At 43.8% G+C, this 511555-nt stretch overlaps 2 protein-coding genes, 5 long non-coding RNA genes, 1 other non-coding gene and 2 pseudogenes across 42 annotated transcripts, besides 29 other annotated features; 2 read left to right on the forward strand and 8 right to left on the reverse strand.

Annotated features, from left to right (window-relative positions):
• Positions 1 to 2971: 2971 nt before the first annotated feature.
• SFMBT2 (Scm like with four mbt domains 2) lies at positions 2972 to 255838 on the reverse strand. Of its 12 annotated transcripts, none has more exons than NM_001029880.3 (21): positions 255693 to 255838; positions 226147 to 226297; positions 214629 to 214723; positions 211997 to 212237; positions 130214 to 130302; positions 128252 to 128498; positions 121240 to 121337; positions 92896 to 92997; positions 87906 to 88053; positions 72203 to 72285; positions 64759 to 64885; positions 50163 to 50276; positions 46828 to 46870; positions 44762 to 44832; positions 41896 to 42035; positions 32972 to 33081; positions 20338 to 20513; positions 16843 to 17009; positions 16243 to 16506; positions 15276 to 15404; positions 2972 to 8258 (listed from the first exon to the last, which is right to left on the reverse strand). In NM_001029880.3, exons 2-21 carry the CDS (start codon positions 226244 to 226246, stop codon positions 8118 to 8120), a joined length of 2685 nt encoding a protein of 894 aa, NP_001025051.1. In that variant the 5' UTR covers positions 226247 to 226297; positions 255693 to 255838; the 3' UTR covers positions 2972 to 8117. The 12 variants fall into 12 exon arrangements, with proteins under 12 accessions (NP_001025051.1, NP_001374819.1, NP_001374818.1 ...); NM_001387890.1 differs by lacking the exon at positions 255693 to 255838 and adding an exon at positions 255209 to 255382 and having other exon boundaries at positions 128252 to 128307; NM_001387889.1 differs by lacking the exon at positions 255693 to 255838 and adding an exon at positions 255209 to 255382.
• Positions 14771 to 15271: an enhancer, noted in NCBI's record as "H3K27ac hESC enhancer chr10:7212385-7212885 (GRCh37/hg19 assembly coordinates)". NCBI's record gives its function as "activates a minimal SCP1, AML or CMV promoter by ChIP-STARR-seq in primed H9 embryonic stem cells {active_cell/tissue: H9 hESC(primed)}" and the evidence as "EXISTENCE:reporter gene assay evidence [ECO:0000049][PMID:30033119]".
• Positions 31028 to 31132, reverse strand: SNORD129 (small nucleolar RNA, C/D box 129). Its single transcript, NR_132972.1, has one exon. It is a non-coding gene; the product is annotated as a small nucleolar RNA, C/D box 129 (small nucleolar RNA).
• Positions 101155 to 102354: an enhancer, noted in NCBI's record as "BRD4-independent group 4 enhancer chr10:7298769-7299968 (GRCh37/hg19 assembly coordinates)". NCBI's record gives its function as "activates an origin of replication core promoter dependent on BRD2, P300/CBP, MED14 and CDK7 cofactors, and independent of BRD4, by STARR-seq in HCT116 cells {active_cell/tissue: HCT116}" and the evidence as "EXISTENCE:reporter gene assay evidence [ECO:0000049][PMID:35650434]".
• Positions 139325 to 139621, reverse strand: COX6CP17 (cytochrome c oxidase subunit 6C pseudogene 17; annotated as a pseudogene).
• Positions 163704 to 163773: an enhancer, noted in NCBI's record as "active region_2972". NCBI's record gives its function as "activates an Ori minimal core promoter by ATAC-STARR-seq in GM12878 lymphoblastoid cells {active_cell/tissue: GM12878}" and the evidence as "EXISTENCE:reporter gene assay evidence [ECO:0000049][PMID:35858748]".
• Positions 173505 to 174006: an enhancer, noted in NCBI's record as "H3K4me1 hESC enhancer chr10:7371119-7371620 (GRCh37/hg19 assembly coordinates)". NCBI's record gives its function as "activates a minimal SCP1, AML or CMV promoter by ChIP-STARR-seq in primed H9 embryonic stem cells {active_cell/tissue: H9 hESC(primed)}" and the evidence as "EXISTENCE:reporter gene assay evidence [ECO:0000049][PMID:30033119]".
• Positions 182072 to 182121: an enhancer, noted in NCBI's record as "active region_2973". NCBI's record gives its function as "activates an Ori minimal core promoter by ATAC-STARR-seq in GM12878 lymphoblastoid cells {active_cell/tissue: GM12878}" and the evidence as "EXISTENCE:reporter gene assay evidence [ECO:0000049][PMID:35858748]".
• Positions 182272 to 182371: an enhancer, noted in NCBI's record as "active region_2974". NCBI's record gives its function as "activates an Ori minimal core promoter by ATAC-STARR-seq in GM12878 lymphoblastoid cells {active_cell/tissue: GM12878}" and the evidence as "EXISTENCE:reporter gene assay evidence [ECO:0000049][PMID:35858748]".
• Positions 192489 to 209565, reverse strand: LOC124902372 (uncharacterized). Its single transcript, XR_007062049.1, has 2 exons — positions 202585 to 209565; positions 192489 to 202508 (listed from the first exon to the last, which is right to left on the reverse strand). It is a non-coding gene; the product is annotated as an uncharacterized LOC124902372 (long non-coding RNA).
• Positions 206257 to 207456: an enhancer, noted in NCBI's record as "P300/CBP strongly-dependent group 1 enhancer chr10:7403871-7405070 (GRCh37/hg19 assembly coordinates)". NCBI's record gives its function as "activates an origin of replication core promoter dependent on BRD2, BRD4, P300/CBP, MED14 and CDK7 cofactors, with strong dependence on P300/CBP, by STARR-seq in HCT116 cells {active_cell/tissue: HCT116}" and the evidence as "EXISTENCE:reporter gene assay evidence [ECO:0000049][PMID:35650434]".
• Positions 209547 to 210046: an enhancer, noted in NCBI's record as "H3K27ac hESC enhancer chr10:7407161-7407660 (GRCh37/hg19 assembly coordinates)". NCBI's record gives its function as "activates a minimal SCP1, AML or CMV promoter by ChIP-STARR-seq in naive H9 embryonic stem cells {active_cell/tissue: H9 hESC(naive)}" and the evidence as "EXISTENCE:reporter gene assay evidence [ECO:0000049][PMID:30033119]".
• Positions 252257 to 253152: an enhancer, noted in NCBI's record as "H3K4me1 hESC enhancer chr10:7449871-7450766 (GRCh37/hg19 assembly coordinates)". NCBI's record gives its function as "activates a minimal SCP1, AML or CMV promoter by ChIP-STARR-seq in naive H9 embryonic stem cells {active_cell/tissue: H9 hESC(naive)}" and the evidence as "EXISTENCE:reporter gene assay evidence [ECO:0000049][PMID:30033119]".
• Positions 252700 to 253039: a silencer, noted in NCBI's record as "silent region_2111". NCBI's record gives its function as "represses an Ori minimal core promoter by ATAC-STARR-seq in GM12878 lymphoblastoid cells {active_cell/tissue: GM12878}" and the evidence as "EXISTENCE:reporter gene assay evidence [ECO:0000049][PMID:35858748]".
• Positions 253200 to 253279: an enhancer, noted in NCBI's record as "active region_2975". NCBI's record gives its function as "activates an Ori minimal core promoter by ATAC-STARR-seq in GM12878 lymphoblastoid cells {active_cell/tissue: GM12878}" and the evidence as "EXISTENCE:reporter gene assay evidence [ECO:0000049][PMID:35858748]".
• Positions 255256 to 255395: a silencer, noted in NCBI's record as "silent region_2112". NCBI's record gives its function as "represses an Ori minimal core promoter by ATAC-STARR-seq in GM12878 lymphoblastoid cells {active_cell/tissue: GM12878}" and the evidence as "EXISTENCE:reporter gene assay evidence [ECO:0000049][PMID:35858748]".
• Positions 255631 to 256551: an enhancer, noted in NCBI's record as "H3K4me1 hESC enhancer chr10:7453245-7454165 (GRCh37/hg19 assembly coordinates)". NCBI's record gives its function as "activates a minimal SCP1, AML or CMV promoter by ChIP-STARR-seq in naive H9 embryonic stem cells {active_cell/tissue: H9 hESC(naive)}" and the evidence as "EXISTENCE:reporter gene assay evidence [ECO:0000049][PMID:30033119]".
• Positions 256552 to 257471: an enhancer, noted in NCBI's record as "H3K4me1 hESC enhancer chr10:7454166-7455085 (GRCh37/hg19 assembly coordinates)". NCBI's record gives its function as "activates a minimal SCP1, AML or CMV promoter by ChIP-STARR-seq in naive H9 embryonic stem cells {active_cell/tissue: H9 hESC(naive)}" and the evidence as "EXISTENCE:reporter gene assay evidence [ECO:0000049][PMID:30033119]".
• On the reverse strand, positions 284842 to 287780 carry LOC124902373 (uncharacterized). The gene is made up of 2 exons (XR_007062050.1): positions 285937 to 287780; positions 284842 to 285727 (listed from the first exon to the last, which is right to left on the reverse strand). It is a non-coding gene; the product is annotated as an uncharacterized LOC124902373 (long non-coding RNA).
• Positions 287781 to 288639: 859 nt separating this feature from the next.
• LINC02642 (long intergenic non-protein coding RNA 2642) lies at positions 288640 to 317197 on the reverse strand. Of its 20 annotated transcripts, none has more exons than NR_184122.1 (5): positions 316259 to 316388; positions 314034 to 314089; positions 313782 to 313941; positions 311745 to 311874; positions 288640 to 290140 (listed from the first exon to the last, which is right to left on the reverse strand). It is a non-coding gene; the product is annotated as a long intergenic non-protein coding RNA 2642 (long non-coding RNA). The 20 variants fall into 20 exon arrangements; NR_184124.1 differs by lacking the exon at positions 314034 to 314089 and adding an exon at positions 312192 to 312296 and having other exon boundaries at positions 288640 to 290945; positions 313745 to 313941; positions 316099 to 316388; NR_184115.1 differs by lacking the exon at positions 288640 to 290140 and adding an exon at positions 307657 to 310668.
• Positions 289950 to 290156: a silencer, noted in NCBI's record as "fragment chr10:7487564-7487770 (GRCh37/hg19 assembly coordinates)". NCBI's record gives its function as "represses an EF-1alpha promoter that drives an FKBP-Casp9 reporter gene in an ReSE screen in K562 erythroleukemia cells {active_cell/tissue: K562}" and the evidence as "EXISTENCE:reporter gene assay evidence [ECO:0000049][PMID:32094911]".
• Positions 290029 to 290128: an enhancer, noted in NCBI's record as "active region_2976". NCBI's record gives its function as "activates an Ori minimal core promoter by ATAC-STARR-seq in GM12878 lymphoblastoid cells {active_cell/tissue: GM12878}" and the evidence as "EXISTENCE:reporter gene assay evidence [ECO:0000049][PMID:35858748]".
• Positions 291213 to 291712: an enhancer, noted in NCBI's record as "H3K4me1 hESC enhancer chr10:7488827-7489326 (GRCh37/hg19 assembly coordinates)". NCBI's record gives its function as "activates a minimal SCP1, AML or CMV promoter by ChIP-STARR-seq in naive H9 embryonic stem cells {active_cell/tissue: H9 hESC(naive)}" and the evidence as "EXISTENCE:reporter gene assay evidence [ECO:0000049][PMID:30033119]".
• Positions 301906 to 301955: an enhancer, noted in NCBI's record as "active region_2977". NCBI's record gives its function as "activates an Ori minimal core promoter by ATAC-STARR-seq in GM12878 lymphoblastoid cells {active_cell/tissue: GM12878}" and the evidence as "EXISTENCE:reporter gene assay evidence [ECO:0000049][PMID:35858748]".
• Positions 302635 to 303199: an enhancer, noted in NCBI's record as "NANOG hESC enhancer chr10:7500249-7500813 (GRCh37/hg19 assembly coordinates)". NCBI's record gives its function as "activates a minimal SCP1, AML or CMV promoter by ChIP-STARR-seq in naive H9 embryonic stem cells {active_cell/tissue: H9 hESC(naive)}" and the evidence as "EXISTENCE:reporter gene assay evidence [ECO:0000049][PMID:30033119]".
• Positions 316336 to 316535: an enhancer, noted in NCBI's record as "active region_2978". NCBI's record gives its function as "activates an Ori minimal core promoter by ATAC-STARR-seq in GM12878 lymphoblastoid cells {active_cell/tissue: GM12878}" and the evidence as "EXISTENCE:reporter gene assay evidence [ECO:0000049][PMID:35858748]".
• Positions 316546 to 316645: an enhancer, noted in NCBI's record as "active region_2979". NCBI's record gives its function as "activates an Ori minimal core promoter by ATAC-STARR-seq in GM12878 lymphoblastoid cells {active_cell/tissue: GM12878}" and the evidence as "EXISTENCE:reporter gene assay evidence [ECO:0000049][PMID:35858748]".
• Positions 325205 to 325444: an enhancer, noted in NCBI's record as "active region_2980". NCBI's record gives its function as "activates an Ori minimal core promoter by ATAC-STARR-seq in GM12878 lymphoblastoid cells {active_cell/tissue: GM12878}" and the evidence as "EXISTENCE:reporter gene assay evidence [ECO:0000049][PMID:35858748]".
• Positions 331051 to 331157, reverse strand: RNU6-535P (RNA, U6 small nuclear 535, pseudogene; annotated as a pseudogene).
• Positions 332915 to 333209: a silencer, noted in NCBI's record as "tiled region #3847; K562 Repressive non-DNase unmatched - State 21:Repr". NCBI's record gives its function as "represses a minimal TATA promoter and a strong SV40 promoter by Sharpr-MPRA in K562 cells {active_cell/tissue: K562}" and the evidence as "EXISTENCE:reporter gene assay evidence [ECO:0000049][PMID:27701403]".
• Positions 357079 to 357188: a silencer, noted in NCBI's record as "silent region_2113". NCBI's record gives its function as "represses an Ori minimal core promoter by ATAC-STARR-seq in GM12878 lymphoblastoid cells {active_cell/tissue: GM12878}" and the evidence as "EXISTENCE:reporter gene assay evidence [ECO:0000049][PMID:35858748]".
• LOC105376390 (uncharacterized) lies at positions 377729 to 381957 on the forward strand. The gene is made up of 3 exons (NR_188188.1): positions 377729 to 377841; positions 378437 to 378635; positions 380686 to 381957. It is a non-coding gene; the product is annotated as an uncharacterized LOC105376390 (long non-coding RNA).
• Positions 382700 to 383899: an enhancer, noted in NCBI's record as "CDK7 strongly-dependent group 2 enhancer chr10:7580314-7581513 (GRCh37/hg19 assembly coordinates)". NCBI's record gives its function as "activates an origin of replication core promoter dependent on BRD2, BRD4, P300/CBP, MED14 and CDK7 cofactors, with strong dependence on CDK7, by STARR-seq in HCT116 cells {active_cell/tissue: HCT116}" and the evidence as "EXISTENCE:reporter gene assay evidence [ECO:0000049][PMID:35650434]".
• LOC105376391 (uncharacterized) lies at positions 385747 to 392569 on the forward strand. Its single transcript, XR_930632.2, has 2 exons — positions 385747 to 385984; positions 391425 to 392569. It is a non-coding gene; the product is annotated as an uncharacterized LOC105376391 (long non-coding RNA).
• Positions 385837 to 386696: an enhancer, noted in NCBI's record as "H3K27ac-H3K4me1 hESC enhancer chr10:7583451-7584310 (GRCh37/hg19 assembly coordinates)". NCBI's record gives its function as "activates a minimal SCP1, AML or CMV promoter by ChIP-STARR-seq in primed H9 embryonic stem cells {active_cell/tissue: H9 hESC(primed)}" and the evidence as "EXISTENCE:reporter gene assay evidence [ECO:0000049][PMID:30033119]".
• Positions 395581 to 396482: an enhancer, noted in NCBI's record as "NANOG-H3K27ac-H3K4me1 hESC enhancer chr10:7593195-7594096 (GRCh37/hg19 assembly coordinates)". NCBI's record gives its function as "activates a minimal SCP1, AML or CMV promoter by ChIP-STARR-seq in naive H9 embryonic stem cells {active_cell/tissue: H9 hESC(naive)}" and the evidence as "EXISTENCE:reporter gene assay evidence [ECO:0000049][PMID:30033119]".
• Positions 396483 to 397384: an enhancer, noted in NCBI's record as "NANOG-H3K27ac-H3K4me1 hESC enhancer chr10:7594097-7594998 (GRCh37/hg19 assembly coordinates)". NCBI's record gives its function as "activates a minimal SCP1, AML or CMV promoter by ChIP-STARR-seq in naive H9 embryonic stem cells {active_cell/tissue: H9 hESC(naive)}" and the evidence as "EXISTENCE:reporter gene assay evidence [ECO:0000049][PMID:30033119]".
• ITIH5 (inter-alpha-trypsin inhibitor heavy chain 5) lies at positions 403618 to 511314 on the reverse strand. Of its 5 annotated transcripts, XM_011519713.4 has the most exons (15): positions 511151 to 511314; positions 499979 to 500023; positions 486275 to 486438; positions 485102 to 485203; positions 481576 to 481826; positions 461461 to 461630; positions 460330 to 460446; positions 453768 to 453842; positions 430249 to 430417; positions 424103 to 424412; positions 420801 to 421360; positions 417490 to 417543; positions 414016 to 414132; positions 410378 to 410755; positions 403618 to 407732 (listed from the first exon to the last, which is right to left on the reverse strand). In XM_011519713.4, the coding sequence occupies exons 1-15, from the start codon at positions 511238 to 511240 to the stop codon at positions 407431 to 407433; spliced, it is 2904 nt and encodes a 967-aa protein (XP_011518015.1). In that variant the 5' UTR covers positions 511241 to 511314; the 3' UTR covers positions 403618 to 407430. The 5 variants fall into 5 exon arrangements, with proteins under 5 accessions (XP_011518015.1, NP_085046.5, NP_116206.4 ...); NM_030569.7 differs by lacking the exon at positions 453768 to 453842; XM_011519714.4 differs by lacking the exons at positions 403618 to 407732; positions 410378 to 410755; positions 414016 to 414132 and adding an exon at positions 415753 to 416746.
• Positions 479915 to 480754: an enhancer, noted in NCBI's record as "OCT4-NANOG-H3K27ac hESC enhancer chr10:7677530-7678369 (GRCh37/hg19 assembly coordinates)". NCBI's record gives its function as "activates a minimal SCP1, AML or CMV promoter by ChIP-STARR-seq in naive H9 embryonic stem cells {active_cell/tissue: H9 hESC(naive)}" and the evidence as "EXISTENCE:reporter gene assay evidence [ECO:0000049][PMID:30033119]".

Consider the following 511555-nt stretch of genomic DNA (forward strand, 5'->3'; position numbering starts at 1 on the left):
GAAAATTCTAGAGAGTTTGGGGAAAACAAAACATAAACTTTTAAAAGAAAATAAAGGAGAATATGTCTATGTCCTAGGAATAGATACGTTTTCTTAAACAAGAGAATAAAAGCAAAAACCATAGAGATGTCTTCATTAATATCATTGCCCCTACTATAAGCAGTGGCCAGTTAATCTCCCACACCCATGCCTTCCACCTGCTGTGCACTCAACCAGAAGCAAAAGCTTTAGTGACTATGATGCCAGAGTGTCAGGATTATTATCCCCTACTTACCAAGAGCAAAAGGGTCCCTACTGCTTTCAGAGAGGTGGCAATCTGACTGCAAACTCCTAGCTGAGAAGCTGTTTTATAAGCTTCTTGCACAAATTGTCTTATCTGGGCTTCAAAGATAACAAAGTCTGAGGCAAAGCATATGTGCTAATATTTTATTGTGGAATGAAACATCGAGGCAGCAGGAATAAGGGAAAATAGACATTGAGGCAGGTAGGGCTGGAAAGCAAATACCAGGTGGTACGTTATAGAGTTGACCTCAGCTTAAGGTTTCTCTCTCAAGGTTTCTAGTCAGGCTAAACAAAACTACCATTTTTCAGAATACATCATCCAGGGAAAGGGAAAGGACACTGCTGCTAGCTCCCTCCCATCTCTCACTGATCCAAGCTGGTACCCTGGGACACAAATTCTGCTTTACCTGAGAGTGGTGTCACGCAGCCCTTCTGGTTGACTGTTGGGGAAGCCAAATCCTGCACACCATGGTGTGTACTTCATTTGAATCTAAGTTTGGTGGGTAGGGCCCAAACTCTCAATGACTTAATTGGATTGGGACTGGTGGCTGAAGTTTCTGCCAAGGTGGATGTGAAGGAGACAATGGTAGTGGCAGCCAGGATGTTCCAATGAGCAAGTGCTCAAAGGCCCAGGAGTTGATGGTGCCCAGTGATGCTGGGAATCTGGTTCACTACCTCATGCTAACTCTGCCTAGAATCACACAATGTTTATCTAACATCCAATCCTCCTACCAACCATGTAGGAGTAGCACTATCCACCTCTTACAGAAAAGAAAACTGAGGCTTTGTACAACATACCTTGCACGTAGTAGAATGAGTATTTGAACCTAGTAAAAAGTGCAACGTTTGTACTCTTTCTCCTAGCCAATGTACATCTCCTATTCCAAAAATTCTAAGCAAAAGATGGCAATACCTATGATAAAAGAAATTTTGGGGTTGGTGGGAAGACATGGTGGTAGTGGTCACTGTGTGTTGATCGGACTTCAGAATAACAAAGGAAGAGTTTCCTTTTTACTTATTACTATGATGCACCATTTAGACATATTAGTTATAGAGAACACAAAACAACATACTTTGACACAACAAATGAACTGCATTAAATGGAATGTGTTATAACCCAGGCTTGGGCTGACAACATAAAAACCTCTTGATGAAACTATCCCCAAGTAAACCTTTGCATCCCATCTATTATTTTGATGTTGTATTTTCACCAAACTGATAATATGTCCAGTCTTCACATGGAATCACCCAAGGTCACATTGACATAAACGGCATTTCTTTAAACACAGTCCTTGAAACTCCAGTAAGCATCATGCTCTTTCACAGACTTGAAATAGTCACAGCACAAACCCCAAGACAAAGGGGAAGTAACTTCCAGTGAACTGAGCAAACAGCCTCACTAAAGAGCAGAAGAATTAAAAATAGGTTTTCGGTGGTAACATGAAAAGAAATACAGATTTTCTTTCTTGCCTTGATTCATTCAATTTAGAGGTGCAAAACAGAGTTCAGCTTCCACTCTCTTATATCTTTGGTCTTTCTCTTCTCAAAGATCTTCAGGTGCAAAATTGAAGTACAACCATCCTATTTACTCAGCCATTTCACCCTTTATCTATTTGCTTCCGGTGTATTTTGAGGAAATGAACAATATGTTTCCCATTTTGCCCTCTTAGGCCTCATTTTTCCTATTAAAAAAAGTTTCCCAGCCAGATGTGGTGGCATGCCTGTGGTCCCAGCTACTCAGGAGGCTAAGGTGGGAGGATCACCTAAGCCCAGGCGTTTGAGGCTCCAGAGAGCCGTGATCATGCCACTGTACTCTAGCCTGGGTGACAGTGAGACCCTGTCTCAAAAAAAAAGTTTCCATAATTAAAACAAAAGAAAAATTTCTATATGTAGAATGTGATTGCCATCAGAGCAAAAATAATATTTAAAGAGAAGTAAATGACTGCACCACTGCACTCTGGGGTGACAGAGCGAGAGCCTGTCTCTAAAAAGAAAGCAATAAAGTAAAAAACAAGGTGAAGCAAGATACTTGAAATCATCTGGGATGTATGAAAAAAAGAAATCGTTCAACACTCCTCCACCTCCGTTACCTCAGTGCTTTTTCTCCTCTTCTCCCTCAACTCTGTCCCTAGGAGATGCTTTCCTTCTCCCTTAACCCTGTCCCTAGGAGACGCTACCTGAACCTGTGGTGACAGAGGAAGGGGACAGGTTCTGCCTGCGAGAGATCCGAGAGATGGGGTAGGATGGCAAAGGTCTCTCTTCCTATCCCAACTTCATTGCCTAAAACCTATGTGTGACACTTAAAGAAAAATGATAAATGTAAATGTGGTTATTTAATTATTGCTCTCATAGTAATAAAGCAGTCTTTCTACTAAGGCATCAGGAAATCCCAGAATAACGGAAATGATTGAAAGTGGGAGGGCTAGAGGTAGTTGTGTGAGGATACACGAGAATGTTTTAACAACTAAAAAGAATAAACACAAGTTCCTCGACCAGAAAGTTCCATTCTGGAGCTAGGAGGTGACTCTGAGAGGTCACACAGGACTTTGAGAGCCGTGGTCGTTAACAACCTAGAAATAAGGCTTTAGTGTGTGGCAAAAACAAAACAAAAAATTCAGAACAAAATAACTAATGCAGACGCTAAAGATAATATTGAATGACCTTCAACACAAAGACCCAAACACCACCATAGAATTTATTTTTACTTTATTAACAATGTGGCTTACAATTTTTTTGAAGTAAAAAGGGTTTTTTTCATTTAGAATAAAAATTAAAATATAACTCTGATATAGATTTTCATTTATTTACATGAAAACATATATACAGAATACAATCTTACAGCAAACCAAAAGCATGCCCTTCGTCCTGCAAATTTCAAAAGTAATGACACCAATTTTTCCCTTTTACGCACCAAAAACATACACAAGATAGGAATCCAATTTCAATACAAACTATTCAAACTAGAATGCAAAACAGTGAAAGAGCTTTCAACAATCACGACGAGGGATAGTTGATGCTTCCAGAGATCATGCTGGCTCCTGTTTCAAGCAAGTGAGATGATTATCTTTTTCTGTCATTTAAAAAAATTTGCCTCAAATTTTTCATCCTAAGGTGATTTTTAGCCAACGATTGTCCTAGAATTTTCCTTTTTTCGTCAGCACATCGCTTCAGCCACACAAAAAGCACTGCTCTGCGTTGGTTAGGCGACACGACCGTCATACTTACTGGGCCAAATCCCATTACTTAGTGCCAACAATTCAGAAGGATTATGGCCTCTTCCTCAAACAATATGGAATTATTTGAGTTGTTACTTGTCATTGAAACTAGAGAGGTTTTAAACCAAAATTCAAGGCAGTACTCTGTCAGCAATTACAACTTTTAGGTAAATTACATGGGTCAAAAGTAGCACAATTTGATTTTATCATAGTATGTTTGGGGTATCTGCAAACCATTCTAGTGATAGAGCTATGAGAACTGGTCAACTTAAGAGTTCAACCATGTGAAAGGGAGTAATTTCCAGAAAATTCTTGAACAGAAAAGGGCAGTAAACAAAAGAATTATTGAATTATAATAGTTGCCAATACAGATTTCCTTTGCTATTTAATTATTGCACCAACGAGATATGGGCAGTATGGATATCTTGCCAACAATTTCTTCCTTAACAACTACAGGTTTCTTAATTGACTATGTTGCCTTTCAAATAATTGCACGCACGATCACAGCTTTCTAAAGACAGAAGAGAGAGGAAGTGAAGCCTTGATTCGCCATCTCAATCCAAAAGCAGCAAAGATGCTCAAACCACAACAAAGATTTTTAACACTACTGTTTTTTTTAGTTCTATATACAGAAATAAATATAAATGGGTGTTCTATAAAATAAGTATGAAAACCCCTAGTACTTCTAAAACTAAGCGGGGACAGCTCTTAGAAAGGGGTGTTTGGCATAAGACAGAAGGCAAATCTCAGAACTTGCCAAATACAACACTCAAAATTCTGTGAGATAAGTTAGGGAAACGACACCCATCTTCAAAAGGCTGATCAAAATCAACCTTCTAGAGAGGGCAGTGTTCAAGGTGTGGATCATTTTAATGTACTGAGGAACAAATCAAAGCAAACACAGGAAATAATCTTTCGAATATGATCAAATAAGGTGGGAGAACCCAGAAGCCGTGCAGCTCAAATACTGTGTCTGACTCCAACTTGGATCAAATGACTCTAATTTTGAAAGTGATGGATGAGTTCCCCACGCTGTGCAGCTCCGTGGTGAAGTTCACTGTGTTTTGCTTTTGTTTTGAAAGGCAAAGAAGTTCTGTAATGCCAGTAGTACCCTGTTGTTTTTCTAGGTTGTTAGGCTTATGTCTTTGTGGACAGGATATTTTTTCAACATAGTACAAATACAGTCAAGAAGTGAGGAGCTGAAACAAGCTCCATGAGTTTAGGGTGAGACTGAGCGATGGGCTGTCATGATTCAAGTTGAGGTGGCATCTCTTTCTCAGGGTTTTCAAACGGCGCAGACTGCAGAGTCTCCCGGGCCAGTTCCAATAAGTTCCAAGTGGCATGATGCCCACAGGAAGTAGGCGCACTAAGGAGAGGACTTTGGTCCCAAAGAATCATCAAAGAGAGACGGAGAAGAAACGGTACCATCCAGGGAAGGAATGCGGGGCATCACTTTTTGGTGTTTAGACCATGACATTGTTGGCCTAGGGGCTATGGTGGCATCGGGGCACGCATGTCAAATCCACTTTTTCTGGCAAAAGCAACAAGGACACACACAGAAAAATGCTCCATGAAATTGGCCCTACCTTTAAGACAGACGCTGGTGAGAGGTGAATCCTACAGAGAAATGAAAACACATTACAATTCTGTACCAGAACTGCTGCTGATGTGAAGTCCATCCACCACGACGGAAATCCCCGGAGAATCCAGGCTCAGAAGGACACTGGCAACAGCTGGAGGAAAAGCACCTCCTGGGTCCTAAAATCTTTCTGGGCTCTCCTCAAGGACCGGAGAGATGGCACAGAGACAACTTTCATGGCGACGCCAGGCTGCGCCCTCCTGTGCAGTGGTCCCAGCCATCTCCTCCCTGGCACGTGCACAGACAGTGCTCACCCATGGTGACCGCAACTGCACAGAGAAACGCTGAAGTTAAACTGTCAGGGTGAAGGATACGGAGAGTCTTGGGCGCTTGGCTCCACGGGAAGCAAACACTTTCCCCTGCGACAGTGGCTGTATCCTTCCTGAGCTCCTGGCGGGCCACACACTCTAGCTTCCTAGATGGGCTCCAGAGAGCTCCTGGAGGATCCCCTCCCTCCAACGCAGCACCTCCTCCTCCGTGCTACCACTGAAAAGGGAGACAGAAGTGACATTTGTGCTGCAAGTCCCTGTTCTTTTGTGGCCACCACATTCCCTCACCCTCGTCTCAAATACAACAGGAACAGCTGAGCTTGAAAAGGCCACAGTGAAGGATCATCAAAGAGTCAGCGCGGGGAAAATGCCAAAGATCTGGAAATGGATGCCCTTTCCAATCGTTTGACAGAGTTGAACTCCACAAGACTGAGCGTTTAAGGCCAAAAGCATGTGGCTGAGAAGGCAGGGGTGGAAAACCGCAGAGAGTTCAAAACTTGAGCTTAAAGGAGAGATGCCCGGGGCAAGCCAGCCACAGATCCCAGAGACATTTCTGTCGGGGTACAACTGACACACTCCTCCCATCTGAGGTCCCCAGGCAGATGCATCAGCCGAACTCTAAAACTTGATTCTAGAAATCGACTGCAGGGGAGACCAAAACGCCTCATCCATAAAATATGTGTTTTCCATTCTCATCTGTAACCATTACAGAATGTTAAGAAGGGTGAGCTTGAGCAATCAAAGTTTCCAAAATCCCACTGAGAATCATATCTGGAAATGTCACAGAAATGCAAGCAGCTCATCAGCCCACCGCAGAATTTTACTGGAACTGTGGAGACTCTAGTCCAAGGGACGAGCTCAAGGTGATTGTGGTGAAAAAGCAGGAAGGGTGAGAAGCCTCTGCTTCCAGTGTCTGCTTGGGAACTGTGGGAGGGTTTGGTTTCCTTGCATAAGTTTAAGAAGGCATCTTGGCAGCCACCACAGCGGAACACTGTAGTCCACAGGGTCTGAGTGGAGATATGGAATCGCTCATGAGGATATGGAGATGGCTTCTGGTCCAAGAGGCCAGCCAACTCTCGCAGCCACAGCTTTGTCTGCACGTGACCTGGCGGATTTAACACAACTGCCCAGGAAATTCCACAAGCAAACTCAAAGCCAGAAAGAGCTGTAAGAATGGCCGAGTCAGAACTGGGACCAGACCCTTCTTATTCTTTCTTTTTCTAATTTTTGTACGATCTGGATCTTCCTTTCCAGCATGAGTGGGGTGAATGCCAGCAGGAGACAGTGTGCTCACCACCGCACCCTCAGGGTCCACACCTGTCACTTCACAGGAATGGAGGTCCAGAGTGATGAGAAGTCACCCAAGATCTCAGAGTTTGTTCTCAGCGAAACCAGGGTGCCAAGTGGCTGACTCCAGATTCACTGCTCCTGCTGCATCATGCCTGGTTCATATGCTGCCAGCTAGGGCAGAACGAGACAGAAGGGACGCTCAGAGGGACTCCTGCTCGGTGACCTGCTGCAGTGATCCTTCTAAGGGGGACGTAGCTGGTTGATGAAATGCTTCCCTCACATCTCTTTCCCTTCCTCCTCTCTGAAACTAAGCTTTTCCTTTGATATATAATCCAACATTTGCCTAAAAGACTCACTCCCTGATCCGGCTACGATTAAACAACAACACTGGAGATAGTTGAGGGTCTAGAAAAGACTGGGTAGAGTTTGTCTCTACAGATGTTCTAGGCTTCAATCAAAAACCATCCAGTTGGGCCGGGGCGTAGTGGCTCACACCTGTAATCCCAGCACGTTGGGAGGCCGAGGCGGGCAGATCACTTGAGGTTGGGAGTTCAAGACTAGCCTGACCAACATGGTGAAACCCTGTCTCTACCAAAAATACAAAAATTAGCCAGGCATGGTGGTGGGTGCCTGTAATCCCAGCTACTTGGGAGGCTGAGGCAGGAGAATCACTTGAACCCGGGAGAGAGAGGTTGCAGTGAGCTGAGATTGCGCCACTGCATTACAACCTGGGCGACAGAGCAAGACCCTGTCTCAAAAAACACAACAAAATGAACAACAAACAAACAAACAAACAAACAAACCATCTAGTTGCATGGAGATGCCTGCCGGCCTTCCTTCACTCCCCGTATTCCTAAAAGGCACCTCTAACAGAGGACAGAGCTTTAGCACATGTTTTTATAAGGATGTCGCTGCCAGCTGCATTGCAAAGGAGTTGCCACCAAGATGAAACCGCAAGTGCCACTCAACCAGGGTCACACGCCTATCCATGGGAAACTGCATATATAAATGTGCTCGTGTGATTACAGGAAACACTACAGCATGGCGTGAGGTTTCTTCCTTGGCGACATTCTTTGTTTTCAAAGAATGCAGTCCTCATCTGAGGAAACCCTGCTCCAAGGGAGCTGCCTGATTTGGGGCAGGAGAAAGGCAAAACGTGGGTGAGCCAAGAAGCAGGCCCACGTCTGGCAGGGTCTGATGCATGACTTTAACTGGCACTCCCCAGAAGCGACTGCTGCTGTGCTTTGAAAACATGGAAACAGCTCACAGGCTGGCGGAGGCAGAAGATCCTGGGCTTCTGGTTTTCTGGTGATACTTAGTGGCTGTACCATTTAACATATCCCGGAAAATCAAAGTTTCAGTCCTGGAAACCTTTACCAACACCGCATCCCAGCAATAATGGGCCACCTCCCGAGGGCAGACTCAGTTGGCGTACTGGGCGTAGAAAGCCACTTTGACTCTCTCGATCTGGTGGCATAACTTGATGGCAGGCCCCAGCTTCAGCTCCATGCACTCCTGCACCGTCGGAAGGGTCAGAAGCAGGAGTGCTTGGCCGTCAATATCCTGCAGGAAAAGAAAGGCAGGTTAGAGAAGGGGCAGTGTGCACTGGGGTACACAGATGCGTCACAGCAGGCTCCAGTCCGGGGCCAAACATGACAACAGGATGCTCTTGTTTCATTCAATTCAGGGGATTGTTGGTAGAGATACCAGCCCGGCTTGATGACTGTCTAATCTTTGTGTTACTAAAATCTTTTTGTAGCCGGGCACAGTGGCTCACGCCTATAATTCCAGCACTTTGGAAGGCTGAGGCTGGAGGATCGCTTGAGACCAGGAGTTTGAGACAAGTCTGGGTAACACGGTGAGATACGGTCTCTACAAAAAATTTAAAAATTAGCTGGGCATGGTGGTGCAAACCTGTGATGCCAGCTACTCAGAGGCTGAGGTGGGAGGATCACCTGAACCCAGGAGTTTGAGGTTGCAGTGAGCTGTGATCATACCACTGCCCTCCAGCCTGGGCAACACAGCAGGAGACTCTCTAAACAACAACAAAAAACAACAATACAAATACAAGAGCTTTTGGCTAAGGGCACTCTGGCTACTCTGAAACTCACATACCTACCCTGGTGGGTAGAAAGAGCTGGAACAGGTGGGTTGCTGCGGGAATTGCTTCCCAAGCTTATCGCCCCTTGCTGGGAGGGCAAGTCACTCTCCACCCCAGGCAGGGCCAGGTCCTCCCTAAGTGATGCTGAGACTTCATCTGAGCACTAAGCAAAGGAATCTCTACTAAAAGACAAGGCTCCCTCAGCTCCCTGCCAAGGTCTGGCATTTCACCATTAGGATGGGTGAGAAGATGCTCAAGACAGATATGCCAACGACAGCACAGGTTTCCATAAAGGGAAACACACACACACACACACACACACACACACACACACACACACACACCATTTACAGACACACACTCCCCAGAGCGAGGTGTCGCTCGTACACAGATCTGTTGCCCCACTGTGTCCTGCCTCAGCCTTTCTCTACCTACACACAGGGCATGAAGACATTCATTCAATGAATGTTCAGTTGAATTTGCTGCAGGAGGAAGCATACAAAGACCCACTCCAAAGCTCTAAGACCCTTCCACTGGACATCTCTGTCTCTTCAGCAGCTTGCTTCCTATAGTAATCTGGTTCATTCACATAGATGTCATTTGACCGGACTGCTGACTTTAACCGCAATCCTCCCTCCTATTTACCAAGATGATCTCAATCGTCCAGAGGGAGTCACTGAGGGGTCTGAGAGATTGCAGGCCCCAGGCAATGATGATCAGTGGTACCGTGAGAGCATTAAGTGAGCTCTACATACTGGAATTTCTGCCACTTGCAGAAGAATTATACCCAGGGCTGCCATAAGCCACAAGGACATTAATAGCCAAGCAAAAGCACAAGATCATACGTCTCCGACAACACCTGTCAGTGACTTTCGCACAGGCAGCTTATTTTCTTAAACTAACGGTTTATTTAGCTGTCTTGAAAATATCTAAAGCAAAAAGGCAAAGTGTGTATAAATGGTAGCCTTGAGCAGACTAATCTTCTAAGCAAGCATAGATTCATCATCTGATCAGATTCAAAAGACTAATGTTAAGAGCAGGAATAATTTATCTTCAGATCAGATTCAAAAGCAACAATATTCCCTAATAAGTACTGTAGCAATAAAAATGCAACATTAACTTTAAAAGTATCAATGTGAGTGTCATTTTTTATTTTTAAATTACAGATGAGCACTAGCTATGATGTAAGCAACTCGAAGCCACGTTCAACCAAGACCAAAGGTGACCTTATCAAATCACAAAGTAAACAGATCTGTCTTGTATACACACTGAAAGCAGGAGACAAACTGTAGAAAACTGTCACTATATTTTCATGCTATGTTTATATCATTTTTCCCTTGCTCTATAGTGCTCATACATGTTATTTTACTTTCTTTTCAGATGCTACAGAAAAGGCTGATTGCAGCTGGGGGGATTTGGGAGTACTGTGAAATAAGTGTTTGGCTCTAGGTCGCGAAGAAACCAAGGGGACCTCTGGCCTGGGGCCTGTAGGCCAATTCCACTTTCAGAGCCAAATCCACATGTAATACATCAAATTACACCAAGAGGGCATGGGTGTAGGGACTCAAAGTCTTCCAGGTACCATGGGCCTCATAAAAACACATTTTAAGTAGGCAGAGGGCTGATGTTCTATTCTGTTCTGTTCTGTGGATGTCATTAAACCATGGACAGTTGGCTTAACCATTATGTTCAATGACATCCATAGAACAGGAAAGAATAGAAATAGAACTTATTTTACTTTCCCAGGAAGTTTACTTTCCTGGTGAAAATTAATGCCCAGAAAAGCTAGCCAATCTAACTATGATCACATAGCTAGTTAGAGAAAGTGTTGGCATGAGAACTGTAGTTTTCTGACATTAAACTTTGAAGGGAAAACTGTAGCTCAGTCTTTAACATCTGTACTTGGGCATGATGGTGATTCAATCACCACTGACTATCAGCACGAAAATATTCGTGTAACTCTTTCTTTACAGAAAATTTCAGTGAAGGTGGCCAATGCATGTACCACATTTCAGTGCAGATGCACACACTCATGTATTTACTTGCCAATATTTATTGAGCATCTACTAAGTGGCAGGCACTTGGCTGGCCTCTGGGGAATGTCACAGTGAACAAAGGAAAGGTTCCCTCTCTGGACATCCCATGAATCTGGAGGGTGGCAGACAAGTAAACAGACTATTAGGATACAGGGATATTAACATATGGATGCAGAGCTAAGGGCTCAAACAGGACAGGCAACCAAGCCAGTCTTATAGGGGTGCTGAAAGGGCTTCGAACTGAGACTTCAGGGACCAGTAAGAATTATTAAGGCCAAGAGGGACTGAAAGAACACAGCTAGTTCCCTGGAACATAGAATTCCAGGAAACTGGGGAGACACCAAAGGTAAAATCATGACGAGCCCAGAAAGCCACTTTATCTGGAAGACTATTTTTTCTTTCAAGGATTATTTAGGTAACAGCATACCTCACAGGTGGTTTGATTTTTATAAACATGTTCCTATAGAACTGAGAGCTGCCGGCAGATCACTTTTAATGTTAAACACAGAACTACCATCAATGGACTAATTGTAAAGAAATGAAATATGATAAGATATACGACATGCTTAGCACAGGGCAAAATTAAATCGATTTTGATAGAGCACTCGGGTGAGGATCTGGTAGTTCCTAATGGAGGTATTGAGATCTAGAGAAGTAGAGAAAGGACAGCTTAATCTGGACTAAACCTATAAACTATCCTGAAATTTTTTCATTAAGGTCAGTTGAGCATTTGAGCAGTCTGCTTATTGCGCTGTCTCTGACTGATGAAAGCTGAATACATAGGTAAAATTTTATTTAGAGTGTTGTATGTGCTTAGTTATAGATGAGTGGATTTTTACTGTGTAATGTACAGGTTTGCAGCATGAGATTATGGAGTATAGATTTTTTAAGCGGTTGCCATAACATTTCAGAAATAAAAGGCACAGACGCTGGTCATGGGGAGTTCAGAATTTTTGCAAATTATAATAATCTCTGCATTTATAACGTTCAGGGCCTGCGTGCACATAGCGATGACCATGCTGTGCACTGTGATCTCATTCGCATGCCAGTGAAGAAAGTCTCTGGGTTCCTTCTAGCTCACCTGTAATCTCAGACAATGCCTGCGGTGACCTACCGGAGGCCTCACCAACTCAGAGCTGGAGTATTTGGGCTAAATGACGATGAACCAATTAGTAAAAATTAGTAATTAAAGGTCTGATGGGACAGAAAAGGACTCAAGTGCCCATGTACTTCAGACAGCCCAGTGGGCAATGGCTTTTTATTCCAACAGGTGAACTTGCCTAATGTGAAATGTGAAATTACACAGGAATGAGATGATGATCAATGAAAGTCTATCTATTTTTCTCTCTCGTAAGAGAAACAAGTAGGGATGAAAGGCAAGGCTTTTACTAATATTAGAAGAGCAATAGGGCAGAACTCTGTCTAGTACAAAAATTAGCCAGGCATGGTGGCGGGTGCCTGTAATTCCAGCTACTCAGGAGGCTGAGGCAGGAGAATCGCTTGAACCCGGGAGGCGGAGGTTGCAGTGAGCCGAGATCGCGCCATTGCACTCTAGCCTGGGTTACAAGAGTAAAACTCCATCTCAAAAAAAAAAAAGAGCAACTTGATTCTACAAGGGGGACAGTGTCGGCAGTGTTCCATTTCCTAGAAGGCTTAGCTTAGGGAAGGCATGAAACTTTTCTCTGGTGTTATCAACTGGGCTTAGGAATATAAGAAAGGAAGACTCAATACTTTAGGCTTTTCCCCATACCAGCTTTGTTTCACTTTCTTGCTTATTACTGAGAACTTGTACACAGTGTAGACAGACACAGGAGCTATTGACGTTTCAAGGTATAAGCCCTCATACCTAACCTGGGATCTAGAAATGAGAAATCTGCTCTTCATTCAGGCCTAACTAAATTTTTTTTTATTGTGAAAACTAAGCATTTGAGCCTAAAAATAAAACCAAAACATTAGAGTAATACAGAATGCCACACCTTGTATCTTTAGCTATCAGAAGGCACCTCGCAGGGACTGAATCGGTGTATGTTGAATGCACACAGGGACTGACAGATACGCATCAGTGCAACCAAACCTGCGTGATCAGCGCAACCAAACATGCATGACCAGCGCTTGTCACGTATTTGAATACAACGCTTATCTCGCCGCAGCACCACTGTCAATAAATGCCAGACAGGCAACGTGCTGTGCTGGGCAGCGCTTTACACAGCATTTCAACCTATTGCTTTAATTTTGTTTTCAAAATGGAGATGTGGCTTATCAATAAGCCCCCGATCACCTAAGCCCTTGTATTTCTTACAATTGTCTTTCTTTCCTGTTTGTGTGTTATTTAAAGGGACAAGCTCATCACCCAGGTTCTTTAGGTCTAAGGAAGTCTCTCCCTGGTTGCTTTTCAGAGTTGTCCAGACAGGAAGGGTGGCCAGTGTGAGAAGGTGAGGAGGTGACTCCCTCTGCCTCCAATCATTCTTTTTTCTTTCTTTCTTTTTGCTTGTTTTTGAGATGGAGTCTTACTCTGTTGCCCAGGCTGGAGTGCAGTGACACGATCTCGGCTCACTGCTACCTCTCCCTCCCAGGTTCAAGCAATTCTCTTGCCTCAGCCTCCCAAGTAGCTGGGATTACAGGCACCCACCACCACGCCCAGCTAATTTTTTTTTTTTCTTCAGTAGAGACAGGGTTTTGCCACGTTGGCCAGGCTGGTCTCGAACTCCTGACCTCAAGTGATCTGCCTGTCTCGGCCTCCCAAAGTGTTAGGATTACAGGCATAAGCCGCCATGGCCGGCCTAATCATTCTTTCAGCATGAACTTAGTGGGTGTCTGCAGAAGGTTCTAGTGGTTGTCAATAGGATGAACTACTTCATCTCTTGGACTTCTCGGGACACAGGGGAAAGAACTACTCTCTTTGGGTGGCACTGGAGACCATTTTAATTTGCTTTTTCCAGTTCATTGCTGCATGAACTTGGGAGAAAAGCTGGGAAATTTTCTGGGTACACAGGAAGTCACAGACCTTTTATGTTTCCTGATTTAATGCTGGAAATATCCTCTTTCTAGACTACTGATTTATATGATCTAAAAAGAGACTGAATAAACCTATCTTTAACATTATATGAAAAACAGTACTTTTTTTTTAACATGAGGTCTTTGAACACAGATATTTACACCAGGACAACGCAAGAAACTTCAACAAATTAAGCACAGAGTACAGCAAGAGCCTGGCATTTTCTGCAAGGCCAGTGAGGCAGGATGCAAGGTGGTGTGTGTGCAGAGTGGCAACTTGTTTCCGTATTAATTTAAGGGATAATGTAAATAAAAACCCTCTCTTCTTCCTTAGGACACAGCATCATATGATCTTGTGTTTTAGCTAACTATACTCATTTCATCTGCTGGACTATAGGCTCCTTTAAGGTAGAAATTATATCGACTGTTATTGCATTTGTCCATCACCATACCATGGTCTTAAAAATATTTTATGCAGAAAGAAGTGAGGAAGGTAAGAAAACAATGACGAAAGCAGCATTCAGTACGACACACCAGCCAGCGGGCTTCTGCTCTGGGCAGGCCAGGTGGATACACTGTTCCCTCCTTCTCCCACTAGGCCTAAGTAAGATCCATGGGCATTATATACAAATTCACAAACAGAAGACTCTGGAAGGTGGAGAAAGGAGGGCAGACCGGCTAGGGGCCTGGGCCCCCAGCTGACAGCACAGTGCTGAGCTCTCTGGTTGTTGTGGTTGCTGTTTGTGTGTGAGCTTCATGCCCCTGAGACTTGGAGCTGAAGAAGCTGCAACCCAGATTTGCCAAAAGGCACTGACAGGAGGCTCAACCAAAACCAGTTCTCTCCAGACAAAGGCCTGGCCAAGGGGTGGCCCAGCAAGACAAAAAACCGTGAGACAGCAGCATCTCTTCTGCAGCTGAACATCACAGGGAGGGCTGGACGGACCCCACTGAGAGCAGCCAAGGCAGAGTGTGCTATCCTGACTTCCGGCCTGGCCAGGTGGCAACTGGGCACCCCATCCCACCACTGACCTGGCATCTGAAAGGGCCAGCCAGGGAACTGGGACTCTCACCCCTGCCTGGTGGTAAAGAGCCCCCACTGTAGAGTCGGTGGAGATGGCAGGGGGAGCGTGGACTCGCACCCCTCACCTGGCAGCAACAGGCACCTCCCACCCCTGCTGGGTGGTGTCACTAGAGCCTGGAAGAGTCACCCCTCCGCCCCCCACCATGGCACTGGTGGGGCCTGAGAGGAGCAGGAATGAGGCTCTGTCTCTCGTCCCTGCCAGGCAGCTCTCAGCAGGGGCCTTGGAGGGAGAAGGGTCTCGCACACCTGCCGAGCAGCGCCGAAGAACCCCCTCGCAGGTGTCACGAGGAAGCCGGCTAGGACACGAGGTTCATTTCAGATGCAGAGTCTCAGCACATCAAACAATCGACACGCGGCAACCACCGTACCTGCTCCTGAAATATCTTGGCCAAGGGGGCACAGTCTGTCAGCTTAATGAACCTCACCACGTCGGTGACCGTCCACTCCAACGGGTTGCTCTCCAGAACCAGTCTCTCCTCCTCCTCCTGTTTCGTGTCCTGCAGAGAAAGGGCAGGAGGAGCTCAGCTGCGGCACAGTCAGCTGGCTGGGTCCTCTCCAGCACTCTCCAGGCCTCGGCCGTTCCTGGCCGGAAGCCACTGCCTCCCTTTGCTCCCTCACTGGGCACCTGAAAAAGCTGCACACACTCTCAGTCCCTGAGAAAGTTCTTGGCTCAGTGATGATGCCCCCTGCAATGACTCATGTGCCTTCAGATGGAAGAAGGCAGGCACAGTGACAGTCGCTCTTGCATCCCTAGTTCAGGAAACCTTGGGCCTGCTTATGAACGAAGCATCTCTGATTAGAGAAAAGAGGAGAAATACAAGGGGCACGTCCAAGCAGACACGAGACAGTGTCCCCCAGTGTTTCTGTAATGGTGGTGCCAGTGGCCCTTTCTGCTGATCTCACACCACCCATGGGGCTAGGGGAGACCTGAAACACTGATTAAATATTTTAAAACATCACAGAGGTGTCCTATAGAGGGGACGTGGGAGCAAGACACAGCGCAGTCAGGGGAGATGCGGGGAAGGAATTTCTGGAAACCCAGACTTCAAAGGAAACTGAGGACTGTGCCCTCCTCCTGACAAGAACCCAGGTGGCACTAAAGCCGTCCAGGAAAGAGGCGCTGTCTCCACCCTGGGCACTCCATTCTGATGCCGAAAGGCCCCTCCACCCAGAGGTGAAGTGCCAGCCTTTGTTCCTGACTTGGGAACTAGCTAGAGCAGCTGCTGCTGTTGGAGGTATTTTAAACAGGTTTCCCCACATCGTGGCCCTGAAGTGTAACAGGTGTGCTTCTTCAGACCCAGCGGGAAGCCCTCTGTCCCCACGCCCGGGCATCACCTCTGTCCCCTCGGGCTTGGTCGGCGGGCACTTCTCCCCTTCCTCTGCTGAGGAGGCAGCCGGCGCCCCGCGGCCCCTTCGTGTCCTCTCTGGGGGTGGCCGGCGCACGGGCTCTGAGCCGCTCCGCAGGGTGACGGCCCTCCGGGGCCGGGCCGAGGGCACCTCCGCCGACGAGGTGTCCGTCTGGTCATCCCGGAGCTCGGAGCCGGTCTCCTCACTGGCGGTGTCATCGTCCATGGCGTCAGCGTCCTCCTCTTCACTTTCCTGGGAAGGAGGAAAAGGCATTTAAGGGGCTGGTGGCCCGGGGGCCTGTAGCGGTGGCCCCGCGGTCAGACCCTGGGCCCAGTGCAGACCACCTAGCAAACCCTCGGAAATGGAGCCAGTGGTCCCACCCGTGGGCCCTACGAGGCCCTTCCCAGCCAAAGCAGCTGGACACACTACATTTGTTTTCAGCAAGTAAGGAGGAGGGGGCTCTTCTTCAGTGTTTCTGACCATCTTGCCACAATCTCCAGGGCCACCTCTGCTGTGAAGCAGCCACACTTGCCGGCCAGGGCCAGATGACAGAGCTACAGGCTGGCAGGTGCCCCGGGCAGAACATACCTCCCCCGAGCCCGCGGTGAAGTCCACGGCAGAAGACCTCCGTTTCTTCTGCACGAAAATGGATTTCCGTCGCTTCCTCCGCCTGGCGGGTTTGGGGTGTCCGCTGTCGGGGTTGCTTTCCCCGATGGGGGGCTTGGAGATCTTCTTTCTCTTTCCATAGTAATAGGCTGTAGGAAGGAAGATGAGAAACTTTTGAAGGCTATACACACACACAGACATGAACAGAGAGAGGAGAGAGAAAGAAGGGAAACGATTCTTTCATCTGATAGTTCATTTGTGCCTTACGAAGTCATTCTGAGAAAACAGACCCACAGGAGAAGCACTGCTCCAAAGCTTCAGGTCTGGAAGGTGTTCGGGCTGAACTTGGCCCGTCCCCAGTGTTGAAGCCCAAACCCCCAAAGTGAGTGTATCTGGATGTCCCGAACCCCCAAAGTGAGTGTACAAGGGTGGGGCCCTAATCCAATAGGACATTAATGAGGTCCTAAGAGTGTCCAGGAGAGACACCAAGGACCCAAGACCCAAAGGAGAGGCCCCATGAGGACACAGGGTGCAGGTGGCTGCCTGAGGCCCAGGAAGGATCTCATCAGAAACCAAAGCTGCTGACACCCTGATCTTGGACTTCCAGCTTCCAGGACTGTGGGAGGTAAGTGTGCGCAGTGAAAGCTCAGGGTCTGTGGTATGTTGTTGTAAGCCAGAGCTGACTTCTGCAGAAGGTGAAAGAGACAAAGGTGTCCACAGTTCCCACGGGAGTTTATCCCTGTCTGGACCCCAGACACTGCATACAGTGGTGGCAATGACATCCACCGGAGTGCTCTGACACCTGCTCCCAAGTCTGAATCTTGAGCGACTGGTCAGTCAGCAAGCACTGGGTGAACATCTGCTGGCGTGGTCCTGGCATGAGGGACTCCCCCAGCTCTTGGTCCGACCAAGATAAGCTATGATCCTGAACACGTGGGCCAAATTCACCAAGCACTTTTCCTCTTCTCAGAGTTCCTTCTCTATTACATCATTGTATACTTTATTTCCTTCTCATTTGCTGGGACTCACATTGCTTCTGAATTCTACAGCAGAGACACAGGTGTACATCTTAATTCAAAAATTATTTATTGAACTTTAGTAGTGATTAATGTTTTTTATAAACAAAATGTATCATCAGCTAATGAAAACCACCACTAAGGATCCAGCATTCAATTACGACCCAGACGCCTACTCATTAATAAAAGGTTCAACCGTCCCACTATGTGATGCCCATGAGCCACAAAATAACTGAATGCAGCCAAGGAACCTTTATCTACGAATGGGGTGGGCCAAAGCAAAATGGCAAATGCACCACCCCTGGTTTGCAGCAGCCCCGTTGCAGGGAGCATGATTTTAGTGCATTCTCACAGTACTGAGTCGTGGGCTTTGTCCTACAGGTAAGTCACCTATCCTTTCTGCACCCCAATTTCCTTACTTACAAAATGAGACCATCAGGACTAACAAGCATAGGTTTCCTTCAGGCCTAAGACCCTCTATGTCCCACCTCCTCCCCTGCGTTTGATCACAGCATGGCATTTGGAAAAACTGTCGGGAAGCCGCACAGCAGCAGCCCTGTAACTCCCAGGAGGCACACCTGCTCCGGGAGCCCCGGCCTGTTCTCATCAATCTCTCAAAAGGAGCAGCTGGCAGGAGAGCTTGGAACAATGTCCCGTGTCCAGTTCTATAAGGACCGTGTTACTCAGTGAGCAGGAATAAACTGCCGTGGGCGAGCATTGCTCTGTGGCCATCTCCAGGTACGGGGCAAATGAGCAAGCCTCTGTCCCCTCCCAAACCCCAAGCGTGCATGACAGGGCCAGGGCAGGCTGGCTTCTTAGAAGCCAGTGGCTGGGGATGAGAACTGGTTTTAGGGAATGCAGCCAAAGGCCAGTATGTGTTTGGAGCCTTAGAACGAGACTGGGTGACCCCTGCTTTTCCAGTGTTTGACTCCCCCAAAATATCATTCTGTCCTCCTCCCACTGGAGCCTCTGTTCAGCCTTTAGTAACATTCATTATAAATTAACCCAAAGGATCTTGGGACTTAAGAGTTTTATTATATGAGATCCGGAGACATCTCTGAGTTCATTTCGGCAATGCTGAATGGGAGGTGTGGGACCCTGCTCCTTCCCTGCCATTCCCAGTGTCCTGGAAGAACACAGAAGCCCACCTGGCAGGTAAGCATTCACCGTACACGGCAAAGGCGAGCCCTCGGTTAGGCCTTTCTTACTCAGGAGCTGCTGTTTCCCAGTGAAGCCCTCCCCTGGAAAAAGGTGCAGTGATGGAGAAACAAGCTCTTCCGGAACCAGGTGACCTGCTGGGCCAACACACCTGCGGGCCCTACCTGAGAGGCCCTGTGCACAGAATGAGGGGAGGTCTGTGTGATCAGTGAGGGCACAGCTGGCCTCCATCAGAAGGCAGAGTGGCAAGGGGACTCTGTGTGTGTGTGTGTGTTGTGTGTGTGTAGAAACACACTGAGAGATAATAAAATACAAAGAAAGTCACACTCTGCACAGCGTTTCCAGTACATTCAGATTCCTGGTTCCAGCACCCATGTTGACAAACGTCACAAGTGACTGTGGCTCACAGAGCACTGGCCACATGGCCAAGCCCTTGTCACATCCCAGCTGGCTGGAACGTGGCTGGCAGAGCTAACTTCCAGGTCACTCCCCCTTGCATTAGAGAGAACTGAGGGGAGACGCAGGAAACTCAGAACTGTGGGTCAGAGGGAGAGAACAGGACTCAGGCACAGGAGGTGGAGGTGTCTGGGAGTGGCTACTATGGATGGAGAAGGTCATCAGAAAGAAAGAAGGGCAGGGCTCAGGGGAAGCGGTTGCCCAAGGCCAGACATCCTCGAATGGGACTGGGGATGGAAGAGGCAAGAGCTGAAGGTAGGAGAGTGGGGACAGCTCTGAGTCCTGCACCCTGTGTCCTGGGAGAGAGGCAAAGCCAACTGGCAGAAAAGAAAGTGATGGTGGCTTCTGAGTCCTCCATGGCTCTCTTCAGTGAGGGTGCTGAGGAAGGCGTCTAAACATGAGAAGCCGATTATGACAAGGATGTGGCCCCCGTATCAAGAAGGGCAATGAAAGCATCATTACACTATCCCAGAGTAAGGACTGAAAGAGTCATCTGGGTTACTGTTACTGTGATCAATTTTACTGTGCTCTCCTGCCATCCATTGAGCTGTAGAATCAATCAATCCACTGAAACTCATGACAGTACACACAGTTCCTCTTCTTCTTTTCCAAGGCCTACCAATGAAAATTCATCCTGTTTTAAATCATCCCATCCCCTCCGTATGTCAGGCTAAAAACACATGTATCTGCTACAGCAAATCCTTAAAAATCCTTCCATAGCAATTCCTATGGAAGACTAGTCAAAAGGTTCAAAAAGAAAAAAGCAAATGAAACAAAAACCAAATACCTTAGAGTGCAGTTTAGGTCTCTGGGCTCATGCATTTCTTTTTTCATTATTTGTACTTACTGTATTTGGTTTTGGTATGAATGGAGCAGTTCTCTGGGCAGTTTTCAGATATCAGCACAGGACTAAACAAATTTGGACAGCACTCTAGCTTGGCACAGACTCGGCGGCAGAAATTTGCGACTTGGTCAGATGTCCGTACGATTTTGACCACAGCCCTGTATGTTTTGCCTCTGTATCTAGAAAATAGGTGGGGAAGAAAAGCGAGGGCAAGACCAGATTATGATTCAGGCCTATTCTGTACCACACATTCCGAAGGCAGCAACTTCATTTTCCAATGACAAAGCATATCGCGTGCAGTTTCCCATGTTGCTTCTGTTATTTCTCACAGAGATATTTATAAGAAGTGCTCACTAGTGTGCAACAAATGTGTCGTAACAGTGCTAAACCAGAATCCACTTCCATAAACACCCCCACATGTAGCACACCTTCATTTTGCTATATACAACTTCATACCAAAGATGAGCGGTGCGGGATACATACCTGATGGGCATGGCTCTCGAAATGAGGTTAGTGAAATCGAATGGGTATTTTCCTGTTGCTATCATATTTCATTTTTGAAAAATGTGAGTGCATATGGGATCAGGATTCTGCCTTGAAAACCATGCAAATTCAGAACACTGAAAGGATATCTTTGTCAAGACTGTGTATCATATTGTTGAAATGGGGACGATTTCCATTATTCATAAATGGCATCTGTGCAGAATGGTGATAGGTAAGCAAGGTCACATTTAAATGGACAGAAACACAATGGATTTTATAAGGGGAAAAAAAGAAAGAAAAAAGCTACCATTAAAAATGCAGAGTGACTGTATGATTGGGACCTGGAAACCGAGTGAAGACCCCCAGCCTTGCAGACACTGGCAGCAAGTGGCTTCAGTGTAAACAGAATCGTAAGGGGTCTCCGGTGGATGAGTGGCAGTTAAAGGAAAAGGCTGCTGTATCTCTCAAGTGTAAAGGGAGCAACGTGAAATGGTAATGCCGCTTGCCATACTCTGCCCATGAGGGTAACTGGCCACTCCTCTCCTCTAGGTTGGGATGGTGAAAGATTGCTCCAGGAACTAAAACTTGCTTCCACCTGCTCTCCAGTCCCCCCAGCAACCCCCTCCATGGCTTCGGTTGCTTTCTCCGAAGCAGTAAATCGAATCCTTTCTGAACATGCACACCTTCACCGCAATTCCCCACAGACTCAAATCTTGATTGAGTGATAGATAGTGGATGAAATCATACTGCAAGGAGAATGCACGCTGGAATCAACAGTACTTCATATGCATCTCTATTTCTTATTAGACTGAGGTCTTTGGAAAGCTACAGTCTATTTGTGTATTAGGAAAAAATAAAAGGCATTTCTCCAGTTAAATCTCCCCCCGCCCCCCGCAAAAAGCGGTAAATCTAACTGAGGGGCCTCACATAGGAGACCTTCATTCTTATTATATGGATTGAACCATGTCCCTCCTAAATTCATAGGTTGAAGCCATAACCCCCGATAGGACTGTAATTGAAGATGGGGCTTTCAATGAGGTAATTAAATTAAACGAGGTTATAAGGGTGGGGACCTAATCCCATAGGAGTGGCGGCCTTGTAAGAAGATGAAAAGTTTGAGTGTGGAGGTTCATCCTTGTCATCTCAGCTCTTTGGGAGGCCGAGGCAGGAGGACTGCTAGAGCCCAGAGGTTTAAGACCAGACTGAGCAGCATAGCGAGACCCCCATCTCTACAAAAAATTTAAAAACTATGGGCACGGTGGGGCACTACTGGGGAGGCTGAGAAGGCTGAGGCAGGAGGATTCCTTGAGCACAGGCGGTCAAGGCTGCAATAAGCTATGATTGTACCACTGTACTCCAGCCTGGGCGACACAGTGGGGCTCTGTCTCTTAAAAAAAAAAAGAAGAAGAAGAAGAAGAAGTTGAAAAGCCACCAGGGGTGTACATGCACAGAGACTAGACCATGTGAGGGCAGAGGGAGAAGGTGGCCATCCACAAGCCAAAAAGAGAAGCTTAAGGAGAAACCAACCCTGGCACCTTCATCTTGGACTTTAGGCCTCCAGAGCACTGAGAGAATAAACATCGTTGCAAAAGCCATGTGGCCTGTGGCTCTTTGCTGCACAGCCTGGGCTGACTGAGACAAGGCTCATTCCTCCGGTGGTGGGGGGTGACAAGAATGGGGACCCCCGGACTGCCTGCCTGCACCTCCCCACCACCCACACAGCAGCTTCTCCTGACCATGGCTGCTGCCTGCTTGTACCTTTCCTTCTCGGTTCACATCTTCTAAGGTTTCTCTGAGGTCCTCCTTAAGCACTTGTCTCTGATCTTAGAGGAAACACCAATCTAGATGAAGGGTATGGAAGTTTTCCCCAAAACCTTTTCAACGCACTAGGAAAACGAGAGTTCTGGAAATCCAAACGCCTTTTATAGTTATCCACAAGGAACTGATTTTATATATGGGAATCCAAAAACGTCAACAAACATTGCTTGAAGAGATGGCACTGTCTTGCCATCATATATAAATATCAAGTGCAATACTGCTTTCCTTAAACGTAACTATTTAGTGAAGAATAAAAATTAAGCTCCTCGCATCCCTCCCCACACCCACCCACACAACAAAGAATTTAGAGTGAGACATGCTTCTGGAACCTAGATATTGTCACTTGTTGCTCATCACTTTTAAGAAAAAAACTTTCTCCTGCCCCAAGAAAAACCGCAGGTAATGAATTCACCAGTGTAAAACTGGCAACCAGAGCTACAAAAAGCAGATTCGATGGGTTCTTGTTTTAAAATTAGGCACTACAGCCCTTATCCAAATATTTATGGGAATATGATATACATAATGCCTGGCTGAAAACACAAGCACTTGTAGGTTTCAATCACCTTTTGACAGATTTTTAACCCTATCATGGGGACAAAGTAATGGTCAGCTTCTCAACTGGCAACAGATCATAGGTTTTTATTTCGTTCACATATCACCAAACTACTGAAATATGAAATTCCAGCTTTTTAGGAATGTCTTTCTAAAGACTGGAAAAATACTTTTCCACTAATAAATCTTTTTTTTTTAAAGTATCAACGGCAAAAAAAATTAAGGATTAAATTCCAACTTGTACTTTTTATCTGCATACTCTACTAAATTTACTTCATATTTATTCAGGGTCTTTCATATCCCAGCCCCTGGGTGTTTGTTTTTCTTCAGTTTCTCTGATGGGTCGAGCTTGACTTTCCATGTAGTGAGAACTAGAAAGTAATCTTCTGTAGATAAGATCATGCTTTAAATCCTACAGCCTTGAATGGCTGTTGGTTTTTCTAGGCCCTCCATTGACCCTATGTGTAGAGACTTCCCTCTCCGTGCCTTTGAAGAGGGACTCCAGGACCCACGTTGGGGCGGTTCTTGCTTATTGCTTTTGTTGCATTTTCGAAAAAAAAAAAAAAAAAAAAAAAAACAAAAGAAACAGCACAACTGGGAACACCGTATGTTCCTCGTGTTGTGGGAAATGGAGAGTAAAAATGGGAAATGTAGAATAAAAGTGCTTCACGGCTACATTTTCCCTTGCAGTTTTATCCACTACGAGTTTGGTGGCCCCACAACTTTGTTGGAAAGAGCTCACTATCGAGATTCTTAGAGTCCCTAGAAAAATAAAATAATGAGACATAAGAACGCAGGAGAAATGTGCAAGCCAGGTCAGAGGACAAACTGCAGAACAAGGCTCAAAGATGAGACTGCTCATCAAACCTCCAGGTGACGAAGCACACACACGCGCTGCCACATCGGAGCGACGGATGAAGGGAGCGGTTATCTGGGGGAAACAGAACCAGGCTGGCTTAATTTTCTCTTCCTAGTTTGGGATGATTTCACGGAAACAAGTGTTTCAGTAAAAACTTTCACAATAGGGAAAAGCCCATCTAAAGGTATGAAGATTTAAGTTATAGCATCATTTAAAAACAGCGGGCTCCTTTTCTCTTCCCTGCCCTTCCTGAACAATTCTGTTTAGAAGCCATGGCAGTGAGGGGTAGAGGGGACTGAGTAAGGATAGGGCACGGGCTGGGGAAGCTGGCGGATGGCGTGCTGCCTGGACCCCTTCACTGGGGGGCTTGTTGCCCCACCTGCTGGGAGAAAGCCTTCAGTTGTGGCCCTTTTATTTAGGTTTGCTTTTTTTTGCTTTTTTTGAGACAGGGTCTCACTTAGTCATCCAGGCCAGAGTGCAATGGTGCAAGAGCTCAGCTCACTGCAACCTCTGCATCCTGGGTTCTAGCGATTCTCATGCCTCAGCCTCCTGAGTCACTGGGAATACAGGTGCCCACCACCACGCCTATAGTGGTAATTTTTTTTTTTTTTTGTATTTTTAGTAGAGATGGGGTTTTGCTATGTTGGCCAGGCTGGTCTTGAACTCCTGACCTCAAGTGATCTGCCCGCCTTGGCCTCCCAAAGTGCTGGGATTACAGGCGTGAGTCACTGTGCCCAGCCCCCTTTAGGGTTTTGCAAAAAGCTGCCTTGGCCCTGCCCTTCCCAGAAGGGCCCCATCCAGGGACTGACTGTGGAGGAGGTAAAAAGGTCACTGGGGCCCAACTCCGGACAGCCATGAAGAGCCTTTAACCCCAGAGCTGCTGCGGGTGCCTGCCTGGCCTCACTGTGGGATGATCTCTGTCTTCTCAATCCCACTGCCTTCCCCTCCCTTCCAAAGGCATTGGTCCCAAGGGCCCTCCTTGATGAAACCCATCTGGGAGGAACCCACCAGGGAAAAGGATGGAAGTGCGGGAGGGACGCAGGGGGGAGGCCGTCGCATGTGGGGACAGCTGTTGGGAGGGTGAGGATACTGGAGAGACGCTGGGGCCTGACGAAATAAATACATACTCCAAAGGTGGAGAGCACAGGCCAGGCTTCCACTGTCACAGCCGGAGTTGCAAGTATAGGGAAGGAAAAGGCTAGGATGAACCCTGGCATGCTGGACTGGAATTGGAGCCTACGTTCCACCACAAGCGCACAGAAAAGGGTGAACACAGCAGGCCTGAGCCACTCCCGTTAGAAAAGCCTGCTTACAGGCAGATCACGAGGTCAAGAGATTGGGACCATCCTGGCCAACATGGTGAAACCCCATCTCTCCTAAAAATACAAAAAACAGCTGGGCATGGTGGTGCACGCCTGTAGTCTCAGCTACTCAGGAGGCTGAGGCAGGAGAATCGCTGGAACCCAGGAGGCGGGGGTTGCAGTTAGCCGAGATTGTGCCACTGCATTCCAGCCTGGGTGACAAAGTGAGACTCCATTTCAAAAAAAAAAAAAAAAAAGTACAGGTACATCCCTAATCAGAAAATCTGAAATTCAAAATACTCCAAATTCTGAAATTTTTGAGTGTCAACATAATATAAGTATACTGCAAGTATTCCAAAAGCTGAAAAAAGATGAAATCCAAAACACTTCTGGTCCCAAGCAATTGGAATAAAGGATATTCAACATGTATTTGGGGGTGACGGGGCATCAGGCCTTCAACTTATCCCAAATCAATCAGGAGAATGAATAGTATCTTTATTCTGTACCTCCAATATTTCTGTAAGTATGAGATTGTTTCAAAAGCACTTAGAAATAATATAAAGGCATGTAGTCATATAATGACTCAAACTATACCAAGCTGACTCTACAGCAGACTTTCCATCACATGAGCATTTCTGAGCACTATTGGTTGAGTACACATGGACACATCCAGATGCTATCAATACATTAAGGATAAATTGATTGTGAAATCCAACTCCAACCTGAACCAATAAACAGGCTTGTTTTGGAGTTGGCCTACAAATTAGGGTAACTGTTGGAACAACTCTTTCAAAGGCATGCTGAACATACGAAGATACAGCCCTATTAAAAAAAAAGGAGAGGCAAAAGACAGCTCTAAGAGTTTACCAACTGGCTGGGAATTAACAGTAAATCTGCATTTATGTAATGAAGCTACTGACATATTCTCAAGGATCTTACAGCATTTGATCACTTGATCCTTACATGATCTTCCCAGGCACAGTGGACAGGGGTTTGAGCTCCACGTGACAGACCTGGGGATGGCTGGGTAGGGGGATGACCTGTTCTTTCTTTCCTTTTTTTTTGAGACAGGCTCTCACCCAGGCTGGAGTGCACTGGCACCATCTTGGCTCACTGCAACCTCCATCTCCCAGGTTCAAGCGATTCTCCTGCCTCAGCCTCCAGAGTAGCTGGGACTACAGGCACCCACTACCATGCCCGGCTAATTTTTGTATTTTTAGTAGAGATGGTGTTTCACCATGTTGGCCAGGCTGGTCTCAAACTTCTGACCTCAGGTGATCCTCCCGCCTCAGCCTCCCAGAGTGTTGGTATTACAGGCACAGGCCAACGCACTCAGCCTCATTCTACTCTTTATTTTACCAAAAGTGAAAAGAAGAGTGTGTTTTGTATTTTTACCTTCCAAGAAAGACTTACAAACAGCATACCAATGACATAACTTTGTAGGGAGGATGTGTGAAAAGAACAACCCAAATGTCCAACAATGATAGACTGGATTAAGAAAATGTGGCACATATACACCATGGACTACTATGCAGCCATAAAAAATGATGAGTTCATGTCCTTGGTAGGGACATGGATGAAGCTGGAAACCATCATTCTCAGCAAACTATGGCAAGGACAAAAAACCAAACACCTCATGTTCTCACTCATAGGTGGGAATTGAACAATGAGAACACATGGACACAGGTAGGGGAACATCACACACTGGGGCCTGTTGTGGGGTGGGGGAGGGGGGAGGGATAGCATTAGGAGATATACCTAATGTTAAATGATGAGTTAATGGGTGCAGCACACCAACATGGCACATGTATACATATGTAACTAACCTGCACATTGTGCACATGTACCCTAGAACTTAAAGTATAATAAAAAAAAAAGTTAAAAAAAAAGAACCACCAAAAAGCATGAGATAATGCTTTTCACTTTCTACTGACACTGTGAGACCAAAGGGTGAGACGCCGATGTTATTTAATACACGGCCCGGCAAGGCTCTCATAAACACTAAGTTTTTGAAGCAATATTTCAAGTCCCAAGAAGACAAAGTAAGAGGAAAATATTAAGAGACAGCTGAGCTCGCACACAATAGAAAACTCTCTGGCAATATAAATAATCTCAGAAAGAAGGAAAATAGAAGCAACAAGCAAAAGATTACTGAGTTGGAACTAAGGAATAGCAAAGACAAAAAAGGTGACGGAGGAGAAAGTTGTAAGGGAGAGGTCCAGGAAGGAGAGCTTTCATCTCAGTCCTCAGATAGACCTTGCCATCCCAGCACCTCTGCATCACTCAGGTTGCAGAGAAATCTGGAGGGAAGAACGCAATCTCATCCTACAAGCTGAGCACATCAGGAGGGGCTGGGGCTGGCAGTGCTCTCGGAAGCACACTTTGAGACAGTAAAGGAAGTCACAGATCAACAGTGGAAAACACAGGAGATGCTCTTGCTGGTTGTCAGCGCAGGACACTGAGAACCCCAGAGTCCACAGAAGATTATTTTAAGCTCAAGATAGTTGAGATTCGACAGATACAGCAAGAAGTCTTGTTGGAGCTCCCATTATCTGCTGTAAAATAGAAACTTTAGAGAAATGGAGACTGCCATAAATTCCCTCTTTGGGGGCAGCTTCTCCTCCCAGGAGAGAGACGTAAGAGTAAAGCTGCCATAAATCTCCTCTCTGGGGACGTTTCCCAGCCTGGCCATGAAGAAGAGAGAAAGACCACTCAGACCTGCATAAACAAACATTAGCACAAACTTTCTTACTTCTCACTTGCTTTCCTCAAATCCAATTTGTCTTTCCCAAAGCAATCTATTTGTTCTTCTGACGAAAGCCTTTGCTCCCAGCTCCCTTTCCCGTACTGAGTTGGATACAGAATCCCCAAACGACTGACCCACCCTCTGAGTTATTCATCACTGAGCACTCCCTCGGTATGAGGGTTACACATGTAAGTGGGCTGTTTCTTCTCTCACTCACCTGTCTTTGGTCAGTTTAACCTTCAGGCTCCCAGTCTCTGAACCTAAAGGAGTGGAGGCAAAGTTTTTCCTCACTGATATCAATATATGTGTGGCCTTCCACTTCCTTCCCATTAGCCAAAGTAGGGATTTCTTTCCACGTCCAAGTGCATAGAGCAGGGTGGAGACAGAGAGAGGAATATGGGATGATAAAATGCCAAAAAAATCATCTCCTCTCCTTCAATAGCTGGTATGTTTTGGCTGTGTCCCCACCCAAATCTCATCTTGAATTGTAGCTCCCATAATTCTCAAGTGTTGTGGGAGGGACCCAGTGGGAGGTAACTGAATCATGGGGCAGTTTCCCCCATACTTTTCCTGTGGTAGTGAATAAGTCTCACAAGATCTGATGGTTTCATAAGGGGAAACCCCTTTTGCTTGATTCTCATTCTCTTCTCTTGTCTGCCACCATGTGAGATGTGCCTTTCACCTTCCGCTGTGATTATGAGGCCTCCCCAGCCACGTGGAACTGTGAGTCCATTTAACCTTTTTTTCCTTATAAATTACCCAGTTGCAGGTATGTCTTTATCAGCGGCATGAAAATGGACTAATACGGTAGTTAAAAGTTGAGAAGAATCTAAATGGATTTTGAGTCAAAAACAAAAACAGAGTGAAAAAGCCAACACTGGTGTAACAATCCGTTTATAACCACCGGCACGGCCCAAGCAGAATGTCACTATGGTCTAAGTTCCATCATTCACCCTCAGAATCACCCTTATGAGACCTTTTAACAAATCTCGTCAGGCAGGGATAGGGGTGTGGGAGCGGAGGACGAGGTTCTGGTTCTTCAAGCTGAACTCACACCCTCAAATGCTGGAGGAAGAATTAAAAGAGGAAGGAAATGGTGACTCTGAGAACCCTGCAGAAATAGGGAAGCTTTACAAGCTGTGGGAAAGCCTCTGTTCTCATCAGCAATAGTGAGGTACGGTTCTCGCTTCCTTCAGAACAAAGCTTTCACTTCATTGGTCTCATTCTTGGTCACTGGACTTCAGGGTCGGGAGAATGGGTCACTGGTTTTCAGCCTTAGGACACCCAAACTCCTCAGAAATTTCTTTCTTCCTTCTTGCCTTTAAGTAATGGGAACTCTGCAACACATGGGCATGTATGTTTATCCCAAGGAGACTACTGCTCCTCCAGAATGTCTTAAGCTGGCCTGTTTGAATCAGACACGCCACACCGTGATCCAGTGAATTTAGGTACACACATACACAGAAATGCAGTCTTCCCTTCAAATAGACTGGTTCATGGCTTTGCTTAACGCGAAGTTCACCTCGTGCGTTTTCAGGACAGCAAACTACATACACTTGCGCAAGGTAAACAAAATTAACAAATGAACAAACAAAACCTTTTCCGGTGAAGTCTCTCAGTTAGGGAATCCTTTTTTTACATAAATCACTTTATAGCCAAATGTTACCTGCGACAGTTCATAAGACAAATGCTTGCGTAAAAGGACAAAAATTAAAGTCAAATAAGTAAAAGCACACACAAAATTAACCACTGCTTATGAAAAAAAAGAAACCACAACATTTCCACAGAGCTGAGCATGACGCACCTAACAGTGAAGATCTGACTTTATCTCCTTCCCTCTGATAAGTGACAGTGAGCTCTAACTCACGTGAAATCCTACCAGGATATTTCCTCTTTAAATATTCTGAATAACTATAACACAGGACTAGAAGAATTATTAAGCTTCTGCCTGGCTTTTATAAAGATGATCACAAAAGCCATTCAAAGAAGAGTTAAGACAGTCTTTTTATTTTCCCTCAAGAAGATTCTGTAACATGCTGAAAAACATATTTAAATGTCTCTAGATGCAGAGAGGTGGAGGGCTTTTTTTTTCCTTACCCCTCTAAGATATAGCCTAATTCCTCCTCCTGTAATTCAAAACAATGCAGGTAAATTGAGCATATTTAAATTCATTGGCAAGAAAGAAATTTTCTCTTCCAGAACAGAAATGAACTACATGAGAAGCCATTTTTTTTCCCTGGCATAAAAGCTAGCAAATTTTTGCTTTTCAATACATGTTGAAGGTAATAATGATAGACTCCTCACAAGTTCAAATATTGCAATAATTTCTTTCTATAAAAGGTACGGTTGTTGGATAAATAGGGGAAAAATCACCCAGAGACAATTGTAGGTAACAGTGTAAGTTTTCGTTATATTTACAAGTCAAAACCTCTACAAAGACACCTTCATCCTCTCAAGTAAATGGGTCTTTACTCTTAGGAGGTGGAAAAAACAACCAGAAATCCTAGATGCCAAATGAGAGCAATCACACTGCCCTAGGGATAATCTCACATCCTCTCTTCCTGAAAACAGTCTTTATAATTGTGTACAACAGCTCCCATAATCAACCAAGAGGACTGAATGTCATATGTATATATGACATATATATACATACATATACACATACATACATACTATATATACACACACACACACACACACACACACACACACACATATATATATATATAAAAATATTTTATTTGTTGTAGAGACAGGGTCTTACTATGTTGTCCAGGCTGGTCTTGAATTCCTGGACTCAAGCGATTTGCTGCTTCAGCTTCCCAAAGTGCAGGGATTACAGTCATGAGCCACCACGCCTGGCCTGGACCAAATGTCTTGAATGTGAGTCTCTCCTCTTGTACGTTAATTTATTCATGACAGAAAACATGCCTTCCTTTCAGCTAAATGGGAAGATGCCAGCTCTCTCTCCTCCCATTTGCACCAAAGAAAATAGCAAAGTTGTCAAGATCTAAAAAGTTGTCATTTCACATCAGAAGGGAAGAGGTGACTCAACACACAGTATCAGAGCAGGAGAGCTCCCGCTGACTGTAAAGCTGTCATCATTAGCAGCTGCTTTGAGACGCTGCTATGATCTCGCACAGTTGAAACCCAGTTCAGACAGACATTTTCTCATTAGAAGTTGCTGTGTAAGAGTTTGCCATGGAACTTTTTGTCATATTTGATATAATAGGTAATATGCTGCCTTTACAATTCAGTAGAGCTGGGTTTCACCATGTCTGTTTTGATTGTATCAGGCTGGATTTAATAAAAAGCTCTGATCGACTTGGTAACATGAAAACTAGTGCAAACACTTGCAAAATGAACTTCCTCTCACTGTGGAGCGGGAGCGAGTTTCTGGCTTATTTAGAGGCAGGGAAGGTTTTAATGGGAGCTAAGATTTTTGTACTTTTATTATATCTGTGTCCATTAGGTGTACGTGGACTGTATTGAATTTTGCAGAAAAGTTTTAAAATAAGAAGGATTTCTCCATTATAAACACTTGCTTATGTTTTCTGCCCCCACTACTACTACAAACTTATAAGAAAATGTGCCACTACTGCTAATGATCTCTTTAAAGCAGAAAAATATGAAATATTAGAAAAACATGTTTTTCTCTGAGCTATAGGTGAAGCTCACTTAAATATTTCTTGAGAAAGAAGGAAATGATGAAATGTAGCAGCATCGTTAATTGGCCTGCCATTTTCTGCAAATAAACCCTCTTCTTATTTACATATATTCTCTTCCACTTTGGTGATTTGGCAGATTATGATTAGACCATAAATAAGTTTTACTGAATCTAAAACCCCAGAGCTGTTCAAAAATGACACCAGGAATGCTAAGTGGATTGCTGGCAATGAATGTTGAGTGTGGCACAATCTCTAAACATCTTCAGTCACAGTACTAGTATAAGTTAACTATAGAGGAAAATATTACCGATCATACAAATTATTTCATATTTCTCAATTTTCACTATGAATAGGGCAGGTGCCTTCTCTAAAGGAGGCTTAGATATCCTCTAGCCACTGAAAACTGTTTTACTCTTTTAAAAAAACATCATTTCTCAAATGTTACATCTCAATGACCATTAAGAAGTCAACTAGTAAAACCTATTCTATTTGAAACCCATAGATGAATATTAAAAGTCCTCTCAAGCACTCTAAACAATTATTCAACATAAAATTATCTTAGAAACGGATCTTTTTCTATGTGCCTAAACAACCAAGTTCAAGTACATTGATACGGCTCCTGCTCTCAATTTCAGAGGTCAAGAAACCTAAAGAAAGCAAAAATGTCACCTTTCCAATTAGCCTATTTCCAAATAAAAGAAAGTTACTTGACTCCACGCCAACCCAGATTTTGCTGCCATTTACTTAACCCAGACCAAACATGCACGGGTTCCTTTTATCTTTGAGAACTGTCAACTGCCAGAAAAGAGAGCATTTGCATTTAGCATAGTCTATATAATATCAAAAATGAAGAGCTGTTTATGAACATAGTATAATAATGATGAGGGATATCCTCTTTACAATTTTCCCCCTTTTGCTCAAATAACCTATTGGTCCTGAAACATACCAAGTTTTTATGATGCTGAATGTTTAGCATAATAAAATATTAGTTAAGGAAATCTCTACTTCACCTTAGGAATCCTAAGGCTTAAGGCAACGCTGTATGGCAAAAATGCCAAGAAATTTACGTGTCGCCCATAGAACTGCAGAACGAACGTCCTTCAGTTTGTTCCATTTCTCAGGGCTGTGTCACAAAGAGAAGTGGCAAGGTTCAAAGTAGCATGGGGAAGTATTACAAAAACCCTTGCTTTCCAGAATTGAAAACACTTACTTGGCCTTCAGCGTCTCTTCCTGGAAATTCCAGTGGGGATCTTCTACCAGCTGTAATTCTCTTAATACCCTTCCAGGCTTGTAGGCTGCGTTGATTATCATGCTAAGAACCTTTTGGGGAAAAAAATAAGCAGACTGAGCTGCAATTGCATTCATTCCTACTAACACAAGGATGCTTTGAAAACCACACCACTGACATTTAGGAACAGCTCGCCACTACACCCACATGAAGTGAAGAAACGTGATTAAGTCTGATAGAACACTTGCCAGGCTAACACTGAGTTGTTTCACCATCCATGGACAAAAAGCGTGGTAAAATACAATCTCTCTGGCTAGAAAAGTGTGAACCACTCTCTAGAGGGGGTGGCAGACTCCCATTAACTCTTCTAGTTGCAGAAAAGCTGAACCATTTTCACCAAAGAGCAATTTATTGTACTTCAACAGGATTACTCTTCAGTTGGATAGGCTACTGAGAATTTCATTCTATTTTTACAGATTTCATAAGGAACTAATGAAACGGAGACAATCTACTCATGCCAACACTTCTGGAGAGGCTTCACATGCTTGCAAGGAGGGTAACAAATTGTGTGAAACTCTCCTCTTGCAGGCTCAATTCATGGACATTTAATACTAGGGCAACCCTCTGAAATGTGAATATTTTAAAAGAGAGTCTGGAATATCCAGCGCCATCCAGTATCATATTTCCCCCATCCACCCCTCACTCCCAAGTCCAAGAAAACAAGCATGTGTCTACCATGGGGCTCAGAAAGAGCAGGCATTTCTAAGAGTTCCAGCTGCTGACCCTGGGGAGATACGATGTTCCTGTTAACCTCAATGAGTTTCTCTAATGAAAGGGACAAGGACCTCAGACCCCTAAGGTGCTCACCTTTCAAAAAGCAAATCATCATTAATGATTAACATTGATGAGTTCTGGCACATTCCTGGGCTGCTGCTGTTTGGATAAAGACCTTACAGAACGTGAGAGTGCAAAGCAGAGGCCTATGGTGTGGAGTTTCATGAAATGATCCTCTGTGAAGCTCCACTGAGTGACAGTAGCAGGAACAAGACGGGGGAGCACGCAGTGCCCATGCCTCCTGCAGGCCGTCCGGGTGCGGAAGTTGGAAGGAGCACGCCAGGCATGGAGCTCACATTTTGGATTTCAGAGCAAAATACCGTTGGGAGAGCAAGAGATACACCTGAGTGAGATGGGAGTCTGGCACTAGTGCCTAAACACGCACTATCTTTTAATGGAGACTATTACAAAATAAATGGAAGGAGATGGGAGAATGTGGATGGAATTTGCTTGTCACAATTTTCACGGGTCTGTTGTGTTCTGGAACGTAACCAGCTTGGTTTGCACCCTGATTTATTTGAAAACAACAAAGCTTTCTCAAGTTGTAACTAAGGATTCACTCTTAAAATACTTTACACTACGCGGTCAGCCCGGCGACGGCCTTTTCTCTGCCTGGGTAACATCTTGCTATGTTCCAAGGGCCTCAAAGCCACCCACCAAGAGAATGTGGCTTGCCAAGGTGCTAAAAAGCCATGACAAGGCGGTACCGGCAGTTTTGTTGCGTTTGTGTTTTCTGTATTAGAATAATCATCTGATTTTATTGTTTACTGTCAGTACAATTTACAGAAACTCAGTTTAAAAATAAATCTAATTAGTACTGACTGCAATAACGCACACAGTGTTTATCAACAGACAATAAAATTTCAACAGATTCTTTTCATTGGGTTTCGCTGAGAAAACCCCAGAGCTGCATGTTATTTGCTGCATATCGAGATGCATTTTGTGACTGCGAAAAGAAAATGCCTTCTGGAGTTCAATTCAGCCTGGGAGCAGGCAGCAATTAAATTATGAAAAGCATCGGATATTGAATGTTTTTCCCTTGGCTTTTCTTGATGCCACATCATCCGTCTCCAAATTCAACAAGCTCTCTATAAAACTTTGGAATTGTGAGCTGAATAATTTCTGTGCACATGACAATGTCATGTATTATAGTTACCTAATGAAAATAACTAAGTGGACAGCTGCTATGACTAGCCACAGTTAGACTGAATTATTGTGCTTTGCAAAACACTGGAGTTCAGTTCATTATGTGCTTGATCAGAGAGGGTAGCAGGGAGCCTGCCCCTGCCCCCAAACTAATAGGACCTTAGGTGTCTCATCTTCCTCCACTGATATGGTTTGGCTGTGACCCCACCCAAATCTCACCTTGAATTGTAGCTCCCATAATTCCCATGTGTTGTGGGAGGAACCTTGTGGGAGGTAATTGAATTGTAGGGGTGGTTTCCCCCATAATGTTCTCGTGGTAGTGAATAAGTCTCATGAGATCTGATGGTTTTATAAGGAGTTCCCCTTTTTGCTTGGCTCCCATTCTCTCGTCTGCTGCCATGTAAGACGTGCCTTTTGCCGTCTGCCATGATTGTGAGGCCTCCCCAGCCATGTGGATCTGTGAGTCCCTTAAACCTCTTTTCCTTTATAAATTGCCCAGTCTCAGGTATGTCTTGATCACCAATGTGAAAACGAACTAACACATTCCCCCACCTCATTTCTCAGCTCTTTTACAGTAAAATCCTTAAGAAGAGTCTACACTCAACAGCGCCTTTTCCTCTTCTTCAGTCCTCTCTGGAACCCAATCCAATGGGGCTTTTCTGTGTCCACAATGTCCCTGAAACTGTCTTATCCAGATGCCTGGTGAGAGCACATGGCCGAAACGCTGGGCAGCTCTGGGTCTATTCTCACCCTGCCGGCAGGGGCTTCCCTGTCTTCCACCTCACGCTCTGAGAGCCTCACCTCCCAACAACCGCCAGGGCGATCCTTTCAACAGGTCAGATCAGGCCTTTCCTCTGCTCTGTTCTTCTCTTAGGATTGTTCTTCCTGGGGAAACCCTTCCAGACCATCCCTCCCCATCCGGGTCTTTACTCCAAAGTCCGTATCAGAAAGGTCTCTGCGAGTATCCTCTGTACACAGCACATTCCTCCCTTCATTCTCTGGCCTCTCATGGATAACTTGTCTTATTATTAGTATAGGATTATTCCGTAATTGGCTTATTTGTTCACCATCCACCCCCACTAAGACATAAGCAGCAGGAAATCAGGGACTTCATTCTGTTTGCTGCTGTATCCATGGCAGATACAACCATAACTGGCAAGAGTAGGTGCTCTATAGATATTTTTTGAATTAGTTCAATAATTTCAATATGGGCTCTGAAATTAAATTATTCTGTTCATCTAAAAATTAACAATAAATTCACTCCAAGTATTTGATGCCATATAATCTACATGAATGGAGGCTCAGGAGTTATCATTTGCTATTGCTTTTCATTGCTACAAAATCTTATCCTATGCTATGATAAGAAAGTTCATCAAATTTATCTTGTCTTCTCTATGAGAAAATAATAAAGAAAAGCCTGACATGCAAAAAAAAAAATGTGCACTTTTCCTTTGCCAACCTTCCCTCAGCACCCCAGACCATGTGAGTGTGTTCAAGTTCACACCCACCCGTAAGCCTGGCACATTATTCTTAGTGGGTTAACTAATGTTCAGCATAAATTGAAAACAGCAGCAACAAAAACACAGCACAGTATCTTCAAGAGGCCTGTCTGCATCTGTCTTTGATTCCGAGGACTGACTTCGCTGAGGTCAGCTGGGTAAGACATTCCCTCTGTCCAATATCACATGGAAAAGTCCTCAATACGAGATCGTCATTCCTACTCCCTCAACACCTCCTCCCCTGGGTGTTACCGATAAACTTACGACTGCTTCGAAGAATGAAAGCTCTTCTCCTACCACCAAGTCTATGAACACTGAAGGCTGCTTGGGGCAGCCGACTTTCAGGATTCCGACCAGAAAGCTTTCTAGTTTTTAGGTACATGTTGTTGTGAGTGATAGCCCAGGACAAATGCTCAGAGCTCCACAATGAAGGGGAAATTCAAACAGCACATGACAGACTCCCCAGATGTGAGAACCAGACACCCCAAACAAAAACACGGAGGGAAATCGCTTAATGCATCAGCCACAGGGGCAGAAATCGAAACCGTAAATAACAGCTGAGGCCAAATCCCAAACCGCCAGGTCCCACTGGAAAGATCCCAAACTGCAGGTGACCAGGAGCCAGAGTCACCTGAGCCCTTTGGGGGTCGGAGGTCACATCACTATTTGCAGTGGGGCGTCTCTGACTCAGGGCCGGGGGTCCGGGGCACACCGCATTCTGGTTCAGGGGTGCCGCACTACTTCTTTGATTCTGCTGGTCTACGCCTTCACACCCAGTCTTTGGACCTCAGCTGAGTGCCCTGGTCTCACCAGCATCTCAGCAAACGGGGTGGAGAGTTACACTGGAGCAAAAAAACAAGCCCTGAGAAGCGCCTCATTGCAAAGCATCCTGGGTGCCAGGCTTCCTGGGGCTTTCTCTGAACTCTTAAGCACCAAAAGAAGAAAAAAGAGAGCAGAAAATCAGGCGTTCTATTTCTACCTTTCTATAGAAGGTTACAGCTCATCGATTTCCTTTCTATAAACGTTCCTCTCTTAAGCTCCTGAACCTGGACTGCCAAAAAGCAGCACACAGGACAGGCCAGGTCTGCTGCCGAGCAAACACAAGTGGAGAGCCCCTGCCTGCTCAGCACCCCTGAAGCTCATGCGGAAAACCCACAAAGGGGTGCCCACAGATGGCCCACATGAAAGGCATGTTTCTCTTTTTTTCTGAAAAACAGAAGTTAGATACTGTCACTGACATTTACATACTGATATTTTAAGCCAAATAAATTCTAAGAAAAACCACAAGGCTCCCCAAGTCTCTGAGAGCCACCCTGGGATTTTCTCCAAGGACAATGTCCCCCCACCATGATGTGTGGAGTCCCTGTGAAGGCAGAGGCTCCATCGCCCTACCCAGGTGCGTGTTTTCAGAGTCGTTTCTGCCAGGAGCGCTTGGCTGGTCTGCTCTCACCTTCATCATGGGTCTGTGTCTGCAGCTGAAACAGTCACTCCAGGACCCACGGACAGGAGTAAATAGATTAGATGTTCCGCTCCCCGTTGGCCTCTTGTGCCCAGGCTGGCTCACTGGTTTGCTTTCTCTTTCACACACAGACACTAGCCTGATACACTGTCTATAAAGTGAGGACTACAGGCCTGGTGATTCATGAGATGGTATGTAAGTTACAAGGCAAAAATTTCCTGAACACCTCGTGCAATGCAAAGGAACGCAACAGCCGACAAGACCCTTTTGGTCATAGGAGGCGAGCAATCTCCTGATATGACATAGATCATGGTTTATCTCTCTTTTGGGGACCCTGGTACTCCGGGAGAGGTTGGGGTAGAAGGATTTGGGATAGAAAAAGATGCTCCCAATGGACAATGACCCTACTGAGCATGGACACGTGACTTAGGATAAACAGCATCACCACTGCCTGTGCCTAACAACTCCACCCTCCATGCAACTGGGCATGGGCATCCTGTAAAAGGCCCAGCATGTGAGGGGCGGTCACCAGCTGGGCCTGTGCCTCCACGCCAAGGCCTGCTTCGTTCTGAGTTTGCTTATGGGGTACGTCTGGACCTCAGTGGACCATTGAGTGACTCTGGTTCCAGCTTCTCCCAGGTCCCCTACCTCCCCTCGCTGCACCCCCTCGAATTGAGGCCAGACACGCTCGTGGTCCTGCCAAACCCCACTCAACTCTAACACCCATCAAGTGAGTAGAGCCATGCATTAAAGACCACTTTTGCCAGAAACTTCGTCCTCTCTTATAAAGCGGCCCACTCAGACAGAACCCAGAACTGGACTCTGCAGCCTGCACTGAGCCTTGCCAAAGACCATGTCTGCATCCACACCCCGAGACGTCTATTTCTGGCAGAACAGATCAGGGTGAACCGCTCTCACTGCACATCTCCTACACATAAAGTGTTCAAGTTCCTAATAACACCGATGGCCAGGAAAAGCAATGCACTCTGTCTTTACTTCCATTACCTCGTTCTCTTTAACTAAAATGAAATTTGAAGCTACAGAGGCTCTGGTACTGAAAGAGGAGCATTAGCGTAAATATTAGCTTGGTGGCACTTACATTTTTCTTGCACTCACAGAACTGAAGCACTCACCTACTTTTTTGTTTTGTTTTGTTTTTCTTTCTTCCTGCCACATGCATTTTTCAAACATCAGCAAAAAACTAGTTTTGTCATTAGAAAACTGCTCTGGACTCGGCTTTAAATTTGGCCGCTGGCACTTATCGGAGAATTGATCAGGGATAACCACTTCTGACTTAAACAAATCATTTAGTAAAGTAAAACAGCCAGCCCCTCAAGACAGGCTGAAGCCAAGGTCATCTTGTGTGTTAACAGAGCTGGCAGATAAGGGAAGGTGTCATTTCAACAACGGAACACGTCACGTGAAACAGGCTTGCAGGCAGCTTCGAAGAAGCCCATCAGCTCTCCGTATTTTTGTCAGTTGTTGTGTCCTCATCCTATCACTCACAACAAAAACAGGCAGAAATACAGGCAGACAACATTGCCCTAGTGGAAATCCATTCACAGACTGACAGCTGTGGCAGACGGAAGAAAGTCAATTCTCACTCTAGGGTCCTATTTCCGATGGTGGCAGAAATTCTTATGTGTAATCCTGGCTTGATTTCTGTTTGGATTGAGTTTAGTATCTGCAGGGATCTCCAATCTGTGCCAATTTATTCACTTAGCATTAACTAGCGGTCCTGCTGCTTAACCACACTGCGGAGCCCTTCCCAGGGTGTGGCCCTCCCAACTCAATCACCCTTTCTCTTTAGCTGTGAATTTCTCATATATGGAATCTACTTGCCACTTAGGCTTAGTGAGATGCGTACTGTTCGATTTCAAGACCAAATGCAGAAATGAGCTATTTACAAGGAAGGCAGCTCCATTCTGCTGCTAAATGAAGATGTGTATGAAGGCCCTGGTACAATGGCCAGGCCTGCAACAGACTCTAAACACGAACAAGGGCCCTTTCTGGGTCCATCCCTTGCAGTCTGCACATTTCAGGTGCTGTGAGGATCCTCTCCTCTTCCCTCCTTCATCACCCGCACCCCAGATGCCCCAGCCTTGTTCCTGCTCCTCTCCCTACCAGGGGCAGGCCACCTGTTCCGCAGTCCCCACAGATTGCAGATGCCTCCGGTGTGATCTCACAGTGTGCATGCCAGGTCCTGTCCTGGAACCTGGGACCACGTGGCTACCTTCTATTTACATACTCATCTTTCCCATCGACTGGACGCTCATGTGGGCCAGGGACCACCTGCTTAACATTCTACATGCTCCCAAATAAATGACCACAACAATAGCCTTATCGATTTCTGACAGGTTTCTTCTAAACTGTAACCTCTACTTCCTCTCTCAAGCAGATGTTTTTTTAAATAAAAAGGTCTTTAACTACGAATACCACTGATGACCAGGAAGAGAAAATGCCCTCTGACTTCCCTTCAATGGCCTCTTTCTCCTCAAGTGAAATGATATTTGAAATCACACCGAGGCTCTCGTGTGGAGGGAAAGCTTGAGTCTCGCATCCCTCTGAGGGTGCCCTATCCATAGATTCAAGTCCAAATCACTTAAAATATCAGAGAAGGCCTTTCACAAGCAGGCCCCATCCAATTTGCTCCATCCAACCTCACACTGAAGCATCAAGGCAGGCCAGCTTCCTGTTTTTCTTCTCAAAATCTAATGCACCCTTTTATGCCACGGTTTATCTCCAGCCTAAGTTCCTAAGCTCCAGCCATACCTGACTTTCCTTTCTGAAACACACCTTGAATGCCCACCTGTGTGGCCATGCCCACGCTGTGCAATCAGGATCCTACACACTCTGCCTAAGCCAGATGAAATGTCACTTGCCATATATTTGTCCTGCACTCTACTCCCAGGACACTGTGTTCCTGCCTCTCTCTCGGACGCCCAACTGTACATCAAGCTGAGGATTACATCATCTCCCTAACAAGAGCAGGAAACCCCAACAGGCAGAAGGCAGAGCCTATTTCTTTTTTAATCCAATGCTTCCGATGGTGCCTGGCTCCTCAAAGTTACCTGACAAACATTTGTTCAATGGATCAATGGATTGCTGTGCCTGCAGAATTTTAAGAAACATTCATCATGGTACGGTGGCAATAGAGAATATCCATTTGGTATCCTCTTTCTTCAGAGAAAGTACGGATACGTGTAAGAAAAGAGCAGAGATAGAGTTCCGGGAAGAGTTTGGAAACTATTCCAAATTTCCAATCTGTCTCCAAGCACTGTCTGAGGCTATGCTAGAAAAATGCAATGGAGAAGAAGCCTTCATCAACATCCTCAGGATTCACCTGTCTCTGCAGGTCGTCGCCCGAAGGCAGCAGAAGAAATGGGGAGCCACAGCCTCCAAGTGATGGGCCTGGATGTGACCCATGACACAAACCTCGTCAAAGTACCTGGAGACCATTGAAATACTTACCATTACCTCCCGTGTGCAGGTACCAGGTGCTCGGAAGAGATGGATGAAACAAAAAGATGGCACAGCACCATGACCCGGCCAAGGAGCGCCATTCTCGGTGATTAACACCCTCTGCTGCCTCATGAAGTCCTCTGTGCCATTCCAGGCTGGTTTACCTCTTTGGAAACCTCAACTCCAGTCCTAGGCCCTCACTCCACACACAATCTTCCCTCTGTCTTCCCAAAGCACTTCATTCAAATCTAGTGCAACTTTTCCCCCTAATTCGAGGGAAGGCAGATGTGTGTCCCTCCCTCTAGATGGGGAGCCTTTCATGGGTCAGAGCATCATTTTTCCATTTGTGTATCTCTGGCTTCAGCCCACAGGATGGAGAGAACGGAGGTCTCGGTAAATGCCAGCTGAACTGCTTCCAATGCCTATTCCCTCCTTCAGAAACTGAGCCCACAGCTTTTTAAAAAATCCTGTTAAAATAAGCCAAGGTGATTGTGCACGGGCTTTACCTCTTTAAGAACCAGCACGCATTTGCCCGGTCCCACCGACTGAGGTAGCTCTGCAATCCTTCCTTTGTTCAGGTAAGGGCCTGAGAAACACCTGTGGTTGATGAAGAGCTGAGGACAGCAGTATTTCCCGTTGACGGTTCCTGCAGGGGACAGCAACATAGTCCATGCTTAGGACCACAGCCCCAGACCCTAGGGGACCCCTAGACCCTTGCTTCATCCACATGGTCAGGGAAAAGGACCACACAGAGCTGTCCGAGGTCTTGGCTGATGGGGAGTCAGGCGTAATAAAAGCAATGGAACCCAAAATGAACACAATAACCGTGACAGCCAGTGTCGTTAGAACTGTAATTAGGAGGCCACACTCTAGTTCCAAATCGTGACAAAGCAGCAGAGAAAAACAGATGATTTTCTTCTTTTGAGAAAGAGGCGCTGTGTCCTAATAGCAGGACATTTTATATCCTTAATGATACCTTGGAAATTCTGATGCATTTTTCCAGATTGTATGAATCTGGTGTTCATCATGCCACACAAGTGTGTCAACTTCACCACACACAGAAGCATGCATGTGCCTACAAACAATATATGATATATTAAACATATTCCATAAATTATTTCCTGCAAGATATTGTTTGTTTGCTTAACAAGAAGTTTCTGAGATATATCCAAGTTGGTAAATGCGGATCTAGAAAGTTCATTCATTTTTTTACTTCTTTGACTCTATTGAATTAATGTAGCATCATTTAGCTGTCTAGTCTCTTACTGCTGGATATTTAGTTGTTTCTACTTTTTCAGGACTGTCAACAGTGCTTTCATGAATATGATTGTGAAAATCTTCTACACGTGGGCAACAGAGTCTTGCAGGTGAGTAAGAAGAGTGGGCCAGGTAGGCCACAGGTCTGCGCATCTGTATCTTCAGTTTTACTAGACATGGCCACGCCATTCTCCACAGTGACTACCCCAATTGACACTCTTGTTAGCACCATGGAAGGGCTCCTGTAGTCCTACATCTACCCCAACAATGGTTCCTGTTGCACTTCTCCACTCTGCCAGTCTGAAGACGGTGAAGTAGACCTCACTGCAGCTTAAGTGTGCATTACCTGTATTCTTCTTTCAACTCAGAAAGGGAATAGTGAGAGCTGCTGATCTTGCTGTCTCCAATGCCATGGGCAAGCAGAATAATTAAATGATAAGACCTCAATCTAAAGTTTCTTTCTTACAGGTGGTGGCTCATGCCTATAATCCTAGCACTTTGGGAGGCCGAGGTGGGTGGATCACCTGAGGTCAGGAGTTCCAGATCAGCCTGGCCAACATGGTGAGACCTCATCTCTACTAAAAATACAAAAATTAGCCGGGCATGGTAGCATGCGCCTGTAATCAATCCATCCTGGGTGAAAAGAGCAAAACTCTGTCTCAAAAAAAGAAGAAAGTTTTTTGTTTTGTTTTGTTTTTGAGACAGGGTCTCACTTTGTTGCCCAGGCTGGAATGCAGTGGTGCAATCTCAGCTCACTGCAACCTCCACCACCTGGGTTCAAGCAATTCTCCTGCCTGAGCCTCCTAAGTAGGTGGGATCACAGGCATGCACCACCATGCCCGGCTAATTTTTGTATTTTTAGTAGAGACAAGGTCTCACCATGTTGGCCAGGCTGGCCTCGAACTCCTGAGCTCAAGCAATCTGCCTGCTTCAGCCTTCCAAAGTGCTGGAATTACAGGCATGAGCCACCATGCTGGGCCAAAAGTTTCTTAATGTCTATAAATGTAGAATGAGGTTTCACTTTTGGCTAAGGGAGTCACCGCCCCCACCCTGACTCTACCCAAGCTCCAAGCTAAGCAACACTCACAGTGGAATTTCTGCAAAACCACTGCTATTAATCTGGGATGGTAATTTAACAGTCTAGGAAGGCTTGCTCTCATAAAGACTTCAACTAGGAACCAGCAGAGGTAGGAAGCAGAAATGTTATTCTTCTGGATATAAAAGAAAAGGAGTAAAATTACAATTATAGACTATGAAAGGGTAGCTGTCATGGTTCTTTTAAAACCATTCTAAAGTTTGAATTATATAAAACAGGAAAAATAATGAAGTCCACAGCTGCATTTACATGGAAATTTTTTGGTAGGATTACTCTGCCTTTCGATTACCAGGCCTGCAGAAAAACAAAATTTTAGTTAAAGCTACTTATAAAACTGCTCTTTACTACCAAGATAATCTCCTAGTAGGATTCTTCCATGACATGTTGGTTTTAATCCTGGAATTCAGAGCAGGTTTCATTTTGGCTTAGAGAATAGACTTTTTAATCAAGTATGATAATGTACAAACATGTCTATTACCAGACTTGATGGTCAGAGGGTAGCTCACAAATGTATTTCCAAAGATTATTGTAAGATGTAAGACTTTACACATTAAAAAACATATATTATTCACAACCAGCTCTTTAGAGGGTTTTAAGGAACAATTCAAAAGCTCGGGGCGACTTAAATACTAACAGCAAGTGGAAAAATGCAAGTGGAACGGAAATAAAATATCAAAAAAGAAATTGCCTAATGAGATGATATTTTCAACTCTTTCCTTTTCCCCATGATATGCAGCCCTAATTTGGCTCCTAATTTGCAAGTCACACATAAACCCTTTTTCTATAGACTAGAACTATCTAGAGCTACTGGCCAAGAAGCAGAAAAGAAGAGGCACAGAGAATTTAGCTTAGAAATTTTTCTTTTTAAAAAGTAGGTATCCGTTCCTGAGTGGCAATGGAGAAAAACAGAATAGGCTCAACGTTGAGATGTATTCATATCGACCTAGAAACCTATACATGTCTCTGCTCCCGGCTGCACGGTGGGAAGGCACAGAGACCCCCTAAATGGGACTGATTACCTGTGGTGTCCAGGTGAGGGAATAAACAAAGGTCATGAGGTATTTTCTTAACAGGCACTGTGGGCGGCAATCTGTCAACAGAGAAAATAAAACTATCAGGGACCACAAGCTTTAGAAGGAACTACTACATTCCAAAGTCTTACCATAATTTAAAAGGGCTCTTCCAGAAATCTCAGATAAGAGGACCATAGAATAGAATGTGTGTATGGGAGCAATGCCAGTAAGACCAGATGAAAACAGCATTTCAGAAAAGTTGTTGTCCAATTCTTTGGATGGCCCAAGAAAGCCTGAGACACCTGCCCCTGAGCAGCTGGTCCTGATCAGTGAGTTTCTCCCAGGTCGCTTCTGGCCTTATCTCTTGCTATGGAATTGTAATACTGCCTTCAATTATATTTTAAACATGAAGAAACATTATCTTACATTTGATTAAAGTCAGACTTTTCCACTTCGATGTCTAATTGAAAACCACTTTCCACTAACCTTTGATTTCTGACCTCCGGGCCCGCGGGAGTCATGGCCACACTAAAAATAAGGCCTTAAAAGAAAATCTATAAACTGGCATATCTTAAAATGTAACATAGGCTTATTCCAGGACAGAGCTCTGTTATAGTTCAGTAAAAATGTTGCTGAATAAATATGTGTTTTACAATGTAGCCTTAGGGGAAAAGAGGTGAACTAGGTTTCACAGGGGTGTCTAGGTTGGTGGCATAGAAACCACATGGTTGAAAAGCTCCTTAAGCTCAAAGTCAACCCTTACAAGAGATCTTAGCAAGGCCATCTATGGAGTGGTTCTCCAAGAGGGGTCCCCAGGCCCACAGCATTGACGCTACCTGTGAACTTGTTAGAAATGCAGATTCTTGGGCCCCATCTCGGACATTCTGAATCAGAAATTTTGAGGATGGGGCCCAGCAATCTGTGTGCTCCAAGCTCTCTAAGTGACTGATGCATGAGAAAGGTGAGAACCGTTAATCCACGGGCTGTGCATTTAAGGAGTGATGGATTCAAGTTTGGATTCGGTCACAGGCGTGTTATGAAATCTCTCTACTTCCCCATCAGGCGGATAACGTGGAGTCTGGTTATGAGCCAGATAAACTGCATTTAGAACCAAACCCACAAAAAAATACCTACAGAGCTGCTCTTCTCATTCAAATCGTGCAGTTCCAGTTCAATTTCATCTTATTTAAATTTAAACTCGACTACCGCAAGTGAAAAATGCTGTTTTCACCTGTCTTTCCATCAGTGTATTTTTATTTACTTAAGAAAGCAGAATCCCTTGGCCTGGAATGTACATTTTGGCGTATTTTAAATTATTTTTCAATATCTACAAATGTTACTAGCAGTCACAACTATTCAAAAACACACTGCCTGCCTGGACACGCTTTGCTAACACCCTCTTTCCACATAAAGTCACAATTGAAATGGGGGACACCCTGTTTCCACAGAAAATCACGACTGAAATGGGGGACAGGGCATAATCTGTATTTGTTCAGCCTACAACTTAAGGCCTACACTTCTTTTCAAATGGAATCTAATTTAATCTTTGTAAGTACCCCCAAATTGTATTTTACAAGCCAGGGCACTGAGGGGCAGAGAATTAATGCCACTTGCTCAGGTTCACTCAGCAGAGCTGGGGTTGGACTGAAGTTTTCTGCCTCCCAAGCCTGGGCTACTCTAGGAGAGGTGAGTAAGCAGCAGCATTCTGAGTGTGGTGAGGGGCTGCGACTCGAAACTGCACCTGCCACGTGGGGCCCCTGCAGACGCTGAGAACTATAGACACAGACAGCGATTTCTCTCAGTGTGTAGGTCTGGGACACTCCCCAGGTATGTCGAAATGGAATAAAAAGTGAGCCATGGGAATCTGGATTGCGAGTGCCTTGGGGAGCAGGCACTGTGTCTTGCACATAACAGGTACATAACAAATAACAGTCACTATGTTTTACTGCTACCTCTACTAGGGTGCTATTTGTTAGATAACTCCAATAAAAACAGCCATGCTTCCCATCCTCCATAAAGACACTACAGTTTATCGGTATACAGTGTAGTCTGGAGGGGAAAAAAGCACGTACTGTTTCTCTGGTTGCACGACTGCAATCTTTCTCTTCTTTTGTGCTGTAGAAAAGGCAAAACGGAAAAAGAAAATCAGCTTTGTTAGTGGGGCAAGTCCATTTTTAAAAATAGGTTATAAAGCAAAGAGGTACCCATTTTAAAGTAGCAATTTAAATGCTGAAAAGTTACGTCATTCATGCCACAATTTCCTATCAGTTTCTTCTAGCATAGGATAGACGTTAACTCACCAGATGTCAGATCTTAGTACAACTTCGTTCATTTAATCTTATCATTACACTAGCTACTTTATTTTTAAATGTGCATTTAAGAAAGCAAAAGAGTACACCTGTTGTACCTCACATTAGCACACATGTTCAGATCAATTGTTGCAAGCAGTTATCCGGAATGATTTTTTTCCAATAAAAATTGTGATGAAGCAAATCATGTTACTATCACAGCACACTCCCAAGGTGCTGTCAGAGGCATGCATTTCAACTAAAACATGTTATTCACAAAAGGAGAACCAGTAGCTCGCAAATACGCCTGGTCAAATATTGACATAAATGAGCAAATAGTGATTTCTTTGGATAAGAACATTTCCAGTTTATATTTGTAACTGATTCAGATCACCTTAACAAAAATAGACCAAAGCTTTTGGCATCTACTAACTTTGGCTCAGATAATCCTACATCTTCCAACATAAGCATAAATTAATTCCAACAAAACTTCTAAAGCTGCTAGAGTCTGGCAGGTTTGGAGTTGGAGTTTGCCTCTTTAAAGCAAAATGTATGTGCAAGAAATGCAAGCAAAAATAAATAAGAAAAATACTCAATAAGATCCCGCTACTCTTGACTATCTGATATTCAATTCCAGTTACTACTACAAAAAGGTCCAGACTTAGGATCTCTCAGGTGAAAAATGAGTTTGGAATACTTGTCTCCCCTGGTCTTTGTTAGCGGGGTGGGGATGCCTGACCCCCTGGGAAAGAGCCAAGCACAACAGACAGATCCAAAATCCTAAAGGAGGAGGAAACTTCACAGTGTTCACCTTAACCTGTATATGATTGTGCTCCAGAAAAACCCAAAGCACTTGCACCCTCCCAAATCCATGTGAAGAGGGGAGGAAGAGGATCTAGGACACCAGGTTCTGTTTGAGGGACAACAAGGACAGAGGGGATTGGAACCCCAACCCCAGGACAACACTCAGGTTGGGGAGAATCTATTGGCCATGCTGGCTGAGCAAGGTCAGAATCTGCAGCTTTTTTTTTGTGAGACAGAGCGGAGTATCGCTCTGTCACCCAGGCTGGAGTGCAGTGGCATGATCTCAGTTCACTGCAACCTCTGCCTCCCGGATTCAAGCGATTTTCGTGCCTCAGCCCTCCGAGTAGCTGGAATGACAGGCATGCACCACCATGCCTGGTTAATTTTTTGTATTTTTAGTAGAGATGGGGTTGTGCCATGCTGGCCGGGCTGGTCTCGAGCTCATGACCTCAGGTGATCCACCCGCCTCGGCCTCCCAAAGTGCTGAGATTATAGACGTGAGCCACCACGCCTGGCCAGAATCTGCATCATTTTAAGAGACAGGGGAAAAGAATGTCCCTGGGATTAAAATAATTATTGTACACTCAATGTTTTAGAAATATTTTTAAGTAAGGGGAAACGATTACTCCAACTGAATCAGATCCATTGGGCAGGATGGTTTAGGAAAAGGAGAATCCCATAGAATCCAGCTGTCTCTAATCTGAACTACCTGCTTGTTTCACACACATAATGTCCTCTGGTGCTCTTAATAATGCTAACTAGAGGAGCCCTGAAACTCTGTCGCCATCAGGGAATGTGAAGTCAGCTATGCAATGGAACTGTGTTTCCAGCAACGTTGTGAGAGTCTACAGAAGTGGCCACAGAACAGGCTGTTAGGAAGAAGTAAAGTTGGTGCCTAAATTCCATCAAGAAAATGTCAGAGACGGAATCTCTTTAACAGTTAAAACCTGTTATCTCTAAGGACTCATCATTTTAAATAACACTTCTGATATGCATTAGGGTAGAATAATAAACGCAATGATTTATTAGGTTAGAAGATTTTTAAATGGTACCATTTTGTGACAATAACCTACAAAAATATGTTAAAACACACTATTAGCCAGGCGTGGCCAAAGTGTAATTCCAGCACTTTGGGAGGCCAAGGCAGGCGGATCACTTGAGGTCAGAAGTTCGAGACAAGCCTGACCAACATGGTGAAACCCCATCTCTACCAAAAATATAAAATTAGCTGGGCATGGTGGCGCACGCCTGTTATCTCAGCTACTCAGGAGGCTGAGGCAGGAGAATCTCTTGAACCCGGGAGGTGGAGGTTGCAGAGAGCCGAGATAGCGCCATTGCACTCCAGCCTGGGCAACAAGAGCGAAACTCCATCTTTAAAAAAAAAAAAATTTTTTTTTTGCATGTATTTAAATGTGCATGTGCGTGTGTGCACACATGTATGAATGGGCGTTTACTGCTGGGTTAACTGTTAATATTGGTTATTTGGTATTTCTGTAACCAAAGGGACGTGTGGTAATATACTTTATAAAGTACAGTTGAAATATCAGTGATTAGTTAGTGCTAAGAGTAGGCTGTTTATTTTATTTATTTTTTGAGACAGAGTCTCACCCTGTCACCCACGCTGGAGTCTACTGGTGCTTGGTTGCCATCTTGGCTCATTGCAGCGTTGACCTCCCGGGCTCAGGCAATCCTCCCACCTCAGCCTCCAGAGTAGCTGGAGACACGTGTCACTCTGCTTGACTAATTTACTTATATATGTACTTCTTTTTTTACGTATATACAGTATCTCACTATGTTGCCCAGGCTGGTCTCAAAATCCTGGGCTCAAGCATTCTCCTGCCTTGGCCTCCCAAAGTACTGAGATTATAGGAATGAGGCACTGTGCCTAGCCTGGTTAAGTGTTTATAAGAATGTCAGTATATTATTGGAACCAATTAAGATTCTGTTAGGAGAAGCTACATGAGAAAAATCAGTTCTTTTAAAGAAATGGTAACACAATAATATAGTATCTAACATATTTTTTCACATCAAAACAATGAATTGTATAAAAAACTGAGAGTGATGATTTCAGATATTTTTCCTCTGCCTCTCTGTGACTTTCAACTGTCCCTCACTGTTAAAGTTTGTCAACCTGTGACATCATCTCATGCAAACACTTAAAGATTAAGCGAGATCATGAAAACATGGGTTCTTGGTGGAAAATCAAAAATCTTATTTGTTCTTTAGAACTTGGTTATAATTTCTTTATGAAGCTGCCAATTTATTCACAAAGATCACTGGTGTCATCCACCCCCCCTCAACTGGGAACCACTTACAGACTGTTTTGTGTGGTGCAGTCAAAGGATAAGAATTGGCTTCACACCAGCCCACTGGGAAGATGTCCATGGATTCCACATCAACAATGACCTCTGGAACAGGAGTCTGCAGCCCTGCATGGGAAGAAGTTGAAACAAGAGGTACAAACAGATCTTACCAACAAAGAAATAGAAGGACAACAATAATAGAGCATCCCTAACATGGGGAAAAACATTCCTTTATACATTAAAAAACAAAAACAAAAACAAAATAGCCATATGGAAGAGATGACTTTAGAGGAGTCTTTAATCTTATCAGAGACAAAACTCCTTGAAATATAAAAAGGCAGGAATAAAAGGGGTTCAGAGAAAACGAAGGTTTGGAAAAAGAGAGATACTCTGCCCTAAAAGTAAAAGAGGAAGAAGGACCGTAGGAAAAGATTGGCATCGGAGCAGGATTGGCTGAAAGAGAGAACAAGCATCCCCCTTTCCTAAGAACAGCTCTGGGGTTAAGGGAATGTATCGGAGCTTGGGGTGGGACCTCAGGGCCCACATCTAAGCCTTCATGATATGCTCCACCTAACACCAAGTAAAGGCAACCTTCAATGAAAGAAAGTCAAGCATCACAGCTAAACGGAACCAGTCAAACTCAAAAACAAGGTTTATGAGCAGTGTACGTGGACAAGGCCCTTCTCTAGGAAACCTGACAACTTATCAGTTTGGAGTTACTTTGTTTTGAACTCAGTTTGTGGCCTGTAGACTTTGGCTATGTCATAGAAAAGTCACTTATGTAGCAATGTCTAAAAGATCCCACTAAAATGTGGGACCTGATGACTGTCACATCCTATTTCGTAATTACAGTCATGCCTTATGAGGACCTGGCTTCACAGCCATGAAACTCTGAAAAAGACAAGAAGACTGGATTTAACAGCAGCAAAAGTTTCAAGGAGCTCTGGCTATGGAGAGAATAAATTTGGAACTAGTTAAAAGAAGAAAATTCGACACCAAATCAATAGTTAAGAAAAAAACACTTTGAACCAGGAATCAAGAGATCAGAGCTCCATTAATAGACGGTGACCCATGGACTCTGACCCCTTAGTCCAGCCCTGCTTGGTTTCCTCATTGAGAACCAAGATGAAGATAACACAGTGGCCGGGTGTGGTGGCTCATGACTGTAATCCCAGCACTTTGGGAGGCCAAGGCCAGCAAATTGCTTGAGCCTAGGAGTTCAAGATCAGCCTCAGTAACATGGCAAGACCTCATCTCTACAAAAAATACAAAATTAGCCTGGCATGGTAGCATGCACCAGTAGTCCCAGCTACTCAGGAGGCCGAGGCAGGAGGATTGCTTGAGTCTAGGAGTTTGAGATCAGCCTGGCCAACATGAAGACACCTTGTCTCTACAAAAAATACAAAATTAGCCTGGCGTGGTAGCAGGCACCTGTAAGTCCTAGCAACTTGGGAGGCTGAGGTGGGAGGACTGCTCACGTCTGGGAGGTCGAGGTTGCAGTGAGCAGTGATTGCACTATTGTACTCTGGCCTAAGTGACAGAGCAAGACACTGTCAAGAAAGGAAGAAAGGAAGGAAGGAAGAAAGAAAGAAAGAGAGAAAGGAAAGAAAGAAAGAAGGAAAGAAAGAAAGAAAGAAGGAAAGAAGGAAAGAAAGAAAAAGAAAGAAAGAGAAAGGAAGGAAGGAAGGAAGGAAAGGGAGGAAGGAAAGGGGAAAGAGGGAGGGAGGGAGGAAGGAAGGAAGGAAAGAAGGGAAGGAGAGAGAAAAGAAAATAACCTGGTGAGCCCCATTACCATCCAAGTCATCTCATAACATCTGAAGAATTCTGAATCACATCCTCCCTCCCCACCAAAACCATAACTTCACGAAGCTAAATGCCAACAACCAAACACAAAATGGTCCTAAATCTGGTGCGAGCTCCACCGGCTCTGACTTTTCATCGTCAAGTAGACATGGTGAAGATGGAGTATTTTACTTGCTAAACGTGGGGTCCCAATTTAGAGTTAAGCCAATATATTGGTGTATCTCAGGTGCTCTGAACATGGACAGCAGGTGCTTATACACACATACTATCATTGTCATTCATCATTTTGAACTTTTGATTGGTTCTCAAATCAATTATCACCACTGTCAGTCTTAACTTTTTAAATGTTTAATTCCCCTGTAATTTAAAGAATATAGAATTTAAAGGAATGCTAGAAGGTTCACAGGGCTTATTTTTGAACAAGGTTAAATAAATAGACATTGTTTCTGTCTAATATTGTAAGACTTGACCAACATTTAGCCTAATTGCTAAAGGAATCAAACAAGAAAGAATATGTTCAAAACAGACAAAACGTAAAGAGACTCTCCCCAGAGGCATCCAATGTGGAAGTGCCTCTGCCCGTCCTGAAGGGTGTGGGATTGATTCCCCAGAGTCCAATAAAGCAGGTCCCCGGGCAGGTTCCTGGTACACAAGGTCATTTTCTCCTCCGCAGACCCAAAGAGCATTTGTTTCTTAGCTACTCAAACATTTTGCTAACAGGTTAGATTCCTCTACTAAATATATTTATCTTTCCAGATTTACATTTAGCTACAAATAACATTTTCAAGGTCATTAAAAGTAGTACTTCAAAAGGAAGCATAACAGTAACTTTATATTGGGAGGCTGAGGCGGGCGGATCACCTGAGGTCAGGAGTTCAAGACCAGCCTGCCCAATATGGCAAAACCTCATCTCTACTAAAAATACAAAAAATTAGCTGGGCATGGTGGAGGGTGCCTGTAATCCCAGCTACTTGGGAGGCTGAGGCAGGAGACTCACTTGAACTTGGGAGGTGGAGGTTGCAGTGAGCCAAGATCACGCCACTGCGCTCCAGCCTGGGCAACAAGAGCAAAATTCCATCTCAAAAAAAAAAAAAAGAAAAAAAAAAAGTAACTTTATGGCTTATTCCTTCCTCAATTACAACTTTCATCTTCCAATGTTCTGCTAATTCAAACATCACATCGTATTATGGCTTTAATACATACGCTTCAGTACAATGTATACATTAGTATATTGCTAGGGCCGTCTTTACCATACTTTAGAATCCTTTGATCATCTTTCCCATTCAATTAAACAAGTATTTATGAGGTCAGATGCGTCGGCTACCTTTCCCTCAAAAAGGTTACAATTATGCCTTCTCCCACCCCAAATATATCCCATTAAGGCATCTATTAAATAAGAACTGATGGAAAAGTCAGTTATTTATCACCTGGGAAAGTGTTTCTGACCCTAAACAAATCCCATTCTAAATAATGGGTACCAAGTTCTTCATTTCCCTTTACCAAGCTTATGAGTCTACATTTATCTGGCTGGACTCAGACTAATTATTTTCCAAGACAGGAGACCCAATAGCATGCAAAATAATCTATTAAAAGAATGTCCACAATGCTTCTCCTTGATTATTTGAGGATTGCAAAAAGTTCATAGGCAAAGCTGAATGTTCCACTGAAGACCTTTATCATTTTATAGAAAAATCCTGACACATTGCTTCTCGGCCTTTTGGCTAAGATCAAGCGAAAAATCCCCGACAAACAACACAAGACCATGTTCAATCTCTTGACTTTGGCTAAGCTGCATCTGGTCAGTATGGATTCTACTTGTTTATTTTTATCCAGAACCTTCGTCTCAAAAACCATGAGGAAGCTTAATTCCCCATCTATGGGAAAGCACTTAAGTAAATCTGGGTATATCCATATGAAGGAATATTCTGCAGCTATAAAAAAGAATCAGACACCTCTTAATATACTCAGATGTACAGATCTCCAAGATGCACTGCCGAGTATAAAAGGCAGGGTGCAGAACACTGTGCATATATAGTATGCTACCATCTGTTTAAAAGGGGGAAATAACATATATTCATATGTGCATAAAATAAATCTGGAAGGAAATGCAAAATACTAACACAGTGGGTGTCCACAGGGAAAGGAACCAGTTGGCTGGAGGCCGGGGCACAGGAGTGGAGGGAGAATCTGACCCAAGATAAACCTTTATGACTTTTTGGCCTTTGTGAATGAGTTACCTATTTTGCAACCAAGGCCTCCACAATCACCACCATTGTAACAATACAACCATAGACACCCAGAGAAGAAAGTAAGACTCTTATACATAAATACGGTATTGCCACAGAGGTCAGGTTAATGAGGGGCCAATTACCATGAAGGAAAATAAAACTAAACAGCAATCAACATTTCCGTTTCTAAGAGAACAAAGACTTTCCGTACTCACAATCTAAATTCATAACAGATTTCTGAGAATCCCTTTGGAACCTTAAAGAGTTCTGCAGCTTGCTACCCCCTTGTCCCCGGTTCAGCAGGACACAGAGGTCTACCTGGTGCTCTCACTGCAAACACACCACGGCTCCACCCAGCCGATGACACAGGTGACTGTAATCGAGACAGTGACCTATGCTACCCAGAGCCCCAGGATGAAAAAGGGAGATGCTTATGGCTTGGGAGGACACCTGAGTGTCTTCCTAGGAACACAGTTCTATCAAACTCCTAAAATTATGTAATTACTTCACTCAGAGCGAATCACAGGAGAGAGCGCGAGCATGCATGAGCTTGGGGTGAGAGATGCCACTGGGCAGCAGAGGCAGGAGGGACCCAGGGCGAGGGAGGCTACAAGCCCACCATGAGGAGGCAAATGGGTTCCACCTCCTTCAGGAAGAAAATCGGAACAACTGCTTCAGCTCAGTTAAAGGCTGGAATCAGAAGAAGGAAAAGAAGTATTTAAGGGAATGTGTTAACCTTGCCTAATAAATGTCCCCACTGAAAGTTAAAGGGCATGGCAAATGCTGACAGGCTTGAGTGTGAGATGAACAGGCAAAACACCAGCAGAATGCAAAGCCGGTGTGAGTGCCCGCAAGCAAGACCTGGACGCTGGAAGCCCCACCTGCCCTCTGGGCGTGTTCCCTTTGCAGATGCCTATCAAGAAGCCCAGCGCGCAAAGCCTCCCTGGGTCAGCTCTGGAGCCGAAGGCCTGGGAAAACAAAACCAAAAACAAAACCAAAAACGGTGGGCGAAACTGGTGGCCAGGATCAAGGTATCATAGGAAACAGGCTGAAGGAAATGACAGAAATGGGATTAGACGAGTATGGGGGGGGTGTGGGGAGGGGAGAGAGGAGAGAGACCCACACAGTAGCAAACACAGTGCTTACTCCATTCCAAGCGTTCAATCCTCACAACAACCCTAAGAGATACGGGGTGTTTTCATCCCCATTTCAGAGATCAGTAAACTGAGGCACCGGAAGAAATCCAGCGGCCGGCAAGTGGCAGCTGAAGGATTTAAACCTGGGCAGTCCAGCTCCAGAGCCTTAGAAAGCACCTGGGGTGGGCGGCTATCTTTTTCCTTCCTCGTTTTTATTTCTGGGTGGGGGGTATGTGTCTAGCAACTGTCTCCCTCCTGTTAGGGCCCCATACAGTTCTTGCAGAATTCCCACCATGTAGTAGCTGTTGCCTGCTGCTACAGGAAAAGCCAGGTCAACCCCAGACCTGCAGGCAGATGAAGGCAGGCTTGGGACCCCTTCAGTGAGAATGTGCTCACCGGGAAGTCACATGCACCACAATGGCAGCTGGAAAACCTGAACTTTGCTATGGTTCCTGCTGCAGAGCCTTCTGGAGAGGCGATTCCCCGGCCTCTGGTCAACAGTCTTCCCAAATCATTCCCAATGGACTTACGACAGCCAGAGCCAGTCCTGCTGCTGGCCCCCAAAACCTAACAGAGCAGCAGCCTTCCAAACAAACACCTGTGGCGGGATTAAACGCCTCTTCCCCGAGACAGCTCCTGTGGGTCACCTGCTTTAACTGTCTGGAAAATACTGTTGCTGTATTCTCATCTGCTGAAGCAGCTTCTCCCCCTAAGGTTTCATAGAGGCCATACTTCTTCTTTGTAAAGGTTTTAAAACCACCCACCCTGGCTTGAAATGTAATTGTTTTCACGTTTACATGTTCCCTTGTTTCAATTTTGCAAGTATCTCCAAAATGCATAGTAACTACCTGACTTTTTTTGCCAGTTACGGAAAAACTTAAGGGGCTGTGTTCTGCACCTGGTCCCCTAAACATATGAGGTGGGCTCAGACGGGCTTCTCTGAACCACACCATTGTTCCACAGCTGGTCCCCTAAACATACAAGGTGGGCTCAGACGGGTTTCTCTGAACCACACCATGCATTCCCCATTTGACCTACTGGAGTGCTTTACAAACTCTAGGCTGCATGAGAAACATCAGGGGAGGGAGACTTTGCAAATGCAGATTCCCAGAGACACTGCTAAGGGACTTGGAGGCACTAGGTCTGGGAGAAATGTGCATTCTAATAGGACCCCGTTGACTGGGATGTGGAGGGCAGTTTGCTGGAACTCAAGTCAGTCAGTCATAGAGACAAACCAGTCAAGGAGTTTCTGAATTTTAGCTTCCAGTATAAAAGATCTCACTGTCCCCAAATTCGGTTGGCCAAACAGCAGTTCTTAATGGACTGCTGTATCTTAAATCGCTATTTCATTTAGGAATACACATTTTATTTCTTCCTCAGATCTACTCAGCAAACGCTGAGCAAGCAAAGTTCACAGGACCGCCTGTAAAAACATGGTGCTTTGTCAGGTGCACGGAGAGGAACAGAGCCCTGTGGGACAGTGTCCAGCACCAAGAACCAAATCAGGAGGCTTGCAGACACAAGTGCTCCTTTCAGCTGGAGCACAGGCTCCCGCAGGTGGCAAATCTTAAAAGAAAAGTGCTGCCTAATAATACTATCAGCAACCTCCATTTACTAAGCAATGACTACTACGTGCTAACATGACTCTTACACTCTATCGATGTTCATCCACTTGCCACCATCCTATAAGAGACTCTATCACTAGCTGTTTTATACAGCTGTACAAATAAAAAAGATTTTACACTCAGAAAGTGCCAAGTTCACACATCCAGGAAGCATATGTGCCTACAGAGGATGGGTTGCTGAGTGTCATGTTATGGAATTTAGTCTCTACTCGATAGCAAAGACTTGCAACCAAGCTAAATGCCCATCAATGATAGACGGGATAAAGAAACTGTGGCACACATACACCATGGAATACTATGCAGCCACAAAAAAGAATGAGTTCATGTCCTTTGCAGGGACATGGATGAAGCTGGAAACCATCATCCTCAGCAAACTAACACAGGAACAGAAAACCAAACACTGTACGTTCTCACTCATAAGTGGAAGCTGAACAATGAGAACATATGGACACAGGGAGGGGAGCATCACACACTGGGGCCTGTCAAGGGGTGGGGGTAAGGGGAGGGAGAGCATTAGGACAAATACCTAATACATGCGGGGCTTCAAACCTAGATGACGGGTTGATGGGTGCAGCAAACCACCATGGCACATGTATACCTATGTAACAAACCTGCACGTTCTGCACACGTATCCCAGAACTTAAAGTAAAATAAAAAAAATTAAGAAAAAAAAGAAACACAGACCTACTGTGTATTAGGAGGAAGGCAATGCCTGTATTTTACAGAAATAACCTCAAAGCCCCATGAAGAGGGCAGAGACAGCAGGTAGGAGGCGGCTGAAATCACAGAGCCAGGGAGGAGGGCCTGAGTGCAATGTGGGGGCCAGAAGAGGACAGGCGGAGGTCCGGACTGAAGTGACTCATGGGTTGTGGGGGTGGTGGTGGGAGGGCAGGAATTATTGTAGAGTTTCTAACTTTGAGGATGCCGTGGCTTCCGACTTGGGTGAATAACGGCATCATTCGTCAGCCAGGACGTTCACGGAGAAGAGCAGAGACGGGTTCTGACGGTTCTGCTGGTGAGTTCTGTTCTGGAAATGCTGCTGCCACGTGGAGATGTTTTGCAGGGGATGGAAAGGGAGTTGTGAGTGTGAGGCCATGGGTGTGGGCACTCAGATCCGTGTGCGAGGCCATGGGCGCGGGCACTCAGATCCGTGTGCGAGGCCATGGGCGCGGGCACTCAGATCCGTGTGCGAGGCCATGGTGCGGGCACTCAGATCCGTGTGTGATGCCATGGGCATGGGCACTCAGATCCGTGTGCACAGCGTGACCGTCCAAAGCCACAGAGAAAGACGAGGCCACGCTGGGCACAGATGGCTGAAGAGCAGGACTGGGGGATTCTAACCTCTACATCTGAGAAAAGCAGGGCAAAGAAGAGGCCAAGAAAAGTCATCTGGGGAGGAGCCAACGGTGGGAAGTGAGCCAGCCCTGCCACCCCAGGACTGTGCAGAAGATGGAGGAGACAGAGGAGCAACCAGGAAAGGAGTGGGAACATCCAGAGACAGAAGTCACCAAGGGTGGTAGAGAAACGTACTAAAAAGAAAACATCACGAGTAAAAAGCAAGAAACAACCAACCAAAGCAGGAGATGGAGAATATATGCGATCCTTCTTAACAAGAGGTTAAGAAAACGTCCAGCATCTTCCGGCCACCACTCTTAAGAACACAGGCCACTGCAGCAGGTGAAGAGAGGACAGTGGCCCTGCCAGGTTGGGGAACTTCCCCTGTGGGTTGCTGTGTTGCGTTCCTGTCTTGGATGCTGGGTACAAATGAAGCAAGTGGAGAAGGAAAGGCCAGCATAACAGCATGAGTTCAGAGAACTAACCCACCTCCACCAACCAGTCAGATAAATGGGAAGATGCCACCGGACAATTGCAGAGTGACGCATTTCTTAAGATGGGCAAAGGACAGATTAGATTTATTCCTGAGCTATCACTGCTTCTTGTGTTTAAATACCTATGAGGAAATTCTACGGACTTATGGGATCCCCATACTGCTCCTCAAACACACTTGCAGAAATCAGAAACTACACACGTAGCGGACCTGCCTTGCACGTAAGTGCTGTGCTTGTCAGTGTGGAATGTGAAGTTCGTGGTACAAGGAGGCAATTCCTGAACTCCAAAAACTTACTGTCCAAAGCTGTGCACAGCACAGATTCCTAGCTTGATACCTGTAGGGTGTGTTTTGTCATTATTTATTTTTCCCACCCATTCAAAGCACAAAAACACTAACTGCAGATTCCATGCCTGTTTTAATTTATAACAGGGCTCCCCAGTTCAAAACTGGGTTTTGTTATTCGCACTCTAAAGCTCTCTTCAACAATTTCTGCAGTGGTAACAACTGAAAGAGCTAAATAACTCAGAAGTAAGGAAGTCTGCTTGTCTTCCTAACTCTTGTGACATGAAAGGCATTTCTGCCTCAACTAAAAGGCTAAAATACTCAGCACTGGGGAAGAGAGAGCTGATCACATTCCTTCTAAATAGGAGGAAAAGTGTATGAATCATGATGAGGACAAAAACAGAGAAAACAGGCTGGGCGTGGTGGTTCACACCTGTAATCCCGGCATTTTGGGAGGCCAAGGTGGGCAGATCACTTGAGCCCAGGAGTTTGAGACCACCCTGGGCAACATAGTGGGACCCGCATCTCTACTAAAAATACAAAAGAAATTAGCCAGGTGTGGTGGCACGTGCCTGAAGTTCCAGCTACTCAGGAGGCTGAGGTGGAAGGATTATTTGAGGAGTCTGAGGCTGCAGTGAGCCGTGATCACACCACCACACTCCAGTCTGGGTGACAAGAGCAAGACCCTGTCTCAAAACAAAACAAAAATATACAGAACATCTTCCAAATGTTTCCTATGGTCTTGAACCTGTTTTAGGGGATCTCCATAGATTAATTAATGTTGCAATCATCTCCTGAGGCAGGGGTTGTTTTATCCAACACTGTACATGGGGGCTCCAGGGCACTGCTCTGCTCAACCAAGCACTGGAATCCCTCCCTAGGCAATCAGAACCTGGGTTCACCTGCATGGCTCACATCCATGGAGGCAGGGCCCCGCAGAGGCAGCACAGAACCCTGCAGGGAGGAGAGTCCGCTGCAGGTGCCAGAGGGCGGCTGGCCGATGAATTTAAGCCCACTGACTCAACTTCATAGACATCAGGGCCTGACCTGCTTCCCTCCTCCTTCCCTGCTGTGTTTGGCTTGAGGGTCTACTAGGGATGGCTCCCCGTGCATCGAACACAGTAGACAAACTCGCTAGGCGGTATAGACCCCCATGGGATTGTCTGTTCATCCCAGCCACCAGGAGCAGCTCAGTGCCTAAGACTTGAGCACATTCTCAAGGAACCAGGTTCATCACAGAGTCCCTCTCTGGCTCCTGAGAATTTCCTCTTCATTCTCTCTCGGAAAATTCTTCCTGGAAACTCTGCTAACTGCTTTAATGCAAACCAAGCCCCTGCTATAAGTAACACCATGATTGCCATTTTAGAAATGGGGAAACCAGGGCTTAAGCAACGTGCTCAAGGCCACAGGGCCACCAGGAGCCTGCGTTCACACCTGGCACTGCCTGGCTCCAAACTGCTGTGACTGCAGCCGACCCCGCTCCCATCGCAGACCGCAGATCATGGTGACTGATATGGTTTGGCTGTGTCCCCACCCAAATCTCATCTTGAATTGTAGCTCCCCAAATTCCCATGTGTTGTGGGAGGGGCCTGGTGGGAGATAACTGAATCATGGGGGGCAGCTCCCCCATACTGATCTCATGGTAGTGAACAAGTCTCACAAGATCTGATGGTTTTAGAAGGGGTTTCCCTTTTTGCTTGGCCTCATTCTCTCCTGCCGCCGCCATGTAAGACGTGATTTTCAGCTTCCGCCATGATTGTGAGGCCTATCCAGCCATGTGGAACTGTGAGTCCATTAAACCTATTTTTCTCATCAGTCTTGAGTATGTCTTCATCAGCAGCATGAAAGTGGACTAATACAGTGGCTCAAGTGACTACCGAGCTATCTTGCTGTCCCCTCCTTGCCAGTGCCCCATCTGGCTAGTGCCCCGTTTGCTTCTAAAAGTCTCCTCGTTTAAGCAAAGTTTGTGGTCACCGTCCCCACATATCCTGTAGCCTCTGATGAGGGCCTCAGTGTCAAAATTCCCGCCACTCCCTATGCCTCCTCACCTGGAATCCCCATCCGTATCTTAAAATGCAACTGTTGCTATTCAAATCTGTCTCCTTCCAAACCTGTTCTTCCTCCTCTGTGTCCCTAGTCCTTTTAATGTGTCCCTGGGGACACTTCCAAGGAAGCCGAGGAATCAGGACCAGCCCCTCTATCAACTAACTCTTCAGTCCTCCATTAACAACAAGCCACCTACAATTTAATATTCTTGCCAATAGGTGGCCAGGTCTATGAGGACCAAAAAGACAATATGGTAAATTATGATGAAAGTAGATAAACATAAAGCATTATTTATGATTGATAATAAATCTTGTAAAAGGCCATTTTCAGACAAATCCAGCATGATTTGACTCATGTGAGGTACTTGAAGTCATCAACTTCATAGAGACGGGAAGGAGAATGGTGCCAGTCAGGGGCTGAGGAGGGAAGGGAGACTTTAACGGGGAGAGAGTTTCAGTTTTGCAAGACGAAAAATGTTCTGGAGATGGATGGTGGTGATGGGTATATAACTGTGTAAATAAACTTTAGGCCACTGAACTGTATAATTTAAAATGACTAAAGTGGTAAATTTGATGTTACATATATTTTAAAACCATTCTTAAAAATGAAAAATTTTTTCAATAAAATATCTCAATGAAACCACCCAAAAGTTCTTGTCAATCTCTTGCATTAACTGCTAAACGTGAGCTAGAAATCTACCAGGTCTCATTTGAAGTGCATGTAAGTGGCGCGCATGTATATATTTAGCCAGGTGTCCAGGAAAAATGATTCTGAGAAACAAGACTCCAAAAAAAGATGCTAAGGAAGACAATGCAAGCAGGCGAACCTTCTTCTGGGCTAAAGAGCTAGGAGAGCATACCGAACTGCTGGACCAATGTATTTGTCCCATAAAAAAAGGACTGGAAATGAATAGAAAGTCACTTGGTTTGTGGAAAGGCAGAGCTGTGAGTGTGGGAGCCAGTGTGTGCGGCCATAATGCTAGAGACCTAAGACTGAAAGTAACTTGTATTATATGAACAATATTCACAGTTACAGACATGATGACCTGCAGCAGAACACTGACCTAGGAGAAGGCACTGCCTCCTTTCCGGAACACTGGCCCCATCATCATCAGTCACCCTTGCTAACTACCAGTGGTTTCTGAGAGCTTAAAATTCTTTTCAAATATGCACTTAAAATGATATTACATTAATCTCATGTAGTTTATTCATTGCTCCCTCTTCAACAACAGCCCCTTTAGAGACACGTAAAGAATGAATCAACTTCAAGAGAAGTCAGATATTAACTAGAAAGAATTATTTTAATTACCTAAAAGTGGTCAGTCTAGTGTTGAAAACACTTCAAATCAATTTAATGCACGAAAATAACTAATAAAATTGTTACAAAGTACTTTATAAATTTAAAGTGTCAAATAAATGGCCTATAATCGGAATAATCATCATTAGATAAAAAAATTTAGCAGCCACAAAGTGACCATGATGAAACTCTATCATTTTATTCCCAACATGGAGGAAAGGAAACACTAGATAGATAAAACTGAAATAATGAGAGCTAAGTGCCATTAAGCTGTCACTCTGAAAGGTCAGTGCTCAGTAAGGGCCAAAATCAAAACCAAAACCAAAATTCAAGCAAGACCCAGGAAACTGACTGGAATTTTACTTTATTTGTATGCAGTATCTTTTGTAAGTAATGAAAAAGATGCATGATTTTGAGCAATAATTACAGGTAATATACTATTCAACAGATAAGACTCAACAGACTGTTTACAAACACTTTTTAGAACAACGAATCAGGTCTGGAAAAATGGTCAATGTATATTTTCTGATCTGTTTCCTAACACTAACTAATTTTCATCACTACCCAATGAAAACACTCTGGGGAATAAGAAAAAGATCGGACATGAGCTGACTTCTATTTCTTTGCTAGAAAATCAAAAATCTGTATTCAAAGAGAACAGGACAAAGAAGAAAATACTGCCCAAAATGTTAAATATACACTAAATGTTGTTCATCACTCTTTTTTAAGACGTGGGAAGCCGTAGGGTCTGGGGAATTAAGCAACAGAGAAAATGTCAAGAGCAATGGAATTGAACCCCAGGCAGATCTTAATAGCTTAGCTAGTTTCTCCACCTATAAAAATCAGGACACTCTTACTGCTGTTTCTGTTAGGTAATTAACAGTCATAAAGCATGCTGAAAGTAGAAACTGCTAAATAAATAATGACTGCAAAAGAATTTTAACCATAACGCACTAAGTAATAAGGATAAAACATGGGCTTTTAACTTGACCATTTTTGTTTTCAAATTAATAATGCAAACAAGAGTCCAATCTTGTTAAGATGGCTCAGCATAGTGTTAGATAGCAAGTTAAATTTAGTCATTACAAAATACAGAAGGAATCTTGCTTCTCCAAGAGCAGTTCACCCAACTCTAGGTGGAGCTGTGAAAATAAAGCCATGTTCTATTCCTGTAAGCTACAGAAATGTTGCCACGTTGCCTGTGTCTACACTTTCGTGAATTCCAGAAAGAGGCCATTCTACTTGAAAACCTACTAAGCAATCAACTTTTTGGGAATTTCCATTTATTTCACATTGATTTTGGAACCCTAAACTTCAGTAACGTTTTAAACAATTTTCTGGGAATTGGCAACACAATGATGTCAGCCACAATGACTGTTTTCCACATTTCCCAATCCCCTGGACTACATATGTATGAGATTGTAGGCTTATTTAAGACCTTTGCAGACATTTTATAGATGCATAGTGAGGAAATAAAAATGGAGATCTGAGCACCAATTCTATGATTTTCCTTCTAAACTCTTTATTCCAATCATGGTATTGAGTAAGTCATAAGATTTAAACTATGAACTAGGAGAGCTAACTTTATTTTACTATTCATATCTATTCATTTTTGCATATATACTTGAAATAACTACTGAGTATTATGAAATCCTAGGAAAAAAAACCAAAGAATTATAAATCACAGAAAGATGGGAAAGTCTTGGAGATCAAATCCATTGTAATTATTTATCACTGAAAACCCACCACCTAGAAAATATGGTTTTCTACTTAAATATAAAGTATGATCAGGATTCTGTTCACAAAATACAGCATTCTGTGAATTTTCTTGCACCTGTAAATACGCTATAGCTATAAAGGATAGTTTCAACATCACTGAACAAACAAGCCTAAATTCTGTTTATTAGACATTTGGGGAGAAAGTCATCCTCCAGGTACTATTTTGAGGAAGAATTAAACAACTACGAAAGAAATCAAAGTAAAGGATATAACCACATTAAAATACAAATGTACAATTTTGTCCTGATAATAACCGAGACCTGGAATCTCAGTTTTAGTGACTCACATTAATTTAATTGTGACATTTGCTTTTCTAATCATAGATGTAAAAAGACCACTGTGTTCCAAACATAATTATCTTGCCAGCATCTCATTGCATGAAATTATTAGTTAAGATGAGAGCCTCTGACTACATTTATGTTTGATTAGTTTCACTGATTTAAGAACACGGAATAATTTAAGATCTGTTTAAATGAAAGAGAAGTAAGGCCCCTTCTGAGAAGGGCTGCTTTCCTCCACACGTTGCCATTTCGACAAACTCTACATTCCCCCCAGCGACTGCTACCCCCAGCGAGTACGTACCTTCCAGGTGAAGCCACATTAGCCGCCCCTTCACACTCACAACGGAGGCCACACACAGTTCTCCTGGATTCCTGGGGTTCACAGCTTCAAGTTTCATGTTCTTTGTGAAACCTCGACTGAATGATGTCTGCAAGAGAAACGAGACCAACACTGAGCCAGTGCTGACGCAGCAGGACAAAGCTGGGCAGATGAAGAAAGAGAAAGAAATGCACGCACACGCATCTTACATCGACAAGACAGGCTCACGTATGTGTTTGTCCTTCCCACTGTTCATGAAGAAAGAACCAGGTGGTCTTCATTTTTGTTTCCCAGAAATTAGAACTATGCCTAGCACATAGTAGGTGCCTAATACTATTTGTTAAACGAGTGAGAGTATGAATTCATTCTCTTTCCAGTTCCATATGCACCCTTCCTTCTTTTTTTTTTTTGTTTTTGAGACAGAGTCTGGCTCTGATGCCCAGACTGGAGTGCAGTGGCGTGATCTCGGCTCACTGCCAGTTCCGCCTCCCGGGTTCACGCCATTCTCCTAACTCAGCCTCCTGAGTAGCTGGGACTACAGGCACCTGCCATCATGCCTGGCTAATTTTTTGTATTTTTAGTAGAGACAGGGTTTCACCATGTTAGCCAGGATGGTCTCGATCTCCTGGCCTTGTGATCCACCTGCCTCAGCCTCCCAAAGTGCTGGGATTACAGGTGTGAGCCACCGTGCCCGGCTGCACCCTTCCTTCTATGGGATCACTGAAGTACACACCATTTCCTCCACCTTCCTATACCCATTGATAACAGTTCAAGTGGGAACACGGAATTTCCATCCGGCATCATTTTCCTTTACAGGAAATGGGAAAAATATCCTTTAGAATTTTTCGTAGTAAAAGGTCGGGTGTGGTGGCTCATGCCTGTAATCCCAGCACTTTAGGAGGCTGAGGCAGGTGGATCACTTGAGGTCAGGAGTTCAAGACCAGCCTGGCTAACATGATGAAACTCCAACTCTACTAAAATACAAAAATTAGCTGAGCATGGTGGCACATGCCCGTAATCCCGGCTACTCGGGAGGCTGAGGCAAGAGACTCACTGGAACCTGGGAGGCAGAGGTTGCAGTGAGCTGAGATCTCGCCACTGCACTCCAGCCTGGGCGACAGAGTGAGACTCTGTCTCAAATGAGGAAAAAAAAAAAAAAGATTTTTTCATAATAGTGTAGTTCTTTTTGATGATGAATTCTTGTGGTTTTATTTGAAACTATCTTTATTTTCCCTTGTTCTTTTTGTTTATTGCTATTATTTTCCTTTGTTCTTTTTGTTTATTGCTAATTTTGTTTATTGCTATTGTTTATTGCTATCTTTTTAAGATCACTTTAAACATTTTTACATAGAGTAAAATTCAGTCTTTTGGGTATACTGTTCTCCGAGGGTAGGGCTGTGAGACCAGTGAATTTCATTATGCAGCTACAACCACAATCAACACACAGAACCATCCCTTCACCCCCAAAATACCCTTGCATTGGGGACCTTTGGTAATTAGTCCCTCCAAAGCACTCAGTTCCTGGCAACCACCAATCTGTTTTCTGTTCTTATAATTTCCTTTATCTTTCTTTATATTCTCATTATGAGAAAATTTTCCTGTATAACTATAGTTCTTAAACTTTAGGATCAGAATCCCCATTTTATTCTGTAAGTCATGTAAATGGACTCAATATCTGTAGCCTTTCGAGTCTGGCTTCTTTCACTTAGTATAATACACTGAGATTCATCCATGCTATTACATGAAATGGAAGTTTGTGCTGCTTTCTTGCTGAGTAGTTTGTACAGATGCACCAGAGCTTATCTATCCACTTACCAGTTAAAGGACATTTGAGTCATTTTCAGTGATTGTGATTAAAGCTGCCATAAACATTAAACATTCTGGTACAACTTTTCATGTAAACGTAAGTATATTAATCTGCTCAGGCTGCTGTGGCAAAATACGACAGACTGTGAAGTTTAAGCAACAAAAATTTATTTTGTCATGGTCCTGGAGGCTGGAAGTCAGAGATCAGGGTGTCAGCAGGGGTGGCTTCTTTGGAGGTCTCTCTCCTTGACTTGTGGATGTTGTCTTCTCCCTGTGTCCTCATGTGGTCAGGCCTCTGTGTGTATTTAGCAGTTTCTACTTTCAGCATGCTTTACGGCTGTTAATTACCTAACACAAACAGCAGTAAGAGTGTCCTGATTTTTACAGGTGGGGAAACTAGCTAAGCCATTAAGATCTGCTGGGGTTCAATCCCCATCTTCTTTTTTTTTTTTTGAGACAGGGTCTCATTCTGTCACCCAGGCTTGAGTATAGTGGCATGATCTCAGCTCACTGCAACCTCTGCCTCCTGGGTTCAAGCGATTCTCCTGCCTCAGCATCCTGAGTAGCTGGGACTATAGGAATGCCCCACCATGCCCAGCTAATTTTTTTATATTTTTAGTAGAGTTGGGGTTTCACCATGTTGGCCAGGCTGATCTCGAACTCCTGACATCTTGGCCTCCCTAAGTGCTGGGATTACAGGTGTGAGCCACTGAGCCTGGCCCCCTCTTTTCTTATAAGGACGCCAGTCACACTGGATGAGGGTCCATCCATAGGACCTCATTTTATCTTAATTACTTCTTTAAAGACCGTATCTCCAAAGACACTCACATGCTGAGGTATTGGGGGTTAGGATTTGAACATATGAATTTGAGGGAGGCACAATTCAACCCATACCATTAAGTTTGCCTGTTTTTAGAGATGGGACCGCTAGACCATATGGTAAATGAATATTTAACCTTCTAAGAAGCTGCCAAAATGTTTGCCAAAGTTGCTACAGCATTTTGCATTCCCATGAGCAGTGTGTGAGAGTTTTAGTTGCTACACATCTTCATCAGCACCTGGTATTGCCAGTTTTTCAAAATCCAGCCATTGTAATAGGTATCTAGTGGTGTCTCACGGTGGTGTTAGCTTGCATTTGCCCTGCTGACTACTGATGCTGAGCATGTTTTTTTGTGATCCATACATCTTCTTTGATGAAATGTCTTTTTTAATTCTTATTCAGCCACCTCTTTTGGGTCTTCAATTCTACATAATAATTGTCCCTCAGATCCTGAGATTCCATTTGTCCTTCATTTCCCTGCCCATCTTCTGTTTTTCAGACAAAATAATTTCTATTTTCAAGGTCATGGACTCTTTCCTCTCTCGTTCCGATTAAGCTAATCCAATAAATTTGTTGATTTCAAATATTGTATTTTTGAGTTCTAGAATTTCTCTTTTTTATAGTTTCTACTTCTTCTCTGGGACTTCCTATCTTTTCATTCATTATGAGAATATTTTCCTTTATATCTACAGTTCTTAAACTTTAGGATCAGAATCCCCTTGAAAATCTTTTAAAAATATAAACTTCTGGGCTTCTCCCCAACGTTTTGATTCAGTTGATTGTAGGTGGAGCCAGAGAATGTGTATTTCTGAAAAGTGCCCAGGTGATACCGAGGCTGCTGGTCTCACGACCACCCTTTAAAGGACCACTGCTTTACATCACACTTAGTTACAATAGGGGCTTGAAAATACTTGTCTGCTCATTCCAACACCTGGGTCATGATGGGTTTAGTCTATGCTTGGTTTAGTCTATGTTGATTATCTTTTCTATTGATAATGAGGCGATTTTCCCATTTCTTCTTTTCTATTGGGAATGAGGCTGATTTTCCCATTTGTCTTGAGCAATGTGGGAATTAAAGAATGGATATTTTAAATGTTATGTTGTGGCGACTCTGGATTACGTTATATTCCTACCAAAAGTGTCAACTTTTCTATTTTATCAAGCTATCACCTTGGTTGGACTGAAACTACAGACTCTGCCTCTTGAGAAGCAGCTCAAATCTCAATTGAGTTCACCTCTCCTAGGCTGCTTGGAGTCTTCCTGGCACCTACATGATTCAGGAATCACCATAAAAACATAGACAGAATTTACACATGGAATCTGGGGTTCCCGATCCTGGCTCTCCACTGTCTGAGTCTCCCCTCACTTTCCAGGATCTGTGGTTGCCCAAATTTTGTAATATGGTTCATCAGGCCAGAGAGACCATGAATTTTATATCACTCTCCCACATGTCGTCAACTGTGGCTGCCCTCAAGCTAAAAGTCTGAAAAAAATGGGACAATTCTCCCATGCTATTCCCTTCGTCCAGTCTCCTGTTCTCCTGCCTCCTTTTGCTCACGTTCCACTACCTTCAAATAGTCGTTTTTGGTCCTGTGTCCAGACTTTAGAGCTGCTCTACAGGCAGAAGGGTCAATTCAGTATGAGCTTACTCAGCCAATACTGAAAACATTATTTTAAAATAAATATAAAATTTTCCCAAATTGCCAACTACTATAAATTATCATCAGACATGTTATAATACTATAGATTTATATACTTATGGATACCAAGATAAACAGGTTCCTGTAAGTAACAGAGACTACTTCTTTTTCTGACTTGTGGAAAGAAATCAAGGTAATTCACATTTACATGTCTTTTTCTAAAACTTAATTTGAAAAATATAACTATATCTTTATGTAACCTGAAAAAAGTGATCCAATGCATGTTAAGAAATCAACTGGCTCCATGCCTTTACATTTCTTTGGAAATAGGAAGCAAAGATCTTCTAGGTGGGCTATTTGTTTCTGCAAGTTACCCAGCCTCACGCACAGCTATTATGTATTGAGCTTCCTTCTGAAAATACAATCCCATCGGCCGCTTGAAAAACCTCTAAGTAAGTTAAAATGCATTTATCCTTCTTAACAAGGGAAAGCTACAACCACATAACCTATTTTCATTTCAATCCACCGCTTGAGGGTAATTTATAAAGGATCAATAGCAAAACTGTTACCTGTGAGTTTATTTACCAAGCATTTTACTGTGTCGATTCCTTTCATAACAGCCTCTGTTAAACATCCCTGGGGAAATGTCTTCCATGCATCCAATTCCACACTAGCTCTCCTCTAATACACAGGAGATGTGTGATTAAAAAATGAACTCGTAATACGCATTCCGTTAAAGAGCACTTATAGCAAGCTAACAAATTCAGCAAAGCATCACCAATGCGATGCATACGTCAACAATCCTATCTATTACATAAACGGAGTGCCAGAAACAAAGACATTCCTCCTGAACATGCCCGCAGATTCATCCAAACAGAGAGCATCTTGGTGGACAAATCCTGAAAGCTCAGAAGCCACCTGGGAATGTGGTGATTTACTCTACCATTCAAAGCCATGTGGACAATTCCTGGCTGCGAATGGGAACAGAGGACTGATAAAAAGAAGCTTTAGTGGGGCAAGGACTATACTGCCATAGAAGAAATCACTCTTTAAATATAGAATGAAAGAGAGAGAGAAGGATTTTCTTCCAAAAGTTAATGATTCGGGGAAGGAATATTTCTCTTTGTACCTTGTCAGGTACAAAACACAATCTCAAAAGGGTTTTAGGGTGCTATAAGATGTTTCCACGGCCCTCAATGAAAGCAGACAAGCCAGCAGATTCTGTGACTGTGACATCAATACGGTGAGAAGTCAAGACAGCACAGGACATCAAAGCTTTCAGAGTTAACCAGCTGCAGTCCTCATGGGGGCATGGCTATGCAGCTGGCCCTGTCACCTAAACACACACCACTCGGTTCTTCAAGATACAGAGAAACCGCTCTTGTGCAAAGGCGACATCATTCGGTGGCAATCCTGCGGAGAGCCCGGACTGGGAACCACAAATTCTATGTGTAAATTCTGCCTAGATTTTTGACTGCTCCCCGGATCATGCAGGTGCCAGGCAGGCTCCAAGCAGCCTAGATAAGGAGAGAACTCGACTGAGATTTGAGCTACTTCTCAAGGTCGTTCAATCATAGAAGGATCCTTGATTTCCAACCTTGCTGCTGATGTGCTTCTGTATTTACAAGTACCAGCTGACCCAGTCATCAACCTACTGAATCCTCCAAACTCTGATTTTGACTTGCACTCACTTTTGAACTTCTGCCTATGCAGCCACCCCTTTCTCGCTTCGTTTTTCATATTGTTATGTCTAGAGTGCAATGACAGTGTGGCAGCAACGAAACCGCAAGCTCCAGGAAGACATGCTCAGCAAACAAGTCTCTGACCAGCGAGTGCTTTGCACTGTTGTTACAGATCTCAAGTAAGAGGAGGCTATAATCTTTTTGTCTTAACATAAATTAACTTTCCTAACTAAAAGCATGTTGAACACAGTAGACTATACATTTAAGCCTAATTCTTAAAACAGAGATAATTGATATCTCTACTCACAGTTCCTAGGATTGAAGAATTATTGATAATTTTGTAAACTACAGTCATGTACTGCATAGTGACGTTTCAGTCAATGATGAAATGCGTATACAATGGTGGTCCCATATGATTATATGGTTATACCACATAACCTAGGCTATGTGGTATAAGCTATACCATCCAGGCCATGGATGAATCTCAGAGCTGTATGTAGTATAGGCTATACCATCTAGGCCTGTGTAGGTACAAGGTACGCTCTATGACATTCACACAACAATGAAGCGGCCTGATGATGCATTTCTCAGAACATAACCCCATCATTAAGCAATGCATGACTGTAGTTTATAAAACGACCTCCAATAACTCTGTAAGTACACGCATGTGCACACACACACACACTCATTGCCACTTTATGTGTCACAAAAATCCTATTATTATGTTCCAATTAGCTCTATATGAAGCAGGTAGTAGCTTAAAGTAAGCAAAGCACAGAAGTCACTAGCATCTAACTGGACATCAAAGAAAGTATTAAAGCCATCAAAATAGGTAAGACAGCATTTTAAGACTAGGCCTCAAGAGCAAAGACTCTCCTATCAGTGGGTTCGTGGATAAGATGCTACACAGCAAGTGTTCCTCTAACAGGGGAACAGATGGCCAGCCGTCCACCAAAACGTGTCCTCTTCACTCCAGAGTTCAGAATCACAGCTGGGCAGCAAGTCCAGGCAGGACCCACTTACTGGCCTCACCTGTGACATGGTGCAGCCAGGCAAAGAGCTCCCACCAGTAGAAAGTAAACAGCAATAACATACACTGCTATCAGGCTGCAGTATTTAGAACTAGTGATACCTTCTCCTCTATTTCTTTCCCTTCTGCTGGCTAGGTTACTCACCATAATGAGAACCACCTACTAATCAGGAAGACCCTGGGCTCTTCCATAAGTGAGACCTGGCCATCACCTTTTAGCATGTTCCAGCCACTGTGCATTTATTAGTCAATTTGTTAGCACAGACCAGCATCACCCTAGCAAATATACAACCTGAAAGCAGAGCTTTCCAAAAACTACAGACATTTTGTAGTTCTCCAGTGCACTGTAATACTCCAACCGTGCTTCATCAATAAAAAGCAAGTTATAAAACTTACGGTAGACAAAATCTATGATTTTTAAAAATTAGGTAAGAGAGAAGCTTCTTACATTTCGGAAGCAGAAGGGAGGGGCTTCCTGCGCCCCATGCTGCTTGTGATAATCTGCCCAGTCGAAGTCCTGGCCAGAGTAACCTGGGAATGACAAAACACAGATAAAACAGCGCACATTAAGCAAAATCCCAGACAGATGAGCAAAATCAGAAGGGGTGAAAGTTTAGGCTCCCAAAAGATAATGTCCTCTGATGCCTAACAGCACTTCAGATTTCATAAGCTCAGATGAAATATTTTGGAAAAATTAAAGTACTAAACACAGGTAAACCATCGTTACTATAACACACTATCTGAAGCCAGGTGAGGAAGGGTGGAACTTACCCATGGCGGCACCAGCCGGTGGGGGGATTTGCCATAAGGGGGAAGAGCTGAGCCAGGATATGGCATAAAATACACTCTCACCACGCACTGTGCAGAGATAGACAATGACATCTCCCTTCATAGGAAGCCTGAGTTCGTGGGAGCTTACTTTTCGGTGTCTTTATGGAAAACATGAGATTTTACTGGGAAATAAAAAATTAAAAAAAAAAAAAACAAAACAGTACCAGGGACGACTTTTTAAAAAGTAACAGAAGGTAGAGAAGAGGGCAACAAAGAGTAGAGGGTTTGGAGAGAAAAGCTCCCAGAGAAATGAGGGAAGGAAGGCAAACGTTGCCCTGGAACTGACCTGCTGAGGCTGAAGGAACATGAGAATTGCAGGAGGCAGGTCTCTGCTGCAAAGCTCTGGGGGCAGTTTGGATATACTGAGAGAGGCATTTGAACAACAACTCTTCATATACACTGAATGTAACCAACTACAGATCCTACTAAAGTGGCTTCTTTCTTTCTTTCTTTCTTTCTTTCTTTCTTTCTTTCTTTCTTTCTTTCTTTCTTTCTTTCCTTTCTCTCTCTCTCTCTCTCTCTCTCTCTCTCTCTCTCTCTCTCTCCCCCTCCCTCTCTCTCTCTCTTTCTTTGTATTCACTTCATTTTTGGGGGGAAGATGCAACTATATAAATGTCCATCATGGCCATGGCAAGACAGGAGACGAGGTGAGAGAAAAGAGGACTGAATTATACCTAAGAAAGGCATAACCCAGGGAGGAAAATGCCTCTTAATGGGAGTCTCATCGGCACAAAATCAAACCAATGGACAGGCAAGGAAAAAGGAGTGAGGTGTCAAAACCTTCCTGTAAACAAGCAAAGGAAAAACACAGTCCAACTGTGATTCACTGAAGTGTGTAAATGCCCCTAGTATCTTCATTGACAGTGCTCTCTGTTGGTGGAAATCTACATGAAGTAAATCTCTAAGAGATTTCTTATGTTTTTTTATCCAAATCCCCCAGTTTCTTTTCCCCATATTGTCACAGATTCTATGAGTGCAAACTCACTTATCATAAGGACTTTTAGTTACTAAATCAGATGCAGAGGGACTATGGAAATTCTTTATTAAAGAAACTCAACATAGGCCGGGCGCGGTGGCTCACGCCTGTAATCCCAGCACTTTGGGAGGCCGAGGCGGGTGGATCACAAGATCAGCAGTTCAAGACCAGCCTGGCCAAGATGGTGAAACCCCTTCTCTACTAAAAACACAAAAATTAGCCAGGTGTGGTGGTGGGTGCTTGTAATCCCAGCTACTCGGGAGGCTGTGGCAGATAATTGCTCAAACCCGTGAGGCAGAGGTTGCAGTGAGGTGGAGGTTGCAGTGAGCCGAGATCTCCCCACTGCACTCCAGCCTGGGTGACAGAGCAAGACTCCATCTCAAAAAAAAAAAAAAAGAAAGAAAGAAACTCAAGACACTGAAGATACTGGTTGCCTCCACTTGTATTCCCAAGCAAAGAATACGAATTATTTTCAATAAGCAATCTCAATATATCCTATTTTTTGTTGTTGTTGTTTTTTTTTTTGTGATGGAGTCTCACTCTGTTACCCAGGCTGAAGTGCAGTGGCATGATCTCGGCTCACTGCAACCTGTGCCTCCTGGGTTCAAGCAATTCTCCTGCCTCAGCCTCCTGAGTAGCTGGGACTACAGGCGCCCGCCACCATGCCTGGCTAATTTTTATTTTTCATAGAGACGAGGTTGCACCATATTGGCCGGGCTGGTCTCGAACTCCTGACCTTATGATCCACCCACCTCAGCATCCCAAAGTGCTGGGATTACAGACATGAGCCACCCCGCCCAGCCCTATATATATATATATATATTTAAGATGGGAGGGTGACAGTTAAGCAAAAAAGCAGCTGTGCTTCTTGGGTCCCAGAGACTGACCCGTGACCTTCCCATATCCTGCTGACCATCAGTGGCAGGTCCCCTTCTTTCTTAAGACAGCTGTTTCATTCTATAAAGACTGAAAATTCTTTCCAGCCACTTTCAAAGAGGTTCTTCGAGTTCTTCCACCTGCCCTTTCTCCTGCCCTTCTCTCTAAAGCTCCCCTCCAGCTAAATGGCTCCTGCATCAAAGATTTCTAGACAGGACCAGAGCCGACTTTCTTCTGAACCTTTCTGAATACAACAGAACACATCTCACAAACAAGGTAATGTAATGTGAGTTTCTCTACAATTAAGAAAACCCTCCACTTTGAGCGTAGTTTCTCTGGAGCTGTCTGGATCAAAGCCTCATATTACTGTAGAAGAATTAGCCTCAAGACACGTCAAACGGAGAAGTTTCTTAACAGGACAAAGGGCCTGGAACTGGAGAAGAGGGTATCTGGGTTTAAGACCCAGCTCTCCCAGTAATGGGAGGGAGCCAGGAAAAAGTAGATTAAATCTTCTGTGCCCCACTTTCCTCATCTACAAATTCACAAAATAAAAAGAAAAGCGTCTGGGTGCGGTGGCTCACACCCATAATCCCAGCACTTTGGGAGGCTGAGGCAGAGGCAGATCATGAGGTCAGGAGTTTGAGAACAGCCTGACCAACATCGTAAAACCTTGTCTCTACTACAAATACAAAAATTAGGCGGGAGTGGTGGTGCATGCCTGTAATCCCAGCTACTCAGGAGGCTGAGGCAGGAGAATTGCTTGAACCCGGAGGCGGAGATTGCTGTGAGCCAACATCACACCACTGCACTCCAGCCTGGGCAACAGAGCAAGACTCTGTCTCTCAAAACACGAAATAAAAATAAATAAAATAAAGTAAATAAAGAGAAAAGCTTTTAGATCCCTCTGCTGTCACATTCTATGATTCAGAACCACCATCACTAATTATTTTACTGTTGCTACTAAGGATTTTTTTCCCCCAACTCTCTGTGGTTAATTCCCTTCTCTGCTCCTAAAAGAAAAGTGTAACGTGGCTGGATGACGAGCAGTTACCTAACAAGGCATTCCTCTAAGAAGACTCACGACTCCATCTGTGAAGACACATCTCTGTAACACAATGATCCCATCTGTCTGGGGTTTTGGAAGACGGACTTTGTTAAAGTCAAGATCTCCTTCTGTTCCACTATCTCTTCCTGGACCTCTGCTATTTCCTGAGTTAATTTCAAGAGTGAAGAAAACTAGATGAGATCCCTGGGGTGGGGAGGAGGGAAATGAGAGAAAACTATATAGAAAAATAGCAAAGCATTTTCTGACACAGCCTGGCATGTGGGTAATCTTTATGGTCCATACATGTTCAGATAAAACTTTCCCACCTGGAAGTCACCGCTATTCCCTACACAAAGACATTAAGCTGGGCTTTCTATAACTAACTTCTAATGAGCTTCAACCCACTCTCTAAAATGTCATGCCTCGTGTTTTCTTGGACGTACATTCAGGCCTTCTATCTATTCACCCAGTCCTCCACACTCTGTCTATGGAGAGCCATTTCTAATCTGATAATTTCTAGATAAAATCAAGTCTTGCTGGCTATGTTGTAAGCAACAGTTAATTATTCCGTCCCTAGAACAATGTTGCTCATTTCCCTGACATTCCAACAGCTTAGACTCCTCTGTCCCCTCCTCCTCCTCCTCTTCGGGACCTTTACTCACTTCATCATTTCAAATTCTTTTCCTTTGGGCTGATAATGAGCTGTCTTTGTAAGGCAGTTTTGTGACAGCTCAGAAAATAACTGCGACATAAAAACAAATTGCTGTGGATGGTATAATAGAGATGACAGGGTCAATTATACTCATTAATCAACAAAGACAGAACAAGACGTACTAAGGCTTAACTGTGGCCAGGAAAACACATTTTAAACCTGGAGGGAGGGAGGAAAACAGCAGAGGGGAGAAGAAAATGAAAGGAAATAAAACCCCTTAGGCAATTAAACTTTGCAGCAAGCTTCCCTGAGAGACTGTTGAACCACAACCATTAGACTTATTTAAGCTTTTATTAGTGTTTATTCTGAATGAAGTTTCAACCCTTACAGGTCCAAAAGGGAAGAGGTTGATGACCCATTTCCCTCGGATACAAACTAATTGACATAAAACAGCTCTATTTGCACACATCATTATTGGCAGTGTAAATGGACAATTCTTTGGAAAAACTATTTGGCATTAAAAAAAAACTCCTACCCTTTGACGCAACCATTTCACTTCTGGGAACTTATCCCATAAAAATGACCCTAAAAACTGAAAAAGGTGTTATACATGAAGACACTTACGGCATTATGACTGGTAACACTGGAGGAAAAAAAATGAAATAACCTTCTGTGCAGTAATAGAAAATGAGATGAGACTTCTCCAAGTCTGTAGAATGCCACACAGGCATGAAACGGCACGTAGTTTTAAAAAATTCATAAAAAATAACTGCTATGGCTTTAGATGAAAAGACTGCTATAAACATATACAGAATTATTAGATTCATATAAAATATGCAAAGATGAAGACCAGAGAAAATGTACAAAAACCTTAATAATAAATATTACAATAATTGTTGGGTGGTGGGACTCTTGGCTACTTTCTTCTTTGACCTCTTTGTATTTTTCCAAGTTTTTAATAATGATCACAAAATTATTTCATTAATAAAAAATTATTTGAAAACACAGAATCTTTGCCCTATTTTAAATGGTAATTAAGGCATTGGTCGATCAATCCAGAGTCCACTCAGCACATGAAATACACCATGACTGCCTCCCCTCAGCCTTCCTCCAGCTTTGCCAGTAGAATCCTGACTTTATCCAGTTCCTGGAGGAAGTGAATCAGGACCATCTTGAGATGCTCATGGTAGCCATATGCCCTTTTCAGGAGGCTTAAGATGGGTAGGAGAAGGGTTTACAGAAAAAAATTCTCTCTCTAACAAAAGAGACATGCAGGAATAAAAACTCCTCTTCTATCCTGGGTGGCTACGAAAAATACATATACAATCTTAATAAAAAATAAAAATAGCAAAGGAATACCATGTTTGCTATCTACCTGGCTGGCAGAATGAAAAACAACACTAAGAATCCACCATTCTAAAGGCTGTTAGGAAGCAGGCGTTTTTATGTGTTTGTGGTGGGAGTGGAACTTTAAAAAACCACTGTAGATGTCAATTTGGTAACGTGTCAAAATCCTCAGGCTCCAGCGACTACTGGGAGTAACAGACACACAGCCTGACACCGATAACACAGTGAGGTAAAAGCAAGGATGGAGGGACACTCAGAGAGTGAGGGAAGAAGGCTCTGAAGATCTCACTACTGCAGAGCAAACAGCTCCATAGAGAGATCTTCCTCACCCCAGAGAATGTTTACTCTATTAAATGTTAGAAGAGCATGTGTAAATAGCAAGCTTATTTAGTTTTCAGTTCCACCTCCCTTGGAAAGGAAAAGTGATACAATCATCTTCAAAGTCAGCAAATACCAGGACCCAGATATGTGCATAAATGTTGATGCAACAGAACCTAAGTTCTAAGAACAGGTTCTCAGTCCTTTCTGAGAAAGTTTCACAACTCACAGAGCAGCACTTCGGGGCATTTTTGCAATGCCTTACTCTTCCAATTGACAGCTGATCTTTCTCCTTTCAAGCCCAAGTTTTTGTTGTTTTTGAGGCAACCAACATTCCTTGAACACCCACTAAAGCCAGGGGCTCTGTGGCAACCCTTCAGGGGATGAATGTCCCATGGCCCTGGCAGGGAGGCAAGATTGCACAGACCTCAGCTGGCAGAACCTGTCCCAGGAGCCAGTCTGTCTATTCCAGAAAACAACTTTCTCAACATTGCCTCCACCTGTTTCACAAAGGAGTTTGTGTACATTGCAGGCTTACAGGCAGGACAGCAAACATCAGCGACTGACTAAAGCATTTGTTCTTGTCGATGCTGTTTGCTAAAAAACTACAACCTCCCTCTTGAAATCTTCTAGCTACCTCCACAGTCTTGGGTGATGTTCAGTTTCAAGCCTTCCTTGATACTGGTCTTTAAAAGTGACACTTTCATTCATTCCCAATTGAATTACTCTGTGTTTTTACGTTCATGGAACAGTGCAGGAAAAAAACAAACAAACAAACAGAAAATAAGGAAGAGAAACAAAGAAGACAATAATATAAGCACTAGCCCTACCGCCTTCCTTATCTTTTAAAACATTATGTTGAGAAGTATTTCATCTTGGTCATGGTATGACACTTAATATACTTCTCTGCTGAGGGAATGTTCTACATGTTATTCTGAATTATAAACACAATGTTACGGGACACAGGTATGTGCCCAGGATGGGGTCTAACATCATATAAATATCAGCTGTCAATGGCAAAAATATCTTACAGATCCTGAAGAATGAAGTGAATTTAAGGATAACATAAAAGGTTCTTCTTAGTTTTCAACAATCAGAAGTATTTTCAGATATTAAAAATGACCTAGAGAGTTTTACTATACCAACTCTTTTCAATCAAAAGTGACCGTTTTGCTCAAGAATGAATCAGAAAGCTAGAAATGAGACTTGCTTCCAAGTCCAGTAGCCGGGCGGGACGATCTGACAGTCTCCCTACAGATATCAGATGAAATATAATTTTGAAAAATTACATAGCCCAAGTCAAAAGAGAAGAAAATCTCCAGACACCAAAAAAAAAGTAAAAAATAAAAAACCAAAACCTGAAAGAGCCCTGAAAGCCAGAGCTGAGCAGTGAGCAGCTCACAGAGGGCAGACAACAGCCTGGTTCAAGGGAGATGAGCAGGAGGACCCGAGGCTACTATCTACAGCTGGCCCCAGGCAGCAGCCCAGTCTATGAAAATAGAACCAGACAAACTAAGCTGACTGGATCAGAGAGGCAGCAGAGATGGGCTACCTACCTGGGGTTCTGAAGAAGAAAAAAGGAGATCATGCACTTCCCCAGGCCAGTGGCACACACGGATGTGGGGTCCAGCTTTCCAATTCCGTGGGACACAGACTGAGAAATTAATATCAAATTCAGCCACTCATTCCTTGAATAATCAGGGACACCCTCATGGACCAGACATTGTTTTTGGTGCTGGGGATGCAGCAGTGAACAAAAGAGATTAAAAAAATACCCTTGACCCTATGAAGTTTATTTCCTAGTGGATGGATAGAGACAGTAACAAATAAATAGAGATGACTTCAATCCAGGGCACATGGAACTGCCACATAAATAACAACCACCACTGAAATTAGTTCATAATCAACAATCACAAACCACATAAGGAAACTAACCAACTTGAGGGAGGGCAGAGAAATGAACTTTAATGCAAAATGCCTTATCAGGAAAAAAGAGTGCTTCCGCCAGTCTAATGATCCTGAATCTGAACACCTTAACACAACTTCAAACACACACACTCACACCACACACTACATACCACACACACACACACGCAACCACACAGCACACACATACAGACACATACCACACAGACGTACCACACATACACATCACATATTAGATACACACACACACCCCACATACACACCCTGCACAAACATATCCATCACAAAAACAAAGAGAAGCTAACAAATCCTCAATCTCAAAATGATATTTTAAAGTACCATTTGGAAATTTACAGAACAACAGATAAAAATACAGTGAGGATATAGAATATCTGAATACTTCAATAAATAAACTTGACCTGACCAACTGATGTGGCAATAAATCTGAAAATACAGCTGAAACAGACAATACTGTAAAATACATGTACATTACCAAAACTATCTCACAAATGGTTACCCTGACTAAACTTATATCCACGAAAGGAAATAAATTCACACTCAATAAAACACCAACAACATCAACAGCTCCAGATAGGTTTATAAGACAGTTTTCCCAAACTGTCAAGTATCACAAAAGTCATATCTTACACAAACTGTTTTTGAGACAGTTTAGAAAGGTAGCTAGATATGACATAAATATACAAAATTAGTGGTACTCTCTTATACCAGCTGACAGCCAATAAGAAATGAAAAGAAATCCCATTCACCACAGCAAGCAGAAGGATAAGGTACCTAGGAAATATTCCAAGAAAAGATTGCAAGCTATAAAAAGATAATATAAGAAAATATCAATTTTTCTAAGTCTATAAATTCAACACAATGCCGAAATCCAATGGGACTCTTTATAGAACCTTACAAACCAATGCTAAAATTAATGTACAAGAATGGCCTGCCAAAAATAACCAAAAATTTTGAACAAAAATAAAGAAAAAGTGACTCAACAATAGATATCAAGACTATATTATTATAAAGTAATAACAATTTGTTCAGGGCTATACAAACAGACTGAAGAGGCAGAATAAAAAAGAACAGGGTTAAGAGTCACACCCACAAAGGGATGGATCCATGACAGTGGTGGCATTATAAATCAAAGAGGAAACAGCAGACCATTCAACAAACGATGCAGAGACAAGTGGGGAAATGAAAAACTTCAATTCAATTCAAGCAAGAAAAATAAGATAGTTTTCCTTCCTCATGCCAATACAAAAATCAATGTCAAGTAGGTTACAGAGCTAAACATGGAAAAGTAAAACTGCAAGTTTTAAAGAAAACACATCAGTAGGAAGGAATTCTAAAGGTATATAAACAATGCATACAGGGAAAGATGGCTGTTTGACTACATTACAATTTACTACTTCAATATGCCATTAAAAAAAACCATTAAAAAGCAAAGAAACAAGCCAGACTAGGTTATCATATGTGTGAAGCACATTGCTGAGAAAGAATTCATGTTAGAATATATAAACTACTTCTACGATCAAAAGAAAATGGGCCGAAGAAGAAAACCACAGATGGCCAGTAAGGGTAGGATGCAGTGCTCAACCATCCTAGTGATCAGGACCACCTCACTGAAACGAGGAGATCCACTTCACTCCCCTCAGAGGGGCCATGCTTAATCCTGGGAATACCGCAAAACAGGGAGGGTGACACAAAATGGGAATGCTCAAACACCATGTTAGAAATGTAAACTGACACAACGTGGAGAGTATTTGGTACTATCTACAGAATTCCAGCAATTCCACATTTAGGAATATCCCCTGAAAGCACCTCTTACACTTGGGGACATTGGATGTACATTTGGGGATCACTTGCAATAGGGAAACCTGGAAATCCCTTCAATGTTCACCAATAGAAAATGGAATTTTCAAATATTACAGTATATTCGTAAAGCAAGCAAAATGAATAAACAATCTACATGCCCCAACATGGAAAAAAATCTGAAAAATGTTAATAAATAAAAAGTTACATAAAGATATGCATAGCGCATTATATATGTATATAGTCAAATAAGGTCTATTTTAATTTGACGGTAATAAAAACAATGATACTGGTAAGGCATAAACAAAGAAGCCTATGCAGTCATGTCATAAAAGCATGTAATCTTTAGGAGGGTGCTCACCTTGCGGAGGATGAGGGGTGAAGGGCTAGGGGTGGGAGAGAATGGGGACAGAGCTTCAATTCATTCAACCTCAACAAATACCTACCAAGTGCCACCCACTATTCCAGCTACTGAGGATGACTAGTGGGTGATTGACAAACACCCCTGCTGCTGTGGATCTTTCATTTTAGTGGGGGAGATGAATGAAAAACAAGACAAACAAGGGACGTATATATGACTTATTTGTGTATTATATGATAAGGTCTGTGATATACTGCAGGGAAGGAGATGCAAATGTTGGGAGTGGTGGTTTGCTACTGAGATTGAACAGGGAAGCCCAGAAAGACGACTTCAAGCAGTTAGCACTTGAGTCAAGACTGAGTCAGGTGACAGGTGTCTGCACAGAGGGAACAGCAGGTGCCACGTCAGGGAGATGAGAGTGACTGGGACAGACTGAGTGGGGAGTCGGGAGATGACGCTGGACAGGGCAGTGGAAGTCAGCACGGCTGGGTGCTGTAGGCTGTTGCCACAGTCTTGACTTGGACACAGGGTGGGGTGGAAGGCACTGGACAGTCTGAGCAGAGAGACCCATGGTTTATGTTCTAACACGATCGATCTGACTGCAGTGTTGAGAGACCCCTGAGTTAAACAAGGGGCTGCTGCAGGAACCAGGTGAGACTCACTAGCGGCCTGAAACAGGTGGCTGTGAGGAGAAGTGGTGAGACTCTGAAAATGTGGACAGGACTCCCTGATGGATGAGGTATGGGGCATGAGAAACAGAGGACTTAAGGATGACTTGGTCTTCATTATATCTATAATGCTTTCGTGTTTCATATTTCATTGTTGAAAAACACGAATCAAACAAGGCAGAATGTTAGCATCTGTTGAAGTAAGGTGGTAGGGCCATGAGCGTCTATGTTATTTTCTGCCCCCTTTGGTATGTCTGAAACGTGAGTGACAAAATGGATTAAGCTCATCAGTCAGTGTCTGAGGTTTTTCTTTAGGAAAAGAGAATACGACTTACGGTTCCCTGCTTTGTGTCTCAATAATAATTAAAATACACCTTTACTTCCTAAATTGTGTTAACAGTTTATGTGTCTATTAAATGGTCAGCCAAACAGAGACAAATCAAAGTGCTAACGTAAGCCAATTACTTCAGCCTTTGCTCACACCTTTTACAGCAGAAATTTAAAGGCTGAACATTTTCTACAAAAGTTCCTGGGTGGAACTTTTCCTCCACTAATTATACAACTAATCTTTGATGTGACACAAGAAAGGTTAATGAAATAATTTTAAAATAGAAAGTCATGGTTGATAACCTATACACATTTTTGCTTAGGTGATCTACTTATTTGTTGATCACTTTTCATAGTGCCTGTGAAACTGACTTGCTGTTTATTGGGTTTAAACTAATTGAGTAAAATCTCCAACATTCTAACTTTTGCTTACCAGGAAAATCCTTACTACACAGAAAGCCACACTGAAAAACTCGTATCCACTCTAGCTCACTTGTCTCTAAGGTGTGAGGACAAATTTTTTTTTTAAGTAGGAACAGAGTCAAAACAACGCAATAAAATATCTGTGTTATTTGCATATATTTCTCCTACACCACCGGAAGTCTTTCATTTCAACAGCTGCTTCCCAACCTCTTTTTGAAGTCAAGCAACACATTGTAATTGTAGGCAGCATCCATGTTCTTAACAGAAATTTAGACAACCCAATACATTCATGGGAAACATACACATGTGGAAACATCTGAAATCACTTGGCAATATGTACAATAAATCCCACATATTCTACGTGTCAACCTAAGAATTTAATTTAGACACAATAACCTTTTACTTTTAAAAAAGCTTCTACTTGCATACCTTCATAAAGTGAAGAATGGTCTTTGAAACATCTCTACAATATGACTCTTAATCCTGGTGTTGAGATGCAAGATGTGAAACCAACCACCTCAAAAGGAAACCGTAAAACACCACTACCACAATCACCACCACCACCTCCTCCTCTAAATGCTCATTCAGTTTAATTACAAAAATAAATATACTGCACTCTCACAAGAGAGTAAGGGAGTCAATGAATGAAGCCATGACTGTCTTTTAACCACAGACCCTTGTAAAATTATTCCCTAAAATTGTAATTCTCTGACTGCTTTGATATATTGACCATCTGAATTGTGTAAAGCCATGGTCCACTGACATGAATTAGGTTGCTTTAGGCCCCCCAAACTCTCTAGAATTACTAAGAAGGAGGAACATTACAAAACATCAGCAAGACAGAACAGCAGTGAAGTGTGGATACGGTTGTGTAGAAAAAGCGTTAGATTTGGTATCTTAAGTCTGGGGTTTTTAACCCGACACCCCTGCACCCCTGCACCCCTGCACCAGGATTTGCAAAGTCATTTAACACAACTGAGCCTCAATTTCTCTAGATATAAAATAAGTAAGGTTGATGAAATCATCTTTAGGATCCCTTTCAGTTATAAAAACCCTCCATTTTTAATAATATGTGTTACCTTTTAATAGGTAACACATTTATTTAGATAGAAAAGAAAAAAAGATAAAAATGGTATTGTTACACGTCATGTCTACCTTCATCCCTTATGCCACATTCCCCACCTCTGTCCCTCATACCCCAAAAACACTAATAATTATTCTCATTATTTTCTTATGTAACTACAAAAATATAAGCAAACACTCATAGGTACTGTTTTGCCTCTTCTCTAACATAGGAAGTGTCATACGATACCTACTGTACCACTCACAGTGTATCTTGGACAGCCTTCCACATCAGTTCATAGAGACGTCCCTCATTCTTTTCAACAATGGCACAGATCTCATTAGAAGGATCTCCAAAGTCTATTTAACCAATATCCTACTGATAAGTACTTGAATTTTTCCACTCTTTTGCTATTGTAAATAATGCTGCAAAAAAAACAAACTTTTATGCAGATGATCTCTACATTATAACTTAAGGGGAAATTTCCAGAAGTGGAATTACTGAGTCAGTGGGAAAATAAAAGTTTAGCAAAATCCACCAAACTGCCTTCCACACAGCTTGCACCTTCCTGCACTCTCAACGGCAATGTCTAAGAATCTTTATTCCTCCACCGTCTCACCAAGCTGAGGTTCTCCTGTTCCTTCTCCTTGGGATTTCTGTCTCATCTGATAAGCAGACACCACTTCAATAGGATTTCTCTTCATCTGTGTTTCTCTTATTATGATAAGTTTGCCCAAGAGTCACTGAGCTTCTTGTATTGTGTGCTCTTCTGAGGTTATTCTTTGTCCACACTCCTGTAAGTTGCTGGTCTTTTTCTTACTGGTTTACGAGTAAAAATTCTACTATTTCAAGAAAACATTCCTGAACTAATGATATTTACCACATTCTTGAATGATATGGTTTGGCTGTGTCCTCACCCAAATCTCATCTTGAATTGTAACTCCCACAATTCCCACATGTCACGGGAGGAACCTGGTGGGAGGTGATTGAATCACGGGGGCAGGTCTTTCCTGGCTGTTCTCCTAACAGTGAATAAGTCTCACGAGATCTGATGGTTTTAAAAACAGGAGTTTCCCTGCACAAGCCCTCTCTTTGCATGCTGCCATCCATGTAAGACGTGACCTGCTCCTCATTGCCTTCCACCATGATTAGGAGGTTAACCCAGCCGTGTGGAACTGTAAGTCCATTAAACCCCTTCTCCTATATAAATTACCCAGTCTCAGGTATGTCTTTATGAGCAGCATGAGAACAGACTAGTACACTGAACTAATGATATTTACCACTTCTTGAATGCTTTAATGGTTTAAAAAGAGTTATAGTTTCTTATTGGAAGGTACTAGCCACCATTACTCAATATTCTACTTGATGTGTAGTATGTATTTGCATATAATATCCATGAAGAAATATTCTTTTGAGTTTCTGAAAAAGAAAATTTCACTTTCAACAAGAGAAAGGAATGGTTTGGAAGAATGCATGAAGAGAATTTTACCTTACCAAATATCACAAATATTTGGATAAAAGAGAAGAAATGATCATAACTAAATATTATGTATAAAAAGCTTAAAATATAAAAATATTTAATTTTATATCTTTGTACAGTCCTTTCATTGAATGTTTAACAGTTCAGTTGCATTAATGTAAAACAATTTTCTTAATATCATAAAACTCAAGTATCCAAATAGGCACATCCATTTTCCTGGTGAACTTCTAAGCTATGTCAATGATCTTTTTATGTAATTCATAGAAAATGTATCTTAAAATTCTGAAAACATTGACAACTATGAAACCTCTGCCATAATGGAGTGATCAAGCAGCCAAAATGCTGATATAAATACTTTTCCTTTTTTTCACTCAATGAGGAAACAGCCAACCATTTTTTCAAAATTCTTAAATATAATAGATTCTAATACTATTGAGGAATAAGCAAAGTCTAACCAAGTAGCATTTACATATCTAGAAAAAGTTTTCCTTCAATGACACAGGACCCATTCCCCACACATACTTCCATGAGAAAAGTCCAAAGGAAGCAAAGGAAGATGGCCCACAGGGTGTTCAAACTCTACAGGACCTATGGCTAATTCCACAGCAGCGAAGGACTTCCCACCTACTACCAATAGGTCGTTGATAATATGACTCCCCCAAGGCCATATTAAAGGGATGAGAATCCTTCGACTCATTTTAACTCTGCTGGCACCTGGGGACTCCCACAGGTGTCTCCACTGGACAGTCTTGAAAACTGAAGCAGTGATGTGGCTCAGGGTGCAAAGCCAGTGTGTACCAACAGAGAAACAAACACCAAGGCCTCCTGGAGTCCTCACCGCTACCAGGGGACACAGTCCCAGGACCCAAGCTCTGCCTGGAGACCTACGATCCAAATGACCCTGCGCAAGTTATATAAACTCTCTGTGACTTAGATTCTTCATAGTTCACTTTGAGGAGTGAATGAATTAGGCATTAAAAACAGTGACTGGTAAACTGTGTTCTGTGTAAGTTTACCATATACCATTAGGCGGAACTCCATGACTGCACAACTTTAACCCAAAGAGTTGAAAGCTGAAATGGAAATATTCAAAAGCATCTCCTCCGTAAGGACAAATATGGGGAAAAATGAAGATAAAAGCCCAGCAGAGTACAGTCATAGTAAAGGTAAGCAGGCAGGCACCATTAAATGATGTAAACAGACTGGCGAGGCCACCAGGCAAGATGGGACTCAACCTGTGGGAACTGCATGATTCTCCCAATAGGGTTAATGTCCCAAGCAATCCAATCCCTAGAGATCTGGAAAGGTTAGTACAAAACCCCTTATTATTTAAGTTTGTCTGTTAAAATCCTCCCCAATAAGTTTACTTTTCTCATCTTTTTCCAATTTTCTTCTTCTTACTATACCTTTATTATTCTTCTCTTAGTCTCACCTCTCATCTTACTGCTTTCTTCCTGAATAAACCTGACCTATAGAGGACAACAAACCACACTGGTAAACTCTAAGACTGGCATTCACTAACAATGTGGTTCTTGAATCCCAATTTAAAATTATTTTAATGCATCCTGGCTCCCAGTGTAATTATTTTAAAGTATTATAGCATCTAATTGTCGGATATCTGAAAGCAAATTGACTCTGGAGAAAGCTTAGCTCGCTGGAAATAAACACTCTAAAGAAATGCTTCACCAACATTGTGTTACATTTGTAAAGCCACTTCTCAGACACTTTCAAGTCTTTGAGCTCAATCACTTAGCAATGCTGCACCCTCTAAGTCTACACAATAGCAGCACATCTGCCAATAATGCGGTAACGGATGGGGAAACTCCTGTGGACAGAAGTGAGAAGCCCAAGGCCACTCGCCTCGCCAGGGGATGGAGCTGTAACTGACACCTATGTCAAGCTGATGAAGAACGCCCTATTTCTACTACATCTAAACCCTTTACACAACCAGCCTCCCCAGATTAATGCAGGTGTTACTTCAATGACAGTAAGACACCCTCCTGAATCTCCAGACCCTGCATACCTTCACAGAATACAAACCTTTGGGAGGAGTGAGGCTGACTCCATTTTTAAGGCACCACTGTACTGGCAAAATCCCCAAAGAATCTGCATGGCACAGCATTGACAGTTTACTTGGTTCAGGTCTTAGGTCATCAATAGTCACTTGAAAAAAGTGATTGTTAAAAACCTAAAAGAAAAAAAATGGGGGAGCCAAAGGTTAATTCTTTAGAGTTACATATAATGCTAGTATAAAATAGTGGCAGAGCTTCCAAAGGCAATTAATATAGTTCATCAAAATGATTTGAATACAAACTGGCATTTTCAATGTCCATTACTAAATTAATTCAGCTGATAAAAAGTTAGAATTGACTGCTGTGGTCCTATTAATGAAAAGATAAATAACTAGGTTATCTGGAAGAGTGAGAATGAACAAAATCAAAGACTTAGAGAAGTCAACCAATGGCTATAGCTTGAAGAAAAATGAATGGAGGAAGTCAGACAGACAAACCCCAGCTTAGATGACAGCCAAGACAGGAACTGAAAAGTGAAACCGTTTCTCAGTGTCCACAGCCAGCACCAAACTCTTTACACCAGATCACTCAAGAATCTCCAAGATCTGGCTTGGAGCTTTCTAGCCTCCTCCTGCACCTTTTCCCTCAGAACACCCCACCCTCCAGCCCGAGAGGAAATCGTTCACACTAAGCCTCATGGACTACAACAACCCCCAATGCCATGTTTAAGCTATCAAAACACAGTGCGTTTTCAAGGTACATCTCATATTTCAATGCTTCTGATCTGGCTGGAATAAACCGCCCTCACTCTGCGCTCCTAAAATTTCAGACTTCAACTTCTGTATTGAAAACTCTCATTCCTTCCTAGACCGATTACACATCAGTCTTCCAATGCCATAGAGCATAAGTTATTAGAGGAGAGTGATGTCTTTTTGTTAACACAAGTATTTCCAAATGCATAGAAAGTGCTTTGTACATAGGAACGGGATAAATGTCCACTGAATATAAGAAGAAACATCAATGAAGAAATAAGAACAAGACATGCCGATAAACAAAGCAGAGGGTAAAAATCAGATGGACCATCACTGAAAAGCAAGATGGATTTAAGTAACTTAGTATCTAAAACAGGCCAGAAAAAAAGATCCCTTTCCCAATTCAACAGACATAACCCAGTCTTTCTTAGGAAACCTTGAGAGTTTTACAAAGCTATGATTCCTGGCCCCTTCATTTTTTTTCTGGAAGCAATTTAGTTCAAAGTGAAGCAGGAAAGGAAATTCACTTCTGTTCTTGCCTGTGCTAATTTTGGTAAATAGTTTACTGAAGGTTTGCCTGTGAAAGTCAACTTCAAGCAACAAAGGATCAGATGGGGCCTTCCCAGTGAGGTCATGTCCGAGAGCCCTGTTGAGAATCTCATCCTCCCACCACCTGAAAGGATTATGAAAATCCTTTGACTTCTATCATTTTCACTCTGCTGGGCACCTGGACTCCACTGGACAGTCCTGAAAACTGATGCACGGCGATCTGGCTCAGGGTGCAAAGCCAAGTGCCTACCAACAGGGAAACTAACACCAAGGCCTCCTGGGGTCCTCACTGCTACCGGGGGGCACAGTCCCAGGACCCCAACATCCCTGCCTTGGTGTATTTTTCTCCTTAGCATTTAATATGTAACATACTAGATTTATTTACTTATTGATTCTGTTTATAGTCTGTCTCCCTCCATTAAAATAAAAGCTCCACAATGGGAACATTGTCCAGAATTGAGCCTATGAATGCTCAATAAATATCTGTTAAATTACTGTTATTTAGTCTATCTTGCATATATACACATACACACACATACGTATATAAAGAGCATGTGATTTTGGTGGAGCTGCGGTACCCTGTAAAGAAGGAATTTCCACAACCGTTAAAATGCATGTTCACGTGGGAACACTCCAAAGGAAAAGCTTAGTAAGTTTCATCAAATCCATCAGGGCTCATGTTCCTAAATGGTCTGAAGCACTGTTTTGTGCTCTATCCAGTCCATAACCCACAGGACTCAGAACTAATGCCCAGAGCAGTTAACTGACTTGCCCAAGACTGCACAGCTAAGAGATGGCAGAAACAGAAACAGAACCCAAGGCTTCTAATGCCAGTATCCTTTCCTCTAATCAATACAACACACTTCGCTTACAAAGATGACATCATCACCATCTGCCAGTATCTCAACACCAAAAACACACCCTGGCTGGACTGCTGGAGGTTCATCATTTAATACTGGATCCACTACACGTCTGTCTGCATCCTTGTCTGTTTGTTGTAACATCGTTTACATATTTCTTCAACAGTTATGCCACGAAGAAAAGGCCCAAGGTGGAAAAAAAATGAAATTTTCATTGTGATGAGTAATGACAGCACAGTGTGTTATATTTTCAAACATAATATTCCAAAGTACTTTCCTCATATTTAAAGAAATACATTTAATTATTATAAATATCTTCTACGCTAAGAGTATTCTGATACCTCATTACATGAAGATGAGTCTTGAACCTGGAGAGGTGCCTACCTAGGTTCTAAAAGACAGATGCACATACCCCAATCCATGTGTTATACAAAACATGGTCAATAAGAGGAGGGGTGTATACGAAACGGCATGACTTATTTTATCTTTGCTACAAAGGGTAAGAAAAAGCAAAATAAAAAGGAAAACACAGTTTAGAAATCAGTAAAAATACTTTCTCCCTCCCCTCAATAAGATCTATTTAGAGAAAATTATTTACTGTGAAAAACCAACTATCACTGGAAGTCTATTCAGCTAGAAAAAGAGATTTGGGCTGAAATTAATTTTGATTAGTAGACACATTCTAACATGACATATTACAACTATTTAAAGGCATAAGAATTATTTAAAGGCATAAGAATGTGAGAGAGGCCGGGTGCAGTGGCTCACGCCTATAATCCCAGCACTTTGGGAGGCTGAGGCGGGCAGATCACAAGGTCAGGAGTTCGAGACCAGCCTGGTCAAGACGGTGAAACCCCATCTCCACTAAAAACACAAAATTTAGCCAGGCGTGGTGGCAGGCGCCTATAATCCCAGCTACTCGGGAGGCTGAGGCAGGAGAATAGCTTGAACTCGGGAGGCAGAGGTTGTAGTGAGCCGAGATCATGTCACTGCACTCTAGCCTGGGTGACGGAGCAAGACTCCATCTCAAAAAAAAAAAAAAAAAAAAAAGAATGGTGAGAGACGCTACCGCTGACAGGCTATGCACATCAAGTCTGTTGAGTTTAATTGATAAATACCAGGTGAAGCGACTCTGTAGCGTGATACATCTGCAGACAGATGGGCAGCCGGCATGACTGCAGCACCCACTAACAGAACAAAGGGGAATTCTGGCTGGGATTCAACAGGGCACCACTGGTCCATTTTGGAAAAATATCCGACAACTGACAGGATACACAGTAAAGAACTCCAAAGGCCATTTCAAATAAAAGGTTTTTAACGGATGCTAATCAGGAATACATGACTTTCAACCTCCAGATTATAAAGCAAAAGCCAATATATTTTTCTTTAAATAACCTTAAATATTTAAAGTTTCTTTTTGTTTTTGTTGTTGTTTGTTTGTTTTGAGATGGAGTCTCACTTTGTTGCCCAGGCTGGAGTGCAGTGGCAAGATCTCAGCTCACTACAACCTCTGCTTCCCAGGTTCAAGCGATTCTCCTGCCTCAGCCTCCCAAGAAGCTGGGATTACAAGCATGCACCACCATACCTGGCTAATTTTTGTATTTTTAGTAGAGACGGGGTTTCACCCTGTTGGCCAGGCTGGTCTCAAACTCCTGACCTCAGGTGATCATCCCACCTCAGCCTCCCAAAGTGCCAGGATTACAGGCATGAGTCACTGTGCCCAGCTCCGAAAGTTATCCTTGAAATAAGCTACTTTAATGGTTATAAAAATAATTTATGTTCACTAAAGAAAAAACATTTAGAAAGCATTTCATTTTTATAACCAATTTCCATATTCTGTAATACATTATCACACTACTAAATTCCTCAAGTGTTACCAAATCATAAATTTTTAAAAACTCATGACTCAAGTAACAAACACTAATCACTGCATGAAAAGTGATTTTCCTTAAAGAAAATCCCGTATCTTTAAGAAAAAGAAATTAAAACAGATTTAAATCTTTAATTAAATTCTCCTAGTGAAGTACACAAAAGACCATTCACCAAAACACACATCGGCCAAGAATGTTAAGTTTCCCGCACCATTTGTAAGAGAATACTTAAGGTAGAAACAAGCAATTTTGATTTTACCAGAGGTTATGTCATTAAAACTTCTTTAATGGGGAATGGATATTATACTGGTTTTTAAAATTTTTTTATTGTTTGTAGAGACAGGGTCTCCCTATGTTACCCAGGCTGGTTTTGAACTCCTGGGCTCAAGGGATCCTTCCACCTTGGCCTCCCAAAGTGCTGGGATTATAGATATGAGCCACCATGACCTGCTGGGATATTACAATCTTCAAGGACTAACAGATCATTATAAAAATGTCTTTATGTTAAAAGGTAATTTTATTGTGAATCTGTAGATCTTAGAAGCATGAGTTTTTCTTTAGTCAACAAGGGCAGATGAGAAAAAACACAGAAATGCTGAGAAAAGGGAGATGAGAATTTGCTTTGCACCATTTTCATGTATTTTCCAAGTATAAACAGATCATATTTACTACTACCCATGCAGGAAGAACAAATTACTCTTGTAATGATTACAACCTGCAACTCGTCAGTGGACAACTATCAGAAGACAAGGAAAATTCACCCTATCCATGATAAGAGGGGGCATCTGATTAGAGTCACTCTGTGCCACCAGTAATAAAAACAGCTTAAAGCAGCGCTGGACTGGAAGGGCGGCAATCTTCCTTAGCTTCGCCTGGCATTGCTGATAGCCTTGCACGAACATATGTCATCTGGTCGTCTTTGAGTTGAAAGGCTTAATTTGATCCACTCTAGGGGCTGGGTCGAAGAGCGAGGGAGGAAAACCCACCTTAGTCACCGACGCAGGAGAGATGTAAAAGGGCTCGCACATATTCACTGTCTCAAGCTTCATCCCAACTGTGAAGAAATGGCTTCGCAAATCTGCGTGATCCTGCAGGGAGAAAGATGAAAATATTGAAAGCCACGGTATTGTAAATGACCTCAGCCACTGTCCGGATGCGCTCCTGGAGCATTTTATTGGGCAACCAAAATCTTATGGAGACAATTAACCTTCCCTGTTTCGAATTTCTAATTATTGCCAGATACCACGGATTTAATTATTTTCTGCAGGCTAAATTGCTTTTCCAAGGGAGAGGCAACAAGGCTTCCTGGCCATGCTTAAATTTACACTAAGCAAAAGTTCACATGACACTGCTTTGCTCGTCCTTGGTGCTATTAACTGAAGCACAGCAGAGTAAGGGAGGCAATCTGTCATCCTAACACAGCAGGGTGTCTTCAGAAAACACCAGGTCTCTTGCTACTGGAGTCACATCTCAGGGCTTCAGTCAGCACCTTGTACCCAAGGTCTGCCACCACCTCCCGTGTCTAAGAGCACACAGCTTACCAGTTACTAGAAGTAAGCTGGCACACAGCTCACCGGCACGAGTAAGGGTAGGGGTACTCAAGATCCCATGATCTTAGAGATGCCTGCAGGTAAGAATCCAAACCTGCCCCACAGACGATTAGAACCTGTCTCCTACTCAATAAAGGTGAGCAACACCCCATTCCTAATAGGGGTCTGGCAGTTTTATAACCTGCTTACAGCAACCTTATGTGAGAGAGATGGGGCTTTCCCGCCTCCTAAGATAACAAATTTCAATATCCACTTCAGCTACACAGCAATAGAGGAGGTTGGCTGGACTCTGGATACCAGAATTTATCTTGCGGAGATGGAGGTCACCTCATAACTCACAGTCTGGATAAACAGCAGTGGATAAATGAATGTATTTGCAGTCTGTCCCTGAGGAAATAATACCTGCAAATAAATCCTGCGATTTCCAAATACATCAATTGGGTGTGAAGTACAAAAATATCTGGGGACCTGTTACTTTCTTTTACCTGCAAATCTAAAGTGGGTTTTTAATTACTCCAACGACGCCACTCTATATCCAACTCTGAGGACTGCACAGAGCCCAGTCGGGCAGTGCCTGTTTCCCCAAAGCCCCCAAAAGCTGGTCAGTACCGTCAGCGTCCAAGAGGAGATCAGACTAGAAGAACTGCTTATAAAACTCTCCACCAGTGCACCGAGTTGCCAAGGTTAACAGAATGTAAACGCCTATAGAACTGCATGGACCCTTTCATTTTTCATGTCCCCAGGGCAGTCGGCAAAGGTCTCTGTTTTGGGGGATGCATGATGAATGCTGGGGCCATGTCCAAAGAGGACATTAATCAGAACAAGACAGGATGCGGTCAAATACGACAAAACCCAATCAAAGGAACTGGCCACTCTAAATATTTACAAATTCCTTAAGAACTTACAATCCACACTTTATAAAAATTATATGCAGAAGGAAAAGTACAAGGAAATTAGGTGCAGGTGATGATGTGCATTGTTTATGTTGCAAACAAAGCCTTTAATTTATTTATTTTTAGGTTTTATTTTAGATACAGGGGTACATACACAGGTTTGTTACATGGGCATACTATACTCAGGTAGTGAACATAGTACCCAATAGGTAACTTTTCGACCCATGACTCATTTCCCCCCTCCCCTCTAGTAGTCTCCAGTGTCTACTGGTCCCATGTTTACATCCGTGTGTGCTCAAGGTCTAGCTCGCACTTCTAAGCGAGAACATGAGGTATTTGGCTTTCTGATCCTGCATTAGTTTGCTAACAATAGCGGCCTTCAGCTCCATCCATGTTGCTGCAAAGAACATACTTGCATTCTTTTTATGGCTATGCAATATTCCATGGTATATATGTACCACATTTTCTTTATCCAGTCGATCACTGATGGGCACTTAGGTTGATTCCATGCCTTTGCTATTGTGAATAATGCTGCAATGAATGTGTGAGTGCTTGTGTCTTTTTGATAGAATGATGTGTTTCCCTTTGGGTATACAGCCACCAGTGAGATTGCTGGGTTGAATGGTAGCTGTTTTAAGTCAAGAAATCTCAAAACTGCTTTCACAGTGAGTGAACTAATTTACATTCCCACCAGCAGTGTGTAAGTGTTCCCTGTTCTCCACAGCCTCACCAGCATCTGTTATTTGTTTGACTTTTTAATAACAGCCATTCTTACTGGTGTGAGACGGTATCTCCTTGTGGTTTTGATTTCAAAACATTTATTTTTAAAGGTGGCTGGGGGAAAGCAAATCAGGAAACAGAAGGAATCAAAGGCTACTGTACAGAGAGCGAATGTGGATTAACACACACCAGCCATCATGTCCAGGCAGGGCCAGAAGCCACAGGTGAGGCGCCATCACAACTAAACCAACATTGACTTGCTAGCATCCGAATTCAAAGATTCAAAGTTAATTTGAATGTTTCTAGCACAAAGAAAAGACAAATATTTAAGGTGATATGTATCTCAATTATACTGATTTGATCTTTACAAATTATATGAATGTATTAATCACATGTACCCCAAAGTATGTACATCTATTATGTACCAATAAAAAAAATTAAACATTAAAAAAAAAAAAGATTAAAAGTGGGCTGGACGCAGTGGCTCCTGCCTGTAATCCCAGCACTTTGGGAGGCTGAGGCAGGCAGATCACGAGGTCAGGAGTTCGAGACCAGCCTGGCCAATAAGGTGAAACCCTGTCTCTACTAAAAATACAGAAAATAGCTGAATGTGGTGGCAGAAGCCTGTAATCCCAGCTACCCGGGAGGCAGAGGCAGGACAATCATTTGAGCCTGGGAGGCAGAGGTTGCAATGAGCCGAGATCACACCATTGCACTCCAGCCTGGGTGACAGGGTGAGACTCCATCTCAAAAAGTGAACGTTCCTGTCAGACAACCATGTCCCCAGTACCCATCAGCGGGAAATGAGTCCCGATCACAGCTTTTGCAGGTAAATATCCTTCCCCATTTAAGTATAAACCCTTTCATCTTTGGAAAAGGGGAATTATTATAGAATTATGAAATAATAAAGCGTAGCCTGAATGTACTCAGCAAGTCTAAGCAGTCATTATTATGCTGTTTGACAACTCAGAGGTGCCCTCAGTCACTCCCGGCACATTCATAACTATAAGTGATGGCTAACAGATGAATGTCAGTGTTTCTCAGGAGCCTCCTTCTCTGTGCAGGACCCCTTTCCTCCTGCAGCCTGCCCCTCACCAGCCACAGGCACAGGGTGAGGCATTCCTGAGGTCTGGTGCACGGGGACAAGCATGGGTCTTCTCCCTGGCTGCCTCTATCACCCCGGCTTTCCTGAGAGTCTCTGCTCTAGAGGCATCCTGACAGCCACGGGGCTTCTGGTCTACCCGCCCTCTTCATTCCCTCCATTCCAGATTCTGTGCTTCTCTCTGTTCCACAAAACGCTTGCTCCAACCTTTGCTCTCTGAGTAGAGTCAGCTTTCTAAGCAGGGTTTACCCATAACCCTAAGCCCTTTCTACATCGCAGGCCCTCAACCTGACCTTGACCGCTGACTTGGAGTCTTTAGCCAAATCCACACCCATCTTTTATCTCATACTCCAAGTCCTCTGGGAAGCTCTGTCAATCATAGCTCCCCGTGCTGTGTGGAAACTCTGTGTCCCCAGAAGCCCTGCCCTCTCTGAGGACTTCCTGTGTTCACAGTCATCTAGCAGACACCAGGCAGTGGCTGCCGCTGCTTGGAAATACAGCAGACAGCAATGTGTCCCTGAGATAACCCTATCCACTCAGGGCTGCGGACTGTATTGGAAATGCTTATGGGTAATGACTTCAGCGTCCTCTGCATCTAATTACATCTCTAGGTTAAGAGGGGATCACTTCCACTTCCTGCAGACAACACACAATCTCTTCCTTTTCTCCCAGAGTGTCCTGTGCTCGAACGTCCATCATTAAACTTCCCATCTTTGCTCATCTATAACAATGAACATAAAACATCAAAACCAAGCATGGTGGATGCGGGATGAAAATAAAAATAGCATGACATTAAAATATTCTTAAACAGTTTAAGAATAATGCTCAGTGAGCATTATTCCAAAAATTTTAGAAACTAGTTTCCCCTCTGTCAGTCTTGGCTCAGATCTCCTACAACTTAAATTATTTCTCCCAGGTTTCAGCTGTGTGGTAAATGTATATTGGTCTTTGTCCCTGGTATAGGACTCCTAAATCCTGTGGGATTTCCCAGGTGATAGGAGCTCTTTTGTTCTAATGGGTCCATTCTTGATGGGACCCTAAACAGCTTCAGGGTGGGGGCTCGTGTCCAGAAAGCCCAAGGCATAATTAGAGAGGGTTGTAAGTTCTTTTCCACCCCACACCCACTAGGGAGGGGAGAAGAGCTGGATATGGAGCTCATTACCAATGGCCAAAGATTTAATCAATCGTGCCTACATAATGAAACTCCCATGAACACCCTAAATGACAGAGTTGGGGTTTTTCAAGTTGATGAACACTTCCATGTGCCAGGAGGTGGGGGCACCCCAACTCCACAGGGCCAGAAGCCCCTGTGCCTGGGACCCCCTTCCAGCCCTCACCCCGGGCACCTCTTCCATTTGGCTGTTCATTTGCATCCTGTATGGTACCCTTTACAATAAACAGGTAATAGTAAGGAAACTGCTCTGTGAGGCCTTCTGGAAAACTATCAAATCCAAGGAGGGGGTTTCAGGAACCCTAATTTATAGCCATCAAGTACAGGAAGCCCAGGACTTGTAACTGGCATCAAAGTGGAGGCATCTTATGGTACCGAGCCCTTCACTTGTGGGGTCTGCACTGCTTTCAGACAGTGTCAGAAATGAATTAAACTGCAGGATATTCACTTGCTGTCCAGAGAGTTGAAGAACTGGTTGGTGTGGAAAAAACCCACACATGTGATGTTAGAAGTGTTGTGGGTAAAAACAGTTCGTAAGTTATAGTCAAGACACTTCTTACTCACAGAAATGCATCTGTTTTTCCTTCCAAACTACACAAAACCCCTTAAACACTCTTGTTTCATATACTGAAAAGAGAAGCCAGACATTCTGAGAGGTTGCAGCATCCAAACACAGGTATTTGTAGTCTGGCCTCAAATAGCCACATATCTTATCCTACTGAACTTCAACTCCGTATTTCAGAAATAAATTTGGAAACTATAAAATGCATTGCTGTATCTTCCAGCCCTAACTTTCACTTTCTGAAAATCACTTTCTAATCAACAACCAAAAAAAAAAAAAAAAAATCCCTCTATGACCATATAGAAATCCCACCAGTTTGAAAGCTAAGTCAACGTAACGGAAATTGAGAAGACTCAAGAATAAAGACAAAACAATTAAGAGTTTGGCTAAACCTGCTACTCTAATGTTTATATTATTGATGAATGACGATTTCAGAAACGTTTTACTGCAAGAGCGTGACAATATTTTCTGACGGGGTTTGCCACTGAAACTTCTGGCCATTGGAGAACTTTAAAAAACATGAAAGATATCCATGCTGTATGTGCAGAACTTTCCAGTAAATGCCAAACTCCCTCATTTATGCTACGTGGCTCACCCAAGAAAGGCTTCCATAAATATTTATCGAATTAAACTGAAGGGATGACAAAAACCCAATGATGTCTTGACATCCATTCCGATCCTATATTCTATCATTCATCCAATAAGCACTGATCAGAAACCACTGAGGCACCGCACAGGAGACTAACAGCTATTGCATGGAATACACAGAACACCCTCCATTTGTCAAAGGGAGAAGGAAAAGAGAGGCAAGAACAGCTATGGAAGATCCAGACTGAGAAGGAACTTCAAAACAAATTTTTTTACTTCTAGCATATAAAAACCAAGTATCACTACGATCACAGTAGTCAAAGGATTTATAGGAGTGAAGCTTAATTTGGAAGACGAAAATCATGTGACTCATGATGATAAAAGATTCTGGGGGCCAGGCGCGGTGGCTCACATCTGTAATCCCAGCACTTTGGGAGGCTGAGACAGGCGGATCATGAGGTCAAGAGATCGAGACCATCCTGGCCAACATGGTGAAACCCCATCTCTACTAAAGAAAAAAAAATACAAAAATTAGCTGGGCATGGTGGTGCACACCTGTAGTCCTAGCTACTCAGGAGGCTGAGGCAGAAGAATCGCTTGAACCCGGGAGGTGGAGGTTGCAGTGAGCAGAGATCGAGCCACTGCACTCAAGCCTGGCAACAGAGCAAGACTCCGTCTAAAAAAAAAGATTCTGGGAAGGTGGCACAGTGGATTTATGCATGGAGACTGGGCTCTGGATACTGGATGGAAGCACTGAAATATGATCTAAAAGGCAAAACTAGTCACTTGACACTCCTAAGGAATAACAAGTTTTTATGATAATTGAAGAATTCAACACCAGCGAATTTCCAAATAAGCCAACAGACAGAACTGCTGAGTTCTGTGGTGTAAATGTCCATCCATATTAGTATATGAGAAAAGATGCAGCTATTCTCATTGAAAAACAAATCTAATCACCCCAGACCACTTACTTTGGGCTGTTAATGCAGTCGGAGGGCATGCATTCATTTACACAAACACCCAACTCATCATCCTCAATGTCAAGGACAGAGAGAGTTCCTGGGTCCTGAAGACAATTCGCCAAACCGATTATGTACTAAGAGATAATGGAAAATTCACTGTCATTTGAAAGAGACATTCTTGGCCTTTGCAAAGCTCTAGAGAATCATTCACACTTTGCAATTATTGGATCAAGAATGATGTTATTCCCGTTATCAGGATATATTACTAAGTCCTTAGTAGATTTACAAATATGCCTGTCACATTAAAGAAATACTGTTTACTTCAGAGTACTGGAGTCTGGTCAAATTGCGTACAGAAAAACTGCTCTCCTTTAATAAATGCCAGCAATGTCATTCCCATCTACATTCATCACTACCCATTTTTATTTTTGCCCTAAAGTAGTTTTATATTGATCAAAAGTAAAATGCCATTCATTTTATTGGAAGACTGTCTTCACAGGCTACTGTGGCAATGTCTCTTCAGGGAACCTTATTTTCAGCAGACTGACGTGGTAAAAGTGGTTCTATCTACATCAACTTCCTTTCTGCACCCTGGTTTCATCAGCTTTATTCCCTCCAGAGCCTGAGCAGTTCTCACTCTCCTACTAAGATGTAGTAACTCTGTGCTGAGACTAACTAGGTTCTGTGTATACAAACTGGAATCCCAACTCTGAAAATCCCAAGCCCCAAACCTGAAACTTTTTGAGGGCCAACAAGATGCTCACATGAGATGCTCATTGGAGCCTTTTCGATTTCAGGTTTTCAGATGCTCAACAGACAAATGTACTGCAAATATTCCAAAATCTGAACCCAGAGACACGTCTGGTCCCAGGCATTTTGGATAAGAGATGCTCAGGCTGTAATATCAAGTGGACAGAAACAGCTAACATGTTGTAAATACTGGCAGGCATGCTCCCTGCATTGTCATTTTCTGCTGACACAGACTGTGGGGTGGAATCCCTCTTGTGGGAGGAAATTAAGATTTAGAGAGATGAAGTTATCTAAGCAAGGGCACACAGCTACCAAGAGAAGCCAGGCTTCAAACCCAAGCAGCCTGATTCAGTCTGAGCCCACCCTCTAGCCACCAGGTTATATAACAGACCACGGAACAAAGACCAAAAAGGATTTTTAAAAAATCAATAATTAGTACAAGCAAACAATACCACTACAACCTACAACCTACTTAAAGCCCCCTAGAATTTTCTTTCAAAGAGAGCTATTGCTAAGTTAAAAAGTGATAGCTACTAACACTGATCATTTACTTAAAACCTCCAAGTTTTGCTGTTAATTCCTCGCACTTTTCAGTGGCTTAAGAAAAAAGCATGTGAGTGCATTCCAGTCCTAAAAATTACTTCCAAAATGTTTACCTACAGCCAGTCACAACCTTCATCAACAATTAACAAATACCATGACTACTTTTGTGTGTTTATACAGTAAGCAATGAAGATTTAGGAAATATGTGCAGCAAAATGTCCACAGTGCTTCATCAATTATCCTCCATCGATACCGACTTCCATGCGATGTTATCGATGTTAACCAAGACAGGTTACTCTGACCAACGTGGTTAATCTAGTACACGTGGCTGGCTGCAAAGTCCACACCAACCCCAGCCTGGGACTGGTATTTTAAACACTATGTGACAGGCACCATCCTATGATGGACGCACAGGAAAGTAGTTGATGTGATTGCTGACCCTGAGAAGCTGGAAATTTACTTAGAAAATCACTGAGGTCAGGAGTTTGAGAGCAGCCTGGCCTACATTATGAAACCCCATCTCTACTAAAAATATAAAAATTAGCTGGGCGTGGCGGTGGGCGCCTGTAATCCCAGCTACTGCGGAGGCTGAGGCAGGGGAATGGCTTGAACTCCGGAGGCAGAAGTTACAGTGAGCAGAGATCACGCCACTGCACTCCAGCCTGGGTGACAGAGCGAGACTCCGTTGGAAAGGGAAGGGGAGGGGAGGGGAGGGGAGGGGAAAGAAAAGAAAAGAAAAAACTGTACAGTGAGAAACAGGAAGTAGAGTATCACGCTGGAAAAAGGAGTATGGACAAACTGCAATATCTTGGTGTCCTGACTTTATAGTTTTGGCTTATGTCTCACTTTTTTCACTTAAAACAGGGGTCAGGAGGATCCCACAACGTCAGAGCCTGCCCTGGGTGCACTCACTACCCACGGTCACCCACCACTTTCAACATCTGCCTCTGATGAAGTCCCTGCCTTGCCAGTGGTTGCTGTGCCTGGAAAGGGACAGCACCTGATTCAGGAGGAGTGAACCATCGCTGCGGGAGAAACACACCTGCCTGGATATAGTCATCATGAGTCAGCAGCAACTCATGTCTCTGGCAGGTGCCAAAGCTTCAGGGTGAACAGCAAAGTTCTTTATAAAATACAGTATACACGTGGCTGTGAGTATTAATCTACAGACAGCAATGGAGAGTATTACTAACAGAGAGACAGGAGAAAGAGAAGACAGAAAAGAAAGAACATTCATGTCTGCTGGGCCTGCCTGAACTTGACTCATCTCCACATTTACTTGAGGGGCTTGAAGAACCGAAGCTTATGCTTTTAAAATGTCACTATGTGGCTATCACAGACTCCGAAAATAGCTAATGCCTCTTCCCATCGCCACTTTATTAGATAAATACATCTCACATGATATAAAATTGTGAAAGATGAGGCACAGGGGAGAACAAGTTCTCATTAATTAATACAACAAAATTAAAATGTACTTGGTGAGGATTTTCATGTAAAAACAAAAAAGGCAGTGAAATCATCCTTATGCAGAAACCAAATTCTTTTTTCATTGAGGTAGGGTCTCTGCCACCCGGGCTGAAGTGCAATGATGCAATCAAGGCTTGCTGCAACCTCCGCCTCCCAGGCTCCAGCAATACTTCCACCTCAGCCTCCCGGGTAGCTGGGACGACAGGTGTGCACCACCATACCTGGCTAATTTTTTGTATTTTTTGTAGAGATGGGGTTTTGCCATGTTGCTCAGGCTGGTCTCAAACTCCTGGGTTCAAGCAATCCAACCGCCTCAGCATCCCAAAGTGCTGGGATTACAGGCGTGAGCCACCGTGCCTGGCTCCAGGAACCACATTCTTAACCTGAGTTCCACAATCAAAAGCTGCAGGAAATTCTCCCTCTGCAGCAGCAATCTCAGTGTCAACCTTCGGTCCTTTGCTTCTTCCTTTCGGCTTATTTGGATATAAAATAAAATAGACAAAAAACAGATATAGGATTCACCCTGCCCAGTTTTTTTAAGCAACAAAATCTTTTAGTGTATTGTACTTACACAAAAATACTGCACAGTATATAATTTTTTCAGTTCCAACATGCCAGTTTTTTGGTCCAAAGGGAACTCAAATATTGCATGTGCTTCTTTTCAAGGCCTCCATTAATCTGCATAATTTCTAAGACTAGGCTTCAGTGAAGTCAATGGAAGGTTTTAGTTAGTATTACATTCAAATTAATATATAATGAGCTACGCTTTAATTCCTCTATTCGTATCAGCATGCCAGGTCCCGCTGAAAAAACCATCCAGAACCATTTATGATATCATTCTTCTTTTGTTTTACCAATGACCTAGTGCTCAGATGTTCATTAGAAAATTACTCCCGTAATACTAGTTTCATTGAAAAACAGATATTAGGAGGCCAGCATTTATTAAATCAATAGTATTATGACATTTCAATTTGATCACACTGATTTCAATTTAGCCAGTGAAGTATTTGTAACAAAAATGTAATTTTAAAATCTATTGCTGAACACTAATAAGCATTTCTATTTTTTACTTACAGAGGTAAAGAGCGATTTTGTCTAGTAGCTGTGCATTCAATCAAGTTAAAAAATAGTAATGAGAAATTTAGGACCGTAGTATCATAGATCACAACCTGAACCACACAATTTACAACAGGCAGGATGTGGTGGACGCTGAGGGGGCCCCTAAATGCATTAACTCAACTGCTGTCATGGAAACATGACGCCAGCATGCTTCACAGAAAGAAGCAAGAGCTGGGAAGGCGCAAAACTTCTCCACCCAGCAGTCTGAGCTTCTGTTTTGCCCTTCCCAGACACCAACGTGGAGGCCAGTAAACACAGAGAGCTTGCAAACCCCTCTACGTGCTCTGCCACAAGTGGGAAGCCTCCCCACTGGAAAGTGCCCACTGCCAAGCAGCCTGGACTGGATCTAATAACAGCTTCAGTCTCCAGAGCCTTCCTCACACCCCAGCTGCCCTCGGCTCCCTCCATCAACCACTTCCAGGTGAGAAACAGGGATGGTCAGCCTCAACACTATTGGCCTTTGGGGGCCAGAATCTTTGTTGGGGGGCTGTTCTGCCACTGTAGGATGTTGCAACTGCATCTCTGGGGTCTATCCACTAGATGCTGACTGCATCCCCCACCTGGGACAACTGAAATGTCTCCTGGCTTTGCCACATGTCCACTGAAGGGCACATGCCCCTGGCCCCTGAGTTGAGGACCACTGATTCAGATTCGGTTAAGAGAGAAGTCAGGTATCGCTGATGAGACACCTGACCTTGTGGTCTCCTCCCCCTACACTTCTGATGAGCTTCCTCAGCATCAGTGGATTCTCTCTGCCTCTGTCTCCAGCATTAACTCACTCTAGTACCCACCCTTCAGCCCCTTGGTGTGATCAGCAGTGCCAACCAACCCTGTTAATTTTGACTCACTCTGATGCTGTCTCAGCAAGAACTGGAAATTCACACTTACATTTGTGCCAGTCTACACTGCAGACCCGGTGCTGCCAGTCTACACTGCAGACCTGGTGCTGCTGTTACCCTCCCACTGCCTCCACTTTGAATGTCTAGTGTATAAGATTCAAAGATGCTGTTATGAATGACAGCAATAACCATAAACAATGGTGACCACAATATGGTGGTACAAGAGGTGCTTTGCATGCACAGGACAATAACAATAACTCAAGTACTCCTTAACCCACTGCCTACTACCACTATGGCAGCAATGGGTTCTCTGTTTGCAAGGAGTAAGCAATCATTTCCAACCTACAGACAAGCAGACCAGTCACCTGAAATGGTACTGGTCCCCAAGGAAGCCTTTATCTATTAAAGGGCCTTCTCACACAAAGACCAGACAGAAAACCCTACTCGACCTGGTATAAACCATAAGGAAATCCATTATCTCACACAGCAAAGGGGTCCAGAGAAAAGGCAAGTGAATAGAAAAGCCTGGTGAACAGAGCCATGAGCAATGTCAGAAATGGCCTCGGTTCTTTTCATCCTCCTCCTTCCACACCCTAAATATGACAGCTTTCCCCAGTCCAGCTCCTCCCTTGTGGGCTCAAGATGGCTGCAGAAACTCCAGGCCTCTCAGGCAGAGCAAGGCCCCCTCTTCCCTATGCTGCTTCTTCAAAGCAAGGAAACCTATTCCAGAAACTACCAGCAGATGTCCTCATTTATTACTGACCCAAATTGGTCACAAATCTCTCCCTAAGCCAATCACTGACAAGAAAAATGGGGCCACTCTTCCGGCTTACACCACTGGTTCTAATTCTACACAGGCGGCATCTACCACATTCCCCAGTGCAGACAGTTATTTGGCAAGGGGCAGGGGCAGTTGTCACTTAGTACAATAAAAAAATCATCCTGGCCAAAATCCCAGGAGAGCCCTCGTCAAAAGCAACTGAGTAATAAGGAGTTGAGCAACATACTCCAGTTCAAATACCATACTGAATAGGCAACACTGAATACTCTCAGAATTCATTTTCTGGTTCTTTGTTATAATAATACTGAGTTTGCGCAGTCTTTAAATACCCCAGTTTAACAAAGAAACATTAAAAAAAAAAAAGTGTGGCCTTGGGTTTGAGGTACGTCTGTGCATCCTGGCTCACCCATGGTCTCTCTGTATGAGGTATGACTAGAAATTAACTTCTCTGAGCCTGGCAATTCCTGAACTTAACCAGTAAGACTCCTGTGCCTCTCGAGTCAGGTTACTGTGGGGATGTGAGATAGTATATGCACAGTACCCAGCACAAGGTCTGCAGCCCGTGGGTGCGAATCACTAGAAACGCTCACCAATTCACTGCAACACTTTCCAATGAAGAATGGTTTTTGAGTTCCTATGATTCATCTATGGCTTCAATTATGTTTTTCCTTCGTACCTTTTTATGCTATCCCGAAAGGTCTGAAAGGTTAATGCATATTCCAAAAACGTCCTCAAGGTGAGTGGCTTATCACACAGAAAGCCAGGGTTTGTAACACTCTGGCCATGCCTTGGCTCCCTGTCCCATTGTTTATAGACCTGCAGTCTCTCAGAATCTTCGGATGCTCAGCAATGACTGAGGATCAGGGAGTGCATGAATCAGTACAGACTCACAGGCGAAATGACCAAATGTTCTGATCCCTTTGCCGGGTGGGGGTTACGTATGCAGGCATGTCTGGATGGATTTACTTTTAGGAGAATCCAGATGCCGGCAGGGAAAAGAATAAATCCTGTTGTGATCTAGAGACTTTGCAGGTCACCACAAGTGCAAGATCTTGTTAAATATTAAGGAGCTTTAAAGCAGGTTTCCACTCTCCTAAACTGAGCCTTTCCTTTCATCAAGTTGTTAAGTGCAGGACATCATATATTCATGTAAAGGTTTATCTGACATGTTCGTGCTGGCCTTTCTGGTTATAAATGGCACTGGCGACAAAACTGGAGGCAGATTTTATCTTATCCTTGACTTTATGTCATTGAGACAGGCAGATTCAAAGTAGGGTGGCTGGCGGAAGGACGGAAGAGAGAAAGCTCAGGAATGAACAGTCCCCACACCTTTTATTGACACCCAGCAAAGTAGGCCAGCCTCCTCAGTGTGCCCTCCCTGGGGGCAGGGGTGACAGCGCTGAAGGGCAAGGCCCGGTGGCATGGCCACACCACTGGGCTCCCCTTATTACATGGGGTCCTCATTTTCCATTAGCTCTCAAACCTCTGAAGTCCTAAAGTTAAAAGAGAGAAGCTCAAACTTCTCTTTACATCAGGTTTCTCCCTGGAGCAAGTGTCTGTTCATGAAAGGCACTACGGGGCTTAAACGGGTGGCCTAACTTGCAAAAGGATTGGTGGTTTTTTAATGTTTTTTGGAGGGGGGATGGGGGAGCCACCTCCAAACAATTTTACCGTGGCTTAAATCCACAATAAGATCTTCTGTAGATAAAAGAATTATAATCTTTTCTTAATTATTTTTATTAATAGAGAATGGAATAGAAAATGGCCCAAAAAATAAAAAATCAGGCACAATGATCACTTTGAAATGTGTCTAGTTTTATAAACAAGAGATGTATCCCCTTTGCACACCTCCAAATCCCATACACCAATTACGCTAAGTTCATGCTAATATGATCTCACCCTCCCTGCAAGTTCCCCGGGAACTGGCAAGAGCCAGAATTATCCGCGGTAAGCAGAAGCCATTTGGGAGTGAGAACTCCCGGAGCAGATAACTGAAAGTTGACTAAATTCTTAAATTCTTAACGTTTAGGATTAAAAGCAAGTTGCTATCTAACGGACTGCAGACAGCGGAGCTCAGGCCCCAGTGATCAAGCAGCTGCGATGGCGAACTCTGTATAGATCTGGATTTTGCGATTTTTATAGTTACATTTATTGTTTGACCAATGTTGCCCTCTTTAGTGTGTCTCTTATAAGATTTTCTCCAATACTCATAAAAACTAGATGGCCCCGCTGGTCCTTTTTTGCCATGGAATTCATGTGCTTCAGTTCAAGTACCCAGAACAGGCAAAGGATCCCACAGATGAACCCCACCTCGCAGTTCTGTATGTTGCCAGGGACGGGTATTCAACGAACTGGACTTCTCTGGGGTTTTCCACCCAAAGAGATTCTGTTTAACAAACCTCTTCAAGTCTGTAAAGAAACGGGAATGGCAACAGGAGGTAGGGGAGCACGTACTCTGCAGAACCATGCTTTCAGGCCCAGACACTGGGGATGCCTGAGAGAACAGACCCGGCTCCAGCCATGGGGTAGAAACCTCCCAAGTTCAATCAATGGCACCGAGATCACAGAGGGACATGCACCAGTCTGCTAACAAAATCACCTACCATCAAAACAGCCTCTATTTCTTTTCTTTTCTTTTCTTTTCTTTTTTGAGACAGAGTTTCTCCCTCGTCGCCCAGGCTGGAGTACAATGGCGCGATCTCAGCTTACTTCAAACTCCACCTCCCGGGTTCAAGTGATTCTCCTGCCTCAACCTCCCGAGTAGGTGGACTACAGGCACGTGCCACTAATGCCCAGGAAATTTTTGTATTTTTAGTAGAGACAGGGTTTCACCATGTTAGCCAGGCTGGTCTCGAACTCCTGACCTCAGGTGATCCACCCGCCTTGGTTTCCCAAAGTGCTGGGATTACAGGTGTGAGCCACCGTGCCCGGCCAACAGCCTCTATTTCAAAGCCATTTGGGGATAACATGATGAGAAGGAGATATCCATCATGTATCCCACAAACATTAACTGCTAAATGACTTGGGGAAAAAATTAAGCTCTGTCTCTATATATGGGCTTAAGGCAAATGCCTGGAGAATGTAAGTGTCCCACCTGAAGGCCAAACTCAGCTACAAGTGTTTGAATGTTGCTGCATTTAGCTGCTGAATAAGGGAAAAAGAAACCAGTCACCATAGAAACTGCAGCCTCACAATCTATCGTAAGAGAAGCCCGCGTCTTCCTTACCCCTTTGGCTGTACCAGACGGAATGAGAAAGAAAAGCTTCTCTCTCTTGGCCACATTTAATCTTCTCTCCTCAGCCTTTAATCTAGGTCTCCGATGCTAAAATGTAGGAGAGATTCCCTCCTAAGGGTTAAATCTATAATCACACTGACAGGTACATCATTGAAAGCTAAGAAAACACTGAAAAAAAGCACTGGATGTGGAATCTTCAGTGCTATGAGCAGCATGAACACTCTTAGTAGAGAGGGTGTCCATGCAGGGAAGGTCTTTATTTCTTTCTTGGTTTGTGTGGGGAAAAATGGCCTCACACAGCATTTCTTATTTTAGCCTTCTCTACATGTCCGTGTCCCTTCCTTTATTAAACATCGAGAAATAGAGAAAGCAAGATACTTAAAGAAACCATTTCAGGTACAGTTTCAGACCCAACCAAACCAGACTCAATGCAGTGCACTGCCGTGACTGCTAGTCCTTTATTTACGGATTTCCAGGGTGCCTTTTATCCCTTATCAGTGATGTGTGTATAATCTCGATACTTATGTCAAAGACGACAGAGACTGTGCTGCAGAAGGACACCAAGACACTGGGTATTTTACGGAAGTACTTAGACCAGGCACACATTTGCTCTGTTCTGAGTCCAGATGCAGTACAAGCCTCAGTTATCATGACCTTGGATCCCTGTAACCTCCATGAGGTACAGATTCTGATTAGGAACTGGTCAGGGAGGTGATAAGAGAATGGATTGGAATTAGTGTCCTGGGCATATGACTCACATCAAAAACAAACTCCTCCTTGGCTTCAAATAAAACGGAAATAAGCAGGAAGCACTAGGGAGTCACTGCCCAGCCGCACCTCACCCGTCAGCTACATACACTCCTGAGAAGCATGACATGAAACAGCGATCAATTCAGCAGAAAAGAATTAGCTGCCTATAAAAAAGCAGAAACCCTGGATGCCAACCGTATCCCCAGACCACAGTGCTCTCTTGGGCTTATTCCTCAAGTTCCTTATATCTTTATTCTCTATTTGTTTAGTTAGAAAACAGTATACAGTAGCAGGTTAGTGCCTGGATCAAACAATCTGAAAAGACGGACATTTTAAAAAAGAGGAAAAAAAAAAAAAAAAAAACTTACATAAAACATGTGTAGACATTAAGCCTAGTCCGTGATCACTTTCAACAAGCAGCAAACCTTGACATTTCAGGTTTGTGAGCAACAGGATTTCGTGGAACATGATTTGTTTTTGTTTTGTTTTTTTAATGCTGAGATTTTAATTTTATGTTTTGATTTCTTTTTTAATGCTGAGATCTCCCTCCCTCCCTCCTTCCCTCCCTCCCTCCTTCCCTCCCTCCCCTGCCTCCCTCTCTTCCTCCCTCCCTTCCTTCCTTCTCTGAGATGAAGTCTCGCTCTGTCTCCCAGACTGGAGTGCAGTGGCACAATCTCAGCTCACTGCAACCTCCGCCTCCCGGGTTCAAGTGATTCTCCTGCTTCAGCCTCCCATGTAGCTGGGATAACATGCGCATGCCACCACGCCCGACTAATTTTTGTATATTGTGTAGAGATGGGGTTTCACCATGTTGCCCAGGCTGGTCTAGAAATCCTGAGTTCATGCAATCCTCCCGCCTGGCCTCTCAAAGTGCTGAGGTTACAGGCATGAGCCACCGCGCCTGGCCCCTGAGATGTCTTCTTAATTTCAATGAGGAATTGAAATTAATTGGGAGGCCAAATACTCTTCTCAGTGCTCTCAACTCTTTCCTCTTCTTAGCAAAGAACTGAGCTGGGGTATTTTTAGTTGATTACAAAAGTGCCATCCTTAGTTGTAAACTCACCATCCCATAAATGGAGCCATTCCCCTCTTAGGCTAGTCATCTCTATTATTCAGAACTACTCACAGGAGGCTTGCTTAATTTAAGTTATAGTGATGACCTCTCCTATGTTTTGATCCTTCTAAGTTAATTTTTGGACTTATATCCCCATGAATCCCCATTCAAGAACATTTACTGAGAACTGATGATGTCCTGGGTACTGCGGAAGGCACTGAGGATAAAGCAGTCATGGAAATACAAACTTGGCTCTCGCAGAGCCTGCATTCTAGCTAGGGGAAGGAGGCCAAATGCAAAAAACTATTTAAATTAAATTTAAAAAATAAAAGGCAAAGTGCTATATAATAGTCGGGGGAATCAGTGCTGAGATCAGTGCTGAACCAGGATAGCAGGGAGAGTGCGCAGAAGGGGAGATAGTGGAACAGAGTGCGGTTTTCTTTCCTTTTTTTTTTTCTTTGAGACAGAGTCTTGCTCTGTCACCCAGGCTGGAGTGCAATAGCATGATCTCAGCTCACTGCAACCTCCGCCTCCCGGGTTCAAGCGATTCTCCTGCCTCAGCCACCCTAGTAGCTGGGATTATAGGCAAGCACCACCATGCCCAGATAATTTTTGTATTTTTAGTAGAGATGGGGTTTCACCATGTTGGCCAGGCTGGTCTCGAACTCCTGACCTCAGGTGATCCACCCACCTCGGCCTCCCAAACTGCTGGGATTACAGGCATGAGCCACCACGCCCAGTCCAGGGTTTTCTAATTTTAAGCAGACACCCGTAGGAAGTGAGGGAAGGGGCCATGCAGGAATCTGGGGGTGACCTTCCAGGCAGACCAGGCATTATACAAAGGCCTTAGGCAGGAGTAAGCAGGTGTCAGTGGGATAGTGGGGAGCTGGAGGGGGCACGGCAGGTACGTGAAGCCTCCAGCATCAGGCGACTGGACCCAGGCATCCCGCCCTGATGAGATGACATGCCACAGGGAGGCAGGAGCAAAAGTGGGGCTCCATCTGACTTCAGTTTCAACAGAAGCCCTCTGGCTGCAGTCGGGGGACGCAATGACTAGAAGCCAGGAAACAAGCTCTGGCGTGATGGGACAGTCCATGGGACAGAGATGGTGGCCTGGACTTGGGCAGTGGCAAAGGCTACACAGAAGAGTGAGTTCAGGACAGAGTTTGAAGGGAGAGCCAACAAAATTTCCTGATGGGTGGAATGGAAGTGTGCAGAGAAGGGTTCACCTGGGAGGCCTAGGCTGTGGTCCTCACAGAGGGGGCTCGCCTGCAAGGGGGGGTCTGTGGCTGCAATCTGGAAATGTGGCTGATAAAAAATAGCTTATACCAATCTAAAACTTTTCCTAAATATAAGAGTGGTTTGCTGTGTCTAAACTGTGTGTACAAACAATCTGGTTTATGGTTTCCTTCTAAGAGTTGGGAATTCTGGTCTGTGCCAGGCAGAGGGTTCCTATGTGACCAGTCCCCAGTAAAAACCCTGAGCACTGAGTGTCTAAGGAACTGCCCTGGTAGAAGAGTACCTGGCACCTCTTGTCACAGCTGGGTGCTGTGTGACGCCTCCAGGAGGGGGCTCTGGAAGCTTCTGTCTGGTTTTCTGGACTTCACCCCATTGCTGATTCTGCTTTCTATCCTTTCACTGTAATAACCTATAACCATGAGTGTAATGACTTCTGAATCCTGTGAGTCCTTTCAGTAAATTACCAAACCTGGGGCAGATGTGGGGATCCCCAACACAGAGGTGTGAAGCGGAGAGAGGCTACAAGGAGGATGCCAAGGCTTTGGACTCAAGTGCAGTTGTCTTTCTGTTTGTTTGTTTGAGATGGAGTCTCACTCTGTTGCCCAGGCTGAAGTGCAGTAGCAAGATCTCAGCTCACTGCAACCTCCGCCTCTCGGGTTCAAGTGACTTCTGGCTAATTTTTGCATTTTTAGTAGAGATGTGGTTTCACCATGTTGGCCAGGCTGGTCTAGAACTCCTGACCTCAAGTAGATCTGCCAGCCTCAGCCTCCCAAAGAAGTGCAGTTGTCTTATGCATAATTCCCTGCACTCTAAGGCAAATCTCTGAGTAGCTCATTTAGAATTTCAAACACACTGAGATTTTCAATATTTTTTTAAAGAACACAAAAAAGTTCCAACAATTTCCCTTCTTTAAAGGATAAAAAAAGGATCATAGATGTTAGTGACATTTCAGGTATGTCCCTTCCTTGCTGTGACAAGGTGTGGTCATGAACAAAGTAAGCTAGAGAGCTTCTGTCTTCTCCCAGCTATATTTCTGTATTCCTCTAAGGAAACAATATTTTATTTCCATTAACTAGAAAATTGGGAATTGCTGTTTCTTATTTATAGATCTTTTTGGTGGACAAATGAGTTGTCAGTGAAACTTGTACAATTTAATATTTGCAAACACGTAGGATCTCAGATATGGAATACGATTTATAAGAATTGCTGGGAACGAAAAAGTAATATGGAGGCTCGTAAATGTCAGACACGTGACATGTTACAATTACTGATAGGCTTTTATTTTCTAGTCTCCTCTAGCCCTAGTTTTAAAACTTACCAAGCCCCAAAAAATCCTTTAGTGGTCTCTTAGTATACACTCAGTGAACTGGAAAACTGAGGCAACAAAGACATTATTGACCAAAAGACTGAGTCTGTCCTGTAATAAACTTCATTGTTTGATGACAGAAACAAACTGACAGAAACCCTTCCTAGTAGTCCTTCGCAAAAGACAAAAATAAAAAGCTTTTATGGAAACTGGGGCGTTTTGCTTGAGTGGACATTGGGATATGTCATAAGTTAATCAAATGATGGTTTCCAGAGGCTGCAAAATTGGTCAAAGTGACTATGTCAAAGAAAGGTTTTATCTAATTTTTTTTTTTTTGAGACAGAGTCTCGCTCTGTCGCCCAGGCTGGAGTGCAGTGGCACGATCTCGGCTCACTGCAATCTCCACCTCTTGGGTTCAAGTGATTCTTCTGCCTCAGCCTCCCGAGTAGCTGGGATCACAGGTGCCCACCACCACGCCCAGCTAATTTTTGTATTTTTAATAGAGAAAGGGTTTCGCCATGTTGGCCAGGCTGGTCTCAAACTCCTGACCTCAGGTGATTCACCCACCTCGGCCTCCCAAAGTGCTGCGATTACAGGCATAAGCCACCGCACCTGGCCTTTATCTACTTTCTAAACATATCTTAAGTTGATTTTTAAAAGGAAGATTTCTTTGTGTTCCAAAAGCTGAGACTCACCCAGCTGTGTGATGCAGAGACATCTGCTCTAAATTAAAATCCACTGAGAGCCACGGTGATATACAGTGCAGTCACCTCTACAGACTTGTTATAGACATGGATAGTATATGGATAGTTTTGGCAAATCTTTTAGGCCTCTAAATAACAGGGTTCGTCTTCAAGAAAAAAAAAGTCATTATTTATTTTTCAATAAAATGAGGCTTTTAATGTCCTTTGAGTTTTTTTAAACCTATTTCATCAACTATTTATCCTTCAACTGAATGTACATTTTGGAAATGATCTGTATTTGCCAAATAAGGTAAGTCAGAATTCCCAGTAAAGTATGGCATCCAAAGCTATTCACAGTGATCTCTTAAATCAAAGATAAATAACAGTAGAAATAATAATCATGAGCTTGTTCTCATACTGTTCCAGTTTGTATTCAAGACAGAAAGGAACACCTACCCAGGAGCTCAATCACATTGCATGCACAGACACCGACAACCACACAGACGTGTGAACACATCCCCCCAACGTGAGCAACCGCAGCATAATGGGACTCATCCCATCCAAATACCCATTTCATCTAAAGTGTAAAAATAATAAAAAGAACTTCTTGGAAATACCGCTCATCTCCGGCCATTAAATGTGCTTAGCTTTGACTTCTGTCTCGTAACAGCTGAACGCTATGGCAATTTTCCATAACAACACGCATCTCAGATGACTCACTGCTGAATTCAAACACATATTCCTTTTACCGTAATGAAAGAAACTAGAAAAAAGTCTGCCTGCTGAGAAACAGTGATGATCAACAGTGATAACAGAGAAAAAAAGCAAGTAAGTGTGTGCGTGTGTGTGTGTGTGTGTGTGTGTGTGTGTGTGTGTGTGTGTGTCTCTTTTTGGATCCTGCACAAAGAATACTGCTTGCTAGAACTTCTAAAAACTTGAGAGAAGATTTCTCTTTTTTTTTTTTTAAATAAATGAAGCAACTGCTAAGACAGTTGGATCCTCATCCCATGCATCCATACCATTTCTCTGAACATTACCTTCGTGTAAGCAGAGGAAGTCAGTAGAGAGTGCCACTGTGTTATTTCTAAGATTTCTGTACATACATGAAATGCGATCAGATTGGGTTGAAGAGTGTCTCCCTGCAAATTCATACTCACCCAGAAGCTATCATGCAACCTTATTTGAAAATAGGGTCTTTGTAACTGCAATTGAGTTAAGACAAAGTTGGATGGGATTCACACAGGGCCAGTCAAATGACGGTTGTCTTGTAAGCAGAGAGAAATTTGAACAGATGTGGAGAAGGCCATGTGAACCTGGAGGCAGGGAACCGAGGGAGGTGGCCACAGACCAAGCAAAGCCCAGGACACAGGCGACCCCAGAAGCCAGGGCCGCCCTCTGCTTCCACCCAGAGCCTTCAGGGGAGTGTGGTCCTGCCGACACCCTGATTTCACACACTAGTCTCCAGAAGCATGAGAGAACAAATTTCTGTCATTCTAAGTCATCCAGTCCATGGGAATTTGTGACAGTAGCCTTTGCAAACTAAGAAAATGATGTTCTCACACCCTCCAAATTAAACGTGTAGATTCTCACTCATTACAAAATATAGTTAAGAAACCTCCTGTGTCTCTTCCATTGAACTGAAATAAGAGAAAACATTAATGAAAGTATCTCACCAGCTTTAAGAACACATAATATTCAATGCAACTAATGTCTATTTATAAAGTGCCTAACCCCACACCCTGCCTCATGAGAGGCCCAAAAGTAATATTCAGTATCTGCTCTTAAAGCACTCCTTAATTATGCACAAAATACTGAATAAGATGATAATGCTCACATACCCTACCAAAATAATAGTCTGAATTCTTATGGGAAGAAATTAAAGTGAGGGAAGAAGGTAAGGTAATTGTATTTTGGAAAATATGAACAAACTATTAAACTCTGGAATCAGGTCAACAGCACATAATAGCTTTGTGCAAAGACAATAAATGTTTAATGAATTAGTTAATTTTTAATTACAAATATATTAGAATGATTAATGTGTATACCTTTTGAGTCTTAGTATTCATACCTCTAAAAAAGTGTGCATGTCCATTTAATCTATATATGAACTCAAAAATTTTAAATTCAGGCCAGGCATGGTGGCTCACGCCTATAAATCCAGCACTTTGGGAGGCCGAGGTGGGTGGATTGCTTGAGTTCAGGAGTTCAAGACCAGCCTGGCGAACATGGTGAAACCCCAGCTCTACTAAAAATACAAAAAACATTAGCTGGGCCTGGTGGTGCATGCCTGTAATCCCAGCTACTTGAGAGGCTGAGGCAGGAGAATCTCTTGAACCCAGGAGGCAGAGGTTGCAGGGGGCCAAGCTGAGATCATGCCACTGCACTCCAGCCTGGGTGACAGGGCAAGATTGCCTCCAAAAAAAAAAAAAAAAAAAATTAAATTCAAGGAGTTGAAGACATATGTCCATGAATTCACGCATTTATTGGACAGGTATTTAATGAGTGCTACTATGGTCAAGAAAGTATGTTTCTAAGAATGGACAGGAAAGACACAGTCCTTGCCTTCCTGGAGCTTCAAAGTTAGGCAAAAAGAGGCCGGTATTATACAAGGAGCTGCACAAATGATTAAGCATAACTGTGACAGAACAAGCTGCTGAAGGACACCAACAGAGGCTCAAGTTCATCTGGGCCAGGGTCAGGGGTCCAGGGAAGGATTCCTTTGGGGAATCTATATTTGAAAATGAAAGATGAGTAGGACTTTAACAGAACAAAATAGGTATGCATTAGTCCATTTTCACTGATAAAGATGTACCCGAGACTGGGCAATTTACTAAAGAAAGAGGCTTATTAGACTTATAGCTCCACATGGCTGGGGAGGTCTCACAATCATAGTGGAAAATGAAAGGCACGTCTCACATGGCAGCAGACAAGAGAAGAGAGCTTCTGCAGGGAAACTCCCATTTTTAAAACCATCAGATCTCGTGAGACTTATTCACTATCACGAGAACAGCATGGGAAAGACCCACCCCCATGATTCAGTTATTTCCCACCGGGTCCCTCCCACAACATGTGGGAATTCTGGGAGCTACAAGATGAGATTTGGGTGGGGACACAGAGCCAAACCATATCAAGGTACAAAGGGCGTTACAGAAACATAACAAGTGCACCTCCTGGTACAGCAAGGAGGGGCACGGAAGGAGACACTGCACAGGGGAGCGAGTGAAAAATCTCCCCAGGCTCAGCATGTCCAGGAAGGATGTGGCAGCTTGATCGTACCCTAGAGTCCAAACAACAAGATTCTTTTCAACAGCAGTGCCAGGTTAAAACAGCAGGCTGAAAACCCACATTCATTTCACCTCCTCCTAAACTCTAACCAAAACTACAGTCCAGAGACTTTTTTTAAAAAAGACACACCCACTCAGCACACAAAGGTAAGGAGGCAAAAAAGCTGATGAAGAAGAAGTGAGTAATTTCACACATTCAGCAAAGCCAAATCCCAGGCCTTCAGCAGAAAAGCTGAGCACCAACACAGTGGCTCCTACAGAAGCCTTGAAAGGCTCTGAAACGAGTCCCACCAGATATGTCCGAAACCGGGGGGTTGACAGGAGCTTAAGATATAAGCATGGGGAGGTGACTGGGAAGCAGAGGCAGTTAGACGCCCCCCACAGCCTCCCTGATCCCTGTCTCAGCCTTCTCTGAACAGGCTGGGGCAGGAACCAACACTGCAGGCCAGCACCCAGCCCTCTTCTCTCCACGTGGCTCCTGGAACGCTGGCAGTCAGACCTGGAGCCCCAGGTGGGACATTGGGAGACTGAAAAGCTCTCCCTGGAAAACCAGCCAAAGAGGAAATACTACAGGACAAGAAGCAGCCCACAAGCCACACTCCAGGGGCTGACCACCACATTCTAATCCCCCCTACCCTCTTTCATTTTTTTGAGACAGAGTCTTGCTCTGCCGCCCAGACTGGAGTGCAGTGGTGCAATCTCAGCTCACTGCAACCTCTGCCTCCCGGGTTCAAGGAATCCTCCTGCCTCAGCCTCCTGAGTAGCTGGGATTACAGATGCATGCCACCATGCCCGGCTAATTTTTTTGTATTTTTAGTAGAGACAGGGTTTTATCATATTGGCCAGGCTGGTCTAGAACTCCTGACCTCAAATGATCTGCCCGTCTCGGCCTCCCAAAGTGCTGCGCTTACAGGCGTGAGCCACCAACGCCCCAGCCAAAACCTCTGATTCTTGAGACAAATGATAGCTCACCTAAAATTCTACACCCACACAAACTATCAATAAAGTATATGGATAAGACAGACATTTTTAGCCACTTTTAGTGAGAAGGAAATGTAGACAGCATTTTATCATCTTTGCAACCTACGGACACAATGCCAAAGTCAGCCAGACCAAGATTGTTAACAATATTCAGCTTATTTTGACTACACTAAAAAGATTCCTAAGTTGGGTCCTACTCCTGGTCCAGCTGTCTAGACAAGATGAGAACATTCATTCCACTGCAAAGAAACAGTGAACTTCAGCCTGCTCCTGAGAGCTAAGTTGTAAAATCAGAAAACAAGAACCAACCAACCCCCGCCCACATTTTTTTAATGTATTTTTTTAAATTATACTTTAAGTTCTAGGGTACATGTGCACAACGTGCAGGTTTGTTACATATGTATACATGTGCCATGTTGGTGTACCGCACCCATTAACTCACCAATTACATTAGGTGTATCTCCTAATGCTATCCCTCCCCACACCCCACGACAGACCCCAGTGTGTGGTGTTCCCAACCCTGTGTCCAAGTGTTCTCACTGTTCAATTCCCACCTATGAGTGAGAACATGCGGTGTTTGATTTTCTGTCCTTGCAATACTCTGCTCAGAATGATGGTTTCCAGCTTCATCCATGTCCCAATGTGCTGGAGAGGATGTGGAGAGATAGGAACACTTTTACACTGTTGGTGGGACTGTAAACTAGTTCAACCATTGTGAAAGACAGTGTGGCGAGTCCTCAAGGATCTAAAACTAGAAATACCATTCGACCCAGCCATCCCATTACTGGATATATACCCAAAGGATTATAAATCATGCTGCTATGAAGACACATGCACACGGATGTTTATTGCAGCACTATTCACAATACCAAAGACTTGGAACCAACCCAAATGTTCATCAGTGATAGACTGGATTAAGAAAATGTGGCACATATACACCATGGAATACTATGCAGCCCCTGCCCACATTTCTAAGGGATGTGACCTCCAGTACTGAGAGTTCATGCTGCAACTTCAGTAGAAGCAAGTGTGGTAACCCCTCGTCTTCTTAAGATTAGCTCACAGACCAGGTGCAGTCGCTCACACCTGTTATCCCTGCACTTTAGGAAGCCAAGGCAGGAGGATCACTTGAGCCCAGGATTTGAGACCAGCCTGGGCAACACAGTGAGACCCCATCTGTACAGAAACAAAAAATCTAAAAATTAGCTGATATGGTTTGGCTGTGTCCCCACCTAAATCTCATTTTGAATTATAGCTCCCATAATCCCCACATGTTGTGGGGACGTAATTGAATCATGCAGGCGGTTTCTCCCATGCTATTCTCCTGATAGTGAGTAAGCTCTCATGAGATCTGATGATAAGGGCCTTCCCCCTTCATCCAGCTCTTATTCTCCTTCCTGCTGCCATGTGAAAAAGGACATCTTTGCTTCCCCTTTTGCCATGATTTTAAGTTTCCTGAGGCCTCCCCAGCTTTGCTGAACTGTGAGTCAATTAAACCTCTTTCCTTTATAAATCACCCAGTCTCAGGTATGTCTTCCCTAACAGCATGAGAACAAACTAATACATTAGCTAGGTGTGCTGGTGCATGCCTGTGGTTCTAGCTACTTGGGAGGCTGAGACAGGAGGATGGCTTGAGCCTGGGAGTTTGACACTACAGCGAGCTATGATCACCCCACTGCACTCCAGCCTGGGTTACAGAGTGACACCGTTTCTCCAAAAAAAAAAAAAATTAGCTCACGACTTCACCTACTGAATCCTCATCCACTCTGAGGAAAAGCAAAGCCAGTGTGGTGCCCAGACCACATCCAGCTTTCTTCCCTCTTCAGAGTAGGGAAAGGGCCCTCTCTGAACAATGAGGACAGTGCCCACTTCCCATCCTGTCAACAGGACTCAGCATCCCACTTAGGGAAGCATACACAGGCTGGAACGCCACAAAGAGAGGCACAGGCAGGACCCGCACAGCTGTGAGGCCCCGGGTGCCCTGGTCCCGCAGGGAGGCAGACCTGGGGCTGCAGCGGGGGCTTCACTGGCCTGGCAGCTCCGAGGCTTAGACCGGAGGGTGGGCATCTGTAATTTCCCATTGGCTCACTCCTTCAACTCCTCACATGTGTGTATAGGGTACGTCAAAATAAAATTTATTTTTTCAAGGGTGAAGGATGTGATTGGATTTGATTCACATTCAAAGATGACTGAGGCCACGGTGAAGAGAAAGGGGCAGGGGAGACGAGGACAGGCTGGCTCTGGTGGGGGTGGCAGAGCTGAGAGGTCCAACATTAAAGGCTGTTTCTCTTCATCGTTTTTGTAAGGGCAGGACAGTATTAAAGGAAGGAAGAATAAAAGGGAGAGAAGAGGGAAGGAGAGGAAGAGGAAGACAAAGAGGAGAAGAGAGAAAGATTTGGTCAGTGAGGCAAAAAATAACAACATTGGCCACCACAACTGTCGGCTTCACTGTCGGTCAATATCATGCTAACAGTGTATTATATTTACACTGTTCCTCCAGTACAGGAGCCCCCAAACACTGTAAAAATCATCATTCAGTTAAACGTCACAACATAATCACATGGCTAAGTTAAGGGGGAGATCTTAATAGTCCAATTTTACAAACAGGGGAAGTACTGAATGAAAGGGTCAATGATTTGCCACAGCTGCTTAAAAGGCTGAGTGAGGACTTAGGTGTCAGTAAAATCCAGGAAGCCCACGTCCCCTACTAAATCCTTAAACTCTGCTGTACCACATTAAGTACATCTTCTACATGAAACTTGTACGACTCTGCAGACACGTGCCACCCCAGGGCTGGGAAGCAACTGGATGTCTGCCCGTCACAACCACATTGAGAACTGTCCAAGGACGCCAATGGTGTTGGGTCGCCGCCCACACTCCATGGGCCTGTTTTATGATTTCCTTGGATGAACCTGAATGGACCATCTTTGTCCAGAACCTAATATTCTATTTCACGTAAGTGTGAAGCATAATTTTTGAAGTGTAAAGAACTTGGTAGCCGTTTTGGTGGAGATGCATTTCACAAGCCCTTCATTTTCACGGGAGCACCTGGTGGAAGGCCTGGTACTTAGCAGAACCTCGGGACATCAAGAAAACTGAACCACCACGAGATGAGTCATTTTCTGTCATTTTTACTAAATGTCAAAATTAGACTTGCTATATTTCCTTTTGTTTCTGTAGTAGGAAGTGAGGGGGTGAAAATATTTCCATAACAATATGCTACAAAGAAAGTCAGTAAACCTAAACAATTTTAATCAGCATCTTGTAATATGGGTCATTATGAAGATTATTTTTTTAAAAAGCAACATGAAACAGATAAAACCTTAAGCATTTAAAATGGAAACTGGTTAAGAAGGTGCCTTTTCAAGTGGAAAAGGATTTGGTATGGAAAACTTTTTATTTTATTGGAGATTAAGTCTCACTCTGTTGCCAGGCTGGAGTGCAATGGTGCGATCTCAGCTCACTGTAACTTCTGCCTCCCCAGTTCAAGCAATTCTCCTACCTCACACTCCCAAGTAGCTGGGATTACAGGCACACACCACACGCCTGGCTAATTTTTGTATTTTTAGTAGAAATAGGGTTTCACCATGTTAGCCAGGATGGTCTCGATCTCCTGATGTCGTGATCCGCCCACCTCAGCCTCTCAAAGTGCTGGGATTACAGGCATGAGCCACTGCGCCCGGCCGGAAAACTTTGTAGATGATTTTATTCTCAAAAAGGGTAGATACATTGCTAAGAATCAACATCTTACCTTAAACACTTCCATTGGAAGAGGAAATTTGGCAGCATCAATAAGGGATTTTTCCAGAGTACATTTCCATTCAGAGGCCATCTTCAAAGGATAGATTTCTGTATCAACAGCAAATCACAGAAGAGTTGAAGGACTAACACGTTCTGCCGGGTGACTCTTTCCTGCATGCTAATTCCCAGGCTTTCCTGATACCTCAGCACGGTCAGTGACCGTGAGTGTTCACACCCCATACCCACCATGAGCAGCCACCTGCTGAAAGGACTTTCTGAAATTAAATAGCAACTTGGGATTCTGCTGTCAGAAATGAAGAATAAACTTAATAGAGCTCTTCTTCAGGGAACATTTGTATGCATTTAGTTGGCATTCTGTAAGTAATTTAATGGTATTAATCACATTAGCAAAAACCTTCAGTCATCCATGGGCCAAAATTCCACCTATCACCTAGGAAAGCAATGCCCACTGATGAGGAACTTATTATCTGATACATTTCTAAACTACAAACGACTCTAGTCTGGCATTTGCAGTTATGACAACATATTTTCACTAAATCTCTAAGCTCTCATCTGCTAAAAATAGTCCCTGTAAGTCAGAAAATTATTAAAAGGTAAATTAAAATTTACCAAGTTTAATATTTACACTTGAAATGTTGCTTAACACACCACATGTTGCCCATATTTTTCCCCAGGCAGTGGGAGGGGGGGCAAGATTTACAGATGGAGGTTACACAGTCTGAATGCAAAATTAAAAGGAAAAAAAAAAACGTTGAGCACTGTTTTTACCTATTGCTGAAACTGCAGGAGAATTTTATGGCCTGATCTCAACAGATTTAAGACCTTATCAAAATAGGATTTGCAGAAGCCCTCACTGGAAGTAGATATGTTTATGCCTTCAATATATCAACCCAGGCTACTTCAGACAGACGCTTAGGATATGAATATGAAATTAAGCACAGTTAAAAAGCAACAGTAAACCTTTGGGACTGTATTTTTAATTTCTTGCATGTCTGCTTTTTAGCATGAAGCGATCTATTTTGATCCTCATAGCTTTTGAACTCACCTTGAGCTTTAAGCCCCTGTTTCCGCAGTTTATTCAGTCATAATTACAGTAAGTATCAGATCCTGCCAGAACTAGCCAAGCCATCGGTGCACTGCCCGAAGTCATTGTTACTTACACAAAGACACACAAAGGGTAATTCACAACCACACATCCTCTGCGTGTGTGCATTGTCTATAATCCTTTCTAGTGTTTCCTGTCTGCTGAACTTTTTTCTTCTAGTTTGGCCTTTCTAAATTCTTCTTAGTAGTAGCTAACGTAATTGGGAACACTCAATGGGCCTCAACACACACTTCTGTGGAGACTGAAAGAATGGGGCCTCTGATGTCCACAGTGAGAAGGGGGCACTCAGGAAGACACTGCTTATCACAGGATCCCCAAAAGTAGGCACAGGGACCAGTTCACAGAGCCCCCTGCAAGCTGCTCCATGAGAGCGAGAGGGATACCTGTGCACTCAGGCAAGCTCGTGGGCACTGCATCCAAACCACGGAGAGACAGAAGGCCACTCAGGGGACCCCGGGGAGCAAAGCCCTGAGGACGCCAACGCAGGATCAGGAGAGAAATTGCCAACAGGCTGGAGCTCCTGATGGGACAGGGACCATAAACACATGCCCCTTTCCAGCAAGCTGGGCAGGCAGATGGAGAGTTCAACCTGGGCATGGTAGGAAAAGGACCAGCTCACAGAAAACAATGGGGATTACCAAAGAAAGAATTTGAAGACCCAACAGGTGCAAAAAGGAAAAGCATGATCTACCTGGCTGACACCTTTGGCCCCTTGCTTGGGAATCAGGACTAGTTATACCCTTGACCCTTGATGGTGGTCTCTGAATGGGGGAGGGATGCCCTGAGACAGAAGAGAAGGTATAAGAATGGTCAAAAAACACCTTCATTGGGAGGCTGAGGTGGGTGGATCACTTGAGGTCAGGAGTTCAAGACCAGCCAGGCCAACATGGTGAAACCTCACTTCTAATAAAATTTAAAAAAACAAAACAAAACAAAAACAAAAATTAGCTGGGTGCGGTGGCAGGCGTCTGTAATACCAGCTACTCGGGAGGCTGAGGCAGGAGAATCGCTTGAACCCTGGAGGCGGAGGTTGCAGTGAGCTGAGATTGTGCCACTGCACTGCACTTCATCTCCAAAAAAAAAAACCAAACAAACAAGAAAAAAAAAACTTAAGGCCAGGAGGAATGGAAATCCAACATGACCAGGGTTAGATCCAAGCTATGAGAACTCACGGAGAGGATGCTCTGGCCCCAGTGGGGTTGCCTGCACGCTGGCCCAGGAAGGCAGACCAACCAAGTCATCCCTGAAAAATGAACTCCTCTGTCCACTGGATGCCATCTCTCCTCCTCCACACCAGAGACAAAGGTAACAAGAAGCCCAGGTGCCAGGTGGGTCCTGCCTCTGTCCTACAACCTGAAGATTCTCTGTTTTCTTTCCAATGGTGTTAAATCCTGGAATGAACCCAGCCCACAGCAAGGCAGACTTCTTTCATGAAAAGGTGAAAATCAACTGCAGTTTTGACAGCCTGACACAACCAGCAGAGAACAACAGTCCCCATGTGCATTCCGTGAGATGGAGTCATGCTGGTTATACTAGCAAGTTAATGGACAATAAATAGTACCATTCAAAGAACATCGACCATTTTCTTAAAATGATCGTGTTGCAGGTAACTGAATAAAGTAAATCATGCCAGTTTCTGTTTCTGGGAAGGTCGTGAGCAATTAAAACATGTCCCGATTCCTCTGAAACTAGAAGCCTACAAGAAAAACGAGGCAATCTCCTTTTGTGCAAGGGTTTGATGGGGCATTTCCTAATAAGTGCCACAGGAAGCAGTAATGCATAACATAATCATCAATAAACAAAGACCTAGAGAAACAACTCTTCTTTTATCCACCTCCCTCCAAAAAACTTCTATGTCCTTCTGCTCCTCCAGGTCCTATCCAGTGAAGAAAGATGAATCTATGTTGTTAAAAGATAGTAAACGTCAGAGAAAGTGTTATGGACTAAATGTTTCTCCTCACAATTCTTACTTGAAGCCCTAACCCCAAAGGGATGCCTTTGGGAGATGATTAGAGTTAGATGGAGTTATGAGGGTGGGGTCCTCAAATGAGATCTGTGTCCTTATAAGAGACACCAGAGTTCTCTCTTGATCTACTATGTGAGGACACAGTCAGAAGGCGGCTGTCTGCAAACCAGGAAGCGAGCCCTCCTGGGACCTCAACTACACTGGCACCCTGATCTCACACTTCCAGCCTCCAGATCTCTGAGAAGTAAATGTTTGTTGTTTAAGCCATAAAGCCTGTGGCATTTTGTTATGGCAGCTTGAACAGATTAATGTAGTCCAACTCACTTTTGGACTAAGTAATAGTTCAGGCAGAAAGTATTTAAGTTGGATTCAGAAACTTCCTGACTCCAAGATCTAAAACAAGCACTAAAAAAATGGGGGGAGGGGGTGATAAAATAATTTTGAAGGAAAAAAACAAGGGAATAAATTCTAGAAATAGAGAAAGAAAAAGAAACTCAAAAAGTTTCATCTCCTTAGCATCTGCAAGAATATCTAAAAGTCTATCTTATTTTCTAAACATCCAGAAATAGGAGAGCAGGTGGGCTTCTTAAACGACCCTAACCTCAATGACGTACTTACATTCCTTGGAAAATCAAAGTACAACCTTAAGACTCTGATCACAGATTAAATGTCTAGAAAAGGCCAATCTCTTGATATACATTACACCACTCAGCAGCCCAGCAAGATATCCTTATCCCCATGGTACAGGGTAAGGTGGTTTCTTTCCCCTCCTCCTTCCCCAAGCACCAGAATGCTATTTCCTCTGATTCAGGGCAAAAAGAGAAAGGCTCAATGGCCCTGTGTTTCTCAGAGGTGGAGAGTATAAAATCTAGTTCCTTTTCCCAGGTTTTTGAAGGCTAACTTCCTAGCTACTTTCTATGACCCATTTCTCTTCTATTTTGCTGAACAGTTGAGAAATACTGTACCCTTTAAAGAGTAAAACAAGGGCCACGTGGAGTGGTTCATGCCTGTAAGCCCAGCACTTTGGAAGGCTGAGGTGGGCAGGTCACCTGAGCTCAGGAGTTCAAGCCCAGCCTGAGCAACATAGTGAGATCCCATCTCTACAAAATAAGAGATTAAAAAATTAGCCAGGGATGGTGGCACATGCCTGTAGTTCCAGCCACTTGGGAAGCTGCGATGGGAAGATCACTTGAACCTGGGAGGTTGAGGCTGCAATGAGCCGAGATCATGCCACTGCACTCCAGCCTGGGAGACAGAGTGAGACCCTGTCTCAAAAATAAATAAATAAATAGTAAGTAAAACTAAAGGATGATTATTTTTAACAATGGTGGTGGTGTTAGTGGGAGTGCAGAGCAGATGGTCCCGGCAGCAGGGAAGAGCTCGTGGGGAGTATGCTCTTCTCCCCTGCACACCCCCCTCCCACTGGACTTCTCCCCATCGGTCATGGAAGCAGAACACTTTCCAGTGCCTTCATAGTGTTTGGGAAAACGAGAAAATCGGCCTAGTATTTTCTATGCAGGTATGAAGTTTTATTCTCGCCTAGATTCCAGTTAAGGAAGTGGTGCTACCACGTAAGTCACACAAGTCACCGTGGGACTTGAAATCAATTTATACAAATACAAAGTACTAGAATCTGTCCCCATGTGTACAACAGGGGTAGTACAGCCTCTCTTCCCAGGGATGCTGTTCTGCTGAATGATGTAGCAGAATCCAGTTTCCATCTTGAAACTACTGGATCTGAGGAACTCAAAATCACACTTTTGGAGTGTCTTGTCACTTTTTAGTTTCTTCTTCCTGTACATAACCTTTCCTGTTGATGATTTAAATATCGGGGAAGTAAGTTCTTGATGATGAATGTCTTTTCCAGAATCTTTTTTTTGTTTGTTTGTTTTCACAGAGTCTCACTCTGTCACCCAGGCTGGAGTGCAGCAGAGCAATCTTGGCTCACTGCAGCCTCCTCTCCTGTGATCAAGCGATCCTCCCACCTCAGCCCCCTAAGTAGCTGGGACTACAGGTGCATGCCACCATGCCTAGCCAGTTTTTTCTATTTTTTTCAGAGACAGGGTTTCACCATATTGCCCCAGCTGGTCTCCAACTCCTGAGCTCAGGCGTGAGCCATCATGCCCTGCCTGTTCCAGAATCTTCAGGGGCCCCCAAGAAGTCTTCAGTTAAATGAACAACTCATTTCCAGAAAATGCTAAGACAAGTAAACACAATTTATTCATATATTATAAAGACCCCAAATTATCTAAAGAGGGAGACAGCTCATAAGCGAGTATTTCCTAAGCTTCCACGGAGGCATGTTCCATTCCTGCTCGTGAGCGTGAGTCCCATAACTTCCCAGGAAAGAAACATCACAGAGAACATAAGAAGCCACTAGTCATCCTTTGCTTTGCTGTAAATTTGTACACTGGCAAGTAGATATTGCTCCTAAAATTTATAAAGCAATTAGATACTAAGCAGAGATGTATACACACAACTTTACGCACAAAGTAAATTTTTCCTGCTGGGTTATGAATCCCAGGGCAAACCCGGGCTTACATCCTTCTTCACAACACGACAGGCTCTTTGTTTGTCATCAGAGTCAAAAATTACTCAGGATAGAGATGGAGGTGTTGGCTGCTTCTCAACATTTTGACAGCAATAATACTAATAAAATACCACATTACGCGTCTCTAAGCCTGTCAAACTTAATGCAAATGCAAACACACGGGACACAGGACCAGGAAGTGTTTTCAATTAGAGCCTCTGAGTGACAGAAAAGATAAATATAACTCCTCTCCTTCATGTACTCAACACTAACATCGGCAACTAATATGGGAGGAAATTCTCTGGTGATTTTAATAAAGCAAAGAGCCATGTCCTTATTCCAAATACAGCTACAAAACTCACCGGAATGAAGATTCACCAATTTCTGAAAAAATACGTACTTCCTCCTTGGCATCTCTAATTCTACAAGAATCCAGTATTTCTGTTCTGAGGTTTCCCATTCAAAGGCCGGTAAGAGGAGGCCGGTAAGAGGGGTGGGAGGGGCCCAGCACCTGGGAATCTGAATTGCACTGCCTGTCCCTTAAAACAGGGGACCTTGGACAACTAGCTGAACTCCAGTCTCAATTTTCTCTACTGTGAAATGAAATTCACAACAAACATGCAGCATTTTTTTAGAATCAAAACAAACAATGTACCAGATGTAAAATCACCTGGCACATAGTAAACATTCAAGAATGGTTATTTTGTAAATACGCTGATTTTTAACTAGGTAGGTATGACAGAGAGCATAAGGCAGGATTCTTTCCAATTAAGCCTCTGCAAAGCCATTTGACAGTGCATTTGAAGCTAACTAAAATCTTACATGCCAGGAGAAAACATGATGGTCTATCTACTCAATGCTGCTTCTTGGTCAGACTGGATTGTGGTTTGGATATTTAGATGGATGGATGAATGGATGGTCAGATAAATAGATGAATGCTGGATGGATAGGTGGATGAATGGATGGATGAATAGATAAATGGATAGATGGGTGGATGAGTAGGTGGATGGATTGGTGAATGGACAGACTGAGAGATGGGTACACAGATGGCCAGAGATTTCGGAACCTACTTACAAGACTATCAAAATTCCTAAAGAAAAACGTGGAGAATATCCTCAAGTCTCAATCTACTGTGTCTTTCCTTTCTGAACCAGTGATTCCCAAGGAACTAGATCAATTTCCCTAAGGCCTCTAACATTGCTTTCTCCTTTGAGAACACTATTGATTGAGGTCTTAGGTTTTAGTCTCTATGGAAAGCATTGTGAAGTTAAAGTGCTTAATATTCACATACTCAGATATAAAAGATACCAGAAAGCTCATACATTTTCTAGAAACACATCCAGGAAAATATCACATCTTTTTCTAAAATACTTTACAGCAGCAAAAGCTTTGGCCCTTACCTGAAGGTGGGTCCATTCTGTATTTATTCTCTTGACACCAACCAACTGGTCGAAGTCTGTAATCCAAGTAAAACAACCACTGGTCATAGGATTCAGTGTCCTCCAATCCCACATAGCGAAGGCGTAATCTTCCTCCAACATTTTCAATCACACTAACTATCCAGTACTGAAAAGGGTTCTGGGAATCCTGAAGTTCTATTAAGGAACCAACTGTAATGAGGTCTATAGGGCCTTTCCCTCGCAGAGGCTGTTTAAACAGAAGCAAAACTCCTTATTTTAAACTTTATTTTAAGGTTCTCATGGAAACAGATGACAGCAGAAGATAATATTTTTTCACACCATCATCCAAGGTACTGGCGAACAGTCTGGCGTTCCCTCCACCCCATCCTTGCCCAGCCCATGCCCCACCCCTTCCCTTTCCTCCCTCCCACACATCCATGTACCCCATTCCGTATCCAACAACAAAAAAATCACAAGTCAATAGAAAATAACAGTTTGTGCTAAGTTCTCACCAAACAAATCACCCTTCCCAGATAAAATTGCTTTTGTTAACAATCAGTATGCTTTTAAGAAGAGTTCTACCCAAATTTGCCTGGACCTAGAAAACGTGGTAGCAAACGGTCTACTTTTCCAACAGACAGATAATTCTAATACAGAGCATTCAATTTACACCATGACGGTTTCCCAGACATTCATCTTACTCTACTGGCCGCTACTCTAATGACCAAAATGCTCTCATACTTTGATTATGTGACGAAGGCATGAGTGTGTGTCAATGACATGTCTAACACACAGTAATGATCAGCTAAATTAGACTACTATGTAAAATTATTTCTACACTTAAGCTGGTAATTGGTTTACAGAATGTATAATTACTGCCCCTTCTAAGAAACCTTCTTAGCCTATGATAGCATATGAAAAGGGTGTTTGTTCAGCCAGCTTTGTAGGCAAATATGTTTTAGAAAATTAACATAGTGAGACAATTTGTCCTTTTGAAAGGATGAACTATCATCATTTTGATTTGTTAATGAACAATTAAAATAGTATCTCTAATGATATATAACAAATACATCAGGCAAAATCTTCACAAAACAAAACCCGTTAACTATATTAGACTATGACGTTCTAAAATGTCAATATCATTTATGAAAAGAGGGAAAGTTTAAGGTTAAGAGAATATGATACTGTCAAAATCCACACCTTATTACTTGTTATTCATTAAGTTTTCCCCTTTTTAGGGGCATTCTTAAGAAAAACAGACTAGGTAATTCAATAATTACTTATGACACAGTGCCTTTCTCTTCCTGTTCCATTATACAAATACAAATACTACATATACATACTAAGATGTTTCAACATAAAATTATTTTCAAATAAACCATCAAGATTTCAGATTAAACTATGTTTTCTTCAATACATTAAAATTTCCTTGGCTACACTGAAATACGATCTGCCATTTCTCCTCTTGTTTTTACAAGAGAAGTTAATTCAATTATTGGTTAACGTGTGTATGTTCAAATCTTGGGGTTATGCGTCAAAATAGAACATTTAATGGAACGACTTATCAATGTACTCCAAGAGACTATATTAGCACATACATGATCTTGTCACCTGTTCAAAACAGTGATTCTACAGGATTTGATTTATATTCACTCACATAGGAAAGAGGCTTAAAGATATAGGACAGTAGGAAGACATCCTAGCATATTGTGATTTAAAAATTGGATTCACATAGAGCAAATTTTCCATTTGCTGATTGCATCACAGGGGAAGTTTCATCAATGCCATTCAAATCAGTCACCTAAGTAATTCAGGACAAAAGAGGAAGGGAGGCTATTTGGATGGCAGTGTCTGCAGAAAGCACGCATCTGCTGAAGGATATATGCAAAGGTGCTGTCAGGTCTGAGCTCACGTAACTGGGGTGCTTCAGAGATACATTAGATGTATAACAACAATACATACACCTTCCAGGAGGTTGGCGGGTGCTGTCCTCGAACCAGTCAAGTCACGTATGAGAAATTCTGTCCAGTCTGTGTACTTCTCTTTGATTGCTGGCAAGACAAAGGAGAAAGAAAAACAAAACAAAACAAAAAAAACACTTCAACACAGCAGCAAAGTATCCAATCAACTTAAAATCACAGCAGTTTTCTCCATGTAGGTTTGATTTCAATGTTTTTCTTAACTTTCATCACCATGCTTAAGTAAATACTAAAACTGAGACTGAAAATGTGTCTCTAAGTAGCAACTTGACACATACCACATGCTTGGGCACCAAGGAGATGAAAGAATCCGAAGTCTTACAGCCTATTTAGAAACTTTTCACAAACCACAAAGAAATTATAAAGTGTACAATTCAGGAGGTTCCAAGGAGAGAGAAACCAGTGAGGCTAGGGAAATCAGAGAAAGGCTTTCCAGGTGGGAAAATCAAACCAGGCCCCGAATTACATGAACAGTTTATACAGTTTCAGAAGAAGAAGGAATTTGCAGAGAAATGGGCACAAAATAACAAGAGGGGTGGACTGAAGGTGAAATGGAGAAATAGAGAAATGGGGAGAATAAGTAGTCCCCTCCATATCCATGGGTTCCCCATCCCTGGGTTCAATTCAACTGAGCATCAAAAATATATGAAATAAAATGCATCTTTACTGAACATGTACACTTTTTTTTCTTATTATTCCCTAAAAACTCCAATGTAACAACTATTTACATAGTATCTACATTGTAGTAGGTACTATAAGTAATCCAGAGATGATTTAAGGTCTGCAGAAAGATGTACATAGGTTATGTGTGAACTATACTATTTTCTGTTCGAGACTTGATCATCTGCAAATTTTGGTATCCTTGGGGGTCCTGGAGCCAATCCCCCAACAGATCTCAAGGGACGACTGCACTGCAAATGGTCACACTAGGGCACACTCCAAGCGCACAGCACTGGGAAATAATACTGAGTGGTAGGAATAAACTATGGACACCCAGGAAGTCAACATAGACGCTTAACAAATGGGACATCTCTGTATAAAATGAATCTGGCAACAGTATAAGGGTTTGAATGGAAAGAAAAGAGTCTAAAAGCAGGGAAACTGAGGCTGTTTCAGTTATCCAAGTAGAAAAGTGATAGGACTCAAAATAGGGGTGACAGCCCTCTGAACAAGGAAGGAATGTATTTGAGGCATCTTTTTTTTTTTTTTTTTTTTTTGAGACAGAGTCTCGCTCTTTCACCCAGGCTGGAGGCAGTGGCGGATCTCAGCTCACTGCAAGCTCCGCCTCCCAGGTTCACGCCATTCTCCTGCCTCAGCCTCCCGAGTAGCTGGGACTACAGGCACCCGCCACCATGCCCGGCTAATTTTTTGTATTTTTAGTAGAGACGGGGTTTCACCGTGTTAGCCAAGATGGTCTCGATCTCCTGACCTCGTGATCCACCCGCCTCGGCCTCCCAAAGTGCTGGGATTACAGGCGTGAGCCACCGCACCCGGCCAAGGCATCTTTTGAAAAAGAAGTATCAGACTGTGGAGGGCAACATTCTACAAGTGCTTAGAACCCAAGACCTGAGGAAAGCATATCTCTTTGGCATGTCTCCCAAGCTACAGATCTTCAAAGGCCCCACTGGGCTACACCTGCATCCCTGAGGGACCTGAGCCTTCCCAGGGCACCAAGAGATGGATGTGCAAAGTCAGCATAAATGACAGCAAGACCCTAGCCCCAGATGAACCACCCATCACAGCCAGCCCTCCACGTGGGCAGCCCGGGCTCCACCCAGGACTTCACTCAGCCCCCATTTAAGGTCCAAGACCCAAGTAGTTTGTGCATTGTTTAGGTTCTTCAAAGGCTTGATGCAACCCTTCCGGCTCAAACCTAAAGCAGTGGAATTACTACAAAAGGGAAGTTGGCCATAAGGGTGTGGGGCAGATCTGGGCCCCAACGGGGGATCCACCATCACTGGATGCATGACTTTGAATAATTTACTCAATTTCTCTTAGACTCTTTTCTAGCCAATCAAAGGGTGCCAGGTTGCTAATGATATTTTGCTTATAAGGGGTGTTCTAAGGACTAAAGGACAGACATATGCAAATAAAATATAACCAACCCAGGTACACACCAACCAATTAATATTAGCTCTTGTTTTATTATAAACATACTAAATTATTACATATATCTTTTTAATCTGCTGGTTATTGATTATTCATACCCATGACTTCTAGATTGAAACTTCCAATGAGCTTTCACAGAACAGCCAGTAGAATGGAGACCAAGATACAAGCCAAGCAGTGGCCGGACCTGCTGCTTCATCACTAACGTGCCTCTCAGTCAACATCCGCCCACGCACAAGGATGATCATCACACCAAGAGCAAAACCAACATGCACGGAACTCAGGCAAACAAGGCCGAGTCCAGCTTTACCTTATATGGCAACGTCCCAGCCTCACCCCGCTTATAATAAAGAATAACTCATCTGTTTGTCCACTTTTATCACTAGATTTTTTCTCAAACAAAATGTCACCTTCCTTATTTTATACATACTCACATGGAAATACAAACACAAAAATATTGTACGCTCAGCACGTTGGGAGGCTGAGCATAAAACTGTGTTCTTGTGTTCTCTTCCTTCGTTATAGATGTAGTCATCATTCTTCAAAGGCTACACCCTTTTTAAAAGTGGCCCTCTTGCATGTCTAGGGTCACTGAGACGAAAACAAGATATACAAGCCAAATGAACTAAAATCTGGACTCATTTTATGCTTTACAAAGACCTTTCATTCACCCTGTTTTGTTCCTCCTAACTATGCTAACAGGTGCTTCTTCGTCATTAACTCTTGACCAAGTTCACGGAAAAAAATTAGAAACAGCGGCCAGGTGCGGTGGCTCACACCTGCAATCCCAGCACTTTGGGAGGCCAAGGCGGGTGGATCACAAGGTCAGGAGTTCAAGATCAGCCTGGCCAATATGGTGAAACCCCCCCCCCCATCTCCACTAGAAATAGAAAAATGAGCCAGGTGTGGTGGCAGCTATCTGTGATCCCAGCTACTCGGGAGGCTGAGCCGAAATCGTGCCACTGCACTCTAGCCTGGGCGACAGAGCGAGACACTGTCTCAGAAAAAAAAAAAAAAACTAGAAACAGCCTCAAGCCCCCAGGTGTTCAGAGCCCAATCTCACATGGAGTCTTTCCAGTAGATTCTCTGATTCTCCAAAGCTTTTGCAAACAGATAAATCAGTAATTTAAAATGCAGGCATGATGGAGATAATATGAAAATGACTCACATAAGTTTCAAGATTAGGACAAAATATACAACTGTACCCCATAAATATGCATTTCCTATCCCATTACAAAAGAAGAACAATTATTATAATCCAGCGATAAATGGTCCTGTGCCTAACACAGACGTCTATATCCACTACGGGAAGAAAGCTCTATTTTCCACAGGGTTGTTTCTAACATGCGTATAATCCAAGTTAACAGTTAAGTGAAAATTTTTAAAATATGCAAGCACCCTATGAAGTCACTGCACAATGCTGAAATTTAAACGGTCAAAGTCATAGCAAGGGAGCTCTAGGGACGGCTCTGACATTTACATCTTGCGAGCCTCAAGTTCCCAGAGGTCCTATAGCTTTCCTTTATATGTGTCTGCACAAGACTCAAGCAATCTTTTATGAGCCACAGACTACCTAAATGAATTGCTCTCCATGGTAGACGTATCTATAAAGCCATAAACGTATACAGACCACTTTAGGTTAAAAAGTAGAAAAGAAACGTTCTCAAGAATCTTGCTAATTTTATAAGAAAAACTATATCAGTTAACATTTAGCTCTCAAAGCTCTAATATTCAAATGTACCATAAACCTATTACAATAAATATTGCTATAAAATAAAAACTAAGTATAACCAATTTACAATTCCTAGACCATGGAGTTACCTTAACCACTGATTAATTCAGTTAAATTCTGGTAAATAAAAGTTGCCTTGCAAGTCCTTAGAATTCACTGCAATGGAAGCTAATTGGCATTGCTCAGTGTGACCATTTAAACTTCTAACTAGAAATTTTAAAACTATAAACTTTATTCTGCAGCACGTCTCTCTTCCAAGACTCCAACTCAGCACTCTCAGCTGTAAGCCAAATCCTTGTCTATGATCATTATCTTATTCTTCAAATTGAAGGACCAATCCACACATGAAACATCAGGAAACTCAAAACCTGCCCTGCGCCCAACTACGGCATCAAAGATGAACGCTACGACAGGAAAGAAATGATCAGGGAGAAAAACACTCTGCAATTTCAGGTGGAGGAAGGTTTACACACAACTTGGTAATCATCGCTCATGCTTTCAACTCATTAAGGCAAACTCCTAGAAAGTCATAAGAAACAAAAAAAAAAAAAAGAAAGAAACTTCTACCACATTCTCATGAACATTTTTTCAAGGTTTTACTTAGTTATAATATTATATAAGCATTCCACTACACCTTTTAAAAATCCAAGTTCCATTCCACTAATACCTCACTTTGGAGAAGTGCCCACATCACAGTGAAGGAAGGAATCATGAACTTGGGTTTCAGAACTCAAGTTCTGAGTTTGAGTTACACACACATATGCTTCTTGAGGACATTTAAAGATGGACCCAAATCCCACAAATGCTTTATTAGGATTATAAAGCTGCCGAGCTGGACATGGTGGCTCACACCTGTAATCCCAACACTTTGGGAGGCTGAGGCAGGAGGATCTCTTGAGGCCAGAAGTTCAAGACCATCCTGGGTAACACAGCAAGACCCCATCTCTACAATTTTTTTTTTAACTTAGCTGGGCATGGTAGTGGGTGGCTGTAGTCCCAGCTGCTTGGGAGGCTGAGGCAGGAGAATGGTGTGAGCCCAGGAGTTCGAAGCTGCAGTGGGCTATGATCACACCACTACACTCCAGCCTGGGTAACAGAGTAAGACCATGTCTGTAAAAAAAGAAAAAGAAAGCAAGCTATCTACAAATTGAGTCCCATATAAAGGCAGAAGATTAGCATCACTTTTTCAGAATTTGGGAAAATACCACTAATGTTGGATTTCAAGCCCCATCAAGTGCACATCCACATAGAGTCCAAAGCCGGGTCACCTCTCAGGGACGTGACCTGTGTAGACCGGGCTGTGAGTATAAAGCCCTTGGTCAGGGCTGCCCATGCAGGCAGATGATGAACAAGGAGACCCATGCTGGGGTCAGGAGGACAAGCACTGTCAGCCTAGGCTCCTCAATGCCTTCCCACATCACAGGAGAACAGACAGGTCTGCTGAGACCAGCTGCCCCAGGCCTACCCATTCTCTGAGAGATGGGGAGAGTAATTACAATGAAGAGAAAGGCCATTTTCACTCACACTCTAGCCCACAGGAAGGGAGTTTGAGTCCCATCCCTATGTGCTAGCATTTAAACACACAGGGTATTTCATTTTTTGTTGTCTTTCTGGGCAATTTTCTGAACTTACTTCCAATCAATGCTTCTTTGAATTCATTCCATGGGTCACAGTTTTCGTTTGCAATGTTTCTTTCTTGCTTTTGGTAGTTCCTTCCTTCTAAAACGTTTTCTTTAACAAGATGACCTTTTCAAAACCTCTCATTACGGAATAGGGTTCTCCTCCCCTATTCCCCGGGTCCTCTCTGATTCCTGGGGGCTGTTTTGTTGTTTCTTCATCTCATCCTGCCCTCTTTGATCAGAAGCTTTCCTGGAATATCTGGCCAACAATGCTCATGCATCATACTTAAATATGAAACAACAGAAACCTTGGAGAGGCTGGTGTCCTGGGCAGACGGGTCTGACTCAGAGAGTGGGCATGGGAGTAATTCCCCTTCTAAGAAGCCGCCTTCCAAACTAGCAACAGGGGTTCTCCCCAGACAATTCAGTCCATTTCTTCAGAGATGAGGCAGAGGGATAAATATATGGTTTCTAGTCCTTGGTTGTACCCACGGCAGGGGTGGAAGAAGGAGAGAATCCGTGAAGTGATCTGACTATAGGCATCCCATGGAACCCTGTGATTTTCAGCCCCACGTGGGACTCCTACCCACCCAGCATTCAGTCTCCAAGGTGAGCCTCCCCAGCTGCAGCCCCCACACTAATTTAGTAGTCACATAGCCTTATCAGCTTGCAGGCTGCCAGAAACATTGTAAAATCCCTTTTCCATGCTGGTGGCCTTTAAGTTCTTTGTGTTGTTGATATATGTACTTTTTATTTTTCCCTACCATTTTAATGGGGTCTCTGGAGGAAAAAGAGGTAAATAAGAGTGCTTAATCCACTGAAACTCCTCCCAGCTCACAAGAGAACCGAGCCTTCTCAACCAGATGTCAGGTAGCAGCCTTTGACTTCTCAGGGGAAGCCTTTTTTAACACTGACTTTGCTAAAGAAAAAAGGAGGCAACAGTACACCTTGAATGATAAATGGAAGCACCTGCTCTTACTATTAAGAAAAAAAGATGACAGAGTTCTTTCCCTTGGAGATTTGTAAAGGAGAACCTACATTAATTTTTCATATAAGGTTCAAATTAGATTGTTCCTACAAACAAAAAGATAGATCATAAAATGATTCAACAGGATTGACAAGTTCCTAGTGCTACCTACTACTGAGGTTCAAACACATAGATAAAAGTATTGCTGTCTTTAATAATGAATGTAACCCAGATGAAGATATAACTTGTAAAGAATGTCAGAAAAATTACACTTACACACACACACATCCCTTAGTACCTGTCATATAAAGATTGTTGGAGGACAAGTTTCATTTCAACCTTTCAAAGACTCTTTCAGTTGTAAAAATACACTTCTATGATTAAGAAAAGAAATAGTATCATTTTGTTGTAAAGAATAAGATTTAGGTGGGGTGCGATGGCTCATGCCTGTAATCCCAGCACTTTAGGAGGCTGAGGCGGGCGGATCACCTAAGGCCAGGAGTTCAAGACCCGTCTCTACTAAAAATAGAAAAATTAGCCGGGCATGGTGGCAGGTGCCTGTAGTACCAGCTACTAGGAAGGCTGAGGCAGGAGAATTGCTTGAACCTGGAAGGATGCAGTGAGCCGAGATCGTGCCACTGTACTCCAGGCTGGGTGACAGAGCAAGGCTCCGTCTCAAAAAAAAAGAATAGGATTTAACAAAGACATTATCTAAGAATTGTTGGAAGCAAATGACACAGCCCTATCACAGTGATGACATTAGGGTGAAAGGAGTCTCACTCTGTCTGGAATGCAGTGGCGCGATCTCGACTCACTGCAACCTCCACCTCCTGGGTTCAAGCGATTCTCCTACCTCAGCCTCCCAAGCAGCTGGGATTACAGGCACCCACCACCATCTCCAGCCTCAGCTTCCCGAGTAGCTGGGACTACAGGCACGCCCTACCACATCCAGCTAATTTTTGTATTTTTAGAAGACACCGGGTTTCACCATGTTGGCCAGGCTGGTCTTGAACTCCTGACTTCAGGTGATCTGCCTGCCTCGGCCTCCCAAAGTGCTGGGATTACAAGTGTGAGCCACTGTGCCTGGTCAAAGTATTTTTTTTTAATGTGAAGGTAAAGCTAATGGGATTCGCTGATGGGCTACAAGAGAAGTAGAACACAGAAATGTCCCTGAGGCTTTCTGGCCCAAGCACTTGAAGAATGGAGTTGCCCTTTACTGAGATGAGGCAGATTCAAGGGATGCAAATACCAAGGGCAAGCTCCACTGGCCCTCATAGTCGTTAAGATCATTAAGATGACTATGAGATACTGCATCACAGCTAGACTGCATAATAAAGAGACCCAAAAACACAGCCACAGAGGTGCAAGCACAGTCAAAGTTCCTCTCTCTTTCTCTTTCTCTCTCTCTCTTTCTCTCCCTCTCTCTCTCTCTCATCCAAGGCAGGTGATATAGGGTGACACAGAGCTCTGCTTCCCAAGATATGTTAGGAACCCAGGGTCTTTCAATCCTGTCACTCTGCTCTAAGTGAGGGCAGGGAAACAGATGGTTCAGCACATCCCAGCCCATGGAAAGAGGGAAAGAACGTAAGCAAAGATGAACAATTTCCATCTCATCAGTTACGCTGATGTGTATCAGTGATGTATATCACAGACATCACTTCCTCGCTGGACATGGCCACATCTCATAGTACAATAGGAGGTACGTCCCAAAGGGACCCCAGGAGTCCTCTGGAGCAGTGAGCTAGGACAGAGCCCAGCTGGAGGTACTGAACCCACATTCATTCAGGTTCCCCATGAAATATGTACTTCCCCACTGCTAGGGTGGGGGAAGGTACTGTAATTACTGCTTATCCCCTAATATCATGGCTGTTTTCTATGCTTACAAGAAAGGAAACCCACAAAATGGAAGGATCCTTCCAATAAAAAGCACGCCAACTCACCCAGTGCATCTGTATGGGATAAAAGGATGAGACGTAAACCCTTGGTCCATGTACATCTCACCTTCCTCCAGTGAAACCTCATCCTAAACCTGTAATATATGATGTTGTAGAATTTATCTCTGACCCTAGCATGTAACAGTAGGACTGGGCAGAACCCACCTTGCATTGTACAAGTATCTAGACTCTATCTGGACAGCCATGTGCCCAGCTACATCTATTTCCAAGTAATACAAATATTTCAAGAAGGAAGGAATAATCAATCTTGTCAAATGCTGCTGATAGGACAAGTGAGGTGAAATCTGACATGAGACTCCTAATTTTTCTAACACTGTTACTATAAAATTAATTCTGATGGTTAATTTTTGTAACACTGTTACTCTAAAATTAATTCTGATGGTTAATTTTTGTAATATTGTTACTCTAAAATTAATTCCTAGGTGCAGAACAGCAAAGGACTTCCTAGTTATTGGCAAACTGCTCTCCAAAGTCATTCTTACAACCTCATCATCCCCAGTGCTCTCCGTCCTTGGGAGCATTTTATATAATCAGACTTCTTAAATTTTCACTAATCTGAAGCATATGAAACTGTCTTTTTCCTTTGCTTTTTTGTTTTACTCATCATCAGTGCTGTTTAGTATCATTACACTATGACAATTCAGGTTTCCCTTCTGGGAACTCCCTATTCACATCCCCTGTATACATTTCTCTATAGACTCTTTTTTATATATACTTGTTAACAGTTTATTTATCAAGAGAAACTATTTGTTAGCCCACATATCTATGCTTCATGGTTCAGAAACACAGGTCAGTGACAAACTTCTAGGTAATTCAACCCAAATAAATTCCTTATATTCCAAAATTACATTGCATCCTGAAAGATGCTAGCCTTCCTCATCTCCTCAAAATCTTCCATAGAATTATAATTCTTGTAGAAGTCTGCATCTGCCTTTTTCCTTGGTTCAGCCACAGCAAACTGAGACAAAGCTGCAACCCCCAGAAATACGACGAACGCTCCAACATGTTTGTGTTCCTGTGTCTACGGTATTCGTCTGGCTGTCCACTCCAGGAGACTGGGACCACCCATGCCCACTGTGTCCAAAACCACACACCCAACACCTCCAACAACTGGCCAACAAATAATAGGTTACACCTCCAACAACTTGTAGGCCACAGACGAACTTGTGTCACAGGAAGGAAAGACTGGCAGACTTAGACGGCTTTAGGAATTGTGTCTGTTTCACTAATCTTTTGATGACATACAACTTGCTGAATTCAGATTAAGAGCGACTGTTACCATAATATTCATTGCACAGACCTTTCACTAAAATACAACTAACAGCACACCACAAGCATTCACAAATGTACTGCCATTTCTTTTTATTTTTTATTTTTTTGTATTTGCATAGTTTGTAACTGCTTACATAAGTGAATTATCACTTTCAGTGTTCGTTTCAGCATGTGTAACCTAGAAAGCCAGGTATCAGTCCATTTAAGTGTTTTGGCACTTAGTATCTTGTGTGGTAAAGACACTCAGTTAATATTTTTCTGGAGTTCTCTGCTGTATGATTAGCCCCTTAGGTAACACCAATACTGTTCATTTCAGACAAGGGAAACACTCAGAGATGAAAGAAAATTCAGGTACTACACAACAGGACTTTAATCCCAAAAGACCTAACGCTTTCTCTGAAGTTCCCAAGAAGATCTTAGCACTAGAAACAACCAGGATTTGCTAAAGAAATGCCACAGAGATGGAAACCATTTACGACTTTCTCAAAGCACACAACTCACACCACTCTGCAAGGTATCTTTAAAAGTCTACAAGATAAATAACCTCTAAAACTATCAGATGAAATTTAACACCTTGTCACTGTTCACTGGCTAAAGAATTTTACCCAATAAAATATGGAATCTCTCATTCTTGCCCATTTTCTCCAGTCCTTCTCTAGCTGCCAATAGCTCACTTTCACAGATGTTACTGCTCCTGCTTTAAACATTTTCCTGCTTTTAAAGAATTACCTTCCAAAGAGTCAGCCACTTTTCTTCCATTCTCCACTAAAAAGAAAAAAAACTAATTCTTACAGTTCTTTTTATTAGCTCCCTCTGCAGAAAAACTGTCAAGACTGAATTGACATATCACACAGGTCCAGGGCTCTAAGTTCAATGGAATAAGACACTTGCTTGTTAAAGATTTTATTCTCCTAGGTCTCACTCTATTTTTCATACTTGACTTGCTTCTTCCTGTAAAGTTACTTTCTTTCCTGAAGCAAAAGAACTTCCATTCAAATTTTTCCCAATATTCCCGTTAGGTCTATGAGAAAGAGACAAACTTGCAGAAAGTTTACATTAACATGCCCTTAGGTATCTGACAAAATGAGTTGGCCTCTTGTTCAACAGTATTTAGGTTGCTGTCTGTGATGGTTAATTTTATGTCACCTTGCCTGGGCCACAGTGCCCAGATATGTGGTTGAATGCGACTCCGGATTTTTCTGGGAGGGTGATTTTGGGTGAGATTAACATTTTAATTGCTGGGCTTTGAGTAAAGCAGGCCGTCCTCCCTGACGTGGGTGGGCCTCACCCAATCAGTTGAAGGCCTGGCTACAACAAAAGACTGACCTCCCCTGAGCAAGAGGGAATCCTCCAGCAGGCGGCCTGCAGGTTCCATCACAGCAGCGGCTCTTCCTGGGTCTAAAGCAGACGGCCTTGGACTGGAACTGCAACTCTTCCCTGAGTCCCCTGCCTGCTGGCCTGCCCAGTCAGAGCTCAGACTCACCACACCTCCACAGTCATGAGAGTATCTATATATACACACATTCTATTGGTTCTACTTCTTTGGAGAATCCTAACACATTGCCCTACCGTTACTTTTCTAAAGGTTCAGCAGGCAAAAAGAATAAAAACACTCCTAGAAAAGGGAAAACAGCAATGAATCAGTCATCAGACAGCTCTTGCAGGCCATGCCTTTGAGAGTGCACAGAAGGAAGACTGAGCTGGCCTTGCACTCACTGAGAAAGCTGCAAAACACAGGAAATGGCAGGCTCCAGATGGCACTACCTGGGTTGGAGTCCCAGCTACAACCACATTGGCTGTGTGACATCAGAAAGGCTGCCTAACCTCTCCAGGTGTGTTTCCTCACTTGTAAAACAAGCCTACTAGCTGGACCACCTGGTAGGGCCTCCTGAACACTAAGTGAAATAACCATGCACAAGAAGGTTCTCAGCACAGGGCTGGGCAGGGGCTCAGAGCTAAATAAAGGAAAAGAGGGAGAGAGAAAAGGAGGGAAAGGGCGAATGGGAGGGGGAGGAGAAGCAGGAGGAGGATGAGGAGGCCATCACGGGTGGGGGTAAAATGACCCCAACCACTCTGATGAGCTACTGCAGAGAAACAAGGCAATTTAAAAAACTAGTTGGAGAGATTTTCCTTAATGCTACATTTTAAAATTTTGAAACAAAAGCTAAACAGTTATCAAAGTCATGTAATTGCTTCAAATAGGAAGAGAAAACTGAATTCAGTGTTAAATTATAAATTCGCTATAAATTTTCACTTCACGACGACACACACATTCAGCACACGCAAGAGTGTGACCTGGGTGAAAATGTGGCCTCGACACCTGTATACCTGAGGATAGTATCTGCAATCCGTGTCTGCCTCCCACGCCCTCCCTGTTATCAGCACCCCCACCACCTCCACAGTGGGAGCACCACGGGCTGATGCACATTCTCCACTCAGGGGGCTCTCACTTTTGCCCAAAGGCAGAATCCACCATCACTGGGGCTCGCAGGTGAGGCCTGGAGGTGGTCGTGCTGCTGTTGGCTGCTCGCCCAGCACCCAGAGGCCCTCGCAGCTTGTCCTTCACCAATGAGTGCTAGATTTTTGGATCAGAAAATAATTGGAATTCCAAGCAACTGGAGAGATCCTGTCTCTTGGGATTCCCCTAACAGCCAGCCTCTGCAGGGTATGTCCAGGGAGCAGAAGAATGGTCAACACACTCTGTACTTGCAGCTTCTCCTTCGAGTCTCGCTCCAAACCCTGACCATGACGTCCACTCACTGTACTGAGCACCCCCTAGACAGACTGAGACCTCCACCCTGTGCACGTGATCTAGTCCAACTGATGCTCAGACTCTCCATCCTGGGTCACCACATGTGAACTGCTGGAATGTCACTTACCCAAAAGCCCAACAGCCAGGCCAGTTCCCTAGCTCCGGACAGGCCTATTCCTGAAGTCTCAGTCTGACCAGTTATTGCCTCCTCTAAACCAAAGGTTCTTAACTCATCAACAGGTCTGGGATGGACGCCCCAGGGATTATGAGCCCATACAATGAAATACAAGGCTGTGAAATATGTGTGAGTGTGTATGCATATGTCTGTATGTGCGTCTATGTGCATGCATGTGTATGTATATGTGTGTATGTATGTGCGTATGTGCATGTGTATACGTGTACTTGCATATGTGTGTGCATATGTGCGTATGTATGTGTGTATGTATGTATGTGTATATGTGTGTGTGCATATGTGTGTGTTCGTGTGTGTGTGTGTATATGTGTGTCTGTGTGTGTGGGTCTAAGACCTCTTCCAAGAAGCTTCATTGGATTCATCAAATTCTCAAAGAGCACCATGACCCTGAAAGGATTACGAACAACTACTGCATAGAAAATATTATTACATTAAAATGTAGCTTTGGGCTGGTCATGGTGGCTCACATCTGTAACCCCAGCACTTTGGGAGGCCAAGGCGGGTGGATTACCTGAGTTCAAGAATTCGAAAGCAGCCTGGCCAACATGGCGAAACCCCATCTCTACTACAAAATACAAAAATTAGCCCAAATCAACAGAATATACATTCTTCTCAGTGCCACATGACACTTATTCTAAAACCATAAAAACCCCGGAAGAAAACCTAGGCAATACTATTCAAGACACAGGTATGGGCAAGGACTTCATGACAAAAAAGCCAAAAGCAATTGCAACGAAAGCCAAAATTGACAAATAGGTTCTAATTAAACTAAAGAGCTTCTGCACAGCAAAATAAACTATCATAAGAGTAAAGAGGCAACCTACAAAATGGGAGAAAATTTTTGCAATCTACCCGTCTGACAAAGGGCTAATATCCAGAATTTATAAGGAACGTAAACATATTTACAAGAAAAAAACAACCCCATCAAAAAGTTGGCAAAGGATATGAACAGACACTTCTCAAAAGCAGACATTTACGTGGCCAACAAAGATATTTAAAAAAGCTCAACATCGCTGATCATCAGAGAAATGCAAATCAAAACCATAATGAGATACCATCTCATGCCAGTCAGAATGGTGATTATTAAAAAGTCAGGAAACAATAGATGCTGGCGAGGCTGTGGAGAAACAGGAACGCTTTTACGCTGTTGGTGGGAGTGTAAATTAGTTCAACCATTGTGGAAGACAGTATGGCGATTCCTCAAAGATCTAGAACCAGAAATATCATTTGACCCAGCAATCCCATTTATTTATATATTAAACATATGTGTGCATGTGTCTTTATAGTAGAATGATTTATATACCCAAAGGAATATAAATCATTCTACTAAGGAATATAAATCATTCTACTTTAAAGACACATGCACACATATGTTTATTGCAGCAGTATTTACTATAGCGAAGACATGGAGCCAACCCAAATACCCATCAATGGTAGACTCAATAAGGAAAATGTGGCACATATACACCATGCAGCCATAAAAAGGAATGAATACTATGCAGCCATGAAAAGGAATAAGATCATATCCTTTGCAGGGACATGGATGAAGCTGGAAGTCATCATCCTCAGAAAACTAACACAGAAACAGAAAACCAAACATCACATGTTCTCACTCGTAAGTGGGAGTTGAAGATTGAGAACACATGGACACAGAGAGGAGAACATCACACACCAGGGCCTGCTGGGGGATGGGGAGTGGAGGGGGAACGGAGGAAACTTAAGAGGACAGGTCAACAGGTACAGCAAACCACCATGGCACACATAACCTATGTAACAAACCTGCACGTTCTGCACATGTATCCAGCTTTTTTTTTTTTTAAGAAATAAAGAACAAATAAAAATTAAAAGAGACTAAGCAGGCTACACTCACACTGAGTAACAAATATCCTAGGGAGTATCTGCCACAGATGGATGACAGACTCCCACTCTCATTTCATGGGGCTGAGTCGTTCACTCCAACTTCCAAGGTAGTCTTTTGACAACATTCCTGGTCAACCCTCAGGCTTCTCATTCAGTGTGCCTGCAGTTCACACTGCCCCCTTCACACATACTTTAGAACATCCTCCTCAACCCCTGCCCACCCAGCCCGGGAATTTCCCTCCCATGTGGTGTATGTCACACATCACAGTATCTGCCCAGCTGTTCCCTACCGCTTCTGACAGCCCACTGCATTCTGTGAGGATGGAAAAGCATTACTCTTGTTCAAACTTTCTCCTCCAGGCCCAGCATCGTCTCTGGCACTGAGCAGAAATCTAATAAACAATTGGCAAATGCACAAATGTATTTTTAAGAATGTTTTATATTTAGTGAGTTAGAGCACTGGATTAAAGGTTAAATGACTTTCTGTACTATTTCTGTCATTAGCTGCAAACTCCAAGAGAGCTGCTTAGACTGTTTGGAATTTAGCATTATACAGTTAGAAAGATGATAAATTGCTTCTACTGAAAACACACAGGCTGACTGTTTTCCTTTGTGTCGTACAAAAGTCCAGATATTGGAGAGAAAATAAAGATCATTAAGACACAGTCCTTATGTTCAAGGAGTTTCATATGGAAAACAGGAATGTAAGCAGGTAACTCAGTGAAGGAAGGAGTAAACCCCAGATACCGTGGAAGCCCTGGCACCAGGGCCAGGATGCTTCCCGATGGAGGCAGTTGAGAACCATGCCTGCAACGAACAGAAGTTCCTTCACTGAAAGTCTCGGGGAAGGGAATAGTCAGCATAAAGAACGTCATGTGCAAATCAGCATGAGGCAGTTATTAGCGTCTTTATGTCATGTGCAAATCAGCGTGAGACACTAGTAACTAGCAAGACACTATGGACTAGTTGCCAGTCCCTCTACAGGGATCGTTTTGAAAGGAGAGATGCCACAGAAACGCTGATGGGTCAAGCAGCTCTTCCAATCATCAAGTGAGGAATGAAGAAAGCCCGAACTCATGAGACAGCGGAGGAAACCCGGGAGGGACTAGAACAAAGTCCAGGCACGGAGGCCCACAGGCCTGAAGGGGCCTGGGCTGTATCTGCACACTCAGCCATCGGCAGTTAGTGGCACACTTTCCACTGAGACAGTGGGGGCAGGTCCCCGGGGCCGGCAAATTCGCGGAACACCAGCCAGGGGCATCTCCGCTGCCTCCACAGGACAAACCAGAGACTGCAATGAGAGGGAGGAGCTGCAGCTCCAAGTTGGGCCATTTACTATTCTGAAACGCAGAAACTGGTATTTCTTGACATGGGCTCCCCAGAAGTCACCTAGTATGAGAGCCACGCCTCTCTACAGATGCTAGGAGTCCCCATTCCAGCCTTTCCTGGTGCTGCTGAAAGAAAAGGGAGGAGAACTGCGTGGCTCTAGACTATCGAAGGGGAAAAAAAACCACTGGTGTAGAATTTTTTAAAAAACCGTTTTGGGCTGGGAGACCTCAGGAGCTAATCCAGCATAGTTATGCAGACTAGAACCTCCACTGACCCCAAGGGACAGGGGAGGTGTGGACTGGGGGAAGCACAGAGACCGTCATAAGCCTCAATATGGTCCCAGTCATAGGTCCACAATTCCAACCAGATAACAACAGAAAACTACCAGAAAACAACACAAATCCTCTGGCAAGGTAATTCCATGACCTACCTTGATAACTCGCTTTCCTTTCTCCACTTGCGGAAAATGCCCTCTTAATTCCAACCTAAATCTTCGTGCCTGTGTCCTCAGCTTCCCTCCTTTTTTGCCAAAGTCCCTGTACAACCTACAACCAGATAGTTACTTGTTTGCTAATAAGACAAGGCACCCTCCCTCTTCTCTCATGTAGTTGAAATATTTCAGCAACAAACTCAGTTCTTATAGTCTGAATTCATCTTCAAAATGTTACTATTACCCCAGTCATGGTATTTGCTTCAATAGCAATGCTGTGGGGATTCACATTAACTAGTTAGCCACAAAGAGAATAAATGTCACTCCACATGCTGAGGAGCAGAGTGGGAGCTCACAGCTCCAAACGTGGCTGTGACATCAACCCTTGACCCTTGGCATAACCCAGGGGAAGTTCCTAAACATGACAAGCCAGGGTTTCCATGACTATTCTGTAAGCAGAGATGCATGCCTGGGCAATTAACTGGCTTGATTCTTGTTTTTATGAGAAAGAAGGTCTAGTAAAAGTGATTGATTACAAGGAGCATTCCAAAGTGCGAGGATCATGATTCAACATCATAAATCAGGTTGTTATTAAAGGAAAACTGTTGAGAAAGAACAAAAATTATGACATACCTTTCCCTCCTCAGTTTAGGTGGAGCTGAGGAGTCCCCGCGCCTAAAATACAAGCTGCATTTGGTTTGTAAGCACCAGTAGGAATGAAAGGAGGTGTATTTGAATAACTGACTCCCTCACTCTCTCTCTCTTTTTCTTTCTTATCAATAACAGAACAGGAAATTTAGAATAAGTAAAGTTCCTAAGGTTTTGTCTTCTATGATTCTTCAAATAGACAAATCAAAAACACTATATCATAAAACATTTCAATAAAAACTTTGCAAAAGGGTTACAATGTTAAAAAAAAAAAAATGCTGCACCTGTAGCTGTCAATAAGTCATTCTGAGGCTGACTGTAAGTTCTGCCTGCTTTATTTCATAACCAGAATGCATTTGGATTATTGCATGTGGCAGTTCTTGAAAAAGTCAGTTGTAAACAGACCCTGAACAAATTCCCTGAATTCTTCTTCTATCAATTACCTGAGATCAAATTATGTTTGTGAAAAATGAAGCTTTACTACTAGCAATTATTTTTAAGCAATGAAATGTAGCAGATATTAACTTATGGTTTTCTTCCTGTTAACACTAAGACTGTATTAGATGAAATTTATAGTTGTTTAACAAAACAAAAACTATTATGTCAGCCTTAGAAGCAGTAATTCATCAATTTATGTAGAGCAAACAATTCATGCCAGATGAGTACAGAGAAATAAATTTCCTACTCACTTTGCAACCATTATTCTTTCCACCACGGAAAGATGGGGTAATCCGAGACTAAAAAGAGAGAGAGAGAGAGACAGAGAGACAGAAAAAGAGAAAGAAAGGGTGGTGTAATAAAATAGGGCCTTATTTAGACACTAAATATAACCACAACCTAGAGTTCACTTATCCAATAACCATAAGCTCTTGATGATTTCTGTCAGTATATCCAGTATTTCAATAACCCCAATAAAATAAATTACTGAGATTTAAAACCAGTCCGAAATGCCCCTTTCAATAACCACTCCTCATCAAAATTCTTATTTCTTTAGAATATTTTCTGCCGGAAGAGAAAGGGAGAAGCAATATTTCATTACCATTTTAGAATGATTTTGTAAGCAGGGATATAAATGTAGTCACACATATTTATGCCAGATAGGAGCTTATCTTGCTTGACCACATAAAAAGTTAGGTTACATGGAGTGGAGAAGATCAAAGATTATTTCATTGTTCTTTCCTCTCATTTCCCTTCCTGCATGTTACTAAGGATCCTGCGACACCCGACAGAAGGTGCTGGCCGAAAGGCAGGAGCCCACGATAAATGAAGTGCTCTCTGCATGGGCGAGGTGGGCCACGGAGATGGGTCTTCAGCACAGGGAGCAGAGAAACAGAATGAACCCAAGCAAATCACTCACTGACATGGTTTGGCTATGTCCCCACCCAAATCTCATCTTGAACTGTAGCTCCCACAATTCACTTGTGTCTTGGGAGGGACCCACTGGGAGGTAACTGAATCGTGGGGTGGGTCTTTCCCATGCTGTTCTTGTGACAGGGAGTAAGTCTCACCAGATCTGATGGTTTCATAAAGGGGAGTTCCCCTGCACACACTCTCTTGCCCGTCACCATACAAGACATACCTTTGTTCCCCTTTGACTTCCGCCATGATTGTGAGGCCTCCCCAGCCATGTGGAACTGTGAGTCCATTAAACCTCTTTTTTTATATACAAATTACCCAGTCTTGGGTCTTTCTTCATAGCAGAGTGAAAATGGACTAATACACGTACTAAGGGGCTTGGTTTTCTCAATATGGTTACAAGGAGTCCCTAACTTAACAAACGGGTTATGTTCCAAGGGACCTTTAACAAATCAGTGTCAGAACTCCCAAACTCATTTGAGTAACAGCAATAGCTCAGTGAGGAATGGCTGTCCAGGCCCTTAGACTTTACAGATATGAAATATACTGAATACGATTTAACTATGCCTAAATATCCTATCGATGCCGTCCATCAGAGAGAGAAATTCTAACTCCAAAGATTCATGTCAAAAACAAATTCAGGAAAGGAGAAGGAAATCTCTTGTCTGGACAGAGAAGAGGGACAAACACCACCGGGTACCAAAGTACTACTAAATCTACATTTGGAATAAGACAGGTCCCACCCTGTGCCTAAAGGAGACAGCTCTCCATGTCAGTCACCTCCTAATTACGTGAGAAGAAACAGGACAGTTGCACCCCTGGGAGGACAGGCTCCAGAAACAGCATGGCAGGAGGACCAACAGAGTTATCTTCCTCCCTTTTCTTTTCAGGAGTGACAACAGGAGCATCAGCTCCTAGCTCAGAGTCCCTCTCCTTCTACAGAAAGAGCGCCTGTGTTCATTAGTAAAGTATTAAAGTGGAAGTTCTTTTAGCAAAACTGTGAAAAAAGGCATTGCAAAAAAATTCTACCCATGCTGCTTACTCGGGTAATTACTGAATCTCAAAAATAAACCTTCAAGGATCAACCTACAATTAGGGAGGCGACATCACCTGCAATCGTCTTCTTTCCACGTGCAAAGTACTTGGCATGATGATTAAATGACAGGCTATCAGCATTGAAGCCAGTGTGCTAGATTCTATAAATGATATTTAGGTTCTTTTACAGAAGCTTTTTCCATACATGAACAATAACTCAGCAGTGTCTCCCTCCCCGAGTTCCTGTATCCTGTCATTAATTAAGTACCTGTGGGTCCTCCACTATATTATAAACTCCTGTGAGAAACAGGGATGATATTTTATTGGGCCCACCTCCAGCCCCCTAGCAAGCTGTCTCTGACTTGCGTAGTATTCAGCAAGCATTGAACAAGAAAATAAATTGCACCATTATGGTAGGCATGATGCAAGGAAACAGGAAAATTGATCCCTGTCTAGCCAGGAAGGAAGATCATCCAGACAGAGTGAAATCAACGGGAAAACCAGATACCTAACTGGCAGTCTGGGGCAGCCTTATCAATACTGCACCATTGACTTAGCAAAGGTCTACCCTTTCGGGAGACTCAAATTTTCTAGAAGAATGCAGGAGAGGCAAGGCGACAAAAGTAGAAATGGCACTGGACTGAACTGGTTATGTTCCAATTTCTGCACGTTTTGTGACTCCAGTGAAATCACTTAACCTTTCCAAATCCCTCTTTCCTCATTCAGAACACAGCAGGAACAGTGTGGGGAAGTAAAACAAAACCATCTCTATGGGTTGCCCCAATTACTGGAACACGATTCAAAGCAGAGTCTGAAAGAAATTAGCCTTCAGTGTTACACATATTTGATATAGCTCATTTATTTACTAAACTCTAAGTATTTCAGATCAACTTAAAATGGACTCGTTTTCCAACTGACTTAGAAAGGCAGCCTTTCATTAAGCCATACCTGTACCTTAATGTTGCAAAGATTCAATTTATGTTCATAGGGGTCAAAAAGAAGCCATTAACCATGCCCCAGTCAATGACAAGTGTGTGGAGTCAGTCTTCAGTTAGAGGCACACACAGAGTGCTCTCCGGCAGGCTTCAGTGAACTGTGCGTGGCTTTCAGGCCAAACTCCACCCACCCCCGGCACTTGCCTGTGTTTGCAAGGCTCAGAAGCCAAGAGTGTTTTTCACATTTTTAAATGGTTGGAAAAGTCAATATTTCATGACATATGAAAATTATATGAAATTCAAATTTTTGTGTCCGTAAATAAAGTTTATTGGAGCACAGCCACGTCATTCATTTATGTATTGCTCACGGCTGCTCTCGTGCCACAACAGTGAACTGAGTAGCGGCAACAGGAACCAGATGGCCCACAAAGCCCAAAATATTTACTCTGTGGCCTTTTACAGAAAAAGTTCGCTAACCCCCGCTGTAGAGTTTCCAGAAGAAGCAGGTATTCTAAGAGTAGGATACAATGGATCAGATAATATCTATAATTCATCAAATCAAGGATGCTTTAAAAGAATTAATAATAATCATCTACAAATATAATATATGCCACAAATAGCAACTAAAAAAAAAATGATACAGAAGATGAAGCCAAGAAAAGGGGGGAAAAAAAAGAGGAAGGAAAGAGAAAATGATATGACAAATGACAAAGAGGAAAAGAGAAAACATTGTCCCTACTCCAGGATGCTCTGTGCAATGCTAGCAACTTCTAGATTATCAATAAGTGTGTTACTATACTGGCTGAAGTTAAAAATGCATGTCATTTACATTGCATATGGGGAGAGAGGAAACAGCTAAAATTACCAAGCCACCATCCTCATGCCAAAGCATCCCTGATAACCATGGGGTAGAAAATATGGCATACCTTAGGGCAAAATGTCCTTTAAGTCTCACTATTGATACAAAAATATTCATGCAAACAGCACTTAGAAAAATATAAATTTTAAAAGATACCATTTACATAAGCTTCAAAACACATAGAATATATAAGAATAAATCTTCTAAAAGGTAGAAAACTATTACACAGAAAACTACAATGTTTTATAAAAATACATAAAAGAAGATGTAAACAAAGGAAATACATACCATGTTCATGGATTAGAGAACTCAGTATTATAAAGATGTACATTTTCCTTAAAACGATTTAGTCGACCCTATTCCAATCCAAATCCCAACAGATTTCTTTTGTAGAACTAGATAACCCAATTCTAAAAATTATATGGAAGTAAAGTGTCCCAAGGAGAGCCAAAACACTCTTCAAGAACACCAACAAACTAGGGACCCTGCCATACAGATGACAAAAGCAGTCATACATAAACAACTTTAAAGATACAGTATAGATAAAGAGACTAGACAAACTAGTGAAATGAAATAGAGAAGTCAAACAAATAGACAAATCCAATTAATGGTTAGAACTGGCTCCATACATCAGTAGGGGGAGAACAGACTCTCTGATAAATAGTTCTAGGACAACTGGTTTATCCGTATGGAGAAAAAAGAAATTAGTCTTCTGCTATATGCACTGCCTGAAAATCAATTCCAGTTGAACTAAGGACTTACATGGGAAAGGCAAAACTACAAAGCTGTTGGAGAACAAGAATATAGAATACATTTTTGCTATCCATGTGGAAGAGGAAAAGATTTCTTACTGGAGACACAGAAAGCATAAAAGATCAATAAAATCAGCTTAGTAAAATTAAGAATTTCCATCCACTAAGAAGTCATTAAAAAGAAAACTACAAGCCACAAACTATTAAAAGCAAGAATTTCTGCTATAATATCACATATCTGTTCCTGAAAAGTGTCCCATTTTGCAAATATGAGTGCTGAAAATAAGACAGCTTATTAAAACTAAGGTTTAGGGAAGAATTCTCAAAGCCACATAACTTACAAAAATAGTAATAATCCTAACATCCTCACCATAACATTAGCATGTAAGCCAGGTGCAGCAGCTCGTGCCTATAGTGCCTGAGACTCAGGAGGCTGAAGCAGAAGGACTCCTTCAGTCCAGGAGTTTGAGACCAGCCCAGGCAACAGAGCAAGACTCCATCTCTATAAAAACATTTTTTTTAAATTAGCCAGGCCTGGTGGTACACGCCTCTAGTCCCAGCTTCTTGAGAGGCTGATGCCATAGGATCATTTTCAGCCCAGGAAGTAGAGGCTGCAATGAGCTATAATTGCACCACTGCACTCTCCAGAGCGATGGAGAGAGAGACCCCATCTCAAAAAACAAACAAACAACAACAAAAATTTAGCACCTATTAAAAGGCATGTTACATACCTAATAAATACTACAATAAATTTAGACCTTTTCCTTAAAAAAAAAATTGAAAGGTGGAGGTCACTTGATGGAGAGAAATATAAGGAAGGGTTGAAAATGCTACATTAATGGGGCCAAGGACAAATGTCCAAGGATGCTGGAGATGGGGACATAAAACTTCCAAGAAAAAGCACATGACCCAAGGTCACCAACAGAAAGAATGTAAGGTGAATGGCAATGTGATAGTCCTGGCTCCCCTGCAGCTCTCTCATTTCAGCTGTGCTAAGGTAGCTGGTGATCAGCGGCTATTACTTGATGTAAAACATTAACGTGCTGGGGAAGCTACCGGGAAAGTGGGCCCACTTTTACATTATGCAGACATGAATGCTGTACTTACCAGTTACACATGAACTCTCTCACACTACAGAAGCCTGCACAGTAAACAATCAACTGATTCTGCAACACATAACTAATGCCGGATCAATAAAGAACTACAGACCAGTAGAAAGAAGAAAAATGAGCAAAGACACTTACGCACTTCCCAGAAATGGATATCCAAATGGCTAGAAAACATGTGAAAGGATCCTCAAGTTCAATGGTCATGACAGTTAATTTTATGTGTCAACTTGACTGGACCACGAGGTGCCCAGATATTTGGCCAAACATTATTCTGGGTGCATCCGCGAGGGTGTTTCCGAAAGAGGCTAACATTTGAAATTGTAGACTGAGTAAAGTGGACAGCCCTCCGTCATGTGGATAGACCTCATCTAATCAGTTGAAGAACTGCATAGAACAAAGGGCTAACCTTATTCCTGCAAGGAAGGGGGACCTTCTCCTGCCTGAATGCTGGAGCAAGACGTCGGTCTTTGTCACTGTTATGAAGCGGCTGTGTAAACATTTGTGGACTGACCAATATCTGTTCACATAATCCATGTCAGAGATTGATGGTCTCATCAGCCAGGTACACATTGTCCAGGTCTGCTGCCTCTCAGTTAAAGCCACAGGGCTGATTCTCACCCGTGAAAAGTGAAGCTGTGCTTTCTCCAAGCTCTTTCTTTCCTATCTCCAGCTGAATGCAGAGGAGGACGAGGCCTGACAAAGATGGCAGGGCCCCAGGATAGAAGATAGCTGGCACATGGAACGGGGGTGTATAGGAAAAGCTGTCTGTCCCTCACATTGGACTGTGACAGGATCAACAAAATTAAACATCACAGCATCAGGCCCTGAGATGTGCTGACCTGTCGCAGCAGCTACTGAGGCACCCTGAACCTGCCCTTGTTACTTACCCTACTACATTTTTATAAGGGAACATATATGCTCGCCTTACTCTCATGTTAAAATAGTAATTCAGTAAATGTCCTACGCATAGCCTCTTACATCCATAATAATCCTTTCAAGAAAGGAGGAGGAGGAGGTGGGTGTCTGTAACAATGAAAAACCAAAGACAATTCAGCCAGAAAAACCAGTAAAGACCAAAAGACCTAAATATGCCCTTAGTAAGCCCAGAGATGGCTCCAGTCTAGACCAGGGTTTTTTAATAGTATCAGCACTATTGACACTCTGGACCACATCACTCTGTGTTGTAGGGGACAGCGCTGTATTCTGCAGATGTTTAGCAGTACCCCGGGTCCTACACACTAATGCCAATAATACTGCCTCCAGTTGTGGCAACAAAACTTGTCTCCAGATATTGCCAAATATAACCTGGGGAACAAAATCCTCCTTAGTTGGGAACCACTGGTTTAGAGAGAGCACCTGGTGAACAGTTTCAAACATCTATATTAACTTGATGCTGTCTAGCCAAATGTCACATGTTGATTCGGTACACAGAAAGACCTCTCCGACAAGGACACATCATGCTGTCCCACGCCAGAGGGGAAATGCCCAAACCAGAACAAGGTGCAAAACCGGGCATGAATGCCAGGCGCTGAGAACTCCATGTCCCAAGATGCCGATTCCAACTGCTGGGATCTCATGCCACGGTTAGTGCACCCCGTGCCCAAGGCACTTACCTTCCTGAGCTGAAAGGTGAACTTTGTTTCTGTCCTACCTCCTCAAGCAATGAAAGAAACAGACAGTGATAAAGGGTACATCTAAACATTTTAATACAGTAGTCCATTCTCTATCTGTTCTAATGAGGAAAAACAGTGATGAAATTGATGAAAGGGGTGGGTAACTCAGGAATCACTGACATTTACTTTTGGCAAAGTCTGTCTGATTTTTCCTCTTCCTAAATGGATCTTCTTCAGAATTTTCTTTTGCTAAGGCTCATATGAAGTTGCTGTGCATTTTCTGACTACATGCTAGCTCCATAGAGGAAACAGGCAGGTTTGAAAAAAAGGCTTCGTGTGCAAAAAATGTCAGCCAGGGCTAGACGCGGTGGCTCATGCTTGTAATCCCAGCACTCTGGGAGGCCAAGGTGGGCGGATCGCCTGAGGTCAGGAGTTCGAGACCAGCCTGGCCAACCTGGTGAAACCCCATCTCTACTAAAAATACAAAAAATTAACTGGGCATGGTGGCGGACGCCTGTAATCCCAGCTACTCAGGAGGCTGAGGCAGGAGAATCGCTTGAACCCGGGAGGCAGAGGTTGCAGTGAGCCAAGATCGTGCTATTGCACTCTAGCCTAGGCAACAAGAGAAACTCCATCTCAAAAAAAAAAAAAAAAAACAAAACAAAAACAAAATAAAACAAAACAAACTAAACTGTCAGCCAGGGTTACAATTACAAAGTTTCCCCTAAAAAAAAAACAAACTGTTTCATTCTAAATCTTAAGATGTCCCATTATACAATCCATGTAATTGTACACAGAACAAATCTCTTCTTCCCAGTCTATCGAGCACCTGAATTACTAAGAACATAATTGCCCTCTTTGAACTTAACAAGATTAATCTAGAGCTAAACATTTCCAATGGCTATCTCTAGGTAGTCCATCTTTCATTGTGACATTTCAACAGCTATACTCTACTTTGCAAACTAACAGATTCTTCCATTGACGGCGACTCGGTATTTTTCTATCTGCAAATTCACCTGCTAAGAATGTAAAGTGATTTTTAAAGGAGAACTTGGCTAATAAATCTATCACATCCTCCATCGTCATCCAAGAGTGACTAACCCACTTGGGTTTATCTTGATTGACTTACAACTCTGCCAGCAGTCGCTCAGCTACACAGAGCAATAAATGATCTCCCTGCAAGCTGCTATGATTAATCACCACCCTTCAGTTAAAGTCAATATCCTACTCACGTCATGTTGACAAAAAGAAAAATTTGGTAATAAGAAATAGATTTCCTTTATCTAGGCTGAAGATATATAAATTACAATCAGATTATGTAGATAAAATACATGAGCTAAATTTATCTGCTGTAAATACACTTGTCACAGCCCTTCTAAATGCCTCTAAAAAAGGGGGTTTATTGAAGTGCCGGAGTTAGTGGGCAGTTGAAGAAAGGCCCGGGCAACAATTCCTGAAAAGGTCATTTGTAACTCATTCAAATTCTTTCTTTTCACTCTACAAGTCGCAAACTAAAAATCTCTTCATTTCCCTGGCCCAGAATGTTTTTACGAAGCACTTACAAAAAATACAGAAAACCAAACACCGCATGTTCTCACTCATAGGTGGGAATTGAACAATGAGAACGCTTGGACACAGGATGGGGAACATCACACACAGGGGCCTGTCGTGGAGTGGGGGGAGGGAGGAGGGATAGCATTAGGAGAAATACCTAATGTTAATGATGAGTTAATGGGTGCAGCACACCAGCATGGCACATGTATACATATGTAACAAACCTGCACATTGTGCACATGTACCCTAGAACGTAAAGTATAATTTAAAAAAAAAATTGCACCACCCTAAGGCATAAGCCATAGGCTTGTAGGAGTAGTAACGGCATCAACAGGGCTCTAGAGGTCCGAGGGAGCCGAGGCCACCACCCAACGCAGCCAAACTACCAACGGGTGAACAGCACGAGCACGTGATGAGTCCAGCAGACCATTATCCACATCTTCACAAGACAGAAGTAAAGCACAAGGGAGCAGCACAGATTTGGGGGAACAGGAATGCTGAGGCCAGAAGTAAAATACAGAATAAAATAGAGGAAAAGAGAATGACGAGAATCCAGAAATTTTGCCTTAGAACCCACATCCTGGACAACCGGCCGGAGACAGCCTCATGTTTCACCCACTCACAGGGGTTTGAACTGCACATAGTCACATAAACATCCAGCAATAATCAGCAAATCAGTAGACTGCAACTGCCCGGAGACCTCTGTTCTCAGCTTAATGGTCTGTTTCGTTTATAGCTATTAGTGATCTTCCTAAGGGGCGTTAGCGAATCACAATGGTGTTTACTGAACCCCCCAGAATAGAAAGTCATGCTGGAGTTATTTTTTCCCTTTAGTTAATTATAAAGTGCTGAAACTGAGATTTTAATTACTTACCAGGTAAACAGACAATATAACCTAATTCCAGAAGGAGAGGGACAGCATTTCAAAGTAAAAACTAGACAGATTTTCTGGGATTGGGGATGCTTCCAGGTTTGGCTCTGCCAAAGGACTGTAATGAGAGGATTGGGGTGCTCCATCCACCTCGGGAGAAATAAACTAAATAAAACACTGAGTTCTGCTCTCAGATATGACCTGCAGCCAGTATTCCCAGCAGCGTTATCCTCATAGCATCCACCACCTCCGTGCAAGATGCTGAGCCCAGAGCCTGTACATCCCATAAGTCATGAAGAAAATAAATTTTAAAATACAGAGAGAATAATACAATTGTTATACATAATAATATATATTATATATAATAACATATAACATTATTTATATAATAAATATAATACAATTGTTCTCAATTGTATTGTTCTACAACGCAATTGCACTGTGTATGGTAAAAACCTAGAGGGGCGAATATAATATTCAACATTGACTAAAAAGTTATGTGACATATCCATACTGCACAGAAGCAATGGAGTGAAATAAGATGGCACGATTGCAGCTCACTGCAGCCTTGACCTCCTAGGCTCAAGCAATCTGCCCACCTCAGCCTCCCAAGTAGCTGGGAGTACAGGTGAATGCCACCAATCTTCGATAGTTTTTGTGTTTTCTCTACAGACAGAGTTTCGCCATGTTGCCTAGGCTGGTCTCCAACTCCTGGGTTCAAGTGATCTGGCCTTCCAAAGTGCTGAGATTACAGGCATGAGCTACCGCACCCAGCCAAACAAACGATTGGGGTTTTTTGTTTTTGTTTTTGTTTTTGCTGTTTTGTTTTGTTTAGAGATGGGGGTCTCACTTTGTTGCCCGGGCTGGTCTTGAACTCCTTGGCTTGAGTGATCCTCTCGCCTTGGCTCCCAAAGTGCTGGGATTACAGGTGTGAGCCACCATGTCCAGCCAGGTTGTAAGATGGTTGAGTGAAACCAACATGTCTCAGAACTGTGTGTTTGGCAAGACACCACTTTTCTCATCTAAATTTCTAATGTAAAATACCTTCATAAGAGTATCTTTATAGAAACAGGAAAATATCTAGATACATGCACAGCTTTTCTGCAGTTATTTCTGGGAAGTGAGTTTGAAGGGGGGAGAGGAAGGAGGACTTTCACATTTTACTTTATATATTTATCTACATGCTATTTTCATTTCCAAGTTACTTTTGTCATTTTTTAAAAAGTAATGGAAAAATAGCATGAACCCCTATTGAAATTATCACTGATTCAAACATGTCCTAGTTAGAACATTTAGTAAGAGTCTAATTTAGAATCATTGCACGTTAGGATTTACTCTTATATCCAAACTAGCATTTTCCTTCAATAGAGAAAAGAGGGACAACCCCTTAAGTGGGAGGCAGATGACACAGCGCTAATCAAAATGGGACACCAAACAGTTTTAGTTGTTTCCACTTGCTGCCTCGCAAAATGACTAAATCTGCTAACTTATTTACAAGTTACAGAAAAATCCACAAAGCATTAACAGCAAGGAGCCTACCACTGCATTATTGCTACATAATGGCAAATCCAAATGTTGAACTGCTAGGCAGCTATGCAAACCACACAAGAGATACCCGGAAGAATGAACAAGCACTACCTGTAACATTTCTTAACGATCACATGATCTCTGGGATTTCTATCTCAACCACACTTGGTGTAAGATGTTGGGTTATTATCCCAGCCTTTCTGTGACTATAGCTCTTTGGAAGGACAAGGGCATTACAGCTAAAACATGCATAAAAAACCAGACCCGGCTGGGCACATTGGCTCACACCTATAATCCCAGCACTTTGGGAGGCTGAGGCAGGGGAGTCACCTGAGGTCAGGAGTTCGAGACCAGCCTGGCCAACATGGTGAAACCCTGTATCTACTAAAAATACAAAAATTAGCTGGGCATGGTAGCAGGCCCCAGTATTCCCAGCTACCTGGGAGGCTGAGGCAAGAGAACCTTTTGAACTCAAGAGGCAGAGGTTGCAGTGAGCCGAGATCGTGTCACTGCACTTCAGCCTGGGCAACAGAGTGAGAAAGAGAGAAAGAGAAAGAGAAACAGAAAGAGAGAGAGAGAGAAAGAGAAAGAGAGAAAGAAAAGAGAGAGAGAGAGAGGGAGAAAGAGAAAGAAAGAAAGAAAAGAAAGAAAGAAAGAAAAGAGAGAGAAAGAAAGAAAGAGAAAGAAAGAAAGAAAGAAAGAAAGAAAGAAAGAAAGAAAGAAAGAAAGAAAGAAAGAAAGAAAGAAAGAAAAAGCAAGCAAGCAAGCCAGCCAATCCGGCAGCACAAGAGTAAAACGTCACGATCCCCTGTGAGGGTCCATTGTGTGTGTCAATGTGCCTGGCCATGATGCTCAGATATTTGGTCAAACATTATTCTGGGTGTTTCTTGGGGTGTTTCTGGCTGACATTAGCATTTGAATCAGCAGATTGAGTAGAGCAGATGCTATGGGTGGGCCACATCCCATCCATCGCAGGCCTGTATAGAACAAGAGTCTGATCCACCCCCAAGTGAGGGAGAATCCCTCCTGCCTCACTGCCTTTGGGGGATGATGGCTTTTTCCCACCTTCCAACTCTATCTGAAATATTGGCTCTTCCTGGGTCTCGAGCTTGGAGGCCTTCAGACAAGAACTATTCCACCAGTTCCAGTTCTCAGGCCTCAGGCTAGGACTGGAAATTACACCATCTTCCACCATCAGCTCTCCTGGATCTCCAGCCTGCCAACTGCAGATCTAGGGACTTGTCAGCCTCCATCATCACAGGAGCCAACTCCTTGGAACAAATCTCTCAATATCACCATCCTACAGGTTTTGTGTTCCTGGAGAACCCTGACTAGTCCATATGCCAAATAATTTCAATCTGCTACTAACCCAGATTATTCAAGTCCCAGATACACCAGTTAAGAGCTGTATGACCTTCAGCAAGTTACTTTTCCTCTCTGATCCTCGGTTTCCACAGGGACAAGAACAGTCCCCACCTCACAGGCTTGCTAGAAGTCTTAATGTAAAACCTGTACAACAGCACCTGAGACATAGTCAGCCCTCTTAATATTTGCTGTTATTAAGAAGATGTTCAGGCATAGAAGTACACAGATTAAGGCTAATCTATACAACACAGGGAAAACTGGAAGTGTCAGGAACACTAGAATTTCTGAGTTCCTGGAACAATTGGAAGCTGAACTTGGTCTACTTCATCACAGAGGGAAGAGATACAAAGACCATGCTGAGAACAGATGGTGAACCTTGAAGAGCCAAAACGCATGACCTCCCTCAACAGGACTCATGTTTATGCAATGTTCTAATTAGTGAATGGGTTGTGTTGGATTTTTATCAGAATGGCAAGAAAAACAGCAATGTTTACAGCTGGGCTAGGGCAGTTAGAAAGGCTCAGAGCAGTGCAGACCAGAAACAGCACTGAGAGCAGAGCCCAGCAGAAAAGATGCTACGGCCAAGGGATCCAGCCAGCTGGGCTAGAAAAGGCAGTGAGCGTACCCCAAAGCCATATGAGCAGGCAGGTGAGGGGCTGGGTGGAGGCTGGTGGGCCCAGCACACCCAGGAAAGGGAAGCGCCAATGGGTCAGTGATGGGCCCCGCCAGGCTGGAAAGCAGCACAAGGAACACTCAGATGAGAGCAAGGTTGGAATGAACTATGCAGGGGACGACAGGCCAGCCACGGGGTCCCCAAGGAAGCCTGCGACCTGGAGGACATTCTTCTCCCATGCAACTGAGTTTAAAACCTGGATCCACCATGCACAGGACAAGTCACTCAAGCCCTCTGTTCAGCTCTCTTTCATTCCACACAAAATATGAAGAGAAGTCTCAAAGTCACTAGCATCGTGCCTGTAAATGAAGAGGTTCCCCTTTCTGGCCTGCCAAGATGGTCTAGCATGCCTGCTCACTTCGAGGATTTCTCCAGGATCAACTCCTCTGAAAAAGATCCCCTATTGGACTCTCCATGAACCTCTTGATATTACATAGCCATAGTATGTAGGCTGGTGAACATGATAACCTCCCTCCCCACACATAAACACACACACACACACATGCAAACCACACATACATATGTGCATGCCTATGAAGTCCTTAAACTCAGGGACTATGCCTATTTGTTTCTCTATTGATAAATGTGATATCTAGTGTGTGGCAGAGCTCACAACTGTGTACTAAATGAGCACATACTTCCTTCTAAAATTCTGGTCGTGTCCCCCTCATCAGTTGCAGTCTTTGCAGGGCTTGGAAAGCACTGCTCCTTCAGGAGAGGGCTTTGTCCTCGTGCCCCCTCCCCCAGGGTCATGTCCTGAGTGTGTGAGCCTACTCAGAGGACTGGCCCACACTAAATCCATGGGCAGGACCCATGTGGGCAGCTGTGGGAAGCCACATGGTTTTATTCCTCTCATCATTCGAAAATAGAGGCAGCTTAATGGAAAAAAAAAAATCCTACAGAATTTAAGATCCTTATTTTTAATAAAAGCATCTGCTCTCAATTCCAAGCGAAGACATATCATGGCCAGCGTGGTGGCTCACACCTGTAATCGCAGCACTTTGGGAGGCCAAAGCGGGCAGATCACCTGAGGCCAGGAGTTCAAGACCAGCCGACTAACATGGAGAAACCCCATCTCTACTGAAAATACAAAATTAGCCAGGCGTGGTGGCGCATGCCTGTAATCCCAGCTACTCAGGAGGCTGAGGGAGGAGAACCACTTGAACTCAGGAGGCGGAGGTTGCGGTGAGCGAAGATCATGCCACTGCACTCGAGCCTGGGCAACAAGAACAAAACTCCGTCTCAAAAAAAAAAAAAAAAAGTACACATCAGCAATATCATAGCTTCTGGCCACGCTGACCTGGTCCACAGAGGAGAAGGTAAAAGATCTGAGTCAGATCCTTGTGTGAACCTGCGTAAGGAAAACACTAATTTATGTAACAAAATGACATGAAATATTAGGTTTCAAATTCTATTAAACCACCAAGGAAATGCACAAAAACCCCTGGTGGGCGTCATTTGGAAGACAAAATTGTATCTCTGGATGAAAAAGATATTTGACTTCGTTATAAATTCCAAAAAATCAGCAAGTCATAGAACACCACAATTCAGTATTATCCTAACCACAACTTGGGACAGTCTAAGACGGTGGCTGCAAACCACAAAGATATGCACCATCTTAAGGAAGAAATGATTTTCTGAGAACTCTAAGGAATATTGAATGGAGAAGAATTAACTGCAACACAGAAGTGTCCACTGGAGCTGGTACTTGTAGGTCTGACCATGAAATTCTGGCTAATGCTGGGAAGAAGAGAAAGTGGCAAATTCATGGGGACACAGGAGGCATTCTGCCAGAACCTTCTTGCCTGTTCTCACTGATATTCTCTGCCCTAAAGACCACGGTTTCACAACCTTTTTTTCTCTCATTATCATGCCCCTAAGAAGCCCTTTTAGATATTTGTTCTAAACACCTCCTCCTCATGAAATTGTAAAACCACAGATATCCTTCATATCTTTTTATGTGTTATACTGACATCTGTGCTTGGCACATTTTAAAAGCATGATTTTTTTTTCACCTCTTTGGAGGTGATATTGTCCCCACTTAGAAATACATGACCTGAATTCCAGGTCAGCCAATGCCCAAGTACTTGGACTTGTACCTGGCACCTGGGCTCAATCAAGAATCTTATGACTTGAATGAGTGAAATAACATTTACCTTTCATTAGCAGGAATGTAACACAGTGGCTCTGTTAAATATGCCTTGAGCCACAATATGACACATCAGTCATACTGATAGAAGAATATCCACTCAATCCTTCAGTAAATACACAGCCCAAATGCTGAGGGAACTGGAGCGAGAAAATAATAAAGGTTCGCGTCTCCGCGTCTTCTATTCTGGGCTAGGACAGACGAATGGTCAAGTGGCAAATATGTTATCAGACAATAAAAATGCTAAAAAGGGAAATAAATCTGCCAGGGTGGGGCTGATTTTATTTGTACACAATTCCTCAAATCCTCATGAAAAAAATGACATTTTAGCAGAGACTTAAAGGAATTGAGAGTAAACCATGCAATTATCTGAGGGAAGGGTGTTCCAGGCAGAGAGTGCCGCCTGTACAAAGGCCCCGGGCCATAAACCAACTTGGCATCTCTGACAAAAGGGAAGGAAGCCAAGCCCACTGGAGCAGGGCCACACGAGGGATCGCAGAAGACAAAGTCAGAGACACGGAGGCAGAGTTTCCGTGGGTGGATTCATTAACCAGGTGCACTGCAAGACATCTTTAAACTATGTCCCTCAGAACTTCTAGGCAAAGCAGTCAACATGCAAACAAAAAACGTAAGTCCGCTGGCAAGGAAGTCACTAAACCAAAATCATCAAGTTCGCAGTACTCCTGGGGTAAAAATACAGAGCTAGGAACTGTGCACATGTCTTTCTTCAAATCTTAGCAGCAATTAATTCCCCGGCGTTCTGCAAAAGCATTACTTTTGCTCATTCAGGAGAAAGAAATCCAAAGTTTAAAACTGAATACTGTCACAGAGCTGCAAACACAAGGTCCCTGAGAAAGCCAACCAGCCTATCTCAAACTGGATGGGACACAAGTCTGTTCTTAATTTGACCTAGATCTTGGGGAAAACAAACGTCCTTCACGTACAAAGGTACACTTATTTCCGGATGTCTTAAGAAATTCCCAGAGTCACAGGTATCAGTTATGGTATATCAGGAAGTTTCATTTTGTTTATTGCTGGATTTTGTAAAATCTTTTTGTAGCATGTAAGCTACAGGAATTAAACTAGGTGCTACCAAAGAGAGAGACAGAGAGAGAGAGAGAGACAGAGAGAGACAAAGACTGAGAGACTGAGAGACAGAGATAGACTGAAAGAGACAGAGAGAGAGGAAGATAGAGAGACAGAGAGAGAGAGACAGAGAGAGACACAGAGAGAGAGAGAGGGAGAGACAGACAGACAGAGACTGAGAGAGAGACAGAGAGAGACAGAGAGGAAGACAGAGAGACAGAGAGAGACACAGAGGGAGACAGAGAGGGAGAGAGACAGAGAGACAGAGAGAGACTAAGAGAGAGAGACAGAGAGACTGAGAGAGACACAGAGACTGAGAGAGACAGAGAGAGATGAAGACAGAGAGACACAGAGAGAGAGACAGAGAGGGAGACAGAGAAGGAGAGAGACAGAAAGAGAAAGAGAGAGACAAAGACAGACAGAGACAGAGAGAGAGACATAGAGACAGAGAGAGACAGAGACAGAGAGAGAGAGACAGACAGAGAAAGTCAAAGCTTGACAACGCCAACTTGGCCAGATGCATGGCTCATTACTTTAATACACTGTCATACATGCGAAGTGATTTAAATTCACTCAAGTTGCTTCCCTTTCCCATCAAACGAGACGCCTGAGTGTGCAGCTGCTGACTCTTAACAATTAATTAATGACTCACTTTTATCTAGTTCTTCCTCAAAGTACTTCCAATCATGTGGTAAGTGTTCTCTACCATCTTGCCCCGCGGTATAAATGAAACAAGCCGGAGGGTCAGAGGGTTACAGCCACTTGTTCTCCAATTCAGACAAGAGAACCAGGGCAGAGATGCTGATTCTCTAGGATTGGAAAAAATGAGCTTATCCTTTGAAATCTTCTTTCCTTCTATTTTTTTCCTGGAGAATCACTGGAGTATTTTCTTATGAAAGGAACCATTTCACTATAGGAAGTAAGATCAACAATTGCAGAGAACAGTAAAGTCACACCTGCTGAGAGCCAATATATGGAATTCCTTTTCATTCTTACCACCATTCTGGGAGGTTAAGTAATAGGAAGCACTTTTCATTTTTCAGATGAAGAAAGTAAAGTTTAAAGAGTCTAACCTCAGTGTTTTGCGGGCTGACATGGAGATTCAAGGCCCAGGGTCTTTCAGACCCTCCATGACCCACATCCTCCACTATTCAAGGCCAATTCCAAATGCCATTTTTCACTGGGAGATTAAAATTACTGACTCTGTAGCTCTAAACTGCCTGTTAAGAGAGAGCAACTCCCATCCAAGCGCATAAGGGCCTGCCAACGGCCCAGTTCCTCCACTGCTCGGAATAGTAAAGATAATTAAATAAATCGTCTAAAAAAAACACTCCTGTTAAAATTTCAGTGGCTGCTTTTCTCCATGTTGAGTTCCCTCAGGACCCAGCATGTGTTATTTTTAATTAATAATGACATGGTTTATTACAGGATTCCTCCTATATAAAACAAATTAACAATCTTTCTGCAAGGGAAGAGGAGGAAGGCTCTCAGTTAAAAAAGAAAAGGTGGATCTCTTCTTTGAAAAGGAGAGGGTAACCCTAAGTTTCACTGAGGCATTTATGAGCATCCTTTTTTTTTTTTTTTTTTGAGACAGAGTCTCACTCTGTTGCCCAGGCTGGAGTGCAGTGGCACAATCTCGGCTCACGGCAAGCTCCGCCTCCCGGGTTCATGCCATTCTCCTGCCTCAGCCTCCTGAGTAGCTGGGACTACAGGCGCCCGCCAACACGCCCGGCTAATTTTTTGTGTTCTTAGTAGAGATGGGGTTTCACTGTGTTAGCCAGGATGGTCTCGATCTCCTGACCTTGTGATCTGCCCTCCTCAGCCTCCCAAAGTGCTGGGATTACAGGCGTGAGCCACCGTGCCCGGCATTTATGAGCATCTTAACAGTGATTCAGGGTAAAATAACGTCAGGGATAAAATATCCCATCTTAAGGTGCACAATGTAGGTACTCACCAAATCATTAAGAAAACTGACACACTGATATGGTCTCTTCTCCCTTTGAATTCTTTAACACGAGAGTTTGTATATTTCTTAGTATAGTCAAAATGTCCCATTAATACCTCCATATTTTGTAACTCTCCCTTGTCCATTTCCAAGCATATAGCTTTAAGCTATGAACTACTTGAAGGCAGGGGTTTATTACTCACCTGGGATGCTTGTCAGCACTCAGCACTGAGTCCATCCATTAAAATATAATTTCTTACATTTGCAATGCATTTGTTAGAAAATGCAAACTGAAATCATAATAATTTCAATTCCTCCATTAATAAGTTTTATGCAACTCCAATCAAAATTCCATTGGAGGTTTTTTTAGGGAACTTGACAAATTTGACCTCTAAATGTATGCAGAATGTCATAAAATGACAAATAGGACCAGCACTTCCCAAACTTTTTCACATCACGGTACATGATATTGTTTGGCTCTGTGTCCCCACTCAAATCTCACCTTGAATTGTAAATAATTCCCACGTGTCCCATGGGAGGGACCCACTAGGGGGGAATTGAATCATGGGGGTGGGTTTTTCCTATTCTGTTCTACTGATGGTGAATGAGTCTCACTAAATCTGATGGTTTTATACATGGGAGTTCCCATGCACAAGCTCTCTTGCCTGCCACCATGTAAGATGTGCCTTTGCTCCTCCTTCACCTTCTGCCATGATTGTGAGGCCTCCCCAGCCATGTGAAACTCTGAGTTCATTAAACCTCTTATTTATTTATAAATTACCCCGTCTTGGATATTTCTTCATAACAGTATGAAAGTGGACTGACACAGTACACAAGGAAAATGATCCTGTTTGTACTCACACCTGTGATGAAAAAGGGCGCTCCCAGCTGAAACTGACTGGCCCTGAACAATGACTGCCCTATATACAGGCATCGATTCCAGATGGATTAAAGATCTTTACTTTTTAGAAATTCTAGAAGGAATATACAAGAAAATTTTTAAGAATTTGAAATGAAAACTTATGGAAGACACACACACACACACACACACACATACACAGCACAGCACAAAAGTAAGGTCTAATAAACAGGGTATGTTGAAATGGAAGAGGGGACAGTGGGGAGGCGAATGGACAAAGGAAACCCTCATGTCTAGGAAAAGACACAAAACCATACTAGCAATCACAGAAAATGGATGAAAACCACAGAAAGACAGGATTTCACATCTAGCCCAAGGCCAAAAATGAAGCTTTGACCAGGGCATGGGAAAACTTGGATTACTGCATGCTGCTGGCTAGATGATAACCACTGTGGAAAATGACTGTCTCATTATCATCAGAGAAATGCTCTCATTTGTAAACCAGAACATTCACCCAAGAGTATTCTTCATAGCTCTGTTTGTTAACAGTAAAAATGTGCAAAAGACAACCTAAATGTCTAACATGAAGAAAACAGAGAAGTTGTGGAATAAGCAGAGAAAGCAAATTGAAAAATTATTTATATTGATACCATTTATGGAAAGTCTGAAAACAGGTAAAAACAATACTAACTATGATTTATGGTGAAATATACATGCAATATAAAACATAAATGGAGCTGGGCGCGGTGGTTCACGCCTATAATCCCAGCACTTTGGGAGGCTGAGGCGGGTTGGTCACCTGAGTTTGGGAGTTTGCAGCATGACCAATATGGTGAAACTCCGTCTCTACTAAAAATACAAAAAGTTAGCCAGGTATGGTGGCAGGTGCCTATAGTCCCAGCTAATGGGGAGGCTGAGACAGGATAATTGCTTGAACCCAGGAGGCGGAGGTTGCAGTGAGCCAAGATCATGCCACTGCACTCCATCCTGGGCAACAGAGCAAGACTCCATCTCAAAAAAAAAAAAAAAAAACCAAAAAAAAAAAAAATGAGGAAAATAAACACCAAATTCAGGACAGCAGTTGCCATAGAAGACAAAAGGTGTTGGAAAGGAGCCCCAATATTACATGGGGTTTCAACTATAGTGGTTTTTTCAATCTGAAGTATGTTGAAATGTTAGAATTTGATAAAGCCCCACAGGTGCTGTGCAGATTTTTTTAATTTTAACCTCTGTACTTTTTCTTTAGGTTTGATATGTCCAAAAATAAAGTTTGTTTCAACATCTTTAAGAAAAGAAAGTACATATTGATAAAAAGTTCCTTGGAACAATGTATAGTACAGAGATAATCAGAAGTACAAAGAACTTTGCTTAAAAAGGTTTCTTTTTAACAAAATTTGCATTTTATATTATGTAATATTAGGGAAATGATACAGATGATAGAGTTATAGAGACAGAGACATAGGCAGAGACAGAGATATATCCCAAAGACCCTCAAGTTACAACCATCATAATACATACATAAAATGGAATTCTATATGGCTATTTAAAATGTTATATTTCATCTGTATTTATTGCCAAAAACATCAACAAAAACTGTTATAAAGCAGTTTAGTGAATATAGTAGGACTCTATGAATGTAAAAGTACATGCCTGTGTAAATATATTGCCTATGCACACACAAAGTTGTCTAGGTAGTCCCAAAATGATTCTAGCTCTACAATAGTGAGATTTCTGAACACTTTATTTACCTTTTGTCCTTTCCTGAATCAAATGAATGTTTTGCTATAAGTGTGAATAATTACTATAATCACACACACACACATTTTTTCTAGTATGTTTGTGGGAAACCCTTCTCTCCACCGCATATTCAGCTTATGAGAAAATAAAGGTTTGCTAAACACTGCGGTTCAGCAACAATGCAACGTTGAAAAATAATGGAATAAGGAGTAAGAGGTGATGGTGCAGAGTGAAGAGCCAGAAGTAAAAAGAGAAGACGCGGAGGAGACCAGGCAGGGGAGCTCCAAAAACCAAGAGGTAGAGCCCAAACTGCAGCCGAGGATCTTGTGAACTCCACCCCAATCTGAGTTCCCTGAGTTACTCCTCATAGTCAGAGTTTACTCAAAGGCAGATATGGCTGTACTCACTTCCACTATGGTCCCAAGGGAATGGTTGTTCTTACCAGCTAGAAGAAACTTGTATTAGTTTGCTTGGGCTACTCCATCAGAAAAGCATAGACTGGGTGTCTTAAACAGAAACGTATCTCACAGTTCTGGAGGCTGGGAAGCCCCAGATCAAGGGGGCAGCATGGTCAGTTTCACTCGGAGGCCTCTCCTCCTGGTTTGTAGGTGGCCGCCATCTTGCTACGTGTTCACATGACCTCTTTGTGTGCTCAGGCAGAGAAGGGAGGCGGAGGGAGAGTGCATAAGCTCTCAGGTGCCTCTTCTTTTAAGGACAGTAATCCTAAAGGATTAAGGACCCAGCCTTATGTCCTCACTGAGCCTTAATTACTTCCTTAGAGGCCCCACTTTTTTTTTTTTTTTTTTTTTTTTGAGACGGAGTCTCGCTCTGTTGCCCAGGCTGGAGTGCAATGGCACGATCTCGGCTCACTACAACCTCCACCTCCCAGGTTCATGCCATTCTCTTGCCTCAGCCTCTCGAGTAGCTGGGATTACAGGTGCCCGCCACCACGTCCGGCTAATTTTTGTATTTTTAGTAGAGACGGGGTTTCACCATGTTGGCCAGACTGCTCTCAAACTCCTGACCTCAGGTGATCCACCCGCCTTAGCCTCCCAAAATGCTGGGATTACACGCCTGAGCCACCGCGCCCCCACCCAAGGCCCCACTTTCAAACACAGCCACACTGCGGGGGCTTCAACATAGGAATTTGGGGAGTTCACAAACGTTCAGGCCATAACCAATATTAAAGGTAGAGAATAAATGAAATAATAAAGCTGTACTCAGAGAAGTTTAAAATCCTTCTATTATCACAAGGTATCTGCTGTGCTGCTGCTTAGTCATCACCTCTGTGTAAGGAAGACCCATGGATGTCTTCTCAATCCAGTCAGAGCCAAGGACTTCTCTTCTTCTAAATACATATTCAGAGGTAACAAAACCTACCCTCACATATAACTATTTTAAAGTCACAAAATGCCCAATCTTGAGAGAGAAAAAATAGTGGAAAGTAATTCGTAAGAAAATAAAGCACACTTCAGTAGGTACAGGCTCAGGTACAACTCTACCAGAAGGTACAACGTGGCGGTCAAATCTTTTATCTACTTAACAATAAATAAGTGGGGATCTGACAGAAGATAGTATCAGGGTGGGGATGGAAGTGGCTGCTATCGGGTAACGGTTTACTCTTTGGGATGATGAAAATGTTCTAATGTTTTGGTGGTGGTTGCAAAACTCTGAATATACTAAAACCATTGAATTGTACACTTTAAGTGGGTGAATTGCATAGTATGTAAATTATATCTCAATAAATATGTTAAAAATTAAAAGAAAACAGTATTAAACTGAATATTGTTGGCATTCTTTTCTATGCAGTATTTTGAATGCAGCACAAGAATAGTCATACGTAAAATTGTCCAGTATGCAACCAGAAAAAATAAATGTACACTGATATGTATGTGTTGCCTGGATTGAAATATCAACAGGGATATTGTAGTCCCTGATTTTCTAAGAGTAAACAACTCTTGTTAAGCTTCCAAACAAAAGAGCCATCTTCATTGGACTTACCAGGCAGCTGTATTCTTGAAAAATTCAGACTATTTTAAAACTATACAAACCATATATAAACAACTTAGAGCTGGAATTAGGTTCCAAGCTCCATTCACTGCACACATAATTTCACCTTTGTGTCTGGCAGAACATTTCAAGATCACCAGGAACAATTATTCATTGTATGGGGCTCTTCCAGGCGCTGAGGGACATTTGACATCCTTAGCCCCTGCCCAGGAAATGCCAGCGGCACCTGCCCATCAATAACTCCCCCGCACATTCCCCAAAGCTCCTAAGCTGCAAAAGCAGACCCTGGAGATCACCAGGCCATCTTGTTTAATAGCCTCGGCTCTGTATTCGTCTCTGAAATCAGCTTAGACAGCTACTGTTCCAAAGACCCACAACACGTCTGGCATCCCATGTAAAGATTATCAGTAATACAAATACTAATAATAGCCATTTACATTGTCTCAAAATTAATCCTCGAAATCACACAGACTATCGAGTTACCCTTTAATTTTCTAAGTGGTGCATGGTAATTTAATTGTGCACCTCTGATTAGCCTCCGTTTTGAGCTGTGCAGTTAACTCTCTAAAAAGTTCACTGGAAAACGAAAACCTCAAATCTCTGGCTCTTTCTCATCATTTCAAGTCAAGCCTTTGTTTCCTGGTCCCAAAGCAACCGCTCTTTTGCTTCCAAAGCTGCTCTTAAAACCGAACTAGATTCCCTTTTGGTGTTCCCCTTGGGGAAAGGGGTTGCACAGTAATTTCTCCATGCAATTCTTTGGGTAATGTATTTTAGGAAAGTCACCGTAAATAAAAGACAAACATAGGGATGTCGCCATGCCCTGCGGACTACCATGAAAAGCATCGTCTCCTCCCTGCTGTCCTTCATACGAGGGACTTTTGCCCCCAGTGCTTCCCTTCATGTCACTCTAATTTGGGCCACCAGACCACTGGGGGAAACCAGGTCTTCCTTGAAAAAAAAAAAAAAAAAAAGTTCTCCCTATTCCTCTCTCGTATCCACAACAACAACAAAATAATAAGATTGTTTAATTTTTTTGTTTCTATTACACAATAAAGTTGACCTGTCTTAGGTATATAGTTTTATGAATTTTACACATGTATAGATTTCCATTCCCACCACCACCATCAGGATACAGTTTCATCACCCCGAAAAAAAAATCCCTCCTTCTGTTTATCTTCACAGTCACATCCTTCCTCCACCTCAACCCCCGGGGCAACTACTGATCTAAAGTTTTGCCCTGTAATCCTAGCACTTTGGGAGGCCAAGGTGGGCAGATCACTTGAGGTCAGGAGTTCAAGGCCAGCCTGGCCAACATGGTGAAACTCTGTCTCTACTAAAAATACAAAAATTAGCTGGGTGTGGTAGCGTGTGCCTGTAATCCCAGCTACTCAGGAGGCTGAGGTAGGAGAAACACTTGAAGTCAGGAGATGGAGGTTACAGTGAGCTGAGATCATGCCACTGCACTCCAGCCTGGGAGACAGAGCGAGACTCTAACTCAAAAAAAAAAAAAAAAGAACGTCATATAAATGGAATCTAACAGCATGCAACCTTTGAGACTAGTATTTTGCCCCCAGCATGATGCCTTCAAGATTATTCTCCATGGTTGTATCAATAGTTCTTTCAACTTTTTTGCTGAGCCAGTTTCATTACCTGAATGAATCTGTTTGTCATTTGTCCATTCACTGCTTAAAGACACCTGGGCTGTTTCCACTTTCTGGCAACTATGAATAGGGCTGCTATAAACATCTTACCCAGGTTTTATGTGAACGTAAGTTTTCATCTCTCAAGGTTAAATACCCAGGAGTACAATTGCTGGGTTGTATGGTGGGTGTATGTTTAAAGTTGTAAGAACTGCCAAACTGTTTTCCCAATTGGCTTTCCCATTTTGCATGGGATCACACCACTAGCAACATACAAGAGTTCCAGTGCCTCCACATCCTTTGTCGACACTTGATATTGTCAGTTTTTTATGTTACTAATTATAATAGGTGTGTAGTAATATTGACTGTGGCTCTAATTTGCAATTCTCTAATGCAAATAATACCGACATCTTTGCATCTGCTTATTTGCCATCTGTATATCTTCTTTGGTGAAGTGTCTTTTTAAGTCTTTTCTCCATTTGTAATTGGATTATTTTTCCTTCCTGTTGAGTTTTAAGAGTCCATTTTATTCTAGATACAACAAGAGCTTTGTCAGGTATGTGATTTGAAAATATTTTCTCTCAGTCTGTATTTGTCCTTTGACATTTCATTCTTTTAAGTGTCCTTCACACAGGAAATTTTTCATTTTGATGAAGTCCACTTTATCAATTTGTTGTCTGTTCTCATGTCTATGAACTCTTGCCTAATCCCAACCCACAAATCCCATGTCCTCTTCTAAACGTTTTACAGCTTTATGTTTTACATCTAGATCTATAATCTGTTGAGTTAATTTTTATATAATGTGTTAATCCACTTTTAATTTTTGGCACATGGCTGTCCCACTGTAGGAGTCTACATAAAACAATTTCCTCTTTGATAAAGTAAGTGCTGAAATAATAATAGTCCCAGATGGAACTCACTTTCTGAGGTCATCCTTTCTTTTATGCTTAAAATGCAAAAGTCTCTCTGTGTACAAATACATTTGTACCAAAAAAAAGTGTAAGAACAAGGTGACTAAGAAAAGCTTAAACTTGCAGCCTCTCAAGACTGGGACCCATTTCTACTATACAGGAGCAGAAGGCTGCCTTCCCCAGTGATTTAAATCCAGGCATTACTTGTGAGATCCAAGCAGCCCATGCGGCTTGGAAAACTTGAGAGCTTGCCTTACTTCTCCCCTAAATTCCCTGCCGGCTCCTGAATTCACATGAGGCTGCCAGATATAGAACCTTCACTGCCATTGTATGAGCATGTGGCTCGTTATTTTGTAAGCAACAGATATACTGGGGTTAATAAAATCCAAAAGAACTACCTCAAATAACAGTACAATCTCAGTAGCATTTCACGGACTAAGAAATGTCATGGCTGAGGCTAAAATGACAGCGGACAGATGGAAAAGACCAACAGTGAATGATGGTGATGATGATGACAATGATGTCAATGACGCCTGGCGTGTGTTTTTACCCAAGGCTGGAAGCAGAAGGAAGAGCCTCTGTTCTGGCTCTAGGGGCCCCTTCCTGCACGGAGGTTCTCACGAGCCGAGCTTAGGTACTGGCGTCCAGTCCTCAGCAGCCATCAGCGCAGCACAGCACGGGTGCTAAAGACATCCCCACAACCACAAAAGCGGTGAGGGAACTGAGGAAATGTGTGTGGTGAGTTCTGCAAAGAGCATGAGCTGGAGGGAGAGAGGAGGTGCTGCTGCTGCTGCAGGTACCTCTGCTGGGTCACAAACTGCCCTAGCGCCCAGGGGCCAAAACACCATTTGCTGATGCTCACAGATTCCTCGGTTAGAAATCCAGATGGAACACAGCAAGGCAGGCTCGTCTCTGCTCCACAATAACCGGGGCCTTGGCTGGGAAGGCCGGGACTGCTGGCCACAGCGCCTATACATGGCCTCTCCATGCAGCATGGCGGCCTCACAGCATGGAACCACATTTGTTCCCCCATGACTCAGGTGCCCAGGACAAGGGTTCCAGCAAATGAGGTGGCAGCTGTGTCACCTTCTCTCACTCAGCCTTGGAAGTCACCCGAGGTCACTCGGGCTGTCCCCTATTGGATCCAACAGTCCCAAACAAAGCCACCCAGATTCAAGGACAGAGAACATGGGTCTCACCCCTCAATGCAAGAAATGTCAAAGAATTCTAGAGTCAGATTTTAATACCATGGTTACAGGCCTCAGAAACCCCTGAAGAAACCCTTTGCACGATTTCTAGGAACTGATGGAGATGGTCTAAGACAACCTGTGGCCCCTGGGAACCCTTCTCGGCTGCTAAAAATCTCGGCTGCCCAAAGATTGGGTTGTAAACGTTTTTTAGAGAAGGGGGATCTCTTTATTATCCCCCTTACAACTGTGTAGCAGGCTATTTCTCAAGATTCTGTTTCTGAACAACCTGAAAGGTAAATCAATACCTTCAGCCGACTTTATAACATTTCTCATTATTTTTAAAAATAACTAGTCCAACTAGTTCCAAGGCTGCTATTTTGAGACTTCCGTTAAAATCACCTCCTAGGGTCCACCCGCGCTTCAGCACAACCCCATAACTAATCTGAATCACATCACCTGACTTCTTAGAATCAAACATTAATTAACCGCTTTCATCCCAGGTGGAGGAAGCATGTGAATTGAGTAAACCATCTCTGGTGGCCTTAGGGACATACACCACCCACCCTGTCATCCGTTCAGCAATGCAACCTTAGCACAGGATGGCCCAGGAGCAGGTACTTGCATCACTTGGGAAGGACAAGCTTTAAATTAATAATCACCATAATTATACAAGCAAGAAAAACTCCACCAAGCCACCTTAGCTAAAGCAGTTCCAGCTCCCTGTCTCTCTCTTTCTTCCTCTCTCTCTGCTCCTCTCTTCCTCCCATCTCTCTCTATCCCCCATCACTCCCTCTCTCTCACTTCCCATATAATATGCCCCTTCCCAAGTCAGATGTGGTTCTTTAATTTTTGCTATTATACCTCCACAAAAACCACCTCTGATCAAAATCTTTGCTGCTGTCAGGAAACAGAGGAACAAAGACAAGGTCTCTCATCTGACTTCTGATGCTTTTTCCCCTGTCTAATCCATCCCATGGTAGCGTCCTCCCTGGAAGGGGGACAGGCAGCAGTTTGCGGTCATCTTCAAGCCCAGCTACTGTCCAGCTCCAAGGCAGGTCAGGACACCTTGATGCAGCCAGGCCTCTGTCCCTCCCTCAATGCCTGGCCTAGCACAAGGATAGGTATTTTCTTCTTTCTTAAAAGCCTTCTCAGTTAATATTCCTCTGTGACTTCTTTGGTACTTGTATTCTGACACAAGTCCTCCAGCCTACCAAGGCTTCATTATAAACCATGTCATTGTAAAGAAGGAAAAATTACACTGTGAGTTCTAGCTCAGAATTCCCCCATAGGCTAAGACCTTCTCTCTGCCTTTCATCACTCGATGGCACACACCATTAATTCTCAACACACTGTCTAACCAGGAGTCTGTTGATGGGTAATTTTTTAATAGGGAAATCATTCTCACTATCCACTGGGACAGGAAAGCCAGGTGAAAACTGTGATCAGCACAATAATCCTGAAAGACAACCTTTAAACATATCTATCCAATTATGCTCTTGAATCTAATGGTCTTTACCTTATAAAGACAGGATGTCAGAGTCGGAAAGTCATTTTAGTTCATTAAACCCAGGCATCTTCCCAGGAGAGGATCAGAGACTAAAAGGCATCCCCACATGCAGAACTTTTCAGAAGAGCACCTGTCTCCTGCACCCACCACTGCCGCCCTGTCCACTGTGGTGGTAAAGATCCTTCCTCTCTTCCTGCGCCCCCAACACTGAGAACTTGCAAGCTAGTCACATCCACTCAAGTCACAGATGAAGTGACTGACACCCAGAGAAGCATGACTTGGGCTTCACATGGGACCCTGTGCGCATCACTCCTGTAATCCCAGCACTTTGGGAGGCCAAGGCAGGCGGTTCACCTGAGGTCAGGAGTTCAAAATCAGCCTGGTCAACATGGTGAAACCCTGTCTCTACTGAAAAAAACAATACAAAAATTAGCCGGGCGTGGTGGTGCGCCCCTGTATTCTCAGCAACTCAGGAGGCTGAGGCATGAGAATCGCTTGAAGCTCAGAGGCAGAGGTTGCACTGAGCCGAGATCATCACACCATTGCACTACAGTCTCCTGGGCAACAGAATGAGACTCTGTCTCAAAAAAAAAAAAAAAAAAAAAAGGAAAGGTGAATGGTTACAGCTCTTCCAGACCTACAGGTCATCTACCGCCGAAGTCATCTGCGGAGTGATGGTCACCTATGGAGGCTACTGGTATTGGCTCTTGGTACCAATGAGCCACTGGGTTTCTGTGTGTAACTGCAGTTTATTGTAGGTTTCTACAGCTGAGACTTTTCTACTTTATTCTGTTTCTTGCAAGTGTTTCAGTGGATGAACTTCAATAAGGCTGAGAAGAGTGGCTAAGAGAGCATCTAAATCTACATCCAAATGAGAGAAGACGCTACGAATGTGTGTTAATAAGACAAAAACAGGGCTCACCCAAGGCTTGACATAAAAGACATGCAAAAGGGTGCTATTCATCAATAGCAATTAAAAGCTCTACTATTTATGCATATTCTTTAATAGTTTGCCTTAACTGGGGAGGGAAGGTGCAGAAAAAGGAATTGTTCAATAAGTTAACTTTTTAAATTAAACAGACATATTTATTTGCGCTTGTAAAATAACAAATGTTTGAGAAATTTTTACAATGTTCACTTCCTCCCCGACCCAGCTTATAAAAATGCTTTTTATTAAAACAAGCCAAAGTGAAAACAAGTCTACTGGGCCCATTGATTTCATTCTCCTAGGAAAAAAAAATTATTTCACTAAAACCTAAATATTTCCATTAATGTCCATGACAGAATTGCAAGAACAAACACACAAATAGAGAACCAGTCTGAGGTCACTATTCACAGCACAGCACTGGGTGCAGGCAGCACCTTGGAAGCCTTAACAAAGGAACTCAGAATAGGCCAAAGAGAAATTACACAGTGAGTCTAATGGAGATGAGGTTTTTCTTTTTTTGTTTTTGAGACGGACTCTTGCTCTGTTGCCTAGGCGGGAGTGCAGTGGCATGATCTCAGCTCACTGCAACCTCCGCCTCCTGGGTTCAAGTGATTCTCCTGCCTCACCCTCCCGAGTAACTGGGATTACAGGCGCACACCACCACGCCCAGCTAATTTTTGTACTTTTAGTAGAGATGGGGTTTCTCCATCTTGGCCAGGCTGGTCTCAAACTCCTGAACTCAGGTGATCCGCCCACCCTGGCCTCCCAAAGTGCTGGGATTATAGGTGTGAGCCACTGCGCCTTGCCAGAAACAAGTTTTTCTGATCATACTTTAGCTTCATGAGAGCTTTATCAACTTGAGAGATAAGGAAAAATAGAAGACTAGCACAAATAAAATATGGGTAGAAAAATTCAGATATCTTTTGAGCCCAATAACTTCTTCAAATAAAGGTTTAAGGACACACCATAATGCCTGGCATATTACAGGCACCTAGTAAATATCTGGTGGATGAGGATAACTTTGAGGCTTACCTTTTTTTTTTTTTTTTAAGGGACAGGGTTTCACTTTGATACCCAGGCTGGAGTGCAGTGGCATGATCATAGCTCACTACCACCTCGAATTCCTAGACTCAAGCAATCCTCTTGCCTCAGCCTCCCGAGTAGCTGGGACCACAGGTGTGTGCCACCATGCCTAGCTAATTTTTTTTTTTTTGGTAGAGATGGGGTGTATTAGTATTTTCTCACGCTGCTAATAAAGACATACTGGAGACTGGGTAATTTATAAATGCAAAAGTTTTCATTGACTCACCTTTCACATAGCTTTCTCTCTCTCCCCCACTCCCTACACGGCCTCCCCGCTTTCTCTCTCTCTCTCTCCCCAACACCCCGCAAGGCCTCCCCACCCCAGCTCCCCACAGGGCCTCCCCGCTTTCTCTCTCCCCCACTCCCGCTTTCTTTCCTTCCTCCCCTTCTTCTTTTGTTAAATATCGTCTTTCTTTAAGGCTCACACTAGGAAGCGCTGGTGTTGCAGAAACACGGGAAGGCAGGAAATGAGTTTGGGAACAAATAAGTAAATAAAATCTGGGGAAAGCACACATCTAAAGCACTCTTCACCCTTCACAGTTTATCTGGGGAAACTTCATATTTCAAACGTATTTTGTGAAGTGGGCCTGACAAAGCAGACACACACACCGGATGTGCTACGCGACGGCTCTTCCCCTGCCTCCGACAACAGGGAGTTCATCTCAGGACACGACAACTCATTGCTGACGATGGGAGCAACATGATGGTCTATCAAGAGGAAAAAGGCAAGCGTCATCCACAGCCGGCCTGGCCGCTGACAGCCAGGCACCGTCACATCCACCTGGCCTGGAGAACCAGGCTCAGAAACCCACCGTGCAGCCTCCGAGAGGCCACCCCCTCCACCTTCCCAGTGACACAGCCAAAGCCACCACCAGGAGCCTGATGCTCAGACACACAGTTCGGCCTGCTGTGTGCTGCCTTCCGTGTCTAAGAGGCTGCCTCTTCATCAGCTCCCCATCACAGCTAACGAAACCTCTTTGGAATTAGCTCCCAATCCTTAACTGTACCAAAATGGAACAATACAGGAAACGAGAAGTGTCATTAAACGGGGACTAGAACACTGTGTCCCTGAGTCCCACAACCAGGACCACAACAGAGTGTTTGTTCCTAAAGGTTCCTGATCATACTCAGACCTTATAAGTGAGCTGCTCATTAAAAGCGGGACCTGTCACCGATACAGACATTAACTAAAGCATTATTCCATGAGAGGCAGGGTAAAAGGATTTCCGTGGCTCTTGACAAACCCACTAACGCAGACCCGGCCCAGTGTCCCAGCGCTCTTCCTCTGACTTGCCGTTTCCCACTGTCTGCAATTGTAACTCGAGTGCTTTGGGCTGCCTTGCGGAACTCAGCTTCATTTGTTAACCTCCCTACGGAGCTGAGGCCTGCACTGCATCAGAGACAAGCGTGAAGTTCCAGGACGACAGGAATAAAACCTAGAACCTGCCATCCAGGAGTTTACCAGGGAAATGATCACAGAAATTAACACCTGAAACAGGCCTGACACAGCCAGACAGAAGCTAGGGAGGAATTGAGGCGGGAGCATAAATCACCAGGATGCTTTAATGTTCAAAAGAAGCCGGAGGGGGGAAAAGGAATCTATTTGGGGATTTAGGCAAAGTTTGGGAGAAACTGATCTTTTTCTATAGTGGTCAAATTCATAGAAAGAGAAAACAGAACGGTGGTTGCCCAGAGAAGGGGGTAAGGACTGGGAACCACGTTCAACATGTAGAGAGTTTCCAATGGGGGAGAGGAAAGCACTCCGGCCCATGGTGATGGCTGCACGACAACGTGAATATAATTAATGCCACCAAACTGTACAGTTAAAACTGGTCCACATTGCAAATTGTATGTTATGTCTATTTGACAATTTTTAAAATCCAAACAAAAACCATGACCCAACTTCTTACAATCCAACTATATCACACTATCTTAGGAGGCATCAAATGCAGACGCAGCTCACCGGTATAATCTATAGAACAGCATTACTTGGTGACCCCAACTGCTACTTGCTTCTGGAGTAAGCCTGCACCCCCGGTTGCTATGGAGAATCTGCAGACCACCACAATTAAAACGTCCAATAAATTTCTCTTTCTCAAAAAAGTAACACCTTAAAAGATATTCAGAAACAGAAACAGAAACACACACACACACACACACACACACACACACACACACAACCATATACATAAATTGCACAGAACACTTCATATTAACTTAGAAAAGAAATCCATCCTGCTCTGTTGTATAGGATTGGTGACGTCCTCTAAATGAGCCAAAATCCAATCCACATCAGAAATAACACTTTCTGTATCTCAGGCAAAAGACACTACATTCTGTGGACTGTAACGTAACAAAGGATTAAATCTGAAAGCAACTGGCCAAGCGTTCTCACAATGGCCTTCTAACCTAATTGTTTTAGTTATTAAATCTATCCTCAAAATATTTTTGTCACTAATACCATATGGCATGATGTATAACTAAGGCCCTTCCAATAGACTCAGCCACTAAAAAGAAAAAAAAAGAAAATACCTCAAAGGAAGGACAAACACTTCTTTAACAAATATTTTACTGGCTAGTACAAAGTATCAGGCAGCACAGAAAAACTGAAGTACTTAATATTTCCACCCATCTTAACTCAGTTCCAACAGTTTTTAAAATCTTAAATCATTTGTAAATTAAATATTGCCTTGAAGTAATAAAACGCTGTAAAATATGTTAATTGAGTCATAAAAGCCTACTTTCCTGCATAATTATGTTTTACTTTTCTCCTCACTGATTTCTTTACACTAGAATTAGCTAGGATTCTCTCTGGATACAATAGTAATACTTGGCTCCTGCAAGAGTTTTACAGATAGTAAAAGCCCACAGCTGACCGCAAAATTTCTAGACTGGCTTGCCTAAGAAAATCAACACTCATGGGTCTTCATGGCAGAGCCACACCACCAAACTTCAAGGCAACTTTTGGAGAATGTTTTATTTATCTTGCATCATATGAGCAAATTAAAATGAGGCAGAAGAATGAAGAATCACTGGAAATGAGATGTAATGAGATATCAGGATAAGGCTGGGCACAGTGGCTCAAACCTGTAACTCCAGCACTTGGGAAGGCTGAGGCGGGAGGATCACTGAGCTCAGGAGTTCAAGGATGCAGTGAGCTATGATCATGCCACTGCATTACAGCCTAGGTGACACAGGGAGACCCTGTCTCAATCAATCAATCAATCAATCAATCAATCAATCAGAGAGATCCGGATAGTGAATGACTAGGGAACTAACATTGGGGGAACTGAGGGAGTAATCAAATGAAAAATGTAACAAATTTATGAGAAGGTTAACAGGGAAAGGCCACTGAGTTTCACACTAAGAGAACTGCTGGAGACCAGAACATGCAATTTTAGCAGAACAGCTGAGAGAAAACTGAGGATCAGGAATAAAGTGCGTGAAGACAGAACAGAGACAGAGGGTATTCAATGAGAAAAACTCAGAGAACCAAGCCAGGCAACGTACCATTAGACCCAACTATTTACAGTATCAACTGTTGGAGTACTTTCTGTCACCAGTAAGATTTAACCCAATGAAAAGAATAAAATAGCCCATTTCTTTTCATTGATATGATGCACCATGACTTACTGTGTGCACTGACTTAATATGTACAGTGATTTAATGAGGGAGTGTCTCTATTCCTGAGAGAATCTTTCATAAAACTGTGGTTTAGATGAAAGCTTACAAGGATGCAAAATGCCATGGTAGTCAAATGTCCTACTAAACGTATGGATATCTGTTCAAAGCCGCTGCTATTAGGCCCAAAGATAGAAAACGTAGGCTGCTCCCCTGCATGAGGACAGGGTTTCTTTGCAAGAGCATCATTTCATTCTATTCCAAGGTTCCACCTTGATATGGTTTGGATCTGTGTCCCCACCCAAATTTCATGTACAATTGTAATCCTCAGTGTTGAAGGCAGAGCCCAGTGAGAAGTGACTGGATCGTGCAGGCAGTTTCTAATGGTTTAACGCCATCCTCCTTGGTCTTGTCATGGTAAAAGTGAGTTATCATGAGATCTGGTTGTTTAAAAGTGTGCGGCACCTCCCCCTTCTCTCTCTTCCTCTTTCTCCAGCCCACGTAAGACATGCCTGCTTCCCCTTCGCCTTCCACCATGATTGTAAGTTTCCTGAGTCCTCCCAAGCCATGCTTCCTGTACATCCTGTGGAATCGTGAGCCAATTACACCTCTTTTCTTTATAAATTACCCAGTCCTGGGTATTTCTTTGTAGCAGTGTGAGAATGGATAATAACACAGGCACCCAAGACCATAAGAGCTCCTGTTCCATCTTCTATCAGGCCCTCTGTACCTGCCCTGGAATCAACTGAAGACGAAAATGGCAGATTCAGTCTATAACACTTGGACCACAATGAGTCATGTTTCCAGTTCAATTCAAATTAATCTTCAAATACTTTCTGGAGCACCAATCCTTGCCAGCCTGGCCCCCAAAACACAGCTTGTCCTCACCTCACAGCAAACTCTGCTGCACATCTGCTAACTCAGAGCTTTTCACTGAGGTCTTTAACACTTTGATGTCTCCACTATCCATGCTAACCCAGCCCTCCACACATGTGACCTCCTAAACCAAACCAACAGCTCTCATTGTCTTCCACGGTACAGAAATGACAGTAGCTAAGGGGAAAAATAACAATAAGTTGCCTTGTCCTGCTCTGGGCTAACCAGTGAGGAAATTCACCAAGAGGGAAAATCAATTCATCTCACACAGACCACATTTGCCCTAAGAGAATCACTTCTGCCATACCTCAAAAAATAAGTAAAATGTGCATGAACTTCACTGGAATTACAATTGACCCTGTAAAACTGAAATTCTAGTTTTTCCACTGAATCCCCCAAAAGTCAAATATCTGCATATAAATTTTGACTCCCCCAAAATTTAACTACCAAAACACTACTGTTGACCTGAAGCCTTACTGATAGCAGTTGATGAACACATATTTTGTATGTTCTATGTATTATGTGCGGTACTCTTATCGTCAAGTATGCTAGAGAAAAGAAAATGCTATTAAGAAAATCATAAGGAAGCAAAAATATATTTAGTATTCATTAAGCGGAAGTGGATCATCATAAAGGTCTTCACCCTTATCATCTTCACACTACATAGGTGAGGAGGAGTAGGAAGCGGAGTTGGTCTTGCTGTCTCAGGGGTGGCAGAAGCAGAAGAAAACCCATGTATAAATGACTCACGTATAAATGACTCACGTAGTTCAAACTCGTGTTGTTCAAGGGTTAACTGAAGTTGTTTTCAAGATGCTCACATCTTCTTCTAAGTCTGCTCCATCCCCATTCCCCAGCGGACACATCCTCCCTAAGTCAGTCCTGCATGCAGTCTGCACTCTTCCCAGGTTATTTTGTCTCTCAATGTTACAACCAACAGGCTCTTCAGGGTAATGTCTGCTGTTCAGGTACAGGACGCTTGCTTAATTTCAAATCTTCTATTTAAAACTGAATTGGCGGCCAGGCACAGCGGCTCACACCTGTAATCCTACCACTTTGGGAGGCTGAGGTGGGCAGATCATCTGAGGTCAGGAGTTCGAGACCAGCCTGGCCAACACGGCAAAACCCCGTCTCTACTAAAAATACAAAAATTAGCCAGGCATGATGACAGGTACCTGTAGTCCCAGCTACTCAGGAGGCTGAGGCAGAAGAATCACTTGAACCCGGGAGGCGGAGGTTGCAGTGAGCAGAGATCACGCCACTGCACTCCAGCTTAGGCAACAAAGCGAGACTCCATCTCGATGAATAAATAAATAAATGAATAAATAAATAAATATTGGCTTTTTAATGAAAACAAATAAGTTTCGATAAAACTGAATTGGCTTTTTGCTTCACACTTACTCAAATCAATTCCACACAAAGGAGTTGGATGCTTTGTAACTTCTCTTTAGGGCAAAAATAAATGGATATGTTCTTAACATCAGAAAAATGCTAAGAGCTGAAGATACTTCTTTTCTTCCTATTTTGAAACAACTATAATTTGACTTCGGAATAAAATTTCTTTCATCAGAAATGTATGTTTTGATAGGTGCACTGCATAGGATTCTAATAGCTCTAAAATCTGCTTCAATTCAGAGCTGTGATCTTCATCACCCCTAAGCCTTATATCTTACTCTCCACAAATTAGACTGCATCCTTAAAAGGCATCCGCTGACAGATTTCACAGGGACTGAAGTGGGCTGGGAACTGCATTCCATGGCATCTGAGCTTCCCTTAGACAGGCCAACTTCGTCATTCAGAGCAAGCACTGAATAAATCTCCTCCAACTTACATGAATGTAACCCACTTCATGACTGTCAGAGGGAAGAAATAAGCCTTTGAGAATCCTCTGTTCTAACAGGGCTCCCCTCATGATAATGCCTAGACCGGTGGCCAGAGTTCCCACAGCCGAGGCTCCAGGTACAGATGCTAAATGCTGGCCCAGAGGGTCAGCAGGATGAGCTAGTTTCTAAGTGAAAGACTCTCATTACGCAAATGAGTGCTTAGGGCCTTAACACTAACCAATTCACACAGGTCTGACGGGGCATGAGTGTGCAAGTGAAAGCCATGCAGGTTCCTGAGACAGCCACAGTCGGTGGGGATCCATCAGGGGCCGGCCTCAATCCCAGCATTTTGGGATTTGTTACGCTTGTATGTTCTATGCATTATGTACAGTATTCTTACCAACAAGTAAGCTAGAGAAAAGACATGCTATTCAGAAAATCAAAAGGAAGCGAAAATATATTTAGCATTCATTCAGTGGAAGCGGATGATCGTAAAGGTCTTCATCCTCTCATCTTCATGCTGAGTAGGTGAGGAGGAGGAGGAGGAGTTGGTCTTGCTGTCTCGTGGGTGGCAGAGGCAAAGAAAAGCCACGTATAAGTGACTCACACACTTCAAATTCGTGTTGTTCAAGGGTCAACTGTAGTTGTTTTTAAGATGCTTCACATCTGCTTCTAAGTCTGCTCCATCCCCATTCCCCAGCTAACACAACCTTTCTAAGTCAGTCCTGCATGCACTCTGCACTCTTCCCAGGTTATTTTGTCTCTCAATGTTACAACCAACAGGCTCAAGCAAAGCAGGAGGATGGCTTGAGCCCAGGAAGTGGAGGCTGCAGTGAGCCATGATGATCCTGCCAAAGCACTCCAGCCCGGGCAACAGAACAAGAACCTATCTCAAAAAAAAAAAAAAAAAAAAATACTGCAAAACAATAGCTTCTGAGTATCACTAGATGAGGTGTCACGTCCTTAGGAGCCCGTCTGTGACCTCAGCTTGAAGAGAGCAGATGGGAGCACACTGCCAACCAGTGCGAGGTCCCAGCAGTCATTGACTTAAAAAAAAAAAAAAAAAGCTAGAAAATTAACAAACAAAGTAACTGGGACAGAAACTGCAGGGATTCTTTGGGGTACACAGAAACTAAAGGCATGTCTGGGGAAGAGCATGACTTGATTTAACAATCACTCCAGCTGAAAAACAAAGCCCATGCAGATAACCAGGAGCACTCTATAGAACCAAATGCCAGTTTCAAAGCACCCAGGACAGAACAAGCTCATCTTTTCTGCAGCGTGAAATGTGAAGCAGCAGAGGGCACCTCCATGTTTTCTACTCCTAATATGTCTCTACAGAAAAGCCATTACAAAGAGTACTCCAGTATTAGCATGGAATCAATTCACCTAAGGCAATCAGTGAACTTCCTCGGGCCTCATGGCCATCCAAGCTCGTATCAGGGGCAGAGCGGGAACGTTCCTGTTGTGGACACTAAGGATTAGTGCTCACTTGACTGGACATCTGAAAATGCAAAATATGGGGCAGCTACAGCTATTCAGTAACACAAAGCCATTTTCACCACCACAGTCAAACCCAAACCTACTACATTTAAATCTAACGTTCATTCTGGTTCTACTAAGGGAAGAGAAATGCAAATTTTCCGTTCCCAAGACATCATTTAAAATATAAAAAGTATTCCTTTTTCTTGTTTTGCTTTTGTTTGGAGAGGAAGAGGGGTGCTGATCTAATTTTGGTTTTTATTCATTCAACAAATTTTTGAGGAGATAGAAGAAGATACATTGCATTTAACTTCCCCTAGAAGGGTATTTTTTAAATCCATTTTTGGCTCCACGTTGTAGAAATCATTTCGTAAACAAAGACCCTCTTTAAATACCAGAGCTTGGCAATTATTCTACACACACATGTGCAGAATTATCTTTTACAGACACATACTAAAATATTTACAGATGAAATGAAATGATGTCTAAGAGTTCCTTCAAAGCAATAGAGTCTGGAAAACGAGGGTGGTAATATTGATTAAACAAGGATGGCTTTGAACAGCTCATGGCTGAAGTCGGGTAACGAGCATATGAAGTTCACTATATATTCTGTCTACTATTGGTTATGTTTGAGTTTCCCATAATAAAAAGTTTTCAAAGCAGAATGGAGGGGCATTTTGCCATTCTTTTAGCAAAAGGAAAGGTGCCAACCAGAGCAAATAGTTATTTGAGCTCCAGTTTTTAGTTGAGTGTGCCAATGAAGAGTTGAGAAGTTGAAGACCTTCATTAATTCCTTTTTCCTTCTTAAATCTACTTGGTCCGCAGCTCACTGCCTCATTAAAAAAAAAAAAAAAAAGTTACCATGTGTTCATTGTGAAGGCTCCAAGGTCTCCAAGTGAAACAACCCAAATACCAGCGAATTGGATAGTACTAAAGAGAACTCCAGTATATATGTGTCTGTTATGACAAGCAAACAGGGATATTACGTGAGTTTAGAGCACATTTATTGACCTACTGCCAATATGTTAAGCACACATAAGCATACATGCCTGTGCAAATTTGACTCGTAAACTGAATGGATGGGGGAACCAGAATATCCTTCTAGAAGGGACGGAGAGCCTACAGAATTTAGGAATTGCACTGGAGTGAGTCTTTTTTTTTTTTTTTTTTTTTTTTTTTTTTGAGACAGAGTCTCGCTCTGTCGCCCAGGCTGGAGTGCAGTGGTGCAATCTCGGCTCACTGCAAACTCCGCCTCCCGGGTTCATGCCATTCTCCTGCCTCAGCCTCCCGAGCAGCTGGGACTACAGGCACCCGCCACCGCGCCCAGCTAATATTTTTGAATTTTTAATAGAGACAGGGTTTCACCATGGTCTCGATCTCCTGACTTTGTGATCCGCCCGCCTCTGCCTCCCAAAGTGCTGGGATTACAGGCGTGAGCCACCACGCCCGGCCTGGAGTGAGTCTTTCAATCACCAAAGGAAGTTTATTTACCTAACTCCATTATTAAAAAATATAATCACTCGTGTCCATATTTCCTTTGTTTTACCCAAAACTATCAGGAAACAACTGGGAAATGAGCCAAAACATAAACCACTTTGATTCAAAAATTGTCGAAAGCAATGTTACTAACATTTCCACATCTTTTGAAGAATTTTATTAGATTTTTTTGTGGGGAGAAGGAGGAGATACATATGTGTCAGGGTGTCAGAGTAATTTGATGTACAGATAATTTTGTCACCCAGATAATTAGCCTAGTACCTGATAGGTAGTTTTTTAATCCTTACTTTCTTTCCACCATCCACTCTCAAGTAGGCCCCCGTGTCTATGATTCCCATCTTTATGTCCATTTGTACTCACTATTTAGTTCCCACTTCTAAGTGAGAGCATGCAGCATCTGGTTTTCTGTTCCTGCATTAGTTTGCTTAGGATGGCCTCCAGGGACATACATCCATGTTGCTGCAAAGGACATGATCTTGCTTTTTTTTTTTAATGGCTGCGTAGTATTCCATGGTGTATGTGTAACACATTTCCTTTATCCAGTCTGCTGTTGATGGGCATTGAGGTTGATTCCATGCCTTTGCTATTATGAATAGTGCTGTGGTGAACACACACGTGCATGTGTCTTTAAGGTAGAATGATTTCTATTCCTTTGGGTATTGCCCATAAGGGACTGTTGAGTTGAATGGTAGTTCTAACTTAAGTGCTTTCAGAAATCTCCAGAGTGCTTTCCACAGTGGCTGAACTAAGTTACATTCCCACCAGCAGTGTTTAAGCATTCTCTTTTCTCCACAACCTCGCCAGCATCTGTTATTTTGTGAATTTCTTAGAATAGCCACTCTGACTGGTGTGAGATGGTGTCTCGTTGTGGTTTTGATTTGCATTTCCCTAATAATTAATGATATTGAGCATTTTTCCATATGCTTGTTGGCCATGTGTATGTTTTCTTTCAAGAAGTGTCTATTCATGTCCTTTGCCCATTTTTTTAGAAGCCTTTCTACACAAGAAAACCATACTGATGTTGGTGGAATAAGGTGATGGTTCTAACTTAGAAGCAAACCGTTAAGACCATGGGGACTTTGGGTTTGAGGGGGCAGAAAATGTGACGTTATCACTACAACATCTTCAATGGCTGTTCTGTTCCTCCAAGAATCTTGGCATGGTTGTTGGATAACATCTCCTGAGAGTTTAGATGAGATGAGAAGAGAAAATATTCATCCCTAATATTATTCTCTTCCACTGGCCCAAAGATCATAGGCCAATTCACAATTATTCATATGCTCTGAAAGATACCACAGTAAGCTATAATTTGACTGAAGTAGTCAGGGGCTTTTTCGTGCCTTCCTGGTTTAATCTCTTGTCCTATTTGTGCATGCACAAGTCAGCTTCCTAGGGGAAGAGAGGAAATATTTTTTCTGTCTTTTCATATCCCTAACACTGAAGTATTAGGCATTTTTGCATTTCATGGGTTAGGAAGGTGAGTTCCGTGTGGGTGGACAACTGATATGGTTTGGCTGTGTCCCCAACCAAATCTCACCTAAAATTATGATAATCCCCATGTGTCAAGGGTGGGGCCAGGTGGAGACCATTGAATCATGGGGGCAGTTCTCCTCATACTGGTATCCTGATAGTGAGTAAGTCTCACAAGATCTGATGGTTTTATAAAGGGAAGTTGCCCTGCACAAGCTCTCTTGCCTGCCACCATGTAAGACGTGCCTTTCTCCTCCTTTGCCTTCTGCCATAATTGTGAGGCTTCCCCAGCTATGTGGAATTGTGAGTCCATTAAACCCTTTTTTTCTATATATATTATCCAGTCTTGGATATGTCTTTATTAGCAGCATGAGAACTGACTAATACAACCACCATGCAAGAAGAGAGGGAATCAAGAAAGTTCTCATTTGGCTGTTCTGTCTATAATTTATCCCTATTTTTTAAGAGCTATGGGCCAGGCGCGGTGGCTCATGCCTGTAATCCCAGCACTTTGGGAGGCCAAGAAGGGTGGATCATGAGGTCAGGAGATCGAGACCACAGTGAAAACCTGTCCCTACTAAAAATACACACAAAAAAATTAGCCGGGCACAGTGGCGGGTGCCTGTAGTCCCAGCTACTTGGGAGGCTGAGGCAAGAGAATGGTGTGAACCCAGGAGACGGAGCTTGCAGTGAGCCGAGATTGCGCCACTGCACTCCAGCCTGGGCGACAGAGCGAGACTCTGTCTCAAAAAAAAAAAAAAAAAAAAAAGAGCTGTGGCACATGGATAAAGATGATACAAGAGAGTTGTAATGTGATTTCAGGCAATCAGGAGAAAAAGGAGACAAACAAGGAAAGTGAAAGAACCCTGACAGGGCTTCACAGAGAGATGGAGCCAGGAACCTCCGTGGAGGGAACAGAAACCACCACAGAATCAGAAAGCTGAATGGCTTCCCTGGGGTCTGCAAGTGAGACACCTTAGAAGGTGCCAGGGCTTATAAAAGACAAATTCCATGTCCCAGACCTTGTAGCTTCAAACGACCTCTCTAGATGTCATGATGTCCCTTCAAGACCATTCTAAATACATAATTATCTCCTACAGAAATAAGAAAATTACAGTTTAATAAACTAATAACTACAAAAATATTTATTTTTACTTGTTGTTTTGAGACAGAGTCTAGCTCTGTCACCCAGGCTAGAGTGCAGTGGCAGGATCTCCACTCACTGCAACCTCTGCCTCACAGGTTAAAGCAATTCTCCTGCCTCAGCCTCCCAAGTAGCTGGGATTACAGGCATGTGCCACCACACCCGGCTAATTTTTGTATTTTTAGTAAAGACGGGGTTTTGCCATGTTGGTCAGGCTGGTCTCGAACTCCTGACCTCGTGATCTACCCACCTTGGCCTCCCAAAATGCTGGGATTACAAGCGTGAGCCACCGTGCCCAGCCCAAATATCTTTTTTACATTCTTCATTCTATGGCCAAGTCTACAACTACAGAAGAGTTGGAGTATCAACAAGCTGCCTAGCAGCAAATAGCCACAAACACAGAAGTGTGTCCTTCCCTTCTCCCCAGACCCATCAACAGATGGTCTTAACCGAGTGTTCTAGAATCTCCTGCATAAATGGCATTCACCCTTCCTCCATGTCTTCACAGCGACACAGACACTAGCTGGAACGGAAATCCTCTGGGAGGCAAAACTTCCACTTCAACATTCCACTTCGAGTGCCAAGAACAGTCCCTGACTCTGGAATAACGGGTCACTGCTATTTCGCAGAGCACTCGGTTGCTACCATGTGTAGGACAAAAATAAAAGCACTGAACACCTTAACTCTGTCGCCCTCACCCCCCCGAAATTCCCTCATTCTTCCTTGCTTCAAGATTAACGTCCAAGCAGCAGAAGCTACTGGCCTAATTTTGAGCCTGACATTTGACTATATGCATCCTATAATACACACTGTATAATTTTTGCTCTTATCCCCTTGTGCAAAGTGATTGAATCGAAACATTTTAATCACCAGCCTTTTAAAATAATCTGTTGTGTTTTGTTTTACTTCTAGACACTTGTAGGATCTTTCTGACCCCGGTGTTCTAACATTTTATGATGCTGTGTCTTGGTGATTGCTTGCATTCATCTTAAACAGTAAAAACCAGATTGAAACAGAGGACATGAAACAGAGGATGTGAGCAAGACACGGGTAATTTTTAAAACAAACCTTTTAGAACCGTCTCTTACAAATGTTGTGTACAGGTAACATCCATCTCTTTAAACGTTAATGCAAGGAAAAGTGCATCCCCTATTCCATCAACAGCAAAGATCACGTGTTAAAAATCTACACTGGTGTATCAACTATAGACAATACATTTTGACTCCCAAATGAAGGAAAAAAAATACCATTCTCTTTTACATTTTAACACTCTTACATTTTCCCTTAGATGTTTTCCAAAGATGAACTAGTTATCTTTAAAAATTTTTTGTAGGCTGGGCAAGGTGGTGCACGCCTGTAATCCCAGCACTTTGGGAGGCCGAGATAGGAGGATCACTTGAGGTCAAGAGTTCGAGACCAGCCTGGCCAACATGGTGAAACCTCCTTCTCTATTAAAGATACAAAAAAAAAAAAAAAAAAAATTGGCCGGGCATGGTGGCAGGCGCCTGTAATCCCAGCTACTCAGGAGGCTGAGTGAGGCAGGAGAATTGCTTGAACCCAGGAGGTGGAGGTTACAGTAAGCCGAGATTGTGCCACTGCGCTCCAGCCTGGGCGACAAAACCAGACTCTGTCTCAAAACAAAACAAAACAAAACAAAACAAAACAAAACAAAAATGTGTAGCTAAATGAGTTGTGACAGAGACTAACTGTCCCCCAGGGCTTTTTTCCCTCCCTTCTTTGTTGTAGGAAAAGCAGCCTCCCCATCCCAGGGATTTTAGCAAGGAGGAGCCCCACAGCTAGGGAGTACCTTTCCCAGTCTCTTTGTAACTAGGTAGGGCCTGGTGGAATCCCAGGAGACCGAGTTTTGCTAGTGGGAGGTGAGCTGCTGTCCCCAGCCTCTCCCTTTCCCTCTTTCTTGCTGGGCAACCTGGAGGAGAACCAGCCTTCCACCATGCAGACATGGAATTTGGAAGAAAGAGCAGTAAACTTCTAAATTAACTTGAGCCACAGCATTTTAGGGCCTTTTGGGAACAGCAGTTGTAATCCTAACACATAAACCACACCATCAAAGCCCTCACATCAGCTGGAAGCAAAAATCCCTCAGGAAAAGGGGAAATTTTGAGAAAGAAAAGTAGAGAATCCATGAAGAAAGGATAAAAGGGACCATGAAATTTAGAAGGAGAAAAGAAACCCGCAAAAATGACCAAATCTCTTTGTTTTTAAAAAACACTTAAAAATCTTTATAGTGTTTGAACATAGTATTCACATGTAGGTAGCGTAGAAAGATGCCCCTCTAAATGGAAAACAGCTTCTTTTGTTAGCAGAAAGAGGAGATAAATTGGGAAACTAAGCAGGCAAGCATCTCAAAAAAAATTAAATTTGATCTAAACATACTGTACTTTGATGAGGAAGGGCCACGGCCAATTATGGTAATAGAATTTTTAATTGACACTTATTTGCTGGTTAGTTATTCATGTCAACATTCACCCTGCAGAATCCTTCATAGAAATTCACCCAAGAAGGGCACATAAATACATACACTTAACTGAAAAAACCATTAACGGTACTTACAAATCTAAAGATCCATTTGGGATCTAAAATTAATTTTGATGGGCTAACAAATTGCACATTAGATGTAGAGATGAAAAATGTAAAGTACATACTGCTTTCTTCATTTCACAAAACAAATCTAATGAAACATTACTCCAAATAACAGTACACCCGGCATATAAATCATCATCATCCCTTCATCTCTACGAGTCAATCAAACATTTGAACAAGAAAAGAAGTTCTAAAAACATTTTATTTTCTTTGGAGCTTTTCAAAGGGTTTGGGTTGGTTTATGTTTGAGGGTGGTGGGAGAGGTTCGTGTGGGATCGGGGAGTTGTTTCATTTCGTGACGGTCTCGAAGAAGTTTTGAGACATCCTTTTCTAAGAAATATGTTGAACAGAAGCTGATGGCTTGACATCACTCTCTACTACAAAAAAATAATCACAGATGGTTTTAATGGCTATAACTTGCTCCTATAATCCATGATGGGCTTTGGGGGGCTCTTCATAACTACTGTGTAAATATGTCATTAAGGGCTTTTCAAAAAATTGACATTGTTTAATCAACTCTACTTAACAGCTCTGTTAGTTGAGAAGAGATCATCAGAAAAATAATTAGGAAAACCTTCAAAATCATACTAATCTTCAATTCTTTGATACTTCCTCTGATTAAATCTCCTTGGAAATACAGGTTGGCTACTGTAAACTCTTGCTGCATAACCTAAGAACATTTTAAAAGACAAACATTTAAGCCTCATGTTGTATAATCATTCTATCTTCTGTTGGATGTAACCAGATTTGTGTTCATCTTCAGAAAGCAGGCAGATTTTTTTTAAAAACTGCTTCCTATCCATCCTTTTTGAGAGAAAGGCAACTTCTCCAATACAAACGCTGTTTGGCTTGGATATAAGCTCTTTGGCACATTTCAGTTTCCGTGAATGGCAGGGAACCTGCCACGGTCATTTCTGCAGCCTCAGGCTCTCAGGGTGTTCAAGTCCTCAGAAGTGGTAAGTTCCATGTCTTGTCACCACCATGACAAGGATGAGACCTCCAAAAAGGACATTTGGATGAGAAATGGAGAGAGTCCTGGTCACAGAGATCCCAGGTCAAGGATGGTCACCCACCCATTCTCCACCTCTCTGACTCCGCTTTCCTTCTCACTCCCAGGTCTCATGAATCTGTGACAAACCTCCCTATCCATTTTTAAATCCCCTCTCTTGAAATCACAAGAATCACAGACCTCTTCCATAATCCCAGAGATCATAAATGTGAAAATGATCTAAAACAAAATGACCCGGCATCAATCAAACCTGTTCTGCTCGATCTCCAAATGGTGTGGAATGGCACGTGTGATGGAATGCTCAGCACAGACTGCCCAACTCTACAGCCCCCAGGAATTTCATCCCAACACAGTCTCAGGCTTGGTTCAGAACCACCATGTCAAACTTAAGGTGGACAGAACACCCTGTGGGCAGGACAGGATGCAGTTTGGATCCTCTCACTTTCAAGCCCTGACTCTTTTTTCTTTTCTTTTCTTTTTTTTTTTTTTTTTTTTTTTTTTGCGGGGGGGAGACGGAGTTTTGCTCTTGTCTCCCAGGCTGGAGTGCAGTGGCATGATCTCAGTTCACTGCAACCTCCACCTCCCAGGTTCATGCAATTCTCCTGCCTCAGCCTCTCGACTAGCTAGGATTACAGGTGCCCGCCACCACACCCAGCTAATTTTTTGTATTTTTAATGGAGACGGGGTTTTGCCATATTGGGCAGGCTGGTCTCAAACTCCTGACCTAGGGTGATCTGCCTGTCTCGGCCTCCCAAAGTGCTGGGATTACAGGTGTGAGCCACCGTGCCCGGCCCTCAATCCCTGACTCTTTTATCCACCTCTTGCCTTCCTAAGACCCTCAGCATGAGACCACAAATGTCTGTCCCCTGTCCATCACCAACTGAGGACAGTGGGATTTCAAGGACAGTATTTGATGGACTGAAGATGCCGATGCAAAAATCTTCCAGTGTCTAGGATGTCCCTATGGGAAGCCAACTCTCAAAGAGGCAATAAGGCTACGTCAGCACCTCATAGGCGCATGCTGACATTAAAGAAGCCACTCAGACCCACACACCAGCTCCCTCTCCAAGCTTGCTTCATTCAGGGCCCCGGGAGGCACTGCCCACAGCCCCACTCCACAGCCTTCTTCCCATCGTGTTCGTGGCTAGGTCATGGTGGCAAAGTCAACCTTGATCCTTCCTAGTAAGTTTCCCAGCCTCCTGCCCAATCGTGTCTTAGTTCCTAGATTTTTTTTTTTTCCATGGGGTCCATCCCGCTGATGGGGTCTTGTCCATCCTGCTGATGGGGTCTTGTCTGTTCTGGCCAGTCCCAATCACGAGGTCTGGGGCATGCAACCTGAATTGTCCATCCGGAGGCACCATCCACACGCTGGGACATTAACACTTCATCTTAGAAAATTAGAAAATCGATAGCAAAAGATATCTGAACTACCAGGTGTGACCCCACCCAGCCACTCTTCCGGGCCAGCCTTATTCTGCACCCATGACGGCTCCAGCTTCTGTCCTCTCCCACGCTTTAGTGCCATCTTGCTTCCTCCTAATAAATGTCTTCCCAAAGTGGCCATGAACTGGCCACGACAGCTCGCTACATCTTGAAATACAAATATGTTTAATTTTTGTGTAGCTTGTCATTGCTCCAGGCTCACTGTGTTGGTTTACGGCATTCCCACTTTTAACAAGCTGGAATAAAGACTGTTTTATACTTTAAGTCTGCATGACAAAGAAGAGAAGAGTTCTACCATAGCCATAATAATAATACATTTCAACTCCTAGAACAGCAGGTTTTTACAATCTTGTTTTTCCTCCTGTGCAAATCCCCCTGAGGTTAGCCTTTGCTGTTGCCACCTACTTGGTAGACACCAAAGAAATTTACAACTTTTTGGAGGATTGAGTGCCATAAATCAATTATTCTGCTTTACTATGCAATGGCTGGCAATTCCCTTGGTAGTAGCCACACACCCTCTGGATCTGTGGATGGGGCTATCCGCTCCTCTGGTAAAAGGCATTAGATTGCTCTACTGTTGATACCACTTTTCCCAGCTCCTCTACCTCCTTCCTTGCAATTGGGTGGCCCACTAGGATTTATTTGTGATATCAATATGCATGACTAACAGCTGTCTTCTCATGCTTCTAATTTTCTGCTTCCAACATGTGCTGGGCTTCAAAATCAAGTAATGTGATTGTTGTCTCTGAATGTGGTAGGATTTGAAAAGGCTCTCCAGTGAATAACACACATACACTAGTACTAATTAGTTTTGTGTGTTGTTGTTTTTTCATGGGGGCTTTGTTCCTTATTCATTTAACAACTGCTGAGCTTTAACTATGTGCAAGGCATTATAAGAAATCAAAAGGTGAATAAAATACCATCCTTAACCAGAAGAATGAGGATGGATAAAAACTGCATTTCTCATTACCACCTTCATTCTTAGCACTGCTCTAAGGAGTTTACACAAATCCCATTTAATGCACAAAACGATCCTGTAAGGCAGGTCTCATTATCTCCAGTTTACATATGGGAATACTGCAGGTCACAAAGTTGAGAGAGAAAATACCTAGCCCAGGTTCGCACGTTTAATTAAGTGGTGGCATTAGGATCCAAAATGTGTATTTCTGAAAACAAAACATTCACGCAGCCTTACTTTCATAAGCAAATGGCTGAGATCAGTTATACATAAACAATTATATAGCACAGGCAAGTATGATCAAAATTCTCTGAGCTCACAGGGGGTAAAAAGGCAACTCTTCGACAGTATTCTGGACAGTGGACGTGGCCGAGTGAGGAGCTACTGGCTAAGGGAAAGACACTGTACCCGTGTGGCTGTATTTCAAGTGCCCTGCTATTAGGGCGCAGATACTTCTCCACTCATACGGCCCTTTGTCAAGGCCTATTAAAGCCTCTTACCTGTAAAAAAAAAAATATATATATATATATCTGATGAGGAGGGAACTTTCCACATGACAGGTTACAGAGAGCGTTTGCCATCAAACCGAGAGCAAGATTGTGTCAGTTTGTCACGGTGAAGATGAGGACAGTGTGATGCAAGCAGATGAAGTCGCTTTTTTCTGAAGTCGCTTTTTTCTGGGCTCCTTTCAGTGCTAGGCAGGCCTGAGGCCCTAGCTCAGGCCAGGTGACTCACACCAACACTTCCCACCCCGTATACTGGTCGGAGGAGCCACTTACTAGACATAACTCAGTTCCAGAGATGCCAGTGTTTTATTTCAATACCAGCAGAGAGCAGGGGCCTTTCTATTCATCCACAGGCGGATTCTCCCAGAAGGGACGCTCCAGGTGCCAGGGTCAGGTCAGTGCCTGGCTCTTGGAAGTTTCCATAGCTGTTGAACAGACCTCTAAAAATGTATAGCATAAAGATATTTTGAGACAGGGTCTCACTCTGTCACCCAGGTGGGAGTACAGTGGTGCAATCACAGCTCACTGCAGCCTCGACCTCCTGAGCTCAAGCAGTCCTCCTGCTTCAGCCTCCTGAGTAGCTGGGACTACAGGCATGCACCACCACACCTGGTTAATTTTTTTTTTCTTAGAAATGGTGTCTTGCTATGTTGCCCAGGCTTAGACAGACACATTTTTAAACTCAAAAGAAAAGAAATGCTATCTCAGAGAAGTCCCCACCCAGAATAGAGGAGTCATATTCCCCATGCCTCCAGAGATTAGAGTTTCAAATCAGCTCCCAACACCTCTTGCTAAGCCAAGGAGTGAAACAGTCAACAGCAGGGCAGAAATGGCCAACAAATAAATAAGTACACTGGGGCCGGGCGTGGTGGCTCACGCCTGTAATCCCAGCACTTTGGGAGGCCGGGGCAGGCAGATCACAAGGTCAGGAGATCAAGACTATCCTGGCTAACATGGTGAAACCCTGTCTCTACTAAAAATACTAAAAATTAGCCAGGCGTGATGGTGGGCACCTGTAGTTCCAGCTACTCGGGAGGTGAGGCAGGAGAATGGTGTGAACCCAGGAGGTGGGGCTTGCAGTGAGCCGAGATCGTGCCACTACACTCCAGCCTGGGTGACACAGTGAGACTCCATCTCAAAATAAATAAAAATAAATAAATAAATAAATAAAATAAGTACACTGGGGGCCACCACAGAAGACACCCTTTGCCAAAATTGAGTTCATCACTGAGTACACACTATTGGCCAAAAGTTGACTATATTACCAGTGTGCTTCAATATAAAATGCTTAATAACAACCGTATCATATATTCCCACCCAAAAAACACCAGGCACAGAATAGAACCCCAATATGCACTGATTGATATTAAAGTGTTTCCATTACTATGTCAACAGTAATGTGGTGATACAGTGGACCAAATCAACAGCCAGTAGCCATTTTTACCCATCCACCCAAGATCTTCCTGTCAGCTCTTGTTTTCCTATTAGCAAAGAACTCAGAGAAAGACTTGCAAATATATTACCAAAGGAATCCAATGACGGAAACAGAAACTCAGCAAATGCTCAATTATGATAAATCCTTCCAAAGCCCTAAGAACATCTAAGCATCTAAATCATAAAGAAAAAAAAAAAAAACATCTTAATGGGTAAATGAGAAGGGCTATGGTTGAGTACCATTTGTGAAAACTGGTCCTCAAGCTTTCTTGTTCATATACCCCCCATACAAGAATCTTGAAGAACTCATGTCCTCCCATCATGCATTTTCAATTTGGCGTTGAGAAATGTTTCATTCATTTCAATCATCACAAAGGATGTAATTTCCTGTGTACTGCAACTCTGACATTTGGAATAAAACTCCTATATTACTCCCATAAATATATTCAGTAAATGATCTGATACCTTCCATCCTACATTTAAAATTATACATAATAGGCCAGGCACAGTGGCTCATGCCTATAATCCCAGCACTTTGGGAGGCCGAGGTAGGCGGATCACCTGAGGTCAGCAGTTCGAGACCAGCCTGTGCAACATAGTGAAACCCTTTCTCTACTAAATATACAAAAAATTAGCTGGGTGTGGTGGTGCGTGCGTGTAATCTCAGCTACTTGGGAGGCTGAGGCAGGAGAATCGCTCGAACCCGGGAGTTGGAGGTTGCAGTGAGCCGAGATCACGCTACTGCACTCCAGCCTGGGTGACAGAGCGAGACTCCCTCTCCAAAAAAAAAAAAATATAAATAAAACAAAAAAATAAATAAATAAAAATATACATAAGTACTACTTTAACAGCAGCCTATATGCCCCAGACTCTTATCCCAACAGTCTCGTATTGTTTATCCTATCCAATTTCTCTGCAACAACAACAAAAAGTAGGCAGTATATAATTCAACTTTTTAAAAAATTTCTTTGACCATAAGAGAAAAATTTTCTTTTGGCTTAGATGATTAAAATTGTCATTAGTCTTGATCAAAATAACACGAATAACGTGGCAGTGTCATGAGTAAACATAAAAAGATAAACTGGTGTGTCTGCATGTCACGGCTGGCATAGTGGGCATGAGATCTCGATACCTCAGTTGGTGACATCCTTCTCAACCAACGTAGGAGAGGAAAGAGTGGGAGAGAAGACGGGACAGGTGGGAAAGGACGGCACTGGTCTATTCTCAGGCAGATCAGTCTCATGGAAGAGACAGGCCTGGTGGATGTAGAAACTGGCTCCCTAAATCCACGCGTGCCCAAATCATCCTTAGAAAGACTTCTAGTTCACAGGGGCTGTATCTGAACCCTAAAACAGGCCCAGACACACCAAGTGCAAATACAAATGTAGCTCACGTAGCACATGTTTAAGATTTACAAGTTATTAATCAAGCAAACAGGCTTTTAAGTAAAGTATGCCCTGTCCTCCTTCACTGACAAATATATCTTCATAATGTCAATCAAAAAGTCTGGAAAAGCACTAGAGCACAGAAGACAGAAAGTTGGCCAAAAGCCAGAGATGACTAAATTCAATTATGAGAACATGAGTCTGGGTGTTCTGCTGATGGGCCAGCAATGTTTGGATGAGTAATCAGATAAAGACGTAAGTCATAAATGATTTTATCTTTATCTATTTGGCCTTCCTTTCAGCAAAATTAACTATTTAGTTAAAAATCTAGATTTTCACATAATTTATGTTCTAGTCACAGAAATCACCTAACAGATTAAAAGATAAAATATCACTATACCCAGTCTACTTCATCTTAATTCTTTTCATCAAAATACGTAAACTGAAGAAAATGCTAAATTCAAATTTTTTAATCATTTTGTTCAAAAATGCTATTTTCCTTCTAAGTGTCCTACGATTCCAAATGTCCTCCTACTCTTTCTAAAGTGTCTACTAAAATTAATAGGGAAATGCAAATTAAAATTAGTGAATATCAAACATTTTAATTTAAAATATTAAAATAAAATTAAATATTTTATCTATTTTTTCAGCACTGAATCTCATTAAGCATGTTTATAAAGAAATAAAACTATCCACAGTTCTAGCATTCAACATTCACTCAGTTGCCAATGTAAAAAGTCAACATCGGCTTCATCCATGTCACGTCTAGGGTTCCAGATTCCCATATGTGAGAACAGTGTGAATTTGTATGGTAAAATATTTCATTTTCATTTTGTAAAACAAAGTTAATTTTGTTCATGTCTGTAACCCCAGCCCTTTGGGAGGCCGAGGCGGCTGGATCACAAGATCAGGAGTTCAAGACCAGCCTGGCTAAGATAGTGAAACCCCTTCTCTATTAAAAATACAAAAAAATTAGCTGGGCGTGGTGGCGGGCGCCTGTAATCCCAGTTATTCAGAAGGCTGAGGCAGAGAACTGCTTGAACCCAGGAGGCAGAGGCTGCAGTAAGCCGAGATAGAGCCACTGCTCTCCAGCCTGGGCGACAAGGTGCAACTCTGTCTCAAAAATAAATAAATAAATAAATAATGAAGCCCCAGTCAATGTATACAACTGTTGGAAATTCTGTACTAATTTCTTCCAGAATAGAAACTGCTCAGAACTATTGCAAAGTGATTCTTCACTCTGTAAAAAATTTATTATATTTGTGCTTTCTGAAAGAAGTAATTTGACCATTAATTTATCTCTTACTCTGACAGTGGCAACACCACAACTCACAAAATCACAGCATTCGGACACAGGTCTTTTTTCCCAAGGGCACAAGAGATGCAGAGAATTTCTCCATTTGAGCCTGATGTGTAGGTACAGGGTGCTGGAGACCAGTCCTGAAAACAGGATCCGAGGGAGAGGCATCTCCGTACTCTTGAATACACATGGTTGTCTGTGCATGTGATTCTCTGCGTTCTCTAAAAGGCACACCCCAGGCTGGAGGCCCCTCTCATCCTCGTGGAAGTGTAATGCTAACCTCAAAGGCTGCTCATGTGTTCGTTTTTTTCCTGGGGTTGAGGACAGGCCATATAGTGATTAAGATGCAGGATTTCAAAGGAGTTCAAGGCAACCCATGATGAAGGCACACTAGCTACTGCGTTTTGTTGTTGTTGTTGTTTTGTTTTGTTTTGTTTTGTTTGAGATGGAGTCTCGCTCCCTCACCCAGGATGGAGTGCAGTGGCATGATCTTGGCTCACTGCAACCTCCGCCTCCCGGGTTCAAGCAACTCTCCTGCCTCAGCCTCCCAAGTAGGGATTACAGGCATGTGCCACCACGCCTGGCTAATTTTTGTATTTTTAATAGAGACAGCATTTCACCATGTTGGCCAGGCTGGTCTTAAACTCCTGGCCTCAAGTGATCCTCCCTCCTTGGCTTCCCAAAGTGCTGGAATTACATTACAGGTGTGAGCCACGGCGCCCAGCCAGCTACTGCCTTTTTAAATGCATGCCACAGAACCCTGTACCCGGAAGTACATCCTCATTAGCAAAATCTCTTGTAAGTAATCCCAGTGGGTACCTGTAGAGTGATATGCAGTTATGGAAATTGACACAGAATTCAGATAAATCATGGTGGCCCTGCTGAGCAGCAGGCAGTGAGCCTAAAAAGTGGGTGAAATGTCTCTGCCTCTTCTTCCTACCCACTTCGTATTGGTTTTCAAGAGACTCTCTGACCTGCCACTCTGACATTTATACTTTCACAGCATTAAAGATAATCCATGCATTTACTTCGCAATCTCTCGAATTCCTACCAGAGCTTTCTGTTAAGGGCATCTATATTCAGAAATATCAACTGAACATTGTCTGTTAGGGCAAAGTAGCACAGTGATTCCAAGTGTACACAAAATGTTCTGCCTCTCCAGAAGGCATTAAGATGACGCCAGGGGAGAGCAAGTGGGCGATTCAGCTCTAGCTCTGAATCCACGCCTGGCAGGGTTAATTTTATGCATCAACTTGGCTGGGCCACGGTGCCCAGACAAGACATCTGGTCACACATTACTCTGGGTGGTTCTGTGAAGGTGTTGTTGGATGCGACTAACATTTAAATAAGTACACACTGACCAGCAGATCATCCTCTTGCTTGTGGGTGGGCCTCATCAAATCAGTCGAAGGCCCAAATAGATTGAAAGGCTGACCTCCCCAAAGCCCGAGGGGATTCTCCAGCAGGCAGCCTTCGGACTTCATCTGCAACACTGGCTCCCCCTGCTTCAGACTCAAACTGCAGCTCTTTCCTAAGTTTCCAGCCTACAGATCTTCCCCATCAGATTTTGGGCTCACTGGTCATCCACAATCACATGTTCCTAAACATAAAATTTCTTGCTATGTATGTACTGACCCTATCAGGTCTATTTCTATGGAAAACCCTGACTAAAACAATTCCAAATTAACCTCTGAATAATCCTTGGGAACCATCTAAGTTCCCAAGACTTTGAACTGAAGGTCGTACTCACCAAGCTTTAACATGATTCTAGACTCAGGAGACAAGCTTTGCACAAACCAACCATTCCCTGAGAGCCAGGCTCAAAAAGGCAGACTCTCCCTAATGACCGGCAGAACCTAAGGACTCGAGTTGGAGGCACGACCGTTGGTATGGCTCTGGAATGTTGGCACAGCCCTGGAGTGAAACCCAATGGAACCCAGCATGGCCCTGGGACATCAGCATGGCCCCGGAATGAATGGAGGCATGGCTCTAGAACACCTGCATGGCCCTGTGACATCAACATGGCCCTAGAACATCTGCATGGCCCAGTGACATCAACATGGCCCTAGAACATCTGCATGGGCCTAGAACATCTGCATGGCCCTGTGACATCACCATGGCCCTAGAACATCTGCATGGCCCTGTGACATCAACATGGCCCTGGAACATCTGCATGGCCCTGTGACCTCAACATGGCCCTAGAACATCTGCATGGCCCTGGAATGGAGGCACTGCCCTAGAACACCTGCATGGCCCTAGAACACCTGCATGGCCCTGTGACATCAACATGGCCCTAGAACATCTGCATGGCCATGGAACATCTGCATGGCCCTAGAACATCTGCATGGCCCTGTGACATCAACATGGCCCTAGAACATCTGCATGGCCCTAGAACATCTGCATGGCCCTGTGACATCAACATGGCCCTAGAACATCTGCATGGCCCTAGAACATCTGCATGGCCCTGGAATGGAGGCATTGCCCTAGAACACCGGCATGGCCCTAGAACACCTGCATGGCCCTGGAACAGAGGCATGGCCCGAGAACATCTGTATGGCCATGGAAGGGAGGCATGGTTCTAGAACATCTGCATGGCCCTAGAACATCTGCATGGCCCTGGAATGGAGGCACGGCTCTAGAACATCAGCATGGCCCTGGGACATCAGCATGGCGCTAGAACATCTACTTGGCCCTGGAATGGAGGCATGGTGGCTCTGGAATGAAGGCATGGCTCTTGAACATCTGCATGGCCCTGAGACATCAGCATGGCCCTAGAACATCTGCATGGCCCTGGAATGGAGGCATGGTGGCCCTGGAATGGAGGCATGGTGGCCCTGCAATGGAGGCATGGCCCTAGAACATCTGCATACCCCTGGGACATCAGCATGTCCCTAGAACATCTGCATGGCCCTAGAATGGAGGTATGCCCTGAAATATGGAGCCATGAGAGAAGACTTAATAAGAAGCAGCAGGGGAGTCAGAGGCTTGGATAGGAGGCCAGAGCTGCGAGCACAGTGGGAGAAGCTCCCCAGTCCAACAAACTAGAGGACGGTCAGTGGCACGAAGAAGAGTGAACAGGTGGAGGTGGAGGGGGAATAAAGGGAGGTCAACGAGGCAGGGTCAAGCCTGGAGCAGCCAGACATCCTGCAGGCCGAGCTGTGCCCGGGGGCCTTGTCTGTGTAAAGCTGCCACGGGGCTTCCCATACAAGTGAAACCCAAGGATCATTCAGGACGTTCAAAGGTCCACCCAGAGCAGGAACGGGGCCAGATGGGAGCTGAGCCCTCCATGCACCCGAGGCCGTGATCATCTGAGCTGCATCTGGAGCAGGCCAGGGCCAGGATCCTTACAAGGGGAGGTGGGGCACCAAGGGAGGGAGAGGCCAGATGAGTTGGAGGCTCTGACAATTATGGAAGTGAAGGAGTTAACACGGAAGCAAAAATGAGCCACGAGGCCATGGAAACACACAGCACCAACTCCCCCCTCGAATTCCACTCAGAATCAAACACATGCTTGACTTAAATTACATATGTTGCTGGGTTGAGAAGCAGGAGAAAATAAATTCATTTATGACTAGCACTAAAAAGGAAAACCTTCTAGTCACTGCTTCATGCTTACGGTTTTCATGTAGCGCAGAAAAACCCAAATAGCATCTGATGCAATTTACATAACTTTACATAATCTCATGGTTACCATTCGGCAAAGAACTTCCAGACCACATCTCTTCCACTTATTTGCCGCCAAAAAAGACAAATTGGAAAATATTCTGGACAGCAGCTTTCTACCCTACTCTTAAAAATCACCAAGAAACCAACTCTACAACTTTTCTCAGTGATATTCAGTCTGACCATTTTAATCTAAAGTCTTAATGATATAATCTAATCAATAAACAAATATTTACAGACCTCCTGCTATTTTCAAAGCATCGATTTCAGAACTGGCCAGAATCCTCTTAGCTTAAAATCTACTTCAAACTGCCTGATCTGGGAACAAACACACTTTCTTCAACTATGAAATAAGAATAATACCAGCCACTTCAAAAGGATGTTCTGAGGATTGACAGGATTAAACGTCGTTACCTGGTACCACAGGAGGTGCACACAAAAGTATCTTCTAATTGGAGAGCTATGACACAAACAGAATGAAATTCGTGATTCATTCATTCACTGTTCAAGATGACCAAAGAGAGTGTGTGGGGCCAGGCACACTGGCTCACGCCTGTAACCCCAGCACTCTGGGAGGCCAAGGTGGAAAGATCATTTGAGCTCAGGAATTCGAGACTAGCCTGGGCAACACAGGAAGACCCCCATCTCTACGAAAATACAAAATTAGCTAGGCATGGTGGTGCGTGCCTGTAGTTCCAGCTACTCATGAGGCTGAGGTAGAAGGATAGCTTGACCCCGGGAGGCAGAGGTTGCAGTGAGCCAAAATTACGCCACTACATTCCAGACTGGAAGACAGAATGAGACCCTGTCTCAAAAAAATAAAAATAAAAAAGAGAGTGTGTGGCATATTGTGAGTAGTGAAAAACAAATACAAACACCAAACACGGATTTCTGGGGGGAAAAAAAAACTATTCATTTTTTACTCATAAACAAAGAGTTATTTGCCATTACCTATATGAAGGGTTTTGATTCACAGCAGGACTCTTTTATGATGTGATGTGTAAATGATAGATATTAAAATTAAATACTGTTTACACCAAAAGTTACAAACACATACATACCTACTCTCTCTGTCACACACATCTACAAGCCAAGCCCATCCTGGTCTACACCATGATGAATGTGTACACAGACTCTCTACTTGATCAGATAGAATTCAAAACCATGGGAATTGTTGTAAAAGGTCCATTCAGTGCCTATTGAGAAAGGGTTACTTTGTTTCCTACCTGAATGTTCCCTCTTTCACACACCATCATCAAAAATGGCTTTTTGACAATACAATACTAACTCACTTTTTAAAATATTTATTTAAAACTTTTAGAATATTTAAACATTTTTTAATAAAATATCTAACTATGACTTTTGGTTTATTTACAGACATACTTGTCAAATAATCCTACCCTTTCTTATACCAATGTGTTCTGCTCTCTTATTACTAAGCTATCTAATATTTAATGAGTGTCTCTCTGCTTCCCTCAAGCCTGGGTGCCCAGTTAGGATTCATTATGAGTTTTTAGCATATATACTAAATTTTCTTATTGATAAACAAATGGAACTCCAGTTACAATGTCAGATAACCAAAGAAAATAATGTGATTGTTTAAGTTCCCTTAATATTACTGAAATGTCATTTACATTATAAAATATAAATTTTAAAAAGGGTCAGTCTCATAAAAACACAACCTAATTCTACTTTTTGGAGTCCACAGTTGAGCCATGTCACAGCTGGGTAAGTCCTGCTTGTCTAGTCACTTTCCTGTCCCATGTGCCACCTGCCAGCATCTTGTCCTCTACAATCAACTACAGTAAAAATGGCAATTCCCAAAAACGTTCCTAAAACCAGGCTTTAAAACTTGGCAGGAGCTGCCCACATAAACATAAGGCCATCTTCACACTTTCTCCTCACACTTCATGAATAAACATTCCTTTATTCAAATGAGTTGTATATTAACTAACTCCACTAATTTTGATTTAACTTTGAATGGTAAATTGAGTAATTCTGCCAAGACTGCAGAGTACGCAATTCAAATGACAGAAATTTTAATAACGGGGAAAATAAAAATTAGCAGCATGACTCCTAAGGCACTATAATTCCAACACTTTTATGGCAACAGTAGAAAGCACTCATAAATACGTCTCCATTTACAAGCCAAGGGGTGTTATTTGGAGCCACATCATCACACATACTTACCTGCAATCTTCCACGAGCATCTTTTTGGGGGCTCGGCAGGCACCGACTAAATCTCCAAAGCTCCCCAGCCCCAGACATTAAGAGGTAATGTCACTGCTTTTCAATAAATAACAATGAAGTCGTCACTGGATTAAATGATTTCCATACATTCTCACCATAAACAATAATTATTTGGCAGCTGCCCCTTGCAAGCATTGCATGCGCTTATGAATAAATCAAGCCTTATAGATTTACTAAACCAAAACGTTTTACATTTTGCTCCACTAATAAGAGCCATAATCCTCCGCGGCACTGGGTGACGCTTTAATGTCATATGTTCCTTAATACTTTTAATATGAAAGATTAGCCCTGATTAGCTCACAAGCAGGAACGCTGCTCTGAACGGCCGATTGGTCACAGAGCCCAGGTCTCTAAATGCGTCTTTATTAATGGAGCTCTGCCTGCTGATGGGAATCCCCTAGTGATGACATCTCCTGGAGCTGCCGCCATGCTGTTTCTCCTTCCTTGTACCATTTCACAGACTAATGATGGCTTGCATTAATTCACAGCTTACATTAATTTAAAAGAGCCATGCAAGAAAACATGGGACTGCACAGGGTCCTAAGTGCTCTGTAAAACTATCATCTAAGATAATAAAACCACTTTCTTTCAATGCAGTGACTCCAGTTACTAGAAAACTACTTTGGACAATCCCAAAGTGTCCTCGAAGATCTGGAGCTCTGCAACCTCCATCTGACAAGGAAAGGCATTCTCTCCCTTCCCCCATGAAACAAGGGCAAAATTCCCAAACATTCCCAGGCTGTTATCCACAACCAACTGACTTGACTCAGCTTCCGCTGATTACTCAGCTAAGGGCTAAAAACTCTCAGTTCTCTGGTTCCAATGGGGAACTGGGGTCTACAATTCTTTATGGGGGAAAATTCTACCCAGGCATACACCGTAACTTGCTGACCTAATGACAGTGTCTCACAATCTGTTAAACTGTCATCACCTCCAACAGTAATTCACAAACTTGATGTCTGTGCTTTGGACAGATTCCTGGGCTAGACGTCCATGGATCTTAACTCCAAACTAAACTCCATTCCTCGTGCATTATATAGGAAAACTAGCACCCAAACCCTCCTTCCTTTCTTCCTTCACAAGGGTCACAAACCTAGACATTTCAGACTAGAAAGCTCTTTAGAGATTCTATACCACAACCCCCTTGATATGGTTTGGCAGTGTCCCCTCCCAAATCTCATCTTGATTTGTAGCTCCCATAATTCCCCACATGTTGTGGGAGGGACCCAGTGGGTGGTAACAGAATCATGGGGCGGGTTTTTCCCACGCTATTCTCAGGATAGTAAGTCTCAAGAGATCTGATGGTTTTATAAAGGGAAATTCCCCTGCACAGGCTCTCTTGCCTGCCACCATGTAAGACGTGCCTTTGCTCCTCATTTCTAATTTGCCTTCTACCATGACTGTGAGGCCTCCCCAGCCATGTGGAACTGTGACTCCATTAAACCTCCTCTTTTTTTTTTTTTAGATGGAGTCTCGCCCTGTTGCCCAGGCTGGAGTGCAGTGGCGCGATCTCGGCTCACGGCAACCTTTGCCTCCTGGGTTCAAACAATTCTCCTGCCTCAGCCTGCCGAGTAGCTGGGATTACAGGCATGCGCCACCACGCCCAGCTAATTTTGTATTTTTAGTAGAGACGGAGTTTCACCATGTTGGCCAGGCTTGTCTCGAACGCCTGACCTCGTGATCCGCCCGCATCGGCCTCCCAAAGTGCTGTGATTACAGGCGTGAGCCACCACACCCTGCCTAAACCTCTTTTTCTTTATAAATTACCAGTCTCAGGTATGTCTTTATTAGCAGTGTGAGAACAGACTAATACCCCCCTCATGCAAAGATGAGAACCCCAAGAAGGGGACTCACCCATGGAGCTAAGTTAATAGCAAAGGCAAGATAAGAACTCAGATCTTGGGCTGCAGCCACAGGCCCCTCCCTTTATACCACTCTGACTCCTGGAATCAGTAAGAAAATCTCCGTCTCACCAAGAAGCCTCCCAAACAGAAACATCATACACCCTGGATCGCTGTAACTCCTGTTCATATTCTGCGGTGCCTTTCAAGTTTAACCACAGCAAAGATCGACCAGGTATGGTTGCAGAATTTACAATGATATCAGGTCTCTAAGACAGAAAAAAAAACACACAAATAAGAATCCTTGTTTAAAAAATAGATTCTACTGTTCCCTCCGGAACAACTGCCGCCTCTGGCTACAAAGCAATAATTATTCTGTCCTACAGCGATCAATAAAACTTCTTGCCCCATGAACCTGCTATTTCCTGACTCTGCTCTCCATATTAAAGATTTCCAAGTCATACTGATTACCCACTAAATGTTTTTGAGTTCTTTAAAAAATATCACTGAAGAATTCCTCAAATTAGCATAAGTTGTTAACAATTGAAAAGACTTTAAGTATTTCCATCACATTTATGGTTTCCCTTTTTCCAGGGTGTTCTCATTTTTCTTTTTGAACTTGTCATTTTAAGTGTGACTGTGGCAAAGTCAGTAGGATACAAATTTGATGGTGTTTCTGAGAGTGTGTGTGACTGCTGCCACATTTGTCTTCTGAGGGAGAAGGAAGAATTGATTAATAAACTCTGCCCTCTTTCTCAAGCAACAGCATACATTTTTACCAAATGAACCCATTAGCTCTTAGAGTATTCAGATTCAAGACCCCAGAACTTGTCTCTAAAACTATTCACTAGAGAAGCTATTACAAAATGAAACCATCTTACATCCTTTCCAAGGGCCTTTCAAGATTCAAGTGTTAAACTTGAAGAGTGAGTCATGAATGTGATGGTAAAACCGTCGGCAACAAGGATGGGGCCTGAGGCTCCCACCCACTCTATGTGCCCCCTCTGTGTGCCCTTCTCTTGATGCCCCCAAGTGTGTACACGGCCCCCGGCATGAACGCAACTCCCCTGAGTGTGAGGGGGCACAAATGTGTGGCACCTGCGTGCAGAGTTGGGGATGGGGGAAGGTCTCTAAATCTCTAACTAGACCTGGCATTTCCTCAATATTCCATCAGTACAATTCCTCCATCAAGGCTGATTTACTTCACGACGGATCAGAAATCATAGGTAAATTAATCAAACGTTACACCACAGCTTCTCACCTCAGTGGAGGTTTTAATTCAAAGGCAGATCTAACAATCTCCCTCAGGACCTGTTTAGGCTGGGTCTGGGGCTGAGTGAATCAGATGTTACCAAAAGCATGAGCATGCACTGTGCCTCCCAGGGTGTGCCTCCTGACCCTGCGATTTGCGTACACAGAGCTGGAGCGGGAACTAAAAATAAAACCTGACTTAAGAACAGCCATTCTCCAGCACTCACCTGAATAGAGAGGCTGGAAATCCAGGCTCGCATGTCCAGAGAGAAGGTGCACACAGCACTACTGGCAGCTCAAGGAGGAAAGGTGAAGGAGAGCGCACGTGCTTCCTCCTTTCGTAACAATGACTGTTCTTTTCCTTGCTATTTCAGATGACCATGTAAGCCGCACTTTTACCTTCTTCAGTAAATCACTCGATTACTCAGTGAATCTTTACTGAGAATTCCTCAAGCACAGGCAGCACGTGCTAGAGCTGGTGTACACAGACGAGTGGGTTCACACCATGCAGCTTACTGTCTGGGGGGATAAAGTGTACTCCATTCAAAGAACCACCCAAGTGGAAGAACAGCTGCCTCTAAATGTCCACCCACTGATGAAGGGAGAACAAAATATGATCAGTCCATGCCAGAGAATATGATTCAGCCTTAAAAAGGAAAGAAATTCTGACACAAGCTACCATGGGGATGAGCCCTGAGGACACTATGCTTAAGAGAATAAACCAAACACAAAAGGCCACACAGCATAGGATTCCATGCATGTAAAATGCCCAGAATAGGAAAATCTACAGAAACAGAAAGTGCATTAGTGTTTGCCAAGGGTTTTCCGGGGAGGGGGAGAATGGGGAGTGACTTTGGAGGTGATAAAAGAAATGTTCTGGAATTATAGTAATAATGGTTGCACAACCTTGTGAATATACTAAAAAATCACTGAACTGTACACTTTAAAGTGGTGAGTTTTATGGCACGTCAATTAGATCTTAAAAAAGAAAAGAAAAGAATAGTACAACTGCAACCGTGATGAACACTGAAGGCGCAGGCAGCCACGTGGTGCAGATAGGGTGTGACCTGGCCCATGAGCACAGACAGTGTCAACCTTGGTGCAGGTGGAAGAGGGAGCTATGCTGACAGCTGGAGCAGGAGGAGGATGCGGAAAGGAAGGAGGTTCTCAGCATAGGAAAGAGCGGGTGCAAAGACCCAATGCAGGAAAGAAAGAAAGAAGACCCTTTTTCTCTTTCTTTGGAGACAATAAAGGGTCAAAATGTCAGCTAACGCCATGGCAATGGGTTCGATCCTGACAAATGTCACATAAATGCAACTCTTAACTCCAGCCATTTTATGACCCCCTTCTTAGCAGGCTATCAATTACACCTAACAAAGGGTAATTAAAAAACCACAGGCTATTCCAAATTATCAGAAAAACAATATATCATAACAAAAAAAAAAAAAAAAAGATAGAGCTCCGATACCGTGAAAGGCTAAGTAAGGCAACTGCTAATACCACAAACAGAATGAACCTGGGGATTTCACCTCTCCAAGTTTATACGTCACTTCAAGATGAAAACAGGCAGCTAGCTACGAAGAGGACACCACACACATTTGCAAGGTGGCATCAAGAGCCTGCAAGTATCGCTGCTGCCATTATCATACAATAAAACATAGAGAGTGGGGTGTAGAGATTCACGTAATTAGCTGCCCTCAGTTTTCTCACTTAGGGGATCAGATGAATTCCTTCAATGCATTTATCATGTCCAGCCCATTCTTTTCCAGCAGGCTTTCTCCCCCTCAGCACTGCTGGCAGGCTGAGCCTGGTAATTATTGGTTATGGGGCTGTCCTGTGCATTGCGGGGGTTTAGCATCATCGCTGGCCTCCACCCACTAAATGGTAGTAGCAACTCCCATGGCCCTGACCAAAAATGCCTCCAGATATTGCCAGGTGTCCCCTGGGGGGTAAAACTGCCCCCGGAGAGAATAGTGGCTTTGTAGCAACTAAATTGATCATATCTATATGGGCTTTGACCACTCCCTTGAGACCAATGTCATTTCTCTCATCTGTATGGTTTTCTTTCTTTCTTTTTTTTTTTTTAATTATACCTTAAGTTTTAGGGCACAAGTGCTGTATGGTTTTCTAAAAGCTTGACACCCTGACAGTCTCCCAACAAGACAGATGAAAAGTTATTAGAGAAGCCTGCTTAAGACACTCTGTTACTGTTCAAATGTCGACTTGCTAAAGCAGAAGAAAAGCAACATGGCCAATCACCAAACACAAGACCTCAACTCCTGATGTCCTTTCAGCCTTCCTTTCTTACCCTCCAATTCCTGATGTCCTTTCAGCCTTCCTTTCTTACCCTCCAATTCCTGATGTCCTTTCAGCCTTCCTTTCTTACCCTCCAAAAGGAATTTAAGGATTAGGCATACTTTCAGTTCCGAAAAGCCAAGTTTGGCTCCATTGTCAGCACCAGCTCTGACATCTGAAAATGCACTGATCTCCCTCCAGCTAAGGAAACCTGAGAAACCACTCTGAAAGAACTGTGAGACCTTTGCACTAAGACCATTAGGGATTCTACGCAAGGTTCTCTCTGCTCCTTGCAAAATTACAGGCGTCATGAAGGATGGCGGCTCGTAAATCGAAGCCTTTGAAACAGGGGCTCACCGTCCGGCGGCATCAACACCTTGTTGTTCTGTGTGCACCACCCCACGGGGTGCAAATCCGCGATGACTACGTCACACCAGAAGTCGGCCCTGCGGTCCTCCCCGTAACCGCAGTAGCGCAGAAGCAGCAGCTGCCCGCACGTGGTAATGATCGTGGCCACCCAGTACGTGTCCGGGTTGTTCTTATTAGCCACTTCCAATTTCATTCCTGGCTGGAAGTTGCTCTGAATGCTGATTTCAACCTTAAGGAATCAGAAATAGAGAAAACCCATTACTACACTAGACACAATACATCCAGAAGATGACAAAAACCACTAAAAAATATGGCACTTACAAACAATATTCCTGTTGCTCTAAAACAGGCATGTATTTATCTAAGTAATACACTATGGAAGCCACAAACGTAATGCTAAACTTTACATTTGCAGCCAGCCACGTTAAGAACAAAAAAGAATAAATTTAATTCTAACAATATATTTTAACCCAATATATCCAAAACATTATCACCTCAACATGTAATCAATATAAAAAACATTAATGAAACAACCAACTGTCTTCTTTTTGAATAAAGCCTCTAAAACCTGGTGTGTATTCTACACTCAGAGCACATCTGAATGTGGACTACACGGTTTTCAAGGACTCACAGGACCACATGATAGGGGCTATTCCATGAACAACATGGCCCTAGAAAATGGAGTTGTTTTTTAATTAAGGGTGATAGTCTGTTGATATCTACCAGCCCTCAACCCCAGAAAAAGCTTTCCAGCCTGGTGGGTCTTAACATTGCAAAGCTGACATATCCGCTGTCCGCAAGTGGCCACTGCTGAAAGGAGATGACAGACTTATCAATCACACTTGCATGGGTCTGAGGCTACTTTTCCTTTAAACCTGGCATACGGACCTGGGGACTTCTGCAGCCTGAAGGACAGCCTCCAGCTCTGGCCCCCAGGACACTATATTGTGATTAAAAGGGAGGTGGAAGGATTGACTGAATCAAAGAAAATAGGAGTGACTCCATACAGAGAGAAATTGATAACTTCTCAGTACAGAAAGGAAGGAAAAATTGTGATCAATGTCTCTTTCCTAAACTGCCTAAGGCAACTGCCAAATCATCTCAGCATCTTAAGATATAAATGTTACAATGGCTTTTGCGGGACCATAACCACATCATATGCTTGAAAGCTTTGCTATGTTTTAATATTTAGCTCTTGGTTTTACTAAACAGCCACAATCACGTTCATAATAAACTAGTAAATATAGCATGATGAGTATAAAGAGAAATGGAAACATGATCTACCTTTTCAGGGTCACAGAAATTTAATAAAAATCTTAAATTCCTTTTGGAAAGAACACTTCACCTCTAAAAAGAATAAAATGTTGTATTAAAATAAGGAATCAAATCGGGCATGGTGATGCATGCCTGTAATCTCAGCTACTCGAGAGGCTGAAGTAGGAGGATAGCTTGAGCCTGGAGTTCGAGGCCAACTCAGGCAACATGGCGAGACTTGGCTAACAGAAAATAAATAAATAAAAATAAGGAATCAAAGTTCTGGCTTCTTCATTCAGCCAAGGAGCCAAAAGGAAGAACAGGTTAAGAAAGTGCCCCGATTTACTGATGAAACTCAGGCTGAATCTTTGCCCTGCATGGACAAAGTGAAAAATGTTTCTCAGAGTTAAATCTCCATTTCTATTTCTATTAAAACAAAAATTAAAGACTAAATTTCCAGGACCCAACTTCTTAGAACCCAGGTGAGTTAGACTTTTCCCTGCTAATGATATTATACATTACCAGTATCTTACACCAAAGCGAAAACCTGATAAAAACTGACTTTTTAAAAATTTTCTGGGACTTGCCCAGTGCTGGACATGCTATTTGCATTATCCAAAGAAACATTATTGATGAGAGTGGTTTTTTTGGTTGGATCCAAATGTTTTCATCATATTTATGGTTAGTTCCTCTAATCTGACTCATCTGCCAATAAATGGCTGGAAATCTTTTATGAGCTTTTTCAAAATCAAAATATTAATTGAAGCTGAAAACATACAGCCATTACACCTACTAAGAATACATTACACCTACTGGTTTAGTTTTCCAGCTCTTTACTTACTCAAGCTGACCCTACCTGTGGTCTATATTCCCTGTAGCTATCCAGGGAAACCAAGCTAACTTCCAGGTCTCCTCCTTCTTCCTAAGAAATCTTGGCTGAATTTCCATCTTGCCTTTTTGTTTGAGACAGGGTTTCACTCTATCACCCAGGCTGGGGTGCAGTGGCGCAATCTTGGCTCACTGCAATCTCCACCTCCTGGGCTCAAGTGACCCTCCCCACCTCGGCCCCCCAAGTAGCTGGGACTACAGGCGTGCACCACCACACCCAGCTAATTTTTATATTTTTTGTAGGGATGGGATTTAGCCATGTTTCCCAGGCTGGTCTTGAACTCCTCAATTCAAGTGATTTGCCAGTCTCAGCCTCAGCCTCCCAAAGTGCTGGGATTACAGGTGTGAGCCACCATGCCTGGCCACGAATTTCCCTCTTTCCTCTGCCCTTCTTCCATTGAGTTCTCCGGCTTCTCCCTATAGATTCCTTCCCTTCCCACTTTCTAGACACAGAGAAGACACAAGCTGCTTTACATACGTGTTTGAATGATGTGTGGGGAGCAGCACTTGCTCCTGTCTCTTCCAAATATTCTCCCCAGTTAAAGCCAGTTTCCTCCAAGCTTGAGCCTTCTTCTGTTGAAAAACAAAAGAACAGAATATCAATACTGGAGTGGAGGACAGAAAGGTGCTGGCCTGCAACTGAGACCAGAAAATCCTTCATACAAGACACAAGCTAATTCCACAGTTCAGAAGGATATTGCTGAATTTTTTGCAAAGCTTCAGTCTGCTGATTTTAGAAGTGTTGACTAAAGAAAGGAAAACATGGGACATTCCGCTTTGACTGCACTGATGAAATCAAGAGTAACACTGGGTTCTCTGGGGTAAATAACATGAGACATGTTCCAACGCATATTTGCTACATGTTCGTGTAATAGTTTGAAATTAGCTGCAGTAGACATCCCAGCCTGCAGGGAGGCTGGAGGACAAGGCGAAGGAACCCATCGTGCGCTGAGCAAGGGCTGTGATGTAGGCTGTGATGTATACAGAGAACAGCACTAATTGTTATAAAGATAAAGCACTGACTCTGGCATCATTTTAAGGGGAAAAAGAGAAAATGAGGCCCCAAAGAATTGCTCGAGTGTGTGGGGCCACCCAGCCAGTCAACAACACAAACCGACCAGCTGCCTGACACTCCCGACGCCTGGCCAGTCCAAGGCTCCCAACTCTTACCTACTGCCGGGACACAGCTGTTGGGGCCCGACACTCCGGCAGAAACCAACAGTGCATGTGTTTCTCCAACCACAAGGAATAAAGAGAAATACAATCAAATGCACAACATGGCTCTTAAAATCGTAACTATTTGTAGGGGGGTATTTTGTTTTTTGTTTTGTTTTTTTGAGAGACAGAGTCTTGCTCTGTCACCCAGGCTGGAGTGCAGTGGTGCAATCTCGGCTCACTACAACCTCCACCTCCTGGGTTCAAGCAATTCTCCTGCCTCAGCTTCCTAAGTAGCTGGGACTAAAGGCGTGCATCACCACGCCCAACAAATTTTTGTATTTTTTAGTAGAGACAGAGTTTCACTACACGTTGGCCAGGCTGGTGTCGAACTCTGAACCTCAGGTGATCCACCTGCCTCAGCCTCCCAAAGTGCTAGGATTACAGACATGAGCCACCATGCCCGGCCAGAATCATAACTATTTGAATTTCACAAATCCACACACCCAGGCTTGAAGGAAATCAAGCAATTCCCCAAACATTTAAGGCTACATATACGATAAAACTTGTATAGCCAAAAAGCATCAAATAATGCATTTTAACATATACACGGCATAAATGTGATGGCATCATTTTAAATGGAAATAATAAGCTGTAAACATTATTTGAACCAATTGGCAAGGCCATGATAAGAACATACAACAGAAAGAGCTGTCCAAAATGCACACGAGAGTTCCAAAAGTTTAGATGATCTTCCTGCAATAATGTCCAATGGATGCTGATGCTCAACCCATTTATCTTCTAGAAACAAGAGCCTGTGTCACTGGCCAAGAGTAAATACTGCTTTCCATCTTGTGGCTGGTAGAGAACTGATATCCGATCCTATCAGATAGGCCAGGGGACATGGGGCCAAATAAGAATGCCTTCTTCTGGAGACTATCACTACTTTTTGTCCACCTGTAATTTTTTTTTTTTTTTTTTTTTTTTGAGATGGAGTCTTGCTCTGTCATCCAGGCTGGAGTGCAGTGGCGCGATCTCAGCTCACTACAACCTCCACCCCCCAGGTTCAAGTGATTCTCCTGCCTCAGCCTCCTGAGTAGCTGGGATTACAGGCTTGCACCACCACGCCCAGCTAATTTTAGTAGAGATGGGGTTTCGCCATGTTGGGCAGACTGGTCTCGAATTCCCGACCTCAGGTGACCCTCCCTCCTCAGCCTCCCAAAGTGCTGGGATTACAGGCGTGAGCCGCCACGCCCGGCCTTCTTGAAATTTTTGAATTATAAGTAGGAAAAGTAAGTCTCTCTTAATACTTTGTGTACTCTCAGAAATTGAGGGAAGAGGATCATTTTTGTAAAGTCAGAAGAGCTGAATTGAAAGGCTATTTTAAATTTTGCCTTCTAAGCCCAAGTTGCTTAGAATGGCCTCCTCAACTTTTGCTTCAATAAAGTGACTTACAGTCAAACATCCAAAAAAGAAAAAGAAAAAGCTATCAGGAGAGAAAACCTTTCCTTGGTGGTGCTCTAACATTCGGTCCCACCCAGGGATTGACGCCCTTCAAACAGAAATGCACTTCCTGAGAAAATAAGTCAACAGGTCCTGCAGCCTCCAGTGAAGAATGGATGACACCAAGAAGTTTAGAGCGTCACAGACACAGCGAAGTGAACTAGAGAGAAAGCAGCCGTCTCCTGGAAAACACCTCAGGGTGGTACCTGATGGCTCTGTTGACAGTCCCCTGCCTCCCAACGGCACTGGGCACCTCTTACCAAATTTGCTTTCCGATGCACTAGTCAGAGGCGTCAGCTCAGCACTATTGCTCTGCCCCAACGTCCTGATGCAGTATCTAAGGATAGCAAACTTGCTGCAGACAAAGTCCAGAGCTTCTTTCCATCCTCCTTGTCTGGCCTCAGCTTGAACCAGACCCTCCTGCAGCCCCCTGCCTGCCCTAGCCTGTGTCAGTAACTTCCAGCTCTACAAAGCAGCCACCGCCCTCCCAGGCACATCCTAAGAGCTCTGCTGTGTTCGAGTGTCACTTCTGTGCTACAAGGCTTGCTATGATTTGAATGTCGTCTGTCCCCACCAAAAGTCATGTTGCAATCTGATTCCCAATGTGGCAGTGCTGGGAGCTGAGGTCTAGCAGGGGCTATCTGGGTCATGGGGGCAGATCCCTCATGACTAGATTAATGTCCTCCCTCAGGGGTGAGTTCTGGCTCTTGAAGGAATGGATGACTTCCCTCGAGAGTGGGTTGTTAAGACCCTGGTTACTCTCTTGCTTCCTCTTTCCATGTGATCTCTCTGCACACACCTGCTCCCCTTCCTCTTTCTGCCAAGAGCGGGAACAGCCTGAGGCCCTCACCAGATGCAGCTGCCCGTCATAGACTTCGCAGCCACCAGAATCAGGAGTTGAATAAACCTTTTCTTTATAAATTATGCAGACTCGGGTATTCTGTTATAGGAACACGAAACAGAATGAAACAGTGGTTTACAGGTATTGCCTCACAATCCTCCCAAGAACGATGATGGATGTATACTCACAGGGGCAATCTTGAGAGCTCAGAAAGGACAGGGAATCACCCTGAGCCACTGTTGTCCAGCATCAGGGTCAGGAGTCCAAAGCTGGAGCTCTTATGAAGTACTTTCCCCCTCCTTCTCCCACCTGTATCATGCACCAGAAACCACCACTGCCACCACCCGTGTCTCCTGCAGAATCCTAGAGAGGTTTCAAAGTGATGAGTCTGTCTCTCCATGTTGGTGAACCCTGAAACAGTCTACAGCCAAAAAAGCAGGAAAAGGGAAGACACAGGAAGCCGTGGCCACCTGCGAAGAGGAGAAGAGTGGACTGAGCTCCCAGAACCTGCGTGTGAGGAAGAAGAAGAGCACCTGGGAAGAAGACATCGGCATGAAACTCAGTCCTGGGCCGAAGGAGGCACAAGGTTCTACGTAGGACTCCGAGAATGATAGCTGCTGAAAAACGGGACAAGTTGTCCTGGGTGACTCCTTCCTGCAAATCACAAACATGCAAATCGAGGCTGGGCGCAGTGGCTCATCCTGTAATCCCAGCACTTTGGGAGGGCAAGGAAGGTGGATCACTTGAGGTCAAGAGTTCAAGACCAGCCTGGTGAACATGGTGAAACCCATCTCTACTAAAAATACACCAATTAGCCAGGGGTGGTGGCATGCACCTATAATCTCAGTTACTCAGGAGGCTGGGGCAGGAGAATCACTTGAACCCAGGATGTGGAGGCTGCAGTGAGCTGAGATGGTGCCACTACACTCTAGACTGGGTCACAGAGCGAGACTCCATCTCAACAAAACAAAACAAAAAAAAGGAAACACGCACATTGAGGCGGAACCTCAGAAACTGCCTGCAGTCACCAGCACCTGGGATGAGAGGCTTTAGTGACCCATCCCATTACCCACAAAGATTCGATGATTCTATCACTTCAGATCAGGGGAGACCAGAGCCTCCAATTTTCAGCCTCAACACTGAGACCGCTGGTTGCAGTTCTTTATTCTCCATACAATTCTAATCTATACTATTAGAATTTTACCAAAAGTTTTGTTTCTGTCAAATTTTAATTCATTACAACTACATTTCCCAATATACAGGGTTCTACAGACTTCAGTGCACATGGTTTCATTCAGTCAAGTTAACCAGGAGGTCAGAGGGTGCCACTGTGTCTCCCCTGCAGGAATCAGTAGAACACTAAGCTCTGTCCCTCTCTGCTGGTCTAAAGAAAACACTTAAAAAGGTAACCAAAAGTCAGACCTAGAATGGGATTTAAAAAAACTCAAACCTTCATGCCCAGCACTGATGACTTGAACTGTGCGTTATAACAAAGTCAAGCACAAAATTTACGGTTATTCACAATACAGCCTTTTAAAATGGGTCACGTACAACCCTTCCCCAGGCCTATGTGCCCCAAGGAGCTGATTCTCCAAAGACATTTCAATGAGCAATAGAAAAACACACAAAATGTTTATGGGGAGAGGTCTCATAAACCCAGAGCAAATATTTATAGCTGATTCATAAACCTCTTAAACCCATAAACATTTTATCAAGGAAATTCTGACAATCTCCCTCCATGTAAATGAACCAGTGGGAAGTATTTCCCCATGATGTCATGAAAACCGACTAGGAAAAGCTACGAAGAAAATTTCACAATTTAAAAGAAAACAGTGTTCATTAGCAGCGATCCAGTTTTAGAAAACAGAAAGCTATTTATGAGGCAAGAATATTTCATAAGAAACATAAAAAGAATACCTCACTATACCTTACTAGAAGCTGGAGTGTAAGTGACGTGAGAGTGAAAAATGGAATAAACAAACGGCCCATACATCTTTGTTTAAGGAATAAAATCTTGGGTTTGTACAATTTTACAATCTGAAACAAGGCTGACTTTACAAGGCTGAATATTAAAGCCTGTGCCCACTACACCAATAAAGGAACCGGGAATTGGCAGATTCAGGGTGAATGCTTACTGAGCACCTTCTTAGATGCTAGATATTTTTTTTAATGTGGAAAGAGACAGAAAGAAGACATTAAGTCTTTCTTCTTGTAAATACTGATAGTCATTTAATACTATCCTAAGATTTAGAAATTAGTTCCACCATGAGTATATTCATTGGAAGCATCTGTGCAAACAACTCAGAAAGGAACCGTGGCCACCTGCCTAGAATCTGAGCTCACAACTGCAGAGCCACCCCACAGGCAGGGACAGTCCTCACGGCACAAAGGTCCTCCTGACTCATCCAACTACCCGATGGCCAGAGTTACTCTAGGAGAAAAGAAAAAACCACACACACACACACACACACACACACACACACACACACACACACACACAAATCACCTAGCCAGGGGAAGCCACAGCTATTCAAAGGAGGGTTAAGGAAAAAAGGGAATACCATTGAGTCACACAGGACCAGTTCCCAGCGTGAAGAGTGAGGCCTGAATTTTTCTAAGAAAAATGTTGATTCCTTTCCTTCCCAAATAGAAGAGCCTGTGGTTCTCCAGTTAATACCAAATGCCAAGAAGAAGAATCAAGCTCACATTTTCAGCATAATTCTCTCCACTGAGGCTCACCCTGTCTAAATGTGCAACACCGCTTTATCTATAGACTTCATCAGGAAATTTCACGTCGCAAGCCTGTAAAAAGAATGTCAAGGAATCTACTGAACACTGTGTCAGCATATTGTTCTGCTTGCTTTTATCACAGCAACTGACAACGCCTGGAATCCCAGCATTGGAATTTCCGCACACTTCCTTCTTGGTGTCCCCTGGGATGATGCTGTCTATGGTGTCTGCTGGGGAGGCCACAGATCCTGAGCTATTTCCTCTCCCTGGGCTTATTCTAATCACATATTCAGTGTTCCTGGGAGAAAGAGTAATTTTATATTGTGCCTATTTCATTTACAGGACTTGGGTGTCGGTTATTGATCTCAACTGTGATTTGAGCTTTCCTTAGAAAAAGGTCCCCCCACCCTGTAGTCCCGGCACTTTGGGAGGCTGAGGTGGGCGGATCACGAGGTCAAGAGATCGAGACCATCCTGGCTGACATGGTGAAACTCCGTCTCTACTAAAAACACAAAAAATTAGCCAGGCGTGGTGGTGGGCACCTGTAATCCCAGCTACTGCGGAGGCTGAGGCAGGAGAATGGCGTGAACCCGAGAGGAGGAGCTTAAAGTGAGCGGAGATCACACCACTGCACTGCAGCCTGGGTGACAGAGCAAGACTCTGTCTCAAAAAAAAAAAAAAAAAAGGCCCTCCCACAAAAAAAAAAAAAAAAAAAAAAAAAAAAAAAGCCTGGTAATGAGACTGAGGCCAGCTGAAGTCTTCCTTCTTGGGGGCATCACTGCAAGGAATCATAGCCTCATAGCATCTCGGGGTGGACAGTGGCAAAAAAAAAAAAAACAAACATAAGAGAAAACACCCGGCCGAGTGTGGTGGCTCACGCCTGTAATCCCAGCACTTGGGAGGCCGAGGCGGGCAAATCACGAGGTCAGGAGATCGAGACCGTCCTGGCTAACATGGTGAAACCCCATCTCTACTAAAAATACAAAAATTAGCTGGGCATGGTGGCGGGCACCTGTAGTCCCAGCTACTTGGGAGGCTGAGGCAGGAGGATCACTTGAACCAGGGAGTCAGAGGTTGCAGTGAGCCGAGATCGCACCATTGCACTCCAGCCTGGGAGACAGAGCGAGACTCCATCTCAAAAAAAAAAAAAAAAAAAAAAAAAAAGAGAAAACACCCCAAGCGGGTTTGATTTTCCTTTCTTCGATCCCATAATTTTCTCAAGGAAAAACTTTAGTCACTTGAGTGTAGTCACTTGCGAGGGAGACAGTAACACAGTGGTCCCCAACCTTTTTGGCACCAGGGACTGGTTTTGTGGAAGACAATTAGGCACCGGTTTTGTAGAAGACAATTTTTCCACAGATACAGGGGATGGGAGGATGGTTTCAGGACAATTCAAGCACATTACATTTATTGTGCACTTTATTTCTATTATTATTACATTGTACTATATAATGAAATAATACTGTAACTCACCATGATATAGAATCAGTGGGAATCCTGGGCTTGTTTTCCTGCAACTAGACAGTCCCATCTGGGGGTGATGGGAGACAGTGACAGATCATCAGGCATTAGATTCTCATAAGGACCGTGCAACCTAGATCCCTGGCACATGCAGTTCACAATAGGGGTCACACTCCTATGAGAATCTAATGCCGCTGCTGATCTGACAGGAGGTGAAGCTCGGGCAGTAATGTGAGCAATGGGGAGCAGCTGTCAATACAGATGAAACTCAGCTCCCTCACCTGACACTCACCTCCTGTGGTGCAGCCCAGTTCGTAACAGCCCATGGACCAGTACCAATCTGTGGCCGGGGGGTTGGGAACCCCTGTAGAAATGTGTCACGGGACACAGGGGAGGTGGCACGGGAGGAAAGAGTAGGAAAGAACAACAAAGAATCTAAGTTGTGTCTGTACCCCCAAAATTTTGTGTGGGGGGGGGTTGTGTGTGTGGGGGGGAGGTGGGTGTGAATGTGGGGGTGTATGTGAATGGGTGGGAGTGTGTGTGTGGATGGGTGGATGGATGGATGTGAGTGTGTGTGTGCATGTGTATGTGGATGGGTGTGTGTGAGTGTATGGATGGGTGGATGATGGGTGTGAGTGTGGGTGTGAGTGTATGGATGGGTGGATGGATGGGTGGATGGATGGGTGTGAGTGTGGGTGTGTGTGGGTGTATGTGTGGATGTGTGATGGATGGGTGTGAGTGTGGGTGTGTGTGGGTGTACGTGTGGATGGGTGATGGATGGGTGTGAGTGTGGGTGTGTGTGGGTGTATGTGTGGATGGGTGGATGGATGGGTGTGAGTGTGGGTGTGTGTGGGTGTATGTGTGGATGGGTGATGGATGGGTGTGAGTGTGGGTGTGTGTGGGTGTATGTGTGGATGGGTGGATGGATGGGTGTGAGTGTGGGTGTGTGTGGGTGTATGTGTGGATGGGTGATGGATGGGTGTAAGTGTGGGTGTGTGTGGGTGTATGTGTGGATGGGTGGGTGGATAGATGGGTATGAGTGTGTGGGGGGGTGTATGTATAGATGGGTGGATGGATGGGTGTGAGTGTGTGTGTGTATGGCTGTGGGGTGGGTGTGAGTGTGGGTTGAGTGGATGGATGGGTGGATGGATGGGTGTGAGTGTGGGTGTGTGTGGGTGTATGTGTGGATGGGTGGATGGTCGGGTGTGTGCATGGGTGTGTGTGGCTGTGGGGTGGGTGTGTGGCTGTGGGGTGGTGTGAGTGTGGGTGTGTCGCTGTGGGGTGGTGTGAGTGTGGGTGTGTGTGGCTGTGGGGTGGGCGTGAGTGTGGGTGTGAGTGTATGGATGGGTGGGTAGGAGGCTGTTGGGATTTCCTGATGACTCATCTGTGCACTTGAAGGGGCAGGTGCCCCCCAGGGTTTCAGAGCACCAACTCCACAGCCTCACAATGCCTGAAATTAAATCTTGCTTCTAACACAGGGCTCAAGTCACTTCACCTTGTCGTCCAGTCTCCTCATCTGTGAAAGTGGGGCAATAAAAGCAGCTATGCCAGTGGGCTGTTGAATGCCAGTGGGCTGTTGAAGGATTAGGTGAATTAACACACGCAAAGAACTTAACATTTTCTGTGCCTGCCACACAGTCTGAACTCATACACCTATCATCGCGAGTCAGTTCAGAACCAGCTAAAGAACACTGGGTTTGCCTCCTCCTGTACGTGGGATGAGTAAGTCCCATCTGAAAATGCTTCCCAGGAGAAGACCTTCAGCACTAAGACTCTGCAACAGCCCCAAACCTGTCCCAGCTGGTCCCAGAACCAAATATCTCACCAAGTGATTCCAGGACTGGAAATATTTTGTGGGTTAGCAGATTGGAAAAAATAATAATAAACTACTTGTAGAATCATACTTAATAGTTTGAATGCTCAAAACTAGATTTTAGTAAAAAAAAAATAAGCTACTTGTGGAATGAAAATGCTCAAAACTAGATTTGAGTTTCTCAAGTGAATCCAGCCACTGTCCTCTGCAAAGTCTTAGACTCTGCTTTAAATGTGTGTCCTCTTTAAAGAGTCTGTATCGTCATCTAAAACTCTCCTCACCGCACAAGTAAATACAGAAATCCCAAGGCGAAAGGACAGATTAGCCACATGGGGGTGGAGAAAAATCTGAGCCAATATCTGAAAAATGTTAAGATCATTTAGAGCCATTTAGAAATAGTATTTCCATTAAAGATCTGAACATCCTGTATGATTTAGGCCATCCCCGATGCAAGAGCAAGGAACCAATCACAACATGAGTATACATGGGTTTTCTGCATGGACTCCCCCAGCCAAGGATATAATGATTCTCGCTCTCACACTTGCCATCCATACAGCCACCCTTAACGAAATGTCGGTACAAATCATTTTCCCGACACCAGATTATCATTAATGAGTTTCAGAAACTACTTAAGTTAGAGAGATACACTGCAACCGTGTGCACATGAAAAGCCAATACACAGTTGGTGTTTAAACAGTTTCCAAAACATATCATGAGAAATAACTCAGTAATCCACGTTGGATGTGTGCAGATGATATACTACAAAAATACCCTGAAAGCTCAGGAACTCCAGAATTTGAAAAATAACTTCACTCAGCAAACATAGGAAAGACTTTTTAAAAAGGGAAATCTGTACTTAAATAAAGTAGAATAATTAGGATGAACTTTCAGCCTATACAACTATGCCTTCTCAGAAAATAATTTCCATGTTTCCAGGGAGGAACAATGATCCAGCTTTACTTGCAGGAGAAGTCTTCTCCCATCTGGTTTATGTGTAGAAAAATCTGAAAGAGGGACAAATGAGCCGATTTGGAAACAGATACTAACGCCCTTCAACACAGTAAGGCCTTCCCTCATGTGAGGGTTTTCCAGGGTTTCTTCCATATAAAGATGTAATTTCATAAACTTAATCTAATAAATTCAATGATATGGAGCAACCTGTAATCTGTCATTGACTAGTCTCATCAAAATGTGAAGACAAACTTTGTGACTTCTTTGGACCATGGTCAAGTGACCTGCTAACTTAATGCGCAACATTTTTTATAGGAATTCACCATAGCTAATGTTTACAACTCAGAGGACTAAACTGTCCTTAAGTCATTTGCTGGTATGTATAAACAATGCAACCCTTTTTTTTTTAAAGGTATCCTTTCTAAATAAACCCTTTATTGTGTAAGTATTTAGAAAAAGATACATTTATGCATTTATAACTTCATTAGTTAAATAATTAAAATCCAATCAAGGCTAGGTGTGGTGAATCACACTTATAATCTCAGCACTTTGGGAGGCTAAGGCAGGAGGATCACTTGAGCCTAGTAGTTTAAGACAAGCCTGGACAACACAGTGAGACCCCATCTCCACAAAAAATTTAAAAGTCAGCAGGCACAGTGGGACACACCTGTAGTCCCAGCTATTGTGGAGGCTGAGGTGGGAAGATCACTTGGGCCCAAGAGGTCAAGGCTGCAGTGAGCCATGATTGCACCACCGTACTCCAACCTGGGCAACAGGTGAGATCCTGTCTCAAAACACACACACACACATACACACATACATACATACATACATACATACATACATACATACATACATACATTTGAATCGAAGGCTGTGTTTGAGTCCGAGGAGGGAGCTGTTCTGTTTTTCAGATTTCTGGAAGGGAGACGCACTTCACCACCAATCCGCATGACCTCACTTCCTTCCACACTGTATGCTTTTCTGACAGATGTGCTCAACATATTAGATGCTGTATCATCGGCATCTACTACGTAGGCAGATCTGGATGTCCTGTCTCTCTCTCTCCAGCACTTGGGAGGGAATTCTTTTTCCTAACCTCCCTTGCTGTGGCAGAAACATGCAACTAACTTCCTGTCAAGGGGTTCTGAGCAAAAATGGCATTTGTCTCTTGCGAGCCAGAGCAGATGACTGCTGGTCCGAGACCTCCAACCCTGCTCTTCTCACTCACAACAAACCCTGCAGGATGGTGCACAACGACTCCATGCTACGGTGATTTGTAGACGTTTCCTGCCCAGGCCACTGAGATTCTGAAGTGATGTGTTGCTGCACTATAACCTAGTCCTCTCTGTCTAGTATTCAAAATAAGAATCTTGACCCAAATTTTAGAGCGGCCATATCCTTATAAATAGGACTTCAAATCCCAGGAACCAGACAGTATGTGAGATCTACAAATGTTGCCCCATTGTTTCCTGAATACTTTCAGGAAGATATTGATCAATTCATCAAAAATCCAGATGAATCTCGAAAACAAAATCCTACCAGAATCAAGGTCTCCATTTCCATTAGCTGAGCCGAGACACTTTTCCAAGGGTGAAGATGAAGGGTCTTGCATATTGGAAGCTGACAAAGTGCTCTCCATGCCTGATGAGCAAGTGTCTCTTCTCTTAATTCATCCTGCAGAAAAAATTACCTAAGAGCAATCAAAAAAAAAAAAATCAGAGCAGTTTAATCATATTGATTATATTCACTTATTTTTAATTTTGTTTAAAAAAAACCTTATTAGTGCCACTACCATTTCATTATAACTTTCAAGATGCAACATAATGTTGTAATAGAAAATACCAGGAATAAGTATTCTAGTACACTGAGGCCAGGTGCAGTGGCTCATGCCTGTAATCCTAGCACTTTGGGAGACCGAGGTGGGTGGATCACTTGAGGTCAGGAGTTCGAGACCACCCTAGCCAACATGGTGAAACCCTGTCTCTACTGAAAATACAAAAGTGAGTCAGGAGTGGTGGCATGCACCTGCAATTACAGCTACTCAGGAGGCTGAGGCAGGAGAATCGCTTGAACCTGGGAGGCAGAGATTGCAGTGAGCTGAGATCACACCACTGCACTCCAGCCTGTGAAACAGAGTGAGGCTTTGTCTCAAAAAAAAAATTAATTAATTAGTTAAAAAGACTAATGAGTACATCTCTACACAGGTCAACAATAAAGGTCTCGGCGTAGCAAAACCATCCGTGTTCTAGAGGTCATTATCACCACTAAGATGGACACATATTTCACGAACAGAAACTTGCATTTCAGTCCTCGATCCACCATGGCAACATTGGTAAGACACTCCCCCCGCCTTGAAGCTATGTAGCAGCAACCTCCACCCCCCACACAACCTCAGCATCCCACGCGCAGGTACTGCAACACGCAGTGCCCTGCCTCAGGAAGAAGTCCTCACGTGTTACACATGATCTGTTACCAAAACCAGTTAAAGTATCGATGTTTGTCAATAATGTGCTTTTTCACAAAGCAGAAATGGAGACAAGACTTTCCCTACGATAGCACTGCTATTCCCCGCTTGTCTTCTAATAAGACTGCTGGAAAAAGCAGCAACATTAGAGCTGGTTCCCACAGAATCCTACTCTCCAGCTCCTTTATGTCAGGGCCCAGGAGATACCAGGAGTAATCGTTAACCATCGAGCAGCCATACCTGGCTCCGATGCTCAGACACAGCTCACATGGTGTTTTTAAACCACCACGACCACATGGTGTTTCTCTCATTCATTCAATGTTCTATGTCACACATAGAGAGAAGTTTAAATCAGCCAACAGGAAAGTAGAGATGAAGAAACAAAAGAATATAATGCACCTGTATCTATCAATGGGATATTTTGTGACTCACATAGTGGTAAAATATCTTTTAAAAAACATTCGGAGGTTTTGTCAAAATTGAAGATTCATGCCAGGTGCAGTGGGTAGCCTACCTGCACCTGTCATCCCAGCTACTTGGGAGGCTGAGGCGGGAGGATCATTTGAGCTCAGGAGTTCATGGTCAGCCTGGGCAATGTATTGAGACCCCCATCTCTAAATAAACAAAAAACAGGAGGTTCATGAAAGAGCATGTTACTCATTTGTGCAATGGGAGAGAAAAAGCTGGAAACTCATGCCAGGAACAAGTAGGAAGAGATGGGGAATGTACCAGGTACATAGCACTGAAATTTAATTCAAAGTGCATTGAGCTATCCACCTGTTGTATTTAACGTACTATACCAGACACTGTGGAGAGGACAGGAAGCTACTTCTCAACCACAGTACAAAGAAAGAAAATACCTGTTTCGGAGAATGAACTATAAAACTATCCGGAGTGGGTCGGCAAACAGCAATCTAGGCATTTTGCTACTACAAAGATAAGTTCTTGACTAAGCCAAGGGAATGACAGTGCAACAGAGAAGGCCCCTGTCAATGCGAGATTATCGCTCCCTCACTTTCTCAGCACAGGGCCTTATGTTTTCTGAGACAAAAATGAGGGCACAAGGTTTGAGGCGTAGAAGTCAACATCAGTGATACAAGTAACTTAAACCAGGACTTTCCTGATTTAAAGTGTGAGAGCTATGGGTAAAATGCAGTGTACTAGGTCCTAAACAGTTTCTTCAGCTTGTTTTAAAATCACAGAAAGGCTGAGTGCGGTGGCTCATGCCTGTAATCCCAGCACTTTGGGAGGCTGAGGCAAGCAGATCATCTGAGGTTAGGAGTTCAAGACCAGCCTGACCAATACGGTGAAAGCCCATCTCTACTAAAAATACAAAAATTAGCCAGGCATGGTGGCACATGTCTGTAATCCCAGCTACTCGGGAAGCTGAGGCAGGAGAATCGCTTGAACCCGGGAGGCGGAGGTTGTGGTGAGCTGAGATCGCGCCATTGCTCTCCAGCCTAGGCAACAAGAGCAAAACTCCATCTCAAAAAAAAAAAAAAAAAAAAAAAAAAACAACCACAGAAAGGACAAATAAGTACCATCCCTGAAGAGAAATGGACATGACGTGCTCACTGTGGCACCGTCTGGGGCACCTCGGAGGAAGCGAGTGAGCACAATCTTAACCGTGGCCCTCTAGATGCCTAAATCTAAGGCAGGTAGTGTAAGAAAATACGGTATCTACAGAAACGACCTGAACCAAAATACAAACTGAGTTTGCTTCGTTCATAATGAAAATGAAATTTTTTAAATAGTGAAATCCTTTTTTAACAGTTTTTAATAATGAAAATAACGGTTTTTTAATAAAAAAAAATGAAGTTATCTTATATCCCCAGTGAATCATCTGCAATGTAATGAGCTTAGTTTCCGAAAGCTTAGCTGGAATCGACACTAAATGAAGGAACCTTTTAACAGCTGGAGGGGTTCTAAGATTTTTGCTGTTGTTGTTAACGGAGGACATTGGTAAACTGAGCAATTTACTATGGAGGCTGGCTACATTTTACCCCTGTGGGTATCAGTTTGCTAAAAGAACCCTCCGAATGATGGACAGAGCTGCATTCTTCTAAGAGCAATCCTTCCAGATTCCTGTGATGACAGGGGCACAAAAATCTGGACGTAGGAACTACCTCCTTCACAACAATCAACCCACTGCATTGGCGGCCACAGAACTAAACATCACCTAACACCGAACTGACCTGCTCACACCTTGTCTCAGAAGGTTCCAGAGATTTCCTCCCATGAGCTGCACACAGCAGAGGAAAGGCTGCCTGCCAAGGGCACTCTAAGGTCTTCTGCGCTACACCTGGAGCTTACAGTGGGTAGCAGGACCCCCAGTTCACCTGGATTGCCCCTGGCATGCAGGGAGCGAGCACTGAGGCACTCTGTAAACAAACTACTTGTTGATAAGCAAGTGTGTCCATCCAACCAAATACCCAAGCGTCCACTGAGAATGTTCAGAGGGTACCTGGAATATTACAAAGGGTAAGATATGCACCCTCCACCCCTCACCTCTACCCCATGTAAGGAAGCGCGGTTATGAGATGACAGGATCACGTGGTCACTGAGGAAGAGAGACAGCATCCACAGACTCCAGAAGCCACAGGTGGCATGGGCTTGGAGAGCGGAGGGTGGCAGCCCACTGTGGAATGCTCAGCTCTCCCAGCTCTCCCTCCAGTGATCACTCAGGGAAAATACCGGGAATGTGGAGGGGAGAAGGGTGTGCAACTGAAGGAAAAAGGTAGGAACTGAAACACGTGGAGCAAACAAAGGTAAACCAGGGAAGAAAAAGGGAGGAGACAATGCCAGAATGTATCCAGGAGAAAGGGGCCTTGAAGGCATATGACGGAGCCCCAAAAACAATGATCATAACAAAAAACACAGCTCCATGAAAAGCTTAGAGCTATGGACACAGGAGTACAAGCACGGAAAGGGCACAGGGAGAACACTCAAACGAGCTAAGGCAGGGAGGGATTCCAGTACGAAAGCCCCTCTCCTGGCCAGGCACAGTGGCTCACGCCTGTAATCCCAGCACTTTGGGAGGCCGAGGCGGGCGGATCACGAGGTCAGGAGATCAAGACCATCCTGGCTAACACGGTGAAACCCCGTCTCTACTAAAAATACAAAAAAATTAGCCAGGCGTGGTGGTGGGCACCTGTAGTCCCAGCTACTCAGGAGACTGAGGCAGGAGAATGGCGTGAACCCGGGAGGCAGAGCTTGCAGTGAGCCCAGATCGTGCCACTGCACTCCAGCCTGGGGGAGAGAGACTCTGTCTCAAAAAAACATAACAAAAAAAAGCCCCTCTCCTTACAAGCTCTCAGATTTCAAACTTTCATAGATAAGAGCAAAACCACAATCCAGGAAAAAATAATAAAAAGCGAGCAGTGTTTCACAATCCACATTTCAGCCTGGCCATCTCAGGATGGCTCATGCTCAGGGACGGCTTCCCTGTGCTGAGTGTATGTGTGTATTTTGTGGGTATGTGATTACTTTCGAGACATTTAAAGAACACAACTCCATCTTGTCCAGTAAGTACAAAAGCAATAGTAGTGTCCTAGTGAGAAGAGACAGAAGCTTATTATGGTGGGGAAAAAATTAAAATTCTGCGTATGTGGGCCAGGGGAGTGGTTCGCAATCCCAGAGCTTTGGGAGGCCAAGGTGGGCAGATTACCTGAGGCCAGGTGTTTGAGACCAGCCTGGCCAATGTGGTGAAACCCATCTCTACTAAAAATACAAAAATTAGCCAGGCATGGTGGCACATGCCTGTAATCCCAGCTATTTAGGAGGCTGTGGCACAAGAATTGCTTGAACCCAGGAGGCAGAGGTTGCAGTGAGCTGATATCATGCCACTGCACTCCAGCCTAGGAGTCGGAGCAAAAAAAAAAATTCTGTGTATGTGAACCCACTGGTCATTGGTTAGGTGATTTGGAGTTAAAATGAATGGACTTCTCAGCAGTCTTGGGAACCTAAACCTGTTGGTAAGAGGAGGAGCTTCTGTCGCTCCAAAGAGAAGAAATGGAAGTGTTAGCATGGTAAGCATGCATTTACGATCATTTTATTTTACCAACACTTACAGTGATTACTAAGTACATAATAAACATGCACTTATTTAATCCTCAGAACTCTAGGATGTAGGTTATATTACTGTTCCCATCTTACAGATAAGCAACCTAAGGGATGAAGTCACCTGCTCAGCATCACAGAGCCGCTAGTGGTGGGGCTGCGGTTTGAACCCACACAACTGGCTCCAGAAACCACGCCCTAACCAGTCAATTACAGTTCCCTTTCCCCCATTATCCACATTTCCCATAATGCAGCTATGACTTTTATATTTTTACTTAAATCATCGATTTTTAATAACTGAGCACCTATTGTGGGGAAGGGGCAATGAAAAGAAATAAAACTAAACTAGGGAGTGGCAGGGACCCCACACAGTGTCATCTGTGAGCACTCAACACTCCTAGGCATGGAGCATTTTTCTCCAAATTAATTCCTCCTGAAAAGCTTTCCTCAAGAGCTTACAGTAAACTTTTCTTAGCAAATTCTAAGACACATACAATTTTAAAACTAATGCCAGACAGATAAGTGCTGATACCATGCAGTTTTCTTGTGTGTGTATTAATGGAACATCTGATTTATTTATGCCAGACACCACGTTGGGCACTGGGGACAGACATATAAATACCAGTGGCTGCCAGCAAGGACAAGTGGCTGCTAAAAGCAAGTCTGTCCGTCCAACCGCACACATAACCACCACCAAGTCCACCAAGAATGTACCTGGAATCCCACGAAGGACAAGATGCAAATATCAACAAGGATAGGAAGGCGAGCTTGGGTGGGCCGGGGGGTGCATCAAAGCGGAACAGAAAATTAGGAGAGGCTCAAGAGGAAATGCCCAGAGGAGCCGAGGATAAGAGGAAACCAAAGGAGGATGGGCATGGTGGCTCACGTCTGTAATCCCAGCACTTTGGGAGGCTGAAGCGGGCAGATCACTTGAGGCCAGGAGTTTGAGACCAGCCTGGCCAACATGGCGAAACCCTGTCTCTATTAAAAATAGGAAAAAAAAAAAAAAAAACCAATTAGCTGGGTATGGTCGTGTGCACCTGTAATCCCAGCTACTCAGGAGGCTGAGGCAGAAGAATTGCTTGAACCCGGGAGGCAGAGGTTGCAGTGAGTTGAGATGGCTCCCACTGCACTCCAGCCTGGACGACAGAGCAACTCTGTTTCAAAAAAAAAAAAAAAAGGTAGAAAAGCCATTAAACGTGGAGGTACCAGCAGCAAACAGCATGGCAGACCCTTGGGAAAAAGTCTAAGGTGCCTCAAGGGAGAGGGTGGGAGACAGGAACGTGGAGCAAGCGGCATCACGCCCATTCATCCCCAAATATGTACTGATCCCCCATTCCATGTCAGGCACTGTTCCAGGCATGCGAAGGCATCTGTAACAAAACAAAACAAAAAATTCCTGCCCTGGTAGAGATCTCATCCTAATTGGGAGAAAGAGCCAATGGAGTTTTTTTTTTTTTTAATTAGTAGGTGATATAGCCTGTTAGATGGTGATAAGTGCTATAGGGAAAAATGAAGCAGAAAAGATCAGGCAAACAAAGAAGGATGATGATGATGATGATGATGATGATGATGATGATGATGATGATTGAGATGGAGTATTTGCTCTTGTTCACCCAGGCTAGAGTGCAATGGCCCAATCTTGGCTCACTGCAACCTCCACCTCCCAGGTTCAAGCAATTCTCCTGCCTCAGTCTCCCGAGTAGCTGGGATTACAGGTGCACCTGACCATACCCAGCTAATTTTTTTTTTTTTTTTTTTTTTTTGTATTTTAGTAGAGACGGAATTTCACCATGTTGGCCAGGCTGGTCTCAAACTCCTGGCCTCAAGTGATCTGTCCGCCTCTGGCTCCCAAAGTGCTAGGATTATAGACATGAGCCACCACACCCCACCAGAAGGATGATAATTATTTACATGACAGTCAGGCAAGACCTCAGGAAGTGATATCTGAACAAAGACTTGGGGTGAGAACAGAGAGGCAGGCTGAGCCCAGGTGAGAAGAGAATGTTTGCTACAGTAAGGGCCCGAGCCCTGCGTGTCACTCTGCAGATGGAGTGGATGTGGCAGGGTGTTCCAGGAAGTGAAATGATCAGGTTTGTTTCAGAAAAAGCACTCAGGGAGCCATAGGCGAGATGGATGAATGGAAACAAACTAAAAACATGGAAGTGCAGGCAAGGGTGTGAACTAAGACAGTGGAGAAGAAATGAAGGGAACAGGTCCAAGAAGTATTTGAGAGGCCCCATCAACAGAACGCCGTAGAAATTATGTTAACAAAATGCAATCTTTTCACAGCACACAGTCACAGTTCCTAGAATAAATTACTTCACTTTCCACAGCAACTAATGGAACCTATGCAGTGTCTGTGGAAACAGATAATTCTTGGGGAAACCTATCAAATATGAGAATAATAACCCACTTCACAGGAATTTCTATTTACATTCAATGGGATGTTTTTGGGGGGTTAGAGGGGCAAATCTTGGTGGTGACAACTGCTCCACCCATAAGCTTTGCAAAATAGAAACAGTATATTTTTAAAAAGCCTTTTCCTAACTACAACACCCTAACCCCCCAAAAAGGCTATTATTAAAAGAAAGCGTATTTCCTTTTGTTTCTTAAGCTATACGTAATTTCAAGAACAAAGTAAAAGTGTCTATTAATTAAAGTAACAGTTTTTTCCAAAGACAATACAAAAAACATTCAGAAGACTGGGCTTATAAAAGGTAACTTCCTGTTTTATACAATACACTTTGTGGTTTTGTACAAAGTTAACTCTACTATAATAGGCTCCTTTTGTCTCTGTTGGACAACAGAATTCTAGTACTGGAACTTCTTACAAGAGTTGTCTTGGACCAGTGAAAAGAACAGAGAGCTTGCAGAATAAGGGAATAACAAGCTATGTGGCTGTGTGACATAAACAAATTACTTAACCTCTCTACTCCTTGAATTTCTCATCAGTTCAATCAGAAAGCTTGATGAGATGCAATCACCCCTTTCAAATCTAAAATTTTATCAATCCAGGTGTTATTATGATTCATTGTACATTTTCTGCATTCAGATTATCCCTTTATGTTTGAAGCAAATTTAATACAATAAGCATCCTCCCCTCTCAACCCTATCTTTCCTTCTCCTTTCACTTGAGGTATAGTCAAAGAATAGAGTAATGCTAGCACAGGCTAAGCAAAGCCTTGTTAGGAAGAACACGAGTGAGAAAGAACATGCATTAGATATTACTCTTCAACTAGCCAAACATAACTGGGGGCTCATTATCTATGTTGAATGCATCTAGACCAGCACTGCCTGATCTATATCTGCTTGGTCCAGTACAGTAACCACTAGCCACACGTTGGCTACAGTGCACTGGAAGCGTATCTAGTACTGTTGAGGACCTGAATTTTAATTTTAATGACCTTGAATTGAACTAGGCACATGTGGGTAGAAGGTGGGCAGCCCAGCAAGCCACTGCACTGGAGAGCCGTATTTGAGGGCTTGGAACATGTCCTAAACAACCATCAATTCTTGGCTGTCTTAAAAGTTTTAATGTAATAATGTCAAGCTAGTTAAAACTCATGAATTTTTAAATCTAAGAAACTTCAAAAGGAGACTTAACAGTTTCCCCCTAATATTCCACAAATGATTCACGGCAAACTTCCTAACACAGCATAGGTTTTTATTAAATCAGCTGCATTTTTATATCAATGGAAAATGTCAAAGGAGAAACATCTTAGAAACTATTACGTGTGTCATACAAAGACTATTTGCTTTTTTTCATTCATTTATAAATTCAGGAAAATCATTCCGCCTCAAAAATGTAGTCATGTACCAAGTTTTTCTATAAAGAAAAAAAAGTCCATGAATATGGCTATTAATAAATCAGTTAAATGTCAGTGGCTTATAGACACTTATTAAAAGGGGAAAAGTTTGCTCAAGTCTTATGACTCCTCATTACCCATTTGCCTCTAACTAGACACTACAGAACAGTAATCTGAGACTGTAAAATTTAAATGCATCAAATCAATCATTTTAAATAGAACTCAAGGCCTGGTGCGTTGGCTCATGCCGGTAATCCCAGCACTTTGGGAAGCTGAAGCAGAAGGATCACCTGAGGTCAGGAGTTCGAGACTAGCCTGACCAACATGGTGAAACCCCATCTCCACTAAAAATACAAAAATTAGCAGGGCTTGGTGGCACGTGTCTGTCATCCCAGCTACTTGAGAGGCTGAGGCAGGAGAATCACTTGAACCTGAGAGGCTAAGGTTGCAGTGAGCTGAGATCGCACCATTGCACTCCAGCCTGGGCAACAGAGTGAGACTCCGACTCACTCAGTCAATCAATCAATCAATCAATAAAACTGAAGAGTAATAATACAAAGACCAACAAGAAAGCCACTGAAAGAGTAGCACAGTGGCTGGGCGTGGTGGCTCACGCCTGTAATCCCAGCACTTTGGAAGCCCAAGGCGGGTGGATCACGAGGTCAGGAGTTTGAGACCAGCCTGACCAACATGGTGAAACCCTGTCTCTATTAAGAATAGAAAAATTAGCCGGGCATGGTGGCACGTGCGTATAATCCCAGCTACTCGGGAGGCTGAGGCAGGAGAATCGCTTGAACCCAGGAGGTGGAGGTTGTGGTGAGCCAAGATAGCGCTACTGCACTCCAGCCTGGGCAACAGAGCGAGACTCTGTCTCAAAAAAAAAAAAAAAAACAGTAGCAGAGTGAAAGCTCACATGACTCTGGAGGGCAATGGCCGTGCCACTGGAAGACTTCCCCCTACGTCCACCCAGGTGACTGCAAAATTGATTCACTTTGCAAACGATGTGTCCCACTTTGACTTTTTCAACAACATTTAGTTTTTTCCTTCCTATAAGAGATAGACATGCTCTTGGTAGAAATCTTGAAAAGTAAAATTATAAAGAAAGAAATTAAAATCACTTGTAATTCTAATACTCAGTGATAATCAATTTTATGTTTCTATAGTATCTCCTCCTGATAGTTTCTCTGTGGATTTTGTTGTTGTTGTTTAGTTCACAGAGAATTCGGAATTCCAATCCATTTTTTCATTTTGCATTACACAGAAGGAATTTCTCGCGTCATTAAGATTCTCTGAAAACATGACTTGAAATGGTTGGATAATTTTTATTATAAAATGAATAAGGTCATGTATTTACCATGCCTCTGCTGCCGCCCATTAAAGCTGTTTATATTATTTTTTCACCATGGTAAGTAGCACTCTAGTCACGACTCTCAGTCAGAAATCCTACATCTCTGATGTCTCCTTAATGTAGAATCCCAGAAGTTAAATTATAGGGTCAAAAATATGGGGACACAGTTGAGGCTCATGACCCCCCTGAAAACATGCTCTCAAGTCCGCTAAGCTGGTTTACTAGCAGGGCAGGAGAAAACATCTAAACCCTTTATACCTTTTCTTTATTTGACATTCAAAAAATAGTATCCTGCCTGGGTGCGGTGGCTCACGCCTGTAATCCCAACACTTTGGGAGGCCGAGGTGGGCGGATCACTTGAGCTCAGGAGTTCAAGACCAGCCTGGGCAACATGCAGAAACTCAGTCTCTACTAAAAATGCAAAAATTAGCCAGGAGTGGTGGCACACACCTGTAATCCCAGCTACTCAGGAGGCTGAGGCAGGAGAATCGCTTGAACCCAGGAGGCAGAGGTTGCAGTGAGCTGAGATTGCACCACTGCACTCCAGCCTGGACAAAGAGCGAGACTCCGTCTCAAAGGAAAAAAAAAAATAGTATCCTGCCACTGTAATTTGTAATTCACCTGTTGATGCCTCTTTCACTTCCTTCCCATATTTAAACTACGTTGGTATCTGTGATGGATTTTTAAGAGATCTAGATTATTTTATCTCACAAAACTATTGCAAATATTTTTCCCAGTCTACCTTTTCGTGGTTTCTTTTGACAAGAGAGAATGTTTTTCTTTTTCAACTTAGTCAGATCTATCAATTTGCTTTATTTCTTCTAAAACTTGTAAAAGGTCTTCCCCTACCCTAAGATACCAGAAGTCTAACTTTTTTGGGATTTCAAGTTTTACATTCACTGTTTTAACATACAGGGAATTTACACTCAAATATTTCATCAGTTACACCTCTCAGTTCATCCTCCTCACAATTAAACAATCCACTCCTATCTCATTAGATGTTTATATCCTGTCTATCCTATATATACAAGTATGTGGATAGATTATATATATATATATATATATATATATATATATATATATATATATATATATAATTTTTTTTTTTTTGAGACAAGAGTCTTGCTCCGTCGCCCAGGCTGGAATGCAGTGGTGTGATCTCAGCTCACTCAACCTCCGCCTCCCAGTTCAAGTGATTCTCCTGCCTCAGCCTCCCGAGTAGCTGGGATTACACGTGCATGTAACCACACCTGGCTAATGTTTGTATTTTTCGTAGAGACGGCATTTTGCCATGTTGGTCAGGCTGGTCTCAAACTCCTGACCTCAGGTGATCCACCCGTCTTGGCCTCCCAAAGTGCTGGGATTACAGACATGAGTCACCATGCCCGGCCTCATATATTATATTCTTACACATACAAGGCTGTTTCAGTTCACCAAACTTTCATTCAATAAGAAAAGTCGAAGGAACAGAAACTCTGCATACTGTTCACATACCCCTCTAGTTAAACAATAATTAAATTGGGGTCATTTAAGGTAGGTTTGCAAAGGGACAGCAGTGATTTTTTGCAGTCTCTAATGACTTTGTCGTCCCAGGCATTCTACTGTGAGCAGAACATACCTGAAAGTGCACACAGGTAGAAATCACTGTGGCAGAGGCTGCTAACTCCACCACCCCTGAATCTGTCTTCTACTTTGTCTACAGTAAGGAGTAACTGGCTGACCAAAACAACATTGCCCAGCTTTCCTTGTGGTTAGATGAATTCAAGTCACTAAGTTCTGCTAATGGGAGGTGTACGGGATTCACGTGTCCAACTACACGGTGGAAGGGGCATGCCTTTGCCCTCTGACCCCTAGACCTAGGATCACCCAGCTGATTGTCCCCATGAACAGCAAAACAGAAGATACAGGGACTTGGTCCTGAGACTATAAGGCTGCTCTGCCAGCTCCAGGCCACTACATCAGAGGAAAATAAGCCACTCTCTTGTTGATGCCACTCTAACTTTGGGTCGCTGATACACAGCCAATCCCAAATCCTAACAACTGTATCCTAGAAGTATTGTGATTTTTTTTTTCTTTAATTTGAGAAAGGGTCTCACTCTGTCGCCCAGGCTGGAGTGCAGTGCTTCGATCTCGGCTCACTGCCTCCGCCTCCCGGGTTCAAGAGATCCTCCTAACTCAGCCTCTCAAGTAGCTGGGATTACAGGCGCGCCACCATGTCTGGTAGAGACGGGGTTTCACCATGTTGCCCAGGCTGGTCTCGAATTCGTGGGCTCAAGCAATCCACCCACCAGCACGCCCAGTGAGATGATTTTTTATATCAGAGTTACATCTGCATATAATTTTGAAAGCCAAATATTCTCTATAAGGCCTGTGCGTCGATGCCCACCCCTAAAAATCAAACCCAGTCATCTCCTGCCCTTCTCCCGCGTCCCCATCTCCTGCTTGGGGACCACTTTTGCTCTCTCAGCCGACTGTTCTGGCATTCCTCTCCACTCTCTGGGGAACACGCCACTTCCTAGTTCTTCCATATCTGTCATTATTAGGTGATGCCTACTGGTCACATGACCCCCACCCCCCAACAACTCCCCGACACGCTCACCCCCCTGGCAGCTCCCACTGCGTCCTTAGGTCTCTGCAAACACGCCAGGAGTGACTACTCTCAGTGCACACAACTCTCCCCTGTCATTAATAATGGTCTTGCTTATTCCAAGGCCTTCATTTTCTATGTATTTATCACCAATTCAAATCCAAATTTTTCATAAACTGTCTAAAGCACCTGTCCATAAATTGAGGTATATAGGTACTGCTTTCATTTCATCTTGAAGCAATGTCTACTGGGGCCTTCCTTTCTGCTATAATCTACACGAACTGCTTCTCTGCCTGGGACACCAATGTTAGCCTGCAGTCTCACCTCCCCTCCCTCTGTTACACAGAGGGCCTCTTGTCTGCTTCTCTCTTAGTGTCTGGCTCCTGATGAAGAAACACACCCTCCAACAGATTCCTAAGAAAGGATTTATGTGGAAACTCTGGATGGGTGGTGTGTCTTTAACCTATTCTATTTCACCACTAGTGTAGGTGGGTAGAGAATGCTACGTTGGGCCGGGCACAGTGGCTCATGTCTGTAATCCCAGCACTCTGGGAAGCCAAGGTGGGTGGATTACCTGAGGTCAGGAGTTCGAGACCAGTCTGGCCAACATAATGAAACCTCGTCTCTACTAAACATACAAAAGCTAGCCCAGCGTGGTGGCGCGCACCTGTAATCCCAGCTACTCAGGAGGTGGAGGCTGCAGTGAGCAGCCACTGCACTGCAGCCTGGGTGACAGAGCAAGATTCCACCTTGGAGGAAAAAAAAAGAATTCTACGTTGGAAAAACGTCCTCCCTCAGAATCTTGAGGGCTTCCCTCCATGGCCGTCTGGCTTCCATCGCTGAAGTGTCTGATGCTGTCCTAATTAGGGGACTTTTTGACATTTCTGAAATCTCACAATAATGTGCCTGGTGGCACCCTAGTGGTGAGTGACTTCTTTCAAGATTGAAATTCAGGTTCTTCAGCTCTAGGATATTTTCTTGAATTATTGCTAATTTCCTCATCTCCGTTTTCTCTTTCATTCTAAGAGTCATTCAAATGCTAGACTTCTTCAATTTCCTTAATTTTCCCCTTTACCTTCTATCACTTTATTTTGTTTAATCCACCATCTGGGATATTTCCTCAACTTTCTCTCTAACCCTTCCATTGAGTTTTACATTTTAATTTCTAAAAGCTCTTTTTTTTTTTTTTTAATGCTTGTAACAGTCTCCATTTTCATCCTATCCTGTTTTTGTTATGTGGATGTAAAATTTTCTATTATATCCCTAAGGCTATGAATGTTTTTCAGATTTTCTTCTCTCCTTCATAGACGTTATGTTTCTCTCTGTTAGTTCTGGTGTCTACTTTTATATTACTGCTTACCTTAGTAGTCTAGTAATTCGTAGATGTTTGCTGATGTTGCAGAGTAGGAAATTAAAAGGCTGACTGGGCCAGGTGAGGTGGCTCACACGTGTAATCCCAGCACTTTGGGAGGCTAAGGCAGGAGGATCAGCTGAAGTTAGGAGTTCGAGACCAGCCTGGCCAACATGGTGAAACCCTGCCTCTACTAAAAGTACAAAAATTAACCAGGTGTGGTGGTGGGCACCTGTAATTCCAGCTACTAGGGAGGCTGGAATTACAGGATTCTCAAGGGAGAATCGCTTGAACCCAGGAGATGGAGGTTGCAGTGAGCCAAGATTGCGCCACTGCGCTACAGCCTGGGCGACAGAGCGAGACTGTCTCAAACAAGACAAAACAAAGGCTGACTGGTATCTCTGAGCACACAGTGGAGGTTGTTATGTATAGAGATCTGCCGGGTCATCCAGGGAGGAAACCCCAACGTTAGTGAATTTAAGACTTTTCTGTTAGTTGGTCAAATTACACAGAAAAGGACTCCTCATTTTCCAGTACATAAATGCCTACAGTTTCCCGCCCACTGTCACTGATTTAGAATCCGGCATCCCAAACAGACACAATCAGTTTCTTCCCCAATATTAGGCAAATTTGGGTAGAAGAAAGATCTCCCTCTTAAATTCAAAGCAATAAAGATAAGTCCAGTTCCAACTTCAGATTTCCAGTTATAAGAGTTCATAAATTCTCTCCTTCCCTTATGCTAATTCTAACATAGCATTTTCCACTTTGTTTTTGTCTTATTAGACACAAGAAATGTAAAACTATCATTGTGCATATACACCATGGAATCCTATGCAGTCATAAAAAAGGATGAGTTCATGTCCTTTGTAGGGACATGGATGAAGCTGGGAAGCATCATTCTGAGCAAACTATCGCAAAGGCAGAAAACCAAACACCGCATGTTCTCACTCATAGGTGGGAACTGAACAATGAGAACACTTGGACACAGGGTGGGGAACATCACACACTGGGGCCTGTCGTGGGGTGGGGGGATGGGGGGAGGGGGGAGGGATAGCATTAGGAGATATACCTAATGTAAATGACGAGTTAATGGGTGCAGCACACCAACATGGCACATGTATACATATGTAACAAACCTGCACGTTGTGCACATGTACCCTAGAACTTAAAGTATAATAAAAATAAAAAATAAAATAAACTATCATTGTGCAATTGGAATCATCCAAACTCAAGTGAAAAAGTGAAACTTTAAACTGTGATAACAAAGCTACATAAGCATTAGAAATCATTCTCATCTCCATTCATCAGGTCCCCCCAGGCTCACTGCTGAGGAAGGACTCACTACAGTGAAAGCCACCAATGACTCAGACCTTCCAAACTGATCTGCCTTCAAGAGGTCCAAGAAAATGGCATTTGTGCTAAGTAATAACATACTCAATTTCAGGCTTGCCACTCTGCAAAGGGAAAGGGCTTGCGGTTGTTTGTTGTTGTTTTTTTGTTTTTTTTTTTAATGACTCAGAAAAGATAATATTCTCCCAATCAAAATAAAATATGAAGGTCTAAGCGAAAAGCTTGTGAAATTCCAGACATGCTGTAGCCACCCTTGGAAATCTAGCACGTCTAAATCAAAGAGAAAGCTGTCTCATTTCACACTCCAGGAATTTCAAAATGAGCACAGGCATCTATGCTGAGACCTTTCAAAATATTTCAATCAAAATGGAAAAATCTCAAAGGATTCTGAAAAGAGGTACCACCAAATTTTGAGCCGAATCTTGGTCTCTGAAAATCACTGTTTCCATGTTCCTAAGAAGCAGCATACAAGCAACAGCCCGGAATCGCAGCAGTACCAGGAAGAACCGCATCTGTAAATGGCTTTGAAGATGAAGCGCCGTGTTAAGTGCCAAGCACTATTATCAACGCGAGCTTTCTTCTATTTATACTCGCCCCGTCAGCCGGGTCACTCTGCTAATAATATCTGACTAAGTACATCTCTCCCCCACTCTCACCAGCCAACTAAGAAGAGACAAGCCCTGCCTCATCCCATCATCAAGTGAGACGAGCTGATTGTTCGGGGCAGGAGTTCACCTTGCCATCCGCCATATGCTCAGAGCTTGATTTACCTTGATTAGGACAGCAATTTACTCACCATTTTTCAACCAGGCTTACATTGGTTTCCACTCAAAATAGATTGAAATCTGACACAAATTGCTGCCCTGGCATAAGAAATGCTAATTTCTTAAATCAGATTCATGCCTCAATACTAGGAAATAAGATCTACTGGGGATAATAGGCACTCTAGGAGTAAATACCTCCTATTCACACAATAACATTCAGTGTCTTCTAATTCATGGTTTTCACTGTCACCTCTTAACCTCCCAATCAAACAATGTATATTGCCCAAGAGCATAAGGTGAACAAATCAGTTGTTCAAAAATGGGCATGTGCAAAATGAGAAAAACAAGAGGCTTCCAAGTTAGTTGCTCAGGAGGAGAAAACAAAGTGCACCATCTTGAAAGTCGGTTTATTTACTCTTTGCCAACAAATTATTTATTTACTATAAAGAAGGATGAAGTTTTACAATACCCAATTAAATACTACAACACAACAGGTCTTTGCATCAAGGTACTTCTTGTACCAGATATTTACACCCAAGCCACAAAGGTCATTCCCATCCTTAGCTAAGCAGAAGACTGAGTTTGGTCAAAGGGCCTTTTTTTTTATTTTTGTGGGTACATGGTGTAAATGGGGCCTTATTTAAAATGCAGCAGTTTTAGAATTAGCAGAGATGTAGTCACACTGGGTTCAAACCTATTGGACAAACCCTACATACAGGATTTCTCTGTCCCTTATAAATATTAAAAGGAATAAATTAGAGCATCCCCCCAGGTTTGTAAAAAGAGCTAAGTAAACCTTATATTCCCCAAAATATTTGTGTAATGCATTACATACAAATGCAGATAAGTCATTTTAAGTAGATCATGTGTTGTCCATACCGCCATGAGACTCAAAAAGTAAAGAAACTTACAAGGAAGGCTTCTGTAAGCCAGACATGCATGGATAATGCCTAATTAGGGCATAATTTTCTGGGTGGATTTTAAGAATTGATCACTTCAAGCCAAACAAACGCACAGCAATGATGCTTGAGAGGTGCCACAATGTCCAAAATACCAAAAGAAGTTATTCTCCCACTGTCAACCAAAATACCAATAACGAAGAGATGAAGAGTCCCAACACTGTGAAGATATCAGCCAGCGGGAAACCCTCGCCTGTGGAGCCCTGCACTCCTGCATTGTAGCTGGAGATTCCTACAACTGGAGTGCATAGATATCTCCTATCCACCAAGTTTTTTGGGGTTTTGTTTTGTTTTTTTTTTGAGACGGAGTCTCGCTCTGTCACCCAGGCTGGAGTGCAGTGGCGTGATCTTGGTTCACTGCAACCTCTGCCTCCTGGGTTCAAGCGATTCTCCTGCCTCAGCCTCCCAAGTACCTGGGATTACAGGCGCCCACCACTATGCCCAGCTAATTTTTTATTTTTAGTAGAGACGGGGTTTCACCATGTTGGCCAGGCTAGTCTTGAACTCCTGACCTCAAGTGATCTGCCTGCCTCAGCCTCCCAAAGTGCTGGGATTACAGGCGTGAGCCACTGCGCCCAGCCTATCCACCAAATTTTATAAATTATATCATTTAAGTGCATGAAGGAAGTTTACTAGAGTCTTCCTGAAAATCATTATATAAAGTAAATAAAAACACCCTCACTTACTATGGTCAGTAAAGAACTTGGAAAATGTGCAGGACTCGGCAGGAGGCCTGCGTCCATATGGTAACTAACGTCTTATCAGGCACCAGAATGTGCTCCTGGCCTTTAAGTGCCCCAAGCAACACTGTCCTCAGCTGCAAAAAGAAGGGACTGTTCTAGAAGCTTCCTCACTCTCATCTCCCACTCAAGCATGTCAGGGAAGGTAGGTTTCCACTCACCTTCCTTGTTAAAACCAAGAGGATGTGGTAGGAGGAAACAATAGAGCATCCACTAGGATGGAACAGAGACTGAAAGAAGGGAATAGTCACCATGGTCTGAGCCAGATCACAAAAGCTTTCATCAAAAAGGTGGATCTGAGCCAGGTCTGGAGAAAACTGTGATGTTTGACAAGCCGGAGGAATGGGAGGCTCCTCCAGGCTAAGGGGCAGGCAGGGTGAGCTCAGCCTCTCTGGTCCCAGAGCCTGCACTGGGAAATGGGCAGGAGAACCTGAAAAATATGTAGTGGCCAGTTGACACGTGGCCCTGAGTGCCCAGCTGGCTATTCAAAGACCTAATCTCATCACTTGTACAAGGCCACTGAAGTTCACAGCGGTAGAGGGAGGAAGAGGGAAAGAGGATGTTCTGCACTTTCCAGCTCTCTGGGAAGCGCACAGCACAGTTCAGTCAGTCTTAAAGGCAATGAATGACAAGGACCAAATCCCAAGCTTCACCGTAAACACTGTCTGTTTCTGTACAAGGCCATCTCCTTCTCCAAGCAGCAGGGTGGAGGGCTGTGATGGTTATCTCTCATTCCAGGGTTGGCTATCTTTCAATAATTGTCCCACAGAGGGTAGATTAGGGAGAAGGCGAGAAGAGAAAAAAACGCCAAATTACTCCACAGCTGTCGGCTTCTATGAAGTTGATGGCATCCAGCGGTTGGCATCTCCTCACCTAAAGGCAGGGGGCACAGGCTTGGCAGGGATTAGCTCCTCCAGGCCGTCAGGCCTCCCAGGCTCTTGAAAGCTGTCAGCTTCAACAGCAAACCCTGGCAGCTGCATTTGGCCGAACTTCTTTTCCTTTTAATTAGCACAGGGACATGAGAATGCTTCTCAGAAGAGCCCTGCCTGGCTTGGGGCCTCCTCTGCTGCCTCCTCCACTCAGTTAGAAAAGCCCTGTCCTTGGGAAGTCTCAAGGATCTCACCTGCCACAGAGCAAACATCTCAAAAAGCATCCCCCCCGGCCAGGCGCGGTGGTTCGCGCCTGTAATCCCAGCACTTCAGGAAGCCGAGGCGGGCGGATTACCTGAGGTCAGGAGTTCAAGACCAGCCTGGTCAACATGGTGAAACCCCGTCTCTACTAAAAATACAAAAATTAGCCAGGCATGGTGGCACATGCCTGTAATCCCAGCTACTTGGGAGGCTGAGGCAGGAGAATTGCTTGAGCCCGGGAAATGGAGATTGCAACGAGCCGAGATCGTGCCACTGCACTCCAGCCTGGCCAACAGAGTGAGACTCCGTCATAAAAAAAAAATAAAAATAAAAAGCATCCCCTCCAAAAAGAGCCCGAGTGGTAAGTCTCTCAAGCACGCACCTTTTTACGCACTTGGGACCTTAAAAGGCTCCTTTTCATTAGGTCAATGGGAAAATTAAGGCTGAGGCTGCAAGTGAGATGAGGAAAGACCAAACATGTAGGATACAGACTACACCTCTCAACCATAACATTCGTGTTGACCTTCTCTGAGCAAATACATCCAGGTCAAAGGACACAACAGGATTCAACCCACAGCTTCCAGCACACGGAGCTGGAGGAGTGATCTTAACACCTCCTGTTTGTTTATAAATACAATATGTACTATGAAAGAACAATTATGATTAAAGTATCTCCACAGGCAGATAAAGTTTAACTTAGGGAATTAAAACCAACGATGAAAGTAATTGACAAAAGAAGGAGGCTGCCCAGAAAGTAAACGTTGCCCTCTGATGTCCTCACGCCTATTCATGAACTCTGCCCTCTGGTTCAGACATCCACAGGGTGATGGGCTCAGGATCAACCCTGATCTTCCTCCCCAAAACCTCCTTCCAAAGACTCCTCTTTCCCACTTCTCTGTGCTTAGGAAGGTGAACTCAGTCTCTTCCTGCAGGTACAAATGCAAACACTACCATCATCCAAGCTAAATTTTGGCAGTGTGCTTTTCGTTCTATGCCCTTGACTTTTTCTGTGGCTAACTCCACAGTGCGCCATTCCACGGGACATTTCTCCACGTGTTCCGCACAACCATGCATCTCATTCCAACAGAATACCAACTGCAGGCTATTTAGAACGGTCTCCTACGAATGTCTGTCTTTAATTGAAGAACTGCAACCTAAGCCATGTACCAATTGGTACCATTTATATCCAGTGACAGATATAATGCAGACAGGAGACGGAGAGCTCTTGCATTGCCAGGGAGTAGTTCTGTTTGGTACACAGGCAAGATGGTGACTACTGAGTATTTAACATTAAAAAAAAAAAAAAAGCCCACCTGGAAAGAAATGTCCTTTCCAATCTGGAGATAGGAAAAAATAAAAATGACTCCAGATACAAATGCTTCCTCTATAGTTGTGAAGTGTGTACCTTGTAAAAGAATCAGAGAGATTTTTCTCTAATGAAAAGATAGTATATTTGTCCCAGTGCCAAAAGCTTAAGTAAACATGTCTTCCGCCTTTTAAAGCAGGTTTTTAAACTATACTTGTGCCTAGCAAATATTCTATTCTGCCATCCATCGCAGGAAAAATCAAATATAGAGGAGGGTGAAGATGAAAGGGATTAGCCGGGGTCACACCAAAAGCCCTAAACCAGAAATGGGGTTTCTGAATTCCCAGGACTTGGTTTACTCCAACCATCAAACTATGGTTTATTTATAATACCCCAAATTTAGTGCACTTTCTAAAAATAATACCAACTGTGAAAATTCAGCCACTTCAATTTGGCAAAATTTGACTTTTTCCCTGGTCCATTAAAAGAAGTAGAGTTATTTTCCACCAATATAGAGCAAGAGCCTTTGATTCTCCACCTTCATAGTCCCAGACCAACAGTACCACGGAAGGGGTCTACAAGCAGCTGGCAAGACTGAGGAGGCACAAAACTGTGTGTACCTGGGACTCGCAAAAAGAGCAGCTGTGGTGTCAGTCTTCAGTTTTCTACATGAAAAGGAAATAATCCAATAAAAGACCAAAAACTAAAGTTCACTCTAAAATGTCCTCATCAGTGGCCAACACTGTTTAGAAGGAAAAATTCTAGCTCTCTTCCCCCAGCTTTCGATAGTGTCTTCTTCATTTCTCCCAAAGGCTTTTATTTAAAACATATTCTTACCTACATTCAGGGGGAGAAAACTGATTTATATTGAAACCAATTATTTTCTAATCAAGATGAAATTTCAGAAATTCAACACTTTTCAAATCTTAAATGGTCAGTTCATACGACAGTAAACAACATTGTGTCCTAACTGAGCATCTGCACTTATACATTTAAAAACAGTAATGTAAGCTTCATTGAAAAGCTCTGCTCTCCCACAGCCATCTGAACGAAAAACAAAAAGAGAACAATCTAGTCTTACCCCATTTCAAAATTAACTACTAAACACAAACCCTATTAGAATGACCCTGTATAACCTCTCCAAAGACTCAATCAAACTCCTTATCAATAAAATAAATATAACAGCCCCCACCTACAAAAATTAAGTAAGTGAATGGTTTAAAGTGCTAGGCAAGACCAGGCATGGTTGCTCACACCTGGAATTCCAGCACTTTGGGAGGCTGAGGCGGGAGGATCACTTGAGGTCAGGAGTTCAACACCAGCCTGGCCAACATGGTGAAACCCCATCTCCACTAAAAACAGAAAATTAGCTGGGTGTGGTGGTGTGCGCCTGTAGTTCCAGCTACTTGGGAGGCTGAGGGGGGAGAATTGCTTGAACCCAGGAGCCAGAGGTCGCAATGAGCCGAGATCGCAGCACTGCACTCCAGCCTGGATGACAGAGCCAAAGTCTGTCTCAAAATAAGTAAATAAATAAAAATAAATAAAGTGCTACACAAGTATCTCACATACAGTAGTAAGCAATCAAGAGGTTACAATCTTAAGACAATGTATAAGACTAGGATTTCAAATCTAGCTCTCTCTCCTGCTGGCTGGTGCTCTGGGCAAGTAACTCAAGCTCTCTAATGCCTGTTTCCTCTGTAAAAGGAGGATGACAAAACTCTCCTAAAATAGATGAAATATAAATATGAAGCAACAAGAAGAGTCACTGGCCAACAGCAGATATTTAAATAAGCAGCTTTTTTTTATTTTTAAAAGTATTTGAAGGACTGGATTGGAATGCTCCTAACACAAAGAAATGATACATGCTTGAGGTAATGGATCCCAACGACCCTGATTTGATCATTCCACACTGTATGCTTGTATCGAAATATCACATGCACCCCACACATATGTATGATTAGTATGTATCCATAAAAGCTTCTTAAACATCTAAAAATATTTTTAAAATAAAGAGTATTTGGAGTAAACAGGTAATTTCATATCAGATTAATTCACAATCCTTTCACTGCTAAATCTCTAGACCTACAATCCAAATGTCCCATTCCTTGCAGGTGCTCATTTAAGTTATACCTAAAACAAGACTTTGTAGGAACCTAGAGTTGGAATTCCACACTCTTGTATCATACCTTAAAGTATTCAGTTCATATAGTAGTGTTGATTGAAATGGAGGGGAAAGAAAACAACTTGCCAAGTTTGGCAGAAAGCAGGGAAGGCATACCTTAATATCTGTTTATAAGACATCTTTTTCTTGGCCAATAAAACTACAGGGAAAAACTCACAAGATGAAAACCTGCCGCTTCTCCCCCATGTCCCACACCTCCATACACTTCCTGTCTAATCACAGTTGCTAACATTATTTGTCCTACTTTGCAGAAGTCACCAAATGCTTAGGAAGCCCTGGATCTATCAAAATGTGTCATTTTTGCTTTTCAGAAAATGAGAAAGGAATGAAACAGAAAAACGCAATGGATTCTTTCTTTAATCAATGTCAAAGACATCTATCTCATCACATGAATGGAAGCCTAGACGTGTCATCTCATCAATAACCTGAGAGACCCTAACCATCAGTGCATATTGACATATTACCGCTTTTGCTTTTTAAAATTTACTACAGGCCAACCAGATGGGAAGTGTTAAGGTGGCATCTTCTCATCAGCACAGTGATGAACTGATCATGCAAAACCAATCCTGAAGGATTTTACTTGGAAACATTACATGAATCATGTGACACATTCTTTCTTATACTAAAAGTTCTAAGCAGACTATCTTCCCTTCCTTACAATACAGTCTTACAGTCTTGTAAACATCTTATTTACACTTGACTTAAACATAGAGCCAACACTTGTTTTAGCCAACGAGAGTATTTTTCTTAGGAATTGTCCCAGAAATTTTTAGTCTAACAAAGAGAGGAAGACCTGCCCAGCGGCCAAACCTGAACCCTAGGAACGGAAAACCTTGAACTTCAGAGTGGATGCTCACACTCACTTGCTGGCTACCAGAAGGCTGCAATCATCATCCATATCATAAACATGGACCCATGAGGTCCAAGCACCCTCCCATCTGGAATGGTGGGGTACACTGTGCTATCTGGAAGAGTCTCTTTGAGCCTGGAAATTATTAGAACAAGATGACATCAGGTGTTTCCTCATGGCTTGTATTCAAAGGCACACTGCTCTAACCCAGTCCATACCTTTATGGGGTTATGTGGGAAGGCCACATATGTATAAGCCTCCATCTTCTCTACCCTTCGCCTTTTCCAGAGCACAGATGAAAACACGACCCCATGTGGAGCTTACCTCACTTAACAATAGCACTTTACTCTGCAGCAGGGACCCACAGCTCAGCTGCTGCCTTCACAAGCACGGTTGCACATGGATGTCACCTAAGGCCAGTCAGGTTTTCATTATCCTTTAGGGGAACATGAGTATGAAAGATGAATCTCTTGGGCCTATCTGCATAGATGTACTGAATCACAGATGTATTTTTCCCAGATAGAAGCACAGTGATCATTGAGTGACATTCCAGGCTAGCACCTTTATTTTGTAGATAAGGAGGTTGAGGCTGAGAAAGATGACTCACTTGTCCCAGATCCCACAGCTGAACAGAACCATGTCCACCTACACACTAGGCCCGATTCCCCCCCCGACCCCCGCTCTCTCTGTCAGGAATCTTCCTTAGCAGCTAGTGTTAACACATCCTGGATCACCAAACTGAATACACACATTGACTTCCTGGTTTGTTGTGACGCATAATTTCCCAACTTTTTTTTTTTTTTAATTTGTATGATGGGGGCAATAAGTTGCTGCTGAGGCAACATAGATATAAGAATGGTTAGAAAAACCACAAAATGCATCCTGAATTACAGGTCCCAATGCCATTTTGGTACAAAAACCTTTATGACTTCTTACTTTAGGGCAGAGTAAAATTTCCTTCTGACCACTGCACCCATGAACCTCAAAAGTACAGAGTAATAAAATATAAAGAGAGAAATGTCCAACCCTAGTATACTAGAACTGTAGGTCATTCAAATCCCACAGTGAACTATTTTTGTTCAAATTATTTAAAAAAAGAAAAAGAAAAAGAAAACTCTGATAATCTGACAAAAATTTTTAGGCATAAGTGTAGGGCCTGGGGAGAGTAAATTTCCTTTACGGACTTCTTAGATCCCAAAAGTATCCTGTATCAATTACATAGAACCTCATTTTCTTACTGCTCAAAGCAATGCTTCCATCGCTCACTATTTCTTCTCAAATGTGGGAGTCCTTTGGGGGCAGTGGTTAAAAAAAAAAAAAAAAGCCACCTTAGCTAGAGTGGGCAGCAATGGAAAAATGGATAAGTGTTTAGTACTCCCAGGAAAGCTTTATGATGAAAACGAAACAGGGAAGAGTCAGGAACCTTTTCTGGCTTTTTAAAAGTCTTGACTTTTAAGTCAAGAATCGTGAAGCCAGTTATTTATAACAACCAATGTTAAAAAAAATAGTCTATAATGTCTGCAAGAACGCAGGAAGAGGAAAAACTCTGCGATGTATGACTTCCATCATTACTGAAACGCATCTCCAGCAGGACCTGCTGTTTGAGGTTCAGGATGGATGTATCCCAATGGGAAATGGGAAACAGTTCCCACCTCAGCAGGCCTCCACCGGCACTTCTACAGCAACACACATCAGAACAGAGTGGATGACCACTCTCTATTCCAGGATGGGGGCTGCGAGACCCCCGGCTCGGGGCAGTGTTCTGCACCGGCCCAAGAATGGGTCCTGCAAGCAGTAAACTCTTTGGTGGGGACCTAGAGGGTTGGCGGGGGGGGAGGGAAGTGGAGAAGTGCGTGGGTGTCTCCCACTCTCTTGCAGGCAGGCAGCTTGGTCCCAGCAAGAGCAAAGATAAGATCTGAGACGGTATTTATTTATGGAAGGGAGAAAGCAGAGTGTGTGCAAATTTAATGCTTAGTAGGGAAAAAGCAGGAGACCTCCTATCTCCAGGGCGGGCCTAGGGAACAATTCCTGCTGAGCAACAACGCCTCTCCCCTCCCCCACCCCACTTACCCGCTCAACTCCCTCCCCACCCCCAACAGCCTCCCCAGGAAACGAGGCCACATTTAAGCCTGTTTTCTCCTTTTCTCCGACCTGCTGGAACATGGGTTCTTTCCCTTGGTGTAGACACGCTAGTAGGTCTCCCAGTTCCCTTCTCTACGGTGCAAGAGTGGAGGGGGGATGGAGAGTGGTGGGCAGCGGCAACCGAGCCAGATCCAAGAGGGGTCGGCCTCGTCTAAATTGGTTTCCCACCAATGGCCTCGGATCAGCCGCGGCTGTGCTGCGGGAGCCCTCAGGACGCGGCTGGGGTTGGTGCGCGGGGCCCCGGAACCCCAAACCCGGCTCGGTTCGGCAAGGTTCAGGGAGACAAGGTAGAGAAGGCTGGGGTGAGCGAGAAGTCGGGCGGCCGATCGTCAGGGCCACGAGCCTCGCCTTGCCTTCTTGGAATCCCACCCAACTTTAAAGGCCCAAAGATCCTGAAAATTCCGAAAGCGAAACTGCGAGCTGGTCTCCAGAAGTTTGAGAACGGTCTCCCAGGCTTTCCAGCGTCGTCCCGGGATTCTCGGACACCACAAACGCCATCAACCACGAGCACCGGTGTCCGTGGCTATTGCCCCGAATGGTCCCCATCCGCGTCCCCGGGAACTCCCTCGGCTTTTCGCGCATCCAGGTCCCCAGCCCCAGCTACTGGTGCGCCCCGAGCCCCTAGGTGCCAGAGCGGTGGTCGGCCGGGCTCCTGCCCAGTCTCGGCTCCTCCCTCCTCCCCACCAGAAGGAAAAACTTGGGCCCTTCGAGAACCCTGTGGAATGTTCTTTGTAATCAACTGTACATCCGCTTCCACGGCACGGCCTCGTGCAAAATCGCGGGTTTCGGGGCCTTGGAGCAAATTGCGCTTGTCAGCGGCGACGTCAGGAGGACAAGGGGAGGGGTTCGCGGCTGAAACTGCAGCTTCGCAGCACAGAGCCATTTTAGGCTGCTCCCCACCTCGCGGGGCCCATGGGAAAGCCGGCCCCGGGAGGGCGCGCCCAAACGCAGGCTGGAGGAGCCACGGACGCGTCCTGGCCGGCGTGTCGCCATCGTTCAGCCTCGCTGCCCAGGTGGGAGGGGTCACCTGCCGCGGGGTCTCCAAGCCAGTGCCGCTTGCTCCCGGCCCCCACCCACTGACAGCACGGCGTCCGAGTGACCCTGTCTAGCCTCGTTCTGCGCTCCTGCAAACCACGTTGCTGCGCTAACTACAAACCTGGCCAACATGTCTTTGTAACCCTATCATTTAAAAACGCTTCCAGGCACCTGGCCGCTGCCAGATCAGGTTCGCGGGCCCGGAGGAGGTCCTCCCACCTGCCCCCGCCAGCCCCGGGGACCGTGCGCGGCCTCCGTGTGGCCCCCGCCCACGAGGTCCCTCGGGCAGGAACCGCCGCGCGACCTCTGTTCAGCGGCCGCGTCCTGGCCACGGGCGACCCCTGTCGGGAACCCTGTTCCCGGCTAAGCTGCGTTCCCGCATTCCGGTGGCTCTCACCCGAGCTCGCGTTTGCTGGCTTTCCCTCTGGCTCCTCTGCCTGACCCCGATTTTGTCTCCGAACTCCACTCCCAGATCCTCCCCGCCCTGGAACGCCGACCTTTCCCCCGCACTTCGCCGCCCACTCACATCCCCCGGCGACTGCCCGGCCTCCATGCCCGCCAAGACAAGAAGATGCCCCTCTCCGATGCGCCGAGAGGGTTCCTAAGCCGAGCAAGGGACAATTTCTTCCCCAAACGCTGTCCCCATCCCCCACCTTCCCTAGAGCGCGAAACCCAAAAGTAAGGAAGGCAACCCCTCGCCTCGACCCTACGTGCTTGTCTCCCAGAGCCGCGCGCTCCCGCCCTTCTGCCCCACCCCACCACCACCACCACCACTTTGGTCTTCTCCAAGCTTCGGTCCCGGTCCCCCACCTCCCACCCCAGAGCGGCGTGGAGGAAAGCAGGAGCCCACTATTAAGTGCAGCGCGCCCCCTGCACACACGAAATCCGGCTGGCGTCTGCAGCCCGATTGCACCCAATACCCGGGACAGTTAGTCCTTTTAATAAGCACCTCCTCGCCCCACCTACTCGGGGATCTACCCGCGCAGGATCCAGCACACACAAGGCGAGAGCTAGCTCGTCTCCTAGAAAGACAAAATAAATCACTCCCTCTGCCCTCATGTACTTTACACCACGTGTCCGCAGTTTGTCACGTCAAATCATGGCAGGGTCTGGTTCCAAGACGCACACACACATTCGGGGTGGTTCTCTTTGACACACACACCCAAAAAAACTGCGCACACGCAGGCCTGCACACTAATCCACAGGCACACACGACAGTTGCGTTTCGGTGCCCTGGTCCGGGCCAGGGGCACTTCTCCATCCCTTTCCCCCCTAGCAATGGACTTGACACACAGACTCTAACCACGGAAAAAAAAAACCGGACAGCCCATTCCTTCTTTTTTTCCCCACTTAATTCGCTAAAGCGCTTCCTGGGGTAGCCAAAGAGAGTCGAAACTAAGGGGTGGAAACTTCAGCTGGGTTTTTTCCCACCTCAAAACCTTTATTTTCAGTTTTTAAAAGCCACCTTAGCCCGCCATATTGAAACTGGCACGGTTTCTAAAGACTCCTTCCCCGCAGTTGTGGCGCTTCCAAGAAAACACGAGTACGGATCAGGCTCTGGATGAGTGTCCGGCCACCGAGAATCAGCCACTTCCCACCCTCCAGGATCCCCCAGCTCCCTCCAGCCCCTTCCCACCGCCCCTGGTCAAAATCAATAAATACATCTCGCAGTTCCTACAGTTGCATTTTGGCGGATTTCTGCAAAACATACACACACATACACATACCCACGCACGCATATTAAAAAATAAACTCCAGAACCAGCTCAAGTCAGCAATTTTGAAAGGGGGTCGAATAAGAGGAGACAACCGGAAAGCCCCTAAGTGACAGGATATTACTTTAAAGAGAAAATAATGAACAAAAAGACCATCCTCGCTGGAGCACGCTCCAAAACTACTACTGCCAATTTTATTTCAGTTGCTCAGGCAAATGTTTCCAAGGGAGCGATTCCGAATGTCTGCACGATTTTTACCCCCATGCCGGTCTCCGATTCCCCGTCCTCACCATCTTTTTCTCCCACCCAAACCAAAAGAAAGGGGAGACCCCAGCGCGGAGGAGACGCGGGAGCGCGGGGTAGGTAGCAGCGGCGGCTGCGTCGCTAAAATGAGTGCAGAAACGAGGAAGGTGGGCGGCGGGAGGGGACAGGCTGCGCCCGGGGAAGGAGGACACTTTGCAACTCCGGACGGACTCCCGCACGGCTCGGCTTTTCCGAGCCCGGAGACGCAGGCGAAGGGGACCCGGGAAGCAAAAATGACAACCTGGAGCGCACAGAGGAGTTTGAAGCTTCGCTCAAGTGCAGTCGCTTTCTTCTCCTGCCCTTCTCTTTCGCTCCCCTGCACCCTCCCCAGCCTTCCCCCACCCGCCACCTCCAACCCCAGCTCCCTCAGGCTTCCTTCCTTTTTTTTTTTTTCCTTTTTTTTCCTAGGCTGGAAAAAGCCCCTGACCAGCGCACTCAACCTGCGGGCCGAAGGGCTGCTCTCCGGCCAGCCTGGGCGCCGGGGACAGCAGCCGGCGCGGCGTCCTACCTGGTGAAGTTCGTCCTGCCCTCGGCGTGGACCCAGGCCCCGGTCGCCGCCCGGGAGGGCACCGGCCTCGCTCGCTTGCTCGCTCGCCCGCCCTTGCCCGCTCGCTCCCCGCCCGCCGCCTCCCTCGCGCGCCCGCTCCGGTCCTCCGGCTCCCACTACAGCTCATTCCAATATGGCATCCTCTCTGTGCGCATGCTCGGCGCTCTTTTTTTTTTTTTTTTTTTTTTTTTTTTAAGATTTTGTGTGTGTGTGTATGTGTGTGCGTGCGCGTGCAGCGAACTCCTTCAACGACCTTTTCCAGCGCTTGCAAAATTTCTTAAGCCAATTAGCCTGCGGGACGTGATCGGCTCCTTCCCCAGCCAGCTCCGCGCCATTCCCTGCGCCTAAGCAGGCGGGCACCCCCAGGACCCTGGGACCTTCCACGCCCACGCGGCCTCCTCCCCACCGCGCTCCCCTTCCTCCTTTTTGTGAGCTCCCTCCATACATGATCTGCAGAAAGTTCCCATCGCGGGCGTTTCCGCACACCCCTCCGCAAGGACAACTGGGCAAACTCCCGTTTCCCTGGCTGCGGTTCGTGAGCTGGGTTTCCAATGGCTCAGTCGACCGTGTGCACAAACTTGCGCTTTATCCGCCGGGGATCGCTGGGAGCGGAGATAAATTCAATCCCCAGGGCAATCTTGGCCCCGCCCGCCCCACCCCATCCTGTGCTTAAATAGAGCCTTTCTTGAAGCTGCGAACATTTCCAGGCCCCTTGGGCAGGGCTGGAGGGGCCGAGGAGAGCTATTCGAGGGAAAGGTGCCCCGAGGGGCAGGAAATTAAGTTGGGGCTGCCCGGGCGAGCTGCCAGGTAGCCGTGCTCGCCACGGCGTCTCATGGGGCACCTAGCTAGTGGCGGGCCTCATAGGGCGGGAAAAGAATCGTCGCTCACACCCCAGCAAAACGTGGCCCTCGACGGTCCGTTGGAGAGCCCCGGCGGCCGTGAGCCCCGGGCAGGGCTGGACGTCTGCGGAGCCCTCGGGCACTTTGTCCCGGGCGCCTGGGGAGGAACGCGGAGCTCCCAGGGCCTTAGGTGCAACGGCTGCGCAGAGCCCAAACGAAATGTCCCCAGTGCGGAAAAGCCGGTGACGCCCTGGTAGCAAGACCAAGAGCTTCCGAAGAACGCTGCGCCCTTAACTAGGGGGCCTCGCAGAGATGCCTGTGTGGGCCTGCATTGTATATTTCTGCGAAATAGCGAATGGACACGTTTGCTCAGGGTTTTTATGGTTGCCAAAGGGGGTAAAATTACCCAGTCCCCCAAATCTGTGTCCCATGAATCCCTCTCATAGTACCCCTCTCCAGGGGGCCAAGAGGTCCTCCAGGTCCCCGTGGGTTCGCAGCTCCACCCGCCCTTCCTCGCCCTGCATCCCTAAGGAGAGGTGTCCGCTCTGAAGGGCTAGGGGCCAGCCATGGAGTGAGGGGACCGGGGCTGACCACGCGCGGCACAGACAGAGGTCCTCAGGCGGGCCCTCTCCTGGACGGTGGGGCCGGAGCTGATCTAGAAGAAATACGGAGGGACGTGCCGAGAAGCCGCTCTCCTTCGCCGCGACCCTGGAGAGCGCCTCTCCACCCAAAGGATCTGCCGAGCTGAGAGATCCAGGGCGGGCGTCCGCAGCCGTGAGGCCCCCTGCGCCGCCAGTATGGGAAGATCCTGCCTCCTTACACCTTGGAGAACGCTGGGCGACGACTAAAGCGCCTTCCGCCGGCCTGTCACTCCATGTGACACAGGAGCCACGTGAGACCCAGAAGAGTCCAGCGACTCGCCGCGCGGCGCACTTTAAACTCTAGCCTGAGTCTGCGACCCCTCCAGCTCTCCAGTCCCCAGCTGTTGGGGACATCAAGCCGGAGCCCTGGGCTCTCTGCCCTGTGGGTCGCTGAAAGCAGAGACTCCTCAAACCAACCGAACCGGGCGCATTAACCCTCTCGCCTGCACCCCGCTGCCTCCCGGTTGAGCCCCGAGGCGGCTCCAGGTAGAACCTGCTGGACTGACTGCGGCGTCCAGAAATCTGGAGTGTGGGCTCCAGACACTCTCCACGGTTTGGCCCCGGGTCTCAACACCCAAGTCGCCTCTTCTGGCTCCTTCACCACACAGCGGGGCCTGTGGAAAGGGAGGGGCCGAGAGACCCGTCGGCGCACCACTGTCCTCGAGGGGTCCCCACCCTGTGCACTGCTGAAGCGCAGGGCGCGCCGCGGCAGGAATGGCCCCGAGTGCGGATCCCCTGCCCTGAGCCTCCCACTCTTGGCCCGCGCTGCGCCTACCCAGTGGCCCTGGCCCCGCAGGGCGACAGCGGCTGCTCCCTCCCATTTGCGTCCCAGACCGCGCGGCCTCGCTTAGCTCCCGGGAGCCGACAGGCGCTTGCCCTGGTGCCAGCGCAGGGCTTCCCGGGGGCTTGGGGTAGGGGTAGGGGTGCGGGGGGGAAGGGGAGAACGTAATTTCCTTCTGCAGGAGTCGTGGAGACGTGAGCTGCAACCAGCCACCGCGCTCTCTCCAGGCTTGTTTACCAGTTTTAGGTCATCATTGTGCACGAAACATTCTTTCATCCAAATAAAAGCAAATGCAGAAGAACACCTGATCCCAAACAGTGTATGACTGCGTTCATTATCTTACCTGGTTACTCCGAAGGAGTTGAATTTTTTTAATGTTTTGGGTACGTAGACCCCGTATAATTTTGCTCCTGGGTCCACAAAATGGTGATTTTGGGGGAGGGTTACCTATCGTGATTAAGAAATATAATCAGGAAGTCGCAGCACACAAAGGTGGCATTGTTATTGTAAAAAAAAACTCCTTCCCTCCTATTTTTGTGTTGCTTTTTGCACGTGACTTTTTGAAGATTCCTTGATTTTCTTTTCTGCAACCGACCTCCATTCTCTTTTATCCAAGGGCACCAATGAGGCAAATGAAAATTGGTTAGGAGATTCCCTGAGGCAATTCAAGTGGCCCCTTCATCCCACTTCAATACCTTTCCACTTTCATTTTTATTTCAGAACCAGACACTTTAGGGATATATACCCAGATGTAGGTTGCACCCTAAATCAATTAAAGGTAGGAAAAAATTCCACATAGTCAGCAAAGGATAACGCACTGACAAAAATTGTGACTGCTTTTTTAAAGTAAAGAAGGCTTATGCACTCCAGCTCAAACAGGGTCATGAAAATCTCATTATCAACACAAGATTTTTCTCTATACTGTTAATATTTACTAAAAATCTTGGCCAAAATAAGCCTTTGATCACACTAACTATAGATATTATTTCACTCCTAAACTTTGCTTAAGCCATGAATTTCATCACTCTACAGATCAAGTTATCCCTTCACAGGGACTTTGGAATTCTTTAACATAAATGGGGCTAATTGGTTAATTGTAAAATATTTAGATGCTATTCCATTTGTCTAATGATACAGCACAAATTAGAAATATAAAATAACAATTGAAAAGTTTTTGTCTCATTTTCCTTATATTCCTAAGCATTACATCACAAAAACTATTGCAGAGGAGTTGAAAAATTATATGTGTACTATTTATTCTCTTTATATTTAGGACATGTGATTACTTAAATCTTGTTGCATTAGTCGTACCCAAGAAAAATGTTCAATTTGTACATACCTAGTCCATGTTTAAGTTATCACTTCCCACTGGGAAAAGGAAATGAACCAAAGAAAATAGAAGATAAACCATTATGCTTTCTTAATATAGAGACTCCCTAATGAACCATTAGACATACTAGCCTAACAGGAAAGCAGAAGGAGGAGAAAAAGAGGCCAGAACCAAATATTTGAAGAATTTGTACAACCTTCTCTTTACTGGAGCCTTGAAACCAAAACTTGTTTTTTCTTAGGCTACATAAGATAGTATTTTTCCATCAGGATCCTAAGGTCACAAAGAGTAAATCTAAATACACTCTGTCTTTTATTTTTTCACCTTTTTTCCTTATCTTCTATCCCCAATTAAAGCACTTAATGGTTAATGTATTGGGAGTCCAGTGACCTCAGTCACTGCTTCATCGCTAATTATCTGTGTGACCTCTGTAAGTCCAGTGACCTCTCTGAGCCGTTCTTTCCTCTTGGGTAAAATGAGGGGATTGGACTAGGTGTTCTGTGAGGTCCTTTCAGACCTAAACAGTGCTAAGCAATCTACCCCACCTCAAAGCCATAAATTGCTTTATATGGTATTCTGCCAATTTGATATAGCAATCAAATTCTGAGGTCACAGAAGATAAAAAAGAATTAAGTAAAGGAATTTGTAGGGAAAGGGTATTAGGGCCTTCTTTGCCTCACTGCCCTTCAGTGAAGGTACCATTCAGGTCATATTTTTGCCTTCTTTTGATTATTATTGTGTTTTTGCATTTACTGTATGAGTTTTGTGTTGCCCATAAAAGTGTGGGGGCTCTGGTGAGTGTATCTATGACAGTCCTTCTGAGAAAAGCCTGGGGTTATTGAGATGGCTTGTGAAAATAACTAGAGTTCTCAGTGAGTGTAGTGATGTGTATTGGTTCAAAAAATATCACCACCTAAGAGAGCACCTTCTCATACATTTATAGAAATTTCAGAAACACACTATTGCGATTGACTCTTGTATAATTTGAAGGAATTTCAAGCTTCCTTGACAACAAGAGAAAAAAATAATAGGGTACAGGGCATATTTTTAAAAGTACATGAAGGCCGGGCGTGATGGCTCATACCTGTAATCTTAGCACTTTGGGAGGCCAAGGCAGGTGGATTGCCTGAGTTCAGGAGTTCGAGACCAGCCCAGGGAACACAGTGAAACCCCATCTCTACTAAAAATACAAAAAAAAAAAAAATTAGCCAGGTGTGGTGGCATGCTCCTGTAATCCCAGCTACTCGGGAGGCTGAGACAGGAGAATTGCTTGAACCCAGGAGGCAGAGGTTGCAGTGAGCCGAGATCGCGCCATTTTACTCCAGCCTGGGCCACAGAGCGAGACTCTGTCTCAAGAGAAAAAAAAAAAAAAAAAAAGGACATGAGGTCTGAACTCTCCTAGGACATTTATTGAAAGAGCCGACGTGGTTTGCTTGTGGATGTTCCAGTTTTGACTAATGGCTTCTTTCTCCACTGAGAAGAACATCATGACAAAATTCATTCCCAACTTCTGTGGCTGCTGGCTTGTACATCTGGATGCATGGTATCACGCCCTTCATTTGTGAATCTTACTGTGTATTAGGCATAATATTTTAGACTTTGTGGCCTCAGTTCCAGCCCTTTTGAGAGCTGCAGTCCAGAGAGATTAAATGACAGAGGCCTTTTAAAGGACAGAGTTACCGAGCAGGGACTGGCTCTCAGGCCCTTTTAAAGACAGCAAAAATGAGACAGAGGATTTATTTAGTATCTACTTTGCTCCAGACACTATTCCAGGTATTTTTTACATATATGATAACATTTCATAACTCCTAGTCTGTATTATGTGTAATATCCCTTTTAAATGGTTTGAAAATATGTTTTAAATGTATATTTCTTTACACATAAAGCTGAGTCCTCATCCACTGTCACTGTCATTGAAACACAGGTTGCATCTCGGTTTTTTCTTGTGGAACTTGAGTTGTCTGGAACCATTTACACTTTCTAATTTTACCCCTTTATGACTGAGGGTATCTATTGGCAAAAACACACACACCCCAACTGGGTGCAGTAGCTCACACCTGTAATCCCAGCCCTTTGGGAGATTGAGGCAGGAGGATCACTTGAGCCCAGGAGGTGGAGACCAGCCTGAACAACATATCCAGACCCTGTCTCTACAAAAAATAAAAATTAGCTGGGCATGGTGGCATGCACCTGTAGCCCCAACTCTTCGGGAGGCTGAGGCAAGAGGATTGCCTGAGCCCAGGCAGTAGAGACTGCAGTGAACTATGATCATGCCACTGCACTCCAGCCTGGGTGACAGAGCAAGATCATGCCTCAACAAACAACCATAAACACAGTGCAGGTCAGAGATGTGGGTCTGTGACCCTAGAGCAGTATTTCCTCTGTGAATGATAACTGGCCTGAATGAGGTTGAATTTGACACCATGTAAAAGCATCAAGAGTCCCATTGAATTTATACTGCAAAATAGACTAAACAAACTAAAACAAGCGACCAAAAATCCCACATGAAAAAGCACTTCCATGAATAAGCACAGTGGACAATTTGTTACATTCACCCACTACCTTAATAAGTGCCCGGCTATGGTATACAAGAGGAGAGATACCAGTATTAGGGAGCTGGACTATCTCAGCTTTCATGTAGCTTCAGCATCGCCATCCTATTTGTTTTCACTGTGTAAGCTGCTTTAGATGATCTTAGTACAGAATAAATCATTATTATCATGATCAAAGAAGTGATAGTTAGTAGATCTACAAAGACTTGATTTGCAGTGCCATCTACTGGAAACAGACATTGACTTGCTTTTAGATTTTTTAGATAGTTTTTTGTTGTTGTTTATTTTATTTTTTTAAATAAAGAACGTTGAAGAATACAGATATCAGTAGTAAGGGAAGAATTTGGTTCTTACTATATTTGATTATAGATGATGGCTTAGAAGCCCTAGCTACAAATAAGCTGAATTGTATTCTTATCAAATCATTCATCCTTTGAATGTTAGACATAAAGAGTACTTACATGTTTCTTTGAAAAGTAACATTGCTTCCTTTTCTTAAAATGAGTCACTTAAACCAGTTTTTAATATAGCACTATGGTTTTTTTCTTATCCCTTTAAAGATTGATTTTTTTTAACCCTTGTAAGTGCCTCTGAAATGGATATCGTTGCTGAATTCTTGAAGATTTTCATTTTAATTTCATACCTTGGGGATGGGGGAAACTCAAAAGATTTTTCAATCAATTTTTTGAAGAGAAACTTACATAAATTAGATATAGAGGAAGATTAATGAAAAATAAAAACCAATCTCTGCTTACATTTTTCTCATTCAACAAATATTTACTGAGGACCAGATGTGTGCCAGGCACTGTTGTAGGATCTGAAATACAGTGAACAAGACAGATGAAGCCCTGTTCCATGACACTTATAGTTCATCAAGGACAGATCAACACCAAAGAAATGAATATCTAATATGTCATGTGGATGTCAGTGCCATGGAAAAGAGTAAAAGCAGGGGGAGGTACAGGAAGTGACAATGACAAGTATGGTGTTGGGGGAGGATGACGTTTTTTATGAAAGTGGGTCAGGGAAGTGGCATTTGAACAGAGAGCTCCAGACAGCAGGAAAAGTAAGTACAAAGATCTTGATATTGTCTTGGCTCCATTGGAAAGAAAGAATAAATTATACAAAAGTTTGATGATATTTAACACCACAGGCATAAGCTATTAACTTGTAACTTCTAACTTAAGCAAGAAGTGCCAGTATTCCCAGATGGGAGAAAACACAGAGTGGTCAGTTCAAACACATACAGCAAATCCAAGCGTTCTCCAAGGGATCAAACCCAGTTTCCCTGAATTTAATTAGATTCTTAGGTTGAATGAGCCACAAAGGTCACCTGGTCTGCCATCTCTCTCATGCCCAACTCCCCTCTACATTATCTATATTAGTCTGTTTTCACACTGTTATAAAGACATACCCGAGACTGGGTAATTGATTTATAAAGGAAAGAGGCTTAATTGACTCACAGTTCCGCAGGGCTGGGGAGGCCTCAGGAAACTTACAATCACAGCCGAAGGGGAAGAGGCATGTCTTATATGGTGGCAATAGAGACAGAGCGAAAGAGAAAGAGAGAGCATGTGTGTGTGTGTGAAGCGAAGGAGGAGAGCCCCTCATAAAACCATCAGATCTGGTGAGATCTCACTATCACGAGAGCAGCATGGGAGAAACTGCTCCCATGATCCAATCACCTCCCACTGAGTCCCTCTCTCAATACATGGGGATTATGGGGATTGTAATTCAAGATGAGATTTGGGTGGGGACACAGCCAAACCTTATCATTATCCCTACAAATGACCATGCAGTCTGCTTGAACACCTCACTCTTCACTCCCTCCAGAGATAGCTCATTCCACCTTTGACTCCTCTTGGCAAATTCATCCTTACACTGAACTGAAGCCATTTCTCTGTTCTGTGGTGCTTGGGTGGCTTGCATGGCAATGGAGGAAGGCAAAAGTGTCACCCTCTTCCTATTCCTCACTAGACTGTGGCCTCTATGATCAGGAATCCCATGTAAACGTCCATGTAAAGCTGGCTCTGTAATGGACTTGAAATGAATCCATCCATCATCATTCATCACTCTGATCTCACCTACATAAAAACTCCTCAAGCACAGGATGGTTAGTGGAACTGTGTTTTCTCTATGTCTTTAAACCAATGGAAACAGAGCAGCTCACGCAACTGAAAGACCCCAATGTTTAAGTGCTCTTATTCACCTTTCATTCCTTTCTTGGTTTGCAGTTATGCCGAATCAGAAATCAATTCCTTAGGGATAGCACAAATGAAAAAATCTAGAAAATATACAAATGCATCTGAGCAAACAATAGAGTACACTTGCTAATGACACAATTCCTTAAGCTATGGAATTCATTACAACAGTTAACATTGATTGAGCACATACTCTGTGCCAAGCCCTCTTCCAAGAGCTTTATGTATCCTACCTCATTTAACCCCACAGCAAGCATGTTTAGTAGGCAGTGTCATTGTCCCCACTTTATAGACAAAGAAACTGAGGGAGGGGCTGAGAGTGATTAAGCCATCTGGTTGTGGATACCTGACTAGTAAGTGTTGGAGCCCAAACTTGAACTCAGCCAGTCTGACTCTAGAGCCTGGGCACGTTTTCCCTAAACTCCATTCCCACAGTTTATGATAGTAGAGATGCCAGAGACTAAAGATAATGTATGGGACGGAAGATTGAAGGAACATGGATCATTTAGCAACAGAAGAAAAGGCTAAAATGCAAAGGAGGGCCAGGGCAAGCTCATGAGCAATGCCAATGCTAATTTTTAAAAATGGGTTGAAAATAGAAGGAATTGTGACTGTGGCCTGAATGGAACTAAGTTTGAGAATAAAAAGTGATGAGGATATTTGGAATGGGATAATAGCAACAACAATACGACACTACATGCCAGGCTCTGTACCAAGTGCTGATGTTCATTTGTCTTAATTTAACCTCATTGAATCCCAGGAGATAGTTGCTGTCATCATACCCACTTTGCAGATGAGAAAACCACGAGCTGGAGGAGTTACGTAGCTGTTTGACATAACCAGCTAGAGAGTAGCAGAGCCATTATGTCAGTGGTCCAGTGAGCGAGCAAAGCTTTATCAGTATTTACGGCCACTCCTCATTGCTCCCATTACCGCCTCAGCTCCACCTCCTGTCAGATCAGTGACGGCACTGGATTCTCATAGGAGCATGAACCCTATTGCAGACTGTACGTGCCAAGGATCTTAGTTGCGTGCTCCTTATGGGAATCTAATGCCTGATGATCTGAGATGGAGCTGATGTGGTGATGCTAGCACTGGGAGCAGCTGCAAATACAGATGAACATTAGCAGAGAGGTCTGACTGCACAGAGACCATAATAAATCACTTGCAGACTCATATCAAAACCCTATGGGTGAGTGGCAAGTGACAATTAAGCTTCATCTGGTGGCAGGCTTTACAGGTGAGTTGATATACTTCAATCATACAGCTGCATCTGGTGGCCTTATAAGTATGTTTGAGACAACTTCAAATCTCCATACATTCTGGGTTAAAGTCAAAGGGGAATATCCTCAGATTGCCACAAAAGCACTGAAGAGCCTGCTTCCATCTACAACCCCCTATCTTTGGGAAGCAGGGTTTTCTGCAGTGACAGCCACCGAAATGAGATTATGGAGTAGGCTGGACATAAACAACACACTTTGGGTGTCACTGTCTCCCAGATGGGACCATCTAGTTGCAGGAAAACAAGCTTACGGCTCCCACTGATTCTACATCATGGTGAGTTGTATAATTATTTCATTATATATTACAATGTAATAGTAATAGAAATAAAGGGCACAATAAATGTAATGCACTTGAATCATCCCAAAACCATCCCCCACTGCCCATCCATGGAAAAATTGTCTTCCACGAAACCAGTCCCTGGTGCCAAAAAGGTCTAAGACCACTGCATCACGTTACATGGCACATATATGTTCTCATGTTCATGTTATTTAAGAGTCAAAATCATTCGTGTTGATTGAAGTTTGAGCTACCCTAAGGCATTACTAAAAGCCAGTGGTTATTATCTTTTTACAAAATTCACCAGAGGCCTTTGGAAACCCCCATGGTTCTGCTGGATGCACATGTGCACCATGAGGCCGCATGTTAGAGTGGAGAGAGCCTGTACATGGAAGACAGATGATCTTGGACTTAGATCCCAGCTTTGCCATTATTAGTTTTGCTTCTTCCCTCTCTCTCTCTCTTTTTCCCTGTCTCTTCCTCTTCCTTACCCTCTTCAGTTTCCTCTGTTTAAAAAAAAAGGACTAAGAAAACTTACCCCTACCCTACCCACCAAAATATTATAAAGACTAAATTTCTCTTTCAGAGAGGGAGGCTGGCACTTAACAGAGGCTTCAGAAGTATGACCTCCTCCATCTCCCCATCTACTCATCTGCCACCTGTTCAAAATACACATCGTTCGTAGCATTTTAGTATAAGCTTATAGTACTCTTCAATATGCGGCCAATAATTCTATATTGATTATAAATCAGATCATATCCCAGATTTGTTTTCTACATTTCCATGGACTTGCACCCTCTGTAATTGCTCTTTCAGCCTTCCCTTCTGGCTTTTTCTATTTTCTTTGTTTTATTAGTCAATAGTTACATCTTCCTGACAATGCAAATAAAATATTCCAAACAAGAATGTAGCTAGCAGCTGATTCATAAGATATTAAAAGGCCTTGAGTCATATTGTACTCATTGAAAACAAAGCCTTCACATATACCAATGCTTTATTACTTTCATGAAACTTAATCTTTGTCAAACCCTGAAAGGATAGCTAATTTTACTGACCAATTTGAAAAGCAGACAATGGGAGTGAGAGCATATTCCTAAACAAATTGTTATAAATTTACACGAAGCCAGGCATGGTGGCTTGCATCTGTAATCCCAGCTACCTGGGAGGCTGAGGCAGGAGGATCACTTGAGCCTCAGAGTTCGAGGCTTCAGTGAGCTGTGATTGTGCCACTGCACTAGGCCTGGGTGACACAGCAAGACCTCCATCTCTTAAAAAGAAATTCCTATGAAATGAGTAGTTATAGAATAATACTGCAGACCAGAGTAGTGAACAAAAGAATAAAGAATGAAGAGACCTGGATTCAAATCCCATGGTGCCCCTAAATAGATTATTTGCAAGTCAATGAATTTATCTGAACCTCAGATTGGCCATCTGTGAAATGGACATAATTATCTCTTACTGGCTGGGCATGGTGGCTCACACCTGTAATCCCAACACTTTGGGAGGCCGAAGCAGGCAGATCACTAGGTCAGGAGTTCAAGACCAGCCTGGCCAGCATAATAAGACCCCGTCTCTACTAAAAGTACAAAAATTACCCAGGCATGGTGGCTTGCACCTGTGATCCCAGCTACTCAGGAGGCTGAGGCAGGAGAATTGCATGAACCCGGGAGACGGAGGTTGCAGCGAGCCGAGATCACGCCACTATACTCCAGCCTGGGCGACAGAGTGAGACTCCATCTTAAAAAAAGAAAAGAAAAGAAATAACCTCTTACTTTATGGGATTGAGAGGAATTAGAAGGTTGCAATATGCCCAGTGACCAGAGCAGAGCATTGAGTTGGGTGCTAAAAAACATTTTTTTACACTCCCTTTAATAATAAAATAAGTTTCCAATTCTAGCCCATAGGAACAGGCTAACCTGGAATTCAGAAATGGAAGAGACTAGCAAAAGTCTCAAGACTCAAATTGAATCTTGATTCATGTGAATTTGGACAAACAACTTAATCTATTTTTGTCAAAGATAGTCCTCAGGAAAAGTGACACTGATAATGATGGTTACCTTGGTGCCTTCCTACCTGGGGCATGTTGTAAGACAATGCTATCATCGGGGTCATTGCGACTTATTACTGCTTTATTCCAATCATCGTGCTAGACACCATTTGCTTTTGTATGTGTTCTCTTGTTTCCAACTGCTTTGAGCTCTTAGGAAGTACAGAGCTACAGAACTTTAAGGTATGGCTGGCATTTCTCCTGAGTCTTTTGTTGGCATGCCTTTAGCATCTAAAGAAAAGGAGGAGAAGGAGAAGAAGCAGAAGAAAAGGAGGAGGGGGAGCAGGAGGATGAAGAAAGGAAAATTTGGAAAGCCAGGAAATTATTTGAGACAGAAATATCTCCATCTCTTTTTCTCTTGCCTCTAAATAGTATAAACCATGTTGAATGAGCCAATATTTTCCAGTTTAAAAAAATACCAGGTGTTTTTTTCTTCATTCCTTTTGCCAACTAAGAAAAAATGTTTAGCAATTTTTTAGTAGTGAAAAAATACATGTCTGAAAATTAGAACCTGAGTCTGATAGACCATAGTCATTGGTACATAGAATGAGCTCCACGAATGTTTGCAGAATTAGATCCTGGCTTTGGCATTGACCTGAAGGTAAACTACGTGGTGATACGTCTCCTTCTCTCCCTTTCTGTAAATGAGAGTGATAGTATCATGTGCACATTTCTGGAAAGATGGTATGAAAGTCATTACAGTTCCATTACGTTCTGAGCTTCTTGGACCAAAAGGGACAATGAAGATTTTGTTTTTTGAAAGCAAAGGTTGTTTATGCAGCTTCCGAGTGACTGACGTGCTCCACATATCCATTGTTTGCACTCCTGGGTTTATTTACTTTGAGTTTTGTCATTCTGGGACAGGAGGAGACATCCTGCTGGGGGGAAGCTGCAGGGGTGAGCTGCAGATGCTTTGAATAAGAAGGCTATTTTCATCGACTTAATTTTAGTGACATAAGAATCCGGGGGATGCTGGGGCTTGCCTGGAGACTCTCAAACTGGAGAACCCTGGGGGTAGAAGGAAAGATCTCAAAGTCGTTCTCATGGCCAACTCTGCAGCTTTGCCAGCTTCAACGAGCCATCCCAATGTGAACTGTGCTCAATATTCTTAATATTGCTGAATTGAGGGGGTAAACCCCAATACGGTCAGTGGCCCACTCCATCCCAGTTTTCTGCTCTGGTATTTCTTCACAGTATGTTATACCATATTCTTTTATTATCAGTCACTAAAGACAACTATCTTTTCTTTTTTTTATTGACCAATATATTTATAAACTGCCACACCAGTGACAACTATACTTTAGTAATAATTTCTGACAATTCTACTGCATTCTAGTCTTGTTTCGGTAAACAGATGGTGGTGCCCTATTCAACAGATGCTGCTGAGTGCTTTGGGCTCCACCTCCAAACACGCACTGAATTTTTGAGTTTTTACCTTTTGAGCACTGCTCCGCTCTAAACCAAGTCACCAAGCACCCCCAGACTCGGATGAGCTCATGGCAGGCACATCCTCACTGGGCTCCCTGAGTCTACTCTCACATCCTACCCTTGGTTCACGACACAGAGGCAAGAGGGTGAGCTCTCAAAAAGTGAGTCAGATCACACTAGTCCTGGCTCAAGACGCTGCAGTGGTTTCCCACCCGACGGGAGGTGGAGCTGAAGTCCTCGGCACGGCCTGTTTGCTTCTGCTACCCGCTTCCCCTCCAGCTGCTTTGTCTAGTAAACTTGCGCCCTGGCGCTGCTGGGGCGACTCCAGTCGAGGTCTAATGCTGTTCCTTGCACAGGCAGACTGTGCTCCTTTCTCAGAACCCTTGCATCTACTGCCTTCTGTCCCTGGGATACTCTTGCTCAAGATGCTGGCTTGCTTGTTCCTCTATCCCCTTCAGGTTTCAGCTTCTCCGATCACCCTATATTTGCAAACACTTCATCCCCCAGGGCCCTATACCCTGCTCTATTTTTCTGACTGATACTTATCATCACCAGTATCACGTTGCTTTTTCCTTATGAGTTCTGTCTCTCCCACTACAATAGTACCGTGAGAGTAGGGACTCTATCTTATTTCTAGCTGTATCCCCAACCCATAGAACATGATCTGGCTCACAGTAGATACTTAGTAAATATTTGTTGAATAAAAGAGGAAAGAAGTATCACAAACACAAAGCCTATCTCTGAATAAGGCTGACATGAATGTTTTGCATTAATGATAGATTTCATATAATCTGCATTTGTACACAAAGCAGGAACATATTCAAGTGCAACACGCCTTCAGAACACTTGAGTGAGAGGCGAGGGTGTGCATTGTGGTTTAGGAAGGCTCTTGTACATAAGCATGGGAGAAACGGAGAGATGTCTTGCAGTGAAACACTTTGCCTTATGAAAAAACAACCTCATTTGTTTGATCCTTGCCATGGTTCCAAAAAGGATTTGAGGCCAGAGTTGCAAATTGTCTTCCTTTTTCCCTTGACTTTCTATGCTTCCAAAAAAAGAAAAAAAAAGTGTTTTGAAGGACTTTTTGCTCTCAAATTTTTTAAAAATAGATTTCCAAGTAGATTGCAGGCATGATCCAAGCCTTGCCTCATTAGTTACCTTAATAGTCCTCTGATTATAATCCCACATTTATAAACCCGCACTTGTAGAGAGTGGATCCTTTAAAAACCCAGTGAATTCCATTAGGACTGACACATGCAGGAACCTCCAGGAGTTAAGGGTCACTGCTGGATGTCAGCTCAAACCTTCCCAGTAACTCTGCTCTATTGGAAGACCAGAGCTCAGCAGCAGGAGACACTCAACTTTCACTTGTTGCCCCGTTCAGTAAAAGCAAGATCCTAAATGAAAAACTGACCAACGTAAATAGCAAGAAACCAGCTTCCCATCCAACTCAGATGTAAGTAGCTTGATCTACATCTCAAGATGGTTGAAATGTAAGCCATGTTCCTACTCTTATTTTATAGGTCATTGTAAGTAGAGAGAAACAGGAGCATTGACTACACTAAAGATGACTACTACATAGATTAGTAAAATGTGATCATGTAAATTCTGCTAGTTAATGTCTAGTCTTTAGTAATTCTCCATGATCGCGTACAGTAATTCTACACAATTGGGTTTACATGGTGTCATGCAGGTAATGCTGAACCACAATTTAGGTTTGCATTCGCTTCCTGTTCAGCCTTTCATCGGCTCTATAAGCTTGAATGAAGGATTGAACCTCTTGCACTCCAAATTTCTTTGTATTAAAAAAGAGACAGAAAAAAACTAAAGTTGCCATTAGGCCTTATAAATCTAATAATTTCTATTTCACTCTCCTACTTAGATGCTAAGTGTCATCCAGGCTCAGAGATCTACAGAGCTATTCTGATCCCCTTCCAATTCTACCTACCCCCTTGCCATTAAGGAAAACATTAACTATGACATCAACATTAGCAGCGCATGAGTCCATTCTCAGAAATAACTCAAAGCTTCAAGAGTGGAGTAAGGGATTTCCTTCCAGAAAGCAGAGACACAAAAATGAAATTCAACCGGGAGCATCAACCATAGTTTATCTCCAAGACCCAATCTCATCCCTTCCACCATGTTCCTACCTGGCAATCTATAGATGATGCTGGAGGTAAACAACCCTCATCCCTTCCAGCCACGGGAGACAAGAGATATTATCCCTTTAGTTCCTACATATAAACCACAATGCACCTCTGTTCCATGGAGGGACACCTGGGGAGAAATGACTCATTTCTTTAGTCATTCTATGCCTTTTTTAAATTTCAACTTTGTAAGCATATCCGTTGCCCAGATATTGAACTTCTGTAAGTATTGTCTAAGAAAATAACAAGACAATTACATAAATATGCACGAATAAGGGTTTTCATCACAGAACTGTTGAAAATACTCACCTAGACAGGGTTGATTAAATCAACTAAAGTACCTGCACACAATAGGACATAATATGGGCATCATTACGAATGATGTTGTAGATATGTATTTTTTTGACCTGAAAAGCATTTTTAAAACATTTTGTATACCATGATCTTGTCTTTGTAAAAAAATGCATTTATATATGCCTGGAATCACAGATGTGAAAACGCTAAGTACGTGGTAGTAGTATAAGTAATATTACTTTCTACTTTATAATTTTCATACCATGTGTCACATAACAAACATACCTCTGTTAATTAAAAAAATATTTATTTTTAGTAGACAATACCTGCATATGGTACAAAATTGGAAGCATACAAAAGAGTAAACAATAATAATTAAGGCTCCCTTTTCCTGTAGTGCCTTCCAGAAGGTAATCACTGTTACTTCTGTCTTCCCTAATCTTCCTGAGATAGTTTATGCTTATCCGTATATTGCTTTTATAATCAGAAAAACAATAATAGTAGTTCCATTTTGAAAAAATAATTTCTGCAAGATTAAAATTAAGTCTTTAGGTGTTAAATAAAATGGAAGGACTGAAACAATAATACGACGACTTGGATTTTCTTTTTTGTTTTGCGATAGAGCAGTGGGCAGGAAATACCAAATGTGTTACTTAACTCCTTAGTAGGTAATAGCCCTTCTTTATTATTATTATATTACATATATTTAAGTACATGTTTTTCTTCCCCATAAGACTACAATTTTCTTTTTAAGAGACAGGGTCTCACTCTGTTGCCTAGGCTGGTCTTAAATTCCTGGGTTCAAGCAACCCTCCTGCCTCAGCTGCCCTAGTAGCTGGAATTACATGGCCTGAACTGTACTTTTTTTTTTTTTTTTTTTGTGAGACAGGGTCTCACTCTGTTGCCCAGGCTGGAGTGCAGTGGTGCCATCTTGCTCACTGCAACCTCCACCTCCCGGGTTCAAGCGATTCTCCTGCCTGGCTTCTAGCTTCTCGAGTAGCTCACAGGCGTGAGCCACCACCCCCTGCTAATTTTTTGTATTTTTAGCAGAGACGGGGTTTCATCATGTTGGCCAGGTTGGTCTCAAACTCCTGACCTCAGGTGATCTGCCTGCCTTGGCCTCCCAAAGTGCTGCTGGGATTACAGGCATGAGCCACGGCGCCTAGCAGACTGCACTTTTTTTTTTTTTTTTTTTTTTTTTTTTTTTTTTTTTTTTTTTTTTTGAGTCACAGTCTGGCTTTGTTGCCCAGGCTAGAGGGCAGTGATGTGATCTCTGCTCACTGCAACCTCCACCTCCTGGGTTTGAGCAATCCTCCTGCCTCAACCTCCCCAGTAGCTGGGATTACAGGCATGCACTACCACACCCAGCTAATTTTTGTACTTTTAGTGGAGACAGGGTTTCACCATGTTGGCTAGGCTGGTCTCGAACTCTTGACCTCAACTGATCCACCTGCCTGGGCCTCCCAAAGTGCTAGAATTACAGGTGTGAGCCACCGCACCCGGCCAGACTGCACATTTTTTGAGGTGCAACACAATTTTATGTCCTCCATACTGCCTACATATAATACAATAGTTATAAGATTTTAATTTCTAATATTTACAATTTATCAAGATTTAAGTAACTGTTAAATAATAATTTGTACACAGCAAGCAGGAAATATATACTTGCTGCATGGAAAAGTAAGTGATATGGTCTGAAACAAGATTTAATAGTTGGATCTTGAATCGCAACGTTAGCCGATGCCTGTATCGCACTCACTGTGCGCTAAGTATACTTCTCAGTACTTGACGGGAATTAACCCACTTAATCTTCTTAACAGTCCTGTGAAAAATGTTCCTATTTCACAGATAAGGAAACCAAGGCACAGAGAGAATAAGCATTAGGTTGGTGCAAAAGTAGTTGCAGTTTTTGCCTTTTTTTTTTTCTTTTTTGCAAAAACTGCAATTCCTTTTGCACCACCCTAGTAATTTGCCCAAGATCATCCCATGGGGGAGAGAACTAAGCTGGGTCCCAGGTCCAGGCAGCCTAGCCCTATGTTAGTAACCCAGTACCTTTCAACTAGGCATCTGAAAGTGTTTTATGGCGTATAGATAAAAATAGACCCACTGCTTTAATAAGGCACATGGCTATCGTTGTGCCTAAGAGAATGGTCTTGCATCACCAGTGGAACTGAGAGCTCTGAATCTCAGCCCTGCTATGGCCACACTCTTTCACCTGAAAACTTTCAAAAGCTGCCTCACTGGCAGGCGACAACTACAGTCCAAGTGACAGAAAGGAAACACAGTGAATATTTTTCATTTCATGACTGTTAATCAAGTACTCAAAGAACATGGAAAGGTATCACAGGGAATGTGGCTGGAGCGTGAGGCAATTGGATAAATGCCTTGGTCTGTGGCCTGCAACTTGGGTGAGTTGAATGTATTATTTTCCAAGCTTGTGGCTTTCATGAAAAATGGACTGTGTCCAGCATCTGATAGAGATGCCAAACACACACTATAAACAATTAAAAGCAAAACCTAAGGCGGGCCTTTGCAGGGTGATAAGAGAAGGCAAGATGAGAAGTAGTGAGCTAAACTCCATGAACAATTCAAACAACATGATGACAAAAACAAGAATCCCTGTGTCATCTAAAGAAACATAGAGATGAAAGGAAACTTGTGAATTCCCATTATGACCCAAAATGTGGCCCTCAGACTGGCATCATTAGCATAACTTTGGAGCTGGGTGGAAATGCAGACTCTTGCACCCCACCCCAGAGACCCCCTGAATTCAAGCCCACATTTTAGCGAGATCCCCAGATGGTTCAAATGCACCTGAAAGTTTGAGAAACACTGATCTATTTTAATCTCCTTGCTTTAACGATGATGAAAACACTGAGTGCAGTAAAGGAGCTAAGCTCACATGGCAAATTCTGTTGTTTTTTTTTTTTTTTTTTTTGAGACGGAGTCTTGCTCTGTCATCCAGGCTGGAGTGCTGTGGTGCCATCTCGGCTCACTGCAACCTCTGCCTCTCAGGTACAAGCGATTGCCCCGCCTCAGCCTTCCGAGTAGGTGGGACTACAGGCGCAGGCCACCATGCCCTGCTAATTTTTGTATCGTTAGTAGAGATGGGGTTTTGCCATGTTGGTCAGGCTGGTCTCGAACTCCTGACCTCAGGTGATCCACCTGCCTCAGCCTCCCAAAGTGCTGGGATTACAGGCGTGAGCCACCACGGCCACATGGCGAATTCTTGATACAGACAAGACTAAAATCCAAATGGGAAACTAGGATGGGACAAATACAAAATTGTTTTACATGTTGTTTTACACTGATCGTTGTGTGTGTTAGTAATGTGCGTGGCTGTAAGTGGGGATTACAATGATACGGAAATGGGGAATAACTTCAGTTTCTGCATAACCAACTGAAGTCCATAATTAATTAATGTCCAGCCATGCTTATCCCCACAGACCCTCACTATTTCTTGGGAAAATGTATTCCCTTAGTAAGGGTAATTTTCCTAATATCAACTTTTTTCCTCCAATTCTCCAGTGCAACTGCAGGAAAAAAAAAATTTTTAGGCTGTCTTCTCCATGTTATGATAATTACTGCCGTATTGAAAATGTAATTCTCTTCTAAAAAGATGAATGTTAAATGGACCAGCTTCGCTCTACATTATGATTATCCATCATTTCAATTTCTCAATTGATGTTCCAAACAGTTGCAAATCAGCCAGGTATTTATTAGAAGAATTCTTTTTTTCCTTTTGGAAGCAGCAGCATGCATATTTCCATCCATGGGAGAGAAGGTAATTGGAGAGTTTTTAAACAGGGTTTGTCTCACTTCTAATGCCTTGGGAGGGGTTAATGATTAATTTATATTTAAAAGCAAATTGAGAAATGGACATAGCGGCCGAGCACGGTGGCTCACGCCTGTAATCCCAGCACTTTGGGAGGCCGAGGCGGGTGGATCACGAGGTCAGGAGATCGAGACCATCCTGCCTAACACGGTGAAACCCCGTCTCTACTAAAAACACAAAAAAATTAGCCGGGCGCGGTGGCCGGCGCCTGTAGTCCCAGCTACTCAGGAGGCTGAGGCAGGAGAATGGCGTGAACCCGGGAGGCGGAGCTTGCAGTGAGCCGAGATCGCGCCACTGCAGTCCAGCCTGGGCGACAGAGCGAGACTCCGTCTCAAAAAAAAAAAAAAAAGAAAAGAAAAGAAAAGAAAAATGGACATAGCTCCCTGTATGCTTAGAGAGCACAATTGTATACAATACTCAGCCTGAAAAATGTGATATTTGTTACCTTGTATCAAGGTTGAATTTTTAGTAATGGTGGTTGAGATCCAACTCTGGTAACCTGAATTCTTATCCGGATTGCATAAGAGAATCTTGTTGGATTTGCCCGTATCATGTAACAGTATGTATGGGTCTCTCTCTTTCAACGCATTCCTCTCTGTGCAGTGTTTTTTGAGCTCTTAGTGTGTACCCAGCACTGCCACTCACATTGCCGCCCCGACTACACATTCAGTGTTTATCTCTTGAAGTGGCCGTGAGTTTCAAGTTTCTAAAATCAGTGATCCTCATCCAGGATTTATTCAAAAGAATATTTTTTCTTGCTCGAGTGACTTATTATTTGAGAATTTCTAATTTCCTATAACTAGAAAATGATCAGCATTACTGGAAAAAAGTGGAAAGCCTGAGGCATTTCCTGGACCACACGGATCCACTCAAACACGAGCCTCCCAAGTGGGTCGCTGTGCAAGTCTACGTAAGAGGATCTGTTGACGCCATCTGGGGAAGGAGCCATAGAGCTGGAATTCGCACCCAGGAGCAGAGCTCTCGGGGTCCTCTTCAGAAAGAACCTTTTGGCTTCTGTTATTTCTCAACAACATGAAACATTATACTGCCCAATACTCGATGAAAGTGTGATGCTTTCTGCATAGAGTGGGTTGTATATTTATGAAACACCAAGTCATCTTGTGAGCAAGAGTGGTTCCCACACACTAAGTAAAGTGAAAAGATAGAACTTCTATCTATTACCAAAGAGGGACAGAGTGATGGAGAGAGGAATTCGACGTACCTTCCTCAATTGTCTGGCCATTCGAATCTGTAAGGAAGGATGGGAAAAGGTGTCTGAGTCAATAATTAAGTACCAATTATGGCACATAGAAGAGGCATTAGAGGCCCAAAGAAAACAGAAGCCATGAAAAGGTTTGGGGAGATGGCTAGAGGCTTTACATTTTATGCTTTAAATTTATTTTTATTTATTTTTTATAGAGACAGGGTCTTGTTCTGTCTCCCAGGCTAGTGTGCAGTGACACAATCATGGCTCACTGCAGCCTCAACCTCCCAGGCTCAAGGGATCCTCCCGCCTCAGCCTCCTAAGTAGCTGGGACCACGGGCATTCGCCCCCACACCTGGCTATTTTGTATTTTTTTGTTGTTGAGACAGTGTTTCACCATGTTGTCCAGGCTGGTCTTGAACTTCTGAGCTCAAGCGATCCGCATGCCTGGATCGCTCCCAAAGTGCTGGAATTACAGGTGTGAGCCACCGCACCTGGCTAGCCTCACGTTTTAGATTTCGATTTACTGATATTTTATTCACTCTTCTGGATCACATTTGATTTAGAGTTTTACAGTAGAAGTCCCCCAGGAGTCTTGCTGATGACATGGGACCCAAATCCCCGAAGGCTTCATCGAATTCCCTTTTAATCTTTCTTCCATCACTGTATTATAGCCTGTCTGGTGATATATGTCTTTCTGAAGATAATTATCTCCCTCTGGCATGTTTTTTGTATTCTTCAATAACTTCCACAGTGTTTGAAATCTTCAATCATTTCTCTTTTATCTCATACAGCATAACGCATAACATTTTCCCTCATGAAGAGTTCTTGCATAAGGAGATCGTAAAGTTCTTTGCATATGTTAATTATTTCTTTCACCAGGAAATTCTTCTCCCTATTTTGCATCCTTGGGAAACTGAGGCAAAAAGCTAACTGACATATCGAAGTCACATTAAAAAAAATGGGACCAGAGGTTGAAATATTATCCAGAAGATAAAGTCCTCAGTGCTCTCTTCAGAAAGAAATTGTATTCTAAATGCGAGCTAAATAATGATGATCAAGAAATTAAATCAAGGAGTTGAGAGACCTCTGTAGTTTCAGTTCGCTGATCTACAAATCTGAAGAACGACTTACTCTTAAGGAAGATGTGGCCCCTACGATTTATAGTGAAACTCATATTGCCAAGATTTATTACCATGCACACATCCTCACACAGCAGGATTTTTAGTATCCTACTACGAAGTGTTATTTGAAATCATTAAAACTAAACGGCACCTGTCAAAATCAATCAACCGATACATTTACTGATTCAGAATCTCTGGCTTTTCATCTTTTCCCTATATTCATTAATTCTTAATACTCTTTCCCATCATTAGCGTTTCATTTCCAAGTACTCCTGTCCTATAAAAATAGTGCATTAAAATGAAATTGGGTATTTAATGTCCGATTCTGTCTTTGATTCATCTGGGTTGAGCTTTTGTCCACACAGTGTCGCTTCCAGGGCTGTTCTATGGTTTTCCCTCCTATAAAATGTTTTTACAGCTTTATGCTGTAAAAGTCAATCCAGCTGACGTATCTTGTATGTAGGTCTGTTTGATTTAACATGCTTCTGTTTAACAATGGAGTTTCCTGACGCTGTCAAAATAAGTAAGGTATTAAATGCCTTTTTCGAAATGACTGTTTTTAAAAGAGAGATTAAGTAAACAAGCCATTCCTGCTGGTAAAATAATTGATTATGTTGCTGACTATTTAATATTATGTTTAGCCAGAACTCCCTAGGGACAGTTTATTACATTAGCATAAACAAAGAGAGAGCAGCCGTGCTCCACGAGGGAAGCACATGAGAAGCCGCTGCAGATATTTGCATTTGAAAAGAAGAGAACAAACGCCTTCCTTGTTGAAGTGACCAGCAGATCCCGTGAAAACGTGCACACAGATAGGCATGTTGCAGACGTATCCACGCCATATTAAAAAACAGACCTAAGTGTTTTATAAATAACTCCTACAGTTCTCTAACGAGGTATGCAATTAAGAAAACGGTTTGGTTAATAAAGTTTGAAATCCTGAAGGCAGGTAGGAATCTGGCTGTTTTTAATCTTCATTTTTCTTCGTAACAGTCCGGTTTTGTTTCCACATTCTGGTTACACTCGGGAAAATCTATTAACCTATTTTCAACAGACTCCTTTGGTAAGGTATCATAAAGAGAAATTGATTCACTCTCCAAGTCTCCCTTGCTGAGTTAGGCATAAAATATATTATTAAAAGATACTGGGCTAGCCAGGACATGAGATTATATCTGCATGCCGCTGTGTGAGCATGTGTTTTCTTTTCTTTTTTTTCCTTTTTTTTTTTTTTTTTTTTTTTGAGACTGAGTCTCACTCTGTTGCCCAGGCTGGAGCTCACTGCAACCTCCATCTCCCAGGGTTCAAGCGATTCTTCTACCTCAGCCTCCCGGGTAGCTGGGATTACAGGCACCCGCCACCACGCCCAAATAATTTTTGTATTTGTAGTAGAGATGGGGTTTTGCCATGTTGGCCAGGCTGATCTCGAACCCCTGACCCCAAGTGATCCGCCCGCCTCAGCCTCCTAAGGTGCTGGGATTACAGGCGTGAGCCACCGCACCCGACCTCTAACATACGTTTTCATTTTGGGATTAGAAAACATTTGCATCTCTTGCTATGTTGGACTTTGAAAGAAAGAAAGTAGGAAGCAAATGTGTTAAAAATCTACTACATTTTCCTTGTCTGTTTGTGAAAGCCAGGAGTTTTTACAAGCACTCTTTTATTGAATTCCCCCCCAAACCGTGGGAGGTAGTTATTATCGGCATTTTTACAGTTGAAGACACAAAGAGTGAGTGAGGTTTAGTAATTCACTTAAGGCCACACAGCTAGGAAAAGGCACCATCAGATGAGCTGGTGTCTTCAGGTTGGCAAAGCCCTCTTCTTTGTGAATGCAGACTGGCACTCTCCTACCCGCATGCTCCACTCCTGGGGAACCCAGGTAGGAAGGCTGGCACTGAGGAGTGGGTAAGAGAAAAGGCTAAGTAACAAACAGGATACCCAAAAAAGGCAGGAGCCAGCCTGACGAACAATCCTCCCCGAACCATACCAGTCCTATAACACTCTGTGCAGAACATCTAATATTTAGTGACTGTACTGATACCACCCTGGCACCTCCCATTCTTCAGAGAGAATGGCTGGTTGAATCAAAGGATCAAGGGAATTGGCTCAATGTGAGGGCCTCCATTGAACTTGAAAATGAAAATATGGGTTTTCGAGTTGGGGAAATAAGAATAATGGATAAAGGGATTAACATTGTTTCTTGTTAGATATTCAACTTCATAGATTTTTGATTTAAGGAAAATTGAAAGTCAGACCTATTTTTTTTTTTTTTTTTTTTTTTTGAGACAGGTTCTTGTTCTGTTGCCCAGGCTGGAATGCAGTGGCATGATCTCGGCTAATTGCAACCTCCATCTCCTGGGTTCAAGCCATTCTTGCACCTTAGCCTTCCAAGTAGTTGGGATTACAGGTGTGTGCCACCATGCCCGGGTAATTTTTCTATTTTTAGTAGAGACAGGGTTTTGCCACGTTGGCCAGGCTGGTCTTGAGCATCTGACCTCAGATGATCTGCCTGTCTCAGCCTCCCAAAGTGTTGAGATTACAGCCATGAGCCACTGCACCCAGCCCTCTTCCCTATTCTTTATTGTTGGTATATTTCAATCCATTATATATTTGCCAATAGAAGTGTTTTCTCCGTTAAACTGGAACTCATAATAGCCACCACTAATTGCAATCACATTCTCATCAGCTACTTCTGTTGGCACCTACCATGGCCCTAAGCCTAGAGGAAGAGTTGGAGGAGGAAACCTTCGGTTAGAATTACCATGGGAGGATTCAACTAGTATATGTTTTCTGTGCTCTGTGGGATATAATTTTAAAAGCATGAGTTTTGGAATCAGAAAGGCTTTTATTTATATGTTAATTAGCTAGCTAACTAATCCGAACACATGAATTCAAGATTTGCATTCTGGCTCCAAAACTAGCTATGTGGCCTTGGCAACTTTCTTTCTTTCTTTCTTTCTTTTTTTTTTTCATTTTTGCCTCTGAGTTTCACTTTCCCTGCTGAGCTGTAGAGGTGTCATCTTGGTCATTCTGGAGGCTGAGAACGGGCAAGCAGCAGTGGGCCTTGCAGGGCAGCTCCCACTGAGGAGACAGGGTGGACCAGATGGAGGGGGGTGGGGGAGGGCAGCAGGTGATATCAAGATGGAGTTTGAGATGAAAGAAGGATGAGTGGAGCAATCTGAGAAGAGTTCATTGTATAGCTGAGAAGACAAACACATATGTCAAATCCATGCAGTAAGACATGCTCCGAAAGATGAGCCTAAGAAGAGAAATAGCCTGGCGCGGTGGCTGAAGCCTGTAATCCTGGCACTTTGGGAGGCCGAGGCGGGCAGATCACGAGGTCAGTAGTTCAAGACCAGCCTGACCAACATGGTGAAACCCCCTCTCTACTAAAAATACAAAAATTGGCTGGACATGGTGGTGTGTGTCTGTAATCTCAGCTACTCAGGAGGCTGAGGCAGGAGAATCACTTGAACCCAGGAGGCGGAAGTTGCGGTGAGCCAAGATCACACTACTGCACTCAAACCTGGGCAACAAAGCGAGACTCCATCTCAAAAAAAAAAAAAAAAAGGGAGAGAAACAAGGGCAGAACAAGTTTTGCTATTGCTAGGACTAGTGCAGTAGCTTAAGGCGATGTTGGTAGGCAAGGCAGACTACAGAATTTGATAACGCAAAGGAATGTAGCCTGGATTTTTATAGTAGACTCTCCCAACTCTTTCTTCCACTTTTTCTTCCTCTTTTTTCCCCTTTCCACTTCCTATAAAATAGGATCAGTTGCTGACACAAGCTGCTAAAACTCCATCTGACCCAACTGCATTGCTTTCAAATGATGAGTCATTAAGTCACTGATATTTCTAGAGGGATGCTCTAAATCCAAATGCTGCCAGATGTCCCTTCCACTCAAAATGACTCGCTGTTCATTTGTGCACATTTTGAATTTTTGAGAGTGGTCTTATCTGTAAAGATTTATTCAAGGGTGGAAATCAAAGCTAGGTTAATTTTTGACACAGGAAGCCACCTTTTAAGGAAATGACTGTTTCAATCATTTTAAATCCCTGCCACATTTTCTGAAGCTCAGTTTCTATCATGAAAAAGCAGAATTAAGTGGCATGACTGAAGGTGACCCTGACAGTATTTTTTCTCTGACATGCAATCATTTATATCAATGTCATTGTATGTGCCTTCTGCTGTTAATGCCTCCCCTGCCTCCCCCAATATTATAAATCACCCAAGACCTCAGAGTACTTCCCTTGGAAGCTTGCACCAAGTCTCCTATTGCTTTAACCATTAATACATAGTTCCCACTTGGATGAGCCCCTTCCATTGCTCCAGACTATCTCTGGGACAGTCCTGCTCCACCATTGACTGGGAGGTGGCTCAGGAATGCCTGGACGTGGCCACCACAGACCAAAACTTGGGGTAGGACCAGCTATTTACAGCATAGACTTCAATGCCTTCCAAACCCAAGGTTCGGGTTCCTGCATGCACAGTACTGCGTTGAGAAGATCCAAGGCATTGGAGACGGGACAGATCTGCAGCGGACACATACTAGAAACTTACTTCTTAAAGAGTTTTCCCATTTGGAACATGGGGATAATAATCCCAACCATACAGTATTGTGAGAATTCACAAAGACACCACATGAAAGCTCTTGTCACATCATAGCCACCTAATAACTAGTGTGAACAGACACAATAGCTAATATTTATGAAGCACCTAATAAAGTCTGGGCACTGAAGTATGTGTTTTATGGACATTATCTTTTTTTGTTCCTCTCAACAACCTGAAAGACGGGGTATCATTATACTCATTTGACCGACCGGGAAAAGAAGCACAGAGAGGTGGCAGGACTTATTCAGGGTCCCATAGATGCTGAGTGGTAGATGAGAATTCAAATCCAACCCAGGTTTGTGTAAGACTCCTATGTTTTAGTTAACTAGATCAGGAATAAGCCCACAGGAACCATGAGATTATAAATGACTTAGAGCTTCATCGAGAAAGCTGCCATATGTTTATTATCAATAAAAACAAATATTTTTATCTATAAGTAAAGGGGCATTAACTCGAATTACCAAAGCCACTGGGCTTTTTTTTCCAGACCCTATTTTTCTGAACCTCATTAATTCCAATTTTAAATTATTATTATTATTTTTTTGAGACCGAGTCTTGCCCTGTCACCCCGGCTGGCATGCAGTGGTGTGATCTCTGCTCACTGCAAACTCTGCCTCCCAGGTTCAAGTGATTCTTCTGCCTCAGCCTCCTGAGTAGCTGGGATTATGGGCCTGCGCTTCCAAGCCCAGCTAATTAATTCCAATTTTAGCAAGCTACATTGAAGTATCAAAATAGCACCCGGATGAATGTAGCGGAATCAGCCCAGAGGAAGGTGGAGGTGGTTTGGGGAGAAGGTACTAATCCATGCAATAAAAGCCAGCACATCGTTTGGGGCTCTTATCTCTGTTCGGATCATGACATAACCATTGCCTGTCATCCAGAACACTATCACTTGCAGGCCGCGCCAAGATTCAATCTCCAACTCCACTTTTAATAGCTGTTGTCAGCTTGTTGCTAGAGAAATTATACTTAATTACGTGAGTAATGTGGTGGGTGTTTGTGTGTGCATTTTTTTTAAGAAGAAATGGCTTAAGCAAACTGCATGGGGCCTGGGATGGGTGCAGACTGAGAGGGAGACGTGGTATCGACTAGGAGAGGGAGAACTTCCTGTGAAAAATAGGAAGTTTAATGAGACGAAAATAGAATGAGTGTGATAAAAAGCGGCGCAAGGGAACGGATCAGGGACAGAGCGTCTCCCGTGTCTGTGTGTTTAAGGGTGTTAGGGATTGCCATCAATTGAGATCGTGTAATGCACTGTCTACTTGGACCTAATGTCCACTGTATGCAGTGCTGAGAGCTACAGCAATTGAAAGATAATAAGAGGAAAATGAGTAATGAATCCGTTTTATTGTATGCTGTAAATGGCCTCCATTGAAACAGTCTGTGTTTAGACTGGTAATAAAAATGAGTGATGAAGGCAGACGTTTAACATGGGAATTGGTTCAAGCAAGAAACATATTTTCTCGTTGTTTTTTTTTTAAGCCTCACAAATAATTTGGTTTATGAAGTAACTTCTTGCTTGGAAACTTTATGTAACTACTGCACAGTTTTTATAAGCCTTGGCAAGGGGTGTGTGTGTGTGTGTGTGTGTGTGTGTGTTTCTCATTTTGTGGCTTGAAACGTTGGCAAGGGCTATCACAGTAGCCAAGGAAGTTTGAATTTTATTTGTTAATTTGTCATATGTGGACCTTTGTCTCTCCACTGGGCAAACACAGGAGCCCCAGGAAGGACCATGTTCACAAAACATGGGGCGCTTCTTAGATATCGAGGATTCTGCCGATGGGGAGATCTATTCATCAAATACTCAAACTAGCCTTGTCTAAGCCCTGGAATTATTAACCCAACAGTGTATCAGCTCCTCTTCCTTTTCTTTATTTTTATTTCTTATTTTGAGACAGGATCTTGCTCTGTCACCTAGGCTGGAGTGTAGTGGTGCAATCTCATCTCACGGCAGCCTCAGCTTCCTGGGCTCAAGTGATTCTCCCTCCTCAGCCCCTCACCAAGCAGCTGGGACTACAGGTGCACGCCACCACACTCGGCTCATCTTTAAACTTTTTGTAGAACTGTTGCCCAGGTTGGTCTTGAACTCCTGGGCTGAAGTGATCCTCCTGCCTCAGACTCCCAAAGTGTTGGGGTTACAGGTGTGAGCCACCGCCCCCAGCCTTGCAGTTTCTCCTTCTCATTTGCCCTCCAACTAAAAGAAAAAATCTGACTGGGCACAGTGCCTCAAGTCTGTCATTCCAGAGCTTTGGGAGGCCAAGGCAGGAGTAGCACACTACTACAGCCGTAAGGAAACAAAACAAAATAGCGGTGACCCTCTTCTCTAACCTGGTCAGAAAATGAGACATTCTTAGTAATTACACATGGAGCACATTGATATACTTAGGTGTGGCATTCTGTGGGTTACTAATTTGCAGCAGTTAGAACGTGGAGTCCCTGGGTCGAGTGATACACGGCCAGCAGTGTGAGTGCTGGGGAGAGCAGAGGCAGAAGGCAGAATAGATAGCAGGGGGCAAGGCCAGTGGGCAGAGACACGGCCGACCCTGAAGCATCCCATGCCTCAGTTTCCTCCTGCATACAGGAAGGTTAGATAATTGCATAGGAATTTTCAGGTTCTAAAATGTGTGCAGAACCTAAACACAGTAAAATACTGCACAAAGACATTTAAAGACTAGGGAGGGTCGAAGTCAATCTTTCAATCATACATTTCATCAAAAACATTCTTTCAGGCTGGGCACAGTGGTTCACCCCTATAGTCTCAGCACTTTGGGAGGCCGAGGTGGTAGGATAGCTTGAGGCCAGGAGTTCTAGACCAGCCTGAGCAACACAGTGAGACCCCAAATGTACAAGAAATAAAAATAAAACAAATTAAGCCTGGCATGGTGGCACATGCCTGTAGTCCCAGCTACTTGGGAGGCTGAGGTGGGAGGATTGCTTGTGTACGAGGCTGCAATGAGCCATGATCACACCACTGCACTCCAGCCTGGGTGACCCTATCTCTAAAAAAAAATTGTTTTTAATGAAAAAAAATATGATTTACTATTTTTAACCCATCATAGTTTAAGAGTCTGGACATAGGACTAGCTCATTGTTTGGAAACCTAGTATATGCCTGGCACCCTTAACACAACCCTTCCAGCAACCCTGCGAGGTGGGTCCTTTTATCCTCATTTTAAGAATCAGAAATGGAAGACTTAGGGAAGCCTAATGACTTGTCCACTAATAAGTGACAGAACCTGGAACTCAAAGCTGAGTTCAATGGACTCTAGAGGCTCATGTTCTTTCCAGGGCACTGTCGCTCAGAGTGAGGTGTACTGCCCAAGTCATGGTAATGCCTGGCGTTCGCCACCTGATAGAAGCAACAACAACAATGAACACACCTCTGCCCAGGCAAGGTGGCTCACGCCTGGAATCCCAGCACTTTGGGAGGCTGAGGTGGGCGGATCACCTGAGGTCAGGAGTTCCAGACCAGCCTGGCCAACTTGGTGAAACCCCGTCTCTACTAAAAATACAAAAATTAGCCAGGCATGGTGGTGCACACCTGTAATCCCAGCTACTCGGGAGGCTGAAGCAGAAGAATCACTTGAACCCAGGAGGAGGAGGTTGCAGTGAGCAGAGACGGCGCCCCTGCACTCCAGCCTGGGTGACAGAGCTAGAATCTGTCTCAAAAACAGAAAACAAAAAACAAAAACAAAACAAAAAATCACCTGTGGGTGTAGGAGATGGCACGGCTGTCTGCAACAGGCTGGGAATAGAGAAGGCTGCACTTCCACACTACCCTGGGATGTTTTCTTGTCTCAATTCCTCAGACCTTGGCTCCAACCTCTAAAGCAAATTGCCTGGGTTGCTTTTGCAGTGGAAAAGCACCGGCACCCATTCCAGACGAAACTCTGATTAGGAAGAAAGGGAAGAGTTTGTAAAATGGGACGAAGATGAAATTGGAACAGAGCCTGGGAAAAGGAGATTATGGGGACCCTCCCTCCAGCCTCCCAGCCCCAGCTGTGCAGTGATCCATCAGGGGCTGAGCAGTGCAATTTATGCTTTCAGTCCACAGGAGCATCCAGGGAAAATGGAGGGGGTGGCAGGGAAGAAAAATGACCTTTTTGCTCTTCCCATGTTGCTCCGGCTTTCAGATCGCGCCTGCAATATCCTTGGCTTATTTGTGCCGCGTGGAACTGTTAGCAATCACAAGAGAACGACAGGATCAGTGGGGGAGATTCCAGCCAAGGTTTGCATCCAACCACAACTCAAATTAGTCCTTTTGAAAAATGGGTTCCCACCTGAAAGCAAAAATCAAAACACAAGAAAAAAAATCCTCATTGTTTCAGGTATCTGCAGTCCACTGAGCACTTTAGTCTTTTAGAAACCAAAGCTCCATAAGCTGCTGGAACACCTTCTACAGATTAACTGTGGCTTTCCTGTGTGCGTAGAACAGCACTCATTCCAGGATTCCCCATAATGTGTAAAATATTAACGTGATAAACTGGAAATGAAATAACACCACACCTGGGGACCATCGATCATAGCCAAACAGTAGACCTGCAGGGAGACTTCTCGAGGATTGGAGGTGGAGTTTCAGAATCAGCAGCACAAAATCCAAACACTTGGTCTGGCCCCGATGGCCAAGGGAGCATGCAGGACACTTCTTTGTATCTCACTGTATAGTAGGCGTGGTTAGTGCCTCTGGATCCAGGATCTGGGGACCACCCGTCATCTTGGCGTGTTGAATCAACGCCTTGCTTCAAATGCACAGTGACTCGAGTTTGTTACTGTATTCCCCGTCTGATTCCCTGCCCCGTCTCCAGGCCCAGGCAGTGACCAGAGCTCCATGTATTCAGATGCTCTAAAGGAAACACATGTTTGAGTTGCAAGCAGGTGTTTTGCCTCCCTGTCATTGTTCTTCCCATTTAAGCTTTTCTGGAACTGCTCAATGAGCTTGCAGCTTGGGCAGCCCTTGAATTTGAGAGAGGAAGGTGGAGCGGCTATAGGGAGTGGGGAGGTCACAGAGGAGCACACCTCATTGAGGGAACCCAGCCTGAGATTCAGACTTGGTAAGTCAGCACAGGAAACAGCAGGCTGGAGAGGAGCTGGGTGCCATGACACACAAAAGGAGGAAATACCTGGGGTCCGAGTGCACTCCCACGTAAAGCTTCAATCACGCCGTGTAGACAGCTGACTCTGTGACGAGCCATGAGCCAGCTCATCCACGGGCCGTGTATGTTCCACGGCCACACAATCCATGATTGATTTTCCCTACAGAGTCCGAGGGAGAATTCAGTATAAAAATACCCTGTTCAACAAACAAGTCAAACGACCGGAAAGGGAGATGAACTGGAGGCCGAGGCGCACCCGATGGGTTAGGCAAGCCATTTGCAAGCTGAATGTGCCATGCACTCAGCCACTCTGCAGTTCTCTGCAGAGGTAGGAATTGGAATCCAAGATGTGGGGACCTCCCCACCCCATAAAATGGGTCATTTTGAAATCTTGGTCTTAATTTTTAATATGGTAAATATCAACACACATACAAGAAAAACGCTAGGATTGTCAATAATGTTTTATGAATTTAAAGGTGACACAAACCAAAATGCTTGAAAATCACTGAAAAATGACTCTTTTTCCTTGAAAAACAAAAGCAATTACAGTTTGTATTTCTCTGTCACTATTATTCCTAGTATAGTTGTAACCACTTATGTTAATCATCACTTTTCATCACAGTAAGTTCTATTTCATAAAGGAAACTGGAAGCAGGGGTGGACTGTTGAGGGATGTCATATACCAGTGTTTTCTACTGGAAAATGGGTAATTTTAAAAAAACATTTTCTGAGTAAATAGTTACATAACCTGAAATGTAAAACTGTTTTAATTCCTATTCTTACTTTACATGCTTATATTCATAACTTACACTGAATCTTTCTTTTTATTCCCCTTGAACTCTTATTTTTGTATTTTTCTATCAAAACACACCATAACTTTTGTCTGGATTATCACAGTGCTCCAGTTATCCCAGTATCCAGAGCCTCCTAGCCTCTGAATGCCACTTCTTAAGTAGGAAGGAGCAAGTGGCAGAAGCATGTTTCTGATTCTAAATTCTAAAGTAGTGGTCTCCGATTTTTTTTTGTTTTGTTTTGGAGACAGGGTCTTTTCCTGTCACCCAAGGCTGAAGTGTGGTGGGATGATCATAACCCACTGCAGCCTTAAACTCCTGGGCTCAAGTGATCCACCTACCTCAGCCTCCCAAGCAGCTGAAACTACAGGCACGTATCACCCTGCCTGGCTAATGTTTCAATTTTTTTTTTTTTTTTTTTGAGATGGCGTTTTGCTCTTGTTGCCCAGGCTGGAGTGCAATGGTGTGATCTTGGCTCACTGCACCCTCTGCCTCCCAGGTTCAAGTGATTCTCCTGCCTCAGCCTCCCGAGTAGCTGGGATTACAGGCATGCACCATCACACCTGGCTAATTTTGTATTTTCAGTAGAGACAGGGTTACTCCATGTTGGTCAGGGGGTTCACGAACTCCGACCTTGGGTGATCCACCTGCCTTAGCCTCCCAAAGTACTGGGATTACAGGCATGAGCCACCACACCCGACCTAGTGCTTTAATTTTTGTTTTTGTTTTTTTTTTGTAAAGACAGGGGTCTTCCTATGTTGCATAGATTGATCTCAAACTTCTGGCCTCAAGCAATCCTCCTGCTTTAGCCTCCCAATGTGCTGGGATTACAGGCCCGAGCCACCACACCAAAAATTTTTATTGCCTCATATCTCTACCTGTAAAAAAATAATAAAATAAAAATAATCAAGCCTAAACTCCCCATTAAATTCATAATTATTTATTTAAAGAGAATGACCATGCACTATTGTATGAATATAGTAGATACATTATAAAACATCCAGAAAAATGGGGGGAGGGAATTTTAAAGGAGAGGAAAATAAGCTTAATTGGAAGCTCCCAAGTTTTCCCCACATCATTTAATTGAATCAGAAATCCCATTTTTGAAAACCATTTGATCCAATGAAAAGGAAGGATGACTTAATGAAAGCATCCTTTGTGTTTGATAGGAGAGGCTTTTTCCATTGTATTTCTTGCCAAACACACAAACAAGCCAAGAACACAGAACAGCTCCCCAAGAAGCTAGCTTCCCTATTTCTGTTCTAAGATGTATTTAAACCAGCTTTGCTGCTACCAGTTCACTTTCTGTGGCAGAGAAAGCTGCCAGAGTTTCCTGGCTTTGTCCCTTAGTGGCCTCTCTACCGGGTGGGGCTGTGGACAGACTCAGCAGAGCATTTATTGCGGCGGCTTTGCAGCAGCCGTTTCTAAGGAGATGGTGCCTGAGCCCCATGCAGAACGCCATCCCTTCCTTTCCCCCCGATTTGTTTCTGCCTAATTGAACTCCCGCTGGCTGTGTTCCAGCACAGTTCTGTTTCACCTACTGATAAATGGTCGTTCACTTTCCAGTTTCAGAACTCAGCTAACCCCTGGAATGAACCACGGTTCATCTTCACGGTGTCCTCAGTGCAGAGCGCCGTGCATCAGACGATCGATGCGTATTCGCAGCAAATTGGCCATTCAGCAGTGCCGTGCAGGAACCTCGGAGGCACAGATACGGAACAGCTTTTCTGACAATGTCATGGCCTTCCCCAGACTCACTGGGGAACCTTATTTGAAGTTTTAAGAAAAAGAACTTGGACTTTCTTACAGCTTCTTGCTAAAGTTCAGGAGTTCTAAATGATTACCCCAGAGAACCCATCAGATAACTATGTCTCCAACTAAATGAATAAGATGAAATTTGACACAAAATAAATACAGGCACCTATCTGTCCATGGGTCATTTGGGGAAAACCAGAAACATGTATTTAATGCATGTCTCTGAACTTACATACTTCCAGTCATCAAAGTAACTAAAGCTTATAGAACAAGCAATTCCACGGATGATCTAAGCCCATCCTGCGCTGGACACCTCTGAGAAAGTGAATTAGCATTAGGATTATTGCAGAGAGATAAGAATCTAAGTAAGTCTAAAATGTGGAACATGCTGCTTATATTTAATTTTGTTTTGTATTTTCCTTTCTTCTCTTCTAATTAGGTGATTTTAGAGGAATAAACACCCTTAGCCGTCAGCCAACATTTTACAAATGAAGGCCAGCAAGGGAAAGGAGCTCACTGAAGGCCCATGCTCATTAATGAGGAAGCAAAAACAACAGCACACAGCCTCTGTTCCCAGGGCCACGCTCCTCGATTTCTAAGCGCTGTTCCAGTTCACACAGGACAAGACATCCTTTTTTCTTCTAGAACAACAGCTCAGCCCCACCTGAAAGAAAAAGTTCATTGATACTTTTTCAAAGGCTTCACAACTCAGCTTTTTTGGAGACTTCAGCAAAATAAGTCATTATCTGGCCAACTTTAAGAATGAGGTTTGCTAAATGTATCAGCATTCTGAGGTTATCAGAAGACTCTGCACACTTGCATATCTCACAAATACCGTCAATAAATACATAGTTTCATTTCCTCATTGATTCACACATTGCTTTTCCTATGTGAAATGCTTCATAACAGGCTCAATATGAATATTCAAAAAGAATGTGATGTGGTCTGCCATGAATATAAGTCAGTAAGTAATAAACATTGCTAAATGTCCTATTCCGTAACGTAGTGATAACCTACTCCCTCTATTTAGGAAAATCACATGGTCCTTGACTTCTTTTTGGAGGACAGAGTCTCACTCTCTCATCCAGGCTGGAGTGCAGTGGCACAATCCCAGTTCACTGTAGCCTCAACCTCCTGGGCTCAAGTGATCCTCCCATCTCAGCCTCTTGAGTAAATGTGACCACACGTACACACCATCACGCTCGGCATTTTTTTTTTTTTTTGTCTTGTAGAGACAGGGTCTTACCATGTTGTCCAGGCTGGTCTCAAACTCCTGGGCTCAAGTGATCCACCCACCTCAGCCTCCCAAAGTGCTAAGATTACAGGCATGAGCCATTGCACCTGAACAGTCCTTGATTTTTAAAAAATTCAAATAATAATACAGTTTAAAATGAAAAGCAAACCCCTTTTGTCTCAGAGTCCTAGTTCCACTCCTCAGCAGTTCCTGGTGTACCTTCCAGATACTGTCCCTGCGGACACACAATACAAATGGGGACACAGAAATCACATTATTCTATGTCTTGATTTGTATGCCTGGTGATACACCTCGACAATCTCTCTGTATCAGCACACACAGCTCTATTCGTTTCCTTCCAGTTCTGGAGCACTCCACTGGAATGACGTGCTATACATTTTGAACCAGCCTCGATTATGGATATTCGAGTTATTTTCAGTTACTGTTCTTGCTGTGGCAAACAATGCAGCAATGGCTTTGCTTTTACATACGTCTTTATGCGCATTTTCAGCATATCTGCAGAATAAATTCCTAAAACTGAAATTGCTGGATCAAAGGGCGTATTCATTTTCTAATTTCGTTAGATATCACCAAATAACACTCTATCTTAACACGAAACAAACACTTGCAAGGATGCTGTGCTAATTTACACTCTCATCTACCGTGCACTTGAGTGTTGGTTTCTCATGCCCTTGCTAGCACCTAACTTTGTCAAGGTGATTGGTAAAAAAACCGTGTCTCAGTTCCATTTGTAGTTCTTAATTGTCAGCATGTTAGAGCATCTTTTCATCTTGGAACTCTGTATATAATGATTTTTATGTTACCTACCTGCCTTTGTCCATTTGTTTTTTATTATTTATAAAAATCTCTTAATAGGTTTTATAAGATAATCTTTATCTTTTGCATTGCAAATTTTTTTCTCAGTTTGTCATATGGCTTTATTATGTTTTACCATATTCAAGTTTAATATATATATATTTTATTCATTTATTTATTTATTTATTTTTGAAATGGGGTCTCACTGTGTTGCCGAGGCTAGAGTGCAGTGGCACAATCTCGGCTCACTGCAACCTCCACCTTCTGGTTCAAGCGATTCTCCTGCCTCAGCTTCCAGAGTAACTGGGACTACAGGTGTATGTCACCATGCCCAGCTAATTTTTGTATTTTTATCATGTTGGCCAGGCTGGTCTCAAACTCTTGACCTCAAGTGATCCACCCACTTTGGCCTCCCAAAGTGCTGGGATTACAGGTATGAGTCACCGTGCCTCGCCAAATTTAAGATAAATATATATATAGATATATATATAACATATATATACAGAGAGAGAGAAAGGGAGAAAAAGATAGAGGTTGATTAATTTTTTTATAGCTTCTGAGGTTTGTGTATTGCTCTGAAATGACTTTTTTTGTCCCAAGATTTTTTTTTAAATCTCCCATATTTTCTTCTAGTGATTTTATGTGGGTTTTTTTTTTTTTTAAGTTTAAATGTTTGGTTCAGACTTTCACTTCATAAGAGCATGAAAGCATTTTGTTCCCATGGTAATGTCAAGAAAAACTCAGAGAAAATAAAAATCATACTTTCCCATGGGGCTAACAAAGATCAGGAGTCAAAAGAAGACTTAATGAACTGAATTTTGGAAAAATGAGTCCTTCATTGGCAAAGAGAAAGCCAGGACAGCTTCCATTTCCAACAACAGTTTCTGACCTAGGCATGGCAAGTTTGGCCTAGACAGAAATTTGGAAGGAGGAGAAAAAATCAGCTGAGCTATACATGATAGTGCAGCCTGGATGCATGGATTGCAATATAGGAGTATCCCAACTGCAAAAACAAATTAGGCCAATCACTTTCACATCACCACCACCACCTCAAACTGACAAAAAAGTATCCATGAAGAAAGGGCAAAGATGCAGGGCAAAACTACAAAGACCCATGTACTTCCACAGTGCTTGGATTCCAAGAATATTCAAAGGGAATGTGATGTGGTCTGCCATGAATACAAATCAGTGAGTAATAAACTTTGCTAAATGTCCTATTCCATAACATAGTAATAACCTCCTCTTTTTATTTATGAAAATCACATGGTCCTTGACCTTTTTTTTGGAGGACAGGGTCTCATTCTGTTGCCCGGGCTGGAGTGCAGTGGCACAATCACAGCTCACTGTAGCCTCAACCTCCTGGGCTCAAGTGATCCTCCAACCTCAGCCTCTCATGTAACTGGGAATCCAAAGTAAGTTAAAAATAGCTAAAACGGAAGCTCATCTACTCAAATATTGATAATATCTAAAAGATAGCAGTAGTATGAGAGTGAGGGTTGGTCTAAGCATAGGAAATCTCAATTTAATTAAAAATTCAGCCAATTTGACTCTAAAAGGAATCTGAATAATTAGCCCTTCTCCTTGTTAGACAGAGGGAAAGAGCTTGTATTCTCTGGGGCAAAAACATCAAAACATTATTTACTTCAATCTTCATTGTATTTTTATATGCATATCTTAGATACAATAAAAAAATTGAGGCATGCAGAGATACAAGACATACTCACCAATAACCAAAAGAACGCATAGTCAATAGAAGCAGGTCCATAGTTAAACCCAGTTATTGGAACTAGCAGCAAGAATATTTAAGCAATTATCATACACATTTTAAACAAATTTATAGGAAAATGTGGATCTAATGGGTAAGAGATAGGGGTATGTCAGAAGAGAAAAGAGAACTCTAAAAAAAGACAAAATGGAAACTCTAGGATGATAAAATGCAATGTCTGTGATAAAACATTCACTGGATGACATTAACAGCAGTTTGAATTTTCAAAAGAAAGCATTAGCAAACCTAAACACAGGTCAATAGAAATTATCCAATTAAGTCAGAGTTTGAAAAAAGAGTAAAAACAATCAAAGAATGTGGTGTCAATAATGAGACTGACGACTGACATTCCATCAGAAATGATGCAAGTCAGAAGACAATGAAATGATAACTTTAAAGTGCTAAGAGAAAATAAACACTATCAACCTAGAATTCTATATACAGTATTCTCCCTTTATCCACGGTTTTGCTTTCCAAGGTGTCAGTTACCCATGACCACTGCAGTCTGAAAATATAAAATGGAAAATTCCAGAAATAAACAATACATAGATTTTAAATTATGTGCTGTTCTGAGTAGTAGAATGAAATCCCACACTGTCCTGCTGCTTCCCGCCTGGGATGTGAGTCATCCTTTTGTCTAGCATATTCACAGTCTATGATACCTGCCTGCCAGTGACAAAGTAGCTCTCTTGGTTACCGGATTAAAAAAAAAACCAACAGAATGTATGTAGGGTTCAGTACTATCTGTGGTTTCAGGCATCCACTGGGGGTCTTGGAATGTATCCCCCACAGATAAGGGGGAACTAGTGTATAGTGAAACCATCTTTCAGAGGCAGCAGATGGGCAAACCAGATATAAAAGAAACAAAGTCACAGTGTGGCAGTCATACATAGGGAGTGACAGATGTCCAATTCTGAGGGCACAAAAAGATGTCTGGTCCCCAGAGTTCCTGATGGATCGTTAATGCTGGTGCTGTGTTCTGACTGATAAGAAGCCATTGTTCTTTCTTCTCTTGAGTAGTGGCTGCTTAGTTGCTGATATACTTTCTTGATTCCTCTATTTTCTGTTCTTTTTCTTTTAAATGACAAGTCGTCACCTGAAATCAGATAAAGTCTCTATGCCTTGCAACCAGAAAGAACTGACAATATAATTCCTTTTGACAGGATGGCTTCTCACGTAAGATTTTGGGACATTTCACAAACATTTAATATTAAAAAGAGAGAAGAAGAAAGTTTAACAGAGGAAAAGAGCACTGGATGTTTTCCCAGGGTCCCAGACCTCCAGGCAACTGTTTCCTCATTGCACATGAGGACTAGCTGTCTTTCAATTCAAATTATGTAAATTTTCACAAATTCTCTCTGGTGATAATGCAAAGAGAGAATGAAATATCACTCACTGGTTGGTAAAAATTCAAGGAGAACAGATTGTTGGCTTTGATGAGATAGTCCAAATTTTTAACGTGGAGTGTAGACAGGTGTCCTGGGTGAAAGTCAACATAAAGGAATTGAGAAAAGGACAGTAAAGGGCTTTTCACTGTTTTCTGCATTTTAAGCCAAGGTAAGTTTATGAGAATCTTTTCTAAATTGCCATAATTATAATAACCTGTCCCCTGGTAGTCATCATTTAGCAGTGTGTTTTTTCTATAGCTTGTGTTCAACAAATAGCAGTGTATCTATTACTGGGAATACTTACTGTAGGAAACACTGCCCACCAGCCACTCTGCAGGGGTGGGGTGTTACCAGTTATTTTCAAGGCAATGCTTTTTTTTGTTTTTTGTTTTTTGTTTTGAGACAGTTTCACTCTGTCACTCAGGCTGGAGTGCAGTGGTGCAATCTTGGCTCACTGCAACCTCCATCTCCCAGGTTCAAGTGATTCTTCTGCCTCAGCCTCCCAAGTAGCTGGGATAACAGGCATCCACCACCACACCTGACTAATTTTTGTACTTTTAGTGGAGATGGTGTTTCACCATGTTGGCCAGGCTGGTCTTGAGCTCCTGAACTCAGGTGATGCACTCATCTCAGCCTCCCAAAGTGCTGGGATTATAGGTGTGAGTCACCATGCCTGGCCTCAGGGCAATGCTTTTTAAAATGTTGTTTAGACTCTACCCTCTGCCAAGAGCTGGTCTAAAGATGGGCACCCATCCTTTGGCTTTTAAACCTTCTTTTCACATACACAATACTTAAGTCCAAGGTTACGGTAGCTCTGCTTCTCTGGGTCCCTCTTGGCCCTTTCTCCTCTCTGCACCAGCTTTATCCTAAGGCTGGCATCTCTCAAGGTTGCAAGATAGATAAGGCACTTCCAGGCATTATGTTTAGAGACTGCGATGTTCAGAAGAAGAGCTTTTGTCACCTGCCCATTCCTAAGCCAATCACCATCAAGGAGAATTGGATTATTCAGGCAAACTAGAATCTACCACCTGGAGCTAGGGATAGGCTAGCCTCTCCTAAGAGGCTTGGTTGTATAGAGGAGAATATATTTCTCAATAAACTCTGGGTTCTGTTAGGAAGGAGGAAGAGTTAATAGATGTTAGGCAATTTAGGGCATCCTGCCCAAGTTAAGTTTTCCAGTGGCTGTATCATTGCTTTTTAACAAATCACAGTTTGTTTAGTTTCATTATCATTAATTTTATTTATTGTGGATTGTTTTGCTAAGCCTACCATATGTAGTGAAGCATATCTTCACCAACAATACTTTGAACTGTAATTTCCAATAACTAAACTTAAAGACTGTGAACACTGGGAACCAAGAATAGATACCTGCATCTCCTTACCAAAGCGGATAAAGTCGCCGTCTTCACCACCATCGCCAATACCCCTAAGCTTGTGTCCACAATGATTCTTGTTGTTAGTAGAGTTTTTCCTTAAAAAGGAGAAGAAGAATGCCTGTAATCCCAGCACTTTGGGAGACCGAGGTGGGCGGATCACCTGAGGTCAGGAGTTCAAGACCAGCCTCACCAACATGGAGAAACCCTGTCTCTATTAAAAATACAAAGAATTAGCCGGATGTGGTGGCACATGCCTGTAATCCCAGCTACACGGGAGGCTGAGGCAGGAGAATCGCTTGAACCCTGGAGCTGGAGGTTGCAGTGAGCCGAGATCACGCCATTGCACTCCAGCCTGGGCAACAAAAGCAAAAAAGCGAAACTCCATCAAAAAAAAAAAAAAGAGAGAAGAAGAAAAAGCAACTTATGTGTGCTTATGGGATATGATACTCTGTCCAAGAAGGCTGAGCTCAGAAATGATCGAGAATCTCTGCTTTGGATGGGAATTCCTGTGAGCATTTTCCATTCTTCTTTGCCATAATGAAGAAAGATAGAGTCTCTTTCTTAGTGTCATGTGTGCTTACTTCAGTCTTAGGGTGGCAGAGACCCAGCTTCTCCTCATTCGTCTCTCCTGTCTAAATTGAAAGAAATAAGATCCCTTTACTCAGTTGACCTTCTCCTATTTCTTGTATAAAGTAGAAAGATCAAGATTTGGGAATTAAAAATACAACGTCTCCGGCTGGAGTAATTGCAAGCTAATTACTGCTATCATTATGCATTAAATTAAAATATCAGCATTTAAACTGTACATGCTACAAAGTTCAGGCCCTCATTACATCTTACTTGATCACTTCACTTGCTTCTAACTTGATCTCCCTGACTTCTCCAATCCGTCTTGCACAACATTCCCAAGGGATCTTTCAAAAACACAAATCTGATAGTGTCACTTTCTTGCCTATATTTTTTGTTTGTTTGTTTTTAATGAAACAGAGACTCACTCTGTCGCCCAGGCTGTAGAATGGCTTGAACCCATCTCTGCCTTTTGGGTTGGAGCGATTCTCCTGCCTCAGCCTCCCAAGTAGTTGGGATTACAGGCGCCTGCCATCATACCTGGCTAATTTTTGTATTTTTAGTAGAGATGGGGTTTCGCCATGTTGACCAGGCTGGTCTTGATCTCCTGACCTCAAGTGATCCACCTGCCTCAGCCTCCCAAAGTGCTGGGATTACAGGTGTGAGCCACTGCACCCAGCCACTTGACTATAATATAATTCTTAAAAGCCTTTCTACAAACTAATTGGGCGCACGCACCCATCTTATTTTCTGGCCTCTGCCTGTCTCTCCAACCTCATCTCTCACCCCAGAAGCCAGCAAAATTCTGCTGGGCACTGCAGTCTTACGACTCCCTTCGTGCAGTGTCCAGAACATCTGTGTGCTTCCTGGCTTCCAGCCTTTGTCCACCTCACTCCCTCTACCTAGAATGTCCTTTCTCCCTTATTCTTCTGTTAAATCCCCATTCATGCTTCAAAATTCCCTCCAAACACCCCATTGCCTTTAAAAATCTGCCTTTACTCTGCCAGGAAGTTTGTTGCCTATCTTTGATGCCTTATTAGTAGTGTTTAAGATGGTGGGTTTCTAAGCCAAACTGTCCAGGTTCAAAGTCAGTTCCCACCACTTACTGGCTATGTCACCTTGTCAAGAACTGTGCAGAGATTGAGATTTTATGTCACATACAAGCTATCTAGTTCACTGTTGCTGTTTCACAGGGGCTGGCAGAAGACTTGGAACTCCTGGGTCAGAGACAAAGGACTTTGTGAATCACGACGAAAGCAGTAGACAGAGCTGCACGGTTGCTGGTTCCCTGTGCCCCCAAGTCTTATGGTGGTGATGTAGACGGCTCCTCGTGGATGCCTGCGCACAAAGTCAGTCACCTTACAGGAGAGGAACCCTGAGCCTGAGCTTGGGAAATCACCGCTTTTATAATAAGTGGAATACAAAGCCTTCCCTGCGGAGAAAGGGGAACACTCATACACTGTTGGTGGGAATCCAAATTAGTACAACCTCTGTGGAAAACAGTGCGGAGATTTCTCAAAGAACTGAAAACAGAATTATCATTCAACCTGGCAATCTCACCCCTGGGTATCTACCCAAAGGAAAACAAATTGTTGTATCAAAAAGACACTTCCTCTCATATGTGTATCGCAGTACTATTCACAATAGCAAAGATGTGGAATCAACCTAAGTCCATGGATGAATGAATGAATTATAAATGCCCATCAATAATAGACTGGATAAAGAAAATGTGGTATAATTCACACTACGGAACACTATGCAGCCATAAAGAATAATGAGATCATGTCCTTTGCAGGGACATGGCTGTAGCTGGAGGCCATTATCCTTAGCAAACTAATGCAGGAACAGAAAATTAAATACTGCATGTTCTGACTTATAAGCAGGAGCTAAGAGATGAGAATACGTGGACACAAAGAGGTAACAACAGACATTGAGGCCTATTGGAGAGTGGAAGGCTGGAGGAGGGAGAGGATCAGGAAAAATAACTAATGGGTACTAGACTTAATGAAATAATCTGTACAACAAACTCCCATAGCACAAGTTTGCCAATGTAACAAACCTGCACATGTACCCCGAACTTAAAAGTTAAAAAAAAAAAAAAGAAAATGTGAAACATATACACCATGGAATACTATGCAGCCATAAAAAAGATTAAGATCATGTCTTTCGAAGCAATATGGATGGAGTTGAAGGCCATTGTTCTAATTGAAATAACTCAGAATCAGAAAGTCAAATATTGAATGTTATCGCTTACAAGTAGGAGGAAAACAAGGGGTACACATGAATACACAGAGGTAAATAATTGACATTGAGGAACCCAAAAGAGTGGAGGGCAGGATGGGGGGATGAGGGTTGAAAAATTACCTATTGGGTATAATGTTCACTATTTGGGTGATGGGTACACTAGAAACTCAAATCTTGCATTATGTAATAAATCCATGTAACAAACCAGCACATGTATCCCCAAATCTATAAAAATAAATTTTTTTAAGGTGAAAAAAAGGCTTCTCTTTGTCCAGAAGGAAAAATGCTACCTCATCCTTCAAGGCTGCTTGCTGCCGCCCCAAGACACAGCCCAGATAAAGGGCCATCAGGCACGCACACCTGCAGGATGAGGAAGAGACACTCAGGGCCACGGTGGATTGCCTCTCCCGGGAGCCCTGGACCTACTATTGAACCTCTCGCTACCTCAGTTTCCTTGTGTCTTAAGTTGGGATAATCATAGTACCTGCATCATAGAGGTTTTGTAAGGGTTGAAAGGATTAACCCAGAAGAAGTGATAAGTCCCAGCTATTACTATCAATCTTCCACTTTGCCCTTCCCTACTTCCACATATTTTATGTGTAGCTTTTATTCTATTTCACGGTAAATAAATAATAGAGATGAAGTCTCACTATGTTGCCCAGGCTGGTCTCAAACTCCTGGGCTCAGGCGATCTTCCCCACTAGCCTCCCAAAATGCAGGGTGCAGGGGTAACAGGTGTGTGAGCCACCACACCCAGCCATAAGGGTACATTTGCAGATCTTCTTTTTCCCCACTGCCTAACAGCTCCTTGAAGCATATTCATCCTTGCAGCTCAGATGCCAGTACAGGGTAGATAATTATTATATTTGTTGATTAAAAGAGTAAACAAAAAGTCTTCCCGTATATCAACCAGTGTGATCTGACTAGAGTCTCTGTATACTTTTGATCAAATTTCATGACTCCAAACTTTTCAATGCTTTGGTGAAAAAAAAAATCATCATTCTGTTTTAGGTAGTGCTCTTTTCAACGCAATAACATGAAATGGCAATTTATTAATATAGGAAGATCAAGTAGTTCCTCCAGGAAAATTACCTGGTCTCACCTGTTTACATTTCTATGAAATGGGAACGATAATAGTGCCTACCTGTAGTGCAGTTGGGAGAAATAATGAGTTGACGTATGTAAAATGTCTAGAAGAGCACTTAGCACATGCTACATCTATCTCAGCTTTTTATTCCTCATTGGAGCTCATGACCTCTTGTTTAGTTATGGGAAATCATTGCATATTTCAGTCATTTGCGATGCCTAAAAGATAGAAACTTAGTTTCCACTATTATTGCTTTAATTCAGAAAACAGTGTCTCTGGAGATAGGAGTCCAATGGGTCATTGTTTTATCAACAGTTTCTCAGAACAATCCAGGTGAACACATGGCAGCCCTTCTTGAGGGCTGGCTGGACCTAATAGGCTTCCTCTGACCAGATAGAAGCAGCCAGGAGAGGTGACCCCATGTCTAACATAAATTCTGATCTGTGACCAGTAAATCAGCACATCTCAGAAAAATGAATACGTAAAGGAAGAATAAAAAAAGTCACCGAAACCATTTAACATGGCCTTTGTTTTATGTACCTGATAGGAAACCATCATCCAGTCTTTTTTTCTGAAATAAATAAGGCTGTGGATGGATAGCAGTTTCTATAACAATCTCCAATTCTTTCAGCTGAGTTTCCTGAAATCATGGTCCTTCACTCTACTTCTTTGACTGTGCCAACCTTGCTGAAACAAGACTTCCCTGTTCTTTGGCCCCGTGTGCTGTTTTGTTAGCTAGAAAATGCAGCCTTCTAATCGGTATGCGCTTTACTGGTCTCCGGTGTCTACTAAACAGCCAAAAGCCCCTCTCGCCCTAGAAAGAGTAGAACTCAGAAACGCTTATGGCCTGCGGGTGAGACAAGATTGACTACAGGACTGCGATTTCTTTGGATTTCACAACAAGACCTGTGTTGTTTCCTCTACCCCAGTCTACCTAGAATGGGATTTCACCCACAGCTGCTGCCAGCACCCACTCACCCCTGACGACACACACCTGCCTGGCCAGCCAGAGATCCACGGCGCTAATGCACTGCTTTTCCGAGGCGGGAGAAAGATAATGGAAAGATTGATAGACAGAAAGAGGAGTTCAACAAGACAACAGAATGCTCAGAAGTGCACATCCTAGTTCCATTTCTAACTGCACCTGGCCTTGTTATATGCGTGTAGCTTCTTACGCTGCCATGCATGTTGTGTATGTATATATACATGTAAAAATATATATTCTTTTAAAAATATTTAACAATTGTGGGCTCTGATAAAAGAGACTTTAGTATTTTTCAGATCAAGAGGCTATCGTGTGCCTAATCACATATTCGGTTGAGAGCGGGTCCAGAATTTGGTCTTGGTTGTTCTGATTCTCAGCCGGAAGCAAGTGCTGCTGTGTACCATGGTGTCTCTTCTGTGTGCCTCAATATGAACCATTTGCACCTGAAGTCGGCTACATAAAAAACTCAAACTCTCTTTTTATTTATTTACTTTTTTTTTTTTTTTTTTTTGAGATGGAGCCTTGCTCTGTCGCCCAGGCTGGAGTGCAGTGGTGCTATCTCGGCTCACAGCAACCTCTGCCTCTGAGTTCAAGCGATTCTCCTGCCTCAGCATCCCAAGTAGCTGAGACTATAGGCACCCACCACCATGCCCGGCTATTTTTTTGTATTTTTAGTAGAGGGGGGTTTCACCATGTTAGCCACGATAGTCTCGATCTCCTGACCTCATGATCCGCCTACCTCGGCCTCCCAAAGTGCTGGGATTACAGGCGTGAGCCACCGCGCCCGGCCTCAAACTCATTTGCTAAACAATATAGTATCCAGTAAGTACCAGATGTTCCCAGAGCTTCCATGCATTCAGACAAGGAAACAGGGAGCCCCTCAGAGTACTGCTACAGGATCCCCAACTTCCTTCTCTCCCTGAGCATGTGGGAAGGCCAGACTTCCTGTGCAGTTAGTTGCAGACTCATGAATCAGCTTTGGGAAATGGAATATGTGTCTACGTGGCATCCTCACTACTGGCTGGGCCACACAATATCCCACACTGTGTCCCCATCCTTTAAATGACTTAAACCCAAATCCTTCCACAACCTCTTTTCCCTGTCTGACTAAGAAGCAGAGGGCCCTGAGATAGGAGAACACAGACAAAATTTGAGGAAGAGCTGTCTTGCAAAATTGCGTGACCTGAAAAACAGTTTATAAGAGCAAAAAAGAAACTGTGATGATGTTAAGCCACTGCAACTTTAGAGGTTTGTTTTGTTGTGAGACAGAGTCTCGCTCTGTTGCACAGGCTGCAGTACAGTGGCACGACCTCAGCTCACTGCAACCTCTGCCTCCCGGGTTCAAGTGATTCTTCTGCCTCAGCCTCCTGAGAAGCTGGGATTACAGGCGCCTGCCACCACACCAGGCTAATCTTTGTATTTTTAGTAGAGATGGGGTTTCACCATGTTGGCCAACTGGACTCAAACTCCTGACCTCAAGTGATCGGCTCACCTCGGTCTCCCAAAGCACTGGCATTACAGGTGTGAGCCACTTCACCCAGCCTTTAGACGTATTTGTTACAGCAGCGTCTCTAACTCGTGTCTCCTTAGTTCGCCTGACAGGTCTCCTGCAGCTTCAGTGTGCGGCTGAAGGCCCTTCTCAAGGACTGGGTCTCTCCCTGTGGTAGGGTTCTCCATTTAACATGGTCATGGTTCACGGTTTCATGTACCTGATAGGCAATCATCACTCCGTGTTGTTTTTTTTTTTTCTTTTTTTCTGAAATAAATGAGGCTTTGGATAGATGCCTATTTCTATTATGATGTCAAATTCTTATATACCATAGGTCTTTCTCTGACCACAGCAGATTGCTTATCCTGCACATGGGACATGCAGGAAATGCTAAGGAATTAATAGGAGCAGCCCCCAACCAACAAGGGACGGAGGTTGGTGGATATATAATGTCTCAGCTTCCCTGCTGCGGGGAGACAATTGTCAGATACTCTCTGCATATTTGCTCCACAGCAGGACTGCGCCCAGTGGCTCAGAGTGGAAACCCTCTCTTCCTTGCTTTCCTTCCCACCTTCCTTCCCACTCCTTCACTGTACTTGTCAGGATCACTTCCCAAATAAATGACTTAAACCCCAACCCTTGCACAGTGCCCTGCTTTTGCAAGAGGCCAAACCCACAGAAGGGAGTTAGCATTCATTTTGCTCATATGGGAAGAATGCAGTTGAATGAATCACGTGGGCAGCCTAAAATTTTTAAGCTTGTGAATTCCAGTTCTGTTCATGGTTCTAGTACATGAACCAGCAAATCAGGGTCACCTTACTTATCTAATATTTGAGGGAACTGGCAAGGAATAAGTAATAATCCTGAAATTATTTGCAAATGCTAAATACCATTTTTAATTAATAAGCAAAAACTACAGTCTTTAAAGAGTGTTTTCTGGTTAAAAGCAAAGCCCATTCAGCATATTAAACTTGGAAAACAGAGACAAACCCAAAGAGAAAAATAAAATGTCCCCATTATCCCATGGCAGCTTTAAAAATTTAAGTGTACAGCCTTTGGGTGCTTTTTTTCCCCTCTGTGTATATATAGGTTAGCAAAATGAGATCACATTGTATAAAGAGTATTGTAACTTGATTTGAATTTACCAAAAAAACAGATGTGTAGCTTTCAGTGGTACTCCGGATATATTTTAGAGAGTTCTCTAATCCTTGAGTCTGCAGGATATAAACTGATGTGCCATATCCATGTTGTACTTCATTCCATCCCAGGACCACTTGCTAGACTCACATAGAAATATGCAAAGGTCAAAATGAATTTATATTTATTTAGCAAACTCAGTGAGATCAGGGATTTTCCTTTTTCTACTTTGTTATAGCCAGAGTTTAGAACAACGCTTCACACAATATGCATTCAATAAATATGTATCGAATAAATACATGAAACAACAAAGCAGCTAACACCATTTTACTGACTGGTTTAGGTCCACTTGTAGTCAATGTGAAGCCAAAATCAGTGTCCAGTAACAAGCACTTTTATGAGCACTGGTTTTCTGGGATGGCTGCTTATTGCGTTTTCTCTACTTTATTCCCTTAGTCATGGGTCAGACTTTCCTGCTATCAACAGCAATCAAACCCTGCCATTTCATAGCAACCTAAGGCCCCCAAAACAGGGTGGGGTTTCCCAAGAGCAAGGCACAGCTCGTTCCTATTGCTGGAACTCTCCCTTCTCTACAAAAATATCGTGTCCTCATAAGTCATTCACACCAACTTCCATTTGTCAAGATAATTGGGGACATTTTACAATGCTGTAACCTAGATGTTATCGTGGAGACTCGCCCTGTTTCCAATTTGCAATCTTCAGGAAGGTGGCCATGCGCCTGCCATTCAGCAGGGCCACGGACCCACTGCCAAAGGACTCATGGCTTGCAGTGTCACTGACCCTCACCATCCTAAGATCATCCGAGGTGAGGCGCTGAACACAGAGCCTCAGGCAGCCCCTCAGTTCTCTCCTGCAAGTCCAGACAAGGACTTGCTGGTTTATTTCACTTAGATTCTTGCCTCTTGGGGGCTTTGAGAACATGGAGTGGTATTGACATAACCTTAGGGATCTATCTCTGTGACCAGCTAAATGCAATTGTCACCATTTTGATTATTCGGTGACGTCAGACGTCACCTGGCTAAGCTGGCTCCCCACTGAAAATGTGACTCTGGTTTTTTGTCCTTGCGATAGTTTGCTGAGAATGATGGTTTCCAGCTTCATCCATGTGGGAATTGAACAATGAGAACACTTGGACACAGGAAGGGGAACATCACACACCAGGGCCTGTTGTGGGGTGGGGAGATGGGGGAGGGAGAGCATTAGGAGAAATACCTAATGTAAATGACGAGTTAATGGGTGCAGCACACCAACATGGCACATGTATACATATGTAACAAATCTGCACGTTGTGCACATGTACCCTAGAACTTAAAGTATAATAATAAAATATATATATATTTTATATATATATATAATATATATATATAAAAGAAAAGAAAAAAGAAAATGTGACTCTGATACAACGAGAATGCTTTCATTGAATTTTAACTTCAAGGACAAGTGGGAAAACTTGGCTTCGGTGAACCGGCTGCAAGTGCAGTATTCCATGAGTGTGGCACGTTTCAAACCTTAAACACCCCTCCAGGCTGGGGGGCATAGATGATAGGTGCCCAGCCAGCCCTTCCTCTACTACAATACGTCCTCTCACTTTTAGGTGGTATCTTTCATTTTGTTTTGGAAAAATTAGCTTCATGCCATGAGCTGAATGGTAGTACCGTGGGGAAGGGCAAAGAGAGCTGATTAGCCGCTTTGTCAACAATAAAATCCCCTTCCAGCCACTTCTGTAGCTCTAAGGAGCCATCACAGCGCATTGAATGTGGTGGAGACTCATTCACAGTCAGTTACATTGAAGAGAATAAGCCATGGATTGCTGTATTGTCATAGTTGCCTTTTTATTGTTTTTGGAATAAAGGTAGCCCAGTACTACAGCCCTGAAAAAACAAACAGCAAAATAAGTAATTACTGTCTTACCTAAGCCAGACGGAAAATAACATATTCCGGCTGAGTGTGGTGCCTCATGCCTGTAAACCCAGCACTTTAGGAGGCCGAGACGAGAGGCTCCCTTGAGCCCAGCAGGATGGGTAACATGGCGAGACTCTGTCTCCACGACAAAGTAAAAAATATTAGCCCAGTGTGGCAGTGCACACTTGTAGTCCCAGCTACTTGGGAGACCAAGGTGGGAGAATCACTTGAGCCCAAGAGCTCGAGGTTACAGTGAGTTATGATCAAGCCATTGCACTCCAGGCTGGGTGACAGAGAGAGACCCAGTCTCAAAAAGGGAGGGAGGGAGGAAGGGAGGGAGGAAGGAAGGAAGGAAGGAAGGAAGGAAGGGAGGGAGGGAGGGAGGGAGGGAGGGAGGGAGGGAGGGAGGGAGGGAGGAAGGAAAAAATGAGACGTTCTTAATAATTACACATAGAACACATTGATAACATTGATATAGTTAGGCGTGGCATTCCATGTAGATTACTAATTTGCAATAATTAGAACGCAGAGTCCCAGGTTGACTGACACATGGCCAGCAGTGTCGGTGCTGGGGAGAGCAGAGGCAGGAGGCAGAACAGACAGCAGGCGGGCTGGGCCAGTGGGCACAGACACAGCCGACCCTGAAGCGTCCCGTGCCTCAGTTTCCTCCTGCATACAGGAAGCTTAGATAATTGCGGAGGAATTGTCAGGTTCTAAAATGTTTTGAGGAACCTAAACACAGTAAAATACTACACAGAGACATTTAAAAACTAGGAAGGATAAGAAGCCACTTTAATAATACATTTCACCAGCCGGTTGTGGTGGCTCACGCCTGTAATCCCAGCACTTTGGGAGACCGAGGAGGGTGGATCACGAGTTCAAGAGATTGAGATCATCCTGGCCAACATGGTGAAACCCCATCTCTACTAAAAATACAAATATTAGCTGGGCGTGGTGGTGCATGCCTGTAGTCCCAGCTACTCAGGAGGCTGAGGCAGGAGAATTGCTTGAACCTGAGAGGCGGAGGTCGCAGTGAGCCAAGATTGTGCCACTGCACTCCAGTCTCAGTGACAGAGCAAGACGCTGTCTCATAAAAAAATAAATAAATTTCATCAAAAATTATTCCATTGACATCATAATTTAGGATAAGTAGCTGACATAGATAAAATGCCAGAATGCCAGAAAATATCAGACGATTTCCAGTGTCCTACCAAGTAGAATAACATTTTTTTTTTTGAGACAGAGTTTCACTCTTGTTGCCCAGGCTGGAGTGCAATGGCACCGTCTCGGCTCACTGCAACCTCCGCCTCCCAGGTTCAAGCGATTCTCCTGCCTCAGCCTCCCAGGTAGCTGGGATTACAGGAGCCCTCCACCACTCCTAGGTAATTTTGTATTTTTAGTAGAGACGGGGTTTCATCATGTTGTCCAGGCTGGTCTCGAACTCCTGACCTCAGGTGATCCGCCTGCCTTGGCCTCCCAAAATGCTGGCATTACAGGCGTGAGCCACCATGCCCGACCTAGAATAACATTTTTAAGTTATTTAAGTAGTAGCATGGAATATGTAGCATGTAGTATGTAGTATGTGAACACCATGTAACATTCAGCTGCCCGGAGCCCTCTGCCTGAAGTTCCAACATTCTCTAAGCTGCCCGTAGCCACAGCAGAGTCATAGTGGAGTTTTTATCTCTACTGAGGCAAGGCTAAAGCTCTAAAACAGACAATATATCTCTTTGCCTACGAAACCACCCAGGAGAAAGAAAGCACTATCTGCAATAAAAGGGCACTGTTTTGCAGGTTCCTGGCATAAAGGCAAGGGCCCTGCTCTGGGAGGTCAGAGAACCTGGATCCAAGCCTTCAACAAATATATAGTCAGCATCTGTGAGGTGCCAGGCCCTATGGGGAGCCCTACATCATGCAATTCAAGCGAAAGAAAAACCCTGTCCACAAAGAATTCACAGTTCAGAGTGTGAGGCTGGCAAGTAAACAGCCCCAAAGTACCACGTGGGCCATAGGCATTAGAAGGCACTAAGTACGGGGTGCCCTGGTACCTTGTGGGGTTAGGGCAGGGGTGTCCAATCTTTTGGCTTCCCTGGCCACATTGGAAGAAGAAGAATTGTCTTGGGTCACACTCAAAATACACTAACACTAATGAAAGCCGATAAGAAAAAATAAATGCGAAAAAATTCATGTTTTAGGAAAGTTTACAAATGTGTGTTCAGCTGCATTCAAAGCCATCCTGGGCTGCATGCGGCCTGTGGGTCACAGGTTAGACAAGCTTGGTTTAGGGGATTTTCACAGAAATTGTGCCAGGGTACATGACTGCCATGCTGAGAGGGACAGACAGAAGACTGGGGTGGTGGTGGCAGGATCAGTGTCTGGAATCCGGCTTGTGGTGGAGACGGCTGTGCGTGTCTCCTCCTCTCCAGATGGGAGCAGGACATCTCACGGACTCACGGGCTACTTCGGGCAAATTTTACCACACCTGGGCCTCAATGTCTTCATCCATGAAAGAGGGATGAATAAAATGATTCCTTTCAGACATGAATGTATGAGAAATTCTTAAACATATTTTTCACATCTCTCCTTTCTTTCTTTCTCTCTCTCTCTCCCTTCCTTCCTACCTTCCTTCCTTCCTTCCTTCCTTCCTTCCTTCCTTCTTTTCTCTCTCTCTCTGTCTCTGTCTCTCTCTTTCTTTCTTTCTTTTTGGCAGAGTTTCACTCTTGTAACCCAGGCCGGAGTGCAGTGGTGTGATCTCGGCTCACTGCAACCTCAGCCTCCTGGGTTCAAGCAATTCTCCTGCCTCAGCCTCCCAAGTAGCTGGGATTACAGGCACCCGCCACCATGCCTGACCTCAGGTGATGCACATGCTTTATCCTCCCAAAGTGCTGGGATTACAAGCATGTGAGCCACTGTGCCCAGCTACATCTCTCCTTTCAAGAACTCATTCATTATTCATTCTATTTTTCTTTTTTTGGAGAGTCTCACTCTATTGCCCAGGCTGGAGTGCAGTGGCAGGATCATAAGTCACTGCAGCCTCACCCTCCTAGGCTCAAACAATCTTCCCCCCTCAGCCTCCCGAGTAGCTGGGACTCACTGCAGCTCAGCTGCAAATGCACACAATCAATCCCCCTCCCCGGCTAATTTTTTAATTTTTGTGTAGAGGCGGGGTTTCACCATGTTTCCCAGGCTGGTCTTGAACTCCCGAGCTCAAGCGATCCTCCTGCCTCAGTCTCCAAAAGTGCTGGGATTACAGGAGTGAGCCACTGCGCCCAACCAAGAACTCATTCATTAAAATGCTTTTCCTCTTTCCCACTCAAAAGATGATGCCTTGCATTGTTTGCCTTAAAAGTTAAAATTAAGATAAAGACTTAGCACTAGACTGGGAATTAAGTGCCCACATAAAACCAAGTTATTCATCAGTGTATAGAACTTGTTGTTCATATAATGAAATTACATTTTGCAAACCCTGTTTAACTTTATGCAACCAGAGTATCAGAAAAAAAAAAACAAAAACAAAAACTAGCCAAAATGCTGGCTAAGTGACTCTGGAGACAAGCATTACAGGAATCCCAAGGACATTCTGATACAAACCAGACAACTGTATGTAGAGGATGATTTATTGGAAGTGGGCTGGGTTTGTGCTTCAATACTTTGGGAGCTGCGGCCTTGACTTGGAAAGGTCTCCTTGGAAACGTGTCAGGGAGGCAGCCAAAAGTGGGGAGAAGGCTCATGTGGAAACCATGTCGTGGGGCTCACAGCCGGGGAGAGTTGGGAAGTCTTGTTTCCTTTCTTGTGATTATTCCCCAGTGTCTCATTTCCACTTTTAGTTCCCCTCTCTCCACCAAACCCCCCACGCCATTGTCACAGGATTCAGAAGTCGAGGCCAAGAGAAAAAGAAGGGGAAGTATAGAGAAAAGGAGAGTAGAGACGATCGCAAAAGGAAAGTTGGTAAAAGAGAATTGAGGAAAAGGGCAACTCAGAGAAGGGAGGAGAGGAGCAGACCAGGCACTGCCTACCAAAATACTGAAAACAAGACTATAAATAATGTGGGTTAAAAAAAAATAGGTGTATGTTCATTGTAGCACTCTTCACTATAGCAAAGACATGGAACCAACCCAAATGCCCATCAATGATAGAATGAATAAAGAAAATGTGATGCATATATACCATGGAATACTATGCAGCCATAAAAAAGAATGAGATCATGTCCTTTGCAGGAACATGGATGGAGCTGGAAGGCATCACCCTCAGCAAACTAACACAGGAACAGAAAACCAAACACTGCATGTTCTCACTCATAAGTGGGAGCTGAACAGTAAGAACACATGGACACAGGGAGGGGAACAACACACACTGGGACCTGTCGGGGGTGGGGGGTTGGCAGGAGGGAGAGCATTAGGACAAATGGCTAATGCATGTGCGGTTTAATACCTAGGTGATGGGTTGATGGGTGCAGCAAACCACCATGGCACAAGTTTACCTATGTAACAAACCTGCATGTCCTACACATGTACCCCAGAACTTAAAATGAAAATTTTAAAACACAGGTGCTTTTGTTTAAGAGTAGAGCAAACTTGTGGTGTGAGTGCCAGGGATAGAGGAAGGCAGGAATGGGCAGGACGAGCTCCTCCTTGGCTCTCACCCTCTGGGATTAGGGAAATCTAGATTTTCAGAGCGCTGAGTTGTGCTCGATGGAATTTTTATTCTTGGGCCCTGAGGTACCTTTATCTTTATGCTAAGCGGTCATATTGATGTCTACGGTCCAGCAACAACAGGAAATCTTAAGGTTTTGCTCAGCTAGACTTCTTCAGAATGCATGTGATACATTGCTCTTTCTATCCAGAAATACATTTCTATTTCACCCACACTCTCTGCAGGAGAGTGCATAGAGGGTATTTTGCTCAATCTAGAACATCCATTCAATGTACAAACCTCATATACCTGCTTCCTCAAAGAACATTATGAAGTCTGTATCAAAAGCCTCCTCTTTTGTAATGGAGTTAAACATTATTTTCATTCTTCACTTAACCTTGGCCTGTTGAAAACTTGTACAGCAAATGTTAAGGTTTAATAAACGAACAGAAAATCCTTGAAACTTCTGAATGTGTACTCAAGTACTCTCTGTGACTTCCTGATCTTGATGTCAGAGATGTTTCTTTGCCTGTTTCTTTGTCTTTGTATCTAAAAGTATAGGAAATATATGGATTTAGAGCACATTATTCCCCGCAGGGCAAATTCTCACCCTTGATCACCCTGGGAAGAAATCTAATACACATGATTCATTCTTATTATCGTCCTATGAAGCAAGCAGTGTTCCAGAAAAAGCTCAGTGCAGTCAAACAGCCTTTTATCTGTGATTTATCCAAATAATTTGTTATCATTTACCCCTTCTATGACATTTATTTTCTCATCCACTATTAGTATAGATTTTTAAAGCAAAATAAATCAGATATTGAAAAAAGCATAGAGAATAATATAAAGAACATCCGTTAGTTTGCCACTGAACTTAAGAGTGAAAACATTTTGCAGATACAACTGTGTATTCCTTACACATCCTCTTGCCACCCGTCTTCCCCCAAGCCCCATTCTCCTCAGTCTGACATTATTCCCTGGACACCTTTATATTTTTACTAATACATGTATGGGTATTCGTTAGGATAAAGATGAAACTGTTGTAGCAACAGAAGTCCAAAATATACCAGCTTGAATAAGATAGAAATGTATTTCTGCTCCAACATTTCCTTTAGGTTCCTTCTTTTTTTTTTTTTTTTTTTTCTCAGTACCCACTACAGCATTATCCTTGTCTGCAGGTTTGAGGATGGATCTGCTCCCAGGGAGGGCGAGACAAGTGCACCTAGGTTGCCGGAAGTTGTACGCATCACTTCTGCTGGTATCTGTTAGCCCAACCCAGGCCACGTGGACTCTCCCAGATGCCAGAGACCATGAGAAGAAGAAGAGAAAGGGCTTGGAGAAGGATGGACCACTCACCATTTGCTGGAATAAACAATACTGCAGTCCTTGTTTTAACACTTCATTTTCATCATGCCACACTGTCGGTAACTGAATAACGGCCACCCACAGATGTCAGGGCTTATCCCTGGAACCCGGAAATGGTGTTTGCAGATGGGAGTGAAAGCAGGTCTTTGCAGAAGGGATCAAGTTAGGGATCTTGAGATGGGAAGAATTTCCTGGATTGTCCTGCTAGACACTAAATACACCTTATCCTAATCAAAGAGGCCGAGGGAGGTTTTACTCACACAGCAGAGGAGGAGGTAGAGCTGGAACAGACAAGGAAGGGATTCTCCCTGAGAGCCTCTGGCACGGGCAGCCCTTCAAACACCTCCATGTGTGCCCAGTGAAACTGATTTCCAACTCCGGCCTCCAGAACTGTGAGAGAATAAATTGGTTATTTTAAGCCACCAAATGTGTGGCAAGTTGTTACAGGGAAGGAATAAAGTTATCTGAGTCTTTCCTTTTTTACTCAACATTATGATTTTGAGGCCTTTCCATATTGATACATGTAGTTATAGTTAATTCACTTTCTTACACGAACAGGTTAACAGATTTCCAAGGTTTTTTTTTCCAATTTATCATTATTTCAAAAAAAAGAAAAAGCCCTGCTGCTATAAAAATTCTTGTACATAAAAAAAAATTCTTGTACATGTTGTCTGGTCTAAATGCAAAGATTTCCCTAGAACATGTACCTGGGAATGGAGCAGTCGGTTTGCAGGGTACGTAGGTCTCTAACTTGAATAGGTGTTTCAATTGTTCTCTGAAGAGCAGTAGCATATAAGCGTTCTCCTAATTCCCTGACAACAATAGGTATTAACAGACTTTTAAATTATTGCCAGTCCATTGGGCATAAATAGGTATCTCATTGCTTTTTAAATTTCCATTTCTATCTGTGAAGTCAAGAATCTTTTTCTATTGAGCTAAGCCAGTCCATCAAGACTGGTCCAGGTTTTGAAGACTGGCAAGAAGAAAGCCTAGACTAATTTATGTTGCTTTCACTTAATTTTACCACCAAATGGGCAAACAATCAGGGCAAAGGCTTAGGAGATAGGATCCACAGGGCACTGCCATTAGGCAAGTCCTGGCTATGCCACAGGTGCCTAGTCAACACTATGTCATCGGGTATGTGACAGGCCTGGCATAGCCCAACACACATGTTTATTGCCTTAAAACAGAATTTTTTAAAATACAGATTTTAAAAATGTATTACTTACTTTGAAGAAATGAGTTTTGATTTTATGATGTTTTTCATATTTTTATCATATCATATTTTCTGACCATTAAAGAACCACTGGGATGAGGTTGAAGTAACAAGAAACTTCCCAGAATGGGGCTATGATATCAAAATAATAAGGCCAATATTGAACATGGTTAGGTGTGTGCAGATAGTATATTAAGAATGCAGATTTAGGGTGGGCGCAGTGACTCACGCCTGCAATTCCAACACTTCGGGAGGCCAAGGCAGGTGTATCACCTGAGGTCAGAAGTTCGAGACCAGCCTGAACCAACATGGTGAAACCCCATCTCTACTAAAAACACAAAGATCAGCCAGCCATGGTGGGCGTCTGTAATTCCAGCTATTCAGGAGGTTGAGGCAGGAGAATCACTTGAATCTGGGAGGCGGAGGTTACAGTGAGCCAAGATCGTGCCATTGCATGCCAGCCTGGGCAACAGAGCAAGACTCCATCTCAAAAAAAAAATATGCAGATTTAAAAAGAAAACTTAAAGGAAAGTCAAGCATGGTGCCACCGAGACGATGACCGAAGCTGGTGCTATTTAAAAAGGCAAAGTGCTATCAAAATCACATGTGATCTCTACAAAAAGGAAAAGGGGAAAGTGTCTGCATCCTCCTTCATGGGAGACAGAATGTCTGGTTCTGCTCAGATTCTCAGGGGGTATATTTTTAGATGAGAAGGAGAATACCAAGAATGCATGATCAGCACTCCTGGAATCCAAAAACACATCCCAGGGGGAATGGCATGGATTAGTGCCATCCTTAAGATGTCGGGGGGATGGTGCAACACCAAAGGTTTCTAGCACATTCCCATCTAATCCACCAGGCAGACCTCTGCAAAAGCCAGATGGATAAAGAGAGAGGTCAGTGGGCTATCCCTACAAACTTAACCAGGTTGTAACTTCAGTGGCAGCTGCTGTGCCAGATGTGGTATGTTTATTAGAGCAGATTACACAGCCCTGGGCACGTGGTACACAGCTATTAACATGACCAACGTACTTCTTTTCATACCCATCAATAAAGGGAATCCAAAGAAGTTCACATTCACCTGGGATGGATAGTAGCACACATTCGCAGTCTTGCCCAGGTTTTGGTTAATTTTCCTGTTCTCCATCGTAATATAATCTGAAGGGTCCTGGACCATCCGGACACTCCACAGATAATCAATCGCATGGATCCATATATTGGTGACACCATACTAATTGGACCTAATGAGAAAGCAGTGGTAAGTGATCCGAGTACTGTAGTGAGAAACTTACATTACAGGAAATGTGAGATAAACCCTTAAAGATTCAGGTACCTGCTTCATTTGGGGAGTTTTTAGGAATCCAGTCGTCTGAGACATGATACAGCATCCTCTCAAAAATAAAGAACAAGACACTGCATTTTGTACATTGTACCATTAAGAACAAAACGCAATGCTTGACAGGTCTATGGAAAGCAGCATATTCCATGCTTGTCACACTGCTTGAATCTGTTTACCTAGAGACACGGAAAGCTGATGGCTCTGACTGGGGTGAGCAGTTAGTTAATGGATTCTGTAGCAAGTCCAGGCTGCAGTACAAACAGCCCCGATGCCTGCACCCCAATACCTAGCAGATCTCACAGCCCTAGAGTTATCTGTGGTCCAAAAAGGAACCATATGGACTTTCTGACAAGCCCCTGTAGGAGAGTCACTATGAAAACCCTTAGAGTTCTACAACAAGGCCATGCAAGCTCCCGCAAAGAACCACACATCATCCACAAAGCACCCCAGGTGTGCTACCGAGCTCTGGTCAGAACCGAGCATCTGGTCAAGACATATCAAGCGATCATGCAGTCAGAATTGCCATCCTGAGCTGGGCAAGTTGTAAGGTGGTGTGGCCCCAACAGCAAGGGGGGTCATTGTAAAATGAAAGTTGTACTTGAGACATGGAAGTTCTCAGGAGGAACGCTAGGCTGCTTTGGATATGAAAATTAATCAAGGTAATACACTTATCTGTATATTAATAAAGAACAAAAACCACATGACCATTTCAAGAGATGCAGAAAAGAGCATTTGACAAAATCCAACACCCTTTCATGATAAAAACACTCAACAGACTGGGAATACAAGGGAATTTCCACAACCTGATTACAGTTAAAAGGCATCAAGCAAAAACCCACAACAAACATCCTTAAAGGTAAAAGATGAAATGCCTCCCCCCAACATCAGGAACCAGAGAAGCATATCTGCTCTCACGACTTCTACTGAATCTTGCACTGGAGGGTTTGGCCAGGGTAATTAGGCAAGGAAAAGAAAGAAAAGGCATCCAGATCGGAAAGGAAGTAAAATCATCTATTCACAGGTGACATGAATTTGAGTACAGAAAATCCTGAAGAATCCACAGAAAGCTAACAAATGAGTTCAGCAAGGTTACAGGGTGCAAAATCAATATACAAAAATCAACTGTATTTCTACACACTAGCAATGAACTCCAGCCTGTGCGACTCAAAAAAAAAAAAAAAAAGGAAAAAAGAAGAATGCAGTTTTAAAAAGAAAACTTAAAGGAAAGTCAAGCATGATCCCACTATCTGAGATGATGACTGAAGGTGATGACCGACCATTTTCTTACTTTCCCCTGAAAATTAAAATAAGAAAACAATTCCATTTACAGTAGCATAAAATATACTTAGGAGAATTTAACAAAAGAAATACAAAACTGTGCACTAAAAACTGCAGAACAGTGTTCAGATATATTAAAGATGACCTAAATAAGTGGAAAGAAATCCTGCATTCATAGACCAGAAGAATTAATACTGTGATGATGGCAATTTTCCCCAAATCAGTCTACAGATTCAACACAATCTCTATCAAAATCCTGACTGCCTTTTTTTTCTTTTTGCAAAAACGGACAAGCTGATCCCAAAATTCACATAGAAATGCAAAGGGCCCAAAATAACAAATACAACTTTGAAAGAAGAAGAACAAAGTGAGAAGACTCACACTTCCCAATTTTAAAACTTGCTACAAAGCTACAATAATCAAGACAGAGTGGTACTTCCATAAGGATAGAGATTTAGATCAGTTAAATAGAACTGAGTGTCCAAAAATAAATCCTTACATTTGTGGTTGGGTAATGTTTGAAAAATGTGCTAAGACAATTCAATGGGGGAAAGAAGAGCTTTTTCAACAAATGATTCTGGGACAACTGAATATCTAGATGAAAAAAAAAATGGATTTGAACCCCTACTTCTCACTATCCATAAAAATGAACACAAAAGGGATCAAAGACTTAAATGTAGGTGCTAAAACTGTAAAACTGCGAGAAAAACACAAAAACATAAGTCTCCATGACCTGAAGGGTTAGGCAATAGTTTCTTTTTCCCCAGAAAGTCTGGCTGACCTTAAAAGAGCCTGCTTCACACAGCATTAAAGATCTGTTTCACACCTGATGCATTACTCTTGCAATAGGCAGGGCTGTCTATGCTATCCTTGTAACATAACTCTTGCTGTGGCTGAAATGAACACACTTAGGCGGTGTACACACACACATACACACATACAGCATGGTCGCAGCCACTCATAAAGCCTGGATCAGTCTCTTCAAATCCTACATGGGCTTCAGCCTAGATAGTCACTGGGAACAGCAACCTCTCAGGGTTAAGCCAGGAACACTACAGTCATGCTGATCCTGAAACTGTTTCAAATATAGCCTGGAGTATTTAATACCTTTATAAACGGAAATGAAACTGGGTTAAAATAACGACCCAAACCAGATGGCGCAAATGTTCTGTTCTCTTCAGAAACTGAAAGAGGAACAAAAAAGAGACTCCTTCCCAAGGGAGCAGGTGCAGCTGCTGGGGAGCATCGGGGCTTTTCCTGAGCGCTGCAGACACCTACAGCCTGGGACCACGTGCTGCTCAGAATGCTCATTCTCTGATTTGTAAGCAATTAATATGGCTGTGACAGCAGCAATCCGGACACAGCAATGCAGAATTCTCAACACAATTCTACTTCCTAGCTCTAGTATTTGCTGAAATGTGCAACAACATGTTCTATAAATCAACTAAAATTTGTTGAGTGTTTACTGTGAGCCAGACACTGTTGTACCAGTATTACTGCAGTAACTCATTTAATCCTTACAACAATCTTACGAGATGGATTCATTTTTCCAAAAATGTACATTGAAACCTAAGCAAGTTAAGTAATATGCCCAATTCATAGAGCTTCTCACCAGAGTTTGGATTCAGGTCATCTGACTCCATAAGCCAGGTGTTTAGCCCTTACTCTCTTTTGCCAAACTGCTAGAATTATAAAAAAAACTGCAAAATGAAATCATTCATTCCTTGGTGTATTTGTTTTCTATTGTCACATTACCAGAAATTTAGCGGCTTTTAAAATAACACAAATTTATTTACTTACAATTTTGAAGATCAGAGTTTGGGGCTAAAATCAAACTGTTGGCAGAGCTTCATTCCTTCTTGAGGCTCTAAAGGAGAAGCTATTTCTTTACCTTTTGCAGCTTCTAAAGGCCGCCTACGTTCGTTAGCTGGTAGCCCCCTCCTCCATCCTCAGAGCTCGTCACTACAGCCTCTGATTTTGCCTCTGCATCTCCTTTCTCACCCTGACTGTCCTGCCAGTCTCTTATCAGGACCCTTGTGATTACACTGGGTCCCACTGAATAATCTGGGATAACCTCCCCATATCAAGTTCCTTAACTCAATCACATCTGCAAAGTCCCTTTGCCATCTAAGGTAACAGATTCACAGGTTCCAGGCCCTGGGATATGGACATCTTTTGGGGATGGTCATTATTCTAACACAAATAAGGAACTAATAAGCCCACCCATGTATCTGCATCATATGTTTCTTAAAAAGAAAAAGAAAAGAAAGAAGAATAAAACACAAGTCTGCAAGTTCATAAAGCACTTAGAAACTATCGGTGGTCAATATGGGGGTCACGTGGAATTGTCCACAATGTCTACTTCTTGGTAGGTTTGTACAAAATCAACAACTGTGAAAAGTTTCACATTAAATTCAAAATCAATAGCAGAGAGAGTTGAGAAAATCCCAAATATGTGGAATTAAACAATACATTCCTAATAACCAATGAATCAAAGAAAAAAAATCACAAGGGAAATTTGAAAATACTTACAGATGAAGGAAAATGAAAATACAACATACAAAAACATATGGAATGCCACAAAAGCTGCTCATAGCAGCAGCATTATTCATTATAGACAAAAAAAGTGGAATAATTCAAATGGCCATTAAATGATGAATGGATAAACAAAATGTGGTATATTCAAACAATGGAGTATTATTCAGCCATTAAAAAGGAATGAAGTGTTGAGACATGTTATGACATGAATGAACCTTGAAAACACCCTGCTCAGGGAAAGGAGCCAGGCACAAAAAGCCACATATTATGATTCCATTTATATGCAATGTCCAGAATAGGCAAATCCATAGAGACAGAAGGTAGGTTAGCAGTTGCCAGGGGCTGGGGGGAGGGAGGAATGGGGAGGACCTTGGTGCCTCACCAGAGCACACACCAGCTAACCTGTGATGGCCATGTGGCATGAATGAGAAACAGACATTTGCTGTTTTATTTAATTTTTTAATTTTTTTTGGGGGAGGGGGACAGAGTTTTACTCTTGTCACCCAGGCTGGAGTGCAATGGCGTGATCTCGGCTCACTGCAAACTCTGCCTCCTGGGTTCAGGTGATTCTCCTGCCTCAGCCTCCCGAGTAGCTGGGACTACAGGAATCTGGCACCACACCCAGCTAATTTTTTTTTATTTTTATTTTTAGTAGAGATGGGGTTTCACCATGTTGGTCAGGCTGGTCTTGAACTCCTGACCTCAGGTGATCTGCCCACCTCGGCCTCCCAAAGTGCTGGGATTACAGGCATGAGCCACCGCGCCCAGCCCATTTGCTGTTTTAAACCAGTGAGATCTGGGGCCTTGTTTATTATCATGGAATTCTAGTCCGTCCTGATTAACAGAGGGTAATGGATAACCCGAGGGCATTTTTCCAATATCCCAAAGGGATGGATAATTAATTACGCCCCCCCCCCCTTCTATTTGGAAATTTCACTGCAAGTTCTTCTAAGTACTCTTAGGACAGGCAACAGCTGAGTGGTCCCGATGAGCCCAGGACATCTCTGATTATTTGAATGGACTTCTCTTTCCCCTCCAGGTGCAGCTGGCTGTAGCAGAATGTGGTTTGAGAGTCCCAGCAGCGCCCTGAGGCCTCTGCCTGCTGAGTTCCTCCCATGAGTCTTCAGTCTCCAAGAACTGAGCTCTACTCTCACGGGCCCCAGCCTCACTCACAGGGACCCTCCAGTCACCTTTTTTATTTTCTATTTTTATTTATTTTTTTGAGGTGGAGTCTCGCGCTGTCACCTAGGCTGGAGTGCAGTGGCGTGATCTCAGCTCACTGCAACCTCTGCCTCCTGGGTTCAAGTGATTCTCGTGTCTCAACCTCCCCAGTAGGTAGGATTGAAGGCGTGCGCCACCACGCCCGGCTAATTTTTGTATTTTTAGTAGAGATGGAGTTTCGTCATGTTGGCCAGGCTGGTCTCGAACTCCTGACCTCAGGCAGTCACCTCCTTTAGATGATGGCCTTTCTTTGGGGGTTTCTCTGTTGTCCCCACCTCTGCCACTGTCCCTGTATTCTACCCTGCCTCCCTAATCTACCCACCCTGGACTAGACTGAAAGACCTGGACCTGGATTGAATGTGGAACATCTCTTACCGGACTTGGTTGTAGGAATATGACCATGCATTCATTGCAGATGCAAGTTAAAGAAGAATATTTTAAATATTGTTGGCTTAAGCCAGGCGGCAAAATATTCAAACATAAAATCTCAGATGCAGCCAAATCAGAACAGCGTGTTCTGGTGACGCGTTTCGGCAAACGCAATCATTCACGGGCTCCTCTGAGCCTAATTAAGCAAAAGCCCAGCTGGGGGCTACAGGAAAAACAACTGTGGATTCTACCTTCATTGCAACAGGTTACAACTGCTGATTTATGCCTCTCGGCAGGAACAACTGGCCCTGGGCCAGGGAGATCACGGAGGCAGCCAAGGAGCCCATGGGTTGCCCCCCTATCCCGGTCCACCCCACGGTGAGGACAGTGCCCTCAGTCACCAAATGCTCAGGATTTACATGAAGTGGGGTAGTCAGAAACTGCAGAGAGTCCATGGAAAGATAGGGGTCACCTCTTGGGGACAGCCAGGACCAGCCCTGCACTGAGTCAACACTTCTGCTGTTCTGCCCCTGAGCCTTTGCTCCCCCATCTCTCGCCGGTCGTTTCCTGCCAAGCGTCTGGTGCCTTCCTGCTGATCCCAGCTGTTTCTTCCCAGGGGCGTCCTAGCAACCATTCAGCCCTTGCATCCTTTCCTTTGAAAGGCCACCAGTCTCCCTCCTTCCCTCGAGCAGGAGGACCGCAGAGCGCACCCTGACGGAAGCGTTCACACTCAAGTGTTTATGGTTGCGTGTCTTCTTGCACAGGGATGTCTGCGTTTCCAATACCGGCTTCTGGACAGGACTCACTCCGAGAAATAAATGTGTAATGGATATTTCTTTTCTAGAACAAATGGGGTGGAAGTGGGAGTTTTGGCATCTCTTGAAATTTCATTTCGAGGTAAAATTTCATTTTGAGGTAAAATTATGAGAATTTCATTTCATTGTAAGGCCGTTCTTGCTGGCCAACTGAAATGTGTGTTGGAAGAAATGCAAGGGGCTCTTACGAAGCAGATGTTCAGGGCAGCACAGACGCTCATAGGCTCAAGAGCAGACAGACAGGGAAGGAGCTAAAAAGGGAAAGCTTTTTCTCAGATAGCACAGCTAGTTCCTAAGACTAAGGGTCATGCCCCAGCTGCTGCAGCATTTTCCCAAGTTCTCTGTTTCTTCTAAAATCACACATTTTCTCAGTGCTTTTTGGCTTACTACCTTTAATAGGCATATAAACGTTTTAAAAACTCATATCAGTATTGATAGCTTTCCTATAGATTAAACGTATTCTTAAACTCCCACTGCCCACATCCACCAAATAGAAACACAATGAATTTTAAGGCAAAAGCACTCCTTGCTTTAAGGTACCCGTAATATTACCCGCTGTGATATTGTTGTCTGTCCCACTATAAATCGTGTCCCATTATTATGAATAATTATCTTTCAATAAGGGTTAATTTAGAATTCTACACTCTTTCTTTTTTTTTTTTAAATTAAAATGTGTGGTGGCTCACATCTGTAATCCTAGCACTTTGAGAGACTGAGGCCAGGAGTTCCAGACCAGCCTGTCTCTACAAAAAAAAATAAAATTAAATTAAAATTAAAATAATAAAAAAAAATTTTAATTAAATGTGTGTGCCCTTACTGTACTTATTTTCTCTTTATGAAAATGTATATTTTTTCTTATGACTTAAACACCACGCTAGGTTTTATTACAGAAAATCTAGAAAACAGAAATTATAAATAAGAAAAATCTTTCTGGCTGGGTGCAGTGGCTCACGCTTGTAATCCCAGCACTTTAGGAGGCCAAGGCAGGCGGATCACCTGAGGTCGGGAGTTCAAGATCAGTCTGGCCAACATGGTGAAACCCTATGTCTACTAAAAATACAATAAATTAGCCAGGCATGGTGGCATGTGCCGGTAATCCCAGCTGCTTGGGAGGCTGAGGCAGGAGAATCGCTTGAACCTGGGAGGCAGAGCTTGCAGTGAGCTGAGATCGTGCCACTGCACTCCAGCCTGGGCCACAGAGCGAGACTCTGTGTCAAAGAAGAAAAGAAAAATCTTTCGTAAGTGCATGACAAGGAATTCTCCCAGCAATTTATTCTCAGCATATATATGCGTATATATACATATTTTTTAAAAAATCAGAATCACACTATATTTAGTGCAAACTTTTTTTGTCATTTAGTAGAGTGTATTTTTTTCTAATGTTCAATATTCTGCTGTGTGATAGACATGCCAAATCCATCTCTAGACTCTATCCTTTCCCCTGAATTTAACTGGAAGAGTTGACCCTATGCACCATGTGATCCCAATTCAGAACATCTCTTCACTTATGCCCACCAAATACCTTCCCCACACCCGTGATTGGACCAGGTCTGGATTAGACTCAAATTGAGTCAATCAGAATCTCTCTCCCAGTAATTTGGAATTAGTCTGTTGCTAGGGTCTGTTTGTGTTTCCCTAAATTCATAAGTTGAAAGCTATTCCCTCAGTGGGATGGTATTAGGAGGTGAGGCTTTTGGGAGGTGATTAGGTCATGAGGGTGGAGCCCTCATGAATGGGATTGGGGCCTTTATAAGAGAGGCCCCAAAGAGATTCCCCACCCTTTTCACCGTGTGAGGAAACGGTGAGAAGGTGGGTGCCTGTTAACGAGGAAGTGGGCCCTCACTAGACACTGAGTTTGCTGGCAACTTGGTCTTGGACTTCCCAGCCTCCAGAACTGTCAGAGATAAATTTCTGCTGTTTATAAGCTTTCAGTTTATGGTATTTTGTTATAGCAGCCAGAACTTACTGAGACAGGCCTGTAAGGCTGAGTCCCTTAGACCATGATGAAGGCCTGTGTGCTGTACAGTTGAACAGCGTCCGGGCAGACACGGCTAAAATCCAAAGAATGTGCTCCATGCAAAGGGAATTCATGAGGGAGTGGAGACAGCATGAGTAGGCCAAGTGAGATTATCTAAAAAGAGAAGCAGAAAATGAGAGTAGACCTGTTGAGAGAGGCAGGGACAAGATGCCACAGGTGTTCATGGATGAGACAGTGGGCAGCCCTAACACCTGCTCCACGCCCCACGTGCACTGGCTGAACTTCTCATCCTCATGAGTTTGCTTGTTTTGACTTTTGAGTAATTTGCGTTTTTACTTACTTTACTCATTCAAGTCGATTTCACCTGAAGAGCACTGACTAAGAAAATCATAGTTACTTTAATAGCTGCCTAGTTTTCTAGTGTATAAATATACCATAATTCATGTAATCAAGTCCTTTTTGGTTAGATATTAAGATGTTTCTATGTCTTAACTATTCTATTTAATAAAGAACACTATAATAACTATCATTCCAACTAAACGTTTGCAAATATTTCCTTAAGGTCAAATATGCAATCAAATGGGATTGCATCAGATGAGAAACTATGGGTCAAGAAAATTAATATCATTTGTGCATTTCATTCCCGGTAGCGAGATGTCTGAACATTTCTGTTTTCTGCATCCTCGCCAATATTAGGTTGACTACTGAAAAAAGAAACAATTCTGCCAATTAAAGTAGTTAAAAATGTTGTCTCCTCATATTAATTTAGATTTCTTTGATGCCTGGAATTGCACATACTTTCCTCTATTTATTGCTCAGTTCATTTTCTTCCAATACGAAATGTTTATTCATGTCTTTTACTCATTTTCTTCTATTTAGATGCTCATTTATATCTTTTTGATTTGTGAGTGCTCTCTCTCTCTCTCTGTGTCTGTCTGTCTCTCTCTCTCTCTCTGTCTCTTTGGTTTTGCTTTTGGCTTTCGGTTTGTTTTTTCTCAAAGACAATGTCTCACTATGTTGTCCAAGCCAGATTCAAGCTCCTGGGCTCAAGCAATCCTTCCATCTCAGCCTCCTGAGTAGCTGGGACTGCAGGTGTGTGCCCCTACCACCTGACAGGATATTAAACTTGATTCCTACACACTTGAAATTTATCTTCTCCTATCTAGTTATGTGCCTCTGAATTTTATATATGAAATATTTGATAGACATTAAAAATATATTTGTATAGTCATGTGTTGAGATATTTTCTGTTGTACTTTAGTCCTTTGATGTCATAACTAGAAAGTAGTTCATCTGCCTAAGATTATATAATCATATACTTTCATTTTTAAGAAGACACATTAAAAAGGAAATGAAATACCATAGCACTTAGAAATCAAATACTTAAAAGACATAAAATAGAGACAGAAAGCAACACATACTAAAATAAAGACAAATCCATCACCAAGCCACCTTTAAATTTCAGCGATACTGAAAGTTACCAATTATGAAACCATTCTCCCTATAGAAAAAATAAAGCAGATGTTTTATCTCAGAATAAAATTCGTTTTAAAACTATTTCCATCCTGCCTTAGACTTGCCTATATTATTTAAGTCATTAAAAAGTACCAAGGGCCAGGCGCAGTGGCTCACACCTGTAATCCCAACACTTTGGGAGGCCGAGTTGGGTGGATTACCTGAGGTCAGGAGTTCGAGACCAGCCTGGCCCACATAACAAAACCCCCTCTCTTGACTATTTTTAGTAAAATACAAAAATTAGCCGGGCATAGGGGCTCATACCTGTAATCCCAGCTACTCAGGAGACCTAGGCATGAGATTTGCTTAAACCCAGGAGGTAGAGGTTGCAGTGAGCCAAGATCACGCCACTGCACTCCAGCCTGGGTGACAGAGTGAGACTCTGTCTAAAAAACAAAAACAAAACAAAACAAAAAAACAACGATAAAGAAAAAGAAAGAAAACAAAAAAAAGTACGACGAAAAAAAATAAGACAGGAGATATTAATTCACGTAGCCAAGACTCAACTGTTTCTCTTTTTCCTGTGGATAAAACTGCAGAGAGGCAGTGATGAGAGAAAATCTACTCTAGCTCTCCAAATTTATACGACCCCATTTGTTGGTGTGGCGAAGCAAGAAGAGGGGTTATTTGGATGTGACGTGTTGTCATCTGGCGAATTGTGGGGTTCCTATTCAGAAACATCCCTGGAGAGTCTGAATTGTGGGCTATGGACGCTGCATAGAGCCTCGAATTCACATGATTAGTCTTATTATCATTTTTTTTGTCTTGTGGCTAGAGAGAGGAGCAAAATTATGCCCCGTGGGTTGCAAGAGTTGTTCAGTCATGAGATGTAGCAGGGACCCGGGATGGGAAAGGGTGGGGATGGGAGTAAAAGGCGAGAGAGAAACCAGGGGAAATCAAGGGCATGTTGCAAACCAGCTGATGTGGGGTGTTCTGTAACTGAAGGTGGTACTGTTACCCCATTCTACAGATGAGGAAACAAAAGCTCAGAGAGGTCTAGTAACTTCCCATGGTCACACAGCCAGTGAGGGAAGAAGTTGGGATTTGGAAAACATGATGTTGGAAATAACAAGAATAAGTGAAGACACTGAGAAGGATCAAAATCCAACATGAACTAGGTGGTGAGGACCAGCTTTGTAATTGAGGGGGGGCTCTTGTGGCTGATCCTGATGGGCAGTGTTCAGACGGCCAAAGTTTAGATTTTAGCTCTGAATTCTATCTATTCAAGCATACAATGCATGTCTTAGTAAGAATGGCTTCAACTGGTATGCTAACTTTTTAGGTCCTTTCATTTTATTCTGACAACAATCCTTGCGGGTAACCCAGTACCTATTTTAACACTTTGCTTCAGAGTTAGAAGTTTTTATGAATTGATTTTATGGAAGAATTTTTGTAAGTATGTTTAAATGTTATGCCCTGGTTATCAAACAAGACCCAAGCCTAGTCAGGCCTCTTAAGCATGGAGAGAGATGAGCCTTCTCAGCGATCTGCGCCTTTAAGGAGGGCTCCGCTCTCCTGTCTGCATCCCGGTGCTGCATATAAATGGCCTCTGTGGCTTCAGCCTGCTTATTTCCATTCAAAGTGTACACTCTGCTTTTTCCCCAAAGTAAAAGCATTTCCAGGAGCGCCAAGCACATCTCTTTTTTGTAGACTTCCTCTTGGCAGAGTGAATACTGCTGATTTATAAATTACATGGAGGTGTGCAAAGGAGATCAAGGTTCAGTGGATGTGAGCCCACATATGGCACCTCCCACAGGCCCAGACGCTGCCCTTAATTCTCAGCTCATCGCTTCTGCCAACCTTGTCAGTTCTGGCCACTCAAGCGGCACTCTGATCAAAGCAAAAGTAGTTGTCTTCCTCTTAGAAAAGAGGAAATAGGGTTCTTCCTTTTGCAAGTTAACATACTCAAAGCATCATTTCCCTTGTTGAATTTTTCCTAATCCTTATTTGAAATAGGCTCCTATGCCTTCATAGGGGGCCATTTTCATTGGCGAAGAAATTGTCCTCTGTTTTTTTGTTTGTTTGTTTGTTTGTTTGTTTTTACTATCAGATGCAGAACTCTATTTGAATGAAATCTTTATAGGAAAGAGGACATGCCTTCGATGACCACATTCCCCTCCCATAATCTGATGCTAGAATGCAGTGGAATGCACATTGCTTCTCATCACAAATAGCCACTGAAAAGGAGAAATTCTTGGCATTGTGGACTCACTACTTCCTGTGGATAATTACTAGAAATATACGCGTGTGCATGCATGTATGTTGTGTATGTGCCTGTCCAACATGCTGGGTCAAACTTTTGGATCTTTGAATCATACTGACTATGTGGAATACAAACATGATACCGCACCCTGTGGATCGTCACAGTCTCCCTGTTTCTCTCGGCAATGCTGGCTGGTTGTCTCACCAGTTAATGAATGAAAGAAGAGGGAAAGGGAAGGAAAGGGGATGAAGAGGAAGAAGAGGAGAGATGGCAGGAAGCTCTGACATACACAGCCCCACTCACTGGCTCACTTTCCAGCCTCTGCTGTTATTCCTTCCTTCTGGGCTCATACCCTGGGTCTCCAGCCAACTGGTGATGAGAGTCCAGGGACTTTACTGCCTTTTCACCTGTCTGGTGTCTCAAAACAGAGAACTGCAGCCCAAGACCATTTTACCTTTGCAGTAGAATGTGAGAATTAAAACTGATCTCGGCTGGACACGGTGGCTCACGCCTGTAATCCCAGCACTTTGGGAGGCTGAGGCGGGTGGATCACCTGAGGTCAGGAGATAGAGACCATCCTGGCTAACATGGTGAAACCCCATTTCTACTAAAAATACAAAAAATTAGCCGGACATGGTGGCGTGTACCTGTAATCCCAGCTACTCAGGAGGTTGAAGCAGGAGAATTCCTTGAACCTGGGAAGTGGAGGTTGTAGTGAGCCGAGATCACGCCATTGACTCCAGCTTGGACAACAAGAGCAAAACTCCATCTCAAAAAAAAAAAAAAAATACTGATCTCAATTCAGGCAGGCTCTGTGGCTCACACCTGTAATCCCAGCACTTTAGGAGGCTGAGGAGGGAGGATCACTTGAGGCTAGAAGTTTGAGACCAGCCTAGGCAACAGAGCAAGACCCCATATCTACAATCAATAAAATAGAAGTTATCTCAATGCAATAGACGTGAGGAACAGCATGGTGGGACAGATCAAGTGATTTTTTTTCCATGGCCATCAGGACCAGGACAAAAAGCCTGTTCTTTGGACTTCCTCAGTCCTGTGTGACACCAGACTCAGGCTGCTTCTTCTCACCCCCTCTTAGCTCACCCTGGCCTCAGCAGCTTCATCCTGGCCTTGGGGACACCTGTCACACAGGGTGGGGACAAACACCACCATATTTACAGACACACCACAGCAGTGGTTTCCAACCACGGGTGATTTTGCCTCCTTGGGAGATTGTTCGCAATGTCTGGAAGTAATTTGGGTTGTCACAGCTCGGGGGAAGGGGTGTGCCACTGGCATCTAGTGGGTAGCAGAAAAGCCCCCTGCAACAGAGAATCATCCAGCCCCAAGCGCCAATAGTGCCGAGGTGGAGAAACCCTGAACTTCCCAACATCTCAAGGTTGTTTCGCCAAATCCAGAGTCAGATCTTCCCCGGGGTTGGTTTTGGAAGGTGCTTTTGCATATCTGTGGATGGTGAGAAGTTCTGAGACTGTGGGGACTGCTGGGCAGGGTGGAGGGAGAGTTAAAATATCTGGGCTGGAGAGTCCTGGCTCCAATCTTAGCCATCTGTGAGCTCAAGAAGCCACTTTCTGTCTCAGGCCTCAGATTGCACTGGAAGATATCTCTGCCCCAGTGTGGTCGGGGTTGTGGAGACTTGAAGCCGGTCCGGTGCAGCCCACAGAAAATGCTTTGGAAATGTCTGAGCACCTTAGGTGGGCTCGGCCGAGGCTGACATTTCGAGTACATGACAGTTATTGGCTTTCACACCACCTGGTCAGAGCCCAGCCCCTGTGTACAAGGACACCCTGACCAGCCTTCATCGGCCCGTTACCCACTCACTGCTCAACTCCACTCTGAACAGGTGGGGTGAGGTCTCAACACTCCCCTGCATATAGCCTGCTGCGTTCCCATATTCTCTACTAGCAACTATTTGTTTTACCTCCACGCTCTTTCCTCAACCCCCAATCTCTGTCTTCGTAACCATCAGGAACAATGTCTACGGTTCATCCACATCCCAGACCAGACACTCCATGATGGCAGAGCCATGGGCCCTGGACTAGTCTCCTCCTAGTGTGGCAGCAAATCCTCACAACCATGATGAAACCTTTCTAGTGACCACTCTGAAAAGGATGGCTCTCCTGCCCCATGTCATCCCCAGGCCCTGACCTGAGCCACTCCCCACGCATCTCATTCACGCCCTGTTGGTTCCCTGATACCCTCTGACTCAAATAACTCTTCTTGGAGGATCCTTGAAGTTTTTTGAGAATTGCTGTTCAGAATAAGTTATCTCTACTAGAAATGTCTTGAGGTCCGTGAATAGGCGTCTAGGATGCATTACGCATAGGAGATGCCCAACAAATATTTGCCACCTCGACTTGGTAAACAACAGGCCCAACAGATGTCATGGCATCGTATTTCTCTGTGTTGTAATTGGCGTATGTCTCAGGGGTGCAGTCGCTTTTTAGTTTCCGTCATTACTGCTACACGGATCTGTTTCTCACTTTTTCTTATCACTGTTAGTTCCTTGCCATTTCACCAGAGAGTTATAGCAGAGAGGAAAAAAGAAAACAAAACTCAGAGAAAAAAAGGATGAGATGGAATCCAACCAAAACCTCAGTGCCACTGCTGACCCCAAATCTGAATTTAAAAAAATAAAATAAAATAAATAAAAAATTAAAAAAAAATTCTCTGGTCCAAAACTTTTAGTTATTTTTTTTCCATCCCTCAGAAACACTAACTTAGAAATTAAGTGGTAAGTGATTTGGCTTTTCTTTTATATATTTTAAAATATATAAACATGGACACATTCTTTGGGAGCTTTAAGTCTTTTAACTCAAAGGAGAATTAATTTCAGTAAACTGCCGTCAACGTGGTGGTTGTGAACGACAGTCTGTTTATGTGCAAAGCCGTACTTTTCCATTGAGTCTATTCTTTGAACTGATAAATCTCACCTGAGCAGAAACCACGGCCACAAAATGTCACAAGCAGAGAGCACAATGCTGCAAGCACTTAGCAGCTCAAAGTTTTTACACCTCGGCTCTACAGTAGCAGCAAGATTTTCACTAATTGTGTGGGGCCCCAGGATGTGTTTTGGTTTTGCAAGGTTTTTTGCAGACTCTGCCTTCCTGTTCCTCTGTCTCGGTGTGCTCTCACACACACACAATGCAGAGGACAAGCGCACGTCTTTACAATTCAAAACCAGAAAAGACCAGAACATTTTTAATTAGTCTGAAAATAAATTTAAAAAAATAGCAGCTCTGAAAGATGTGTTCCTCTATCTCTTTCCTCTGGAAGGCTGCAATTTAATATGTTTATGGGGAGAAGTGGTCCCTACAATCCCAAGAAAAGTAAGGGGGAGTTGGGGGAGTCTCAACCCAATTATTTGGCAGTCAACTTTGCCCCTCCAATAAATGAAACTGCAAAGCTGTCTTTTACAGGATACCCAGGCACTGACAGCAAACTGCAGGACCACAGTTTCACATCCATTCCCTGGGGGCATGATTTAAACCCAGAAACCTGTCATCAGGAGGGAAGTGGAGAGCGGCTCCAGGACTGGCTGAGAAGTGATGGTGAAGGGTTTTTGTCTCCCTTTCAACCCCGTAAACCTAAGTGAACCCGATCTCTGATTGATTATTAAACACTTCGCATTCAATGGCTGAAGGACAGTCTACTCGTTAAATCAGTGATTCTTAGCAGAGCTATTTCTGCTAGATGATATTGTTGGGTGCTGGGAAGGAGGTGCCGATAATGAGAAGGAAGTAGCCATCGCAAGTTGGCAAAACTCCCGAGGAAGTTTAAAAAAAAAAAAATAACTTCCGTCAGCATCATTGCCTGCAAAATGGATGCCATTCTTTTTGAGATTAAGGAATCCAGTGAACAAACACAAGTCAATCACATTTACTACGGAAAACAATTACTCAATTCAGCGAGAGGAAGAATAACATCTACCGGAGTTCTAGCCTTCCATTCTGAAGGGGCATGGAGAGGGGACGAGGTTTCTTCCTCATCTCAGATGGATCCTTTGCAGAATTCATGCTAATGAAGGTTAACCTGTTTCTCTTTATCTCTGTCATGAGTTATTAATGTCTGGTATCAGTTATTTGCAAATTTTAAACTATTTTGCACAGCAGCACCTAACACCATGGTATTTTGTCTAAACAGGGATTTCTTGGTCTTCACAGCACACTTGGTGTGCCTACGGAAGGCGTCATCGTGGTTATTTACAAGATGTGTTTTCTTTCCATTTTTACGGTTTTTATTTTTCCCCCACTTCACTCGGAATAACATCGTCTCCTGTCTATCTGGGGATAAAAGATGATTACCTTTTTGTTCAGAATCCACTAAACTAATACACTTCTTCTGTTTGTTGCTAAGCAACCAAGCTGGGTTACCCGGAAGCAGCAGACTCCGCTGTCAGTCACCGGCTCCTTTCTGATAATTGACCATCAGAGAGTTTGCCTGGTAGGGGGAAGAGCTCGTAGTCAAAAGACTTTAGAAATCTTTTTAAAAATTCAGCTATCCAAAGGTTTGCCAAAGCGTTCTATCCTAGACAAACAAATGATGGCAAACGCACCTAATAGGTTACTAATCGGTAATAAAAGGAACGGTACGCCACACACAGGAATTGGGATGAAACTCAGATGCATTGGAAAGAATCCCAACACAAAAGAGTCCATCCTAGGCATTCTAGCTCATGTCTGTGAAACTCTAGAAAAGGCACATCGAATCTAAAGAAACAGAAAGTGAGGAAGGGCTGCCCGGGGCTGGGAATGGGCATCCCTAGAGACAGGGTGAAAGGAACTTGCGATGGTGGAAATGCGCCATCATCTACACCTTTATTTTATTTTTATGGATTTAGCGGGTACAAATGCATTTTAGTTACTTGGATAGACTGCATAGTGGTGAAGTCTGTGCTTTTAGCGTAACCATCACCTGAACGGTATAAATTGTACCCAATAGGTTATTTCTCATCCCTCACGCCCCTCCCAACTTCCCACTTTTTGGAGTTTCCAATGTCTATTCTTCACTCTGTCTGTCCATGTGTACCTATTGTTTAGTGAGAACATGCAGTATCTGACTTTCCGTTGCTGAGTTACTAAAAATACGGAACGCATCATGAATTTGCAAGTCATCCTTGCACGGTAGTCATGCTAATCTTCCCTGTATCTCTGCAATTTTAGTATATGTGCTGCTGGAGGGAGCACCCCATCATTTATATATTAATTGTGGCTGAGATTGCACAGATACAAATCAAAATGTCATTTAAATGGATACCTTTTATTGTATGTAAATTAATTAAAAAATGAAAGCTATGAGTGTGCATCACGGTTTATTACATTTTGACTTAGTTGTGTTATTTTTAGGGTTAGGAAGTCCTTTCCTATTGAGAGTCATTGTTTTACAGGGAAAGGAAATTCATGTCACATAAGTAAAATGCAACTTCATTTTTAAAGGAAGAATTTCATTTTTTAAAGGACATTTACTTGAGAAGTATTATAATTGATATTTCTTCCTTGGTTCCTTTTTTCCTGTCATTTTAATTTTTATTAAAATTATACATGCAAATAATTTAGAGCATCCTACTTATTGGAAGCAACTACTTTCAATTCTTTTCAGCTATTTCTTTTGGAATTAGTTTTACATTTCTAGTAAAATGTTTATACTACTGCTTCTTGACTTTTCAGATTTTGCTGTCTTGGTTTCTAACTCTAGAAATTCAGTATATAATATTCTTTCTCACCTTCTTCTCTCACCACACACACAGACACACACACACACACACACACACACACACACACACACACTTCCTGGTTCCTTATCTTCCCAATGTAGTTATACCATAATTTTGTTTAGATTTGTTTACCTTCTTGTGACTGTGTAAATGCCATTTGTTGCTGATATGAGTAGTAAACTATGATTACTTTTCCTTCCCTGCACAGCTTTTTGTTTTCCCTGGAGTTAATAGGTGCCAGGTTTTGTTTTGTGCTATTTGTTTGCTCAAGGGTCACTGCACACCTACCATCCTGGATCTTCCTCCACTATCATCCTGTCGAGTTTATTCACCTCTCATGGGACTGACACAGCTGTGCACTGGATCACATGTCTTATGAAATTCCCTTTCAAGGGATAAATGACAGCTCTGCACAACTACAAACGAGGACACTAAGACCAATAAAAAGACACAGACTAGCATGAAATAAGAGGTTTATGGTCTGATTAAAGTCATGTCCTTGTTGCACAATGGAAAATTGCAAGAGCAAAGATATTCTTTATAGAGTGGACCCTAGCCACAGCATGAAGGTTTCATGTTGCATGAAAAGACTCTGGACTTATGCCTTTCATGCAACTGGAATGTCCCCTAATATGTTTACCAGTCTTTTTCCCTTCATTCCTGCACACTGTAACCAAAGGAGAAACACTCTCCTGATTACTGTAGACAGGGACATTCTGAGGGGCCCTGAGCAGACAGGACCTTAGGTGACCCTGGTGCCTTTGCGTAGAAGAACCTTTCTCATAAGATAGTTTAACATTATTTATAATAAGGAGTCACCGAAAACAACTAAAGTATCCGACAACAGAGGGCAATTTCCAAAGGTTGACTTTAAAAAAAAAAAAAAATATATATATATATATATACACACACACACACATATTTTGGCACTTCACAGACAATCTCTAAGTATCACAACAAACCTGCAAGATAGATATTTGCATGACCTTTTTACAAAAGAAGAAACTGAAGTACAAAATGGGAATGTGACTTTCCCAAAGCCATTTAGCAATGAAAGGATAGAAGTTTAATTCCAAAGCCAGTACTTGTTACCATGTATTATGCTGCGTGACAGGCAAGACATCCTTTCCAGACATCCTGTCCTAGGATTATGTTTTGGTCTCTTGAGCAACACTTAACAGATATGTCTTCATTTTTAGTAACCTGTGAAGCAAGAAATTGGGAACTCCTAAAGGCTTCACTAGCCAGGACTAAGCACTTCAAGCAGGCAAAGGGGCAGATACTCAGAAAACCAGTGAAGGCCGGGGGGACACCAACAGCGTTTCCAGGGTTGTGAGTTAAAAAGGTAAACAATGCAAGTCAATTGGCAGATGGCCAACGGTCCTGTCTGACCTCACAGCACAAGATTTTCAGAACTGCATGCCCTTGACCGATAGAAACCCTGCAAAATACGTTCTAAGTATCACTATTTTGAAACTTGAGAGGACTGCAGAAAAATCCAGATGGCTTATATCCAAGAGAATTTTTGAGATACCACAGAAAATATAACAAGAGCTCAAATACAGAGATTTTTCCATTAAAAAGTACAATGTATAGCAACTTGTGAATCAAAAAAAAAAAAACAAAATACAAACAAACAAAAAAACCAGCTGTTACTTTGGCTGCCATTGCTATAATCTTGTTTCCTAACTGGGGCTCAGTGGAAGAGATTAATCTTCAAAGGCATACTTTGAAATCAATCTACACAGGAACGAAGACTAAAATCAGAGAAAACACGGAAGGGTTTGTAATTAGACTTCACTGTTTCTGAAGCAATTAGGCTGCAGGGAGCTATGCAAGCCATCCAAGCAACAGTTTGAAAGAGAATCCTCACTTTGTAAAAGATTAAAAGAAAAACAAGACACAATCAGTAAGTCTTTGTAAACTTACCTATATTAGCGGCAATAAGGCTGAAATTAGGGTTTTACAGCTTGATCATAATTCTCAAAACAATTCACACTAAAATATAAACTCCTAAATATGCATTAATATGCTATCCCTTCGTGGACATTTATGTTAAGGCAAAGACGGAACATTCTCATTGCAGAATTTCAGATAGGAGAGAGTAGAGTCTGAATCACCGAGCTAGAAAGGACCTGAGAAATCATCTGTTCCAATTTCCTCATTTTATAGACACCTTGGGCATAAAGGTGTAGGTAATTAGCAGGTGTTAGAACTCAAATTTCCTGACTCCCCTCGCCAGTGTGTCTCTTTCTATGGGAGGGGAGGTTTTGCCTCGTGGCAGAAGGGCCTATGGCATCACAGGAGCAAGATAGGGTAAACCCTAAAATCACCTGGGGTTTTGGGGGGATGGGGTAGAGTTGGGAGGGTTTGACAACCTCAGAGAGAAACTGCACACAGAAATTTTCTGAAGGATGTTCTCTTCCACCCAACCTTATAGGTGGTAAACAAGAAAGGCCATTTTGAAGCAACACATTGGCATTAAGGACTTTTAACTGTGGGCATTAGAAAACCCTTCTCTATGGTCTTGGGGCTCTTATACATTTTATATGTTAGAAAATAACTCAAAATTATTAGCACATAGATCATTTGAAGTGTTAATCATTTCTGCAATGTTTACTCTCTACATTGTAAGTTTAAAAAAATACATGTCCATATTTTTTTGGTAAAGGCTCAATTTAATATACAGACCTGTTAACAAAAATGCTGAGCTAAATCTACACAGCCTCATAATTGCTTGTCTTTCCCTTTTTTTTTTCTTTTATATCCTTTTTTCTTACTTAGGTATGTACTATTACTGCTTGCAAAAACAAGGATCTACCATATGATTATTTCTAATTATTCTTGTGGGGGATTCAAAATTTTGAAAAAAAAAAGCAGTGAAAATTATGCATTCACTTGCAGAAATATGTAATTTTGGGGAAGTTATAGGGAAAAGTGTCAGCAACACTATCTTGCCTGAAGCTTGAATAGTTTAAAGCAGAGAAATGTTGTCATGGTAGTAATCCAACTAAAATTAGATTTCTACTTCTAACAACAAGATTGGATCCCAGGGAGAGGCTGAGAGACCTTAGTTCATAAACTCCACTTGGTGTACCATATGAAATAGCTTTACATACACCTCTGCTTTTGGTGAAGTTGGCATCCCTGACCTCTGACCCAGGCATGTTCACCATGAGCCAGGCATATGGAGAGAGTAGAGAGAACAAAGACTGCTCAGTCTGGGCATGGTGGCTCACACCTGTAATCCCAGCACTTTGGGAGGCTGAGGCAGGCAGATCACTTGAGGTCAGGAGTTCAAGACCAACCTGGTCAATATGGTGAAACTCCATCTCTACTAAAATACAAAAATTAGCTAGGCGTGGTGGCATGCACCTGTAATCCCAGCTACGTGGGAGGCTGAGGCAGGAGAATCGCTTGAACCTGGGAGGTGGAGATTGCAGTGAGCTGAGATCGTACCAGTGCACTCCAGCCTGGGCAGCAGAGCGAGACTCTGTCTCAAGAGAAAAAAAAGGCCCTGATCAGCAACGTCTCCACCACACATCCCAGCACTTAGCCAGCCCTCTGCATCAGGAAAGAGGGAGCAGCAGGGGAAACCCCAAGGGAAATAAAGACTAACTTTATCTATTTGCACATTTGTGTTGGGCTCTGGTTGCTGCTGAGAGACAGAGATACCAAAACCTGTACGAAAATATTAACAACAGGTTGGAAAGTTGAAATGCTTAGTCAGGCCCACTTCAGTTCCATTTTCCCCTGCTCCTAAGGAGGAGAAAGAGCAGAGTGAGAGAAAAAGAGCAAGAAGGAGGATGTGTAAGAGTTCCTGACATCCGCCTTCATAAGTGGCCACTATGTGCCAAGAAAAAAGATGAATAAGACACAGCCTATTTAGAGTAATATCACGTCTGGGGAGCTGGATTCTCTCACAATATGTCGACCGTATCCCTGAGAACAAGGGACGCAGAAGTGTCTTGCGTAGTGCTCAGGACACAGTGTGCACTCCGGAAGGGTTTGTTCAATCTCCACCCACATCTGAACGTCTAGGACCTGCTTTGTTGAGGGAATGTGACTTTCATGGGAGAGGCGTGATGGTTAATTTCATGTGTCAACTTGCCTGGGCTGTGGGGTGCCCAGGTTAAGCACTGTTTCTGGGTGTGTCTGTAAGAATATTTCCAGATGAGATTAGCCTTTGAATGGGGGAACTGAGTAAAGCAGATGGCCCTCCCCAGTGTTGTGGGCCCCATTCAATCTGTGGAGGGCCTGAATAGAACAAAAAGGCAGAGGAAGGAGGAATTTACCTCCTTTTTTCTGCCTCATTGCTTGAGCTGGGATACCTCATCTTCTCTTCTGCTTATTTTAGACTGGAATTTACACCACTGGCTCCCCTGCTTCTCAGGCCTTCAGACTTGGAATGAATTACACCATGGGCTTTCTTGAGTCTCCAAGATGCAGATGGCAGATTACAAGCCTTCTCAGCCTCCATGATCACATGGACAATATTGGATATTCCTTATAATCAATCAATCTACCTATTTCTATGTATCTGTCTCTCTGTCTATCTAATCTTTCTCTCTTTGTCTCTCTCTCTCTCTCTCTATCTAGCCAATTAGAAAGCTATTGTAAGTTATTTCTTCCATGAGTGGGGTGGGATTGGAAGTTAGAGGGCACAACAAGAGGCCTAGACTCTAAAGACAGAAGGACAAGGAAGAAAAGAAAAAAAGAAAAAAAAAAAACCTTGCAGTAGAGACTGTCATTTATTACCTAATACCCATCCACTCCCCCCTCCTTAAAGACCAAACTTCTTTTTACCTGGGTGCTAAACATTACATTTCCTGGTCTCTCCTGCAGCTTGGCATGACCATGTGGCTAAGCTAGGCTCAATACAATGTAAATAAAAATGCTGAGTGGGACTTTTCCAGGAAGTTTTATTGAAAGGCATAGATTGTCAGCAAGAGTTTGTTTTGCATTTCTGCTTTTCTTCTCTTTCCTACCTTAATGTGACAGCTGGACCTCCAGCAGCTATTTTGGACCTTGAGGTGGCCTTGGAAACAAAAGCCATCCATGCACTGAAAATGTCAGAGTGGAAAGATCAGAGCATGAATTTGTAAGGACCACCTTGCTAGCCAGTATTACAGTTACATGACAGAGAAGTGAACCTCTACCTTGCCTAAGCAACTGATTGCTTTGTGGTTTTCTGTTATGTGTGACCAAATCTAATTTTAACTAACCCAGAAATCTGCTCTCTGTTGTCCTCTAACTGAATGTCAATGGCTTCCCATCTATAGTTACTTACATGAAGTATGATGACAGATTTTATATTATGAAAAGAGCAAGAACAATGTCGTTTTAAACTTCCTTTGATTAAAAAAAAAAAAAAGCTCATTTCTCTTTACTCACACCCTTTGTGATTTGCCACTCAGATTTCCAAGAAAGGGAAATTAGTCAACCTGCTTTCTATGTACCAGAGCTTTCTTCAATCCCTGCTGGCCATGAGTAATATGGAATCACACATACACAAAATGGGAAGAGCCCTGCTTCTAAATTCTTCACCGACTAGCTCCGGAAGTCCCAAGAGGAGGGTTACTCGGGTTCTGACACCATCCTCCTCCCTAATGACACTGCCCCCCTAGCTCTTTGACTCCCTGACACTACCTAAAAGGAGAAACTCCTGCTTCTGGAAATCATGAGGTCCAGGCTGCCTCCCAGCTCACAGGCTCACCACACTCCAGTGGGTTCCAAATGCATCCTTTACAGCTTCTCAGACACCTAGTCACCCATTTGCCCCAACAAGGACATCTTGTGCTTTCAACATCTAAGTAGATTTATGCAATTTTACTGAAAAACTCTTTAAATATTTATTTGTTTTTCCAACACAAATGCCTTTCCCAGAACCTAAGCTGGATCATAAGATCCCAAGGAGGAGGTTTATATCTTGCTATTCTTTGCATACCTGGCACCTAGCATAGTGCTTATACGTGGAAGGGATTTATTAAAGTTTTTGCACAAACGACAGCTCCAGCGGATAACACAAATACTCACATTTATTTTCTCTTCTAACCCTAAACAATCATCCTGGCACCAGTGAGCCCCAGCTCTTGTCCTTTAAGAGAAATTCTTTCCTGCACACTCTTACTTAGCTCTGAAGAGCAAAAGGATTTTTCTCAGGTCGTCAAGCTGTGACTCTTCACCTCACACAGCACTGGATGTCTTAGAGGGGCTGGGGGAGAGGAGACGGTCTTTTGCCTCCATTTTCTTGATGCTCTGTCATCCCATTGTTTCCTACACCTCTAGGTCCCCACCAATGGGTACCACATCACAAATATAAAGGTCAGCATTTAACTTGGGAAGTGCAAGCCTAACATGCCACAAAATCCTCAACTTCCAACTTCTCTCTACCCGTCCACTCCCACATTGCTCTACTAATGGAGAAAAGGAAGAGGTTCAGTGAACAATGAGCATCGTGATCATCATTTGGGATTTGGCAGACGTAGAATAAGAAGACAGCTTTTAGGTGCTCAGGCTAAACTCTCTGGTGGGACATCGTTTAGGGGATAATGTGGGGGACTCAGTCTCTTCCAATCGCCTGACTGGATAGCCAAAGAACTCCTGAATTTGGATGCAGGAGCAAGGAGGGGGCCTATTGCAAACTTCCTGCTGCAAACAACCACTGCACTGTCCACACACAAGAGGCAAGGGTGTCACCCCATTAGCAAGCTACCGTAAGTTCTTACTACAGGAAGGCAGGATTCAATGGGCCGCTGTGCAGGAGAGTCTGGGAGGCTGGGTGGAGATCCTGCCATGGCAGGGCAACAGGAGCAATAGCAAGGAGAGAAGCTGGCTCAGGAAGGGCCCCTCCCACCACTGCTTTGGAGAGTTTCTCTGCATGACAGCACTCTCAATCCCCCTAAATCACAATGGGGAGTGAATCTGTCTTGTTTCCTCATTATATACTGGGGACCTAGCACAATGTCTGGCATATGTTAGGAACCCAATAAATATTTGTTGAGCAAACAAATGAATGCACACACAATGAAATTGCTGATCTGTGGCTTTAAAGCAAATCTCAGGGCACATTGCAAAGAGTTGATGCAGAGCAGACGCAGCAGAGGAAGCTTTGGTGTATAAATTAGCACGTGCTTATTTAGAAGGACCCAAGGATTTTGATAAGCTGAGGAAGAAATCTGTAATACAGCATTAACCTGTACGTCCCTGCCAGCCAGAGATTATAAACTTGTACAGGCTCAGGCACAGCCCCCAGGGACTTTCAGAAACTCTTTTCTCTCTTTCCTTGCAAGCCAGCTCCTTGTCGTAGTAAAGCGGATTGGCAGTTGAGACGCCCAGCTTCAGGTCTCACTCCTGCCGGCACTTTGTGTGCATGTGAGTGAGTGTGTGGGTTGACTTTGGCCAAATGACTTAATCTCCCTACATCACAGAGATGGAGATCATGAAGATAATTTCTGCTGGACTAAATTCACAAGTTTGTGTCAACATCAAACCAAGGAACTGGTCTGAAACACACTTTTAAGCCCCCAAAGTCCAAAAGGCAGGTGTTCTTTCCATTTTTTCTTTTTTTTTTAGCTTTTTCTGGTTTTTCATCCTTTTTGAATTCCTTAACTCATATCTTTTTCTTTATTTTTCCCCAATGTTCTTCTTATCTTTCTTTGTTATATTTGCATGGATTTGTACACTTTTTAAAAAATGCTGGAAATCCCTTCTGACCCATGAGTTCCTTTTTGTTGTGTCTTCCATAAAACGGAGCAAAAGATTGCACAAAACTTACTCTTGATAGATTTGGTGGCACTGAGCAGGACCCTGAGATCTCGGCTGGAGCACTGAGCCTGGGGCGTGAGGGTAAAGACTGGCTGCTTGCCTGAGCTCAGGGGCCTCAGCAGGCCAACAGAGGTCAGTGATCTTCCCCAGACTTCACAGCTTTGACCACAGCCATGTTCTTAGCTCCATTAGGAAGCTCCTCGTAAAATGTATGCCAAGTAATTTGCCTTATTCCTCCCATTCCTCCGATTTCCTCCTCAGCAGACATTACTTAAATAACAACAATTTGCAACCTCTATGGGAACTTCTGTACAAAGAGGAAAGAGGCTAAAACTATGGATTCCAAACCATGTCAAAGTAGGACAACATAAACACGAGGTCAAAGAAAGAAAGTGGCTTCAGCTTCCCTCGGGACACGTAGTTTCACGTTGATTAAAGATTAAACAATACTCAGAATTATGTGAAGGTTTTATCCGGCTCAGTGCAGCAATTCAGGCTCTTTCTGAATGGAGAGGCCGAGAAACCCTCCCTCTCCTGGCGTCCAGCATTTGACGTTCCCCAGAACAATGATGAATAATGAGTCCACCAAACATCATATCATTTAACCTTCAAAAAAGACATGTCAGTACTCTCATTAAGGGCATTTTACCCAGAGAGAAACAGGCTGAGAGAGGATTAACCACGTGCAGAAGGTCACCAACCAGCAGTGGCAGAGCTGGAATTCTAACTAGGTTTTCTGGTTCATTTTCATTTTCCTTGTAGTTAATTCATAAATGTACTTTGTCTTTATCCTTGTTGATGTACCACAGGAATAGTAAGTTTATGCTGCTCATATTTCAGTAACATTCTGATTTAAACAATGTAAATCACAAATGGGACCCGTAAGCATGTTTTTTGTTTTTTGTTTTTTTTGAGACGGAGTCTCACTCTGTCACTCAGGCTTGAGTGCAGTGGTGCGATCCCAACTCACTGCAACCTCCGCCTCCCAGGTTCAAGCAATTCTCCTGCCTCAGCCTCCCAAGTAGCTGGGATTACGGATGTGTGTGCCACCACACCCGGCTAATTTTTTTTTTTTTTTTTTTTTTTTTGTAGATATGGGGTTTCACCATGTTGGCCAGGCTGGTCTTGAACTCCTGACCTCAGGTGATCTGCCTCCCAAAGTGCTGGGATTACAGGCGTGAGCCACCACGCCCAGCCAGCATGTTTTCTTATAAAGCTGCCTTGGTCGATCCCCCTAAAGGTTCACATCCAATGTCATGGGATCGAGGGTGATTTGGGGTGCTCAGCACATGATATCCTGTAGTTCCACACCTCTGCCTGGTCTACACTGAAGTCCTTGTGTATAAATTCAATAATGAACACCAAGTTTCCTTAGTAATAGAAAGTCAGTTTTTACAAGTTATAAGTTTTGATGACATTGAGTGATGATAGGAGCAGAATGGGTTTGAACATCCTGTTTTCCAGTCATAAATGAAATTCACTGTAGAAACTTCAGCAAATACAGACTATAACCCCCAAATCCTTTATAATTGAGGCAAACCGGAGCTTCTGGATTACTGGGAGGCTCATGTGACATTTTTTCCAGGCTTTTTTGTCTAAGTCCATCACTGGCTTCATGCTTTGTAGTCCATGGTATGCCACTTTGATCACATAGTATTATACTGCGGTTTTCCTCCACATCAATAACAATTATACTAAAACATTTTTACACTTTTCAGTATGCCATGACTTGCTGTGAGTTATTGAAATGTCGTAAATAACCATGTCTCTTTTGCTTGGCACGCGTTCCCAAAGTAGGATGGCTGGGATAGAGGGAAAGGACATCTTTCAGGCTTGTTATGCACTGTGCTGTGGACTCTTGTTGTGGGGTCCTAGGTCTGCCCAGCATTTTGGGGTTCACCCCGTGACCCTCTACGGGTTTCCATGCCCCCAGCACCACGTCCATCATCATTTCTGGGGTCCCCTCACCTCAGAGAGCCTGCTTCCTATGACTGCGTGGGCCAGCTGGAGAAGGACGACCCAAGACCCCTCAAGTTTCTGTGTCCTGACCCCAAGCATAGGCCTGAGTGCTCCTGGGGCCCAGGGGCCTCTACGCACTACTCTCTGGGGCCCACTGTCTGCACTCTCAGGCCTGGGGGGCTCCCCCTCCTGTGCACCTGTCTCTCCCAAGCAGGTGGACACCAACGTCTATGTCCCCACCTGAGAATCCGCAGCCACCTTGCCAGCCTTCCTGGCTGTGGAGCCTTCCGGTACCTTGACCTGTAAATATGGAGTTCCTGTTTGCTTTCTTGTCTTGGTGGTGAGGAAGGAAGGGGAACTGTTCCTTTAAAGCCCCAAACACTAGAAAATTGGTCTGCAAGGTTATATGAGTTTGACCTAGGTGTGGGATACCTGCAAGTGTGTTTCTACATTCCTAAGGTGCTACTGGTTTCACTTTGTATTAGGATTAGGGGAACAGTGGGGAGCATTGGTGGGGGCGATGGGGAGTGCTACTTGTCAAGTTTCCCTTTGATCAAATGATGAAGAATGGGTGTCATGAGAATGGTGGAACTTGGCCTCTTTAGGATTCCAGCAGAAAGACGCCTGGATCTGGAAGCCAACTCCTTGTCAAGGGTCTTGAATCCACCAGCTGGTCTGTGATGTGAATGGAGACATTGATGTTGCCAGGAAGTTTTTCTATAAAGGACCACAGACTTGTGGTCCTCGGGTCAGGCCTAAATGGAGGGGGATGAGTTCCTTTTAGAGATGAGAGCCTCCCAGTTGGGCCAGGATGAATAGATCTGATTGCCTTTGTTGCCATGGGTGTCCGAATCTCTTGTTCTGAGTCTTGTGATTTTCTAGGTCAATAATATTATTTCCCAAGTTGTGAATAAAATCCAGCCTTTTAAAAATAGGACTGAATGCCAGTGGCTTAATAGACACTGTTCTTAACTCTGATTACCAAATCCATCTGAGAGCGTCTCTTGGAATGACAAGAGAGAAGTCAAGCAGTGATTTTTGCTCCATGGAGGCGGAAAAGGCGGCAAATTCTTGATCAGAGGTAACACGTATCTTTTTAAGATTGAGAGTAACTTTGCCATAATGTCTGGAATGGAAGAAAACTCTCTGGTTCTTTCTTTCGAAGCGGAGGAAGACAAAGCTGGAATCACTGTACTGGAAGCAAGGCCTGGTAATGGGGACAAAGAACCAGGCTATAAATACTTGGGCTGACAGAGCAGCAGATGGTTGGGTTGGAAGTGGATTTCTGGGTGGGAAATTTGCTAAGTGGTATTGGCATATGTTTCTTCAAGTCTTTGACCTGCTTGTTTTCTCAAAAGACTCTATTAAATGCTTGGAAAGTAAGTTGAAATAGTTGTGACAACAAAGGAAAGTTGAAAAGGAGGGAAAAAGATTCACCAAGGCTTGTGCCTCTCTCTCCTCTTTGTGATACATTTGCGTGGCTAGTCATCATTTTATTCACTCGGAAAAATACCAAAGCACCACCTCAAATTTCCCAGGCCTCTTTCCCCCTGTCACCACTCTCAGTGGATTGCAAACAGAAAACGGAGAGGGCAGTTGGCTCTAGACCTGTGGAAGCAGAGTTGGTTTAACCCCATAGAAACTTCCTCTTGAAGAAAGTCAAATACTGCATGTTCTCACTTATAAGTGGGAGCTAAACAGGGGACACACATGGCCATAAAGATGGAAGCAATAGACATGGGGGACTCCAAAAGAGGAGGAGGAGGGAGGCCGGCAAGAGCTGGACAAATCGCCTACCAGGTACTATGTTCACTATTAGGGTGATCAGTTCACTAAAAGCCCGGACCCCAGCAATACACAAATACACCCATGTGACCCACCTGCACATGCATCCCCTGAATCTATAATAATAATAATAAGAAGAAGCTCCCTGTTGACTCCTGCCCTGGGACCGTGACCATCCACATGCGTAGCCATCGTGCAGCCCTGCTGGTAAGAACAGCAGCTCAACTCAGAACTGTTTAATAAAGTCATGCTGGCTGGGCACAGTGGCTCACATCTGTAATCCCAAGCACTTTGCGAGGCCAACGCAGGAGGATAGGTTGAGGTCAGGAGTTCAAGACCAGCCTGGGCAACGTAGTGAGACTCCCATCTCTACAAAAATCTTAAAAATTAGCCAGACATGGTGACATGTACCTGTAATCCTAGCTACTCAGAAGGTGGAGGTAGGAGGATAGCTTGAACCCAGGAGTTTGAAGCTTCAGTGAGTTATGATTGTGCCACTATACTCCAGCCTGGGAGACAGAACAAGACCCCGTCAATAAAAATAAAATTATATAATTATAATAAATTAAACAATTAAGTTATAAAAAGTTTTTAAATAAAAATGTATAAAGATATAAAATAGAAATATAAAACATTTAAAATATAAATTATAAAAATATAATTATACAATTTATAATTAGTTTTAAATTATAAATTCAGTGGATGCATTAAATCAGTAAATAATTTTTAAAAAGTAATGCATCTCCAAAGTGTGATTTCAGTTTTGCTAATGCTGGGCCAAGATTTCAGCTTCTGCTCAGCTCGAATCCATATTTTCTCTGGGAAGTTACCCATTAGCCTCATTTATGATCTATCCTTGCTTCACAATGTTCTAAATTCCTCCTCCAGGGCAAGACCCTTCTCTTTGCAGCGCACAGTAAGGAGCTTCTAGCGCGAGCAAGAACAAGCTCCTGCACCATCGCTCAGCACTGCTTGTAGACCTCTCACTAGATCGTAAATTATTTAATGGCAGGAGTTATGTCATCTCTCAACTTTTTTTTTTTTTTTTTTTTTTTGAGACAGAGTCTCGCTCTGTCGCCCAGGCTGGAGTGCAGTGGCGGGATCTCGGCTCACTGCAAGGTCCGCCTCCCGGGTTCATGCCATTCTCCTGCCTCAGCCTCCCAAGTAGCTGGGACTACAGGCGCCCGCCACTACGCCCGGCTAAATTTTTGTATTTTTAGTAGAGACGGGGTTTCACCGTTTTAGCCGGGATGGTCTCGATCTCCTGACCTCGTGATCCGCCCGCCTCGGCCTCCCAAAGTGCTGGGATTACAGGCGTGAGCCACCGCGCCCGGCCTTTTTTTTTTTTTTTTTGAGATGGAGTCTTGCTCTGTTGTCCAGGCTGGAGTGCAGTGTCGTGATCTCGGCTTACTGCAACCTCCGCCTCCCGGGTTCAAGCGATTCTCCCTGCCTCAGCCTCCCGAGTAGCTGGGACTACAGGCGCAGGCCGCCATGTCTGGCTATTTTTTTTTTTTTTTTTAAGTGGGGACAGGGTTTCACCGTGTTAGCCAGGATGGTCTCGATCTCCTGACCTCGTGATCCACCCGCCTCAGCCTCCCAAAGTGCTGGGATTACAGGCGTGAGCCACCGCGCCCGGCCAGTCTCTTAATTTTTTTTAATGCCCCAGAGCAGCCAGCACGGTGCCCTGCACCTCAGGAAATGTGGAAACTGCTAGTCCGTACGTGGGCAGAACACACGCTCTCATCTCTCTACTGGAAAAAAGCCTCCGGGTGGGCAATGGGCTGTGGGCGGCTACCTGTGTCTGCTGGATAGGCCCATGAATCCGGGGTGCAGAGGGGTTGGCTGTGGAGCCAGTGTCCCGCCTCTCCCTGCGGTGCAGCAGGAGAACTCTCATGAAACGCTGCAGAATGGAAATAAGAATCGGCTGGGCACGGTGGCTCACACCTGTAATCTCAGCACTTTGGGAGGCCGAGGCAGGTGGATCACTTGAGGTCAGGAGTTCAAGATCAACCTGGCCAACATGGCAAAAACCTGTCTCTACTAAAAATACGAAAATTAGCCGGGTGTAGTGCCACACACCTGTAGTCCCAGCTACTCGGGAGGCTGAGGCAGGAGAATCACTTGAACCTGGGAGGCGGAGCTTGCAGTGAGCCGAGATTGCACCACTGCACTCCAGCCTGGGTGACAGAGCGAGACTCCATCTCAAAAAAAAAAAAAAAAAAAAAAAGAATCGCCCCACTCCAGATCAGAATCCTGGCTGCCTGAGAGGTAGCTTAGGGTTGCTACAGTCCACAAGGGTCAAGTTCTGGAGGAGGAGTGGAGTGGAGTCGGTGGAATGGAGTCACATCTGCATCTCCTTCCAGCCGGGCGCTGCCCACAGTGACCATTTGCCTCACTCTAGAGGCGCAGGCCACCGTGGAGCTGTGCTGGTGGACTGGCAGTGGTGTGCAGTTTCCTCAGCTGCACCTCTGCATCCCGCAGAGCAATGTCCCAGCCTTCACAGGCAGCTGCTTCTTCCCACCATCCCAGCACCGTGGCACTGTCCCAATGCAGTGCTCCCGCGGCTCAGGGGACTTGCGTCTTCTGACCACTTCCTGGCTGACTGTCACCTTCAACTCTTGATAAAGCAGCAGTTTCTATATCCTCCATCGTCTTGCCCACCAGCCATGATTTTCTGTTAGGTCTCACCTCAATTCCTGAGGAACCGACTATATAATGTGATTGAAGATGGGTCCCATCTATCTAAAGGTGATGCTTGGACCTTGTCAACAGTAGCCAGAATGATGTCTTGAAAATACACAAATCACAGCGTTGGCTCTTGCTCCTGTCCAAACCATGTGGGAGAACACCTCTGAATCCTGCTACTCCTTACTCTGACCCCAAAGACTAAGGAAGCTTTTCTCCGTGGCTTGTGTGTATGGCGTAGAGTCAAAGACTTGGGCGGGAGATGTAGGAACTACAAGACCTGGCCATTGGAGACATTTGTTTAAGCTGCCAAATAGAAAATGCAAGTCCAAACTGTGTGCTTTTCCTGCAAAGGAAGCTCCCAGGCAGGTTTTCCAGGGCTCACTTTTTGTTAGACTACTGTTTCTAAACCTTCAGTGCATGCAAATTCTAGTTATTTTCCATTATATACACTGTCTCTAGGTCCTGACATTTCAACAATCCAAACTTCAGATCCACTTTTGTTTTGCTTTCTAAAAAAAATCCTGTAGCTTCACCAAGAACTCAGTCCTCTGGGTGCTCTCAGCTTCTAGCTCTTAGTGACTCTCCTGTATCCTCATTACTCATCCCATGAACTTCACAGAAGGCCTCCCAGCTCTTAAGGGAATCCTAAATCCTGGCTCCTGCCCCTTTGCTGTGCCCAGGACCACTCTCTCCTGTTCTGATTCTTCTGGTTGACATGGATGAAGACAGCAATTCCCCTGCAGCCTTAAAAAAAAATCCATAAAACACAAGGCAGGGGTTGATAGACGCTTGAAGGCAGGCTTAAACGAAACAGTGAAGAGTCCTGGAAATGTGGAAGAAGAAATTTGCAAGTCACCTTTCTCTTTGCTTAGTGCTAGGTTAGGAAATGCCCACTCATAAGGAAATACATGCTCAGAATTACAGGGTCTCTAAATAAAGTAAATACATTTCATTCTGGGTGAGTTCTTCTAAGTTAACAAAAAAATAAAAGCCTCAGAAAATTCAACTGAGAACCTAATCACAAAAGCTTTAATACAGTTTGTTAGTGTTCTGTCTATATTATTGATGTGTTGATGATGTTCATTTTACATTTTAAAATTATTCATTTTTTGAAAATGTCTACAAGTTTGAGCTGACACTAAGTGTTTTAAAACAGTAATTTTCAGAAGAATGGAAAAATTAGGTAATTAATGAGGAAGGAGAACTAAAATTAAGATAATTTGTTTTCACTTCTCATTGTACAAACTAGGTCTTAGAGTATCAAAATAAAGGGAAAAAATCATGTAATTCTGCTATTTAAGTAGAATAAAATAAAAAACTTGTGTTCTATTATTGACCATACCCCTGTAATTTTTCATTGTTATAATCTTACCTAAACTGGAATTTTAAATTGTTTTACCTCAACAAGATTAGAGATCAGTGCCAAATGGATTTGAGTTTGGTTTATTTCCTGGGACACTTACAAATCTCCAAATATGTGCAGAATTCTATTGTATATATCACCAGCATGAGCAACTGACTTTTCTTGAAGAGGCCAAAGGGACTGTAAAAAATACTGGTTTAAAAGACATAGGAGTTTATTTTTCCCTCATATAATCATCCCAAGGTCACTGGTTCAGATTGCTGAGGAGACTCTGCTCCAAGTGGTCATTCGGGGATCCAGTTTCATATTTTCTGCTGCTTTGCCATCCTCTAACAAAGGCGTTAGGAAACTTTTGTTATCAGGAGCCAGATAGTAATATTTTCTGGTTTTGTAGGTCATATGATCCCTCTCACAACAACTACTCAACTTTGCTGTTGTAGCACAAAAGCAGTCAGAGATAATTCACTAATCTTTACAAAAACAATCAGTGAGTTGGATTTGACCCAAAGGTCATAGGTTTCCAATTTCTGCTCGAGTGTTGCTACGTGCATGGTTCAAGCTGGACCATAAGGTGCTTCCGTATTCAAGCTCACAGGAAGGAAAATGAACACACAGCTTAGGTAGGAAGCCCTAAACCTATGACAGCTCATATCATATCACTTCCACTCACATTTTACTGGCAAGAATAGTCATACATCCATAGTGAGCTATGAGGGAGGCTAGGAAATTCAGTCACTAGCTGGGCAACATGTGCACAGCCTAACATTACTACTATTAATAAAGGGAGGATGGGTTTTTGTTGGCAATCAATTATTTCTACTACACCGGTCAAAATTACTGGAAGAGTTATCTATATTCCTTCTTACTCTTCCACAGCCTGGTACCTAGCACAGTGCCTGACGTACAGAACAAGTTGAAGTGAATACTTGAATGAACGCATGAATGAAAACCAAAGCTGAACTACATGCTAAATCATTGGCTAAGTTTTCTCACCAGCCAAGTGACTTGTTCTAATACAACGGCCTCCCAGTTCCGTTCAGACTATCCAAAATCATACCTCAGGAAAAGGAAAGTGAGTGTTTGCCATGCACTTGCTAATTCTGATCGCTTATTAATTCTGAGAACTTCAAAAGTTTTATTTTTTCTACAAATAACAAAATGATACATTTACATAAATGTCATTTGATGTTTGCAATCTTCATGTGTGCAAGATAGAAAAGTTATCATACTTATCACGTTGTCATATAGGTGGAACAATTGATGCTCTAGCTGATTCAGACAACAAGAATTATGAGTAAATTTAAAGGTAATGACCTAGATCTTTCTATTTTGCTGCTAAAGAGTCTATTTAACTTATGTGGCATAATTTCAATCATTTAAATTTTGTATAATTTAGAAGTAGCTATATCTGATTAATTTATAAGTGATTATTTTTCTTAATGTGGCTTTTAATTTTTTTTTTCTTTTTTTTCAGGTCTCAGAGTATAATGTGACTTTTTAATAACATCTCAGCAAACTTGCATTTCTTGCTAACATTTCATCTGCATGTAAAGATTATCTTGCACATAGGGCCTTATGATAATAAACCGAATGCAGAATAACCTATTTTGAACAGATGATAAAATTTTTCTAAAAAAAGGGTTTTGTGAATATAATTGTTTGAGAGAGAACCACATACTGTAATTCAAAGTTATAGTGGTGATACGTCTGCACTGGAATGAGGTCAAAGTTCACATATTCATAAGATTCCACGTACTGAAAGGCTAGTTTAAAAGCTGCTGAAAAATATGGATTTTAAAATAATTTATTTTTATACATTTTGATCTATGAACTGTGATTTCTAACACCATAGGGTAGTGAGAGATTGGATTAGGAGTAGCAGGGGGGAGGGGGCAGAGTTGGGGAAGGGAAGGGAAGAGGAAAAGAAAGGCAAATGGACTTGCCTGGCGCTCTCACAACTACTAGAGTGGAAACTGCCCTTAAGACCCTTGCAGGGATTCCAAAAGACAGAAGCTCTGAGAGTGAGCCACGGAACCCACGCCATGCAGAACATGCTTGTCAGACTAGAGGCTCCTTGATAACAAGCCACCAGAGCCCCTCCAGCTGGCCCCAGCACAAGGTGATGCGTATGTGCCAGGCACGAAGGGCGCAGTGGTCCTGCTGCGTTTGCCTACAGGGGCAGTGGCATTTGCCATCAAGATGGCCTTTGGTCTGTGTTTTTTAGGCCACTTCTTCCTTTTTATCGTTCTTAGTCTGATTCTTACCTATGGTGAATCAAGGTACTTAAATTTATTGGGAAAATGATTTCAGTATAACAAGTAAAAATTTCAGGAAGTTACCAATACAGGCCTCCTCCTCTTCCTCATTTGCCTCCTCGTCTTCCTCCTCTTCCTCCCTTTTCCTCCTCCTCCTCCACCTTTTCCACCTCCTCCTCCTCCACCTCTTCCTCTTCCTCCTCCTCCACCTTTCTCTTCCTCCACCTCTTCCTCTTCCTCTTCTTCTTCCACCTCCACCTCCTCCTTCTCATCCTGCTCCTCTTCTTCCTCCTTCCTCTCCTTTTTTGTCTCCTTCTTTTCCTCTTTGTTCTCCTCCTCTTTCCCCTCCTCCTCTTCCTCCTGCTCTTCCCCCTCCTTCTCCCTCTCGTCTTCTTCCTTCTCCACTTCTTTCTTCTTCATCTCCTCCTCTTTCTTTTAAACTCTTTGCCCTGAGAACATGTTACTCAGAGGCAGTGGGTTCAGTCTCCCTGGATGGACAGGGCACTTGATCCTTGTTTCTGATCCTTGCTAGGGGGAGGGGAAAGGCTCTGGTCCTCAGCTGGTGGTTGCTCTCTTCCCCTCCTTCCCCTTCTTCTCTCCGGACATCTTTTCTCCCCCTTTCCTTTTTTTCTTCTTGTCTGTACCAGATGTCCATGACAAATCACGCCCAGGCTGTGTTTATTTTCACAAATAGGCATCACTCATCTGACCATCCCAAATAGGTTCATTTTTCTTTGCATTATCCTTACAATGATAACCAGTTTAAATCCCCAGGAAGAAAGGACGTCTGAGGGGTTATCCTTCCCTTAGTGACGGAGAGCTTACAAGGCATCTGCTTCTCTAGGAGCCTCATCATCAAACTTCCTCTGTGATCATCATACAGTTTCATAGAACAGATCCTGCAGGAGGAAGGTTTAGCTCAGCAACATCCCTTTCAACTCACAAAGACGGGCTACAGAGAAGGAGAGGCTGTGCCTAGCAGGGGAAATTGTGCGTCCTAAGGCCGGGGGTCCACGGCTGAGCCTGGAATCAGGACATGGACCATGAAAGGTTTGCAGGCCATGGGAAAGGGAGTGGTTCCTGTCCTAAGGGCAACATAAAGCCACTGGAGTATTTTAAGCAAGGAAACAGCATGACTACCTCTGTATTTCATAAAGGTCCTGCTGGCCAATGTGATCATGGAGAGATGGGAGGAAAGCTGGGGTGTTGGGGGGAGACCAGGAGTCTTGCTTGCATGGAGCTAAGAGCAGTGGACCTGGGGACAAGAGAATGGATTAAAACATGGTCCAGAGATAGGACAGGCAGGCTTTTGGTCAATTGGATGAGGGTGCTGAAGTAGACACAGCAACCATGAATGACTTCCAGGTCTCTGGCTTAGGCAGATTAACTGGTGGTGCCATTTGCTGAGATATGGAACATGAAAAGAAGGACAGATTTGGGGAAGAGAAGGGATGAGTAGATATTGCACTTGTGCAGTTGAGGGGTCTGTGGGACATCCCACCAGAAGTAACTGGTCGGCAGCTGGAGCGAGAGTGTGGGGTTCATGAGAGAGCTGGGATGGTCCCTAAAGCTCTGGTATTGATGAGTTCTGAGTGTGTGTGGGATGAAAAGAGTTACTTATTAATAGATAGGCCCTGGAGGAGGTCAATATTTAACAGATGGACAGAGAGGCAGGAAGGCCTACATGGGTTACCAAACATGAGCATCTGGGGGGCTTAGGGGGCTAAAATCCCACGCAGGGGTATTATCTCTGAAACCAAGGGAAAATCATGTTTTGACAAGAAAAGTAAGTTGAACAAATTTGACTGAGAGGAAAGGTAAGACAAGGACTGAAAGTGATGAAGTGGTTGTTTATAACCTGGACAAGAGGCTCATGCCTGTAATCCCAGCACTTTGGGAGGTGGAGGCAGGCAGATCACCTGAGGTCAGGAATTCAAGACCAGCTTGGCCAATGTGGTGAAACCCAACTCTACTAAAAATACAAAAATTAGCTGGGAATGGTACCACGCACCTGTAATCCCAGCTACTCAGAAGGCTGAGGCAGGAGAATCGCTTGAATTTAGGATGCAGAGGTTGCAGTGAGCTGAGACTGCTCCACTGCACTCCAGCCTGGGCAACAGAGTGAGACTCCATCTCAAAACAAACAAACAAACAAAATAATAATAACCTGGGCAAGAGAAGTTTCATTGAGGTGGAGGGGCAGATGTTGGGGGATTTGGGATGGGGGCCAGATTGTGGCAGACTAAGAAGGATGTAGCAGGAGCAGCCCATGCAAATTGTGACTTCAAAGTGGAGCAGAGACTCCAGAAAGTAGATAGAAGATGAAGTTGGGTTGAGGGAGATTTAAAAAAAAAAAAAAATAGAGGCTGGGCACGGTGGCTCATGCCTGTAATCCCAGCACTTTGAGAGGCTAAGGCAGGAAGATCCTTTGAGCACAGGAGTTCGAGACCAGCCTGGGCAACATGGTAAAACCCCGTCTCTAAAAAAATACAAAAATTAGCTCGGTGTGGTGGTGCATGCGTGTGGTCCCAGCTACTCGGGAGGCTGAGGCAGGAGGATTGCTTGAGCCAAGGAGTTTGAGGCTGCAGTGAGTCAAGATGGCGCCACTGCACTCCAGCCTGGGCTACAGAATGAGACCCTGCCAAAAAAAAAAAAAAAAAAAAAAAGAACATTTTAACTTGAACATTTTAAAAGATAATGGAAAGATGCTGGGAGATGAAAGATGTGAAGTTCAGAAGAGAGGCCCTTCTCGATGAGGCAGAAGGTGCAGGTGGACGGCTTCCTCAGAGGGGGTGGGACACCTTGTCTGTCGTCACAGAAAGGAAGAAGGAAATAGGAGGGATGCAGCTGCAAGCCTGGGTGTTGTTCCGTGGCAGGAAGTCGAGGGGGCTCGGGGCCTTTATTTACTCTGGAAAATAGAAATCAAGACAGTCACCCAAGAGCAGGGAGGCTGTGGCCTGGCTGGAGCCCTGTGGCGGGAAGGAGAGGCCCAGGATGTGGCTGGAGGCCTGTGGAGGGAAGGAGAGGCCCAGGATGTGGCTGGAGGCCTGTGGAGGGAAGGAGAGGCCCAGGATGTGGCTGGAGGCCTGTGGGGGGAAGGAGAGGCCCAGGATGTGGCTGGAGGCCTGTGGTGGGAAGGAGAGGCCCAGGATGTAGCTGGAGGCCTGTGGAGGGAGAGAGGGGCCCGGGGCATGGCTGGGGGCCTGTGGAGGGAAAGAAGGGGCCCAGGGTGTGGCTGGAGCCCTGTGGAGGGGAAGAGGGGGCCGAGGCCTGGCTGGAGGCCTGTGGAGGGAGAGAGAGGCCCGGGGCATGGCTGGAGCCCTGTGGAGGGAGAGAGAGGCTTGGGGCATGGCTGGAGGCCTGTGGAGGGAGAGCAAGCTGAGCGTGGATGCAGGCACTGAGGAGGAAGCCTCCACCAGACTGCACAGCCAGGCTCTTCTGCAGCGCCCTTAGCCCTCCAGGCAGGAGCAGGTAGAAAGAAGGCTCCATCACGGGGTCCTGTGTGACAGGGAAACAAAGGGCCAGGGAGAGGTGCAGAGGGTAGTGGAAGTGGCTGATGATGGAAGCTATGCTGGAAGTGGAAGGAAACCAGGATAGGAAGGAACTCAGAAATAAGAAGAAAGCAAAGGTCTCAGAAGATGGCAGGTCCCACTGAAGCTGAAGAACCAACTGTGGAGGCTGGCGAGAGTGCAGCCAATAAGATCTGAGGGAAGAGACAAAGATCAGAAAAATGCATGTGAGAGTGGAGGGAGGGAGTAAAGGAAAGTGAGTGCCCAGAGGTGCAGACTGTCACGTCATGTGAGTTACTGGCCTTCATTTTGGATTTGCACTTCTCCATGGTCAAGGGGTTTATGTGGTTGAAATGTCTAGCCAACCACGACAAAATGCACAAGTTACTGCAGAAGAGAGGCTTATTTTTCTGGTCCTGGAGTTAAAGACTTTCTGCCGTGGCCTCCCAGTGAGAGACTCCAGGCCCCGTGGTGGACAGGGTCCCATCCACACTGCAACATTGAAGTCATAGCCAGGTGGTTTTTAAACAAATCTTTATTAAAGCTCCTCTATGTAGTTTAATCCATAGAAAAAATTCCTTTGAATTGATTTTCATTCGCCTTTTACAGATGGGCAAACAGGCTCAGAGAGGTTAAAAACTTGGCAGGCTGGTGAATGGCAGCTTGAGAATTAAACACAGACCTTGTGCCCACAGGTTTACAGCTCTGTCCGTTGCTGCTCCCTCAAGGCCTTCAATCAATGATTCGTTCAGCCTCTATATTTTTATGATTATTACTTAAAAATAGACCTTATTTTTAGAGCAGCTTTATGTTCACAGCAAAATTGAGAAGAGGGTACAGAGATTTTCCCTATACCTCCTCCCTCCACATATGCACAGCCTCCTCCAACTATCAACGTCCCTACCAGGGTGGCACATTTTTTACAATTAATGAACCTACATTGGCACATCACCATCACCCAAAGGCCAGTTTGCACTATGATTCACTCTTGGTGTTGTAAATCCTATGGGTTTGGACAAATGTCTAAGGACATGTATCCCCCATTATGGTATCACACACAGTGGTTTCACTGCCCTGAAAATCCTCTCCCTATTCATCCCTCCTCCTCACCAACTGATATGGTTTGGCTGTGTTCCCACCCAAATCTCACCCTGAGTTGCAATAATCCCCACGCATCAAGGGCAGGCCTGGTAGAGATAACTGAATCATGGGGGCAGTTTCCCCAACAGTCTTCTCATGGTAGTGAACAAGTCTTATGAGATCTGATTGTTTTATAAATGGGAGTTCCCCTGCACAAGCTCTCTCTTGCCTGCCACCATGTAAGATGTGACTTTGCTCCTCCTTTGCCTTATGCCATGATGGTGAGGCCTACCCAGCAATGTGGAACCATGAGTCCGTTAAACCTCTGTCCTTTATAAATTACACAGTCTCAGGTATGTCTTTATTAGCAGCATGAGAACAGACTAACACACCAGCTCCTGGCAACCCCTGATCTTTTTACTGTCTCCATAGTTTTGCCTTTTCCAGAATGTCGTATAGTTGGATTCATATGGCATATAGCTTTTTCAGATGAGCTTCTTTCACTTAGTAATATGTATTTAAGTTTCCTTCATGTCTTTTCATGGCTTGATAGTTCATTCCTTTTTTAGCACTGAATCATATTCCACTGTCTGGATGTTCCATAGTTTATTTATCCATGCACTTACAGAAGGACATCTTGATTGCTTCCAAGTTTGGCAATTATGAATAAAGCTGCCATAAACATTGGTGTGCATGGTTTTGTATGGACATAGATTTTCAACTCCTTGGGGTAAATAGTGTAAGAGTTGAAGAAAGAAGAAACACAGAAAGTGGCTCAATAGTCAAAGACAGATTTATTTTGGAGAATAAACCTGAGAAGGGCTTCTGGCCAATTTCAGTTAGGAGTGCTCTCTCTTACAGACTAAGGGTATTTAAGGGCTTTAGGGAGGGGGAGCTTATCACAGGCTCAGAATGTTTCTGTATGAAGGAGAGTTTTATTGTAGGTTTGGAATGTCTCTGGTTGGAGTTGGGGTTATCTCAGGGTTGGCATGTTTCTGGTCGGAGCAGGTTTTCTAAGGGTTGAAATGTTTCTGTTCATGCTGACATTAGCCATCAGGCTGATGTTTTGGGGCTGGATTTAGGGGAACTTAAAATGGCAGTGTTTGTCCAAGATGGCGATGCTCCTGATGTGTCAAATAGGAAGGGGCACAATTGCTGGATCCCATGGTAACTGTATATTTAGCTTGGTGAGAAACTGCCAAACTGTCTCCAAAGTGGCTGCACCATTTTGCATTCCCAGCAGCAGTGAATGAGAGTTCCTGTTGCTCCACCTCCTCACCAGCAATTTATGTTGTCAGTGCTCTGGATTTTGGCCATTCTAACAGGTATAATATAATAGTGTGTAGTGGGAACTCACTGTTGTTTAATATGTATTTCCATGATGATATATGAGGAGGAGCATCTTTTCATATGTTTCTTTGCCATCTGTGTGCTTTCTTTGGTGAGGTGTCTGTTCAGATATTTTGTCCATTTTTAACCAGGTTTTTTATTCTCTTATAGTTGAATTATAAGAATTCTTTGTATATTTTGGATAATGATTCTTTATTAGATGTGACTTTTGCTATGTTTTCTCCCAGTCTGTGGCTTGTCTTCTCATTCTTTTGACAGTGTCTTTCTCAAAGTACAAGTTTTAGTTCTAATGAAATTCAGCTTCTCAGTTACTTCTTTCATAGATCATGCCTTTGGTGTTATATCTAAAATGTCATCACCAAACCCAAGGTCATCTAGATTTTCTCCTATTTTTTATGGTTTTGCTTTTACATTTAGGGTCTATGATCCATTTTGAATTACTTTCACACAGGATGTATGGTCTGTGTCTATATTCTTTTTCTAAAAAACATGTGGATGTCCAGTTTTTCCTGTAACATTTACTGAAAAGACTAGTGCAGTGTTCTGATTTTTTAAATACCTTTTTCCAGAAGACTTCCTTCACTTTAGTCAAGAAAGGACATAACACCAACACACAGTTCCGGAAAAGCTGTTTTCTGCAGATAAGGCTAAACGGCATGATCTAATTATGTCTGATGTTCTGGGTCTGTCCTGGGATAAAATCTAGAGTATTGGTTCCCCAGACTGTACCACTGATTAAAATCATCTGGCACACGTCACTCCTGGCTCTGCTTCTGTGTTCTGCCTCTTCGCCGTGTTTCCAAGATCTACTCCTATTCCAAGGTCTTGAACACCATCTACTCACTCCTCAGTGACTTCAGCTGCACATAGACGCCTAGGACAGTGCTTGCCTTTATCACTCACATAGTATAGAATGTTTCATGATACTTGAAGCACAAACTCCTCTCTCTCCTACTGGAAAAGATAACTATCTCTCCCACTCAACTATGTTTCTTGGTGGCAGGGACAATATCATTAATTCTTTGTATTCAATACAATTCTTAGTACAGAACACACACCTTAATACAGCAGTCCCCAACCTTTTTGGCACCAGGGACTGGTTTTGTGGAAGACAATTTTTCCACAGACAGTGGAGGGGAGATGGTTTCGGGATGATTCAAGTGCTTTACATTTATTGTGCACTTTATTTCTACTGTTATTACCTTGTAATATATATAATGAAATAATCATACAACTCATCATCATGTAGAATCAGTGGGAGCCCTGAGCTTGTTTTCCTGCAACTAGACAGTCCCATCTGGGGGTGATGGGAGACAGCAACAGATCAACAGGCATTAGATTCTCATAAGGAGTGCACAACCTAGACCACTCACATGTGCAGTTCACAAATAGGGTTTGCTCTTGTGTGGGAATCTAATGCTCCTGCTGATTAGGCAGGAGGTGCAGGTGGACAGCTTCCTCAGAGGGATAAGGGCAACTTGTCCGTTGTCACAGAAAGGAAGAAAGAAATAGGAGGGACGCAGCTGCAAGCCCGTGTGTTGTTCCATGGCAGGAAGTCGAAGAGGGTCTCAGGGACAGGAGGTGGAGCTCAGGCGGTAACATGAGCCATGGGGAGTGGCTGTAAATACAGATGAAGCTCACTCCCCACTCACCTCCTGCTGGGTGGCTCAGTTCCTAACAGGCCACCTGTCCGCTAGTGGTTCATGGTTCAGGAGTTGGGGACCCCTGCCTTAATACATGCTTGTTAGTTAATTGATTGATTGGGAAAGTTCTCGTGAAAAAGAATGAGTGAGAAGCTGCTGACCTGTGAAAACCTTTGTACTAACATGATCTTTTAAATACCACAAAGGAAACTGTGACTTTATCAAAGCAATTAAATCCAAATTCTTTTTCTTGGTAAATGTGTTACTTTGCAAATGTCAAATGTGCAACCAGGAGGTTGTCAAACAAAAATGTGTTTGCTGCAATGTATATTTAGTGTGTATATATACACATGTATGCATATTTATGTGCTTGTATATGTATATACATGTTTGTATATGTATATACATATATTTATATATGTATATACATGTTTGTATATGTATATACATATATTTGTATATACATGTTTGTATATGTATATACATATATTTATATATGTATATATATTTATATATGTATGCATGTGTGTAGACTAGAAAAATATTAATCCTTGCAATTTTTCATTTATAAATCATTACCCTAGTAATTACCCTAGTAATGATTTATAAATTAGTCCAATTTTCAAAGTTAAATATGTGAACTTAATGGGTACCATTCATTTACTCACAAATATTGAATGAGGTTAGTACAAGGCTGGCATGGACCCTCTTCTCAAGACCCATTTAAAGGATGTTGCTATCATAGAAATGTATTTGGAAGTCATTAATACAAAATCAAAAGAAAGCCTTTGAAGTGTATTTTTTGTCTATTCAGAAAACCTGTCTGACAATTTTTTAAAATGCACACGTCCCATCCTCACGAGGTTATTTTCCCTTCTGGCCTAGCCCAGCACTGTTTGTTTAGTGTTACGCATATCCCTGGACTATTTAACACAGCTCCTGCTCAGTATAATGTCTTGTTTCCTGTGTGCAGATAAATGCACCACTTTTTAACAACATGTTGTAGCATTAGAGATTGCCAGCTTCAACAATGTAAGTTTTTTTTTTTCCCCATGTAGCCAGGAACTGGATCAATAAAGTAAAAGTATAATGACTTTCCCTGCTTTATTTTAGTAGGTTATGTGATACTATTTGCTTTTTCAGTGTTAGTCAATATTGGTGTCTCCAGGGAGGAGGAGCTGATATCTCTTCCCTAAATCCATTTCTCCACAATCTTAAATTAAAAGGATAAGACAAAGCCAAGACAAAGGACATGGACTGGTGCTGCGGATTTTTTAAGTGGTTCTCAAACAAATGATAGGTCTGCCTAATTTCCAGCATGGTAATGTCCTTTGCGATGACTGGGAGCTGTGGGGAGCTTACCTCCTATCTGGTGCTCCTGGCTGTGTGGCTGATCAGGGCTGGGCTTTGAAGAGGAGTAACGCAGGGTCTATCTTGTAGAGGGCAACGTGGCCACAGGGCTCCACTGAGACCCTGCAACTCCTCCTTGCTGACAGCTCAGGAACAGATTTGAAAGCTCAGGCACAATAAATTCCAGTGCATTCTCAGGCAGGAGAAAAAAAGGAAATTCTGCTCACATCCTGGTTTTCTCTTTAATAAACCCTGTAACAAGTTTATTACATTGTGGGGACGACAAACGTTTCCTTTCCCCCGTTTAGAAAACTTCTGCTCTTTCCCTCTTTTCCTCTCTCCTGGTTTCTACAATGCTGATGTCAGAGGGTGAAGACCCTCAAAGGAAAATTTGGAGTTGCCTGGTAATGATTGAGAAAATGAGATTCCACGTGAAAGAATTACCCTCTCATCCTGTTTCTTTGGGCTTCTAGGCTTAAGTGTGGGTGGGCTCTTCAGCCTCCAGGTGGGACTGCGTTCACCTTCACCACAACAACAGCCTTCAAGAATGCTTGTCAAGTGACTTCTCATCAACAATTACAAATCAAAGGGTTTTCCAGCAGGCATTAGCTGTATTTTTGTATGAATAAACCTCATGCTGTGACCATGGTCCTTGTCTGCGCTCTCATTTTGTGTATGGGGAGACTGAGGCACAAGCAAATATACTTTTTGATGAACTTAGTCTCTAGAATTCACTGCTGCTGGCTCCTGCCCCAGACTGGATCTGGCATCTCTGTGAAAGCAATATAGAAAGTGGGGCCACCTGGCCGGGCACAGTGGCTCACACCTGTAATCCCAGCACTTTGGGAGGCAGAGGTGGGAGGATCACTTGAAGTCAAGAGTTCAAGACCAGCCTGGCCAATATGGTGAAACTCTGTTTCTACTAAAAACACAAAAATTAGCTGGGCATGGTGGCACGTGCCCATAATCTCAGCTACTCGGGAGGCTGAGGCAAGAGAATCATTTGAACCTGGGAGGTGGAGGCTGCAGTGAGCCAAGATTATGCCTCTGCACTCCAGCCTGGGTGACAGAATCAGAGTCCATCAAAAAAAAGAAAGAAAGAAAAGAAAGAAAGGAAAGAAAGAAAAAAGAAAGAAAGAAAGAAAAGAAAGAAAAAGAAAGAAAGAAAGAAGAAAAGAAAGAAGGGCCACCCTAGATTTCAGTTCCAGCCCTGACATTAAGTGGATGCATAACCTTGAGCATTCCTTCCACTTCACTTGCCTCTTCTGTACAAAAAGAAGAGGTTGAATTCGATGGGTCGGGCTTCGGAGTGTTAACATTGTCTGATTTCTAGTTTCCTTTCCCTCAGGACAAATGGCATAAATTTAAACACACAGTTGGCAATGGATATGGAAATAAGATACATTTTCCAAAATGCTATAATTTGTAATGGGAAAATATGAGGGCTGAGTAGATGTATAAGGAAAACTGTAGGAGTCACCAATAAAATCCAGCTCTTGAAAGCGTTCCCCACCAGCTCATCGTCTTTCACGGCATTCCCATTTGGGAAATATCACTCTCTCTTTCTTGCTCCCTAGAAGTGAAATGAGGGCGGAAGAGGACTGTTTGCTGAAAGCTCATTTTTAGCTCCAGGGTTTCCAGTCTTTCAAGCTGCTGTTTCCAAAACATTAAACACAAAGCAGTAAATGTGGAGCAGCTTTCTTTACCATGTTGATGAGACAGAAACGCTACTCATTTGTTCTGCTTCAGAAATCAAAGTATTGTATCCACCCAGAGATGGAAATTCTGCACCGAGGTCCTAAAATAAATTAACTAAATACAATTAATTTTACTTTAAATAAAATCTTATCTCTCCTTATTTGTGCTCAACTCCTGATGAATTTTAAATGACAGAATGAAATGTGGATTTATTTACTACCTTCTTTCTGGATATTTCTAGGTTAACATTTCTTTTTTCTTTTCTTTCTTTTCTTTTCTTTTTTCTTTTTTTTTTTTTTTTTTGAGACAGAGTCTTGCTCTGTCACCCAGGCTGGAGTGCAGTGACCCAATCTGGGCTCACTGCAACCTCCACCTCCTGGGTTCAAGAGATTTCTGCTGCCTCAGCCTCCCGAGTAGCAAGTAGCTGGGACTACAGGCATATGCCACCACCATGCCCAACTATTGTGTGTGTGTGTGTGTGTGTGTGTGTGTGTGTGTGTGTGTGTATTTGGTAAAGATGGGGTTTCTCCATGTTGGACAAGCTGGTCTCGAACTTCTGGCCTCAAGTGATCCACCCACCTCAGCCTCCCAGAGTGCTGAGATTACAGGTGTGAGCCACCACACCCGGCCTCTAGGTTAACATTTCTTAACCTGAGGTTTATGGACTTTACCTAGAGAGCTTATTATTTTTTCTGAATGGTATAACATAGTTTTTTAATCCTTTGAGGAGAGTTAAAAAGACTTCTTGTATATGTCTATAACCTGGGCAGAAATTTCAATTTTCTTGTCTTTTTTTTTTTTTTCAAATGGTGTCTCACTCTGTCTCCCAGGCTGGAGTGCAGTGTCACAATCTCAGCTCACTGCAACCTCTGTCCCCCGGGTTTAAACAATTTCTCTGCCTCAGCCTCCCGAGTAGGTGGGATTACAGGCGTCCTCCACCACACCCGGCTAATTTTTGTACTTTTAGTTGAGTCAGGGTTTCACCATGTTGGCCAGGCTGGTCTCAAACTCTTGACCTCAAGTGATCCGCCCACCTTGGCCTCCCAAAGTGCTGGGATTACAGGCGTGAGCCACTACATCTGGCAGAAATTTCAATTTTTTTAAGTAAATTTTAAGAAATCCTATTCTTCAAGGAGATCGTGACTTGAAAAGCCCAGGAATCACTATCACTATTCTAGGTATTAATTTATGGGATGTGACTTGTTGAGAATATAGGATTTCTTTTTTTCTCCCATCTTAGCTAAATTACTTGAATTGGACTAAGGTCTTCATTTGAACTCCTACATGCCTAGGCTTCAAAAACATCCACATTTCTGAAATGTCAGCTTTGTAAAGTTTTGATTGGAGCTTTTGCCAGTCTCAGGAAATTCTTTGTGCTTTTGTACTAATAATCTCTTGTGACCTATTTGGTAAAATGTTAACATGCTACATTTATTGGTCTTTTTTTTTAAAAAAAAAATCCCTTTGTAAAATGAAGTTGTACAAGACTGTGAACATCCTGGGGCCTTGAACCTCTCCTTTTTGGATTAAATGTCTTTTGAGAACATAGTTCTATGTTTCTTCTTTTTTTCTTTACCAAGCAAACAAACAAAAATATTATAAACCCTCTTTTCTGCTATACAACTGAGCCACCAAATCATGCCACTCTTGTGCAATATTTAAAACCTTGTTTTTCTCCCTCCCTCTCCCTTTCTGTTCACCACTTCTGTTTTGTTTTTTGTTTTTTTGTTTTGTTTTGTTTGAGACAGAGTTTCCCTCTTGTCACCCAAGCTGGAGTGCAATGGTGCAATCTTGGCTCACTGCAACATCTGCCTCCCAGGTTCAAGCGATTCTCCTGCCTCAGCCTCCCGAGTAGCTGGCACGCACCACCACGCCCAGCTAATTTTTGTATTTTTAGTAGAGACGGGGTTTCACCATGTTGGCCAGGCTGGTCTTGAACTCCTGACCTCAAGTGATCCGCCCACCTCGGCCTCCCAAAGTGCTGAGATTATAGGCCTGAGCCACAATACCTGGCCCTGTTCACCAGTTTTGAATTTTTACTGAGGTTAAGTGTACGAAATGTTGCCTCTAGGAAGAACATTGACAGAAATTGAGTAAATATAGAGTTTTAATGAAATAATCCGATCTGTACAGAACACAATTTATAATCCATCCCAAGAAGTTTCGTCTTCTACTAGCCACAAAATTAGTCGTACTTCATGTAACTGCATTGGTCATTTCAGGCAACACCCTCTAAACGGACACCGTGTGTGTACTGGGATCTACCATAAGGATCTAGATGAAATAAATCAGGTCTTTTTGTATAAGTTATATTGATGGAAACTTCAATTCCATTTAATTTATGTATTCGTGGGGAAGCTCCTGAATGATCAACACTGCAGAAAGTACCGAAGAGCCAATGTGGGAAATTGGACCCCGTGGACTGTCAGTCTCATCGGGTAGATGAGATGCATACCTGTGAAACACCAAGGAAATACTACGTGGAAGATACACTTCAGTTTTAAAACACACCCCATGTAATTCAAGAGGAAGTCAGAAGATGACAGAATTGGAGACACTGACATCGTTGAAGACAGAATTCTAAAAATACATCTGGATGAGGTCCAAGGGGGCAGAGAAAGCCCTGGAAGCCGGGACAACAGCATAGCAAAGGCTCTCCTGGGATCGCACAATGCTGCACCGGAAGGGAAGGCATGAAAGCACCTGGGAGAGAGGGAGAAAGCACAGGGGGGTGTGAGTAGATAGACCTGGGCTGAGCCTCAGCCTTGATGGCACTACAGCTGTGAGAGAAAGAGGGTGACACAGGTGGACCTCCAGAACGAGTGAGGAGCCCCCTGAACTGCAGTTGCCTCCAGAGTCAAGCAGTGCCCATGGCACGAATGATTGGCAGAAGACGTGGACAGGTACCGTGGAAGAGGGAAGTAGAAAAGAGGAAAGGATCAGGAGATGAGAAAGGGAAAAAGAAGAGAAAGAGAGAGGGAGGGAGGAAGGGAGGGAAAAGCAGTGGCCTGCGTGGTAGCTCATGCCTGTAATCCCAACACTGTGGAAGCCTGAGGAGGGAGGATCACCTGAGCCCAAGAAGTTTGAGGCTGCAGTGAGTCATAATTGCATTAATGCACTCCAGCCTGGGCAACAGAGCAAGACCCCATCTCTAAAAAAAAAGAATTAATTAAATCATAAAAATTATATGCAACAAAACTGAATAACCTCCTTTGCCTAACTACTTACCTGTGACAAGGGCTTCACAGAAACAACCCAACTTGGTGGCATTTCTTTTCCTTTTCTCTTTTTTCTTTTTCTTTTTTTTTTTTTTTTTTGAGACAGAATCTCACTCAGTTGCCCAGGCTGGCATGCAGTGGTGCAATCTTGGCTCACTGCAACTTCTGACTCCCAGGTTCAAGTGATTCTCATGCCTCAGCCTCCTGAGTAGCTGGGATTACAGGCGCGCGCCACCATACCTGGCTAATTTTTATATTTTTAGTAGAGACGGGGTTTCAGCATGTTGCCCAGGCTGGTCATGAACTCCTGACTTCAAGTGATCCACCCGCCTTGGCCTCCCAAAGTGCTGGGATTACAGGTGTGAGTCACCTCGCCTGGCTGGAGACTTTAACTTTTTAACATTTTTCTTTTCATAAAAAATGATTCAGTAAGTAGTTTCCCAGGTAATAAATACAGTCATACATTGCTTAATGATGGGGAAACATTCTGAGAAATGCATCGTCAGGCGATTTTGTTGCTGCAAGAATGCTGTAGAATGAACTCACACAAACCTAGATGGTACAGCCTCCTACACACCTAGGCTAGAGGGCATAGCCTATTGCTCCCAGACTACAAATCTATACAGCATGTGGCCGTACTGAATACTGCAGGCATTGTAACACAATGGTAAGTATTTGTGTAGCTAAGCATAGAACAGGTACAGTAAAAATATGGTGTTATAATCCTACGGGACTGCCATCGTTTATGCTGCCCATCACTAGCTAAGACATCACTATGCAGTGCCTGCCTGTACAGCCTCACAGAGATCCTTCGATTCTCTTAACCGGCCTCCTGCTGGGACCGAGGGCTCCCTGACATAGATGAACATCTTCACTTACCTATAATTATTCAGAAGATTACCAATAAACACATGAGTTAAAAGAAATTGAAGGCCGGGCGCGGTGGCTCACGCCTGTAATCCCAGCACTTTGGGAGGCCGAGGCGGGCGGATCACAAGGTCAGGAGATCGAGACCATCCTGGCTAACACGGTGAAACCCTGTCTGTACTAAAAATACAAAAAAATTAGCTGGGCGTGGTGGCGGGCGCCTGTAGTCCCAGCTACTCAGGAGGCTGAGGCAGGAGAATGGCGTGAACCCGGGAGGCGGAGCTTGCAGCAAGCGGAGATCGCGCCACTGCACTCCAGCCTGGGTGACAGAGGGACACTCCGTGTCAAAAAAAAAATGAAAGAAAGAAATTGATGTTTGGCCGGGCTCAGTGGCTCAGGCCTGTAATCCCAGCACTTTGGGAGCCCGAGGCAGGCAGATCATGAGGTCAAGAGATCGAGACCATCCTGGCCAAAATGGTGAAACACCGTCTCTACCAAAAATGCAAAAATTAGCTGGGTGTGGTGGCACGCCCGAGTAGTCCCAGCTACTCAGGAGGCTGAGGCAGGAGAATCACTGGAACCCGGGAGGCGGAGGTTGCAGTGAGCTGGTATCACACCACTGCACTCCAGCCTGGTGACAGAGTGACACTCATCTCCCCAAAAAAAAAAAAAAAAAGAAAAAGAAAAAGAAAGAAATTGAAGTGCCCATCAATATAGTTTGTGTGGGATGACCTTGATTTTTCTCATGTGACTTCCCTCCTTTGATCCCAGTCCACGCTGAAAGTCCAGTTAGAAGGGTGTGATCCCAAATGGCTTGGGTCGTGGGAGGCCCCACCCTGCCGAAAGGTCCCCTGCAGCCTCTCAGAGTCTGATTCCCGGGACCAAGCCAAGCAGCTCAACACATGTCCTATTAAGCAGTTAATTATTTCTCTTTGATACTGGCTTTTTTATCTTTTAATACAACAGTTTTACTGTCTCTGATAATTACCCTGTCTCAGATAACTCTTTTAAATCTAATGAGGCGTGGCAAGCCCTGCTTAACCAGGCGACACATCATTAACTTCTGCCTCCTTATTTGTCATCGTACCACACTCAATGACTGTATCAACAGCCAGATGTGAAACCCATAGCTTGCCACTGGCAACGCTGTGGGAGGTGACCTGCTGTCAGGTCAGTTAGCCCTGGGTCTTCCAGGGGCCACTCACAGCCCTGTGAAATCTCCTGCCCATGGGCCGGGTGGAGGCCCCTCCAATGTCACTCAGCTCCCCACTCACCTACCAACAAGACCTGTGGGCCCGGACCTCTGTTTTCTCCACCCTACACCCAGGAGGCTATGATATTTTGTCTCCAAAGTCCCTGATGGAGAAGCAGTGAGAAGGGGTGCCAGGAGCACTGAGTTACTCAACAGACTTTGAGCCAGTCTAGCTAAGCTGTTCACCACCTGTGTGGCTTTGGGAAAACCACTTCACCCCTCTGAACCTTCTTCCTTCCTTCCTTCCTTCCTTCCTTCCTTCCTTCCTTCCTTCCTTCCTTCCTTCCTTCCTTTCTCTCTCTCTCTCGCTTCCTTCCTTCTTTCCTGCCTTCCTTCTTCTTTCTTCCTTCTTTTCTCTTTCTCTCTCTTCCTTCCTTCCTTTCTTTCCTTCCTTCTTTTCCCTTCCTTCCTTCCTCCCTCCCTCCCTCCCTTCCTTCTTTCTTTGTTTCTTTTTTTGACAGGGTCTTGTTCTGTCGCCCAGGCTGAAGTGCAATGGCATGATCTCAGCTCACTGCAGCCTCCACCTCCCAGGCTCAAGCAATTCTCCTGCCTCAGCCTCCTGAGTAGCTGGGACTACAGGTGCACACCACCATACCTGGCTAATTTTTGTATTTTTAGTAGAGACAGGGTTTCACCATGTTGGCCAAGCTGGTCTCAAACTCCTGGCCTCAAGCAATGCACCCACTTTGGCCTCCCAAAGTGCTGGGATTACAGGTGTGAGCCACCGCACCCAGCCCTGAGCTTATTTATTTATCCAAAACAATGACAACAACATATTCCTCCCTCAAGAGGCTGCTTAAGAGAATCATAACACCTTTCTGGAGTTGTACAGTCACACACCACATAACAACATCTCAGCGATGGACCGCATATATGATGGTGGTCCCATAATATTATAATACTGGGTTTTTACTATCCTTTTTCTATGCTTAGATATGTTTAGATATGCAAACAGTCGCCACAGTGCCCCAATTGCCTGCAGGATTCCACACAGTCACATGCCATGAAGGTTAAACGAGATAATTGCTATCTATGATACCAAGCCACGTTACTCTGGAAGAAAACATAGAATAATTTCTTTTAGTCCACTTTGGGGATGAGTTAAGGTATAAATAAGCATAGAGTGAAGGCACTATGGAGAGTCTGTTTCTTTAGGTCTCCTCTCTCGCTCATATTTTATTTAACCCCGTGTAACCCTGTAAGTGCTTACACTGTCACTCGCAAGTCATTTTGTGAGTCTCGGGGTTTATTTTTTAGCATCTACCCAATGTTCTAGGCAGGTTGCTCAATGGCCTGTGAGTTAGGGATGATCTCTGCCCGTTGGGAGCTTATACTCTGATGCGGGAGAGAGCCACAACGGAGCACTCACGGAAGGTTGACAATACCACGACTTTACGCAAAGCCGTTCACCACCTGTGTGGCTTTAGGAAAACCACTTCACTCCCCTGAACCTGTTTCTTTATCCAGAACAATTTGCTTTGGATTGCTTTTCACGTCTGTATTCCCACCGCCCAGGGCACCGCCTGGCACATCCACATCAGGTCAAGTTCAAAGTGCTAAATACGTACACATGGTGGGCTTCATCATGAGTGAGTGTGATGACAGGAGGAGGAGAGTCCTCAAACGGGGTGCCCTTCTGAGATCACCATGTGCATGGCGGGACGTGCAGAAAATGTGGTGCCAAAAGATTTAGTGGGAGCTCTAACTCCCTCACCTGTGAGCATGGCCACCTAAGCCAAGGCACAGAGCTGTGACTTATCATTAACACGGGGCAGTGATGCCTTCTCACAGGGCCCAGGCAAACATAAATGGAATATCTGAGCATAGTAAACTCTAATTATTGTTGGAAATATTATTACTGATTTTGGTCACTTCTTGGGCTGTGGGCCACCAAGGGAATGACTTAGGATAGAAAGGAGTGTTTTAAAATTAGATTTGCTCTGTCTGGAGGATTAAGATCACTGCAGTTTCACACGGGGAACCATCTCTCTCTCTCTCTACCATCTTTTCCTACCCACATTCTTACTTTGCAGCCGAGCTGGTAGCTAAGTCTGTTTCTGTAAATGAGCTTCAGAGGCTCCGGGAAACTTTCCATTTTATCAGGACTGCTGCTACGGTTTTGGAATTAATCTCAAACACATAACTTTAATAGAAGGTCAGTTTTAATCTGAGCACATAAATCTCTTATTTTTGCAAGATACAGATTGAGTTGCCACATGTTTTCCAGGTTATCATCTCATGAGTTCAATTAGTTTACAATAAACAGTAACAAACTATATTTCTGTGCCTTACAAGCTGGGAAGACCACTGGACTATCACTGTCAAACTCCCCTCCGGAGCCCAAAGCAGACGGCCATGGGGAGAGGGATATGGATGGGACGGGGTGCTTTGTAAAACGTCAAAAACGATAGGCAGTCTCCACATTGCTACCCCTTTACCGCCAGAAAAACCACATCTGTTTTCCTCACTGCTGCTTAGAGCACCCAAACTTTGTCAATGGGGTGCTTCTTGTCTGCTCTCTATGACCTGGAAGTTTCTTTCTCCCATAAGTGAAAAAAGTGAGAGCTGAGAGAACCAGCCCCATGAGCTGCAGGTCCTGCTGGACTCCACGTTCACAACTTTACATTGGAAACTGTAGAGTTATGACTCGTGTGTGATTTCCTGATGATCATGCTCTGGTCCCAAGACAGTCCCACAAGAGAGCTGGGCTAGAAGCCAAACTGAGGGGAGCTGCCCTCACCCAAGAGGTGCACCTTGGGTGCCCTCTGCCGAGACACCCAAGAATTCAGTCTGCCTAAGACAGTAAGCTCCCTGAGGGCAGGAACCACATCTGCCTTGTTCTCTTTTATATCCATGGTACTGAGTGCAGCACCCTGCACAAAGCAACACCTAGCAAGTATTTAAGGGGTGAATGAATGAATGCCTAGCGGCCCCTCACCTGAGTACCCTCCCATCCAGAGCTGGGGAAACTCCGGTCAGAACGCTCTTTAGAAGGCTGACTCATGAGGGACCCTCACCCCTTAGGCTGAGTGAGGCGTCTGTTCTTCCTGTAGGGCCACCCCAGCAGTCTCATCATGTCCATCATATGTCACTATCAAATTATTATGTTCAAAGGCAAAACCCCGTCTCTACAAAAATTACAAAAGTTAGCCGGGCATGGTGGTGCATGCCTGTAATCCCAGCTACTTGGGAGGCTGAGGCAAAAGAATCGTTTGAACCCAGGAGGTGGAGGTTGCAGTGAGCTGAGATCATGCCACTGCACCCCAGCCTGAGCAACAGAGACTCTGTCTCAAAACAACAAACAACAAAAATTCTTATGTTCATTCACAGATCCATTATTTCAACAAAACTAACTGAATATGTGCCATGTGCCAGCAGTATTCTTCTTTTGAAAATACATAACACAGTTGGGAGTGGTGGCTCACACCTGTAATCCCAGCACTTTGGGAGGCTGAGGCAGGTGGATCACTTGAGGCCAGGAGTTCAAGACCAGCCTGACCAACACAGCAAAACCCCGTTTCTACTAAAAGTATAAAAATTAGCCAGGTGCGGTGGTGCACACCCGTAGTCCCAGCTACTTGGGAAGCTGAGACATGAGAATCTCTTGAACCCAGGAGGTGGAGTTTGCAGTGAGCCAAGATTGTGCTACTGCACTCCAGCCTGGGTGACAGAGTGAGACTCTGTCTCAAAATAATAATAATAATAATAGTACATTAACATGACCCAACTTTCAAAATTAGATAAGAAGGTGTGAAATGAAATGTCTTCCCCACTGGTAGCCATCGTTATTAGATTTTGAACAAAACAGTAGGCTCAACTCACCCTGTCTATCCCATCCAGGTTACAAAATTGTTCCATTTTTCCCAACTCCTACAATGCATTTTCATGATTGGGAACGAATCTGGTCTCTTCCTTTACTCATATGTAATAATTCATGCCATTTACGGAATAGTGGAGTCAAATCAAGTGAATTCGCAGTGGGCAGGTGGGTGTCTGTCCCAGGCTGACCTGCTTGCTTTCACAGCACCTTCAGTGCAACCCTACAGTTGCTGATCCCGAGTGCACCTGCGTTCCTGCTGGTCCGGGAGCTGATCAGGTGGATTCACTAATTTGGGCTTACGTCTGAAGTACACGCACCTTCTGCGATCTCCGTTCTCCCTTATTCCCAGCAGGAATTGCTGAGAAAATGAGGAGTGGCTGCTTTGTAATTTTCTGACAAATGAATGAAGTTTAAACATCTGCTGGAGATGTATCATGTGATCTTCATGAGTGACAGCTGTCTTTTATAGAGAGGGGAGGGAAATATAGATGACGCAATAGAAAGTAGCTCTACAAATAAGCGAAATGGGAAATCTGCTGACGGTGAAAATATACATTCATCAGTGTTATCTCACAGCATGAGATAATCCATCAGCCCTTCTTTCTGTTGGCTTTTTCTTTTTCCTTGTGTTGAGGGGGACTATGACAATAACCCAGTAGATGGCGCTCATTGTCCGTTTATCTGCCATTGTGTGGCTCTGTCACTAGGTTGAGCTCAATTTTAAGATTTGAGAGCTAGAGGGCAAGATTTCCTTAGAAATGACACCGATTTAAGGGAAAAAATTAAAAATTTAAAAAAAAAAACGCTTTTAAAAATCTCTTTGAGAAGACTATGTCTATGAAGGTCCCAAACTTCAAGTTGCAAATCTCAGCTTGTAGCAAGGAAATCAGAGATGTGAGGGAGCTTTGCCACCAAACGTGGCCGTGACTTTCTGAAGGTGAGCACTAGGAACCACGGGGAGAGTGACTCGTGGAAAACCCTCCGCAATTCTCATCGAACTCTGCTGTTCCCCGGAAAATGCGTCTCAGGTCTGCGGGCTTTATTTGTGGTCTATTGCTCTCCATGAAATGAGGATTCCGGTTGTTGGGCATTTCAGGTGGAAGCACAGAAGAGACGCCGCTCCTGTGCGTCTGGGAAGATCCCGTCTGTCATCTGGAAGTCATAAAAGCCACTTTCGGAAACACAGATGTCACTTTTGGGGAACGGTCGTCATGTTTCAAGGCCCTTCCTTGGGTTTGAACTGGGAGGGCCAGAGTCGGCCCAGGGAATGGTGATTGGCACATGGAGGTGTCCTGGCAGCGGTGGCCGCCAAGGGGCGGTCGGCCCTCCTGTCCCCGCCACCCTCAGCCCCGCTGCTGGGCCCTTCCAGGCCTTTCTCCCAGCTCCCTGCGTCGCCTCAACCTCCTGCTCTCACCCGCTTTGTGACTCCAACCAGAACAGCCCGTCACTTCATTTCTTAAGAGTCTTCCTTTTGTGCCTTTCACATTTTCCTCTAAAATTTAAACTAACGATTTGTGTGTGGGGTGTATACATTGTGTGTGGGTGTATATATTATGTGGGGGAGTATATATTGTGTGGGGTGTATATATTGTGGGGAGTGTGTATATTGTGTGGGGTGTATACATTGTGGGGGGTGTATATATTTTGGGGGATGTATATATTGTGTGGCGGATGTGTATATTGTGGGAGGATGTATATATTGTGGAAGGATGTATATATTGTGTGGGGGATGTATATAGTGTGGGATATTGTGTAGAGGGAGATTATATATCGTATGTGATGTATATATTGTTTAGGGTGTATATATTGTGAGGGATGTATATATTGTGGAGGGTGTGTATATTGTGTGGGGGAGTGTATATATTTTGGGAGGATGTATATATTGTGTGGAGGGGGATGTATACATTGTGTGGGATGTATATAATGTGGAGGGTGTATATGTTATGGAAGAGTGTATATATTGTGTGGAGGAGTGTATATATTGTGGGAGGATGTATATATTGTGTGGAAGGGGATGTATATATTGTGGGGGTTGTTTATGTTGTGGGGGATGTATAGGGAACAGTTACCTCAGATTCGCAGAGAATGGAGCCTGTCCCCATGTGCTGTGACTTGCCAGAGTCCCCAGTGCCTGTGACCACCTCTGACCCTGGAAGTGAGGGTCAGAGGAGGTCACAGAGGCCAAGGAAGGGTGCTCCCTCGTGCTGTCACCAGGCTGATGAGATGCAGGTGACAACTTTCCCCAGACCACCCTGATGTGTGTCCACTTCCATTAAAATCAATGTTATGATGGTGTTGGCACTTGGCTCCTGGAAAGGTGACACCAAGGCTCTGAAGATGAAAAGCCACACGAGCACACCCCGCCCCTTCCTCGGTGGCCTCCAGAAACTCTCTCGCAGCACTCCCCACTTTCTGCTATTTAGGGGCCTTTACAATACTTGTTACATTCATTGGGCAGACATGGCCCACATTTTCTAAGAATGCTCATTCAGGTTGCTTCCAGAACTGGCTTAGCTTTTTTAAGTTGAAGAGGAGGGAAGGGTTTGGGGAGGTAGGAAAGGGTGTGTGTGGCCTCTGAGATATGGGCTGGAGTTTTATTTAACAAAACAGATGATAGCAAGACAGATGAGACTAGATAGATGGACTAGATAGATAGATGAAAATAGAAGATAGATGATTGATAGATGATAGATGACTGATAGGTAGCTGACAGATAATAAAAGATAGATGATTGATAGATGCTAGAAGAGAGATATGTAGATAGATGATTGATAGGTAGATGACAGGTAGAAAAATTAACTGAGCTCATTTTCTAATGTGACCTCATGTTGAATTTTTTAATTTCTGAACAAAAGAGTCCTCCCATCAAAGTAGCCTATGTTCCTTGACAACCCATTGCCGGGCAGAGCATTCTTGGGGATACTCAACTTGCCCCTCAAGGGGTCCCTGGAAATGGGGATGCACACAGCATCCCATGTGTATATCTATAGAAGAGGATATAGATAGATACATAGATAGATAGATATGGATAGAGGAATAGCTAGACTTTATATTCCAGTTTATTGTTCATAAAGGTAATCCAAAGAAAGGCAAGCATCATTTATTAGTTTACCTCGTAGAGAAATCCCAGGCGAGCCATTTGCCTATTTTTGGTAAAATGAGCTTATTGCTTCCTCCTGTAGTCTGAGGTAGCTCACCCTGGTGCTGCGGGAATGTGGAAACCTGGGACCCGGGGAGACGGTGGCTGCTGTGGGAGCCGTGGTCTTTCCCTCTAAACTGTGGCAACAAGTCAGGGAACAAGGAATTTAGAGACAGAACCGAAGACAGTATTTATTCTGCCTGTAAGTGGCAGAATCTGTCTTCAGACAACTCCTGGGGACGCTGTGTGTGTCCCCATTTCCAGGGACCCCTTGAGGGGCAAGTTGAGCATCCCCAAGAGCCATCTGCCTGGCAATAGGCTGTGGAGGGACACAGACTACTTTGATGGGAGGACTCATTTGTTCGGAAATTAAAATACTCAACGTGCGGTCAAGTTAGAAAATGGGCTCATTAAATTTTTCCAGCGATCTTAGACCCATCCAGTGATGAGTGCATCCCTAAGGTCTGCAGACTTGTCCTGAATACGCCACTTTAAAAACAATACCGATTAATTAAGACTAGGTCCACTTAGCCCTTCTGCTTTTTGAAAAGGATCCTCCAAATAACAAATTTGTTGTGTTATGGATTGGTTTAGAGACAACAGGCTCACTTGATTACAATGCCACGCTTCAGATATTTTTACTGAAACCGATCAGGCCTCCGAGAGAGTCTCGGTAACAAGGAAGGCTCTGGAAATGCCCCCGGGGGGGTGAAATGGAGCTCCCTTCAAAGGTTTTGGTCTTGTGATTAATAACAGGAAGAAAAAGACTCTACAAAAGCACAGGCTCTAGGTTCCGAGCTTTCTCTTTTGCATCCCTGTCCGTGACTTTTCCCTCCTCAATAAATCTGAAAACGCTGCTGTGGGATTCTGATTTTTTCTTTTCCTTCTCTTCCAGCAAAACATCTTAAGGAACCAAAGGAAGAAAGACAACGTCCTTGGAGAATCTGGTTAGATTTTTATCACTTTCATTCAATATGTGGAATGGAAGAAGAAAGATTTTACCAGTTTCTAGGTTTTTTGTCCAATGATAACTTGTACTCATACTTTTTACTCCTGAATATTCCAAATATGACACACGGTGGAGGATAATTCTTCTTAGTTTATAAAATAGCCTTTAGCACAAAATAAATTGTTCTTTTTCCTGTTATACACCACACATGAAAGTCAAATGAGATAAATCTAATATGTACAAAAAGCATAAAACTATTCCAGAAATGCTTAATTTTCTTTAACTTTGGCTTATTTTTAAAACACCATTGGTTGAGGTACATAAATTTTGTCCAGATTTCTAGTTTATCCACTGTGCTGCTTAGTCTGAAGATGTTTCTAAAATTCTCTCTGTCTTAATTTTCTCATTTTGTGGACATAAATTGGCATTACTTATGATCAAAGTTACCATAAAAATCATAAAAATATAAATATTACAATTTAATATCTCCATTGAAGTCACTGGGGCAGACAAAAATCATAACATGTAGGTCAGCGGTCCCCAACTTTTTTGGCACCAGGGAGGGACCAGTTTCTTGGGAGACAATTTTTCCAGTGACCTGGGGGCATGGGGGAGGGGGAGGAGAGGGAAAGGGAGGAGGGTGGTAGGAGGTGGGGGGGATGGCTTCGGGATGAAACTGTTCCACCTCAAATCATCAGGCATTAGGTTCTCATAAGGAGCACGCAACTTAGATCCTTTACAATAGGTTCGGCACTCCTATGAGGATGCAGTGCCAATGCCGATCTGACAGGAGGGGGAGCTCAGGCGTAATTAATTGCTGGCTTGCCAGCTGCTCATCCTTGCTGGGCAGCCCAGTTCCTAACAGGCCCCGGAAATTGGGAACCCTGACATAGGTAACTATAATATATATTTTACAATTTTTTTTGAGACAGGGAGGGTCTCACTCTGTCACCCAGGCTGAACTGCAGTGGTGTCATCACGGCTCACTGCAACCCTGACCTCCTGGGCTCAAACAATCCTCCTGCCTCAGCCTCCTGAGTAGCTAAGACGATAGGCACATGCCACCATGGCTGGCTAATATTTCTTAATATTTTTATAGAGATGGGGTCTCACTGTGTTCCCAGGCTGGTCTCAAACTCCTGACCTCAAGCAATCCTCTGCTTCAGCCTCTCAAAGTGTTGGGATGACAGGCGTGAGCCGCTGTGCCAGGCTTATCTTTCTTATTTCTCAATGACTGCCCATGTGAATACCTAGAATCAAATGCATTTGCAGTTGTATGATATAGAATAGTAAGTGTAGACCAGAGACGTAAAATTATGGCATTGAAAGGAACCTATTTCTAAGGCTCTGTGAAACCCCCAAACAAGCAATATGAGGTCCTTCCATAGATTTCTCTGACATCTTGCTGTCGAATCTTTCAGTCCAGCACACGGACTCCATCTCTGAAACATGCCATTGCCCTTGTAAACAAAATTAATGGAATTTTCCATATAAATAAATATGTATAACATATTTAGCTTTCACTTATTGCTAGACAGCTGAAAATTGGCTCTAGGTAGCAATTAGTGCTGAATGAATCCGTAACTGATATTCCAGCCTTTGCCACCGTGGAAATTTTTAAGCAGGACAACCTGATGTCATGGTGATAAGATGTTTTTTCTTCAATCTTTATTTGACTAATAGTCTTTAATATTAAATGAAGATGTATTTGAGAAAAGAGCTTGATTCATTTTCACTGGATATGCTGCATTGCATTTTGTCTTTGATCTGTAAAAATGCATTGGTCAGTTTCCTTTAAAGCTACTGGGGAGAGGGTGGTTATCAGAAATGAGACCAGCTGGTGCAATCGCTTTTGATTGGACAAATATTGATGGGTACCTACCACTACATACCAGATACCATGCTGGGCATGGAACACATAAAAATTAATTAGTCCCTCCGTCTGCTTTTGGCTTTGTGAAAAATATAGACACCTGATTCTCCTGCTCTGTCGTAGGCTAGGCTCCGTCCTTTTCTGTTTATTTCTAAGCTTACTGGATTTCTCAGCATTCTTCCCTTTTTAAATTCATTCATTCATTCATTCAACAAGTCTCTCTTAGTATCTACTCTGTGCCGGGCACCGTGCTGCGTTCTAGGGCCAAAAGAAGGAACAGAACCAGATCTGGTTCCTGCTCCTGGAGTTTGTACTTCAGTGAGGGAGAAAGGCATTAATCAAAGGAGCCCAAATGCAGAGCTGACACCCATGACAAGCGCTGTGAAGGAGACTGTGAGTCCTGCGAGAGTGGGGAGGGCAGGGATGACGATGAGCCTGGGATCTGAGGGTGGAGGAGAGGCTGAGTCTGCACAGATCGGAGAGACGCCTTCCCGACCCCCACTGAGAACCAGACGGTGGATGGGAGCAAAAAGGATGAGAAGGAAGAGGAGAGGCATGGTTTGGGGCAAGGTTAGAAAAGAAAGGGGGCAGAAATCAAACGATGGAAGGCCTGGTAGGAATGATTCTGGAAGGAGCAGTGACGTGCTGCTCGGATTTAGAAACGATCCCCCAGCTGCAGTGCAGGACGCGTGGAAGGACGTCTTGCCGGAGGTTGTAGCGCCCAGGGATTTGTGGTATCTGAGTAAGAGCGGAAGCACATGCCTGCCTGGACACCTAAGCGAAGAGCCCCGTGTTGTGGAATCCCCCGTCCTTTCTGAGGGGACAACACCAATCCCAGAGGTCTAGAATTGCCTGGCTGGTCTTCAGAACACGGTTTATGGAATAGACCAATAGCCCCAGGAAGGAACTCACTTCCAGTGTCACACAAGTAAATAATATGGGTTTTGTTCCTTATCTTTCTATGGTAAGAAGCTATGAAAACAGCAGAGTGAGTGAAATGGTAGAAGAAGACAGTCTTGTAGGCTCCTAAAATTCTTATCACTTTGTCGAGTGTTCTCTCCTCAAGGGTACAAACGATGTCTTCATTGCCTGGAAATGATGGCGCCCTTGTTCTTTATCCAAAGACTGATGGGGGAAAGAGTAATTCATTTAATAACATGGGGTCCTCATTACAGACTGGCCACCAATATAAAGCTTCGAATTTTTTTAAAATGCCCACTTTGTTTTAGAGTGGTTCATGGAAGCTTTTCATAGTTTTCACAAATGATGATCAATATAATAAATTTATAAAGCCCATTTCTTTCAAGTAGAATCAGTGATAGAATTATTATACATATTCATTTTAAAATAAACATCTTCTCTCTATCTTCAGAGTCAAATTATTAACTGAGGAACATACTGAAAAGAAGAATAAAATGAGTAAATTAATTTTTCCTCCAGAGATAGTTACTAGTAATACTTTGGTATACGTTCTTCCAATAAGTTTTTCTATTCATATTTACACATTTTTAAAGGTTATCTAAAATATACCATCTGTAACATTTTTTCACTACACTACTGAAAAACTTTTCATGTTAGTATTTCTTACTAAATTTTTTTTATTTTTGTAATTTTTTATTTTGATGTTGTGGATACATAGTAGGTGTATATATTTATGGGGTACATGAGATGTTTCGATCCAGGCATGCAACGTGTAATAATCACATCGTGGAGAATGGGGTCTCCATCCCCTCAAGCATTTATCCATTTTGTTACAAACAATCCAGTTATATCTTTTTAATTATTTTAAAATGTAAAATTAAGTCATTATTAACTCTAGCCACCCAGAAGCCTTGAATTTTTTAAGCTTTGGAGGAGATGAAGCCAGAGAAAGAGAAGCCACGTTTCCCGCCATGGAAACACACTTATGAGTCCTTCGCGATGGGCAAAGCCCACGTTTGAGTAGCAGCTGCTCGTCCCCTTGCCCTTTGCCCAGGTCCCTGATGATGTTTGTCTTGGATGCCACTGTGGGATGCCACTGTACAGTCGGGAGTGAAATTAGCCTCCTGTATGGTGGCATGTGAGGATGATTCCTTACTGGGGAGTGTGGAGAGTATGAGAAGTGACCGAGGAAATCCAGCCTGGGGGATTCAGCCTCCGTATCACAGGAGACGCTGCTGTGCAGTTTCTGTGCGTTCAGAGCTTCCACTTAATTTCTCACAGTGTGGGCCTTCATAGAAGGTTCTTTGTTGGGTCACCTCGGCTCCTGCGCTCAGATGACAATAGGAGCTTCAGGAGCTAAAATGACCGATGTGCTGTGCTGGTCAGGGTTCACTTGCAGACAGCAGAGTCTGCCCCGGCTAGTTACACAGAGGAGGATTGATTACCGGCTTTCAGTGACTCCCAGCATCACTGCGGGGGCGGGGGGTGCTGAAGAAATTGAAGACACTCCAGGCTGCCTCCCAAAGCCACACAGCAGAAAGGGGCCACCAAGAAGCTGAGATTCTGTCGTCACCGGAGAGCCGCCTGCCTGCAGGCCAGCCCTGCATGTGACTGTTGCTGCTGCGTGCACACCCGCTCAGTGCTGCCCTTCATCCCACTTCCCCTCCCCAGGTCAGTTCAGAATTCGAGTCCCAAGCAATTGTTCCTGATGGGGAAATGGCAATTCCATTTTAGGTGACCTGAATTAGGTATTAGGTGCCTTGTATGCCAGTTCTCCAGAGAAACAACACACGCGCATGTGCGTGTGTGTGTGTGTGTGTGTGTGTGAGTGGAGAGAGAGAGAGAGAGAGAGAGATTTATTACAAGGAAGCTGCTCACACAGCAATGGAGGCTTGACAAGTCTAAAATCCGCAGGGTGGGTCTGCGGGCTAGAGACCCAGGAGAGCTAATGGTGGAGCTCCAGTTCAAATGTTGTCTGCTGACAGAATTCTTTCTTGCTTGGAGGAGGTCAGTCTTTTGTTCTATTCAGGCCCTCAACTGATGAGATGAGCCCCTCCCACTTCACAGAGGACAATCTGCTTTACTCAAAGCCCACTGATTGAAATGTTCATTTCATCCCAAAACAAACACCCTTATGGAAAAATCCAGAATAGTATTTGACTAAACATGAGGGCACTGTGGCCCAGCCAAGTTAATGCATAAAATTCACCATCACGTGTGTGCCCTGTTGCATGGGACTCTAACAAATTCCTCCCACCCTCTACAGCACAGGAAGGCGCCCCAGAGAGAGGCTGGAATACACACTGTGTGAGCCAGTCTGCAGACTCTGCCAGATGCCTATGGAGACATCCTTGTGAAATTAGAATAGCTCTTCTCAGTTTATTTATGGAATCTTCTTGAAGATCAAAGATGCAGCACCGCTGTTGGTTTTGGTTTCCCCTATTATAACGGAGTCTGAATGAAAGGTGAGCAATTCTATTTAGGTTCTAGCCTAGATGTGGGGGGAAAGATGTCTATGCTAAGCATGACCATTGAGGTTTACAAAAACAAAAGTAGGGTCGCAAGCTAACAAAGAAAAACTAGAGAAAAGATTCTCCTGGCCATGCCCACAGCTGTTCCCAGAAGCTTCCTGAAACTGGTGATTTTATGTTCCTACCTTTCCTCTTAAGACTCCTGATGTACGTCCATTTCCCTGAGTTAATATAAAGTGACCAACTGCCAAGGTTTTCAGTTTCTCTCAAAATTTCAGCCAAACGCCTTGGAGGGAGGGCCTGAAGTCCTCCCACTAGAATTCAGCAGATCAACTCTCGAAGCTGCTCTCTTGACCACTGAATAGTTTCAGGTTCCTTAGGCAGTAATGAAAATATATAATAATCATTAACGTTTGGAGGGTGCTCTATATTTGGAATTATTTTCATATCTCTTGTGTTCTTTGGTCTTCACAACACGTCTTGGAGTTATTTTTTTCCCCAGATAGAGAAAACAGAAACTTGAGTACTTTTTTTGTTTTGAGACAGGGTCTTGCTGTGTCACCCTGGCTGGACTACAGTGGTATGATCACAGCTCACTACAGCCTCAAACTTCCAGGCTCAAGAGATCCTTCCATCTCAGCCTCCCGAGTGTCTGGGTCTGCAGGAGCACACCACCACACCCAGCTTATTTTTGTATTTTTAGTAGAGATGGGATTTTGCCATGTTGCTCAGGCTGATCTCAAACTCCTGACGCTATGACCCAGGCTGGAGTGCGGTGGCATGATAACAACTCACTGTAGCCTCAACCTCCCAGGCTCAATTGATCCTCCTGCCTCAGCCTCCCGAGCAGCTGGGACTACAGATGCAAAACACCACACCCGGCTAATTTTTAAATTTTTTATGGAGACAGAGTCCCACTATGTTGCCCAGGCTGGTCTCGAAATCCTGGGCTCAAGCTATTTGCCTGCCTCTGCCTCCCAAAGTGCTGGGATTACAGGTGTACATCACTGTGCCTGGACTCAGGTACATTAAGTGACTTTCTCTATGTAGTCCAGTGGTTAGTACCAGAGGCAGAAGCCCACTTCCCTCACTCAACTCCAGTCTGATTTCCTCGTCCTGCAGCTCCCATATCCAAAGTTTTGTCCTAGCATCGGTTGCTTAACTCTGGGCTGTGGGATTATCAATAAGACACCAGCCCGTAGGTGATTCTCAGCCTCGGTTCATGGCACCCACTTTGAGGTAGCTCAGATGGGTTGTGCCATTTGTCAAAAGTTCATTTTAACTTGCTGTCATTGAAAATATATTTGGGGTCTATTAGTGCTTCTGTTTTAATATTTTTCTAACCATCCCGCAAGGGGGCAACAAGAGTTCTCAGAGCGGCCGAAAACTCTAGCACAGCTTTTCTTGGGATCATTGTTAGACATTCTTTATTTATAACCAGACCACAAAACTTAGCACAAGTTCAAGAAAATTTGCTATAGCTCACTTGGTAAAAATTCTGTGTTAAATGGCTGGGCATGGTGGCTCATGCCTGTAATGCCAGCACTTTGGGAGGCTGAGGTGGGCGGATCACCTGAGGTCAGGAGATCGAGACCAGCCTGGCCAATGTGGTGAAACCCCTACTAAACTGTCTGTACTAAAAATACAAAAAATTAGCCGGGCGTGGTGGCAGGCACCTGTAATCCCAGCTATATGGGAGGCTGAGGCAGAAGAATTGCTTCAACCTGGGAGGTAGAGGTTGCAGTGAGCCGAGATTGCACCACTGCACTCCAGCCTGGGCAACAGAGAGAGACTCAGTCAAAAAAAACAAAAACAAAAACAAAAACAAAAAAAATTGTGTTAACTTATTAGTTTGAGCAGTTTGCTTAATAGAGGTCTATGCTAAATAGAAGGTTTATTCTCTCACCCTCTTTTTCTTGTCTCTGTCCTGTTTGAGTTTGTGCTGGTATTTTCTGCTATTTTAAAATAATTTGGTCCTTTAAATGTCTATCAGCTTCTCCCTACTTCCTAACATGCCTCACACATAGGCCTCATGGTTTTCCAGGTGGAACAACCCTAAGATCATAATGCTGTTGATTTAATGTTGGAAGCTCCTCCAAGGAAGGGACCATGCCATGCATTTATTTACATTTTACACAAAGGCTGTCAAATGGGGCCATCCTAGTGCCTGCGTGATAGGGCAGCTGTCCTTGAAATGAAGTGATCACTCAAGCCCTTGTTGAATGTGCACAAGAATGAATGAATCAATCAATAAATGAACCAATGATGCTCCAACAGGTGAGATGCAACAGGAGGATCATGAGCTCTTGAGCCTAGGCCCATTTCTGCTAAAGGATTTCTCATCCCTGAAAGCAATGCCCATCCCTCAAAGCCTTGCCTTTCCCTTTGAGAATGATCACACATCTTGTTTCCTATCTCAATACCTCACTCAAATTCCTTGGAGATCCTGGCACAGCAGATAGTCAGTAGCCTACGGTGTGAATCGCCTCTGGAACTTTAAAAACTTGAAACCTGGAGAATCTGATTCAGCAGGTCTGGAGCAGGGTAGTGGGTCTGTGGGTTTCATGATGAACCTGATGCCCACCAAACAATGAGAGCCGCGGTCCTAAGGTAGAGGACCAAAGAGTTCACTCTGTTGCAATTTTTGAGTGCTTGAAAGTAGTTTTGTTTTTGTTTTTCTTTGTGAGAAACTTTGCACTAAGACAGAAAGATGAGTCTGTTTTTAATATCATCCCTACGAAGGGAGCACCTCCACCATAATTACCCTGACGAGATCTTTCAGAGAGCATTTCCAACTCTATCATCTGGTTGGGGCTCGGCTAAATCGTGATTGCGTCCCTGAAATACACTGATGCCTACTTACCCTGCGTCACATTGGTTTTACTGCATATTAAAGTGGACTTCTAGAAAGTTACAAAAGACCTGAAGAATCCTAGTGATTCCTCTCTGATCCAATGCAACAGTCACTCACATCCACTGAGGTCCTCCTGGAAGCCAGGCCTGGTGTTTTCACGTGGTATTTTCTCATTCAAGCTTCACAGCAATCCAATGGGGTGAGGTTGTCTTATCTCCATCTTAAAGATGAAGGAAGCCAGGCTCTCCCAGGCTACATAATTTGGCCAGGGCTAAGGCTCCAGGGCTCAGGGCCACCTGGGGCTCTAACTCCAAAGTCCTTAACCATGGTGCCACCCTATTTCCTATTTGTAGCTCCATTTGAAAAGTGTTAATTGAAGCTTCCTTGAACTTTCCTTTGGAGTTTGTTGCCTTTTTTGTAGTTGTTAAATCAAGAGGGTCAAATAGCAAAACAAGAAGAAAATTTATAGAGCTCTAGGGAGTGGATAACGGGAAACTGCAGGCCCAGCAGTGAATTCCATGCTGGGAAACCTTGGATGGAAGGGGATTCTGGTACCTCCTGTTATTTTAGGTGGGGACTGAGTATGAGTTAATTTCCAGCTGCCCACACAGACCTTATCAATCAGGATGGCTCCATGACACTTGCCAACACCATGCTGACATTTGACCTTGCTGCCATTTTATGCTCACCTTACTTAAATGACAAGGGATAATGAATGTTTGCAACTGGTCAGGCATCAGCACGTCAGAACGTGGAAGATCACAGAGACTTGCAACTAGAAGAATTTTTTGTTTGTTTGCTTTTAAATGAAGCTAGGTGACTCTGCCTCCAAAGTCTTAGGAACTGCCTTGCTGGAGAGGCCACTACAGTAACGTAGACAAAGCTCTAAGCCACTACTCATCACTGAGCTACAGGAACAAGAAGAAAAGTTTAGATAAAGAGAAGTAAAGCATTCTCCTAATGCAGCCTAAGTAGAAAATTGAACCCGAAAAACAAGTTTATCAGCATCATTGAAACAAAAAGCAATATACATTCAATCATAGTGTCACTTTAACATGGCTGAATTTTCAGATACTCTGATTTCCTGTTGGAGTTTTAGTACAACTAAGTAAGGGGTAGATATGGAATCTGTTCCATTTATCAAGTACTGTGTAACAAACTATCCCCAAACATAGCGGCGAAAAACAACAAAAACACTTATTTTGCTCTTGAATCTGCAATTCAGGCAGGGCTTGACAAGGAAAGCTTGTCTCTGCTCTGCTCACTGTCAGCCGGGACAGTTCAAAGGCAGGGGGCTAAAATTATCTGAAGCTCAGTCATTCACATGCCCAGGGATTCACACTGACTTTTGGCTAGGACCTGAGCTAGGCTTGTCTGCCGGACAGCTACGCGTGGCCTCACGATGTGACCTCACAACATGGAAGCACCATGTGCTTCCTCACAACATGGCGGCTGGATTTCAATGATGAGTGTCCTAAGAGAGAGAGGACAGCAGCTGTATCACTGTTTGTGACCTGTCTCAAGAGCCATGTAGCCTCACTTCCATTGCCATCTATTCATCGAGATGACCACAAAGGCCCACCTGAATTCAATGGAATGGCAAAATAGATCCTACCTCTTGCTGGGCATAGTGGCAAGGTACAGAAGAGCATGTGGGACTAGAAATAGTGCAGTGTCCCTTTTTGGAAAATACAATTGGCCTCAGAATCCACGGTGCAGGATTGCCCCAGAAAGCCATATGAATTATTCTTTATGGAAGTTGGACACTCTAAAGAGCAGATGACCTTTGCCACCATGATATGATGTCCCACCCCTCTCTAATGCCAACCTTCCATCTGTCCCAGGAAGGGCTGTCTTCTCACAGTAGGTGTTGGGTATTTCTGCCTCCCCTTTTGGCTTCTGCCCAACCATACCCTCACCCCATGCCTCCTCTAGCTGCTCTAGTTCACAATATTCTCTCTCTTCTCTGAACTTTTACTTCCTGTAGCACCGACAGAGCCTTGATATACTTCCTCCTCTCATGAGTTAATTTCCTTGTGTGCCTGTTTGCCTCAAAACCAGATAATAGGCCCTTGGCCCCTCTCCCTGTGTCATGCACAGAGTGGGCATTCAGTGAATGGTTCTTGATTTGATTATACATTCATGACGTCACCGTAAAGTTAGTCTCCCTGGGCTACATATCAACATGGAAGAAAACTGCAGCCCCCTGACCTATTAGAAGGATGTGACATCTCACGGGAGTGCTCAGTTGCCCTTCAAAGACAGGAAAATAAATGTCAGATTTGGTTTTGTTTATCTGATCTTCATGCAATCACGGTTTCGTACCTCTGGGGGTGGAAAGAATTGGACTGTTTCATAATTGTTTAGAGGTAAGCATAAAATGCACTAAGGCATTGAACTCTGGGTGTGGTGAGAAAGAGAGAAGATGGGAAGGGTGAGAATTCATGGAATCTGGTTGGGTGCTCCTCATTTAGTGCCTTTGTGTGGGAGAAGAGCAGATAGATGGTGGGAGGGTGAAAGGAAGGGCTACTTCAAGTTGCTCCAAAAACTGGGAGTGGGTGGGAATTAAGTCTCTATCAGGTCAAGTTAATACTGGTTAGAATTAGCAAAGTGACTGAGAGTGAGCCTTGGGGTTTATTTTTTGGAAGGAGTCTAAAAGTCCTTCCCACAAAGCACTCCAGCTCCATCTAATGCAATGCCTCTGATTTGTCATAGGCAATTTCTATGAACTTACGCTGTTTTCCCAGTGGACTGGAGTTTATGTATCTCTCTTAATCTGCACAGCCCAGTGGGGAGAGAATCTGTGTTTGTTCCCCTCCCATCTCCTTGCTTACAATTCCTGCTCCCAGCTGGCTTCAGGAACACCCTTGGCAGAGGGGGTAGTGGACCCTCCCTCCATCCCCAAAAACTTAAAGAATGTGCCTTGATTAGAAGCACAAAGCAGATCTCAAGATGTGCTCAGCAGCTGTGGACACCCTGGAGATAAAAAGGAGAGGGGGCCGGTGCCTGTAATGCCAGCACTTTGGGAGGCCGAGGCAGGAAGATCACTTGAGGTCAGGAGTTCGAGACCAGCCTGGCCAACATGGCGAAACCCCATCTCTGCTAAAAATACAAAAAATTAGCCAGGCGTGGTAGTGAGCACCTATAATCCCAGCTACTTGGGAGGCTGAGGCATGAGAATCGCTTGTACCTGGGAGGAAGAGGTTGCAGTGAGCTGAGATTGCACTACTGCTCTCCAGCCTGGGTGACAGAGTGAGACTCTGTCTCAAAAAAAAAAAAAAAAAAAAAAGAGAGAGAGATAGAGAATGTAGAGGAATGGAACCATTATATTACATATCCAAAAAGGGAACAATCCACTTTTTGGTTTAGAACATGACATGTTGTCTTCATGCCAAGCCATCCTTTCCAAATTGTGTTCTATTAATTTAATCTTATGATTACTTTGTATTGATTGTCTAAAGCCCTCACCAATTTGCGACAGTAAAATGCACCCTGGAAGGATGTTAGGTTTAGGAGAGATGCAAGTTGATACCACCGGCCACTGGCCACCAGGTCTCCATTCACAGATAACAGACTTTTGTTTCCATTATCAGTTGACAAATAACAGCTATGTGATTGACTGGGTGAAAAATAAATTTACTGTAGCGTGTTAGTTGCACCATTTCACTCCCTTTATATTTTTAAAGCAAAGATTAAAGTTCAAAAAGAAGCCTCATTTGGTGTTTTTCACGTCTGATGGTAAACTACCTGAGGACAGAGACAGTTGGTTTCCTGGGAGAAAACCCCATGGCTTATCACCAAACAGCGTGCAAACAGTAGGTGCATGGGTGGGGAGGCCTCAATAGTGTCACATACAAAGAAAGGAGTGAAAGCCTGACATAAATTCTCTTCCTTATCCAAAAAGCAAAGCTATCCTATGCAGAGGAAAATGGAGCTGAAACAAGTATGTCTCTTTCCTTCTTTGTATCCCACGACTGTAACCACAGGTATGGCTCTTAGGACCTGTGGAGTCATTCACTGTCCAAAGGCCACGTAGGCTCATTCCTTGTTAGAATAAGGTTGCCTGTGCAGACGGCTGGTCCTGTGTGCAGGCATCTGGGCTCACGTCTCCCAGGAGGGGAGGATGGGGCTGCCGTTGCTGTTGCCATGGCCCCGTGCAGTGTTTCCATAACACAGCCGGCCCACATCCCAAGCAGGCCTGCTTGGACAGTTTGCCCTGCATGATGCGAGACAGGCTGGAGAGGGATCAAGGACCCTTTGGGATTGGAATTCTGGGTTTTGCGTGTGAGAGTTTAACTGGCTAAGACCAGGCCAGTACATGAGCGCAGGCCCAAGATCCGAAAGGGAAAGTCCTGAACGCCCCCTTCCCCCTGTCTTTTCGGCGGGGCTTTGGGAGTTTGCAGGGTGTTCTGAGTGTTTGGGCCTCAGGGATTCTCACCTCCGGGAGATTCCAGGAGCTGTAGGGGGTGGAATGCGAGTAGGAGGAGAGGTGAGTAATGACTGGTGGACCCGCATGGGCTAACTCTTACGGTTCAAGGGTTCAGGAAGAGATTTGCAAACGTCTCTACTCTACTTTGTCTACAAAAGAACACCAAGGAATTCAGAAACTTAATTTGAAGTGGAGTTTTTGGGGATTTTTTACTTCTTGGCAGTGGTAGGCTACCCACCATCTGGGACCTGTATGTGTCATTGAAAAGAAGGTCCCCTCTGGCATGAGTGGAGTGCGGTAGGCGTGGCCTGGAATCCCTGGGTGGCCTGACAGCCCATTTTAATCAGCAATTCTACTGGAGTTCCAGTGACCCAGGGAACAAAGTTCACCACTGCTCCTTACTCAGAACTGGTGATAACGTTGACAGGGCTGATGGGAATCCTCCTGCTGGCTGCAAACTCCACCTGCAGCAGAGACGGGGCTTCTAGGGAGACAGGGTCAGTGTGAGTGAGTGCTGCTGGGTTTGCCAGGCTGCTGGAGTGGGTGTACTACTCCTCAGTGTGCAGGGGGCATCCTCTGCCCCAAACCGACCCCATCTCATCTTCCCTTGCTGATTCCTCCTGGCTGCTTCCATGATCCGTCCTACTTCCCAAAACAGAGAGGATATCTAAATATCATTTTTCAACTTCCCCAGCTGGTAAATGATGAAATTATTATATACTTGCCTTTCTTATCTTTCTACCAAACAGTAGGTTCCTTGAAGACAGACGTCATTATCATTCCTGCTTATGTTCATGTCCCCTAATTAACAGGCTTTGTGCTTACCTAACAAGTATGTGGCACGTATCTGTTTAAATAGCATAAAACAAATATCTCAGTGTTTGCAGTAGTGGACATATACCAGTAAAGTGTCAAGGGTGCCATTTCAGAATCCCTTAATCTTCCAGCAACTTTTTGGTGACCACAAAGATGGTGTTTTGCCTGTGATGCCCCACTCTCCTAATATACTATATGGAATAATGACTTTCTATATCCGTAATCAATATTTACTTTGAATATCAGTAGGTTGAGTTAGTAGTTTGATTCTGGTCCCTTGTTTACTCTGATGCAATCCCCTGTAAGAAGGACCTGACAAAGTGCCTGGTGAATGGGGTTCAGTACATGCCAGTACCTTTTCTTTCCCTGCTAATGCGAACTTAGCAATAAGCACTCACAGAAGTGAGAGTCTAGAGCCTTGGTTATTGGCTGTGACTCTGCCATCACGCTTAGGTGATCATTAAGACATCATTTGGTAGTATCTTTCCTCTGGCAAGGGGAAGAGATGGCTGTTTTTGCATAGGGATAAGATATTATCTTTAAAGCACTTTGTGATCCCAGAAGAAAAGTGTACTCTAAGACCCTGGAGCACTACCCCATTTCTCTACTGTTATTAACAAAATAAATGTGTGTCTGGCACAAGGACTTACACTTAGCAGATAACTCCCAAACTATCAGTGTAGTGGTGCATTATTTTTTGGCCACTTGGTCTTTTTGGGCAAATGCCTAACTGTGGAGACTCCCCCCACTTTACCAGTCCTGCCTCCACGTGGGAGCTTTGGCGGGGTTTATTTCTTGGGGCCAAGTCTCAACAAGTTGAATAGGAAAGCTTGGCAGCCCTAAGCTTCTTCTTCATCTTCCCTGGGGCACGCTCCTATGAGCATGTTAGGAAAGAGATTTTTAGGACAGCATTTCAGTCTCGGTTCTTTGGTCTTTTTAGTTAAAGGTCCACGGCCCTGATTTTCAGACGGACATAGTTGTACCAGCTAGAGCTCATAGAGAAGAGAGATTTAGACATTTGCTACTCCAAGCACAGTCCACAGGCATCTGTGTGGGCCTCCCTTGGGGGAGTGTTGGAAATAGAGGATCTGAGACTCATGCCCCTCCCCCAACACCGGAATTGACCTGGCACCACATTCTCCAGGTGACTCACGAGCACTTGCACCTTTGAGAAGACTGATGGAGACAAATGCCCGGGAAGCCGTCTGCAGACCCTGGAAAGGGGGTGTGCACTTGACCCAATCAGAGGCAGTCGTTTGGCTCAGCATCACAGAAAACAGATGTATTAGTCCATTTTCACATTGCTGATAAAGACATGCCCAAGACGGGGAAGAAAAAGAGGTTTCATTGGACTTACAGTTCCACATAGCTGGGAAGGACTCAGAATCATGGTGGGAGGCGAAAGATATTTCATACATGGTGGCGGCAAGAGAAAATGAGGAAAATGCAAAAGTGGAAACCCCTGATAAACCCATCAGATCTCGTGAGACTTATCTGCCACCACAAGAACAGTATGGGTGAAACCACCCCCGTGATTCAAGTCATCTCCCACCAGGTCCCTCCCACAACATGTGGGAATTACGGGAGTACAATTCAAGATGAGATTAGGGTGGGGACACGAAGCCAGACCATATCAATGGAAAATTCCAGAAGGATATGGAAATAGGGTGTAGTTCCAATGCAAGTTTCACCATAGAAGCTACTAGGCTTCTTCAGCTGCAGATCTGGGGCAGATCAACCATCTAATTAGGCCCTGCCAAGAGGGTGCCTGGGAAGGAAGGCCGTGGCAGGCAGGAGGAAGAGGAAAGAGAGGGTGCAAATTATCTTCCTATAAATTTTCAAGTAACCTATATGCATTATAAGATTTCCAGGCACTACGTAAGAGCATAAAGTAAGCACCGGACATGAGAGTTGCCTTCCTCCGAGATTGTACTCATCATATGGAATTGATTAAGAGCACAGACTGCCATTGTTTGAACCCAGCTGTAGCACTCCCCAGCTGTGTGATCTCAGGCAAATTATGTAACTTCTCCCTGCCTCCATTTCCTCAGCTGAAGATAATAGCAGGGTTGTTGTGAGGGTTCAGCTTTGACGTGTGTAAAGCACTTTCACACCATGGCAGCCCGTCAGTCTTATGAGTTGGCTGTTCTCATTCTAATACTTTCATGATTTTCCACGTTTAAAACTTGGATCCATTTGGCATTTCAGTGTAAGGAGCAGGGTAAAGAATTACGGATGTGTCCCCCTCCTCCAGTGGTTAAATGGTTATCCAGTAATCCCAACATCATTTATCAACTAATCTCTCTTTCCACCTGTCTTATGGGTTGAATTGTGTCACCTAAAAATATGTGTTAATGTCCTTACCTCCAGTAACTCACAATGTGACCTTATTTTTATTTTATTTTTATTTTTATTTTTTTTGAGACACAGTCTCACTCTGTCATCCAGGCTGGAGTACAGTGGCATGTTCTTGGGTCACTGCAACCTCCCCCTCCTGGGTTCAAGAGATTCTCATGCCTCAGCCTCCCCAGTAGCTGGGACTACAGGCATGTACCACCACGCCCAGCTAATTTTTTAATATTTTTAGTAGAGATGGGGTTTCACCATGTTACCCAGGCTGGTCTTGAACTCCTGGCCTCAAGTGATCCACCTATCTCAGCCTCCCAACATGCTGGGATTATAGGCGTAAGCCACGGCACCCAGCTGGGAATGTGACCTTATTTAGAAATAGGGTGGTTAAAAATGTAATTAGTTGGCCGGGTGCGGTGGCTCACGCCTGTAATCCCAGCTACTCAAGAGGCTGAGGCAGGAGAATCGCTTGAACCCGGGCGGCAGAGGTTGCAGTGAACTGAGATTGTACCACTGCACTCCAGCCTGGGTGACAGAGTGAGACTTCATCTAAAAAAAAAAAAAAAGTAATTAGTTAACATGAGGTCATAATGGAGTAGGGTGGGCCCCTAATCCAAGATGACTGATGTCTTTTAAGAAAAAGAAAAAAACACAGGGAAAATAGCCAGGTTAAAAGAAAGGCAGAGACTGGAGCAATGTGGCCACAAGCCAGGGAATGCATGGGGCAACCAGGAGCTGGAGGAGGCAGGAAGGATCCTCTCTAGAGGCCTCGGAGAAAGCACAACCTTGCCAACACCTCGATTGCAGACTTCCGGCCTCCAGACTGTGAGATGATCAATTTCTGCTCTTTTCAGCCTCTGCGTTTGTGGTACTTTGTTTTGGCAGCCCTGGGAAGCTAATGTAACATAGGATGGATATGTTTTTTCTTGTTTGGGTCTGGTTGACTATTCCTCTGTTTTAATGATCTGTTTTAATGATCAATAAGTCCAGTTCAAATGTAGGAGACATTGAACCTTCCCATTATTCCCAATAGAAAATTTTTGAGATAAAATTAGACACTTTGATACCAAAAGTGCCAAATCAGGAACTGTGACTGGCCACTGTAAAAACTCATATTTTCCTGAAAGTCTGTGTCCATGAGGACCCTGGCAGCTCCACTTCCCACTCCACGGCCTCAGACACTGAGATGCTTTCCACCATGACACTCAGAGAAGGATGTAACGTCTCAGCTGCCACAGCTCTCATGAATTGTAGAGGTTTATAAAACTTAGTGGGATGCAGCTGCACTTATTAATAAGCGCTATCCATGGCTAGAACCAAAGACTGTGTTAGTGGAAGATGAAGTCTTCATTCCTTGGCTTATGACAACGTTAACTGTTTTTTAAGGACCACTGGTGGAAGTGGTGAAAGAAAGCACCAATGCCAGGTTCTATTTTACTTGAGTAAAGAAAATCAGATTAAAATAATGAGTGACAATCCAGGACCTCGGACGCTTCCTGGGGGGGCTGTCCACAGGGCCTCACTGTGAGGCCTCCTCAGTGGCATAAATAGGGCTGCATTTCATAGCAGCCAAGTGTCAGGAAATATGCTTTTAATTATCATTTAAGATGTAACCTGTCAGAGGTATTAGTATCACTTGTGTTTAATGAGAATTGATTTTCAGATTGCATTACCCAGGAAGCCCAGGATAATGGAAACCCCCAGTTCTTTCCTGAGACCTCAAGTCACCACCACATCGCTCTGTGCCAGTGCTCACCACATCAGCAGCCACCGGACATCTGATCTGCCCACATGCAGCCCAGGCAGAGGCCTGCTTAGCCTTAGAGTGATTGCTGATGAATGAGATTCCACAGAGCTGAGCCTGGCTCAGAGTTTTATTGCAAAGTGAGGGAATCCGAGGGAAAGCTAATGAGGGGTTGAGGTTTTCAGTGTGGCCCACAGACTGGCCTCATCAGTGCAAGGATGCGGTGTAGAAACGATGTGTTGATGGGGAGAGCATCCGTTTGAGCCATGCCCACCTCTGGCTTGGTCTTCTGCTGGTGTCCTGACCTTTCTGAAATAGTCAGGCAAGTCCTGGAGAGGGAGGCCAGCGTGGGAGAGCAGCGGGTGGCGTCGGGAAGGGAAAGATCTTGCCCAAGTGTTTCCCAGTCTGAAGTCATCCCTCTACCACCCTTGAGGTTTTATTGCCATAAACTTATACTACCCTGACAATGATTGACAATATTTTCCTCGAAGTGGATTTAGTAAACTTTGTAAGTTTGTTATGCAAAAAAGACTTAAATCATTACTGTAAGCCTGTTGGTCTCACTGGTTTGTAAAACGAAACGTTTCTCAGTTGCAGATGGATATCGTGGCCTGCTGATGGTTTTGGAGCCCAGGTCCAGACATTTCTTGATTGAAGTAGACATTCAAGAAGTGTGAAATGCACAGTCAGAAAATCTGGGACTTCTCTTTTTCCTTGTCAGAATCAGGATTGAAAAATGATTCAGCGGGGAATAGCTTCTTTACAGTGAGAGCCCGTGTTATTGATTTTTGTGTCTGTATACAACCTAAAAGAATGGAGGCGTGTGTCCCTCTCTTTCGGAAATAATGATATCATCCATGTGTAATTAATTATGTGGGGCCCATGTTGGAAGACTGTGTAGCCAGCTCTTGGCTGTCGAAGCACTGACTACATGGATTTAACCTGCCATTGACAGTGGCGCCATTTTTCTGGTCCTCCAGAGGAACATAAACCTGTCCATTTTACTCATCTTGAAGGAGTTTTGGCAAAACATGTATTAGGGCAGAAAATGAAACCTCACTAGAGCTCCCTTTGCACTGGAAGGCTGGAGGAATTTCGTGGACTTGGAGGCTCTGCCCTGTGCTCCACGGCCACAAGCCCTTAAGTGTTGTCTCCACAGCATTTGCATTTGCTGTCCTCAAAGCCCCGCTCCTCCCTCTCCCGTCGCTGTCCTCAAAGCCCCGCTCCTCCCTCTCCCGTCGCTGTCCTCAAAGACCCACTCCTCCCTCTCCCATACACGATTTTGAGCTATATCCTTAATATCCAGGTTCCTTTGTGTTTCCTGGTAATGGGTAGAAGTGCAAGGGGATTTCAGCTCCCAAGAGACAGGGTTTCCCCGTGCCTAAGACCCCAGGGTTGATGCTACTCTGTCATCAAGTGGTGACTGTGACTCTTCCCCCCGCAACCTCAGGAGGTTTTTTTGGACTTCATCCCAGATCCTGAGCTGGAGCTGGTCCTGGGATGCAGAGCGTGCCTGTCCTAGTGAACTGAAGTGTCTCCAAAAGGGTTCCTGAAAACAGAACAAAGTTGCCCAGCCAGGCACGCAGGCCAGGGCAGGAAACTGGCCTTGGGGCCACCTCCGCTCAGGATGGGGTGGAGGCAAACAGACTTGTGCGTCATCCTTCACAAAGAAGGTTCTCTCAGATATTTGGATTTCCTTGAGGAGCCCTCAAAGCAATAAAATAATATGTCCTTCAGACTGAGAACACTGACCGTGTCTGCAAGGCAGAGTGGGGCGCCGCATGAGGTCTGCATCTCAGAGGCTCCAGGCAGGAGTCTGGCTCTACTTGTTTTTCAGAGTATTCTCTGGGAGGCACACACCTTTCCCATTTTCTGGTGTGCCCAGCAATAGGACGTCGTGTTATCTTTCCTGAGGGTCGGACAGACGTTCGCTTGTGAGGGTAGGATCCTGCTCCCTTCATAGTAAGCAGAAAATCCAGTCATATTGCACTATGGGGGCCCAATCTTTTTCTACTTTGGTGAAATGTCCTGAATCTCACCTCTGAGAATACCTTTCTTGCTGTGTCCTGGCATAGCTTCCTGAAACTGTCGGAAGAGGTCTTTTATTCCTTATTGATAATCTGGAAATAGGGCTCTTTTGAAAACCTTTTTTTGTTTTTCCAAAGGAAAAAAAAAACCCAAAGAAGATAAAACACTGAATTAAAAAGAAATAGACTCTTTGTGGCCGTCTATATTTTCCAAGGTTTCATGTTTTTAACAATGAATATGTATTATTTTGCAATCGGATACAAGCTGGGCTTTGTTTGTAATTGACAACAGAGGGCTATCAGCCCAGCTACCACTGGAAGCAGAGTGGTATTTCAGAGTTTGTTCTCTCTCCCCACCACCTTTGGGGCGTCTGCTTCATGTAATTCCCACCCAGAAGCTCCCCTAATGAGGGGTGCTCATTCAAGGTCTCCCACAAGGAACAAAGCATTTTCACATTTTCCAAAGTCCGTTTCATTGTTGAAATATTGTAATAGAAAGCAGGATATATTTGCACTGTAATTTTAGAGCAATTTTGGAAGTAGAAACATTTTGTGGGTCTCATCTCATAGACCTATGTCCATCCAGGAACTTCCTATCTTTCTTTTAAAAGAAAAGATGTCAGGTTTGTCAAAGATCAGATGGTTATAGATGTGTGGTGTTATTTCTGAGGCCTCTGTTCTGTTCCATTGGTCTATATGTCTGTTTTGATACCAGTACCATGCTCTTTTGGTTACTGTAGCCTTGTAGTATAGTTTGATGTAGTATAGTCAGGTAGCATGATGCCTCCAGCTTTGTTCTTTTTGCTTAGGATTATCTTGGCTATAAGGGCTCTTTTTTTGTTCCACATGGGGGGAAAGGGGAGGGAGAGCATTAGGACAAATACCTAATGCATGCAGGGGTTAAACCTAGATAATGGATTGATAGGTGCAGCAAACCACCATGGCACATGTATACCTATGTAACAAACCTGCACATTCAGCCCATGTATCCCAGAACTTAAAATTTAAAAAAAAATTTTAAAGAAAATTTTTTTTAAAAAAAGAAAAAATGTAAAATTATTGATACAATGATCTGACGTTCAGGTCATCATTTGGTCCATTTTGATTATTTTGAATGATGACAAAGACCAGTTATTAAGACATTTTTTCATCAAGGTTTAGCTTCTTGCTGTGGGAGGGGGGGTCGTAGTGTTCTGGGTTTATAGATGAGAATGAGAGGTCCCAGGGACACATGTGGTGGAAACTTTGCCTTCACTGGAGTGTCAACCCAGTCATGCCCTTTAGGCTGGATCAGAAAAGCAGAGATTTGAAAAATTATGCTACATGGCTTCTGTGCAATCATTCGGGTGACTTATTAAGAAGGATGGGAGCAGGTGCAGTTTGCAAGGATTTCATAAGGGGAATCTCATTAGCAGGAGAGGAAGGAGAAGAGAAGACCTACCCTGTCCCATCCTACAGAGAAACTAGATGTTGCCCTTCAGAATTTATATTTTGGGTTCTGTTATCCATTTGTGCTTTTTCATTTTGCCTCTGGCCTCTCAGGAAACAAAGACAGCCCCTGTTTAAGGATCAAGGCCCCCACATTGAGGAATGGAGGGTCCCCTTTCTCTTACTGAGGGCCTAGACAGATGGTCACCATCTAGGGGCCAAGCTGAACCATGTGTCTTCAGCATCCTGGCAGCATGCACAGCTCTGGGGACCCAGCCCATCCCAGGCTGTGCCCTGATGGAATGGGCTGGAAGCTTCTGGCAGTGCCAGTCTGGGATTTCCCTGGCCGTCTTCCCTGTGTCCTGCTCAGCCTCTGAGGATTTTTGTCAGAGAGTAAAGAACTCAGAAGGCTTTTTAAAATTGTGCTAAAATATGCACAACATAAAGTTTATCATTTTAACCATTGTTGTATGTTATTCTTTGAGTGTAGTTAGTGCATCAATACTCACAAATAGGTTTTGTCTGTAATTTTCACTCATGCAATTTGTCAGATTTTACTATCACTATGATGCTCACTTTTTTATTGTAATAAAACCATATAACATAGAATTTACCATCTTAACCTTTTTTTTTTTTTTTTTTTTTGAGACAGTCTCACTCTGTGGAGTGCAGTGGCGCGATCTCGACTCACTGCAACCTCCGCCTACTGGGTTCAAGCAATTCTCCCACCTCAGCCTCCCAGGTAGCTGGGATTACAAGTATCCACCATCATGCCCAGCTAATTTTTCTATTTTTGTAGAGACGGGGGTTTCGCCATGTTGTCCAGGCTGGTCTTGAGCTCCTGATCTCAGGTGATCTGCCCACCTGGGCCTCCCAAAGTTCTGGGATTACAGGTGTGAGCCTGTACACACCTGGCCCATCTGAACCATTTTTAAGTGTACAGTTCAGTAGCATTGAGCAATTCACACTGTTGTGCCACATATCTCTAGAACTTTTTGTCATTTAAAATGGAAACTCTGCACCCATTAAACAGTAACTCTCCTTTCCGCTCTCCTTGAAATCACTGGCCACCACCATTGCACTTTCTGTCTCTATTACTACTCTAGGGACCTCACATACATAGAATCATGCAATATTTGTCTTTTGTGACTGGCTCATTTCACTCAGCATAATGTCCTCAAGGTGCATCCATGCGGTGGTATGTATCAGAATTTCCTTCCTTTCTAAAGCAGAATAATATCCCACTGTCTGTATCTATTCATACTATATCTGCTTACCATTTTTCCATCGATGGACTTTGGGTTGCTTCCACCTCTTGGTAACTGGAGGAATGCTGCTGTGAACTGTGAACACGGGTACACACATCTCTCTCCAAGGCCCTGCTTTCAGCATCCTTCATATATAATTTATTAGATGAGAAGCACATTCACGTGGTTTTATGTGGATCCCAAGGACTGAGATTAACCACACACGTTTCAGTGACACCAATAAGGGCTGTCACCCCAATCTCCAGGCCTAGAAAGGGAAATATGGGGCATTTGTGAGGCTGGCTGCGATCTCCCAAGAGGATGTTTCTCACCAGCTTGTCTGGGGGTTGGTCGGCAGCCAGCAATGTCCCAGCACAGGGGCCAATCCCAGGGCTCTGCTCATGGCCACAGCGGTTCAATGAGTGGCATCCTGGACCTGGGCCCTCCCTGCTGCCAGGCCCACTCCTTCCCTCCTCTTCTCACCCCTGCATCAGGGCCCTGCATGCTGCGGCCTCCCCCTGCAGACCCCCCAAGTCCCCAGAGCCAGAAGCTGAGCCGCCCAACCTCGGGGGTCCTGAGCAAATTGGGCCTCCCTCTTCTCCTGCCTCTCCAGCAACACAGCCCGCCACCCCATCTCCCAGCACCCCTCCCCGCACGCCCTTCCCTCTCCACAGGGTGCTATAGTTTCCAGGCTGGACCGTGGTGTGGAAAAGGTGCCTCCGGGTTTATCAGAGTTCATCGGACTGTCTCACAGCAGGCGCCAGGCTGGCAGCATCGCCTCGACTTGAATTTCAACCGTTTTCTCTGCTTAACACCTCCCTGGGCCATCCCTCCACCCCCTACATAATGAGCTCCATTCTTTCCCAGCTCTCAGTGGCGACAGCAGCCAAGCCCTACCGCATGGGGACAGGAATTGGCTGTACTTAACCTGCTGGGTTTCTCTCTCCCTTTCTTACCCGTCTGTTCAGCTGTAACCCTAGCAGGCCCCGCCAAAGAGGGGCGCCAAGGTGTTTGCTTCAGGGAGGACCTGAAGCAATTGGTCCCAGCTGGGAGCCAATCACTCAGGCCTGGCTCTGTGCTGACCGTGTGGTCAGCGGCGGGTCACTGGGTGTGAGCTTCCCTGTGACCCCCTAAGCAAGAAAGAATAGGCTCGCCTCTCCCTGACCTCACAGGGAGGTCTTGAGAACTGCTTTGACCTAAACGTTAAAGTCCTGCAGAGGGAAGTAATTGAAGAGTTGTGGCCACAGGAGGTCAGAAACCAAAAAACAATCCTGGATATTGTGCCCAAAACTCTGCTCACTGCAAGGGGTGGGCCGTTGGCAGTAACCCGGGAGTGCGGGTCATTCCAGGCCCCCAGCTGGATGAATTAGGCCTAAGTCATAGCCTGAGGGCTGGAGGCTTGGAAGGACAGCCTGGCTGCCCCAGGACACAGCAGCAAAGCACCCTCCATGGTGGAGGCTTTAGAAGGAGATCGCGTGGCTCAGGACCTCCACCTGGGAGTTAGCCTTTTTCTTTTTTTAAGAAAGAGAGTTGGCTGGGCACAGTGGCTCATGCCTGTAATCCCAGCACTTTGGGAGGCCGAGGCAGGCAGATCACTTAAGGCCAGGAGTTCAAGACCAGCCTGAGCAACACAGTAAGACCCCATCTCTACAAAAAAACAAACAAAACAAAAATTAGCTGGGCATGATAGCACACACCTGGGGTCACAGCTACCTTGGAGACTGAGACACGAGGATCCACTGAGTCCCAGAGGTCAAGGCTGCAGTGAGCCATGCTCACACCATTGCACTCCAGCGTGGGCAACAGAGGAAGGGCATATCTCAAAGAGACAGAGATTGTGAGAGAGAGAGAGAGAGAGGAGTCCCTCTATTTCATATTTCATCAGATGCTCAAAGTGTCCAGCACTCAAAGGGGCTAAGCATCTCATCTACCAGGGTCCCTTCGCCTCCTGCTCCCTGGTGATCTGTAACTTGCCACTCCTTCCTTCCATCGCCCTTTGCCCTGCACTCTGCCCTCCAGTACCAGGTGCCCTGGTCGACATGAGCCAGCAGGCCAGAGGTATGGGATCTACACCATCTCCCAGACAACGGGCACAAAAGAACAAACGAGTAGGGCACAGGGTGGGGGGCACCCGCCTCGCAGGGGAAACTCAGCTCAGGAGGCTTCCAGCGATCCTCAGTGAACCTCAGAAACTAATGACCCTTCCCAAGGATGGGCAGTGCTGGATTCGAAGTGGCTTCGTTCACCTGGGTAGCGCTGCTGACCGAGGATGTGCAGAGGAAGAATGACTTGGAAACTTTTCCAAAACGACATCCCCTCTGGGTCCTGGGTTCTCTGCGGCAACCCCAGCCCCCCGCCACTCCCCTTCTCTCCAACCCACAGGAGCTCATCCGCCGTGCCCAGGCCCCATCTCGAGTCTACCTTCCCCTCCTTTCTTTCTCGCTGGCTGCCAAACGTCCATGTTCTCCCCAGGACTTGCTTATCTCCTCTGCAGAAACCAGAGCGTGTTCCCAGCACAGCGCAGGATAACTGACAGGGAGAAAGGGAAGTTCCCTGGCTTCCACCTGCACCGCTGTGCCAGGTGTGGCCGGTGGCTCATTAATCACATCCACAGCTGCATTGTCTAGGCCTCTCCCAAGAAGACAGGTGACATGGAAAAGCCACTCATATGCATGTGAGTTCTGTCTCTCTTTATTTCATCCCCAGTTGTGGAGTGGTGCCCAACCCACCTCTGCCCCCCAAGAGGCTCTCCACCCCCAACCCCAGCTCCCCAGATATGTTTCCCGTCCTTCCAGCTCACAATGATTTACTTCCGAAAGCTGCTGATTACGAGATGTTTCCGAGGATGTCATGTCTAAGGAAAAGGGAGAAACATGAACTTGGAGCCGACCTGTGGTCTCTGGGCTTCCTGGGGTCTGAGGCATCAAGAGAGCAAACGTGGGCCCAGCAGAGAGGCCTGGCTGCCCGGCCAAGGCTTTTCCACTGTGGGCCCCACACTCTCCCCCTCTCTAGCCAGGTTTCTTTCCAAAAAAAAAAAAAAAAGCCTTGTCCAACAATGAACACTTGGAAGGGGCTGGTGGACTTCCTAAGGTGGCCCCGTCACGTCCACCCATCAGGAGTCCCTGCCCACGCCCATCCTGGCCATTGGCAGAAGCAGCACAACATGGGCTACTGCAGACGCCACTTTTAGACAGAAATAGGCAGCTCCGAAACCACTGCTTCTGGAGGTGAAGAAAGGCCTGGGATGCGCAGGGGGTAGAAACAAGTGGGATCCTGGACTCAGGTGCAGCAGCCCACGGCAGTCACTGTAGACGCTGCTCTTGTTTAGTCCAGAGCCTCCCAGAGTCATGAAAAGAGGAAGGGCCTCGCAGCCAGGCCAGCCTGATCCCGCACATTAGCTCTGTGATGAGGGCAGGGGATGACTCTTCTATACAATTTATTTTCCTTTTCCTTGGAGAGTTTTTGTTGTTGTTGTTGTCGTTGCTTGAGACGGAGTCTCGCTCTGTCTCCAGGCTGGAGTGCAGTGGCGCCATCTCGGCTCACTGCAACCTCTGCCTCCCAGGTTCAAGCAATTCTCCTCCTTCAGCCTCCCAAGTAGCTGGGATTACAGGCATGCGCCACCACGCCCAGTTAATTTTTTTGTATTTTTAGTAGAGACGGGGGTTCACCATGTTGGCCAGGATGGTCTCGATCTCTTGACCTCGTGATCCACCCGCCTCAGCCTCCCAAAGTGCTGGGATTACAGGCGTGAGCCACCGTGCCAGGCTGAGAATTTTTATGATAAAGAAAAAAGTTATTAGATTAAATGCTCCCCGACATGTTTCCCCTCCAATGCTGGCCGGTGCTGTAAGACCCAGATCCAAGGCCAACTCCTCTTGCACCCCAGATAGCACGATTTCTTCCTTTTGAAGCCCCCATCCTTTTACCAGAACCTCTCTAAGACAGGCAGCTGTCCACCTCTTATCATAACTAATTACACAAAACATTATCTCCAGGGAAGGACAGGAGGCATGCTCTGTCCCCTGTACATAGTCAGTGCCCACTGAAGATTAGTTGAATGAATGAATAAGTGAATGTGTTTGTTTTGAAGCATTTTCTCTGCTGGGAAAATTGCATGAACAATTTGGAATGCTATTGTCATTCAGTAATACACACAGTTTTATTCTATGTTATCTTCATCATTTAATTTCCAAAGTGCTCCATTTTAGTTTCCCGGGCAGACAGATGAAGAAATTGAAAGGATAAGCAGTTGCCTACAAGTTCTAGGACTTTCAGCTTCTAGAATATTCCCAGGCTCCAGCCCTCTTCAGTTTTGAGCTGAGCCTTAAATTGCTTTTGCCTTCCCATAGAAAGGTTTGTTTTCTTCTGTAACTTTCCCTGTGGACCTTCAGAATAGAAGCTGGACTTCGGCCTTGTGTGACATTTTACTTTTTAACATTTATAGGGCTTATGTTAACTTCGTGGCTGAAAGAGTCAAGAAATAGGAGGCAGACTTCCAGTGGGAAATTGAACCAAATAAAGAATGAAGCATTCAGGCCTTCATTCACACTCAAATATCTGCAGCACTGTATTTTCTACACTGCCCTTACTCACTTCTAATAAAATTTGTTATTTTTTTAAAAAGCACACACAAAAGCATGTACAATGAAGTTTGTACTCATAGTTCAATGAAGTTATTTCATGGGCATGTCAATGAACTTAGTACATGTGATTTTCAACTTATATAACCAGAAATTCCCAGGAAGCCATCAGAACACTGGGTCTTCTCTTGCACAAACACAGCTGTTGTTCTGAGGACATAGTATGATTAACAGAGAATTTTCAGGAAGAACACTGTGTCAATAAAAATTAATTTGGGTTGGCTTCCTATGAAATATACCATATATATATATGTATATATATATATATATATGTGTGTGTGTATATATATATATATATATATATATATATATATATATATATATATTAGAGAGAGGCATTTTTTCACCTTTATTTGCAATGTCCAAAATAGAAAAGGATGGTGCTGGAATGTCTCCTTCCTTTTGGCTCCCAGATCCCCAACCTCAAATATCTATAATATAAATATAGTCACTTTGAAGATAGAAAGTTTGCTTTAACTCCTAAATTTGGGATGATTCCAGAATAGCTAAAGGGAAGTGACTTTGAAAGAAATCAGCACTGCAAACGTATGTTCAGAGCCACCAGTGTGTGCAGAGGCAGATGTGGAAACCAAGACATGGATGAGATCACTAAGGGGGAAAGTTCAGGGTACCAACGAGAAACCTTAGGGTACGCCTACAGGTTGGTAGGAAGAAAGAAATTCATCAAAAGAGACTAGGAAAGATTTTAAAAAACCAAGGCGGGCAGATCACCTGAGGTAAGGAGTTCTAGACCAGCCTGGCAAACATGGTGAAACCGCGTCTCTACTAAAAATACAAAATTAGCCAGCTGTGGTGGTAGCAGATGCCTGTAATCCCAGCTACTCGGGAGGCTGAGGCATGAGAATCACTTGAACCCAGGAGGCAGAGTTTGCAGTGAGCCGAGATCACACCACTGCACTCCAGCCTGGGCGACAGAGCAAGACTCTGTCTCAAAAAAAAAAAAAAAAAAAAAAAAAAGATTCACACCAAAGAAGCAAAGGGATCCAGCATCTCATCAAAGAGAAACAAAGTCACTCTACAAAAGAAACAGAAGAAACAAAAGAAACAAAGTCAAACTACTCAACAGAGTCACGTAGTGGACGCCGAAGGCACTGATCGCTGGAGGGGACATTGAGATGGCAACGTGACGTCTAAGATGTGGTTCTGTTAATAGGGTGAAGGCAGAAGCTGAATCTGATGACTTAAGCAACTGACTAGGGCAGAAAAAAATATAAGGGTTCACATACCAACCACTAGAGCAAATTCAACAAGGAAATAAAAGAGAAGGTAGAAGCCCCAAGGGAGTGCAAGCAAGGGACAATAGTTTCAGACTAGAGGACATTTTTGGAACCATATCTGAAATCAAGAGAAAAGCACCTGGTGGAAAACAAGAATCTAGAGGGAATAAATGAGGCAACCACTTGAGGATGTGGGAAAAGAGGGGATCCAGAGTGGAGGGTGACAGCTATGCTTGGAAGGAAGGGGGTACCAGCTGATAGAGCGACGCAAAGACACAGACCCTTTGATACGAGAAACAGTAAAGGAAGGAGGAGTTCCTGCCTCAGATTTCTCAGCAAAATAGGAGGCAGGGCCATGGAGGGAAGCTACGGGGCTCAGTGGCATAGGCAGCTGAAGGGGAATGGAGTGGCCATCGAGGCAATGCATGGGAAAAAAAAAACGATCAGTTCTGTCCAACGCTGGCAGGAGCCCTGCGGGTGGGATGACCATGGCAGGGTTCTCTGACTGTCCCCAGGCATTCTTCGTATCTCAAGAGAGGGAGAGGGGATGTGGATGCCACACTGGGGACCCATCTGGCATGGGGCAAGGGTTTCACCAAGCATTTTCCATGGTGGGTTCTCAGAGGCCACCAACTCACCAGCGCCATGCCTGAAACTGTACGGAATAAGAAGATTGCCACAATGTGGGAGAAGTTCCTGGCTGCGTGACATCCTAGGAAACATGTGACTGCCTCTGTCCACGCTCCTCTTCCTTGCAGCTGACTGAACTCTCTCTCCATCTTTGGAGTGGTTTCCTAACCCCCTTCCTGCCTCCATAGTTGTCCCTCCTCTGAGCTCAGATAGCCCTCGGCAAGTTTCCTTACAGTATTGATCACACTCTTTCTATCTTTGCATTCTTTCTTATTTATTTATTTATTTTTAAGACAGAGTGTCACTCTGTTGCCCAGGTTGGAGTGTAGTGGTGCAATCTCAGCTCACTGCAGCCTCAACCTCCGGGCTCAAGCAGTCCTCCCACCCCAGCCTCCCAAGTAGCTGGGACTACAGGCACGCATCACCACGCCCAGCTTATTTTTAAAATTTCTCTAGAGATGCAGTCTCCCTATGTTGCCCAGGCTGGGCATTCTTTCAACATCCTGTTCTAAACTAAGGATTCCAGAGAGGCATGAACTTTGTTTTCCTTGGAATCCCTGGGCCTGACACACTGGAACTAAATACATACTGGAGTCACTGAATGAATAGTTTAGCATTTTTCACATGGCAGCTCAGGAAGCATCTTTGTCTGAAGGCAGAAGATAAACATCACAGGACTGTAGATATTACCTACTCCAGTTCCTTTATTTTTTTGAGACAGGGTTTTGCTTGATCACCCAGGCTGGAATGCAGTGGCATGATCACAGGTGCCTGCAACCTCAACCTCCTGGTCTCAGGTGATCCTCCCACCGCAGCCTCCTGGGTAACTGGGACTACAGGTGCATGCTGCCACACCTGGCTAATTTTTTTTTTGTATTTTTTGTAGAGACAGGGTTTTTCCATGTTGCCCAGGCTGGTCTCGAACTCCTGAGCTCAAGTGATCTACCCGCCTTGGCCTCTCAAACTGCTGGAATTACAGGTGTGAGCTGCCACGCCAGTCCCTTCATTTTAAAGCCACAGAAGATGCCAAAAGCAGAGATAAGTCAACTTGAGTCCTTGACATTAGTTGTTCACTTGTTTTCTCTTTAACACAGCCCACCAGCGATGCCTCCTTTGTGTCCTATGTCTGTTTTGGTTCTAAGCATCTGTTGTCCCGTTCAGCTTGTAATATAGCTCAACCGAAATCTAAACGCGATCCAGTAAAACCACTCAGAACCGGAGGTAGGAGTGCCAGAACCACGAGTTAGAAATGGCACCTAGGAGGGAAATGACCCTGAGCCCAGTGGAAGCAGCATCAGTCAAGACGGTGGGCAAAGTGTGTGCAAAAGAGTACCCAATAATGTACTGGTCCCAATAATGATCAAAGTTTGGGATGCTAGAATCCCCAGACGGGAATGGACTGAGAGGTTTAAGACCCTCCGGTGTACCTGACAGTTTCAGAAGAGCACAGGAATCACTGCTGTGAATTTGCTGTTCTCTACAATAAATTGTATTACGTTAACATTATTCTTCCCATGTTGCTACCCCATTTACATATCATTGTGTGTAATTCAGAAATGCCTACAAACAAGCAGTGCAGTTAGATTCTTCAAGTTTTATTCTCAACAGCTCCAATTCCATTTTCCCTTAGAAAAATAAACAGACCAATATGTTGTTTGTTTTTATGCATCGTTCTCTTATAAATTTTTTGTCTAAGTAAAATGTCTCTTGAATGTGAACTGTCTCGTACCCCACTAATTATTTAAAACTAAAATAAATATTTAAAGCTACATTTATAAGTATTTGCTTAGCTGTGTTATTTGTTATTTATTTTAGCTGGATCATGTCCTACAGTTCCAAGAGTCCTTTAAATTTTAATAACAGCATTGTTTGTGTACATTCTGGGAAGCTTAAAGAACAGAAAAAGAATTAACGTTTTGAATGATTTGGTGTCTTAGTCAGCTTGGGCTGCCTTAACAAGAATACCACAGACTTGAGTAGCTTAAACAAAACACATTTATTTCTCACAGTTCTGGAGGCTGGGAGGTCCAAGATCAAGGTGCCAGCAGACATGGTGTCTGGTGAGGGCCGTCTTCCTGGCTTGCAGGTGGCCATCTTCTCATCGTATCCCCAGGTGGTGGAGAGGAAAAACACCATCTCTCCCATGTCTTTTTTTTGTTTTGTTTTGTTTTTTTTTGACGGAGTTTGGCTCTGTCACTCCAGCTGGAGTGCAGTGGCGTGATCTTGGCTCACTACAAGTTCCGACTGCCTGGTTCAAGCGATTCTCCTGCCTCAGCCTCCCAAGTAGCTGGAACTACAGGCACGCACCACCACGCCCAGCTAATTTTTGTATTTTTAGTAGAGACGAGGTTTCACCATGTTGGCCAGGATGGTCTCCATCTCCTGACCTCATGATCCACCCTTCTCGGCCTCCCAAAATGTTGGGATTACAGGTGTGAGCCACTGCACCTGGCCCCATGTCTCTTCTTATAAGGGCCTTAATCCCATTCGTGAGGGCTCTGCCCTCAAGACCCAATAACCTTCCAAAGGTCCCAATTCCAAGAACCATCACATTCAGGATTTAAGCTTCAACATATGAATTTGGGGAAGACATATACACTCAATCCAAGGCATGTCGTTTAGCCAAAAGTTAAAGTTAAAGGAATGAATCCTGTTCCTAATCCACCTATCAGGACACACGATTCAATTAAATGTTGAATGTTACTCCCTAGAGAAACACAGAGGTGCCCACTCCGATTCCCAGTCCCCGGCCTCCTCAGCACAGCTGTGGCACCGAGGGAATCTTGTGATGGTTTCTCCTCCCAACATCCCCTCCCTTTAGCCTGAAGTTGTAAAGCATTAAAAAGTCAAATGGAGGAAGATGGTGCACCTAGCATGGGGCCGTCGGGGGTCAGGGGAGGATAGAGAACAATGTTCCTTCATTTTGAAAGGCAGAGATGCTGACTTGTTCAAGGTCCCAGTTAGTCAGTGATCATGACACATTAACTATTGTGATAACAAGGAGATTTATCTCCTCTAATTATGACATATTTCTTCATCTCATTCAATTACTCATTTTGGAACAACCCTCGCCCTGGTTTATAAATGCTCAAGGAAAATAAATGATTGCCCAGATGGTGAAACAGGGTCAAAGCAAACAAAATGATTCTGGAGGTTCAGTGTAGCCCTGCATTAAGTATGTTGTATGACTTGGCAAAAACCACTCCACGGCACTCTCTGCCTCAGTTTCCCTATCTGGGAAGATTTTCTGGACAACAGAAAATACTATATTTTTTTTTTATCAAATGCAAAGGTCCTAACTATAAGCTTGGTATGGGGTTTCGGGCTTTCAGGTACTGACCCCATTTGAAAAAAAAAAAAAAGATCTACACGTAAAGAAGAGGAAGAAAAAAGGTGATATTTTTCTAAAGTAAAATATAATTTTTAAAAATGAAAGCTCAACTTTGTTACTTATGTTTTTCTGAGCAAGCAAGTTAGCTATGGATAGCTCATTGGAATGTTTTTCTCAGCTCTTAAAGTAGCAACACAGGCAGTAGGAACTGGTCTTTCCTAATAACGTCCTCATTTCTGCAGTGTCGAGACTTACACCTGGAACAACAGATCACTGCTCCAAGTGCTCCACAGGGGACAGGGCCACCTGGCTCCAGGGCTGTCTGTCCAGCTGGGATTTACATAATAGGAAGGCCCCGGGGAGCCTGGCCAGCTCCCTGGCTACCTCTAGCTGCCGCTCCCTTTCTCTGAGCTCTACAGTCTGAAAGCATCTGTCAGCAGCACTGGCTGGCAGCCTTTGCACCTCTGGCATGAATACAGGCAGCTGAGGTTGGGAAGACGGAAGGCAAATAAATAGCACAGCAGACAGGCCCTGGTGTGGTGGGTTCACGAAGCAGAGAGAGACGAGCCCAGATAGTCCCCCAGCGCTAACTTGTTCCCGAAGCCGCTGCGTCCGACAGGAACACGTGGATGTCATTTTACTGCCTGAATGTTTCCCCAGGGAAGGCAAACATGATAAAGAATTTTCTTAACTCAGCTTTTCCTCCCAGTGCTAAGCATGCCTTCTCATTTCACGCGGGGGCTGCTCTGGTGTCAAGCCCCGTGGAAGAAGCCTCTTGTGAGGCCAGCCCCAGAGCCTTGAACTCTGGCCTGCATCGAAGCATTCCACTTCCCCGACCACAGTCTTTCTTTCTCTGCTGTTTCGCCCAAGCGCTCCCGGTATCCGTCCGCTGAAGGGTGACGTTCATTGACTCTGGAAGTCCCCTCTCATCTTAACCTTTTCCTTAAGGCATCAGGTTTGTCCAAGTTTTGGAACCAAAGCCCCTGTCCACGAGCTGGTTTCCTGACTTTTTTTCTATCTGACATGAGGGAAGCTGGAAGTCCTAGATTTCCTAAGCACCGACACGCTTCCTGCTATAGGTGGGCTGGTGGACCTGCTCTGAGCCGGCTCTGCCTCCCGTCCTAGCACTGTGCACATGTAATTGATCACCTCCTGGATGACCACAAGGAAAAAAGGTCTGGGAACTATGACAAAGGCTGGAGAGCTCCAAGTAAAAGATGCATCATTCACTTGGCCAACTCTTCGTCACCAAGACATGCCAGTAAAATCAACCACATGGAGTTGTCCTGTGTATGAAAAGCCCTTAGCTTATTGGAACAAATTGGAGAATAGCCATTAGCAAAGTCAAGTGGTTTACAAAGCCCATTAGAAAGAGATCAGTATCTGAGCTGTAGATGTTTCTATTTTCAATCAAATTTCTTTTTAATGAAAACTAATTTTTAAGGGCAAGATACCACAGCAGAAGAAAAACGTCTTGCAAGAAAAGACTTCATGGTTTACAACGATCAAATGTATGGGCTATTTGCCTGATTGGTGGCCTGGACTCAGCAAGAGATTCCTTTGCAGCAGAGGTTGGCCACACATCTGGGGGCTGCAACACCACTGAAAAGACAGCTTTCTAAGCATTAGTGTAAGGCAAAAAGCAGAGTGCCTAAACTTGTCCATTTCCACCAAGAAAAAAAGTTTCATAGCAACCTTCCTTCACCAGAAAGGCTTACTTTATGATATGCTAACAGAACAGAAAAGCAGGTTGGGACAAGATACAGACTTTGTTGCATTTAGCTATGACCCTTCTCTCCCCTCTGTGGATGTGGGCAGGGTGGGGAGAGGCAGGAAGAGGCAGTAGAGGGAAATGACATTTGCACTCAGGCTTCCCGCCCCTACCCACCCCTACCCTTCGCCCAGACAGACGTCGGATCTATGCTGCACCAGGGGTGGGTCATGGAGTCCAGCTAATTGCCAGGAGCTGAGGCGTGTACAAGCCATGAAAAGAGCTGCCCCACGGCCTCCCCACATCACTGTCCTTCATGCACTTGCATCTTTAAGGCTGCCAGCTTCAGAGCTCCCTGGACATTCCCCGGCCAAGTGTCATCCCTGTGTCAAATGGATGGGATGCCAGGTAATCCTTGTACTCCCCGTCAATCAGTTTGGCGGCATTGTTCCTGGCAAACCAGCAGTCTATCTGCTCTTCCCCGTTGTAAATCTTCCTTTGCTTCCAGACCACTGGGACTTGGTGGCCTTTCACTGTTAGGACGGCCTCAGGCCCCTCTCCCACCTGAAGGAGCAGAGGGTGAGTGAGGTTCTGGCTGGGCCCTGCAGGGTCTTCTGTGAGTCTGGCATCCTGATTCAGGAACTGACCTGGGAGGACAAGGAAAAGCATCGGGTCTCAGTCAAATGCAGAAACCTCGTGCTGAACTCCAACTTCAGAGCTATCAGTGGCAGAAAGGCTTACAACTGGCCACAGCCCGAGACTGGACTCTCCCAGTGACATGGAAGAACATGTGCTCTGGGGGGCAGGGTGGAGAGAGCTGAGGATTTATCCACATTGTGGGATTTACCCATGACTGCTGGAAGCTTCCCAGCTGCTAACACTAGAAAGTTGTGTAACCTACACATAGTGATAACCACGGTCTCCTACTGAGTCCAGAGGACAGGACGGGGCATATGAAGAGGGAAGTAGTGTTCCATCTTCTCTCTGTCCTCTTCCCAGTCACAGGCCCGCCTCCTTTCTATCCGTCTCAGGTCTGTGCCGGGTGGGGGTGGAAAGCAGTCAGCTCAGATCCTCTCTGACCCTCGTCCTCAGGACTCTCCTGGTCAGATGGCAGCACTGCTCAGGCCACAGGAATAAAGAGCTGTGTCTGCAAGGGGAGCTCATGCTGGGCCGCCAGGCCCCACGAAACGCGGCCAGCTCAAGAGCCAGGAAATCCTGCCTACTAAACTGAACCCTGACAATGGCTTGCTCTTTATTTTTGGGCAAGGGGCCCACATGAAATTACACGTTGAAGAAAGCTGGGTAGAATGGCCCGCCTGCTGGGCACGGCCACGTGGGTGCCCCCCCGGTGGGGGTGTCGCTCAGGCTGGGCGCTGGGCAGGGCTGCCTCGTGTCTGTGTATTCTTGCTGAGAGCAAAGGAACTGGACCCTCAGGTGACTACATTTTAATTCCTCATTCATTTTTCCAGAAGGCTAAAGAGAACTACTGGTTTATAAAGCCCATTCCTAGCTCACAAAGCCCAGGAAGGAATCTAATTTTCATATTACATATGTAGTAATCTAATGTTCATATTACATATATAGTAATCGAATTTTCATATTACATATGTAATTTTCATGTTACATATATAGTCATGCACCACATCATGACATTTTAATCAATGATGGACTGAAAATATGATGGTGGTCCCATAAGATTATAATAGCATATTTTTAGTGTACCTTTTCTATGTCTAGATATGTTTAGATGAACAAATACTTATCATCGTGTTGCAATTGCCTGCAGTAGTCCATGCAGTCACATGCTGTACAGGTTTGCAGCCCGGGAGCAATAGGAGACACCACATAGCCTAGCTGAGTGGGTAGTATGCGACACTATCTAGAGAGGTTTGTGTAAGGATATTCTAGATGGTCACGTAATGACCAAATCACCTAACGACCATTAGAATGTATCCCTGTCATTAAGCAAGGCATGACTGTGTGTGTCGGTGGGTGTGAATATATATAATATGTACATACATACACAGACTGTGTATGTGTACACACACACATATATACAGACTGTGTGTATATATACACACACACACCATAGACTGTATACATACATACATATATACATACATACACAGACTGTATATGTATACACACACACATACATACATATACAGACTGTGTGTGTATATATATATATATACACACACCATACATACACAGACTGTATACATACATATACATATACACACACGTTCATACATATAGACTGTATACCTACATATATACATATATACATACATAGACTGTATATATATATACATATATACACACATAGACTGTATATATATATATACACACACACACACACATACATATACAGACTGTGTATATATACACACACCATACATACATACAGACTGTATATATAAACACACATACATACACAGGCTATATATATATATATACACACACATACACACACATCATACATACATATATACACAGAGTGTATACATACATATACACATATACACAGACTGTACATATATACACACACCATACATACAGACTGTATATATATATACACACACACATCACACATACAAAGATGGTATACATATATATATACATACACAGACTATGTATGTATATATACACACATATCATGCACACATACATAGACAGTATACATACATATATACACATAGACTGTGTATATATACACACAGACATACATATGTACATATACAGACTGATTATATATTATGTATATGTGTGCATATATAGACTGTATATATACATACTTATCAGTCTGTGTATACATATATACATACAGACGGTATATATAATACATATATACATGTATATTTATAATATATAATACATTATGTATATGTATATATGTATAGACTGTATATATATACACACACATACATATACAGACCATATACACATACATATACAGACTGCATATATAATATATATTATGTATTTATATAGAGAGACTATATACACATATGCAGTCTGCATGTACACATATGCATACATACAGACTATATATAATACATATATACATATATATGTATAGTATATAATACATTATGTATATGTATATATGTATAGACTATATATATGTACACACACACATACATACATACATATGCGGACTGTATATATAATGAAAACCACATTCCTATTGAATTTCTCAATCAAACGAAAGGTGTTGGCAATATCAGCTTTGCTTGGGAAATGTAACTCTGCCCTCTATGCCCAGCGTGAGGAGAGCGCAGCTTCCTACCCAGCAGTCCGTGGCAGTTGCTGGAAAGGCCCTCGCTGTTGGCAATGTAGAAACCCAGGTGGTGTCGCTGGAAGGGCGCCGGCTTTTTGTAGAGGTGGATGAGGATGACAAAGGCTATGGAGCCCTGGATGGTGACGGTGACATTGGCGTTGGCAGACACGGACACCTCCAGCCCCCAGCTCCCCACCACCACACTCTGGTTGCAGGGGAGCACCAGTCTGTCCCCACCATCCAAGATGACTCTGCTCGGTGTGATCTCGAGATAAGATCTCTCTGGCTTGTTGATGAGGATGGTGATAGTGCGCAAGTAAGTGCGCTGTTTCTTGTGGCCATTTGGAGGGGCGGGTGCCCCAATTAACTCTCCGTTCACTGTGACACCTCAAAGGCCAAGGGGAAAAGAAGAAGGTTAGAAAATCTGACCAGGAGTGGTGGCTCACACCTGTAATCCCAGCACTTAGAAGGCCAGGGCAGGTGGATTGCCTGAGTCCAGGAGTTCAAGACCAGCCTGGGCAACACAGAGACCCCATCTCTACTAAAAATAAACAATTAGCTGAGCATAGTGGTGCAAGCCTGTAGTCCCAGCTAGTTCACTTGAGCCCAGGAGTTCCCTTGAGGCCAGGAGTTCAAGGCTGCAGTGATCTGTGATTGCACCACTGCAGTCTACCCTGGGCTACAGAGTGAGATCCTATCTCATTAAAAAAAAAAAAAAAAAGAAGAAGAAGAAGAAGAAGAAGAAAGAAGAAAGAAGAAAGAAGAAAGAAGAAGAAGAAGAGGAAGAGGAAGAGGAAGAGGAAGAGGAAGAGGAAGAGGAAGAGGAAGAAGAAGAAGAAGAAGAAGAAGAAGAAGAAGAAGAAGAAGAAGAAGAAGAAGAAGAAGAAGAAGAAGAAGAAGAAAAGAAAAGAAAATCTATCCCTGCCCAACGCATCAAGTTAGAACTTCCCTCCTCCTTTGGGCTTATCTTTGTATCTCTAGTACCAAAAACATGTCTGACTTACACACAGAGGTCACTCAGTGGTCACCAAGTGAGTGAACAAATGAGGGAATGCGTAAAGTTATGTGCGGATTTTTTACTGTTGTCTGACCAGTATGTTGGGATAGGGGAGAGAGGATGTAGTTTTGGGTCAAGATATCGTAGATGGAGGCATGAAGCTAAGTATTTGTGCATCTACACACAGCTTACCATGTTCGTCTGGTTTCCTTCCAGTGTGGCTGTAGTGATAAGAACTCTTATATGACCCTGATACATATTTTGTACCTACCAGAGGCTGCTGATCCTAATTCGGACATCTTTTATTATTATTATTATTATTATTATTATTATTATTATACTTTAGGTTTTAGAGTACATGTGCCCAACGTGCAGGTTTGTTACATATGTATACATGTGCCCTGTTGGTGTGCTGCACCCATTAACTCGTCATTTACATTAGGTATATCTCCTCATGCTATCCCGCCCCCCTACCCTGACCCCACGACAGGCCCTGGTATGTGATGTTCCCCACCCTGTGTCCAAGTGTTCTCATTGTTCAATTCCCACCTATGAGTGAGAACATGCGGTGTTTGGTTTTCTGTCCTTGCAATAGTTTGCTCAGACATCTTATGATGCCACTGAGCAGTGTGGGAGAATGTAAACTTAGTTGTTGTTTTTTGTTTTGTTTTTGTCCAAAAACTCAAGTTCTTCCACTTAGGTGTTTGTCCTTAGACAAGTCAAAAAAAAACCTGTAATCCCAGTTTCTGGGGAAGCTGAGGCAGGAGAATCACTTAAACCCAGGAGGTGGAGATTGCAGTGAGCTGAGATGGTGCCACTTCACTGCAGCCTAGGCAACAGAGTGAAACTACATCTCAAAAAAACAAAAACCCTGCCTCAATTTCCTTATCTGTAAAATGGATGGACAGATGGAAAACCTAACAGAATTTTTGTGAGGATCCCAGAAGGTAGCATGTGTGTAAGTTGTAAACTGCTATGAAATAGAACTCCTTTTTTTTCTTCATCATTATGAACATCACTGGGGCTTTTCTGGACTTGAGCAAGGCCTGTGAACCAGGCCCCAGGGTTCCGTGCTGTCTGGCTGAATAACAAACAGATGGCGATTGCACTTGAGATGTTTGGGGCTGAATTAGGTGATGCATGTTAAATGTGTTTTGCTCTCAGGCAAAGCAGCAATTTGCAATAAGAAAAGATTGCTATATAATTAACTCTTGTTTTCTCTGCTTTGAGAACAATCTTCCCAGTAATCTTCCCAATAAAACTTCTTAGACATTCAAGGAAAAAAGGGCCTTCTCTGGGGCAAGGGGTCAGGGGAGAGGAGAAATCCCAGCATGAGAAGAGCCTATGCTCTTCCAGCCTCAAAGTTCTAAGCATTTTCAGGCTGAGTTCCCACCACGGACATCTCGCTGAAGACAGAAACCATGGGAACTGCTCCCAGAATAGGAGGTATTTCCAAGGACATATACAGTTAGGCCCCTATCTTGCTCCTGAGCCCTTTGAAATAAGAAACAGTAGAGATTTGGCTCTGAGGCTATAAAGTCCCACAAGAAAACATGTGTTGAAGGAACCCCAGGATCAAACTCTACATAATTGCATCACACATATCACCTGCTGGGGGACCCTGTGCAACCCAACATTCCAAGACACGTTCTCAGCAGTGAGGAAGTGCCGGGGTGCCCACTCCAAAGCTTGTCCTCACAGAGCTGGACATGGTTTGTTACCTGCATCGAACTTGAAAAGCTTTCTCTGTGCTAATCTCTTTCACCCAAGCCCTCTACAGACCAACAGGGGCCACAGAGCCCCTTTGTCCATACATGTTCACGGCACACAGACAGAACTGTGGATTAACATGTGACATCCCATGTAAGTCATCAAGAAACTGACATGAGTTTAGAACCTTGGCCTCCCCGGCATCACAGCTTTTGAATGGATAGACACTATGACAATAATACACAATAATATATTGTGGTTTTCTTTTCTTTTTTTCTTTTTCTTTTTTTTTTTTTTTTTTTTTTTGAGATAGAGTCTTGCTCTTTTCACCCAGGCTGGAGTGCAGTGGCATGATCTCAGCTCACTGCAACCTCTGCCTCCCAGGTTCAAGCGATTCTCCTGCCTCAGCCTCCCGAGTAGCTGGGATTTCAGGTGCCCACCACTATGCCGGGCTAATTTTTTTGTAACTTTAGTAGAGATGGGGTTTCACCATGTTGGCCAAGCTGGTCTTGAACTCCTGACCTCCGGTGATCCACCTGCCTCGGCCTCCCAAAGTGCTGGGATTACAGGCATGAGCCACCGCGCCCAGCCTACATAGCGGATTTCTAAAGCACTTCAGCATTTAAAAAACAACTTCATAACCAGTTTCATTTGATCCATTTTATATTAGCTCTGTGAGGCCAAGAGAGTGTTCCTATCTCCATTTTACAAGGGAAACAACTCCCAAGGCATGTGCCCAAGGTCACACGGCACTTGTCATAAAGCAGGGAGTCGGATGCATAAGTCCAGGAGCGCAGTGCGCTTCCCTTAACCACTGACGATACTCACTGAGCGTCTGTAAGGTGGCCCTTGGATCACTGGACATCCATCTGAAGAACAGAGGGGGATGCAGTACCTACCTGGTCCTTGCCCAGATGCTGCAGCGGAAGGTAGAACTTACCAGAGTCCCTGTGATCAGAGACCAGCCTGAGGATGTCCCCGGGCTGCCCATCAATGTTGAAGCACACGGTGAGTCTGCTCAGGGGGAAATCCACAACAAAGTGGGGATCACCATCCACTGCCAGAGCAGAAGAAAACGGAGAGAAAAAGAAAGACACTTATTCAGTACCTTCCTTGTGTAGGTGCTACTCTCTATTTTCTCATGAATTATTTTATTGAATCCTGAAAACTATTCTGGAAGGAGGTGTCCTCAATTTCCAGATGAGGAAGATGAGTGGGAGGGAAACAACTCCCCAGAATTACCCAGTGAGTTTGCAGTAAACATTTGACTTCAGGTCTTCTAAATTCCAATATAATGCTCCTTTCAACACACCTCAGCTCAGTCTAGACAACTAAGCTTTGAGAGGTGAGAGGAGAAGGAAAGAGAGATCCCCACACACCTTCAACTGGTACTCAGCCCCCATGCTTCCATTTCCCAGGGGGACATCCCTTGCTATTTGCTTTCTCCTTTAATGGCACAGATGCAGAGGACTTTCCTCCCTATGATGGGAGATCTATGGTGCTTCTTCTCCCAGGAAGCCATGGGCTACCCCAGGCTCATTCGCAGCGTCAGCTGTACGCCACCCCTGCACGCAGGCACTGAGAGCCATGCCCAGCTTAGATGCAGAGGCAAGGGAAGCAAAATGCGAGTAGGCGGCCAGGCGCACAGTCAGGGTGCTGGCGGAAACCCCTCCTTTGGGTCACTCCGACTTCACTGCTCTGAAATTTCTGTCCACAGATGAGACCGCAAAGTTCAGCTGACAGTTCTTATCTGTTCTCCTCATTTTCACCTCTGTTAAAGGTGAACAGCCTTGCCTTTTATTATACAGACAGAAGATTTCTTGAGAATCTATATCAATTCTCTTACCAGATTGGAGATTTACCTTCTCTCTAATTTATATTCCAAGTGCAATTTGTTTATTTTATTTATTTTTGAGACAGGGTCCCACTCTGTTGACCAGGCTGGAGTACAGTGGTGCAATCAGAGCTCACTGCAGCCTCAAACTCCTGGGCTCAAACGGTCCTCCCACCTCAGCCTCCTGAGTAGCTGGGACTACAGGCACGTGCCACCATGCCAGGCTAATTTTTTATTTTTTGTAGGGACAGGGTCTCACTATGTTGCCCAGGCTGGTCTCAAACTCCTGGGCTCAAGCATTCCACCCACCTCAGCCTCCCAAAGTGCTGGGATTTCAGGCGTGAGCCACCACACCGGCCTACAACTTGTTTCTCAAATGCCCCTCTGCCTTCTGTGCACATGGACATGTCTGCATGCACGCTGTGCACGGTGTAGGCAGGGGCCAGGCAGAGTCCACTCTTTTTAAGCTGCAGCAAACTAACATCCCTGCATTGACTGCTGAGAAACCCTTTCTGCCCCAGCATCCCTGACACGGGCCCTTGAGAGGATCTGGCTGCTCTCCCTGGGAAGTGCCTCAACTTCCCTGAAAATTGCAACATATGAAGAAATTCAAGGTGCTGGTCTTTTGCTGATGGGGAAAAACTGACCCCCAGAGGAGATCAAAGTTCTCATCCACATTGCTGGCATTTTTCAGGCATGCACGCAGTTGTCTCTTGGTGTCCATGGGGGATTAGTTCCAGGACCCCCGCGGATACTAAAATCCACGCGTCCTCAAGTCCATGACATACAATAGTGTAGTATCTGTATACAACCTTCGCACAGCCTTCCATACACTTTATTTTTAATTTATTCTTATTTATTTATTTTGTTTTTGAGACGGAGGTTCACTCTGTCACCCAGGCTGGAGTGCAATGGTGCAATCTCGGTTCACTGCAATCTCTGCCTCCTGGGTTCAAGCGATTCTCCTGCCTCAGCCTCCCGAATAGCTGGGATTACAGGCGTGCACCACCATGCCCAGCTAATTATTGTATTTTTAGTAGAGATGGGGTTTCACCACGTTGGCCAGGCTGGTCTCGAACTCCTGACCTCAGGTGATCCACCTGCCTCGGCCTCTCAAAGTGCTGGGATTACAGACATTAGCCACTGCACGCAGCCTTTCTATACACTTTAAATCATCTCTAGTTTACTTATAATAATGAATGCAAAGGAGATGCGATGTAAATAGTTGTTACACTACATTGTTTAAGGAACAAAGACAAGAAAAAAAGTCCGTACACATTCAATACAGATGCAATTCCTTTTTCACGTATTTTTGATCTGTTGTTGGTTCGATCCTTGGGATGCGGGACCCATGGAGATAGAGGACAACTGTCTAGCTCATCTGACAGTTTTCTGAGAGTTTCTATGTGCACATACCACACCATTTCTACTCAAATTGTCCAAATTTCTTTACAAGGAAAGATAGTGCTTGCTCCAAAAAAGAGGGGAGGGTCAAAAAGTCATTACTCCAGGCAGCATCCAAGAGGAAGCTTTTCTGGCATTCCATAAAGCCTGTGTGTGTGTGTTGGAAGGAATTACATTCTGTCTCCCGCAGGCTGTGCGGACTCTATATCCACAGCTCATCTCCGGGATGTCCCTGGCTTTAGGAACTTGCACGTACAGCACAGCAGCAGAAAGGCAACAATCAAGACTTCCAGAGGATGATCTGGACACAGCAGAACAAAACCCAGTCATAGGTTGTTCTTTCCTCTGAATTTTTATTATAGTTCCAGGATGCTGGCAAAAGGAAATTTCATGACATTTGAAAAAATCTGTTCTTCCCTTCTGAAGCCACGAACTGAAAAAAATGAAAACAAAAACAAAGCCTGCCTGTCACACCAGACATTTTTATTTTGGTAGCACCATTTTATGTTTATGATAGCAGAGGCTGGAAGGATGCATGCTCCGGATCTCTAAAACAAATGTCTTCTAAACTCAATGAGGGTCAGAATGTGCCTCTGCCACCCATCTATTGGGTGGTGCAATATAGCTCACTGCAGCCTCATCGGGTTTCCTGCCAGGCTTCCTGGGGACTGTGCTATCTCCATGGTGTTTATGGGATGGTTTCATAACAGCTGCACTTCTCAGGCTCTGCCTCACACTGTGGGCTTGATACATTGCTGAATGAGCTGGTATTTTTAACTGGCTTCAAGGAATTCTTGGTTTTACACTTTTTTTTTTTTTTTTTTTTTTTGAGACAGAGTTTCACTCTTGTAGTCCAGGCTAGAGTGTGGTGGCACAATCTCGGCTCACTGTAACCTCAACTTCCCAGGTTCAAGTGATTCTCCTGCCTCAGCCTCCCCAGTAGCTGGAACTACAGGCCCCTGCCACCATGCCTGGCTAATTTTTGTATTTTTAGTAGAGACGAGGTTTCACCATGTTGGCCAGGCTGGTCTTGAACTCCTGACCTCAAGCAATACACCCACCTCGGCCTCCCAAAGTGCTGGGATTACAGGCGTGAGCCAGTACACCTGGCCTGGTTTTACACTTTTTAAACATCTCTTACTCTCAATCCACACACAACCGCATCCTTTGCTTTACCTGATGTTTTAGAGATTTTAATTCTTGGCTGGTATGGCTTCTTGAGCAAAGGTCCTAAAAGGGAGAAGGAAGAGAACATCATGGTCATTCCTTAAAGAAGATGAAGAGAGAGGTGCAAAGGGAGAGAGGAGACATGAGCAAAACACAGCTTTTAGGTACGTTTGTAACAGCTTAAATAATCAAAAGACCTTTAAAACATCATCAGTCTTAAAAAGGGAGCTTGGCCTCAAAACACACAAGCAGAGCCAGGCATGGTGGCTCATGTCCATAATCCCAGTGCTTCCGGAGGCCAAGGTGGGAGGATCACTGGAGCCCAGGAGTTCGAGACCGGCCTGGGCAATATAGTGAGACCCTGTCTCTACAAAAAAAAAATAAATAAATAAAATTAACCCAACAAGGTGGCACACATCTGTAGTCCCAGCTACTTGGGAGGCTGAGGTGGGAGGATCACTTGAGCCCAGGAGATCAAGGCTGCAGTGAGCTGTGACTGCACCACTGCACTCCAGCCTGGTTAACAGAGTGAGACTGTCTCAAAAAAAAAAAAAAAAAGGAAAAAAAAGAATAGAATAGAAACTACACAAGTGGAATGTAAAGTGTGTAGGATTAATTATTTAATTATTGTATGATTTAGATACTATTCTTTTCTGTGATTTTTGTGTATATTATAGGGGAAAATATTTTATCACACTTGAGATGTATTTATAGGGGAAGGGAGAAATGAGCTGTTGTTCAGTGGGCCTGTAGCATTTCAGACGTGCAAGATGGAAAAGTTCTAGAGATCTGTTTCACAACAGTGTGAATATACCTAACATCGCTTACCAGCATTGAACTGTACGCTTAAAAATGGGTAAGGTGGTAAATTTTATGTTCACAACAAAAACAAAAACAAACAATAATGTAATAAAAGAGGTACAGTTATAATCCAGTGTCTGTAGCTATGTGTGCGGCGGAATTTACAAAGCAGAAGATTTTGAAACACTTTGTATTTCAAAGTACTGGTGCTTTGAATAAATATTCAATGAAAGAATAACCTAAAAGTAATTAATATCTATAAATAAAATCAATATCTTACGTCAAATTGTTAGTACTAGGTAAAATTGTGCTCCTCTTCTCTGGTTTTTATTGCTCACAGAAATTAAAGAGTGAGATATCTAAAGGTTCTTGAAGTACTCCCTTCTCAATACTGGTCTTGACCAGCGTGATCTGGGCAGAATGTAGATTAGCCAGGAAAGAGGATGGATGACTGGATGACTGATTTGAGGAGTGGCAGCTGCCACCAACTCTCAAAAAAATTAAAATTTAAATTTAAAAACCATCAGAGCTTTAAGGAAAGGAAGAATCTTCATTTAAAAAACAAAAAACAAAAAACCGGCCGGGCGCAGTGGCTCATGCCTGTAATCCCAGCATTTTGGGAGGCCCAGGTGGGCGGATCACAAGGTCAGGAGATTGAGACCATCCTGGCTAACACGGTGAAACCCCATCTCTACTAAAAATACAAAAAATTAGCCGGGCGCGGTGGTGGGCACCCGTAGTCCCAGCTACTTGGGAGGCTGAGGCAGGAGAATAGCGTGAACCTGGGAGGCAGAGCTTGCAGTGAGCCGAGATAGCACCACTGCACTCCAGCTTGGGCGAAAGAGCGAGACTCCATCTCGGAAAAAAAAAAAAAAAAAAAGCAAAAAAAAACCCTTTCGAGTAGTCAGTTGGTTATCTCCTCCTCTGTCTTTCTGGCCCCCCGAGTCTTGTATGGTCCAGATCCGATCTCTCCTGAAGCTGTGGAGATTTGCGCTGATGACCTAGCATCAAGATCTTATTCAGAAAGCCACTTTTCCTGGATGTGGCATGGATCTCATAGGTAGAAAGTGATAGCATCCTGCCACATGCTTTTAATCACAACAAAAATTGTGTACGTTTTGCCAAGACAAGCTCCACGCTTTCTGAAATAGCCATGTCAATTGCAACCTCGCTATCAGGGTCCGAACTTTTCAATACATTTCTGGTATTCCGTGCCTCCACGGAAGGCGTGTCTGACATTTGTGCAAAACTCACTGTGTGCCCACGGCATTCCATATTTAGTTCTTACAACAGCCCTGCAGGGAAATTATGATTATCTCCGTGTTCAGGGCTGGGGAGTGGGAATGGAAGCTCAGAGAGGTTGAGAAACCTGCCTCAGGCCTCACAGCTGGTCAGGAGGGTTGGTGAATCCTAACTGCATGCTTTCTCCACACCCAGGTCCTTCTAAGACTTTAGAGTGTGAGGAATAAATGGGACAGCATTGGTGGGGTGCAGAGTAGGGTCCGACCAAACTCAGTTTCCTCTCCTAGGAGAGAGAACTTGACAGGAGCCCAGTAAAAATGTGATGCATGTGAAACGCGATTTTCCACACGCAGATCTGCCAGGAATACAATGCCCTGCTTTGGTTTCACTGTGTTTCCTTTCTCTTGTTCTCGTCTCTACTCATCCCCGCAGCAGAATGGCACCGGGACTGACTGTGCCTGCTTCTGTTCAGATTCTCAGAGACTGACATGGAAAGACCGGATTCTTGCAAGAATCCGTACCTTGGTCCTTCCCACATGCTCTCGGGGAAATAAAATCAAGCACACAATTAAATTATACTACATAACTCTGAAGTGCTTGAAAATATAGAAAGGCACTGAAAAATGGGCACTGGTATGTTCATTTCAGTGCTTCCGCCCATGCCTGAAACCTGGCAAGCACTCAGTTTATTGATGCTTTATTGATGGACTGACTTCACTAGGTGACATTTCTGAACCAAATGCCACCTTTTTCTCATTTCTCTAGACAGCCACAGTGTATAGTAATGCACATACAACAGTCTACAATACTCCCTGAAGATTATGAGCTGTATATAGTGTTATTGCTTTTTGGTTGGTTGTTTTTTTAGAGACGGGGTCTTGCTCTGTCACCCAGGTTGGAGAGCAATGGTACGATCATGGCTCACTGCAGCCTCAAACTCCTGGGCTCCAGTGATCCTCCTTCCTCAGCCTCCTGAGTAGCTGAGACTACAGGCATTCCACCATACATAGATAATTAATTTTTTTTTCTTTTGTAGAGACAGGGTCTCTCTGTGTTGCCCAAGCTGGTATTGAACTCATGGCCTCAAGGGATCCCACCTCAGCCTCCCAAAGTGCTGGGATTACAGGTGTGAGCTACTATACCCGGTCTGGGTTATTGTTTATAAGTATTATAGCAAGATGGAATAACACAGCTTCCTGCTGGGGCTTCCTGTGGAGGAGGTGAGTGGTATCTCAGGCCCGCGTCCCCCACACCTGGCTGGCACAGGTGCCTCGTACCTGGCTGCGTGCCAGCTCCTCGCACGCTCTGCACCACCGGTTCGGGTCCCATGGCAGCCGACATGCCGTGGGCCTCCTCCAGGCCATCCATGCGTGGGACCGGCCCCCTCAGCTTCATGGAGGTGAAGGGAGTGAGGAAGCGGTAGCTCACAGCCAGGGCCTGGGCCCGCTGCCGCAGCCGCTCCTTCTCCGGTTCATCGTCACTTTGCAGCCAGGAGCTCAGCAGCTCCTTTGTGGTGAGGTAGCTCCAGAGACGCTCGATGTGGTTGGTGTCCCCCTCTCCATCGCCTCCAGGCCTGGGGCTTCCTGTGACATCTTTCCCTGCCTTCTGAGGCCGCACAGGCACATCTGTCTTCAGGATGATGAATTTCTTACTGTTGCTGGCGGTGACCTCCACGTGCAGGTGATCCAGCTTCCTGTCCACCAGCTTCCCCGCAATGATGATCTCCGAGCCGTTGAAGTAGTTGGGGAACAGGGTCTTGGTGGCCTGCACCACTGAGCTGGGGGGATAATCGATGCGGATGTCAGAGAGGAGCGGGGTCCTGATTTCATCGTAGAACCTGCAGTGGAAGCACAGGGAGGGAGGGAGATCAGGGCCCTGCTCTGACAGCAGGCAGGACAGTCCTAAAGGAAACTGCAGACTCTCAGGGGGATGCATCTGATTTTAGAAGCAATTGAGTCCAACATGGCACCCCACACAATATTTCTGCCAGGAGATCACTAGGCAGCAGGTTGAACACCATTGGTGAGAGGGAATGCATTCTCTCACGCGGCTTCTGAGCTGTTTTTCAACCACTCTCATGATGAGAAAAAACCTGCTTATAGTAGATTAAAATCTTCCTCCCTGAAATTTCCACCCACTGGTTTCAGTTTTGCCTCTGGAACAATATCGAATTAGTGTAATCCATTTCAACAGACATTTGGATGCTTAAAAAACAATGCTGTGCATTCCTTTAAGCCCAGTCAATCCCCAGTTTCATGAACTATTCTTCCTGTGATACAATTTCAAGATTCCCTCACCAGTCTTGGTAAATTTCCTTTGTGTACACTTACGTTTCTTAAAGGGACTCTTAAAAACCTTTTTCTTAGAACCAAATACAAATTCCAGATGTGCTTTAAGCAGCGCATTCTACTTCAGAAACCTGACTTTCGTGAGTTTGTGCGTATAACATTTGCTTGCATTTGCTTTCCTTGTAGTTAAGTTGCATGGTCGCTTCTTGCTAAGTAAGGAGACAATTAAAATTCCCTTTCAAAAGGCCTAGAAACCATAGGCTGTGGAGTTAGACTTCCATCTCTGTTGCTTCCTTGCTGTGTGTCTTGGGACATGTGACTTAACCTCTCTGAACTTGAGTTTCCTTATCTAGAAAATCAGGATGTAAACAGTACTTCTTTGGTCACCTACTAGCTGTCCCTGAAAGTCCATTTTCCCCTTCTTTCATGAGAATTGAGCTCCGGCCATCCAGCTACAAACTACATTTCCCAGCCTCCATCGAGGCCACAAATGGCTATGTGACTATGTCCTCCCAATGGAATATGGGTAGCAGTGAGATGTGCAACTTCTCAATATTTGCTTACAATCCATGCTGGCTTTCTTTTCTCTCTCCCTTTTTGCGGCTAGAAAACAAGAGTGATAGTGACTGAATTTCAATCCTGTAGCATTAAGGACAACACCTGAGGGAAGCAGAGCAATAAAACAGAAGGAGCTTGGGTCCCTGAATGACTTCTGGGAGCAGGATCTAGCCTGTTACCATTACAGGAGAGGGAAGGAAATGGCTATCTTATTTCAGCCTTTGCCTTTCATCATCTCTGTATTGCAGCTTAGCCTTTACCCTAATACACCTACCTCCTAGGATTTCTGTGAGGATCATCTGGGATGATGCACATCGAAGTTCCTGGTGTATCATAAGTTCTCATAAATGCCAGGTATCGATCATAGTTTCAGTGGGATGGCAGTGCAGCTGACTTGTTACAGCATAACTGCTTTTGCTTCTGAATGCCTTATTGAATTTCAATTCTGTTATCCAGTGTATCAGATTCTCCCCTTTGACTCTAGTTTTGAATAATTTTTAAAATGTGGAAAGCAAATCTGTGTTTTCATTTAAATCTTTCATTAAAATGCGTGGGAGGAAACGGTGGCGAATCCCAAACCGAGGACCTGTCTTTACTGCACACCTTAGGTGTCTCCATTTCCATTTATCATTAATAAATGTGCTTTGACTATGGCTATTAAACACCTATAAATCTACCCAAACCTCCCCTTTGCTTTTAAGTAGATACCACATATGCCACGATGCAGATTAAAGCACCTCACGCTGAACTGGGAGCTGGCACTTCACTCAATGAACAGCAAAGGAGCAGACTGATGCGTGGCAACATAATATCGGAGGGAAGCTATTTCTGTTTTAAAAGATCTGAGTTTTCTCCATCTCTCATTTAAAAGATCTCATTTATTCTCCACCTCAAAATAATCTGATTATTTAACAGTTTTATCTGATGGTTTTGCTTCCAAATAAAAGTATCTTTTAACTAGTACTCAAAATGAACATAACAGTACTCTGCTACTTGCTCACAGGGTAGAATAAAAGTAAACTTACTAGAAAGTGCTTTGAAATATCAGGATGTCAATGAACTATGAGAGCTCATTAAATACTTAATATGGGATGGCCACTGTGCCAGTGCTATACATAGTGTTTTTATATAGCGATTTTCTCATTAAATTCTGCAACCAACCATAATCCTCATTTTACAGATGAGAAAACGGAGGTACAGACTGTCTTAAAATCTTGCTTAGGGCCGGGTGTGGTGGCTCACGCCCATAATCCCAGTACTTTGGGAGGCCAAGGCGGGCAGATCACCTGAGGTCAGGAGTTCGAGACCAGCCTGACCAACATGGAGAAACCTTGTCTCTACTAAAAATACAAAATTAGCCAGGCGTGGTGGTGTGTGACTGTAGTCCCAGCTACTCAGGAGGCTGAGGCAAGAGAATTGCTTGAACCCAGGAAGCAGAGGTTGCAGTGAGCTGAGATCACGCCATTGCATTGCAGCCTGGGCAACAAGAGCGAAACTCCATCACAAGAAAAAAAAAAAAAATCTTGCCTAAAGTCATAAAGGAGGATCAGAATTCGAACTCTGATCTGCCTAGTTTCAAAACACATGGTGACACCTCCCATTGCAATGAGCTATGATCGTTGTCAGCAGATGCAAGGCTGGGGTGCAGCAACACACTCCTCTCTGAATTCCCACCGCAGCCACCCCTCAGCCCCTCAAACAGCCTCTCATGCCTACGAAGACAGACCACAGACCCGATGAGCTGCGAGCCTGCGTCCTCCTCCTCGTGCACGCGCCGTGTGAGGCCACAGTTCTCCAGCGACAGTTTCTCCAGCAGCCTGAAGTCCACGTCGTTGCCGATGCCAATGGTGAAGATGCAGACTTGGCCTCGGGCGGCCTCTCGGGTGTTGTTGAGGATCTTGAGGGTGTGCGTCTCCCCGACCGTGGGCTTCCCATCCGTCAGGAAGACGATGAGGGACACGCTCCGGTCTCCAATGCCACTGTGGGCCACGTACTTGTTGAGGAGCCTGATGGCCCTCTGCAGGGCCCCGTTGATGTCTGTGCCTGCAGGACACCAACACGGAACAGCTCAAGCCTCTGCACTCACCTCCGCACTCTGATTGCACTTTCTTTTTTTTGAGACGGAGTCTTGCTCTGTCACCCAGGCTGGAGTGCAATGGCGCAATCTGCACTCACTGCAACCTCCGCCTCCCAGGTTCAAGCGATTCTCCCGCCTCAGCCTCCCGAGTAGCTGGGATTACAGGTGCACACCACCACATCTGGCTAATTTTTGTATTTTTAGTAGAGATGGGATTGACCATGTTGGCCAGGCTGGTCTCAAACTCCTGACCTCAAGTAATCCGCCCACCTTGGCCTCCCAAAGTGCTGGAATCACAGGCATGAGCCACCATGCCCAGCCTGAATGCACTTTCATAGCTGCAGTTCACGCTCAACCACCCAAATGCTCACAGGAGTGAGGTGTTAAGGGGCCATCCAGAAACTTGCTAAAAGCAAGTGCATTTACTAAATGCATATAAGTGAATGGGGATTATCCCACTGTAACAAACCTTCTCCAGAAGGCATGTGGCGACGCCTTAGCTTACCTGAGCTTCAATGGCTTCTGTGCCCTCTTCTGAGAATGGCTTTGAAAAGAGCAGGAAGGTGTTGAGCATAGAAGACAGCAGGAATGTGGAGGGAGAAAGAGCCGCAGAGGGGAGGAGGGGCATGGAACGAAGAGGAGGAGGGTAGCTGCTGACATCTCAGATGCCTTCCAGTGTTGTCTAGGGCTAGGTGGAGCTGATGAAAGAATGAATTTGTTGCCTTCATCGTCTCTCCTTTCTTTGCTTCCTGTCCCTTCAGATCACCTCTGCTTGCCAGAACCCCACAGAGAAAGGAGCCATGAAATATTTCTCCTCCTGGCCACCCTTTTTCCTTCAGAGGCCCTTGTCAGCAACAGCTCTGATTAAAGTTGGAGGCCAGCCAGGCACGGTGGCTCATGCCTGTAATCCCAGCACTCTGGGAGGCCAAGGTGGGTGGATCACCTGAGGTCAGGAGTTCGAGACCAGCCTCGCTAACATGGCAAAACCCTGTCTCTACCAAAAATACAAAAATTAGCCGGGCATGGTGGTACATGCCTGTAATCCCAGCTACTCGGATGGCTAAGGTCAGAAAATCACTTGAACCCAGAAGACGGAAGTTGCAGTGAGCCAAGATCGTGCCATTGCACTCCAGCCTGGGAAACAGAGTGAGACGCGGTCTCAACAGAAAAAATAAAAATAAAATAAATAAATGAATAAATAAAATAAAGTTGGGGGCGAAAGGGAAGAAAAATTTTATCAGGAATATGTGGCTTAGAAAAACCATACGAAACAGAAAACAAATCTCAACTCTGAGAAATGATGGAACAATAAACACCAATGACATTAGCAGGCATCTGTGGACAGCAGGAGGTTTTTCTCTCCTTTTTTTCTTTTGATGATTTTCTTTATTCCTCAAATGTTTTAGAATAGATACTTCCATGGAAAAAATGGTGTGAGAACATGAGCAGGCTTCTGGAGTTCTAAATGTTCTGTTTCTTGATCTGGGTCCAGGTTCTGTTCAGTTTATGAAAACATATCAAGTTGTACACTTACTACATGTACATTTTTCTGCATGTATGTTACACTACAGGTTACTGCTTCCTTTAAAAAGAATGTTCCCATGTTTTCTTTTCTTTTCCTTCTTTTTTTTTTTTTTTTTTTTTTTAGAGACAGGGTCTCACTATGTTGCCCAGGCTGGTCTCGAACTCCTGGGCTCAAGCAGTTCTCCCACCTCAACCTCCCAAAGTGCTGGGACTACAGGCATGAGCCACCATGCCCGGCCACCCATGTATTTTTTTTTTTTTTTTTTTTTTTGAGATATAGTCATGCTCTTTCGCCCAAGGTGGAATGCAGTGGCGTGATCTTGGCTCACTGCAACCTCTGCCTCCTGTGTTCAAGCAATTCTCCTGCCTCAGCCTCCCGAGTAGCTGGGATTACAGGCACACGCCACCATGCCTGGCTAATTTTTGTACTTTTTTAGTAGAGACGGGTTTCACCATGTTGGCCAGGCTGGTCTTGATTTCCTGACCTTGTGATCTGCCCGCCTCGGCCTCCAAAGTGCTGGGATTACTGGCAGGGGCCACAGCACCTGGCCCCATGTATTCTTAAATTTACTACTTTATGATTAAAATAAATCAGACAATTTAAGTTTGGGAGCAAAATAAATAAATAAAGTTGGGGCCTGTGTCTTTGATAGGAGCTGAACAAGTATTTGTTTGGTGGATGGGGAGACAGGTGGTTGGGTGGTTGAGGTTGAAACCCCAGCTACAGTGAGGTTTCTGGGTTAGCTAAGAATTCCACTGGACTAAGCTACCAACATCCCACCATTACCAAGTAAAGCAGAGACCTTACTGTAGTGTGAACACCTATTTCCTTTGTTTTTTTTTTAAAATGGCTTAAGATAAAATCTACATACCAAAAGATCACCCATTCTAAGTGTCCAATTCATGATTTGTAGTAAATTTAGAGTTTGATGACCATCACCACCATCCATCATCCTGACTGGAGTGACTTTTCTCTACCTGCAAATTTTACCACATTTGTGGTACATATATACCATGGGGCACTATTCAGCCACAAAAAAGAATGAGATCTTGTCATCTGCAACAAGATGGATGGAACTGGAGCTCATTATATTCAGTGAATTAAGCCAGGCACAGAAAGACCATCTTCCCATGTTCTCGCTTATTTGTGGCAGCTAAAAATTAAAACGATTGAACTTATGGAGATAAAGAGTAGAAGGATGGTTTCCAGAGGCTGGGCAGGGTAGTGGGGGGTGGGGCAGAAGTAGGGATAGTTAATGGGTACAAAAAGAAGTTAGAAAGAATGAAGACGATCTAGTACTTGGTAGTGCAACAGGGTGATTATATTCAATAATAATTTCATGATACACTTAAAAATAACTGAGTATAATTGGATTGTTTGTAACAAAGGACAAATGCTTGAGGTGATGGATATCTCATTTATCTGATGTAATTATCACACAATGTATGCCTGTATCAAAATACCTCATATACCCCATAAACACATATACCTACTCTGGACCCACAAAAATTAAAAATTAAAATTAAAATGTACCGCATCTGAGAGAACCAGATCATCTCCCCCACGGCTTAACATCCTCCAGATTTTCTAGCTAAAAAAGTAGATAAGGCTATGTCCATGACCAAATGTTCATAATTCTTGCTAAGATGCAGAGCCCAAATGGAAAGAAAGTTATTTTACATTTTATTGGAATCACTAATTTGCCTTTCTTTTGTTTGTTTGTTTTTGAAACAGAATTTCACTCTGTCACCGGGGCTGGAGTGCAGTGGTGCGATCTCGGCTCACTACAACCTCCGCCTCCCAGGTTCATGCAATTCTCCTGCCTCAGCCTCCCCAGTAGCTGGGACTACAGGCGCAAGCTACCACGCCCAGCTGATTTTTTTGTATTTTAGTAGAGATGGGGTTTCACCATGTTGCCCAGGCTGGTCTCGAGCTCCCGAGCTCAGGCAATCCACCCGCCTTGGCCTCCCAAAGTGCCAGGGTTATAGGTATGAGCCACTGCGCCTGGCCTAATTTGCCTTTCTTAAGGTCCAGTCTAATTTCTTAGTGCCCCTGGATGTGTGAACAAGGATGAACTGGCATTTTTTTCTCTTGTCTCTATTCAGCAATGGTGCCAAATCTCTCACTCCACTTTAAAGCCAAGGAGAGCACAGGCAGAGGGACGGATTAGCTTTCCCGATGGCACACAGCCACCAGAGGCCCTGCAGGGATTGGTATCAAGCCCACAGCAACTGGGGCATCTCCTTCCCACTGAAAACAGACAGGAGCTGTCATCAAAGGACTCACAAGCACCAGCGAGAGGGGTTACCTGAGTGGGTGAAAATAATGGCCACATCTGATGCTTAAAGAGGACTTCCTATGTGCCAGGACCATTCTAACCACTTGAAATGCTTTAACTCACTCCATCCTGGTAACGATTCCATTGTTATCTTCATTCTACAGATGAGGAAACTGAGGCACAGAGAAGATGGAGCTGGATTCAAACCCAGGCAGTCTGGCTTCCAAATCCATGCTCACAATCCTGATGCTACACGTCTTAGAGAGAAGCAGGCTGATCTGCTGTTCACCTGCAGAGGCTAGGGCAATGCAGTTCAAGAAAAATAAAGGAAACCCACAGGGTTTCTAAGGCTTGGAGTCCAAAAGAGCATAACATACACCAGCCATTTTCTTTCTTTCTTTTTTTTTTCTTTTTTTTTTTTTGAGACAGAGTCTCGCTGTCACCCAGGCTGGAGTGCACTGGCATGATCTTGGCTCACTGCAACCTCTGCCTCCCAGGTTCAAGCAATTCTCCTGCCTCAGCCTCCCAAGTAGCTGGGATTACAGGCACCCGCCACCACACCCGGCTAACTTTTTGTATTTTTAGTAGAGATGGGGTTTCGCCATGTTGGCCAGGCTGGTCTTGAACTCCTGACCTCAGGTGATCCACCTGCCTCGGCCTCCCAAAGTGCTGGGATTACAAGTGTGAGCCACCCCACCCGGCCCAGCCATTTTCTAAAGCTGTTTATTACTCCATGGCCCCCACTCCACCAGCACACACACATCATTCTGCTAGTAAGCAGGGCCATTAAAATAAATCCAATCTACAAATATCCATTGAGCATGCCCTCTGTGTTAGGAACTGTGCATGGAGGTAGGAGCTATGTAAACATGAAGAGAAATCTGTTCCTTCAAGAATTTTATGGTGTTGTGGACTTCCTGCCGTAGAGCATCACTATCATATTAAATCTAATCTTCTATTTCTCCCATCAAACACCAAAACAGTTCCTAGATTATACTGTTTGGGAGGCTAGTAGGAAATCCCAGTGTAAATGGAAAGTACCAGCCCAGCAAGATCAAGTTCCACATTAAGTTCATTTGGGAAATGAGGGCTTTGTCTTGGACTGGGAAACCATGAATATAAGAAAGATGGAAAATCCCAGATGGGAGAAGACTGAACAGAGTGTTTTGTATGTTTCCAGATAACTGAAGTGGAATTAACCAGGAGGTGGTGTCTCTGTACAGAGCCTGAAAGGAAGGGGGAGGGAGTAGGTCAAGTTCTGCTAAATGCTCCAATACTGAGCACCTCTTCTGTGTCCACTGTACTGTTGATACAGGGAATGGCAAGAGTAAGGCGCAGGTCCTGAGTTGGGAGAACTTAACATCTAGGACAGCTGGTAACACACTGCTCTGATTCTCCACTCTTCTCAGAATTTTTATGATCTTTTCTCTCCTCTCTTAACATTCTGCACCCTTACCTGGGCAACACCCAAGACAAGCGTGCAGTGGCTGAGAGCCCACATCCTCCCCATCACATTTTACCTCCGCAACCCTCCCGGGCCACCAGGATACCTGTTTCACTCTGCTGCAGCTCTACCAAGAGGGCTCCTTGTTTTGCAAAGCAGTTCCACCTGCCCCTGCCCAAGGTGCGCACGAAACACTGGCTGGTCCACGTGGCTGTAATTCTCCACCCCAAAACCGTTTACAAAAACAGTATTGTTTTTGTATCAGCAAGACTTTTTCTAACAGGATCCATGAGATGAACCAGGCAAGCCTCCAAACACCTATCAGGTTATTTTCCCCCAGAACTTCACCAGCTTCACTTGTAGACTGGGAAAGGAGAGTACGGATTTGGTATTCCGAGCAACCTAAGCTGCTGAGAAAGCTCTCGCCTGCAGTCTCCCTTCCTGCCATCAACCCCAGCTTTCAAATCCTTATCTCTTGGCAAAAAAAAAAAAAAACCAAAAAAAAAAACATTATTTCAAAGCCAAGCCAATGTGAAAAGAAGGTGTCATCTTTACCTCCAGTGGGTGACATATGGTGAATGTACACTTTCCCATCCCTGATGCTGTCTGGAGTGACTGATATCAAGTGGTCCTTCCATACTTTGATCCGGTTGGAAAATCCAATGATACTGAAACGGTCCTGGGGTCGGAGGTCATGGAGAATTGTGAAGAGGGCATCCTTGGTCTAGGCAAACACAAAAGCAAAACCAGTCACAGCTGCTCACATAAGTCCACTTGTCCCCTGTTCTAGAAACCGCCCCCGCCCCCCAGGAAAAATGTCAGGGTTCAAATTCAGTGTCAGCTATGTAAAGGGCACTTGGCTGAATGTCAAGGAATTGGTTACCCAGCTGGAAAAAATGGTATAAAGATGTTACGGTTGTAGACACGAGTGAATCAGTGCTGAATGCCGCATCCCGCCACGGTACTTCGGGCCTCCGCATCTCCACAATTGCTGTTCTCTTGACCCCAGATGTTCTTCCCCACCACCCTACCTCCATCTTTCACTTGACAAGCCCCTCATCATTCTTAAGAGCCAGGCAAGTGTGCAAATTCTCTGTTGGAAATTTTTCTGACTTCTCTGAAGAGAGCTGATCATTCCCTCCCTTAGGCTGGCAAAGCCCTCAATGCATTCCTATTATAAAGCACACATCACACGATGATGATTGTTTTATCTCCTTCCCTTACTCGGTTGTGAGTTCTTTGCAGGAGGGTCTCCTTCATCTTCCTAACAGCTAGTGACAAGAAGGAGGTGCTAGACAAAGGTGAGGCAGGTGAATCAATGAATGAATGAACGTTTAATGAATTATAAAATTAAATGCCCAAATAATAAATACCATAGGAATTGAAAAGATTATTACTATGGGCTGGAGTGACATGAGGCCTTACAGAGAAAGAGGAATTTGAGGATGAGATTTAAAGAATACATTGAAAGAACTGGAAGGGCATTCTTCTTATTTTTTTTTTCATACAAACTCTCGCTCTGTCACCCAGGCTGGAATGCAGTGGCGCGATCTCAGCTCACTGCAACCTCTGCCTCCCAGGTTCAAGCGATTCTCCTGCCTCAGCTTCCTGAGTAGCTGGGATTACAGGTGCACGCCACCACGTCTGGCTAATTTTTGTACTTTAGTAGAGACAGGGTTTCACCATGTTGCCCAGGGTGGTCTCGAACTCCTGAGCTCAGGCAATCCATCTGCCTCAGCCTCCCAAAGTGCTAGGATTACAGGCGTGAGCCACTGCACCCGGCTTGGAAGGGCATTCTGAAGAGAAGGAAGGCAGTTTGAGCAAAGCCAGGAAGTAATACAGGTGAGATCAGGGATGCTCAGTGATAACAGGTATACACTAAAATCAGCTGTGACGAATGGAAAGAAGAAAGAAGCCATATGACCTGAAACCAGAAATACTCTAGGGGCCTAGAAAAGGTTTCTATAGTAATCCATAGACACTGTGAGCAAACTCTGTCTTCCCAAGCAGCACTGTTGTTAGACACTTACAGGCTCAGCATAGGAGGTCAGGGACTTTCATTATATAATGACCATGAAAGGACATCCGGCACCTTTACGAAGTTGAAGAGCACAGGCTTCAGAGCCAGCTGTCACCCTTGAGGCTGGGTTCATCCCCGACTCTCCGTGGGGCCCTGGGGCCCTGAGCAGTAAGCTCCCTCACTTACTCGCTCTCTGATATCACTGCGCCCAAGTTACCCCATCCATAAAATCAGGACAGTAATAGTACCTGCCTCATCAGGTTGTCATGAGGATTAAATCAGAATCGAGATGAAAAGGGCTCTGAGCAGGGCCAGCCACACAATCAGAGTTCTAGATGGGTTTGCTGTTACTTGCTGGCTGGTGGAAAGCCCCGGCAGAGCTTAAGAGAAACGGTGAAGTCGGGAGTGGTGGTTTCCAGAAGGACATGTGCTAAGTGGCTCTGGGACACCCTTGAAACACGCTGTAGGTCTCTTCCCCGGTTCATGACTCTTTGCCTTTCCTCCTTCCCCAGGTTCAGACAGATGGCCCCGTCGGCCCCTCTGGCTAGGTGAAATAACCACTGCTTTCGTATCCTTTCCCTCTGGAATTTTCTCTCTTCCTCACTCCTCAGCCGCCTTTCAATCCTGAATCCAACTGCTCATCCCACATTCCACTGTCCAACTTGAATTTGTAGGAACCTCAAATTCTACTTCAGAAAACTATTCTCAATGCATCTATTTTTAAATCTGCACATTAGGCCAGGTGCGGTGGCTCATGCCTCTAATCCCAACACTTTGGGAGGCTGAGGCAGGCGGATCACTTAAGGTCAGAAGTTAGAGACCAGCCTGGCCAACATGGCAAAACCTCATCTCCACTAATAATACAAAAATTAGCCAGGCATGGTGGTGCACACGTGTAATCTCAGCACTTTGGGAGGCCGAGGTGGGTAGATCACTTGAGGTGAGGAGTTTGAAACCAGCCTGGCCAACATGGTGAAACCTTGTCTCTACTAATAATACAAAAAATTAGCTGGGCGTGGTGGCCCACCTGTAATCCCAGCTACTCAGGAGGCTGAGGCGGGAGAATCACTTGAACCTGGGAGGCGGAGATTGCAGTGAGCCCAGATCGTGCCACTGCACTCTGCCTGGGTGACAGAGTGAAAATGTGTCTCAAAAAATAAATAAAACACATCTGCACATTATATTCTTTTCTGTAGGGCTAGTAAACTAAGAGTTTCTTGGCTGAGCAAACGTTCGCCTAACTTTCTCCCCGTGAGTTTTTGCTAAAGTAATGTTCCTCCACTTTCCCAGCACTTCTTCATTCCCAGGCTGAGAAAGCAATGGAGTTGATGGTATCATTAGAAGGATGATGATGACGACGCTGACGATATTAACAGCTTGCATTTCCCGGGAGCTTCCTACTCCCTAGGCATATGCGGAGTGTACAGGCTCTTCCTCTGTTGAGGTGATTAATTCTAAATCTTACGAGCCACCTGAGGGAAAGTAACTATTAGTATTCCCATTTTACAGATGGGGCAACTGAGGCATGGAGTGGCTAAGCATCATGCTCCATGGGAGACTGGATTAAAATGCAGGGAGTCTGACTTCAGGGACAGCACGTGCACCAACGGCAGCAGAATCTGCAGCCCCAGGACGGCTGGAGCCGAGATGGCTCAGAGCTGTCACCCTTTTAACGTGCAGCAAATCTGGGGATCTCTTCCAAGTCCCTGTATGTTGATGGGCTCTGTTTACTTCTTTGTTTCTTTTGCTTCATTTCTGGCATCAACTAATGTATCCATCTCCTGTAACATCCTTGCAGAAGGCACTCAGGTGCCGGGCGCAGTGGCTCACACCTGTAATCCCAGCACTTTGGGAGGCTGAGGCGGGCAAATCATTTGAGGTCAGGAGTTCAAGACCAGCCTGGCCCATGTGGTAAAACCATGTCTCTACTAAAAAAATACAAAAATTAGCTGGGCATGGTGGCACGCGCCTGTAATCCAGCTACTTGGGAGGCTGAGGCAGGACAGTCACTTGAACCCGGGCAGTGGAAGTTGCAGTGAGCTGGGATCATGCCACTGCACTCCAGCCTGGGCGACAGAGCGAGACTCTATCTCAAAAAAAAATGAAGGCACTGCAGGATTTTTGCACCTGCCCAGGGACAAGAACAATGAACATATTTCATTAAACCCACCTTCTCATCCTACTGAAGAATGCAACAAGTTCTTCGGGGAGAAAAGAACAGCAATGGAGTGCTCCTTTCCATTCCCAGGGCTCGGAGACCTCCACTATTCTCTGTTCTCTCCTCTGCTATTCCCTCCTCCTATCCCCCGACACTCTGCTTGTTCAGAGGGGCTGACTGCAGCGGTTTCCCGTCCTCTCCCATGCCTGGCTCCCACCCCCAGGAAATACGTCAAAGTATCCCATGCAAATAAACAGAATCCACACCCAAGGTGTGCCAGCACTCTGCAGAAGACATTGTCAAGTCTATGCTGTTCCCTCCTTGAAACTCCTCCTGCTCTAGCTTCCCCGGCTCCTCCCTGGAGGGGATTGGTGCTCCCCTGGGCTTTGCTGTTGTCCCCCACCCCCCGCCCGCTGGCCCTTCAGGGTGAGTCACAGGGTCCTTTTCTCAGCTGAGGTTCTCACCTCCAGGTGACATCATCCATCCCCATGGTGCCAACTACCATCGTCATCTGTGAACTTCCAGACTTATCTCTGGAGCTGGCCTCTCGTTCCATCCAGACCGACCTGCCAACCTTTTCTCCCTGCGTGTCCCACAGGTAGCTCAGACTCGACTCGGTGGAGAATGGAACCTTCATCTTTTTAAATCTCCCTCTCCTCGCTGCTCTCTGTCCCGGGACAGAGGACACTGCAACCTTCACCCGTGGTCCAAGGCGGAAGCCTGGATGTCAGGCCCTCACATCCTTCAACACCACCCTGGAATTCCAACTCCTCTCCCTAAATATCCCTGTGACCATAAACTGATATTCCTTTACTTCCTTTGTATTTTTTCTTAATACAAAAATATTACTCATTTTTTGAAAGATCAGAAGAAAAACATATACAACTCACATCATCACGCCTACCTAGAGACAACCACTACTAAAATGCTGGTGTGCCACACACCACTTCAGAAACATCCCCGGCTGTGTGCGTGTGCACGTGTGATTTTAAAGGAAGTGGGATCATATAATACATACATCGTGCTGTAAAGTTTCTCTTTACTGTAACGTATCATATACGGTTTTCATGTCAATGGAGAAATGTTTGCCACGTCATTTCAATAGCAACCCAGCATCCTCCTGCACGCATCCACCATGTCTTAATATTTTGCAATATCTGAGCAGCGCTGCTGGGAAGCTCATTATCCCCACGTCTTTGTGCCCAAGACTCTTCCCTTAGGATAAATTCCCATACGTGGAAGCGGAGCGACAAAGGGCTTGCACTTTAGGAAGGAGCCAGCATGGCTCTGCATTACTGCCACGTGGATTTTCAACCCTCCTCTCTTCAAAGCCTTCCATGGCCCCTCGCTGCCCTCAGCATAAAGTCTAATGTCTCTTATTTTATTTTATTTGAGACAGAGTCTTGCTCTGTCACCAGGCTGGAGTGCAGCGGCGCGGTATCCACTCACTGCAACCTCCGCCTCCCGGGTTCAAGCGATTCCCCTGCCTCAGCCTCCCGCGTAGCTGGGCTTACAGGCACACGCCATCACGCTCAGCTAATTTTTTCTATTTTAGTAGAGACGGGGTTTCACCATGTTGGCCAGGATGGTCTCAATCTCCTGACCTCATAATCTGCCTGCCTCAGCCTCCCAAAGTGCTGGGATTACAGGCGTGAGCCACTGTGCCTGGCCTAATGTCTCTTTTTGGATACAAAATCCTCATTAAAATAAATGGTCCTGGTTCAAATCCCTGTCTTTTATTTCCTGCTAGTCTACCCCAGCTATCAACAACAAGGTCTGATTTGCCCACACCCAGCTTCCCTAAACCCACCCTGCTTTCTCGTGACTTCCTGTGGTGGCACCAGGGGCTGCCCTCCTTCCCCGCCTTCCTGACACGTTGAGCTGTAGCCACCCTTCAAAACTCACTTGATATGTCCCCTCCTTGGTGAGGCCATTCCTAACTCAACAGTGAAGACAGATGACAGCTCCATCCCCGATGCTGCACTGGCTGACACGTACCCCAGCTACACAATGTCCACGCTGTGCCGCCATGACTTCTGCAAGCTCTTTCCCTCCCCAAGACCCTTGCACCTGCTGTTTTTTCCTTGGAGCTCCCTTCCTCTTCCTCTCAGTCTTTGCTGCTGCAGGTCTCTTCTTGTCCTGCAATCCTGGGTTTACACATGAACTTCCAAGAGAGCCCTTCCCTGCCTCCCAGCCCTGCCCACCATTCCCCAAAGCATGGGCCCCTGCTCTCTCCTTTCACGTTGATATACAGAACATCCTTCTCTCTCTGTGCATTGACTGGTCTGTCCATCTCCAGTCTATGCTTCTGTGTGCAGGAGCTTTTTCTGTTTTATTTATTTATGTATTTTATTTATTTATTTTTTGAGATGGAGTCTTGCTTTATCGCCAGGCTGGAGTGCAGTGGTGCTATCTTGGCTCACTGCAACCTCCGCCTCCTGGGTTCAAGCAATTCTCCCGCCTCAGCCTCCTGAGTAGCTGGGGCTACAGGTGCACGTCACCATGCCCAGCTGATTTTAGTATTTTTAGTAGAGACAGGGTCTCACTATGTTGGCCAGGATGGTATCGATCTCTCGACCTGGTGATCTGCCCACCTTAGCCTCCCAAAGTGTTGGGATTACAGGCGTGAGCCACCATGCCCAGACACTTTTTCTGGTTTATTATTGTATATTTATTATTCTATATTTAATACCCAGCAGTGCCTGGCACATAGGAGATGCTTGACAAATGTGTTCTGAATAAGTGAGCAGTGAATAAATGATCCACCTGTCACACTGGACAGGGAGTTCCTCAAAACAGCCATCCCCTTGCCCTGCCCCACCCTCCCAACATCATGGCATTTTGTACATTGTAGGCTTTTAGTAAATATCTGCTGTATTATTAAACAAATAAGACAGCGACAGAGAAGAACAGAGATAGAGGAGACAGAGACAGACAGACAGAATACTCAGAGAGGGACAGAGAGAAAGAGAGAAACAGAAAGAGTAGGGGAAAGAGGAAAATAGAGGGGAGGAGAAAGAGACAGAGAGGTTCTGTTGGTGAATTCAAGGGACATGAGACACAGCCCAGCCCTTGAGAACCTAAGACAGACACTACTGAGAAAGAGGATGTGCAGGAAGCTCCAAGCTGCCTGATAGACAAGCTGCAGTGATGATCAATAACTCGGAGAACTGCACTCCACAGGCAGGGGCGGCCTCAGCCAGGGTGCTGGGCCCTTCTCACCCTGGTTCATCCTGGGCTCAGCACAGCCTGTGTGAGCATCAGACAGACCCTGCGCACTCACAGTCCAGGTGTCCCCACCCAGGAAGGACTGAAGGTGCCGGCTGGGATGGGAGGGACAGCAGCATGCAGTGGCGGTGGTGGGGCAGTGCTGGGGTGCTGGGCCCAGTTCTCAGGCCCTCCTGAGAGTCTCCATGCTGCACACTGCTGGGCCCAGAGTGGTCAGGCTGCATGGGGGCCTGCCAGGAAGGCCACCCATGGCAGAGCTGCTGCTTTAGCTGCTGGCATCCTTGGGGATCCTTCACAGTGTGCCAAGAACCTCCAGAGGGACCCGCCTAGCTCTTAAGCTGGCATTTTTTTTTCCCCACAGGACGGATATTCTGCTTTAGGAAGAGCTATTCAATCTCTCTACCCTCCTTCCCTCAGCTCAGCAGCTACAGGCTCCTTATGACCTTGTAAGGCCTCAGCTGCAACTTGTCCTTGCGTGCACCAGGGAAGGCAGCCCAGGCACCTCCCGGTGGCTCCATTCCCACTCAGAGGAGAACCATGTGGATGGACTCCTGCCCTCATTCCAGAGGGGGCAGGCACTGACTCCTACAGACTGCAGCCACCCAGCCCCACTCACCCCTGCAGACTGCAGCCACCCAGCCCCACTCACCCCTGCAGCCTGCAGCCACCCAGCCCCACTCACCCCTGCAGACTGCAGCCACCCAGCCCCACTCACCCCTGCAGCCTGCAGCCACCCAGCCCCACTCACCCCTGTAGACTGCAGCCACCCAGCCCCACTCACCCCTGCAGCCTGCAGCCACCCAGCCCCACTCACCCCTGCAGCCTGCAGCCACCCAGCCCCACTCACCCCTGCAGCCTGCAGCCACCCAGCCCCACTCACCCCTGCAGCCTGCAGCCACCCAGCCCCACTCACCCCTGCAGCCTGCAGCCACCCAGCCCCACTCATCCCTGCAGCCTGCAGCCACCCAGCCCCACTCACCCCTGCAGACTGCAGCCACCCAGCCCCACTCATCCCTACAGACTGCAGCCACCTCCTCCACTAACTCCTGCAGACTGCAGCCACCCAACCTCATTCACCCCTGCAGACTGCAGCCACCTGGCCCCACCAATCCTTGCAGACTGCAGCCACTGGCTCTGTTAACCCTTGACTTGCCTTCCCACCTCCAATGGGCTGAGCAGCCAAGAGCTCTGCCTCCTGTGGGAGGCTTAAGAGGAAAGAGGAGGAGCGTCCACACAGAAGGGTTCATGTGAGGGGCTGGAGCTGATCTTTCTGCACATCGTGTTCAGATGCTGAAGACGAACTGAAATGCAGTCAGACTCTGCCAGGAGCACAGTCCAGAGAACAGGGTAAGCACATTCCAGACAGATCAGAGGATGCCCAGAGAGGCAGAAGTTGTGTCCTCTGAGCCTGTCCAGAGGAAAAGGGAACATCACTTCAGGGACTGGACAAGATCCCCGTTCAGAGTCCCTCCCAATCCTGAGGCTGCATGATCATGGCTAGGAAGAGCTGTAGACTCTTCCAGTGCAGGTGATGGACACAGCTGGTCACCACTTACCCTCAATGCTCTTTCCAACTAACTAGGCCTGAAGGAAGAGACACTGGGCACCCCAGGAAGCCACGCTCGTGTCCTCTAAGCTCCCTCTAGGGGCCTTCCATGCTAGAAAGAGGCCAGCCTGCTTGAGACAGGTACCCCCAAAACATACATGTTGGAGTCATGAAGTTAATTCCTTAAAAGATGACCACAGGGGGCTGTGGAAATGTCTTCCCTGGAGATCTTCTAAAACAGGCATATAAAATGTATGATCATATGTATCGCAGTTTTCATGGAGATGAATACAATCAGGGTACAGGCCTGATTCGCGAGGGGATTAAGTGTCTGATTTTAGAAGGCCACTCTTGCTCTTTGGGGCCATAAGAAGAGTTTTCAACTCATTGTCTTTATACTCTTGGACAAGGACAAGGGCTTATTTGGGGTGGAAACCAAGGGGATGGGGTTAGGGTCACTGCCTGACAACTCCTGGCTGGGAAGCCAGTGGGGAGGAATTAGCAAGTCTTGGGGAGAGTGGCGGATCAGGAAGAGGCAGGAACACCAAGCCCCTGTGCCTAGGGGATAAACATAAGGGGCACCTGTGGGCCTCACTGAGGAGGAAAACAGGGTTCTTACAGAGGTCAACCCACAAGAGGCCCTTCGGGTTTCCCCTGGGGGGTCCGTGCCAGTTCCTAAAAGCACAATCCATAGTGAATGGGCGTCATCTCTGCTAACACAAGAGGACAAGCTGCAGACATGGGTCCACATGTCATCAGAAGAGATCTTTTAAAAATTCCAGGCTAGGAGCAATGGCTGTGGTCCCAGCTATTCAGGAGGCTGAGGCAGGAGGATCACTGGAGCCCAGGAGTTTGAGGCTGCAGTGAGCTAGGATCATGCCACTACACTTCAGCCTGGGCAACGGAGCGAGACCCTAGCTCTAAAATGTAAATAAAAAAATAATAAAATTAAAATTGAAAAAATAAAAAATACCAGATTATGTTTGGACTGAAGGGAGATTTTGAAAATCGCGCCCAGATAGATACACTTAGTAAACGGAAAGAATATATTTCTTACTATTCGGGTAGCGAAGACATACCTTGGCCTGGATGCAGGCATTACACAAGATTCCTTCTAACCCTAGTTATCTAGAGTCACAAAGGATAGAGATTACTCTGTTTAATACTATTTTATGGTGATGAATTCCTCTTCTTACTAGAGTCACAAAGGATAGAGATTACTCTGTTTAATACTATTTTATGGTGATGAATTCCTCTTCTTATACGTACTTCACTTGGGTTAAAAGAACAAAAGCCTATTTGCTTTAAAAACACTATCTTAGAAGTCCATTCCAGCTCCATCTTAGATTTACTATTAAGTAAGTCCTTTAATTTCTTTCTATTTAAATTCTTCCAGGCACAAGGCAGGACATAAATATAAGTAAACTCTGGCCGGGTGTGGTGGCTCACGCCTGTAATCACAGCACTTTAGGAAGCCGAGGCGGGCGGATCATGAGGTCAGGAGATTGAGGCTATCCGGGCTAACATGGTGAAACCCCATCTCTACTAATAATACAAAAAATTAGCCAGGCATTGTGGCACGTGCCTGTAGTCCCAGCTACTCGGGAGGCTGAAGCAGGAGAATCGCTTGAACCCATGAGGCACAGGTTGCAGTGAGCCGAGATCACGCCACTGCATTCCAGCCTGGGCAACAGAGCGAGACTCCGTCTAAATTAATAAATAAATAAATAAACAAATAAATGTAAACTCTATTTCAGATTCTCCATCCCTTCAGTACAGCTGGCAATGGTCTTGCTTGTTCTAGCGGATCTTTGGGGAGGAATATTACAGAGTCTCTTTAATGGTGTCTGTCCTGCACACCACAGGCCCTGCATGAAGCTGCACTGGAAACAAGAGATAGGGTCTTCCTTTCTCTTCCGCTCCCTCTTTCCTATAAAGCTGAGCCCAAGGAGCTTCAGGCTTTTGGCACAGCCCTCAAAGGGGAAGCATTCCATTGCGTTAACTACCATGCCATGAATGACCAGTAAACATTTCCCAAGTAGAATCGCGTCTAATAAGACCCTCAGAGGGGAAGTCAAGGGAGCCCACGGAAGAGCCAGCTGCGGCCCACGGCTTCCTCCCACTTCCATCGGGTACCCACAATGCAGCTTTTCTCAAACCATATTTGATGGGAACTAACCCTGACACAAAAGGCTCTTGTGCCACAAACCCTAGGTTTTTGAGCATAAGACAAGGAGAACCCATGACATCACAGATGAATCCAAGTTCAAGGGAACTCAGCATTAGCCATTCCACGCCTCCTGCACAATGATCACGCTGTTCTCCTGAGTGGCACCATCACTTGCCTCAGTCTAAAATGTTCACCAGGGAGTTGACATTTTCCTTCCCATTGATCCACACAGTTCTTTTGAATGAGCCTAAGGGAAAGACCTAAGATGAACAATTTAAAATAATCCAGTAAAGGCCGGGTGCAGTGGCTCATGCCTGTAATCTTTGGGATTACACTTTGGGAGGTCGAGGAAGGACGATCACCTGAGGTCAGGAGTTTGAGACCAGCCTGGCCAACGTGGCAAAACCCCGTCTCTACTAAAAATACAAAATTAGCCAGGCATGACGGTGCATGCCTGTAATCCCAGCTACTCGGGAGGTGAGGCGGGAGAATTGCATGAAACCAGGAGGTGGAGGTTGCAGTGAGCAGAGACCATGCCACTGCACTCCAGCCTGGGTGCAGAGTGAGTCTCCAACTCAAAAAAAAAAAAAAAAAAAATTCCACCAAAGAAATCAAAGACCTTCTAAAAGCCTGATTTGAGCCATGGAAGAGAATCATGATCAGCAAATGAAAACAGCCCTAAGTTTCTGAAAGGTAATTTTGGAAAATGAAATATGCCCAAGACAAGCTGTAGTGACAAGTCAGCCTTTGTCCTTTCTAAGGTGGGCAGAGGCCATGGACACCAGTGGGGAGGGGGCAGGTGTCTGTACTGTCCTTGGGCCTTCCTGACCCAGCAGGCAGGAGGTCCTCAGTGCCCCTTGGTGGGTGGTAGTATGGCCCCGTCATCACGCCATCTGAAGGAACCAACCAAAATTAAAAACTATCTGTGACTTCAAAGTTCACAACAACAGATTCTTACTGCAACCTGAAACTTCTTGCCTAAGCCCACAGTGAGGAGAATGGAAATGTCTGCCTTCCCAGCCTCAGATCTGTTGTCCCCTCTGTACCCCATAGACACCCATACACAGCATGGTCCCAAGTCACCTTGGAGTCACCCCCTCTGTACCCCAGAGACACCCGTACACAGCATGGTCCCAAGTCACCTTGGAGTCACCCCCTCTGTACCCCAGAGACACCCGTACACAGCATGGTCCCAAGTCACCTTGGAGTCACGGTCATGGCTGAGACCAGAGTAGCCATGACTTGCCAAGGGATGTCCCCAGGCTCTGGGTGTCCACTAAGCCTCAGTGGGGGTATTCCAAGTCCATAGTATTACAAGATTACAAAAACTTATTCTATAAAAGGTAATATAAACTTATGTTACATTCTGCAGGTCATTCAGTAATTTGAAGGAAGCTTTTCTGAAATCTTACTGTGACTGACCCACCAAATAATCAGATTTTTTTTTTTTAATCCCCAGTCTTAGGAGTAAGGCAATAAATTGAGTAAGAAGAACCAGTTCGCCATAATGTATTTGGGTCCATATCATTGTTGTACTTCTAAAAAATCTAGCAACAGATTGGCTCCCAAGAAGAAATCAAAACATTACAAAAGAATGCTACTCCATTGACTATAGTGTAAGAGTGTAAGTAACACTTCAGGGGGTTATGAAAATGCCTAAAGGAAATCAATGATCGTGCAATGCCAAGTTCCTTTTGTTGCCCCTCTGCTACAAATACCTCCTGAAATGAACCACATTATATAATTCATATTAAAAATAAAAATGTTTAATTGTAACATACAGAAGATAACCAAAAAAGGTGTCTCTGTCAACAAGGGAAATCTTGTTGCAAGAAACTAGAACGATTTTTCTACTGGCCAAAATATTTTTTGGAGAAATGGCAGAAACTAATTAGCTTTCTTCATAAAATGGAAAATTTGGGATAGAAGTCATATGTCTTCAAATATTTTAAAACAGTTTAATGAAATTTCACTTAGAAGTAAATGTAGAAAACATTTTTCTTTGTTCTCAACATTTTTTCATTCACATTGCCAAGAAAAGCGTATTTCTTCAATGAAGCAAAATCACAGGGCTCCTATATTTTAAAATATATTATTTTAATCTACTACACTTTCATTTACTGCTTAAAGTCTCCTTTCAAATGCTCTTTGAATGCAGTATTGTGCTATATAATATCGCAACTCTGATTCAAAATACTTATTTGCATATATGTTTACCCCATCTATGTAAAAATATAAACAAATTATTTCTTCATAGCAAGACAAAAAACACTTTTATTGTAAAGTTTCTAAATACCAATACCACTTCAAGACTGGTCCTAAAATAGAAAGATTGCTAAAGATTAAATTCTGGCTAAAGTCAGCCTTAACTTTTTTTAAAAAGGCTGAATAGGTTTAGATATTAAAACATTTTTTGCAATATAAACAAAACTAATTCCATTAATCTTTGTGTTTGCATAACATTACTCTAACTTGAGAAGCGAACTGTCTCATCTTAACCCTCTGCTTATGTTAAGATTAGTTATCTAATGTTTTGACTTTGCTTTGACAAGTGTATCAAACATTTACCTAATCATGTCATTGTACGTTTTTCTGAAAAGCTCTTTGCCAATAATATTTCTGCTATTCTTTACGACATAGTAGGCAAATCCATTTTTTATAGTTGATGTGTAAATAACTCAGGGCTAGAAATAGATTTTTTTTCCCACTTCTCTTCATGTGGAAGGTCAGTACTTCAGAGGATTTACATTCATTGTCAATTCCATACTTCTCATTCTAGCCAAGAACACAGCCTTAGTACATAGGCTTGACAGCCTTAACAAGAACCCAACCTACCTCTAACTCTTGGCTCCAGGTGAACCCCAGGCATGGCTGCTTGCTCTAATAGGAAGTAAGAGGATGATGCTGACCAAGAGAGGTTCAGCTCTGTGTGTAACTGGTGTCTCCCATCCGCTGTTCTGACACGCTAACTGATAAAATGATTGAGTTCTTGGTTTCTCACTCCTGGTCTAAATCTGAAGTTTATATTGTCCTACTGCAGGTCTGGATTCTAGATCCCCGCATGTTTCATTGTACAGGTGTTTTGGTGTCGGACTCTCCATCTGCCTTTGACCTGATCGCCTTTCCCTCTCCCTTAAGTTCTCACGATTCCTCTCTCCCTGGCTTTGGTCCATCCTACACCTCTCATTATAAATTCCCAGAGATGTGTCTTCACAAACATCGAGAACATGAAACACAAAGATATGGACAGGCTGGGAAAAAGCCATGCTCCACGTAAAATCATGGAACAATTATTTAAGAAGTAAACACAGCATATCCACAAATGTAGATTGTATATACAAGAAAATATGTAGAGGAAGTGGAGGCCCCTCCACCAGGCAGGGAGAGTGACACTGTTCCTGGGTCTCTTTCCATCTTCCCAGACTCTTAGTTAAGGTCGCCAATGAGACTGGAGACGGAGATTTCTGTTGCAAGAGGGAAGAAATTATAAAAACGGGTGAACTTAACTGTTGGGGATTGAGAGGTGCTCTGGTTACTTTTTCTTATCTTCCTTATTTGTGCTAGATTGGATGTGGATAGCTACAGAGTCCAGAGCAGAGAAGGCAGTAGAGGCTTCTTAGATCTATGGGGAAGGAGGGTTAAGTAGAAACCTCACATCTCTTCCTACTCTGTCTGCCTCAATTACCTGGGGAAGAAAAGCAAAATGGCCTCAGAACTAAGTTCTAGCCAGTCATAAAGGGGGTAGGTTGGCTGAAGTTTCAGATGTGCTCCATATCTCAGAAATCTGAGCCAGTGGACAGGATGTTAGGGGGAGAATAATTCCAATGCTATGCCTTAATCTGACCTCTGAAACCCCATTTTCCCACCTGGTCCCCTGAAACATGCTTCTGTCTTCTTCTAGGTATTTTCCTTCAGTCTAGCACATTCTCAAAGTGACCACAACTGTCTCCTGAACATCTCTGAGCACTAGGTCCCTTCAGCCCACTGCTGCCATCAACCCAGCCCTGCCCAGCCCACCAGAAATGAGCCCGGTCTCTCCTCCTGGATATTTGTCTTGTTACCTTGGCCTTTGCCTTCCCTTTCCAGTTACACGTGCACCTAGAAGAGATGATTGGGAAATCACTAATTATCTGACTTTACATTTGGTTAATCAGAACATCCTTCTTCAAGCTAAGAATTTGGCAAAGCCTAGGGGTACACAAGGGACAGTTTGGGTCCCCCTAAATTCAAAGGTTGAAATCCTAACACCCAAGGTGATGGTCCCAGGAGATGGGGACTTTAGGAGGTAATTAGGTCATGAAATTAGAGCCCTCATGGTTGGGATCAGTGCCCTTATGAAAGACCCCAGTGAGCTAGCTAGCTACTCCCTTCCACCATGGGAGGACATGCGGAGAACTTGCATCTATGACCCAGAAGGTGGGCCCTCCCCAGACACAGAGTCTGTTGGCATCTTGATGTTGGACTTTCCAACCTCTAGAACTGTGAGAAATAGATTTCGTTGTTTATAAGCTACTCAGTCTATGGCACATATATGAGTCCATAGTGGCCTGAATGGACTAAGACACAGACTATGGCACCACTAAATATAACATTTTTTGCTACCAGTGGGGAAAGAGCTCTTAATTGTTATTAATTTTAATTTGGCTCCCCTCTCCCCACAAATTTTACTTATCCATCTTTCTTGAAACATCAGCAACTGATGTCATTTGGCAAACTGTAGAAATGTGCATCATGACCACATCTAAGCAAAAGTGGGAGATTTCAGAGAATCAAAGGAACAGTGTCTAAAACAGTGACTGTGAGAACTTCCTCTTCTTTACCCCAATTCAGAGAGAGGGCCAGCCCAGGGGGGTTCTTGGAGGTCAAGAATGCCAAATGCCAAGTGTTCATATCTGGGGAGGGTGACTGCTTTGTCCTCACAGAAGCAAATCTTCCAGAGCCAAATTCAAGGAGAGTTTGCCAGGCCATTGCTAAATCATAAACACTACTGCACTGAGGATTAGCTGAGGCTTTGCTTTGCCAGGCTGTCTCTCTCTCAATGACACAAGTCTGCTCCGTAGGAACTCTGAACACTCTCAGCAGCATCGACCTCCCTCCTGGTATCCAGTAGCCAGCATCAAGCAGCTCATATCGCCAACCTCTGCATGACCTGCTTCTGGGGGTCCTTCCAGGTGGCCCCAGGAATGCATGTGAACACCCTGTGATGGGGAACGCCACCACACAGGGCCGACGGCCATCCCTGAGCAGCAGCTTTTCTCAGAACAAGGGCTACCCTTAGAGTACTAAATCCCCTCACCAGAATTTCTCTTCATTGATTGTAGAATTGTTGATCACATGCATATCACCCACTTTTCCTCCTACCAAATCTGATACACTCTAAGGCTCAGTTTTTGTTTTGTTTTTGAGATGCAGTCTCCCTCTGTCGCCCAGGCTGGAGTGCAGTGGCTCAATCTCAGCTCACTGCAACCTCTACCTCCCACGTTCAAGCGATTCCCATGCCTCATCCTCCTGAGCAGCTGGGACTACAGGTACGTGCCACCACGCAGGGCTAATTTTTTACGTTTTTAGTAGAGACAGGGTTTCACCATGTTGGCCAGGCTGGTCTTGAACTCCTGACCTCAGGTGATCCGCCTGCCTCAGCCTCCCAAAGTGCTGGGATTACAGGTGTGAGCCACCATGCCTGGCCTAAGGCTCAGTTTTTGGCCTTTCATCCTCCCTCTCTCTCTCCTCTTCCCTGAAGGAGTTTTATCCATTCTTCAACTACCACATCTGTTTTGGGGTCTCCCAAGTCCATACCTCCAGGCTCTCCATCTGAATACCTTCACCACCTCACTGCCATTTCAGTCTTAATCTGCTGAAAACTCAATACATAATATTTGGTATGGTTTGCCTGTGTCCCCACCCGAATCTCACCTTGAATTTTAATCCCCATAATCCCTACGTGTCAAGGGCAGGAGCAGGTGGAGGTAACTAAATCATGGAGGCGGTTTCCCCCAGGCTGTTCTCATGATAATGAGTGAGTCTCACAAGATCTGACGGTTTTTTAAGCATCTGGCATTTCCCCTGCTTGCACTCACTCTGTCCTGCTGCCCTGTGAAGAAGGTTCCTGCTTCTCCTTTGCCTTCTGCCATGATAGTAAGTTTCCTGAGGCCTCCCAAGACATGCGGAACTGAGAGTCCATTAAATCTCTTTCCTTCATAAATTACTCAGTCTCGGGTATTTCTTCATAGCAGTGTGAGAACAAACTCATATAATATTTCTCTCTCAAATCAGCTTCTCCTCTAGGGTTTCCTACTTCCACTCATGGTTCCAAAGTCTCAAGAATCTTTTTTTTTACTCTATCCAGCTAATTACTAAGCCACACTACTTCTTCTTTAATAACAGCTCCATCGTTCTTCCTTCTTCCACATTCATAGTCACCACTCTGGCTCAAGTTCCTTCTTGTGGGGCACATGCTCTCATTCCATGCAGGCTCCCCGTGTCTCATAGCTTCCGTGTCCTATTTGTCTTACCAACAGCTGTGGCCCACAAATTACATTCCTACAGCACTTCCAGCTGCATGGCTCCTTCCATCAGCCACTGAAGAAATCCTACACCTGAGCATCACGTAAACAACTAAATCCCACCTCTGAGTGTAGCTGCAGCTGAGGCACACAAATCTGTGCAAGCTCAAACTCACCTCACGCTCTCAGAATCTCTGCTAAAAAACGCGTGGTATATCCATCTAATGAAATACTATTCAGCAATAAAAAAGAATGAAGTGCAGATGCACACTACGACATGGCTGAACCTGGGAGGTATCATGCTACCTGAAAGCAGCCAGGCACAAAAGGCCGCACACTGTGTAACTCCATTTATACGAAATGTCTGGAATAGGCAAATCCAGAGACAGGAAGCCGACTAGTAGTAGTCAAGGGCTAGAAAAAGGGGTGAACAAGCAATGACTGCTAATCAGTGTGGGGGTTCTTTGGGGGATGATGAGATGTCCTAAAATTAGATAGTGGTGATGGTTTCACAACTCTCTGAAAATACTAAAAGCCACTGAATGGTATGCTTTAAAAGGGTGGATGTTATGGGCTGTGAATTCTATCTCAACAACGCTGATACGGTTTTGTTTTTTGTTTGCTTGTTTTTCAGATGGAGTCTCGCTCTGTCGTCCAGGCTGGAGTGCAGTGGCGCGATCTTGGCTCACTGCAAGCTCCGCCTCCCGGGTTCACACCATTCTCCTGCCTCAGCCTCCCGAGCAGCTGGGACTACAGGCCCCACCACCACGCCCAGCTAATTTTTTTGTATTTTTAGTAGAGACGAGGTTTCACTGTGTTAGCCAGGATGGTCCCGATCTCCTGACCTTGTGATCCGCCCTCCTCGGCCTCCCAAAGTGCTGGGATTACAGGCATGAGCCACCACGCCCGGCCTGATATGGGTATTTTTGAAGTGTGTGGCATGACTGTCCCTTGGTCTGCGTGGACTGCCTCCTTGTGTGTTTTGTGCTGTTGTGTCGTGAGCGTCTTCTCAGAGGGGCTTTATCCGGGGGAATCCCCTGCAGCATAAGTTGGTGCCACGGCCCTGCAGGAGCTTCCCAGGCACCTCCAGGTTCTCCCTGGTCCAGAAGCCCTTGATGGGTAGATTATCAGAGTTCCTTGATTCCATGGTAGTGTACATTCAATCACCTGCTCACATGCTTCCAGGCTATTTGATTTGGGTCCCATGGTTATAAGGGAAGTCTTCCCTTGCCCCCCAACCTCCAAAGCCAAACAGAGTTGGGCAACCTTCTATGTTGTCTTCCTGCATCAGTGGGTGGAGGTTTCCTCTGCCTACTCTCCCCTAAGGGTGCAGTCCTTTGATGGAGCCAGCTTCATCAGGGGTCTCAGGTTCAACCCCCCACCTCAGAGCGCCCAAGCTCTCATCTGCTGTTCCCACAGGGTCATGAAAGCCTCAGGCCCGAGGACCCAGCGAGTGGTAACTCTCCTGGGGGATATCACTTAACTCACACGCTCCGCGTTTTCCTTCTCCGTCCTCTTTTCATTCTGAGACTCTTAGATTGTGTCTTCCTTACCAGCAAGATGTGTTTCGATTCATCTCCTTTTCTAAATGTTTGTATCAGGAAGGTTTTCAAGTTATCTGGTCCAAAACATGACCCAAACCTTCACACTATAGCATATTCAGCCTTCTTTCATGCCTCGTGGTTTTCCCCAACCAAGAATTCACTCATTCTTTTCCTGCCAAGAAAATTGTATCCCATCTTCAAGAACCAGTTCCTTTTCCATCTCCATCATTAATCTTTCCCTATCTCAAGTTATTTCTCTCCCCTACAATCCTTTCCACTATCTATGTTAGTTTTGAATAATGTAAGATTGTTTCATTTTTTCTTCTTTTTTGAATGGAGTCTGTGTCGCCAGGCTGGAGTGCAGTGGTGTGATCATGGCTCACTGCAACCTCTGCCTCCCGGGTTCAAGCGATTCTCCTGCCTCAGCCTCCTGAGTAGCTGGGATGATAGGTGCCCACCACCACACCCAGCCAATTTTTGTATTTTTAGTAGAAACGAGATTTCACCATGTTGCCCAGGCTGGTCTCGAACTCCTGACCTCAGATGATCTGCCCCTCTTGGCCTCCCAAAGTGCTGGGATTACAAGCATGAGCCACTGGGCTTTGTCTATTCTGTTTCTTTTCCCCAGCAAAATTCTAAAGTTCTCGGTGAAAGTGACTTAGGGCTGATGCCTTTAGAGACACGCTTTCTCCTGCCTCCACGCTTTGCACATGTCACGCATCTCTCTCATTCTGCTTGGATCCAATCCCCCTCTTCTCATGCCACCCACTCGATTAACTTCTAAGAGGCCTTTGAGACTCACCCAACTACGCCCTCCTCTGAGAATCATTCATCATCCCCTACTCTCCCACTACTAAAAAGAACTGATTACCACCCCATCACGCAACTACTGGCCCTTACATATGCCCTATTACACAGAGCACTCCCTATATAATTTTTGCCTGACTTTCTCTTCTTCTCTGAGCTTCTTGTGAGGAAAGGCTGTGTCTCATTTATCTCTGTGTCCCCCATACCTAGCACCCCACCCCCAACAGCCTATAACCCATAATTGTTTCATGTTTGGAGAATCTGAAGTCTAGAGTTAAAGTCAAAGTGGGAAGCTGAGTGACAGTCAGGTGTCCCGAACCCAAGAAGTGGGGGGCTGTGCTATCAGGCAATGCCAGCGCTTAGGAATTTTACCCAGTTGCAATTTCAATCAGCCAGCCAAGACTACACAATCCCTGAGTAACAAAGCATTCTGACACTGATAAGCACTTCTCATTTAATTCTCTTTGACTTGTAGTGTTTATCTTGCTGTTACTTGTAGCAAAGTTTCGTTTCAGCCCCTATCTAGCCCTTTACAGAAAAAGTCTGCCAATTCCAATTTGGGACTTAAGTGAAAAACTGGGAAACCAGAAAGGAGGAAACTAGGCTTTTCTGTGATTTCCTGGCGCCACACTTTCCGATGCTCACAGCAAGGCTGCAATCTGAGCAGGTGATGCCGGAGCACCCCAAACTCTATACTGACAAGTGTCTCTTTGTATGACAGCCACAGAGTGCCCACATTCAGAGATACTACACATTTCAATAACATGACCTCATTTTATAACAGATGCGGGCAACGTTGCAGAGAAAAGGGAATGCTTATACACTGCCGGTAGGAATGTAAACTACTTCAGTCACTGTGGACAGCAGTCTGGCGATTTCTCAAAGAACTGGAAACGGAGCTCCTACTCAATCCAGCCAGCCCATTATTGGGTATATACCCAAAGGAATAGAAATCATTCTACCATAAAGACACACATATGCATATGTTTATGGCAGCACTGTTCTCAAGACCAAAGACATGGAATCAACCTAAATGACCATCAGTGGTGGACTCGATAAAGAAAACGTGGTACAAATATACCATGGAATACTATGCAGCTATAAAAAAGTATAAGATCATGTCCTTTGGAGCAACATGGATGGATCTGGGAGCCATTATCCTAAGCAAATTAACCCAGGAACTGAAAAACAAATACTGTATACCCTCACTTATAAGTGGGAGCTAAACATTGAGTACACATGGACACGAAGAAGTGAACAGACACTGGGGCCTCTTGAGGGTGAGGGTCAAAAAACTACTTCTCAGGTACTGTGCTTATTAGCTGGGTGATGAAATAATCTGTACACCAAACCCCCTCAACACACAATTTATCCATATAACAAACCTGTATATGTGCCTCTTAAACCTAAAATAAAAGTTTAAAGGAAAAATAAATAAAATAGGACCTCATTTTACCTCTAAGATATACTTCATCCGGGTAAATCTTAACTACCTCAACAACAGCAATAAATTTTTCAATGGGTGCCTCTAATTTATTTTAAATTATCTGTATTATCATTGTTGGAGAGCAATTTTTTTTCTTGAAACTAAAAATTCAAGCTTTCACTCATGGCCTAGGGAAAAAATATTTTGCCCTCTGTCCATCATTTATTACCTCATATTCTGAGTCAGAGACAAAAACCAGTTTTCCCCACTGTCTTCTGCTTCCTGCCTCAAGTCTCAAATCTCTGTTTTGCAATGTTTTCCTGAAACATGCATCTGCTGGTAGCAACGTCTTGACAAGGGCAGCCCAGTAGACGAGAATAAACACAATCAACTGGCATGTAACTCAAGGTCATTTTGATGAGTCCTTGCTCTAGACAGGTGTCAGCAAACTGTGGCTCAGGGGCCCTGCTGCTGCCTGCTTTTAGTAAATAAGCTTTTACTGGAACACAATCACACCCATTTCTTTGCATATGGCCTGTGGCTGTGCTCTTGTCACAAGGAGGACAGATCTTGCATCCAACAGCAGAGTTGAGTGGTTACAACAGAAACCATCTGGGGGCCGGGCGTGGTGGCTCATTCCTGTAATCCCAACACTTTGGAAGCCAAGGTGGGAGGATCGCTTGAGTCCAGGAGTTCAAAACTAGCATAGGTAACATAGTGAGACCCTGTCTCTACAGAAAGAAAGAGGAGGGGAGAGGGGAGAAACTTGGAAAAATGAATCTTCAGCCTGGCGCTGTGGTTCATGCCTGTAATCCCAGCACTCTGGGAGGCTGAGGCAGGTGGATCACCTGAGGTCAGGAGTTCGAGATCAGCCTGGCCAACATAGTGAAACCCCATCTCTACTAAAAATACAAAATTAGCCAGGTGTGGCGGCGCATGCCTGTAATCCCAGCCTACTCGGAAGGCTGAGGCAGGAGAATTGCTTGAACCCAGGAGGCGGAGGTTGCAGTGAGCTGAGATAGCGCCATTGCACTCCGGCCTGTGCAACAAGAGCGAAGCTCAGTCTCGAAAGAAGAAAAAAAAAATCTTGTCTGCAAAACTTAAGATGTTTATCATCTGCCCCTTTACAAACAAGTTTGATGACACTGGCTCCAGAAAGCCAAAAAGGGAAGCTAGACTCTTCTGATATTTCCTTCTGATATTTCCTGGGGCCTTGCTTTCAGGTGCTTAAACAAGGCCTAGACCTGAACAGGCAAAGCAGGTGGACCCGACGCTCTCTGTTGTCGATTTTTATTTGCATGATAGCCACATAGCGCTTGCCTTCTGAGACCCCTTCCCCCAGTCTTTCAGGCATGCACTCACTGGGCAAGCTTGCATCCTCCTGCTTTCTGAGCGCCTTCATTTGTTCAGGGATTTCTCTCCCCTAACCAGATGGCAAGCCCTCAGAGGCCCTCTGGGTCCCGCAGCTCATGCTGAGCTTTCCTCCAGGCTGCTCGGTGAATCTGACTGCCTTCTTTGATCTCCGTCGTTTAATTTTTGTTTGTTTGTTTGTGACAAGGTCTGGCTCTGTTGCCCAGGCTGGAGTGCAATGGCGCCATCATAGCTCACTGCAGTCTCGACCTCCTGGGCTCAAGCCATCCTCCTACCTCAGCCTCCTAAGTAGCTGGGACTACAGATGTGGGCCATCATGCCTGGCTAATTTTGTTTATCTTTTTGGTACAGATGAGGTCTCACTATGCTGCCCAGCCTCGTCTCGAACTCCTGGGCTCAAGCCATCCTCCCACCTCGGCCTCTCAAAGTGCTGGGATTACAGGCATGAGCCACCATACCTGGCCTGGATCCTCTCTTTTGAAATGTGGCAGACCCACATAGTCTGAAGAAGGCAGCTACAATATCACACTGTTGGACATCACTGGACTTGACAGTCACCCAGCTTGCCCGAGCCACTTTGCCTCAGTCTACATTTCTGCCATCTGCACGCACACTCGGATGTCACTTGCCCGATCCACATCATGAAAGGGAAAGAAGTTTGCCTCCCCATACACGCCCAAGGAGTGCTTAGTGTTAAATAATAAAACGTTGCTCAATAATTCTACGAATCAAAGCAGAACAGCTTCGTGAGTTTTTCACAATACTAGCCTGCTGGCTGGCACCTCTTTGAGTAGGTGACATCTGTGTGCACTCACCTGAGTGCACTGTCCTTCACGTTACTTGGTGACAAAAACAGAGCCTCAAAGCTTGAAAAGTGGTCTACAGACCACCACTGTGTTACGGTCCATATGTGACGTTACAGAGAAGTGGTTTAGGTAAGGCTGACCTGGGCTTGAATCCTAACTTTCCTACTTATAACTTTGTGTATTTCAGCATAATTACATCATTTTCCTGGTCTCCACCTTCCCATGCATAAAATAGGGAGAGCAATGTTTACTTCACTGGATGGCTGAAAGATTAAATGAAGAAATGTACGTAAAACCCTCACAGCACTTGATACGCACTGATCACTCAATGGTAACTACTGTGCCTCAGAAAAATGCAGGATACATTTATTGTTTGTGGGCTGGTAGTTTGGCAGCAAATGTCATTACCCACTGTCTGTGAAGAGTTGGGAATGCATATTGTAATGATCAAACACAAGATGTTCCCCAAGTCCATGGAGCTTACAAATTACTCACCTGTAAGGTTACACATGAAATATCCAAATAGCCCTTGGGAACCCAATTTTGGACAGCGAGGGAGAAACCAATGTCCTAGAGCATAAAGTAAGCCTGTGAGTGAACCAAAATCGACATGCAGATCCCAGTCCTCCTACTCGTTAATTCACGTTTGCCCTCATTTTAACTTGACTAATTCACGTTTGCCCTCATTTTAACTTGACAATTACAGATAAGAAACATGCTTGTTCTTTACCCTCTAAATTTGTCAACTAAATAAAATGGAGAAAGGAAGACAAGCTTCAAAGGCTACGTGGGAACCCAGAATTGGCACAGAGGGACACAGAGTGTGGGAACAGGTTTGAAGACCATTAAAGCATGGAAAACATCTGGTAAGTGATCCATTCGTCACTGCTTGGTTGCCAAAGAGGGTCCCTTAGCCAAGTTCTTTAATATGAATGTGAAAGTAGTAGATCTAATTCTATAGATCAGGGAAAGGAAAGACAAGAAAGTGGACACCATGGTCAAGGAAAAGCATATTCTTAATCCTCCCAAGGACTACATGTCTGTCTGCAAATGTCAATGCTTTAAGCATGCAACTAACAACAAAAAAAAGAAGCCTTCCCTGATTACATTTTTCTCCCCCCTCCCTTTCTTTTTTTTCTTTTTTCTTTTTTTTTTTTTTTTTTGGCTCTTCTCAGCTCCCATTCTCACCAAGAAGTTTTAGCTCAAACTGGGAGGTAGAAACCCTGCCTGACCCAACACCACAGCCATCTCTCAACAAACTCATCTGCAAAAGCACACGGGAGGGAAAACAGCAAAGCCACGTGCCAGCAAACCTCAGGCAGCTCTGTTGCTGTTCCCAAGCCAGGCAGGTCCTGGCTTCCAGGATCATGTTCCCACTGGGATTAGGACAAGAACCAGAAAATGCCAGAGGCACACAGCTTTGGGGGCTCCCCAGGTGCCAATATACCCCTTACCGAGAATATTTTTTTAAGGTTGAATGGTCTTTACAGCTTTTTCTAAATCAATAGTTCAAGTAATTATTAAATGCCAACTATGTGTCCTACATTGCAATAAATGCAGCAAGGTCTTTCAGGCCCGTCAAAGACGAGGGGAGCCAAGAACATTGGGAATAACAGTGAATGATTCTTAATAGAATCCATGTGGATGCATGACAAATGTCCCACATTGCCAAGCCTGTTGACACAATATGAAAAGCCCTTTGCTTGGGATAATTGTCCTCTTCACCAATAGACATAACATCATATACAAGACTCTTCAAAGAGCCAGCTAAGCTTTTCACTTAGTACTGTGGCCTTGGAGATGCTGAGAACTGCAAAAATAGTCCGCAGATTTCAAAACCACTCAAGGCAGCGAGGGGCTTTCAAAATTGCTCAGACATGTGTTTGGCTGGTCTAGGGTGGCTCTCCTGGAAAGAGGCCATGCTGAAGCTTCGAAGCCAGCAGAGTGCATGCCAGACTTTCAGTGGCTAGCAAGGAATGGAATTTTAATATCCAGGAATGAAGGAAGAGGGGAGAATAACAAATGATCTGACATCTGTTATTACATTGCTCTTGCATCATGCGAGGAAATCCCTGCCTTCTGCAATGCAGCCTTCTCAGTTGGGTCTTCAAATGTAAGACTGCCTTGACCTTGTATCCATTTGCACTTCTGCCAGCTGCATACATGTGTGCCTTCTTGCCGCAACCACACTCTTACTTGCACGGTACATGGCTTAGTTCTCAGACTTCAGACCTGGGAGTAAAGGCTGCCACCACCATTTATTAGCCAACTTATCTACCTTTGCAAAGCCTCAGTTTCTCCATCAGTAAAATGGGGATGACAACTAAATTATTTTAAAGATTAAAGATTCTTGCATTAAATCATTCACATAATACTCTTAGCTATTTTGGAAATGGCCCATGCCATATTTTTAAGAAGTGCCCGAATTATTTTATGATTAAAGGTACATTTAGGAGACCCTAATTTAGTTCATTAGTTTTTCTCTGGATAATTTGGGGCAGGGTTTATTTTTCTGAGGGTTATTTGGCAAGAAGATTCTTGATCATTCTCCCACAGGAAGTGGAAGACAACCCTGGGGCACTGGATTGGACTAGGTTTGAGGTTAAACCCTGAAGTGCTCTGGCACCTGAGATGCATTTCTTTAATTACTAATATGCTTGATGGTTTTTTCATAATTTTATCAAATCATCTTATTTCTTTCTAGTAGCTTGTTTTATATCCTTTGCTCATTTTCTTATATAGGATTAATTTTCATTAATCTGGAACAGTTCTTTACATATTAATGATACACTTACTTCTTTTTCCTGCATGCAATTTTCTAGTGTTTTGTTTACTTTTTTTTGTTTACAACAAAAATTTAAAATTTTTATGTAGCTAAAGTTACCGATTTTCCCCTTTGTAATTACTTTTAGGCTTAAAAGTGATTATACTGCTTTTAGGCTTAGAAAGTTTCTTCCCACTTGAAAATCAGTTAAATATCCACCTGCAATTTTTTTTTTTTTTTTTACATATTTTGGGGTGTGGTTCATTGATTACCTTAAGCCTCTTAACCCATTTGGAAATCTTAGCCTAGTAACAGTTTTAAATGTTATAAATTGGCACAGACTTTTTAGAAAATGTTTTTGGAATGTGTACCAAACCCACAAATGAATTGGTACTCTTTGCCCCAGTAATTCCAATTCTAAGAATCTAATTTAAGAAAATGACAGGGCATGCGTCAGGCATTTCTACATGAAGACAGTCATCCCGATGGGGTTTATTATCACAAAAAATGGAAATGGCTGAAAAGTCTCTAATGGGTGGTAGGGTGAATAAATGTTCTGCAGCTACACGCTCCCATATGGTTACTATTAGCCATATATTAACTATGCAAATTTAAATTTATTAAAATTAAAAATTCAGTTCCTCACTTCCATTAGCCATACTTCACTTGCTCAACACCCATATGTGACTAGTGGCTATTGTATTGGACAGCACAGGTGTAGAACATTCCCATTCTCATAGAAGCTTCTAGTGAACAGTGTTGCTCTATGGCCATTAGAATCAGGTTTTTAAAGAATATTTAATGCCATAAGATATATTCATAATATGGGGGTGAATAAAAACATCAGAAGACAAACTATTCGGTAGTCACAGGAATTCAGACTGGTTGCAGTTAATTTAATCATAAATATCTTCAGCAAGTTATGTTTGTTCAGAGGAAATACAAACCCTGCCCCCACAAAAAAGCTGTGTTTTTTTTTTTTTTTTAGAAAGGAAAAGAAAGAACATCTGAAGATTCATAGGTACCTAGGAATTAAATGAGATGCCTGAGGAAACCCAGCCCATGGTACCCTCTCAGTAACTGTTAAGTGATTCAAAATCCAAATGGCAATTATCATACTGATCGTATGTAAGCCTAATTAACACGGTATTCTGTGATCCACAGTGGTCTTAAAAGAAGCCATGGTTATTCTTCTGTCAGCATCGATCATGCAGCCATCAATGTCACAAAACAACTTGGTCAACGAATGGCATTTAAGAACTTGTAGTACACAGGGCCGGGCGCGGTGGCTCATGCCTGTAATCCCAGCACTTTGGAAAGCTGAGGTGGGCAGATTACCTGAGGTTAGGAGTTCGAGACCAGCCTGGCCAACATGGTGAAATCCCACCTCTACTAAAAATACAAAAATTAGCTGGGCATGGTGGCGAGCACCTGTAATCTCAGCTACTTGGGGGAACTGAGGCAGGAGAGTTGCTTGAACCCAGGAGGCAGAGGCTGCAGTGAGCCGAGATCATGCCATTGCACTCCAGCCCAGGTGACAGAGTGAGACTTCGTCTCAAAAAAAAAAAAAAAAAAAAAAAAAGAACTTGTAGCCCATAATGCGAAGAACTTCACAAGGTATTTGGTAAATAAGGAAAGGCTATGTGGCCTCTAAAACATCAATAAATATCAGCCACTATAAGAGAAAGCTTCACTTTGGTGTAACAAAAACTTTGGGAAAAACTTTGGGAAACCTACAAGTAACTTGAGCCCTAAGGGACTCCAAAGTTTGGATTTCGCAGACACAGACAAGTACATGTTTACTGTGCTTGAGAAAATATAAAAGATTAAAAACTGTAAAAAACGGAAAATCCTAAAACATCACAGAGGAGATTTGAAAAAGAACTTAAATATTTTCTTTAGCTTCCCAGTAAGAACTAAAAAAGCTAAACAAATGGGGTTTTAAAAAAATCTTTAAAGTAGCAGAAAGCAAACAAAACAGTGAGAAAAAAAATCTGAGAGAAGATGCAAATTTTAAGAGGTGAGCTCAGCATTTGGGACCACTTGTGTCTCAAGGATGTTTGTCAAGACCGAAGAGACACCTGAGAGGCCGCACATCCCCTCTGTAGCTTAGGGGTGCTCTGGCAAATCTACACTGTGTGCAAAGCAGAAATATGCCAGCTCCTAAGAGTTCTGCAGTCCAGCTTCGTGCCATTTGGGCTGCCCAAACACCTCCATCCCTGAAAATGGACTAAAGTAATCCCAGATTTTTATTCCCCCAGAGATCTGACAGAAACAAGCCCAAACCTTCTCTAGAGGAACAGACCATTATCTTAGGCCTCAAACTATTTCTACAAACAGATTTTCAAATATTATGTTCATCATTCGATGACTGCCAGTGTAGAATACCATACCTAGTAAAAACTATCCTTAAAGGATAAAAGTAAAATAAATCATTTTCAGACAAAGACAGAGAATTATTTTTAAAAATACGCTCATGGATGATGTTCCTCATGCAAAAGAAAAGGAACCCAGATGGAAAGTCAAGAAAGCAGAAGGAAGAAAAAGTCAAAAATGGAGCAGTTGGCAGGTTGCGCTCTGGACGAGCACGTGATGTTAAAGAACCACTAAAAGCTGATTCACAGAGCAAGGTTATTTTCCCCCTACATTAGTTCGACATTATATTTGGCTATCCTCTAAAACAAGCTTGTCCAACCCCTGGCCCACAGGCCACATGCAGCTCAGGTCAGCTTTGAATGCAGCCCAACACAATTTCATAAACTTTCTTAAAACATCGTGAGATTTTTTTGCGTGATTTTTTTTTTAGCTCATTAGTATTGTTAGTGTGAGTGTATTTTATGCATGGCTCAAGACAATTCTTCTTCTACCAGTGTGGCCCAGGGAAGCCAAAAGACTGGATACCCCGGCTCTGAAAGACAATAGTTAAACCCTAGTCTCACTTCATATTTTGAAATATGTTTTTGCTCTATTGGAGTGTAGGAAAACCAGATGCCATGAAAAACCAGAAAGCCATGGAAAACCATGAAAGCCATGAAGATACAGATTTCACTGCCAGATTTTTAAAATATAAATGGCCAAAGAAGCCATTTATAAAGTAGTAGATTGAGATTGAGAAAAAATAGTTGCAACAGTTTATCAGCTAGGAGTAGGTTCAACTGCGTGTGAGGCAGGACCTGGAGGTGGACGCAGGTTGGACAGAGAGTTTCTATGAGATTTGAGATAGTATCTCACTCATTAAATCACAAATGCATTGTGAATTGTATAAAAAAATGAAAAAGGCCGGGCATGGTGGCTGATGTCTGTAATCCCAGCACTTTGGGAGGCCGAGACAGGTGGATACCTAAGGTCAGGAGTTCCAGACCAGCCTGGCCAACATGATGAAACCCTGTCTCTACTAAAAATACAAAAATTAGCCAGGTGTGGTGGAGTATGCCTGTAATCCCAGCTACTCAGGAGGCTGAGGCAGGAGAATCTCTTGAACCCAGAAGGCAGAGGTTGCATGCAGTGAGCTGAGATCACGCCATTGCACTCCAGCCTGGGCAACAAGAGCAAAACTCCATCTCAAAAAAATAAATAAAATAAAATAGATAATGAATTTTAGAAGACAAACTAACAGATTCATGTTTTTGAAGAATGTAAAGATATTAGCTGGTCTGGCAGCCAGTAGCTCTGTTTTCTATTATGTGAGTTTGAAATGTATCGTATATGAAAGATTCTGACATTTATGATAGCAGAATAAGATAAGAAAGTCTTTTCCAGTGGTTTGTAAGAAAAGCATAAATAGTCATATTTTCAGGAATCTAATTTTTCGACATAAACTACGTGACCCCTGAATGTCTCCCCACCACCCTGGAATTTTAAGATTCATCCTAAATTTTGTGACATCAGTCCTGACTTACTGTGACCTGAGTTCTTTATTCTAAGGAGGCTTCCAATGATTCTATTCCACTGTTCTCAAAGGAATCATCGCTGAACAGAATTACTCCATCAATGATAGTGCTGAGGACTGGCCCTGTCGATGGATTCCTGTCTCACTTACATTATCCACTCTGCCAGTGCTGTTTATTTCAAGGGGTTTCTACAGCACGTCCCTCTGCTCTCTTAAAACCACCACGCTGAAATACAGTTTATGTCAAATGACTTAACTGAATCCGCTCAAGAAGGCTTTCCATAGGCAGGAATCGCTGGATGGTAAAGCTGACGTTTGGCATCTACCGAACTTTATTCGCAAAGCAAGTCATTGTCCCAGGCAAAAGCGAGAGAGGAATAAATGGGCGGTTGGCACTCACTCACCTGCCGGAGTTTGGTTCCCACCATAGAAGCACTGCTGTCAAGCACGAATACCACATTCTTGGGTAAAGGAGGAAGGTCTTTAGGAGCAAAGTAGTGCACAAAATAGCCATTTAGAACCTGGTGGAGGGAAAAGAAAGTAAAAACGGTAGTACCTAGAGCGGGGAGCAAAAATACCTGAAGTGGGTAGTCTATGGAATTTCTAAAAGTTAAAGCATGACAAAGAGTTTAGGGTGAGATTCCACACCCGGAGTAAAATTATCTAAGGCCCTGATCCCTCCAAGAGAACTAATTGCTCATTTAATCTGTATAAGGGTAGACTCTTCCCTTTAAAATTGATCAGTGATGACTACCAGTTCAAGTTTAATTATCCATCCCTTGGACTTTTGCTACTTGAGAATTCTGCTTCCTTCATTATGTTTTTTTTACCAAGCATCTTACAAGTTGAGACATCAAGATTCTCTACATTCTGGATGCAATTAATAGGTTTTAATATCCCCACCCTGTCTCTGGAACAATAAGACCTAAAGGGAAATGAGCAGCCTCTTTTAATTAAAATGGAACATGGACCAAGCGCGGTGGCTCAGGCCGGTAATCCCAGTGCTTTGGGAGGCTGAGGGGGTCAGATCACCTGAGGTCAGGAGTTCGAGACCAGGCTGACCACCATGGCAAAACCCCATCTCTACTAAAAATACAAAAATTAGTGGGGCGTGGTGGTGGGTGCCTGTAATCTCAGCTACTCGGGAGGCTGAGGCAGGAGAATTGCTTGAACCTGGGAGACGAAGGTTGCAGTGAGCCGAGATCGGCCACTGCACTCCAGCCTGGGTGACAGAGTGAGATTTGGTCTCAAAAATAAAATAAAATGGAGCATGAACTAAAATTCTAATTTCATCTAAAACACCACAGGGAGCTTTATATTACAGATTTCACTTGCGCTGCAGATTACTGAAGCTGGAAATAGGTTCCCTCAGCAAAAAAATACCGCTAGTCTCTTTGAAGAAATACTTTGGATTAAAACAAATTTACTAAGAAGCAGAAAGTTCTCTCTCCCTTAGGTAAATATTGGGATCCACAGTATGAGTCTGTCCAAAGTACCAACCAACCAACATGAAATAGCAACGACGATCCTATTACCTGGATGTCCCCAATGCTCTGTTCTCTATTGACGTCATATCTAATGATAAAGTCTCCCAAAATTCCATTCTGGGCAATCCTGGCTTGTTGTACTACAGTAGGTTTAAAAATTATGTTGGCAAATGTTTCATTTTGGTTAATGACAGTAGATGGGGGAGGCCCAGAATCATCTGCAAACAAGATAGAAACATAATTAATAACTTAATATATATTTTTCCAAAAAGAAATAAAAACTGTTTGGCAGACACAGAGTTTTAGATTTCATTTTATTACAGGCTTGTATTTCACAGGAACTTCTAAGACTGTACTCATATATCACAATGCGAGAGTTATGTCATCATATAGTTTCCTCTTATGCCTCTTTTTGAACCTTTTCTTATGAACATTTTTAAAACACACAAAAGTAGAGAGAATAGTAAAATGAACCCCTGTACCCATCACCCAACTTTAACAAACATCAGCATGTTACCAACCTTTTGTATGTTTTTATCTATTCCCCATTTTTTCCTAGAGCATTTTAAAACAAATTCCAGACACCATATTTCATCCATAAATACTCCAGTATGTCTTTACCTGTAAGAACTCTTTTACTAACATAACCACAAAACCATTATCACAAGTAACAAAATTAATGCTCAATGCCCTATTATTATCTAATTCTCAGTTTGTATTTAAATTTATCTGATTCCCTAAAGAAAGGGTCTTGGTATGGTTGATTTGCTTGAATGAAGATTAGAAGAGTCCCCAATCACATTCCATTTTTATTTCTTGCTTCTTTTAATCTCCAGTGTCTGCCTCCACCTCTTTTGTGATGCTGCATATATGTGATAAATCGCTGGTCATTTGTCCTATGGGATTTCTCTTTTTCTGTATTCCTTTTTTTTTTTGAGACAGCGTCTCAATCTGTCACCCAGAGCGCAATGGTGCAATCACAGCTCACTTTTGGACTCAAGTGATTCTCTCACCTCAGCCTGCCAAGTAGCTGGGACTACAGGCACACACCAGCATACCTGGATCATTTTTTGTTGTTGTTTTTTGTAGAGACAGGGTCTTGCTATGTTGCTCAGACTGGTCTTGAACTCCTAGGCTCAAGCCATCCTCCTGCCTCGGACTCCCAAAGTTCTAGGAGTACAGGCGTGAGCCACCATGCCCGGCTTACGGCTCATTAAAAAAAAAAAAATTCTCAAAGCTTTTTCACATGAAATTTAGGATATAAATTAGAATTACAGAAAGATAAACAGATAAATGGATATTATGTAATTTATGAAAACCTAGTGTGATGACAGATTAAGCAAAGAGCATCCCATCTTTTAGTCCTGACCTTCATTTCCTGTTAGAACACAGAGAATTATTTAGCAAACTACTCACGTTTATAAACCCAAACAACACCATATCTATGTACTTAGCAATAAAACCCCAAAAGATGAGGTCTGCATGCACCCTGGAGAACATGAAAACATAAACAAGAATTCTTAATCATAAGGGCATGTGGAGGCTTTTTATCCAGATATTGAATCAAAGCCAGACTTAAAACTGCTGCAAAGCCTCTGATTATCTTTTTAAATGTACTCAAGTTGATAGCATGAAATAGGCTGACCAGCCATTTCCCATCTCCAATTAGCAGAATGAAAAAGGAAATGAGGCGTTAAGTGGCCACAGTAATTTGTATTTAAAAATAAACTTCCTTCTGCTGAGGGTTTATTAGACACACAAGTCAAAGGAAGTTTAAACATTTCCTTTAACAAAATAGGCAATTATTTTTCAGAGACAATTTAGGTGTAACCTTAACAGGAACCACAAGGTAGAACAGATTCTTCTATTATTTGCACTTATCAAGGACAGGGATTTTGGAAGTGATCAGAGAGCCAGCAAAGAGAAAAGGTTATTTTTGTAGGGAGACAGTTACATAAGAGAGAACACGAGTCCACAGATCTGCTCATCTGAAGGAGTTGGGAAAATCCAGACAGTGCATGGACAGGTGGCACAGCCCAGGTCACTACCAGCATGGTTGAAGATGCCTTAGACCCATTAGACAGGACAAAGAAACGGGTGCTGAAAAAGGAAAAGTCCTTGAAATTAAAGGAAACTGCATGCTGTCCAGGGTCAATCTCTCATTGGTGGTCATTGTTAAAGCACCCAGAGTGACAGGCATCATAATATATCAGCTAAGAACGCACGATCATGGTCAGAAACCTGCATTCAAATATTGGTTTCACTTCTTAACAGCTGTGAGACTTTGAGCAAGTTACTCGGCCTTGGTTATCTCATCTGTAAAATGGATTAATGATAGTACCAATCTCACAGTATTGAAAAGATCAAGTGATGTCACGTACTTAGCACCATTTTCCAGTTCACAGTCAGCAGTCATGCTAGCTTATATCATTACTGTATCAGTCCATTTTCACACTGTTATCAAGAAGTACCTGAGACTGGGTAGTTTATACAGAAAAGAGGTTTAATTGACTCACAGTTCCGCATGGCTGGGGAAGCCTCGGGAAACTTACAATCACGCAGAAGGCAAACGCAAAGCGAACACGTCTACAAGGCGGCAGGAGCGAGAGACAGAACTGGGAAGCGCCGGACTTTTAAACCATGAGATCTCGTGAGAACTCACTCACTATCACGAGAACAGCAAGGGGGAAATTCACCTCCATGGTCCAATCACCTCCCACCAGGCCACTCCTCCGACACATGGGGATTACAATTCGAAATGCTATTTCCGTGGGGACACAGAGCCAAACCATATCAATTTCCAACCTTAACTATATAAAATAGAAGGAGGGGCCAGGCCCGGTGGCTCACGCCTGTAATCCCAGCACTTTGGGAGGCTGAGGCGGGTGGATCACCTGAGGTCAGGAGTTTGAGATCAGCCTGGCCAACATGGAGAAACCTCGTCTCTACTAAAAATACAAAAAATTAGGTGGGTGTGGTGGCTGTAATCCCAGCTACTCAGGAGGCTGAGGCAGGAGAATATCGCTTGAACCAGGGAGGCGGAGGTTGCAGTGAGCTGAGATAGTGCCATTGGACTCCAGCCTGGGCAACAAGAGCAAAATTCCATCCCACCACCCCCTACCCCCGCAAAAAAAAAAATAGAAGGAGCAATTACATATACAACTATAAACACAAGTCAAACTTGGGATACCACAAGGCAATAAAAACAAAAGAACTAATATTGCTATTTAGAACATGGTTGAACCTCACAGTCTTCTTGAGTGAAAATATCAGATACAAAAGCGCATGTTCTCTCTGCTTCCATCTGCATAAAGTTCAAGAGGAGCATGAAATACCCATGGCAACTGGAGTAGAACACTGCTGACCTTTGAAGGCCTGCTCAGGACCAGGAAAGAGCACGTGGTAATTTTGAGGAAGGGTGAAAATATTCCATGTCTTGAGGTGGAAGGCAGTTGAATGAGGGTATACCTATGTAAAATTTTATCAAGCTGTACACATGACATTTGTACCGTTTATGGTGTATGTACACCCCAGTTATTAACATTTAAATTTATTGTTAGCAAAGTAGATTAAACAGGCATTCCCCGGCATGGAACATAACAATGTTATTTGCCAAACAGACCCCTCTCTGTCCTTCTCCTTAGGATGAATGTGCATGGGCATTTATTAAATGAGGATTAGGTGTGTCCAGAGCAATTCCAGCCGGCAGAATTAGGACCAGGGAGAGAGTTTCCGGGAGGCACTTTTCAGCGCAGTGTCGGTGAACCCTAAGAAAGCTGTCCTGTTGGGATCGGCCGCCTTCACAACCCATCCCATTAGAAGGGCTCAAGTGAACCCTGGAATAATCCCCCCCACGAGGGTGTAGAGCAGTTCTCACAGTGTGATCTTGAACCAGCAGCATCAGCAGCTCCTGGGAACTTGCTAGAAATGCCAATTCTCAGGCCCACCCCAGAAACTCGGAGTCAGAAACTCTGGGGATGGGACTCCGCCATTTGTGTTTTAACGAGCCCTCTGGGTGATTCCGGTTTTTGCCCATAGAAAATAGGCATGTAGCTTACACATGGTCTGTGTGCCTTACACATAGAAAAGTGTCAATAAAATGTGTTGTATGCAATTAGGCAGCACTTAGATTATCTCTAAGATTCTACAATAATTAGATTAGACTCTCTTTATGCTGCCAGCATGTACCTACTTAGTCTTGCTTCCAATCTCGTGAAAATGCTTTTTACAAGCTCCCTGAATTAATACCATTCATGGCTGAGTAAAAGCACTGGGGATTAGAAAGTATAATTTCTCTGTCCATCATTCACTCGACTAGGCTCTTTGATATGGACCATGAGGAAGGATACTGTATGATTATTTTGGCTTCCTAGTGACCTCTGGTTTTACTAGCTCATGATGAAAATTCATGAGATTCAACTAAATGGGATTATTTTACACACCCAAAGAATGGGTTGATTCTCAGTTTGGTTACTCACCAAGGAGCCTGGTTCCTGAGGCCAACCACCACCCAGGAAGAAGCAGACAGTAAATGTGACCCAATAAATTTTTCACTACTTTTTTTTTAAGTTTACTGGGAGCAATTCCAGAGGAGCATCTCTAGAAAATAGAATCATCTTTTTATTAAGGGGGAAAAAAATCTGTTAAGTAGGTTCATATGGGCTGTTCCACCGTTACTGACCAAAATCCCAGAGCAGAAGAACATGACTCCGTTTTTCCTTGCTGTGAATGGGGGCTCACCCTGCTTACCGCCACAGATATTTCCTAAGCACAAAAATGAGTGTCACCCGCAGGGTCATCAGAGTCACAGGTTAATGAAGACCGCAAGGAAAGACATTGGTGCAGAACAAAAAAGAGGAAGAATCTGACCCACTTGTCTAATGAGAACCCATGTCTCTTTCCTCCTTCGTGTTCTCTCCTTCTTGCCCACTTCTATGGTGAGCTGGAGCAGCTGCTCCGATTTGAGGGAGGCCAAGTCTTCTAATCCCATCTTCCTGTCTTCATGCAGGCATTGGTGATCCCATGCAAGACAACCCCAGGGACACACAACTGCCTCTCCTGCCCTCGGGAAAATTCATTCATGCTCTTCCTCCACTCACTGACTCTTCCCTGCCTCTCAGGCCACCAGGACTCCCAGGGGGCTCTCTTCTTTTCTAAAGCCCAGTATTTTAGAGCAAGAAGTTTTGTGTTATCTTTGCAAACTACAGAATACCAAAGAGAGTGGGTTCTAGAGTGTGACTGAATCAAAACGACTGACTTAATATTCCTGAGCTTCAGTCCCACATCTGTTACATGGAAACAATTCCACAGTCACAGAATCATTGTTGAGATGTAGTGAGATCTCATATGTAAGGTACCCCGTGTGGTGCCTGGCAGACAGTAGGTGCTCAATACATACTAGCTCCATCCTCTTCCCCTTCAGAAGTAGTTTTTTGTACTTTGTCCATTATGAAAGGCAACTTATAAAGAAAAAAATGCTCTTGGATAACATACAGTTCACATTTTGTCATAACAGTTTTCTCTATACCACTGAAAGCTTGAAAAAAACAATATTTTAAAAGGACAGACACATAATAAACATTCATAACAGGAAATTCAATATATATACACATTATACATATGTCAATATGCTTATATAAAGAATAATCTTTAAAAAAAGAATAATCTTTACAAAATATAATGAAGTCAGTAGCTGTCTGAAAGTCCCTTAAAATTATACACAGAATTTTGCACGTAAGCGTAAATGTACATTTTTTTCTGAAGAAAGGATGCATTGATTTTGCCACATTCTCCAAGGACTCTAAAGAAAGTTAAGAACCATGTTTATAAGTGCCATTAAATATTCCTATGTCTGATCCTATTAGGTAATGACAAAGTACTTTATAGCTTGTGCATCAGAGTTGAAGAGAACAAAACATATGTCCTTAGTGATGTCCTGATACATGGAGGTTGGTCGCAAACATACAATCTTTTCCTAGACAATTATCACATGGGGAAAGATGGCAGCCAACTGCTATGTAAAATGCCAAAGGTGAAAAGATTGAGAAGAGCCCCATGCTCACAGCCACGGGCTGGAAGCGCCACCCTCTGGGTTGATAGGGAGAGGGATTTCCTGGCCTCTGTTTCCTGAGGGTCTGGGTTTTGGCTGCTGTCGGAGAAAAGCAGCCAACACCTGGTGCATTGACAAAAGGATTTCCCAACACACGCTGCCTGCTCATTTCCTCTTTAGAAAGAAGCTTAAATTGTCTATGTTTGTTTATGAACCCTGCTTACCTGGGATCCAACGAGGCAATTTCTTAAATATATGGAGGTCAAAAATACTGTGAATAATTGGAGCACTACCCTCTGAGGGTGGCAATAAAGATAAAACTCAAGCAAATCAGCAGAGGATTGAAAGAAAAACTGGTAACACAGAGGCAATGACGATGAGAAGGAATTTGGTTAAATACCTTCATAAGGCCGGGCGTGGTGGCTCACGCCTGTAATCCCAGCACTTTGGGAGGCCAAGGCAGGCGGATCACAAGGTCAGGAGATCGAGACCATCCTGGATAACACGGTGAAACCCCGTCTCTACTAAAAATACAAAAAAATAGCCAGGCGTGGTGGCAGGCGCCTGTAGTCCCAGCTACTCAGGAGGGTGAGGCAGGAGAATGGCGTGAACCCAGGAGGTGGAGCTCACAGTGAGCCGAGATTGCACCACTGCACTCCAGCCTGGGCGACAGAGTAAGACTCCATCTCAAAAAAAAAAAAAAAAAAAAAATACCTTCATAAGTCTCTTACTATCCACAGTTTTCCTTTGGGAAAGGATTTTTCTTCCCCCTACGTGAATGTTTGGTATTTTAAATCCTTTTGGAAAACAGCATCATATAGATATGATAGCAACACATAGCACAGAATACTAATTCAAATTTATAGCTGAAGGGATTCAAACTCAACTGTAGTATTTTATAGTTAAGTAGATGTTTGCCCAGGTTTCTTAGCAAATCAGCTTTCTTCACTGCTTATTCAATGCTCTTCCTTCCTAAAATAATAGATTCCCAACTCTCAGTTTTCCATATTTGAAAAAATTTCCCAAGAGAGACTATGTGTGAAAACAAGTACAACTACCTCACCCAGCAAGCACACTTTCTAAAAGTTAACCCTTAAAAATATGCATTCCCAGGCCAGGCACAGTGGCTCATGCCTGTAATCCCAGCACTTTGGGAGGCCGAGGTAGGCAGATCACCTGAGGTGGGGAGGTCGAGACCAGCCTGACCAACATGGAGAAACCCCGTCTCTACTAAAAATACAAACTTAGCGGGACATGGTGGCGCATGCCTGTAATCCTAGATACTCGGGAGGCTGAGGCAGGAGAATCACTTGGACCCGGGAGGCAGAGGTTGCAGTGAGCCAAGATCGTACCATTGCACTCCAGCCTGGGCAACAAGAGCGAAACTCCATCTCAAAACAAACAAACAAACATGCATTATCAGGCCAGGCACGGTGGCTCATGCCTATAATCCCAGCACTTTGGGAGGCCAAGGGGGGCAGATCACCTGGGGCCAGGAGTTCCAGACCAGCCTAGCTAACATGGTGAAACCCTGTCTCTACTAAAAATACAAAAATGAGCTACTAAGGAGGCTGAGGCAGAAGAATTGCTTGAACCTGGGAGGCAGAGGTTGCAGTGAGCCAAGATTGTGTCACTGCACTCCAACCTGGGCGATAGAGTGAGACTCTGCCTAAAAAAAAAAAAAAATATATATATATATACACATATATATGTGTATATACATGTATATACACATATATATGTGTATATATGTATATATGTATGTATATATATGTGTATATATATACATACATATATATATATATATATGCATTATCCCTTTCTGCCATCACGTGTCCATTGGAGACCTCAAATACTAGCTGCCCCAAGCATTTGAATTCAACCAAATGGAAGCCCACCAGAAACAATGGTAGAGCAGCCAAGGAATATGAGATTGAGAGACTTCTGTCAAATGCCTTTGCAGGGTTCTCTGGCACGCAGGCAGAGCAGGGGCTAATAACCGAGAAAAGCAGAGTGGCACTTGGTGCAGACACACAGTGCAATATAATTCAGCCTTCAAAAGAAGAGAAATGTTGACATGTGGTACAACATGGATAAACTTTGAGGACATTATGTCAGGTGAAATAAGCCAGACACAAAAGAACAGATACTGTATAAGTCTACTTACATGAGGTATGCAAAGTTGTCCAGTTCATAGATGAGACAGAAAGGAGAACAGTGGTTATCTGGGACCAGGGGGAAGGAGAGATGAGGAGTCAGTGTTTAATGGGTACAAAGTTTCAGTTTGGGAGATGGAAAAGTTCAGGAGATTGGTAATACACCAATGTGAATAGACTTAACACTGCCAAACACTTAGAAGTGACTCAGATGGGCCGGGCATGTGGATCACACCTGTAATCCCAGCACTTTGGGAGGCCAAGGCAGGTAGATCACTTGATGTCAGGAGTTCGAGATCGGCCTGGCCAACATGGTGAAAACCTGTCTCTATTAAAAACACAAAAATTAGCCGGGCCTGGTGGCGTGAGCTTGTAACCCCAGCTACTGGGGAGGCTGAGGCAGGAGAATTGCTTGAACCCAGGAGGCAGAGATTGCCATGAGCCAAGACTGCACCACTGCACTCTTGCCTGGGTAACAGAGTGATATTCTGTCTCAAAAAAAAAAAAGAAAGAAAGAAAGAAAGAAAAAGAAAAAGAAATGGCTAAGATGGTAAATTTTACATTGTGTGCTTTTTATCACAATTTTTACAAGGTTTTTAATTGCCAGCTCTAAGTTCTGCAAAGGCAGTGACAACATCTTAGACGTCTGTAGATTCCAGGAACCTTGCACAGCGCCAGAAACATGTGAGAGTTCACGTCCAGCTTGCGGAACACTGAGGATGAAAATGATGAAATGCATTAGTGCATAGCTGGGCAGATGGACAGAGCAGCCCTTCAAGGGAACTGATGTTTCTCTTCCCGAAAGTGTTCAGGGGGTGTGGCAGATGCTCTTGGTGATCTGCATCACATCCCCCGGCCCACCTCTGGTTCAGCCACAGCTGCGATGGCCCAGGTCATACATGCTGACAACATCCACCTCCCACAGCAAGCCAAGGCAGCAGGAAAAAGGAAGAAAAAGAGTGAAGCCTCACAGTAAAGAGGAGGTGTCTCACCGGTATTGGGCTACAGAGAAAAGCCAAAGCCTCTGTGCCACACTCTTGGGTTGACCGTGCCACGCTCTTGGGTTGACCGAGCCACAGCCAACGTCAAAACAAACAAGATAACATGGATTTTCATATTGGATTAAAAATCAAAACACAACCAACTATGGGGCCAAATGATTCATACCTGAATAATTTCTGTGTGAACAATGCTGGAAACCTTCACATAACAACCAGATTGTTTCCTGGCAAAGGTACAGAGATTTCGCAGAGGCCAAACAGGGTCCTGCCCTTCCAGCCGCAGAGCAGAGACCGGACCCAGACCGGGACCCTGGAGCTGGGGGTTTCACAGCCAGTCACAGTGCAGCCCTTTAATAGGCAGAGTTGCCCGATTTAGCAAATTACAATACAGAATGCCTGGTTACGTTTGAATTTCGGATAAACAATGAATAATTTCCTAGTGCAAGCATGTCCTAAATATTGCACAGGACATATCGTTTCTCTGAATTCAAATGAAACTGGGCATCTTATATCTCATCTGGCAACCCTAGCTAAGGGGGATTTATCCAGATTTTCTGTAACCAGAATTTTCTGGAACCAAAGTTAGTTATTACTTTTGTCTCTTAATCCCTGCTTCATAACAACATAAGTGCTAGACCCAAGATCTGGCAAAATTTACCAACGTAAGCCAAGAAAGTGCTGAAAACCTGATAGCACTGTCATAACCAACAATTATTTCCCCTCAGTTCCTTCAACAAACACCTGCTGAGCACCCATTCTATGCCAGGTGCCACACCAAGTGTCTACGAAGACAACCGAAGTCTTCACAGCAAAGGCAGATCATGATGCTCACAGAGCAAAGAAAAACATCAGAATAATTTCAAAAACGGGGTGGTGGGCAAGGGGAGGGAAAGCATTAGGACAAAAGCTAATACATGCGGGGCTTAAAACCTAGATGACGGGTTGATGGGTGCAGCAAACCACCATGGCACATGTATACCTATGTAACAAACCTGCACGTTCTGCACATGGATCCCAGAACTTAAAGTAAAAGAAAAAAAAGAAAATAAGAAGATAAAGTAAAAAAAAAAAAAAAAAAAATTAAACAGGTTCAATTCAAGCCCTTCTTGGGCATCAACTGAAATGCAGGACACTGTGCTAGTCTCTGGTCGAGGGGACTTGACCTTGCGGGATGTGTGGCTGGTCAGTAGCCTGTCCTCAAAGACAGCTGCAGTGTCAGCCACCAGGTCTTCCAAATAAAAGGTCATAAAGCTGTATTTTCAGTGGTTCTCTTCTTTCCAATGACGCTTCCTCAGTTCTTAGGATTATTTGAAGATTGGCATTTTATTGGACACTTACACAGGAGTGATATGATTAAAAAGCAAGCCATAAATTGGTTAGTACCCAGTCCTTTTATTTGCCTTCCCACACATGTGAAGCACCCACAGAGAACAGCCAGAGAACACAGCAAACTGGCTTCCAGGGCATGTGGAGGAAGGGAGATTCTAACCACCTAGAATGTAATTTTTTCATTTTTAACAAAAGTCAAGGTGAATCTCACAGAACATGAAATTAACCTTTTTTTTTTTTTTTTTTTTTTTTTTTTTGAGACAGAGTCTTGCTGCTCTGTCTCCCAGGCTGGAGTGCAGTGGTGCAATCTCAGCTCAATGCAACCTCCGCCTCCCACATTCAAGCGATTCTCCTGCCTCAGCCTCCCAAGTAGCTGGGATTACAGGCGCCTGCCACCAAGCCCAGCTCGTTTTTGTATTTTAGTAGAGATGGGGTTTCGCCATGTTGGCCAGGCCAGTCTCAAACTCCTGGCCTCAAGTTATCCACCCACCTTGGCCTTCTAAAGTGCTGGGATTACAGACCTGAGCCACCATGCCCAGCCAAAATTAACCATTTTTAGGTATACAAACAAATAGCATTTAGTACATCCACAATGTTGTGCAAACACTACCTCTATTAAGTTCCAAAACATCTTCATCACCCCAAGGAAACTCTGTAACCATCCAGCAGCCACTTTCCATTTCTCCCTCCTCCCAGCCCCAGGCAACTACCAATCTGCTTTCTGTCTCTACGGATTTGTGTGTTCTGGACATTTCAGCTAAATGGAATCATACACATGTGACCTTTTCAGTCTGGCTTCTTTCACTTAGCATAATGTTTTCGAGACTCCGTCACACTGTAGCATGTGTCCGTGTTGTGGCCTGTATCCGTGCTGCGGCATGTGTCTGTGTTATAGTGTGTATCCATGTTGTAGCATGTATGTGCATTGTGGCATGTGTCCATGTGATACCATGTATTCGTGTTGTGACATGTGTCCATGCTGTAGCATGTATCTGTGTTATCACATGCATCCATGTTATGGGATGTGTCCATGTTGTACCATGTGTCCATGTTGTCTGGGTTGTCACATGTGTCCATGTTGTAGCGTGTGTCCATGTTGCAGCGTGTGTCCATGTTGTAGCGTGTGTCCATGTTGCAGCGTGTGTCCATGTTGCAGCGTGTGTCCATGTTGTAGCGTGTGTCCATGTTATCATATGTATCTGTGTTTTTGCATGTGTCCATGTTGTAGCGTGTGTCCCTGTTGTAGCGTGTGTCCCTGTTGTAGCGTGTGTCCGTGTTGTAGCGTGTGTCCGTGTTGTGGCATGCATCCATGTTATCATATGTATCTGTGTTTTCACATGTGTCCATGTTGTAGCGTGTGTCCGTGTTGTAGCATGTGTCCGTGTTGTGGCATGCATCCATGTTATCATATGTATCTGTGTTTTCACATGTGTCCCTGTTGTAGCGTGTGTCCATGTTGTAGCGTGTGCCCATGTTGTAGCGTGTATCCATGTTGTAGTGTGTGTCCATGTTGTAGAGTGTGTCCGTGTTGTAGCATGTGTCCGTGTTGTGGCATGCATCCATGTTATCATATGTATCTGTGTTTTCACATGTGTCCCTGTTGTAGCGTGTGTCCCTGTTGTAGCGTGTGCCCATGTTGTAGCGTGTGTCCATGTTGTAGCGTGTGTCCATGTTGTAGCGTGTGTCCCTGTTGTAGCGTGTGTCCATGTTGTAGCGTGTGCCCATGTTGTAGCGTGTGCCCATGTTGTAGCGTGTGTCCCTGTTGTAGCGTGTGTCCATGTTGTAGCGTGTGTCCATGTTGTAGAGTGTGTCCATGTTGTAGCGTGTGTCCGTGTTGTGGCATGCATCCATGTTATCATATGTATCTGTGTTTTCGCATGTGTCCATGTTGTAGCGTGTGTCCATGTTGCAGCGTGTGTCCGTGTTGCAGCGTGTGTCCGTGTTGTGGCATGCATCCATGTTATCATATGTATCTGTGTTTTCGCATGTGTCCATGTTGTAGCGTGTATCCATGTTGCAGCGTGTGTCTGTGTTGTGGCATGTATCTGTGTTTCATTCCTTTTCATGCCTGGATAATATTCCATTGTACGCATATACCACATTTTGTTTTTCCATTCACCTGTTCAGGAGCATTTTTGTTGTTTCCACTTTGGGGCTACTGTGAATACTGCTACTGTAGACATTTCTGAACAAGTATTTAAGTACCTGCTTTCAGTTATTTTGAATATATACCCAGAGGATGTGCTCCATCTTTACATCAATGACTCTCAATCCTGACTATACTCTCTAGTAACCTAGAAGGGTTTAGAAAGAATTCCAGACAACCCACTCTAGACAAGTCCTACCCTAGACAAGTGAATTTGAATGTATTGGGGGGGCTACGGAGCTGTACTTTTGGGTGTGATATTCTATACATGTATATTAAAAACTTAAACGTCTATAAGTAATTTAAAAATTTTAGTTATTTGTAAAGTTAAGAATAATGCTGACTATTTTTTCTGCCACTCAACAGGTGTAGTCGTATGACTTTCATGGTTTACTCTTTCTAGTCCTTGCTTTTTAAAAAAAGTTTTATGGAAGTTTAATTTACACACCATAAGATTTACTCATTTTAAGTGTACAATTTACTATATACCTAGCATAGGTGCTCTGTAAGTGTTTGTTGAAGGAACTGAGGGAGAAATAACTGTTGGTTATGACAGTGATATTAGGTTTTCAGCATTTTCTTGACTTACATTGGTAAATTTTGCCAGATCTTGGGTCTTGCTAGATCTCTTAACTTGCTCGTTTTAACTTTTTAAGGAATCTTCAAATATTTTCCTGCTTCATTTTACATTCCTACCAGCAATGTACGAGGGTCCTAATTTTTCCACATCTTCCCCAAGGCTTGTAACTTTCCTTTGTTTGTTCCATTATAGCCATCCTAGGGTGTGAGAAGTGGTTTTGGTTTGCATTTTCCTAATGACTAATTGTGTTGAGCACCTTTTCTGATGCTTTTTGGCCATTCATATGTCTTCTTTGGAAGGACGTCTGTTCAAGTCCTTTGCTCGTATTTTAATTGGGTTGTTTATCCTTTTGTGGTTGAGTTGTAAGGATTCTTTGTATATTCTGGACACTAGACTCCTATCAAATATATGATTTGCAAATATTTTCTCCTATTCTGTAGGTTGTCTTTTTAGAATGTATTTTTTTAAGAGCATAACCTGATACTCTATCTCTTTCTTTCGTGTTCTTAACGGCCAAACACTTCTCGGTGATGAACCAGATGGCAGGAGAACATGAAAACAGTTACAAAGGTCTCCCCATTCCTAGAGTTAAGATTTCCTTTTAATGTTAGGTTAGCGCAAGGTCTTGTAAGTCCTTCAGTTTTGATAGAGATGAGGAATTGAGGTTACCCAGGAACCCCAGGTGGCAGCTTGGAAATGGGGTCAAGCAGCCCAGGAAAAAAAAAAAAGAGTTTAGAAAACAAAGTGGCGGGAACTACAGCGGAATATTGCTAGAAAACAGGACATCACAGTCTAGACCCCAAACTTTATTGTCCGTTGCAATCACAAGGGGATCTTCTTAATAAAAAATACTGACACTTAGTTTCCATCGGCAGCTATTTGATTTCATTGGCATGGGTGAGGCTTAAGCAATAGATTTATAAAAGCTCCCGTGGATTCTAACGGGCGGCAAAGTTTGGGAACCACTGAGGTTGGCAATGGAGCCGTCAAACCACAGGGATGAAGGCTGACGCTAAGCCAGACTTGGAGCCTCTTCTCTCAACGTGGAGTTGGGGTTGGAGCAGGAGGACTGTGGGAAGGGCAAGTCCCACAAGTCCAAGAAGCCAGAGAGGGACTCAAGTACCTTTAAGAAGCTCTTTTTTGACACCAAATGTCCTGAACAATCATGCTTTTCTCCAAAAGAAGATGAGATACCTAATTTAACGAGCTTAAGACTGTATTACGAAGACTGCACCGGCCCACTGAGCTTGGCTATTGGGATTTCTCCATCTCTGGTCTCCATGTGGAAGAGCAGAAGCAGGAGATGGGAAGAGGTTGTTTCCACCAACCACATAATTCTACACTGGCCTGTATCTGAGAGTGAAAACTTGTCGGTGGAAAAGAGGAACAAAATACATTTTAACAAGGATCTAAAGTCAGAGTAATCTGAAGGGCCCCATGAAATTGAGAAACAACTTTGTTTAATTTTTTTTTTTTTTTTAAACCAAATCTGACTCTGTCACCCAGGCTGGAGTGCAATGGCAAAATCTCAGCTCGCTGCAGCCTCCGCCTCCCGGGTTCAAGCAATTCTCCTGCCTCAGCCTCCCAAGTACCTGGGATTACAGGCATGGGCCACCACGCCTAGCTAATTTTTGTATTTTTTTTTTTTTTTTTAGTAGAAATGGGGTTTCACCATGTTGGCCAGGCTGGTCTTGAACTCCTGACCTCAAGTGATCCACCGACCTTGCCCTTCCAAAATACTGGGATTACAGGCATGAACCACTGCACCTGGCCCAATCTTGTTTAATTTAAAATCTGCTTCTGTAGGTCAAGATTTTGATATAGTTAATATTCCTAAGGTCTGCTGGAAAATCCAAGGGAATAGATCTCAACCTTTACTGAGCATCTGAATTAGCTGCAGTGCTTTTAAAAATATAGCTGTTTGAAGTCTACAGGGATGAAGAGTGGATCAGCGGTTGCCTGGGGCTGGGGTAGCAACAGGATGTGACTGCAAATGGGTACAGGGATCCTTCTGAGGTGGTAGCAGCGTTCTAAAATTGGACCCTGATGATGGTTGTACAACTCTGCCAATGTACTAAAAATCATTAAATTATACACTTCAAATAAGTAAATGCTACAGTGTGTAAATTAAACTTCCCTAAAACTTTTTTAAAAAGCAAGGAATAGAAGGGATAAACTATGAAAATCATACAACCACACCTGTCAAGTGGCAGAAAAAAATAATCAGCATTATTCTTAACTTTACAAATAACTAAAAATTTTTTAATCACTCATAGATTTTTAAGTTTTTAATATACATGTATAGAATATCACACCCAAAAGTACAGCTCCGTAGCCCCACCCTAATACATTCAAATTCACTTGTCTAGGCTAGGGTAGGACTTGTCTAGAGTACGTTGTCTGGAATTCTTTCTAAACCCTTCTAGGTTACTAGAGAGTATAGTCAGGATTGAGAGTCATTGATGTAAAATCACAAGGATAATAAAGTAAGTAAGGTATTCTTTTTCTCACTTGATGTTTCTCATTTTATTTTACCCCTAGTCATTGGGGATCTTGTCATAAATGAAAATTTTCTGCCAAAAAAAGTATTGGAATCATGGCAGGGGTAGTAATTTAGGCCATAAGTGAGACAGTTGGAAGTTTATGAGTTTAGCAAAGACAGTAGAGTAACCAGCCTTAAAACAATCACACAGTGGGAATATCTGTCTCGGAATACCAATGAGAATATACCTTCAGAAATCACACATCCCAGGCATGTTTCAGGAAAGCGTTCATTTCAAATACTCTGTTCCACTGAGCTCTTAAAGCATGAGAATATTGTAGAGGATAAGAACTGCGGAAGTGGAGAACGGAGAGACAGTAGAGACAGGGAGTCTTGTATTTCACCGTATACCAATTTGTAATGCTTGAGATTTTCAACCACGTACCTGTGTTAACTATTTTAATAAACAGAAATTATAATGTTTCATCTTCCAAAATACGTCTCACAGGATTGCCTTTTACACTGGGAAAGATCCCATTAATTTACAATTCAACAGATGTGGGTTCAATCCTGATATATCATAAAGTAAACTGAGGCAAAGGTGGATTGTATTGCTCTTAGCCTTTCTTTTTATTTTTATATTTAGGAAGAGAGTTGGAATTTGAACTCCACCCACAGTAATGTACAGTCTATTTAATGAGGAGGTAGATAGTGCAGTGGTTAAGGGTATAACTTGGAATAAAATAGACCTATGTTTAAATTCTATTTCTATCCATAATTAAATATGAGACCTTGTCCATATTACTGAACCTCTGTTTTAGTAAGTAAGGTTTCTCAGCTTCTTCATAATTAAAATGGGGATTGAAAAAAAAAAGCTAAGAGGGTTGTTATAAAAATTGCATGAGATAATACACTCTGCAAGTGCTTAGTCTAGTATCTAGCACACAGTAGTAATCCTCATCTAGAATTGCATCTTTAAAGATGAAAATGGGTCCGTGGTGGCCGGGCGCGGTGGCTCACGCCTGTAATCCCAGCACTTTGGGAGGCCGAGGCGGGCGGATCACGAGGTCAGGAGATCGAGACCATCCTGGCTAACACAGTGAAACCTCGTCTCTACTAAAAACACAAAAAATTAGCCAGGCGTGGTGGTGGGCGCCTGTAATCCCAGCTGCTCGGGAGGCTGAGGCAGGAGAATGGCTTGAATCCGGAAGGCGGAGCTTGCAGTGAGCCGAGATCGCGCCACTGCACTCCAGCCTGGGCGACAGAGCAAGACTCCGTCTCAAAAAAAAAAAAAAAAAAAAAGGAAAGAAAAGAGAAAGAAAACGGGTCCATGGTGAGAGATTTACTTAGACAAATTCCAGAAGTTAGATTTCTTAACACAGCCAGATCTATCAGCGGAATGTATTGGCTTGGACCTCATTCACACAATCATAGTTTTGGTGCAAGCCCAATTCCAGTTTGATCTTTAGCCTGGATTTCTTCTGGAAAAACACAGCCCTGTCCAGACAAAATCACAACATCCTGTGCTTCAAGCTGCTAAGGCTGCCATTTTGCAGGAACAATAACCGCTGAGCTCTGAAAGACGGGAGTGGGGAGCAGCAAAAAGGGAATCCGTCCACTGCACCTGGCTCTGGGACATGCTTGTAAAAGCTTCATGTTCTGGACGGCAAAGTATCTGCTTTGGTACAAGGAGCTAAGAAAACAATTTCCTTAAAAACAAACAGATCCCAAGAGATCAACCGTTTGGAAAAATTCCTCTGAGACACTAACAGGCCCCGAATATAAACAGTAAGCAACTTTTTTTAGCTAACAGTCATAATTCATACTCCCTCCAAACAAAACACATACACACCCCACAACACGTACACATCTCTGAAGAGTCATTATGATTCTGAAAATTAGGCAAAACACATTTCATTACTGCAACAGGACTCCCCTCTGAACCTTCTGCTGACACAGCTACTGAATGTGTTCTCATCCCAGACACACTTCACAGATACTCTACCCTCCTTACGAGATCCTGACAACTCTGCCCCCTGAGAAAATACTTCTTTCCCACAGTTGCACATGAGAAAATTTTCTTCCGAGGTACTGTTAGAGAGAAATGAAATTTTAAAACATTCTTAGTTATTTGTGTTTGCTTTTCTTTTTATTTATTTATCTATTTTTTTCATAGAGACAAGTTCTTACTATGTTGTCCAGGCTGGTCTCAAACTCCTGATCTTCCCACCTTGGCCTCCCAAAGTGCTGGGATTACAGGTGTGAGCCACCATCCCTGGCCTGCTTTTCTTCTGTAGTTCGAAGACACTCAATTAGCTACCTACTGTTTAACAGGCATTATGTTAAGTGCTAAGGAGACACAGGTTAATCAGAAACAGACCTGCTTTCGAAGGCACCAATGATCTTATTACAGAGGTAAGTTTTGCAACAGAAAAAAGTCAATATAATGTGAAAACTAGTAATAATTTTTAAGCTCTCATTCTGCGGCCAACCCTTTACATACATGAGCACTTCACAATGACCCATGAGCTAGTTATTACCCCTGTTTCCCAGATGTGCAAGCCAAGTCTTACAGCCTTGCATTTTTTACAAGGTTACAATTAACAACTGAACTAAAATCCATTAACCATACAGCTACCACCTGCATGACCTAAGAATGGTGTATTGGATCTCATGCCATTTCTAAATGCCAGGTACCTTGACAATATTTTTGCTTTTTCTAGATACCAGCTAGATCTGGATTAAGAATGTCAAGCTCATTGTTTGGAGTCAACACATAACAAAGGACTTGAGTCCAACACATAACAAAGGACCTGGGTCTCTCGCAGAGCCAGGAAACGCTCAGTCTGTGAGAGTGAATGGCCTCTCACATAGTCATTAACTCAACTGCATGCTGGGGGAGAAAGTGTATTTTCCGCACTGTTTGCCCCTCCATAGACCACCAGCTCTAGGCCTTGGTTATTTTTGCATTATGTTAAATACCAACATTCTCTGATTCCGCTTGTCCAGGCAACGCTCTCTCTCTTCTCCTGCCGATCTTATCCCTAAATACCCTGGTCCAAGAAGACTTCCTGGGTCATTCTATGATTGTGCAGCCGCAGGCACTGAATACAGATTCTGCACATACTCTGCTCATCATTTACCATTTCTCCACTCTCAATGTCACAATTCTCTGAAATCTTAAAATTCCAGTCCTGGTGCAATTTTTGAACATTCCTGTCTCATCCAATTCAACACTGACCAGCCTTACTGGTATATTAAGTATACAGCCCAACACAAGTCAATATTTAATATATACTATTAGCTGAAATTCATATAGTAACTAAAGTCACTCTTTTAGACTTTGTGAAAACCAGAAAGCCCCCTCCCAAAAAAAGAAAAAAAATACGGTGATTAAAACTAGATTATACTGTAGTTTTTCATTTCAATAAATGAAGAGCTATTTTAAAAATCAGAATTTGAGAAAATTTAAAAATCAGAATAATTCTGCTAATGAATCAAGATGCCTGTATCTTACATCTATACTAAGCATTTTTCATTATTTAAATTTAGAAAGAATATAACATATTGCTGAATGTTAAAAAACAGATTTTTAGAAAATGGCCCCACAATCTCATACCCCTGATACAAAATGATTATTTTCTATAACTTTCTAGTATTTTATCAGCTTCATATTTAACATTATAGTACATATACAATTTGCCTTTTCTTCTCTGCCACATGCTGAATTGTTTTATAATCGTAATTTACTAATCTCTTCCATATAATTGAATCTTTAGGCTGATGGAATGTCTTTGCTACCACAAATATTATCAAACGAGCTTGTGCATATGACATTCCCAATATGTTAGATGTTCTACCTAGGATAGATTTCCAGAAGTGGTATTATTGCATCAATAACTCATACATTTTTAATCTCCTGTTACAGCATGGGCTGTATTTTATTTTTAATAAAAAAAAAATGGGCCGGGTGCGCTGGCTCACACCTGTAATCCCAGCACTTTGGGAGGCCGAGGCGGGTGGATCACGAGGTCAGGAGTTTGAGACCAGCCTGACCAACATGGTGAAACCCCGTCTCGACTAAAAATACAAAATTAGCCGGGTGTGGTGGCACATGCCTGTAATCCCAGCTACTCAGGAGGCTGAGGCAGCAGAATCGCTTGAACACGGGAGGCGGAGGTTGCAGTGAGCGGAGATCTCGCCACTGCACTCTAGCCTGGCGACAGAGGACTTCGTCTCAAAAAAAAAGAAAAAAAGTACCAGTTGCTGTCTTAGCTTCATTGCTATCATTCCAGTTCCTACAAAAATGCAAAGGCTTTGCTGAAGGGAAGGGTGCCATCTCTTGCAGATTTCTCCGAAGCCAAGGACCAGCTGGGTGTTTTCACCACAGATCTGCACGAACCCAGCACGCAGGACTCACCTTCCCCGCGCCCACTGCCCCTCTGCCTGCTGTTGTGAAGCGGCAGCACCTCCAGGGATGCGATGCCCGCGCTCTCCAGGATATTCACGTCCACGCTCAGCCTCCCGGACAGCTGCTGGGGCCGCACGCTGATGCTGTGCTCGTACTTGCCCAGGCGCCTCTGCAGAAGCTCCTCATAACTCAGGAAAAAGGCGGCTTTGTCCTTGCTGGGAATCACTGCAGAAGCTCTGAATATTTCAGTCCCCTTCTCTCTGTCAGGAAAAAGGAAAAGGACCCCAGGGAGGTTCGGAAGAGGATAGAGCCAGGTTCCCTCAGTCCCCACAGGGCACCAGCCATACCCTCTCAACCAGCCTGCCAGGGAGACCCATGGGTGTGAGTGTGGGTCCTGAGAAAGGAAAAATAAAAATTCGTATTAGAAGAAGTGAAACCCCGTGCTAGAGGTAGGTCACGAAGGGTCAAAGAATACCGACCAGGAGAGGATTCTAAGAATACTGTCCTACCTCTCCCTGAGACAGACCCAAGGGAGCAATGGGAAAGGACGTTGAGTAGGTGAACTGCTAGAAGAGAGAGCTTTGGAGTGAAGCTGTGAATTGTGCTCTCCCTTTACAAGGATGGCCAATGAATCTTGGCATTTTACATAACTTTAAAATAGCTAACATACTAGGTTTTCACATCTTGGTAAAGTTTGGTGGATATGTTTAGCAGGAAAGGTAGGGAATAAAGGACTCCAAAGCTGACAAAAATACACTCCAGATGCTTTCAGTACTTGGAGTGAGGGTTCTCTTATTCAAAATGGCAGACTGATCACTAGAGGAATAAGTGGGAGTGGCAACCGTTAGTAGGTAAGACATTTCAAGAAGTTTCCAGAAGGCTTGGGGTGTTCAGTAGAGCAAGAATTTTATAGCTCAGAACATGCAGCAAAGGGCTGCAGCAAAGGAGAGAACCCAACTGTGTGGCAGAATCAGAGAGAGTGCAGGCTCTGAATTCAGGACACCACAAGATGGAAGGGAAAAGGGAGACCCAGTATAGACAGGATAATTCCAAGTCCAATGTGAATGAATGACTAAGCTGATAGGCTTTCTATACTCCTCCTTCCCAGAACTGGAAAGAGACATAAGTATTGAAATGGAAAAATTCAAGCACTGAGCAGAATGAATGAAAAGAGACTGACACCGAAACCCGCCATTGTAAAACTTCAGAACATCACACAGAGAAAACGTAAAAGTGATGTTATCTGGTCCCATTAGATGTATCATCAATACTACTGGATGTTATAAGACATTGGAGCAATGCCTCAAAGTTCAAAAGGAAAAGTATTTTGACCTTAAAGTCATACACAGCCAAAATATTAATCAAGGTCTCAGAAAGTTTACTTCTCATGCACCCATTCTGAGAAAGTTACTTCAGAATATAACTTCTGCAAAATAAAGGTGAAAGCCAAGAAAGAGGAAAATGTGGAATACACGAAATAAAAAAGCCAACCCAGAAGAATACGAAAAGAGATACCAGGGTAAAAGTTTTGCATCAAGGCTGAAAAGCAATGAAAGTATTTCATGGATATAAAGACATCCATGTTTTAAAAGCTCTGAAATCAGAATGTCTCCCAATCAGTGATGTCTTTCAGCTGCTGTTGGCCAGATATCAGGAGTGATAAGGATGTCACTGCTTGCAGAAACTTGTTCATAGCTGTTCATTTTGTTATGTTAAATCATAACATATTTTAAATAATGGTTATGTGTCTCGCTAGATGTTATATCATTTTATATCATAAGAAAAAAGAAAAGCAGTTAGAAACTCCAGGAAAAACAGAAACATATGTCATGATTCAACTAAACTAATCTGTAGTGTGACTCTGAACAATTGTGATAAAGACCACTTGGGATAAATCTATAGTCTAACAGAGTTAGGTTTTAATAACTTGCCACAGCAAGGGAGACCACATACCAGAGGCACGATGAGGCAACTCATCAAACAAAGAAAGAGACAGGGTTTTTATAGAATTAGGGGAAGGATGGAGTATAGGTTAAATTTAAATAGAGCAGTGTTCAGACAGGCTCAAAGCAAAGGCTGTGTGTAAAACCATCATTTCCGCCTGGACTGACAAGCAGACTAAAGATTCTCTATGTCTTTAGAAACTACGACATTAAGATAAACGTGGAATTTTGTGCCTTTGAAAATCCCTTATCTGAAGCTCTGGACCTTGGTTGCTTTTCTGTATCAAAGTGAACCCATGGCTCATGTCCTCCAGACAAGAGTGAGGCATTCCCTTGTCACTAATAAAATTTCCAACAGCAAAGTTTCTGGCAGTCTATAATTTTAGAGAACTAAATTTCTCAAAATGATGTCTTTTTATTCATGAGGAAAACCGGGTTACCAGGTTCACACCATTTTATCTAGATACAAAGATCATTTTTCTGCCAAGGGGATGAAGGCCTACACATTGGGCTGGTGAAGAGGAAAAAATAATCTTAGTGTACTAGGTGGCTCTGCATGCAGTTCATGTTATTTCTATAGGCATTAAAAAGCAATTGCTATGTATTGGTTTCAATGTTTAGATTCCATTTATAAACAAAAGAAAGAATAAAAGTATTACAAGTCAGAATTAAGATGCTAATAACTCAAACAATGATTAGGTAACATCATGAAATGAGAAAGGAGAGAGACAGTGGAGGTTAGGAGAGGGAATATAATCATTTAAGATAGTAGGGATAGTCCAAGATAGTCTAAACACTGTTGGATTGATGGAAGAAGAAATAAAAGAATAATATAAAAATGTGAATGCAGAGTAAAAGTAGGAGTATTGTTAATTTGCTAAATACCCTTTCTTTATAGCAAAGAGTCAACAGATAATGTCTTATTTTTATCAAAAAAAATTTTTTGAAGTATGACTATCACAATATTTAGAGTTAGGGGGTAACTACAAAAAAAAAAAAAAAAAAAAAAACTACGTACAGGCCAGGCATAGTGGCTCACACCTGTAATCCTGTAATCCCAGTACTTTGAGAGGCTGAAGTGCGAGGACTGCTTGAGCCCCGAAGTTTGAGATTAGCCTGGGCAATGTAGCAAGACCCGATCTCTACAAAAAAAATAAAAATAAAAATTAGCTGGGTGTGGTGGTGCACACCTGTAATCCCAGCTACTTGGGAGGCTGAGGTGGAAGGATCACTTGAGCCCAGGAGGTTGAGGCTGCAGTGAGCTATGATTGCACCACTGCACTCCAGCCTGGGCAAAGAGTGAGACCTCATTCCAAAAAAAAAAAAAAAAGGAAAACTGCAAACTACATATAGAAATATTAGAAGAGGATATGTGTGGGAAGTGAGCATGAGAGATAAATATGGTAAAATTCTCCTTTTTATTACAAACACTTATCTACTATATTATTCACTAGATGTATTTATATTTTGATAAAAAAGAAAGAGAAAAGTATTTGGAGGAAAGGAAGACGACAAGAGGAGTAGGCAAAGGCATAGAAAATGTGGCACTTTGCTAAAATGGGTTTTTAATTCCTTAATTAACCAATACTTACCCATTTTCTTCTGTGGTTTTATTCCTTTTCTCTTTTACCCTATCACCACTCTTCTTTTCTCTCTCTGTAATTTCGCCCTGATACACCTTGTCTCCAATAAGCCTGAAATACAAGAGACAGTTGTGCTACCAGCTTGCAGTTCCAAGACAAATTCAGACATGGATCTTATAACCATGACAACCCCAGGAAATATTTTTATTTGCCTTTTGGATGTGTAGAAAGAATGCATTCCAGACTAGGGCACTACCTTTGAATCATTCATTTTATTCTAGGGCAATTTTCAACAGGTCCAAATAGCAAGACCCAACCCATGGTGCCTCTGTGATTCTCCAGGAGAAAAGTCACAAGATCTGCTCACACTACCATGAAGATTCACCAACTTACATCTGACCTGGGCCAAAAATTAAACCCAACACCTAGCCCGTTTTACATATCTTTACTTCTTGGCTCAGAGAAGGAGGAAAGATATCCAATCTAGTATATCAAAGGTTCTACACTGCCTTGTCTTTCAACCCTCAACTTCACCATGGAGGAGGAAGAGCCTCCTGAAAGCTCTTCCCAGATCTCCCTAACTGAAGAAGACCCTCTTGGTCTGACTTGCCATCTTTATCATATTTGCAACTGTCTGAAATTCATCTCATTTATTCTTTGTTCATTTATCTATTGACTGGTTCTCCCTACTGGAATTTGTGCAGCACTGTGAGGCTGTCTTTCTCAGAGAAGTGCACCAGTTTTCATGAAGAGTAACCTGGCCCATAAAGGTCATTCATTTGTTGAAGGGGAGGAAGGAAAGAAAGAAAGAGGAAAGAAAGAAAGGAAGAAAAAAATTGAATAAAAAAGAGAAAATAGAAGGAAGGGAGAGAGACGAGGAGGGAAGGAAAGAAAAGGAAGGAAGGAAGGGAGGGAGGGAGGGAGGGAGGCAGGGAAGGAGGGAGGGAGGGAGGGAGGGAGGGAGAGAGGGAGGGAAGGAGGGAGGGAAAAAGAGAAGAAGAAAAGGAATGAATGAATGAATGAACCAACCAATGAATTTGAACAAAAGAATTGACCTTCTGATCTATATACCATCTACTGGAATATAAATCCTCACAGTCACAAGGCTGTGGACCTCACATCTCAGGCTCAACCTGACCACCCTAGGCAGAAATCTTCATCCCTGACCAGCGTGTCACCTACATAGTGAAGTTGGTGATGAAAGCTGCAGCTGGAATCTGCATCTGGAACTCAATGTCCTGGTCTTCAGAAGCTCTGTTCAGCATTCTGCAGGAAACCGTAGTGAAGGCATAACGGGAAATGATGGTAGACTTCACTGAGAATTCTGTCATCAAAGGTTTGGTTTTCTGTAGGAATGAAAACACACAGTATCATCGGTGATGCATGAAAGCATTTTGGTGGTAGTGGAACATCTTTTTTTTTTTCCACAAGGGAAATAATCTTCAGTTTGGGAGCCTTTGGCATGTGATTCCAATTTCCTTTCTTCTTCTTTTCCTGATTTCCCCATTTTTAACTCCCTTCCTTTGTAAAACAACCTTGGTTGTTTTGCATAAACAATTAATAACACACAAGCAAATCTTTTAACCTGACTTTAACAAGTGAACACAGTGAAGACGTCCAATTTGGCAGAAAATACACGTTCCTTAAACAGTTCAATCATCGGAATTTTAGAAGTAAAGTATGTGCTGTATATAATACTCTTCTGTTATCACTTTTATATCACATTTACAGGACTACCGAAATGTTCCAAAAACCGGAACATGACTAACAAAAATCTCGTATTTTAAAATTACTTTCAATGTCCACTTAGAGAAACGATACACCAGAGCTTCCCTATCTGAATTACAGGCGCATTACTGTGAAATAGGAATCAATACTGAACTCAGCAGAGTATCTAGAGAATTTAGAACCCAGAAAAAGGAACACATAAGTCTGTGCTAATTAAATTTCTCCCAAAAGCCCCTGATGAGAGCAGTAACTAGAAGATGCAAATGTAAAAGCCTGTTAAAACTCTTCAGGGCTTTTTCTAGTCCTTACAACAGAGCTACATCTGGTGACAGCTGGTAGCAGAGGCCTGAAGAAGGAAGAAAACATTTGTAAGGAAAGCCACAAGCCACTGCTAACAGAGTGGTTATCTAACTCCAGGAACTGGTCAAGCAATTAACAAGCATGTTATGGGCTGTGTCCTCCTAGAATACACATGTTGAAGCCCTAACCTACTATGGGAGGTGGTGGGGTTGCGGGGAAGGCAGTATTTGGAGATGAGTGCCTTTGGGAGAAATTGATTTAGATGAGGTAATGAAGGTGGGGTCTCTATGATGGGATTAATGCCCTTAAGAGAGGAGACATAAGAGAGCTCTCTATCTCTCTCTCCATGTGTGTGCACCAAGAAAGACCATGTGGGCACACATTGAGAAGGCAGCTGTCTGCAAGCCAGGACAAGAGCCCTCATCAAAACCCAAACCCTGCAGAACCTGGGTCTTGGACTTCCAGCCTCTAGAACTGTGAGAAAATAAATGTATGCTGTTTAAGCCACATGGTCTATAGAATTTTGTTATGGAAGCCCGAGCAAGCTAAAACAAGACATTACCCCATGACAGTCTTTGAAGACATACGCAGTAGGTGTTTTATTCCCATTTCATAGATGGAGGGAAGTCAAGCTTAGTGAGGGCACATATTGGTCCATGCCAGCAAGTAATGGATGTGGAACTTGAACCCGATCCCACTTACTTCAAAGTCTGAACTGGCCACTATTATGTGAGACTGTCTGGCTGCCCTCTGCAGACACGTCCTGCTCATAATTGTGTGCTCAACCCCCATGCTGGTCCTGGGCACACAAAGGCTCTCAAAACATGTTGAATGCAACTGGCTTACTCTGATAAGATTCTACTCTCTCCTTCAGGAACTGTCACCTAGCTGGGCAATGTTTATTTCAGCCCTCATCTGCTTTATTAATTTATTTACAGCCCTAGGCCTGTTTTCAAAACAGATATAAGGTTGCGACCTATTGCTATCAAAGACATATTCCTGCTGTGACATACAAAGATCATCACAAACCTTGCTTCAAAAAAGTTACTACAGAGGGTTATTCTATTTAAACAAATACGCACTCAAAATGTTTGCGTGAAATCACGATCTGCATACAAACCACCAAAAGCTTGAGAGACATTTTCTATGATGTATTAGAGAGGTGGCTACAAATATCAAGTGCACCGGCTGGGCGCGGTGGCTCACACCTGTAGTCCCAGCACTTTGGGAGGCCAAGGTGGACAGATCACCTGAGTTCAGGAGTTCAAGACCAGTCTGGCCAACATGGTGAAACCCCGTCTTTACTAGAAATACAATTAACTGCGTGTGGTGGTGCATGACTGTAGTCCTGGCTACTCAGGTGGCTGAGGCAGGAGAATTGCTTGAAGCAGGGAGGCAAATATTGCAGTGAGCCAAGATTGTGCCACTGCACTTCAGCCTGGGTGACAGAGCAAGACCCTGTCACAGAAAAAAAATATATATATATATGTACATATATGTGCGTGTGTATATATATCATATATATCATACATATCACATATATATCATACATATCACATATATATCACATATATCACATATATATCATATATATCACATATATATCACATATATCACATATATCACATATATCACATATATCATATATATCACATATATCATATATATCACATATAGATCATATATATCACATATAGATCATATATAATCACATATATATCATAATCACATATATATGATATATATCACATATATATGATATATCACATATATATGATATATCACATATATATGATATATATCACATATATCACATATATATCATACATATCACATATATCACATATATATCACATATATCACATATATATCATATATATCACATATATATCATATATATCACATATATATCATATATATCACATATCTATATCACATATATATCATATATATCACATATCTATATCACATATATATCACATATATCACATATATATCATATATATCACATATATATCATATATATCATATATATCACATATATATCATATATATCACATATATATCACATATATATCACATATGTATCACATATATATCACATATATATATCACATATATATATCACATATATATATCACATATATATATCACATATATATATCACATATATATATATCACACATATATATATATATATCAAGCACACCTGAGGATGGACTTGAACACCAAGACAGGGAGCTGCAATGGTTGGAGCCAAGCACATGAGGAAGGGGAGAGAATGGGCAAGCACTCCATGCAAAGGTGTCAGGGCCATTCATCTTTGTAGCAGACTGTGCAAGAACTTCCAGTCTTGGTAATTCAAAAAAGCCAGAGACAAATGGAACAGCTTAACGAAAACGTTAGGGGGATGTGCATCTTTCTTAGAGAGACAGAAGGGATAAACATTTACAGTTCATTTAAGTAATGATCAAGTTTAAAAAAAAAATCTGAGTATTGTTGAAAGAGTTTTGCCTAAAAGAGGAAAAGAAACCTTCCAGTTTAGTTTGAGAAGGAATTATTTCAAAGTAGCGCTTCTCAAAGTGTGGTCCTCGGACCAGCAGCATCACCATCACCTGGAAACTTGCTAGAGATTCTCAGACTCCATCCAAATCCACAGAATCAGAAACTCAGAGGGTGGCCCAGCAAGCCGCAGTTTAACAAACCCTTCAGGTCATTCTAATGCCTGATCAAGCTTGAGAATGTCTCTTTTTACTAATTGAACTTTAAAATATATATTTCTTCATCTGCAAGTGAAAAGGGCTTGAATAAATCACCAAAATTACATCCACATCTGTGATCCACAGATTTACGGCAAAGCTAAAACTGAGGAATAAAACCTTTGGGTTTAGGAAATTATGTCTGAATTGAGAAGCTGTATTATACAGTACCATTTAATGGAAACCTAGTCTCTTCAGGACAAAATCTGTCTCTCTCCTCCAAAGCGATTAGGATTAAAAAAGAGACTCCAACATGTAGCTTCACCAAATGTTTCTGTTAAATGATCTCATTAAAAACATTTCATACATTTCAGTAAAGGCAATGAGGATTAGGCTGGGGATGATAATGATAATGATCTTAACAGCATGACAACCTGTGGGGTTTTTTTTAAAGTTAAAATTTGTATCTCATTATCTTTCAAAAAAAGAACCCCAAGGTGAATAAGACCATGAATTGAGAGGAAGTGTTTACTTTGATCTGTGTTATTTCTGGAACAGGTTTTCTTTCTAAATTATCCATGATTAAATATATTCTTTTATCTCCAAATCTAAACTGGTGTATAAGAAATGCCCCACGGCTGTGATCTTGTGAATTTGCGAAGCATCTAGAATACCACTGCACCCAGCTCTGATTTCTACAGATGCATGGGAAAGTAAATAGGAATCAATGCTTTAAAAAAAATCCCACAAACTCAGTATATTCTAGCTTTATCATTCTCTGCTTTATTTAAAATTTAAACTGGTGTTTTAAAAATTATCAAGTAACATATGCACATGGTAAAAACTTCTAATTATGCTGAATATAAAATGAAAATAGCAGTCTCCCTCCCACCCTGGATTCACAGTTCCATTTCCCAGAGACAATGTTTGACAACTTTTGTATATCCTTCCATAAATATATACTGTACTAATTTGCTTAATCTCACCTAGTGATATAGTTAGTTCATCTTTCTTTATCTGTGTCTTAGCTATCTCATGCTGCTTAACAAATCACTCTAAAACTCAGTGGTTTAAAACAGCAGCAATCTTTATGTTTCCTCTCAGGGTTTCTGTGGGTCATGAATTCCAGAAGGGCTTGGCTGGGAGGTCTGGCTTCTCTACAAAGGGTGGCTGAAGCTGGAATTGTGAGTTGCTGAGGCAGCCAAGGCTGGCATCTCTCTATCTCATGTTGTCCCTCAATCCCCTCTATATAGTCCTTCCAAATGGGCAAGTGTAGATGAACTCACAGCATGGGCCACTACACATGAGTCAGCTGGTCACCTGGTAGCCATAGGCTTTACCGGTCACCTGGTAGCTTTCCCAACAGCAAGGTGGAAGCTAGATGCCCTGTCATGCCCTGACCTCAAAAATCACAATGCATTACTTCTATCATACTCTACTGGTCAAAGCAGGCACAAAGGCACACTCAGTTTCAAAGGCAGAGGGCACAGACCCCCATCTCCATGGGAGGAATGGCACATTCAAGTGCTGCCATCTTTGGAAAATGCAATCTGCCACTGAACAAAAAATATCAACCTCCTTCCTTTTTAAAAATAGCTGCATAGTATTACATTTTATGGATGCATTAAATTTTAGTTAACCAGTTCTCCCATCATCCATCATCCATTTGTAATCATTTTTCATCATTTTTGGAAAGTCCTTTCAGATGTCCCTGCTCTCTCATTCATCTGTAGCAGGAGTAGGCAAGCTATGCCAGGCAGGCCACACTGTTTGTAAATAAAGTTTTATTGAAACACAGCCACATCCATTCATTTACATACTGTCTATGGCTGCTTTTCTGCTACAATGGCAGGAAAAACATGGAGAATAATTCAGCTGAGCCCAGCTGCTCCTGCCAAGGAGCCCGGCTCATGCAGGAAGCTGCACTGCCCCCTCCAGAGCAGCCATCTGCCAACTGAACACCCCAGAGCAACCTCCAGCAACACCACAGGCCAGAAGAATCACCCAGCTGAGCTCTGTCCAAATCCTTCCCCACCAAATGATGGGATAAAATCGTTGTTGCTCTAAGCCACTGAATTTTGTGGAAAATTTTTGTGCAGCAATAGAAAACGTGAACACCTGTCTAGTCTCTGTAGACATTCGAGTTTGCAACCCCACTTCAGTGTGACTGCTGGTGAGTGAAATTTAGTTATTTTATTAGTTATTTCCAACTCTATGTCATTTCTGATCTTTACACACTTTGTTATGTTTTGTAAACTAAACTTTCAGCATATTAAAAATATGCTTGAAATTTTTTTGGAAGAAGTTAAACTATGAAGATAAACTGTAAAGAAAAAGAGCTTCTTAAATATAAACTCTTCACTTTTCCAGTCTAGGCCAAAGTCATTCACTGTGTGACTTTGCCAGATCACACAGGTAAAAGGTAGTCAACCCCAATGGCCATCCAAAGCCTCGATTTCCAATCCTGTCTCTTTCAAAAAAGAACACAGTGGCCGGGCACAGTGGCTCATGCCTGTAATCCCAGCACTTTAGGAGGCTGAAGCAGGTGGATCACGAAGTCAGGAGATCAAGACCATCCTGGCTAACACAGTGAAACCCTGTCTCTACTAAAAAAAAAAAAAAATACAAAAAATTAGCCGGGCATGGTGGCGGGCACCAGCTACTCAGGAGGCTGAGGCAGGAGAATAGCGTGAACCTGGGAAGCAGAGCTTCCAGTGAGCGGAGATCACACCACTGCACTCCAGCCTGGGCGACTGAGCGAGACTCTGTCTCAAAAAAAAAAAAAAGAACACAGAGACACCCTGGCTAATTCAAGCCTTTTCGCAGTGATTATTGTTTGATAACCAATAAAATATAGAACTCCAAAGGTATAGTAAATATAATTCAGTCTTTGGTGCTAATTCAAAAGTTACTTGTGAACCTCAGTTATCATCCATTAAATTGTACACATTGAAGATAGAGGACATTAAACTGAATGTATTCTCTGAACTGTAGTCATATTCTGACACTTCAAAAATTCTTCTTGTCAATTTATCATGTAATTCTTTTACATAAAAGTAGAATACTAGTGAGGGGAGAGTATTAAGTTGACATCTTAGATAAGCAGAAGTTTACAGCTGTAGCTGCACACTGTTCCAAGTAAAATTTAGCTCCTTCTGCTAATAGTTCTTGCTCAGTAGTATTTTTAAAATAGATCAAAATCTTCTTCACTTAGTATGCTTGAGAATATTTTTAATGTCATGGTGATTTGTTCTTATTTATGAGATAAGAAATAATTTCATTTAATTTAAAATGTGAAAACTAGAAGATACCTGACAATATTAAGTTTATCACATTATCTTCTTATACCTTAAATTAAGTGTATAGATTTAGTAGAATTTTCCACAATATTACATCAAGAATATGAAGCTTAGTTTATGGGCCCAAGAGACAGGCTGAAAAAAGGTTCAAGAAACTATTTTAGTTTTTGTGCTTCTGCCCAGCTACAATTCTCCCAGGAGCCCCTGCTCTTACTGACATACCACAGCCTGGCCCTTCTCTTACAGTTTCCTTGGTGCAGAATCTACTAGATTCAATTAGGCACGAGTCTATCCCCCTCCCAGTTACCAACCCTTACCCCTGCCCTGGTAGATTATGGGATTGTAAACACGAAGAACAGAAGCCATGACTACTACTTACTCCTGTTGTCCTTCTCCTTCCCCTTCCCCTTCCCTTCTCCCTTCTTTTCATTCTCCTTCTTCTCCTCTTTCTTCTTTCTTCTTCCTTCTTTCTTCTTCCTCCTTTCTTCTTTCTTCCCCCTTCTTCTTCTTATTCTTTCTTCTTCCTTCTTCTTCTTTCCCTTCCCCTCCTCCTCCTCCTTCTTCTTTGCATTAGAAAGAGTTTCTATTTAGATCATGAGACATAATAGTGCTTAACATGTTGTTCTTTTTTTACCTACAGCTCTCAAGATAGAGGAAAACTATATATATATATGAAATCTAATCTTTTATGTCTAAAGAGATAGGGGATATAGGAATGGGTAAGTGGATAGATGGATAGATAGATAGATGGATAGATAGATAGGTAGGTAGATAGATAGATAGATAGATACCTTGACTATAAGACCTTCCAGTGTTGAGAAGAAAGATAAATCAGTGAGGTCTGCAAAAGTAAGAAAATGTTTTAAAACAGATGTAGTATTTACATGTGGTGAAAGAGAACAGAAAGAACACTCTAAGAACACGGAAGACATGGAAATGGAAATGAATCACAGCACATTCCCAGATCAATGACTAGAAAAGAGAGCATGCTGTGAGAAGAATATTGGACAGGCAGGTAACACAGGAAACAGACAACCCTAAAGAACAAGCGAGGCCTTTGAAAGGCAGAGGCTCATGAAAATGTGTCATGAAAGGAAGGATATAAAACAGTGGCCTCACTTTTTCCCAGTGCACGGTTCTTAAAAATCCAACATGCTTTCCATATTTCTATTTAAGTCATAACTTTGTTTTGGGATGTCCGCTGGAAAATAGTGGTAAAAAAAATCTTCCTGTGACATAAGATAATTTCTTCATTATTTTTTCCTACAAAGGCAACACAGATGGAAAAGTCATTTGAGGCAGGGAGTGTCTTAATTGCTCAAGGGACCCAAGCTTTGGGTATGACTCATGTGAGGCACTTAAAATCAAGCCACCCGAGGATGTCCTGAGTCACCCAAGATGCCATCTGGAAATGTGGTGGAGAAATGGTTGGGACGGCCTTTGCCAGCACTCAGGCCACAGTGCCTCTTCCTAGAAGATTAACCTTTCATTATTTTCTTTCAGTCTAACCAGTCTTTAGCAACCATGAGAAGTCATTATGGAGGTGGGAGAGAACTTTAGAAATCATCTAACTCTGCTCCCCTTTGTTTTAGAGAGAAGGCTGGAGCGTGGCAGTTGGCTGACTCCACGCACCAAATCTCTACTAACCCTTAATGCTTCTCCTTTCTGAGAAAAACAATACAGGGCCGGGCGTGGTGGCTCATGCCTGTAATCCCAGCACTTTGGGGGTCAAAGCTGGTGGATCACCTGAGATCAGGAGTTTGAGACCAGCCTGGCCAACATGGTGAAACCCCGTCTCTATTAAAAATGCAAAAAATTAGCCAGGTGTGATGATGGGTGCCCATAATCCCAGCTACTCAGGAGGCTAAGGCAGGAGAATCACTTGAACCCGGGAAGAGGAGGTTGCAGTGAGCCAAGATAATGCCATTGCACTCCAGCCTGGGTGACAAGAGCAAAACTCCATCTCAAAAAAAAAAAAAAATACAGCCCATGTTGTTATTGAATGAAACAGGAGAAAAAGGCACTTCCCCAACTGCTAGATTTACCACCTCGGGGAAATCATTTTACCCCTCTGTAGACAGGAAATGGCATCGGTTCTGAATCACCTACTTGTGCTAATACAGTCTACGTAGTGATGTTTCATTATATTTAGGGGAGAAGGAAAACAAAATGCCATTTTTATTTTTATACAAGAAAACCCTCCCCCTCCCCCGCCCCATTCTATACACTTCCTGAACAGGATGCACACAATGGTCAGAGTTGGGCACAGGCACAGACACACATATGACTGGTCCTCAATGAGGTATGATGCCCAGAGTCATGCTACCTGCTGTATTGACTGTATTTTCTTGTTTTCTATATTCTTGATGCTCTGGCATTTGGGGCTTTGATCCTGGAAAGACCGTCCCTCCCAGGGCTGGCTTGTTCCTAGGAACAGCAGACAACCCTGCTGCAAGCATACCTTTGATATATAAACCGACCAATCCATAGCCACACATCCAACCATCTCCCATATCAAACTCATGCACCTCGGCTGGGCACGGTGGCTCACGCCTGTAATCCCAGCACTTTGGGAGGGCAGGGCAGGCGGATCACCTGAGGTCAGGAGTTTAAGACCAGCCTGGCCAACATGGCGAAACCCATCTTTACTAAAAATACGAAAATTAGCCGAGCGCGATGATGCATGCCTGTAATCCCAGGTACTCGGGAGGCCTCTAATCCCAGGTGCTCGGGAGACTGAGGCGCAAGACTCACTTGAACCCAGGAAGTGGAGGTTGCAGTGAGCCGAGATCGCACCACTGGGCTCCAGCCTGGGCCACAGAGTGAGACTCTGTCTCAAAATAATAATAATAATAATAACAATAATAATAAATAAAACTCATGCGCCAAGCCAATACTCCCCCTACCCTAAATCTCCCCAGGACCAGGTACCTGACAACTAGAGACCAACCCTACAGCCAATCCTAAACCTCCTCAGCCTACCTACTACCCTGCCTTGCCCATTCCTTCCCATGAAAACCCCAATGCAGGCTCTGAGACACACACTGTCCTCTGCACCTTCTGCCCCTGACCCACCATGGTGCTTCCCCATGTGTCCTGGCATGGTATGCTGCTGCCCCTGCCTCCAGGGATCTGTGAGTATGAAATTCCTCCTTCATGTCAGTCATTTCTCTGTCTGTGTATCTTACCACACTCAATAGAAACAAACCCTGAGCACAAACTGTAGAACACCTGCTGCAAAGCAGACACCAAGACAGACCCTGCAGTCAGGAGGTTAAATGATGGCAGCGAATCCTCTTGGGAAACCCAGGCCAGGATCCATTCAGCACCATGGAAATTCACACACAAAGATCCCCCTGCTTTCCAAAGAGTAAATATTTTGTGTGTATGTATGCCAGGGAGCTTCATAAAAAGGGTATCTAATTAATTCAGAATAAAATCAAACAAATTCCTGTGGTCCTGGCAGTGTTACGGGAGTACCAGCTGTTGCCATCCACATTCTATTCATTAATTCAAGCACGGAACATTCAGAGGATGACAACTGGAGGGAGATGGCAAGAATGCAGGCTAGAAGGAGACTCATAGGATGAACTGAGCTCCAGAGGCAAGCAGGAGGCGCATCACGCAGGGTTTCACACATCCTTGGAGCTTATCCCACGGGTGATGTGGAGTCACTGAAGACATGCACGCAAGAGAGTGATGCGCCAGGTCTACCACTGGAAAAATCATTCTAGTACCAACTGGATGGTCAGTAAAGTTCATGTTAAAAATTTATGATAGTTGTAAAAGTAAGACTTTCAAAATTCTAAGAAATTTCTAAGAAAATCTAAGAGGTTATATAAATGGTCTAAGCTAAGGAGTCAAGAAAATCTTTGTACCCTTAGAGGCTACGTGTACAAAGCCTCTTTTTCCTTTCCTTTGAAAGGAAAACATAAACTACTTATTACTTAGGAACTGAGCACTTTTATGTGGCAAACATACCAGAAAGAAAGTTAATAAATGATAGATTCAGAGAGGCATTCTTCCAGTTTAGAAGACAGAAGGTATCTATCACATACAAAGGTCTCTGATAAATTGACAATGAGGTGGATAAAAAACACAATAGAAAGATGGGCAAAGGACCTGGAAAAAAAAAAGCAATTCACAGGAGAACGACTCTGAATGGCTAACAAATATAATTTAAAATGTCCAAATCCTTGTTATGGAGAATGGTTTGAGCAATAAAAGAAAAAAATTCCAAATTCGTACATAGGCAGGGAAATGCAAGTTAAAGGAACAATGAGATATCACTTCCTAAGTAAGAGATTGGCAAATTTAAAAGAGTAATTATATCAGTTGCTGGCAGAAATGTGTGTATTCATCATTGCTGATAGACATGGTATGAATACAGATAGTGTTAAGAGTAATAGTATTCAAAAATTAATCTGACATCTATCAAAAAAAAGGTTGTTTTTGAGACAGAGTCTTGCTCTGTTGCCCAAGCTAGAGTGCAGTGGTGCAATCTCAGCTCACTGCAACCTATGCCTCCTGGGTTCAAGCAATCCTCCCGCCTCAGCCTCCCGAGTAGCTGGGATTACAGGCATACACCACCACGCTTGGCAAATTTTTGTATTTTTTAGTAGAGATGGGGTTTCACCATGTTAGCCAGGCTGGTCTTGAACTCCAGACCTCAGGTGATTCACCCCCCTCAGCCTCCCAAACTGCTGAGATTACAGGCGTGAGCCATCGAGCCTGGCAAAATTTAAAATGTATATGCAGTTTGAATTGTAAGTCGTAGAATTAAAAATACCCACATAAAAGAAGAAATGAAAGTGTTTTTTGAAGGATTGTGTACAGGGTGAAAAAATCTGGAAATAAATTGAGAGTTCATCAATAACAGAAAGTTTAGTAAATTATAATACATATAAATACAGATTTAAATACATATAACTGAGAGGCCCATTTGGTGTATTAGTTAAGAGCATGGACTCAGACACTGAACTGGACTCAAATCCTGGCTCTACCACCTCTTCCCAGCTGTGTCGTCTTGGGAAAATTACTCTCTCTGAATTTGTTTTCTCATCTGTAAAATGCCTCAAATAATTGTTATAAGAGTAATTGAGGGCCAGATGCAGTGGCTCACGCCTGTAATCCCAACACTTTGGGAGGCCGAGGTGGGCGGATCACCTGAGGTCAGGAGTTTGAGACCAACCTAGCCAACATGGTGAAACCCCATCTCTACTAAAAAAATAGAAAAATTAGCCAAGTGTGGTGGTGCATGCCTGTAATCCCAGCTACTCAGGAGGCTGAGGCAGGAGGATCTCTTCAACCCAGGAGGCAGAGGTTGCAGTGAGCTGAGATCACGCCACTGCACTCCAGCCTGAGCAACAAGAGTGAGACTCTGTAAGCATTCGGTTGACATGAGCCGTCACATGCACCCATGGTTTTAGAGCAATGATCAGAGGTCTCCCATATGCAAATGTGCCTCGGGTTCCCCTGCTGCATTCTATTTTTCAGTGGCACTTGTCATCATCTCAATTATCAGTATGCTTACAATTTACATGTATGTATGTATTGCTGGGAGGCTATTCTCCATGAATCTCTGGTGTTTCTGCACAATTTGCAAGCAGAGACTCTAGCTGCCTTTGCTGGGAATTACCTTTACAAACGTATAGTGAACAGCCTCAGAAGACAGGTTCCCCCTTCAGGGAAGAAGACAGTTTGGCTTAATGTGCAGAATAATAAAGAAAATATCTCCCTCCAGGAGCAAAGACCAGGCAGGCTTAGTGCTCATTATTAAAGAGTCGCGTTCCCTAAGTTAAGGGCTCCTTTCACACAATGCAAACCAACTGCATGGCAGGTGTCATCTGGCCATGTCTATCACCTTCTGGGAACCAGGGGAATGGCACACATGCTTTGACTACTGCTATTACTGTGAGTAATAAATCATCCTTTGTCTCTGACCCAGGAGTCTCCTGTTTTCTGCTAGTATCCATGAAATGGTAACAAACTAGCTTATTAGCTTGTAAGTAGCTTTAATCTCAGCCCCTTCACAGTTCTTGACATGTTTAGGTACATATGTCATTGTCTAGGATTATGTGAACATGGAGAAAACATGAAAGAAGGAATACTAGGCAAATGAATTTGGGGTATGGGGAGGTAAGATTGGGAGGATCAGAAGAAGGAAAGGAGATGAGAAAACCAAGCAAAAAAAAAATTTTTTTTAATTCAAAATCTCAATCCAAACAAAGATAGTCATGATTGTGATATTGGTAATGACAAGAAATCTGAATCCACTCAAACACCAGCCAGGTGCAGGGAGGGCTAGGATAAATGCCTCACCAGAGTCTAAAGGCATGTCTCTACATTTTGATATTTCACTCCATGCACAGTGGTAAGGAAGAACTGAGGTAGTTTCAAATAAGCTCTTAGAGCTTCTGAACATTTGCCCCGGTCCCAATCTCTTAGCCTCCAGCAGCATTGAGAGCCTATCCAACTTTCATCACGTGATGCTTTAGTCTACAAATGTCAATTCTTTGGTTGCTTTAGTTGTTTACTTCACAACAAAGCTCTCATTTCCTGAGTAAGGATGTCATAAAAATAAATAAAAGTTATATTTAGGCTTTAAAAAAAATAAACCTGCAAAGACCTTTGTGTTTTTAGTTCTACTGAAATAATCAGGTCTCCTTCCAGAAAAAAGAAAAAAAAAATCCACTTAAAGAAAGCCTTATAAAAGACTCAACTATGCTGTTTCATCTCAGAATTTTTCTACAAGCAACTTTATATGTTTTGGAGGATCTGCAAGCAAAGTGGATACCTGGTTCAAAATAAATAGAAGAATGAGGGAATGGACTTTCAAGATGCACCATGAATATACCTACCAGCCTCTGCAACAGTCTGACTTGCCTCGGGACCCTGAGTCCATCCTAGAAAAGAGAAGAGACTGTTAAAAAGGTGATTTTTAAAAGAGAAGAGACATGAAATATGATTGTGAGGTCATTCTCACATGAGTTATACAAGGGGGTTAAAATCTATTCAGATTCACCAAAAGCTGTATCTATCCTGAAAAGCAGTTTTGACTTTTTATCAGGGAGTTTGTTTCGAGGCCAGAATTAGAATTCATCCCTGTCAGATCTGGTTGACTCTTAACCCATAATGTCACACTATCTCATCGCCTGAGCATTCTTCTATCTGTAAGAGGAGATGGATGAAATGACAAGAACAAAAAGATAGAGTATTTGTATTCTGTTTCATTTTATTTGGGGCCTCAAGTTAAACTCTTTGCTACTGTGTCTATTACAGTAAGTAAAGGTATTCAGTCTTAATTCCAGTGGGCTCACTATTCAACTTAAAACTCCAGGAAACTCTGGAAGCAAAACTGAACTTATCTTGAATTTTCTTCATGGTGTCTTTTCTGGATGATTTCTTATATGCTTCCACATGCCGGGGAGGGATGCGGGAAAGTGATGAAATCGTCTTTTTTTAGACATGGCCTCGCTGTGTTGCTCAGGTTGGAGGGCAGTGGTGCGATCACAGCTCACTGCAGCCTCAAACTCCCTGGCTCAAGCCATCCCCCGACTTCAACCTCCCAAGCAGCTGGGACTACAGGCATGAGCCGCCAGATCGGGGTCATTTTTGTATTTTTTGTAGAGACAGGGTCTCGCTATGTTGTCCAGGTTGATCTCATACTCCTGGGTTCAAGCGAACTTCTCACCTCAGCCTCTCAAAGTGCTGAGATTTATAGGCGTGAGCCACTGTGCCCAGCCAAAAGATTTTTTTTAAAAAAAACTCATTAATAATTAATTAACTAGACACTCTGGACTAATTTAAAGGTCTTAGCTGATTATATGGATGTTACTCATGGCAAATCTCATTAACTAATAGAAGTGTAAACTATTGTTGCTGGGAGTAATAAGTTTTCCTTCCTTTCTGGAAGGCAGTTTTACAATGTAGATCAAAAACATAAGAAATATGCCTAGACTTCATGTCTATTTTTCTTTTTTTTTTTTTTTTTGAGACGGTCTCGCTCTGTTGCCCAGGCTGGAGTGCTGTGGCATGGTCTTGGCTCACTGCAACCTCCGCCTCCCAGGTTCAAGCGATTCTCCTGCCTCAGCCTCTGGAGTAGCTGGGATTACAGGTGCCTGCCACTACGCCCCGCTAATTTTTGTATTTTTAGTAGAGATGGAGTTTCACCATGTTGGCCAGGCTGGTCTCGAACTCCTGACCTCGTGATTCACCTGCCTTGGCCTCCCAAAGTGCTGGGATTACAGGCGTGAGCCACCGCGTTCGGCCTTTTTTTTTTTTTTTTTTTTTTAGACGGAGTCTTGTTCTGTTGCCCAGGCTGGAGTGCAGTGACGCCACCTTGGCTCACTGCAATCTCCAACTCCCGGGTTCAAGCGATTCCCCTGCCTTAGCCTCCTGAGTAGCTGGGACTACAGGCATGCACCACCACGCCCGGCTAATTTTACTTTTGTATTTTAATAGAGACGGAGTTTCACCATGTTGGCCAGCATGGTCTGGATCTCCTGACCTCGTGATCCGCCCGCCTCTGCCTCCCAAAGTTCTGGAATTACAGGCATGAGCCACCGTGCCTGGCCAAGTTTAACTTTTTACGATACTGCCAAACTGTTTTCCAAAGTGGCTGTAACATTCTGCATTCCCACCAGTATGCAATCTTTTAATTTATAAATTCTACTTACAGAAAAGGGAAGAAAATACTGATAGAAAAAAAAAATGAACACAAAAGAAAATTCTTGGAAACTTTTAAAACAATTGCTCATAATTAGAAAAAGCCTAAAATGCCCTGAAAATGTGGTTCGGTTAAGTAGACTATGATACATTGATTAATTACCACACAGCTACTGAAAATAAGGACCTGCACCTACATTTACTAACATGAATCAACATTCATTTTACTGGACTTCGAGGTTGTTCTCCAAATATATTCCTAGCTCTCTGCCAGAGGGATTAGTCCTTGTGAGTAGACAGGGTCATGTGACTAGTTCTGGCCAATAAGTTATGAATGTAAGTAACATTAGTCCCTTCTGAGCCAAGCATTAAGTTAATGTTCAGTGTCCCAGAACTGCCTTTTCTTCAGCACAGTAATTAGTAATGTTTGGGGTAATGACTGCTCCATGAAGCCCAAGTTCACAGTGACCAACAGGTGCAGAGCTGCCCCACTGCTGACCCAAGATGGACAAGGTGTATAAGCAAGACATAAGAGTTTGTTGTTTAAGACATTGAGAATTGGGGATTGCCGGATACCACAGCGTAACCTAGTCTATCCTGAGAGATATGTTCATGACACAATTTTAAGTGATGAAATCAGGTAACAAAACACTATATGTAACATGATCCCATTTTTGTAAGTGTAAGTGTTTTTATGTATAGAATGTGCATCAAAGTGCTAATCAATGGCTGTTACCTTTGATTGACATCTTGTTCTTTAAACTTTTCTGTATGACCTCAAGTCTTAACAAAATGCAGATATTTCCATTTTGAAGACTAAAAGTATAAGAGAAACTCTTTTAACCCCATTCCCTGCTTTATCTCCCCACCCAAAATATATATATACATTGTAAGTTGCCATTCTAAGCCATTATAGAGTCTACTATTCAATAGAACATGGGATGGAGAAAAATAGTACAGGATTTAGGCTGACATCCACCCTGACTCCAAGTAAGAACCTATTGATGAAAGAGTCAAACTCTGTAAAATATTTGAAGAGATTTATTCTGATCCAAATATCAGTGACCATGGCCCATGACACAGCCCTCAGAAGATCCAGAGAATACGTGCCCAGGGTGTCGGGGCACAGCTGCTTGGTTTTATACATTTTAGGGAGACATGAGATGTCAATCAAATACATGTAAGACATACATTGGTTCAGTCCAGAAAGGCAGGACATCTCGAAGGTGGTGGGGGCTTCCAGGTTATACGTAGATGTAAAAGTTTTCTGATTGGCAACTGGTTGAAAGAGTTATTATCAATAGAAAGAAATCTCTGGGTTATAATAAGAGGTTGTGGAGACCAAAATTTTATCATGCAGATGAAGCCCCCAGGTAGCAGGCTTTAGAGGGCATCGACTGTAAATGTTTCCTATCAGACTTAAGATCTGTGTTGATGTTCATGCTGGAGGGGTACAAGGAGGCATGTCAAACCCCCACTTCCCAGACCCCCACTTCCCGTGACGGTCTGAACCAGTCTTTCAGGTTAAACTTAGAGGGCCCTGGACTAGAGGAGGAAGTCCATTCAGTTGGTTGGCGGGCCTTCAAATTTTATTCTTGGTTTACAAACCAAACACTTCCTAGGAGTATATCGGTTTTGGAATTCTAAAATGAGGTGAGGCTGGGCACGGTGGCTCATGCCTGTAATCCCAGCACTCCGGGAGGCTGTGGTGAGTGGATCACCTGAGGTCAAGAGTTCGAAACCAACCTGGCCAACATGGTGAAACCTCATCTCTGTTTTAAAAAGACAAAAATTAGCTGGGCGTCGTGGCACACACCTATATTCCCAGCTACTTGGGAGGCTGAGGCAGGAGAATCTCTTGAACCCGGGAGGTGGAGGTTGCAGTGGGCCGAGATCATGCCACTATACTCCAGCCTGGGCAACAATGTGAGAGTCCATTTCAAAAAAAAATAAAAATTAAAAGTAAATTAATTAATTAAATAAAATAAAATGAGGTGAGATGCACAAGAGACTGTGAAAGGAAGGCCATCATAGGGACCCTGGGCAAGTTCTTTATCAGTCTTGCATGATCATCTCTTGCCCTTCCCTCCCTAAATTGTGGAGCAGCCTGGGGACCACTTAAAATAACTATGGTCAGAAGGAAAGCCCAGCCCCTCTCAGGTATTAAGTTCCCTGATTGATCTAAAGTATTTTCTTTGAAGTTTTCTCTTTTGTAAAATAGGTTTTCTGAGAAAATAAGCATGCTTCAAGGAGAACAAGAGAAGCTGGTTTTTCATTTTTGAGATGCCTATCTGATGTCTCAGGGGATCACTATGGCCACACTTCAGTCCAAGTTTCAACTCAGCTTGACCCAGAATCAAAACTTCCCAGTACACGTACATTGCTGGTGCCAGCTAGGATTGGAAGTGCAAATGACATTAATACCATCATCGTTTTTAGTTAAGAATTCCTGATCCTTTTTATTGTTTGAGTGTTTTCCCGGTGCCTTTTAAGAAACGAGGGGTGGAGTCTGGCTACAGAAAAGTAACTGACTCCCAGCTTCAGGCAAAACTACCATAAATAGCCATCTTAGAGCTTCCACTGACTTCCTTGAGGCCCCAAATCATGGACTTAAGAGATGGTGCTACCCAGCTGAGGTTATTTCTCCAGCATCAGAACAGAAGATATCCAGACCACAACATTTATTGAGAAAAACGTAAGCCACCATCTCTGCCACCAAGGACCATACTCTCTAATTTTCAAAAATATATATGCTCACGAAAGCACAATAGACAAAGTGAGTTTTATAAGTTACAAAAGAAATAGATGAAAGAAGAGATCACTATGCTCTTGAGTGACCGTGAAAGGCTTTATGAAGAAGACAGGGCTGCAGCTTAGCTGTGGAGATGTGTCTTGGAGTGGGATGAAAGGGAAGAAGAAAGTGAAAGAGAATCAGGTTCAACACAGGAACAATCCTCAGAAAATCAACTTCATAGACCTGCACCTGCCTCTAACACAAATGGACCCAGCAACATCACCACCAGGAAACAGAAGGTGAGGTAAAGGCTTCCTTAGGACGAGCATGTGTCAGTAACATCATCAGAGCTGTGGAGTGTGGAATCTCCAAACCTACCCCGTTATCAATTAGTGCAACTATAGGTGGGAAAAAAAACCTGCCAGTGCCGCTTAAATGTTTATAATTTGACTGATAGGGGTTGTGTTTTTCTTCCCAGGATCCACCGGAGCATCAGATCATGACTGAGGGAGGAAGAGAGATAGGTACTTGAGTCATCTCGAGAGTCCATCCATGGGAAAGAATGGGAGGCAGGAGGAGAGAAACAAAGCCTAATTCTTGAGCACAGACACTCCACCTTTGGTATGGATGCTGTAATGACCCGGTTGACTTAAAGACAGATGTAAAGGCGAGGTTTGCATCCTCCATTCTTCTTTTGAGCTATAACATTGTATCCGTGACTCTAGGTCCCATAACACAGGTGTCTCCATCGCCGGGGCGTGGACAGGTACAGGTTGGTGGCCCATTAGGAATCGGGCCACACAGCAGGTGAGCAGTGGGCGAGCCCGCATTACCGGCTGAGCTCTGCCTCCTAATGCTCCAGGCACTAGATTCTCATAGGAGGCAAACCCTATTGTGAACTGTGCATGCAAGGGATCTAGGTTGTGTTCTCCTTACGAGATTCTTACTAATGCCTGGTGATTTTAGGTGGAACAATTTCATCCTAAAACCATCCCTCCCACCCCCATTCCGTGGAAAACTTGTCTTCCACAAAACCAGTCCCTGGTGCTAGAAAGGTTGGGGACTGCTGCCATAACAGATCCAAGAGCCATTACACCAAGGCCAGCTTCAGCCAAACACCTTCAACTGACTGAAGTCATGCGTTCCTAGAGGGATCTGTACAAGGAATTTATCTACCACCTGGCCCCATTCTTCTAAGGGCATTCTGAAATGCTGAAACCCAAACCGAGAAACTTAAGGGCCAATTACCTTAGAGATCTGCTATAGGACCTGGAACAGAACAAAGGGCTAGATGTTGGAAAGTCACATGAGATGCCATTTATCATGTGGGCTGAGAACGGTTAGTCTGAGAATATTCCCATTTGGGTAATTCTATATCACTCACCCCAAATTTTTCTTCCTTGAAAGTAATGTTGCTGCAAGTTTGTTTAGCTATTAATCATTTGCAATTTGGGATGCCTATCACCTTGGTAATGGAAGAAGAAACCTGATATTACAGCTAAAATTCCAAACAATTTCCAGAAAGATTGTTTTTTAAGTTTTTTTGAGGCAGAGTCTCAACTCATACCACCCAGGCTGGAGTGCAGTGGCATGATTACAGCTCACTGCAGCCTTGACTACCTGGGCTCAGGTGATCCTCCCACCTCAGCCTCCCAAGTACCTGGGACTACAGGTGCATGCCACCATGCCCAGCTAATTTTTGTACTTTTAGTAGACATGGGGTTTCAACCATGTTGTCCAGGCTGGTCTTGAACTCCTGGGCTCAAGCTATCTGCCCACCTCAGCCTCCCAAACTGCTGGGATTACAGGTGTGAACCACTGTGCCTGGCCGATTAAAATTTTTTAAAAGCAACTGCCATTAGGCAAGTCACCCTGTTTATTTTATTTACCTATAAAATATCAGGGGTGGGGTGCGGTGGCTCAAGCCTGTAATCTCAGCACTTTGGGAGGTCAAGGCAGGCCGATCATCTGAGATCAGGAGTTCGAGACCAGCCTGGCCAACACGGTAAAGCCCCGTCTCTACAAAAATACAAAAATTATCCAAGTGTGGTGGTGTGTGCCTGTAGTCCCAGCTACTTGGGAGGCTGAGGCAGGAGAATTGCTTGAATCCGGGAGGCGGAGGTTGCAGTGAGCCAAGATCATGCCACTGCGCTCCAGCCTGGGCAACAGAGTGAGACTGTCTCAAAAAAAAAAAGAGAGAGAGACAGACAGAGAAAAGAAAAGAAAAATCAGGGAACTGGATGTTTCTTGTGGGAAAATAATGAGTGGTTCAGAACCCTCCTCCTAAAAAAAGCTCAGGTCTTCATCCTCTGTCCCCCATCTTCCTAAATCGACCTACTCCACTGCTCCTCAGATCCAGAAACACCCGGCTGGCATTCCCAGCAGCTACGCTGATGACATGATAAGCAAGATCGCCTTATATGTGAGCATCCAAGGACTTGGGGAAAGTGCTAGTTAGGAACACCAAGTCACACACAGCTCATCACCCAGTTCTCAGGACTTCCCCACCCTTCCTTTCCACCCTCAAGAAATGGCATATGGCTGCTTTGGGAGTGACCAAATCCCTGGAATTTCTCCCACAGCATACTCCTTCCGCACTCTGCCCTACAAACTCATTTCAACAATCCAGCCCTGCACATAAGGGAGACGTTATTGAATGGCCAGAAGCTTACAAAATCTTTCACTGGCTTTGTTTTTTAAAGAGTTGAAAAAAAATAGCTATCTTGATTTTTGTTGTTTTTTTCCCCCCCAAATGCAAAAATTTGCTTCTCAGTGAGAATTTGTAAGAAATTAAAAATCTGGAAATGTCCAATTCAGGGAATTAGAAATGTATCACCACAATAGATGTTTGAATTATGACTAGCATATATTGCACATCACCTATGTGCCATGAGCTACAAATACAAATCACATTTAAATAAATTCAACTAAATTATAAAAGTGAACATGGCTTGCTGTTTGAAGGATTTGCTGAGAGCCCCAGCTTTGGTGTTCGGCACACCTACACTCCAATCCAGGCTTTGCACATAGTAGGTTGTTGCAGCTGTCACTTCTCAGAAAGGACTTCCTGGTTGTCCTTTGTCAAATAAGTACATTGAGACATTACAGCGGTAGTCAGAGACTTAACTAGGCTGTGCATAAATAGTAAAAGCAGCTAATATTACCTAAGTGTTTACTATATGCAAATGCTTTGCCTGAATTAACTCATTTAATCCTCGAACAACCATAAAAGCAGAACTGTTATTTTTATAAAAATTAAATTATTATTTACATGCTAATAAAACATAAGCTCCAGGACACCTCACTTGTGCAAGCCCCTAAAAATGCGTGATGTTTGTGGTGCCTGTCAGATTGTCAAAATGTGTAATTTGTTGTGCTTTCTTTATCTTTCTAAATAAATAGTCATTTTAGCACCTAATTTTGTAGTTATAATTTGATACTTTTTTCCTTCAAGAGGGTCCTGCAAATTGTATAAACTTTACTCTCCTCCCAAAGCCTAGATCCACCCCTGCCTATGTAGTAGGAATTATTAACAACTCTATATTGCAGATGATGAAACTGAGACCCAGAGAGGTTAAGTGACTTGCCCAGGTACACACAGGCAGTAAGTGATGGGGTCCAGATATGAGCCCAGGCAGTCCGGCACCACATGGAGTACTCAACCAGAATACATTATTGCCTCTTATTATTTTCACATAAAGCTCCTAGCAAACTCCCTGAGACATTGGGACATTACAGATACTCAATAACTGGTGGCTTTTACTATTTTGTCAATCTAAAACTGCTTTGATAATAATGGGAATATAACTCTATCTTTAAAGACACCATATAAATTTAAGCTAACAAAACAGATAAGTCTGTAGCAGACAGTTTTTATACAAGGGATTTTCTTTTAAATACTAATTTCCCAAAATATCCTTTAAAAATACTACTATTCAAAGTGTGCGGCTAGGCACAGTGGCTTATGCCTGTAATCCCAGCACTTTGGGAGGCCAGGGCAGGTGGATCACTTGAGCTCAGGAGTTTGAGACCAGCCTGGCCAACGTGATGTATTTTTGTCTCTATTAAAAATACAAAAATTAGCCAGGCATGGTGGAGTGCACCTGTAATCCCATCTGCTTGGGAGGCTGAGGCATGAGAATCACTTGAACCCAGGAGCCAGAGGTTGCAGAGAGCAGAGAGCCTGCCACTGCACTCCAGCCTGGGCGACACAGCGAGATTCCGTCTCAAAAAAAAAAAAAAAACTAAAATGTGTTCCATGGACCACCTGCATCAGAATCATCTGCGCCCCATCCCAAACCCAATGGATCTAAACCAATGGAAGTGGAACTCAGGAAGCTGAATGTTTAATGAACACCCCAAGTGACTTTTTCCACCCCAAGGGTGAAAACCACTGCTTTTAGGAGTCATTCCACTATGGGTTACTGAGTACCCACTGTCTACAGATGGGGTGAAGGGTGAGAGGTGAAGGAACTTGAATCTAAGGTGTTACTGGTATATTTCCAATTACAGGTGAATGACAAATAACTGCAATGCAAGTTAATAGTCATATTCAGCTATATTAAAATTTGCATAAGATTTGCATAGACTTACATTTTTCAAATTAAGTTTACATACAATTTTAAAGACCATAATGATTGAGAATAGAGTGCTCATTACATTCCCAGGTTCTGTTCTAAGATTTAAGTATATTAATTGTTTCACTTTTCAAAATCCTAAGTAATTGCATCATCCCCATACAGAGATAGAGGCTCACAAACGTTAAGTAACTCCTCAGTAAGTGCAGAGCCAAGATTTGAACCCAGAATTCTGGTGCTAAAGCCTATGCTCTCAAACCCTATATCACAAAAACTAAATATAAAAAAGAACGGATTAGGGATAAAAGGTAAAATTGCAAGTTCATAGAACTTTATACCTTGGATTTTTTTTCCTGATTTAGTCATTTTCAAGATAAATAAATATTGTGCTGGGTTGAAGACAGCATGAAATCACTAAAAGAGGTCAAGCCATGTTTTTTTATGACAGCAAGTCCATAGACTGTGAAGCCTACTTGAACTTGGTATATGCTAGAGTTTAAACAGCCTTCCTAGTTCAGACACAGAATCTTTGTTTCAGTCCATCCCACACTGTCCTGTCTCCACACCCCCAAAAAAGTTTCAAGATCTTTACCCTAAATTCCTTCACTCAGCATGTCAGCAGCATGAGTCTAAGACCATGGCCAGCATTAAGTGCTGACAGTGTTTTAAGCACTTGGGTGTCATAATGCATTCAGTCCTCACAACCCTATCATTTCTCCACATTTCACAGAAGAGGAATATAAGGCCGAAAGGCACTTGATCAGGGTCCCAGAGCTGATAAGTGACAGAATCAAGAATCAAGTGGTCCCAGACATCCTGGTACCAAGCCCATGCCTTCAGCCATCTACTAAAACATCTCCCAGTTATTGAGCGTCCACTGTATACCAGGTGCTTAACACAAATTAGCTGAGTCCTTGCAAGTTTGCTCAAAAAGAGCCGCATTCCCTGCCCTGACCAACGAGGACATGAAGGCTCTGAGAGATTAAAGGGCTTGCCCGGAACACACAACTAAAGCCCAGCCTGTCTCTGCATCCAAAGCCTGCACTTTTCCAACATCACTACGATGCCTCCTGGGATTTTATTAGCTACTCCCCCCCTAGAAGGAAGTATCATTACTACCACTTTACTGTTAAGCACATTCACAGGACAGAGAACATGAAGATAACTGTCTTCATATTTAGGCAGTTGGGCTTCAAAACTGCTCTTCAAAACAGGGGCTGGAAAAGGGAGAAAAGGTCCGCCTACTTGTATCTTCCTCCCACCGTGCACAAACACGCTGGAAGCTAAACGGCTTAAATATTTAAATGGCATGTGTGTGAAAGCACTTCTACTTTGTGACAGGGCCATGTTGCACATTAGCTCTCAATGCTATTTGTGTGAACCCGCTTCATACTTTTTAAAGACAAAAATGCTCTATTCATCATTTTATTGACATTTCATATTTGCAGGTTTTATTCGCCTGCGAGGTTAAGACATTTGAAACACAAATCCTGACAAACGCACAGACCAGCAACTCGAGGAACTCAGACGCTTTGGCTCTCGGTGCCACCTTTAAATGCTAAACCACCGGTAGGTAGTCGCTAAATGGGAAAGTCGTGTTCTCCCGGTTTTCAGGTGGGAAAAGCTGAGGCTCCCAGGAGTCTAGAACTCCTCTCATATTGCCTTTCTCCCTGGATCAACTGGGAATGATGATAACAGCAGACTGCCCCCCACGCGTGATAAGGAAAAAACCTTGTAATTATAATAACTTTTGGAGCTACCTCAGAAATTAACAACGACGAACAGAAATCTGCGCAATCAACAGGAGCCAAGAAGAAAAACTCGGCTCCGCAGGACAAGTCCCGGGCACAGTTCTGCAGGAAGCCTCAGGCCAGATCAGGCACCGCGGCTCACACAGAGGTGACGCACGAGTGACCCACAGAGAGGGACCCCTGGGCCTCTGGTGGGGGCCTGGGAGACGGTCGAAGGGGGCCCGGGCAGAAGCTCCGCGGCCGGGCCGGCGGAGGGAAGGGGGCGGCCGCGCCCGGGACCCGGCTCCCCTCGGCTCCACTTACCTGCTCCGAAGAGTGGCCCCAGCTCTGCGCCTCTTCCTGCGACCCCACACACAGGGACAGCCCCAGGCACAGCCCCAGCAGCAGGAGCATGGCGGGGCGAGGGCGCGGGACGCTCGGGGACCCGGCGGGACACGCTTTGCAGCGCCCAGGGCTCCAGCCACTGCGGGACGCTCTCGGGGCCGCCCACCCCGCGGTCCCAGCCCGGACCCCGCCCACCCCACGGACCCAGCCCGGACCCCGCCCACCCCGCGGTCCCAGCCCGGACCCCGCCCACCCCACGGACCCAGCCCGGACCCCGCCCACCCCACGGACCCAGCCCGGACCCCGCCCACCCTGCGGTCCCCTCCTGGACTCCGCCCACCCCACGGACCCAGCCCGGACCCCGCCCACCCCACGGACCCAGCC

The sequence above is a fragment of the Homo sapiens genome, chromosome 10, assembly GCF_000001405.40.
Source record: "Homo sapiens chromosome 10, GRCh38.p14 Primary Assembly".
Taxonomy (NCBI): domain Eukaryota; kingdom Metazoa; phylum Chordata; class Mammalia; order Primates; family Hominidae; genus Homo; species Homo sapiens.

Coding starts and splice junctions, on each gene's coding strand:
- ITIH5 (XM_011519713.4), bottom strand. CDS start 511,240: ATGCTCCTGCTGCTGGGGCTGTGCCTGGGGCTGTCCCTGTGTGTGGGG. Junction 424,413..430,248: donor CCATATGTCACCCACTGGAG/GTAAAGATGACA, acceptor GGTGTCCTGCAG/GCACAGACATCAACGGGGCC. Junction 407,733..410,377: donor CAACTGCCACGGACTGCTGG/GTAGGAAGCTGC, acceptor TTGTCCTCCCAG/GTCAGTTCCTGAATCAGGAT.
- SFMBT2 (NM_001029880.3), bottom strand. CDS start 226,246: ATGGAGAGCACTTTGTCAGCTTCCAATATGCAAGACCCTTCATCTTCA. Junction 92,998..121,239: donor TTCCAATGGAAGTGTTTAAG/GTAAGATGTTGA, acceptor TTCTCCCTGCAG/GATCACGCAGATTTGCGAAG. Junction 15,405..16,242: donor CCAAGCCCGAGGGGACAGAG/GTGATGCCCGGG, acceptor CTTTCTCTGCAG/GACACGAAACAGGAGGAGGA.